Source organism: Pan paniscus, chromosome 6 (assembly GCF_029289425.2).
Source record: "Pan paniscus chromosome 6, NHGRI_mPanPan1-v2.0_pri, whole genome shotgun sequence".
NCBI classification, from domain to species: domain Eukaryota; kingdom Metazoa; phylum Chordata; class Mammalia; order Primates; family Hominidae; genus Pan; species Pan paniscus.
Genome location: NC_073255.2, coordinates 180994918 through 181571633, shown reverse-complemented (window position 1 = coordinate 181571633; position 576716 = coordinate 180994918). Strand labels below are relative to the sequence as shown.

The window sequence follows — 576716 nt, the reverse complement described above, 5'->3', positions numbered from 1 at the left end:
ATAACTAAAAAGAAAATTTAAAAATTAGCAACATCGTGTTACTTACAAGGGTATAGAGCAACTGGAAATCTCATACACTGCTGGTGGAAATGCAAAATGTTACAGCATCCTTGGAAAATAGTTTGGCAGTTTTTAGTAAAGTTAGACATGTGCCTACGATACATCCCAACAATTTTACTTCCAGATAATCACTCGAGAAATAAAAACTATATTTATGCAAATACCTTCATATATTTATAGAGGTTTTTATTTTTAAAGTCTAAAAATAAGACAATTCATATGTTCTTCAAATGGCAAACTGATAAACTTTAGCAAACCCATTCAATGAGATGTTGCTCAGGAATAAAAAGGAATGGACTTGATTCACATGACATAGATGAATCTCAAATGCATTAAGCCAAGTAAAAGAAACCATATCCAAAAAGCTACATATCATATGGTTCCATTTTGTATGGCTTATTATAGGATAGGAAACACATCATAGGTTGTATTAGTTCATTTTCACACTGCTGCTATTAAGAAATACCCAAGACTGGGTAATTTATAAAGAAAAGAGGTAGAATTGACTCACAGTTCCACATGACTGGGCAGGCCTCAGGAAACTTACAATCATGGCAGAAGGAATCTCTTCACAGAGCAGCAGGAGAGAGAATGAGTGCCAAAAGAATGGGGAAGTCCCTTATAAAACCATCAGATTTCATGAGAACTCACTCACTATCACAAGAACAGCATGGGGGAAACCTGCCCCCATGATTCAATTGTCTCCACCTGGTCCTATCCTTGACACACGGGGATTATTACAATTCAAGGTGAGATTTGGGTGGGAACACAGCGCCAAACCATATCATAGGGTGTTAGGGATTGGAAGAGAAGGAAAGAGTTGAGTACAAATGGGCAGCACTGAGAGACTTTGTGATGAGGAAACCTGTATTCATCTGTTCTCACACTGCTAATAAATACATACCTGAAACTGGGTAATTTCTAAAAGAAAGAGGTTTAACTGAATCACAGTTCCACATGGCTAGGGAGGCCTCACAATCATGGTGGAAGAGCAACGGACATCTTACATGGCAACAGGCAAGAGAGAACTTGTCCAGGGGATCTCCCCTTTATAAAACATCAGATCTCATGAGAGTTATTCACTATCATGAGAACTGCATAGCAAAGACCTGCCCCCATGATTCAATTACCTCCCACTGGGTCTTTCCCACAACACATGGAAATTGTGGGAGCTGTAATTCAAGATGAGATCTGGGTGGGAACACAGCCAAACCATACCAAAACTATTCTATTTTATAACTGTGGTGGTCAAAACATGATGACTTCATGCATTTGCCAAAATCTGTATAACTACACCCCATAAACAGCATATTTTACCATATCAGATTGTCAAAAAACCTTTCCAATAGCCTCTATAACCCTTAAAATTGAAGCTTATTTCCATATCCTGTACAGTTTTGCATAATATTTCTTCTGCCTCTCATTGCTCACTCATTCCATTGCTTACTATGCTACAGCAATACAGTTCTTAGTAAACAAAGTAACTTCAACCCTCAGGTTATTGCACTTGCCATCAAATTCCTAGAATATCCTTTTCCCCAGGTCTTTATTTTGTTAACTCCATCTTATCCTTCACATCTCAACTTCAATGTCAACTATCAGATATGCTTCCTTAACAGCCAAACTTACATTACCTTCCCTCTATCATATTTGCCTTGCTTAGTTACTTCACAATTTCCAGAATCTAAAATTATTTTTATTTATTTATGTTTTTACTTATTTGTTACATGTTCCCACCTCTAGAATACAAGCTCCACGGAGTGAGGTGTTATTTTTCTCTTTTTCAAAAAGAATAAAATCCCCGGGCATATAACAGCCACGTGATAAGTATTTGCTAAATGAATGACTGAATTTTAAAACCATTATATTAAGTGTTCTGAGATAATCCCTCCAAATTTCTCCCAGGCAATGCTAGACTTTTACAAAAAGGAAGAAAATAAATGGCTTGTACGCAGCTATAGTATTTTTACAACAAAGTGGATTATTAATTAATTGGCCAAATAATTTGTAAAAGAGGCTATTGAGCAAGATCAAAAATCTCCATGGTGCCCTTAAGGTCCAGAATTCTGTTACAATTTTGTTTGAACACGGATTCATTCATTATTAGACTTTGGTAGTGGTTGCTTAAGAAAAAATGTACTCAGAGACAGATTACTTTTTATCTCAAAAAAATAATAATACTGACGGTCTTCAAGATGGCTGACTAGAGGTGCCCAGCACTCTTCTCTCCTGAAGAAAAAGACCAAAATAGCAAGTAGATAACCACATGTCCAATAGCCTAAGCAAAACCACTGAGATTCAGCAGAGAAGTAACAGTGACCCTCTGAGGCATGGAAACTTGAGATTGCACCATAAACAGAGAAGCAAACCAGATGGTCAGGATCAGTTAAGAGCCAGGGAAGACTCCCCATTTCAGGAAAAATGTACATGAGAGATCCCCACTGGTCCACCTTCCCACCACAGATGCTTGTAATCCTAACTACAGGTGAGCCCCTCAACCCTCCCAGACCCTGAGCCTACAGGCAGCACAATTATGTTGTCCCTGCAAGGGAATTCATACTTTGTCTTATGCACCACCAGCACCCAATTTGCTGCAGCCCAGCATCACTTTCAGAGTGGAGCCAACACCAGACTATATCCCGCCCTGGAGCACAATAACTCCTACATCTCCATTTCCTTGGGGCCCCATCAACATTCTCCCACATCCCCCAGAGGGCTGCAGCATCACCCCAGCTGGACCTAGAGGTGGGCCATGTCTCTGATACCCAAGCCCATGCAACACCCTACAACACAGGGAATAGACAGTCCAGCACATCAAGGAGGCTGCCCCTAAGACATAGGGAGCCAAAGCACATGCTCCTTATAGCCTGAGAGCCACCTGCCCAAGCCTCCACAACAAACAGTGATCCTGCCCCTACCTCAGCAGCCACTGTATACCCAAGCACACTGCCTGGGTACCTAAAACCTAGCCCACCTTGCCTCCCACAATAGCTACCAACACCCACATACTTCACGAAGGGGCCCAAAGACCTCTACTACCACAGCCAGTACATGTGTGCACCTCCTGGGATGGCTCAGAGATAAGCCTTCTTGGGTCACCACTGTTACTATTGGCACCCACACACACTACCTTGGAACTCAAGGACCAGCCCACCAGGTGTCTCCATGCCACCACCACCGACACCTGCATGCCCTGCCCAGGGTCCGAAGGAGCAGCCCAAGGAACAGACAAGCCAGACTATGGCTGCCACTACCCGTGCCTATGCACCACACCCAGGGTGCTGAGGACCAGCCAGCACAGGTTCTGTTGTCACTACCATCAGTGCCCACACACCCAACTTAGGGGCCCAAGAACTGGCCCGCCCAGAGCCCATTCTCACCACAGCCAATACCCACACAAGCTATTTAGGGACCTGAGGACTGATTCATCTGGGGCTCATCCAAGCCACCCAGGGACCTGAGGACTGGCCTGACTGGCACCCCAGTTTCCAGAAAAGTCTTACCACAGCCTGCACAAATAACTACAACCACTAAGGAATTCACAGACACCACTGACGTTGATTACAGCCAAAGAAATCATATGGAGATTACACTCTGGCACCCACTCAGAACCTAAGCCAAAGTACCCTAACCAATAGGCACTATAGATACATCAACCAGAAATCATATTTCCCTATGGAAACTACTCCATAAAATTAGAAAATGCACTGTTACACCAGATGCATAGATATCAACATAAACATCAACAAGAAACATGAAAAAGCAAGTCAACACAACACCTCCAGAGGAATACAATAATTCTCCAATAACAGATCCCAAAAGAAATCTATAAAATACCTTAAAAGGAACTCAAAATAACAATATTTAAAAAATAGTAAAATACAAGTAAACATAGATGGACAATACAAAGAAATCAAGAAACTAACTTGTGATCTGAAAGAGAAATTTAACAAAAAAATAGATATAAGAAAAGAACTAAAGAGAAATCTTGGAATGAAATAATTCAATGAATGAAATAAAATGTATAATCAAGACCTTTAACAATAGACTATATTAAGAAGAAAAAACAATTTCTAAACTTGAAGATAGGTCTTTTGAAAATTACCCAATGTAAAAAATGAAAAATACAAGAATGAAAAAGAATGAAGAAGGCTGGGCATAGTGGCTTACACTTGTAATCATAACACTTTGGGAAGCCAAGGCTGGAGGATCACTTGAGCTCAGGAGTTTGAGACCAGCCTGGGAAAACATAGCAAGACTTCATGTCTACTAAAATTTTAAAAAATTAACTGGGCATGGTGGTGCATGTGATCCCAGCTACCTGGGGGTGGGGGACTGAGGTGGAAGGATTGCTTGAGCCTGGGAGGTCAAGACTGCAATCAGCCATGATTGTGACACTGTGTGACAGAGAGATTCTGTCTAAAAATGATTAATAAATAATAATAATAAGGTCTACATGACATACAGGACAACATGAAGCAAATAAACATTCAAATTTTGTAGGGAGAGAAGAAATAGGAGAAGGCATAGAAAACCTATTTAATGAAATAATAACTAAAAGCTTTCCAAGTCTTTTGAGAAATATAGACATCCAGATACAGGAAGTTCAAAATTCTCCAAATAAATTTAACTCCAAAATTTCAAAGTTATCAAAGTCAAAGACAAAATAAATAATTACAAAACCAGCAAGAGAAAATCATCAAGTCACATATAAGGGAATTTCCATCATATTAACAGTAGATTTCTCAGCAGAAACCATATAGGCCAGGAAAGAACGAGATGATATAGTCAAAGTGATGAAAGAAAAATAAAATGGCTGCCAAGAATACTATACTCAGCAAAGCTATTCTTCAGAAATGAAAGAGAATGAGTCTCTACCAGACAAATAAAAACTGAGAGATTTCATCACTACTAGACTATTCCTACAAGAAATGCTTAAGCAAGTCCTACAACTGAAAGCAAAAGGATGATATCTACCATCATGAAAACACATGGTAGTATAAATAAAATTCACTGGTAGAGCAAATACCAGTGAATATGGAAGCAAAAGGAATTAAACCTTATCACTACAGAAAACCACCAAATCCAAAAATAAACAATAGGAGAAGATGAAAGAAAATAAGGATATGCAAAACAATCAGAAGCTATCTAACAAAGTGATAGGAGCCAGTCCTCACCAGTCTATAACAACCTTGAATGTAAATAGTTTAAATTCCTCAATTAAAAGCTATAGGCTGAATGAACGAATCAAAAAAGACCCAACTATATGCTGCCTACAAGAAACTCACTTCACCTGTAAAGACATGTAGAGACTGAAAGTGAAGGAATGAAAAAGGATAGTCCATGCAATGGAAATCAAAAGCATGCAGGAGTAGCTACACTTTGCTAAAGCAGACTTTAATAAAAACAAAAAGAGACAGAATTATTATACAACAAAAAGGAATCAATTTAGCTGGAGGATGTAACAATTGTAAATATATATACTCGATATAGAGCACCAAGATATATAAAGCAAGGATTACTAAAGGTGAAGAGAGACATAGACCTTAATACAATAATCGTTGGGAACTTTAACACCTCACTTTTAGAAATGGACAAACCATCCAGTTGGCCAATTAACAAAGAAACATCAGATTTAAACTGCACGATAAGCAAAATGGACCTAAAAGACATTTACAGAACATTTTATCCAAAAGCTACAAAATACATATTCTTCTCATCAGCTTGTGAAATATTCTGCTGGATGAACCACATGCAAGACCACAGAACAAATATCAATAAATTAATTAAAAATTATATTAAGTATCTTCTTAGACCATAATGGAATATAACTAGAAATTAATAACAAGAGGAACTCTGGAAACTGCAAATACATGAAAATTTAAAAACATGCCCCTGAATGACCAAAGGGCCAATTAAAAAATTTAAAGGGAAATCAAAAAGTTTCTTGAAAAAAATGAAATTGGAAATGACATACCAAAATGTATGGGATACAACAAAAATAGTACTGAGGGAATTTTATAGCAATAAATCCATACATTAAAAAGTAGAAAAACTTCAAATAAAGAATTTAATGATGCATTTTAAGGAACTAGACAAGTGAAAACAATACAAACCCAAAATTAGTAGCAGAAATAAATAATAAATAATAAACCAGAACTAAGCAAAATAGAAACTAATAAAATACAAAAAGTCAACAAAACAAAATGTTTTCTAAAAGATAAACAAAATTGACAAACCATTAGCTATATGAAGAATAACAGAAGACACAAAATTAAATCAGAAATGAACAAGGAGACATTACAACTGATACCACAAAAATACAAAGAATCATTAGAGACTATTATGGATAAATATGCCAACAATTGAGAAATCCTAGAGGTAATTGATATATTCCTGGACACATACAACCTAGCAAGATTAAACCAGCAAGAAAGAGAAAACCTGAACAGACCAATAATGAGTAATGAGATTGAATTAGTCATAAAATGCCTCACAACACATTAAAGCCTAGGCCTGGATAGCTTTCCTGCTGAATTCTACCAAACTTTTAAAGAACACAAATTCTTCTCAAACTATTCCAAAAAAATTAAAGAGGGAGGATTTCTTCCTAACTAATTCTACAAGGCCAGCATAACCCTGATACCAAAACCAGACGAGGACAGAATTAAAAAAAAAAAAAGAAATAAGACAGAAAGAAAACCATAGGCTAAAAGCCCTGATAAACATACATGCAAAAGTCCTCAACAAAATACTAGCAAACCAAATAAGACATCAAAAACATAATATACCACAATCAAGTGGGATTTACCTTAGGAATGTGGGGATGGTTCAACATACGCAAATCAGTAAGTATGATATATTACATTAACCAAATGAAGGACAAAAACCATCTGATGATTTCAAAAGATGAAGAAAAAAGCATTTGATAAACTTCAACATTCCTTCATGACCAAAACTCTCAACAAAGTAGGTATAGAAGGAACACATCTCAGCACAATAGAGACCATATATGACAAACTCACAGCTAACATCATACTGAATGAGGAAAAGCTAAAAGCCTTTCCTCTAAGAACTAGAGCAAGACAAGGATGCCTACTTTCATCAGTCTTACTCAACATAAGAGCAATTAGGCAAGAGAAAGAAAGAAAGGGCATCCAACTGGAAAGAGGAAGTCAAATTATCCCTTGCAGATGATATGATCTTATATAGAGAAAACCTAGACTCTAACAAAACACTTTTAGGACTGACACATGAATTCAGGAAAGTTGCAACACACAAAATCAACATACAAAAACTGGTAGCATGTCTATACACCACTGACAAATTGGCTGAAAAAAAGAACAAGAAAGCAATCTCATTCACAATAGCTACAAATAATAATAATAATAAAATACCTATGAATAAATTTAACCAGGGAGGTGAAAGACCTCTACAAGGAAAACTACAAAACACTGATGAAAGAAATTGAAGGGGACACAAATAGAAAGACATTCCATGCTCATGGATTAGAAGAATAAGTGTTGTTATAAAGATCATATCACCCAAAGCATCTACATATTCAATGCAATTCCTATCAAAATACGAATGACTTATTCACAAGAATAGAAAAACAATCATAAAATTTATATGAAAATACAAAAGACCCTAAACAGCCAAAGCAATACTGAGCAAAAAGCTGGAAGCAAAACAATGCCAAAATTATACCAAAATATACTACAAATATACAAAGTTATACAAAAATATATTACAAAGCTATAGTAACCAAAACAGCATGGTACTGACATAAAATCAAACACATAGAATGGAACAGAATAGATAACCCAGAAATAAATCCACGTACTTACAGCCAACTGATTTATTTTTTTGAGACGGGAGCTCACTCTGTCACCCAGACTGGAGTGCAATGGTGTGAAAACCATTCACTGCAGCCTCAATCTCCTGGGCTCAAGAAATTCTCCTGCCTCAGCTGCCGATGTAGTATAATTCATTGGTCAATTTTTTGTTTTTGTTGGGACCACAGGCATGCACCACCACACCCAGCTGATTTTACTATTTTTTGTAGAAATTGAGTTTCACTTTGTTCTCCAGCCTGGTCTTAAACTCCTGGGCTCAAGAAATCCACGTGTCTCATCCTCCCAAAGTGCTAGGATTACAGGTGTGAGCCATGGTGCCTCACTAGCCAACTCTTTTTTGACAAAAGCACCAAGAACATATACTGGGGAAAGAACAACCTCTTCAATAAATGGTGCTGGGAAAACAGGATCTCCATATACAGAAGAATGAAACAAGACCTTTATCTCTCACCCTATTTTTAAAAATCTAGTCAAAATGGGTTACAGACAAACATAAGATCCTAAACTATATAACTACCAGAAGAAAACATAGGAGAAATGCTTCAGAACACTGATATAGGCAAAGATTTTATGAGTAAGATTTCAGAAGCATAGGCAACAAAAACAAAAAATTGACCAGTGAAATTATATCTAACTAAAAGCTTTTGCACAGCAAAGGAAAAAGTCAACAGAGTGAAGAAACAAACTGTAGAATGAGAAAAAATATCTGCAAACTATTCAACCAACAAGGGACTAATATCCAAAATATTCAAAAACTCAACAGCAACAACATAACAAATGATTTGATTAAAAATGGACAAAGGATCTGAATAGGAATTTCTCCAAAAAAGACATACAAATGAACATGCAACATATGAAAAAATGCTCAACATTACTAATAATCAGGCAAATGCGAATCAAAACCACAATGGAATACCATCTTGCCCCAGTTAGAATGACAACTGTCAAAAAGACAAAAAATAACAAGTGGTAGCAAGGATGCAAAGAAAAGGGAACTCATACACTGTTGGTGGGAATGTAAATTAATATAGCCATTATGGAAAACAGCGTGGCATTTTCTCAAAAGACTAAAACTAGAACTACCATATGATGCAGCAACCCCACTACTGGGTATTTAACCAAAGGAAAAGAAATCAGTACATCGAAGAGATGTTTTCACTCTCATGTTTATTGCAGCTCTATTCATGATAGCTAAGGTTTGGAATCAACCAAAATATCTATCAACAGATGAATAAATAAAATGTGGCATATATATACAATGGAATATTACTCAGCCATAAAAAATGGAATATTACTCAGCCATAAAAAATGAAATCTCATTTGCAGCAACAATGATAAGCCTGGAGCACATTATGTTAAGTGAAATAAGACAGGCACAGAAAGGTAAATACCACGTTTTCACTCATATGTGGAGGTTAAAAAAAAAAAATGAGCTCATAGAAGTAGAGAGTAGAATTGTAGTCATTAGAGAACAGGAATGCTAGCTAGGGAGAGGAGTAGAGGAGGGAGAGGTTTGTTAACAAAGACAAGTTATAGTTAGTTGAAAGTAATAAGTTCTAGTGTTCTGTAGCACTGTGGGGTGTACATGGTTAACAACAGTTTAGTGTATATTTCAAAAGGCTAGAAGAGAGAATTCTGAATGTTCATGACATACAAAGTGATAAATGTTCAAGGTAATGGATGTGTGAATTATCCTAATTTGATCACTGATACACACATCCTATGTATTAAAATATCACTGTGTCCCATAAATACATATAATTGTTATGTGCCAACTTAAAATAAAGGGAAAACATAATAACACTATAAACATTTACTGTGAATGACATGGGAGCAGAAACTTGTTTTTCTCATCTTGGTATTTCAGATATTTAGCGTGGCTCCACGCACGTAGCAGTAGCACAATAAATGTTTGATATAGGCATTAAACAATTAACACAATCTCTCTAGAGATGAAAACAAATTATAAATGTGCAGCATGATATAAAGAAATCACATTAGAAAATATGGGTTCCACTGATAACTCTGCAACTAATTAGCTATGTGACCATAACCTTTCCGATTCTGTTTCTGCAGAATGTAGGAACAGAGTTAACTTCTCATGTCCTGTCCTAACCTCTCAGATGTTTTTTTTAACTATGTGGTGTTCTGAAGTTCATTAAAAGACAGTCTTTAGAACTAGAAAGGCTTTTTCCTACAAAGTCAATGTTTTCAGATGAAGCAAAATCTCTCAATTCTTCTAAGAAAACCTGGTTTACCTTTTATTTAAAATATTAAAACAATTAAGAAGTGTGTGTGCGTTGAAACCTGTCTCTACTAAAATTTCAAAAAAATTAGCTGGGTATGGTGGCGGGCGCCTGTATTCCCAGCTACTCGGGAGGCCGAGGCAGGAGAATCTCTTGCACCTGGGAGGCGGAGGTTGCAGTGAGCTGAGATCATGCCACTGCACTCCAGCGTGGGCAAGAGAGCAAGACTCTGTCTCAGAAAAAAAAAAAAAAAGTGTGTATATATGAAAAAGGAAGCAATACAAGTCTGAAGTGGAATAAAAGTAAAAAATTATAGAATATAGCTTATCTAATTGAACATAGTTTATCTTGAAAGTGACTCCTTGAGGCAAAGCAATTTTAATTAGTGGAGAATGAGCTGGTAGATGGAGACCATTTTAGGAATTCTGCAAATGTTCTGAGTATTTTCAAGGCCCTTTATATCCCAATGACACTGTTTTGCTTATCAGTATTATAGCTAGTATTTCAGAACGTATGACTTTTCTTTTTCTTATTATAATGCACATCTCTGTCATAATTCTTATGCTTAACAATTGTGTTGTTATTCTTTGACCTCAATTGAAGAGAGAAAGAGGAAGGTGATTATAGATTTTCAAGAGGCATGAGGCAGGAGTGTAAAGGGGTAAAAAAATGAGATTAAAGACTACAGGGTGAGCATGAGAAAGTGACTGTGATACAAGCAATTAACTAGGCTTTTAGCTATAAAAGGAAAAGCTATGGAATCAGAGAGGTTACAGCAGACAAAGAAAAGAGAAGGTAGGAAGAAGACGATGAGTCAAATAATTCACCTCCCCAGTTCTCATTAATCTAAGACACTACAGATGGTTTGTGAGAGAACCAGAGAAGTTGTTTCAGGGCAGGTAATTGAAAACAATTTTCACTTTCTTCTTCTTTTAAGTACTTCCACCTGCCTCCTACAAAACTGGGCTTTCTATCTTCTTGTGCTGTTATTTTACTCTGCTTATCACCTCATGGTTAATAGCTCTATCTACTATTTACATTGATGTCATATGTTGTCAGCTTCTGGTATCACGTAGCATTTTTGTTAACACTTGAAAATATTAAGTTTTTGAGTTTTCTCCCTGCAATAGACAGTGTTCACACAATAATGACTATACATCTGCAAGGCCACTGTAAAATCTGAAAAGACAAGCCCTAAATAGTCCACATGGCAATGACTTCTTTGTAGATGAAATAGCTTCTGGTGATACGGAAATAATAACTTTAACCCAAAATATTATGTACTTTGGTAGGAAATTTATTATTATTATTATACTTTAAGTTTTAGGGTACATGTGCACAATGTGCAGGTTAGTTTCATATGTATACATGTGTCATGCTGGTGTGCTGCACCCATTAACTCGTCATTTAGCATTAGGTATATCTCCTAATGCTATCCCTCCCCCCTCCCCCAACCCCACAACAGTCCCCAGAGTGTGATGATCCCCTTCCTGTGTCCATGTGTTCTCATTGTTCAATTCCCACCTATGAGTGAGAACATGTGGTGTTTGGTTTTTTTGTCCTTGCCATAGTTTACTGAGAATGATGATTTCCAATTTCATCCATGTCCCTACAAAGGACATGAACTCATCATTTTTTATGGCTGCATAGTATTCCATGGTGTATATGTGCCACATTTTCTTAATCCAGTCTATCGTTGTTGCACATTTGGGTTGGTTCCAAGTCTTTGCTATTGTGAATAGTGCCGCAATAAACATACATGTGCATGTGTCTTTATAGCAGCATGATTTATAGTCCTTTGGGTATATACCCAGTAATGGGATGGCTGGGTCAAATGGTATTTCTAGTTCTAGATCCCTGAGGAATCGCCACACTGACTTCCACAATGGTTGAACTAGTTTACAGTCCCACCAACAGTGTAAAAGTATTGCTATTTCTCCACATCGTCTCCAGCACCTGTTGTTTCCTGACTTTTTAATGATTGTCATTCTAACTGGTGTGAGGTGGTATCTCATTGTGGTTTTGATTTGCATTTCTCTGATGGCCAGTGATGGTGAGCATTTTTTCATGTGTTTTTTGGCTGCATAAATGTCTTCTTTTGAGAAGTGTCTGTTCATGTCCTTCGCCCGCTTTTTGATGGGGTTGTTTGTTTTTTTTCTTGTATTGCTTCAAAGAGAATAAAATACCTAGGAATCCAACTTACAAGGGACATGAAGGACCTCTTCAAGGAGAACTACAAACCACTGCTCAGTGAAATAAAAGAGGATACAAAGAAATGGAAGAACATTCCATGCTCATGGGTAGAAATAATCAATATCATGAAAATGGCCATATTGCCCAAGGTAATTTATAGATTCAATGCCATCCCCATCAAGCTACCAATGACTTTCTTCACAGAATTGGAAAAAACTACTTCAAAGTTCATATGGAACCAAAAAAGAGCCCGCATTGCCAAGTCAATCCTAAGCCAAAAGAACAAAGCTGGAAGCATCACGCTACCTGACTTCAAACTATACTACAAGGCTACAGTAACCAAACCAGCATGGTACTGGTACCAAAACAGATATATAGATCAATGGAACAGAACAGAGCCCTCAGAAATAACGCTGCATATCTACAACTATCTGATCTTTGACAAACCTGAGAAAAACAAGCGATGGGGAAAGGATTCCCTATTTAATAAATGGTGCTGGGAAAACTGGCTAGCCATAGGTAGAAAGCTGAAACTGGATCCCTTCCTTACACCTTATACAAAAATTAATTCAAGATGGATTAAAGACTTAAACATTAGACCTAAAACCATAAAAACCCTAGAAGAAAACCTAGGCATTACCATTCAGGACATAGGCATGGGCAAGGACTTCATGTCTAAAACACCAAAAGCAATGGTAACAAAAGCCAAAATTGACAAATGGGATCTAATTAAACTAAAGAGCTTCTGCACAGCAAAAGAAACTACCATCAGAGTGAACAGGCAACCTACAAAATGGGAGAAAATTTTTGCAACCTACTCATCTGACAAAGGGCTAATATCCAGAATCTACAATGAACGCAAACAAACTTACAGGAAATTTATCTCAAATGAAAAATATACAAAAATAAAAGCAGTTCTACATGTTCTGGTAAAAAAAAAAAATAACACACACAAGAAATCTAATTTTGTCAGCTTAATTCCTCTTCGTTGAGTGGGTCTGATGGATATTCTTCCAAGTGTAGTCCATGGATCACCTGGACTGTAATCGCCTGAGTGCCTGTGAAAGTGCAGATTATGGAAATCTAGCCTCTGCTGCTGAATCAGAATCTTTGGGGATACAACCTGATCTAAATGTCAGCAAGCTTTCTGCATTACATTTATGTCCACTAAGATTTCAGAGTCTCTAGTTTAATGCAGGATCCTGTTGTGTGAGAGCAGGCACCTCGCCAGCACTTGGCATACAAGAGTTTACCAACCACAAAGGAAACTGTCCTTCCTCTCTCCCCTCTACCTCCTGCAGTGCTTCCAGGCTTTTCTTGCCAATGACATAGATTAGATGCTTCCAAGTACTCAAAAGCCCAAAGGTTAATGAGGCATCTCATTCATATTTCATGATTGCTGTTTGCCCTTCTCTGCCTTTGGGACACACAATGGAAAAGCGCAATCAATAGAATAACATCAGAAGCACTAGACAATTAGAAGATACCAGAAATAATCCATAGACACCTACTGTATTTATAGCAAATGGCCTGAATTAATAAATTATCAACAGAGATCATTATTTCACTAGAATCCATCAATGTGTTAAAAAAAAAAGCAAACAAATATACCAAACTCTAGAAATAAAGAGCACCTACCAATTTCTTTTTTTAATTATCCCATTCTCAACATGCCTGTTTTTATAGTGTCCGCCCCATTTCTTGTCATCAAGGTCATAATTCTATTGTTTTTTGTGTTTAAAGATTTTAGAGCTCTTTATTCTCAGGCTAATACGCTCACACATAGGACAATGATGGAAAAGACAGGAGAAATTCAATACATCTGTGTTGAAAACTAATACCTCTGATGCTTACTTTCTAAACTTCACAAATCTTTGCTACATTTTAAAGCTCATTTATTGGGTAAAATTTCTCCTAAAACTTTGTGGGAGGGTGTTCTTTATTAATTATATTGTTCGTATTCCCTCTTCTCCAATGCCCATTAGCTCTCCTATATAGCCCTTTGTTTTATATTTTTAAAATTGATTTATAATAGTAATAGAAACCATTACTACCTAAAATATTCCAGAAATTTTATATAGGTTATGTTTATTTTATATTTATTTATTTATTTATTTATTTATTTATTTATTTGAGACAGAGTCTCACTCTGTCGCCCAGGCTGGAGTGCAGTGGCGCAATCTCGGCTCACTGCAAGCTCCGCCTCCTGGGTTTGCGCCATTCTCCTGCCTCAGCCTCCCGAGTAGCTGGGACTACAGGCGCCCACCACCACGCCCGGCTAATTTTTTTGTATTTTTAGTAGAGACGGGGTTTCACCGTGTTAGCCAGGATGGTCTCGATCTCCTGACCTTGTGATCCGCCTGCCTCGGCCTCCCAAAGTGCTGGGATTACAGGCGAGAACCACCGCGCCCGGCCGGTTATGTTTAAATATTACAAGTATTTCCCAAAAATATGTTCTTTGCAGCTCAAGTCCTCTAAAGTGTTTAAAAAACACTAGGCTTTGGGGATCATTTAGAGACTGGTTCAAACTATTTCTTGATTTTCAGGTTCCTGAAACATATTCATATATTAAATCATCTGAGATCTATAGTGTGAAAAAAAAAAGCAATACAAGTTTTTATCTCAAGGTTTCTTATGTTAACTTGATCGTGAAACTAGTTTTTTTTAGGTTCGAGTGAAATTACTTTGCAAAATGCTGCCTTAGACAAAGTTTTAATATATTTAGTATTATTAGTTTTATTCTTATTACTACTACTCTTAATTTAAAGTACTATGACAGTAAAAAAAAAAATAATTATTTGTCCAAAGCCACAGAACTAAGGGATGATAGAGCTGATATTCAAATTTGTCTCTAAAATCCACTTTCATTCCATTATTTTTATTATATTCTTCCTCTTTAATTTCTAAATCATTTCTTCTAAATCATTTTTTAAATTCTATAAAAGAAACTAACATCTACTAGTAGATATTACACACTCAAGGGTCGATCCTTATTTACCTAGAATGCCCATAAAACAGATTAAAATAATATTCATTATTGGGGCATTTATGTAATATAGGCCATTAGCACACAATGTTGTTTTTTGCTATAATCATTTTTTAATGTTAAATTTTAAGGCAAAAGTTTTAAGTAACAATCCTTGGAATTTTTAAAGAGTTAAAAACACTGAGGCAGAATTTTGCAAGAAAGCAGACTTTAGCAAGTCATTAGTGAAACAAGCTTCATAAAAGAAGGGAAGGAAAGAGGGAGGGAAAATAAATAATTAACTTGGCATGACTGTGAGATGGGGAGAATAGGCTTTGGAGTTCATGAGCTCAAACGACATAGCATGTGACTTTCAGGAAACTCTCCTACAGGAGAAATTTGCACAAGGGATAATTTATATATGCGAATATATTTATTGCAGCATTTTATAAAAAAAATAGAAACAATTTGTATCCAAAAATAAGGAAATAAAAAATTAAATAAATTACGGTGTGGTTCACTGAAGTAGGTTTATATGAACAGATAGGAAATAATCACAAGAAATACTTTCCCATTAAAAAAGAAGTCAAAGAATAATGTGTGTGGCATGATCTGAAATTGTAAAGGAAGAAATGAGAATGCTGAGGGGAAGTAGGCTGTGAAGGGATATTTTGCTTTCATTCCTTTATTTTTTATTGTTTATATTGAATGGCAACAGGCATATAATGCAAGATTACTTTTTTATTTAAAAATAATTCTAAGAAATCAATTAGAAAGTGCATGTAATGCAGGCAATATAGTATAGTGAACTAAGCATCATCTCTATATGCAGACAACCTGAATTAAACTATAATTCTGCATCTATTTATTATCTGGTTAACTTTGATATTTTCCTTAATTTATCTGAATCTTTATTTTATCAACATAAAGTAGGGATAATTATCACATCTTTCATTACTCCAAGGCTTAGAGGTGATATATACAGGTGTCCAATATACAATAGGTAATAATAGCAAATCACTTTGAAGAAAAACAGCATTTCATATTTTACTGTGTGTTGTTCTGGTTTTGTTTGTTCCATTTATCTATTCCTAGATGTGAGTCCTTTAAAAGAAAAGAGAGATTTTTCTGACTTGTATTCTTAAATCTGTCTCCTCTGCCATGTTTACTTAACTTCACCTAGTAATACCTTAGAATATTGCAGATTGGGGAAATAAAATAGAATTATGCATATGTTCGAGCTAGAAAAGATCTTAAAGATTAACTAGTCCAATTTCCAATTTTACTACAAATAGAAAAATAGTACAGCATAGTAATTAGTTCATTAAATTGATTAAATTTATAGAGTAGCTCAAGGTATATTATCTCATATACAGTATATATGACCCTTATATGGTACTAACTGAGGTCTGTTTGCTTAACTTATACCACTGAGCTTTATTTCCTGGTAAGGGGATGATAATTTTAGAGCATGGAATATTTAAAAGTGTGTAAGTCTGAGAACTATCACTTCCTTAACAAACTCTGAGAAGACAGAACATAGGGTGAAAGAGGGCAGAATATAAGAACATCAAAGCAAGGCACAAACTTCATCTATTTAGCTGTTCTGTAAGTTCACATGCATCATGGTAATAACACAATACTACTCTTACACAATAATGCTTTGCGTCTGCCTCAGTATTATGTATGTCAGGCTGCTATGCAATCCCCAGTAATAAAAGTAGAGAAGGATAAAGTGGTGAAAAGACATACTTCTTCATACTCTCCCTGCATTCTTATTACCCAAACTGACGGAGGGTCATTGGAATGTTATGAAACATTTTCCAGTAGTGGTATTTCAGAGTTACATTAGTATATTTTCGAGTTTTGTATATTTTGCTGCAAATAAAACTGACAACCTAGGTAAAGATCCCCCAAAATTTGGATTTTTCATATTTAAGGGCTAGAGGATTAACTGTCTATGATACAAGTAGTTTTTCTCTGGGCAATGAGCACTATAGAAGTAATAGCCTAAAAATGATTTTTTTCTTATTAGGAAACATTTTCAGTCATACAAAAATATACAGAAAATAATAACAACGAACTAGGTGTACCTACCATCTAGCTAAAAGCAAATAAACAAACAAGACATAGCAGATAGAAAATAGTGCACCTCTGTTCTTCCCAGTGGTAGTCACTGAATCTGGCATTATTTATTCCACCCACGTTGTTACACCTCAACTATAAAATGTGTATTATTAAACTATATAGTATTGTTTTGCAAGTATCCAAACTATGCATACATTCTATCATTCTTTATATAGGCTTACACACTTTTATTTTTTTCTTAAAGTTTTGTGTTTGCAATTTGTGCATGTTGCTAAAGGTCTGGTTTACTCTCTTTAATTGCCATTAATGTTCACTTGAAAGAATATATGACAGTTTACTCACTTTTCCTATTAATGGCCACCTCTATTGGTTTCAGTTTAATTGCAAAGAATAGTAATAAATTGTCATATTTTTAGATAAGAAAAAATAGATATTTAATAGATAGATGATAGACAGACAGATAGGTAGGTAGATAGATACCTTCTTCAGATCATGGGAATGAAGTATAAAATTGCTGGTCACAGGGTATATGCATCTTTAGACCTGCTAGATAGCGCCAAATTATTCTTCAAACTCATCGTATCAATTTATACTCTTACCTTCCATATATGAGATTTTCTATTGTTCTAACTTCCTCTCCTATACATAATAAGATCTACCCTTATAACTTAAAAAAAAAATCTTTTTTTTTTCTTTCAGCAGTTATCATGCTGGCAAGATGTGGTTTATTTTTGGAATATTTAGCAAATGACATCAGGTAAATGCGACATGAAAAATGACATTGGAGATAATTGGTATAAAATTAAAAATAGTCACAACATCTAAAATAAAAAATCTAAACAAAAATCTAAAAATATCTAAATAAGAAAAATATGAGAAAACGTTAAACATCTACTTTGAGGTCCTTCACATAAGTAGAATTATAAACTCCATCTGCAAATTCAACCAAAGAAATCAAAGTAAAATCACTTAATGCAGGGGTCCCTAACCTCCAGGCCACAGACCACCACCACGTTCCTGGCCAGTTAGGAACCAAGCCACATAGCAGGAAGTGAGCAGTGGGCGAGTGAGCAAAGCTTCATTGGTTCCCCATCACTGGCATTACCACCAGAGTTCCACCTCCTGTTGGATCAGCAGTGGCATTAGATTCTCACAGGAGTGCAAACCCTGCTGTGAATTGCTCATGCAAGCAATCTAGGTTGTGGGCCCCTTATAAGAATCTAATGTCAGATGATCTGTCATTGTATCTCATTACCCACAGATGGGACCATCTAGCTGCAGGTAAATGAACTCAGGTCTCCCGCTGATTCTCCATTATGGTGAGTTGTATAATTATTTCATTATATATTACAGTGCAATAATAGTAGAAAGAAAGTGCACAATAAATGTAATGCACTTCAATCATCCAGAAACCATCCCCCATCCACCCACATCCCAACCCCATGAAAAAACTGCCTTCCATGAAACCAGTCCCTGGTGCTAAGAAGACTGGGAACGGCTGCCTGAATGCATGTGTGTGCTTTGTACATTGCACATACTTCCATCATAGTGACATCTCTTATGATATTACATAATATAGACTAAATATGGTAAAAGTAATGTATTCTTGTGCTTACTATTTAGAAGTCAGGCATTAGAACCTAGCATTTTGACGCGTTTGGAGTTTTATTCTGGACACTTTTGGTTTACTAACTTTCAATAGCTTTTTTAAGGGGAATAATACATTTCTCATTTAATTCCTGCTCTTTTGTTCACTGTTCCAAAACTTCTCTCATGGCCTATTATCTACAGAAGGTCAAGAATCCTTATTTCCTTTCACTGGACAGTCAGATATCCATACCTGCGAAGTTTCTATTGAATGTCATATGTCGTTCAAGATATTTTCACTTGGGTTTTTCACAGGCCAATATTGATTTTCTTCTCCAGCACGATGCATCTTTTCATGTAGTAATGCCTTAACCAGAGCAAAAATTCAAGAAGAATTTGAATTTTTATTTGTTGAATGCTAAATCTGTAAATACTATCAAAACTTTTATACATATTTTCTCCTCTAATATCAACTGAACAGAACTAAATGATTTTCCCTCTGAATTATATTTCATATTGCAGGTTTAGAAATTCAAATAGGGAAAGGAGTGTGTTAACCATCACAATAATTTAGAAGGAAAGGAGTGTGTTAACCTTCACAATAATTTAGAGGGAAAGGAGTTGAATAAGCGAAAGCAAGTCCCCTCCAAACTCCCAAGTGTCTTCATAGAGTGGCAAGCCTTTAATTAACTTGCCACAGTTCGACATTTGCAGGTTGATGATGATGGTATGTCAGTCAGTACAAATAGGGGAAATCACATTAACCAAGCTCACAAAACTAACACACAAAATAAGAATATGAATTTATTGATTTCCATTTTAAAAAATGACTGCAGAGAGGAACTATCACTCAAATCCTTTCGTCAATGTATTTTCCTTGCAGGCATGCCACAGGGGAAGTCAACTTCTAAGGCTGTTTGGTGTACCTGGAAATTTATCATTAAATCAATTATAGTAAGTATAGAATGTCCAAAAAGATAAAGGCACATGCTTGACCATCACAAAAATGTCATGTCAGGTTTAAGAAGAGATCACCCACAAAAGAACCCCTAATTTTCTTCTAGTAGGCCTTACAAGATGCTCCATATATCAAAGAAATTAAATTTTTAAAGTCCTTTCCATAAATAAAACTCCAAGCTTAGAAGTTTCACCAAATTGTGCCAGATATTTGAGAAAGAAATAATACCAATTCTACACACACACTCTTCCAGAAAATTGAAGAGGAAGGACCACTTCCCAAATCATTGTATGGAGCCAGCATTATCTTGACACCCAAACTATACAAAAACATTACAAGAAAACAAAATTTTATCCTTTATAACTAGTATCCCTCATGATATATATGCAAAAGTTCTAAACAAATTTTAACAAATTGAATCCCACAATTAATAAATAGTATAGTATATCCTGACCAAAGTGAGTTTATCCCAGAAATACAAGTTTGGTTTATGTTCAAAGGTTAACCAATGTGTCAGGTGATAAGTGCTAAATAAACTGTGGTATATTATACAATGGAATATTATTTAGCAATAAAGAAAAATGAAGTACTGATACATACTACATGAATTAAAATTGAAAGTATTATGTTAAGTAAAAGAACTCAGTCACAGAGGACCACATATTGTAAGATTCCATTTACATGAAATGTCTAGAATGGGCAAAGCCATACAGACAGAAAGTAGATTAGTAGTTGCCTAGAGACTCAAGGAAGAGGGAAGTGGGGAGAAGTAGGGAGTGACTGCCAATGGGTATAGGGTTTTGGAGTGATAAAAATGATCCATAATTGATTATAGTAATGGTTGAAGTGTACCAAGAACTATTGAATTGTATACTTTAAAACATTTCAACTGTACATTTTCAATGGATGAACTGTATAATTTTTTTTTTTTTTGAGACAGTCTCACTCTTTCTCCAGGCTGGAGTGCAGTGGCGCGATCTCAGCTCACTGCAACCTATGCCTCCCAGGTTCAAGCGATTCTCCTGCCTTAACCTCCCAAGAATCTGGGACTACAGGCATGCACCACCACACCCAGCTAATTTTTGTATTTTCAGTAGAGACAGGGTTTCACCATGTTGGCCAGGATGGTCTCAATCTCTTGACCTCGTGGTCTGCCTGCCTTGGCCTCCCAAAGTGCTGAGATTACAGGCGTGAGCCACCATGCCCAGCCCAAATTGTATAATTTAAAAATTCTCAGTTACACTGTTAATCATTGTAATTAACCCCAGTAAGAAACTAAAAGGAAAATCATATGATCATATGATCAGGTACACCAAATGATCACATGATCATTTCAATCAATAAAAAAAGAATTTGCCAAAATCCATTCCCAATGAAAACTTCACCAAACTAGGAAGAGAGGGAAATTTTATCACTTAATAAAGGACATCTAGGAAAAACCTAGAGTAAGCATAACACTTTATGTTTTCCCCCATGATCACATCTGCCTCAATCATATACATCAGTAAAAAGAAAGCTATGATTCAAGAGCTACAGGTTTTCTCCTTAGGATCTTGACCCAATTGGATGCAATTTTGTAATTAATTTTTAAAAGAGGCGTTGAATTTCTACTTTAAAAATCTATGCTGATATTAACATTTTAGTATTGAATATTTACAACCTGCAAAAGTTTGACAGTTTGGAATACAAAGTATTGGTGAGAAAGCAGGAGGCACAGAAACTCAAACACTGTTGGTAAGAGTATAAACTGGTACAAACGCTTTAGAAAACAATTAGGAATTATCTTACAAACTGGGTCATTCACATATCCCATGATTCAGCAAGTCTATTTGTAAGAATGTACCCTAGAGCTGTAGTGTCTAATATAGAAGCCACTAGCCACATAAACCTATGTAAATTTTAATTAATTAAAATTGAGTAAAATATATGCAGTAGTAATGAGCAGACTTAGTGCCTGGATGTTGGTCTCTAATACCAATTTCCAATAAAAGGAACCAGGTCCTTTGGGGAAATGGCTGATTCTAGGGGCTAGAATAGGAAATACACAAGATAAGCCTGGAGCATCTTGTAGTGCCAGAAAGAAAGGGCTCAAAACACACACATACACACACACGCATCTGTACACACACGTACACATGCATACTGATGGGAGTATGTCAAAGAGACACAGGAACCACCTGAAAGAGCTCCCAATGACCAAAGCTAGAACAATTTGGGCAATGAGGTAAGATTATAACCTAAAATATACATGTTCATGAATCCATACAATATAAGTTAATTACTGAATAAGAAAGTAAATGAGAGAGAAAAGACAAAGCTTTTGCAGAAGAATCCCAAATAATTTCCACTCCTTAAACATAGGCTGCACATAGTGACTTTGTTCTGAAGAGGACAATATGGAAAGATGGGGCAGGGAGAAATGGTAAAGAGTAGCTTCAGAGTGGAAAAACCTGACAAAGACAAACCTACCTCAGCCAGGTCAATGTCAACAGTGATAAGCCATGTTGACAGTATCATACTCTTGATATGATGTGATAAAATGGTACTCTACTCTTCTCTTCCTACCCAAAACCCTTATCTTCAATCTAATCATAAGAAAAACATCAGACAAATCCCAATAGTGTGACATTATGCAAAATATATGACAAGTACTCAAAATTTTCAAAGTCATCAAAAACAAGGAGAGTCTGAGAAACTGTCACAGCCAGGAAGTGCCTAAGGAAACATGATGATTAATGTAACGTGGGATCCTGAATGGGATCTTGGAGCAGAAAAACAACATTAGGAAAAAATAAAGAAATATTAATATATTACAAATACAATAGTAATAAAAATATATAATGAAGCTCTAAATGACATGTATTGTCCCTCTTCCCCTCAATCTTTGCATCAAGAGAAATTAATTTCAACACCCCATGGATTGATTTTTTTTGATATTAAGTGCATAAAATCCATGCTTTTTAAAGAAAGTTAAATAGAAATTCAGTTCCTAAGTTGTACTAGCCATATTGCAAGTACTCAAAAGCCCCTGTGAGTATTAGCTGCAATACTGGATAGCATAGACATAGAACACGTCCATCACTGCAGAAAGTTTGGTTACACAGTGCTGTTCTGCAGAACACATACATATGTGCCCAGTAACATACAGAAGAATGTTCATAGGAGCATTGTTCCTGGTTTTTAAAATTATAAAAAAAAATGCCCATCAACAGGGGAATGGATAAACTGTGACATATTCATAAGGTAGAATCCTATACAACAGTAAAAGTGAATGGACTACAGGTTTATACATCAACAAGAATGAATCTTTAAAATGTTGAGTGACAGAAGCAAATTTCAAAATTCATATATATACAATGAAATCAGTTCTTAAAATTCAGAAGCTGTGAAACTGAATAATGCATGGCTTAGTGATGCATTTGTACTTGGTAAAATTATAATGAGAAGAAAGAGAATGATGATCACAAAATTCAGCTCAGATCTCCTGTAAAAAACATATGGGCAGCATCTACTGAAAGAAATACTTGGTAAAAGTCTCTTGCTAAGATTGGGTGGTTGTCATTAGCTGAGTGTGGTGGCTCATGCCTGTAATCCCAGCTACTCGGGAGGCTGAAGCAAGAGAACCGCTTGAACCCAGGAGGCGTAGGTTGCAATGAGCCAAGATCACGCCACTGCACTCCAGCCTGGGCAACAGAGCAAGACCTTGTCTCAAAAAAAAAAAAAAAAAAAAAGATTGGATGGTTGCTCCGGATAAGTTTATTTTATTATTATTATGTCTCACAATTTACATTTCTATTACATAAGATATTTCAAATACATTATCTCTTTGTCCAAGCTTTATCCAACTTACCATTTTTTCCCCCTATTAGGGATTTCTCATTCCCATTACCAAGCATTCTTCCACTTCAGCAGTTGAAGCTGAAACTTATTGGCCATCATGAATTTTGCTATTTGTTTTCTGACCCCTTGTCTTGGTTCATTTGTGTTGCTATAAAGAAATACCTGAGGCTGGGTAATTTATAAAGAAAAGATATTTATTTGGCTCACAGTTCTATAGGCTGTACAAGAAACATGGTGTCAGCATCTGCTCAGCTTCTGGTGAGGCCTCAAGCTGCTTCCACTCACATTGAAAGGTGAAGGGGAGCTGCATGTACAGAAATCACATGATGAGAGAGGAGGCAAGAGAGAGAAGGCAAGGGTGCCAGGCTCTTTTAACAAGCAACTCTTGCGGGGAGCAATAGAGTGAAACTCACTCACTATGAGGAGAATGGCACCAAGCCGTTCATGAGAAATCCACCCCCATGGGCCAGACACCACCCACCAGGCTCCACCTCCACCCCGGGGATCAAATTTCAACATGAGACTGGAAGGGGCCAAACAAACCATATACAAACCACAGCACCCCTTAAACATTGGCTGTTGTGCTTTCAAATTTGCAGTACTATATTTTAGTCTGGATTCATAGCCTAATTTGGCACTTCAGCACTCAAAATGAATATTAATATATGCTTCTCAATTCAGAGGATATTATCCTGCAAGTCAAATGAATGAGGCCAATTCAGACAATCTATTGTTTAATCTTGTGTCATACAAATATTGACTCTTCTTATAATAGAGCATCATTACCTAGAAGAATCAACAGCATTTAAAATGCACAAAATACTTCAGTACTCTCTTGGTAGGCTTTATTAATATTCTTCTACAAAATAGTGTTGATATTATTCCATTCATATTTTAAAAATCCTTTTCTTGGTTTACTTAACTAAATCTCTACTCAGTTTTCTAATTTTTTATCAAATACTGATTTCCTTTTATAGCCTGCTAGCGTTTCAAAAATAGTAGCCAGGTGGGAAAGCCTATTTAAAGTTTTTAGTTATTTCCCATGCTGATTTTAAGAATTACTGTATTTTTCATACCCATATTTTAAAACAAATTATGTATTTAGCCACAACAGATGGATATTCTGGTTATTTTTAATAATGCATCGCTTTTTAAATTATTTAACCTATTTTATTTTTAATTATGTTTAAAAGTGCTCTGCTATTCAGAAAATATAAAGAAAAATCAATAGAAAAATTAGTCCTTCTCAGTTAGCAAAGCATTTCTAATACATGTAAATTAAAGGAGAGAAAACTCTATAGTCTAAAGGTGTAACTGTAGTTTTTCATTATGATCATTGTTTTGTCTTTTTATGTATGCACTGAAGTATATGCTGATTCCTTAGTTAAAAAAAAAATGGTAAAAATCTATTTCAAAACAGAATGAAATCATTTGGTCAATAAATTATAGTATAATCAATATTCAGTTTTAAACAGATTAGGGTTAGGGACCCTAACAGTGGCCTCACTTCTGCTTTCAAAAATATAATACCAAATTAAGAAAATAAAAAGGATGAAAACTCACAATATTGTAAACAAGAAGTGAAAGCTTACTAAATCTGTAATAAATCTTCATCGATGACAAGGACAACAGGGCTGTGAGCCACCTGTGCTATGACACCACCCACCTGGAAATAAGTAGAAATACTCCTTTTCATCCTTCCTCTTCGTCTATGCCTTAAAAAATAAACCAGAAAATTGCTCCAAATCCTGCATAGACAATACTTTCTGAGGTAGCCTCACACATTCCCTTATCCATCCAATACCAGTTCCCTATATCCGGTTAGAAACTCCAAATTTCAATAAACAGCACATGAGGGAATTGGCAATGGCAGGTGGAAAATTGGAAACTGAAATTTCTACCAGATGGGTCAGGAGTAGACAATGATGGAAACAAGAAGAGCCTTATCAGCAGTGTTTACTGTGGATGGAACTTTCCATTCTCCCATTTGTTTCTATCGTTAAGGAGCTAGGTTTAAGGAGCTAGGGTAGAGGAGTTCACACTGGATAACGGTGAATAAACACCTAGTAAGTAGACTGCCAATCCAGCTCCCTCCTGCCTACCCCTCAGCCCCTGCCTTGCCCCAACACCATACAGCACACACTTCTCGGAGAACCATTTTTCTCCCCTCCATGTGGGTAATGATTATTTTGATACTATGTGACTGCACTGCATGGGAAACAGCTGACTGCACCATGGGAGAAAAATAACTAAGCCAATAAACTCCTTTCCTAGGTAATTTAGATTTGAAAAGAAGATTTCAGATCAGTCAGGTTAGCTGCACCACAGAAGACACATTATTTGAGAGCTAATGATGGTCATGGTTCAGACCACACCAGCTGGAATAGCAGGAGAGTTGAGTGAATTAGAGAAGACTGGCCAGAAACAAGAAGAGGAGGGTGGGAGACAGGAAGAGAATGGCAGGAAGCAAACACAAGGCAAAGAAGAGACAAAGAAAGTGACCAATGGTTTCTATTGCTCATCAGTTTCCAAGATATACTTTTGCATCTTCAACTTAAACTCTGTTTTTGCTTTTACCGAAGCTTCCTAGGAGAATTTCTGCTACTTAAAGCCAATATAGTTCTAGAAAATATGTGGAGCTCATTATACAGAGAGAATTTCAGTCTGAGCTGAACACATCAACTTGCCAAGCTGCTAAAAATATGCAAAGGAGCTTTAACCTACTGCCAAATGGACAGAGATTAAAGCCAAGGACAATATATATACCCTGGTGGTTGACAACTGCCAGATGTGAATAGAGCTCTTACCATTTAACTATAAGTAAACAAGGCCAGGCACAGTGGCTCACACCTGTAATCCCAGCACTTTGGGAGGCCGAGGCAGGCGGATCATGAGGTCAAGAGACTGAGACCATCCTGGCTAACACAGTGAAACCCCATCTCTACTAAAAGTACAAAAAAATTAGCCAGGTATGGTGGCACGCGCCTGTAGTCCCAGCTACTTGGGAGGCTGAGGCAGGAGAATCCGGGAACCCAGGAGGCAGAGGTTGCAGTGAGCCAAGATCACACCACTGCACTCCAGCCTGGGGACAGAGCGAGACTCCATCCCCCCCCAGAAAATAAATATATAAATATAAATATATATGTAAACAGGAATTCAGAATACTGCAGGACAAGGAAAAGAAAACATCTTGTAGAAGGCTTAGAAAAAGAGAAGACTTCTAAGTTGTAAAGTAGAAGAATCCTCAGAAAGATATTTTTAAAAAATTGCTGTGAAACTTTGGCAGGAAGTCATACCAACTTCCACAGTTTTAAATTTTTGAAAAAGAGACAATAAGAATTTTAAAGCAGAGAGGTGCATAAGAACTGTAAAGCATTTAAAATATATTTGCAAAATTAAATTAGCATCACAGTTAATAAACAACAAAAATGCAAATGAGATCAGTAACATGAAAAACAAATTTGAGATTCTCTATATTTCCCTCCCCGCAGTTACCACGTTCACAGGTCCTGGTGGCCTACCTGGTGGTGTGACCCAAAATATCATTTCTGAAGGATCTGATCTCCTGGTTTTCACATGGTTCTTTCTTCAGAGTTGCTGCATAGGTCCATTTAGACTTATGTTGAGATAAGAGAGTACCAAGATGTGCTCAGAGATTACCTGCTTTCTATACATTCCTCCTAACCATCAATGTCTGAAAGTTTCGCTACCTCCTTCTGCTGATCAGTGTCAATTATTCTACCAAATGATGAGTCTCTTCTTACCTGTGAGACCCTGAACACAAGATGTCCAAAGTGTTCTAGTTGAATGAAACTCTTGCTATGTCTCCTTGTAAGAGTCCTCTCACTTTAGGCAAGGAACTCTAGCAATGCAATGCCCAGAATTATAGGGATGAGAAGTACAATGTCCTCCAGTATGTCAGAGATGATGGCAAGAGGAACCCTTCTGCTGCCCACCTTGGTACCTGGGCCCATATATTCTTCCTATTACTGGCAGAGCATCACATTTAGGTCTCTGTTTAAATGTATAGTGTGCATTCTGAGTATGGTGCTTCTTCATCCTTTCGGATTATTGCCTTCAAGCTGGAGCTTCACCTATGTCTTGAGAAGGCCATTGCTAGAAGGCCTGTTAGAGCAACAGGCCAGTTACTTCTTGATACTGTAAGTATATGATACAACCAGTAAATCCAGCGGTTGTAGGCCCATTCTCACGCCTCCTTTGCTGTAAGTGGATCGCACCTGGGATGATTTGTTGAGTAGGATTCCACACTTGTGGATCAAACATTCTAAAAGCTCCAGGACGACAGTGCTAGCTGAAGCACTAAGGGCCAGAAAGGCAAATTCTTACCAAGAATACACAAGCGTCTCTTTGGACAAATCTCTATCCCTTCCAAGATGGAGTCTCCTTGCCACCAAATCAGATTCCTCAAAGAATAGTGCCATTTAGAGGGCTCAAAGTTGGTCTTTGTTGGTATCAGGTTAGACATTCAGAGGCACCAGTGTCCAGATAGCCTTTGGCAAATGGGGACTCTGTCGTCAAGCCCATGCACAGTGTTCATCTCTGACACAATGGCCACTCCAGTAATGTGTTTATTCAGCCAGATCCAGGAAGGCTGGTGACAAAGGCTGGATAACACTGACTGGCCATGCCATTTTGTCTCCTTGGTGTTCCATGACCCATTCACAGTGAATGCCTCCTGGTAGCATCAATGTGTGATAGATTTTCCCTCTCCACTATCTTCAAAGCCATCTTTGAATGTGGCTATAATGTAGCCGCTATCCATTTTCAGCTTCCACACACATACCAAGCAGACTCATTCATAAACAAAACTTAGACTGCCCCCTCTTTGTTTAGCTGGTCATACCAGACCCACCACATGACCACTGTAGTAAGTGAAAGGTCTGGTGCTGTACTGTGGTGGGTATCTGAGTTACCTGCTTATGCATCTTACTCATGTCCTCTGGCCCTTCCTGGATTTGGTTCTAGGTGCACCATTTCCATCTTGTGATCCAGTGCTGCTGACTCATCTGACTTCTTGACTCTGCAGTTCCTACTTCACTTAGCCCATGATAGGTAGTTCAAGATGCATCGTCACTTGGTGACTCACGCTGAAGCGTTCAGTCTCTACCAGGATCCCTACATATGAGGAACTGTTTCTAAAATGACTTATAATTCTCTGCTGCAATTGCCATGGTCTGGCTTCAAATTCCAGGGATCTGTGTTGTGCTTTTCTCATTGGGAATTGCCGTGAAATCTACACAGAATCTTTTATCACCACTAGTACCAATATTATAGGGTCAATTGGATTATATGACCCAAATCCAAAGACAGACTGAATCTTCTGCAGAGCCACTCAATACTGACAGCCTTCCATATCACTGAGTATATGGGAAGGAGCAATATTCCTACTATTGTTGTGTCCTTTGGCAAGAGTACACCTCCTCGCCTGAGGTCCTTGATGAGGTATTAAATCCATGTCCCAGAAAAAGAACTACCAAGCAGATGAATTTTGCTAATCTAGTCTTATGTTCTGCCCCCCTTTAATCAAGCATTTGGAGCTGAGAGACAAAACCTTGATAACTGGTGTAGAGATCTAGTGATATGCTTTCAAGGAAGTCTATTGAAGTCATTTATCCCCCAAGCATCTCTGTATCCTCAAGAGCATCTCTCATAGAGTGTGCTTTCTACTTGTGATCCTATAATGTAAAGATCCTTAAATATAGGTAATTCTGAAATTTCTAGACCCAGCCTTGCCCAAGTCAAACCCATAGCACATGCCCCGCTTCACCTCCTCTCCCATTCTAGTACCTTCCTCCCACCCCATCCTGCTTCTTATGGGAAGGCAGTCAGACAGAAGGCAGTATAGCATATTGCAGACAGCAGCTGAATTCAAAAAAGTCTTCACCAATGGGGTTACATTTGAGGTTGCCCTAGATGAATGAAATGAATTTCTGTACCCAGAGAATGGAGGAGTGTAGGAGCAGGCAGAGGGGGAAAAAAGAAAAAAAAAACCAGCAAAGGCACAGAAGGGTAATGAGATACAGCAGTCTGAGGAAGAGCAAGTGGTCCAGTGTGATGCAACAGGCCTGATAACTCTCCAGTTATGTGGACGATTTTCGTTGTTGTTTTGCCTTGTGTCTTAAATCTCACAGCCATTTCAAGAAGCAGAAAGTGAGGGCCATAGGATAACTGAATTGTTTTATATATAGACTCAGCAATCTGCTTTAAAAAAAAAAAGGTGGGGAGGGGATATTTATTCCCCCACTCTTACATATATCAGTGAAGACTTTCTTATATGACATTCATCCAATTTTGCAGTAGGATCTCATTGTGAGCTCACATCAAATTTATTAATAACCATCACCTTAGCACCTTTTTTTCCACTCACATTAATGACTTCTAACCTACATTTTCTGGCTTATATTATTTTTTTCCCCTTCAGATTTGGTCTTTCCCTAGTGGATTTCTTTCCATTTATCTTGATTAAACCTCACTCTATTGATTTCTCTTCTTTCTCTAACTTCTCAGAAACCTGCTCTATATTAATTCAGCTGTGAAATGAGCGATCCCTCCTGGTGCTGAATAACATTTAGGGAAGTTTTAAAATCCAACATCATTAAATAACCTCCTTTTCAAACTTTGGGTACTATATTTAATTCCGATAGAATGAGAAAATATGTTCACGCATATTTCACCTTAGGATGACAAATTCTTTGTTTTCAAATAATTTGTTTTTATTTTATTGGAGAATATTATAACATTTAAGAGTCCTTGAATAAAAAGTCAAGCTTTAATGTATACTTTCCTTTATAATAGGGCAGAACAAAGAGGAAAGTTCATGAAATGTTCATACCCTACAATCAAGGTATACTTACTATTTGAGATGTATAACAAGCAGAATAAAAATCATGTATAATTACTTTTTATTTTGCCATCTACCAAATAATATTGAATCCTAACTGTATCTCTCGGAATTAACATTAAGTACTTTATTCAATGTGATACAGCAAGATGGGATTTGAACACGGATATTTTTTACACTTTTCCTGTTAGTATAGTATGATGCACTTTTAGTTCTTTCATTAAACTCAATAACTATTTAGGGGGAGTCTTGCTTTCCAGCCACACTTCAGGATGTTAGGGACCAAGTGATGAACAAAGAAGCCTCCTGCACTTAGTGTCTGTGAAGTGTGATTCACTTTTAGTTCCTTCATCAAACTCAATAACTATTTAGGGGTATTCTTGCTCTCCAGTCACACTTCAGGATGTTAAGGATCCAGTGATGAACAAAGAAGCCACCTGCTTCTTAGCATTGGTGAAGTGTGATTCACTTTTAGTTCTTTCATTAAACTCAATAACTGTTTAGGGGGAGTCTTTCTTTCCATCCAAACTTCAGGATGTTAGGGATCCAGTGACAAAGAAGCCTCCTGCTCTTCCCATCTGTGACGAAGATACATTGCTATCCTAGGTTCATTCATGTTCTTTTTCTTACTGCACAGAAACATGAACTCCTTCCACTGAGCTTCCCTCCACCTAAAAATGTATCTGTATGCTTCCCCAATGCTCACTTCTCTCCATTTCACCTGAGAGGACAAAGTGTCCATCCACTTCTCTCAGAAGAGGCAGCTGCTGAAGCTGTGGCTTGGCAGTTGCAACTCCAACATGTCTGGAAATGTTTTCCATCCATAATGGCAAGTCTCTCTCTCTCTCTCTCATCTTCGGTCTCTTTCTGCTAAGTTGTTCCCTTTGGCCAAAAAGAAAACTTCAATCTCCCCAGTTTTTGAAATTGGTTTTGTGTCTTTCTCAAACTGCTGCCTTCACTCTTTCTCCTCAACAATAGATTAAACCGATTTTAGACTCATTTTTATTATTTTCGGGCTTCCCATTCACTCGTCAAATCAGCATAACTTTCCCCTCTCCGTCACTCCACTTGAAGGTGAAGTTCCCTCACTCCCCAAGAGGGAGAATTCTGAGGATCATATTCTGCACATCTTCCCAGGTTCCCCTGAGTTTTGCTGTGGTCATTAGGAAGCAAGGCACCGCTAGCCCCATTACCCCTACCTCGCCCCTCTCCCACTTCCCTTCCAGCATTTTCTGTGCTTCATCCACTCACATCCTTATCTCAGAGTTAGCATCTGAGAGAATCCAAACTAAGAATAGAGATGTTCTCATATCAAGTCCTGTCAATTCTAATTCTTTACTTTCCAAATCATCTTTTCTCTCATTTTCTATGTAATTGTTTTATTTTAAGCATTCATCTTCTGGCTCCTGTACTAACTTGTCTTTCTGCCCCACCACCTCCTCCCTCTAATTCATCCCCCACGGACTTGCAGTATATATTTTTTTTCTATAAACCTTGTCATGTCACTCCTCTCCTTAAAAACCTTTGATATGTCCCTTACTGCCCACAGAACCAAGTTTAACATCATTGATGTAATATTGGGCCCTTTCCAAACCTGTGCAAGCCCTGTATCCTGCCATTCTCCTCATTTTCCAGCTCTATCAAGTTAACAATACTGTCTCCAAACACACACCCTTTACTTTCCTAACTCCGCCTTTGCACACTGTTTCTTCTTCATGAAGTGCCCTTCCCTCTCCGCATCCCCTTCGCCAGAAGACTGTATTCATTCTTCAAGATTCCACTTGCATTCATTGTCTCTAGAAAACATTTCTTAGTGTCCCTAAACATGGCTATATGTTGCACGTAATGATCCACTGGGACCTTCTAACATACCACTTAGGTTTTTTTGAAATTTTTGTATATCCATCTCCTTCCCTGGACTATAGGTTTTCCCAAGTCAAAGCCACATCTTACTGTTTGTGATGGTTACTTTTAGGTGTCAACTTAACTGGGTTAAGAAATACCTACAAAGCTGGTAAAAGATTATTTGGGGGGTGTCTCTGTGAGGGTGTTTCCAGAGGAGATTGACGTGTGAGTCTGAGTGGACTGAGTGGAGAAGATACACCCGCATGTGGGTGGGCACCACACAATTGGCTAGAAGCTTGAATAGTACAATAATAGAGGAAAGGTGAATGGATCTCTCTCGTCCCCCTGGAACTGGCACGCTCTCCTCCTCCTGCCCTTGGACATCAGAACTCCCCGTTCTCCAGCCTTTGGACTCCAAGACTTATACCAGTGGTTCCCACCTCAACCCCTGGTTCTCAAGCCTTTAGACTTAGACTAGACGTTACACTACCAGCTTTCCGGATTCTGAGGCTTTTCGAATTGAACTGAACCACCCTACTGGCAGTCCAGGATATCCAATTTGCAGGTGGCCTGTCATGGGACTTCTCAGCTTCTGTAATCATGGAGACAGTGCTTCTAATAAATCCCCTCTTGTACATATTTTACATGTATATAGACAAACATATATATGTATTCTATTTATATGTATACACACATATATAAACAGAACACATATAGAATACAATAGAGTATGTTCATATATACATATATATACACACATATAAATAGAATACATATATGTGTTTCTGTATATGTAAAATAATACAAATATATAGAATACATATGTGGGCATGTATATATATAAATGCATATAAGTAGAATACATATAGAATACACTTATACATATACATACACATATATGTATTCTATTTCTAGAATATAAATGTATATATATGTATATATACACACAGAGATATGTACTCACAGATACACACACACACACACACACACAGGTACACCCTATTGGTTCTATCTCTCTGGAGAACCCTGACTAATACACTGATCTTCTTGTTTCTAATTACTGGCAACAATGTCTATCAATAAGTATTTGGACAAATGCATGAATTAATTAACATGAAAGGAAACAAGCAAGTGGGATTATCCTGGGCTTTTTGTCGTCTTCTCTCCTCCATCCTCCTCCTCCATCACCACCACCATGACATAACTAAAATTACTAAAGCACGTTTAATTTTAAAGCAAGCCTCAAATGCAGTAGGATTTTTGAAACAAGAAGGCCATTCCAGCTCTACAAACATCTCTCAGACTGGTTCTCCGACTAATCTTTTACTAGAACTCAAATCTTATATTTCAATATTAAAAATAAAATGCTAAACTTCAAATGACTTTGGAATTAACCATGTATATAAATTAGTTTTATTGCTAAAGTAAATTACATCAAATTCTGCCTGTTTTGATGTGGAGAGAGGATTAAAAATCAAGAAGGTAAAGAGTCTCTGAAGAGGTAGGGTTATAAATGCCCCAAATCCATTCCTTGATCTTGAGACAAATAAAATGTATGCACAAAAGAAGTTTATATTCCATATTTCCAAGCATGTTCTACTAAGTTTCAGATATATTCATATTTCTTTTACTACCAAAATGCTTATCAATATTCTATTTTCTTAGGACCCTGCTCTGCACTTCATAGGGTAATACTGAATAAACTTGGGTAGTCAGATCAGCTAAGCTGGTAGTTCTCAAATTTGTCCAATTATGTGAGGTATTTTTGTTTGTTTTTTTTAACAGTATTTATCAACTGCTCTTCACATCTATTAGGTTTGAAACTCCAAGGATGGAGCCTAAAAATCTGAATTTTAAAATCTTCCCAGGTGACTTTGATGCTCATCCAGCTTTGAAAATCCTTAGGTTGACAAATATATTACCTCCGCTGTAATATTTCATTTAACTTAATAAGCATTAACCGAGTGTTGATTATATGCATGACATAGAGAATATGTTTAACATTTCACAGTCTATATGGGGGTTTCCCCCCATTGTTTTCTCTAATCCCAATTGAACATTCATTTTCTCTAGGGAGAGTTGTTATGGGTTAACCGATTGAGGGAGCCAAAATAAGTCTCCGTATAACATGAAAATGATTTCAAAGGATGTGCTATTTAATACCTTTACCATCCTCCTTTCCTCAACTATAAGGTTTCTGTCATAAGGGTGAGGAAGGGAAAGTGACAACACCCTAAATATTTAAATATTCAAGAGAAAAGAGCTTAGAAAAGCACAAGAGCCCAAAGTCCTCTCCCTGTTCTCAACAACCCCCATCCCAACAAACAGGCAAACTTCTGTAGTGTTAAGGATCAGTAGAAAAGATATGGCACCATGGCCAGAGAGAGCCTGCAGAATTTCCTTTGACCTAGAGAATAGTAAAAAAAAGTATTCAAATTTCCCCAAGTCTTACAGAGGATCAAGGAAGTATCAGACATGGAGTCACACCTGAGAATATCCTAAACTCTGAATGACACGGCTATAACCCACGTGGTCTGGTGACACAGGCCAGCCTGAACAGATAATAAACAAGCACCACACTCATCAACCCTCCAGGATTAATGGGTAACCTCACGAATGGGGATTACCCAAAATTAGGTACAACTTGAATTGACTCAGGTCAAACTTCTACCAAACACAAAGAAGAAAAAATGAAGTAACTTCAATTCATAGGAAATGGAAACAAGTGATATCTCTTGGAAAACTAACTCTGTGGTCTAATATTTATGCCAGTACTTTAACATTTACTTAAAGTTGTAGGTGACTCCAAACACAGAGCAAATTGTTTTCTTTGTTTGTTGTTGTTGCTCTGAGTCTCGCTTTGTCACCAGGCTGGAGTGCAGTGGTATGATTTCGGCTCACTGCAACCACGGCCTTCCAGGTTCAAGAGATTCTCCCGCCTCAGCCTCCTGAGTAGCTGGGATTACAGGCGTGTGCCACCACACCCAGCTAATTTTTGTATTTTTAGTACAGACAGGGTTTCATCATGTTGGCCAGGATGGTCTCGATCTCCTGACCTCGTGATCCGCCCACCTCGACATCCCAAGTGCTAGGATTACAGGTGTGAGCCACCACACCTGGCTGCAAATTGTTTTAAATGTCAATTCTTCCTTTAAAGGAGCCACTGGAAGGATGCAGTAGAAGGAAAACAAGCTTTAGAGTCAGACAAATTCAAGGTAAATTCTGAGTATCTCACCGAGAGCTAGGTGTTTATATTCCCAAAGGCTCACTTTTTTCTCCTGTGAAAGTGTGTTTTAGAATTCAGTGAAGGACAGAAGTTAAGAGCTGTATATATATTATAAGCTCAATAAATGCTAGTTTTGGCTATTAAAGAGTCAAAAGATAGCAGATGCTGGCGAGGTTGCGGAGGAAAAGGAACACTTATACACTGTTGGTGGAAGTGTAAATTAGTTCAACCACTATGGAAAGCAGTGTGTGGCGATTCCTCAAAGAGCTAAACGCAGCTCTACCATTCAGCCCAGCAATCACATTACTAGGCACATATCCAGAGGAATATAAATCATTCTATCATAAAGACACATGCAAGCAAATGTTCACTGCAGCACTACTCACAATAGCAAAGACATGGAATCAATGACAGGCTGGATAAAGAAAATGTGGTACATATACACTATATGTATACTCTTCAGCCACAAAAGACAATGAGATTATGTCTTTTGTGGGAACATGGTCAGAGCTGGAGGCTACTATCTTTAACAAACTAACGCAGGAACAGAAAACCAAGTACTGCATGTTCTCACTTATAAGTGGGAGCTAAATTATGACAACTCATGACCACAAAGAAGGAAACAACAAACACTGGGGTCTACTTAAGGGTTGAGGGTGGGAGAAGAGAGAGTAGCAGGCAAGATAACTATTGGTTACTGGGCTTAATACCTGGGTGATGAAATAATCCGTACAACAAACCTGCATGACATGAGTTTACCTAGGTAACAAACCTTCACGTGTACCCCTGAATCTAAAAGTTTAAAAATACATAAATAAAACAAAGTAAATGCTAGCTGTTTTATTTCTTCAGAGTTTTAAAATCTTAAATTAGAGGCCATATTTATACAAAAGAAAGTATAATCATGCCAAGGTATGATAACTCAATATTATAATTTCTTGTAAAGCATGACTGTGGATTTCCCGTCACTGCTTAAAACCTAATGCATGTGGGGCTTAAAACCTAGATGATGGGTTGATAGGTGCAGCAAACCACCACGGCACATGCATACCTGTGTAACAAACCTGCACGTTCTGCACATATATCTGGAACTTAAAGTAAAATAAAATTTTTTTTAAAAAGCTGTGGGAAGAAGGTGACGTTCTTCTGAACATGTGGGTAACAATTCCTTCCCTCCCACCAAATATACCAATAAAGCAGATGCTGGTTTTACCTGCTCCTAAATTTCTTAGATGTTTGAATCAGAGTTTAACCTAAATCACTCTGGTTGCAATACGTACATAGAGCTGTAAGCTCAGGGTATTGTTTTGATTACAATAGCAGAGGGAAGATTTTTATTTTTGCTCAGAGTGGTAAGCCTTTGTGTAACTAAATTTGAATTGTAAAATCCATTTCAAATGCACCCTCTTTAAGCACTGGTCTCTGCAGATGGAGGAAGTAAAATGAGTTTCGTAATTTACGTCAGTGTTATGATGCACAAGGTAACCATAGCTTTCAGGTAAGGAAAGTGGGGACTTGACACAGCAATTTAGAATTTTTATAGTTAGTATCATTTTCTTGTTAATGCGCCCATTGACAATCATAATATTGGGCCATAAAAGTTGGTGTTAACTTTACTTTGCCATTCTCAAATTTTCACCTTACATTTTTTCTCATTCAAACAATCATTGCCTGTTATAGCTGAAGAGGATTTTAAAGATCACCAAATCCAGGAATAGAAAAGTGGCAGTCTCTTGGCAGAATTCTATCTATGGAGATGGTTTTATTTTCCCCAACAAAGTGTTTCTTTTTCTTTATTTTCTTAATTCTTCTCTTTCTTCCTTTTTTACTTGTTTCTTTCTATATATCAAGATACGACTTAGCTACAGTGAAGTGTCCACATCTTAAGTGAACTTTTATATATGTATATTCTAATATAACTACACCCCAATCAAGATACAGAAAATTCTCACAAAGCTTCTTATACCACTCTGTGTGTGGGGAGGTGGGGTGTGCGTGTGTGTGTGTGTGTGTGTGTTTGATGGGGTGTTTTAATTTTCTTTAAATATGTTATCTTCAGAAATAACAAATTTATGATCAAAAATAGAAATAAGATTTACATGGTGTTGCAATGTTGAATAAAAATTATTGTATAAAATGTTCTAAAAAATTGTAATGGATAAAAAAATAAAGTTCTTTTTCTAACTTTTATTTTAGATTTAGGGGGTATATGTGTAGGTTTGTTACCTGAGTAAATTGCATATTGTAGGGGTTTGACATACAGATTATTTCATCACCCAGGTAATGAGCATAATACCTGATAGGTATTTTCTGATTCTCACCCTCCTCCCACCCTTCACCCTCAAGTAGCCCTCAGTGTCTATTGTTCTTGTCTTTGTGTTCATGTGTACCTAATGTTTAGCTCCCACTTACAAGAGAGAACACACAACATTTGGTCTTCTGTTCCTGCATTAATTGACTAAGAGTAATGGCTTCCAGCTCCATCCATGTTGCTGCAAAGGACATAATCTCATTCTTTTCCACGGCTGCATATATGCCACGTTTCCATGGTGCATACATACCACATTTTCTTTATCCAGTCCACCACTGATGGATATCTGGGTTGATTCCATGTCTTTGCTGTTGTGAGTAGTGCTGTGATGAACATATACGTGCATGTGAATATATGGTCCCTTATACCACTCTTACATAACCAAAATAACCCAAAATTACTTCTATTCTGACAACTATCACCCCAGAATCATTTTGATTATTTTTAAATTTTGCACAGATGGAATAATATATAGCCTTTTTTGTGCCTGAATAAAGCTGCTCTGAGAAGTTTTTTATATGTTTTTTGGTGGACATAAACATTGATTTCTGATGTGTTTCTACACAGGAGTTAAATTGTGAGCTCTTAAGTAATAGTTTAAAATTATACTTTTAACTGCCAACCAGTTTTCCAAAACAACTGAACTAATGTATATACTCCCCAGCAATATATGAATTCTACTTACTCTACATCTTCACCAATACCTAGTACAATGTTTTCAATCAATTTTCATTTGAATGTGTTTAGGGTATGTGCACACCCTTCACAGTCTCTATAGCTCCTCATTGTTTTATACTTAGCCATTTCAAGTTCTTGTTTTAACCCCATGGCCCTCGAAGGCGTTTGAGTTTACCAACTACTCATCTAATCCACTTTCTCATTCATCATTTTCAGAAAACTAGTCCCAGGAAGTTTAACTGGCTAGCCCAACATCACCTAACTCATGACAAGTAGAGAAGCAGTGCTCAGACTGAATTTCTCGACCAGCCTTCTTTCCACGGCATGGCACTTCCACTCACTAAGACTCTGCCTCCATTCCAGCTCTTATCTCTATTTGCTAAAGTTCCCTTTAAATAACTTTATGAAATGCACCCATCAGTGATGTGCCTTATTTGACACCACAGTAGTGGTCTTATATCACACTTCTGCCAAGTCTTTACTTGAACAATAAATGGAAAGCATAAACTCAAATATGTGTTGCAAAGGAGGTAGCATCCAGGTGGAAAGACTGGAATAAGCATCAGCTGACCCCCTCCAGTGTTCACACTCTTATTCAAGAAGGAAGGAGCCAGGTAATAGTGGAACAGGTTGTCCTCATCCTGCTTCAAAGGATTGTGTTACCAGATTCACAAAATCTTCATAGAAAAGTGTACCGATTATCTGGTAGGTTATTTCTCCCTCAACCTCCATTTTCTTTATATGGGATAAACACCTGCTTAAAAGCAGAGGAGCATACAGGAAGTGACGTCAGGGAATATGGTATTATTTGAATTAGGCAAAGGCTATTAAGGAGAGTAGAAAAGTAGCTAAAGACACTAAGTCTCTTGACTTTTCCCTCAGTTTCCCCGTATATAAAAATGGGAAGTTAGCTAAATTATTTTTAAGATCACCTCTAGCTTGGTAGTTCTGTGAATGGATTAGCCATAAATATAATTTATATGATAGAGGGAAAACATAAAACAAGCCCAGAATTTACTTATAAATATCTGGTTTGAGAAACAAACTTAATTATATAAAATGGACACACATGTTATGTGATAAACTGGCATTTCTGCTAATTGGTCGACATGAAATTGATCTTATTATTATTTCATAATAAACTGTCCACATTCTCCGTTCTCACCTGTCTTCCAAAGGAATTTGATTAAACAAACTTATGTTTAGTATTTCATAAAGAAATACTGGGTTTTTTTCCTATAGAGTTACACTGTATCAAAGTGATATATTCCTTACCGGCTTATCTGAGAAATATGGGATCAATTATTATGCTATACCAGAGCAAAAATCTGAAAGTAATACATCCATCTCAAATAAATAATATAAAATTGTATTTATAGAGTCTAAAATAAAATTAACATTTGTCATCTTTTCACCAAATGTTCTGAAGCATATTTCTTTTTCCAAAATGATCTCGAACAATGGAATAAAAATGTAAGAAGAACTTTTGGGATTTCTTATACCTAAAAGCAAACAAGGCCTGTAAAAAAAAAATTGTGGGGGTCTAGATTAAAATTACCAGTGAGTGTTTTGATTTGTTTTGATAGATTGGGAATTAAAGAGACAAGACATTCAGTACTTTACTTAGGAATCACCTTTTCCCCTTGTCATATGAGGATTCATGTTTTCTTTAATTAGAAATTGATCAGAAGCCTAATAAAGCTTGATGAGTGATAGCACTAAAAGTCCCTTTCCCAAAAGCTGAGTTCCATCTACTCACAAATTTTCTGCCCTTGGACTCGCTCCACGCCTCCAACCCACGTCTGAACAGAGATGGGGGGAAACTCAAATTAATTGTCTTTATATGGTTTCTCACTAAATGTTTCATTGCCATGAGCAGTTCTGATGAGTAACTCAAAGTAACTGAAGAAGTATAAATAATCTTCGTGCAGAGTAAAATTAATAAATTTAAAGATATACATGGGGAAGTTTCTAGAGATTTATAGAGGTGGAAGAACCTAGGCTTAGCAGATAGAAATAATTTAGTTTATGCCAACAGGACCTGTGGTTTATAATTCACTCAGACCAAAATCCTCAACTCTCCCTTTAGGGACAAACGTATGCCTAAAGAGCCAAAAAATGTGGATAGTGAGAGTTAATGAAACAGTATGAAAATCAGTATGGTGAGGAAAGGCCGCTGAAGAGAGTTCACAGCTTAATAACTGTAGATGACAGTGTAGGTGATGGCACAGTGTCACATCCTCCTCATGATCAGGCTCTGGATTTATTGTGTATGTATTTTGATGGAGATATAAATATATATGAATATATATTAATCTCTGGAGCTATAGGTAAATCTCCCTTGGTGATGGGTAAACAGGAGATCCTACTACCTTCTACCATGGAAACAAAAATCCCATGGAAAAACAGATCAAATAAAAAAATATCAAGTAGGCAGAGGACAGTTAAAGTGAAAACAAGATACAGAAAAGTACCTGCCTGGACCGTTTTGCTTGGGTAAAGTAAAGGGTGCACTCAGCATCAGAGTCACCACCAGGGTTTAGGGTAGGGCTGCTACATGAGCAAAAGTAGAACAGAGACAGCAAACTAGGGTCATGACTGGGCATGAAAGCAAGCAGTCAGAGACACACGGGATAGAGTGTGGTCCCAGTGGTGTCTGGCTGAGCTGGTGAAGATGTGCTTAGCTGGATCTGAGGGATCATGGTCAAAGAAGTAACAACAGTGAAAGCTAAAACAATGTTTCAAAGCTAGAAGAAAAAATAATCTGAGATGACATCAGAATTCTGTCTTTTGCAAGGATTTCCGTTGTTCCCACAATTCAATGTGGTAGTTTATCTGGGGAAATGACAGACATCCCCTTGGCAACTCTGTCCTAGATCGATCTTTCTTACTAGAAGAATTCTGGGCCCAAGGAGTTTTATTCTCATCTAACCAAACTTTCTCTAGGCCTATGCCATATAACAGTCATCACTAGCCAGCCTGCAGCCATACCCACCTAATCAGTGGAGAAAGAAGCCTTGAGTCTCCTAAAACTTTCACTGTTAGCTTCCTCCCCAAAATAAGAGTTTTAGTAGCTGAACTTTTACCTGAGGTTCTGACATACATCAGAAAAACATGGAGAGTCACAGAAGCTTGGTAACAGCAAATTATGTGGCCCTGGGGAAAGCAAAAATAGCCAGTTGACTCTTGTTTCCTTGAGTGTCCAGTGGGAAACTGAAGCTGGATGAAGGATTGGATTTTAATGAAAAGAGAAAGAATAAACAGATTTCTTAGAGGTCCTAAGAAAGAAAAGTAGAGGCCAGGTACAGGTCAGATTTGGGAGACAAATTGGGGGTGTTTGCTATAAATTTCAATAATTGCATACCTGAAGAAATATATGTTTTTAAAAATCTTCATGACTGCTCATGCCTGTAATCCCAGTACTTTGAGAGGTTGAAGCAAGAAGATCACCTAAGGTCAGGAGTTCAAGATCAGCCTGGCCAATGTAGTGAAAACTTGTCTCTACTAAAAATACAAAAATTAGCCGGGCATGGTGGCACACACCTGTAGTCCCAGCAGGCTGAGGCAGGAGAATTGCTTGAACCGGGGAGGCAGAGGTTGCAGTGAGCTAAGATTGTGCCACTGCACCCCGGCCTCCAAAAAATCTTCATGACTAGAGTACTGCAGTCTCTGTTTCATAATATCCTTTTTAACCATAGTAAAGGGATTAGGGAAAAAGACAACTAACCTTAGTACATTTTTAAAGCCGTATTTTAACTGGACATTTTGAGGCTAAAGACAGAAGGAACCATACCTGAATACTGTACTCAGGTTAGTAAACTTGTTTCTTGAAGGGTCACAGGTTAGAAAATTTAAATATACTTTAATTGTATTCTAATGTTAAGCAAATAAGTAATTTACAGATAATGAAAGGCAGGTTTTTTCACTAATGAAGAAAGAAGTACAAACAGTAAAAAGGAAAATGAAGATTAGAATAAATCCTGTGTTGCTGGATTGGAATTGGAGGTATTAGTATGAACTTGCAGTCTTTTACCAGATAGATAGATTTTGATGCAAATATAAATATATGTGAATATACATTAACCTCTGGAGCTGTAGGTAAAACTCGCTCAGTAATAGGCAAGCAGGAGATCCTACTACTTTCTACCATGGGAAATAAAAAATCCCATGGAAAAAACAGATCAAATGAAAAAATATGACCTAAGAGTGAAGTAGGCAGAGAACAGTTAAAGCAAAAGCAAGACACAAAGAAGTGCCTATGTAGAACGTATTGTTTGGGAGGGAGAGAGACATAGATAGGCAGGCAGACAGATGATAGCTAGATAGATAATAGATGACAATCTGCATATATGCATGAGTTAGTGTGTATATATATATATATATATACTCCGTCACCCAAACTAGAGTGCAATGGCATGACCTTGGCTCACTGCAACCACCGCCTCCCAGGTTCAAGTGATTCTCCTGCCTCAGCCTCCCCAGTAGTTGGAATTACAAGTGCCTGCCACCACACCTGGCTAATTTTTGTATTTTTAGTAGAGATGAGGTTTCACCACGTTGGTCAGGCTGGTCTTGAACTCCTGACCTCAGGTGATCTGCCCGCCTCAGCCTCCCAAAGTGCTGGGATTCCAGGCGTGAGCCACCGCGCCTGGCCTACATTTTGGTTTCTAAAGACTTTCTCCAATAAAAGGAAACATTTGGAGAAGTGGTTGTTCTTAACAGCTCAGACAGGGGAAACAAGATGATCCTGAAGAGCCATAAGGTAAGGAATTATTCCAAAAAGGATGAGACGGCAAAGGGAAAGAACACAGGAACCAACTAAAGTGTTCCCAATGGCCAAAGCTGAAAAAATTAGAGCAAATACAAATGAATATACAAATAAATAGTATTCTAACCCATAGAATAAAATAAATATCAAAAATGTGGGGGTAATATATCTCTTCTTTATAGCAGAATTTCCATAGTAAGTGCAGAAGGAATGAGGGAACCAAAAAGTGGCCATTAGACCACCACAGTAATCAGTCTGCAGATAAGACCCCACTGGTGGATACTAAAACTAGTAGGTGAAAATTTGAGAAACTGGAATGTCTCAAACTATCTCCCCCAAGACATTTATTAATCAAAAAGGAAAAATAGTAACTTCACAATGGAGAAATCCAGCAGACCCTACCTTAAATTAAGCAAGTAATCGAGCTTAACATCAACTGTCATAAGGCACATAGCCATCACACGTCCCTGACAAGGTACACTGAGAAAGACACGTCACTTCTGTGACATTCTTACCAAAAACTGCACAATCTCAACCCATTCGTGAGAGAATATTGGACAGATGCAGACTGACGGATGTTTTATAAAACAACTATAATCTTCAAAAGTATACATGTCATGAAAGATGAGCAAAGACAGTAACTGTCACAGATCTGAGGAGAGTACAGAGACATGACAAAGATCCTGGATTGAATCCTAGAACAGAAAAAAAGACATGAATGGAAAAACTGGTGAAATCCAAATAAAGTCTGTAGTTTAGTGAATAGTATTGTCCAATGTCAATTTCTTGGTATTGATAATGGTATGATGGTCCTGTATGTTAACATTAGACGATGCTGGGTGAAGAATAGAAAGAAGCTCTCCATGCTGTTTTGCAACTTTTCTGCAAGCCTAAAATTATTTCAAAAGAAAAAGTCAAAAAAAAAAAAAGAAAAAAAAAGCCTAGATAAAACTCTGTCTTCTGACTAAATATTGAATTTAATTGAATTCAAATTTATTAAACTCTAGGAATCAAAGAGAGAAGAGGAAATGCTATGAAAAAGAAATAAGGACAGAAGTAAAGCCACAGGAAAGGGTCCCCAGGTGATGCTACAGGGTTTAGAGTTGGGGGCCCCAGGTTCAGGCTAAACTGTATCCCACCAAAGAGCTTTAGACTTCTCTGGGCATATGTGGTAGACAGCGGAGCTGTGTCCTCCAGAAAAATATTTACATTAGAGACTGAGGAAATTCTAGACCTCATCTGAGGGCAGTGTTTCTTAAACTTTAGTTACTTTGCGTACCATTTTTACAATTTTTGTTAGCTCTCACACCACCTGAATTATTTGCTCAATATTTTCCATCACGCTGACTTTGTTGGAATGATGCAATTTTTTTTAACTTGCTCTTATCTCTGTGCTACTTAAAATCACATCACATGTCACCAGTGGTCCACATACCACAACAGAGGAGCATATGAGTCCTAGAGATTGCAAAGGAACATTGCAAGTAAGGAAAAAACTAAAAGGACTATTTTCCATAAAACAAACATACCACCCAAACACACACACACACACACACGCACACGCGCACACACACACATGCATGCACACACCACTGTCTCCGACTAAGCAGAGGGAAACACAGAAGGGGAGCCAGGCATTCTTGCTGCTTTTCCATGGAAAATTCCATGGCTTTGGAGCATTGAGGTACCCAGAGAACGTAATGTAGGCCTAGAACATTAAGGACATAGACCACCAGGGATCCAGATGTGGCAGAGATAGTAGAGGATGGTAGAATGGTGATAGTACCCAGGCAGCAGAGAAAGGCAGAACTAGAGTGTGAGCCAATGCCACCATCTCTGGAAGCAATAAGAGTTGCCAAATGCAGAGGCAAAAAGAGCCTTGTCCCTGGCAACATGAGCAGCAGCTGTAAGACCCTCTAAAGGCAGTTGTGGTGCCGTGGGGGCTGGAAACTTCACTGAATGGGGCTGGAGTAGGAATGAAGAAAGTGACTTTACCTCAAAGTATCAGAATGAACTTGTACTGTGAGTATATGTACAATATCCTTGAAGATTCCAAGCAAGAACTGGAGGCTAAGAGGGGTGATTTTATGCAGATGCAGATCCTGTACATGGGACTAGAAGCCAAAGACAACTCGCCACATCCATGGAGCTGCAACGCGCACTTGTGGGAGTGTAATCTGGTAAAGCCATTCTAAAAACATCTGGAAGTATTTAGTGAAGTAAAGTGGGGGTACATTTTATGATCCCATCATATGAGAAAAAATCCTACACAGCCCTATAAGAGGACATGTTCATTGCAGCTGTGTTTGTAATAGCACAAATTTGGCCAGGTGCGGTGGCTCACGCCTGTAATCTCAGCACTTTGGGAGGCCAAGGCGGGTGGATCACGAGGTCAGGAGTTCAAGATCAGCCTGGCCAATATGGTGAAACACCGTCTCTACTAAAAATACAAAAATTAGCTGAGCATGTTGCATGCCTGTAATCCCAGCTACTTGGGAGGCTAAGGTAGGAAAATCGCTTGAACACAGGAGGCGGAGGTGGCGGTGAGCCGAGATTGCACCACTGCACTCCAGCCTGGGTGACAGAGCAAGACTCTGTCTCAAAAAAAAAAAAAAAAGCATAAATTTGAAAGCAACCTAGGCAGTCATTATTAGAACTATTGAAAAAGTCAAGTCAAGTAGGTGCATACCATGGAACACGGGGCAGCATTCAGAATAAGGAATTACATGTCTGTAACAGCAACATGGTTTGGTCTTAAAAACAGAGAGTTGAGAGAAAATACAAATAAAACAATGTAATAGCTGACACCCATGTAGCAATTATTATGTGTCAGGCATTATTCTCAGCACTGGACATTATTAATTCATTTGCTCCTTGCAAAAACCCTATGAGATAGATGTTGTCATTGTTCCCAGGTTATTTATGAGTAAACTGAAGAACAGCAAATTTAAGAGACTTGCTCAAGGTCAGATGGCTAATAAGTGGTAAAGAAAATACTGAGAACCAGGACACCTAACTCTAACCACTACGTGATATTGATATCCTCTAGCAATAGAAAACAGGAAGAAACTTTGAGCTAAATGCATTATTGCAATTTCAAAATCATACCACCCAAAATTAGAGTAAAAATGTTACTTATATTTCCAAAAATATGCAACACAAAAACTATAGAATGATATGTATATTTGAGGTGGAGTAGATAAAGATGAGAGAGAAGAATAGGATTGAAAGAGGAAAATAAAAAGAAATGAAGCAACATAAAATAGAATAAGGCTTAGAACTGACAGGGCAGACAGGGAGAGTTTTAAGAGAAAGCAGGAAGGTCAATGCCGCAAGTGTGGGCTCAGCAGGGGCCAGGCTGAGAGAGAAACAAGTGAAGCCCGAGACAAATTGTCCCCCGCATAAATCAAGATGCATTCAGTAACTGAAGGAAGAATTGCTCCAGGATACAGAATTCTTTCCTTGGTTAGTAATCACTGTATAATATTCATTAGATTTCTTGCCCATTTATTGACCAACACAGAATATTCTGATCCCAAAATTTACTCCCCAGTGTCCCAGATTCTACACCTTTGAATTACTAATTCTCTTCGTTATGTGTGTCAAGAATTAAATAATGGCTATTAATCATACACCCAATTTCTAATACATTTTTCTGGTAGTAAAAGTCACTATAAACTCAAACTGGTGACTACAGTTATGAGTTTAAAATTTACCAATGACTACAAATGGTTGGAAATATCAAGCAATTTCTTGAAAAAGAGAGATCTGCAAAATCTGACTCAAGAAAATTGAGTGTTGTTTGTACACAGGAAATAGATACAAAAGAAAACTGACAGTAGTAAAAATGTTAATCTCCAGTATTAGACTAATAGATGAACTTAATCTGTGTTGTAAAATTTATGGAGAAAACTGATTTCAATGTAAATGGTTTCATTAAAATAAAAATAGAATGAAAATTTTTTTTGAAATGGCTTAACCCTGCTCTATAAAGAAGTGATTAAGTAATTTAATTATAGTTAGCTCCAGGAAATTATTTATCAATGAAAAATCTATCCATGATGGTAAAAAACTGATTTAACAGGAAATCAACCTTTCTTAGGGTCAAAACCAGAGAAAATATCAGTTTCTCTTATCCTCTTCACAAGCATCTTCCCCAGCACCAGATGCCACAGCTGTTTGGATGTGGGGTAAAGCAGACAAGCCCATACAGATGTACTTTGTAAAGGTGATAGGAATTCTATTAAAGTTTTACATTTATAGAGCAATCACTGCTGGCTGGAGAGAGGAAACTCTTTGTGCGGGGTGGGGGAATGGTTTTTGATCTGGGCCTTAAGGGTGGATAAGATTTTAATGGGTAAGGATCACAGGTCAGGAAAGTGGACATTCTAGCTAGAAGGGACAGGCTGAACATATTAATGGAATAGAAAAAATACAAGGCAGGATCAAAATAAAAAATGTTACCTTCATGACTTGATCTTGGGTTTTATGTAGGGAAATAGTAGAATAGGTAGCTGGAAAGGATGATTTGAACTAGACTCTAAGGGATCTTAAAAAGCAGGCTGTGTAGTTAGTATGTTATTAAACAACGGCAATACCCAAGATTTTTGTTTGTTTAATCAAAAAATAATAATTAAAAAAAGAATCTTCAAAACTCAGGATGCTTTAGGAAAAGGTATTAGAAATTATGCACTAAAAGATAGAATCCAACGATTTAATTTTGTACTTAAGTCTTTGTATATCACACTAGAAAAAAAAAATTTCTTGTAACGCACTTGTTCAGAGAGTAGTAGTTACCCTCTCCTAGTAAGCAGAGTAAATTTACTCCTTAGAGTCCATCCCTATTCTTCTACTCAGATCCATCACGGCAGCTCCTCTACCTTTAGTGCAATCATCCAAGGACTTGGAACTTTGTTTGTGGCTATGGCATCAAGCCCAGGGCTCTTCCTCTCTTCTACTGAAGCAATACAACTGTGATTGTGGTAGAATGAAGCCTGGATAGAGCTCAGAGCACATGGTTTAGGTCTCAGCTCAGCCCTCCAGAGGTTTGTGACCTGAGCAACTCTCTTAGCCTCACTGGTCTTCATTATCTTTCCCTGCAATATGAAGAACTTGACTTAAGATGACCTCTAGGTTTCCTTTAAGCTTTGACATTTTGTCTTAAAGACATTCCTTTAATAAGCTATTCCAACATTTTCAGAACTATTTTATTCAGTATGACACAAAAAGTACTTAACAGGTGATGAGAGATCAGTATACAGGTGAAAAAACATAAGCACATAAAGCAAAAGTAGCTCTTCATATATTCAGCTTAAAATATACACCTTACTAATGTGCCTTGTTACCAAATACCTTTAAGCATACACAGCTGAGTTAACTGAGCACAGCCTGTTTTTGGCCAACATCATTCTACTGCATAGATGGAGGGGACGGGGGTGGTGGTATTAGTCCATTCTCAGGCTGCTAACAAAGACATACCCAAGGCTGGGAAAGAGGTTTAATGCACTCACAATTCCACAGTGCTGGGGAGGCCCCACAATCATGGTGGAAAGTGAAGGAGGAGCAAAGGCACTACTTACATGGCAGCAGGCAAGAGAGCATGTGCAGGGGGAACTCCCATTTATAAAACCATCAGTTTTCATAAGACTTATTCACTACCACCAGACCAGTATCGGGGAAACCACCCCCATGATTCAACAATCTCCACCTGGCCCTGCCCTTGACACAGGGCAGGGGATGGGGGGTGGTTATTACAATTCAAGGTGAGATTTGGGTGGGGACACAGCCAAACTATATCAAGGGGAGTCACAGAATTCTCTTATTTTCAGTCTGCTTTTAAAACTATGAGAGAATTAAAAGTAATGATTGATAATATAGAGACTGGATTCAGGCTGACCTATGTTTGACTTATCACTACTGGTTACTAAGTTATCTTGACCAAGTTGTTTACTTTCACTAAGCCCCAGTCTCTATATGTATATAGTGTATTTTCATGAGAATTAAACAAGATAATGTAAATTAAGACATGACACATAATAAGAGCTGATAAGCAGTAGAAGACAACAACCATGCTAAGTATACAGAAAATGTTGACCAAAAATAAGGGAATCTTTTATATGGAACCTCCCTAAAAAAATAACTGACATGCAAAACTAATCTGCAGAGATTTCCCTTCATCAAATTAAGTAATTCTCAATATTGACTTCACAACAGAATCATTTAGCAGGTTTCAAATACTACAAACTCCCAGGCCCCATCCATACCTAATAAACTGGAGTATCTGGCTAACCTAGATGAGATGTGCTGAGAAGCTGAGGTATTCAGACCATTAGAGAGCTGCTTTTCAAGATCCAGATGTAAGTTAAACTTTAGAGTTATCAATACAATTGGGTTACCTCCCCCCATGAATACCTGAAATTCACAGACCTCAATTAGTTTACAGATGAACTCATACTACATCTCATACGGTGAAAAGCTCCTCCCAGGAAGCAGTAGTTTTCCCCAAAACCTGGTATTCTTATACGTTCTGGATATTGAGACACTTTCCATTTCAAATATGCCAATAAATGTCTAAATTTGGAGTTTAGAATCTATTGGCATTAACTCAGATATAAAGACAGAAATCAGGCCTAAGTGATATGTGATGGCAAGATTAACATCAATGAACCATCTCAGGTAGTTTTATTATATATACTTGTACACTAGTACCTGACCTGATCACAGGACATGAATTAAAACAGAAAGAAACAGCTTTAAAGTTTTATATTCTTAGTATTAATTTCAGAATCCTTTTCCCAGTTTGATATGATATTTTGCATTTTAGGGGTGATATAGTTTGGATATTTGTCCCCACCAAATATCCTGTTGAATTGTAATCCCAATGCCAGAGATGGGGCCTGATGGGAGGTGTCCAGATCATGGGGGCAGATCCCTCATGAACGGCTTGGGCCATCCCATTGGTGATAAGTGAGCTCTCACTTTGAATTCATGTGAGACATGGTCATGTAAAAGTGTGGGGCACTTCCCCTATCCCACTTTGTCACTCCTGCTTTCACTATGTGAAGTGCCTGCTCCTGCTTTGCTTTCCACCATGACTGAAAGCTTCCCAAGCCCTCCCCAGAAGAAGATGCTGGAGCTATGCCTCCTGTACAGCCTGCAGAACCATAAGCCAATTAAACCTCTTTTCTTTACAAATTACCCAGTCTCAGGTATTTCTTTATAGCAATGCAAGAATGGCCTAATATAGAAAATTGATACAAAGAGTGGGGTAATAGGCAAAAGTTGGAAGAGTTTGGAGAATTCAGAAGACAGAAAGATGAGGGAAAATTTGGAACTTCTTAGAGACCAGTTAAATGGTTGCAACCAAAATGCTGGTAGTGATATAGACAGTGAAATCCAGGCTGATGAGGTCTCAGATGGAAATGAGGAACTTACCGTGTATTGGAGCAAAGGTCACCCATGTTATGCCTCAACAAAGAACTTGGCTATGTTGTGTCCATGCCCTAGGAATTATGGAAGTTTGAACTTGAGAGTGATGATCTGGGGTACCTGGTAGAAGAAATTTTCAAGCAGCCAAGTGTTCAAGATGTGCCCTGGCTGCTTCTAACAACCTACACTGAGATGTGGGAGCAAAGAAATGACTTAAGGTTGTAGTTTGTATTTAAATAGAAAGAAGATGATAAAGGTTTGTAAAATTGGCAGCCAGGCCATATGGTAAAGAAAGAAAAAGCTTTTAAAAGAGAGAAATTCGGCTGGGCGCGGTGGCTCACGCCTGTAATCCCAGCACTTTGGGAGGCCGAGGCAGATGAATCACGAGGTCAGGAGATTGAGACCATCCTGGCTAACACAGTGAAACCCTGTCTCTACTAAAAATACAAAAATTAGCCGGGCGTGGTGGCGGGCGCCTGTAGTCCCAGCTGCTAGGGAGGCTGAGGCAGGAGAATTGCTTGAACCCGGGAGGCGGAGCTTGCAGTGAGCCAAGATCGTGCCACTGCACTCCAGCCTGGGCGACAGAGCGAGACTCGTCTCAAAAAAAAAAAAAAAAAAAAAAGAGAGAGAAATTCAAGTAGGCTGTGGAGCAACCAATTGCCAGAGAAATTTTCATAACTAAAAGGGAACCAAGTGCTAATATACAAGACAATGAGGAAAAGGCCTCTAAAGCATTTCTGAAATCTTCATGGTAACCCCTCCCAACAGAGGCCCAGAGGTCTAGGAAAGAAGAATGGTTTCATGGGCAAAAGCCACGGGCCCTGCTGCCCTGTGCAGCTTCAGGACCCCAGGACACTGCTTCTTGCATCTTTGCTGCTCTGGCTCCAGCCTTGGCCCACAGGGTTCCAGATAGAGCCCAAGCTTCTGTGTCAGAGGGTGCAAGCCATAAGCTTTGGCAGCTTCCACATGGTGTTAAGCCAGCAGGCACACAGAATGCAAAAGTGAAGGCTGCTTGGGAGCTACCACCTAGATTTCAGAGGATGTATGGAAAAGCCTGGGTGTCCAGGAAGAAGCCTGCTGCAGGGGTGGAGCCCTTTCAGAGAAGCTCTTCTAGGGTAGCATGGAGGAGAAATGTTGGGCTGGAAGACCCATACAGAGACCTCCCTGAGGCACTGCCTGGGGGAGCTGCAGAAAGGGGGCTACCATCCTTCAGACCCTAGAATGATAGTTCCATTAGCCGCTTGCATCCTGCTCCCGAAAAACCCACAGGCATTCAACTCCGGCCCATGAGAGCAGCCTGGGAGGCCAATCCTACAAAGCCACAGAGATGGAGCTGCCCAAAACCCTGGGAGCCCACGCATTGCACCAGTGTGCTCTGAATGTGAGACATGAAGTCAAAGGCGATTATTTTGGAGCTTTAAGATTTAAGGACTGCCCTGCTGGGTTTCAAATTTGAATGGGGCTGATATCCCCTTTCTTTTAGCTGATTATTCCCTTTTGGAATGGAAACGTTTACCCAATGCCTATACCTCCACTGTATGTTGGAAGTAAATAACTTGTTTTTCATTTTACAGGCTCATAGGTGGAAGGGACATGCCTCATCTCAGTTGAGACTTTGGACTTTTGAGATAACACTGAAATGAAGATTTTGTGAGACTGTTGAGAAGGCATGATTGTAGTTTGCAATGTGAGAAGAACATGAGATTTGGGAGAGGCCAGAGGCAGACTGATATAGTTATTTATCTCTGCCCAAATCTCATGTTGAAATGCAATCCCAATGTTGGAGGTAGGGCCTGGTGGGAAGTATTGGGATCATGGGGGCAGATCCCTCATGAATGGTTTGGCTGTCTTCTTGGTGATAAGGATATCCCAAATATCCTTTATTTAGGAAAAGGTTAAGTTTCTTTAACAAAAAGACCCAACATACAATGGCCTAGAAAACACTTATTTATCTTTATTATAGCAACCCAGCTAGTCTAGGATGGTGGCACTGCTCTTTTCCATGAGTAATTCTGACATTCAGTTCTTTTCCTCTTGTTACTCCTCCATGCCCCTAGGGGATTGGCCTCATCACAATTTGGAAGTTGAAAATTCCCTTAGTAAAATAGTTGCCATTTTAAAACCTCCATTTCCACATGAAGAAAAATTCATAGAAAGTAAAAGACATGTCTAGTGTAATACAACTATTTGAGGTTAGCATTAATCCAGGACTCTATGAACTTGTATCTTCCATCACTTCAAACTCAAACCATCTACTACTTAAGTAGAGAGCCATAGAGAGATCGATTTTAGAGTCAAGCAGACATTTGTTTGAATTCCAGATTTCTCACTTGAACAAGTAATATAATATTGCTTAGATATAAAATGGAGATTATTATTTTATGGGATAGAAGTTCATATGAAATAATATAAAGGGGGAAATGAATAGGCAATGCCTATTTTTAGAGCAGTGAAAATACTCTATGATATTATAATGATAGATACATATCATTATACATATGTCTAAATCCATAAACTATAGGCTTTGGGTGATTAGGGTGTGCCAGTGTAGATTCATCAATTGTAACGAATGTATGACTCTGGTGGAGGATATTGATCATGAAGAAGACTATGCCTGTGTAGGATATATGGGAAATCTCTGAATCTAAAACTGCGCTAAAAAACTAGCCTTCAAAATATATATGTAATGGAAATAAACTTGCTCATTATAGAACTACACATATAGTAGGTGCTTCATAATGCATCTCTCCCTTCCTAACACCAATATGAAATACCTTTCTGTGCTCAACTACTGCACTGTGATGCCAAGATGTTCCACCCAAAACAGCTCCTCCAAGACCAGCCTTCTGAGTGATACAATGATGCTCTCCAGTTACGCAGTCCTCTCTGATTTCCAAACCACGTTTGCATATACTATCTCATTTCCTACAATACCATGAGGCAGATTGTGCCTGTAGAATCACCCTCACTTCACAACCACATGCAACCACTGTATCGTACCTTGTATTTCCAAAGCACTCTTTTGCATGGTATTTCATTTGAGGATCCCAACACTGTGAAGTGGGAAGAGCAGATGATCGCCATCTTCATTTTATAGGGATGATGAAACTGAGTTTGAGAGTTTTTAAGAGTATAAATGGAAAGCTAAAAGTACAATTAATTGTAGAAAAATAATGATTGTCCCCATAAAGAAGTGAAGAATAAAAACATTTTAATAGCTAATTGTGGAACTGTAGTTCTACCTCAAAATTTATCAGTAAAAATGTCATTATGCTTAAGGTAATATCACCAATGAAAAAATAAGTATGCCTCATGAGAGCCTGTCAGTTACATTGCACACTTCTAACTGGCTACCATTTAATTGTACCCTTCAAAGAAAGTGAGTTTGATTCTTATCACAGTAGGGAGTTAAACTAATATATACTTAGTTCTCAAAAAAACTATTTTTTTAGTGAAAAAAAGTAAAGAAATCCACATCTTGATTTCAAATACAGTTTTATTCTGAAGTGTCAGACAAAACTATATACACGGTTAGGACAAGATCCCAATTTTTTTCTATATCTAGACCAGTATACTCCCTGCTATGCTGTACTAGCAAGTACCCAAGGAATCAGAGCCACAGAAATCAGGGATTGCCAATTGCCTAATCACTTCCCTCAGCACTGTTCTCTGAAAAGACAGACAGCCACTTCTGTGACCGTGGAGCCTGCCTATTCTGTGAGTCTCTTTTCCTCTACTGCTACCTCACCAGGATGTCTATCAGCAGGATCAAGGTAGAAGTGTAGTTATTCCTAACAGCCCAGTAACTTAAATCTAGTATGTCTTCAAGCGGTATTTGCCATTTTAATCCATTTTGTTTTACAGATTGTTTTATCACGTATTTTATCAAATGACAAAGCAATATGTATTCATTCAAAATTTAAGATGTAGAAAAGACAGAACAGGAAAAAAAATTAAAATCTCTTCTATTTTCCAGAGGAAATACAAGGTGGAAGTGTTGGTCCACCATGCCATGGTGAGGTAGTTTCACTGGGTCAGATAGTGTTCTTTCCCCTGGGACATAAAACCCTCTTATTTCATTGACCCTGAAAACCCATCACTGGAAATTTATGCTAATAGTCAGGAATGCTTTGGGCTGCAGAGGTTTTTTTTAATTTTTTTTTAAATCAAGGAGGGATTTAAAATATATGTGTGTGTATATATATGTATACATATATATGTGTACATATATATGGAAAATCTCTCTATATATACACATATATACACATATATACACATACATATATACATATATGTGTATATACATACATACGCATATATACGTATGTATATGTGTATATACATACATACATACACATATATACGTATGTATATATATACATATACATATATATATATAAAAAGACTGCTGACCTTGGTTCAGTGGCTCTGTGAGAGCAGGTGCAATGTGTCCCTTATTTTCTTGGCCTTTCTTGGCCATATGATCACTGCTACACTGTAGCTGCAGCCCTCACATCCCTTTCAAGCAAAAGACAACACTGAACATGGGAAAGGTGGTGCCTGTAAACATCTTCTTGACCACATTCCTCACTGGCCAGAACTCTATGACATGGTTACCTGTAAGCAAGGCTAATCACCTAAGCTAGAGGTAATACCTGCTTTTGTTAACCTCAGGAGAATACAGTCTGCATATTTGGGTCATGGAGAATTTTCTTGTGATTTCTTCCTACTGCTTTTCAAAGGCAAAACAGAAAAATTGAGAAAAGATCATGACTTTCTCTTCCTTCCCTGAACAATGTCCAATGACACTCTCAAAATCATTTACAAATTTCCTTGGCAAATAAATACGTACTAACATAGAAAAAGTTCTAAAACCTTTTGTATATACACATGTGATGCCTAGAAGATGATCTGGAAAGATGTAAACCAAACTCTTGCCAGCCATATACTGTGAAAAGGAAGATGAACTCCATTTACTTTTAGTTTGTAATGAGAACATGTGCATGTATTACTCAAATTCATTCTTTTTAAGAAGATATAGACAAAAGACTTTGAAAACCAAGTCTTGATGCTTTAGTTATCATTCATCTTCTTCATGAATAATTTGTCTCTATGGAAAAGATGTTTTCCTTATAGGAGATCTAAACACTCAGCCTCTAAGTAATTGTAATAAAATTAATTTCTTAAAGAATTTTTGTCCTCTATAGTACTGAATTTTTTTTTTTTTTTGAGATGGAGTTTCACTTGTGTTGCCCAGGCTGGAGTGCAGTGGCACGATCTCAGCTCACTGCAACCTCAGCCTCTCAGGTTCAAGGGATTCTCCTGCCTCAGCCTCCCAGGTAGCTGGGATTACAGGCACCCACCACCACACCTGTCTAATTTTTTGTATTTTTAGTAGACATGGGATTTCACCATGTTGGCCAGGCTAGTCTCCAACTCTTGACCTCAGGTGATCCACCCACCTCGGCCTCCCACAGTGCTGGGATTACAGGTGTGAGCCACTGCCCCTGGCCTACCCTTGGATATTTAAAATCATAATTTAAATGGAACAAAACAAGCTTAGTTATACCATGGGCTCACATTAATTTCTTCTCCCTAGACATGACATATAATGCATTAATAAGATTTACTCTATGATGTTTAGTCAAACTAATACAATGACATACTTAAGTGCCACATGTACTGCAGGAGGGAGAGTTAGTTATGTGTAATGAATCTATAAATCATACCAAAACACTGGACTGAGATTGGACTTGTTGGCAATAAAGAGATGGCATAATAAGCCCAACAATGAAGTGATGTTCCATGTGGGATCATTAAACAGCAGTTTTTAAAAGAGTATAAGTGGAAAACTAAAAGTACAATTAGTTGCAGAAAAATATTGATTGTACCCAGGAGTTTTATAAATAAATGACAAAATAAAAACATGTAGTTCTATGACTATTAAAATAGAATACAAGCAAAATTTCTAAGTCAAAATGTCATTATGTATAAGAGAATATCTCCAAGAAAAAATATAAGTATGCCTCATTACAACCTATAAATTACATCCCACATTTCCAACTGGATATCATTTAGTTTGTTCCTTTTGAAAAAATAAATAGCCTCATTATGTTAAAAATAAAAAGATATATATGCATTTAAAAAGTATGTGGGCACTTAGAGAAATTCATTTTATAGAATTATGTTGACAAATAGCAGGCACACAATAACTACTGCTGAGTAGATTACTAAATTGAAATACATACCCAAAAATGTTATCTCTGGAAAATAGGATTAGAAGTTATTTTTATTTTCTTTCTTGTTTGTTTGCTCTTTTCTATATGTTAAATTTTTAATGAATACACATTACTTTGTCAGTAGATAAAATAAAACAATCTTTAAAGCAAAACAGATTTAAAATGACAACTACTGCTTGAAGACCTACTAGATTCAAGTTACTGAGCTAGGCAGTTAGGGATAATGAATAGTTGGTGTTATTTGAGGGAATGTTATAGCAAATTAGGTAATACAACAGAAAGGAGAGGCCTGTATTGTTTATAGACTTTACCAACTTGGTTGAGATCCAGGAAGATGTTGCCCTTCTTAAATATAAACCTTTGCTTACCTGGGTCATGGCTGTAAGTAAGCCAACAGACTTAGGTCTTGAGACATAATTTTTAAAATATATATGGGAAAAAAAATTGAGGCTAGGCAGAGTGGCTCATGTCTGTAATCCCAGCACTTGGGAGGCCAAGGCAGGAGGACCACTTGAGCCCAGGAGTTTGAGATCAGCCTGGGCAATATAATGAGGCCCTATCTCTACAAAATACTTTAAAAAATAAAAATTAGCTGGGTGTGGTGGCGCATGCCTGTAGTCCCAACTACTCAGGAGGCTGAGATGAGAGGATCACTTGAGCCCAGGAGGTGAAGGTTGAAATGAGCTATGACCACACCACTGCACTCCATCCTGGGCAACACAGCAAGACCCTGACTCAAAAAAAAAATTGAAATACTAAGTTTTTGCTACACATGTCTATATGATCTGAATCCAATCACTCTACATAGAGTACATAAGCCCAAAACTAATGTAAAAATTAGTTTGAGGGAGAGACACCACATGAGAGCCAATCCCTTGGTGAAGCTTTATGATGGTCCTCTCTTGTGAACATTTGAAGATTATTCTCTCAGATAATCAGTGTGGACAAGGATTACAAAATATTTGAGGAAGTTCAAAGCCATATGAAGCAGTGCAAAAAGTCAACAAATAGGAAAGTTCACAGAGCAGAAACCAGAGAATAAAGCAAACTGGAAAAAAAAAAACCCACAACTTTATAATAGCATTGTTTAAAGTGTTCAAAGAATTACCAAGTGATATGGTATGGCTCTGTGTCCCCACCCAAATCCCATCTTGTAGCTCTGATAATTTCCACGTGTTGTGGGAGGGACCTGGTGGGAGATGATTGAATCATGGGGGTGGGTCTTTACATGCTGTTCTCATGATAGTGAATGGGTCTCATGAAATCTGATGGTTTTAAAAATGAGAGTTTCTCTGCACAAGCTCTCTCTTTGCCTGTTGCCATCCATGTAAGATGTGACTTGTTCCTCCTTTCCTTCTGCCATGATTGTGAGGCTTCCCAACCATGTGGAACTGTGAGTTCTCCATTGAACTTTTTTTCTTTGAAAATTGCCCAGTCTCAGGTGTGTCTTTATTAGCAGTGTAAAAATGAACTAACACACCAAAGGAAATAGAATATTTTAACAGGAACAAAAAAAATATCAAATAAGAAAAAGAGGAAATGTCAAAATAGAAATTGTAGGTATGAAAAAGAAAGTCAATGAAATCAGAGTAAAATACTCAGTAAAGAGTATAATAGACACAAGCAAAAAGAGAATTAGAGTGTTGGAGGAAAAAGAAAAAAAGACATCTCCCTAAATATAGGACAGAGAAATTAAGAAACTTTGAAAGATAAGTCAACACTTGAAGAACAATGAAAATTAGAAATTCCAACATTTATCTAAGGAGAGTTCCAGAAGAGAGGAGAAAATATATGACTGAAAATATATGAGAAAATATGTAAAGTGATAATGGCTAACAATCTCCCAAAAATTAGCTAAAAGATAAGCCCTTGACTGGGCACAGTGGCTCACACCTGTAATCCCAGCACTTTGGGAGGCTGAGGTGGGTGGATCACGAGGTCAGGAGTTCAAGACCAGCCTGACCAACATGGTGAAACCTGTCTCTACTAAAAATACAAAAATTAGTGGGGAATGGTGGCTCGCACCTGTAATCCCAGCTACTCCAGAGGCTGAGGCAGGAGAATTGCTTGAACCCGGGAGGCAGAGGTTGCAGTAAGCCAAGATCGCGCCACTGCACTCCAGTCTGGGTGACAGAGTGAGACTCCATCTCAAAAAAATAAAATAAGCCTTTGATCCAAGATCTGTACCTAGATGCATAATATAGTTAAATTATAGATTATCAAGGATGAAACAAAACATATTGAAAGCCACTAAAGACAAAAGGGAGATTTCCTATCAAAGAACTAAAAACATACTGTTGCAGACACCACATCAGTAAAAATCAAAATCAGAAGACAGTGAAGGAATATTTTCAAAGTACTGACGTTGAATAATTTTTAATCTAAAATTTTTAAACAGCCAAATTGTCATTCTAAGGAAAGGATAAAAAGATATTTCAGAAATACAAGGATATAGAAAGTTCACAGACCACAGAACCACTGAACTTATTTCTGCTTAGTTCAGATGGTTTCATAGGTAAGTTTTACCACATTTCTATTATTTGAACACTTCAGAAAAGAAAAAAGTTATCCATTTCACTTTATGAAACTTTTATTAACATGATACCAAAACCTAACCAAACCATTACAGAATGAGAAAATTATAAACCAATTTTGTTTATAATTACAGAAAAAAATTCTAATAAAGTTTTAATCAGTAACTTAAATCCAAAGGTATATATAAAAATGTAATATATCATGATTAAGTAGAATTTACCCCAAAGGAATGCAAAAATGATTCAACATTAAAAATTATAATGTTTTCCAACACATTAACGATTCGTGGAAAAAAACATATAATCACCTAAACAGAAAAAAAAATTTTGAAAGAATCAGTATCCGCTTATGATTTTTAAAATGCTAACTAAACTGCATATATAAGGGGAGTTACTTTACATGATAAAGTAAATCTCACAAAACCCTAAAATGAACATCACACTTACTGGTGAAACTTTAGAAAACATTATCATTAATATTAAAAGCAAGACAGGAAAATCTGCTATTAGTACTTCTAGTCAGCATTCTACAGGAAATATAAGTTAATACAAAAAGAAGAAAGGAAATAGATATATGAATATTTAGGGACCCTGAAATTGTAGTAAGTATTGGTCTTGCCCTATCACTGATAAGCAACTATCACACTGGACAGGCAACACAACTATTCCCAATAATTGGACCACAAGTGTGCAGGGAATGGTCCTTAAGAGAAAGAGAAAAATAAAGTGAGCTCTACTTTCCAAACTGTAACATAGAGAAGTGGAACCCAAATGGAATGCAGTGGTTTTGTTGGGCTGAGTAAAGTATTTGGCAGTTAGGCTGCTGAGGGAGCTGGAATCTGTGGGTAGGGAACAGGAGAGGAGGAGCCCTAGACACCTGAGTAGGGATTCCAGTTTGTTCTTAGCCAGGTCCTATGCTCTGCATATACAGGACATCTCACTGAAGCCTGTTAATGAACAGCTCCTGGCCTATGCTGAAATCCTACCTGCAATGTGATGGTATTAGGAGGTGGGGCTTTTGGGGGGTGATTAGGTCATGAGGGTGGGGGTTTCTTGAATGAGATTAGCGTCCTTATAAAAGGGACCCCAGAGAGTTTGTGAGCCCTCACCAGACACCAAATCTTCCAGCACTTTGATTTTGGATTTCTTAACCCTCCAGAACTGTGAGTTTTTGTTTAAGCAGCCTAGTCTGAGATATTCTGTTACAGCAGCCTGGACTGAGCCAGGATATAAATTATTTATGAATACATGAAAGCATATACGATGTTTATGAAGGAGAAGGCAACGATGAATACATTCTTTTCAAATTAACCTACAATTCCAATTTAATTAACAAACATTTCTCTTAAAATTCACATGAAAAAATAAAGGGGTATGAAAACCTAAGACAATTTTTAGAAATGAAAACAAAGAGGGGATTTTACACCTCAAAGTAGAAAAAATGTTAAACCACCCAAATCAAAAGACGGATAGCAAAGATATGGGTTTCATGTATCAAAACTCAAAACTTCCATATGGTTAAAGAAACTATAACCAATATTAAAGATCAAGAAAAGGTCGGGCATGGTGGCTCACGCCTGTAATCCCAGCACTTTGGGAGGCTGAGGTGGGCGGATCACGAGGTCAGGAAATGGAGAGCATCCTGGTTAACACGGTGAAACCCCGTCTCTACAAAAAATACAAAAAAATTAGCCAGGCGTGGTGGCGGGCGCCTGTAGTCCCAGCTACTCGGGAGGCTGAGGCAGGAGAATGGCGTGAACCCGGGAGGCGGAGCTTGCAGTGAGCCGAGATCGTGCCACTGCACTCCAGCCTGGGCGACAGAGCGAGACTCCGTCTCAAAATAAATAAATAAATAAAAAATAAAGATCAAGAAAAGACAAGTAAAAATTATCCAGAACATAATTTGAATTCTTGGAAATCAATAATTAAAATAGATTAATCTAATGGTGAAAATAGGATAAAATAGGAAAAGACAATTGGCAGAAGAGGAAACACTAATTGAAAGTAAATATTCAAAAAGTTGCTTAATGTCAACAATAGTCAAGGAATTGCTGACTGAAAACATGAGATACCGTTTTCTACCCACCAAGTCAAATACTTAAGTCTGACAGTGTAAAATGTTAGTGACGATATGAGGAAAAGGAATTCTCACAAACTGCACGTGAGAACAGAAACAGGTACAGCCTCTTCAGAGGGCAATTAAGCAGAATCAAATACTGTTGTGAATACTCATAATCTGGAACCCCTGCTATTTAATTTCCAGGTATATAACCTCTTTTTCCCAAGCCCCACCCCAGAAAAGCTCGAACATGTGCACAAGGAGACCTATTCAATATTCAATATGTTTATTGCAGCATTTTTAATAGCAAAAGAACAAAAACAAAAAAACAAGGGGGAAATTTTTGTAAGCATAAAAATGAAAAAACTGCAGCATTTTTATGATGAAATATTACATAGGAATGAAAACGAATGAGCTAATTTGTATATATACAAACATGGATTGATCTTAATGACGGATTATAAAAAGCTAATACAAAATGTGTATGATATATACATACACACCCACATACATAAAGCACAATATAGATTATACACGAGTATGTATTTTGGAATAGTAACATCATAGAGCTTACTCCAAGATCAGAATTATGGGTGGTTTAGCTAAATCTATCATGTTTTATTTAAGAAAAAAATACTTAAAGCAAATTACGACAAAATATTAACATTTGCCAATTCTAGATGGAGAAAAAGTAGATGATCGTATATTATTCTTTATCCTTTTTTAATGTTTTAAAGCTTTATAAAAATTAGTGTTTGCATAACAGGCAGCAGAATTATTGGTAGTTAAAAGTAACTGAAGAAATCTTGGTTGCTAGCTAATACTTTCACAAGTCCTAAGTCATTTGGTTGGAGAATCTGGCTTTGCTTGATAAATATAGCTTTGAGATATCCAGATTTTATTTTTTATGGAAAAGGTATATCAGAATCACTTAAGCCTAAAAAAAGAAACTTTTTGTTTGTTTATCTTAAATAACTCCCATTTGATGTATTTGTTGGTAACACGTACTTGAAAGCATTATTTTGGTCCCTATTACCAGTCAGTGAAGTTTTCCCCAAGAACATTTTGAAGCAAAAACCAGATACAAGGCCATACTCTAATGGCATCATTAAATTGTTCAGTGCTTGGTTTGGTACTTACAGTAATACTTAAAGCATTCCCCCAAGGCCCATCAAAATAGAGCTGAGATATTATGTTCATTCGAACAAATGTCTTGCAATTTATACCTAATGAAATCTTTCTCTAACATTGTTTCCTTCACTCCTCCCTCATTAATCAATTAAAAGGGAGTAGAGTTAAGATACCAAGTGTAACATAATGTGAAAAAGTTTCCCAGCATTTCATAACTGGGGAGTAAGCAAATAACACATGGTTTTTAAAAATGTGTGCAATATATCAAAAGTGGAGAGAGGAAATTAATGTGAACCTGGGGGAAATAATACTGCTAATATTGTTCAGTAGCAGATCTTGGATATGTTTTTTCTCTTTGATTTTGAGATTATTGGATACTTTTATGGACATTGCCAGTAAAATAATTCTCATTTTATTACTATCCATATCCTGTGGTTTTATTTCCTAATAAAAAGATGTGTAGTGTTAGCGTTGTCCTGAAATGTAATTGATTTCTGAGAGGTATAATTTGCTACCTGGGAAATAGCCTTTTGAATTTCTATAAAATAGTGCATGGATGAATGAGATGCTGAGAAAGACTGCAGAGCCAACAAGTAATAATGGAGATAAAAATTATTTTTCATTATTTTAGTATTGGATAGTTTTGAGTTTAATTTACTGAGTTTTTATAAGCTTTTACTGAAATTACCTATTTCAATAAAAACCTTCAAAAATCAGTTTGATGTCATGAAATATTTTCATTCCTCAAATCATTATGCTATCAGTAGTTTTTAATTGAGCTTTTTTCCTAGGAAATGTAGCCAAATATATGTGGAATGAAATCAGAGATTACAGAAAATGTAATTGAGCAGTTCTTCCACACATGAGAGTTCCTGACCTGTGTAGGGGCTTGCCACCAGAATCACCTGCTGTAACCACCCCCAGGGAACTTAAATATTTACTAAAGGACAAATCCTAAGCATTTTGGGAAACACATAAAGAGCTTAACTGGGCAGAAAAGGTGTTATCTCCTATTGCAGCCCTCCTGACCACCTCCAGGGAAGAGCGAGATGCTCCCAGGCTCCTCTCCCAAACCCCGCCCACAAATCACAGCTCTCTCAGCAGCCCCAGCCTTCAAATTGTTTCATCCACCAGGCAAGAAACTACTCTCTCTTTGGATTTCACTTCTGTGCATCACAGTTTGGAAGGTATCCCCAGGGACAGGGAGCACTTTGTGTTTTCACTTTCTCCAGGACCCTCCCTGCACATCTGTTGAATTCTTCCAAACAGTTGTGTTGCATATTTTCTCCAGTGACACAGTTCTCACTACTTTATGGTCAGAAATGAAGTGTCTTCTCCTCCCATCATACCCATATAGCTCTTATTTTCTCTTTCTTTTTTGTTATCTCTGCTTCTCCCATACTAGGGGGCCTGAGCTACCTGAGGACTGGATTTATGTATTTGCTTTTGTGACAGACCTAGGACCTGGGGAATGAAAATAAAGGGACCACAAATTTGAATATAATTGATAGTCCAGCATCCTTCCAACCCTATGTTTTTAGTATTTCTTCTGAACAAAGATGACTCCATTTGAGGTCTCTCTTCAGAATAAGAATACAAGTATCAAAGATTACAGTTACCATATTACAGGATCCATTATCCCTTATCCAAAATTTGGAAAACCACTAAACCCCCAAAAGTTTTTGTAAATTTGTGTCAGAACTGATCTGGTAGCAAAGCTAGATGTGAACTGGTGTGAATGGTCTTTTGTTTCTCAATGTCCTTCCCAGCTACATGCACCAGTATTTATTACTGGCTTTTTATCTTAGAAATTTGGGTTTAATTATATTACAACAAAAAGAGTTAAATATTGGGCAACATTGAAAACAAATAAAAACATTTGTCATTATCCATATTGTAGAAAATGGAATTAATGGGTGACTGAAAAGCACTTTTTTTTTTTAAACAGAGGCTCACTCTGTCGCCCAGACTGGAGCGCAGTGGCACAATCTGGGCTCACTGCAACCTCTGCCTCCTGGGTTCAAGCAATGCTTGTACCTCAGCTTCCCAAGTACTGGGATTACAGGTGCATACCACTACACCTAACTTTTTGTATTTTTTGGTAGAGGCGGGGTTTCACTATGTTGGCCAGGCTGGTCTTGTACTCCTGGCCTCAAGTGATCTCCCCTCCTCAGCCTCCCAAAGTGCTGGGATTATAGGCATGGGACGCTGTGCCTGGCCTGAAAATCATCTTAAACTAAAAAAATATATAGTATGGGAGCTACAATTATATATGATTCAAAGAAAAAAAAAGACAAGAAGAGAGCTATGGATTTTTTTTAGTGTGTAACACTAGGAAGCTAAATTGTAATGCTATCATAATGTTCTGGCTACTTTCTTTGAGGAGGAGTGTAGAGAAGAATGGCAAAAGAGTTTGATATATTTGCCCACATGAAAACTGATTCTTTTATCCCCTACCATTTTTTTTGTGCCATTAACTGTGTCTAATAATATCAAAGTAACATCACAGTGAGTAGAGCATTCTAGAACATTTTTCTGCATCCTATTCAAGGTAAGGAGGCTATTTGATTTTTCACTTATTTTTATATAATTTTGTTTGTATGAATGCAGCCACCAAAGGGACTTTTGTTTTTGCCTTCTTGAATACAAAACCAACTTAATGAACCCTGTCTTGATCTAAATTGCCATTTGGAAATCTAGAAACTATTGATTTATTTCTTGATTTCCATAATATAAACACAACTCTGGAAAATGTGCCTAATGTCACAGATTGTTTTCTAAGTATCTGAAGTCATTCCTTTTACATTTAGTGATTTAATAAAAATATGTAAATCACATTCCTTTTTCCCTAATAAAATGCTAAAGAACCATAAAAATTAAATTCTCAAACATCAGATTTTTGTCAATGGTTTAGATATAATTCCAAATAATTTTTTTCAAAAACTTCAGTGCTTTCTCCATTCAGTAAAAAAAAAGATTATTAAAGCTGTTGAGAAAACATGAAATGATCTTATCCTTAATAATCATAAAAGCTATACAGATCTCAACAGTGAGGTATCACTTTATCTTACTAAATTAGCAAAAGAAATTGTCATTTTAACTTTAACCTTGTTAAAGGTGTGGTAAAATATATTCTTTAACATTGCGGGTTTTCTTGGAAAGCAACAGAACAACAGACATTTAGTCATAAAAATATTCATATATCAACTATTTAATGATGAAAAGTATAGCGTCATATAAGGTTAGTTTATAATATGAAATAAAGACAACAATAATAAATATTATGTCCACTATAATTGCAAATGTAAGTAAAAGGAGAAGACCTTTCTCTCACACAGAGATTTGAGAGAAAGAGCTGTGCCTTTAGAGAGCAACCAAAATATTGCCTGTGAATTTGCTCTGCATTTTTTTTTTTTTTTTGAGATGTTGTCTCGCTCTCTCCCCTAGACTGGAGTGCAGTGGCACAATCTCGGCTTACTGCAAGCTCCACCTCCCAGGTTCATGCCATTCTCCTGCCTCAGCCTCCCATGTAGCTGGGACTACAGGCACCCACCACCACGCCCGGCTAATTTTTTGTATTTTTAGTAGAGACGGGGTTTCATCCGTCTTAGCCAGGATGGTCTTGATCTCCTGACCTTGTGATCCGCCCGCCTCGGCCTCCCAAAGTGCTGGGATTACAGGCGTGAGCCACCACGCCCGGCCTACTCTGCATTTTTTAATGGTAAAAATAAATTACCTTTATGTGCTAGACCTACAATATCCAATACAGTAGCCACTAGCCATGGAGGGCTATTGAACACTTGAAACATGGCTAGTCCAAATTGAGATTACTTTCAAATACTTTGTATAAAAAATGTAAAATATTATATTAACAATTTTATATTTATTATATTTTCAAACGATAATATTTGGCTACATTGGGTTAAATAAGCTACATTATTAATTTAATTTAGCCTGTTTCTATGTATACTTTTAAATGTGTCTACTAGGGTATTAAACATGACCTTATGACTGAAGAATGCCCTTAGTCAAACAGTTACAGATTCTCAAGCGAGGGATCCACCAAAACTGCAGGTGACCTTATACACTGTACCAAAAGAAACAGGCAGCACTAACACCTTCTATGGGAGAATGTTTTATTGGATCCTCCAATATTGGTGAGACTGCTTTTGACGGCAAGCAGCATAAAATTCAATTCCAACTATATTAAATAATAAACAGAATATATTGGTTCATGGAACTCAAAAGTACATAGATAGTTCAAGTACCAGTTGATGCCTTGGCCCAACAATGTCACAAAAATCCAATTTCCTTCTGTACCTCCACCCTCCTGTATGCAATGTTGGCTTCATCTTAACAAGAGTCCCCTTGTGGTTCTCCTAATGGTAACAAGTTAGTTGCCAGTACTTAATGGGGGCTTTAGGCTTCCTACTTTAAGACCAGAAGTGTCTTTTCTATTGTTGTTTAGTTGCTCTCAAGGAATGAAGAGGAAGTTTCTTTCCCAAAAGATGCTAACAAATGTCTCCTGGTATCTCATTAGCCTTAATAGTGTCCCGGTCTCATCTTTAAGCCAGTCACTGTTGTCAAGTATTAAGATGAGCTGATTGACTGCAGGCAATCAGGGATCACCACATGCATTTGAGAGCTTGAGGCTAGGGGTCAGTCCTACCCAAACTGTACAGCAGGAAAATTCAGAGTCATTAAGAACAAACAAAACAGAAAATGGATAAGTGGATACTAGGGATGTAACCATTAAATATCCACACTATAACCTCAGGCATAAACACAGAGGCAAGAATGCTAATGGGAATTTTAATTAACATCTTAGCATGAGAAAAAATGCCCACAAGGGCAAATGAATGTATCAACTTGGTGAGATATATTTTAAACTTTGTACTATCCCAAAGTCTTCTCTCTTTCTCCCTCTCTCTCAAGGGTATAAGTGCTTCTTTTTCTCAATATCAAGGAAAGGAATACTGAGTGGATATTCAGTTAAATTGCTAGAGTCATCAGCCCAACCAAGTATGGAGAGTTTGGAAGGAGGAATACCAGTCCATCCATCCATACTCCTGCTTATCTGTCCATGTCTTAACTAGTTCTCACCAAGAAAAGAAGAATTAAAATTCTGATTTTGGTCAATGGCTGTGACATTGCCTGCACTACAATTAACTACTGGAGGTTGACTTCTGTACATTAAATGCATCCCTGAGTGGAGCTCCATATATGCTTCCTTTATTCATATTAAAAAGTAAATTGTTACGACATATCTATCCATAATTCTATCTCTGTTACTTCAATTATGACCCATCAACAGGGTAAGTAAGAGTGAAGGCTGCACCATAGTTCCAGTTATATTAGATATAAGGGGAGAAAGTAGAAAGCCTCAGTGAGAGTGTAAGTCTGAGTTGGGTTGTCCAACCCAACGGACACTACAGGTTCTCCAGTCCAACCACCGTACTGAAGGGTAATGTGTGTTTGTTTAGATATTTATAAAGGTAATTTTTGTCTAATTTGCTATCATTCTTTATAAGCATAATCACTTAAACCCAAAAAGAATGAGTAAAAGAATAGACAACATTCACCAAAGAGGGGGGAAATTAACTTAAGTGATTGGCATGAGTAGTTGCAAATAAAGAAGAAAGAAAATCAAGATTGAACCCTGGAGATGAAAGGGTTTAAGGATACCGACAGATCAAAGATGGTACGAGAAAGTCAACAGTAGAAAAGCACACATGAAGAAAAGAAAATATGAGAATTTTTTTTAATTTTAGGTTGGCAATTTTGCCATGAGTGTATTGAATTCAATAATTTGCTTGTAAGTAAAATTTTAAGAGAATTTGACCTAGCTGAAGCATAATAAAAGGGTAAGCAAGGAAGTCCACTTCAGGTACTGACAGACTAGCTTATTTTGAACCAAACATTGCAATAGGAATAACTAAATTACATTGACAAGATATATATCGATATTTTTTTTGAGACAGAGTCTTCCTCTGTCACCCAGGCTGGAGTGCAGTGGGGCAATCTCAGCTCACTGCAAGCTCCGCCTCCCGGGTTAACGCCATTCTCCTGCCTCAGCCTCCCCAGCAGCTGGGACTACAGGCGCACGCCACCACGCCTGGCTAATTTTTTTGTATTTTTAGTAGAGACGGTGTTTAGTAGCCAGGATGATCTCGATCTCCTGACCTCGGGATCCACCCGCCTTGGCCTCCCAAAGTGCTGGGACTACAGGCGTGAGCCCCCGTGCCTGGCTGACAAGATATTTTTTAAAACTGCTTGAATGCTTCAGAAAACTAGTATAGTGGATATCCTGGTTCACTTACTCCCTATCTGCCCCAATGAAGTACCCATTGTCCCAGCTCCTGAGAGTGTTGGCAGCCTTCCACTTTCAACTGTCATTCTCAAAGACTTGTCATCAGCTTAAGAAAGTCAGCTAATCCCATGTTATGCCTCCTTACTGGGGAAGTCCTCATCCAGTGACCGAATGATGATGGAGCAAAAAGAACCAGCATCCTCACCCCAGCATGGTTCAACTCTAAAGGGCTATCCTAGCAGCAAAGCATCATGGAAGGATTGGCTGGGGGCCTTTGTTGCAGCTGCACTGTAGTTCAAATCCTCCTTCCACTCAGTGATATCTCCTTCACTCCCCCGTAGAGACTGAACCCTAGATCACTCACCCATAAATTCTCTGCCTGCACATCTCAATGTTTGCTTCACAGTAATGGTTAGATCCAGGCACCAGGTGGCTATGTAATTGTTAAAATTTTCACTGATGATGAACTGAGACAGAATACCAGTAGGGGAAAAATCCCTGGTAGTTACAATGTATCAAACACTGAGACATACAGGGAAAATGATATTAATAATTATAAAGATTGTAGGTTGGCAGTGACTAGGGGCTAGTTTGGAGAAAGACAATGAAAGGATGAGGGCAATTGATTGCCAATTTAAGAAGTGTAAAAGGCCGGGCACAGTGGCTCACACCTGTAATCCCAGCACTTTGGGAGGCTGAGGCGGGTGGACTGCCTGAGGTCAGGAGTTCAAGACCAGTCTGCCCAACATGGTGAAACTTCATCTCTACTAAAAGGACAAAAAATTAGCCAGGCATGGTGGCATGTGCCTATAATCTCAGCTACTTGGGAGGCTGAAGCAGGGGAATCTCTTGAACCAGGGAGGTGGAGGTTGCAGTGAGCCTAGAGCCCACCACTGCACTCCAGCCTGGGAAACAGAGTGAGACTCCAGAACGAAAGGAAAGGAAGGAAGGGGAAGGGGAAAGGGAAAGGGAAAGGGAAGGGGAAGCAGAAAGGGGAAGGGGAAAGGGGAAAGGGAAGGGGAAGGAGAAGGGGAAAGAGAAAGGGAAGGAGAAAGGGAAGGAGAAAGGGAAGGAGAAAGGGAAGGGTAAGGAGAAGGGGAAGGGGAAGGGAAGAGGACGGAAAGGGAAAAAGAAGGAAGTGTAAAAGCCAGAGGCCCTTCTTGTCAGAATTTAAAAACTCTTCTGCAGCCAGTAGAGCAGAAAAAGTTAAAGAACAGATCCAAGACTTAATTATAAGAATAGCAGAGCTCCAGAGAGAATGAATTATAAAACTGTACAAATCAGCTATGCCTATTGGGTCCCTATGATTGGGAATAAATGGGACCATGAGCCTCTTCTTCAAGACAAGAGGGATCAGGAGATTTAAGTTTTCAAGCATATCATCCCAGATATCCTAATTCCATGTCTCAATGTAGATCCCTAGGACTCTCAAGCAAGGTCATGCCATGTGCAGGAGATTCCTAGGTAGATCAATGTAGATCTATGGGTCCCGAAAAAGGTCATGCTTTTTTGGGAAAAAAAATATTCTAATAGAGACAGAACAGATGATTATGCATGCATGGACATCAAGGGCCATGCAGCCAAAACTGCCCGTCATAAGTTGAGTTATCTCAGACCCACCAAAGGCAGGAGGGCCCAGCAGCAATCTATGGTAAAACTTAAGTAGTTAATTTGGGATTGGGCTTGACCAGGGCCAGAGGGCACAAGTAAGAACATGATGGCATCCACAGTTAGTGCACTAACTCCTCTCCCTCAGCTCACACCTAGAATATATGTGTAGTCCCTTTCTACCAACTGATCGAGGAAGAGAAATGCTAAACTTGTATTATAGATGGGTTGTCTTGGCATGGAAAAGCAAACAAGATGGCCCTGAAAGAAATCAGTGAAGGTGAAACTTCCCAGTGGGCAAAACCTTGGACAGTTTGCCTAGTCACTCAATCTGTGTGGAAAGAGAAGTCACTGAAGATTAGAATACATACAAATGTATGAATAATGGCAATTTGGCTGGTTGCCAAGGGACCTAGAAGGGGAAAAATTGTAAAAATTGGAGACAAAAGGATATGAGGAAGAGGAATGTGGGTGGATCTATGGGAGTTTTATGAGGTGTGACAGTCATTGTAGCATATGTTGTGATGGCCTTGAGATGTGTCAACGTAGGTAGGCTAAACTACATTACCCAAAAAATTCCCTTTCTAGTTTCCAGTTAGATTTTGTCAAGAGAGTGGGAAGACGGAAGGGAGGGAGGGGTCATTTCATAGTTGTTGTTCTTCCATTTATTCAGTTGAACACTATTCCAAGTGCTGCAATAATGAAAGCATCCAGATGTAATCAAAGTCCCAACGTAGCTAATTTTGTGTTAATCAAAAGAGAATATCCTGTATAGACTGGATTTAATGATGTGGAAGCCACTTAAAGAGACTGAGCCCTCCCTGAGGTTCAGAGACCCTAAGCAGCAGAGGAGAGAAAAAAAAAAAAACATAAGGTATCTCTACATTCTGAGATTTCTACATTCACCGCATTTTTGCTAATACGCCAATTCATTTCATTGGCCTAAAGCAACACTTGGGCCTACTTGGCTCTCTTCAGTTTGGAACTTTCCTCAGTTTTCTTGACTCATATGCCAGATGTGTGTATGTATTAGTCCCTTCTCACACTGCTATAAAGAACAGCTCAACACTGGGTAATTTAGAAAGGAATGGGGTTTAACTGACTCACAGTTCAGCATGGCTGGGGAAGCCTCAGGAAACTTACAATCATGGCAGAAGGCAAAGGGGAAGCAAGGCACCCTCTTCACAGGGTGGCAGGAGGGAGAATGAACGCAGGAGGAACTACCAAACACAGAAAACCATCAGATCCCATGAGAACTCACCCCCTATCACGAGAACAGCATGGAGGTAACCAGCCCATGATTCAATTATCTCCCCAGGTCTCTCCCTTGACATATGGGGATTATAGGAATTATAATTCAAGATGAGACTTTGGGTGAGGACACAGCCAAGCCATATCAGTGTGTAAAGTTATATGATAAAAAACTTTGGCTTCAGTAGTATACCCTCATCACTAAGGTCAGAGGTAACAAGAACGGACAGGGATGTCAGACTGTCCTTGTGAAGTTCTAACTGATGCTCCTGGGTTTCCAGCCGGCTCACAGTCTTCCATTGCTGGCTGGCTGGCTGTGGTTTTGGGGCTTCAGCATCAAATGTGGAGATAACTACATGTGTGGATGTGTGGAGACTGCATAGCCAGCCTTCACGTTGTGGAAGCCAATTCCCTGTCATAAATCATGGGGGCACATGGGACTAAGATTCTAGAGATAAAGGAAGACCAGAGAGATAAATCTGTATTCAGCTTTGCTTTCTCCCTTGAGAATTTGTTGATTTCAATCAGTGGCAGAGAGACTCAAAACATAAGAACAAAGCACAAACAGAGAGGCTAAAAGGCTGAGCAGAGTTTTTGGCAGTTTCATAGAACTTAGGGCTTTCTTAGAGCTGACCTTAGAGCTGGTCTTTGGAGAGAGGCCCTGGTAAATACCACCAGCTGTCTGTTGTTAGCACAAAGAACTACACCTCAGGAAGAGGAGTGTACTGGTGATAAACCAACTTCAAAGACTAAACACCAGGTTTGACATAGTTCAATTTCTGAATAGATTTATGTGATCTGCCCTAAGCCTAACTACCTGCAGAAGCAGAAGGAAATTTTTCCTAAACGAAGACGAGGCAATGAGCCATACATTATCTCCAAAATTTAAAAAAACAAACAAACAAACAAAAATGAGACATTTAAATTTTAAAACTACAACTGAGAAAACCAAAAGAAAAAACAGAAAATAAAAACAGGTGGTGTAGAAGTGGCATTACCAGGTGGAGCTATTACAATGCTGATGATACGTACAATATATTTAATGACAAGATAGAAAACAATGGCCAAGAATAAAACATATATTCTAAAACTGAAAAAATAACTGCAAATAGAATCCAGTGGATAGACAATCTTCCCAATACATTAGCAACAGCTGTAGAAGATTATTGAACTAGAAGATACATCAGAGGAAAATATTCACAGTGAAGTACAGAGAGGCAAAAAGATAAGAAAAAAAAAAAACAGGCTTGGCATGGTGGCTTACGTCTATAATCCAAGCACTTTAAAAGGCCAAGGTGTGAGAAATGCTTGAGCCCAGGAATTTGAGACCAGCCTGGGCAACATGGCAGGACCCCCATCTTTATTTAATTTTTAAAAATTAAAAAAAATTGTTTTAAAGATTAAAAATGCAGAAAACAGGCATAAGGTACATGTAAGACAGGATGAAAAGTGTAATTATAGTTCCAGAAGGAGAAAAGAGAGAGAATAGGACAGAATAGTATTTGGGATCAGAGTCTAGAGCTTTTTCAAAAATTTCCAAAGCAAGATATCAATCCACATGCCAACGAGACATCTGTACCCCCATATTCACTGCAGCATTATTCACAATAGCCAACATATAGAAACAACCTAATGTCTATCAACAGATGAATGGATAAAGAAAACATAGTATACATATATATGTGTGTGTGTATATATATATAGTATATGTGTGTGTGTATATTATATACATATATAATGAAATATTATTCAGCCTTATTTATAAGAAGAAAGAAAAAAATCCTGCCACATGCAATATCTGGAGGTGATTATGCAAAGTGAAATTAACCAATCACAGAAACACAAATAGTTTGTGATTCCCTTTGTATGAAGTATCTAAAATAGTCAAATTCATAGAGGCAGAGAGTAGAATGGTGGCTGCCAGGGGATAGAAAAATGGGAGGTTGTTCAATGGGTATAAAGTGTCAGTTACGAAAGATGAATAAGCTCTAGATCAAGTGCACAACGTTGTGCCTATAGTTAATATTCTAGGACGGGCGTGGTGGCTCATGCCTGTAATCCCAGCATTTTGGGAGGCCAAGGTGTGTGGATCATGAGGTCAGGAGTTCGAGACCAGCCTGGCCAACATTGTGAAACCCCGTCTCTTATTAAAAATACAAAAATTAGCTGGGTGTGGTGGCACAGGCGTGTAATCCCAGCTACATGGGAGGCTGAGGCAGGAGAATCGCTTGAAACTGAAAGGCAGAGGTTGCAGTGAGCCGAGATCGTACCATTGCACTCCAGCCTGGGCAAGAGTGAAACTCCGTCTCCAAAAAAAAAAAATCTATTGTGCACTTAGAATTTTGTTAGGAGGGTAGATCTCATGTTAAGTGTTCTTACCACAACTGTGTGTGCGTGTATTTATTTATTTATATTCCACAAGTTCAAGATATACAATGAACCTCAAGCAGGAATAACACCAAAAAAACTAATCGATCTAAGTTCATTACATTAAAACTAAGACAAAATCTTAAAAGCAAGCAGAGAGAAAAAGATGCCTTATCTTCAGTGGAGAAGTAATAGGACTTCAGATGATTTCTCAATACAAACCATGAAAGCCAAAAGGCAATGAAAATTATCTTTAAAATACTGAAGGAAAATAACTGCCAAATTAAAATGGAATAGTCAAAGCATCCTTCAGAAATAAATGCAAAATGAAATTATTTCGAATAAACAAAACTGAAAGAATTTCTCTGTAGCAGAACACCATGAAAGGAAATATAAAAAGGATTCTTCAGGAAGAAGGAAAATGATCACAGTTGGAAGCTCAGAGATACGGGAAGGAAGGAACAGCAATATATGGGTAAATATGTGGATAAATATAAATGAATATTAACTTATTCAACAATGAGAATGTCTGGGTTTGAAATATAGACAGAAGATAGAACTTGAAAGCACTAACAAAAAGGGAGCCGTCATAGCTACAGTCTCAGATGAAGGAGGCTTCAAAGCAAGAAGTATTAGAAATTAAGGGTTACACTTTCTAAGGATAAAAGGGTCAATTTACCACAATTAAATATTTAGATTTGTATCTTCCTAATAACATGGCCTCAAAACATATGAAGCAAAACTTGGCAGAACTAAAAGGAGAAATAGACAAATCCACATTCATATTGGGAGACTATCACACTTGTCTCAGTAATTTATAGAATAACACACCAACAAAAATAAAGATATAAGCTACTTGACCTAATTGGCATACCTACAACATCTGAGCTGCAAACTGTGCACTTTCCAGAAATACAAGGAAAATTTACCAAAAGTAGATCACATATTGTCAATCTATTTCATAAAGATGGAAATATCTTTTTAAAAAATTGCGAATCAAATCCAACAATATATAAAAAGGAAAGTATATCAAAATGATGATGGTTTTATTCCAGCAATTTAAGCAATGCAAAGTCAGTTTAATAATTAAAAATTCATCAATAATTTGCCACATTAACACAATAAAGTAAAAGACATAATCAGCTCAATAAGTGCAAAAATACTGATAGAATCTCATACTAATTTATAGTTTTTAAAAATTTATAACCCTCTAGAAAGAGTTATCAGATAAAGAATATACGATTCCTATAACAGAAATCATATTAAGAGTAAAATATTGAAAGATGTCCCCTTGAAATTGGGAGCAATATAAGGATTCTTGGAAATAAATTTAAACTATTATTTCTCCCTTGACTGAAGCAGTGAGATAAACTAAAAAGAATAAAAATAAATCAACTGTTACTGTCAGACCACATTATACAATAGAAAAACTAAGTATCTCTATATAAACCATAATAATTGTTACTCTAACTGTGTTATAAATGTAACAAAGCCATTGGATTGAAAGGCCAAGTAAAAAATCAATTGTAATTATTTGAAAAAATAGGAAATTAAGTTTTTAAAATATCTTAAAGGTGAAAATGAAGATTATGTGCCATGTTCTGGAGTTGAAACATTCAATTTGCAGTGATACCAATTCTCCCAAGATTGGCCCATATTTCAATGCATTCTAGCAAAATATCTCACCATGTATTTTATGTATTTATTAATATCCACTTATTACAAAAGATACAGTACTTATAGAAGAATGACAAGTAGACCAATAGAACAAAATAGAGAGTCCAAAAGAGACCTGCAGATATATAAAATTTATGATAAAGATGGCGTTACAAAGCAAACAGTGAAGAATGGATATTTCTTTTGAATATCCTTTAATTGCCAGGTCAATTAGACATCTACATGAGTAAAAAAAAAAGACAAATGAATCTTGACCTCTAACACAAAAATTATTTCCAGGTGATCTGTAGATCACCATATTAAAGGAAATATTAAAGCTTCTAAATAACATGTGGGACTACCTTCATGACCTTAAGACAGGGCAATATTTTTTTAAAAGCACTAATCATAAAGGAAGATTAAAAAATGATAGTACATTAAAACTGGGAGCTTCAGCTAGCCATAAACTGAAAGGAAAATAAGCCAGTGTGGAAAAAGGTATTTGTGATACTTACAACTTCAAAAGAGCTCGTAGTCAAGGCTCATGCGTGTATAAAGAATATACAAAGAATGCCTATAATTTCAAGGCACAAGTGGGTAAGAAGAAGAAATTCAATAGAAAAGTCAGCAAAAATCCTAAATTGCACTATGAAAAATGGGAAAATCCAAGTACCAAGAAACATATTTAAAAAGTCATCAACTTATCGGTCATCTGAAAAAACACAAATCAAAACCACAAAGAGAGAAGTTAACAGAACCACCAGAATAGTTACAATTAAAAATGACTGGCAACAGTGAGCGTTGTTGAGCACATCTGATCTCTCAAAAACTGCTGCTGAGGGTGGAAATTGATACGACTACTTCGAAAACTGGTTTGGCACAGGAACAGAAAAACCAAATGCCTCATGTTCTCACTTATAAGTAGGAGCTAAACATTGGGTACTCATGGATATACAGATGGCAACAATATAGACACTGGAGATACTAGAGAAGGAAGCAAGGGAGGGAGATAAGGGCTGAAAAACTATTGACTACTCTGCTTACTACCTGGGTGATGGGATCAGTTGTACCCCAAACCTCATCATCCTGCAATACACCCATGTACAAACCTACACGTGTACCCCCTGAACCTAAAATATAAGTTGAAATTTTTTTATCTTTTTTTTTTTTGAGATGAAGTCTCACTCTGTCACCCAGGCTAGAGCTCAATGGCATGGTCTTGGCTCACTGCAACCCCCACCTCCCAGATTCAAGCAATTCTCCCGCCTCAGCCTCCGGAGTAGCTGGGACTACAGGCACGTGCCACCACAGCTGGCTAATTTTTGTATTTTTAGTAGAGATAGGGTTTCACTACATTGGCCAGGCTGGTCTCTAACTCCTAACCTCGTGATCCGCCTGCCTCAACCTCCTAAAGTGCTGGGATTACAGGCATGAGCCACCGCACCCGGCCAAAATTATTTTTTAAAAGAAAGTTTGGAACTATTTGCTAAGGTTAAGTATATACATACCTTAAGATGCAGCAATTTAAGTCCTAGTTAGTGGGTTTTAATATTCATTTTTATTAATTTTATCCTGAATGCATACATGAAGGGTTCTGGGTCAGAAATAGATTTCTTAATTGTTATCTCACCATAAATAATGCGTGTGGTCTACTCTGCCTGCCTTACCCCTGGCCTTTCACCTGGGATCCTGCAATGAAGCCATAGAAATTCTTCATACACAGTGGCAAGGTTCTCCATAAACTAGGGATAAGGGAGAAATAATTTTTCTCTCTCCTTCTGAAAGTGTCTCCTCTGGATTTCAGCTCTTTAGTATGTAAATAAAACCTCTCCAGGAGCCCAGTGGCCAGAGAGTCTTGGCTTTTAGGAGGCTTGAGGAGGGTCTCATTCCTCCCTGAAATGCAAATGTCTAAATGGATAAGGCTACAGATTTTTCAGGTACGAAGCTAACCTAGATGCCTATCCCTTTATCTTTAGGGGAGATAAGAGATGTTTTATCATCTTTGGGATCAGAGCAATTAACTCCTTCGTTAGGGAAATTTATGGCTACAGATCTAATCTTCATAGTATGTGAAGGTGTTTCTAAGAAATGTGGAAGCAAAATTCTCTAACTTTATAGTGTACAGTCATACATCATTTAACCATGAGTACACATTCTAAGAAATGCATCATTAGACTATTTTGTCCTTATGCGAACATCATACGTGTACTCACACAAACCTAGATGGTACAGACCACTACACACCTAGGCTAGATGGTATAGCCTATTGCTCCTAAGCTGCAAACCTACTGTAGACTTCAAAACTACTGTACATTTACACTACTATAAATTTATTTTTTAAATTTTCTTTCTTCAATAATAAATTAACCTTAACTTACTGAAACATTTTTACTGCATAAACTTTTAACTTTTTTTAAAAAAAGTTTGACCTATTTGTGGTAACACTTAGAACACACATTACATAGCTGTACAAAATTATTTTCTTCCTTTATATCCTCATTCTATAAACTTTTTTCTATTTTAAAATTTTTTTATTTTTTACTCTTAAAACTTTTTTGTTAAAAACCAAGGCGCACACATACACGCATTACCCAAAGCTTACAGAGGGTCAAGATTATCCATGTCACTGTGTCCCCCACCTCCACATCGTGTCCCATGAAGGTCTTCAGGAGCAGTAACATGCATGGAGTTGCCATCTCCTAGGATAACAATGCCTTCTTCTGGAATCCCTCCCGAAGGACCCACCTGACACTGTTGTACAGTTAACTTTTTGTTTTTATAAGTAGAAGGAGTACACTCTAAAATACAATAAAAAGTAAAGTACAGGCCAGGCGCGTTGGGTCACACCTGTAATCTCAGCACTTTGGGAAGCTGAGGCAAGCCAATGGCTTGAGTCTAGGAGTTTGAGATCAGCCTAGGCAACATGGCAAAACTTCATCACTACAAAAAATCACAGCTACTCAGGAGGCTGAGGTGGGAGGACCACGTGAGCCCTGGAAGCAGAGGTTGTAGTGAGTCAATAGCATATAACAGCACTCCAGCCGGGGCAACAGAGCAAGACTGTCTCAAAAAAATAATAACAACAAAATTAAAAATAAAAGAAGTAAATACATAAACCAGTAATAGTCATTTATTATTATCAAGTATTGTATATAACACATAACTGCATGTGCCATATGTTTATATGACCGGCAGCACAGATTTGTTTCCACCAGCATCACAACAAACACGAGTAATGAATGCATTGTGCTATGACCTTACAATGGCTAAGATGTCACTGGGCTATAGGAACTTTTCAGCTCCATTATAATCTCATGGGACCATCATCATATATGCGGCTTGTCATTGAGCAAAACATTGATTAAGCGGCACGTGACTATATTTGTTTCTGTGGCTAGGCCTTTTTTTTTTTTTTTTTTTTTTTTTTGAGACAGAGTCTCACTCTGTCACCCAGGCTGGAGTGCAGTGGAGTGATTTCGGCTCCCTGCAACCTCCGCCTCCCGGGTTCAAGCAATTCTCCTACCTTAGCCTCCTGAGTAGCTGGGACTACAGGTCGATGCCACCATGCCCAGCTAATTTTTGATTTTTAGTAGAGACAGTGTTTCACCATGTTGGCCAGGATGGTCTCGATCTCTTGACCTCGTGATCCACCTGCCTCAGCTTCCCAAAGTGTTGGGATTACAGGTGTGGGCCACTGCACCCATCCAGAACTTTACAAGACAATGAAAGTTTCAGAAATGTTTTATTTTGCCAAGTTATATATCCAACAGAAATGTGAATACACATATACTAAAGACATGTTCAAGAATGTTCACCACAGCATTATTCTTAAGGGCCCAAAACTGGAAACAAACTAAATGTCTATCAACAGTAGAATGGACAATTATCTATTACAGTATATTGATACAATGGAATTCAATATAGAAATAAAAATGAAGGCAGCTCCACTACTTGCAACAATGTGGATGATTCTCACAAGCATAGCTTTAAGCAAAGGTAGCCAGGCATAAAAAAGACACACTCTACGATTCCACTGAAATGAAATTCAAAAATAGGCAAAACTAATCTATGATGTTAGAAGTCAGGATAATGCTTACCTTTGACAAGGAAAATGGGGACAATTGGCAGGAAGAGGCATAGCCAGGGCTTCTGAATAACACTCTTTGTCTTGATCTGGATAGTGGTTACATGGGTGGGTTTATTTTGTAAATTTGATTGACATGTGTACTTTTCTGTACGTAACTTCATATTCAAAATTTTGATTATAAAAAAAGGAGGGAGGAAGTTATCATAAGGGCTCAACAGTTCTCACAGAATTCAAGGTCAGCAAAGTACCCTGGCTTTGGAAATGCTAAAACCGAAAATAGAAAATAGCTTAACTGATATGGTTTGGCTCAGTGTCCCCACCCAAATCTCACCTAGAATTGTAATAATCCCCACATGCCATGGGAGGGACCCGTGGGAGGTAATTGAATCATGGGGGTGGGTTTTTCCCATGCTGTCCTTGGGATAGTGAATAAATCTCCCAAGATCTGATGGTTTTATAAAAGAGCAGCTCCCCCTGTACACACCCTCTTGCCTGCTGCCGTGTAAGACGTATCTTGCTTCCCCTTCAACTTCCCCCACAATTATGAGGCCTCCCAGCCACGTGGAACTGTGAGTCCATTAAACCTCTTTCCTTTCGAAATTACCCAGTCTTGGGTATGTGTTTATTAGCAGCACGAGAACAAACTAATACAATAACTCAAGTATTTGTTTTTCTCTGCTTCCCTCTTCCACTTCATTATTTTCTCTCAAGTCTGCTTGACAGAGTAAGACAGATGAAGTAGTAAGACTAGTTAAGAGTGAAGTTAATACTGTCTATTCCTAAAGGGATTTTCTTTCTTTCTTTCTTTCTTTTTTTTTTTTGAGACAGAGCCTGGCTCTCCCCCAGGCTGGAGTGCAGTGGTACGACCTCGGCTCACTGCAAGCTCCGCCTCCCAGGTTCACGCCATTCTCCTGCCTCAGCCTCCCGAGTAGCTGGGACTACAGGCGCCCGCCACCACGCCCGGCTAATTTTTTGTATGTTTTAGTAGAGACGGGGTTTCACTGTGTTAGCCAGGATGGTCTCGATCTCCTGACCTCGTGATCCGCCCACCTCAGCCTCCCAAAGTGCTGAGATTATAGGCGTGAGCCACCGCGCCCAGCCTGAAGGATTTTCTTAATGGAGAGTACCTAGGATTTGAGATTTCTGTATTATTCCCAATAGGAATTAGTAAAGAGTGGATTTTTTAGCCCATATGCCAGTAGGGATGGGCATTTATTCCAATTGGTGTTTCCCCCTCCACACTTCTTATTAAATTTTTGAATATGACCTCTGGCTTAGATTTTTTAAATATGTAAAGGGAAAAAAATATTTCATCTCAAAGCAAATAGACTCCAATTATAAATGTAAACTTTTTACTTTTCTGTAATGAAAACAATCTGACCACTGAAAGATCTGACAGTTTTCTATGCCAATGGGACTACAGGTGATAGCTAGTAAATTGAGAGGTATCTTTAATCTTCCAAAGCAATTTTCTAAAGCCCGAATCATCCCTTCACACACCTGCAAAAGATTCAGAAGCCCATGGGGAAGTAAACATTTATTTCAAAAATAAACTTTAAGGTTTGGAAATAAAAACTGACAAGCTGTTTTCTCATGTAAGATGTGGCTCTATGCCACCAGAGGCACTGTAATCAGAATTTCAAAGAGTAGAAATAACAGGTGACAACTTACTTGGAGACATTCAAACCAAGGGAACTGCAGAACAAGTGTCATTTACATCCATTAAACACCATATCAGCAGAGAGGACTGGAAATAAAGAGACAAGGATCTCAACTCCAGTTGTGCTACTGACTTGATGAATTTTCTCCTCTGTAAAATGGGAATAAGAACCCCTGTTCTAGAAAACCAAACTCTGCATGTTCTCACTCACAAGTGAGAGCTGAACAATAAGAACACATGGACACAGGGAGGGGAACATCACACACTGGGGCCTGTCGGGGGATAGAGGGAAAGGGGAGGAAGAGCATTAGGACAAATACCTAATACAGGCGGGGCTTAAAACCTAGATGACAGCTTGACAGGCGCAGCAAACCACCATCACACATGTATAATCTATGTAACAAATCTGCACGTTCAGCACATTATCCCAGAACTTAAAGTAAAACAAATATATAAATTGACAATTTAAAATAAAATAAAATTTTTAATTGTTAAAAAAAAAAACAAAACTCCTGTTCTAGCATGGAAAACAAATGATCAAGGTGAAAATTCTTCCAAAGGAAGTAACTTAGAAATTATGCTTGTAATTATTATTACAATTTTCTTTTCTGTGTGTGTGATGAGTTTTAAGATTTTTTTTTTCCCATAAGCTATTAGGGTACACAGTGTGGAGATTCCTTAAAGAACTAAAAGTAGAGCCACCATTTGATCCAGCAATCCCATTACTGGGTATCTACCCAGAGGAAAAGAAGTCATTATTTGAAAAGGATACTTGCACACGCATGTTTATTACAATTTTCTGAAGCCCTCTGTTTTGTCTCTTTCTCCTTTTCTTTGTGTATCCTCTTTTCCTTCCCCTTGACATTTTTCCTCCCTCCTTTTCCGCACTTTCTTCGTATCTTTAACTTTTTCCTTTCCTTTCTCCCTTCTCTATCACTTTTGTAACTTTCCACAGTATGTCATTTTAACTGACCAGATAGTACATATATTTGTATTGTATCTTAAATATCAAATAAGTTACTTTTGCTTGTTTGTGATGCAGAATTGATTTAGTTTCAGTGAGTTACTGATTCATAAAAGAAAAATCAACACTTTTCTTTCTCTAGTCTAAAAGAATCATCCTTGGGCTTATTGAAATGAAAGAATCAGTTTTAAGTGAACAATATTTCAGGGTCACAAGGAACCAACCTACCAGTGATTTTCCTTTCAGGGACGTTGAACCAAACACCATCTCATTTCTTTCACTGCCCTGTGTTCTACGCTTGGGTGAATATGTATCTAGCATGCTTCCCCATTCTGTCTACTTTCTGAATATTAAATGAGATCCTAGGATCTCTGATCAATGTTAATCAATCAATAAACAGTTTCTTAGCATTCATAGTATACATAGTTTATATTAGATCTTTGGAAAACTGTAGTTAGAAAAAATGTAGTTTTTAACTTCAAATATCTTTGCACACCTTTATACTGGAAAAGAGTATATATCTTATAAACAGGGATAGATACATTAGACTTAATTCACTTTATTTTAAAAAATTATCATATAATTATGGGGTACACAGTAATGTTATCATATACAATCATGCATTGCTCAATGATGGGGATACATTCTGAGAAATGCACTGTTATGCAATTTCATTGTGTGAACATCACAGAGCATGCTTCCACAAACCTAGATGGTATAGCCTACTACGCACCCAGGCTGTATGGTATGTACGGCACCTATGGTGCCTACGCTACAAACCTGTACAGCATGATACTGCACTGAATACTACAGGCAATTGTAACACGATGGTATTTGTGTATTTAAACTTTGAAAAGGTCCAGTAAAAATATAGTATTATAATCTTATGGGACCACCGTTGTTCATGCGATCTATCGTTGTGGTGCATGACTACGTAGCTCCTTGCCAAACATCTACATTTAAATGGTCCAGAGCCACTTCAAACTCATCAAGTCCAAGCTCTATTTACTTTTCTGGCTATTTTTTACCTATAATAATGCATGAGTCCCTTACCTGGTCTGCTCTGATCCATTCTCAGTGCTCAGGACTGGATGATTATTTCTAAATTAAAAATTTACTCTTGACATTTTCTTACTTAAACCATACAAAGTTTTTCCATTGTTCTTAGCAAAAGCCCAACTGTATTTTTTTGTTTGTTTGTTTGTTTTTTTACAAGATGTGGATTATCTGGTTATTGCTTACCCTCCAGCTGTCTATTTTGCTCTCCTGATCTCTTGTTTTACATCCCAGTGATACTGAGTTTTCTCTAATTCTTCAAATCAAATACACACTGTCTTAATTCTGGAAATTAATCTTTGTGTCCCCACTACCTTGAACCCATGCTTCTCCTGCACTTTTTCCTGGATAAGACTTTGCCATTCTCCAAACCTTAAAGGTTTCCATTTCTGAAATGTCAATTCTGACCCCAAAATGCAGGCTCGACATCTATGCTCTGTGCTCCCCTTTGTAGATCTTATTGCACCGAGTTGTCGTTGCCCATTAAACATTTGGTTATCCCCTCTAGATGGTAAGGGCCATAAGGGAATGATCATGTCCATCTTGAACAATGTCCTACCCCAGGTTTTTGGCACATGTAGAATGCAATGTATCAGAGGAAAGACAGATCAGAACTGATGAAAATAAGGTGAAAATGAAAGAGGAAAAAAAGAAGAAATCAGTTTAAAGAGAGATCGCTGGGTGTGTGTGAACCACAGAAGGAATGCCCATCAAGAGAGAGGGTACCTGATTAAATTTCAGACAGAGCAAATGCATAAAAACTGGCTAGCTGATTCAGAGGTAATGTTTACAAGGGTATATCTAAGTTAGGGGCTGACTTAAGCACTGACAATTTTATGGCTAAGTCTAATTATCTTCTTTCGTTAAGATATTTTTTTGGAGAGCAAAATTACAGTCACCTAAGAGATCATCTAAAGATTTCCGACCAATTTTCCCCTTCTGGATAGTTTATTCAGTTCCTTGGCTCATACTCAGCCCTTGGAGGGCTAGAAGCACTCACTATGCAGAATTAACACTGTATATTGAGATCACACATACACTAACATGAAAAAATAATCACTATAGAATCCTAATATGTGACCAGTGAATTTAAACAATACAGACTGGTACAGTGTTCTTTCCAGTTAAGACAGTTGCTCAAATAATTTAATAATCCTATCATAACTGGCTGAAACAAATTTACCTACCTAGGCAAATGGAGTAAAATAGAAGTAGAAGTAGGAAAAGAACTTTTTTAAGATTATCAACTTATTAAATAATTATTTGCTATATCTCACTGGATTTGCCTGTGTAACTTTAATCATAAATTCTTAGAGGAGTGGTTGAATCTTCCATTCAGTTTTACTGCTATTTGTATTCAGTTGACATTGTAAGTACAGAGCTGAGCCCTATTAGCTTTGATGAGGCTTACCTACAACATAATTACTTTTTCTATAAACACCACTACATGACTACGTGCTATCCTGAAGAGTAGCATGAAACAGTCATAGAATTTTCTCTAAAATGTAATTGTTAAATTACTGAAATTTGATAATGTTAAATACCCTCACTATATTTCTTTTTTTGATTTGTGTGTATGTATGTGTTTAATTCTGAAGTGCTCAAGATCAATTTCATATGTTTATATGGATAGACTTTTGGTTAAGTCAATAACTGAGAACTAACCAATGTTCAATAATCAAGTGCAAATACATTTTTCAGCATTTAGCCAAAGAAAGCAAACTGCGTGGGGCCCATTGATCACAAAGGATCCAACAAGAGGAGAAGACATGTTATCGTTCTCTTTCATGGAGGAGAGGGTCCTTCTGAGGATGGGTGAAATGTGGTTCAACGCAAGACACTCTGGGAAGAATCCACTCCTAGGATTTTGAGAACAGCAGGACCTACCGCAGAGTTTACTCCATGGGGTCTGCCATTCCTGGGCACACTGAGGGACATGGAGAGGTGTGAGTGAGGACATTTGCCAGACACTGAGGCAGTGGCCTCGAAAGATCCTTCTCTTTTTAGAGAATCTATGGTAAAATAGGATGCTTTTGACTGAAAATTTAAAAACAAAACAAAACAAAACAAAACCCAGCTTACACGGTCAAACTACAAAGAGAACTGATTGCCTCAGCAAATTGAAAGTCCCAAGATAATTAGGCTTTAGGCAAGTCTTTTTCAGTGGCTTAAAAAAAAAAAAGGATGTAAACTGGACCCAACTGAAAACTCTCTCAATTTCTTTGTCCTGCCTTCTCAATATGGGTTCCATTTTTGTTAGGTTCCCCTCTGGAGACCCTAAAATCACTTTTGCATTTTCCTGAGCTACACAGTCCCAGGTTTAAAGTTCAAAAAAGTCTGCTGCATGAAGAATTCAAACAAAAAAAAAATCTAGATTTTAAATTTTATGGGACCCTTTGGCTTGACTTGACACAAATGCCTCAACCAACCCCTGCAGTCAAGGGAATGGGACATGTTTTCTTAAGGCAGTTACGTTCTAACTTAGGAGCTGACAGTGGTGTCTGTCTAACCTAAATCACACAGCTAAAACCGTGGGCTATTGAGAAGGAGGAAAAGGCTAGATTCTGAGGAACTATCTAAGAAATCTCTTATTTCATATCACGTTAGTTATAGCAAAAAATGTGCTGAGTACTTAGAATATGCCACGCACTGCACTAGGTGCTGAGGTTGGAGAAGATCTGGAATGAGAAGTAGGAAATGCACAAGATATAAAGATGGATATGACACAGTTGCTGCTCTCAAGGAGCTTAATGCTCTGTTTGTGGAGCAGACATGTGATTTTTTTTTTTTTTTTGAGATGGAGTTTCATTCTTGTTACCCAGGCTGGAGTACAATGCCACAATCCCAGCTGACTGCCACCTCCGCCTCCCAGGTTCAAGTGATTCTCCTGCCTCAGCCTCCCGAGTAGCTGGGATTACAGGCCTGTGACACCACACTGAGCTAATTTTTGTATTTTTAGTAGAGATGGGATTTCATCATGTTGGCCAGGCTGGTCTTCAACTCCTGACCTCAGGTGATCCGCCCACCTCCCAAAGTGCTGGGATTACAGGCGTGAGCCACCACGCCCAGCCAGCATGTCTCTTTTACAGTCACACTGGATATGACTGCAGGACAGTAGTGAACGTGATCCCCTTCCTGCTTCATGTCCAAGGTTTCCACATCCTCTGTGTTAAGGTACTTCTACAAAGCACATTTTGACAAAGCAGGAAGCTTCCAAAATGTGAAATTGTTGTAAGGAAATGGGGAAAGAAGCAGACATTCTCATTTTAAATTATTAAGGGTTTTATGAAACCAGTGATTGCCAGGGATAACAATACTCATTAATTTTTTTTATTATTATACTTTAAGTTCTAGGGCACATGTGCACAATGTGCAGGTTTGTTACATATGTATACATGTGCCATGTTGGTGTGCTGCACCCATTAACTGGTCATTTACATTAGGTATATCTCCTAATGCTATCCCTCCCCCCTCCCCCTCCCCTCACCCCACAACAGGCCCCAGTGTGTGATGTTCCCCACCCTGTGTCCAAGTGTTCTCATTGTTCGATTCCCACCTATCAGTGAGAACATGCAGTGTTTGGTTTTCTGTCCTTGTGATAGTTTGCTCAGAATGATGGTTTCCAGCTTCATCCATGTCCCTACAAAAGACATGAACTCATCCTTTTTTATGGCTGCATAGTATTCCATGGTGTATATGTGCCACATTTTCTTAATCCAGTCTATCATTGATGGACATTTGGGTTGGTTCCAAGCCTTTGCTATTGTGAATAATGCCTCAATAAAATTACGTGTGCATGTGTCTTGACAGCAGCATGATTTATAATCCTTTGGGTATATACCCAGTAATGGGATGGCTGGGTCAAATGGTATTTCTAGTTCTAGATCCTTGAGGAATCGCCACACTGCCTTCCACAATGGTTGAACTAGTTTACAGTCCCACCAACAGTGTAAAAGTGTTCCTATTTCTCTACATCCTCTCCAGCACCTGTTGTTTCCTGACTTTTTAATGATCACCATTCTAACTGGTGTGAGATGGTATCTCATTGTGGTTTTGATTTGCATTTCTCTGATGGCCAGTGATGATGAGCATTTTTTCATGTATCTGCTGGCTGCATAAATGTCTTCTTTTGAGAAGTGTCTGTTCATATCCTTTGCCCACTTGTTGATGGAGTTGTTTTTTTCTTGTAAATTTGTTTGAGTTCTTTGCAGATTCTGGATATTAGCCCTTTGTCAGATGGGTAGATTGCAAAAATTTTCTCCCATTGTGTAGGTTGCCTGTTCACTCTGATGGTAGTTTCTTTTGCTGTGCAGAAGCTCTTTAGTTTAATTAGATCCCATTTGTCAATTTTGGCTTTTGTTGCCATTGCTTTTGGTGTTTTAGACATGAAGTCCTTGCCCATGCCTAGGTCCTGAATGGTATTGCCTAGGTTTTCTTCTAGGGTTTTTATGGCTTTAGGTCTGACATTTAAGTCTTTAATCCATCTTGAATTAATTTTTGTATAAGGTGTAAGGAAGGGATCCAGTTTCAGCTTTCTACATATGGCTAGCCAGTTTTCCCAGCACCATTTATTAAATAGGAAATCCTTTTCCCATTGCTTGTTTTTGTCAGGTTTGCCAAAGATCAGATGGTTGTAGATGTGTGGTATTATTTCTGAGGGCTCTGTTCTGTTCCATTGATCTATATCTCTGTTTTGGTATCAGTACCATGCTGTTTTGGTTACTGTAGCCTTATAGTATAGTTTGAAGTCAGGTAGCGTGATGCCTCCAGCTTTGTTCTTTTGGCTTAGGATTGTCTTGGCAATGCAGGCTCTTTTTTGGTTCCATATGAACTTCAAAGTAGTTTTTTCCAATTCTGTGAAGAAAGTCATTGGTAGTTTGATGGGGATGGCACTGAATCTATAAATTACCTTGGGTGGTATGGCCATTTTCATGATATTGATTCTTTGTATCCACGAGCATGGAATGTTATTCCATTTGTTTGTGTCCTCTTCTTTTGTTGAGCAGTGGTTTTAACTCTCCTTAAAGAGTTCCTTCACATCCTTTGTAAGTTGTATTCCTAGGTATTCTATTCTCTTTGAAGCAATAGTGAATGGGAGTTCACTCATGATTTGGCTCTCTGTTATTGGTGCAACATTCATTAATTTAAATCATCTTCTATGTTGTCTTTCATAGTTTTCCTTTTTATTTTTTTTTCCGAGATGGAGTTTTGCTCTGCTTCCAGGCTGGAGTGCGGTGGTGCGATCTTGGCTGTCTGCAACCTCCAACTCCCTGGTTCAAGCAATTCTCCTGCCTCAGCCTCCTGAATAGCTGGAATTACAGGCACGTGCCACCACACCCAGCTAATTTTTGTATTTTTAGCAGAGACAGGGTTTCACCATGTTGGCCAGGATGGTCTCAATCTCCTGACTTCGTGGATCCACCCACGTCAGCCTCCCAAAGTGCTGGGATTATAGGCATGAGCCACTGTGCCCTGGCCTCTCTCTTTCTCTCTCTTTCTTTGAGATGGAGTCTCACTCTGTCCCCCAGGCTGGAGTGCAGTGGCACAATCTCGGCTCACTGCATCCACCTCCCAGGTTCAAACAATTCTCCTGCCTCAGCCTCTGGAGTAGCTGGGTCTACAGGCACCTGCCACCACGCCTGGCTAATTTTTGTATTTTTAATAGAGACGGGGGTTTTGCCATGTTTGGCCAGGCTGGTCTCAATCCCTGCCCATAGTTTTCTTTAAACCTAATTTAAACAGCTCTCATTCTTTCTCCAGCATTATGACTTACCTGTCACCCTCCTGCTGATGGTGTTTTTAAGCCATGACAAAATGACATTAAAAATGCAATAAAATGTCTATTTTTATCATTATTTGACTAGAATGATGAATTAACTGTGAAATACAGCATTTTACCTCAGCATGAGGAAAGATATTAGAACCTATCATCAAGATTCACAGGGTTTCTCTTATAATACCAAATCCTGCTTATGTTTTATAAAGTCCCATTTTCTCTGGTTGGGGCATAACCTAAGTATCTGGTTATCTCAGGAATTGCCAAAATATGCTTATTTTATAGTACTCTGTTAAGATTTTTAAAAATATTTTATATGACACTAGAAGCACAAGCAACAAAAGCAAAATTAGACAAGCGGGATCAAACTAAAATTCTGCACAGCAAAAGACACAATCAACAAGTGAGAAGGCAACCTAGAGAATGGGAAAAAATTTTGCAAACCATATATCTGATAAGGGACTAATATGCAAAATATACAAAGAATTCCTAAAACTCAACAGCAAAAGAAAAAAAAAAGAAACTTCACACAATTAAAAATGGACTGGAATAGACATTTCGGAAAAGAAGGCACACAAATGACCATCAGGTATATGAAAAGATGCTCAACATCACTAGTGTCAGAGAACCACAAATTCACAATAGACGCAACATGGAAACAATCTAAATTTCCACTGACAAATGGATAAAGAAAACATAGTATATCCATATAAGGAAATATTATTCAGCTGTAGAAAAGGAAGGAAATCCTGTTATATGCAACAAACAGAAACCTGGAGGACATTAGGCAAAGTGAAATAAGCCAGTCACAGAAGGACACTGTGTGACATCACCTATATTAGGTATCTAAAACAGTCAAGCTCACAGAAATAGAGTAGAATGATGTTGCCAGGAGATGGCTGGAGGAGGAAAATGGGAGTTGCTATTCGACAGGCATAAAGTTTCAGTTATGCCAGATGAATGAGTTCTAGAGACCTTTATCTGCTATACAACAATGTGCCTATAGTTAGCAATAGTTTTGTACACTTAAAAATTTAAAAGAGCAGATCTCATTTTAAATATTTCTACCAGTTTTAAATAGGAACAGAACAAAATAAAATGGTCAATGAACAACAACAACAAAAAAGCAACAAGATTAGTTCTACTATCTGTCTTCATACAATAAAATACACCTATTTAAAAGATAAACAAGGCCAGGCGTGGTAGCTCATGCCTATAATCCCAGCACTTTGGGAGGCCAAGGTACACAGGTTGCCTGAGGTCAGGAGTTTGCGACCAGCCTGGCCAACATGTCTCTACTAAAAATACAAAAATTAGCCAGGCATGGTGGCACACACCTGTAGTCCCAGCTACTCGGGAGGCTGAGGTGCGAGAATTGCTTGAGCCTGGGAGGTGGAGGTTGCAGTGAGCCGAGATCACACCATTGCACTCCAGGCTGGGCAACAGAGCGAGATCTATCTCAAAAAATAAAAATAAAAAAGATAAACATTTTCCAGAAATATCAATTTAGCAAATATTTTATTTTTTCTAATCTCCAGTTCAGAGATGAAGAGCTAATATTTTAAAGCAATATATATTTTCAATAAGAATAAATAATTTTCTGTTAAAAAAATAAGAACATATCATAGAGTATCTGTTATAGGAAACCTGGTAGATGGCTCTCCAACATCAGAAGAGACACGAGCTTCCTTACTATTCCCTGATGGCACTGTTCAGGATCGAATCAGACCTTAGGTACTGGTAAAGCCATTTCAAACAGGAAAATAGAGGTGAAATGAAGCCCTGAGAATTAGTAAGTTAAGTGTAGGCATCCTAAAAAATCCTGATAAGGAAGGGCAAGCTAACAGTGGCATACAGACCCCAAAAGCTAAGTGCTAACAGTTTATCAGCCTCCAGGTTGAGAACAAGCAGAAAAGGAGATAACATTGCTGAGAACATGAGGGTGCACAGGAAGGGTGGGGAGGACCTAGGTGATGAGGGAACCTCCATGCTGCATGGGAGCACCATCAGAAGAGAAAAGAATAAGGACTCACCTTCTGGTTTTGCAGTCAAGCATGCATACAATTTTGGCTGCGTGATGCCTGGAGCCAGTAAATTCCTACAAGCTCAGTTCTAAGGCTTTGGAATTCATATAAAATGGTCCTGTCCATAGGAAGACTACTGATCATGGAAGATAAGCAGTAGAAACATGTAAATTAAAACGTACAGTCCTCTTTCATCCTTTTAATGAACTCTGAGACAGATTACCGATGACCCTCTCTCATTTCCCAGTTGTTTGTCTGAGTTCAGAGTTAGTAGTGATATAACCACTACAATTTTCTTCTCATCCACAACAGAAAGTACTTAGCATCTCTTTTAAGAAGCAGTTTTAGTCTCTCCTCTTACTTGAGAATGTAATTGTACTTAATGTGTGTGCTTATTTGATGTGTGTTCATTGGCCTGGTTGCCTTTTAAATTCATGTGTGCCTCAGTGATGGCTTCAATTCCTGAAACTGCAGGTTACCAGGGAAAGAGAATCTGCCTAATTCTACCTAACACAGTATCACATTTAGGCAAGTATATTTAATAAATTTTTATTACAGGAAACCTTATATGCAATATTATGTCTTGAAATTGTTTCTCTGTGATGTCTTTAGGGGGAGTTCTACTGCTCATCTTCCTTTGCAATTAACTTTTAAAAAAAACTTTAATAGTATCCCAGTACACAAGGACAAGCAGCAGCAATCCTTGAAGAGTAGGAAAAAAAAAATAGTAGACAGGGTCCCCTCATCTCTGGATGTGGCCCTCATCCCAGAACTCTGGGTTTCATTTTCTCCATGTGCAACGCAGATCCCATAGTTTTGTAAGACACAAGCTTCCCCTGAGAATTTAAGATGGCTGCTTTTTACTCAAGCCCCAACTTCCACATCTTTGCATGTCAAAAAGGTATTTTTTTAATCCCTTATTTTACAAATGAGGGAATTGAGATCCTTAGAGGTTAAATGGCTTGCTCATGGGGATGCAGCTAATTAGCAGGCTTGCGGACATCATTCATCAGCCTTAAAAATGTCCTTTCAGGATGTTGTCAAGTATAACCTATTACCCTTAAGATAGCTCCTTTGCTAAGAGCTGGGAGTTTCGTCAATACTGTCCACCTTCCTTTATCATTAACTTTTCTTTTATCTCTCTTAATAGAGTCCATAAAATAGAGGACAAGGAGCCGTAGGTATTTTTAACCTATTACAGTTTCTGTATGTTATTAAACCAACTTTAAAACAATGTAAATTATTTAAAATAAAAGGCAGCTGGAGTCCCACCAACATAATAAAACCACAACTAAATTTTATGTCCTTTCCCAAACTTTGTTTTTAATCTATCAATGTATACTTTTCAGAAGGCTGTGGTACGGTATTGGTTGGATGTGTATTTATGTGTATTGTTATTCTATTTTTGTCATATTATCTTGTTCATTTTCTTTCTACAAAATTCTACAAAAAAATATAAAGTGACTGCATCATCATGAAGTAATAGAATAATTAACCTTTCCCCTATTTTTGGACACTTGGATGTTCCTAGTTTTTCACTATTTTATGCACAATGCAGAAGAGAGCACATCTGTGCTTTAGTAGAAACAATGCCATCTTTACACACAGCAAACCAAGACTGTGTCAAGTATCCTCACACCCAGTGAAAAATTTGGTTCAAATTTACCTTCTGTGAAATAAAACATGCAGGCCAGGCATGGTGGCTCACACCTGTAATCCCAGCAATTTGGGAGGCCAGGGTGGGCAGATCAGTTAAGGTCAGGAGTTGGAGACCAGCCTGGCCAACATGGAGAAACCCTGCCTCTACCAAAAATACAAAAAAAAATTAGCCAGGCATAGTGGCACATGCCTGTAGTCCCAGCAACTTGGGAGGCTGAGGCAGGATAATCACTTGAACCGGGGAGGTGAAGATTGCAGTGAGCCAGTATTGCATCACTGCACTCCAGCCTGGGCAACAGGGTGAGTGAGACTGTCTCAAAAAAATAAAATGAAATGAAACAATCAAATATCAAACGTTCTTTTGACCCAGCATACTCTTGTTTTGCTATGACAGGCTGGGGATAAAGCAAACTTCTCTTAAAATATTTAAATATTTTTCTTGAAAATTTGACCTTTCTATTGAACTATAAACTCTGTATGAGGAAATTTTTTTTTCTTCAATTTGGAAAAAACCATTATAAAATATAATATTGTATACTATAAGCCAAGTACTTAATATTGATTATCTAAAACCCTCCCAGAGACCCTGTAAGGCAGGTGCTGTTCCCCTATTTTATGAATTTACAGGGGGGGAACCTGAGGTTTGGAATGTTCAGCAGTTCCCAGAGCCAACTGCCAGTTAATGGACCAAGTCTATGTTCTCAGCATTGGACTGTGTGACCGTAGCATGTTCCACGTGAAAGCTGATTAGTAGGGAAGGGATGTAACACTTAGTTGTTTTTAACCAGCTTTATCAAGATATAATCCACATACTGTATAATTCACCCAAAGTGTACAACTCAACGGTATTTAATATATTCACAGATATGCGCTACCTCACAGTTTTAGAATATTTTCATCATCTCAAAATGAAATCCTATTAGCTATCACCCCTTTCAATCCCCTCTCCCCTCAACCCTAAGCAACAGCTAATCTGCTTTCTGTATCTATAGATTTTCCTGTCTGGATTCTCATGTGGATGAAATGATATGATATGTGGACTTCTGTGCCTGGCTTCCTTCACTTAGTGTAATGTTTTCAAAGTTTATCCAAGTTGTATACATACTGGTACCTCATTCCAACAGATTAGCATTGAATCAAAGATCACCTTCACCTATGCAAGTGGACTTTTTTTTTTTTTTTTTTTTGAGATGGAGTCTCACCCTCTCTTCCAAGCTGGAGTGCAATGGCATGATCTCAGCTCACTGCAACCTCTGCCTCCCAGGTTCAAGCGATTCTCCAGCCTCAGTCTACCTAGTAGATGGGATTACAGGTGCGTGCCACCACACCTGGCTAATTTTTTGTATCTTTAGTAGAGATGGGGTTTCACCATGTTGGCTAGGCTGGTCTCGAACTCCTGACCTCATGATCCACCCGCCTCAGCCTCCCAAAGTGCTGGGATTACAGGCGTGAGCCACCAGGACCAGCACAGGTGGTCATCATTAATCAGATGATCACATGAATAGAACCAGGTGGAAGAAGGATGAACTTGATCTCTGCTTGAGTGGGGCCATCCATTTTCTTCTGCTCCTAGACATTGGTGCTTCTGGTTCTTAGGCCTTCAGACTAGGACTAATGACACCAGTGGCTTTCTTAGTTCTCCAGCTTGCAGATAGCAGATTATAGGACCTCTTGGCCTCCACAATTGTATAAGAAATAAAATCTGAATCCCCCCCAACTGACTGAAGGGATCCTCTCTTGGCCAAGGGAACCCTAGAGAAACCTTGGAAACAGAATTCACAGCCAAGACAAAGGGAATATCCCTTCCCTCGCTCACAGTCATTAGATTTTCTTCCCTAAGGGCTAAACAGAAACCAGACTTTTCAAAAGACTACTAGTTTATCTTCCAAGGTACAGAACAAAGACAAAATGAGATGAATCATTCCTTCACCCTACTCTGAGATGTCTGCTATCTCTCTTCCTTTTCTTACATGTTCACCTTATGTAAAATGGATATCTACTGGGTACTAACTAAAGTCTCACAAGTATATAATCATTTGTCTCACTGCTGCCTTCCCCTTGTTAAAGAAAATGTCTAAATACTAAACCTCCTGGGCTGGGCACAGTGGCTCACACCCGTAATCTCAGCACTTTGGGAGGCCAGAGGCAGGTGGATCACCTGAGGTAGGGAGTTCAAGACCACGCTGACCAACATGAAGAAACCCCGTCTCTACTCAAAATAGAAAATTAGCCAGGTGTGGTGGCTCATGCCTGTAATCCCAGCTACTCAGGAGGCTGAGGCAGGAGAATCGCTTGAACCTGGGAGGCGGAGGCCATGCATTCCAGTCTGAGCAACAAGAACGAAACTCTGTCAAAAAACAAAACAAACAAAAAAAAAACAAACAACAACTAAACCTCCTAAGAACTTCTTTGGAAAAAACATCCACAGAAGTTTCTGTGACTCGTGTTTTTCCCAGGCATGCCTCAAACAGGCTCAATAAACCTTGATTTGAGACTTATGCCTCAATCAGTTATTTTGGTTGTCAAAGTAATTTCCTATAATAAATCTCTTGTTAAGTAGGTCTATATATTCTATTGGTTTTGTTTCTCTGGATAACTGTGACTGATACCACATTTTGTTTATCGATTAAGCCACTGATGGACATTTGGGTTGTTTTTACCTTTTAGCTATCATAAATAATGTTGCGATGAATATTTATATGCAAGCTTTTGTGTGGATATATGTTTTTCTCTTGGCTATATACCTGGGAGTAGGATTGATGAGTCATGTAACTGTTTAATCATTTGAGGAACTGTCAGTTTTCCAAAATGGCTGTGCTATTTTACATTTCTACCAGCAGCATCTGAGGGTTTTGATTATTCTACACCCTCATCAACACTTGTTATTCTTTGACTAATTGTTTCTGGCCATCCTCGTGGGTGTTTTTAACTAAGCTAAAAACTTAGTTTTAAAACAAGACCTAGTTTTTAACTTAATGTTTTAATTACCAAGAAGTTTCAGAACTGTATTCACATGGACCTGAGGACGACCTGTGACTGTCTCTCAATATCTTTCTTTGGGGGAAAAGTAGATCTGTCCTGTCAGAAAAATCTCAAAGCAAAAAAAAAAAAAAAAAAAAAGTTAAGGGCAAGGCAGCTGAAAAAAAATGCATTTTATTTCTATCAGACACATAGGCTTAAGTTTAAGGACTGTATATCTAACTTGCATATCCATGCATCATTGCACTTCAGTATGAACCTGCTGGGATTCCTCTTGTTAGCTGGTGTCAGTTGCAAAATGGTATTTGTCAAATGACCCTTTACCTCCAGCTCCTACCTTCATTTCCCAGTCTTTCATCCAAAGTCACTTGTAAATGTGTGAAATTCTCGAAAGTCTCATGTTGCCTGCTTTCCAGGACCGTTAGGCTATTTATTCAATACAAACATGTTTGCTGCTTATCTCCCCTGTGCTAGACACTGACTATGAAAGTCATAGTTACAGCTACAGCTGTAAACAAAACCAAATAAAATCCTTGCCATCGTGGAGCTCACACATAGTGAGAAGGACATTATCGATCAAATAATCACACGAATAAACGTAAATCTACACATGTGCTAAGTGCCATAGAGGACAGGTACTTAATTCACGGATTTACAAAAATGGTGGATACAGAGGGGAGTGAGGGAGTGAGGGAGGGAGTGGGCTGGTAGAAAAACTATTTGCAGGAAACATCTGTGGCAGTGAGATGTTGAACTGATGACTGCGTATTAACAGTTTCATTCTATTTCTACTTTTTGTCAAGACCACACTAATAAATGGCTCCCAGGTAAACCGTCTGGAACCCCAGGAAATAGCAGAATGTCTTTTTGCCTTATAGTAAACAAAAGCAGTTTTACTAATACTTAAAGCTCGTAATCTGATGTGCATGTATATGAGTCTCTCTACTAAGCTACTTCAGACATTGATATATATTTCCGTGGACCCAATTTCACAAAATCTATTTTCTTCTGTTGTCTTTTTATTTCAAATTCTGCTTATTTTTAAGGTGTTTGTTATTGTGCCATTTGTTTTATTATTTTAAATGTTTATGTCACCAAATCTATAGCCTTTTTCTTTTGGAGCATTTGGGTTTTCTCTTATTTTATCTCTAAAGAAATCTAAAGTTTGTTTTTAATACAAAATAATTTCTCAGAGATTTCTAATTGGCTTAAGATTTGATCTTTTATAAGTTTATATGAAAACGTAGCTGTCTCCAATGTATATGCCTATGATTACTTATTGTTTTACCATTGTTCTTTGGAAGATTTGGCTTCCAAACAAGTGGAGTGATTTTATCTAGCTTAACTATATCTTAATATGTGATGTGGTGCAACTGGTATAAGGTCTGAGGTCAGATCTGAGCTTCAATCCAGACTATTATTTATTATTGGTGTGATCTCTAATGAGTTATTTAACCTCTCAAGATCTCAGCCCTTTCATTAAAAGAAAAAATGAAATTAGTGGGACATATCTTTGCAGAATTTTTAGCATTAAATAATCGTTATATCAAACATTTTGTATACTGCCTAGCAAAAAAATGCTATAGAAGGCTAACCTATTAAATAAGTACTTTGCTTTGTATTTCCACTGTTCTATATTTATCTGGAATAAAGGAAAGGTTATTTTCTCCCTCCCAGAAGAGTTACAAGGCATTTTATTCCGAAATACTAAGCTCTCTTGTCCAGCGAGGTAAGTCAAGCAGGCAGGTTCTTTTGCGGTTCTGGGGTTTGAAGCCTGGCTCCCGAAGAAACGAAGCACCTGCTGATTAGCCAGCAAGTTCCATGGAGGGAGAAATGTGTATGAAGTGGGATTTGTTCTATTTAATTGGAAGAAGGAAGGGCAAAAAGAAAGCAGCTGGCCTTTGGATGGCTCTCTGGAGCCTGAAGGAGAAAGGCTGCAGGGAATTTGAGGGTGGCACATGGATGCGACACATGGATGCATCCTAGGAGACAGGAAGGCTTCAGAACCCGGGGTGGTATGTGGTAAGTGCTGTGGGGAGCCTGTGGCTGGCTCCAGGCCTGAGTGAGCTTAGCAGACAAGAGCTGCTGACCTGCTCTGCAGAGGATGCTCTCCCAGACTACAGAACCTGGGAGTGCCAGGGAGCAGCAGGTGGGGAAGGTAGATGACCAGACCCCCGACCCACCATGGTAGGACAGAAAGGAAAAGCAATCTCCAGAGGAGTGGCAGCCACAGCTCAAAGATCAGGGCTCCTGCCTGTGACCCAGTTAGAAAAATAAAGGAGCTTTGTAAGAGTCCAGGAATTAAAAGCTTTGAAGACTCTGAAACAACAACTGATACTGGTTTCCTTTCCTCTTTTTTTTTTTCATTTTTCTTTTCTTTTTTTTTTTTCTGGTGGAGGATACAAGGGAAGCATCTTGAGCTTTTTCTAATTAAAGCAAAGAAGAAACCAAATATGACATTGCATTCTTAAGTGATGTGGAACTGTTCATAACTATTGCATATATCCAAAAAAAGGAGCAAGTGTTAACCATTTGATAATTGGAAAAGCCTGTACATTATTTTAGCAACAACATTGAGATAACAAATGCTTCTATGGTATTGTTATTATTTCACCTTTGTGAGTCCTTATTTCAAATAAACTCCCATGCTTTAGAGAAGGGATGTAAACCTTAGGAGGCCTGATTCTGCTCCCTAGTTTCCCCACGCCTCCCTTTGCCTTTTGCCCTGTTTCTTTCCTTCTCTGCTGGTTTTCTCTGTCTCTCCTTTGCATTTTCAGTTCCTCTTTCTCTTTCCTTTCCCTTCTCAGCTTTCTCAATCTCTCTCCTTTCCTGGTTACCTCTCATTTCAAAGTCCACAGCTCACCACCTCCCTTTTCCCTGTTTCGCCTCCTTTTCTCCTCTCCACTTTCTTTCTGCTTTTCTTTCCTTTCCCTCTCTGCTTCACTTTGCCTGCCCTTGCCATTAACCCCACTCCACTTCCCCATCTTGCATTGACTTTTTCAAAATAGAATTTTCTCTAAATAGAATCAACAATCTTGATCTATATTTCCTCCAATTCATCCACAAGGGAAATCTCACCCCTCAGATGATAAGTGGGAAGCTTCAAAGGCAAGCCCTTGAGTGCTCTAATATTCTGGACAGTGACTCTGAAATCTGCATATGTCTGTGAAAAAAACTTTATATATAACTAAAAAGTACTTAAAATATCTATGAGAACTTTTTTAAAACTATAGTAATAGCTTATCTTTCAGGCAAAAAGAAAAAGGAAGAAAACAGACATGGCCCCTGAGAGCAGAAAGGGTTCTTTGGGGCTGAATTTAAGAAGCTGAAAAGAGAGATATATTCGGATAAAGTATCATCTGAGGCAAAATCATAACATCTCAGTGTAACAAGATTCTGCACTAAAACAGCTGAAGTAGAAAAAAAAGTATATGTGATATTCTGCCTACCTAAGTAATTATGACTTACAATTTCTTTTACTGCTGTACCTTCAAAGCCTGTCCTTGTTTACCCTTGGAACTTCCGTTCTAGAGGCAGAAAGAGCCTTGTGTGGGCTGAGGAGAGACAGCAGGACTCCTGACTTCTCACAATGGTTTTGATTTGAATAGATGGACCACGTGTTTCCTTTTGCTCTTTTAAGGATTGGCATTATTTTTCTGAGAGGCTAATCAACCAAAACAGTAGAGTCGGTTAGTGTACATCCAGTGTACTTTTTACCTGGGGACCATTCAAACAAATGCCCAACAGGACCTCAAGAAACACTTTCTGATAAATAAAGTGAGTTCCTGTGAACAGAAATAAAGTTCCAAATGAAGATGGATTATGCACGTGGAGGAAGGAGCCACGGGAGAGGAAGGCTCAAGCATTTCTATGAACGCCTGTTTTTTAGACGAGGAATATGATCATGACAACCTCATGACGAGGTAAAAGGATGCAGTCTTCCATATTATAGAACTTGAAGAGAAGGACTTTCTGACAATCAAAATTGTGTTCATCCTTGTTTTGCCTGGTGTTTCACAGTTGGAGACTAATATGTTAGAATGAGCACATCCAATTCTATCTGAGTCTAGATAGTAAAGAACACGTGAGGCTGGGTGCAGTGGCTCACGCTGGTAATCCCAGCACTTTGGGAGGCTGAGGCAGGAGGATCACCTGAGGTCAGGAGTTTGAGACCAGCCTGGCCAACACGGTGAAACCCTGTCTCTACTAAAAATGCAAAAATTAGCGGGGCGTGGTGGTATGCGCCTGTAATCCCAGCTACTCAGGAGCCTGAGGCAGGAGAATCGTTTGAACCTGGGAGGCAGAGGTTGTAGTGAGCCAAGATTATGCCACTATACTCCAGCGTGCTCAGTGCAACCTCTGCCTCCTGGGTTCAAGCGATTCTCCTGCCTCAGCCTCCGCAGCAGCTGGAATTGCTGGTGACACCATGCCCAGCTAATTTTTGTATTTTTAGTAGAGATGGGGTTTTACCATGTTGGCTAGGCTGGCCTCAAATTCCTAACCCTCAAGTGACCCACTCACCTCAGCCTCCCAAAGTACTGGGATTACAAGCATGAGGCACCCCGCCCAGCCAGATCTGACTTTGTATATTAACGCTGTCCAATAGAAATGTAATGTAAGCCACATATACATTTTTAACTTTTCTACAAATCATTTTAAAAGTTAAAAGAAATGGGTAAAATTAATAGTATATTTTATCTAAGTCAACATAGCCAAAATATTATTTCAACATGTAATAAATATTTCTTAAAATTATTAATGAGCTGTTTTTACATTCTTTTTTCCATACTATGTCTTTTAAATTAAGTGGATATTTTACATTTACAGCTCGTCTCATTTCAGATTAGCCACATGTCAAGCGTGGCCACTGTATTGAACAGTACAGCTCAGAATCATGTGTCCTTTCCTTTTTCTTTTCAAGTATAATATTTTCATTTCCTTACCTCACTTTCTACACAGATAATCATTCATTATATTAAGATTATTCAAAATTTACCACTACCCAAATGTCCACCAAAGAATGAATGGATAAACAAAAAGTGTATATATACTTGCAATGGAATATTAACCTTAAAACGGAATGCAATTTTGACACGTCACAGCAAGAATTAACCTTGAATACATTATGCTAAGTGTAATAAGACAGACCAAAAATCCTCACAAATATTGTATGATTCCACTTAGATGAGATACCTAGAGGAGGCAAATTTATATAGACAGAAGGTAGAATGGTGGATAACAGGGTCTTGGGAGAGGGAAATGGGGAGTTATTTTTTTAATAGGTACCGAGTTTCGTTTTATTTTATTTTTTTGAGACAGACCCTTGCTCTGTTGCCCAGGCTGGAGTGCAGTGGTGTGATCTCGGCTCACTGCAACCTCCACCCCCTGGGTTCAAGCGATTCTCCTGCCTCAGCCTCCCGAGTATCTAGGATTAGAGGCATGCGTCACCACACCCAGCTAATTTTTGTATTTTTAGTAGAGACAGGGTTTCACCATGTTGCCCAGGCAGGTCTCGAACTCCTGACCTCAGGCAATCTTCCCACTTTGGCCTCCAAGAGTGCTGGGATTACAGATGTGAGTCACCATGCCCTTTCAGAGTTTCATTTCAGAGTGATGAGAAAGTTCTGGAGATGAGTAGTAGTGATGTTTGCACAACAATGTAAATGTACTTTGTAAACTAAGAATAAGAACAAAAATAAAATTCTGAGCCCCCAACTTTTTGAATAAACACCTCCTTTCAGCCAAGGGCATTCCAAAGTTAACCTGAAAAACTAGTTCAGGCCATGATGGGAAGGGGGGTCGGACGTGACTCACTATAGCTTCCTCCCTTTGGAATTCATGCACAGCCGAACAGCATTAACATTAAAAGAGATCTTAAGACTTTTTGTAGCAATAAGATATCAAATTCCAGCCTGACTCTAGTGCAGCATCACATGACAGATAGCAGGCCCTGAAATAAATCAAAGTATTTTACCCTCAAATATATTTCTTTGACATATTTTGGAATGACCCTACAAAGCTATCTCTTGTGGGGAAAATCTACATTCTATATAAAATCTCTTTCCATTTCCAGGTCTTTTCCTTGATTCAGGAGAGAATTAACCAAGAGTCTGGCACCTTTTTAAGTCTGATAAGAAGCCTTTAAAATCTATTCTCTCTGAAGCCTGGTACCTGGAGGCTTCATCTGTATAAGAACCTTGGTCTCCACAATGCCTTATCTTAACCCAGACATTCCCTTCCATGGATTCCAGGTCTTTAGATACTCTTTTAAACCAACTGCAAATCAGAAAACCTTTGAATTAATCTGTGACCTGGAAACCTCCCTCCCTGCTTCAAGTTGTTCCACCATTCCAGACCAAACCAATGTATATCTTACAAGTATTGATTGATGTTTTAGGTCTCCCTAAACTATATACCGAACTGTAGCCCAACCACCTTAGGCACATGTCATCAGGACGTCCTGAGGCTATGTGTCATGGGCATGTCCCTAACCTGGCAAAAGAAACTTCTAAATTGATTGAGACTTGTCTCAGATGCTTTTTGGTTTACAACTGAATGCCACTGACTATATACTTTAAAACGAGTAAAAAGGCAAATTTTATATCATGTATAGTTTAATAAAACAGACAAAAAAATTCACTGCTATAAACCCTACATGAATAACCAGCCTTTCAGCTTTGAATTTATTTCCTTTCTGTGGGAAGAATAGCTTCTCCATATTGCTTCATAATCATAGTTTGGGAAGTGTTATTATATTATTAATTATAAAATTACACCTTATTTTCCGTATGATTGAACACTAGGTGATTTATGCAACAATTAGCAGGGTAACTTTCACTTGCAATTAGAAATGCGGGACCAAGTAATAGATGCAAAAACAGCAGCTACAAACCTTATTCCTGTTACAGAAGAGCGTGTGCTTGAAAAGGAGATCAACAATTCAGTTCAGTGGAGGGACTGTTGTTCTAACAATACAATACATGAAATTCTGGCTTTGGATGAGACATTAAAAAGGCTTTGTTAGCAGTAAATGAGCACAAGGAACTGCCAGTCTTTTCCATAAAGACTCCCACCAGTGTTGTACTCAGCATATCAAGATGTGTGGGCTTTAAAGGCAGAAAGAAGGGAGCATTTTTGTAACTTAAAAGTCCCATTAATTAGCACATATTTATTGAGCTTAAGGATAACATAATCTTGCAATTCAAAGCAAAAGAAACCTTATATTTCGTGGTTGAGAGAATAAGTTCCCGACTTTCCTGTCACCTCAGGTATCCTGCCCATAGAACCAATGTAATAATGGAAAGCCCACGAGTTTAGCTATTGGAAAGGCCGATGTTCAAATCCCAGCATTGACATTATTAACTATAAAAAACATTAGGAAGATGTTAGGCTCTCTGAGCCTCTGTTGACTCACCAGTAAAATGGGGGAAATATTTACTTTTCAGAGTTGCCATGAGGATTCTCAACAATTTATACGAAGTGTGTGACACTGATAACTGATCACTATTACTAATCTCCTTATGGAAATCAGACTAGGACTTATTCAATTTCTAGACCTAGTATAACTTTGAGTACAGTAAAAGCTGTATTTCACCTTGTACTTTACAGAATAATCACCACAACAATTAAATAATTGGTTATTTAATTACCTGTTTAACGTCTCTTTCCCTTGTAACACTGTAACTCCATGAAGTCAAGGACCTTATCTGTTTCCTTCACTAATGTATTCCCAGATCCTTTGTAAATCATGCAAATAAAACAAGGAGACCTGAGGAGAAGAGAAAGCATGATGACATCCAACAATGGCCACCATAATTCTGAGAGCAAGAGTTTTATGCTCTATCAGACTGAGTTAACCAAGGCAAGGAACTGCCCAGGTTCAGCCAGCCTAGCGAGTGGAGCATGAATGAATTAAACAAAGGAATGTGGGTTTCAGTCTCACCTTGTCATGTTCTTCACATAATTTGCACTCAATGCACATGAATCACCAGGGTGTGTATGCATGCTTCCCCATCACAGTTCCAGCACATAATGGTGTTCAATAGCTATTCTGAATAAATCAATTACAAATCAACCTTCTTCACGTACCAGTGTCAGTGGTGTCCCTGACCTTCAACAATGTAACGGTACTGCTTGTATATGATCTATTACATTTAACCTAAGTAGTCATAGAAATAACCATATGCTGTTTTTGACCTAAGTGCTGTTGTAGAAACAACACTGGATCTAGTTTTGGAAAATGCAGGTTTTAAATGTTACTTCGGCTTCTCTGTCTCCAAAACTAGGTATTTTGTTTTTTGTTTGTTTGTTGAGAGGCAGTCTCGTTTTGTTGCCCAGGCTGGAGTGCCATGGTGTGATCTCGGCTCGCTGCAACTCCACCTCCCGAGTTCAAGAAATTCTCCTGCCTCAGTCTCCCATGTAGCTGGGATTACAGGTCTGCACTACCATGCCCAGCTAATTTTTTTTTGTATTTTTAGTAGAGACGGGGTTTCACCATGTTGGCCAGGCTGGTCTCGAACTCCTGACCTTCAGCGATCTGCCTGCCTCAGCCTCCCGAAGTGCTGGGATTACAGGTGTGAGCCACCGTGCCCAGCCTAAAACTAGGAATTTTGAATGAATGAACTCAAGTTTCCTTCCAGATATACTATTATATGATTTTTTTTAGATATGTATACCTCATCCAGATGAGGAGAAGGTAGTAAAAGACATAATTAAAACTGAGTAATTTTTCATGATTCAAAGCAATGTAATAGCTTCTGGTCACTACAGGGTTCTGGACAACTTATTTATATATAAAATCTTAATTACTTAAATTGATATATGTTTAAGATACTGGTCCTAATCATTCTCTAATATCAATTGAAAACTCATGGGCAACTTCTCTATAATGCGTCCCATCGATAAAGGCTACCTGGATCTGTACAAATATTTCTTGACTATGTTACAAATTTGGACACTAGAAAATGGACCCTTGGAAGACAAAACTGTAAATGCATTCACCTCACCATTCAACCCATTATTGACTCATTAGAACAAACTGTCCACCCAAGATATTTGGATGCCTATGTCTCTATTCAGCAATATCTAATATAATTCAGAAGCATGCCTCACTCCACCTTCTAATTTAAGAGGTAAGCAGAAAGTTCTATCTCTTGCATCTGTCCTCTCTAGAGCGCTTGTTTGGCTATATAGGCTTTATTTCAGCTCTCACTTTTCTTATGACCAGCCCTCTGAAGTAGAGGTGATTATGACCTAGAAGTAGCCATCTATTTGATTGGAGGGAATCTATCATCAGTGGACCTTAAAAAGAGATGGGTGTGAAACAAGCTCTCATTACTCACCTTTCTGTACCTTCAGAATCCCCAAGATTAGTACATTGGTTTGTGCAGATAAAAAGATGGAGTGATATTCAAAAGATTTAACAACTGGCTCTGCAGAAGCATGAACCTATAAGAAAAGATAAGGGTCTCTAGGACCTCTAGCAGTCAACCAGCTCTATGCCAGCAGTTAATCATTTACTTTCTGGATTCTGAGGAGACGGGGGTCCTAGGAATGAGTCTAGAGTGGCTGAGATAGTACAAAAAGTAACATTTTGAGACTCTCAGGATAGCATAAGAAAGAATTTAAATAATTTAACAATGAGTATGGCCATAACATTGTATACTGAATATTAGCCTTGAGTGTATATGAATTGCTCTACTAAAATTTTAAGACAATTTCAAGAGAATTGCGGTATGAAGGAAAAGGTTAAAGTTCTAGCTAAATTATACTTTCCTTTGTTAACTATAAGGTAAAGGCAGACAAAAATGTAAATCCTAATCCTCTGGTCAAAAATGCCCACTCCCCTCTGCACTCTTTCAGGATTGTGTCTCATTTTCCAAGTACCACCTTAAATCTTTCTATTGCAAATTCAAACCCTTCGTCCTCAACAAAATACTAGCAAACTAAATTCAACAGCACTTTAAAAGGATCATACACCATGATCAAGCGGAATTTATCTCTAGAATGCAAGAATGGTTCAATATATGGAAATCAACACATGTGATACACCCTATTAACAGAATGAGGGATAAAAAACATGATCATCTAAATAGATGCAAAAAAAATTTTGATAAATTTAACATACTAAGGCCATAGATGACAAGCCCACAGCTAACATCATACTTAGCAGTAAGAAGTTGAGAGTTTTTTCCCTAAGATCAGGAACAAGACAAGAATGCCCACTATTGCCATGTCTATTTAGCATAGTATTAGAAATCCTTATCAGAGAAACTAGGTCAGAAAAAGAAATAAAAGGCATCCATATCAGAAAGGAACAAGTGAAATTGTCTCTGTCTGCAGGTAACATGATCTTATATACTGACATTGTAAAACTACTGGGAGAAAACATAGAAAAAAATCTTCTTGAGATTGATCTGGGCAATGATTTTTTAATATGACTCCAAAAACACAGGCAACAAAAGCAAAAGTAGACAAATGGGATTGCATCAAACTAAAAAGCTTCTTAACAGAAAAGGAAACAATCAACAGAGTGAAGAGATAACTTATTGAAAGAGAGAAAGTATTTGCAAACCATACATCTGATAAGGGGTTAATATCCAAAACATATAAAGAACACAAACAACCCAATACCAAGAAAACACACAGCCTACTTAAGAAATGGGCAAATAACCTGAATAGACATTTCTTAAAAGAAGACGTGGAAATGGCCAAGAAGTATAAAATGTTCAACATCTCTAATTATCAAAAAACTAAAAATTCAAACCACAATGAGATATCACTCACACTTATTAGAATAGCTATGATCAAAAAGACAAAAGATAACAAGCATTGGCAAGGATGGAGAGAAAAGGGAACACTTGTACACCCCCAGCCTTCCGAATATATATATGTACGTACAGACATTATAGAAAACAGTATGGAGTTTTCTCAAAAAATAAAAACAAACAAAACTATCATATGATCCAGGAGTCCCACTTCTGGATATATATCCAAAACAATAAAATCAGTATGTCAAAGAGACAGCTGCACTCTCATGTCCATTGCAGCATTATTCACAACAACCAAGATATGGAAACAACCTAAGTGTTCATCATAGCTGGATAAAGAAAACATGATACGTATATATATACATGCACAATGGATACTATACAGCCTTAAAGAACATTCTGTCATTTACGACAACATGAATAGACCTGAAGGACGTCATGCTAGAAAAAAATAATAATAAGCCAAGCACAGAAAGATAAATACTGCATTATCTTATTTATATAATGTAAAGAAATTGAATTTGGAAACAGCAGAGTGGTGGTTTTCAGGGGATTAAGGTTGCAGGAAATAGGGAGATGTTGGTCAAAGTCTGCAAAGTTCAGTTACGCAGGATGAATAGGTTCTGGAGATCTAGCATACAACACAGTAACTGTAGTTAATAATACTGTATTGCAACTTACCCATGGTAACAGAAAAAAAAATACTGTATTTGTATTAGTCTGTTCTCATGCTGCTAATAAAGACATACCCAAGACTCGGTAATTTATAAAGGAAAGAGGTTTAATGGACTCACAGTTCCACATGACTGGGGAGGTCTTACAATCATGGTGGAAGGCAAAGGAAGAGCAAAGGCACGTCTAACATGGCAGCAGGCAAGAGGGCATGTGCAGAGGAACTCCCCATAAAACCATCAGATCTCGTGAGACTATCATGAGAACAGCATAGGAAAAACCCATCCCCATGATTCAATTACTTCCCACTAGTTCCCTCCCACCACATGTGAGAATTATTACAATTCAAGGTGAGATTTGGGGGTCAATATAGCCAAGCCATATCAGTATTACATACTTTAAGCTGTTAAGAGAGTAGATCTTAAATGTACTCAACACACACATATACACACATGTACTATATTAACTACAAATTTCCAAATTTTTTTCCTTGGGGAAATGGCTACCTCCTCCTATTGAAAGAAATCTCTTCCTATGGATCCTTCTTCCCTTCACCCAATACCATGCCCAAGTGTGAATCAAGCAGGCTTAAGAGGCTCCTGGGAATGCTTCAGCCAGTAGACGATAACACCCATCATCACATTGATCTTTATTTTCTAGAGACAGGGTGTTTCTCTGTGTCCTGGGGTGGAATGTAGTGATGTGATCATAGCTCACTGCAACCTTGAACTCCTGGGCTCAAAAACGATCCTCTGCCTCTTGGGTAGCTGGGACTGCAGGTGCACACCACCACACCTGGCTAATATTTTTATTATTTTTTGTAGAGGCAGGGCCTTGCTATGTTGCCCAAGTCTATCTTGAATTTCTGGCCTCAAATGATTCTCCTTGCCTCCACCTTTCAAAGTGCTAGGATTACAGGCATGAGCCCCCAAGTACAGCCTTCATCATGTTGATCTTTAAACAGAAGAAAGTGGGCTCCAGTGCTATTGTAAAGTGGGATCATGATTCTCCAGTCTGAGCTTCCTTTCAATATTATTTGCCAGTGAGACCTTCAGGCCTCACAGCTCCGAATGACATCAAATAGTTCTTAAGCACAGCTACTTAAAACTCTCATTAACCATTTTCAGACTACATAGTCCTATCTGATATTGAGAAAGAAAGAATTTTCTCAATGAGCATCAGATTGCCCTATCCTCTGAGCCAAATGGTTTCTTTTATCCTGGAAAAGCATCATTTTGTTTTCTTTTGCTTGATGTTTGTATTTTAATTGCTCTGACCTAATAGCCTATTTTAATTATTAAGAAGAGAACACAAATATTTGTCTTAATAGTTGTTTTCTAAGCTTTTGAAAAAAGCTCTACAAAGGAACTTTGTGATGAGGGGGATAAAAGGTCGAGGCTTTGCTGCTCATTCCATATGCCACACTAATAATATCATCTTTCAAATCTACATAGCTCCTTATGAAGAGCTTTCCCTTGAGTTTTCCAAATCTGAGACACAGATTTTTATTTCATCTCAAAGATGATAAAACTGAGGAGTGGACCAATTAAGAAATTTGCCAAAAGGCTGGGCACGGTGCCTCATGCCTGTAATCCCAGCACTTTGGGAGGCCGAGGCAGGTGGATTAAATGAGGTCAGGAGTTTGAGACCTGCCTAGCCAACATGGTGAAACCCTACCTCTACTAAAAATACAAAAAATTAGCCGGGCGTTGTGGCAGGCACCTGTAATCCCAGCTACTCTGGAAGCTGAGGCAGGAGAATCACTTGAACCCAGGAAGCGAAGGTTGCAATGAGCTGAAATCGTGCCACTACACTCCAGCCTGGGCAACAAGAGTGAAACTGTCTTAAAAAAAAAAAAAAAAAAAACCAAGAGAAAAGAAATTTGCCAAAAAAAAAAAAAAAAAACAAAATAGAAATATTACAATGCAAATACCAAATTAAGTCTTCTTTCTATGGGGGTCTAAAATGTTTTCCACAGTAGTCCTTTATCTCAGTTTTATTCACTTTTTTTGTACTAATCTAGTCCCTTTTAGAGGGTATGTTCCAAAAGAACAGAACTGTGTCTAACCAGTTTTACACAGCATCTAACGCACATAGCTACTTAAATTAACATAATTCAAGAGATATTTATGAAGCTTCTACTATGTAAAAAGCACTGTATTAGGCATTCTCTCCAGGCCTTTGGGAACTTACAGTTACCATTTGATGATAGCCTTAAATAGAATTACATTGTTTAAAAATATATGTTTTTTTACAGAGACGTCTTAATTGATCCTGGAATAAATAAGGTTTCAGAAATGTCAGTGGGCCTCTATGATGTTGTCTTCCCCGCATACTCTTCGTGTATTGTTGATCCCATCCAACTATTTTGGTAACAAATGAGCTGACTTGTTCCTATCTTATATGACCCACACTTGTTGACAGTTGATTGGCCCAGCAGTATACCTGACTTAAAGTAGGCCAATGAGTTCATTCCCTAGAGTTTTGGAATCTGATATCCCGAAGTCTTCATTTGGAGGCTGAAGATTTGAAAATTAAGTGTGGGGAGTTGTCACTTACCATGTGTCTTACCAAGTGGAGAAAGGTAGTCTGCAAAGAATAAGAACGAAGCCAACAGCCAGGAAAAAGTGAAGATGATGGCAGTCTGCTGTCCTTTAAGTCTCTGTTCTGGTTATCTTAGTTCCTCCTGCCCTTTCTGAAATTCGGTTGCTACTCTTCAGTGAATTTCGTAAGCCCATATTTTTGGTATTTTGTGAGTACTCTTTTTTTTTTCTTTTTTGTCTTAAGCTAAGTTGGGTTTGTGGCTTTCAATCAAAAGCCTCAGCTAATACAAAGAGGCTAATAGGTTGTTATTGATCCACAGATCATTTTACTAGCACAAGTGGAGAAAGGAATTTTATTCACCATAGTCCCACAAGGAAAAATAAAATGAAAAATATTCTAGTAGTTTTTAATGAAAGATATTCTATCATTTGACTTCAAAACATTATGTCACATAGAAAAGCTAAATTTCAATTGCAGTTTTTTTCATGGCAAAATTACATTAACTATAGTCACCATGCAATATGTTAGACCTTTAGAACTTCATCTTATGACTGAAAGATTGCAGCCTTTGACCAATATCACTCTATTTCCCCCACTCCACATCCAGCCCCAAGCAACTACTATTCTATCATTACCATAAGTTCAACTTTTTTAGATTCTGCATATAAATGAGCTCACGCAGTATTTCTATTTCTGTGCCTGGCTCTTTGTATTTGGCATTACATCCTTCAGTTTCATCCATGCTGTCACGAGTGGCAGAATTTTATTCCAGGCTGAATAATATTCCATTGTATATAATACATATGGAATCTTGACCCTCTGAGTTTTTTCCCTAGCAATGTTGTTGCAAATTCTGCAAGATATATTTAAATATCTTTTGCATCTTTAATAGTTCCAGGTACAATGCATTAAAATTGAGCTTGCATGTTTGATAGCCATTGGTCTGTGGGTAATTATAAAAGTGCTGAAAATCAGTTTTTCAAGGGAACATAATATCAAGAACAAATATTTTTGGAAATACCAGTCAGGAGGCTAGAACAGACTAAGAAAGAGTCATTGAAAAATGTAGATAAATGAAGTTGAGTCATCAAGCTTTCTGATCCTTCTGCTATAAATCTCTTCCTTGCTCTGTCTCCTTCCCCTACTTTTCCTGGCTAACTCTTCCTTCAATTCTCAGTTAACATCTCACTTTCTTAGAGAAGACTTTTCCACTCACCCAGAATAGATTTCTAATCCCCTGTAATAAACTTTTTTTACACTCCGTAGTTCCACTTCTGTGGCACTTATCACACTATTATTTTTTAATACAGTTGCCTGACAATGTTTCAAACAGACCAAATATACAGCCTAGTGGTCCTACCAGATTATAATGGAGCTGAAAAATTCCTATCATTTAGTGATGTCATAGCCGTTGTAATGTTGCAGCACAAAGATTACCTTTTCTGAGTTTAGATATGTTGAGAGACACAAATACTTACCACTGTGTTACAACTGCCTACAGTATTCAGTACAGTAGCATGCTATACAAGTTTCTTTCCTAGGAGCAATAGGCTATACCTTATAGCTAGATGCATAGTAGGCTATACTATCTGGATTTGTGTAAGCCCGATCTGAAATTCGCACAAAGATGAAATCACCTAATTATGCATTTCTCAGAATGTATGACCACTGGTAAGAGGCACATTAGCATGATGCTGTCTTCCCAGCATACTCTTCTTCACCTATTTTTCCTGGCTAACTCTTCCTTATCCTTCAACTCTGAGTTAAAATCTCACTTTTAGAGAAGACTTTTCCGGTCTTTTAGAATAGATTTCTAATCCCCTGTAATAAACTTTTTTTGCACTCCATAGTTCCACTTCTGTGGCACTTATCATGCTATTATTTTTTCATATAGTTGCCTAGCAATGTTTCCAACAACAGACCAAATATACAGCCTGGTGGTCCTACTGGTCCTAAGTGGGGCACATTAACTGTATTTGCATCCACCTCACAAAGGAAGCTCCAGGGAACACATCTTTCTTATTCTCTGGTATATCTGTGATCCTAACCCATCCTTCGCACATAGACAACACCTATAAATACTGTATTTATTGATTGAAAATACATTGTGAAAGAAACCAAGAAAAAGGAAAACGTAGAAAAACAGGAAATTCATAAAAGTTTTTGCATTATTTATCGTACAGTCAATAAATTTTTATAGCCTATCATATTCCTGATACCATGCTATATGGAAATGGGAAGGAAAAAAGCTACTGACCCCTGGGAATGGTGCTCTTCTAATGGAGAGACAGTCATTTCAACAAATCATTTCTAGATGAACATATAGTTATATGAAACAGTGTTACCAAATATTACAGTGAAGTCAAAAGGAATCAGGCATACATGCTAAGCAATGAATTAGTAAATTAAAGGTTTATAGTGTCTTTTTAATTATTTGATATGTTAATTTAAGACTTGTCTTTTTTAGAAAAGTATATACTTAATTCTTGTGCTAAGTCACACAGATAAGAAAGATTATAAACCAAAATATATTTTATTTAAAATATATATTCAAATGATTCAAAATACTTTAATTCTTAATGTATCAATTATGCAATGATATTCTGTTTCTTCTAGATTGTACTAAATACTGAAAATAACTCTAAGTGTAGGATAAAAAGAAAATGCTATGTAAAAATATTTTACCAGAAAAAAGATAATATTGCATTGTTCTTTGCTATTTATATGTGTATTCCACCTACTCTAGTGAATAAAGAAGAGGCTGTTAACAGTTCAGTAAAAGATACAATACTAGTGGATCCTGAACCCCAATTTAATTAGGGTTGGCCAGGATTTATTATGAGCGTAGAGAGACCGTCAAGAAGTTTTAAGAAGTGATGCTCAGTAGAGATTATCTATGCAGTGTGCATATATATTTATAACTCCACTGGGATCTTTTAATTCAACAAATAACCTTATTTCTCTGTTGCCCAAATAACTTTCTTTTGTAAAAAAAAATAAACTTCCTTGAACTATAGGAACACTTCCTTTTAAGTATAGGAACTGGCTTTCAGGTGGATCAAAAGAGGCTACAAATCAAGTGATTCTTACAATATATTTGAAACCTATGACTAGCAATATGGTGGATTGAAAAGCTCACCCTGCTGAAATGGTTATGCCATTTTTGCACTTAATCTTGAAGGCACGTGTTCTGGACTGTTGAGGCTCCACTAACTTGTGAAATTGTGATTTTTTTTCCTTTTGGGGACAATGCCACTGGGCCTTAACTCATAGCAAAATAGAGTGACTAAATTATATTCTAGGAGTACAGCTGCTCACTCAGTTAAGAAACATGCTTTTCTTAGTTATGCACAGCCAGGTCCCTGGAACAAAGTGTCGAGCACTGTGGAATAGCATAACTTACACTTACAAATGGCCATGCAAAACAACAGAACAGGTTTACTGACATTATATTATAGATGCCAGTTTATTCCATTTAGTGAGACTGTTGGACTTTAAATGCCATCTGTTTTGTTGGTACCATTTTGCACCCTTTCTCTAGAGAAAATTAACATGATTCAACAGGCTACAAGAGTTTACTGTGAGTATGGGAGAGTTCCAGGAAGTTTAGATGCAATTAATTAAATAGATACTCAGCTTTATAATTCTAATAGAATCTATTGTCATGTCAAAAGTGTCTTTCAATATTTTGTTGAAAATCTGGAACATTACGTCCTTGAATGTTCACTACAGTCCCTGAAAAGAGCTAAGGGAATTCATTTCTATTTTGTTTTTTTAATCTTTGTTTGAACTTTTAACTAACCTATTTTTTTTTCCCACCCTACTCTTTTGCTGTTGCTGCTGTGGTGAGTATTTATACAGCTGTTCTCATCCCTGAGCTGCTGAATAAGGTCCTGATTATTTCAAACAACTTTTGTAATTAGCTTTCAAGAAGCAAATTGCCATGTTACATACAGTATCTGTGATTACAATAAACTGTTCTTTTTAATAACATTTCAATGTGGGCTTTAATTGGCAAGCCCCAGCAGCTTGGTGAGCATTCTACAAACTCACTCAATATGTTGAAATTAAAAAAAAAAAAACAAACAAAAAAAGAATGTTTGACAATCAATAGAACAAGTACAGTCCTTTTAGCTCAGTTTGGTTTTAAAAGGATCTATTAAATCAAAAAAACCCTAAAATACAGTGTTGTAGTTCTCCCTGGGGGTACTCCTGTGGCTCAGAAGTAGTGATAACTTAGCAAGATCAGTAGTTCAGGCAGATCAATCTTACAACTTCTACCATGCTTTGATATTTCTTGATTTAGGCACTTGCTCAACAAGAATTTAAGCAAACACATAGTATCTCTTAGAAATATTGCCAAGCATCTGACAGAGAAATGTTCCCCAAACCATCTCTCAAATTTGGCCATACAAGATGCTGCTGGGAAATGTGAGGCTAATCAAGAATACACCCCCCTGCCGGGAAGGGATGGACTGTGCTGGGGACAGAGACTACAACTGTTGTTTTCCCTTTTCAAAAGGGAAATATTTTTTGCAGTCATCCTGTCTTCCGTATACCTTACTTCCTGGGTGTCTTTGGGTGGTTAAATGTGTAAGTTAGGCATAAGTTGCTACATGAGTAAGATATATATCTCCACATAACAAGATTATACCATTCAGAAATCCAGAGCCTAGAAATGGATGAGACTTTGATATTTGTTTATGAGAAGGTGAGTGCATATCTGAGGTTACATACAATAGCTGCTTTATGCTAATGGAACGTGTTGAGATTGTAAGTGTATGTGTACACATATGTGGGCATCCAAGAGGTGAAACCTAGTAGACATCCATTGTTTCTTCCTGTTCTGCATTCCTCCTCTATTCTGGTGTAAAACCCCCCTTTTCTTTTGTCTCTCCCTTGTCTGACGGTATTGACAATTACAAATTCCATATACGACACAGGAGTAGATGTGACTGGTCAAAAGGATTCTCCAGACCCTTGTCCAGAAATGGGCACTGGACTCAAGCAGGCCCATTCTTTGCAAGGAATGATCTGCATACTAGAAGACCATAGATGGGATAGTGCTGGAGTGTTGGGAGCCCAAGCAGAGTCTCCCACAGATGAGCTTGACATGAAAAAAGTAAGTCTGCTGACAGCCTCTTACAGTAATGATGAGTTATCACATTACCTAAGCAGGAAGCAGAGCAAGAAAGGCTCATTTCATATGGAGCCCTATACAGTGAAGGAGCAACACCAAAGAATGGCAGCTGGAAAGTCAGCAGAATCGTGAACATGACTAAGAAACCCTACAAGTGTGAGGACATCTACAAGTTTCTGCAGCTCCTATACAACTCTGAAATGAGATTAAGTATCCCCAAAATAGACACTGTTGAACTTGTATCTTTGAATATACCCAAAGTCAGTATTGTGATACAAATAGCTTATTTTGGAAGTGATTCCAGGAAGCAACATGAGGAAGTTTGTAGTCAGAAAGAAAAGCCAGCAGAAGCACTGGAGAGTAAAGAACAAGTTATTGTTGTGGGCAAATGGGGTCCAGTCTTACTGGGGACCCTCTGAGAGACCATGTAGAACTCAGTGGAGGGCGAAGAATCTGCAGTTTATCAATCAACCCTTCTCTCTCTGTAATTGAGAGTCACTGCTGAGCATAACTTCTACCATGCAGTCAACTTGCCCCCAAGGTTATCCGCACTGCAGAGAATGCGCTCAGAGAAACACAGGAAGCTGAAATTGTCTGTGAGAAACTTCCAGGGTGGACACAGAGGATTTGTACAGGACACCAAAAGAGGCTACCGCAATTTATCAGCAATCTTGGTGAGTGGAGTCCTAATTGTTATATTTGATTTTTAAAAATAAGATTCTAAACAAAATGACAAAAATAAGCTAATTCATGGAAACTTCTTTCTATTCCAAACACAAATAAATGAAAAATTAAAGTATTTAGTCTAAAAATAGTTTATTAACGCCCACATCAAAAGCAAGAAAAGAAATCTCCAGGTGACATAAATAACAAGAACAACTGCAACAGTGATTTGAAGCTCCATGATCCATGGGAATAACCAAATATATCACCCTGGGTTAAGTTTGTAATACTTGAGGGAGGGCTGCTGTTTAGAAAATAAATCAAACAGATCCTAGAAGTGAAAAATGAAATATGCAATAAAAAATATCAGGTAGTCTGAAGCAATGCATAACTGATACGAATACACAAAGAAAACATTTTAATACAATTGTAGGACTGGAACCATACCTTTAAAATTCTGAGGGGAAAATTATAAAACAAAAATTGATTGCATATTTGGCTAAATTGTCCATCAATATGATGGCAGAACACAGATAAGTTTAGATATACAATAACCTTAATATTTACTTCTCAGACATCTATTCCTAGAAAGATGCTCAAAAGTGCATTCCAGCAAAACAAAGGAGAAAACAAAGAGGAGACAAAGTGTCCCAAGTACAGCAGCTCCAACCCAAGAGTTTAGTTAAAGAAAGGCCTGGCATAATAGCTCTGCTGCAGACTTAGGGAACAACCAGTTTGTGCCGGACCAAGAGACAGAGGACTCCAATATCAATAGAAAAGGGGAAATAACATTCCATAGACAGTATTGGAAGGAGAGGGCATTCCAGACAGAATGTATAAAGAATCAGAGGCATGAAACCACATTGCATGTTCAGGGAACTTTCAATATTTCAGAAGCCAGACATACCATGAGATGAGTCTGGAGAAATGAGTAGAGCAAGATCACTAGGGTGGTGTGTGGCAGGCACACTAGATTTGCTGTTATCCCAGCTCTCATTCCTACTGCTCACTCAAGAATGTAAGAACCAGGCCCCACCGGTATCCTTCACCCCCTTTCAATCTCTTTGATTTGACACCATCCCATATTCAAACAGCCAAAACCAACTGTGGCAAAGTTTGAAATACGCAAGTGTCCCCTTAAATGACATTTTTTATAACCTTTGCTTCCATGGCTGGATCTACTCTCTAGAGCTTTGGATTTCTGTTTCAATCTCTCTATCGAAAAGCTTTGAAAATTAATCATTTATTACTTGAGTATCATAAATGAGCATGCTATTACCATTTTAAGCCTTTTTTATAAAAAATTGTAACATGAAAAGCTTTGCTCACTATTTGGAAGTTTTCTATTGTCAGCAATCAGCTGACAGTGATTCACCAAGGAAATTTTTCTGAACTCATGTAATATTATCATCATTTAAAAATAGATAAACCAGGTGGAAAGTCCTTTGGGTTTAGAAAAAAAAAAGATACAGTAATATTATACTTTTAAATTTAGTTAACTTTTGAAAAACTATGTAATTATATAATTAAGGGAAATGGTAATTAGACTTTTTGGTTTACTTTTCCCAGCAGTTTTCATCCTTGTAATCTTTGGACTAAGGTTACATTATGATGAAACACTGTAATATCACTAACTGCTCACCTAAGGAATCTTAGTCTGCTCAGGCTGCCATCAAACTACCACAAACTATATGTCTTAAACAACTGAAATTTATTTCAGCACAGTTCTGGAGGCTGGAAGTCTGAGATCTAGGTGTCAGCATGGTTCATTTTCTGGTGAGGGCTCTCTTCCTGGATTGCATGCAGCTGGCTTCTCAGTGTATCCTCATATGGTCAGACAGAACGAGCTCTGGTTTCTCTACCACTTATTAGGGCACCAGTTGTATCAGATCAGGGCCCCATGCTTATGACCTCATTTAGATTTTACCACCTCCCCACAGGCCATATCTCCAAATACAATCACATGGGGGTGGGGTAGGGCTTCAACAGATGAATTAAGGGGAGAAGGACAAACATTCAGTCAGTAACATAAGGTAAGCCAGTATTATTCTTTGTACTTTTCTTAAACTTAGCATTCACTACCCCATATACAGACAGAAATTTTTCTTCAGTTATAGAAACAGTGTCTATTGTAACATTCTGATAGGAATCAAGTTAATAGATACTATAATGCTTATTTAGTAACATGGGATACACTATTATCTATCAGAACATACAAGACAACCTAATATGTTAGGACAGTTCTAAAACTTTACTCTGCATTTAGCCCAAACCAGTTAATAGCTAAAAACAATCACCATATTAGCAGGTTTAGCCACATTAACCCTTTTACTATGTATAAATCATGACAAATGTTAACTTTACAAGCTTTATCCCCTTTAGAAGCCAAGGAAACATCGATTGCTGCAAAACAAATACTTCATTTCTGACACAATAAATATTAAAAATCACAGCACTTAAATGAAAAGCTTGTAGTACTGTAAATGTGATATGTACATGAACATGTTCTGTATACTGGAAAGTGCTATACAAATGTAGTATAAATGCCATAAAGTGGCAACAGGAAAATCCGGGCAAAATCTCGATGGCTAAGAAACACAGTAACCTCATCACTTAGCACAAGCGGGTACAATTCAGTAAAATGAGATAATGTCAAGGGATTCTAAATCTCGTAACTTTGGGGACCTAGCTTGAATTTATGACCTAATCACTTGTGAGTCCCTTTCATGCTAATATATATTACGGTCTATAATATAACAAATATCTGTAGATACTGCCTTTGAAGAGATAGTTCTCTCGACATGATTTTTTTCCACAGGATTTTTGGGTTCCCCATTACAGTCTTAAGTTCATTATTGGAGACTATACAGGGTGACAATATATTTTATCACCCAAACCAGGACACTTGTAAGAACTGAAAGGAGGTGCTATCAGGCACAGAGACCATCCTGAGCAGCCCCAGACGTATGGTTACTTTAGCTATGGAGACAAACATTATTACTTCTACTTTATGAACTTTTGCAACTGTCCTTTGTATATTGAGGTTTGATTCTTTAGAAGTATGAACTAAAGTATGTTAATTATCTTCTATTTAGCTTTTTCAGATATCTCATAACCTTTTTAAATTGCATATTTTAGCAATCAGATATTTATTTCGATCCAGGTACACTATATTTTCCAATTATTTTCGGGATCAGGTGAAACAAGCAAAACATAAAGGATTGTATATGATACCAAAAGAGTCATTATTACAAATATTTAAGTTTATTCTATAATTTATCCATAAACATTTTAAGTGTTTATTGTACACATCACTACTAATTTATAGTGTATTATGGAAGACCAGAAAGGAAATATAAAACACAACTTGATAAGTACTATTCCAGAAGCATACAGAAATAATTGGTAAAGGGCAGGTGTAAGAAGAGTTCCTAAACAAGGCAAGGTTTAAGCTGAGTCTCAAAGGATAAGTTCATTAATATGATCACATTTTAATTCTACATGGAAAATAATGAAAAAATTCAGAAGCATGGTATGTTCATGTTGGGAGATGTAAGGCTGCATCAGTATGACTGAGTGCAGTTTTTTTTTTTTTTTTGAAACAGAGTTTTGCTCTGTAGCCCAGGCTGCAGTGCAATGGCGTGATCTCGGCTCACTGCAATCTCCGCCTCCCGGGTTCAAGCGATTCTCCTGCCTCCGCCTCCCAAGTAGCTGGGACTGCAGGCTAAAAATTAGCCATTGCACCTGGCTAATATTTGTATTTTTAGTAGAGATGAGGTTTCACCGTGTTGTCTAGGCTGATCTCAAACTCCTGACCTCAAGCAATTCACCCGCCTCAGCCTCCCAAAGTGCTGGGATTACAGGCGTGAGCCACTGAGCCCGGCCCCTGAGTGCAGCTTTTGATGGAACTGAAAGGTAAGCTGAAACCCATTCATGAGAGACACTAGGCAAGGCTAATGATAGCGCACACCATGAAGGTTATGTTTTAAGGCAGTACACAAGGTAAGAATTGCACTTAGTTAAAATTGGCCTTGAAAGTCATTTATATTGCCTATGAAGTACAGTACTCTTTTTTTTTTTATTATACTTTAAGTTTTAGGGTACATGTGCACATTGTGCAGGTTAGTTACATATGTATACATGTGCCATGCTGGTGCATTGCACCCACTAACTCGTCATCTAACCAACCCAAATGTCCAACAATGATAGACTGGATTAAGAAAATGTGGCACATATACACCATGGAATACTATGCAGCCATAAAAAATGATGAGTTCATGTCCTTTGTAGGGACATGGATGAAATTGGAAAACATCATTCTCAGTAAACTATCGCAAGAACAAAAAACCAAACACCGCATATTCTCACTCGTAGGTGGGAATTGAACAATGAGATCTCATTTTTTTTTTTAATATTCTTTAGGATGTTCTTATGCACACTAAGGCTTGAGAATCACCAAGTTTCCTCTAAGAAGGAATCGACATCAGATAATCTGGTCATCCAACCCTTTCTACTTTTAAGATGACTACAAAAGCACTAATATGAATGAGATGGGTGGCATGGATAAATTCTCAGCTTGCCTCCAAGTGTCACCAAATTGTATTTTAAGATTAAATCTCTGCTGAGCACTGTGGCTCATGCCTGTAATCCCAGCACTTTGGGAGACTGAGGCTGGCCCATCACTTGAGGTCAGGAGTTCCAGACCAGCCTGGCCGACATGGCAAAACCTCATCTCTACTAAAAATACGAAAATTAGCTGGCTGTGGTGGTGGGTGTCTATAACCCCAGCTACTCAGGAGGCTGAGGGAGGAGAATTGCTTGAATCAAGAAGCGCAGGGTGCAGTGAGCTGAGATTGCGCCGCCACGCTCCAGCCTGGGCAATAGAGCAAGACTCCATCTCAAAGAAATTGAATTAAAAAAAGATAAATCTCTATAACCATAATTCAAACAATTAGATTTACGTGGTATGACTTCACTGTCTTCATTAAAGTCATACAGGCATATTTTATAGATATAGAATGTATTTTAGTAAACCAGCTGCAAATTCAGAATCTGTGAGCATTTATCATGAATTAAATATATCAAGGAGAAACCACTTATATGGCACATTTATGGTTTAACCAAAAAGAATTGCCTACTAACAATAAACTTAAATTTCGAATACATTTTATTATCATGCAAATATAAAATTCTAATTAAAAATGGACATTAAAGCCTCTACTAGAAGATACTGTTAGTTGGTTGCTGATATACTTAAGATGCATTTATTTAAAAAATTTCTATAATGCAGTTCTTCACTAATTCAAACTGACGCTTTCTCTCAAACTGCCCCTCCCAAACCTGTGATGCTAATTCAGATAGATGATATTTTATTGGTAAAGCATTCTCCATTTCCAATTAAGAATTATATTAGACAAATCAAATTCAAAATAAAGCAGAGGCTGCAAAACCAAGTTGAGATTGCTGATAACATATGAACGCAAATAAATAGATTATCATGCCCTGGATTTTAAAAGGATTCATTTTGAATGATAAATCACTCATATTACAAGTATTACAAAGGTGGGTTGCAATCTACCAAAAGTTGTTTTGTTTTTTCAAATAACAAAATATGTAAGCTGCTAAACACAGAATATAAAATAGACGTAGACACTTTCAAATGAGGAACATAGAGATAAGATGTTTGAATAAATTATTCTATGTTATTTATCTTTATCTTGGTGCTTCTAAATTAATTGTACTGAGCTAATGGAAATATGAAATTGGTATTACAAAAAGAACTTGGGATCCAGAGTGAGTAAATACTTGCTGAGTTCTTACCATTTAATGTGCGGAGGAAGTATCTTAATAAGTGCATACAAAACAATAATTTGAGACATTTTTTAAAAGAAGCATTCTAGTATATTGTAATAGAAGTCTCAATTTTTTTTATTTGGTATTTCTATATACCCCACCTTCCTCTAGAAAATGGCTTAACACTATCAATTTCTGAGAGTCCTTTAAAGTACGTACAAAAAAATACTATCAATCGGTATATGCCATATGCATTTCATAAGCATGGGACAAACCAAAACACAATTGGATTCTGAGGAGAACAAACCACTTCTGTCTTTGGTGATAAGAGAAGTCTTTGAGGATTCAGTGCTATTTGAATCTGGCTTTGAAGGATAAATAGGATTTCAGTAAGGAGAGAAGCAGAGATAGCATATTTCGGATTCCAGAAATAGCTTGCTTAAAGGAATCAAGGCAGGCAAGCCCAAGATGCATTTGAGCAGAGTGAATATGCCTACCTTTGGTTGATGGTGGTCGATTAATTTGTTGGTTGGTTGGGGGAGAAGGGAGAGATGATTCATTCATTTTTTTTTCCCCCAAGTATGGAGTTCCTGCGGGGAAAGAGATGAGACCAGAAGTAGTGCAGCGAAGGTGGGTTTAAAAACCAGATAGAACTGGAATCGATACCAGAATGAATTATTTACCCCTTCAGAACCTCTCCTTTTCCTTCTAAAAGGAGGTTAATAATTGGCTGCTACAAACTTAAACGAGACAGCATATGTAGACCATCTAGGCCACAGTACTGATTTGATTTTTACTATTAGAAAGAAACAGGATAATGAAAGGCTTTTAATGTTAATTTTTAAAAATAATCATTTTATTGAATCTTTTACCATGTGCCAAGCCCTGTCTTAACCATTTAACAAGTGTTAACTTACAAGAGATTAAGAGAGTAAATTCCCCCAGGTCACAAAACTAGAGCTAGGATTTGGACACCAGAGCTAGCTCTAGTGCAGTTGCTAACACAAAGGTTCAGGAGTTAGGACACTGGGTGTGACTGAGTGCTGGCTTAGCCACTGTCTGGCTGTGTGACATTGTGAAGTAATAACCATTTCTTTGCCTCAAGTTTTTCTTCATGTGTAAAATAGACTTAAGCCCTCTTAGGGACATCTGTGATCCAAAAGAACTTTATTTATAAAAACAGGCAGTGGGCCAGACTTGCCTCCACCCACCCCATCAGAGTTTGCTGACCCCTGTTCTAGGCAATTACTAGCTGGTTGATATTTGGAAAATTATTTAACTTTTCTACCCTCACTTTCCCCTTCTGTTATAACAGGCCAACAGCAAAGCATTATTGTGGGGATAAAATTAAATGATGTGTACAGAAATGCTTTGTAAATTCAAACTACTGTAAACTTTCGATTTCATAGTATAAAGTCTACAAAATATAAATTGCTCTGATGAAGGATAATGTCCATTTCTATGGAAGAGCTGTTCATCCCAGGGACCCTAGTATCTCAGAATCTCAAATTTCAATCATGTTTGAAATATATCCTTTCTGAACTTCACAGGGATCCAAGACTAGTCTCAACAGCTTCCAAGAGTTTTTGTTTATTTTTGACCTCTCACATCAAGCCTGTTCTTCTCCATTTGTGTCCTTGTGGATATTGTATTCTGGAACTAATAAAGGCTGAGGCTGTTCACACAGAGTTAGTGATAGGTGCTGAAAAGACATCAAGAACAGGAAACATTTGCCCATTACATTAGGTGATATACTGACTTGGTTCATTCTTTCAACAAATGTTCATTGAGCATCCATTAAAACTCAAGCACAGCAATGTACTGGAGATATAAAGATGAATAAGACACAGTCCCTGGTCCATGTAAACAGATCACTTATAATAAACTGAACTGTTTTAGAAGACGAAACTCTTCTACCTTGAATGGTTCAGTAAAAAAAGCAACCTTTGAGCTGGACACTTAAAGATTTTGCCAAGTGGAAAACTAACATGTGTGCAAAGGCAGAGTCATTGAAAGGACATCACAGTAGGGCCATGTTTCAGAAGCTGCACTCTTGTGGGGCATCTTCAGAACTTTATCATACCCACATACCATCTTCTATTATTTCTTTCACAATTTTAAGTCAACTCACATTTTTAAACTTAAGTTAATCTGTTTACAAAAAATTGTTTTACTAATTACAAATTTCTGATGCAAAAATTAAAATTCATAATTATATAAATAAAATAATAATGAATTAAAATGTTAATTCTTATACCATTAAACATTGTTTCTTTGATGACCAGTGATGTGCATTTCACACTTCGGTTAACAGTATTTGGAGGAGTGGTGACTTCAAGTAGAAATTTTAAACTACGTACTAGAATTACAGAATGTTTAGTCTAGAAGGAATCGTAGAAGCCATGTAATCTAATTGCCATCATTTTACTGAGGTCCAGGAAGAAAGTATTTTGCCCAAGATGGCACAGTTTAATCTGGAATTGATTCTAATGTTCTTTGGATTTAGCTTTCAACAGTTAATGACTCTGATAAATTTATAGATCACAAATTTCAGCCTGAGTCATTTAGAAACGTGCTTCAAAAAAATTGATTCAATATGCCCTGTTCTTTGGTAATGATATTAAAACTTTAAAAACCACTTATGAAATTTCTATTTCACTTGATACCACCATTAGCCCACTACCCAAAATTGAAAGAGTTAGCTGGGTGTGATGGCTCACACCTGTAATCTCGGCAGCTCAGGAGGCTGAGGCAAGAGGATCACTTGAGACCAGAAGTTCAAGACCTGCCTGGGCAATGCAGTAAGACTGTCTCTAAACACTTAAAATTTAAAGAGAGTGAATAATCGTACTTCTAAATAAATATGATAGATACGATATGTGTTTATTTCTGCCATGTCATGAAAATGCCACTAAAAGACAGTAAGGATTAAAGAAACAAAAAGTATAAAGTATATATAAGCTCTACCCCTACACCCCCCAAAAAAAATTATGGGAGACAACAGTAGATGGAAAGTAGCAATGAAAATTTAGAAAAAAGAAAATAAGAGAATAAGCAGATACTTATTAGTTGAGTAAAGAAAGTAGCTAAAATGAAAGTGCTAGCAAGCCAGGCTGTAGGAAACCCAAAAGCAGAAATAGGAGGCTCCCAGCACAACTGAATTGAGGGGTAGAATTCAAAGTGGAGGTAAAATTAGAAGAATCAGCTGAGAGTCTGGACAAGGAGCAATTAGGCCTTGCTAACCCCTACCCAACCTACACAGCCAGATGACTGGCCCTACTTGAATGATTAAATCGGCAAGTCCCTGGACTTGAGACCCCAGGCATAGCTAAGGGCTATGTTCAAACAAGCAAGTTAAATGAAAGTGAGTTTAGCAGCCCAGTGACCTTCCCCTTAACTTCACTCTGCTCCCATTACAGAGTATCAGGCCGTAATGTAATTTCTTTCTGATGAAAGTAACCAGGCCAAAAAAAGGATCTACAATTACTGACACTTGAATATCCCTTAACCAAATGGCCAATTCCTCAAATCAGTTGCCCTACTAAAAGGCTGACCGACCTACTAGCCAAAATGCCTTCTACTTATAGACTGTTTTTCATAACTCCACTTTAAATGTACATGGACAATGGATCACTAGATATTTTAAGGACAGCATTAGCATAAAGGATGGTGACAAAAATAAACAGAAAAAGTAATTTGGAGTTTAGAGGTACAGGGACTAGAAAAACTTAAGTAAAACTAATGTTTAAAAGAAGATAATTGCATTCGTTAAACAATAATAGATTGCTAGAAAAAAATGAATAACATTTAAACATCAGGAATAAGTTCCAGGAAATTATAAAATAGAGTAGGGAAAATATTCTTAGACATTTAATGGAATTGAAAAGAGAAAATAAAATAGAAAGACAAAGTAATAGGAAATAGGAGGAGAGAAAAGATTTTTTAAAGTGGATCTCCTGGTAGGACTTGAATAGAGTCGATCTATTTTAATCATAATAAGAAAACAGGCCAGGCACGATGGCTCACGCCTGTAATCCCAGCACTCTGGGAGGCCAAGGCGGGCGGATCACCTGAGATTGGGAGTTCGAGACCAGACTGACCAACATGGAGAAACCTGTCTACTAAAAATACAAAAATTAGCTGGGGGTGGTGGCATATGCCTGTAATCCCAGCTGCTTGGGAGGCTGAGGCAGAATTGCTTGAAGCCAGGAGGTGGAGGTTGATGGTGAGCCGAGATCGCACCATTGCACTCTAGCCTGGGCGACAAGAGCAAAACTCCGTCTAAAAAACAAACAAACAAACGAACAAACCGGCCAGGAAATTTTCCCAAGTACCTCCTTGGGTATCTTCTATTCACATTCTATATGCCCCCCTAGACTTGCTCCAAATTGAGTTATCAAATATTTTTATCAGGAAGATAATATTTTAAATGTTTAAAATCATTCATGTACAACTTAACCTTAGAACACACAGTCTCAGTCTCCCTCTCCAATATATATATATAATCACCATTATCACATTCCTATTATAAACCTCAGCCAATTTGTTTCATTACCTTTGGGAGAAACCTCCTATGCTGCTCATTTGGAACTCTCACTTCTAGATCTCACTTCCAGATACCTGCTTCAGTGACCTGGGGCGATGGGGTGACAGAGGGGAGAGGCAGAATGGGGTTGAAGAATAGAGATGGGGTGGGGGGTAAAAGTATACATAAGATTTTCCTAAGCCGGGCGTGGTGGCTCATGCCTGTAATCCTAGCACTTTGGGAGGCCAAGGCAGGTGGATCACAAGGTCAGGAGTTTGAGACCAGCCTGACCAATATGGTGAAACCCCATCTCCACGAAAAATACAAAAATTAGCTGGGCGTGGTGGCACCTGCCTGTAATCCCACCTACTCAGGAGGCTGAGGCAGGAGAATCACTTGAACCTGGGAGGTGGAGGTTGCAGTGAGCCGAGATTGCACCACTGCACTCCAGCCTGGGTGACAAAGCAAGACTCCATCTCAAAAAAAAAAAAAAAAAAAAAAAAAGATTTTCCTGAGCAACATAAGCAAAGTCCCGTAAGGTGATGTGTAGTGTAGTAGTTTCTGCAGTGATTCCTAATGCCATGGCTACCCACATATGAGAAGGGATTTGACCACTGTCAAACAAAATCAGAGCCAGGACAGTAGCTAGATCAGTAAAAACTGATTTGACCCAGTATCTGCTGCAATAGGAAAAAAGAGACCTCAGTATAGAATTGGGCTAAATTCCAAATACAGCATGGACAAGTGTTATTACAGCTAAAGAACAGGTTGGGATTGGAGGGGGTGCATGTCAGCAGATGGAAAATTACTAAGAGTAAACATCAGGGGTACCGGGATTCTTGCCAAAGGCAGCCCAGGATCATCAGATAACACCTGGAGGATAGTGGGTGATAAGGATATTTGATCAGATATCAAGTGATCAGACAATGAGGGTGAGAAATTCTGGTGAATCCTGAGCAGGATTCTTGCTAACATTGGCTTCTATAGGGACAGAGATGGAACCCCGAGGTCAGGCCTTATCAAGCAGAGAGCTCAGAGGATCTTCACTAAAGGAGAGAACCTTCATCATCACTTTAGAACAAAATTGGCATTTACCACACTTATTGTAGTTCTTCCTACCACACTTTGTCAACTGATACAAGTAAGTGGCCCTCTAGCCAGTGAAAACCAACGCTCAGAAGCAAACTTCCCAGGCTAACTGTCCACAACCCCCCTATACTCACTGTGGCAGTTGAAAGAAATACTCAGAAGCAAGCCTCCCAGGCTAACACTCCACAACCCCTGTATTCACTGTGGCAGGCTTTTGTAAGTTTTCCACCTCAACCCAGAAGCTGAGATGTACATGTGTATTCAGAAGTAATATCATATAGAACTTAAGAGCTCAGACTTCAGGAGCCAGAGGGTATGGGATCAGATTTTGACTGTGGCACCTGCTAACCATGTAATCTTGATAAAGTTACATAATCTCTGTTTAACTCAGTTTTGTCATTTGTAAAATAGGGATAATAACTGTACCCAACCCTCATTGAGTTGTGGAGAGCAACACAACTCCACAACTGTGAAAAGCTTGGAACAGTGGTTGCTATATAGTAAAGCCTATATTGTTTTCAGCCATCACTATTCACCATTTCTTGATGTTAATTATTCTTCCAGGGAATATAGAATTTGTTCATCCATCACCCCCATTCTCTGTCCTAAGATTTCCCCATTTATCTTCCCCTTTGAACCTAAACCAATTGCTACTTGCTTTTTCTCAACATAATCCTTTCCTGTTTCCCTAGATCAAGCCAAGACAGTATTGTCAAATAACAACAAAAATCCCACATAATCTTAAAAAGAGGGTGGGCAAAACGATCTCTCACTGAGGCAAGCCAGTTTTTCTAGATCCTTGGAAAACCGGAAATTTTATTTTTAATGGGTACTATATTTTAATTATTATTTTTAAAAATACAAAGAGGTGATTTAAAAAACAAATCCTACTCAAGGGTTTTTGTTTTGTTTTTGAGACAGGGTCTTACTCTGTCACCCAGGCTAGAGTGCAGTGGCACGACCATCGCTCACTGCAGCCTCAACTCCCCGTGCTCAAGCAATACCCCCACCTCAACCTCCCAAGTAATTGAGACTACAGGTGCATGCCACCATGCAGGACTAATTTATTTTTTGTAGAAACAGAGTCTCACACCATGTTGCCCAGGCTCGTCTTGAACTCCTGGATGCAAACAATCTTTCCACCTTGGCCTCCCAAAATGCCAGGATTACAGGTGCGAGCCATCTCACCAAGTCAAAGGTTTTTTGTTTTTCTTGTTTGTTTTGAGACAGAGTCTTGCTCTATTGCCCAGGCTGGAGTGCGGTGGTGCAGTCTCAGCTCTCTGCAACCTCTGCCTCCCGGGTTTAAGCGATTCACCTGCCTCAACCTCCTGAATAGCTGGGATTACAGGCACCCACCACCACGCCCAGCTAATTTGTGTATTTTTAATAGAGACAGGGTTTCACCATGTTGGCCAGGCTGGTCTGGTCTTGAACTCCTGACCTCATGATCCACCCACCTCAGCCTCCCAAAGTGCCTGGCCCAAGTCAAAGGATTTTAGCCAGGCACAGTGGCTCATGCCTGTAATCCCAGCACTTTGGGAGGCTGAGGTGGGCAGATCACCTGAATTCAGGAGCTGGAGACCAGCCTGACCAACATGTAGAAACTCCACCTCTACTAAAAATACACAATTAGCCGGGCATGGTGGCACATGCCTATAATCCCAGCTACTTGGGAGGCTGAGGCAGTAAAGTTGCTTAAACCCAGGAGGCAAAGATTGAGGTGAGCTGAGATCGCACCATTGCACTCCAGCCTGGGTAATGAGGGCAAAACTCCGTCGGGGAGAGGTGTGTGTGTGTGGGGGGGAGTTTTTAAATGAAAAACAGGTTCCTTGTCCCTGTGATATGATAGAATGAGAAATACATATATTTGCTTTTCTCTTCCTGGCATAGGGCTCCCAAAACCCTTGGAATTTCCCAAGTAACAGAGATGAGAGCAGTATCTTTTTTAAAATTCATAATGAGCCCCTTTCCACTGCATCTGTTTATGCTAATGAGGTAACTTTGATGATGGGCTCTGGATGCCAGAGAACCAACCATGTCATCAGAGGGTTGGGACTTTCAGCCCCTCGACCTCTGGGAAGTAAAGAGGGGTTAGAGATTAAGTTCAATCACCAATGGTCAATAATTTAATCAGTCATGCCTACATAACAGAACTTCCATAAAAACCCCAAATGGGGTTCAGAGAGCTTCTGGGTTGAACACATGTAGATGCTGGGAGGGTGGTGCACCCCAGAGAGAGCATGGAACCTCCACGCCCCTTCCCTACATTTTGCCCTGTGCATCTCTTCCATTTGGCTGTTCCTGACTTGTAACTTTTACAATAAACCATAAGCATACGTAATGTGCCTTCCTGAGTTCTGCAAGCTGTTCTGGCAAATTATCAAACCCAAGAAGGAGGTGTGGAAATCCCTGAATTACAGTCGGTTGGTCAGAAGTACAGGTCACAATCTGGGACTCTCGATTGGCATCTGAAGTGGAGAGGGGAGGGCAGTCCTGTGGGACTGAGCCTTTAGTTTGTCGGGTCTGTGCTAACTCAGGGCAGAGTTAGTGTCAGAATTGTAGGACACCCAGTCAGTGTCTGATAAGAATTGAAGAATTGGTTGATGTGGGAAAAGCCTCCATACATTTGATGTCAGAAATATTGTGAATGTATTTTTAAAGGGTTTTCCATGTTAGCCCCCACCTGCAAATCCTCTCTTTTTCTTGAAAAGCAATTTTTAACCCTTTGATGTTTTTCTTTCTTTTTGCAGTTATCTCCCTACTCTACGTAGGTTTATATTAATATTTTTTATCTTTTTCCATTTTATACATTATTTGATTTTCTGCTATGATAGATGAGGCTGTAATTCCTGTACACTATTTCTCCCGATCCACCTAACACAGTAATATGATTCTTTAGGTTAAATCAATAAAGCATAGTTATATTACTATAAATATGTACTATTGTTTACTACAGAGTAGGGTACTGTGATTAGTTTTCCATTTTTTTGTATAACCATTTGTCCCCCCTAGAATTTAAAGTTGATTGTTTATCTTTGCTCCTACTATTTGTCCTTTGCTCCTACTATTTGTCTTTCTCATATTCTAAAAATCAAGTTCTTGGTCATAGCACATATTCTACCAAGTATCACTGATTCGCTCAGTAGTTTCTATTTTAGTTCCAACATTCTGTCATGTCTTCATCTCCTTCAATTTCTGGATTGTTCTAGGTCATGTTGGGGCTCAGAAACGAATATGCCAAATATGGCACTTTGACATGCTGAATTCAAAAAGGAGCCACAAGGTCTCTCTGACATTCTCCCCACCCCACCCGGGTCTCTCGGTTCTCTGTGTCTCCCAAAACACAGAATGAAGTTGTACTCTGAGGTTTCTTATCTGCCTAAAGTCCAGACCTGCCAAAGAAGAAAACAATGACCTCTGGTCCCTTCCCTAACTTTTCATTAACTGTAGTCATTATCACAGGAAGAAAGATGGAAGTCTATCTACTCGCTTGGACAGACTTTTTTCACAGACCGTTGTCTGCTCTGCAGGCCCAACAGACTTGTTGCAGGCCATTGAATATTCTTCAAGCCCATTGAATTCCCCTAAAAATCATTACGTTCCCCCTAAAATCATCCATACTTCCCCAATCCCCTAAGACATAGGGTATATAAGCATCTGTAACCGCCCCCCGCCTCCTTGTTTTTTTTGAGACCAAGTCTTTCTCTGTCATCCAGGCTGGAGTGCAGTGGCACAATTTCAGCTCACTACAACCTCTGCCTCCCAGGCTCAAGGGATCCTCCCACATCAGCCCTCACCAAGTAGCTAGGACTACAGGCATACACCACCATCCCAGCTAATTTGTGTATTTTTTGTAGAGATGGGGTTTCCCCATGTTGCCTAGGCTGGTCCTGAACTCCTAGGCTCAAGTGATCTGCCTGCATCGACCTCCCAAAGTGCTGGGATTACAGGTGTGAGCCACCATGCCGGGTTTCCCATTGTGATACTGGGCAGTCACTCCCCTGGACCTGCTAATCAATTTGTATGCCCTTTCTCCAACTAATCTTCCTTTTGAGAGTTGATTTTTCTGGGAACCTTCAGAGGATGAAAGGGAAGTTTTCCTTGGCCCCTACAGTAGGGCAAGTTGCTCTTATTTTTGTGATCCATCCTTTTTGGTTCTATCCACATGCCATCTTTGTCTTCTTCAGGGCACTCAGACCACCACGCTTTGACCATCTCTGATTTAGGATCATTTATTTCTTGTGGCTAAGGTTCACCATTGAGTAGTAGGAAGACGACTGGCTCAATGTCAGTCAGACTCAGATTTAAAACCTAAATCGCCCACTTACCAAATATGTGACTTTATGCCATGTAATCACCCTGGTATCTCATGTGTGCCACTGTGCATTAGGAATATGTTAGGGACTTATTCAGAAAATATGCATTTCCAGCCATAAAAAGAACAAGATCATGTCCTTTGCAGGGACATAGATGAACTGGAGGTCATTATCCTTGGCAAACTAATGCAGGAACAGAAAAACAAATATGGCGTGTTCTCTCTTACAAGTGGGAAGCTAAATGATAAGAACACATGGACGCAGAAGACAGCAACATACACTGGGGCTTATCTGACAGTGGAAGGTGGGAGAAGGAAGAGGATCAGAAAAAATTAGTAATGAATACTAGGCTTAATACCTGAGTGATAAAATAATCTGTATAACAAGCCCCCATGACACACATTTACCTGTGTAACAAACCTACACATCCTGCCCATGTGCCCCTGAACTTAAAAGTTAAACAAAAAGAAAATATGCATTTCCTTATTGAACATATATTATGTCCCTGGACACTATTCTAAGCTCTTGATAGGCATTTTCCAATTTAATCCACAACCGACCTAATGAAGTAGACCGTATTATAATCCCCACAACACTTGCGGAATCTGAGGCAGAAGGACATTAAATAATACACCTGAGGTCGGCAGCCTAGGGGTAGAGCCAGGAGTCACACTCAGACTCTCAAATATGCAGTGAGCCTCTGCTTGTGTGAATATACATCTCAACAAACTGTTCACCATGATAACAAACCATACGGCTTCTATGCATTCCATGTCCCAGGATTTATCTGTAAAGGATGATCAGTCTAATGGAACATTTTGTTAAGAAACTGATCAACTGTAACTATTCTCCATGCAAGAGCCAGAAGCCAGAAAGCAGAGTAGCATAGAGTGAATGAGTATGTTCCACCAAGCAGATGTGGGCCCACATGCTGAGCTTTAATGAGCCTTCCCCACCATATTATTTCTTTCACCACCAGATGCATTATGCAAAAAGTTCATTTTACAGCTCTAGAAGCCCTGAATTGCAGCTTCCTACAGCAGTCCCTAGTTCATTATCAAGAAGCAAGCCCATTCTCCTTAACCTATTTCATTGGCTTGTTGAAAGGATTACATGAGAATGTGGTTCCCCAAATTACTGGTCATCTGAATCACCTGAGAAACATCCCAAGTGACTGAGTTGACAATTTTACACACACACACACACACACACACACGGGGGGGAGGGAGAGGGAAAGAGGGAGAGGGGGAGGGGGAGAGGGGGAGAGGGGGAGAGGGGGAGAGGGGGAGAGGGGGAGAGGGAGAGAGGGAGAGAGGGAGAGAGGGAGAGAGGGAGAGAGGGAGAGAGGGAGAGAGAGAGAGAGAGAGAGAGAGAGGGAGAGAGAGGGAGAGAGAGGGAGAGAGAGGGAGAGAGAGGGAGAGAGAGGGAGAGAGAGGGAGAGAGAGGGAGAGAGAGGGAGAGAGAGAGGGAGAGAGAGAGGGAGAGAGAGAGGGAGAGAGAGAGGGAGACAGAGAGAGGGAGACAGAGAGAGGGAGAGAGAGAGGGAGAGAGAGAGGGAGACAGAGGGAGGGAGAGAGAGAGAGGGAGGGAGGGAGAGAGGGAGAGAGAGAGAGAGAGAGAGAGAGAGAGAGAGAGAGAGAGGGAGAGAGGGAGGGAGGGAGAGGTGGGGGGCAGTAGGGGCAGTGCATCTAGAAATTCAGATTAAACAGGTCCAGGGAAGGGCAATATTGTGTATTTTTTAAAGCTCCTCAGGTGATTCTGATAATCAGCCATGTGCAGGAAATACTGTTCAAAGCACCTAGCTCAGTTACCACCTGGGAAATGTTCACTCTTCACCCGCTTTGCTTCCTCCCATGTGGGAAACTGCAGTCAGCTGGCATTACTATTCAATTTCTTTCATCTTAAGGACATCTGCCCAAATGTTAACCCATATATTCTCTATTTGGATTATCACTGAAATAAAACCACAGATTTATTTCTCTGCAGATATTTCATTAACCTACACTGTTTGCGTTTTAAATGGATTTTTCAGAACTTTTCCTTGCCAATTTTTCATATTAATTTCCATGGAAATATACTGAATTCTTATTTTCTCCCATTCACTTCGCCAAACCCTTGCCTCTGCCCCCTACACAACCCCTGCTTTCCAATTCCCTTTTGGGTTCCGGTTGCTTCTCTCTGCAGCCTTGCAGAAGGGATCATCCACAGATGTGGCCATAGAGACATGTGTACTTCAGGGACGAGGAAAGGGCTAAAAAAAAAAATAGTTTAAAGGTCACTTCGTTGTCTAATTCCCTGTTGCTTTCTTCTCCACACCAGTTGCTCCTGCTTTCTCAGCAGGGAATGAGCAAATTGAGGGAAATGGTGGGAAGGTTTTATGAGAACAGGAGAGAGGAAGGGACAAGGGCACAGGTAGAAAAGATACCATTATCTGAAGATTGATTCCTTGTACTTTTAGAGAAAGGACTGAGAAAAATAGATGGAGAGAGATATATATATTGACCTGGGTTAAGAGTAGCTAAGGGGCTGATACTAAACTGTCAGGAAGTATGAAATCTGTAACTTCAAAAATAGGATAGTTTGCTGCTCCAAAAATGATGTAAGATTAGGTGTTTGAAACAAAATTCCTCATTTGGAAAATAAGTTTGTGTATTGGTTCATTTTCACACTGCTATAAAGATACTACTAGAGACCGGGTAATTTATAAACTGAAGAGGTTTAATTGACTCACCGTTCCACATACGGCTCGGGTGGCCTCAGGAAACTTAAAATCACGGCAGAATAGAAAGCAGCCACTCTCCTCACAAGGTGGCAGGCCAGCGTGAGCAAGCGCAGGGAAACTGCCCTTTATAAAACCATCAGATCTCGTGAGACTTATTCAGTATCACGAGAACAGCATCGGGAAAACCACCCCACGATCCAATCACCTCCCAACAGGTCTCTCCCGCAACACGTGGGGATTACAATTCACGACGAGATTTGGATGGGGATACAAAGCCTAACCATATCAGCTGGGTTCTGGTAAACCTCACACTGACGGGATGTCAGTAAGACAATAAACTAGAGAGAGGCTTTTGGTGCTGGGTGGGTAAATATTTCTCCCCTCAAGGAGTGGAAGTGGGAGATGGCGTTCTGATTGACTTAAAAGTATATTGTTGCCAGGTGCAGTGGCTCATGCCTGTAATCCCAAAACTTTGGGAGGCCGAGGCGGACGGATCACTTGAGGCCAGGAGTTCGACACCAGCCTGTCTAACATGGCAAAACCCCATCTCTTCTAAAACATATAAAAATTATCCGGGTGTGATGGTGGGCGCCTGTAATCCCAGCTACTCGGGAGGCTGAGACACAGGAATTGCTTGAACCCGGGAGGCAGAGGTTGCAGTAAGCCAAGACCGCACCACTGCACTCCAGCTTGGATGACAGAGCGAGACTCCATATCAAAAAAAAAAAAAATCACATTGTTGATTCAATTGTATGATTATAATACTTTATGATGTTTATTAGTTCATATATATTTTAAGTCAAGTAAAAGTAATCAAGTGGATTGTTCTCCCTGAATATCCAATTTATAGAATCCTGAGTTTGTCAAGTTTAGTTACCAGATGCCTAGCACCTTATTTTCACCTGGAGGACATATCCACAGGACAGGAAACACTGGTGGTGGGTGGGGGGAGTGAGGATGTAGCAGGATGGAGCCAAGATGCACTACTTCTTTTTTTAAAATGCTACAGAACAAAAACCACAGCTAAACATAAATACCATAAGATTAAAAACATGTAGTGGAATGTTTTAATGTGGAATACCCAGCATGGAATACCTTCTGCCTTGCCTGGCAAACTTTTACTTTCTGTTTATGGCTAGAAGCTTCCTCCATAAGCAACTATTTCATGGCCCCTCCAGGCATCCTATCTATTTGTCTCTTTGCCACCACAACAATTTGAACTTACTGTTGAAAGTACCAAGTTCATCATGGTGTGATTTAAATAACTGAATACAGCAATCTCCCAATTATATTTTGAGCTTCTCCCAGGAAGAGTGTTCTATTAATCCTCTTAGTCTTTCTGGGTAGTGCAGTAACAGGGAAGGGAAGCTTACAGATGAGCGTGGTAAATATAATGAAAATGAACAGAAAATATTTTAGTAAGGTATAGGCAGGAGACCCTATCCAGTGCACCCCTCACTCAGGGAAAGACTAAAAATCTAACTCGAGGATTAACTAGGCTCAAAATCCAGTTGCAAGATAAAGATAGAGGAGACTTGTCAGGGCTCTCAGATTTTTGTCAATGTGTGAAATTTCCCCCGTACAGAGGTTAAGAGCACTGGCTTTAAAGTCAGGCAGCCTGGAATGTACTAGTTATAAGGCTTAAGGCAAGTCACTACCTCCTGAAGCTTAGCTCCTCATCTGTGAGATAGGGACAGTAATAGTTTCCACTTCAACAGGTTGTTGTGAAAATTAAATAAGCAAATGAAATAAGTACCATCCTCAGCACTCAATAAATTACTTACTACCACTATTATTATTATTGTTATTATCTTCAAACCAGATTTGTAGAATGGGGTAAAACCGTGCCCTGAAATAATCAATCACTAAAAATATAAATAAACAATAACAATCACTAGCCATGCATTATGAATATCAGAAAATCTTGTAGAAAACTCAGAATCAGAGGCGAAGCACTAAGGCAAGCTTGTCTGTGTGATTGTGAGATAGGCAGGGATGTCTGTGTGTGTGAATGTGTGTGCGTGTGTGCACATGTGTGTATACATGCGTGAGTGAGAATGTGATGGGGGAAAGCCACAAATAAATAATAGTTGCCACATTGCATTTCATTATGCACCTTATAAAATACAATCAATGGCTTTCCCGAATGTTATGGACTGAATTGTTTCACCCCAAAATTTATATGTGAAGCCCTAACCTTCAATGTTACTGAGTTTGGATACGGGGTCTTTAAGGAAGAGGTTAAGGTAAAATGAGGTCATAAGGCTGGGCCCCTAATTCAGTAGGACTGGAGTCTTTATAAAAAGAGAAAGAAGGCTGGGTGCAGTGGCTCATGCCTGTAATCCCAGAAATTTGGGAGGCCACAGCTGGCGGATCACCTGAGGTAGGGAGTTTGAGACCAGCCTGACCAACATGGAGAAACCCTATCTCTACTAAAAATATAAAATTAGCTGGGCATAGTGGCACACGCCTGTAATCCCAGCTACTCAGGAGGCTGAGGCAGGAGAATTGCTTGAACCTGGGAGACAGAGGCTGCAGTGAGCCGAGATCATGCCATTGCACTCCAGCCTGGGCAACAAGAGCAAAACTCTGTCTCAAAAAAAAAAAAAAAAAGAAAAAGAAAAAGAAAGAAAAGAAAACAAAAAAAAGAAAAGAAAAGAAAGAAGGCTGGGTGTGGTGGCCTGCAATCTCAGTGCTTTGGGAGGCTGAGGTGGGAGGATTGCTTGAGCCCAGAAGTTGGAGGCTGCATTGAGCTCTGATCATGCGACTGCACTCCAGCCTGGGTAACAGAGTCAGACCCTGATTCAAAAAAAAAAAAAAAAAGAAGAAGAAAGAAAGAAGGAGAAGAGAAAGAAACACTGAGAGCATGGGAGGACACAGCCAAGAAGACAGCCATCTTCAATCCAAAGATAGAGGCTTCACCAGGATTCAACCCTGCCAGCCTCATACTCTTGAATGTCTAGCCTCTAAGAGCCATGAGAAAATAAATATCTGGCTGGGCATGGTGGCTCATGCCTGTAATCCTAGCACTTTGGGAGGCTGAGACGGGTGGATCACCTGAGGTCAGGAGTTCGAGACCAGCCTGACCAACATGGTGAAACACCATCTCTACTAAATATAAATAATTAGCCCAGCATGGTGGCACATGCCTGTAATCCCAGCTACTTGGGAGGCTGAGGCAGGAGAATCGCTTGAACCTGGGAGGCAGAGGTTGCTAAGCCACTCAGTCTGTGATGGTCCTAGCAGGCTACTGCAGTACACTGGATAATGATCATCTTAGCCAAGCATGCCTGAAGTTCCAGCTACTTGGAAGGCTGAGGTGGGAGGATCTCTTGAGCCCAGGAGTTGGTGTCCAACCTGGGCAACACAGCAAGATCCCATCTCTTAAAAAAAATGTAGTAGTCTTTTGTTTCTCATAAAAATGTCTACCTCTCTGAAAGCAGGTGTTTGAGAACCACAGTCTGATCCTTTTTTCTTGGTGGACCTCACCTCTTCCTGTACATACCCAAGCCTTCTTCCTACTCAGGGGCAAGGGGGAAGGCCCCACTTAATGTTCTTGTCAGTCTTTGTCTAGAGAACAAATATTAATGGCAAATACTCTTTATCTGTTATATGTTTTTTCTAAAGTCACATGAATAGCAAATAGGAAGGCCTGATTCAAATACAAAGATGTCCAAATCTGATGACTATACCCCCCGCCCCCGCTTTTTTTTTTTTTTTTTTTTTGAGATGGAGTTTCACTCTTGTTGCCCAGGCTGGAGTGCAATGGCTCGATCTTAGCTCACTGCAACCTCCGCCTCCTGGGTTCAAGTGATCTTCCTACCTCAGCCTCCTGAGTAGCTGGGATTACAGGCACCTGCCAACACGCCCAGCTAATTTTTTGTATTTTTAGTAGAGACGGGGTTTCACCGTGTTAGCCAGGCTGGTCTCGAACTCCTGACCTCAGGTGATCCACCCACCTCAGCCTCCCAAAGTTCTGGGATTACAGGTGTGAGCCACCGCGCCCGGCCCTATATCCTTTCTGTTAAAACACAGCTTTCTCCCACAGTTTCACCAACCTGGCACATGGGAGACAGTCATAAAGCTTGGCTGAATGCATGACTAAAGATTAAGCAACACAGCAACTTGTATTATGCATATTAGGTAATTTAAAAATATATACATATATTAGTTTATGGTGCTTTACTTTGGACAGGAGGAAAGATAAAACTAAAAAATTATTAGAGGATAAATTTGCATAAAGTAGCTGAAAAAATTAAATTATCAGGAGCCTGCACAGAAGTGCTTAAATTTGCTAATGAATTCTTCAGCATTACCCTTTTAATGCCGGATTTAAATAATTCACAGATGTACTTTTTGTTATCTCTTTTTTAGCAGGATCAGTTTTTACTTTCTTCCTTAGCTTTACAAAAAGCATCTGTCTGGGATTTCTCACGTTCCCAAGGCTATAGCTAGAGCATGGAATTAGCTGACGCATAAAAGGGCTTGCCACGTGCTTGCACCTCCTGCCCCCACCTCCCAGCTATTATGGCTACTGCTGACTGCGCGGATGGTGCAGCTAGGAAAAGGGAGGAGTCTCAGATTCCGCTTTCTCAAGGAATGAGAAAAATACAAAAAAAAAGGAATAGGATCTAGCAAACTTACCTATTTCCTCCTCTTAAATACACAGAAAACTCACTTTTTTCCAAAGCTTTGAGTTTCTAGCAGCCCAGGGGAATGAAAGTCATTAATGTTTTCACACTTTGAAAATACCGTGTGTTTCTGGAGAGTCACATTGATTTATTAGTTGCTTTCTTTCTCTGTTTATTTAGTGATTAAATAAAACTGAATAACGTTTCACTCATTGCTTCATCCTTAATCATGCAGAAATCGAGATGGGCTTTTAAAAATTATCATGGCCGGGCGCGGTGGCTCACGCCTGTAATCCCAGCACTTTGGGAGGCCGAGGCGGGTAGATCACTTGAGCTCAGGAGTTCGAGACCAGCCTGGCTAACATGGTGAAACCCTGTCTCTACTGAAAATACAAAAATTAGTGGGGTGTGGCGGCGCACGCCTGTAATCCCAACTACTCAGGACGCAGAAGTGGGAGAATCACTTGAACCCGGAGGTCGAGGCTGCAGTGAGCTGAAATTATGCCACTGCACTCCAGCCTCGGTGACAGAATGAGGCCCTATTTCAAAAAAAAAAACAAATAAAAAATAAAAATTATGAATGTCCAATAAAAAAGCAAACAAAAACTAATCTGTGTAGCAGGTGTCTACCACTCTCCAGTTTTCATTTCCTGAAATATTTGAGGAGGGAAGGGAGAAGAAATGATGACACTTAATTTACACCTACAATGGACGTTTTCACAGATTAATTTTATCCATCCTTTTTTTTTTTTGCAAAATTTATATTTTGAACATTTGTTTTCTATAGTTGGGATGACTGAGCCCAAACTTAGAACTTCTTCCCTTTTCTCCCAGGATTTCCTAGGTATTAAAAAAAAAAAAAGAAAAAGAAAACAGAGATGGTAATATGGGACACTGAATAGTAACAATTATTTTGAACATATTATCAATTTAGTAAAACTTTTAAGGATCCAGAGAAATATGATCTCTTCACATTCAGGCTTAGCTATCCAGAAAAAATAATTAAAATGCTGCAAATGAAAAATTTGCAAAATACTGTGAATTCAATGATATTTCTACTTATAAATTTGATGAAGAAATTTTTAAAGGATTAGAGTTGATTTCTAAGATTTAATTAGGGAGGGGGAAGGACTGAAAAACACTTTTTCAAAGTAATTACAATCAAATACAAAAATAAGATATTGAAGCAAAAAAACATTTTTGACAATCGTATTGCAATAAGAGGATCAAATGAAAAAAATCAGAATTTGAAACTAAAAATAGATATCTGGAAAAGAGTCACAGTTGCTAATATATCCCAGTGGCAGATATTTACACTATGAAGAAGGCTAGCAGAAGAGAAATGATGCTGACAAGCTAATCCACAAATGACCTCAGAAATGACTGAATTTTTTATTCTCAATCTTTTTACTAAGAAATAATGACCAACCCAATATTATGAACTGATAATAAGTAGTAAGCTGACTAAATTATCCTGCATTTTTAACAAAAACAAAAACTGACAATTAGGACCTGATTAAAGAGCTTCTGCACAGCAAAAGAAGCTATCAATGGAGTAAAAAGACAACACACAGAATGGTAGAAAAGATTTGCAAACTACGCATCTGACAAAGGACTAATATCCAGAATCTATAAGGAACTTAAATCAATAAGAAAAAAACAAATAACCCCATTAAAAGTGGGCAAAACACATGAACAGACACTTTTCAAAAGAAGATATAAAAGCAGCCAACACACATATGACAAAATGTTCCATGTCACTAATCATCAGAGAGATGCAAATGAAAATGACAATGAGCTACCATGTCACACCAGTTAGAATAGCTATTATTAAAAAGTCAAAAAACAACAGATGCTGGCGAGGCTGCAGAGAAGAGGGAATGCTTATACACTGTTGGTGAGAAGGTATAGTTCAGCCACTATGGAAAGCAGTTGGGAGATTTCTCAAAGAACTTGAAACAGAACTACCATTTGAACCAGCAATCCCATTACTGGGTATATACCCAAAAGAAAATAAATTGTTCTACCAAAAAGACACATGTACTCATGTACACAATACCAAACACATGGAATCAATCTAGATGTCCATCAATGGTGGATTGAATGAAGAAAATGTTTACATATGCATTATGGACTACTATGTAGCAATAAAAAAGAAAGAAATCATGTTCTTTGAAGCAACATAGATACAGCTGGAGGCCATTATCCTTAGTGAAAAAATGCAAAAACAGAAAACCAAATATCATATGTTTTCACTTATAAGCTGAACCTTAGGTACACATGGACATAAAAATGGAAAAATAGGCTCTAGGGACTCCAGAAGGATGGAGGGAGCGGGGCAAGGGCTGAAAACCTTCTTAGTGAGGATTATGTTCACTATCTGGGTAACAGGATCAATAAAAGCCCAAACCTCAGCATCATGCACTATGCTCCTGTAACAAACCCGCACATATATTTCCTGAATCTAAAACTCAAATTCAAATTTAAAAAGAAAATAATAATAAATTATCTTGCATTTTTCTTTTCAGAAAGCAAGAATTGCTTTAGGATTTTCTTCATTCATATGAGATAGAGAAGGAAAGGATACATAGATGTTTGAAATGGAGGGTTTATATTCAGAACTTTTCTTTCTCTGTTCTTTAAAATTGGGATTTAGAAATCAAATGTCCTTAATCCGGATGGAGAAGGAACAGGTGGCTGCTATGAGCTCAGTTAATACATAAGCATTTGGGTAGGTTGGTTACATATTGGGGAACTGAGAAACTGGACTCCAGCTCTAGACAGGTAGGAGGAAGACATAAACCAACAGAAGGACAGATTTGGACATAATTGTGGGGGTCGTGGCCCTCTCCCCTTTCCATGCAAGCTTCTATAAGCAGATAGACATTTCTTTTTATTTTTCTGCTTTTATGGCAAGAGTACACCATAAACTATTAGCACTAACAAATGAGTTCAACAAGATTGCATAGTACATAATCAATATTAAAAAAACAGTGTTACTATGTATTTGCAATAAACAATTTTAAAATGAAATTAAGAAAACAATTCTATTTATAATTATATCAAAAAGAATAAAATACTTAGCAATAAATTTAACAAAAAAGTGCCAAGCTTATGCTCTGAAAACTCCAAACATTGCTGAAAGAAGCTAAAGACATGAATGAATGAAGAACATTTCATGTTCATGGGTTGATAAGATGGCCATACTCCCCAAATTGATCTACAGATCCAATGCAGTCTCCATCAGAATCCCAGCTGCCTTCTTTATAAACTTTTAAAAATTCACTCTAAAATTCATATGCGGTTGTAAGGGACTTAGAACCACCAAAGCAATCTCAAAAGGAATGAAAAAATAGAAAAATTCACACTTCCCGATTTTAAAACTTACTAACAAAGGAATAGTAATCAAGACAGCATGGTACTGGCACAAGTATAGACATATAGACCAAAGTAATAGAATTGAGAGTTCAAAAATAAAATCACATAATTATGGTCAGCTGATTTCAACAAGGGTGCCCAGACCATTTAAATGAGGAAAGAATAGTTTTTTCAACAAATGATGCTGGGAGAAGCAGATAGTCACACAAAAGAATGAAATCGGATCTTTATCTTACACCATACAAAAAAAAGTAATGCAAAATTGATCAAAGACCCAAATGTAAGTGCTAAATGTATAAAACTTTAAGAAGAAAATGTAGGATTAAATCTTTATGACCTCAAATTTGGAATAAGCTTTTAAGATAAGACTCCAAAATAATGAGCAACAAAAGAGAAAAATAGATAATTTGGACTTTTTCAAAATTGAAAATGTTTGTACTTCAAAGAACACCATGAAGAAAGCAATCCCTTCAATGAAATTTGTATCAAACAATGACATTCATCACAGAAATAGAAAATAAATTATAAAATTTAGTATGAACACAAAAGACACTAAATAGCCAAAGCAATCTTGAGCAAAAAGAACAAAGCATAGATGCATCATACTATTTGACTTCAAAATATACAGCCAAGTTCTAGTAAGACATGGTACTGGTATAAAAAATAGACACCTAGAATGATGGAACAGAATAGAGAACCCATAAATAAACATATGCATTGACAATCAGCCCATAAGGCATGAGACTGGCATAAAAAGTAGATACATAGAATAATGGAGCAGAATAGAGAATGCAGAAATGAATATATGTATTGACAAGCAGCCCATTTTCAACAAAGGTGCCAATAATATACATTGGAAAAAGGACAGTCTTTTCAATAAATGGTACGGAGAAAACAGTAATCACATACAGAAGAATGAAACTAGACCCCTATCAATCAAATCAAAATGGAGTGAAGATTTCAATGTAAGACTTGAAACTGTGAAACTACTGGAAAAATACATTGGGCAAATGCTCCAGGCCATTGATCTGGAACAAAGATTTTTTGAGTAAGATCAAGCACAGGGTACAGAAGCAAAAATTGACAAGTGAGATTACATCAAGCTAAAAAGCTTGGGCACGGCAAAGAAAGCGATCAACAAAGTGAAGAGACAATCTAAAGAGTGGGAGAAAATATTCACAAACTATCCAAATCACAAGGAATCAATAACTAGAATATATAAGAAAGTCAAACAACTCAATAGAAAAAAAATCTGATTAAAAAACGGCAAAATATCTGAACAGACATTTCTCAAAAGGAGGCATACAAATGACCAACAGGTATAGAAAAAAATGTTCAACATCCACTTATCATTAGGAAAATGCAAATCAAAACCACAATGAGATATCAAGTAGCCCCAGTTAAAATCGCTATTATCAAAAAGACAGGCGAGGCATGGTGGCTCATGCCTATAATCCCAGCACTTTGGGAGGCCAAGGTGGGCACATAATCTGAGGTCAGGAGTTCCAAACCAGCCTGACCAACATGGCAAAATCCCGTCTCTACAAAAAAATACAAAAATTAGCCAGAAGCTGTGGGGCATGCCTGTTGTCCCAGCTATGGGATGGGGGGATGTTGAGGGAGGAGAATTGTTTGAACCCGTGAGACAGAGGTTGCAGAGAGCTGATAACGGACCACTGCACTCCAGCCTGGGTGACAGAGCAAGAGAGAAATGGAGGATATTATGTTAAGTGAGACAAGCCCGACACAGAAAGACAGATATTACATTTTCTCGCTAATATGTAGAAGCTAAAAAAAATTAATCTCATGGATGTAGCGAGCAGAATGGTGGTTACCAGAGGCTGGGAAGAGTGTGGGGGTGGGGATAGAGAGATATTGGTCAATGGGTACAACATACAGTTAGAGAGAAGGAATAAGTACTAATGTTCAGTTGCACAGTAGGGTGACTATAGTTAAGTAATAATTTATTATATATTTCAAAATAGCTAGGAGAGAAGATTTGGAATGTTCTCAACACAAAGAAATGATAAATGTTTGAAGTCATGGATATCCCAAATTATTCTGATTTGATCACTACACTGTATGCATTTATCAACATACCACATGTATCCCACATATATGTGCAACTGTAATGTATCAATTAAAAATATTTATTGCAAAAAAGTTATCTCCCACAGAATAGGAGAAAATATTTGCAAATCATGTATCTGATAAGGAAGTCATATCCATAATATGTAATGAAGCTACAAGTCGGTAACAAAAACAAGCCAATTAAAAAATGACCAATGAAGCTGACTCGACATTTCTCCAGGGAAGATATACAAATGGCCAACAAGCTCATGAAAAGATGCTCAACAGTATTGATCATCAGGGAACTGCGAATCAAAACTGCAGTGAGAACCACTTCACACAAGGATGGCCGGAATCATAAAGGGCAGACAATAATAAGCATGCCAAGGATGTGGAGAAATCAAAAGCCACATACACTGCTGGTGGGATGTAAAGTCAGGTAGCTGCTTTGGAAAACAGTCTGACAGTTTCTCAAACAATTAAATGTAGAGTAACCAAATGACTCAGCATTTCAACTCCTAAACACATAACCAAGAGAAAACATATGTCTATACAAAAACTTATACAAGAATTATTATAGCAGCATTATTCATAAGAGCCAAAAAGTGTGGGAATAACCCAAATGTTCATCAGCTAAGAAATGGATAAGCAAAATGTGGAGTATCATACAAGAAAACATTGCTTGGCAGTAAAAAGGATAAAATACTGATATATGTTGCAACACTGATGAACCTGGAAAACTTTATGTTAAGTGAAATAAACTAGTCACAAAAGTTGACAAACTATATGATTCAATTCATATAAAATTCTAGAATAGGGAAGTCTACAGAGACAGAAAGTAGCTGCTTGGGTCTCAGCGGCTGCTTGGGATTGGGGGTATGAGGAGAAAGGGAGATGATAGATAAAGGGTATGAGGTTTCTTTTTGACATGATGCAATGTTCTGAAATTGACCTCAGTGATGCTTGCACATATTGCATACTGTAAATGGGCAAATTACATGGTATGTGAATTACTTCTTAATAAAGCTATTTAAATTTTTTAAGAATGTGCCATTATCAGTAATCTGAAAAGTAAAGAAAATTATACTAAAAAAATCTGGTACATTATACATTTTCATCTAGTCCTTCATTGCTCTAGTATTTCCAGAATTGCAGCAAGATAATTTTCTTTTCTTTTCTTTTTTTTTTTTGTTTGTTTGTTTGTTTGTTTCTTTGAGATGGAGTCTTGCTCTGTCACCCAGACTAGAGTGCAGTGGCACTATCTTGGCTCACTGCAACCTCCGCCTCCCAAGTTCAAGCAATTCTCCTGCCTCAGCCTCCTGAGTAGCTGGGATTACAGGTGCCCGACACCACACCCAGTTAATTTTTGTATTTTTAGTAGAGACGGGGTTTCACCATCTTGGCCAGACTGGTCTCAAATTCCTGACCTCATGATCCACCCACCTCAGCCTCCCAAAGTGCTGGGATTACAGGCATGAGCCACCACATCCGACTGATAATTTTCTATAACACCAAATACATCAAATACCAACTTTGTAGTTTGTGGAGAAAAACTATAAATAAGTCTAAACCTTAGTTTTACACTGCCTTAAGAAAACATCTTCAATTAAAAAAATTATAAGAGCTTAAGTAAATAAAACCATACAAAAGGGTATATAGTCAAAAGCACATGTCTCTTCTACTTCAAATTTCTAGTTTCCATCCCTAGAGACAAGCAGTTGTCATTTATTGTGACATCCCAGAGATGCCTACTATGACATTGTTCTGTATCCCAAACTGTCATGATCTCTCCGTACATATCAACTTGTTCAGCACCTAAAATTGACTGCTTTTATTCTTAATTATCTTTTCATGTGCATAAAAGCTATGTTTCCCACAGAAAATACAACTATGTGCTATACTTTTAAAATTTCAGCCATAGCACCAAAACCCTAGGTCCTTCCACATTGTAGATATCCCAGTAAATATTTGTTGATTGGCAAGATTAGAGAAAACTGCTCAGGAAAATTCTCAGCTCTCTGCTGACAATAGGGACTAATAGCTTAGCAAGAGAAAAGGAGGTGAGCAGGGATAGAAGCATATGGAGAAAATGTTTTCTTGAATGTCTTCACACATGATTGGGGTAAAAACAGTATATTAACTTTCATTGAGAATAACAAATTTGGTATCGCTCTTCAGATAATTTTACATATTGTCTGAGAGTAAACCATACTCCCCATGTGGATCCATGGCCAAATAATTGTGTTCATGAAGTGTTACAATTTTATACCCTCTAAAGCAATTATTTATTTTTTGGCTTGAGGTCAAAGACATATTCTAGTAGATTACAAATTCATTTCCAGTAACTTAAAAGATTTCCTTTTCTCAGCTCAAAACCTAACAATGAAGATAACAATGAAACAATTGCTCTATTGCTATCTCTATAAATATTTGATACTTGGTATTAAGAATAATAATGTTGCTCTTCAATTAACTTTTGTAACATATTCCTTTCTCTTCCCAATTTTTCCTAGATATGTTTTTTGACCTTTCTTAGTCAATCACCATTAGATTTACTTCCTTTCTTCTCTATTCACTTCATAGCATTTAATGACAATCTTAGGTTTTGCACTCTATTTTCACTTTCCTTCACTAATTAGGAACTAAGCAAATATTCCCCTGAAAAACACAAACACACAAGTGTGATGAATTCATCTTGCATTATTAAGTAATAATAATGTTTTGAAACTGAACCTGATTTTCCAATATCTACGAATCTTCATCTTTGCAGGATACTGTTCATGATACCAGAGCAGTAATTTGCCTGGACAAAATGCTTGCAGGAAACGAATAAACCTCACTAATTAGTGAGTTGGGTGAATGAGTAGTCAGAATATATTAATGTTTGAATTGTAAAATGTTAAAAACTAACAACTGGCCACTGTAAAATATAGAGAATAACAATTGAAATACTAAGTGATTTATTTAAATGTTTCCAATTGTAGAAACTTTGTCCTGGATCTATTTTTTTTTAATTTGTCTTAACTGTTGTTAAAATAGTAATATGATTAAGTATTCCATTTCTTCCATCTAGAGGGTAGTGATTAATTTTACATTTCAAGATTTCTTTTTTCAGCCATGTGCCTTAACTTGACTCAAACTGATAGCATGAATACCCCCAATTAAAACTTGCAAATCTGTTCGTATTTGAAAAGAAAAGAAATACCCCCCACACTTTTGGTTACATTAAATTAATTCAAAATTTTTATATACTTTTTAGGTAAGTTTGGTTATTCACATTTAGCTTAAACATATCTAACATAACTTCCACTACTTACATAATATGTTTAATAAAACATATTTTATATGTTAAATTTAAAGGCCTTTAAAATGTTGCTTAACAAATGACAATGATGTCTTATATTTGTATCCGTACTCATTACAAACAATAGAATAATCCATTGGTGGGCTTTCACTGTAGATCCAGAGATGACAAGACATTTAGTGAGCAATTTACTGGGTATCTCATTACCTCTTCATCAACTAGGGACATGTGAGTTCATTCCATTACCCTTAATAAGATTGCTTTTGAAGCTCTTTGTTTCTAAGATTTAAATAGGAACTCTGTCATCTGTCAGCCTACTACTGAACTTAAATAACCAGACCAATAAAGTAGATGCAACATGCTGCTAAACATTTCATTTGCCACAAATGAGTTAGGAGGTTCCCTTTCACACAAGTGATGCTATTTATAGCCTGTTGGAGAATGACAACTTAAGCAGGAAAGTTTGCATAGCTTCTAAGCTATGCATTAGAACATTCCTTCTTCCCTTTAGGTGGATGATGCGCATCTTCTCTCTCTAGGGCTGACCTCTATAATCCTCAGCCCAGAAACTTGTTCTAAACAGAATAATTTAAAAATCCAGAAAGTATATATATACACACACGTATGTATATATACACACATGTATGTGTATATATAACATGTATGTGTGTATATATAACATGTATGTGTATATATACATGTATGTGTATATATACACCTGTGTGTTATATATACACACATGCATGTATATATACACATGTATGTATATATACACGTATATACACATGTATGTATATATACACATGTATGTATATATACACATGTATGCACGTGTGTGTGTATATATACGTATGTGTACATATATATAAATTTAAAGCCAGGCGCAATGGCTCACGCCTATAATCCTAGCACTTTGGGAGGCTGAGGCAGGTGGATCACTTGAGGTCAGGAGTTTGAGACCAGCATGGCCAACATGGTGAAACCCCGTCTCTAATAAAAATATGAAAATTAGTTGGGTGTGGTGGCGCACGCCTGTAATCCCAGCTACTCTGGAGGCTGAGTCCCAGGTACTCTGGAGGCTGAGGCAGGAAAATCGTTTGAACCTGGGAGGTGGAAGTTGCAGTGAGTTGAGATCTCCTGCTGCACCCCAGCCTGGGAAACAGAGCAATACTCTGTTTCAAAATAAGTAAATAGATACATAAAAGTAAATAAATCAAATCTAAGGTTCAAAGAACTCTTATCATTTTTTTTTTGAGACGGAGTCTAGCTCTGCTGCCAGGCTGGAGTGCAGTGGTGCGATCTCGGCTCCCTACAACCTCCACCTCCCGAGTTCAAGTGATTCTCAAAGAACTCTTATGTTTTGAACTGAGCCAAGACAATATAAGACAAGTGAAGCTATTCAAAGTTTTGGTCCTTTATAAAGATGGATTAATGATGTTTCAAATGCATTTTACTACTGAATGACATGAAATAGTGTTCATAAAATTCATCTTTTTTTGTTTTATAAAGTATTGGGAAAACACCAGAGTTTTAATGATTAAACCATTTTAATATCTAACCCTTCTACCCAATCTCTAACAAGTAGCTGCTTAGCCATTGCTGGAAAATGTTGAGTTACATACAACTGAATACTTCATTAATGGAGAATCCCAGATTTTAAAAATTCTTCCCTATTCTTAATCAAAAGATAACTTCTACTCATTTTACCACTCGTAGACATGTAAATCAGTCTAAATTCAAGGCGTAAATGCAATTATCATTGACCAAAAAACAAATGCATTTCAAACTTTGTTTTCTTGAGTTGTTGTTAAATGGCCTAGTTTATGTGTAGAAACTTTCCCACCCCTGTTTACTAGAAATTTCAATGAGTAAGAGAAACACTAATATGGAGAGATAGATATTGTTGACATCAGAGAGATAAAGAATATATCTGTGAATATTTGTCCACCTACTTCTGTAGCCTTTCCTCTACTTTAATTATTCTTCCCTTTAAATTAAAACTCCTTTTCCCTGGGAATGATTTCAGCTGGATTCCTCTCTGATTAAAGCAAATGGCATTGTTATTCCAAAGAGAACTTTGTTAGAACAAGTGAATGTCTAATTTGTGAGATGTAAAGAGTAGACTATTTTGGTGCTTTTTACCTCCAAGAAACCCTTTCTATTTATCCCAAGTAAATCACCAGGGAGTGAAATACACAGAGCCATCTGCATTGCTTAGTAATGCACAGCACACGATATTTGCAAATAGCTCTGCACTTCGTAGGAAATAATGCCTTCAACACCAGAACCTAGCATGAGATAGCCTTTACCTCTCTGGCAGAAAGTTATCCTCAAGGTCACTAGTAAAATGCCTTTCTCTTTCAAATGCCAGCATTCAAATTGAATTCCATCTCTGCACTCTGCAGAATCAAACAAAATCTCAGCTTACATAATGATGCAGGCCCACAGCACCTGAAAGTGCCTTCTTTGTAGGGATGTGATAAATGAGGACTGCAGCTAGAACTTTCTTGCCAGAGGTAAAAGCTAAGTGTGAATTTGAACTGGATCCAAAGCCTGATGCTTATTTGGACATTAAAACTGTCAGGTGATCCTACAAAATATGCCCAGTTATTGTTTACTGGGCCAGTTCCAAGTTCTGTCTCATACCCTCACTCTACTTGGAGAGCAAAGAAACATGAAATTGGTGATAACAAGAGGATATAAAATTTGTAATAAAATATTCTTTTTTTTATATCAGTGCATTTAAAAAATATATAGGGCACTCAAGAATGTTCAGACAATCAAGTTTTGGATAGGGTTAATCCTTAAACTTTGTTATGGGTTTTAAGCAGCTTCATGGTATAAACTTCCCATAACACATAATTTATTTTAATTATGTATGAATTTAATGATTAATCAAATAAACTTTTTAATTGTTAGTGTTTGAAGAATCCATTTTCTGTGACAACAGAACATCATAGTCCTGATTGCTTTTTTTGTTCTCAATAGGCATTCTGGGTGTTTTTTTAAAAATGCATTTATGAAGGTGTAACTTTATTTTTATATTAATAGGTATAAGTATGTGAACAGTTGTAAAGGAAAACTCGATTGGGAAAGAAGGTAAGAATGAAGGTGTGAAATAGTCACTTTTAACCTGTCTATTTAGACTATGTAGCAACTCATTATACATGGAACTATATTTCATTGTGCTTTTTTAAAAACTTTCTTAGTCTTTCTGAGCATCAGATTCCTTAATAATTAAATGTGTATAAAAATATCGTATTTTATCAAACCTGAGACACCACTGGTTGTAATACACACCATTATTTTATGTACCAATAGGGAAAACAAAATACTGCCTAAATTATAACAATGCTTTCTTATCCCTTAGAATTGTTATTTTATACTTACTGAAAGATCTTTTTTTTAACCTTACTTAGACATACTTAATTGTATGTCACACATCTGTTTCTATGGTTTTCTGTGGGCACAGTATCTTTCAATATGGCATAAACAGCTATAAATGACCTGTGCATTCACAGGCAATGGAAACTAAGTCCCTCCTGGCTGACAATGACTGTAGCCCACCATCAACTATAGGTGCTCCCAAGGTCAAAAGTGTCATGACAATATGTGAAGATGAAAAAAAAAATGTATCTTGGACTTTGTGAAGTGTGGAATTATGTTATTATCAATACAAATAGCTATTGTTATTATTATAATTGTGGCTATTATTATCAAAATCATTTGTATTCTACAGATGAATATATTTCTAACTGAACAAAAATGAACATCCTGAAGATAATCTGCTTCCACACTATAGAAACTATTGTATTACAGTAATTTTTTAGTGTAGTAGAGAAAATAATGTTTCCCTTTTGCAGCATAAATTTTTGTGGGGGCTTTCTCTGGCCAAATGTCATCGATAATTTGATATCCAGTTATTGGATATCCAGAACTATCCAAGTCTTCCAGGTACTAGGGATGGCACCACTCTTGAACAGGTTTTCCCGTAAATAAGGGGGCATATTTCCCTTTTAACAGTGACTCTCGGCCGGGTGCAGTGGCTCACACCTGTAATCCCAGCACTTTGGGAAGTCGAAGAGGGCAGATCACGAGGTCAGGAGTTCGAGACCACTCTGGCCAACATGGTGAAACCCCATCTCTACTAAAAATACAAAAATTAGCCGGGTATGGTGGTGGGCACCTGTAATCCCAGCTACTTGGGAGGCTGAGGCAGGAGGGCAGGAGAATTGCTTGAACCTGGGAGACAGAGGTTGCAGGGAGCCGAGATCGTGCCACTGTACTCCAGCCTGGGTGACAGAGCCAGATTCCGTCTCAAAATAAATAAATAAATAAAGTGACTCTGTATGATTGGCCTAAAAGTACAACCAAGTATATAAACCAGAACATCGCACTTGCTTTCCTTTCAACTTCTAATTCCTCCTGTGACAGGGAAGCTAAAAAATAAATGATAGCTCCATCTGTCAAGCTTTACCGACTTTAGGGCTTTATATAAATTCCATGAAACCTACATATTCTCATTTGATAGCCTCGTCGTAGCTGAACACTGCATTGCACTGCTTCTCAGTCAACAGAAGTATCTCTGGAGTCATTTGGCGTGTGCTTTGCCTCTGTGATTTGCCGTGTCTCATAGTCCAAGGTATACAATGCCACAGAATATATTTCTTTCTCTAAGTTCAGTAACCTTCCTAGTTCACTCAAGCAAACAAGAAAAATATTAGATGACAAAACATAGAAATTAATTCCTAAGTATGATCTTTAGAAGGATCAAAAATGTTTACAGCTTATACTTAAACTCCCTTCATCTGTGTAATAAACACAAACCCATTTAAAACTCATCACTTTTGGGTTTTCAATAAAAGCAAGGGTGAACCATTAAAGACAGAAAGTAAGAAAAGCCAGGGTCTGCTACCGTTAATAATATTATGCACATCATGCATATTTCTGTCCAGAAGAATAAGATATAAAATATATATGTTCAAAAATCAAGACATATAAAATTCTTTGAGTTTTCCAAATTTTGAGATATTTAGCCACCTCATAGTCACTATCGCTTCTCAACTTCTATCTTCTCAAATTGCTTGTCTTCCTCTTAATGACCTAGCCACACATCATTCCAAGGGGAGCCTTAACAAGGGGACTTGGGATGTATCCCAGGATTTTTGTCTTGAGATATGCTCCTCTGCTGCCCTCTACTGTAAGGATCAATAATTTTGTATAAGACGCCTGAATATACACAATGTTTTTATTAATTGAAAAGCAGAATGCTAATTAAAAACTCTACTTTAGGGGAAAAAGGGAAAAAAGGCACAATGGCAAACTAAAAATGAGAGGTTATAATTCTTTCTTTTCTCTTATAAAACTTAGACCTATATAATTCTTTATTATTATAAACTACCCCCAAAATTTGCTACTTTATTAAAACAATGTTCCAAAAACATAATAAGTCATACTAAGCGGAATTGGCTGTATTGGTAGTGGTAGGAAGAAATTGTCTCAGGATCTCAAGTTGCAACTTTAAAATTCATTCCATGATAAGTGAATTAGTGAAAATAAGAAGGTAGTAAAATGCTTATACTTCCACTTCTATTCCTTAAGTCCTCTTTCTAAATGTCTTTTTTCTTTACTGAGGAGAGAAAACAAGTTCATTTATTTTCCTTTCTTATCAAAATAGAATGGAATGGATTGTCAATTATTTACCTTAGTTTATAGTTGTATCAATTTCACGTTAACAAAAGCTCGTTCAAATTAAATCCCTTGCTATTTCATGTCCTTCTTTTCAACTTTCCTTCTTTAAACAAATATTTATTGAGTATATTTTGTGTCCCAAGTACCTGCTTAAGAACTGGAACAAGACTGGTTCCTGCCTTCCTGGAACTTACAGTTTATGGAGACATTTAATTAAAATATTATAGGATTAAGAATTTAATTGTAATTTTCTTTTCTTTTCTTTTCTTGTTTTTTTGAGATGGAGTCTCGCTCTGTCGCCCAGGCTGGAGTGCAGTGGTGCGATCTTGGCTAATTGCAACCTTCACCTCCCGAATTCAAGTGATTCTCCTGCCTCAGCCTCCCAAGTAGCTGGGATTACAGGCATGTGCCACCACGCCCGGCTAATTTTTTTTTTTTTTTTTTGTATTTTTAATAGAGACGGGGTTTCGCCATATTTGCCAGGCTGGTCTGGAACTCCTGACCTTGTGATCCGCCTGCCTCAGCCTCCCAAAGTGCTGGGATTACAGGCGTGAGCCACCGTGCCCGGCCTATTTAATTGTAATTTTCTGAAATATTATAAGCAGAGTGAGTAGTGTGTGGAAGGGAACTTGGTGCACCCGAGGAACTGAAAGGTTAGTGTGCTGAAGAAATGTCGTACATGAGGCTATAGAATGAGTCAAGAACAGAACATGCTGGTCTTTGGGACATGTTACGGATTTTCACCTTTATCCAAAGAGTAGTTGGAAACCATTCAATCATTTCAGGCGAGAAATGACATGATCAGACTTATGTTTAAGAGAGATCCCTATGCTGTCCACGTAGGACAAGAGGGAACACGACAGAATGTAGGGATTTTTGTTTTGTTTTTAGGAAATATTGCCTAAATCCATTGAAGTATATTAAAGCTCTGAAATAAGGAGAAAGTAGCATACAACTTGGAGAAATTTTTAGGTGGTACATTTAAAATAACTCAGTGTGTGGCTGGATACATGTGTACAAGGAAGAGGTAATCAAGTTTCACAAGGGAAGAGTAGTTCTGATGCAGAGAAGGAATGTGAATTCACTAATAAGTGTACTACATTTTCTCTGTAATTTAAAACAAAACTGTTCTTTTTTTACTCCTCCTCTCCCTTGCTTACATACAAGCACACCCAAATATACATAATCATCCCAACATTTCAAAGAAATTCCAGGCATGTTTCAGCCATATTTCAGACTAAACTGATATGGAAGATGCATCTATAGATAAATTGAAATGCTGATTAAATTTAAATATATAAGTGTATAAATATATATAAATAGATGTATGAATATGCTTTATGTATGTATGTATATGCATGTATATATAGGTGTATATGTATATATATGCATATACATATGTATATAAAATCCAAAGGCTGCAGTCATAAGCAAATAAAAAACTGCTGCTTACACATAATCACAAATTTTAAAACATATAAGGAAACAAATAACAATATTTGTTATTTGTAATACAACCAACAGGAGTATTAACACCTACAAAGTACAGATAATATAACAATCTGAAAAAGACTACAAAATAAACCTAAAGTGATTAAAGAAGTAAAAGAAAGATAGGCAGTGTAATAACATAAAACAGTATGAATAAAAGATCAAGCAGATTTTAAATTAAAACTAATTCTGAAAATATCAAAAGTAAGAGAAAAATATCTTCAGAATACTATTAAACAACAGAAAAAAAAGAGAGAATTGCTGGACCACCCTAATGAAAATCAAAGGTTTATCTTCTGAAGACACTTAACCAAAAAAGACCTGAACTCAGGAATAGCTGAGTTTCAAAATAAGATGCCCAATAGAAAGGTTCTACAGATAATGACTTTTATTGGGAAGGGTAATGAAATCAATTACCCATTCTATTGTGTATCCAACAGTCAGAAACTCCTGACCATGAACGCGGAGTTTCTAACGAACTTTTCAGAAATTAAGTTTTAATCTTAAACTTACTAGAAATAACTTCTACTTCCTCCCATGTAAAAGTATATGGTGGCCAGGCGCAGTGGCTCATGCCTGTAATCCCAGCACTTTGGGAGGCCAAGGTGGGCAGATCACGAGGTCAGGAGTTTGAGGCCATCCTGGCTAACATGGTGAAAACCCGTCTCTACTAAATATACAAAAATTAGCCGGGCTTGGCGGCGAGTGCCTGTAATCCCAGCTACTCGGGAGCCTAAGATAGAAGAATCACTTGAACCCGGGAGATGGAGGTTGCAGTGAGCCGAGATTGTGCCATTGCACTTCAGCCTGGCAACAAAGCAAGACTCTGTCTCAAAAAAAAAAAAAAAGTATATAGTAAAGGACCTGCCTTCCCGCATACACAGCTAGAAAACTAGGCAAATATATGAAACAACACACAGAGCAGAACTGTGATCCTTGAGGAGTGCGGGGAAAAAATAAAACCAAAATAGCCCTATGATCATCTCAGCATCCCATCTGGAGCTAATTTTCAGACTGCAGCATAGGGAGGGAAAAGTAAAGCCAACACCTTCACTGAGATGAAAAGATAAGAGATAAGAATTTTAGGAATTCAAAGTGACAGGTATTTTAAGGGCAGAGTACCAGGGAACCATGCAGAAAAAGAGTTCCAGGCTGGGCATGGTGGCTCATGCCTGTAATCCCAGCACTTTGGGAGGCCGAGATGGGAGAATCACCTGAGGTCAGGAGTTCAAGACCAGCCTGGCCAACACGGTGAAACCCCGTGTCTACTAAAAATACAAAAATTAGCCGTGTGTGGTGGTGCATGCCTGTAATCCCAGCTACTCTGGAGGCTGACACAGGAGAATCGCTTGAACCTGGGAGGCGGAGGTTGCAGTGAGCCGAGATCATGCCACTGCACTCCAGCCTGGGTGGCAGAGCAAGACTCTGTCTCAAAAAAAAAAAAAAAAAAAAAAAAAACCTCCAGAACTCTGCAGAAAGATCCATTCAATATTTTTCAATTTTAGACATGTGTTAAGTAAAACTCTATAAAACCAGTCAAAATATAATACCCAGAAAATTATAAGCTGAACAATTTCCAGGTTTCATACCAGGTTTGGAAATACTAGAGTTCCTACCACCCAAAAAGGAAAAGATGCTGTTAACTTCACAGGACATTCAATAGAGATCTCACAAGAGGCATGCCTTAGTACTAGCACTAAATAGTCCTAAAGTAAAGGGTAGCATAGACCCATACTAACAAAGCCTGAAGATAAACCTCCAAAGAGTACAGCTGATCCACATTTAACTGAACTGTTTACCAAAACAAACTTTAAGCTCATTAAAGGGAGAAAACAAGATTCAGACACTCAACCACATAAAAATTATAATGTCCATCATCTAAACAAAAATTGCTAGATATTCAAAGAAGAAGAAATACTTGATCTATACCAGGAAGAAAAGCAAAAGGGCAATAAAGAGATCCTGAAATGGCAGGGGCAATGGAATTAGCAGATAGAGACTCTAAAACAGTTATTATAATTATGCGCAAGCATTTAAAGAAAAATGGAGGGCTGGGCGTGGTAGCCCATGCCTGTAATCCCAGCACTTTGGGAGGCCGAGGCAGGTGGATCATGAGGTCAAGAGATCAAGACCATCCTGGCCAACATGGTGAAACCCTGTCTCTACTAAAAATACAAAAATTAGCTTGGCGTGGTGGCACATGCCTGTAGTCCCAGCTACTCAGGAGGCTGAGGTGGGAGAATTGCTTGAACGCGGGAGGCAGAGGTTGCAGTGAGCTGAGATCGCACCACTGCACTCCAGCCTGGCAACAGAGTGAGACTCCATCTCAAAGAAAAAAAAAAAAAAAAATGGAAGATATTTTTATGACAATAAATGGAACTTCTTGCATTGAAAAATACAATAACTGAAATAAAAAATTCAAAGGACTTATATATCCAAAGATAAGAAATTGCAACAGAAAAATTCATTGAACTTCAACATATAGCAATAGAAACTATCCAAACCGAAGCACAAAGAGAAAAAAGACTGACAGGAAATGAATGGACTTTTATGAATTTTGAGACAATATCAGACAGTATAACATATGTGTACTTGGAGTGGCAGAAAGAGGTAACAGAGAAAGAAAAATCTATTCAAGAAATAATGGTTAGAAATATTCTTAACTTGATTACAACTCTGAACCCACAGATTTGAGAAGCTCAATAAAGTACAAGTAGGCTACAAACAAATAAACTGTCACAATCAAATTGCTGAAAACCTATGATAAAAGAAACATTTTTTAAAAAATAAAACACACACACACATTATATATAGAATTACATACCTTGAAAACCCTAAAGACTGTCAAAAACTCCTGAAGCTGATAAACAACTTCAGTAAAGTTTCAGGATACACAATCAATATACAAAAATCAGTAGCATTTCTATACACCAATAATGTTCAAACTCAGAGGTGAGGGCGATCTGGTTGTGACATCTGTCACCCCATTAATCACCAGGGTTGATTCAGCTGATCTGGCTGGCTAGGCAGGTGTCCCCTTTCTCCCTCACAGCTCCATGTGTGTTCCTCCCAAAGCTGTGCGGTTGGTCAAAGAGGATGACCATCCCTGATAGAGGAGGACTTGTTTTCACTCAAGGGTGTACCAATGGCTGCACTCCCTGCTAGAACCTCCAAACAAGCTCTCAAAATCCATTTGTAGGAGAACATAGGGTAGTAAAGCTTCCAAGACTCCAGACACATCTGAATGAGGCACTGCATGTGGCAGTCAGCCTTTCTCTTTAAAAAATAATAATAATAATAATAATGTTCAAATTGAGAGCCAAGTCACGAATGCAATCCCATTTACAATAGCAACAAAAACTAAAAATAAAATACCTAGGAATCTATCTAACCAAGGAGGTGAAATATCTTTACAAGGGGAACTATAAAACATTGCTTAAAGAAATCATAGATGACACAAACAAGGATTATGAATTGGACTAATCAATATGATTAAAATGATCATTAAAATGGCCATACTGTCCAAAGCAATCTACAGATTCAGTGCTATTCCTATCAAACTACCAATGTCTTTTCTCACAGAACTAGGAAAAAACTCTTTTAAAATTCATATGGAACCAAAAAAAGAGGCCGAATGGCCAAAGCAACCCTAAGCAAAAAGAACAAATCCAGAGGCATCACATTACCCAACTTCAAACTATACAATAAGGCTACAGTAACCAAAACGGCAGAGTACTGGTAAAAAAGCAGACACGTGGACCAATGGAACAGAATAGAGAACCCAGAAATAAAGCCAATAGCAGTAATCTGATCTTCAACAAAGTTGACAAAAATAAGCAATGGGGAAAGTACTCACTATTCAATACATGGTGCTGGGATAGCTGGCTAGCCATCTGCAAAAGAATGAAACTAGACCCCCACCTCTCACCATTTACAAATTTTTTTTTTTTTTTTTTTTTTTTAGACAGAGTCTTGCTCTGTCATCCAGACTGGAGTGCAGTGGCATGATCTCGGCTCACTGCAAGCTCCGCCTCCCAGGTTCACGCCATGCTCCTGCCTCAGCCTCCCGAGTAGCTGGGACTACAGGTGGCCCGCCACCATGCCCGGTCAATTTTTTGTATTTTTAGTAGAGATGGGGTTTCACCATGTTAGCCAGGATGGTCTCGATCTCCTGACCTCGTGATCTGCCTGCCTTGGCCTCCCAAAGTGCTGGGATTACAGGCGTGAGCCACCACGCCCGGCCACCATTTACAAAATTTAACTCAAGAGGATTAAGATTTAAGTGGAAGACCTCGAACTACAGGAATCCAAAAGAAAACCTAGGAAACACCATTCTGGAGATTGACCTTGGGAATTACTTTATGACTAAATCCTCAAAAGCAATTGCAACAAAAACAAAAATAGACAAATGGGACCTAATTAAACTAAAGAGATTCTGCACAGCAAAAGAAACTTTTAGCAGAGTAATCAGACAGCCTACACAATGGGAGAAGATATTCACAAAATATGCATCTGACAAAGGTCTAATATCCAGAATCCATAAGAAACTTAAACAATTGAAGAAGCAAAAAACAAACTCATTGAAAAAATGGGCAAAAAGTAAGAACAGACACTTCTGAAAAGAAGACATACAAGCAGTCAACAAACATGAAAAAATGCTCCACATCACTAATCATCAGAGAAGTGCAAATCAATCCATACTGGGATGCTATCTCATATTGGGCAGAATAGCTATTATTAAAACGTCAAGAAACAACAGATACTGGTGAGGCTGTGGAGAAAAGAGAACACTTACATACTGTTGGTGAAAATGCAAATTTCTTTAGCCATTGTGGAAAGCAATTTGGAGATTTCTCAAAGAACTTAAAACAGGACAACCATTTGACACAGCAACTCCATCACCAGGTACATATCTAAAAGAAAATAAATTGTTCCACCAAAAGAATTCATGCAATGTTCCTTGCAATACAGTACACGATAGCAAAGACATGGAATCAACCTAGGTGCCCATCAATGGTGGGTTGGATAAAGAAAACATATACATATATGCCATGGAATATGGCACAGCTGTAAAAAAGAATGAAATCATGTTCTTTGTAGCAACATGGATACAGCTGGAGCCCATTATCCTAAGCAGGATATTGGAATTAACACAGGGAAAGAAAAATAAATACTGCACATTCTCACTTATAATTGGGAACTAAACATTGGGTACTCACGGACATAAAGATCGTGAAAATAGACACTTGAGACTACTAAAAGGGGAAGAAGGGAGGTGGGGCAAGGGTTGAAAAACTAACTATTGGATACTACACTCAGTACCTGGGGGATGGGATCAACTGTACCCCAAACCTCAGCATCATGTGATATACCTAGGTAACAAACCTGTACATGTACCCCCTTGAATCTAAAATAAAAGCTGAAATTAAAAAATAACACAAAGGCAAAGATAGGTTAAAAATAAATGGATAGAAAATTATATTCCATGGAAATGCAATATAATCATAAGAAAGGTAGAGTGCTTATATTAGTATTTGACAAAGTAGACTTCTGGAAAAGGAATATTAACAGAGATCTTAAAAAGACATTTTATAATGAAAAAATGGTCAATACATCAGCAAGATTTAGCAATCATAAGTGTGACTATACCTAATCATTATGCATTGCTTAATGATGGAGATAAGTTCTCAGAAATGCATCATTTGGCAATTTTGTAGTTGTGCAAACATCACAGAATGTGCTTACACAAACATAGATGATACAGCCTACTACACACCTAGGTTATGTGGTATAGCCCATTGCTCCTAGGCTGCAAAATGTATAACGTGTTACTGCACTGAATACGCAGGCAACTGTAACACAATGGCAAGTATCTGTGCAACTAAACATATGTGAACATTAAAAGGTATAGTAAAAACATGGTATTATAAACTTACGGGACCACCATCATATATGCTGTCTGTTGCTAACCAAAACATTGTTATGCTGTGCTTGACTGTAGTTTCAAAATAAATGAAGTAACAGCTGATAAAACTAAAAGGAGAAATAGACAAATACACAAGTTTAGTTGGAAAGTTAAACACTACTTTCTTAGTAATTGATATAACAATTAGGGAAAAACTCAGTAGCAATATACGTGACATGAACAATCCTATCATTTAACTTGATATAATAAACATGTACAGAACACTACAGAAAACAACACAATTTTTTTTACAAGTGGAAAATTCACTAAGATAGATTATATGACAGGACATAAAACAAGTCTGTGGAAATATGCAGTGTATGTTCTCAGACAATGGTAGAATAAAACCGAAACTCAACAACAAAAAGATAGCTAGAAAATGCAAAATTATTTGGACATTAAGTATCACCTTCTAAATTGTGCATAAACCAAAGAAAACAAATCATAAATGAAATTAGAAAATATTTGGAACTGAATGATAATCAATGCACAACATATTAAACTTTTGAAATGCTTTAAAATTTCTAGATTTAAATGCTTATATTTGGTGAAAAGAATCTAAAACCAAAAACCTAACCTTCCAACTTAAAAAGCTAAAAAGGAAGAGCAAATCAAATCCAAAACAAGTAGAAGGAAAATATTCAAATTTATAAAGTAGAAAAAAAATTGAAAGGATTAATGAAATTTAAAAAGCATCTCTTCAGAAGATTAATGAAATTTATAAAATTCCAGCTGAATGATAATGATGGATTCTGACAAATGGAATGGCTGTATCAGAGATGCACATTTAAATTAATGATAGATATTATCAAAGTCACTTATCTGAAAAGGATTTTTACCCATTTAGAATACACCGAGGTGTATGAAAACACCACTTTTGCAAGTCCTGTTAGACGTTAGATATTATTAATCTTTTTTATTCTTTAATTAAAATTTTTTATTGTTTTAGTTTTTATTTCCAGTGATGATTAGAGAGTTGAGAATCTTTGATGTATTTATTGGCATTTCGTATTTTTTTTCTTCCATGATCTGATCTTTGTCTTTTTCTTATTGCTTTGCAGAAGCTCTTTTGATGTTCTGGATAGTAGGATTTTGCCTGTTATATATTTATGTGGCATGTATTTCCTTCTTATGTGTTGCATCTCTCTTAATTTTGTTTTATACTCTATAGAAGTTTAAATTTTTTAGTCAAATCTGAGTTGACTTACGAGTTTTGTGATTACTGTGGAAGCTCTTCACTATACAAATTTTCTTAAAAATCTTTTTTCAATAATTGGATTTGACTTTTATATTTAGCTTTTAGAAATGTATCTTGTATGGCATGAAGTAGAAATTGACTTTTGCTCACTTCCATGTATAGATAATTACATCAAGAATATTTATTAAATACACCACTATACTTTTCCCTCTATGGTAAAACGTCACCTTTATCAAAAATTAAATTCCCACATATATTACTTTGTTTCTGACCTCTATTTTGTTCTATCAAGCTATATAACTATTTCTATGCCAATGCTACATAGTTTTAATTATCATGATAATATATGGTTTTCTATACATAGCAGGAAAAAGTTTCCATGAAACATATTTTTGAGACTTTGAAAAGTATTGTATTACATTTATTAGATTTACTTGGGGATTTTTTTTCTTTTTTTTTTTTCGAGATGGAGTCTCGCCCTGTCACCCAGGCTGGCATACAATGGCATGATCTTGGCTCACTGCAACCTCTGCCTCCTGGGTTCAAGCGATTCTCCTGCCTCAGTCTCACGAGTAGCTGGGATTACAGGCGCGTGCCATCATGCCCAGCTAATTTTTTGTATCTTTAGTAGAGACGGGGTTTCACCATGTTGGCCAAGCTGGTCTCGAACTCCTGATCTCGTGATCTGCCTGCCTTGGGCTCCCAAAGTGCTGGGACTACAGGCGTGAGCCACCATGCCTGGTCAGGGATTTTTATTTTATTGTTTCTTTAACATCACAAGTCTTCTCATTTAAGAAAATGGGAAGAGTTTTTATTTATAAAAGCCTTTTTAAAAAGGGACCAATTTATATTATACTTTCTTTTTCTTTTTTTTTAAATTTATTTATTTCTTTTTTTTGAGACAGAGTCTTGCTCTGTTGCCCAGGCTGGGGTGCAGTGGTGTGATCTAGGCTCACTGCAACCTACTCCTCCCGTGTTCAAGCGATTCTTCACCTCAGCCTCCCGAGTAGCTGGGAATACAGGCGCGTAACACCATGCCTGGCTAATTTTTTGTATTTCTAGGATAGACGGGGTTTCACCATGTTAGCCAGGATGGTCTCAATCTCCTGACCTCATGATCCTCCTGCCTCAGTCTCCCAAAGTGCTGGGATTACAGGCATGAGCCACTGCGCCCGGCCTTATACTTTATTTTTCTAATGGTGGGATTCGAAATGTTTTTTAAACTTTTATGTATTTTAGGTTTGGGGTACCTGTGCAGGTTTGTTATACCAGTAAGTTGTGTGTCATGGGGGGTTGGTGTACCGATTATTTCATCACTTGGATAGTAAGCATAGTACCCAATAGGTCGTTTTTCAATCCTCACCCACCTCCACTATCCATCCTCAAGTAGGCACATGTGTCTTTTGTTCTCTTCTTTGGGTCCATATGTACTCAATGCTTAGTTCCCACTTATAAGTGAGAACATGTGATATTTGGTTTTCTGTTCCTGCGTTAATTTGCTGAGGATGATGGCCTCCAGCTGCATCTATGTTGCTGCAAAGTATATGACCTTGTTCTTTTTTTATGGCTTCATAGTATTCCGTGACATATATGTACCACACTTTCTTTATCCAGTCTACCACTGATGGGCATTTAGGTTGATTCATGTCTTTGCTATTGTTAATAGTGCTGTGATGACCATATATGAGCATGTGTCTTTATGGTAGAATGATTTCTTTTCCTTTGGGTATATACTTTTGTAAGCTTTGCAAACTTCTAAAATCTATTGATTGAAATATACGTAATCATCAAGATTGCCGTAAATTAGGTGAGGTTTTTAAGTGAATTTATTATAGCATTCATTTTGTTTTTGTTTTTTGTTTTTGAGATGGAGTCTCATTCTGTGGCCCAGGCTGGAGTGCAGTGGCACAACCTCGGCTCACTGCTACCTCTGCCTCCTGGGTTCAAGCAATTCTCTCGCCTCAGCCTCCCAAGTAGCTGGGATTACAGGCACCCACCGCCCCACCCGGCTAATTTTTGTATTTTTAGTAGAGATGGGGTTTCACCATGTTGTTCAGGCTGGTCTCGAACTTCTGACCTCAGGTGATCTGCCAGCCTTGGCCTCCCAAAGTGCTAGGATTACAGGCGTGAGCCACCACACCTGACCATATAGTATTCATTTTAAATTTATTTTCCTCCCCTTTAACTAGTTTTGTCTTCCCCCATCTTAGTAAATGAAACTACTACATGCTTTGTTGCAAAAGCTAAAAATTTAGGAGTCAAATCTCTCATACCGTATATTTAATGCATAACCAAAATGTCAATTCTGGTCCCAAAATATTTTCCAAATCTTTTCACTCTGTTCACTCTAGATCAATTTGCCATCATTTGTTAATAGATGTATCAATTAGGACAAAGGGTGAGTATCATATAACCAACTCTTGCCCCCTCGCCCCTCAGAAAAACCCAACTAAATAAGAGTGGTTTAAACAAGATAGAACTTTCACAAACAGAAGAGTGGTTTAACAAACAAGAAAGGAGTTTGTTCTCTTCATTACTGAGGGCCAGGTTGCTGACTCCTAAAACAAGGATGCTTTCTATTATGCCAGTGACTTCCAGCCTGTAGGATGTTGATGCCTGGGAGTTCACAGAGTGATTACCAGGTGTCCCCAAAGTTTTATGTACTAAATATTATCCATAGATTAAATAAATGGTAGTATTGATTTAGTTTATATTTATTCTATGATATAGTAGACATTGCTGTGTGATACGTAGACCTTATGGTGGCTAATGAATCCTTCACAAATTTATATATATATATATATTCAAGTCACAATTTGTTTTAAGCAAAAGTATAGTGTGAAACTTTCAGGAAGCTTCTAACATTGCCTGAGCCCTGTACTGAAAAACAGTGATGACTGAGAAATTCCTTCACCCTTTTGTTTCCTGAAACCCATCCCTAGCCCCGCCTTTTGTGTTCCAGGAATGAATTACCTCAGAGAACTACCCTTTCTCACATGAGGTAGATAAGACTCTGTGTCTCTTTCTCCTGGCTTCTGTAATACTCTCAGATGACTCCTTTGTTTTTGCCTGACCTGTTGAGAAGGTCAGTCAGGAACGCTCCAAGACCCCGTTGTTGGTCTCATAAATGATTTAGCAGAGATTAGAACAGTTTGTCTGTTTGAAACTAGCCAAACACAGACATAAACATTTCCTGTTCCGCCAACTGACCGGGACTTCCCCTGATTGCAAAATAACCCCAAATGGCAATCGCCCCACGTCTACTCCTTCCTATAAAAGTCTAAGAAGGGCTGGGCACAGTGGCTCATGCCTGTAACCTCAGTGCTTTGGCAGGTGGAGATGAGAGGATTGCTTGAGGGCATGAGATCAAGAGGAGCCTGGCCAACATAGCAAGGCCCTGTCTCTACAAAAAAAAAAAAAAGAGCCAGGTGTGGTGGCATGCACCTATAATTCGAGCTACTCAGGAGGCTGAGGCAGGAAGATGGCTTGAGCCCAGGAATTTGAGGCTGCAGTGAACTCGGATCATGCCACCGCAGACCAGCCTGGGAGGCAGAGTGAGATGCTGTTTCTATGCTAAAAACAAACAAACAAACAAACAAAAAGATCTAAAGGAAAATCACACTGCCAAGACACTCCGACATTAGGGCCTAGGGTGTTCTGCTTATTGCAATAGCCTGAATAAAGCCATCTCCTTAATTGTCAAGATCACGCCACTGCACTCCAGCCTGGAGACCCTGTCATTAAAAAAAAAAAAAAATTAAAAAAAAATATAATATTGTTCCAAACAATGCTATAATAAAAGTGCTTTGCAGTGAAATAAGTTTTGAAAATACTGCACACTATCACCAATGTCATTTGGGGTTTATAGCACATTATTCACTTTTAAACATCTTCTGAGGAACGCAAGTAAAGAAGCTGCTTAGGCTAGGTGCAGTGGCCCATGCCTATAATCCCAGCACTTTGGGATTACAGTACCCAGGTGGGTGGAGTGCTTGAGCTCACGATCTGAGGCCAGCTGGGCAACATGGTGAAACCCTGTCTCTACAAAAAATACAAAAATGATCTGGGTGTGGTAGTGCACACCTGTAGTCCCAGCTACTCAGGAGGCTGAGGTGGGAGGATCACTTGAGCCTGGACAGCAGTGGTTGCAGCGAGCCAAGATCGTGCCACTGCACTCTAGCCTGGGCAACTACAGGATAGTGTTAAGGTACTGTGATTCTCCTGCCTCAGCCTACCGAGTAGCTGGGATTACAGGTGCACACCACCACACCCATCTAATTTTTTGTATTTTTAGTAGAGACAGGGTTTCACTATGTTGGCCAGACTGGTCTTGAACTCCTGACCTCATGATCCGCCCTCCTCGGCCTCCCACAGTGCTGGGATTACAGACGTGAGCCACCGCGCCCAGCCCTAAAATAATTTTTTTATTTTTTGAGACGGAATCTCGCTCTGTCGCCCAGGCTGGAGTGCAGTGGTGCAATCTCAGCTCACTGCAAGCTCCGCCTCCTGGGTTCACGCCATTCTCCTGCCTCAGCCTCCTGAGTAGCTGGGACTACAGGGGCCTGCCACCACGCCTGGCTAATTTTTTTGTATTTTTAGTAGAGACGGAGTTTCACTGTGTTAGCCAGGATGGTCTCGATCTCCTGACCTTGTGATCCACCTGCCTCAGCCTCCCAAAATGCTGGGATTTCAGGTGTGAGCCACCGTGCCCGGCCACCCTAAGGTAATTTTTATATGCACTAGGAAACCCCAAAATTTGTGCAGCTTACTTAATTGTGATATCTGGAATCAAACCCACAGTATTTCCAAGGCATGGCTGTATTAAAAAGAATGAGCTAGATAAATATGGCATCATGTGGAAAAATGTCCACAACAGAGTAAATTTTGTAAATGTAAATGGTAGAATAGTCTCACTTCTGTTTTTGATTATTCATAAAAAATGGATTTGGAAAGTCATAGAAACTGAATTGTTAAAATGACCTCTGATAAAAAGGGGTGTAGTAGGTAGGAGCCAGTAGGGTGAGAGTGATATCAATTTTTATTTTATGTACTTTTTTTATTACATTAATACATATTTTTTCAATAAGTATATTAAAGAAGTTTAAGATGTTTATAAAGATGTATATTAAAAGAAATTTAATGAGCAATTATTGTTAACCTTTAGTATATTTGGGGCTTCCAAGGAAAGCAGAATAAATATAAGCATGCGTGCATACATACATACATGGAACAATTTTCAGGGGAGAGGTTCCAGATCTTCAAACAAATTTTCAGTTGATTCTATGATCCCAAAACGGTTAATACTGATGGTAAACAGGTCCACAGTATGACTCCACAAAGTAGGAAGGAACTCCAAGTAGTAAGTTACATAGTTTTCTCCAGGATACAAAGAAGGCTCTTCTGTCTTCCTCACCAAATATTCTGTGGCTCTACCCTCATTTTCTTGTACTGGTGGTGTTCAAAATATATGGCATATTGTCCAGGTGTGGCGGCTCACACCTGTAATCTCACCACTTTGGGAGGCATGGGTGGATTTCTTGAGGCCAGGAGTTTGAGACCAGCCTGGCCAACATGGTGAAACCCCATCTCTACTAAAATTACAAAAGTTAGCCAGGCATGTTGGCACACATCTGTAGTCCCAGCTACTCAGGAGGCTGAGGCATGAGAATCACTGGAACCCAAGAGGCAGAGGTTGCCGTGAGCAAAGATCATGAGATTGCAGCAATTCAGTTCCATCTTCAGGCGCCACTTCTAATTCTAGTTCTCTTGCTATTTCTACCACATCTGCAGTTATTTCCTCCACTGAAGTCTTGAGCCTCTCAAAGTCAGCCATGAGGATTGGAATCAACTTCTTCCAAACTTCTATTAATTTTGATATTTTGACCTCCTCCCATGAATCATGAATGTTCTTAATGGTATCTAGAATGGCAAATTCTTTCTAGAAGGTTTCCAATGTACTGTACCCAGATCCATCAGAGGAATCACTATCTATGGCACCACAGCATTACAAAATGTGTTTTTTAAATGATAAGACTTGAAAGTAGAAATCACTCCTTGATCCATGGTCTGCAGAATGGATGTGTTAGCAGGCATGAAATCATTAATCTCCATCAGAGTTTTTGGGTGACCAGGTGCACTATTAATGAACAGTAATATTTGTAAAGGATTTTTTTTTTTTCTGAGCAGTAAAATAGTGGGTTTAAAATATTCAGTAAACCATGCTGTAAACAGATGTGTTGCCATTCAGGCTTCGTTGTTCCATTTCTAGATACAGGCAGAGTAGATTTAGAATAATTCTTTTTTTTTTTTTTTTTTTTTGAGACGGAGTCTCTCTCTGTCACCTAGGCTGGAGTGCAGGCCCAATTTCAGCTCACTAGAACCTCCACCTCCCAGGTTGAAGCGATTCTCCTGCCTCAGCCTCCTGAGTAGCTGAGATTACAGGCACCTGCCACTATGCCCAGCTAAATTTTGTATTTTTAGTAGAGACAGGGGTTCATCATGTTGGTCAGGCTGGTCTCGAACTCCTGACCTCGTGATCTGCATGAGCCACCGTGCCTGGCCAGATTTAGCATAATTCTTAAGGGCCCTAGGATTTTCAAAATGGTAAACAAGCACTGGCTCCAACTGACAACCACCAGCTACATCAGGCCTTAACAAGTGAGTCAGCCTGGCCTTTGAAGCTTTGAAGCCAAGTATTGACTTTTCCTCTCTAGCTATCAAAGTCTTAGATGTCATCTTCTTCCAATAGAAGGTTGTTTCATCTCCATGAAAAATGGCCACCTTCATCAATGATCTTAGCTAGATTTTCTGGTCAACTTGCTACAGCTTCTTCATCAGTACTTGCAACTTCACCTTGCTCTTTTATGTTATGGAGATGGCTTCTTTCCTTAAACCACATGAACCTCTGCTATCTTCAAACTTTTCTTCTGCAGTTTACTCATTTCTCCCAGACTTTAAGAGAATTCAGAATCAGGGCCTTGCTCTGGATCTGGCTTTGGTTCAAGGAAATGTTGTGGCTGACTGGATCTTCTACACGGACCACTCAAACTTTCTTCCTAGCAATAAGGCTGTTTATCTTTCTTATCATTCATGTGTTTGTTGTGGAGTAGCACTTTCAATTTTCTTAAAGAACTTTTGCTTTGCATTCACAACTTGGCTAACTGATACAAAAAGCCTAGCTTTCTTTTGACAAAACTTTCTCACTAATCTTGATCATTTCTAGCTTTTGATTTAAAGTGAGACACATGCAGTTCTTCCTTTCACTTAAACACTTAGAGGCCATTGTAGGAATATAAAATGGCCTAATTTCAATACTGTCGTGTCTTAGGGAATAGGTAGGCCCACAGGGAGAGAGAAACAGGAGAATGTACTGGTCCTGGGGCAGTAAGAAACACACAACATTGTTCTATTAAGTTTGCCATCTTATAAGGGCATGGCTGGTGGCACCCCAAAACAATGACAAGAGTAACATTAAGAATCACTGATCACAGATTGTAATAAATATATTAACGGAAATATTTGAAGTATTGTGAAAATTACCAAAATATGACGCAGAGACACGAAGCAGGTACATGCTTTTGGAAAAATGTTGCAGATAGACCTGCTTGATGCAGGCTTGCCACAAACTTTCAATTTGTAAAAGCGGTATCTGTAAAGCACAATAAAGCTAAACACAATAAAAGGAGGTATACCTGTAATTCCTGGTATGAAGTACCATAATTCTCCATTTTTTTCCCATTATTTGTTAATTTATTTCACATTTACTGAACTTATCTTGGTGAGACACACTGTGTGGCTGGAGAAATAGCAGGGAAGGAAATAGACAAGGCTCCTGCCCTTAGAGAGCTAGCTCTCTAGTAGGGGGAGACAAATCATTAACAAGTAAACTGTGCTAGAGTGAGGATTCAAAGGCCAACAACTAAATTTTGGTCCTTGTTTTCCTGGAGCCTACATTTTAGGGTAATTAAATAAAATATAAAAGACCTCAACACTGACTGGAACATAATAATTGATCAGTAAGTGTAAATTTTTATTACTGCTTAAAAAATTGGTTACAATCTGCCATTGAATTCATTGTTCAAGATTTCGTTCTGAATACTGGTGATGTGTTTTTGCCATTTGACTACCTTCTATAATTTGCCTTGCCTGTTTATATCCTTGGTCATGATTTTTCTGGTTTGCCTTTTACTAATGGACATGTAGTTCTGAGGCAGGAGAATAGGGTCTGGAGGCAGGGAATGTAAGGCCGATTCATGCTGACTTCCTGGAACTAAATCAAATTGCAATACTTCAGCAACGACAGGAAACATCCTCTCCATTTACACAGGGCTTATATCCAGTAAATGACTTTGAAATTTACTTCATCCTCTTCATTTACATAGGGCATATGCCAAGTAACCAATGGAAACCTCTAGCCGGCATTTAAACCCCAGAACATTCTCTAACGGCACTCTTGAGCCCCTATCCTCGGGCGCTCCCAACCTATGGGGTGTACTTTCATCTTCAATAAATCTCTGTTTTTGCTTCATTCTTTCCTTGCTTTGTGCGTTTTGTCCAATTCTTTGTTCAAGACGCCAAGAACCTGGACACATCAACTGGTAACAGCTCTTCATAGGATAAACACATGGCAACCACTTGTCTATTACATGTGCAGATAGTTTCCTTGTACCCCAATTGTCTTTTAGGTTCATTAAGGTCATATTTAAACATGGACTTTTGAAATTTGTTGTAGCTAAACCCGTATATAAGCATTTAGGCTTCCTCCTTCTTTGGGTCTTTTCTTGTGGACTCCCATGCACATAGCTGTAAGCTTTTCCCCTGTTAAACTGTCTTATGTCAATTTAACCTCTTAGGCCCAGGTGGAAACCTTAAGAGGGTAGAGGGAGATTAGGTTCGCTCAGTATTGGAAAAGCCTGTATTGCAACAGTGACGCTCTGCAGCTGCAGATAGGTGGCTTAAAGTTTCTTCCAACAAAAAAATTCTGTTTCCACAAAGCAAAGGAAGGAAAGCTCTTAACGGAGTGTTCCCTAAAGAAAGCTTTTTTTTTCTTTGAGATGGAGTCTCGCTTTGTCGCCCAGACTGGAGTGCACTGGTGTGATCTTGGCTCACTGCAACCTCCGGCCTCCCGGGTTCAAGCGATTCTCCTGCCTCGGCCTCCCGAGTAGCTGGGACTACAGGCGCGCGCCACCATGCCCGGCTAATTTTTTGTATTTTTAGTAGAGACGAGGTTTCACCATGCTGGCCAGGCTGGTCTCGAACTCCTGACCTCATGATCCGTCCGCCTCGGCCTCCCAAACTGCTGGGATTACAGGCGTGAGTCACCGCACCCGGCCAGGAAGGAAAGCTTTTAACCCGACGGCTCAGGGAGGACACCGGTAGCAGGACTAGAAGCAGCACAGTGGAAAGTAAGTTTGGCTCGGAAGCTAGGTCAAGCATGGGTGATAGGGAATTCGCCACTTAGTTTGAAGCAAATGGCCTCCTTGCTAAAGCTGAGTGCAGAGGGCCCGGCAGCAGTACTACAGCTAGCAGAACCAGCCCAGAAAACGAAGCCTTGGAGACTTGAGGTGGGTAGTGCCGGACGCAGAGCACAGGGCGCGGCTCCCACTTGCCTCCGGCTCCCGGAAGCGGGCGGGGCCACCTCGCGTCCCGGGGGCTAAAACCTGCGAGCGAGGACCGCGCGCCAAGGCTCCTCAGCCGAGCGCCGAGCGGTCGATCGCCGTAGCTCCCGCAGCCTGCGCTCTCCAGTCTGTGGTTCCTACCAGCCATTGTGTAAGTGCGACTGCTGCCGGGCGCGCGGGCCGCGGAAGGGGGCGGCCGCCTCTCGCTCCCCAGGTTCCCGGATGGTGATGGGTTCGCGGAGAGAGGCGGCAGGGGCAACCCCTCGGACCTCATAGCGGCCCGCGCGGCCGGTCTCCGGGGGCCCCCGCCCGCGGCGGCGCTGTAGGCGAGCCGTGGCGGGTCCCCAGCGCCGGGTGCTGCGCCGCAGCTCAGCTGGCTCCTGGGTCCCGGAGCGCGCCGCTGCCGAGTGCCAGGTTCAGGCGGCTCCCGTGCTGTTGGTTCTGCGCGATGTTTAATTAAAACTGAGAGTCTAACTTCACTTTTTTTTTTTTTAATGCAGAGGCCAATAATCCGTTATGGAGCATGCCTTTACCCCGTTGGAGCCCCTGCTTTCCACTGGTACTGTATTTCTTTCCACGGTTTAGTGTCACTGACGTGCCCCTCCCCAGCGACGGGAACAGGTCGAAAGGACGGGGCTCTAGAGCCAGCGTGACTTCCAGCCTGGGTTCTGTCCCTGATTTCCTAGCTCTGTACCGCTAAGCATATCAGCCTCTCGCCGGTCTCATTTTCCTCATCTGAAAAATGAGCTTACGTATCAGTCCTTGCTGTGAGGACGAAATGACAAGATATAGTGTGTGTAGTCCGTCTGGAGCCCAGTAAGCGCTTCCCGGCTGTTGCGCCTCCACCAACAGCGCGAACAAATCTGGAACATAGCGGAACATTAGACATTGCAGGCATTAAGGACGGTCATCGTTGCCTGACCGTGATGCATTGTTAATCCATTGAAAGTGCCCCGAGCTTATCTAATAAAAGATTGGCAAATGATTATATCAAGTGTTTTAAATCTATATAACACTCAGGATATTTTATTCTTCTAAGATTTGAAATTACTGTGTAACCGAGTGCAGGCTGGGCTGCTCGCTGCTTGCAGAGCCAATCAACAAGGACGAAGGGCCCGGAAAGGAAAGTGACTACTTTCCAAAGCTAGCAATGGGGAAGTAGTCCAAGCTTCTGCCTTAACGAAACCATTTCAAATTTGGACAAAATGTAAGAGCTTATAAAGGGGCGCTTGGTATTGGGGCTCGGGGGCCCCAGTCTACGTGACTTGCTCATATATTTATCTTGGGTTTTTGCCTCATCTGGTGAATAGGCTGGCGCCTGAGTATAACTGGGTTGCAAATTAACTGCAGCCTTGAAGTAATCTCCAGGTGGAGGAGAATTCAGTGGTCGCCTGAATTGTTTCAAGATTAGTCTCTGGAACTTCAGACGAACACATAATTAGATAAGGGAAACGTTGTGTAAGGGTGTTCGTTGGGGGAAAGAAGGAGAGCAAAGACTATTATCTCATTGTTAAAGGTAAGACAAGGCATCGCACAGGAAAGAGAAAAACTTTTGAAAATAAGACATTCAGGTACTTCACATGGAAATAGATGGAATGAATGAGTTTATGAGGCAGGTTGTTAGCATTCATTCTTGTGTAATAATTGACTACTGTGTGATAATTTGGTAATGTTAAAGTATTTTCAATTAACTATTAGTTTTTATTTTCTCATATATAACTTTCATAAATTTAAACAGAAAGTATAATTGTTTAAATGTTTACATTTGTTTTCTGTCAACATGAATTCATGGGTCTTGTTTAGGGCATTGAGTTTAACTTGTACGTTTTTCCACATGCTGGGAATAGTAGGTGACATTGACTCCTTACTCCCAAGTCATGTTTTTGTTTGTGACAGGGTCTTGCTTTGTCGCCCTGGCTGGAGTGCAGTGGTGCCATCATGGCTCACTGCAGCCTCGACCTCCCATGCTCAAGCGATCCTCCCACCTTAACCTCTGGAGTAGCTAGGACTACAGGTGTGCACTACCCCACCTGGCTAATTTTTAAATTTTTTGTGGAGAAGGGGTCTCCCTGTGTTGCCCAGGCTGGTCTTAAACTCCTGGGCTCAAGTGATCCCATTCTCCTGCCTCAGTCTCCCAAAGTGCTGGGATTATGGGTATGAACTACCACGCCCAGTTATGCTAAAAGCTTTATATACATGTTTATGTCTTATTCTACAGGTGAAGAAAAACAGTTACATAACTAGAGTCTTAACCCCTTTATTATTTTAGTAGATTAAAAGGTTGAGTGTTTATTACTTTAAACAGCTTTTCAAAAGTTAAAAAAAAAAAAAAAAAGGCCAGGCACGGTGGCTCAGGCCTGTAATCCCAGCATTTTGGGAGGCTGAGGCAGGAGGATCACCTGAGGTCAGGAATTCTGAGACCAGCCTGGCCAACATGGTGAAACCCTGTCTCTACTAAAAATAGTCTCTACTAAAATTAGTTGGTTGTGGCGGCACACGCCTGTAATCCCAGCTACTTGGGAGGCTGAGGTAAGAGAATTGTAGGAGAATTGCTTGAACCTGGGAGGTGGAGGTTGTAAAGAGCTGAGATAGCACCATTGCACTCCAGCCTGGGAGACAGAGAGAGACTCCATCCTCCATCTCAAAACAAAAACAAAAACAAAAACAATCCAAAAAAAAAAAAAACCCCAAAAGGCATTGGGAAGCACATTTTGCATATTTCCTAGTTCTCGTTTATCCAGTATTACCAGGACAAACAGCATTTTCTAGAGTAAACATTTGATTTGGGTGAAATGTTGACTTTCAGATTTGTTACTGAAACCTAAGAGCATTACTGTCTGAAGATTTCTAATGGTTTCTAGGTTAAAAGACATATATCAGGGATACTGACTGCTGCATAATAAAGATTGTATTGAGGAACTATAATATCTGGGTTTAAATCCTAGCTTTGCCACTTAATAGTTATTTGACCTTGTACTTCCATTTCTTCATCTGTAAAATAGGAATACATCATAGGGTTATGTGTATAAATGAATTAGTACAAATCAAGCACTTAGCTTCAGTAGCTATAAGCTGTTCAGCAGTAAGTTTGAGGGGAAAGCGAAAAGGCAGTTGAATCTCAGGGTGGATGCTGAGATGGAAAAGGAGGGAGCTGATAGCTCTGCCCCTTTGTTTTTAATAGAGGCTTAGTGGAGAAGGCCTTGACTGCTTAAGTCAGGACATGTGTAAGTTCCACACTGGAGCAAGGCCCGTAGGGAAATGGTGATATATGAAGTACAGATCCAGGGAACAGAATCCAGTGCCTGCCCCCTTGGGTGGTTCTCACAGTTACCTCCTGTTGTTCCTATGGGTAAAACTGTGTAGGATTCTTGTCTTATCTCTAGTTTTGACCTTGAAACAAGGATTTGGGCAAGTTTGTGATTACTCTGGATATGTATAAGGTGTTTAACAACAGAACTATTACTATAAGGGCCAGTGTAATGCCGGATCTTTTACAGTAATTCAGTAAATTTTTGAGGTTAATTTTTTATTGGAGGGATTCCCTTTATCAAACAGATTCAGTGTTTAATACTCACCTGGCAGAGAAGTTTTTTATGATACCAGCTTCTGTGAATTTGATTTGTTGGTATGATTTATCTGTAATGCTTATTAAGATTTAGTATAGTGGACAATCCAACAATAAAGGTAGTTCTCTACAGATTAAGAAGTTGCTAAGAAAAGTTTTGTGGACCAAAATACTTACCCTCTGGGATGATCACTAGCCCAGGGAAAGATGGAATTCTTTTTAAAATTCTTTTTTTTTTGTAACTAAGTGCTCATTATTTAAGAAAAAACAACTATCTGCCCTAGAATGTGAAAGTTTCCTGTACTCCCTTTTCCAGAAATAATTATTATTTCTCATACTTTAAACAAAATGTGTTCATATTATAAATTGTTTTGTAAATTACTGTTTGGGGGCAGTGAGTTAAAATACATAAATATTTGTTACTACAAACATCACATGTGCTCTTTGTTCATTTTTTTTCCAAACTAAAAAATGTGTCCTAGTTACCGGACATTATCAATCTAAAAATTTATGTGTTCTTTTAAATTTTGTGTGTATGAATAAAACAAAAATAGGCCTATTGAATACCCTTTTCTGCAACTGTTTTCACCTACTACTTTCTTATGTCTATGTGCATAGATATCCCAACTGTTTGTTTTTTTAATGGACAGTAATGGACTGAAATTCACTGGTCATTCTTTTTTTTTCTTTTTTTTAGAGACAGGGTCTTGCTCTGTTGCCCGGGCTCGAATGCAGTGGTGTGATCATTGCTCACTGTAACCTCTGACTCCTGGGCTCAAGCAGTCCTCCTGCCTTGGCCTCCCAAAGTGTTGGGATTACAGCCATGAGCCGCTGTGCCTGGCCGCACTAGTCTTTTTTTTTTTTTTTTTTTCCCTGAGACAGAGTCTCGCTCTGTCCCCTAGGCTGGAGTGCAGTGGTGCAATCTCAGCTTACTGCATCCTCTGCCTCCTGGCTTCTCCTGCCTCAGGCTCCCAAGTTGCTGGGATTACAGGCGCCTGCCACTGCGCCTGGCTAATTTTTCTAGTTTTAGTAGATACGGGGTTTCACCATGTTGGCCAGGCTGGTCTCGAACTCCTGACCTCAGGTGATCCACCAGCCTCGGTCTCCCAAAGTGCTGGGATTATAGGCGTGAACCACTGCGCCCAGCCTGGCCTCACTAGTCTTAATAGACATTTATGTTACTTCCAATTTGTACTGTTACAGTCTACAATGCATATTTTTGATCATACTATTTTTCATATTTATGTGAATATTTTAGTAGTGTAAATTTGTAGAAATGCAGTTGCCAGGCCAGAGGGTATGTCTGTATTTCTGGTTATCAAGGGGATCTATCAGCTAACTGGTGTATACTCTTTAGTACTAGGTGCTGAGGGGGTTACAAAATTGAAAGAAGTGGTCCCTTCTATCTAGGAGTTTATGGTCTAATTGAGTGTCAAGAACAAAACATAAGATTCCAGTGAGATGCTGAATTATGTATTGTAGAACCCACATAGGAACTGTAGACACGGGGAAGAGAGGCAGGCTGGAGTCAGCAGATAAATCATGGGGTGAGTCAGACATCAGCTGGGGCTGCAAAAGAGCACTGGATTTAAATGGAGAGAAGCACAGGGAGGTTTCTAGAAGAGCATTGCAAGTGATGGGCCATCCTAGAGAGAGAGCTCAGTGTTGCATCTGGACGTGAAAATGGACACGGTGGTGAGAGAGAGATAGTGTGACTAGGTTGGAGAGTGCTCATGAGGGTTTGGAAGAATGTGGTTGAACAGTGAGGGTAGAATCAGGTTGTGGAGGGAGAGACATTTATTGCAGAGAAAGATAGTTTTTGAAAGTTTCTGTGTCTTCTGCCTTTGGAACATTCTATACAAAGCAGCTTTTTATAAACAGTAATCCCCCCATATCCTAGAGTGATATATTCTAAGAACTCCACTGCAGCGAGTCAGCCAACTTTTTTTGGCGCCAGGAACTGGTTTTGTATTAGACAGTTTTTCTATGGACCAGTGGAGGGGTGGGTGGTGGTGGTTTCAGGATGACTCAAGCCATTACATTTATTGTCCACTTTATTTCTATTATTGCATTGTAATATATAATGTATATAGGTATTTATTATTACATGTAATATATACAGTGACAGATCATCAGGCATTAGATTCTCATAAGGAGTGTGCAACCTAGATCCTTTGCATGTGCAGTCCACAATAGGCTTTGGGGTCATGTGAGAATCTAATGCCCTGCTGATCTGACAGGAGGTGGAGCTCAGCTTCACTCCTTCCTGCCCTACCGTGTGGGTGGGTTCGTAACTGGCCACAGACAGTCTAATCTACAGATGATTTAAAGTATACAGGAGGGTGTGTGTAGGTTATATACAGATAAGGGGAACTACTGTACTTTAAAACTCATTTAGTTGTGTCATTGATGTCATGGTTCTGATTTGCCAACCAACTATAGGTTAAAGTCCTTATCTTGAAGGCAGTTTTCAAGCATACAATATATTGTTTATTAACTATAGTCACTGTGATGGTACAATCACCTCTTTGCACCTAAGGTAAACTCACATACCCACTATTGCCTTATAGGAACATTTGTTCTTGCTTCAGTATTTTCCCTTAGCTCATGCTAAATTTGCCACATAGAATGATCTTTGCCAGTCCTTAGAATTATTATTCTTAAATTTTAGCCATTCTGGTGGGTGTATAGAGATGTCTCTATGATTTTTGTCATTTTCCTTATGACAGATTTCTCATAATGTGTTTATTGACTTTTGCTCGTCTTAAGTGTTTATGGCTCTTACTCATTGTTTCAATTAGGTTATCTTTCCTTTTTTATAAAAACGTATTTTAGGAGTTTTTTTTTTTAATATATTCTGGTTGCAGTTCTTTACATTGTGATTTTCTCATTATTAAAATAGGGAGAATGCCACTTTCCAAGGAGAGTTGTGAAAATTAAACAATATGTGTAAAGCATGTAATGGTGACATGTAAGAATTCAAGCATTTTAAGTATTTTTTGTCTTTTTAAACTTTTCATCTGAAGGGTTTTTATTTTTAAATTAATACAGAATATTTAACCGGTAAGGGTGTACTTTTGCTGTTTGAGGCCTTGTAAACTAGGTGCCTTTTCAGCATAGTCTTAGACATCTAAACTTTTTGCTTTGTTCTTCAGTGCCTGTGATCATTTCAGTTTTTATCATGAAGATTTATGTTCAGAAATTAATATGCTTTAAACTTTTTTAAAAAAAGTAAAGTTGATTTACTTGAAACACTTTATAGCCAAAATAAAGGTAGTCAAATCTCAGAACAGTTATTTGCCATGTACTTATTTCACAAACTTTTAAGACACAGCAGTTACAGAGGTTTTAATTTCCAGTTTACTAAGAATACTGATCTTTTTATTTTTATTTTTTCAACTTTTTTGAGGCATGATTGACAAATAAAAGTGCTATAGTTAGCCAGGTGTGGCGGCTCTCACCTATATTCCCAGCACCCATCTGGGAGAGGCCCACCTCTCTGACTTCACTGTACTGTATTTATCTCTTTAAAGATCCTGTCTGCAAATACAGCCATATTCTGAGGTTCTGGGGGTTAGGACTTCAATTTATGAATTTGGTGGGAGTGGGGGGGTGGGTGGGCACAATTTAGCTCATAACAAATAGGGTATGTCAATTAGCTTTTCAGCTGTAAACTAAAAAAAAAATTGACTGGGTCCATATTTCAGTATTACCATGATTTCCAAAAACGAGGTTTTAACATGTAATTCTAATAGCATAGAGCTAGTATATGAATCAGAGAGTCAATTTTGGTCTTATTTAGTTTCTGTTTTCTACTTATATACAAAGGTTTCTCTGTTCATTCCTGTTTATCCATTATGGGCCACACATCTAATAGATGTTGTAGGAAAATAAAAAGGGTTGACAAATCTTACTGTGAAAGATTTCAGTACATAACAGGCTGTTTAGTACAACACAATGGAAATGTAATTTCGTATGTTATATAATTCAAAATTTTCTAATAGTCTCATTAAAAAGGTTATAAATTTTAATTTTAAGTTTGTCTTATTTAATCTAAAATTATATTATTTTGACGTGGTCAATAGAAATCACTACTAATGCTATAGTTTACGTTTTTTGCACAGAATCTTCAAACTCAAGTGTGTAGTTTACGTATCTGGCACATCTCAATTCAGATGATAATTTTTCATTAGACATACTTGATGTATGTTTAATTTGTGGTAATTTGTCAAATGTTTTGTTTTTATTTGTATTAGCAAGGAGTACGTCGTAGCCTTGTAAGTTTGGAAAGAACTTCATAGGCAAGGAAAAGAATATTTCTTTTCCAAAGAAAGCCTTGGAAATAGATACTAGAGATAGAACTGGACTAAAACCTAGGTTTTCTGGTTATCTATTTCCCCTAAAATTATAATGACTTTTGTTCTTGTTGTTTAAAGCAGTATTCTTGCTTTAAAACCTAGAAAACTTTCAGGGTTATTGTTGTTGATTGGTTTTTTAAGACACTTTCATCTGGTATGGTAAAGAAATCTCTGACTAAAGCTGCTGTGTAAGGATTAGCCTTATCTGCTGCTTAAGGATTGTGATATTTTTGTTATCAAGGGCTAAGATAGTGGAAGATACGAATTTGTGAATTCCAGAGTTTCAAGGATCTTATGGTACTCTCCTACCCAATCAGAAATCCTCCTACGTAGCTCTCAAATCTCTGGAATGTTTCCAGGACACTCACTGTGTTGACTGTTCATGCTTTTCTTGGCGTATAACTTATAATTGTTGGAATTCTTCTTTTTTATTTCTTTCAACCTATTTCTAATTTACTGAGACTTGCTGTTAACTACCCTTTACTTATTTTTTATTACTTACTGCATTTGGTATAGTTTAACTTTTCTTCGTATTTTGTTTTATTTTCATATTTGCCTTAATATTTGCTGTCCTTTTTTTTTTTTTTTTTTTGAGATGGTGTCTTGCTCTGTCGCCCAGGCTGGAGTGCAGTGGCGTGATCTCAGCTCACTGCAACCTCCACCTCCCGGGTTCATGCCACTCTCCTGCCTCAGCCTCGCGAGTAGCTGGGACCGCAGGCGCCCGCCACCACGCCTGGCTAAGTTTTTGTATTTTTAGTAGAGACATGGGGTTTCACCGTGTCAGCCAGGATCGTCTTGATTTCCTGACCTCATGATCCGCCCGCCTCGGCCTCCCAAAGTGTTGGGATTACAGGCCCGAGCCCAGCCTTTGCTGTACTTTTAATTAGATTAGTTATACTTGATGACAACATTTTGATTCATCCTTGTTGTCAGTGAGCAAATTGTTTTTCTTGCCTTAAATAAGATCTCATTAACTTTATAAGCTATCTTTTCCACATCATCTAGACAATCAATTTCCTTTGATTCAGTGGTATTTAGTCTTATGGCACCTGCCCCCCCATCTTTCCATATTAGCATTTTAATAGTTCCATGCTTTTAGAAACTAAAACTTCTAAAGTGAGTTTAAAAATAATTTTAAATCTTTAAAAAATTATCTAAATTTTTATTTTGTAGCATTATTAGAAAAAATGGTTTTTTTAGATGAAAAAATTGAAAATATCAAGTTAGCCTGTGGGGTAGTTTTAATATTCACAATGATAAAATATTACGGCATAATTACACCAAAAAAATCTGTGGGTATTGACACATTAACACGAGATGTCTTTGAGGTTTTCTAGGAAAACGAGGTGAATTTGTGCATTAACTTCCCATCAAATACATTTTATTTTTTTTTGTTGCTGTTGGTAAAATGCATCTGAAAGTTATTCTTTGTAGGTGGCAAACAAATGCTGCAACAAATGGATGTTATTCTGAGTATTTCTGTGTCTTTGTCACACCATTGTCTTTGAAGGTATTCATTTTTCACAGTGGAATAGTTTCTTTTGTTTTTATGAGTTCCAGTAAATTTAAGCTTTTGATTTACTCATAGGTCATGTGTAAGGTTTTGGCTTGCCAGCCCAATTGCTGCCAAAAAACCTTTTTTTCTTTTTTCAAAATAGGAAAACTGTTCTAGAAAAAGTTTCTTCCTAATCCAAATACACATGCTCTGAGTGAATCCTTTGGATGGGTAGGAGACCTTTGAAACCTTTACTGTTCCTGGTGTGTGTCTTCCTTAGTAATCCTCTGAGATAGCCATCTGGTTTTTATGCTGGAACATGTTCAGATAGCTCAGTCTTTTTGAGAAAACATGTAGCATTATTGGACAGACAACTGATGACTAAAATACGTATTTTTAAAAAGCTGAAGTTTACCCTTAGCTCTCTATTTTCCACCTTAAATAGCATAGAAGATCTTTACTTGTTTTCTACCTAATTACCCTTCAAATACTGAAAAATCTTAATCAGATCATAGCCATTTGTTGAACAATTATTTGAGTGCCTGCCTGCTGTGTACTGGGAACCATTCTAGGCATGGGAAGACATATCAACAATTTTCTTTTCATGTAATGCTTTCCAGCCTATCCCAATATAGGTATCAGTTACCTACTTTTGGAAAATCAGATGTCCTTGTCAAGAATGCTTACTGGGACCTGTTTTCATTATTTTATTTTATTTTATTTTGGAGATGGAGTCTTGCTCTGTTGCTCAGGCTGGAGTGCAGTGACAATCTTGGCTCACAGCAACCTCTGTCTCCCAGGTTCTATCCATCCTCCTGCCTCATCCTCCTGAGTAGCTGGGGCTACAGGCGCGTGCCACCACGCCTGGCTAATTTTTGTATTTTTAGTAGAGACGGGGTTTCACCATGTTGGCCAGGGTTCTCTTGAACTCTTGACCTCAGGTGATCTGCCCGCCTTGGCCTCCCAAAGTGCTGGGATTACAGGTGTACCACCATGCTTGGCCTGTTTTGTTATCTTAAATTGCAGCTTCTGTAGGATATTGAGAATCCTGAACAGGAAGGTCTTGATAAATCATCAGGGGAAACAATCAGTGCTTTGAGATTAAAGAAGAAATGAAAAGAGGAAGCGGGAGCAGGAAAATGGAAGGTCGCACAGTTGAATACCTTGTTTAAGTTTATAAATTTCTTTGTATGGTGCTCTAAAACCTTGTTACTTAAATTGAAATTCTCAGGCCAATAGCATTGGCATGCCTCAGTGCCTGTAAGAAAAGCAGAATCTCAGGCCCCACTTCCGACTGACTGAATAAATATCTGCATTTTAACGAGACCCTCGGTCAGCCTTAATGCTCCTTAAAATGTGAAAGTCACTACCCAAGAGGAATAGCAACTTTCTTTTAAAATAATTAAAAACACCCTCCATCACATTTCATGATAACATTTATCATTATCTAGAACTTCTTTTCAATGACTAATATCCAGTGGTTTTCTTTTGAGCTTTATTGTTGTCTGTGAAAATGTAGAGTGTGATGAGGCATTCAGGACACATACCCAGTGGCAGAGGATGGCTCACCTGAGTGCGATGAGGTGATACCTTTTTCCACACCAGCAACATCTGAGGTGCATATCCACTTTTTTGGCCCTTGGTCTGCCTTTCAAAATGTCTACATGTAATGCTGATATTTTATCAATGTAGTTGGTTAAGATATAACTTCAGGCTTTTCTCATATATAATTTTGTTTTGGTGTTTTATTGAGTTTGGGGGAAGTAAATCTAAAATTTTCATTTGGAATTATTGGCCAAAAATTACTATATTATGAGATATATACACTCTATAAAGTTTGGGTGTTAAAATCACACAAACAATTTTCTTTTGGAAAATCGTTAACCAGAGAGATGTTTGTAAGTTATGCTTCTTCAGGCATTTCAATTCCTGAGTATCCCTTTACAAATGAGACATCTGTGACTGAATACATTCTTATAGTTATGGCTTAAAGCCAAAGAAAGTAGTCACACGATCACATTCTTTTCTCTGGATGATATCATCCTATTAAATAAGCCCATGCTTTTGATTTTAGGGAATGATAGTTGAAGAGTTCTGAAGTTTGAAGTCAGTAAAGCTGTTTCTGACCTCACTTTTTTTTTTTTTTGGTGAATCTCGCATCTGAATTGGTTACTGTAAGTCAATATATCAAAGCTTTTTGAAAATGGAATTAAAATGGCCTCTTTGTGAAAAATACTTGTTAATACTTGTAATTATGGTTTCATTTCTATAGAGGAAACATATGTTTTCAGGCTGTTTAACATTTTATTTATTGAGCCACCTTTGTCTGTTATGCATGTAGCATCATACTAAATCCATGCAATTGAAATACATGGTCCAAGTTTCCATAGAGATTATAGCCTAGTAGGGCAAATGGATAAGCAAGTGAGACATTAGAGTACAATGTGGTAAGAGACATGTAAGGGCAACCTTGGATCACACAGGAAGGATTTGGGTGTTTATTGAAGGCGTCTGGAAAGAAGAAATATTTAAGGTGGTAAATTAACTTGTTTTAAATTTTTTATTTTTGTGATTAACACTGAGATATTTATGTACCTTAGTCCACTTCTGATTGTATGTTGAGTGTGTATTTCTGGGAGTAGAATTAAATAATCAAAGTTATGAGCCTCTAGGGTTTCCAGTACATGTTGCTAGGTGGCTTTCCAGAAAGGCTGTAGTAGGTTATGTGGCAGTATCAGCATATTAGTGTGTCCCTTTCAATATGTCCTTGCTGGCAGTGGATGCTTTGCAATTCTGGATGGAAATATTCATGGATTATAGCTGATCCTGCTTTTTCACTCCCACATCGTGATTTTTGTGGTACTCTTGGTAGTACTGCCCATAATCTAAGGTGGGAAAGGTTGTCCAAGACTTGAAAATGATCAGAAAAGATTACTAGGAGTCTTTTCAGTGGAACGCTGGGCTTGTTTAGTGGATTCTGAAGTGACTAGATACAGGGTGTATACCTTTCACTTTTTTTTTGATTAGGCAATTTTGCAATGCTGTAGGGATAGAAGTTAACTAATAGTCATGCAAACGATTCTACATGGAGTCTTACTCTGTCATCCAGACTGGAGTGCAGTGGCACAATCTTGGCTCACTGCAACCTCTGCCACCTGGATTTAAGCAATTCTCCTGCCTCAGCCTCCCGAGTAGCTGGGATTACAGGCGCCTGCCACTGCTCCGAGCTAATTTTTGTATTTTTGGTAGAGACGGGATTTCACCATCTTGGCCAGGCTGGTTTTAAACTCCTGACCTCATGATCCACCCGCCTCGGCTTCCCAAAGTGCTGGGATTACAGGCGTGAGCCACCGCGCCCGACCATGATTCTTATCTATAATAATGCAAATGAATTTTGTCCAGTGGGATACAATTGATTTCCACCCTGAAGAAATATCCCCAGATATTATGTTTCATTGCTCTATGGTAGACATTACTAAACTTTCAGTTTTAGTCTTCAGTGTCTCAGTAATTTTTTCATGGGGCCACCAGCACCAAATACCTAATAGTAACTTCTACCAAGTAATTGGGTCCAAAAAACCTGTTAGTAGTTCATACAGTGTCCCTGTTAGTTCAGTGAGGCACCCTGAATGCTTTGCCACTCAGCTTGGAAACCCTTCTTATAATAGATTCACCATTGATTTCAGTAATACTCCACCTACACACACACACACACACACACACACACACTCAAGTTTGTACTAATAATCTCATTAATTGATGAGCTGAATAATATCTTTGGCATGTGTTCCTTTTATATTTGCATGAAGGTCATGATTCTAAACCTTTTGGAAATTACACTTTAAGCACTAAATTCTCCTTAGTTTGTTGTTAATTTAAAAGGTGAGTAAATAGGTCATCTTAACTTTCTTGGAAGTCAGTTTCCTTATCTGTAAATGACCTGTCATAGACTATGAGAATTAAAAGTGAAAATGCACCTGTAAAAGCATAGCATGCAGCCTTTGAGGACAATGTGCAAAGTGGGCAGGTCACACATACCTTGGAGCTTGTGGGATTCCTCAGGTGCTCATCCCACGGAAAGGACTTAGGCTAGGCTGGCCTGTGCTGCAGGGTGCCCTGTAATCACTCCAGGAGAGGAATCTCAACTGCTGCCCTCCCACCCCCACAAAAGTTCCACATATTTGCTGGAACCTCCAGGTGACTGTAATACTGTGTGTCTGCGAACTTCCAGGTTACTAGAGTGGGGAGCTTGTGTTGCTAAACAGCTAATTTCAGCCTATTCTTGCGTTGTTAACTCTGACCTGCTGAACTAGCTCCTTGAAAAATCCAGAAATTGGGGAAGAGGAGGAGGTGAAATGAACTCCAGGACCATCTGCATTTGTATTTATGGTCCCTCACTTTTGTTTTTTAAAAAAGCGAAATGTATCCAGTAGTCATAACTTTACATTTAGACAGCAATTATATAGTTTTGTCATTTTAATTTCCATATGCTTGATCTCCATGTGCTAAGTATTACCTTCTAACTACAGAAATGACTTTATTTCCCCAAACCAGTGAGTGTTGGAGTCAACTCTAAAAATATTGTCCTCTCCTTCAAATTTTAAACTTCTAAAATTATAACTAAAATTTGGAAATAGAATAGAATATATTTAGGCTTGATGAGATATCCAAGGAATGGAAAGTAAAAGAAGCTGGCCTAAACTGAAGTACAAGGCTAGGAATGTTTACATAGGAACATCAGGCATATATTAGGACTGAGAAAAATAAGATGGTAATGGGAATTTACAACTAGGTGTCCAATACCCAAAGCTCTAAAGTAGCTTACAAAACCAGAGTAGTTAGGGTGTGGGAAGCCTGGTGGAATGTTTATACTGTTTTGTTCAAAACTGTAAAATAGTTTCCTTGTTTATTTTTTGCTGTCTGTCTTGATCCAGGTTACTATTATCATAGGAACAATTGGTTTCTGAACGTTCTCTCTTGCCTATTATCAGTTCAACTGATTTAATGTTATCTGTTTCAGTGGATCTGTTAGAATCTGCCTGTGACAATTCTTGTTGATTAAAAAAAAAAATGCAAGTGAAGGGAACCCATGTGCAGACCAGTTCGTACTAATGACATTCATAGAAACTAGTGATTCCGTTGAAGTGTGCATTGGACTGTGACACTAGATAACTATGAAAGGATTAGGCATATGGTGGTATTGTATACTTGAAGCCTATCATAAATTTAACCTTTCTATTACTGTTAGGAGATGAGTTATTGTTTCCACTTGCCAGGTAAGAACAATACTTGAGATGAGATCCGACATTACGCTTTTGCCCTTGCACTGCTTTTTGAAGTGTAAATGGCTTATGTTTAGTCAATCTTCTTGTTGTGAAATTGCATCATTTTTATGCCATCCAAGAGTTAGAGCTGCTGATGCAGCTATTAGCAGACACAGAAGCATGACTCAGTTGAGACAATTTGTTAGAGGTGGGTGAGTTCTGTGAGGAATTTTCTGCTCACTTGTACCACACAATTTGAGTCATGTTTGCGCTGCGTAAACTGTATCATTCATTTTTATATATTTATATATGTTTGCATAATACAGATGATTACCAGTATTTACTGAGAGCTTACTGTATGCAAGGAACTATTCCAAGTTTTCTATGTATTACCTTGTTTATTCTCACAAACATTCTTAAGGGGAATATACTGTTAGCCCCATTTTAGAAATGAGAACGCTGAGATAGGTACAGAGAGGTTGACTATCTTGCCCAAGGTCACAGGTCCAGGAAGCAGCAGAGTTGAGGTTTAGGCCCAAGTAGTCTGGCTGCAGAGCCTGTTGGGTAACCACTACCACAATACTGATTTTGTATGTGTATATGTGGTATGGCTGATGGAGTTTTATTTCTCTTTGAAGACTTTTTTCCCCAATCTCTACATCTCTTGTCTCTGAGTTTATTCTCAGAGACAAGTTTAATAAACTTTCAGTTTATTCTCAACCTGGTGAGTGAGTCTATCACTATCCTTAGTGGGAAACAGTACATCAGTTAAGGAATACATTTGGGTGTAAGTAATAGGGAAACTCATCTCACAGTAGCTTCAACAATTAGGAATTGATTTTTCTTAAACGATGAATCTGGAGGTAGGTGGTGGAGGGCTGGTGTAGCTGCTGTACACTGTTGATAGGGATGCAGGCCTGTTCTTTGCTCTTCTGTCTTTCTGTGTTGGCCGTTAGCCTCATGCTTGTGATCTCATTAGAGGCAAGGTAGTTATTAGAACTTCAGGCATCAAGGATGCATTGTAAGCAGAAAAAAAGTATGGAGGGATTTTAAAAAGGGTCATGCCAACCTGGTTCATCCCCCTATATCAGAAAACTAAAAGCCTTCTCCGAAGATCCACAATCCACATAATTCACTTTTGTTTTATTTCATATTGGCCAGAACTAGGTTATGTGGCCATTCCTAAAAAGCAATCACGTGGAATTCTGTTCTTATGACTGATTTTGGCCAGAAACAGTTCATCTTCTGGGACTGGGATATGGGCATACTAGCAACTAAATAAACTGAAGTGGTACTGACAGAGAAGTTGGATGGATAGATATGGTGGAGACAGTGGACAGAATTGGCCACAGGATGACTTCCAAGAACTCTAGCCAAATACTCAAGGTTTGGAATCATTGTAATCTTGCTTGTAGTTGGGATCTGAGTGTTCGAGGTGAAAGTTTCCAGGATACATCTGCCGTCTTTGATCTCAGATTCAGTGGTTCAGTTCCTGCTTTTTCTTGGAAGCCTTTTTGTAATACTCTCAGGAATGTGGTTTCTCTGGATTTGGGAGTTTACCTTGATCTTTGTTTTCTGCCTATTCCAGAGCTCCTCAAATATGACATTCTTACTCCTGAATTCCAGCTAGTGATGAGGCCTTGTTACTTGTTGACAGGTTTCTCTGATACTGTCCTTTGTCCCACAGTATAATCTGCTTTGATTTTTTTTGATTCTCTTACCCGAGATGCTCATTTTGTATTGAACCATTCCTAATGTCGCAGTTTTGTTCACTGTGTTCATATCATTGGTCAGGCACTATTTTAAGATAACTAGGTGGTCTGATTATATGCTAAAGCATATAAAAATGACAGTAGCATGCCACCAAATTATTTGCTTTTATCTGAAATTGAAATTTTAATGGGCAGTCAGGCATTTACATTAAACATTACTTGGTAATCTTCCATGGGTTAACTTACCAAAGCTGTGATATATGTCATAAATACCTAAGATGTAGTTGTAGTGGTTTGGGACATAATTTTTTTTATTCTCATATTGTTTTTTCTTTTGATATTCCTATGTGTGCTCTTTATGTCTAACAGAAAGGATTGCCTATTTTTAAGCTTTTGGAGAGGAAGAGAGTTCAGAGAAAAGTAAATTGAGGATCACAAGGCAGTATCACTTATTGAGTGGTACTCTAGTTGATCTGTTTGCTTATGTATGCTCTTGGAGGGGAGTGACATGAATTCTTATTCTTCTTAATGCCTCCTATGCTAAGCATCCTACCACATATATTTAGACAATGAGTTGCCTTTAAGTTGAGTTGCCAGGCTGCTCAGCTCCAAATCAAATTTTAATGGGCAGTCAGGCATTTACATTAAACATTACTTGGTAATCTATGGGTTAACTTACCAAAGCTGTGATATATGTCATAAATACCTCAGACATACCTACCTTGCATGTCCCATGATTTTTTCCCCTATCCTTGCATTGGTGTCAAAACCCTAACCAATAAGGCCCACAGCCTTTGGCTAGACTGCCTTCACTCCCCCTCTTGCTACTGAGCCTCAGCAGCATCTGCTCATGAGTATGTTATTCTGGCTTCAAATTTCCTCTTGGCAAGCCCTGCCCCCAACTACACACAAACTTGGGGATTTCCCTCTCTTGTGAGGGCAGCTATGTTTTTAGAGAGCAGTATTTATTTATTCTATTCCATCCAGCATTTAGAGGGGTTCATGCTAAAAGAGTTATGTATATGGGCCGGGCATGGTGGCTCATGCCTATAGTTCCAGCACTTTGGCAGGCTAAGGGGGGTGGATCATCTGAAGTCAGGAGTTTGAGACCAGCCTGGTCAACATGGTGAAACCCCGTCTCTACTGAAAATACAAAAATTAGCTGGGTGTGGTGGTGGGCGCCTGTAATCCCAGCTACTCGGGAGGCTAAGGCAGGAGAATCACTTGAACTTGGGGGACGGAGGTTGCAGTGAGCCGAGATCGCACCACTGCACTCCAGCCTGGGCAACAGAGCGAGACTCCATCTCAAAAAAAAGAAAAAAAAAGTTCTGTATCAGCTTAGTCTGCTGTGTTTCCAAAACTGTCTTTCTTATAAAGCAAATAATCTTATATACACTGAAACCTTTAATAGACAGCTGACTGTTGTATGGACTGTGTATATCACCCAATATGATTTATTTTTTCCTCATGATTCTGCAATCTGGGCTGGATCAGGTGGGTCTTTCTTCTGCTCCAGTTGCCACCTTCTGAGGTTGGAACATTTAAGATGGCTTCTTTTACTCACATGTTAGGTGTCTTTTCTGGTAGGCCTGGAAAAGGCCTGGCTGGGCCTGTCTTTCCACATGATTTCTCCAGTGTGGTTCCTGGACCTCTTTACTAAGGGCTCCAAGAAGGTGCATACCAGGAAAGTAATCCCTGATGTAGAAAGAAGCTTGCCTTATGCATGCTAATGTTACACTGCCAAAGCCATCACATGACCCAGCTGGGAGCTAGAGGTACAAGCACTTGGATATTAGGGGTGTGATTTGGGTACCATCAATATAACAGAGTGGTTTACCACCTTATACTCATTGTGTGTGATTTCTTGCAGTCAATTTTGTGGGAGTGCATTTTATTCCATTTTGTTTTGTCTACAGTGAATTTTGTTGTTATAACTATCTTCCTCCTTTTAAAGTTGGCAACCATAATATTATACTTCATATTTTGAGATAATGTTAGATTTACCAAAAAGTTGCAAAAATAGTAGAATTCCCTTATGCCTTTCACCTGGCTTCTACTAATGTTAACATACTGCATAACCACAAATTAAAAATTAACATTGGTATAATGCTGTTTACTAAACTACAGGCTTTATTCAGTGTCCACCAGTTTTTTCACTAATACCCATTTTCTGGTGTAGGATGGAATCCAGGATCCCATATTGCATTTACTTGCCACGTCTCCTTAATCTTTCCAGGTCTTTCATGGCTTGGATACTTTTGAAGAGTAGTGGCCAGTTATGTTGTAGAATGTCCCTAAATATGGGGTTGTCTGATGTTTCCTCATGATTAGATTTAAGTAATGCATTTTTGGCAAGAGGCCCACAGAAACGATGTACCCTTTTCAGTGCATGATGTCAAGGGTATGTTATGTTGATGTGTCTTACTGGTGCAGGTAACCTTGTTCATGCTTGAATAAGATGTTCTTACCCAGCTTTTTCTACTGTAAAGCTACTTTCTTTTTGCAGTTAAGTATCTTCAGGTAGATACTTTGGAATTATGCACATATCCTGTTTCTTCTCCAACTTTTGCTCACTATTTTTATATCCCATTGTTCAATGGGTTTTTTTCTGCAACAATTATTACTGTGCTGTTCTAATGGTGATTTTCTATTTCCCTCTTTCCTTTTACATTTATTTTTATTTTATTTTATTTTCTAGACGGAGTCTTGCTCTGTTGTCCAGGCTGGAGCGCAGTAGCCTGGTCTTGGCTCACTGCAACCTCCGCCTCCCAGGTTCAAGAAATTCTCCTGTCTCAGCCTCCTGAGTAGCTGGGATCACAGGCATGCCCCACCATGCCAAGCTAACTTTTGTATTTTTAGTAGAGATGGGGTTTCACCATGTTGGCCAGGCTGGTCTCGAACTCCTGACCTTGTGATCCACCTGCCTTGGCCTCCCAACATGCTGGGATTACAGGTGTTAGCCACCGTGCCTGGCTCCCTTTTACATGTATTAGGATTTTTTTGTAAGGAAAAGATGCTCCATTTATTTTAAATTGATTATAATTTATATCAATATGAATACATAGGTATTTTATGTATTATAATTCAATGCTATTTATTTTGTTGCTCAGTGTTCTAGCTTTGGCACTTGGAAGTTCAGTTTGGTTCCTGGGCCCTTTTTATGTATTCCCATTCTTTCTGAGCATTCTTAATACCTGACACCACAGGATGCTCTAGGCTCATCTTGTTTGTTCCCTGCCCCAGCCCAGAATCAACCACTTCAGGGTGCCTTGGCCCCTTATTGGAGAATGGTATCTAGAAGCCAAGGTCTCGGGGCTACCTGTGCTTATTGCTACGGTGGTGTCAATTGCTTCAAGGTCCTTTCAGTGACTAGAGTCAGGATAATATGTATACTAACTCATGCATACATACACATCTATATTTTGGTATGTATATTTATGTATTAGTGTTCATATATAATAAAAAACATTAGTTCATACTGATATGTTGGATTACAGTCCAACAGCACAGAGTTCATTCTAGCCTTATCAATTTCCTTATTTGTAATTTCTCTGACAGTGAAAAACTTGGTTCTCATTACCTGTAATACACTTATTTGCTCATACATACTATACATATAAAGTGGCTTTGCTTAATATGTATACATATAAAGTGAAGTGGATAGTATACATGTAAAGGATTGCTAGCCCATATCCCTGTGAGAAACAGACTTATTAACTAGAGTAAGAATTTTGTGTACAGTCTTTTTGTCTTTAGCCTTACAGTATCTAGTCAAAATACTGTTTTCCAAAGTTACTTTCAATTGTTTTACAAACCAAATAGTTGTTAGAATTATCAACCATAGGAATAACTGAAGGAAGATAGGAAAAGAGGAAAAATAGGTAGCAAATGAAGGCATTAAGCCTATTTTCTGAGGAAAATGTATGTGTGTTTTTCTTTATTCCTGGACCTTTTGACTTCTATGTTTGTTGCACAGAATTATCTTAGATGCTTTTGGTTAGAGTCTCAGTTTGCTGGAGAGGTGAGGTGGTACAGTGAGACAGTGTTTACATGTCTTTAATTGTGTATGTTGCCCATGCATTTTTATTTTTATTTTTATTTATTTAATTATTTATTTTTGAGATGGAGTCTCTCTCTGTCACCCAGGCTGGAGTACAGTGGTGCAATCTTGGCTCACTGCAAGCTCCGCCTCCTGGGTTCACACCATTCTCCTGCCTCAACCTCCCAAGTAGCTGGGACTACAGGCGCTCGCCACCACGTCCGGCTAATTTTTTGTATTTTTAGTAGAGACGGAGTTTCACTATGTTAGCCAGGATGGTCTCGATCTCCTGACCTTGTGACTCGTGATCCACCCACCTTGGCCTCCCAAAGTGCTGGGATTACAGGCGTCAGCCACCGTGCCCGGCCATCCCATGCAGTTTTAAACACCTAAAATATGTAAAAATTAAAAACAGTTCCTTTTGATATACATGTAAAAAGTTAAGTAGTAATATATATGAGAATGATACATGTATTTTCAGCCATATCCCTTTCACCAGTTGTTTTAAAATAATTAGGTAACCTGCCTGTTTTTACTTTAAAGGTTTTTTAGTAGAATGGTCTAGTATTCTTATAGAATGTTAACAGTCTAATACATTAAATCTTTCTTATAATGGCTGAATTACTGTTCTTTTGTTTTCTAGATGAGGCTGAGTTTGTAAAAGGTTGGGGAAGATTTTCTACTGATGATGTGTGGATAACCTTATTAAAAAACAGAAATGAAGGCTAGCATGTAGAAAACCTTGGAGCCCAAGAGATTTTGTCTTTTGTAGAGCTTCTAATTTAGATGGTACATGGTAGTGACTGAATGCCAAATGAATGAAGGTTATGATAGAATGGGAGGAAATTGGAACTTGGAGAAGGTAACACTATGACAGGATTTTAGACTTAAAAAAAAAAGATATTTGACCTGGAAAGCCATTGTAGGAAGAGAGGTAGTGATTGCATATTTAAAGGAGTTTAAAAACAATAGCAGTTATATTTGCTGGAATATTTTTTATGTGAGCCATAACTCATAGAAGAATGGCTGTCTACACAGTGTTATTCTAGTCAACTTAACTGCATTAGATAGCATCTGGGTGAATGTTATATAAATAGCCCGCTTACTGAAAAATTTCAGTGCATATTACAGTTTATAATATGTTAAATAAATAATCTATTAAGGAAAAAATGCTGTCAAGGTATAATGAAAATGTAAATATATTCATTACTTTGTGTTAGTGCTATGGCTACTAAAAACATCAGGTTTTAATGTATGTCTCAGGAGGATTTAACAAGTAACAAAAGTCAGTGGGTCTAGGAAGTATTAATTGCTGGTTTGAGTTCATCAAAGTTAGGTCTAATTAAGGGTTCACTTTAAAAGGACAAAATGGGATCTCAGAAAAGTTATAAAAAAGTTTTTTCATTAGTTTAGCGATATAGCTTGAAATTGGACCTGGAATGGCTACCTGCACCTTATAAGTTACAGTAAGCAGTATTAATACAAAAAAAAAAGATTGATTACAGATTATTCCTGGCCTTCTATCCTTTCCCTTTTCCCTCTTCTCAGCCTTTTAGATTTTTTTTTTACTTTTCCTGTCTTTGAAGCTTCCTTTCAATGTGCCCTGGATCTTAAGGATTTGTGTATTGAGATATAAATAAAGGGAACTAAAGAAGTCCTCAAAACAGGTTATTAAAATGGAATGAAGATATAGATAAGATATATATAAAAAGTTCTCAAAGTCACTTGTAATATAAATTGTCCCTTTGTCCAAACCACCACCTGCCCTATTTTAGCCCTACCTCATCACAGAATCTTTGACGAATAGTTGGTTTTAAAATACAGGATTCTGTCAATAAATTACTTATAGGAATATGTTCACTCTGTTTTTGGCAAAACTAGAAAGTGTTTGAAAACACGGAAACGAATCCAAAACCAATTACCGTAATGTCATCAATATAGGATTCGTGGTAATATGTGCTAAATGCTTTATTCTGCCATGTAATAGCATACGGGAAAGGGCTGTGGGTCATGTGCATTTTTTAAGTTGTTGTATGCAGGTCCTGTGAATTTTAAGTCAGTTTTTGGCCTTTGTGCATAGTTGAAGATAAGATACTTGCTTGGTTTAATTTGTTTTTTAAAGTTAATGGTGAATGGTTGAGCCTGGAAAGTGTCAGGTTTACCTTAGTAAAAGAAATTTATTAGCTATGCTGATTAGCTCTAATTAAGTTTAAATGTGTGCAGACAGTCTTATCCAAAGTCTGTGTTTTGTTTGTAGTTTTAAACTCAGAATATATTTTCTCATGGAAATGAAATTACAATGTTGGTTAAGGTCTTAGACTACCTTATAAAATTCACTCAATGCATAATGTAGCAGGATTTTAGAACTTTTGGCAATCAGATATGCTTCCTGGCTTCTGAATTTTTGGCAGGAAGTGTGAGCTTGAGACTCCGGAAGTGGCAGTGGTAGCAGGTTGTAAGGCAGTGGAGGAAGTGTCCCCCAGGTTCCAAGCACGACAGAAGCTGCGGCCCTTTAAATATGTGGGTTCTAAACCTGGTTGGTTGCCTGTATTATATATTCCAGCCCATTTTTCTTTGAGCCTCACTTCATGTATTAAAGCTCTACTTTCCCAGTAAATCACAGGCTGCATTATAATATTTTAGTTTTTCGTTTTTCCTTCACGTTGTCATTGTGCATGAGCAATTCTAAGTTTCAATTGTGAAAGCTAATTATAATGTGAAACTGAAATCTCTGTGTTCTTGAAGAAGCTTGGAATATATTGACAGTTTTTTCTTTGAGAATTACTTTAATTTCTTTTATCTTTGTTCAGTATCTTAAGCTTTTAAAATAAGGACTAATTTTCAGAAGAGCTGTTCTTCTTTCCCGTAATGTCAGAATCTCACATAGTGATAACAGGCTAAATTTTCACTGAGGGTTGAAAAGCAATTCTTCTCCTTTTTTAATGGCAACACTGTCAAACTCGTGGTAGAATGATACAAATAATTCTTGTGGGCTGTAACCATTACTATCCTACACATGTAATTTCAGGTGTATTTAGTCTTTATGCGAGCTTGAATTCTAGGCAGCTGATCTGATAGTTTGCACATGCCAAGATTTTAAAGTTTATTATATTTTTATTGAAAGTTCTCATGTATCCAGTTGGTTTAAAAAATGTTTTAAAATGTGAATTCCTGCAGAGCTGAATTCTATGCTGTTGAATGCCCATACTCTACATAGAAATGGTAAAGTTTCCAAGGGATGACAAAATAGGCTGAATTACTCTAAATTAAAGGTTTCCTGGTTTTTTATCTCTGGCATGTTTCTTCCATCCAACAAAATGGTGGTAGAGAGTTTCTTCTGAAGCTGTAAACTTTAAATTTCCTTTACCTTTTTTTTCCCCCAAACTTGCCTCTATGTAAGGCTATTTCGATAATGCTGTGGTCAGCTCTTGAGAGTACAAGATTTCTTTGCTGTAAAGAGAAATAATATTGGGATGTGGATGCTGTTTAAAGGAAGCTTTGGCTTAGTTCAACAGTGCTACAGTTCACATAGCTACAGTTTTTGTGTGGCTTATTCCGACTATAATTTTTGGCTGTGCTCTGGATATCTTAACATTAATTTCAGGTTGAAATGGCTGTCGAAATTCAGATTTGGCATTTCTTTTCTCTAGATTTTGCCCAGCACATCTTTGTCCTTGTAGGAAGGGTACTCCTCTATTGTTATTCTGCCTTTTAATAATCTTCCTATTTTTGAGGTGTTGGAACATTAGTCTTCAAGGCCTTCTTGGGAGAGATTGAACTGGATGGGTGGTTGGATTAACTTATATTGATTTTCAGGCAAGAAGCCTGTGACGCTAGCTTGCCTTACAGAGTGGGACAAAGGGGAGGACCAGCAGTGTGCCCAGTCTAGTGAAGCATACTTTTTTTTTTTTCTGGTCACAGGAAGTAGTTAGGGATTTTGGACATCTTGGCTGTAGGTGATGAAATCCGATTTGTTTCCTCTGATAAAAGGGCAGTGAAGGCAAGAAGTATGATAAAGTGTATCATGGAGAGTGGTTGTTAACTAAAGAATTCAGGCATGGTGGTCTGAGTTGATCATAGGTCACTCAGGACTCCTGCTTTGACTCAGTAGAAAGTAGCCAACGTGTTGAAGAAATAATTTTCTTAGTGAAAAAGTAGTGGGTATTTTATTTAATATAATTACAGATATAGCAGAATATCTTGGCATTTGTCACTGAATCTTTTTAATAAGCCTCTTGCAGAACAGTTAAGAGAATGTGAAAAGCAACAAACTGTTGAAATATAATACTAATAAAAGCCATCACAATCACTGCAATTGTATGTAGAGATGTATTATTAAAGTAAAAGACTTAAAAGAAGTTTCATGTAAGGCTGGAGATTTTTCAGTGATTTCAGGATTTGAAATGAAGTCTTATTTTTAAAATGTGAAATTTCATGATAATATACAGGGGAAGAAAAGTAGCTTTCCTCTGCTACTACATGCTTCATATAGAGGAATAAATGAAATTTGCTATAAAAATATTTTTATTTGGAACCTCCAGTGAGTATTTATACGTATTTGTGTAGAATCCATTTTACATTTGTTACACATTTAACTAAGGAACACAGAAATGAAACTTAAATTTCAGGAGGATAAATTATTTTAATAGAATGTCATAACCACAAGGGTAAATACTAGCTTACCATTTTTTATAGTCAGAATTTTCATTACTACACAGTATCACTTAAAGAAAGAGCCTTGCATAAATTTAATTTGTTGTTTATTAACAAATCCAGAAGCATGAACTCATTCAACTTATTGAGGAAAGAGAATCTGAGTAGTTACCTGTTTCTCAAATTTGATGATGTTTATTTAGGAATATCATGCTGATATTCAGTATATACAAATGTGTATGTTTTTGGAATTACTTTAGAACTATTTCCTTTATATTAAGTTAAAATGGAATAATCTCATGCTTGAAAAATGAACTTTGAAATTAAAGTCTTTTTTCTTTAAATTTTTATTAGAATTGAAATTTTGTATTGCAATTTGCATAATGCTGATTAGGAGGGGTTGGAGATGAAAATGTAAATTGGATTTTGCAATCAAATACTGGTACGACTTGATTTTTTTTTTCCCTGAGCTTACAAGTTTGATCTATGAAAACGTGGGAAATAAAGAATATATTAGTTTAAGAAAACTTGCAGAGGAGAAAATAGCGTTTTTTAAAGCTCCATATTGTAATATGATTTTTGTATAGTATAATTTTGAAATAAATGTGAAGCTAATGTAGTAGCTATTTGTATTTTTGAAGAGGGAGCATATTTTTGGATATGTCCAAAACTAACTGTAAGCAAGCAATTTGATATCTTTCTTGAAAGATAAAGGTGATGATGTTAACTGTGTATAGCTTCAGGTAGCTTTATTACTGGTAGCAGGAAATTAGCTGTTTGTGAAAATAGTGTGAAATCGAATTCAGAACAGCTGTCTAATTTATCAGCCAGAACAAATTGCTCATGTTTTAAAGTATATCAGTTACTCTAGGTACCCATTATTGACCTGTTCAATCTACTAATAATGTTTGCTCAAATCTAGAGAAAGTTTGCAAATCTTTTAAAAAAACCAAATAAACCTCTTACTTCTTTTGAGTGTTCTTTCATTTATTTTGGATTTGTATCCACTTACTATTTTAAAATAAAATTCTCAAAAGACTTTTTGAGGCATTTTGCTATAACAGGGCAGAGAAATGATGGGATAGCCTGAGGAGGAATTGTGTGTGTGTGTGTGTGTGTGTGTGTGTGTGTGTGTGTGTGTGTGTGTGTTTTAAAGCACGGAGAATTAACAGCATTATATGTGCTCCAGCAGAAAGGGAATTAATTTATAATGTAGGAGAAAAGAGGGAAGAACTACGGAAATTATTGTCAGTTCCTAGTGCAAGTGGATGGGGTCCAAGGCACAAAAGGATGAGTTGGGCGTTAGGAGCATACATTATTTATTTGTGTAGGAAGGGGCACAGGGTGTATGAGCAGAGAGATGATGGTACTTGGATATGTGTGTTTGTATGAATTTATGGAAGTTTTCTGATTGGTTCCGTTTTATCACTGAGGAGGAGTATAAGGTTATAAGGAGGGTGAGAATGGGGAAAAGAGGTTTGAGGTGAGAGAAGATGTGTAATAAATAGTCTAGAAGAGAGTGGCAGACTGTAGACCCTGTGTGCACCCATGATGCAGCTGATTCACATTTGGCCATCTCTCTCTCCCTGAGTTGCACATCAGCAACTTTTTGACATTGTTTTCATTTTGTTTGAGGTTGGTTATTTTTATCCATCTCCATGAAATTTAATCTCTGTGTGTAATTCTTTTTTAAAAATTTCCAACTTTTAAGTTCATCTGCATATAATTCTGATGTATTTATAATGTCTCTTTGTTCTGTAACTTTGCTGTTGTCAAAATTGGAAAAAAGATGTTTCAGTCAGTATCCTCCCAAGTATTTGGTCCAAGTAATCTGGGTAAGTTAGGCCCAGATCTGACTTGCTGTGATATTAACTGGCACTTTTCTTGTGATTCTGGGTGGACTCGTACTCTCCAGTAAAGGCCTCTTTCTAGTTGTGCAGAAGCGGTTTAAGTGACACAGAGACTTCTTGGGGGCTTCTTCATAGATCTGTGATCAAACTGGCTAGCCATCAACTGGGTGAATAAAGCAGAATGGAAAGAAATACAAGTCTCGGTATCATAATTAAAACACTGCATGAGCATTCTCTTGCTTTTAGGAGGAAGCAATAAAAGGCTTACAATTTCTATATATTTACCTTAAATTGAATGCCCCTTCTAAACTGAGGATTTATTAGCTTTTTTTAAAAATTGGAAGTATTTATATTCTGAGGAAACGTGACATTTTGTGGTCATTTACTGTAAAAATTTATTTGCTATGCCAACGCCCTAGAAAAATTCTGAAGTACTAGAGAATTAAAACTGCAGTATGCAAAAAGTGCTGTTTTACTGATGAAGAGATCTTCTGTTTTAAATGAGACATTTTTGTAAAATAGTTCATTGTAATTGAGTTTCAGTGAACCATGGCGCTAATAGAAATCTTTTATGATATGTTGCTTATTGTATATAAAAAAATGAAATCTTTTATGAAAGTGGTGGCTTCATGGAATATTGCGGCTTGGATCTTACTTGTTTTAGTTAAGAAGCATTTGTTGATCACCTGCTGAGTGCAAAGCCCTATAGACAATGCTGTAGGGGAGATAGAAAGGAAATAGAAGACCAGATTTCTGCCACTGAGGTTTGAGGTAGAGATGATATCAAAATTTGATCTTTACCAGAACCAAATGTAGTCTGTTACCCCTATTTTTTAAATCCATGGAGTTAGAGTACTCAAATTTAGCTTCTTACTCTACGGTGATTATAAAATTATGCTATGTTAGTGGTTAGGTAGGGTTGGAGAAGAGATGTCACATCTGCATGTAACAGGTTATAAAATCACTATGCCCAACCAGTTTTAATTAATGGATTACACAGTAATTACCACATGAATACATTTTAAATTTACAGAATACCTAATCAGTTTAGGAGTTTTATTTTCTTGGGGGGAGATGTGGTCAACTAAGAAAACTTTATTCTCAAACTAGTATTTTTATATGTGCTTTGTGGGTTTTGTAGTTTCTTAGACTTGTTCTTAAAATAATTAGTTATTCTTTTTATTGATGCCTTTTAAAGACTATAATTCCATTCTTGACAAAAATATAAAATTCAAATGTTGAATTTTGTGTTTTTTACTTATTTGCAAGTGAATTTTATTATTGCCGTAAGAAAATTGTTGAGTACTTGAATCAAGATAATGTATACTTACAGAGTGAATATAATCTGTAAAATTTGTTTTAAAATGGTATTTTGAATATTGTATCATTTAGGATGACAAAGTGTTAAAATAAGGATGGTTTTAGTAGCATTTTAATATTTCATGAAAATGAGTAACAAAATGAGTAAAATAGGACATTAATTAACTATTATCTGATTTAATAATTACTAGGAAAATTGAGTGAAGGTTAATTGGATTAGGATAGCAATTGATATAGTTTGGCTGTGACTCCACCCAAATCTCATCTAGAATTATAGCTCCTATAATTCCCGCATGTCATGGGAGGGACACAGTGAGAGGTAATTGAGTCATGGTGGCAGTTCCCCAATACTGTTCTTGTGGTAGTGAATAAATCTCACAAGATCTGATGGTTTTATAAAGGGGAGTTCCCCTGCACAAGCCCTCTTGCCTGCCACCATGTGAGACGTGACTTTGTTCCTCCTTGCCGTCCACCATGATAGTGAGGCCTCCCCAGCCATGTGGAACTGTGAGTTCATTAAACCATTTTTCTTTATAAATTACCCAGTCTTGTATATGTCTTTATCAGCAGCATGAAAACGGACTCATACAGCATTGTTTTAATATTTAACTGCTTATTGGATACACCTGTGCTAACCACAAAACAGCCCTTAGAAAGACACTATCAAATTTTAGAGAAAGATTTATTTCAATGTGAGGTTTTAAATATTTTGTGTGTGACAAATATGTCTTCTTTTAAATTAACTTGTTTGTTTAAATGAGAATCAAATACTCTCTCTGTTTATATGCTTTTGAGGATAAGGGATATACTGCTATCTCTTTTACCTTATACACTTTGAGCCCTGGTGTGGAGGCCTGTGATAAATGTTTTAGCAAACAGACCCCTACAGCCATTGCCTGGAGGTTTACATTATTTGAAAATTCTGGCAATACTTTCCATTCAGTCAATCAGTCAACAGTATTTGAATATTTACTGTTGGTCCCAAACCCTCTTAGGCATTGTAAGTGTTACAGAAATGTCACCACTATTTGGCACGTATTTCTATAATACCCTGTTTTTGAAGGATGGTGCCAAGTTGGCAATGTATATCCTGAAATAAGTAACTATAACAAGCTAGTTGTGATGAGGTTTGTTATTTTGTGTAACTGTAGTAGCTATCTCTTGGTTAGTGTTTTCCTATTACATATTTGTTTCTAATTTTATGCTTTTAGACTTATTGGGTCCTTATATTTTAGCTATCTGTCTTGTAAACAACATATAGCTGGATTTTAATTTTACATTCAGTCTGATAATCTGTCTTTAAACTGGAGATTTTGCTTTGTTTTTTGACCGTGATTCTGGTAAATTTATATTCATTTCTCTGATTTTATTTAACATAAAAGTTTGTATCTGTTAGTCTCTTCTGGCTGCTGTAACCAAACTCCATAAACTGGGTAGCTTGTAAATGACAAAACTTTCTTTCTCACAGTTCTGGAGTCTGGGAAGTCCAAGATCAAGGTGTTGGCAAATTTGATGTCTGATGAAGACCTACTTTCTGCTTCACAGATGGTGCTTTCCAGCTGTGTTTTCAAAGGATGGAAAGTGCGAACAAACTCCCTTGGGCCTATTTTATAAGTGAACTAATTCCATTTTTGAGGGCTCTGCCCTTATGACTTAATCACCTCTGCAAAGGCCCCACCTGCTAATACTATCATGCTGATGATTAGGTTTCAACATAGTAATTTTAGGGAAGATTCATTCAGACCATAGCAGTGTTGATGTGTTTTTTATCTTTTTATTTTAAAATAAGTATAGATTTACAGGAAGTTGCAGAGAAAATATACAGAGAGGTCTCTTGTATGCCCCACCCAGTTTACCATGATGGCAACATCTTGTGTAAATACAGTACAATTGCAAAAGTAGGAAATTGACATTGGTACTATTCACACAGCTTATTCAGATTTCCTGTTTTACATGCATACATTTGGTGTGCGTGCGCGTTTGTGTGTGTGTTTAATTCTATGCAGTTTTATCTTGTGTATATTTGTGTAAGTACCTCATCAAGATACATCCACCAGACTCCCTTATGTTACCCCTTTATAGCTTCACATACTCTTCTCTTTTCCCCCTCCATCCCTAATCCCTGACATCCTCTTATCCGTTCTCTATCTTTATAATTTTATTTTAAGAATTTTATATAAATGGAACCAACTGTTTGTAACCTTTTGAGATTATCTTTATTCATTCAGCATAATTCTCTTGGTATCCATTCAAGTTGTTCAGCCTATCAATAGTTCATTCCTTTTATTCTTGAGCAGTGTTCCATGGTAGAAATGCACTACTATTTATTTAACCATTGACCCTTTAATGGATGGATTTGGGTCATTTCCAGTTTTTGGGTGTCGTGAGTAAAGCTGCTGTCAACATTCACATACCGGTTTCTCTGAGATAAATGCCCAGGAGTGCAATTGCTGGGTTATATGGTAGATGCATGTTTAGTTTTTTTAAGAAACTGCCATACTGATTTCCAGAGTGGCTATTCTCACCCTCACTCACTGATGTATGAGTGATCTAGTTTTTCTTTACCCTCTGAATCACTTGATATCATCACTGGTTTTTTTGTTTGTTTGTTTGTTTTTTTGAGACAGTTTTGCTTTTGTTGCCCAGGCTGGAGTGCAGTGGTGCGATCTCGGCTCACCACAACCTCTGCCTCCCGGGTTCAAGCAATTTTCCTGCCTTAGGCTCCTGAGTAGCTGGGATTATAGGCATGCACCACCACGCCCGGCTAATTTTGTATTTTTAGTAGAGACAGGGTTTCTCCATGTTGGTCAGGCTGGTCTTGAACTTCTGATCTCAGGTGATCCACCCGACTCGGACTCCCAAAGTGCTGGGATTACAGGTGTGAGCCGCTGCACCTGGCCATCATTACTATTTTTATTCAAACCTTTTTGATAGGTCTATAATGATAACATATTGTGGTTTAATTTGCATTACCCTAGTAGCTAATGAAGAACATCTTTTCATGTTTATTTGCCATCCATGTATTCTCTACTGAAATGTTTTTTATGGTTTTTGTGCATTTCTAATTGGATTATTCATTTTTTTACTGTTGAATTTTGAGAGTTTTTTCTATATTCTAGGTGCAAGTCTTTTGTCAGGTATGTGGTTTTCAAATATTTTCTCCCAGTCCATGCCTGTGTTTTTATCCTCCTTAACAGGATCTTTTGCAGAACGAAAGTTTTTATTTTGACAAAGTCCAGTTTACAATTTTTACTGTAATGTAATGTCCTTTGGTGTGAAGTGTGATTTTTTTTTTTTTTAAAACCTCCTCTCTCAACTTTCCTTTCTAGGCACTTTGTTGTTATATTTTATTTGTTATTTTCTTGTTTCATTTTCTTTTTCTTTACTTTTTCAAACTTTACTGTTTGAAAAGTTACATATTGCATGTGTACATTCTTTTCATCCTTATAAAATTTCTTGCTTGGATGTTTGATTTGAAGTATAAAGTTAATCACTGTATTAGTGTGTTCTCACACAGCTATGAAGAAATACCTGAGACTGGGTAATTTATAAAGGAAAGAGGTTTAATTGACTCACACTTCTGCATTGTTGGGGAGGCCTCAGGAAACTTACAATGATGGTGGAAGGTAAAGAAGCAGGTACCTTCTTCACAGCGTGGCAGGATGGAGTGAGTGCAAATGGGAAATGCCAGATGCTTATACAACATCAGATCTCATGAGAACTCACTCACTATAACAAGTACAGCATGGGGGAATCTGCCCACATGATCCAATTCTCCCTTTACCTGGTCCTGCCCTCGACACGTGGAGATTATGGGGATTACAATTTGAGGTGAGATCTGAATGGGGACATAGAGCCAAACCATATCAATCACTACATTTACCTTTCTTCTAAACAAAGTATGGGATCTCAGAATGCTTTGACTCTTATATCTTCTTTTCAGACTTAGGCTACTCTTAGTTACCACTTTGGTTACTATAGCTATCACTGTAATTATTTTATAAGTGTTTTATTTAGATTTGTCTTATTTGATTTATTCATGTTTACTTTTTTCCTCTCTATACTTTGTTTTTCAGACCTTTCTTCTAGAATTTTTTTTCTTATCCATGAAGTATACACATTTTAGAATATTCTTTGTAAGAGGTTTATTCATTCAAAAAATGCTTTCATTGTCTGTAAATATATTTGTTTTGTTCATTTTAGGTATCAAAGTATGGACACTTTATAGTATTCCACTGTCATCTGGATTCCCATGTTGCTGCAGAGTAAATTGTCAGTCTGATTGTCATTTCTTACTACAATGTCTTTTCTCTGTGGCTTTAAAAAACACACACACAAAGAAATTCCTCCCAGAATGACTGATAGATAAGGAAAAAGAAGCCAAGTGTTTATCTTGCCATTCTTGTATAAACTAAACATCAGGGTAAACAAATGATTATTATGAGGCAGTTTTTCCTTACCCACATACTCCAGGTAATAAATGTGGTAGTCACTCATGATAGAATTGGAATCTCACTAGCCCCTTGTGAGTAATGTTAGAATTAATGAGTAAAAGTAGCATTCGAATTTCTTTTCAAGTTCTGGGATACATGTGCAGGATGTGCAGGTTTGTTACATAAGTAAACATGTGCCATGGTGATTTGCTGCACCTATCAACCCATCACCTAGGTATTAAGCCCAGCCTGCATTAGCAATTTTTCCCGATGCTCTACCTCCCCTTGCCACCACCCCTGACAGGCCCCTGCTTGTGTCCATGTGTTCTCATTGTTCAACTCCTACTTATAAGTGAGAACATGCAGTGTTTGGTTTTCTGTTCCTGCATTACTTTGCTGAGGATAGTGGTTTCCAGCTCCATCCATGTCTCTGCAAACGACATGATCTCATTCCTTTTTGTGACTGCATAGTATTCCATGGTGTATATGTGCTACATTTTCTTTATCCACTCTATTCTTGACAGGCATTTGGGTTGATTCTATGTCTGCTATTGTGAATAGTGCTGCAGTGAACATGTGTGTGCATTTATCTTCATAACAGAATGATTTATATTCCTTTGGGTTTATACCCAGTAATGGGATTGCTGAGCCAAATAGTATTTCTGGTTTTAGGTCTTCGAGGAATTGCCACACTGTCTTCCACAATAGTTGAACTAATTTACATTCCCACCAGTAGTGTAAAAGTATTCCTATTTCTCCACAGCCTCGCCAAAATTTGTTGTTTCTTGACTTTTTAATAATGCATTTTGACTGGTGCGAGATGGATCTCGCTGTGGTTTTGATTTGCATTTCTCTAATGATCAGTGATGCTGAGCTTTTTTTTATACGTTTTTTGGCCGCATAAATGCCTTTTTCTGAGTAGTCTGTTCATCTTCTTTGCCCACTTTTTAATGGGGTTGTTTGTTTTATTCTTGTAAATTTAAGTTCCTTGTAGATTCTGGATATTAGACCTTTGTGAGATGGATAGAGTGTAAGAATTTTCTCCCATTCTGTAGGTTGTCTGTTCACTCTGATGATAGTTTCTTTTGCTGTGCAGCTCTTTAGTTTAATTAGATCCCATTTGTCAAATTTTGCTCTTGTTGCAATTTCTTTTGACATTTTCATCATGAAATCTTTGCCCATGCATGTGTCGTGAATGGTATTGCCTAGATTTTCTTCTAGGGTTTTTATAGTTTTGGTTTTTACATTTAAGTCTTTAATCTATCTTGAGTTAATTTTTGTACAAAGTATAAGAACAGGGTCCAGTTTCAATTTTCTGCGTATGGCTAGCCAGTTATGCCAGCATCATTTATTAAATGGGGGATTCTTTCCCCATTGCTTGTTTTTGTCAGGTTTGTCAAAGATCAGATGGTTGTAGATGTACAGTCTTATTTCTGAGATCTCTATTCTGTTCCATTGGTCTATGTTTCTGTTTTTGTACCAGTATCATGCTGTTTTCGTTACTGTAGCCTTGTATTATTGTTTGAAGCTGGGTAGCATGATGCCTCCAGCTTTGTTCTTTTTGTTTAGGATTATCTTGGTTGTATGAGCTCTTTTTTGGTTCCACGTGAATTCTAAAGTAGTTTTTTTCTAATTCTGTGAAGAATGTCAATGCTAGTTTAATGGGCATAGCATTGAATCTATAGATACTTTGGGCAGTATGGCCATTTTCACAGTATTGATTCTTTTTATCCATGAGCATGGAATGTTTTTCCATTTGTTTGTGTCCTCTCTTATTTCCTCAAGCAGTGGTTTGTAGTTCTCCTTGAAGAGGTCCTTCACTTCCCTTGCTAGCTGTATTCCTGGGTATTTTATTCTCTTTGTAGAAATTGTGAATGGGAGTTCATTCATGATTTGGCTACTATTAGCGTATAGGAATGCTTGTGATTTTTGCACATTGATTTTGTATCCTGAGACTTTGCTGAAGTTGCTTATCAGCTCAAGAAGCTTTCAGGATGGGTCGATGGGGTTTTCTAGATACAGGAACATGTCATCTGCAGAGACAGTTTGACGTCATCTCTTTGTCTTGAATACTCTTTATTTCTTTCTCTTGCCTGATTGCCCTGGCTAGAAGTTCCAATACTCTGTTGAATAGGAGTGGTGAGAGAGGGCATCCTTGTCTTATGACAGTTTTCAAGGGGAATGCTTCCAGCTGTTGCCCATTTAGTATGATATTAGCTGTGGGTTTGTCATAAATGGCTCTTACTATTTTGAGCTATGTTCCATCAATACCTAGTTTATTGAGAGTTTTTTAACATGAAGGATGTTTAATTTTATCTTAGGCCTTTTCTGCATCTATTGAGATAATTGTGTGGCTTTTGTCTTTAGTTCTGTTTATGTAATGAATTGCATTTACTGATTTGCATATGTTTAACCAGCCTTGTATCCTGGGGATGAAGCTGACTTGATTGTGGTTGATAAGCTTTTTGATGTGCTGCTAGATTTGGTTTGCCAGTATTTTGTTGAGGATTTTTGCATCGATATTCATCAGGGATATTGGCATGAAGCTTTCTTTTGTCGGTTGTATCTTTGCCAGGTTTTGGTAGCAGGATGTTGCTGGCCTCATAAAATGAATTAGGGAGGAGTCCCACCTTTTCAATTGTTTGGAATAATTTCAGAAGAAATTGTACCAGCCCCTCTTTGTACCTCTGGCAGAATTTAGCTGTAAATATGTCTGTTTCTGGGCATTTTTGGTTGGTATGCTATTTATTACAGCCTCAATTTCAGAACCTGTTATTGGAGTATTCAGGGATTCAACTTCTTCCTGGTTCAATCTTGGGAGGGTGTATATGTTTAGGAATTTATCCATTTCTCCTAGATTTTCTAGTTTGTTTGCATAGAGGTGTTTATAGTATTCTCTGATGGTTGTTTGTATTTCTGTGGGGTCAGTGGCGATAGTGGCTTTATCCTGTATCATGTTTTATTGTCTCTACTTGATTCCTCTCTCTTATTAGTCTAGCTAGACTATTAATAAAATAGTCCTATTTTATATTAATTTTTTCAAAAAACCAGCTTCTGGATTTGTGTTTTTTTTTTTTTTTTTTTTGAGACAATGTCTCGCTCTGTCACCCAGGCTGGAGTGCAGTGGCACGATCTCAGCTCACTGCAACCTCTGCCTCTTGGGTTCAAGCGATTCTTCTGCCTCAGCCTCCCGAGCAGCCGGGATTACAGGCATGTACCATCATGCCTGGCTAATTTTTATATTTTTGTAGAGATGGGGTTTCACCATGTTGGCCAGGCTGGTCTCAAACTCGTGACCTCAAGTAATCTGCCCGCCTCAGACTCCCAAAGTGCTGGGATTACAGGCATGAGCCACAGCACCCGGCTGATTTGTTGATTTTTTTGAAGGATTTTCATGTCTCTGACTCATTCAGTTCTGCTCTGATGTTGGTTATTTCTTGTCTTCTGGTAGCTGTGGGGTTTGTTTGCTCTTGGTTCTCTAGTTCTTTTTGTTATGACGATAGGATGTTGACTTGAGATCTTTCTAGCTTTTTGATGTCAGCATTTAGTGCTATAAATTTCTCTCTTAACACCGTTTTGGCTGCATCCCAGAGAATCTGGCACATTTGTCTCTTTGTTCTCATTGGTGTCTAAGAACTTCTTGATTTCTGCCATAATTTCATTATTTACCCAGGAGCCAATCAGGAGCAAGTTGTTCGCTTTCCACGTAGTTGTGTGGTTTTGAGTGAGTTTCTTAATCTTGAGTTCTAATTTGATTGCATTGTGATCTGAGAGACTGTTATTGTTTCAGTTCTTTTGCATTTGCCGAGGAGTGTTTTACTACCGATTATGTGATCAATTTTAGAGTAAATGCCATGTGGCAATGAGGAGAATGTATATTCTGTTTTTTTGGGTTGAGAGTTCTGTAGATGTCTATCAGGTTCACTTGATCCAGAGCTGAGTACAGGTCCTGAATATTTTTGTTAACTTTCTGTTTGGATGATCTGTCTAATATTGTCAGTGGGGTGTTAAAGTCTCCCACTATTATTGTGTCGAAGTCTCTTTGTGGGTCTCTAAGAGTTTACTTTATGAATCCTGGTCCTCCTGTATTGGGTGCATATATATTTAGGATAGTTAGCTCTTGTTGAATTGAACCCTGTACCATTATGTAGTGCCCTTCATTGTCTTTTTAAGTCTTTTTTGGTTTAAAGTGCCTTTTGTCAGAAAGTACTATTGCGACTTCTGCTTTTTTCTTGTTTCCATTTGCTTGGTAAATGTCTCTCTTGAAGACAGCATACCAATGGGTCTTGATTCATTATCCAACTTGCCATTCTCTGTCTTTTAATTGGGGGATTTAGCCCACTTACGTTTAAGGTTAACAGTGTTATATTTGAATTTGATCCCATCATCATGATGCTAGCTGGTTATTTTGCAGACTTGTTGAGGTAGTTGTTTCACAGTGTCATTGGTCTTTGTACTTCAGTGTGTTTTTGTAGTGGCTGGTAATGGTTTCTCCTTTGCATATTTAATATCTTCCTTCAGGAGCTCTTGCAAGACAGGCCTGGTGGAGATGGATTTCCTCAGCATTTGCTTGTCTGAAAAGGGTTTTATTTCTCATTCACTTATGAAGCTTAGTTTGGCCAGATGTGAAATTCTGGATTGGAAATTCTTTTCTTTAAGAATGTTGAATATTGGCCCCCAATCTCTTCTGGCTTGTAGGGTTTCTGCTGAGAGGTCCACTATTAGTCTGATGGGCTTCCCTTTGTAGGTGGCCTAGCCATTCTCTCTGGCTGCCCTTAGCACTTTTTCCTTCATTTTGGCCTTGGAGAATCTGATGATTTTGTGTTAGGGGTTGATCTTCTCATGGAGTATCTTATTGGGGTTCTCTGGATATCCTGAATTTGGATGTTGGTCTGTCTTGCTAGGTTGGGGAAGTTCTCCTCGATGATATCCTGAAGTATGCTTTCCAATTTGGTCCCATTCCCCCTGTCTTTTTCAGGTACCCCAAGCAGTTGTAGGATTGGTCTTTTTTTTTTTTTTTTTTTTTTTTTTTTTGAGACGGAGTCTTGGTCTGTCACCAGGCTGGAGTGCAGTGGTGCAATCTTGGCTCACTGCAACCTCCACCTCCTGGATTCAAGTGATTCTCCTGCTTCAGCCTCCTGAGTAGTAGCTGGGACTACAGGCGCCCACCACCACGCCCGGCTAATTTTTTGTATTTTTAGTAGAGATGGGGTTTCACCATGTTGGCCAGGATGGTCTTGATCTCTTGACCTTTTGATCGACCTGCCTTGGCCTCCCAAAGTGCTGCGATTACAGGCGTGAACCACTGAGGATTGGTCTTTTTACATAATCCCGTAGTTCTCGGAGCTTTTATTCATTCCTATTTATTATTTTTTCTCTAATTTAGTCTGCCTTATTTCAGCAAGATAGTCTTTAAGCTCTGAAATTTTCTCCTCTACTTTGTCTATTTTGCTATTGATACTTGTGGTTGCATTGTGGAGTTCTCATGTTGTGTTTCTCGGCTCCATCAGGTCATTTATGTTCCTCCCTGAATGGCTTATTCTGGTTAATAGTGTTTTATCATGATTCTTAGCTTCTTTGCATTGGGTTTGAACATGCTCCTTTAGTTCAGTGAAGTTTGTTATTACCCACCTTCTGAAGCCTACTTCTGTCAGTTCATCCATCTCAGCCTCAGCCCAGTTCTGTGCCCTTGCTGGAGAGGTGTTGCAGTCATTTGGGGGAGAAGAGGCACTCTGGCTTTTTGAGTTTTCAGCATTGTTTTCCTTGATTCTTTCTCATCTTTGTGACTTTATCTACCTTTGGTCTTTGAGGCTACTGACCTTTGGATGGAGTTTTTGTGGGGACTTTTTTGTGATGATGTTCTTGTTTTTGCTTTCTCTTTGTTTTTCTTTTAACATGCCCCTCTTTTGTAGGGCTGCTGAGGTTTGCTGGAGTTCCACTCCAGACCCTATTTGCCTGGGTCCTATCTGCACCTGGAGGTGTCACTATTGAAGGCTGCAGAACAGCAAAGATAGCTGCCTTCTCCTTCCTCTGGGATCTCTGTCCCAGAGGGGCACCGACCTGATGCCAGTGGGAATGCTCCTGTACAAAGTGTCTGGCAACCGCTGTTGGAGGTTCTCACCCAGTCGGGAGGCATGGGATCAAGGACCTGTGTAACAAAGCACTCTGGCTGCCCTTTGGCGGAGAGGGTGCGCTGCTCTGGGGGAATCCCACTTGTCCGGACTGCCCAGATTCCTCAGCGCCAGCAGGGAAAGACTAAGTCTGCTGATCCATGGAGATCATGGCTGACCCTTCCCTGACAGGCTCTGTACTAAGGATATCAGAGTTCTGTTCACATATCCGTGGCTGGAGTTGCTGAGATTGTTGCAGAGAGGCCCTGCCTGGTGAGGAGTGATGGGTCCAAATTTGGCCTGAAGAGGCAGTCTGGCCATGATCTGCCACACCCGCTGTGCTGCACTGTGGGGAATTCCTTGTGGGTCCAAACTGTCCAGTCTCCCTGGCACCGGCAGGGGAAAACGGCAGACTGGAGCTGCAGTGATGGTTGTTGCCTCCCCTCCGCCCAGGAGCTCAGTTGTCTTAGGCAGCAGGCATCTGCAGTGATGGTGGCCTCCCCTTTCCCCTCAGGACCTCGGTAGTCTTAGGCAGTCTCAGGCAGCCACTGAGAATCTGCACAGATCCGTCTGCACAGATCCGTGGAAAATGCATGGTTTCCCAAGTGGGGCAGCACAATCACTTGCCGCCTCCCTTAGCTAAGGGTGGGAGCTCCCCGTGTCCTGTGCAGTTCCTGGGTGGGCTGTCGCTGCACCCAGCTCTGTAGTTCATTCCAACTGTCTAGTCAGTTCCAATGGGAGAACCTGGATACCTCAGTTGCCGGTGCAGGATTCACTCATCGTTTTCATTCTTGATAGGAGCCTTCCACCGCAGCTGTTTCTACTCAGCCATCTTGGCCCCTCCCTCTAGAATTAGAATTTTAACCACTAACAGAATGATAGATGTCTAGATTATAATCATAACAAAAATAGACAACCAGACTTTTGCCTCCTGACAGAAGTACTCAGCCTGACTTAGGAAATAAGCCTGAGTCTGATTAAGCCTTTAGATTTAACTGAATATGTGTCATGGTCTAAATAAGGGACAGAAACCATACAGTTATTTGAAAATGGAAAGTTTCATCTAAAGAATGGTCACTAGGGGAGTGGAGTAGGTGGATTAACTAATAAGAGGCAAAGATGTATAGGAATAGCAGATACATGGAGAGCAGTCACCACCACCAGCGTGGAAGAAAGTGTCCAAGGAAGAGACCACCCACTCTCAGGGCTGAGAGCCTAGCCTGGGTGGAGGCTGTGCAGCTGTGGCTTACTGCTGGGGGTAGTTGGCCGAGGTTCTGTGCTGCCTGGAAACCCATTCTCAGGAGTACTGTGGAAGGTATTCACAGGAAGATGCAATGACTTGGAATTTACTGAGTCAGCCTATTCTCTGGGATGGGTAGGTGACAGAGGATTTGTTCAAATGGAGGTGCTTACCTGGTGGCACCCTTCTTCAAAGACACCTGATGGTGGGTGTCGGTGGAAAACCACCTATCAATCCCTACTCACTGCCACTCTGCTGCACAGCCATTGGGGGCTCCAGGGAGGTCGTCTAAAGGCAGGTGGCAGCTCCTGTGCTCTATTGCAAAACCTCCTGGGGATGGGGTTGAGTTGGGGGAGGCTGGTGATGGTGAAGTGCCCTGCTATTGGCACTGGTTGTGGAAGCTTCCAAGAGGGATACACTGGCCGTGTGTGTGTGTGTGTGTGTGTGTGTGTGTGTGTGTGTGTGTATGTGACGTCCGTGGGAAGGTGCTGGTTGATGCTGGCTTTTCAGCTCAGCTGTAAGGAACTGTATGCCATGCTGAAGCCCAGAGAGACAAATACACTAGAACCAGAAAGAGAAGCTCTTCCTTCTGCGTGTCTTTCCACTGCCTTCTAGTGACAAAGCCTTCTACTGGGATAGCTCATCAGAGGAGAAATATTTCCAAGTTCAACCCCACTCTTGCAGAGCTGGCTAGGAAGAATAGATTTATATCTGGAGGCAAAAAATTGACAACAGACACAAACTACTAGCTTATAAGAAATTCAGGGAGTAGAGGAAGATATCAAATGATATCATTAGATAAAATCAGCAAAATATAGTATGTGGGATAAACAACCTAGTTCCTTCAACAGATAAACATCAAGGAAAACAACACAAAGAAATGGAAGAGGAATCTGGATTAAAAGAGATTTAAGAGACATGTGTGGGCCTTCTTTGGATTCTCATTTCAATGAATGAAGTATAAAAATTTTTTTGTATGTGACAGGAAATTTGAACATTCTGGATATTTGATATTAAGCAATTATTGTTCATTTTTGATGTAATAGTGTGTCTATTTTTTTTCTAAGAACTCCTTTGGTAATACATGCTGAAATATTTACAGATGAAATGATACAATATCTTGGATTTTAGTAATACGTTTATTGCCTTTGTGCTGAAAAAACTCTCAAAAAATGTGAAAATCATTTTTTCTTACAGGGTTTAAAAGTTACTACTATACAATAGCCTCTACCTCAGTTTTGTACAGAAATCAATCATGAATGATGACCTGTCTTTAAAATAACATAATTTTGAATCTTGTTCCTGGGTTTTGTTTATAATGAACTGTTAGAAATTTATGACAATGATAACTGGCATTTACTAAGACATATTATTCCATGGCTGTATTCACGCACATATTCTGACTTGGTAGTTTATGATGTGAACAAAAGTGTCTGTGCTTTATGGGATAGTTGATATTGTCTTATGGAAGGAAAGAAAATCAACTATCATTTTCAGCAGTCTTGTTGACATAGACATATGTTTTCTACCCGCAAGCCTGAATATGTATTCTTCCGACATGTTTACTATTTCTATAAACCATGGTATTCTTAAACATTTCAGAAATGCAACTGCTATTATATTTATCCTCTGCTGATATAGTGTTTATAGCATATACTAGAATTTTAGATTTTGAGAAAAGTTCATATTAAAACAACTACAAATTCCCAAGAGACAATATTTTAGGTATCGGTGCATTTTTTAGTCCATGAAAATTTTTGAAATAAGTCTTTTGTAATTTACTAATGTTCTTCAGCTCTTAATGATAATTTCACTCTTGTTTGTTTCATAGCTGAAAATAAAGTATTAGAAATTTATAAAGTTCAAATAGCATGATATAAATAATAAAATTAGGCATTTACAAATATTGGTGATATTTGTGGGTAGGGGGAAGGGCTGAGTAGAGGAGAAGAGGATGCATTATTAAGTTTAAGATTTTTCGCCAGGCGTGGTGGCTCACGCCTGTAATCACAGCACTTTGGGAGGCCGAGGCAGGAAGATCATGAGGTCAGGAGTTTGAGACCAGCCTGACCAACATGGTGAAACCCCATCTCTACTAAAAATAGAAAAATTAGCTGGGCACGGTGGTGCGTGCCTGTAATCCCAGCTACTCAGGAGGCTGAGGCAGGAGAATCACTTGAACCTGGGAGGCAGAGGTTGCAGTGAGCTGAGATCGTGCCACTGCACTCCAGCCTGGGTGACAGAGTGCGACTCCATCTAAAAAAAAAAGATTTTTCTTAACTTTTTCAGGGGTTTCATAAATGGTTACTTGCAGCTCATTCTTATGCCTAAAAATATGATAAAATACTCTCATGTGTGTATATGTGATGCTATAAATTTCAAGAACAGGGAATCGCTTCAGATTTTACCCCTCTTGCAAACTAACAAGTCAGCCACAATTTCATGGATACTGGTGGAAGACATGAGACTCCTGAGTCAGAGATGAAGGACAATTTCTTACAGCAGTGGCAGCAGCATTTTGGGCCAGTTTTCTGGACCTTGCTTCCCATAGGATGATGGGAAGACAGTCAGACGACACCTAGGGCTGCCCGAGACAATCCCAGAGCTTATGACTCTTGAATTTTTCATAATGTTAAGTAAATGCCCTGGAAGGAGACATTATCTTTAGTAAGCATGGCTGCCTTTTGCTCCGGAGCTGACACTGTCTCTGTCCTCTAAGCTATCCTTGAAAAGATGATCTGGAACAAAAATGGGCAGTACCTCACAAGACATACAGAAACATGAGAGATCCATAGAGAACTACTTCTCAACACCATCTACACTTACTCCTGTGCTGTCCTGGCTTCTGATGAATTTTAACCTGAATACCCCACTCTGTCAGCCACTCTGATTAATTGGATTGACAGAGGCTCAGACCAGACTGTTCAACTTGTCTCATATGAAATTTAACCAAGGGCATTATCAGTAATAGTCCAAGCAGCAGAATGAGGCCAATCTGAGATAGAACACTAGGAATAATTTTAGTCAGTAGAAATATAATGTACATCAGGGCAAATATTGGCCAAAGCTGTGAGAGTGGCTTTGAGCTTTGCCTCCCTGTGCAGAAACACCACGGCTATTTTCATTTCTGCACAGTTGAGCACTGAGATTGTACAGCTTTAGCAGTCCAGTGGACATTGAGTTTCAGCTTAGCTGAACCATCAGTGAACCAAGCCCAGGCAACCCATGGCCGCATGAGCCAATGACTTTGCTTCAGGTGCCAGAGTTGGGGCCGGCAGGGAAGGGGGGATAGTTTTCCCCAGAGGGTTAGCTGCCACTTTTTTAAGGTAAAGTTGAGATGCCATTGGGAGTAGGCTAGCTGGTCCTTGAAGATATCATTTCTATTTGATAAGCTAGGCTTATTGGGTCCTACCCACCTTGATATTTATAGAGTCCTTCAATGGGACTATCAGGCAAGCGAGTCACAAGGCCTCAGTGGGTTAGGTGGAGAGTTTAAACAAGAGCCAAGCAGCAAGCTCATAGCTGCTTTTTAAAAGGGATGTACCTGGCAGCCACATCAGGGAGGTGATGAGCCCAGAACCCCAAAGGTTGCTGCTGGTTGGAGATCATCTCCCTTCACTCCATACTTAGATTCCCAACTCATCGTAGAGACTCGTAGTGAGTCTGTGGAGTGCCAGAGGTTGAGAGTGTGCCACAGCTTGCTGGTTGGTTTCCAATGGGGACTCTGGGCTATGCTCCAAGGGTGCTGGTTTGCAAACTAACCAAAGTAAAGCACCAAGTAGAATGCCAAGGTGAGGTACATACTGTTTCCTGTACCCAAAGAGACTAATAAGACAGCAGAATTCCTTAACTGCCAGAGGAATTGAGCAGAAAACTGTCTTCATAGTCCCAAGAACTTTTACATGGGAAGATTCTTGTACACTGTGAGAGTTTCTCAGCCTCCTTTTCAGGCAGAGGTATGGTAACACCACAGTCACGACTGTTGAAAGTGAGGCTTCTGACTTGTTTACCAATGGGCTCTCCTCTGTAGTGAAAACTTTAGATGTCACAAGGCACAAAATCCTGACTCTACTCCCTCTTGGCATATAGCCCCAAAGAGTGTAGCTTCCCGTTTGGAAGTACCTGGAGGCCTTGCATGTAAATGAAAATGGATTTTGGTTCTCAGGTACCTGTGGGATGAAAAACAAGGTGTTGGTAATGCCCAGGACCTCAAGACTTAGTGCCAGCAGCCTGTGCAGTGGTTTCAGTTACAGTTGCAGTGGCTAGAATAGCTGGGACTCTAGCAGCAACAACTGAATTCAGGTGATCAGCATTCACTGTAAGTCTCCAACTCCTGTTAGTCTTTTTCACTGGCCAGATGTGGCCGTTGGTTGTATTGAGATGTTGCTTCTCTTTACTACCCCTGCTGCCCTTAAGTCCTTATTCAAGATTGTGATTACCCTTCTCCTGGGATTCTATTTTGCTTCCGTTGTACCACAGGTAGGGAGAAGGGTTGAGAAACAATCTATATTTTCAACTAGCACTTTATATATCACTCTTCCTCATCTGGGTGATCCCCTCCGGCTCTTATGGGACAGGGAAGTACAGGCATTTAATGCTTCTTACTACATACTCGGAGGTAGAAGACACCACAACAGTGTATAGAAGAGTTCCCTGTGAAGTCAGCTCCTCTTTGCTCTAGGGGGAGTCCCTGCTGTTTTCCTTTTTTACTCACTGTGCCTTTTTGGTCTTCTCTAACTCCTTTTACCTTATCATAATTCCAATTATTGAGTGGAGAGTTAACACTGAAACTTACCAGTTTGTCAAATATGATTGAACGTTGATAAGGTAGTAGTTACCTAGGCACGGAGACTACAGTGTTGAACAAAACGGGTAAAAAGTTCCTACCCCATGGGTTTACATGCTCTATGCTAGACATTGCGCTAAACTGTCCATATGACTTAATCCCCATGATGGCTTAATGAGAGTGACATTTTCTTCCCGCTCCCACTGGAGCTCTGACATCCCGTGGTCAGCCAGCCCCACCCCCTTCACCCTTGATTGGCTCTGACATCTCACTGTGGGCCTGGGTGGCTCCCTCCTCACCCTTCAACACACGTACACACACACACACACACACACACACACACACACACACGCACACCTGCACTTGCATTGCTCTGGCACACCTGAATTGTTTGAGAGGGGAAAATGGGCACTAAGTATATTGATACGGTTTGGATCTGTGTCCCTGGCGAAATCCCAAGTGGAATTGTAATCCCCAGTGTTGAAGGTGAAGCCTGGTGGGAGGTGACTGGATCATGGGGGCAGATTTCCCCCTTGGTGCTGTTCTCCTGATAGTAAGTTCTGAGATCTGGTCATTTAAAAGTGTGTGGCACCTTCCCTGCCACTTCTTCCTGCTCTGGCCGTGTAAAGTGCTGGCTTTCCCTTCTCCTTCTGCCGCGATTTTTAAGTTTCCTGAGGCCTCCCTAGAAGCCAAGCAGATGCCACCATACTTCCTGTACAGCCGTAGAATTTGAGCCAATGAAACCTCTTTTCTTTATAAATTACCCAGTCTCAGGTATTTCTTTATAGCAATGCAGGCGCTAATACATATATATTTCTTAAAGAAAAAGTTACTTCCTACATTTGTATGTACATTTTGTGTACATGAACATTTTTTTTTTCCAGGAGATTACTCATAATGTTCCTAAGAAATCAGTGACTTGCTGGGCGCGGTGGCTCACGCCTGTAATCCCAGCACTTTGGGAGACCGAGGCGGGTGGATCACCTGAGGTCAGAAGTTTGAGACCAGCCTGGCCAGCATGGTGAAACCCTGTCTCTACTAAAAATATAAAAATTAGCCGGGCGTGGTGGCAGGCACCTGTAATCCCAGCTACTCAGGAGGCTGAGGCAGGAGAATCGCTTGAACCTGGGAGGCAGAAGTTGCAGTGAGCCGAGATCGCGCCATTGCACTCCAGCCTGGGGGACAAGAGCAAGACTCAAAAAAAAAAAAAAAAAAAAAACCAGTGACTCAAAAACATTCTCTGGAGAACACAACCAAGTTGAAGCCATGTAGGTGGTTCCTCTTAGTGCAAAAGAGCCTTCTTTCTCCTCTACTAATTAAGGAGCTAATTCATAAAGGAGCTAACTCTATATCCATACAGATTCTTCCATTAAGAAAATCTCAAATACGGGCCTCATGATTAGAAATTAATACATTTTATAAGACCCATGAATTTTTATTGCTAACAGTGGGGTATTTGAGAAATTATCTAAAAAAGATTCTGGCTGTGATTCAGGTATATGGCATTTTCCCCTTGTCTGTAATCCTTTTAAATAACTTAAAGACAGAGTGAATCAATTTTATAATTAATTTTATGCAGATATTCTAATTTATTAAAAATGGTTGGTGGTAGTTATACATTGAGAACTGGGTAGGAGTTATTTATCTCATTAGATTAATACCAATTTTGATGAACAGTTTTGGGATAGATTGGCTAAATGACTTCGGCGCTGAAGCTATGCCAGTTTGAGGTTTATTCTTACACCTTTATTTCTCTTCCACAACCTTGTGTTAATGGTCTGTCTCCCACGAAACTCTGGGCTGTTGGAGGGCAGGTACAATATTTCTATTTTCGGTGCCCTTATGCCGAGCTCATAAAAATGCCAAGCATGCTAAAACATGTTGAATAAACAGATGGATGAGAAAATTGAAGTCTATGAGAAAATTGAGGACTCACTTTTAAAAAGCTACAGTTGTATACTGAACGTTTCTTATTTGTTGAGTCCTGCAGACAGATCTGTCATATAGCTCTTACAGAGCAGAGGTTCAACTACTTGGCAGAACTGGAACTCAGGTCCAGTTTTACATCTGTGTCTACTCTTTGCTCTTTAATGAAGAAGAAATGAGAAAATTCTAGAGAGTTGTAATGGCTGAATCCGTGATATTATTTCGTGGTTAGACTCAGTCCATTTGGACTTGTGAGATTTTCCCATTTGGTAGCCAAAGATAAGGACTAGGTCTGTGATTTCTTTTCTTTTCTTTTCTTTTCTTTTTAAGATAGAATTTTGCTCTTTTTGCCCAGGCTGGAGTGCAGTGGTGCAATCTCAGCTCACTGCACCCTCCACCCTCCGGGTTTAAGCGATTCTCCTGCCTCAGCCTCCCAAGTAGCTGGGATTACAGGCGTGCACCACCATGCCCGGCTAATTTTGTATGTTTAGTAGAGATGGGGTTTTTCCATGTTGGTCAGGCTGGTCTCAAACTCCCGACTTCAGGTAATCCGCCTGCCTTGGCCTCCCAAAGTTCTGGGATTACAGGCATGAGCCAGTGCACCCGGCTGTGATTTCTTTTATATTGCTTTTTGGCCCCTAAAACAGGTGTTTATCAAGTTCTGTTTCTCTGCTTTCTCTCCCTGCCCTGCCCTGCCCCATGGTACTAAGAAAGAGTATATTTAATCCAGAGATGGGCCTGTGGATAGTTTTTCTTCCTGTTCCATAATTGACATGTCACTTGCCATTCAGCCTAATCACAAGGTGTCTAATCCTACTCCTCCTTATATGGTATATTCCCCAAAATTTATTCAGATCCATTTGAGCTTGTGTTATATATAGTTTTATCAAAATCTTTTGTAGATAATTCTCCAGTTTTTTTAAGTCAGTGCCCTTGCTGAAATTTCTGACCGCAAACTTTTTTGTTTTCTCATATGCTTGATTCTTATTCTACTATTCTCTTTGCTTCTCCCTCTGTCAAAAGTTGTACAGAAAAAGGAGAAAGTCCTTGCATGTATAACCTTAGCACTATATCAGCCTTTTAAAGTATTTACTTTCTTACTAGAGACCATTTTTACTTTGTTTTGACAACTTAAAGTTCTTATAGCTCTACCTTATTTTTGTTTGATGCAAATACAAACACACACGTTTGAAGAAAATCAAGTTGGACATCAAGCTTTATATTGATGTGTTTTGTTTATTGTTGATTTATATTGATAAAGTGTGCATGAAGATTAATTTGTCATGCACATGGTATAGAATAGTATATAAATTAACTATAATATGAAATTAACTAAATAGTATATAAATTATAATAGTATATAAATTAACTACAGTAATTACAATTACCAACAGTGAGGGCCTGCTCCATAGCCTATGCAAGTAAAATTATTTTTTTGTTTTCCATTGAAACCTTTCAGCATTTGTAGGGGTTCCTAAGCACTAAGTCATATGTTTGTGTGAAGTAATCTTTATCTGCTGTGCATTCTTTCCATTTTATTTATTTATTTTTTAATTTAAATATACAGTCTCTCATAAAATGTCAACACATCTAAGAGTTTAGAAATGACTCGTTTTTTCCAGTTTATATGGAAAAATATTAAAAAGATATACTTTTCTGTTGAACATTTTTTACCTTAGATATTATAGATTAAATATTTTTTTAAAAGGGAACTCATCTACATATGCAGAATTTCAAAGCAAACCAATAATTGTTTTCAATTGATATTTATTGAGCTTCTACTTAGTACTCCATTTTTTGTAAGGCTCTTAAAAAGAAGCACGATGCTTCTGTTCTTGAGATACTCTCTTGCTCTTTCTCTTTTTCCATGGATTCTTAGAGACACATTTTTCTGTCATATTTTAAGCTTCCTACAATTGGATGGCACCTTGCAATCACTGTCAGCCAGGTGGCAGTCATGGCCTAGTTGTGTGGAAAATTATTTCTTGAAACATTCTCTCGTAACCTCTGGTTTAGATTTAATGAAATGAAATATTACTTTGAAAAATCCAAATAATGTAGTTATTGGATATAATTTGGGAAATGCTTTTAAAAGATTAATAGAAGGAAAATAATAGGGTAAAAATAGAAACAAATTAGTAATCAGAAAAATTTAAGATACTCCAATAACCGCATTTTCCACCAAAATTGTCCTTTATCTCTGAGGTTCTTAGGGGAGGAAAATAATTTTACCTCTACGCTTCTGAGTTCTTAGCTGGGACCTGTGTAACAAAAGACAGACTAACAAGAGAGAAAAAGATTCATTAACTTGTATATATCTTATAAGGGAGAAAACTCAAGGAAAGAGTAACTCTCAAAAGAGGTGGCTTAGAACTATGGCTTATATAGCATCTTCCCCCCAAAATGATGAATGTTTACAGGGGGACATGACAATGGAAAAGAACCTTGAGTGTTTAGGGGTACACATTCTGGGGAGGTATAAATATAGGGGAGACTAATGGTAAATAAATATAGGGCAAAGTAATGGCAGTTAGTGTACTTTGGACAGAGGTTTCTCTGGCGCCCTCTCTAGACTGATAAGGGTCAGAAGTCATCTCTGGTGATTTACTTGTCCTTTCTGATAGAGAAGGGAAGAGGGGCACCTTTATAAATTTATGTCTGGCTTTTAGGCAAATAGGGAGAAAGCAGAGAGCTTTTTGTGTATCTGTTTCTTCTCAATTGCCTTTAGCTCAAAACAGTCATTGAACATTGTGACATACTTTGGAGTGGTATATTCTGCTGCCCTTAAGATTCCTCTAATTTTCTATTTTCTACTTTAAAGATTCATAAGTAGTGTGTTAATCTGCTGGAAACTCAGTTTGCTAATGGGTTACTGAGAATCTTTCACTTAGCCTTTCCTGAGTTTTCTCTAAACCTAATGCTACAGACCTCTTGAGATTTGCATTAAGTGTAGTCATCAAGGAAATCCACGTAGATAGGAAAGGGGCGGCCTAGAGGTTAAGCAGGAGACTGGCTTAAAGTATTCTGGCTTTGTTATGCCACTGGTGACCTCTGGTCAATTATTTTCCTTCTCAAACCTTAGTTCTTCCTTTGGCAAATAGGAAAAGTAATAGGATTTTCCCCATAATTTGTAGGGCTTAAATGAAAGAGTGCATATATGATACTTTGATTTCTATTTTTTTTTCTTTTTACTTGTATTTACTGGATATTTACTGAGCTTCTCTGTGTTAGGTACTAGGGATACCCAGTGAATAGGCGATAAAAATTCAGCTCACAGTTGAGCTTCTTTCTTAGTGGAGTGAGATCAGTACTTGATACATAGTAATCTTGTGTAAGAAGTTATACAGTTTATGTAACAGTAGAACTTACTGTGTAATAAAATAATAGCACCTTGTTATTCTCTTGGGGCTGACAATACCTGGGGGAAATGAGAATTCTAATTATCTCCTTACACATCCATACCTTATGGCTCCTGCTTCATCAGGGCTCAAAGGAAGGAACTGCCAAGAGTTTCAGATGACAGCTTGCTGTGTTGGCACTTATTATTCAGATGCTAATGGATAAATTCTTTGGCTTTTATACTTGGGAGCAGATTTAACGTGTCTTCTTAGATTTCATTCATAATCTTATTCACAAGTTCTTTTTAGCTTCTTTGAGAAGTCTGTAATTTTAGAAGCCTTAGCTCCTGAATCATAATGTGGGAGAACATGAGTTGAGTAGCAAAAATAATGTTAAGAGTGATTTCATTTTAATTGTAGTGGGTCAAATCTAAGGAAGACATTGACAATGTTAGGGCTATATGTAGCACCTTGACATTGCTCTAAGCAATAAGGCCAGTAATAGCCATATCAAAATGGAGATTTTAAAAAAATCATTTATTTGAGTCTTCCAGCTGAAATTGATGGGGAGAGGGAGCTGGTGATCATTACTTAAAATGGCCTAAAATATATTTTACTGTGTGGCCACGACCTCTCTCCTAGGTTTTCTGCTGTCATTACCTCTTTTTCCCCATTCACAGTATTGGCCACTTTTCATGCATTTTGACTCTTTGCATATGGTGTTTTCTCCGGGACTATCCTACCTCCTCCACATAGGGCACTGTAACTCAGCCTCCAGTACTGCTAGAATGACTCTTCTATGACTCCTTCCCCATTCCCCTGGGACAGCTTCCCCTTCCCTGTGATCTCATTGCATTTGGCACATTGGGTGTTTTCTTCAGTCTGTTGTTCTTCACACTATTTTTGGGCCTGTGTTCTTCATTGGATCCAAAGCATTAATAACAATATCATTTGCTTTTTCATGACATTATAAGGAAATCATGGTTTTTAAATATTATAAACATTAGCTTTTGTTAGAAAAGCAGAGAACATGTTGATTATTCTTTGTTAATATTTGATACCATTTATCCTAGTATCTTAATTCCACAAATTTTGATTTATTTATAAACCTCATTACAACTCACAAATATTCATGATATTGGTGTAAAATAATAAAAATAATAAGTATAGCTTAAATACTGGTTTAAATTGCATCCTTGATCCATTAATTAGAAGATACGTCATTGTTTTATGTACCACTAAGAAAGTAACAACAATTGCCAATTACACCCACACTGTGCTAAGATCTCATTGACTCTAAAATGCATTCTAAATGTATTCTAGAATGCGCATCAGAGATGTTAAAATGTGTAAATATTTTCACTTTTAAATTGATGATACATCTAAAAAAGATGTAAGAGCTCACTTGAACAAAATGAAAGATTTGTTTCTGTTTGTTTTCCTTTCCTTCATTGCCTTTGGTAGATGTACTAATGAGCAGCAAAGTCCTCATAAATGCTAGACAACTGAAAGATGGAGGACCTGACAAGGGATTTGGGAACCCAGCAGATTACATAATCCATTCCTGTAATATTAAAAATAATCTACATATAAAGTAAGGGAATTGTAAGTAGAGAGTTGATTAGCCACATTGTTTATTCATAAAATTATGGATACGTGTCTCATAATGTGTGAAAACTTTGTATGTTCCCTTTTGTTGGCTGAGATCATTTCCAGGTGTGGGTGTGAGTGGAAGAATGGTAGAGGAGTGCAGTTTAGATGGAAACCTTCCAGGGATTTGCAGTTATAAGTGTTTTTTATTATTAACTGGCCCTGCAAGTGTGGGAGTGTTTCATTTTCTTCAGATTCATTGTCTAATTTATAATGAATATCATGAGAAGAAATAAAATTCAGTTTCTAGCTGTTTTAGCATTGGATCATATACTTCATTACGTGAGGGATGCTGATATTAAGTGTGTTATACCTTGTTCTTTCTGTCTCTATGTATCTGTCCGTTCATCTGCCCATCTGTTTTAAGATTGTGTTTCTGTTCATACAGAGTATAGTATCGTTAGAAGCAATATTGTGCTTCTATTGTGCAATATTGACGTAGAAAGTTTTAAAGATTAAGTGGAAAGAAATTTAGAACACTCCGAAATTGTGATGGTTTAGTTTATGTGCATGTGCACACATTTAGTTTTATGGGTAACTATTTTCATGACACAGGAAACAGCACAATGAATGGCTTTTTTAGGTTATGTTAGAAACAGTTCATTGTATAACTTCTTTGTGCCAGGTCTTACGTTGAATTTTCAAGCTAATAGGATGAATAAATTATGTTTTCAGCATATCTGAAATTTATAAACTGTTAAATGAGATGTATATAGCTATTATTAGAAGGAATTGTGAATACCATGGTTGGCAGGTGAAAATGATTAATGGGTAAAAAGAAAAGATGTAGGGAAAGGGTAGGGGGGTAAAGTATTTTCTGTTGGTTTTGAAAGATAAGTAGGTCTTTGGCAGGGACAGGAATCTACATTTGTTGAATATTTACTTACATTGCTAGGCACTATACAGCTCTCTATAAGTATAATCTCACTGAGTCTCCTGTTACTATAGTCCACACTTTGTAGGCTCAGAGATGTTAAATTAATTTCCCAAATATTCCAGTCAGGCAGCTAATAAATGAGAAAACTTGGATTTGAGCTAGGTCTGATTCCAATCACTGTATTGATCACTGTGCCTAATCACTGTACTATTCTTATTCATATGTACTTAATCACTCTACTATTCTGAAAGGTATTCAAGACAGAGGAAAAACCATAACAAAGATCTGGGAACTGTGGCAGTTCCTGACAGGTTCACAGAATCAGGATCAGCCTGCTAGACTAGAGCCAAGGTGGAGCTGGACACTTGGTCTCTGACACAGTCTCTGTCAAACCAGGGTGTGCTGTTCAGTCATTGATGAGTTTTTTGATGAGTGTTACTGAGTATCTGTTGTGTGCCAGACAGTTTGCTTGGTGCTAGGGGTTCAGGAATGAGCACATGCTCTTGCCTTTAAAAGCTGAGTCTAGTAACAAAACTGAGACTTTCAGTGATGATTTTTTGCTTTGCTTGTTTGCCTAGGAAGTACTTCCTCACTCAATATAAATGTCTAGATTGTTGAATTATCTTACAGTTTCAAAACTATATTAGGTACATATGTTCTGTTCGGAATGTGTCCCCCAAAATCCGTGTGTTGGAAAATTCATCTTCCAACATGGCAGTGTTGAGAGATGGGGTGCTTGGGTCATGAGGGCCCTGCCTAGAAGGCGCTCGCTAGACATTGATGCTGGCGCTTTGATCTTGGACTTCTCAGCCTTCAGAACTCTAATAAATTTCTCTTCTTTATAAATTGCCCAGTCTATGATATTCTGTTATAGCAGCACAAACAGAGTGAGAATCTTCTTTCTCTCTCTCCACACACACACACTATATATATATATAGACATATATGTTGTACCTATATACACACTATGTATATATAGAGATGTAGTTTTATAACTTTATTCTGAAATTAATTGAGGCAAGTAATTTTGGTATCTTTTATCTTCAATTTTTTTTCCAAGAAAGAGGCCCCTTTATTTTCCTTGTTGAACTACTACTATTTTGATATACTTGGTTCTCATAATTTCAGTGCTGAAGCTATTGACTTAAAAAGTACATTGCTCCTGCTGTTAAAATTCTTAAAAGTTTCATAAACGAGTGTCAAATCAATCTGTGACTGAACGAACGCAAATGCAACATTGCTTTCCTTTAACTAATAGTGGCTGGTGTGCTGCTGCTTCTTCCCCTGACAGAACAGAAATATTTTGAAGTGTACCTCAGCCTTTTAATAATTTTCCAATCTGTTTCAATCTTCTGTAATTACTCATAAAGTTCCTATCCTCACTTCTTTTTAACAAAGCTTTTGAATGTAGTACAGACTTAGTATAAACATTTATCTGATCCAAAGGCAAATATAGAAAAAGTTAATTTTCCCTTTCTGCTTTTCATTTCTACTCTCCTAAGGTATGGTTTTGACATGTTAACACCTTTTCTATATTCATTTCTAGTAACTATTGATGAAGAGAACTGTTGTATGTCAAGAAGTAATTTAAAAAGATGAATAGAATTAGGAATTAGGATGGATATGGATATGAGTAAGTTCTTAAATATAACACTGTTTAATAAAATCTTCCCCTAAGCTTTGAAGAACAAATGTTTTCTGAGTTCCCTATAACTTATTTCAGCAGAGGGAAAGACCCCTACATGGTGTTTAGAGTGAGTTGCATCTCCTTTTGCTGTTTAGGGAATTAGTGGTTCTAACTCCCTTTCTCTAGTCTCTTAAAAGTTTCCAATCTACGCAGACAAATCAGCATGAATTATTTAATAATTTTTGGGAAGAAAGGATGCTAGATAGTCTTGCACAAATTATTTGCTTTACTTGTAGTCTGAAACCCAAACAATCTATCATTTTAGTGATCCTTTATTATATTCTAGCCTAACATTTAAGGATTGTTGGCCAGCAACTTCTTAGGAGTGGGATATATTGCTTGGGAGGTCGCTTTCCTTTTCATCAGTAGGAACTCTTCTATTTTACTTGTTTCACATATATATATACATATATATATGTATATATATAACTTACATATATAATAAATATATATTACATATATTGATATATATAATATATAATATATTACATATATTGATATATATAATATATAATATATTACATATATTGATATATATAATATATAATATATTACATATATTGATATATATAATATATAATATATTACATATATTGATATATATAATATATAATATATTACATATATTGATATATATAATATATAATATATTACATATATTGATATATATAATATATAATATATTACATATATTGATAGATATAATATATATTACATATATTGATAGATATAATATATATTACATATATTGATAGATATAATATATATTACATATATTCACATATAATATATAATATTACATATATTCACATATAATATATAATATATTACATATATTCATATATAATATATAATATATTACATATATTTATATATAATATATAATATATTACATATATTTATATATAATATATAATATATTACATATATTTATATATAATATATAATATATTACATATATTTATATATAATATATAATATATTACATATATTTTATATAATATATAATATATTACATATATTTTATATAATATATAATATATTACATATATTTTATATAATATATAATATATTACATATATAATATATTACATGTATTATATAATATATGTAATATATAATATATTATATATTATGTATTACATGTAATATATAGTGCATATACTATATAATATATAATATATTACATATACTATATAATATATAATATATTACATATACTATATAATATATAATATATTACATATACTATATAATATATTACATATACTATATAATATATAATATATATTACATATATACTATATTATATAACTATATACTATATAATATATATATTACATATATACTATATTATATATTATAATTATATATAATATATTATATTATCTTATGCAAGCTCAGGTGGTAATGCTTGCATGCCTACTGCTCACCTCCTGCTGCGCAGCCAGTTCCTAACAGGCCAGGAACTAGTACTGGGATGCGGCTGGGGAGCTGGGGACTCCTGACATAGAGACCTCATCTCTACAGAAACAACAACAACAACAAGAAAACTAACTTGATGTGGTAGTATGTTCCTGTAGTCCCAGGTACTTGTCAGACAGGCAGGCAGGAGGATCACTTGAGTCCAGGAGTTTGAGGCTACTGTGAGCCATGATTGCAGCACTACCCTCTTGCCTGGGCAACAGACTGAGACCTTGTCTCTAAAAAAAAAAAAAAAAAAAAAAGTCCAGGTGCAGTGGCTCATGCCTGTAATCCCCGCACTTTGGGAGGCCGAGGCAGGCACATCACCGGAGGTCAGGAGTTTGAGACCAGCCTGACCAACATGGAGAAGCCCCATCTCTACTAAAAATACAAAAAAAAAAAAAAAAAAATAGCCGGGCGTGATGGCGTATGCCTGTAATCCCAGCACTTTGGGAGGCCGAGGCGGGCCAATCATGAGTTCAGGAGATTGAGACCATCCTAGCTAGCATGGTGAAACCCCATCTTTATTAAAAATACAAAAAATTAGCTGGGCTTGGTGACTCGTGCCTATAATCCCATCTACTCAGGAGGCTGAAGCAGGATAGATCGCTTGAACCTGGAGGTTGCAGTGAGCCAAGATTGCACCACTGCACTCCAGTCTGGGCAACAGAGTGAGACTCCGTCTCAAAAATAAATAAATAAAAATTTTTAAAAAGTACAAAATTAATAAGATACAAGAGTAAGATATGCAAAGTAATGCTTCTTTTCATTATTGTGCTCTTAACATTTTCCCTTTTGATGGATAGTCTAAGGATGAAAAGATATATGTGTAAAAATATACGTATATATTGAAAATTTTTTTTACACAAATGGTAATGTATCATCTGTTATTTGAACCCTCCTTTCCTACTTATTTTTGTCTTGGAGAATGTTCCATGTTTATTCCCATATTCTTGTAGTTTAGGTAATATATAGCTATTTCACTATGTGGGACATAGCACAGCTGTATCAATGGGCTTTTGTGTTCTTTCCATTCTTTATTAAAAACAAAACCTTTGAATACTCTTTCTTAGCAAACTTTTTTTTGTGCGTATGTATATATATACACACACACACAATTATATAGGCTGGATGTGGTGGCTCGCACCTGATAGCACCACTTTGTGAGGTTGAGGTGGGTGGATCACTTGAGATCAGGAGTTCGAGATCATCCTGACCAACATGGTGAAACCCCGTCTCTACTAAAAATACAAAAATTAGCTGGATGTGTTGGGACATACCTGTAATCCCAGTTACTCCAGAGGCTGAGGTATGAGAATTGCTTGAACCTTGGAGGTGGAGGCTGTAGTGAGCCGAGATCGTGCCACTGCACTCCAGCTTTGGTGACATATAATCTCTGTGAAAAAGAAATCCAATTGTAGAGATACCAGACTTGTTCTGTTTACTTCACCTGGACCTGGATCTGATTAAGGGACACTGAGACTGAGGTGGTATCATTTGCCAGAGTACTTATCTGTGGCCTAGGGCAAGTCATCAGTTGGTGTCAAAGCTTTTCCTGTTGATAGCAGAAGTTGCTCTTAATTTCTCTTAAAGCCCACAGTGCCCATGAGATGAAAATGTTTGCCTATTTTGGGTTTAGTAAGCTTTCCTTCAGTATGGGTTTGACTCTTGATATGGTGGGTTGTGTCTGTGTAATCAGAAGTCATTCGTGAATCACAGGTCTTTTGCATTTAAATTTTTACATTTTATTTTTAAAAAACTGAGTGAATAAAATGACTTCTATTCAGAAGTACTTCGATGACATAGTGTGTTATGTAATCTATATCATTTAAAGAAGGTCCTTTAAAGAAAGTTCTTAAAAGTGCTTTTTAAACTAATTCCAAGTAATTGTCAGATGCTTTTTCCTCTTAAACTGTAGGTCTCGGGGAACATCAGACTGTTGTTTAAGTATGTCTAATTTAGCTTAATTTGTACTTATTTTGATTATATTTTTAGTATATGTGCTGTCAAAGTGAGCATGTGTATTTATTTTAATTATATGTATTGGTATAACTCGAGTCAAAGTCCTCTTTAAGGAATATTAAAAAAAGAAAAGATCTACATAGTATAATTGTTTATTCTTAGTATTGTTGATATGATTTGGCTTTGTGTCCCCACCCAAATCTCATCTTGAATTGTAATCCCATAATTCCCACATGCCATGGGAGGGACCTGCTGGGAGGTGACTGAATCATGGGGGTGTTTTCCGCCATGCTGTTCTTGTGATAGTGAGTTCTCAGAAGATTTGATGGTTTTATAACGTCTGGCATTTCTCCTGCTGGCACTCATTCTCTCCCCTGCTGGCACTCATTCTCTCCCCTGCTGGCACTCATTCTCTCTCCTGCTGCCTTGTAAAGAGTTGCCTTCCTTCATGATTGTAAGTTTTCTGAGGCCTCCCCAGCCATGTGGAACTGCGAGTCAATGAAACCTCTTTCCTTTGTAAATTACCCAATCTCAGGTATTTCTTCATAGCAGTGTGCGAATGGACGAATACAGTTATTACATGTGAAGCCCATAAAGCTTTAAAGCCCACCTCTTCCCAAAATAATTCTCATCAAACCTAACCAAACCTAAGTAGAAAGGGTTTTCAAAGGGAGTATTTACTGCCATGTTGAACCTCCTTGGCCTTTCTTCTACTGCTTGCCATGAAGAGATTCTGTGCTTTTTGATATGGGTGGACATGGGTTGAGGTTACAGGAGTAGCCTAAGTATAAAAGTCAGGCTTTCTGTTTGATTTAGAAGCTCATTCCAAACTTAGAGTCTGCCTTCAGAAAGTGTTTTGAACCGGCTTTTCAAGTGTAAAGACTATTGTGGGCCCTGCTGTCAACATGTCAAAACTAATGTGATGGACTATAATTTTTAGTACTTTATGATGAAACCTTAGGGTTATGGCATTACATCTACAGTTTGCTAGGCAGTGATTGATTTTCTTGATTGACAGGAGACACAGTTTATTGTGCCTCATGTCTGCAGGGCAAGGGACAGTTGATGGAGCAGCTTTGAACTCTGCCAGCAATCCAGAGATGTCAGTGTGCCAAGATAAAGAACTCAACTTCATTCATTTGGTTATAGTGAGAATGTGTTTATTGGCAACAAGAATATGGCTAACCTTTGTAAGCGTAAAGAAAGAAAACATTTCTTGCTATAGCCTTCTACTTTTATGTCAAGAAAGACTCAGAACTTTGTCAGGTTTCACTTGCACTTCCCCCCACTTCCTACAGAGCAGAAGCTTACTAGTTGTAAAATATAAAGTGTTCTTTTTCTCATGCATTTCTAACATATATAGATTCTTGTGAGAATTTATTGGGGCATTTTGTTTATAGTGGCATAGATTTTATAATATTAGGTTTAGTGAACTTGGACAGACCCATTACAGTTGCATTATGGGAGGTAATGCTCTTAGATGGAAACTGATTTAAATCATTCAGAATCTCTTTACACTTTCAACTTGAAAGGTTGGATGACAATAACTAGATATATGCTCAGGTTTGCAGGGCCCAAGGCATATTACATGGATTTCTTTCACTATATAGGTAGTAAGCCTAAACATCTATTTACCTCAAAAATACTTAATCTATTCTCAAAGAAAATATTTACAAACTTTGAAATTGTATAGTTGCACATTTTGAACCATCTCCAGTTTCATTAGATTGTTCTTGAGCTATCATGATCAAAACACGATTTAGCGATTTGAAGGGAAGCCATTTGGCATCTGTAGCTGTTGCTGTTGTCCTTTCTAGTACCGTTCCTGGAACATTTTGTATCATATTGATTTAAGTGTAGTACTCAGGGCTTCAGGACCTGGAAAGGGCCACTGAGTTTTTGGAGGGAGTAATTTCATTCTGCAAAGAATCCTTTTGGGCGAGCAACCAAGGGAAGGGTACCTATTCAAATTAGGGATGAGTCACTTGATTTTTAGAGAAAGCATATGGAATTGATTTATTGTAAATGAACATAAAGTCATTGCTGAAAGTGCCGCTCAGCAGATACTTATTGAGTGCTTACTGTGTATGTGGCACAGTTTTAGGTAATGGATACAGGAATTTATGTGCTAGTGTGGGGAGACAGACATTAGAAAAAAGATTGAATGAACAAACTGGTGATAAATTTATTATAAAAAACAAATCAGGTTAAGAGTGAGTGCTAGTGTGGAGTCGAAGGTGTTTCTATCTTACATAGATTGCTCAGGGAAGTTCTGTGATAACTAACATTTGAGCAGACAGCCAAGGAATTAGTGTGAAACGGAAAGTAAGGAATTAACTGAATATGTGGCTATCTACAGTAAGTCTAAAAGGTGGCATTGTGCTCTGTATGTTTTAAGAGCAGCAAGGAGGGCAGTGTGTCTGTCGCAGGGATGGGGCCTGTGGGGGAGGAGGGAGGGAGATAGGAGATAAAGTAGGGAGAGAGAGAAGCCAGGTTATGTAGAGCTTTGTAGGTGATTTGTGAGGAATTTGACTTTTACTGTGAAAGGAAGCCAGTGGAGGTTTTTGAACCAGGAAATGACTTCCTCTGACTATATTTTAACTAGATCCATCTGGCTGGTGTGTGGAGAATAGAGTATAAGAGAGGCAAGTGTAGAAGCAGAGAGGCCAATTAGAGGGCTGTTTTATACAGTCTAGAGATGAAAACTGTTCACGGTGAATAGAGCGTCGGTGGTAGATATGGTACTGGGATGGGGAGCACTGTGGATGGAGGAGGTTTGCATGGAGAGAAGATTCAGGAATCTGATTTGGACTTGTTGAGTTTGAGATGTCTGTTAGCTCTCCAAGTGGAATTGTTGAATAGGCTGTTAGACATAGAGTTCTGGAGTTCAGGGGGAAAGCCCCGGGTTGGTGTCATGCATATGGAAGTCACCATTATAGACGGCATTTGAAGCTATGAGACTAAAGGGGATTACTTAGGGAGTGGGTATAGATTGAGAAAAGGTCCAAAGATCTGCACCTGGGGCACTGGGCACTCTTACATATGGAAGCTAGAGATATTCACTATTTACTCAACAAGTTTTATTCAGTACTTTCTGTGCAGATAAGGAATAAGCAGCAAACAAGGCTGAGAAGGAGTGGGTCAGTCACACAGAAGGAGAACCAATAGAGAGTGTTTTCCTCAAGTCAAGGGATGGGGGGATTGCTTGCCCAAAGTGATTCTCTGCAGAATGAAATTACTCCCTCCTAAAACTCGATGGCCCTATGTCCTGAAGCCCTGAGTACTACGCTTAAATCAATATGATACAAAATGTTCCAGGAAGGGTACTAGAAAGGACAACAGCAATAGCAGCAAAAGCCAGTTGTCTTGCCTTCAAATCGTTAAATCGTGTTTTGATCATGATAGCTCAAGAACAATCTAATAAAACTGGAGATGGTTCACAAAGTGCAACCACACAACTCTCTCCCTACTTTATTTCCTGTTCCCCTCCTTTCTCCCCCACCGCCCCCATCCCTGATCATTCAAGAAGAAAGATTCAAGGGGTGATCTACCCTGCTATGCTGCCGAGATGTGTTAGGCAAGAAGAGAACTGAGAATTAGTCATTGAGTTTTACAGAAGAGGTCACAGGTGACCCTGATGAGCATTATTTATGGGATATGGTAGGATGCACATCTCATTGAAGTAAGTTTTGCTGGAGACTGAAATAGAAGGATGAGACGAAAGCCGAAGATGATGAAGGATACAGTGATTATATAATTTATTATCCAAGCCAGGGCAGTCTGCGAATGAATGGAAGGGGACAGTTTGTTATTATGCTGGTGCAACTGGCATATACCATTTGGTCACTCTTGGGAGAGGGCAAGAAAGATTTCTCAAGGAAGTACCTGTTTATTTCTACTCTTTGTTTACTTTCTCTGAAGCAATTTCTTATATGTGACTTACCAATTTTTTTAGTCCATTGGTAATTCAATTATTTTAATAGACTCTGGTATGGAATATTTGTTCAGAGCCCTTTAATAGTTCTGCTTTGTCCACATGCAATTTATTTCCTCAAAGAACGAATTGACTTGACACTTTTGATTTCCCTATGCACACTTGAAAAAAATCCTGTGCTTAAATATAGAAGTTTGTGCAATATGAATACGAAACTCAGTACTCTAGAGTTTTCATGGTTTAATTGAAATACTTTTTAGGGATGAGATATTCGTAATAATAGTCTTTGGTCCTTTGGCAAAATAACTGTTATAATGACTGGCATGTGCTTTGGCTAATATTCATTTTATATCAGTTTCAGTAATTTTTTAAACAGAACACAAAAACCCTTGATAACTTGCCATTAATATTTTTTCTATTGTAAATTGTGTTTTATTGTAATGTAATTTCATTTACAATACTGGGCTTCAGTTTTTTTCCTAAACAAATCTCATACCATATCAATTTTCAAAGGGGAATTCATTTATGTTTATGAAAATCCACAAATAATTTATTGTTTGCTATTTATACATAAAATTTTCAGAGAACAGCAATGAAAAAGAGTGAGATACAGATGAAATTAATATATTTTAAAGTAACATTGCTGGTTATGAGGGCTTTACACTGTCATTAGCTAACAGCATAAGACACCATACCAGTGGTTCTCAACTTTGGTGGCCTGTTAGACTCTTATGGTGCTTGTAAAAAATCATGATGCATGGGCCCTACTACAGGCATGTTGAATAAGGATCTCTTGGGGAAGGAGTTGGCTTGCTTGCTTGCTTATTTATTTATTTAGAGAGAGGGTGCCACTCTGTAGCTCAGGCTGGGATGCAGTGGCATGATCATAGCTCAGTGTAACCTTGAACTCCTGGGCTCAAGCAATTCTCCCACCTCAGCCTCCAGAGTAGCTAGGACTACAGACATGTGCCAAGCCAGTTGTTTAAACTTTTTTTTATAGAGACAGGTTCTTGTTGTGTTGCCCAGGCTGGTCCTCAACTCCTGTCCTCAAGCAATCCTTCTACCTTGACCACCCACAGTGCTGGGATTATAGACACTGTGCTAGCTGGCATTAAAAAAAATCTGTGATTACAGAGAGGCTGAGACCTACTACTCTATATACTGAAGGATAAATTTATCATTTATGATAATTGATGTAAATCTGAAGTTCAAATGTGTTTATAATTTCCCTTCCTCCCTCCATCCCTTTCTTCAGAGCTTAGTTCTTTTCAGAGCTAGTTAGAGTCTACTTCAAGCTTGTTAAGACTTGCTAGTTCTAGGAGGAAGAAGTGAGCAGTTCAGCATTTACTTGTATGCTTTTGCATGCTTGTGCAGAATTTGTATTATCTTCAATATGTGTTAAAGAATATCTTTAAGCCACTTACCCATTTTGTGAAGATTATGCAAAACTGAATAATCTGCAGTTTTACTTTCCTGGGCACAGGTAAACTGTAGGTCATCCTGATATACTGGAGAAGAGGGTGAGGTGCTGCTGACACCTCTGTGTGGTGCAGCTCTCGCATTTCCTTAGCATATCTCACTCGCAGTAGATAACCTGTGACCATCTACTATAAGGACAAGTGAGGTCCTTGTGCTTGTCTGCATACTAAATATCGTCTTAATTTCTTTTTAATTAAAAAGTACATCAATCTTTCACTCCTGAGTTGCATGACTGCGTTTTCGAGATCATTGATTTAGAGAGTGACTGTGGTTTCTCTCATAGAATTCAAAGTTTTCCTTCTCACAGTCGGATATAAAAAGAAATTGGTTTTCTTGAGATTTTCTCTTCTATTCTTGTTTTACTTCTTAATTAAAAGAAAATCTGGATGCCATTTAGTTTTCCAAAGGTGGATTAGAATTATCTTTGCCTTCTGGCATAGTGGGTTTTTTTCTTGCCTTTTTTCCTGAAGTCCAAACATGCTTTTGGGCTTCCGTCATAAGGGTTGACAGTTTTGTCCCATGGAGTAATCACTGAATGAATACCTGATGGAATAGTTGTTCAGTTCTGTTTTTGCTTGCCTCAGAGCTTTTTAAAAAAATTAATAGACTGAAAAAAATAACTTTAGATTTACAGAAAAAGTTGAGAAGATAGTACAGAGAGTTGTTATATAAGCCCCATGAGCAGCTTCCCCTATATTAACATTGGACGTTAGTATGGTGCATTTGTTATAATTAATGAACCAATATTGATACATTATTATCAGTTTATTATTCCATAGTTTATTCAGATTTCCTTAGTTTTTGCCCAGCATCCTTTTACTATCCAGGCATCCCCTCCAGGATACCACATTATGTTTAGTTGTCAGGTCCCCTTGGCTCCTCTGACAGTGGCAGTTTTTCAGACTTTCTTTGTTTTTGCTGACCTTGGCAGTTTTGAGTAATATTGGTAAGGTGTATTGTAGGATGCGCCTCTATTGGAATTTATCTTATATTTTTCTCCTGATTAGACTAGGGTTATAGACTTGGGGGAGAAAGACCCTGGAGACACAGTGCCATTTTAATCACATCATGTTAAAGATACATACTATAAACATGATTTATGACTATTGATGTTGACCTTGATCACTATCCTGAAGTGTAGTGCTTATTATATTTCTCTACTGTAAAGGTTTCTCCCTCTTTTCATAATCCTCTTTGGAAGGAAGTTACTATGTGCAGCCCACTCTCTGCTGTGTATAGCCTATAGCTATGTTCTTTCTCCTTTAGGATGGAGGATTGTATAATTTATTTGGAATTATTCTACCTGGGAGATTTGTCTCTTGTCACCTGTGTATTAATTAATCCATATGGACTCATGGATATTTATTTCATACTCTGGGTTGTAATCCAATGCTACTTTACTTTTTGCTCAAATTGTTAACAGTTTTGGCCATTTGGGACCTCTTTCAGTTGGCTGTTGTGCCCCTCTGACCTACTCTCATCTCTGTGAGTATTTTTGTTTGTTTGCTTGGGGGATCATGTTCTTTCTTTCTTACTGGAACTACCTGGTGCTCCAAGCTCATCTTGAATAGTTCTTTAATAATAGAATCAGCCATTTCTCTAAAGAGGCAGGATTTTGTTGTTGTGGTTACAGAAGAGGGAGAACTACATACAGTAAAGACAGATGGGATGCCCCTCCCCCTTTCTTAAAATCTGAACTTGTTATGTTTAGTTTTTTACCTTCAAAGGGCCTCTTCCCTTTTTAGCTCAAGGCTGATGATTTGACCTTATTTTTATTTTCATGTTATAAACTTGGCCTTTTGTACTTAACTCAGGATTTTCATGCAATTCGGAGCATTTTGGTTTCAGTACATCCGTGATTAGGGATTTTTCATCTTCTGTCATTGAAGCACGTTCGAGAAAGCAATTCAGGGACTTTTGACTTAAGATTTGAAGGAATAAGACTAGTCTGTCTGTCTTTGTTCTTTTAAATGGAGTGCATCATACATTTTTATAAATAATGAAAAGGTTCTTTCACCATTGCATTTGAAATCCTGCTGTCTGTGCCTACATTTGTCTTTGAGATTGCCTTAGGACACCTGATTAAAAAGATTTATAATTTTTATAACATAATGAAGAAGTTCTTTCTAGTTTTTTTCTTAAATCTTTTTGCATATCCCAGGAACAGAATCAATGTGACAGCTGGAGAACTACTTGAAATAAGACTATTGATTTTTCTTACTTCCTTGGTTCCCAGAGTTTTCTGAATTTTGGGGCATTTAGAACCAGAGGCATTGTCCCATAATTCAGTATCTGAGAGTGATATGGAGCTATATTGTGGGGGAATGTTTGGCTGAGAAACACCCATACACTATTTAGGAACCATGGTGGTTCTGTATGCTACTTTTTCTGCAACCCGCTATGGATTAGTAATCAGGAAGGCTGTGAGCGTAAAATAAATGCCATACTGACTTCCAGGGGAGACAAGATTAGAAAAGGAAAGACTGTCAGATCTTATTAGAAAACTAAACTAGATTAGAAGAGAATATCAGATCCCATTACCTAAATAACTTTATATACAGAAACAGCCTACCATAAATGTTATGTATAGAAATAGCTGAAGTGGTTAATTCTTTTTTATTAATAACATCATTAGTAAAGCCTAACTGTACTATACATTTTATACTGCTTCATTCTTTTCAAAAATGAAATGCCTTCACGGATATTACCTTAATGAAAGTATTGGTCTAGAGGAGCAGTAATGTGGATAATAGTGCTTTCCTCTCTTACCAGATGGCTCTGTGAAGCACAAAAATACCAAGTTCATATATCAAATAATCAGTAACAGCAGTTTCAATCATTCATGTAAACTTACATTCAATATTGTTGAATGCCTCTTTTGGCAGTGTAGACTTTGCTACAGAGAAAAGGACCATCGGGTTATCCAAATTATTAGCTCCTTGCTGTTGAAATCTTATTGAGCATTTACCATGAGCCAGACTCTGAATCTCTTAAACGGATGCTCCGTCCAGGTGGGATGAATGAATGAGCTAATGCATTCATTTTGAATAGTGCATTTTGATGCTTGTCTTCTCTTCTTTAGAGTCATCTCAGATTCTTGTTTAGGTCATCTTTACCTTAACACAATCTGGACTGTCATCACTGCATTCATTACAATTAGGGTTTTTTTTTTCCTCTAGAATAGAAACCCAAAATAACAGCGACTTGTACAGCATAGAAGTATGTTTTTGTTTTTTGTTTTTTGTTTTCGTTTTTGTCACCCCAAAACCTAGGTCAGGGCTTGACACATGTTACTTGAAATAATAAATGCATTGCCTTGCCCGATTAAGCTTCACTGCCCCCACTGAGGTGATAGATTTTAGCCTATGAAACAAGCACCATCTGGGTTTGGGGAACTGGTATGGTGATAACAAAGCAGGATTTCTTAAAGCTTAGTCCATGGACCACCTGTGGTAGAATAACTTGCTTGTAAAATGTAGATTGCCATGCCTTATGCCAAGGGATATAATTTGAAAGGTGTAGGATAGGGTCCAGAAATTTTCATGTCTTATAAATTCCTCTGGGTGATCTGAGAACCACTGGGAAGGAAAGGAAAGGAGAGGAAGAAACTGATTTGCAGTCTCACAACCTTTTAATAAATTCTCATAAAGTAGTGGCAGGGGCTCTATTTCCAGTCCTGGCTCCTGAACTCATGGTAGGACCTATTGCTTCTAGGAGTGCTCTCCAGAATTAAGGCCAAGATTAGGAAATGACTTAGAAGTTTATTTTTCACTCATGTAAAATAAGCTTTGAGGCAGGTAGTGAAGTGCTGGAACGGAGGAAGATTCATGAAGTCATCAGCAACCTAGGCTTCTTTACTCTGATGCCCTTGTTCTTATGATCCAAGGTGGCTGCTAGAATTTCATTCAAAGAATCTATCAATTCTTACTTCCAGATGGCAGGAAGGAGGAAGGAAATGAGTAGAAGATAAATCCCCCTTTATTTTAAGGAGACTTTCCAGATATAACAAAGAAAGCTATATACATCTCTTTGGCCAGAACTTAGCCTTATGACCACATTTTGCCACAAGGTTATTTTTTTCTTACCTGGCCCAGTGAAATGAACAAAAATCCCCTCAGGATCCTCTTAATAAAGAAGAGGCTATTACTGGTCTTCACCATAATCATTCATTCTAAAGCTGCCCAAATAAACATCCTGGATTCTGTTGACCTCTTGGCAAGTGATTTTGCCAATTCTCAAAACCAGCTATCGTCACCATCCTGTTTACGCCTACTCTTATGTCTCCTCCTCATAATCGGTGGGGAAAGTGCTAAAATTATAGATAAATATGATTTCATATTACCTTTTAGTTAATTCCAATTATATTTCTATTTTTAAAATGTGGATTGTCATGTCCTGTAGTCTGTTTTTTACACAGTTGTTTTAAAAATGTTCCATATTCCACTCTAATTCTCCCCTCTTACTTTATTTTACCTTGTTTTAAATAGGTGCAGGTGCAGGCCGGGCACCTGTAATCCCAGGTGGCTCATGCCTGTAATCCCAGCACTATGGGAGTCCGAGGTGGGTGGATCACCTGAGGTCAGGAGTTCGAGACCAGCCTGGCCAACATGATGAAACCCTGCCTCTACTAAAAATACAAAAATTAGCCAGGCGTGGTGGTGGGCGCCTGTCATCCCAGCTACTTGGGAGGCTGAGGCAGGAGAATCACTTGAACCTGGGAGGTGGAGGTTGCACTGAGCCAAGATAGTGCCGCTGTACTCCAGCCTGGGCAACAGAGCAAGACTCCATCTCTAAAAATTAATAAATAAATAGGGACAGTTCCAGTGGCTCAGGCCTGCAGTCTCAGCACTTTGGGTGGTAGAGGGTCGCTTGATGCCAGGCATTGGAAACTGCTTCTTACAAAAAATAAAAATATTAGCTGGGCATGGTGGTGTGCACCTGTAGTCTCAGCTACTCGGGAGGCTGAGGTGGGAGGATCACCTGTGCCGAGGAGTTTGAGACTGCAGTGAGCTACGATTGTACCACTGTGCTCCGGCCTGGGTGGCAGAGTGAGACCCTATCTCTTTAAAAAAAAAAAAAAAAAAAAAGACAACCTCAGTTTTGAGGCACATGACGCGCCTTCATGTGCCTCAGTCTCAGTCCCTCTTTTCTCAGCAGGAGATACGCCTTACAGGTGGTGGTGGTGGTGGGGGACACGCCATTTCTCTTGACTGCTGTTCAGAGCAGTGCCTGAACAAGGTGTGCTCTGAAAATACCTGTTGAAAGAACAAATGGACAATTTCCCTTCTTCCTCTTACTTCCCTCTCCTATTTAGGATATAAGATTGTTTCTATATTGAAAATATTTTATCTTGACTTTGTTGCATTATTTTTTCCATTTCTCACAGTTAACTTTTTATATTTTAAGGAAAGGTGACTATTCTTCCTTCTTAATCAACTCCTGACTGTTCACTAATTCCTTGCTCACTTCACTATCTTGAGTCTCCCTCTATGAATTTTCAGATTTTCTTTGAGATCTCCCTCCCCTCGGCCTCTTGTTCAATCTCCTTGACATTTCTGTAGCATGCTGTGTTATCGGCTGCATGTTCTTGAAAATACCTTCTTATCCTTCTGCCTTTATGGGTTTTCCTTCTGTATTTTCTCTGTTGACCTCCTTCGGCTCTGTTACGGTGAGGAAAACACAATGTCTTTGCTTTCATCTTTATTCTTTTCTCTCTTTGCCCTCCCCTGCTTTATGCAGTATCTCAGTGGCTTGCCTACTCTTTTTACCTTCAGCTCTGATCTCTATATGGATTCCGAATTATATAAATTGTGTTTACTACTCATTACTGCATCACTCTTTTTGTAGAGGAATTTAAGTTGGTGCCTCAACTTAAATTCCTACGTTATCTTAAACATTATGTTTAAAATTACTGATGTTAGTATCACATCATTAGGGCATTGCTTCTGAAACTGTTCATTGGAGTAACCCTAATGGATAAGGAGAGCAGCTTCTCGTGGGCTGTTTTTCTTGTCTAGAAAGCCCCTTCCTTTATTCTTTGCACCTTCTTTCTCTTTGAAAGATCAAGTTCAAAAATCTACATTTCACAAAAATCTCTGGGATGACACCAGACTTTATTGGCTTCCTAGCCTTTGAACTCCCGCTATACTCATTTATCTATTTATCTGGCACTCCTCCTGTGCTTCTGTTATATTGTATTTTGAATAAATCATCTTTATTGTAAGTGTCTCATCTCACAGCTTGTAATCTTATCCCTCTTTGTACTCCCAGTGCCTGGTATACAATTGGCGCTTAATAATATTTGCTATGGATGATGGCATACCCTTTTTATTTACTTATTGTGTTCCATTTCTAACAGTGAGATTGCTTAAAAACAATTTTTCTTAAACATTTAATTTTTCACAAATGAAATGGAGGGTGCTTGGACTGAACTGAATGACAGATTTTCAATACCTGATTGTACTTTGCTTTGCACTATTTTAAGTACATTATAAAAGGTGTGGAATGATTGTCTTAAAAGTAAACTTTTCTTCATGTTTGTCTTTGGAGTGTCATTAAAAACCTGGAATAAGAGAATCATGAGAAGACCTAGTAGGATTTCTGAAAGCACACAGGGTTTTGCTTTGGAAAGTTCAGGATAGGGTAAGCGTGGAAGGAAAGAGAGAAAAAGAATATGAATGAATGTGAAAATACACACCCACTAGACCCATACCATTTGATAAATAAGGTCAGGATGATATAAAACTAGCCAGGTAGAAGGATAGTTGTGTCAAAGTAGTGGATATATTGGAAGGATGAGAATTTATATCAAGAACATTTGTGGTCCTCACCCCCTACAAAAAGTTTACCCAGTTGTTTCTATGATACATTGCTCAACAATATGGTAATGTGACAGATACACTAAGTAAAATAGGACCCATTAATGTATGATGCCTTTTAAAATTAAGGTATGGGAAATTCACTGTGATTGAACTTTAGTTCTGTGTATACTGAAAATCTGGACTAGTAGTGTATGATTTTAGACTCATATAAGAGGAACAAAAGACTCAGTTCACTTATGTATTTTATTTTGCTTTCTTTTTTTCTCTAGGGAATTTGAAGTACTGCCTTGTAATTCTTAATCAACCTTTGGACAACTATTTTCGTCATCTTTGGAACAAAGGTAACCTTAATTAGCATTTCTATTTCTTTGCTTTCTTACTTTGTGACTGACCAACATGACTATTAAGTACCCTGAAACCTGACTAAAAAGTGGAATTCATAATAAGGTGATTCAGTTATTAATGATTAGAATAATTTATTATCGCTTCTCTGTTAAACTGTTTAAATGTGATTTCCAAAGCATGGACTCCGAAGGACGGAATACCATACTGTATTTCAGAACTACAGTGTGTATATTAAGCCTGAATCCTCAACAAGTATTTGTTCAAGTGTAAATTATTTTTGGCACCAGTGATAGCAGAAAAGCATCCACATGCCTCATCTGTTGCAGCATCCAATAAGGTATCTGCAGGGTGATCAGATTTGCAAAATCAAAAAAGAAGATGATGCTAGTATGTAAGAACCTCTTGGGGTGCTGAAAAATATAGTTAAAAATGGGATAGTGTCACAGAATTGATACTATTGGAAGGTTTTGTGTAAGAAACAGGCTTCATTAACTGTTTGTTTATATTATTCTTTAACTTTTATAGGATTATCTCTAGGTTGGAAAATAATGTTCAATATCATTTGCTGTTTTGAATCTCTGTTCTTCTCCCATGAAACAATGAGTTTTTTGTTGTTGTTGTTGTTTTTCCAAAGGAGCATTTTTGTTGAGTTGTCAGTGGAAGTTTTAGGCCAAGGTAGATAGGCAGAAGAACTTGATTCTTGATGCATTGATGCATATTTTTGCCATTCCTGATTCCCTCTTATCATCTTAGAACTCTTTAGTATTCTCAACATTGTGTTTATGTTTCTTAGAATGCAAACCTTGTATGTGAATAAGCTCACATCTGTAGTTGAGATAGTTGTGATACTAGAGGGAATAAATCATCACAAGTGATTTTTGTGTAAAGAACTTTTTTTGTCTAATATAATTACAGTGAAAACTCTTGGTATTCTAAATTGAACTATGTTTAAGTTAGTGAACTTAAAATTTCACGTTATAATTGTACTAACATTTCTCTCGAAGCATAAAAATTACTTAACCATTAACTTTTCTTTCTTAGCACCCCACTAATTAGGTAGTTATTTGAATGGCTGTGATGTCTTTTGTCACTGTGTCTCTAGTGCCTAGTGCAGTATCTGTCACATAATTGATATTAATGACAATAAATGAAAGAATGAATTTAGTATGGCTTATATTGCTAGAAAATACTAAAATGGTTAGGTATATCCTTTCTAATTGAATTTATTGTATCACATTTTATATTGTTTGGGGGAGAGTGTGAGTGACTGTTTTATTGCAAACATTAGAAATAGAATAACCATTGATCCAAACCGTTGGAGACCTTGAATATTCAAAGCTACGTCTAAAGAAGTCTGTTACGTTTGGGGGAGTTGAGGGTCTTAATTTTGCAAATAGTGTGAATGATGTAGATTTTTGAGCCAACCGAAGTTCCTCATTTCATTAGTTTTTCTATAAGGATCAGTCTGTACAAGAAAAAAAATTAAAGGTATCTGAAGTATCAGGTATACTGAAATGGCTAGTTAATTCTCATTTCCAAAATAATTTGTCTTTTTTAGGTTATTGAGATGTTAAGTTCTTTCACATATATACTAGGATAATTCTTGGTGTTCTGGAGCCTTTAACCGTTGTAAGAAGCAGGCCTATTGATAAATACTAAAGAGTAGGTTTTTTGTGATTCTCTTAACAGAAGCTAAGCTTTTTATGCTTGTAGTGTCCCCTTTTGTGTTTCTTTTCTTCCGAGTAAAGGAAACAAAATAGAGAAGTATTGAGCTTGAGTTGTTAATTTTAACATAGGAAAGGCTTAGGAAAATGGATAGGGCAGCATTGAGAGTTTGGGAGAGGAGACAGTATTATGGGTTGGGGTATTAGCAAGTATGAAGTGGCTTGGGGGTGCTGTCCCCATTACCTTTTAACCCATACGCTCAACATTTTCTGTAACTTCTGTTCTATGATACAAAGATTTGTGAAGAGCTGAAATCAAGGGATGAAGACTGGGCTGTTAAAATGGTTGCAAGCTTCAAAATGCAGAGAAATCTGAAGAGTGTTGCATAGTATATAAGACTCCTGCATAAAACTGGCAATTTCACTTTATGCCAAGGACTTCTGTTAAGTACATGTTTCCTGAGATTCATTTCAGGGGAAAGACTATGTTGAAAGTTTATCTTAAAGTTTCTTCCTGCAATGGTTAAGTGATATTTTTACCAGCAGTGAATCCATACGGGTCTGCAGCAACCCCATCCTTGCCTGCTCAGGGATATAATTCAGCTGAGGGCAGAAGTAGATTTAAGGTAAAGGGAGAGACTGAGGCAAGTTTTAGAGCCGGAGTGAGAGTTTATTAAAAAGTGTTAGAGCAGGAGCGAAAGGAAGCAAAGTACACCTGGAAGAGGGCCAAGCGGGTGACTTGAGAGATTCGAGTGCCCTGTTTGGACCTTGATTTGGGGTTTTATACATGGCCATAGTTCGGGGTTTGTGTTTCTTCTCCTCTGATTTTTCCTTTAGGGTGGGCTGTCTGCATGTACAGTAGCCCAGTGGCCCAGTGGCCAGCCAGCACTTGGGAGGGGCCACATGCTCAGTGTGTTTACTAAAGTTGTGTGCATGCTCATTTGAGCCATTTTTCCCTTACCAGTCAAGTATTCCTAGAGGAAGATCATATACCAGTTAAACTCCACCATTTTGCCTCTTGCATTGTGCATGCTGAGCCTACTCGCCCAACTCCAGAGACCTTATATATATATATATATATTATATAGTGAGGTTTTAACTTTTAAAAATGCACACATGGTTCTATAATTAAAGATGAAAAATCTAAGGAAAAACTAAAGAATTTACATTTATGAAAATAAGGTTAATGGCTGGGCACAGTGGCTCATTCCTATCATCCCAGCACTCTGGGAAGCCGAGGCAGGAGGATCACTTGAGGCCACAAGTTCAAGACCAGCCTGGACAACATAGGGAGACCCCACCTCTACAAAAAATAAAAAATTAGCTGGGTATGTGGTGCACGCCTGTAGTCCTAGCTACTCAGGAGGCTGAGGTGGGAGGACTGCTTGAGCTCATGAGGTCATGACTGCAGTGAGCTGTGATCACGCCACTGTACTCCAGCCTAGGTCACAGAGTGAGACCGTGTCTCAAAAATAAATAAATAAATAAGTTAATCTACAGTTCTCATAAACAAGTTATTTAACAAAAAGGACCCAATATATGACTAATCTCTTTAGACAATAATGTCAGAAGACAATGGTATTGCTAACTTATATATCCTTCTATAATTAAAAGATGCACCCTTCCATAATATCTTAATAGACAAAGAAGATATATTCGAATGATGCATTTACTGGCATCTTAACTGTCAAAGGCATGAAACCAAAAAGGCAAAAAAAAAAAAAAAAGAAATACATTTTTGCACATGCACTATAACGAAAGGAGAGAGTAATGAAAATATCAGTTCTGATTGGGTGTACCAGGAAATATCAAATAAGTACAGAGGAGTCATAAAGCAGAGAAAAGAAATGTGAGTGACAAAGCTCAAGTTTAGCAGAATTAGAAAAGGGACCCAACTGAGACTGAAGACCAAAGAGGAATCTGGGGAAAAAGAGAGAAAGAGAGTGCATGAGGAGGCTCAAGCATGTGCCTGCAGCCTGCTAACTGGTCCACATCAGCGCAAGAGGATTTCCAGGACCTGTCTTTGGCTGCATCAAAGACAGGCAGTGACCTTCCCCAATTGTCAGGATGACCCACAACGGCTACCAGGCCAGTCTCACAAGAACTAAGAAAACACCATCAGCTAAGCACTTTGCATCCATTTTCAAGAAGTTCATCCTCAAGGAAAGATAAGGTGACATTTGAGAAAATCTATCTTTACCTGGGGATGCTAAGGAAGTTTTCAGAAGAGGTGGCATTTGAGTTGGACCATAAAGGATGGGTGAAAGTCTGCAATATAAATAAGTAAAAGTCTATTTTCCGCAGGAAAAAAGTAAATGGCAGTTCTATTTAGATTAATCATTAAATACACAGGAAGAGGTAGCCATGGAGATGAGGCCAAAGGAAAAAATTATGTTGGATATACATTCTTGGGGGGACTGGCCCTTCCAGGGTCGGCTTAAAGAAATCACCTTAAGGTGATTTCAAAATTTCAAAGTTATCATCAAAAAACATGTTTCCCTTAAAATTCCTCTAACAGGAATAGTGCATACAATAGATGAAACAGGATTAAAATAGCAACTGATACCAAGCACATTAAAGCATAACTATCTATTCAACCAATCTACACGTAAAAGTGACAGGTATCTGATTTCTCTATTTTAATGAGAAAAAAACACATAAGACACCAAAATTGAGATAAATAGGTCCCACTAAATAGAGAAATAAGAATGAAAAAGGAAAGATAAAGGAAAACTTTAATATAAAGCTTATAGGATACAAAACTTTAATATAAATTTATAGGATAGAAAACTTTATATAATATAAAGTTGGTTGTGTTTAACTTAAAATAATCAAGTGAAAACCCCAAGGCTTACACAAAAGCCTGGGGTACATAATTTAAGAAGGGAAGAGTTTGTCACAAAAAGCTACAATTGAAGTAAGGTGCTTTATAGCAGATTTCTACCTCATTTAAAACAAACCTAATGCCAGTACTAATCACTAGTACAAGATGAGCATAATTACTATGGCAAGTCTATTTAGTCTATTACAAACTATTTAGGTAGAGTGTTTTCATTTTAAAGAAAAGCAAATAGAAATGAACGAAGTAGAGTCATTTAACCAACTATTACAAAAATATCAATTCTTAAGAAGCAGGGGCATGGCTAGTTCATTCTAAGCACTTGCGGCTTGGACAGACAGAGCTTCGGACATGCAGTCACAGGAACAGGCTGCACTTAACAGACTCCACCTCTCAATTCTAGCCACTATCATGTCCCTGGCAACCAGCCCAATGCCTGACACAGAAGGGCCTCAACTACTGTCAGTCAATAACAAATGGAACATAACTAATGCTATAAAACCAAAGACCTTGCTTATACTTTAATTCACGAATGCTACTTGTGCCTCTTTTTAATCTGTAAGACCTGCCTGATATGTCAAATATTTTGTGACTTCAGTGTCAATGAAAATAAGTACACTGCCCCTACCCTGGGGTGATCTTAAGGATGACAGTAAAAGAATCTGATCATCTAGCCATAATCTAATTAACATGATCACCACTGTCCTGTAAATCATGCGGAAAAAGTGGAGAAAGGCTGTGATTACATGCTAACAATGAGGATATGTGTTAAGCTGAACTCCTAGAAACCTCATACACAGTCACTCAATATAACCTTATTCCAGTATGTCTGTTTTTCATGATGTTTTGTAGCAGAGTTCTCCACTACTAACTTTGAGAACACTGTTAGCACTGTGACCCCAGTCGAGAATAACTAACCTAAAAGAAATAGGCAGAGCCCTTCTAACATACATATCCCTACTTTTGCACTTATCACATATTTCAGGAAGAGAAAGACACTTCCTGAAATAAAGCCTAACTCAAAATATTTTTTAAAAACATGTTAGTAGCTGGGCACGGTGGCTCAAGCCTGTAATCCCAGCACTTTGGGAGGCCGAGGCAGGCAGATCACGAGATCAGGAGTTCAAGACCAGCCTGACCAACATGGTGAAACCCCATCTCTACTAAAAAATACAAAAATTAGCCGGGCGTGGTGGCGCATGCCTGTAATCTCAGCTACTCAGTAGACTGAGGCAGGAGAATCGCTTGAACCCGGGAGGCAGAGGTTGCAGTGAGCTAAGATCGTGCCACTGTACTCCAGCCTGGGCGACAGAGCGAGACTCCATCTCAAAAAAAAAAATAAAGTTAGTAAATCTAAGACCAATAGCAAGTCACAAATAGCAATAACCTCTGATATTACAGAAAAGTTAGACATTAACTCTACTTCTAGCTACCTATCTTTCTATTTACCCATCTACCTACCTAAGTGCTTACTTTTTCATCAAACCAAACATAGAAAATGCTGGAACAGGTAGAGAGATATGCTCCAAGACTTCTAACCAAGAAAATCACTAAACTTCATGATGTATAAAAGAGAAAATACATTAAAACCTCCATAATTTTAATCTCTCTTGAACTCCCTCCTTGGGCATTTAAGCTAAATCTCGTAACTGGCATTGTTAGAGTAGGTAGTTAGGCAGACATGAGCACAGCAGGAGAACTCCCCTCCCCAGGAATGTCAGGGGACCATAGGTGATGGTCAGGCAGTTGTTAAACTGTTTCTCTAAAATAATTTGTGGCAGCCAGCACCAGGGAAAGGCAACCTCCCAATAGATAGAAACTCCTGACCTCAAGTGATCTGCCCACCTTGGCCTCGCAAAGTGCTGGGATTACAAGTGTGAGCCACCGTGCCCAGACCCATGAACTATTATTTCTGTCATTATCTTTGTTTTATGCTTTTAATTTTACTTTTCATTATTTCTCATGAAATGATTTTTAAATGTAATTTCTAACAGGGTAATAAGTGAAATCCTACTACTAAATAGAAAGATGCCCCTGAATTGGTGATTGTAAGACCATGTGACTCTGTGTGCTTCATGGCAGTTAGTATAGACATTTCAACTGCCTGTTTTACTTCATTCTTTATGCCATTTAGATCTCTGTCCAACTGGTATGTCAATTTTTAATGTATCCAGAAAATGACTGCCAAGTTTATATGGCTACTCATGTTTTCTTTTTTAACATTCAACGTTTTATTTATGTTTTTTGAGTGTTTGCTCCATGTTTAATTCACTTGCATGTGCATACACACACAGATACACAAACACAAACAGACACACAGTTTTATCTTTTGTTTGCTTCAGTGAAGTGGGCCTGGTGTGTGGATAATTTGAGGAGTTTAAGCACATTGCTAATAATTATCCTTGCTAGAGAGGCTAAGTACTATCTTTGTGATGCTGTACCTTTAGTGAAAGAAATTAAAATTTAAAAAAACACAAAGAATTCTATTTTTATACTAACCAGGTGGTGGGCTATTACATAAAACTAGAAAATGTAAGTAGAACTTCAAAACAGACAATTTACTAGAGGTGAAGTCAACATTTTGCATTTATTTTCTTATAGTTGTTGGTGCCCAGTTCTTTAGAAGGTGTGGTATCATTCTCCCAATCAAAATGCTTGGGTCTCAAATGCCCTTTACTGAAACACAGACATCTTCATTTTTAACAAATATTTACTTTCCTGGTAATATATTTGTTATGCAGTAATTAAGGTCTTTTCTCCTTGGTGGTGTTTCTTTTTTTTTTTTTTCTTTCTATTTCACTTGTAATATACATTTAATCAGTTAGTTTTAAAGACATCTGAAAATGTAGGCTTGGGAAAGCAGCCAGAGAAACATGGTGGGGTTCACCTTCATTTTTTCCCACATTGCATAGTGTATAGTAATATACAGAAACAGATATTTTTGCCCTGCCCTACTATAAGCTCTATATAATGTTATATGTTAGATAGATATTATTGTTCCTCCTATGTATATTTAAATTGTCATTCTATGTTGCTTCTCTTTTGTAATAATTTGTACCAAGATTGATTCCATCTAGAATCTTATTTTTAAGATCGTGCCATTTAATTGAATATAGGTGAATTAAAGAACGTTTACACTGAGCATTTGTGTGTGATTATACATTAAAAAATAACTTGAACTTTTTTAAAAGTCCTAGTTCTTGGGGGCAACCGAGACTTTTGAGCTTTCAGTTTTACAGTGATAGCTGCTTTGGGGTCTATGGAAAGAAACGTCCATGGCGCAGAAAAGATCATGAGGGGATATAACATGCTCTCCTCCCATCACGCTACCTAACTTCAAACTATACTACAAGGCTACAGTAACCAAAACAGCATGGTACTGGTACCAAAACAGAGATGTAGACCAACGGAACAGAACAGAGCCCTCAGAAATAATACCACACATCTACAACCATCTGATCTTTGACAAACATGACAAAAACAAGAAATAGGGAAAGGATTCCCTGTTTAATAAATGGTGCTGGGAAAACTGGCTAGCCATATGTAGAAAGCTGAAACTGGATCCCTTCCTTACACCTTATACAAAAATTAATTCAAGATGGATTAAAGACTTAAATGTTAGGCCAGGCGCGGTGGCTCATGCCTGTAATCCTAGCACTTTGGGAGGCCGAGGCGGGCGGATCACGAGGTCAGGAGATCGAGACCATCCTGGCTAACACGGTGAAACCCCATCTCTACTAAAAATACAAAAAATTAGCCGGGCATGGTGGTGGGCACCTATAGGCCCAACTACTCAGGAGGCTGAGACAGGAGAATGGCGTGAACCCGGGAGGCAGAGCCTGTAGTGAGCTGAGATCATTCCAGCCTGGGTGACAGAGTGAGACTCCATATCAAAAAAAAAAAAAAAAAAAAACCTTAAATGTTAGACATAAAACCGTAAAAACCCTAGAAGAAAACCTAGGCAACACCACTCAGGACATATGCACGTGCAAGGACTTCATGACTAAAACACCAAAAGCAATGGCAACAAAAGCCAAAATTGACAAATGGGATCTGATTAAACTAAAGAGGTTCTGCACAGCAAAGAAAACTGCCAAAAGAGTGAACGGGCAACCTACAGAATGGGAGAAAATTTCTGCAATCTACCCATCTGACAAAGGGCTAATATCCAGAATCTACAAAGAACTTAAACAAATTTACAAGAAAAAAACAACCCCATCAAAAAGTGGGCAAAGGATATGAACAGACACTTCTCAAAAGAAGACATTTATGCAGCCAAGAGACACATGCAAAAATGCTCATCATCACTGGCCATCAGAGAAATGCAAATCAAAACCACAATGAGATACCATCTCACACCAGTTAGAACGGTGATCATTAGAAAGTCAGGAAATAGGTGCTGGAGAGGATGTGGAGAAATAAGAACACTTTTACTCTGTTGGTGGGACTGTAAACTAGTTTAACCATTGTGGAAGTCGGTGTGGCGATTCCTCAAGGATCTAGAACTAGAAATACCATTTGACCTAGCAATCCCATTACTGGGTATAAAGGATTGTAAATCATGCTGCTATCAAGACACATGCACACATATGTTTATTGCGGCACTACTCACAATAGCAAAGACTTGGAACCAACCCGAATGTCCATCAATGATAGACTGGATTAAAGAAAATGTGGCACATATACACCATGGAATACTATGCAACCATAAAAAAGGATGAGTTCATGTCCTTTGTAGGGACATGGATGAAGCTGGAAACCATCATTCTCAGCAAACTATCACAAGGACAGGAAACCAAACACCGCATGTTCTCACTCATAGGTGGGAATTGAACAATGGGAACACTTGGACACAGGGTGGGGAACATCACACATGGGGGCCTGTCGTGGGGTGGGGGTAGTGGGGAGGGATAGCATTAGGAGAAATACCTAATGTAAATGGCGAGTTAATGGGTACAGCACACCAACATGGCACATGTATACATATGTAACAAACCTGCATGTTTGTGTACATGTACCATAGAACTTAAAGTATAATTAGAAAAAAAAAAAACCATGCTCTCCTCCAATTCACTGGGAGACACATTTGAAAGTCTGGTCTACGTTCTTTCTATGTTCAGAGTTTACAGGTGATGTTTGGAACAAATTGAATGGGGTGACATGGGAGAAACCATGGGCTGAAACACTTGTTTATGCTGGTAGAAGAGGAACTGTCGGGGGAAGACATATTCTATTTTTGAACATGTTTAAAAGAACTGAATAGTGTGCACTCTGGCATATCTAGTGGCAGAATCTCTATGGAAGTAAAATAGTGATAACTTTAGGTAAGACTTCTTTGTTATCTAAGTAGTTGTCACGAATGTAGCTGTTAGGGATTTGCTTGTTACGAGTACATGAACAGGCAGACTACCATGTACGTTTTTATCATTTAAATGCACCCAGGCAGAGATGCAGGAGGTCACTTCACCTGGAAAACGCTGGGCTTTAAAAGGGTATCTGCATTTCAGTTAGGATGATCTCAGAGGCATCTGTTCTGGTATTGAGTAGCTTTAGTCATTAGAATTGGAATTCTGTAATAGTTCAGCTATTATAGTTGTATTAAAGTACCAAATTGACATTATTTGTGTCTGTTTCTGTGTTTAGTGTTTCATAGAACTTATGCTTTGAGCACATTTAAGTGAACATTGAGCCAAAGATCTGATGAGCAATTTGCATACTTGGTTCAGGTCCATTGAACAAAACAGTTATGTACAAGCTGTAGTTTCTGTAAATAAGGTTGTCAGAAACAATGTATCTCAGTCACACAAAAATATATGGGGGACTGCAGAAAGATTATTTAAATATATAAGACATTTTAATATATTGGTGGTACAGATGAAAATACATATTTCTTTATATGAGGCCAGAGGTAAATTCTATTCCCATCCCCCAAATGATGGCCCATTTCTATTGAAATCAATATTTAATCATTTTAGGTATTGTCATACAAATATTGTGAGATTTTTAAGAAGCCCTGTGCTACCTTCTTTCCCAGGATTCACTCAGACGAGATGGAATGACTTAATCTTTGTGTTTAGTGCCATTTCTGGTCATATTCCTCTATCACAATTAAATTATATATCTTCTTTTTTGAATTTACTTCATCTACAAGCTTCTTACCATTAACTACCACCATAGTTTTCAGTAAATTACTGCCTTAGAATTTATCTCTCAAATATATTAATTCATTAGTTAATTCATCCAGCATTCGACTAATGACTGTTATGAACCTACTATATTTAACAGTAGCCAGCACACAGATAGTACTTATCATGTGCCAAGTAGTGCTCTAAGAGCTTTGCATGATTAACTAACTTAATCCTTTGTCACCCTTGTGAGATCAATACCATTATCATCCTCATTCTACAGATGAGTAGACTGAGGCACTGTAAGATTGAATGGCCAGTTTTCATTCACAGTTCTAGTAAATGGAAAAGCTGGGAATTAAACTCAAGCAGATAATTCAAACAGTGTAAATATTTGTGTAGTGCGTGCCAGGCATATGTATGTTTGGTGACTTGAATGTTAGTGTTAAGGCTTATATGATTATGCCCTCAGCTCATAGACAAGGAGGGAGGCAAAGTTTTTCTGTGAAGAGCCAGATAGTAGATATTTTAGGCCCTGCAGGCCATGTGGTCTCTGTCACAACTCTTCAACTCTGCTGTTATAGTGCAAAATCGGCTGTACAAAATCCCACCAGGCCTGCCTTACAAGAGCTCCTGAAGGAAGCACTAAATATGTAAAGGAAAAGCCAGTACCAGCCACTGCAAAAACATACCAAAATATAAAGACCATTGACACTATGAAGAAACTGCATCAAGTAATGGGCAAAATAACCAGCTAGCATCATAATGACAGGATCAAATTCACACATAACAATATTAACCTTAAATGTAAATGGGCTAAATGCCCCAATTAAAAGATACAGACTGGCAAATTGGATAAAGAGTCAAGACCCATCAGTGTGCTGTATTCAGGAGACCCATCTCACTTGCAGAGACACGCATAGGCTCAAAATAAATGTACGGAGGAATATTTACCAAGCAAATGGAAGAAGGAAAAAAAGCAGGAATTGCAATCCTAGTCTGTGATCAAACAGACTTTGAACCAACAAAGATTAAAATAAACAAAAGAGGGCATTAGATAATGGTAAAGGGATCAACATAACAAGAAGAGCTAACTATCCTAAATATATATACACCCAATACAGGAGCACCCAGATTTATAAAGCCTGTTCTTGGAGACCTACAAAGAGACTTACACTCCCACACAATAATAGTGGGAGACTTTAATACCCCACTGTCAACATTAGACAGATCAATGAGACAGAAAATTAACAAGCATATTCAGGACTTGAACTCAACTCTGGACCAAGCAGACCTAATAGACATCTACAGAACCCTCCATCTCTAATCAACAGAATATACATTCTTCTCAGCACCACATCATACTTACTCTAAAATTGACCATATAATTGGAAGTAAAATGCTCCTCAGCAAATGCAAAAGAACAGAAATAATAAACAGTCTCTCAGACCACAGTTCTATCAAATTAGAACTCAGGATCAAGAAACTCACTCAAAGCTGCACAACTACATGGAAACTGAATAACCTACTCCTGAATGACTACTGGGTAAATAATGAAATTAAGGCAGAAATAAAAAAGTTATTTGAAACCAATGAGAACAAAGACACAACGTACCAGAATCTCTGGGACACAGCTAAAGCAGTGTTTAGAGGGAAATTTATAGCACTAAATGCCCACAGAAGAAAGCAGGAAACATCTAAAATCGACACTAACATCACAATTAGAAGAACTAGAGAAGCAAGAGCAAACAAATTCAAAAGCTAGTGCAGAAGAAAAGAAATAACTAAGATCAGAGCAGAACTGAAGGAGATAGCGACACAAAAAAACCCCTTCAAAAAATCAGTGAATCCAGGAGCTGGTTTTTTGAAAAGATTAATAAAATAGATCGCTAGCCAGAGTAATAAAGACGAAAAGAGAGAAGAATCAAATAGACCCAATAAAACATGATAAAGGGGATATCACCACTGATCCCACAGAAATAGAAACTACCATCAGAGAATACTGTAAACACCTCTATGCAAGTAAACTAGAAAATCGAGAAGAAAAGGATAAATTCCTGGACACATACACCCTCCCAAGACTAAACCAGGAAGAAGTTGAATCCCTGAATAGACCAATAACAAGTTCTGAAATTGAGGCAGTAATTAATAGCCTACCAACCAAAGTAAGTCCAGGACCAGACGGATTCACAGCCGAATTCTACCAGAGGTACAAAGAGGAGCTGGTACCATTCCTTTTGAAACTATTCCACACAATAGAAAAAGAGGGATTGCTCCCTAAATCATTTTATGAGGGCAGCATCATTCTGATACCAAAACCTGGCAGAGACACAACAAAAAAAGAAAACTTCAGGCCAGTATTCCTGAGAACATCAGTGCAAAAATCCTCAATAAAATACTGGCAAACCGAATCCAGCAGCACATCAAAAAGCTTATCCACCACGATCAAGTCGGCTTCATCCCTGGGATGTAAGGCTGGTTCAGCAGATAAAAATCAATAAACGCAATCCATCACATAAACAGAACCAATGACAAAAGCCATATGATTATCTCAATAGATGCAGAAAAGGCCTTTGACAAAATTCAACAGCCCTTCATGCTAAAAACTCTCAACAAACTAGGTATTGATGGAACGTATCTCAAAATAATAGCTATTTATGACAGACCCACAGCCAATATCATACTGAATGGGCAAAAGCTGGAAGCATTCCCTTTGAAAACTGGCAAAAGACAAGGACGCCCACTCTCACCACTCCTGTTCAACATAGCATTGGAAGTTCTGGCCAGGGCAATCAGGCAAGAGAAAGAAATAAAGGCTATTCAAATAGGAAGAGAGGAAGTCAAATTGTCTCTGTTTGCAGATGAAATGATTGTATATTTAGAAAACCTCGTCGTCTTAGCCCAAAAATCTCCTTAAGTTGATAAGTAACTTCAGCAAAGTCTCAGGATACAAAATCAGTGTGCAAAAATCACAAGCATCCCTATGCACCGATAATAGCCAAACCATGAGTGAACTCCCATTCACAATTGCTACAAAGAGAATGAAATACCTAGGAGTACAACTTAGAAGGAATTTGAAGGACCTCTTCAAGGAGAACTACAAACCACTGCTCAAGGAAATCAAAGAGAAACAAATGGAAAAACATTCCATGCTCATGGATAGGAAGAATCAATATCGTGAAAATGGCCATACTGCCCAAAGTAATTTATAGATTCAGTGTTATCTCCATCAAGCTGCCATTGACTTTCTTCACAGAATTAGAAAAAAACTACTTTAAATTTTATATGGAACTAAAAAAGCTTGTATAGCCAAGACAATCCTAAGCAAAAGGAACAAAGCTGGAGGCATCACACTACCTGATTTCAAACTATACTACAAGGCTACGGTAACCAAAACAGGATGGTAATGGTACCAAAACAGAGATATAGACCAAGATAACAGAACAGAGGCTTCAGAAATAATGCCACACATGTACAACCATCTGATCTTTGACAAACCTGACAAAAACAAGCAATGGGGAAAGGATTCCCTGTTTAATAAATGGTGTTGGGAAAACTGGCTAACCATATGGCAGAAAACTGAAACTGGACCTCTTCCTTACACATTATACAAAAATTAACTCAAGATGGATTAAAGACTTAAATGTTAGACCTAAAATCATAGAAACCCTAGAAGAAAACCTAGGCAATACCATTCAGGACATAGGCCTGGGCAAAGACTTCATGACTAAAACAGCAAAAGCAATGGCAACAAAAGCCAAAATTGACAAATGGGATCTAATTAAACCAAAGAGCTTTTGCACAACAAAGGAAACTGTCAGAGTGAACAGGCAACCTACAGAATGGGAGAAAATTTTTGCAATCTATCCATCTGACAAAGGGCTAATATCCAGAATCTACAAGGAACTTAAAAAGAAAAAAACAACCCGATCAAAATGTGGGTGACAGATATGAACAGACACTTCTCAAAAGAAGACATTTATGCAGCCAACAAATATATGAAAAAATGCTCATCATCACTGGTCGTTAGAGAAATGAAATCAAAACCACAATGAGAAACCATCTCACACCAGTTAAAATGGCAATCATTAAAAAGTCAGGAAACAAAAGATGCTGTGTTCTAAAAGCATTTTATTTGCAAAAATAGGTAGAGGAGTGGATTTTGGCACATAGTCCATAGTTTCCTGATCCCCTAGTCCATTTTAGCTACCAGCCAGTACCTCCTATGTGGAATTTGGATATCTTCCTGGAAAACTGTTCCACCTTCAGTGTTTCAGGATCATACATTTCTCTCTTTGGCTGGTAGATCATCATCTCCTGTTCTTCCATACTTACTGATTCTGCTCCTAATTTTTATTACTGCATTCAGATATTTAGTCTATACCAATTTTCATAGTATATTGGTTGCTATCTGCTTTTATTCTGACCTTGATTTTAGTGATAATATTTATCCTATGGTAATTCCCTACCCTCTCACTTCTCTATCTTTTCTAGCATCTGAATAGTCAGCCTGAATTATCCCTTTACTTTCCTTACCATCTCTCATTCGTGAACAGGCTTACCAAGTCAGCTAGTGGAAATCATGCTATGCTGCCAACCGAGGGTATATAGATTTGATATTTAATGACAACTAAATTCTCTTCTATATCATCATATGCACCTGAATTGTATATATTGTATATTTTCTATAACAGCTATAAATAGGGTGAACTTTGAGGAATCTATTAGAGAGAATGAAGTGTTTCGTTATTGGTCTTAGTTTCCAAATAAGTGTCTTGCTTTAAAGCTTGTAAACTGCCTGACAAAAGACTTTGTCACTGCCTTACTAAAAAGAACATTATCTAATGAGAGTCTTTCTCCTTACCTAAAAATGTCTGTTACCATATTCTTCATTTTCCAATTTTCTCTCATTTGTAACCATCTTTTTCTTAGTGTGGTTTCTCTCTTTTCTTCTCCTTTCTTCTTTCCTTCCTTCTCTCCTCCTTCTCATTCATTTTTTTATGCTTACATATTTTGTCTACTCTGTCGCTTTTTCCTCTGTCACTAACTGTTCGTATATGCTCTCTCATATACATGCAGATGCTTTATCATTTGTTCTGACCTCTTCTTCCAAAATTGATAGTAAATAATTATTTTTCTGACTAATTGTTATAAAAATGGTTATAATTATTTAAGGCTTTTCACATTTTTATTTCTTTTCTGTAAATATTAATAATGCATAGCTATTACAATAATTATTAGTAACAATTTTTCATTGCATGGCACTTAGTGGCCATGCCTGATTTCTTCATGAAACTGAAATAAAGAGTAATAACAAATGTGTAAAGAATTGAAAGATCACAATTCAGAAATATATCTAAGATGGTATCAATTAGTTGTAATTATTAATACAAATATTACCTATCCCTTCTTCAGAAGTAAGAATGTGATTTCCTGACTCTATTTTGGACCTATGAATTGTTACCTACTAATGAGTTATGAAAACAGTTTAATGAGGCAAGCCCAGTATTTACAAAAAATGGAAATTGAAGACTAAAAGACAGTGTATCAGGAGTTAGGATAATTATTGTTTCTTGAAACATACATGCACATGTACCTATATTTCCACATAGACATTTCTGTGGGTGATGGAAAATGTGTATCTATAGGTTATGATTAATCAATGACATGTTTATTAATAATAACCATAGTAGTAACTATGTGTTGAGTGCTTGTCACTCTGCTAAAGCACTCTATATGCAAGTTTGAATGTAATCACCTCAACAATCTTATGGAATAATTATTACAATTATTCTTATTTGTTAAATGAGAAGCATTGAGTACAGAGATACCAGAGCTAGAGAGTGACTGAAGCCAGACCTCTCTGCTTTAGAGCTTCAGCTCTTAGTGGCTGTGTCTTGCATTTATACTTTCCTCCTTTTTTTCAAGGGGATAAGAGGCTTTTCTAGAAACTGGGAAGCCTAAGTGTGTTTCATGGAAATACTACTAACTTATAGGACACTGAGTCCTCATTTGCATGTTCTGTTAGGAGTCTCAATGAACATTCCTCCTAGCAACAGCTTTAAATTTCAGACTGAGTGTTTTTCTGTTTAACAGATCATTAGTTTCAAAACTTACCATTTGTAAAGGAATATTCCAAGCATTCTAAATCTCTTATATTAAATGTTATGTCATAACAAATATAAAACAAACATTTGAAAGTAGTAAAAAGAAGTCTGAATGGAAATATTCACAACCTTTTCTTTTAGAGGAAGTAAAGTGAATGAATCTCAAATAGCTAGCATTGAACCATCATTTTTCATAATCACATTATATGTGTGTGGAATCCTTCTTATGAAATTTTATAACCTTACAATTTTTGTTTTGTTTTAGTGAGCACAGTATCACAGGAATTCCAGGAATTTATGCTAAAGTCTCAAGAGCTTAATATTTTAAGTGAGTTTATAAATCTGCTATACTTCCTAATTCCGTGATACTGTGTATGAAGGGTTTCACTTGATGTTTATAAGAGAAGTAATTTTTTAAGTGCAAGCTTTACAGTATAACATTTTAAAAATACGTTTCCTGAGAGACAAAAATGTTTCCATTATATTATTGTTTTTAGTCAATATTTTTTGAGCACCTTCTGTGTCAAGCAGTGTAAAAAGTCTGGAGATAGCACAGTGAGAAAGACATAGGTCCTTTTCTTAAAGGGCTTACAATCAGCTGCGTCATAATGTTCTTTAAAGATTCACGTGTATTAGAAGGCTTCTTGCCAAGTTGAGAAATGTTCAACTCTCTTTTCTCTATATAAGCATGATCTCAAAGGTCCTTTTCATTTATAAGCCTGGAGCCAGGTTTTCTTGTAGGCAGTCTCAATCTTATCTTAGTACTTTGTAGCTCCAATTACTGTTAGACATTGAACTTTCCCTTAGAATTATGTTATAACTAGGGTCTGATATTGGCCCCTCTTTGTAGAAGAAATTTTGCTGACTTCAGAAAACAGTGGAAATACCTCTTGTATTACATGTTTTTTGATACAATGAGAACTTAGGGAATATATTTTGGACACCTGAAACAGATATAGAACAAAGTATAGATGAAATAGATTGATTGAAGTGGAATTTTTTGTTTTTGTTTTTGTTTTTTTTTGAGATGGAGTCTCGGTCTGTCACCCAGGCTGGAGTGCAATGGTGCAATCTCGGCTCACTGCAAGCTCCGCCTCCCGGGTTCACGCCATTCTCCTGCCTCAGCCTCCCGAGGTAGCTGGGACTACAGGCACCTGCCACCATGCCCGGCTAATTTTTTTGTATTTTTAGTAGAGACGGGGTTTCACTGTGTGAGCCAGGATGGTCTCGATCTTCTGACCTCGTGATCCACCTGCCTCAGCCTCCCAAAATGCTGGGATTACAGGCGTGAGCCACCGCGCCTGGCCTAAAGTGGAAATTTAAATAACTCACCTATCTATGGTTATTTGGGCATCAATCTATTACCCTTTATGTAGATGAGAATTTGCTTTTCTTGTAAAACATCAATTAGGATTCATTGAATTACTTTGGGACTATCATAAACTTTAATGAAGGTATTCTGTAGGTCATTGCATAGTGAGGCCAACCTGCTCCTTTATAGGATGTAGTCGGCTTGTAGTATGATAGCCAGCCCCATTACCCTAGATTTGTTCACAGAATGGTAAATAAGAGATTACAGTTGCCACCATTGGCAACTGTAATTTAAAGAGTTAGTAAAACTCTTTCAGTACTAGGTATGATCACTGGGTATGATCACTGAGGGAAAGGAGGTTTTAGATGTGGGGCACAGTAGCTTTTAGACAAAGATTTGTATATTTTTATAAAAGAAGGGTTGCTGCCATGCATACTGTTATTTTTTTGTTTTTATATTTTGAGTTTTTAACGTGGCAACATATATATAGACCTTTAATAAAAATATTTAAAATATGTGACTTCCTTTTGAATATCTTCATTAGAAAAACAACCTACATTTTCCCCCAACTCCTGCCATGTTAATGCAAATATAAATATAAAAATTTGAGTTTTATGAAGTGAATAGACTCATTGGCTTGTCCTTTGTGGAAAAAAAATTCCTCAGACTGTCTAAGGATGGTATATAAATTAGGTCAGTGAAATCAGCCAAGATATACTCATCAAATGTCGTATCTTTTCAAAGTTACCAGTCTTCATCTGTCTCTCTTTTTCTTTCCCTACAACTTAGATAGTAAAAGGGGAAAAGTATCCGTGATGGTGGCTATCTCCTCTCCAAGAAAACATAAATAATGTAAGAAAGAATTTAATATTATGAAGTATTTTATTTTGAAATTTTTACCTTTACATTTAAATTCATCTAGATATAAATGGTGAGTGTTTAAAACACATTCCAAAGTTATAGTAGAAGTTAGTGGAGAATCATCCAGAATATCTCAGTTTTTGAAATTACGATTCTGTCACTAAAGGAAAATTGTTGTGTGATTTTTACCTTGAAGTGTCCAAAATATGCCCTCCCTCTTGTTCTCCGTTGAGGTATTGTGGAGAAGTACTGTGATTTACTCAGTGATAAGAGTTGTTCTTGAGAGTTCAGAAGAGGAGACCTTAGGCGACAGATAAGATACAGCTGATTTTTTTTCCATTGCCAGCAATGTTTGGTTATTTTAAAAAAGGAATGATAATACTATATTTAAAATGTATGTATCATTACCAGCCTGGATCACTCATTGGACAAATATTTATTGAACTTATTAATTATAGCTAGTTACAAATCCAAGCCGGACTTTTTGCTTTATGGTTACTTTATACATCTCGTTTATAATGATGCCTTCAGTAATTTCAGTCTTTTTCCTGGGTTTTCAGTTGCAGTAAATCGTGCTTCATTGCATTGTGCCTTGTTTACATTCAATAGCATGTAAAACACTGCAGGAATAAAAACAGGGGCATCATCTTGGAACTGCTTGCAAATAGGCTGGGTCTGTCATCTTAGAAGAAAAAAAGAAATATAAACTGAAACTTAGAGGAGCACGGATGTGAGTGTTCACTGAAAGCAAATTTAGGATCTTGAGAAATATAAATATGCCAACTTAACCATATTTATTTAACCCAATTGATTTGATTGGTTTCAGTTATCCATATGGCTTATCCATGTCCATATGCTTAAATTTGCCAGTCTCTCCTTTGCTTTGATTATTTAGGTAGGTCTATTGGTTTTGTTTTTCCTTGCTTTTTATTGTATTAATCTCAATTGTTATTGAATCAAAGACCTTCATGAGACGGTATGCATTCAACTATAACATTCAGTAGGCCTCTAAATACCGTGTTCTAAAACTCTTGCTGGTTAAATAAAATACCATTTTTATAGTTGGAAGTGAAATAGGAATATTTTATAATATTACAATCAGAATGCTCTTTCTAGTTTTTATGGGGAGTTTTTAGCAGAGGCCTCGAGAACTTTCATTTCATTTGTGCCCTTTTTATCTTGTCTTACAGAACAAAGCAAAAGTGCATTTTTTGGCTATAGATTAGTCTAAAACTAGTATTTTATCCAATGATGGCAGAATTGTTCAGTCTAAAACTAGGATTTTCTATCCAATGATAGCAAAATTGTTTTGTCTAAAACTAGGATTTTTTTAATCCAATGATAGCAGAATTGTTTTGTCTAAAACTAGGATTTTCTATCCAATGATTGCAGAATTGTTCGCATGCTTTAATAATTTCTTAACTTCTTTTGAAGAGGTGAGCTATTGATCTTCTCAATGTATATTAAAAAACCTAGGTATATCTGCTTTCTAGTTTTAAAGAAGCAACACTTCCTTCTTCTATGAGGGGAAAATAAACAGGAAGCATGTGCAAACTTTTTTAAAAGAAGAGAGAAGCAATATTTTTGTACTTAACAGTATTAAAGGCTATGGCTGCGTTACTTTATGTTTCATTAAATGGGGTTGTGAGGGTCTACTTGTAGCAAATGATTTTTATATCATTTTCTAGATGATAGAAATGGTTGTGAGGTTCTACTCTTAGAAAGTGAAATATAACATCCTTTATATTTCCATGAGAATGCAACTGTGAACTACCATAGCAAAGTAGAATCCTGAGGCTTTCACAGTAATTGGAGGCATTCTTTCTTTTCTCATTCATCCAGTTTAATAAAAATTTGTGGCTAAGATATTTTTGTATTTTGCATTTTGTATTTTATTCTTTATTAGGCACATGTGGTGTTTAAGTTTCTGACTTCCAGTGAAGGGAAGATTAGGTGATAAAATACCTGTATCCTAGCAGTCTTGATAAACTGTGTATCTTAGCAAAGTAGAAATTTTTCTGCTAGCTCTACTTTTAGAAGTCATAAATCATAAATGTCAAACTCCCAAATCAGTATTTAAAAATTTGGTAAAGATTCAGTTCATTCTCTTTTATTTATTCTATCTCTGCACTAATGAGTCTTCAAATCCTGAGTATTAACCTTGGTACTTCAGGATCTTTTGCCATTGGAGTGGGTTTCAATTATGTTTTTATATAGTGCTTATTATGTAAGGAACTTTCGATACTTTTTGTGAGGATTTTGATACTTGTTAAACACATGTTTAAACAAACTGGAAGTGATTACATATTACTTAACAGATATATCTATTTCATTGTAATACCTGGAACAACTTTGTTAGCATTCCAATTTATTATTAATGTAAGACTTACTTTATCCTACTGATGAGCATTTTGTGTCCCTTTTAACCAATTTTATGTTATCATACACTGTTGATGTATTCATCTCTAGGGCAAGGGCAAAATGCCACCAGTTTCTTTGCATAGCAAGAGCGATGTTTACCCCAGCACAAATTCTGAGCTCTCCAAACTATTCCGACCTCTGTTCCAAAGTTGCTTCCACATTTTCGGGTATCTTTACAGCAACACCACATTCCTGGTACCAACTTACTGTATTAGTTCATTCTCACGCTGCTAATAAAGACATACCTGAGACTGGGTAATTTATAAATGAAAGAGGTTTAATTGACACGTGGTACCACATGGTTCACAATCTTGGCAGAAGGCAAAGGAGGAACAAAGTCACGTCTTAAATGGTGGCAGGCAAAGAGAGTGTGTGCAGGGGAGCTTCCCTTTATAAAACCATCAGCTCTCATGAGAGTTACTATCATGATAACAGCATGGAAAAGACCTACCCCATGATAAAAGTACCTCCCACAATAGGTGGGAATTATGGGAGTGACAATTCAAGATAAGATTTGGGTGGGGACACAGCCAAACCATATCAGCTGATGATGTCTTTCTTTTTTTTCTTTTTTTGAGAAGGAGTCTTGCTCTATTGCCAGGCTGGAGTGCAGTGGTGTGATCTCGGCTCACTGCAACCTCCGCCTCTTGGGTTCAAGTGATTCCCCTGCCTCAGCCTCCTGAGTAGATGGGGCTACAGGCATGCACCACCACGGCCAGCTAACTTTTTGTATTTTAGTAGAGATGGGGTTTCACCATGTTAGCCAGGATGGTGTCGATCTCTTGACCTTGTGGTCCGCCTGCCTCAGCCTCCCAAAGTGGTGGAATTACAGGCGTGAGCCACCACACCTGGCCAATGTCTACCTTTTTTATCTTGAACACTGAACTAATTATAATTTCACTGGTCTTATTTTCAGTTTTGAATCAAAATGAAAAGATAATTATAAGTTATAGTACATGGATAGTATTTACCTTAGTAAATTTAAAGAGTATTTCAAATAAAAGCCAAAGTCATAAATAATTAAACTTCTGTCCTTTTATTTAATGAATGATACCTGCATAATTCTGCAACTCAAGCAAACTTATAATAAATATGTCAGCAAAATGAATGAGAAAAGATTATAGAGATAACAGGTTAACTGTGGAATGAAGAAATTATAAAACTAAATTAACTTAAAATGTATACAGAAGAATATTTATCACTGAACTTTCTGTCATTGCCCTGTGCTTTTTTTCTGTCTTGAATAATAATTTTTGAAGTGCTGTCACCTGTAGTCTTCAAGCATATATGTTTAGAAAAATGTCATATTAATGGAAATGAATGTTACCTTATATTGAGATTTTCCAATACTGGACATCAGAACTTCCTGAAGATGCTGGGAAGCGTTTTGATGTAAACCTGGAGGCTGTATTTTTCCTCCAGAGGCTTATTTTATACTGACTACTATATTTCTTTCCCTTGCTCTTTCTTTTCCTCTATTTTTTAACTTTTTTTATTTTTTGAAGTCATTCTTTTCTGTTACTATACTGCATCATCCTTGTTAATAAATTATTGAGACTATCTTTCTTTCCGTTCTCTTTTCCACCCAGTCTCATGTGTGCCTGTGAGTTAAATGCTAGGTACTAATAAAGGAGATGTGAAAGACTTGTACTAGTAGGGCTGACGGTACTATAACCTGTGATTTGTGCCTCTTCTGAGCCTGTGAGACCTGCCTTGTGAGACCCACTTCGCCATGTTAGTGTCAGGATATTTCCCAGAGAATAACCCATCATTCTGATTAGGCTTTCCTCATCTGCTTAGAGATGTGACTGCCCTGATCAAATATTACCTTACAGTTTCCTACAAACTTCTAATTTCTAATCAGGTCACACTTTTACTCTCTGAAAGAGTGCCGGTTGAGATACTTTGTGCCTAGTAGTATTTGGTTCTCCAGAAATGACAGATGATCAATGGAGGTAAAAGAAGCCACTTGGATCCTGCAAAATGTTTACACACTCAGGTTGCTCATTTCTGTTTTTTCCCTTCACCAAGCTTCACCCATTTCTTCCTCCAGCCAAAAGTAATCCTGTCTTAATGTCATCTCGTGTGTATTTATGTGTGTGTGTGTGTGTATATGATCTCCTCCAGTGTGACTGTGTTAAGACAGTCTTTGGATGGTATCTGACTACTGTGTTGTTACATAAAATTAGGTGGTTGTTATACTTGATTACTTAATTGGGTGCCGCCATTCTCTTTATTTGAACTCACCAAATAGCCCATTTTCTTTTCAGTTTTGGTGCCGTAACAAAAAGTGAGAGAAAACATTTCTCCAAAATAATCAACATACTTATCACTATTTTGTCTTCTTAAAGCATTGGTAAACAGATGTGTTTTTATTTTTTTAACTTATGGAATGGGTTGTTTTTGATTAATTTCTTCAAAGTTTGTATGATTTTTTTGCACATTTTATCTACTATCAGTGTTATTTGGAATGATTAAAATGTTAGCACCTTAGATAATGTAATAGATGAAGATGGTATTTTTAATGTTTAAGCTAGCTATTTGAAACTTTCTTTTAAAAATATACTAATAACTATTATGTTAAAAATATAACAACTGAAGGAAATTAAAGAATTGGAAAGAATAGTATTCTTTATGAGTATTTAATTTAAAGTATTTATTTAAGTCGGTTATCTAACTATGTGGAATATTGTAAAATACAGGTATCTTTCAATATGCCAAAACAACGCAACAACAATTCCAAATCCAGATGAGTTAAGGACCATTTTCTAATTTTGGAAAAAACTAAATTTCTCCTAACTTTATTTTCTTAGGAAATGGAGTCTTTCCTATATAAATTTTATAAAGTTAAAGGCAATAATGTTCTTTTGAGCTTTTGGAGATAAGCATTATATAGTAGCAAATAAAGTGAAGATTTATGCTAGAACCTAGGAGGTAGAGGTCACAGTGAGCTGAGATTGTGCCATTGCACTCCAGCTTGGGTGAAGGGACAAGACTGTCTCAAAAAAAAAAAAAAAAAAGTGAAGATTTATATTTCATGAGATTTAAATTTATTAATACAGCACAGACATAGATTATAAGCAATAATTAAGCTTTTAAATGGCCACATTAATGTCAGAAATTGAGGCTACATTTATTTTTCCCTTCAGCTTTTGTCTGCTTCCAATTCCTTTTGCTACCTATATTCCATATATAAACTGGTACTTTTTAACTCTGTATCCCCTCTCTCCCTCCCACCCTACAAGCCCATCTAAGTTTTGCTTTATAACTGTGCTTGGAGAATAGCAATAGGTAATTTTAATTAAAACAGTATGGAAGTTTTCCATAGAGGACTACATTTAATAGAATTGTTTTGGCTGTTTACTTTGAATATTGGATTAAGATTTATTTGTTTTCAAATTGCTAAACTGATATTAACTCTATTATTCTTAGCCTGAAATATGCTCTCTACCGCATATTTCTTTTTTGTTTTTTTGAGATGGAGCTTCACACTGTTACCCAGGCTGGAGGGCAGTGGCGCGATCTTGGCTCACTGCAGCCTCTGCCTCCCAGGTTCACATGATTCTCTTGCCTCAGCCTCCTGAGTAGCTGGGACTACAGGTGTGCACCACCACGCCCGGCTAATTTTTGTATTTTTAGTAGAGACAGGGTTTCACCATGTTGGCCAGGCTGGTCTTGAACTCCTGACCTCAAGTGATCCTCCTGCTCAGCCTCCCAAAGTGCTGGGAATACAGGCATGAGCCACCATGCCTGGCCTCTACTGGATATTTCTATGTAAGTCTCTTACCTGACACATTTGAAACCACCTCATCTTTGTCTTAAAATCAGAACTTCGGTGGACTTAGCTCCTTTTTTATTCACTAAGGCTCACTCTGTGGAGCTATTTTTAACCCACGACTTCCTTTTTTTTTTTTTTCATCCTTATGGGTATGATCAACTATTGTCAAGTTTTTCTTTACAGTGTTTTCATATTGTTCTCATCCATTTTTACTTCCTACCTAAACTAATCTCTTCTTGATGCTAATTCTGTCCTATTTCAGCTGTTCTCTGAGTTGTCTGCTTCTGATTATTTTCCAGTTACATTTATGCTGCATGTTACCTTTTAGATTCATTTGTCTATGTTCTTGTTCTCTCAGTTCAGAAGCTTTGCAGGTGTAAACATTTCCTAGAGCGTGACATCCAGCTTCCTTAGGCTTTAAGAAGTGTTTACAATTTATATTTGAAATTTCTTTCCCATCCTTACTCGTATATGTGTGTCTTCACAGGTAGACTGAGCATAAAGTCTTTGGCTTCTCTCTCTTTATGTTGGTGCTTCGTATAGCACCTTGCATGTTGTGCGCCGTTGGAGATTGTGTTGAAGAAGAGAATCTCTTTTTAAAGAAAATATTTAAATTGATGCATATTAGTTGTACATGTTTATGTGGTACATGTGATATTTGATATATGCATACAGTGTGTCATGATCCAATCAGAGTATTTAGCATATCCATTGTCTCAAACATGTATCATTTCTCTGTGTTGGGAACACTTCAGATCTTCTGTTTTGAAATATATATTATTGTTAACTGTAGTTACACTACTGTGCTATTGAATACTAAAACTTATTCTTTCTATCTAACTTTATGTTTGTACCCATTAACCATCCCTCTTCATCTGCCTGTGCCCTAGCCTTCCCAGCCTCTGGTTACTATCCTTCTACTCACTACCTCCATGAGATCAGCATTCCTAGCTCTTGTAATCTCTGTTACTTGTACATTTCTGTTTTTCTGCCTGCCCGTACTTCTTTCTGTGTGTCTGGCAGCCTGCCTGTCTGCCTGCTTATGCCCATTTATTTACTGTGACTTCATGTTCTACATTTTCCATTTGAGGAAAATTGGTCTGATGTCTACTGGCTACTTCAATTTGATCCCCCCCTCTTTTTTTTTCGGTGAGCACATAAACAAGTTTTTTTTTTTCTTCAATGTTTACTTTTCTTCTAAAATTTAAAGACTTCTACAACCAGTTTTTTTTTTTTTTTTTTTTGCAGAATATCATTGCATTGCTTCCTTGAGTCCCTTATAGCATGGGAGCTCTCTGCATGTTGTATCTCAAGGGAAATTATCCTTGTAGTGTATACAGTATTTTTAAAGTGTTTCTGTGGAAAGCAGATGGACTCTTTATTTTGTATATCTCTGTATTTCTGATTATCCTTGCAGTGGAAGTGATTAATTAATATAGATAATGGCAAGATTGTCACAGAACCATTGACTTTTACATTCAGGTAACTTATTCGTAATACTCTTTTGGCAGTTAACTGCCACCAAGTGGTGGTTGTATGCCATAGCTCTGTAACATGAACAGTGTTTCCAATAAACTGTCCACCGCAAAACCCGTAAGTTTCTATATGTTAATATCCAGCATCTTAATGAAAAATTACACTTAGCATTGTATAGTGAATTGAAAGCCAGTATTTTTCAGGAAACATTTAAAAAGTAAACTTTTTTCTGTATTTTTTGTTTGTTGTTTTTTGTTTTTGTTTTTTTGGGTTTGTTTTTGTTGTATCTTTTTCTTTGCTTTTTTTTAATTTGGCTTTTTTTCATATTTTTTAAAAAGTAAACATTTTGTGTTTCAAAGATTGCTATCAAGAAAGTGAAAGAAAACCCAGAGAATGGGAAGAAATATTTGCCAATCATATTTGCCAATCTTATGTCTGATAAAAGACTTATATCTAGAACATATAAAGAATTCTTACAGCTGAATAATAAGAAAAATGATCCAATTTAGAAACGAACAAGGGATCTGAATAGACTTATTCAAAGGAAGATATACAAATGGCCAACATGCACATGAAAAGATGCCTGACATCATTAGTCATCAGGGAAATGCAAATCAAAACCCAAATGAGATACTACCTCACACCCTCTAAGATGGCTAGAGTAAAAAATTCAGATACTAGCAAGTGTTGGGGTGGATATGGAGAAAGCAGAACCCTCATATACCGCTGGTGGGAGTGCAACATTGTGCAATGAATTTGGAAAACAGTCTGGCAATTCCTCAAATTGTTAAAAATAGAGTTACCATTTGACCCAGCTATTTCCACTCCTAGGTATGTACCCAAGAGAAATGAAGATATATGTCCAAACAAAACTTGTACTCAAATGTTCATAGCTGTGTTACTTATAATAGCCCAAAGGTAGAAACAACCCAAACGTCCAGTAATGGGTGGATGAATGGAAAAAACAATGGCTAAAGAATATGTTCCATTCATATAATAGAAAATTACTTGGTCAGAAAAAGGAATGATGTATTGATACATGCTGTGACATTGCTGAACCTTGAAAATATTAAGCTAAATGAAGGAATGCAGACACAGAAGAACATATTATGGTTCCATTCATATGAAATGTCCAGAACAGGCACATCTATAGAGATACAGAATATATTAGTAGATGCTGGAGACTAGGGCAATAGGGGAGACTTACCAAAGTGTAGGGTTTCTTTTTAGGATGATGAAAATATTCTAAAATTGGTCATGATGGTTGCACAACTCTGTGATATACTAAAACCATTAATTGTACAATTTAAATGTATTAATTTTATGGCATGTGAGTTATATTTCAATAAGGTGTTACCCCCAAAAATAGACATTAAGGTGTAATTTATTATATTTTAATCTTTATTATCCCATCAATGTAATATTTGTCTTGATTAGGATGTTCACTTTTTTATGAGCTTTAACTTATAGCAAAATTTATTTTATACTCTGTCCTCACTTCTGGATATGTTCATTTTGTTCATGTGCTATAGGCCAGTGGTTCTCAAATTTAGCATGCATCAGAATTACCTGGGGGGCCCTAGCCCAGCGTTTTGGATTCAGTGGGTCTGGGATAGGATTTAAGAATTAACATTCCTAACAGGTCTGTCTTACTTCCTTCTTCTCTTCCTTCCTCCCTCCCTTCTCCCCCTCCCTTATTCACTTCCCTCCTCTCTACTCTACTGCCCTGCCCTCCCCTCCTCTCCCCTCCCTCCCTCCCTCCTTTCCTTCCTTCTTCCCCCATGTTTTTTCTTTTCTTTCTCTTTCTCTCTTTCCCTTTCCCTTTTCCTTTCCTTTCCTTTTCTTTTTTCTTTTCTTTCTCTTTCTCTTCTCTTTTCTCTCTTCTCTTCTCTTTTTTCTTTTCTTTCTCTCCTCCCTCCTTTCCCTCCCTCTGGTCTGGTTTGATAACTAGTGGCTTAGGTCTTAGGGGACCATTTTTGTTTTAGCACAACTTTTATTAGATTCTGAGATAATGGCCTTCATAGATTTAGACTTCAGCCCTACTAAAATCTCATATAGCATCAATTCTTGTCTTTTACCAGTGAGAACATAGCTTTTTAATATTATATTTCCTTTTGTGAATACTTCCCTTCTCCTCTCTGCATGATAAGTTTGATGTTTAAGTGAAAGCTTTTGTTTACTGGGTTTTAATTTTGATTTTCTTTAACATTTACGGCAACTGCTTCTTTGAAAATATCCCCTTAGAAAGCTTAGAAATTCTGTAATACTACAGAAAATAAAATATTTTGAACAGAAAAAAGTTAATTCTTTAAAAAGTGATACATTTATGAAGCTAGGCAAAAATGTCAGTTGTTACCATATTTTGGTGTACTTCACTGTAGTACTTATTATTTTAATTCCCAGATCAAAGAGGGATCTTTGTTTATTTTAATTAGAACTCTCTTGTTTACAATATTTTTACTAGGGTGAGCTTTATGTGGAAGAGTGTGACAAGCATTCATTATTAGCATTAAATTCTTAATTAAAGACACTGCTTTCTGAAGAAATTTGTCTTCTTGATTTAAAACAAACAAGCAAAGTGTTTAGTCAAAAGGACATATCCTTAGGATTATGTCACTATAAAGTTCTTAAGCCTCTTGTCCAATGTTGCAAATTAATAATGTTCAAAATGCTTATTAAGTTAAAAAATGAGTGAGCTCCATGAGCTGAGGAGCTAGCAGATTGCCGGGATCACAAAGACAACGAGACAGGACCCTTTCCTTAGCAGGATTTACAATCTGTAAGTGTGTGTTATAAATCAATCAGTGAGGATTTATGTATCATCTGGGATTTTACCAATGTACTGTGCAGGATGCTTGAAAGGAAATTTGAGAGGCAGATAAGGAAGGCTGTGCCCTTGAGAGTTTTTAACCTGTACTGAAGATGAAACCCAGCACAAGAAATAACCACCTGTATGCGTGTAGTATTTTGTGTGGTGGGGAGTGTGCATGCTGCTGCAATTCTAAAAGGGACTTTAGGGATTGAGCAGAGATCTGCGTGTATGCACACACGTCAGGAGTTGGCTGAAAAACTGCTGGAGGCAAAAATGCCATCGCTGATAATAAATTATAAGGAGATCAAAAGTGATGTTTCAAAAAGGAAAAAAAAAAACACCAGGGCATAGAATTCTTTATTTATTATGCTGGTGTGGAAGGGAACAGCTGTTATCTTTCAAACTGAAGAATCCTGACTGATGCTGACCAGTTTAGTGCCTCTCTCTTCTACTGTATTATAGAGGATGTTTTTTCTTGGGCTTTGGCTGGCATGACAGTGTTCGAGGATCCTTCTGGAAAAGTAGAAGAACCTGGAAGCCAAAAAACCAGCCAGGTTATACTTAAAATATTTCACAATGTTGAAGTAAAGTATGCCACTAGGATTAAGAATTCTACTTTATGAGCAGAGGCAGAAATGTAATGAAAAAGATTGTAATATAGAGAATATTAGAAGCAACCTACTACCTTGGACTTATCTGCCACATTTGAGTGTTAGAACAGTCTCGAGTCCTAATAACCGTGGAAAATTTGATTACAAACATCCATTTTTAGCCAAAGAATTGGATTGTCTGTCCTTCATGTAACAGTAACAGTTACATTGGAAGACTTGTATGGAGAATGTCATGTAGCACAGTTAGGCACTATCTGCTGAAAACAGTTTGAATTTAACCTAAAACTTTTTTACTCATTATAGTTGTTTTATGTATGTGTATTGAATTGCAGTCAGATATTGTAATTATTATATCAATATAGTCTTTCCTAGGCCTTATGACTTTTAATTAATGAGAACATGCTTCCTTGACTTAGCAAGATTTTTAAATTGAGGAGAGATGCTTGCTAGGGTGAATTAGCCAACAGTTTATAAATACGATGGATAGATAATACCTATTCACGTTTTTTTACCTTATTGCAAAAAATTTAATAAGGAAACTTGAATCAGTCAATTTAAACTGTTTTGTAACACTGCTGATTTAAATGTCTTCAAAATATTTTCCTCATCTGTAGAGACTATGTGATTGCATCAGACCCTTATATCACATGTGGAAATATTTCCAAATATATAAAAATACATAAATGTAAAAAAGAAAAACAAAAATTTTTGAAGGCAATCAGGATATATATGAATGTAGGATTAGGGAAGGTCTTTCTCATCTAGGATTGGAAACCTAGAAGTTTAAAAGCTAGGAGTATTTGACTGTTTAAAAGTTAGCAGCTGGGTGTGGTGGAACACAACTGTAGTCCCAGCTACTTGAGAGGTTGAGGTGGGAGGATCACTTGAGCCCAGGAGGTTGAGGCTGCAGGGAGCCATGATTACAGCACTACACTCTAGCCTGGGTGACAGCGAGATCCTATCTCAAAAAAAAAAAAAAAAGGTACATTTTCGTTGGCATAAAATACCATAGTGTTAGTAGAAAAACAATAGATATGGAATTATAAGTATAAACAAAGTAAATGCCCAATCATCATTGAATAGTTATAGATTGTGGCATATATGTGTCAAAGAATATGGTGCCATTTTGGAAAAAAAGAATTAGAGCTGCACTCATTGCCTTGGAATTTCAGTGAGGTATTGAGTGAGGAGAAAAGTAGGATGCAGAAAAGTTCCCATTATTCGATCTGATTTTAATAAAATAAGTGAAGTAAACAAATCCACATATACATATTTAGTGTGTATGGGTGAAAATTTATTTCTCTGTTTATCAACATTGAGAAACAGGGATCCTATAATGTGTCTCTTAGACGGGTTGGGGAAGGGAATAAGGTGTGAGCATAGAGAAGAGAGAGGGAGAGAGCAAGCGAAAAAGAAAAACTGCACAAATAGCATAAATAAAAGCCTTTATGATATGAACACATTTATACATATAAGATTTGAGATAATTATATAAGCTGTGTATGTGTAGTTAAAATTGAAGACAATTAAAAACAATGTGAAAGAGTGGGAGCTGATATGTATACAAACAGAATTGACTGTAGATATCTCCTTTGTTTGGTTATAGGCAGAACTATAATAAGGTTTTGAGAAATACATATTTGATAACTATAAAAAAGCTTTTCTCACTACTGTTTTTTGTCTAATGGTTGGTAAACCTTTTTATATTGCAATCTTCTGTGTTGCTCTGAATCTCCAATTTATTTGAGAAAAACGACATTCAGAAATGCTTAATATAGTATTCAATTATCATTTCAATAAACATATGGATAACACTTATTTATGACATAGATAAGTCCTGCATACAGTGGCACACAGAGGCGAGGTATATAATTTGCCTGAGGGAGATCAGGGAAGGCTTCCAGGAGGATTTAGAGAATGCATGCTAGGTGGGGGGCAGCAAGAAAGAAAATGCAGAATGGAGAAAGAGTATATATTTCTGTTTTAAACTCAATGGAAAAAAACAACAAAGCAATAGACTGTAAATGGAAATTAATTGCTGCATTTTATTGAGTCTAAGAGACTCTATCAGTTTTATGATGCATGAGTATTTTATGTACCACAGGAAAGAAAAACTTGCTTATTAAACTTATATATGTATGTAAATATATATGTATATACATATAAACTATTTTATATATGTAAATATATATGTATATACATATAGTTTAATAAGCAAGTTTTTCTTATATATGTATATTCATATATATGTGTGTGTGTACATATAATTTTTTTTTTTTTTTTTTTTTTTTTTTTTTTTTTTTTTGTGAGACAGAGCTTTGCTCTTATTGCCCAGGCTGGAGTGCAATGGAACAACCTTGGCTCACTGCAACCTCCACCTCCCGGGTTCAAATGATTCTCCTGCCTCACCCTCCCGAGTAGCTGGGATTACAGGCATGCACCACCACTCTGGGCAAATTTTGTATTTTTAGTGGAGACAGAGTTTCTCCATGTTGGTCAGGCTGGTCTCGAACTCCTGACCTCAGGTGATCCACCCACCTCAGCCTCCCAAAGTGCTGGGATTAGAGCCATGAGCCACTGTGCCCAGCCTATGTATTATATTAACAGTTATTATCTCACAGATTCTCTGGGGCAGGAATTCAAGAGCTAGTTATCATAGGTGGTTCAGGCTTAGTATCCCATATGAAATTGTAGTCAAGATGTTGGTTGGTGCTGTGGTCATCTGAAGGATTTCCTGGGGCTGGAGAATGTAGTATCAAGATGGCATACTCACATTGTTGATGCTGATGGGAGAATCCCTTGTCCCCCATGGAGATGGTTGACTACTTTTACAGCATGGTGATTGTCTTTCCCCAGAGTAAATGATCCAAGAGAACAAGTGAGAAAGATTCTGAAATGTCTTTTATGACCTAGTTTCCAAAATCACATTTCATTACTTCTATCATATTTGTTAGAAGTGAGTTGCTAAGTCAAGCCAACTTTCAAGGGTAAGAAAATTAGACTCTACCCTTCTACATGTCAAATGAGGAAAAACAAGGAATTTATGGACATATTTGAAACCACAGCACTCTTAAAGATATAAGTGAAAAAAATGGTCAAGGATATTTTTTAAAACTTTGCGTTTATTGTGTAACTCTTCTGAATCACTTTGCGAGAGAGTGGTTGATGTTCATGTTTTTCAACATAATATTGTCTTCTGTGCCACTAATAACACTGGCGATGAAGCATTTTTAAACGAATGATAGAGTGTTGACTTCCAGACCTTTCTTCAAGCTGCTGTCATCAAAGATGCATGTTTCAATGCTATTGTTTTCATAATCTTACCATATGAGTCAATGGAAAGGATTCAGTGAAATATGAATATTCATTTACCTTCCTAAGATGGTTCTCAAATGGCTTATTGGTTGAAATGTTGAAAAGTTTCCTGGCCCAGATACGTCACCCAGTTTTTGCATATATGGATAATGACACTATGTCATGATTGTCATCAGGCCAACAAATGTTTTTGAGACATATCCTATTTTCAGATTGTTAAAATATAAAAAGAACATGCTTGTTATTACTCAGTGATGTAGATAGCTATTCTTTTTGTTGGCTCAGTACTCCCCCTTTGTTGGCAAAAATACCTCTCCTTTCTCATTCTAACCATGTAGTTCTAGTGGAAGCTGCCAGTCATCATAGCCCAGACATTGGCTGCAGTGGTGGATTCCCTGAGCTGTGTCCAGGTTGATGGTCCCCCTGGCCACTGAGATTGGCTCAGGGATGGACACATGACTCAGTCCTATCTGTGTTCTTTGGATTTTATTTTTAAACTGGAACTAGCCAGGTAAAGTGCTTTTCTGGCATTGTTTAGGAAATATGAAAGAAATTTCAGTTTCCCTTGCAGACATGTGTTCTGGCTTGGAGTGACAGGGGCAGAACCTGCAGAAAGCCATGATGCTAACAAGGACTTTTATAAATAAATTCACCTTCTTTGCTTAAGGTAGTTCAAGTTGGGATCCTGTTCTGATCCATTAAAATTTGTAAACTATAATTTCATTATCTATGTGTTTTGCCTTTGTATACAATAAAACATAAAAATCACATCAGCCTTGAGGGCTGATGTGATTTTTATTTTATGACTTTGTCGCCAACCCTATTTTGTCCATTAGCTTTTGTTTTCTTTAACTGAAGATACTTTTGCTACTGTGGTTTTCAAAAACATCACTCTTGTAGTTGGGAAATATGTAACCTTTTATTAATAATATAACTTTTAGTCTAGGCATGGTGGTTCACAGCTATAATCTCAGCATTTTGGGAGGCCTAGGCAGAAGGATCAGTTGAGCCCAGGAGTTCAAGACCAGCCTAGGTAACATGGCAAGATCCCATCTCTGCAAAAAATATTTTAAAAATGAACTGAGCATGGTGTTCTGTTCCTGTAGTGTCAGCTACTCGGGAGGCTGAGGTGGGAGGATCACTTGAACCCAGGAGGTTGAGGCTGCAGTGAGCCATTACTGTACCACTGCACTCCAGCTTGGGTGATAGAGACTCTGTCTCAAAAAATATATGTATATATACATAAAACTGTTAGATTCACCAATAAGTGACTTTTTGATGCATAATTAATACAAAGGGAAGATAACTAGGAACTTGTTAGATATCCAAAATGTTTCTTCAGGAAAATAACAGACTTTAGAAATTGCCTAATGTTGTTCCTATGGTTTACCTTTGGCTTAGCCAAAATTTATTGGACTAAGAAGTAGTATCAATTTGTAATGAAGAAAATTGAAGTCTTAGCAATACCGGAAGTGTGAAGTACTGAACAATTCAGTTTATACGTGGGACATTTGTTACACCAGGCTTCATGCCACTGAATATGGCTGCTCAAGAGAATAGTCATGTTAGATGTAAATTTTAATAGTAATATTTATATACTGTTTTTACAAAGTTTACTTGAACATTAAAAACTAGGCATTGCTGAAAAATTACTGTTTTTTAGGTCTTTTTTGATTTCTTTCATCAGCATTTTGGTAGCTTTTACCATATATTTTTAAAAGTACCAAGTTTTTAATGTGTAATTTTCAATGTTTAGATAAACTCTGTGTAAACAGTATATAAATATTACTATTAAAATTTGTATCTAACATGACTCAGCATTTTGGTGATTTTTACCATATATTTTTTAAAAATGGTGTTTAAAATAGTATTTTAAAAAATATATGGTAAAAATTACCAAAATGCTGATGAGCGATGGTATTTTAAATACCATAAAATGATATTTAAAAAATATAGTACATATATTTTAATGTTTTTGCCTAAGTATTCTTTTTCTTTAAAGTGATCATAAATGACATTGTTTTTTAAATTTTGTTTTCCACATGTTCATTATTGGTAGATAGAAATGTGATTGATTTTTGTATGGGGGTGAAGAGATCCTAATTTGAAAATTAACACTATTTGTTCCCACAGAAATAATGAACCACACAAAAGGCAATGTTCTTATTTAGGCAAAATCTTCAATGTTTTTGGTAACTTTTTTTAGGTTTTATATAATGTTCAGCTATAGCATACAAATCATTTAAAATATAACTTTATTTTAGGAGAAAATTTTTGAAAGAAATATTCATCAAGAGAAAATAATTTTATAAGGAATTGAATGATCCATGATACATAATTTTTGGAATATACTGATAATTCAATATGCAGAAAGAATCATTTAAGTTTAATTTTTTTTTTTTTTTTTTTTTTTTTTTTTTTTTTGAGACAGAGTCTCGCTCTGTCACCCAGGCTGGAGTGCAGTGGCGCGATCTCGGCTCACTGCAAACTCCGCCTCCCGGGTTCACGCCATTCTCCTGCCTCAGCCTCCCGAGTAGCTGGGACTACAGGCGCCCGCTACCACGCCCGGCTAATTTTTTGTATTTTTAGTAGAGACGGGGTTTCACCGTGTTAGCCAGGATGGTCTCGATCTCCTGACCTCGTGATCCGCCCGCCTCGGCCTCCCAAAGTGCTGGGATTACAGGCGTGAGCCACCGCGCCCGGCCAAGTTTAATTTTATTTAAGACTAAATTAGTTTTGATTATCTGCTTAGTTTTCAAAAGTCAGCTTGATAGCCTTGCCTCTAAAAATCACTCAGTGTATCTCCTTCTAAATAGACATATATTAAACGTAATGATTTGGACATCTAATTAATGACATTTAAAATGAATTATACATATTATCTTTGCTCATTCAATCATCTATTTAAAAATATATAATAGGTAAATTTAGTAGTCAGCACACACATTCATATTTGAAGTCTTACAGTAGATTTATGTGTTATTTTTCTCAGTAACCTAAGGTTTGCTAGTAACTTTGTTATCCTTCTGATAAAACCTGCCTTTATTAGTTAACGTTGACTTTGCTGCCTTCGCACAGTATTCACTACCACTCCTTATGGGTTGCAGAGTTACGACCACCATAAATAAAGACAGCATGAAGAGAAGGAAGAGATAGAATAGACAATTTATTTTCATGCATTTTTGGCTGCCATCTAAATCACGCTTGTCAGAGGAAAGTGGAGTTTAATGGTCATCCTTAACAAGTTTAGGAAAAAAATGTGCATTTTTACTCCTTCCATGTTGTGTTTTATGGTTATATCACATGTGGTTCAGAATAATGATGATTCAATAATGACATTTTATTATTCAAGCTTGATGAATAGGATTGGGAAGGGTTGTTTATTTTATCCTTCGAATTCCCTGTAACTAACAGTTTGACAAGAGTGAGAGACACTGACTGATGCTGTACAGAGACTGTTTAATGTTTTTTAATGAAGTGCTGGAGTTAAAATGGAAATATCTCTAGCCTAATTCAGACCCTGGCAGGTAAGGCTTGTTCCTTCTAGTGTGTTTATTGGAGCTCTCTCCAGCTTCATTTCACATGTGTGTTTTGGGGATTAGATATGCAAATACATATGTGTATATTAATATAATACATATATAAACATATGTTTGTATATATTCAAAAACCTTTTACAGTGCTTTAATTTTGTTTTACCAGCAAAATTCTTTTCCTTAAGTGAAATCATAGATAAGAAATCCTCTGGGAGTTTCCAGGGCGGAAAACATACAAATGGAGCTCCTCTGGCTGCCAGGCCTCCTTACTGCTCTGCTGTACCCTCCGCTGATCTGTTCCAGTGCATGTAAATAGCGAGGATTCTTGCTAATCCCTCCTTTGCTATTCCTTAGATTTATTTCTTCCCTATGTAGTAGGCAAGTCAGTAACTACCCTTTGATTACAAGGAAGTTTTAAAATGGCCCAATGACATATTTTAACCAGTTTGGATGGAATGAGCCCATAGCTCCTTTATTTTGTTTAGTTCATGAACTGATATCACTGTAAGCCAGACGACTATTTGGAGGGAAACATCATTTTTAAAGAAGTGAGAATTTTAATATATACATTGGAAATGGAATCAATCCAAAGTAAATATACAGAATTCCATTATGCCTTTAATGTTGCTATTTGTTAGCCAGTTTCCTTATGTTGCCTGTATAGAGTGATAAAAGTGAGAGGTGGCCAAATTGAATTGTTCTGTTATTTAACATTAGGGAATTACACATTACTCTGCTAGTAACTTTTATAGGATATTTATGTATATATGTATTTATTTATTTCAGAGACCAGGTCATGCTCTTGCTCAGGCTGGAGTGCAGTGGTGTGATCATGGTTCAGCGTGGCTTTGAACTCCTAGGCTCAAGTGATCCTCACGCTGTAGCCTCCCAAGTAGCTAGGACCTACAACTGGTGCGCACCAATATGTGTGGCTCATTTTTAAATTTTAATTTTTGTAGCGATGGAGTCTTGCTTTGTGGCCCAGGTTGGTCTCCACCTCCTGTCTTCAAGTGATCCTCCTGCTTCAGCCTCCCAGTGCTGGCGTTACAGGTGTGAGCCACTGTGGCAGGCCTGAAATCAGGAATAAAAAATGCAGCACAACTAGAATTTTTTTTCAATTATATGAGGTTTGAACAATTATTCTTGGCTTAAAACTTTTAAATGATTTTTTATATAGATAAAATTATGATCATTTCCCCTTTGACAATTGGAGTAAAATATTCTGCAATTGGAATGTCATGCTAATGAGGCATGTCTTTTGGCCAAAATAGGATATAATGAAACATGCTTTATGTAGGGACTAGCCCCACAGGGTCGGTGGGTCTCTCCCTGTGTGCGGCGACGAGAGGGTGTAGAAATAGAGACACAAGTCAGAGATAAAAGAAAAGGCAGCTGGGCCCAGGAGACCACTACCACCAATGCACGGAGACCGGTAGTGGCCCCGAATGTCTGGCTGCGCTGTTATTTATTGGATACAAGGCAAAAGGGGCAGGGTAAAGAGTGTGAGTCATCTCCAGTGATAGGTAAGGTCACGTGGGTCAGGTGTCCACTGGACAGGGGGCCCTTCCCTGCCTGGCAGCCGAGGCAGAGAGGGAGAGGAGACAGAGAGAAAGACAGCTTATGCCATTATTTCTGCATATCAGGGACTATTAGTACTTTCACTAATTTACTACTGCTATCTGGAAGGCAGAGCCAGGTGTACAGGATGGAACGTGAAGGCAGACTAGGAGTGTGACCACTGAAGCACAGCATCACAGGGAGACGGTTAGGCCTCCAGATAACTGCGGGCAAACCTGACTGACGTCAGGCCCTCCACAAGAGGTGGAGGAGCAGAGTCTTCTCTAAACTCCTCCGGGGAAAGGGAGACTCCGTTTCCCGGTCTGCTAAGTAGCGGGTGTTGTTCCTTGACACTTGTCGCTACTGCTAGACCACAGTCCGCCTGGCAACGGGCGTCTTCCCAGATGCTGGCGTCACCGCTAGACCAAGGAGCCCTCTGGTGGCCCTGTCCGGGCATAACAGAAGGCTCGCACTCTCGTCTTCTGGTCACACCTTACTATGTCCCCTCAGCTCCTATCTCTGTATGGCCTGGTTTTTCCTTGGCTATGATTATAGAGCAAGGATTATTATAATATTGGAATAAAAAGTAATTGCTACAAACTAATGATTAATGATATTCATATATAATCATATCTAAGATCTATATCTGGTATAACTATTCTTGTTTAATATTTTATTATACTGGAACAGCTCGTGTCCTCTGTCTCTTGCCTCGGCGCCTGGGTGGCTTGCCACCCACACTTTATGCTTCAACAGACTGTGGACAGTTGTCTCTCCATCATCCTTCTGAAGGGGCCACTCTTGGCATCCTGGAAGCGTGTTAATGCCGAATGTCCTTGATATGTCATTTGTTTGTTTGTTTGTTTGTTTTTGTTTTGTTTTGTTTTGTTTTTGAGACGGAGTTTTGCTCTTGTTGCCCAGGCTGGAGTGCAATGGTGCAACCTCCGCCTCCCAGATTCAAGCGATTCTCCTGCCTCAGCCTCCCGAGTAGCTGAGATTACAGGCATGTGCCACCACCCCCGGCTAATTTTGTATTTTTAGTAGAGATGGGGTTTCTCCATATTGGTCAGGCTGGTCGTGAACTCCCGACCTCAGGTGATCTGCCTGCCACAGCCTCCCAAAGTGCTGGGATTACAGGCGTGAGCCACTGCGCCTGGCCTGATATGTGATTTTTAATCATTTGAACAAGACTGTTATTCTGGGATCAAAAGATTTTATTATGTTTTTAAGTGTTATTATAAAGAAGATGTAGTTATCACTGCTGCAATCCTAGTGGGATTTGTACACATTGGTGTATAGCTTGGTATAGAATTTGAGTTTATAATGGAAATAAATATTTAAAAAGTTAAAACTTAAAAAAGAAGTTAAGTGGTAAGAGTTTTTATAATGAAATCTTTTAGACATTTAGAGAATAGCACCACATCCCCACTGAAAATTTAAGTGAAAGAGAGAGTGAGTGCGTGTGTGTGTGTGTGTGTGCACATGCCTACCAGATTTTTACAATGGAGTCTCTGTTTTCTTAAGTTATAAATAGAAACAATAAAAATATCTTATTAGATTACTGTGAGGATAAAATAATATCTAAACTGGAAGGTTGTAATTACTTGATAAATGGTAGCCATTATTAGAATTGTTATTATTAAGAACAATGTACAGTTTCTATCTTTTCAGCATCTTAAGGAATTTCATAAATGTCATATACCTATGGTCCCATGAACTTATCCTCCTTCTTATGTTTAAGGACTATAATTAGATTATTTCCTTAACTTGATTCAGTATTACGTTTGTTCTTTCTTAAGAGCAAAGCCGAAAGAAAAACACAAATTTAAAAACAATTTTATCGAAATTGCAAATGCAAATTAAGAACTTCAACAAAACAATAGAAAAGAAGCACCCAGGGGAAATAATAATAATGTCTATAATTATACTATCCAGAAATATCCCCTGCTAACACCTTGGACCATTTCTTTCTAGTTTTGTGTGCATAGGCATGTGATCTTATTTACTAAAATGGATTCATATTGTAGATATAGTAGCATTTCAGATGTTTAATGATGATGATGGTGTTGATGGTGGCAGTGACAATGATAGCTAACAATTTATCATGTTTAATATGTGTCAGTCACTGTGCTGAGACCTTTTCATAGATTGACTCATTTAACTCTTACTCTGAGAAGCAGGTGCTCTTATTATCTTCATGTAACAGGTGAGGAAGTTGAGATTAATGATTTGCTCAAGATCACATAGCAAGTCACATGTGCTCAAGGTAACACAGCCAGTGGCAGAGTGGGCCTAACTCCTAATTTATACGTATCTGCTCAATTAAACTTTCTATTAAGTCATTAGTGATTCATCTCCTTTTATCATATGAAAAGTTAATGATTACAACATATAGTAATTTGTTTTGGAAAATTCCCTCTTTCAAACACTGTTAGTGTTTCACAAAACTTAAAAAAAAAAACAAAAAACTTACTAGGGGCCGGGCACAGTGGCTCACACCTGTAATCCCAACACTTTGGGAGGCTGAGGTGGGTGGATCACCTGAGGTTGGGAGTTTGAGACCAGCCTGGCCAGCGTGGTGAAACCCTGTCTCTACCTAAAAAAAAAAAAAATTAGCCAGGTGTGGTGGCACGCGACTATAATCCCAGCTACTCAGTTGCAGTGAGCTGAGATCGTGCCATTGCGCTCCAGCCTGGGCAAAAAGAGTGAAACTCCATCTCAAAAACAAACAAAACAAACAAAACACACACACACACATCTTACTAGGGAAAACAGTGAGACTGTAAACTTTTATCTAGTTATATTGTTGTTTGTAATGTGACAAAACATTTTTTCAGGCTTTGATTTGGATCTTAGTGCTTAAATTTGCAGCAGTGGTTTGCGCTTGGGATTCAACACATTCAACATCCCTAAGAGCTTAAACGTATGCTCTGTATCCCAAAACAGTTCCAGGAAAACAAATGTCTTAAGGGTCTCTTATGTTTTAGATTATCTCAGGGTCTCAGTTAACCATTTACACTTTATTAAAGATAATTTACTGAGTCTTAACTAAAGTTTAAGATGAACTACAGTTTAAGATTAATAATATTTGATGTTCATGCAGTCAATTATATGTCACATTTTTATTAGGATGCAATGACCAACGGTAAAATATTTAGTTAATATCTAAAACATCGGTTAATATTTATTCAGTTAATTAATATCCACTAATAAATGTTAAAATATCAGTTAATATTTAGAGAATATTTACAGCTTGCCCAAGGTGTAAACTTTCATAAATATATTTTACCCAAAGTACTGTGCATTTTATGTACTGCTTGACTACAACATCGTTTGCTTTGATATGTCTTGATATTATTCTGTGAATACCTTTTAAAAAACATAGCATTTGAATCATTTTTTTTATGTTTATTATTGACATCATCTAAAGCACACAGGCTTATGGAAGGGCAGGGTAGAATGAGGTAGGGTTTTTCAGTTTGTTTTTAAATATGTTTTTTGTAGTTATGTTTAATGATGGTACAGTGTGTTAGACTTGCCTTTTTTTTAGTAAAAATTAGTTACAGATTTCATTGTCAGAGTTCACAATCTTTTTCCTTAGAAGGGAGTGCTCAGTGAATGGTTAGATCTGTGGGAATACATAAAAGCAGTGAGCATGTTTTTGTTTTTAAATGGAGAGAATAGTTTAATGAGCCTCCATCTTCAACATTTGCTAACTCATGGCCAATTTTGCTTGGTATTACCCTTTTCTACTGGAGTATTTGCAAGCAAATGTGCGATACATCATTTTAATCCATAAATAAGGAAATAATTGAAAAAATATTCCTAGTGTTTGTTTTATGTGGTTGCACTTAATATTACCATAATATACTTAAGCTTATTGTATTGAAAAATGCTGGAGGGCCTCATTTGGTATGCGTGAATCAAGCCAGCTGCCCAAGAAAGATGTGAAAACAGATGGCATTTTTATGTGTTTTAGATGTTGTGATCACATGTGCCACCAATCCTTCATTCTGCTTTTCAGGATGGAAACATTAAGTCATCCTTGATGCTTCCTTTTTTTCCTTCTTGCCTTTTAAATATATCTTCAAACTTTATAGATTTTTATTCCTTAAATGTCTCTTTAATTGACTTTTAACTGTGTATCTCCATTGCTGCCACTTACTTACTGACTATGATAAGTGTCTTCAAGCCAGTCTTGGTGGCTCATGCCTGTTATCCCAGCACTTTGGGAGGCTGAGGCAGGTGGATCACCTGGGGTCAGGAGTTCAAGACCAGCCTGACCAATATGGTGAAACCCTGTCTCTACTAAAATTACAAAAATTAGTCGGGTGTGGTGGTGTGGTGGTGCATGCCTGTAATCCCAGCTACTCAGGAGGCTGAGGCATGAGAATTGCTTGAATCCGGGAGGCGGAGGTTGCAGTGAGCCAAGATTGCGCCATTGCACTCCAGCCTGGGTGACAGAGCAAGACTCTATCTCAAAAAAAAAAAAAAAAAAAAAAAAAAGGAAAAGAAATTATAAGTGTCTTCAGTGATTTTTTTCTGATTACATTTTCCCTCCTGTTGTGGTTAGGAAGGGCAATTTCTCGGAATCTCAGATCTCAGATCTCTCAGATTCTGAGAGATTGACCTTCCTAACTCTCACCATATCTTTGTAGTAAAGACAGTGTTTAATTCATCCCATTTACATTTCTGTTCTTATATTCAGTTTATTCCTCAAGATGACCCTTTCATAACCACATCTTTTTCTGTTTACCAACATTAACCTTTAGGCTGCTGTCCTGAATGCCCTTTCTGTGTTTTGGGTCATACTCATTCTTGCTTCTGCTCTGCCTGCCCTCTCCTCAGTTTATAAATCTGTCCTCTTTTTGATCTATAATCTACCTTTCCATCAAAGTCCAGCATATTTTCTTCCTTTCCTGTCAAATCCATCTTGATGACTCCAAGCTACGCGTATCTTTCCCTTTTCAGAATTTCCACAAGTGTGAATAGTTGATGCTGTGAAATGGGATCTTTGGTTTTGCTTTTGTCTTGTATTATCTTCCAGTTGTTGATGGATTTTTGTGTCTAATTTGGATAAATACCTTCTTGGGTGCAGGGACTTTTCAAAACAAAGTTGGCCATCTTTTCTTTGTTGCATTTTCTTTTGATCATTAACGCCAGTTGATATACCTTTCATTTCTTATACAGGTGAACAAAGAAGGAGAGGAGTTAATATCCTTACATAGTTCTCATCCTCATCCTCATCACCATACCTCTCCTGTCAATGAAGGGGCTGGTGTTAGGAGTGTTGTGAGTGGTGAGTGCTCCTCCTCAACCTTCACACCCAAGTCTTCTTATTCAAGCAGAAGGAAAAAAGGAGGCTCTGAGATTGATTAAACCCCTTTGAAAAGACTTTTTGTAATAATAGGCTCATTAAATGAGCAAATAAGCTTTAGATTTTCTGGCACAGGATAAAAAGGGGAAGGAGGGGAAATGAAAAGTAAGGCTAGTGCTAGGCGTGGTGGCTCACACCTGTAATCCCAGCACGTTGAGAGGCCGAGGTGGGCGGATCATGAGGTCAGGAGATCAAGACCATCCTGGCGAATAGGGTGAAACCCTGTCTCTACTAAAACTACAAAAAATTAACCGGGCATGGTGGCAGGCGCCTGTAATCCCAGCTACTTGGGAGACTGAGGGAGGGGAATTGCTTGAACCCGGGAGGTGGAGGTTGCAGTGAGCCGAGATCACACCACTGTGCCACTGCACTCCAGCCTGGGCGACAGAAAGAGACTCTGTCTCAAAAAAAAAAAAAAAGTAAGGATAGCAGTATATAAAGCTAGGTAAGAGATGGATAAATGTAAAATGTGTATAGGAAAAGACAAAAAAAAAAAAAGAAAAAAGGTACAGGTGAGTGGTAAGAGCAGTTTTAAGTAGGGAGGGAGGAAGCCTGAGAGAAGAGTTATGGATTTTAAAAAAAGGACAGGAAAAGATATGCTGCAAATTTAATAATTAAAAAAAAAGGAGAGCCCAGAAGTTGGAGTGGAAAAGAAATGTACCCTTTGTTTTTGCTGTTAGGAATGGGACTAATATTTTAGATATTTAGATATTCTAATTCTCCTATTGTTTAAAAGAGCGAAACATTATAAAGAATAAAGCTAATAAAAAGTTCTAAGAGGTCATTACCAGAAGTAACTCTTGGAAATTAAGAAGAGACTATATTTTTTAAAAATCTTAAGCTGTTGGTAGTTGTGGTGATTTTGATAATTTTGCATTGCCTGCTGGTCATGCTATCCCATTGGTAATTCAGCTCACCTGGATCTCAAAACCCTCTCAACCCAGATCGTGAACAAAAATAAACTTTTAGATGTGTGTGTAACCATTTTATTTTCTGGACCTGTGTCCACAAGCCACATGTGGCCATTTAAATTAATTAAAATTAAATAAATGTTGAAATGCAGTCAGTCATCTTAAGTCCTCTTAAGTGCTCAGTGGCCACATGTGGTTAGAGGTGCCTGTATTAGCATGGATGTTGAACGTCTCCATTACCATGGGGCATTCTATTGGACAAGTCAACACTGTAACACTTAGAAGAATTTATAGATTTTAAATATGTTAAATGAACAAACGTTTTGCTTTCATGATTAGAATAAAATGTTTGTATTTTAAGTACACAAGTTGCTTTTAAAATAGGAAAAGAGCAGAATTGTTTTTAAAGTGGTGCCTAGTTGCAAGTTTATCTACAGAATCTGTGAAATTGCTCGACTTTTTTTTTTTCCCCCTAGGTTTCTTTTGTAGATTCCTCAGAATCATCAAATAGAGTCTGAATATGCATATCTGTCCCCAGGCTTCCTCTGTTTTGATTTGTAACAGAATTTCAGGCACAGGAAAGATAAAAATCTGCTTTTTTTTTGTAATGAATTTGAAAGGTCTTTGTGCAACTCTCATGATTGGTGAAATGTTTTCTGTAATTATGTATTCCGAGAGTTCACATATTCTGGAATAGTGTTCCCCTGTTTTGCCTAATAAGATTCACACATGGCATGTGATTCCAAGGCTCTGACTCAGAACAACGCATCATCTCCAGTGGGGGAGGGTCCTGAGAGTTGTCGTTTTAAAACTAGTGCCCCAGGCGATTCTCGCCAGGCAAGTTTGCAGAACAACACTCTGACCGTTGACATACTAAAGATGAACTTTGGCAGGCTCACGATTGCTGAAAGAGATTACATTTGTGTTACCTGAGTAGGACTCTGCACTTATGTGACAGTAGAATGTGTTTACATATTTTGAGTAGTCAGAATTCTGACATTATTTTATAGTAGATGCAGGACCGTATCATTGAACTAGTAATGAAACAGTATTTTCTTACCTGTACATTTTCAAGCATTAAGTCATAGAAAATGTTCTTGATGAAATTATTCAATTTATATGTATGTGTGTGTGTACACATATGTGCATAACTGCAGAACAAGTATATGTAAGCTCTTTCAAGTAAGGAGAGCCATAATTTAGGATCCTCCAAGACTGAAGCTGGAGGGCAGTTACCTACAGGGTAGTACTTAGGTATTATAAAAATTCAACTCATATGCATTGTGTCATAGCTTCCTTGGTAGAGCTTTTCTTTTTTGGTGTTATATATATAACAATGATGTGTCTTTCAGATTATGTGTCTTAGGTCTAATTGAACTATATTATATATTTGAGCTTAGTAACTTGGGTTGACCATATAAAGGATCTATAATATATAAGGGAATGAAGCACACTGGATATGACATGAGACGTCATGGCCTTGACTCCCAGTTCTGCCATGTCTGAACATGTGCTACCTACCGCAGTGTCAGTCATTTGTTTGAATGTTGAACTTTAGCTGCCAAACATGGTGCTAAGTCTAATGTAGTGATTCTTAACTAGACATGGGCATTATCCTTACCTAGGGAAGTCTCTGAACTAAAAATATGCACACTATACTCCTGGAAATTCTGACATCTATATAGTCTTTGTTACTTTTTGTTTTGTTTCTGAAATTGAGATAAAATTTCCGTACCATGAGTTGGCATAGTAAGTATGTAATTTGATGAGTATTTATAAATTGTATACATGCATCAACTACCACTTCAGTTAAGATAGAGGATATTCGCATCAATCCAGAAAGTCCCTTCAAGTCTCATTTCTATCAATTCCCACCCCGTTCATAGGCATCCACAGTTTTGGTTTCCATCGTAATCGAGGAATTTTGCAGTTCTTGGACTTCATATACATGGAGTCATAAAGAATGCACATTTTGCATCTCGCTCCTTTTGCATAATAAGATTTTGGGGTTCATCCATGTTATTGCATGTATCAGTAGTTTACTTGCTTTCTTCTACTTCTTCTATCCTTATTGACGTATTAGGCTGTTCTTGCTTGGCTATAAGGAAATACCTGAGACTGACTAAAAGAAAAGAGGTTTAATTGGCTCATGGTTCTGCAGACTGTACAGGAAGCATAGTGCTGGCATCTAATTCTGGGGAGGCCTCAGGAAGCTTATAATCATGGCAGAAATCGAAGAGGGAGCAAGTGTCTCACACAGCAAGAGCAGGAGCAAGAGAGAGATTTGGGGGGAGGTGCCACATTTCACAACAACCAGATCTTGAGCGAACTGACTCACTCTCTCAAGGACAGCACCAAGCCATGAGGGATGCACCCCCCTAACCCAAACACTTCCCACCAGGTCCCACCTCCAGCACTGGGGATTACATTTCAACATGAGATTTGGGTGGGGACAAATATCCAAACTATATCATTCTACCCCTGGGCTCCCAAATTTTATGTCTTCCTTGCATTGGAAAATACAATTCATGTCTTTCTAATAGTCTTCCAAAGTCTTACTTATTCCTGCAGTAATTCAAAAGTCCAAAATCTCATGTGAGACAAAGCAAGTTCCTTCCACCTATGAGCCTGTAACATCAAAAACAAGTTATTTACTCCTAAGATACAATGGGGGTATAGGAATTGGGTTAATATTCCTGTTCTGAAAGGGAGAGATCAGCCAAAAGAAAGGGACTACAGACCCCATGGAAGCTCAGAAACCAGCAGGGCAGTCATTAAATCTTAAAACGCCAAAATAGTCCTTGACTTCAGGTTCTGCATCTGGGGAACACTAGTGTAAGAAGTGGGAGCCCAAGGCCCTGGGCAGCTCCACCCCTGTGGCTTTGCAGGGTGGAACCCCTATAGCTGCTTATAGGCTGTTGAGTGCCTGCAGCTTTTCCAGGTGCAGGATGCAACCTCTGGTGGATCTACCATTCTGGGGTCTGGAGGATGGTGGCCCCCTTCCCATAGCTCCACTAGGCAGTGCTCTAGTGGGGACTCTGTGTGGAGGCCCCAACCCCACATTTCGCCTCCACCCTGCCCTAGTAGAGGTTCTCTGTGAGGGCTCCAGCCCTGCAGCAGGCTTCTGCCTGGGCAGCCAGGCTTTGAAATGTAGGTAGAGGCTGCCAAGCATTCTTCAGTCTTACACTCTGCATGCCTGTAGGCTTAACACCATGTGGAAGCTGTGAAGGCTTATGGCTTACACCCTTTGAAGCAGCAGTCTGAGCTATATTTGGGGCCCTTTGAGCCAAGGCTGGAGCTAGAGTATCCAGGATGCAGGGAGCAGTGTCCTGAGGCTGTGCAGGACATCTGGGCCTGGGCCTGGCCCAAGAAACCGTTCTTCCCTCCTAGGCCTCTGGGCTGTGACGAGAGGGGCTGCTGTGAAGTCTCTAAAATTCCTTGCAGGCGTTTTCCCTGTTGTTTTGGATATTTTAATAGCACTTGGCTCCCTTTTAGTTGTGCAAATCTCTCTACCAAGTGTTTGCTCCACAGCCTGCTTGAATTTCTCTCCCAAGAGAGGCTTTTTCATTCTCTACCACATGACTGGGCTGTACATTTTTCAAACTTTTATGTTCTGCTTTCGTTTAGATATAAATCAACTTTAAGACATTTGTTTGCTCCACATATGAGCATAGGTTGTTTGAAGCAGTCAGGGCACATCTTTGTTGCTTTGCTGCTTAGAAATTTTATGCACCAGATACTCTAAATTATCACTCTGAAGTTCAAACTTCCACAGATTCCTATGGCAGGGCACACTGCAGCCAAGTTCTCTGCTAAGGCATAATGTGGGTGACCTTTGCTCCAGTTCCCAATAAGTTCCTGATTTCTATCCGAGACCTCACCAGCCTAGACTTCACTATCCATATTCCTAACAGCATTTTGGTCAGACGATTTAACCAGTCTTCAAGAAGTTGCAAACCTTCTCTCATCTTCCTGTCTTCTAGCCCTCCAAAACTCTTCCAATGTCTGCCTGTTATTCAATTGCAAAGCCACCTCCTCATTTTCAGGTATCTTTATAGCAGCGCGCCACTCCTTGGTACCAATTTTCTGTATTAGGCCATTCTTGCATTGCTATAACGAAATACCTGGCCGGGAGGTCAAGGCGGGAGGATCATCTGAGGTCAGGAGTTTGAGACCAGCCTGGCCAACATGGCAAAACCCTGTCTCTACTAAAAAAAATATATATATGTATAAATGAATTAGCTGGGTGTGGTGGCACACACCTGTAATCCCAGCTACTTGGGAGGCTCAGGCAGGAGAATCACTTGAACCCAGGAGGCGGAGGTTGCAGGGAGCCGAAATCACTCCACTGCACTCCAGCCTGGGTGACAGAGTGAGAGTCTGTCTCAAAAAAAAAAAACAAAAAAAAAAACCTGAGACTGGGTAATTTATAAGAGTTTTAATTGGCTCACACTTCTGTAGGCTGTACAGGAAGCATAATCCTAGCATCTACTTCTCCTGAGACCTCAGGAAGCTTAAAATTATGGTGGAAGGCAAAAGGGGATCAGGCATCTCACGTGATAGGAGTATGAGCAAGAAAGAGAGTGGGAGGGAAGCTGCTACTCTTTACAACAACCAGATCTTGAGACAACTCACTCACTGTCTCCAGGACAGCAGCAAGCCATGAGGGATCTGTCCCGATGGCCCAAACACCTCCCACCAGGCCTCACCTTCAACATTGGGGATTACAATTTGACATGAGATTTGGGTGGGGACAAATTGTTACACTGTCCCTTTCCATATAGTAGCCATTAACTGAATAAACTACACTTTTTATCTATTTTTCTGTTAATGGGGTGTATTTGGTGTTTTCAGTTTTTGCCTTTATCAGTAAAGCTGCTGTAAAATCCTTGTACAAATCTTATTGGGAGAAAAAAAGGTAACTGTGAGATGATACGTTAATTAGCTTGATTGTGGTAATCATGTCACAATGTATATGTATATCAAAACATCATGCTGTACACCCGTGATGGTTAATACTGAGTGTCAACTTGATTGGATTGAAAGAGGCAAAGTATTGATCCTGGATGTGTCTGTGAGACTGTTACCAAAGGAGATTAACATTTGAGTCAGTGGGCTGGGAAAGGTAGACCCACCCTTAATCTGGGTGGGCACCATCTAATCAGCTGCTGTTGTGGCTAGAACATAAAGTAGGCAGAAAAATGTGAAAAGACTAGACTGGCCTAGCCTTACAGCCTACATGTTTCTCCCATGCTGCATGCCCTTAAACACTGGACTCCAAGTTCTTCAGTTTTGGCACTCAGACTGGCTTCCTTGCTCCTCAGCTTGCTGACTGCCTATTGTGGGACCTTTTGATCATGTGAGTTAATAAAATCCCATATATATATATGTAATTTATATACATAGATATAATCCATATAATATATATTATATAATATGCATATAATATATAATATATATAATATATGCATATAATATATAATATATAATATATGCATATAATATATAATATATATAATATATGCATATAATATATAATATATAATATATGCATATAATATATGATATATAATATATATTTATCCTATTTCTGTCCCTCTAGAGAACCCTGATTAATACAACACCTTAAACATATATAATTTTTGTATGTTGATCACATTTCAATAAAGCTGGAAAAATCTTTGTCGATGTATGTTTTTCTTTATTTGGGGTAAATACTATAGAGTAATTGTATATTTAACATTATGACCTGCCAGCAGGTGTTCCAAGTGGTTGAACTGTTTTACAATTCTACCAGCAATGAGTGAAGTTTCAGCAGCTTCACACCCTCTCAATATCTGATTTTCGTTGTCTTAATTTTTAGACATTCTAGTGGATGTGAAATAGCATCATTGTGGTTTTGATTCAATTTTCATTTCCTTTTCATGTGCTTGTTTAGCTATTTGTGTATTTTCTTTTGTGAAATGTCATCAGTTCAAACCTTTTGCTTAATTTTTATTATGTTGGTGGTGGTTTTATTGATGATTTGTAGCCATTGCTTATATATTTAAGTTACAAGCATTTTGCTACATATGTATTACAAATGTGGTCTCCCAATCTGTGACGGTTTTCATTTAAATGTGGAGGAGAGTAGCGGAGGAAGCTGGTGGATCCTCTGAGTCCCAGGAGTACCAGTACATTCAGTAGCTGTCTTAATTCCCGCTGGACATAATTGTTTCCTTCAGACAATAGCCCTAAAATGTTAAGAGTGGGCAAATTCTTGGCTTCTCTTGTTAGACCTAGGCCAAGAACTGGGGTGCTACAGTCAGATTATTTTTTTCTTCAGTTGTTTAAGTTTTATTTGTTCTGTTCAGCACTGTGCCTTTTAAATGATTCCTTTTCATGTTCCTGATTAGGTTAACGTAGCATTGTCTTTTTCCTTCCCCAAATAATCAGTTAATTTAACTCTTCAACCCCATCTTTTGCTTTTGACTTAAGGAAATTTCTAGCTCTTAGGGTTTTTTTTGTTATTTCTAGTTTATAATTAATTCATAGTTTTATTGCATTATGACCACAGAATATTCTCTGGCTTATTTTTTGCTATTTGGACCTTTTGTCTAGTTTTCTTTGTGGCCTGGGTATATTTCAATAGACAATGAAAAAGATCTATTTTTGTAAATTTTCAATAGACAGTGGAAAAGATCTATTTTTATATCACATCATTTGATATACTTCACTTAATTATAGCTCACTAGTTATTTTTTATTTGTCGTTTATCTTCCTGAATTGAGAAAGGAAAATAAGCTTCTTCCACTAGTGATGTATGACCCCTGGTTTCTTTTAGTTTTTAATTAAAAGGCAAGCCTTTGCCCATTTTCAATATTTTAGAGTTCTGTTAGTTTAGGGATAATATTTATAGCATATAGTTGGTCAGTTTATTAGAAATGCAGAAGGGACACAAGCCCAGAAAAGTGGAATCAGAAAAGATTTGAAGGAAAAGCTGTTGCTTGAGCAAAGTCTTGTTGAAAGGAAGAAGGACCATGGTAATCTATGAGGGTGAGGGAGGGAGGGGGCACCGTGGGAAAAGTAGGAGGACCTTGAGGCAGAGGTGGCTGCTACAAGGCTTTGGAGTGACAGCCAGCCAGTCATAGCATTTCCAAGTAATTTTTTATATATGAAGTTTTTCTTCTGTAGTTTTTTTTTTTTTAGCTATATTAATGAAATTTTGTGGGCTTTAAAATGTTTAAAAATAAGGATTTTTTTCCTTTAAACTTTTCGGGGGTTTGTTTTGTTTAAAATTAAACAGCAGTTTGGTTACACTTTCATTTCTTGAGTACTTTACAGGGATCTTTTAATTGTTTAAGTATATTGAATGTTTCTATGGAGAAGTCTGAGGTTGGCTTGATTTTTTTTCCACTAAAAATACTTTTGGGCTTTTGGCTTTAAGTACCAGCAAGTTTAGTTATACCCAATTCAGTGTTATCATTATGTATTGGTGTGTCCTGACATGTGTGTGCCCTCTCAGTCTATAAGTTTAAGTCTTCTGCTAGTTCTGGAAAATTTGTCTTTAATTTGTTCCGTGTTCTTCTTGGGAAAGCAGTTAGACACATGTAATTTTTATTAATCTTCTTTCTAATTCGTTGTTAATTTCCATTTCCTTTTGCTCATTTCTTCATTGTGTCTTTCATGGCCCTTAATGGATTTTTCAGTGATGCTTTTTTCACTTTGAGCGGCTTCTTGCGTAGATTTAATTTTTTTAAATGAGCTCTGCAAGCTCCTAAGTCATCTCATTCTGTGGTTTTGCCATATCTTTCAAGAGCTCTTTTATATCTTCTTTTTCAAGAGTGATTTTACTTTTTCATTAAGTTCTTCAAGTTTTAGTGATATTTTAGTCATGATTATTATTTACTTGGTGGAAACATTTTTTTCTGGTGACATTTTCTTAGCTGTTTTTCTTGTTTTTCCTATCACTTAACCCTCCATCCCATCCCCCTCTTTCTTCCCTACCTCTATTTTTTTCCCCTCCTTCCCTCTCTCTCCTTTAATATCTTTGTCTGTTCTAGGTCCTATGCCAGTTCCTCTCTCTGAATCTTTGAATGAATTGAATTCCCCCTGGACCTCTGATCTGAAACAGGTTTATGTTGGGGCTGGAAGAGAAGAGAGAGCAGCATTTCTTCCTTTATGGCACAGGAGTGTATATTAGAGAGTATTTAACCTTGACTGCTTACTGACAGTGCCCTGGAAGCCACAGTCTGTTCACAGATCACTGTTTTCCACCCACCTCAATAACAGTGTTTCCCACATGGAGTTTGAGTGAGTCTGTGGCAGAGCCCTCCTCTGCCATCTTCCCTCACCCTTGCTTGGGTTTCACTGTTCTTTCATATACATTGTGAGTGGTATGATAGATTTTTGCCTAGCTTTATTTAAGATGGGAATTCCATTTCTTTTTAGAAATTCTTCTGTTGTTTTGGGATGTAGTAAGGGCAGGTTTCTTCTCAACACTGTCTTAAAACAAGGTTTTTCTTTCCTTTACATCTTTCAGTAAATGTGTTCCAGCTAACAAAGCCTTCTTCAGAGTAACATTTAAGATTTGGTTTCTTGACTTCTTCCTTCCTTCCTTTCATTGTCTGGTGATATTTCTTCCCATTGTTGTTTTCCTCGAGGACTAGATTTCACTGTCTATGGTTTGAATTCCCAGATGAGATAACTATGAACAAGTAGGGCATGAGTGTGCTGTGAGGATTATTTGCTTGGAGGGCATAACTTGGTATTGCATTTATTAAAAATATTGTGGAGATCAATATTTCCATCTCAGTTTATTTCTCTGGGCTATGTTGTACTTCTTTGTGCATTTATGAGGTTGTATATTTTATGAATTATTAAGGCAAGCTTGGATGCATCTTTTAAAAATAATAGGCCTAGGTTTTACTTGCCTGCCATTTTTCTGGAATCACTGGTTTCCTTTTATTATTGAATTCTACTTAGTGTTACCAACTTAGCATTGCTTTTTACATTTCAAAGATCAAAGATATAATTTTTAAAAGTGCATAGTTCTATACTTCAATGGGGGAGGAGATAACTATTTTAGTTTCTATCATCAAATACCAAAAGTTATTTTCAAAGGCACTACAGGCAAAAAAAGAGTTGGGATGGGAAAGAAAAAACAAAACAAAAGTAACTACCTGCAATTCAGTAAAAATGACCAACAGCATGTGCTGCCATGCAGTGCTTACAGTTGTTTCAAATTTACAAACAGAACAATAAAACCCGTTTAGCATAATGAAATATTTATTTTTATCCAATATATTTGCAAGATGTTCTCCATTCATCATATTTGCAAGCAGCAGCAGCAGCAACATTTCTTTAACATGAGCCAAATGTAATTTCCAGCTGTTGAAATTGTTTTTTAAGTCTTGTTAAAAACAGTTATCTAACAACAAACCTCAGTACATCCCCTTTTCCACTTTTTTCTTGATTTTATTTATGAGTAAGTGTTTTTCAGTGATGCTTGATGTTTGAGATAGGAATAGAGTATATAAATAAAAGGCATTCTTATCTTTATATAACTTACTCTTTCATTCACCAGGTGAGTTAATCAAAATTTTAATTTTGCATTCTTTTTGTTTCACAATTTAAAAAGCATAGAGTAAAAAGACAAAAAGCCTATGGCCTCTAAAACAGAGAAAAGCTAGCTATAACATAATGCATTTTTGAACTGCTAAAATGTGAAGATTCTATTATTCTCTGTAGATTTGAGTCAAGACCTGTGCAAAAGCCCTGGAGGTTAAAATAATTCCTCAGCTTCATCTTTTGTGGTGTAAGTTTACATGCACAATGGGTGTTATTCTAAAGCTGCTTATCCTTTAGATTCGGTGATTCTTATCATATACGACAGTATTATGTAGATAAATGGTCAAAAATTACTTTCTGCTTATTTGATGTTTTTTGTTCAGTTGTCTAAAGTTGCTTTTTTAAGGGAAGAAATAATACAGAAACAATGATTATTGTTATTATTCACCCAAAGTTACAAGAGCAAACTAATCAAGCCTAGTTTTGACTAATCTAGCTAGTTTTTGCTCTCTTTTGCCTCTGGGCCTCTGCCCGGAATAATTTCATTCCCTTCATCTTTTCTCACTTAGTTAACTCAAGCTTTTTAAGTAATAATAAAACTTCTTACCATTTTGATTACTTACGGTCTCAGTTTCTGTGGTTTGCTTTCTTTCGTGCTTATAGCTGAATTGGCTTTGTCCTTTCTGCATGCCCCTATAGAGCTTTGTACTTACCCACCTTAGGAATCATCTCACTGTATGATTCTACTTGTCTCTCCTATTTTCTTGACCAGAAATATATTTTACATTTATAAAATATAAGGTGAACCACATACGTAAAATTAAATCTTGCTGTAGCCATGTTAAAAAAGTAAAATGACAAATTCATACTGTCTTATCTTCTAACCTACCATATTCAGAATATTATCATTTTAGCAAATAACTAATATAAAATTATTAATGATATATTTTATATTCTTTTTGTACTAAGTCTTCAAAATCTATTGTTTTACACTTATCGCACATCTAAGTTGGTATGATCTGCATTTCAGATGCTCAATACTACACATGGCTGGTGGCTACCATATTGTTATACAATAGTTCTAGTCTGTGGTCTGCTTGAGGGTTGAAACCATGTCTGGTTTTTACTGTACTTATGGCTACAGTCAGTGCCCATTAAATATGTGCCTATGAATGAATGAATGAGTAAGTAAAATATGCTGGGAGGGATATTTATTGAGTGATGCCAATAGCTAATAACATTAGTACCATTGGTCAAGAGACCTAAAGGTACACTGGCTAAAAATAGGACTGTGATCTCAGAGAATTCTGCACATTTCAGTCATAAGTTAGGACAGTGGGGACAGGTTTTGAATGGATTAATTGCCAAGGATTGATTACTGGGGACAGATAGGAGAAGAAATTAAGAGTATGGCCAGTCTCTATCCAGAGTCTATTTTCCAGCTGATATCCTTTGATCCAGAGCATTTGACAGTCAGCCATCACTTTTACTGGTAGACTAATCGCCTTCTACCACAGTAGTCCTATTCAAATTCAAAATCAAGTCCTGTGCATACCCTTTTAATACAAATAGAGGCCAAAGTGTCTAATTTGGTTTGCTACTCAAAATATAAAACTTAACTTGGTATAACCTGGTACAGTCATTATGGATAGCAATTCAGTATTAGGTAGAAATATGAATAGTGTGCATATCCTATGACCCAGTGATTATTTTGGTACAGCCATGCATTGCTTAACAATGTGTATATGTTATGAGAAATAGATCATTAGGTGATTTTGTCTTTGTGCAGATGTCATAGAGTGTACTTACACAAATCTAGATGGTATATCCTACTACATAACATATTATGATATATCCGTCCTGTTGCTTCTAGGCTACAAACTTATACGGCATGTTACTGTACTGAATACTGTAGGTGATTGTAACACAATGGTAAGTATTTGTTTATCTAAACATGTCTAAATAGAGAAAAAGTACACTAAAAATACAAAAGAAAAGATAAAAATGGTACACCTGTCTAGGGCACTGACTGTGAATGGAGCTTACAGTACTTTCCTGGAAGTTGCTCTGGGTAAGTCAGTGAATGACTGCTGAATGAATGTGAAGGCCTAGGACATGACTGTACATGACGTTAGACTTTCTAAACGCTGTACACTTAGGCTGTACTAAATTTATTAAAACAGTTTCCTTTCTTCAGGAATAAATTAACCTTAGCTTACTGTAACATTTTTACTCTATAAACTTTAAATTTTTTAAAACTCCTTCGTAATAACACAGCTTAAAACAAACACATTGTAAGCTGCACAAAATATTTTTTTCTTTACATCTTTATGCTATAAGCTTTTGTCTATTTTTAATTTTTTTATGTTTTAAACTTTGTTGTTAATAACTAAGACACAAACGCACCCATTAGCTCATGTCTATATAGGGTCAGGGTTCCCAATATTACTTTCTTCCACCTCACATCTATCCCACTAGAAGGTCTTCAGGGACAGTAGCACTCATGGAGCTGTCATCTGCTATGATAACAATGCCTTCTGGAATACCTGCTAAAAGGACCTGCCTGAGGCTGTTTTACATTTAACTTTTTAAAAAACTAGAAAGTACACTCTAATGATAAATATATAGTATAGTAAATACATAAACCAATAACATGGTCATTTATTGTCATTATCAAGTATTATGTGCTGTACATAATTGCATGTGTTATACTTTTATATGACTGGTAGCACAGTAGATTTGTTTATACCAGTATCACCACAAACACATAAGTAGCACATGATATTATGTGCCATGACATTGCAATGGCTGTGACATCACTGGGTGATAGGAATTTTTCAGCTCCATTATAATCTTTTGGGTCTACTTTCATATATGCAATCTGTTGCTGACTAAAATGTCATTACATGATCATGACTATATGTATTATTGAAAAAATGTTTTATATTTCCATAAGGAGGCCTATAAATGATAATTGCAGCTTTTTAAAAAATCATGAAAACATGTAAGTAACCTTACATCTATTATTGGGAGATGAGATAATTTTGACACATTCATTAGCTCTGTACAGAAATCAAATGAATCTAGTGAACTAGATTTGTATTTCTAAATGGAAAGCCCTTGAAAACATAGTGTTGAATGATATAATAAGCATGTTTTGGAACACCTTTCTAAAAAATTAAAAATAACACATCACACAATATTACATATTGCTCATTGATGCAAATACATGCCATATAAAAGTAAACAAAACAACCACAGCTAAGCCATAAGGGTAAAGCTACAATAGTATATACTACTGGTAAGGGGTGTGGGAGTGGGTTGGGGGCATTAGAGAGGACTCTACGGCCTAAAAACTTCTCTAGTTTTACTGCATGACAAAGCACTGAATGATAGCAACTGGCAATTTTAGGTGGAGGTCACAGAGGTGTTATATTATTCTTTGATGTATTTTGGATTTAATTTATAAGATACATTTTATGCATTCTCAGAGACCCAGAGGATTTCCCTTGGGTCTGTACAATGTATTTTGAAAGTAAAAATTTAGGATTAAAAGTAGTAGGGATATTTTTTCATTTTAGTCCTTTTACAAATTATTTCAGTTCTTTGCTGAAAAAGGGTGCACAGAGGGAGCAGTAGCCCTTTTGATGTACACAAGTACAAAAGTGCATTTTATAAACAAATTTACTTTATCCTGTCTCTCAGGCTGGAATTGTAATATATTAGGAAATACCTAAAAACTCAGTGTCCCACAGGGCTTTCTGTATTCTCGTGTGTTAAGGTAAAAAGTATTTTTTAAAGTATGAAATGGTCTGAGCCTTTGAAACACTTTAGGCTGTGATGTATTTTAATTCAATTGCACAGGCACTTATGGAATGCCTGTTGTATGTACAGATACTGCATCAAGCGTGAGGATGACTAGGAGAGAGTGAGTAGAAAATGAGAGGAGGTAGGGAAATAAATGACTGCTCTAGACTTCTAGGATGTTGACACAGTTTGGAAATGATCAATGGAATAAATAAACCTTGACTGTTGGAGTGGGAAGCAGTATATTTTGTTAATGGAGTTATCGGTATATTGCCTTTCAGCTCTGCATCCTGCCTTTATTATCTGCTCTGATAATGGAGCTGGACCTTTAAAGCATTTCTCCTTTGCCATGAGTTTGATGTTGAACTGTGTCAGTAGAGGGCTTAGAGGGAGGCTGCTGGATGAAAGGGCTACTCTTCACTTTCCAATGTCCTTGTCTTGTCAGGTGCCTGAAGCACAGTGTTTTTTCTGAAGTACCCTGTGGTCTCTTCCCTTGGTCAGTTTCCTGGCATCCTCTTAGATGGTTACGCAGAAGATTACTATCAGGTGGGGACACCTCCCTCCACCTGCTTTCGCTAGTACCCTTCAGGGGGCTTAGCAGTGAGTTTCAAGGCTGGCACCTCCCTGTGGATGTGTCCCCAACACTCAGGAGTGAGCAGGTCCAGCTAGTCTTCCATTGGGCCCTTTTTAGTGATGTCATTTCTTAGTTCCGGCAGGTGGCTTCCTAGTCTCTGGATCTGCTCTCAAGTTCAAATTACTTTCACAAATTACTTTCTCTCTTCAAGTTAGCCCATGGGACCTTCTGATTGGATTGTGTTGCATAGAGAAAGCAAACTGTGTTTGTTCCAGCATGCTAAAGTCAACAAAATGGACTTTAATATTTAAAAGATCTCTTTAATCTTTTCTCCATTTTTCTTTCTGTAGGGCTTTAACCTAGCTCTATGAATGGGTTACTGGATTAGTAGATGTGAACATCTCTATGGCTCCTACCATGTATTGCATTGGAAAAGCCATCTGCATTATTGTCATTATTAAAGTTGATGTTTGCGGTTTTTACATTTCATATTTCATCCTTTATGCTTCACTTTTGCCATCCTAAATGCACAGCAGTGGCTTTGTGGTATGACAAAAATAATGTGGAATTTATTGCCATCTGGATCTAGTTTCTGATTCAGGTGCCACAGTTATGTTATAATTGTATATCACAAAAATACTAACTCTTATATATCTAAGTTCTTACTTTGAAGACCACAGGAAAATAATTATGTAACTTATATAATTACTTGGCATCTTTGAGCTCATTTTCCATGAGACATTCTGGTTGCTGTAGGTTAATCATGTTATAATAAAACATTTGGCATAGTATGTGGGGAAGAGTACTATCATCATGGATAGCTGCCATGTATTAGACATCTTTTGTGTGCCTTTTTTTTTTTTTTTGAGATGGAATCTCACTCTGTTGCCCAGGCTGGAGTGCAATGGCATGATCTCAGCTCACTGCAACCTCTGTCTCCCAGGTTCAAGCGATTCTCCTGCCTCAGCCTCCCAAGTAGCTGGGATTACAGGTGTGTGCCACCATGCCCAGCTAATTTTTATTTTTAGTAGAGACAAGGTTTCACCATGTTGGCCAGGCTGGTCTCAAACTCCTGACTTCAGGTGATCTGCCCACCTCGGTCTCCCAAAGTGCTGGGATCACAGGCGTGAGCCACCATGCCCAGCCTGTTGTATGCTCTCTAATATGGCCTCAGTAAGTGGCAGGTATATTGTGTTCTGTTGTTTAGCTTATTTTAAACAATTTTGTCCTTGTTTGTTTAAAACACATACTACGAATAAAATTATTATATTTCCTAGAACAACTTTAGTATCATTAGCAGGATCTCCATGAAAGAATGCTGCACTAAATAATATCAGTTAGGATCTTTCACGTAAGTTAGTGTGATTGCTGCTGTTCTACTATTTTCAGTTAAACATCTTGTTTTGAAATACAGAATCGTATGCCGTTTTAAGTAATACAGAGAGATCTCATGTGCCCTTCAGCAAGTTTTCACCGCTGATAATACCTTGCAAAATTATAGTACAATATCACTATGGGAAAATTGACACATTGATACAATTCACTCATCTTCTGCAGATTTCACCACTTCTGCATTATGTGTATTGTATATGTAGGCATTCAGTTCAGTTAAACTTTATCACATGTGTAAGTTGATGCAGCCATCACCACCACAATCAAGACACAGAGCACTTCCATCTGCACAAGCATGCCTGTTGCTACCTTTATAACCATGCTCTCTGCTCTTCATTCTTAACTTCAGGAAACCACTAATTTATTCTCTATAATTTTGCCATTTCAAGAATGTTGTATGAACTGAAACATGAAAACATTATGGGGTTTGGTTTTTTCACCCAGCATCTTTCTGTAGAGATGTATCTAGATTGTCGCATGTACGAAGAGCTCGTTCCTTTTTGTTGTTGAGAAGTGTTCCACAGTATGACATACCACGGTTTGTTTTACCTCTCACATGTTGAAGAGCAGCTGGGTTGTTTCCAGTTTAGGGCTATTATAGATAAAACTTTTATGAACATTCTTGCATAGGTTTTTCTGTGAGCATAAGTTCTCACTTCTCTGGGTTACATGCCCAAGAGTGCAATTGTTGTGTTGTAGGGTAGTTCCATGTTTAGTTTTATATGATACTGCCAAACTGTTTTTTCAGAGCGGCTGTACCATTTTACATTCCCACCAGCAATATGTGAGTAGTCCATTTTCTTTGCTCCCTCACCAGCATTTGATGTAAAATAAAAGGTATGTTGTGATGTCTTACTGTGATTTTTATTTGATTTTCCCTAATGACTAATGATGTTGAACATCTTTTCATGTGCTTGTCTGCCATCTCTATAGCCTCTGTTCTGTTTGTAAAAATTTTTTGAAAACAACATTTCTTGTAGTTTTCTTACAATTCTTTTTTGAAAATAGGCAGGAAAAAAACTGATCTGTTTAGGTTTCTCTTTTGGCTATTTGCTATAGCAGTTGTTCCTGGGTTTCCAAATCATGGCTTCTTTTCTAGAAGTTATCTCACATATCTAGATTTATCTCAGGTTCTTCCTAACTATCTTAGTCTGTTCTCACGTTGCTATAAAGATACTACCTGAGACTGGGTAATTTATAAAGGAAAGAGATTTAATTGACTCACAGTTCTGCATGGCTCGAGAGGCCTCAGGAAACTTACAATCATGGTGGAAGGGGAATAGGAAGCAAGCACCTTCTTCACGTGGTGGAAGGAGAGAGGAGAGTGAACAAGAGCAGGGAAAACTGCTTTATAAAACCAACAGATCTCATGAGAACTCACTCGCTGTTATGAGAACAGCATAGGGGAAACCGCCCCCTTGATCCAATCACCTCCCACCTTTGACACATGGGGATTACAATTCAAGATGAGATTTGGGTGGGACACAAAACCTAACCATATCATTAACATTCTGTTTTCATGTTTTCTTTAATTTGGGAATGACCAAAATAAACAAGGAAACCCAAACTCAAGCCCAAACGACAAAACTGCTCTGAACCACAACATTCACTAACAACGCATCTATTCTACAAATTTTATTTAATGTTTTAAATTCTTAAACATTTTTTAAAATAATGCCTTTTAATTTTTAATCACCATTAGTATAAAATATTTCCATTAAGCAGACACACCTTGGGGTAAATGCAATGTAGAGAAAGTGGAAAAGTAGGAGATAAGCTAACTAAAATACTGTATTATTCATTGTAAGGAGATCATAGGAAGGCCCATATAATTAGAATATAAACAGAACTGTAAAATTGTGAAAGGTGATAGAGAGCCAGGAATAGCAAGAAACATCTTGTGAAATGTGGCCAAGCATTGGAACAAACTAACAAATAAACAATACAGAAGATACTAAATAGTTGTAAATAGTACCAGAATCTGTCAGTTGCTCAAGACAGGAACATGAAGGTTATCTTTGATTCCTTTTGCACTGTCTTCCATATCCAGTCTCAGCCAATCCAGCCGTTTCTATCTCCTGAATACATCTTGACATACTTCCATTTTTCCTTGCCCTAATCCAAGTCACCATCTTTCCTGGGCTGTTAGAATGACCTCCTAACCAGTTTCATTAGTTTCACTCTTGTACCCGTCTAACTTCTTCCCACTGTAAAAGGAAGAATAATCTTTAGAAACATATTAAATGTTATTAGTTGATAAATAATAATTGTATATATTTATGGGGCTACAGTGTGATGTGCTGATATATGTTTACGATGTGGAATAACTAAATCAGGCTAATTAGCAAATCCATCACCTCAAATACTTATTTTTTGTGGTGAAAATATTTAAAATCTACATTTTATTTGATTTTAAAATATACAATGCATTATTATTTATTATAGCCATCCTTCTGTGCAGTAGATCACGCAAATTCCACTTGTCGAACTGAAACTTTATACCCTGTGAACATCTTCCTTTACCTCATCTACCCCAACTCCCAGCCTCTGGAAACCCCTATTCTACTCTCTTCTTCTATGAGTTCAACTTTTTTAGATTCCACATGTAAGTGAGATCATGCTGTATTTATCTTCCTTTGTCTGGCTTATTTCACTTAGCATAATGTCTTACAGGTTCATTCCTGTTGTTAAAATGACAGAATTTCCTCCCTTTTAAAAGGCTAAATAGTACTCTGTTGTGTATATGTACCACATTTTCTTTATCCATTCATCCGATGATAGACACCTAGGTTGCTTCCACATCTTAGCTATTGTGAATAATTCTGCAGTGAGTATGGGAATACAGATATCTTTGACATACAGTTTTCAATTCCTTTTGGAAATACACCTAGAGGTAGGATTGCTGGCTCACATGGTAATTCTATTTTAAATTTTCTGAGGAACCTCCATACTGTTTTTCAAAATTGCTGTGTTAAAGCAGGTTTCTCATAAGCAGCAATGCAAGCAAAAGACAATGGAGTAAGACCTTTAAAATATTTTAAAAAGTAAATATCAACTCAGAATTTTATCTTTCCAAAGCAAATATCTTTCCAAATTGGAGGCAAACTAAACTTTTTCAGAAACACAAAGTAATTGATCTCTAAAAGGCCCAAGAAATGTTAAAGGAGTCCTTCAGGAAGAAGGAAAATGATTCCAGGGAGAAATATGAATCAACACAAAGAAACAAACAAACAAAAATGCTGGGAATGGTGTCTACAAGGCAAAATATAGGAGAATGTTTTTCTTGTGACTTAAGTATTTTTGGAAGATAATTGACCATTTAAACAAAAATGATAAAAACATAATGTGGGGTTAATAACATATGAAAAGACTGGGCTTGGTGGCTTGCGCCTGTAATCCCAACACTTTGGGAGGCCGAGGCGGGCGGATCACCTGATGTGGGGAGTTTGAGACCAGCCTGGCCAACATGGTGAAACCCCATCTCTACTAAAAATACAAAAAATAGCCAGGTGTGTTAGCAGACGCTTGTAATCCCAGCTACTCAGGAGGCTGAGGCAGAAGAATGGCTTGGACCTGGGAGGCGGAGGTTGCGATGAACTGAGATCGCACCACTGCACTCCAGCCTGGGCAACAGAGTGAGACTCCCTTAAAAAAAAAACAAGAAATCAAAAAACAAAAAACAAAAAACACAGAAACCATATGAAAAACAGAATGCATAATAACATACAAAGGCCAAAAGGGGAGAAAGGAAGTATACTGTTATATTTTTATTGTGCTATGTGAGAAGTTATATCACTTCTAAGTAGACTAGGAAAATTTCAAAATAAATATTATAAATTTTAGAGCATGTAACAAAACTAATAGTTATCACTAATATGCCAATAAAGAAGAAAAAATTCAAAAAAATAAAAAAGAAAAACTGTGTTAATTTGCATTTCCTCAACAGTGCGCAAGGGTTTCTTTCTCTCTGCATCCTTCCTTGCCAACATTTGTTATCTTTTGCCTTCTTTTTTGTTTTGAGACAGGGTTTCGCTCTGTTGCCCAGGCTGGAGTACATCTTGGCTCACTGTGATCTCCACCTCTGGGCTCAAGTGATTCTCCCACTTCAGCCTCCTGAGTAACTTAAATTACAGGCACGCACTACCACGTGTGGTTTTTTTTTTTTTTTTTTTTTTTTTTTTTTTTTTTAAGTAGAGATGGGGTTTCGCCATGTTGGCCAGGCTGCTCTTGAACTCCTGACCTCAAGTGGTCCACTGGCCTTGGCCTCCCAAAGTGCTGGGATTACAGGCTTGAGCCATTGTGCCTGACTTAGCTTTTGTCTTTTAGATAATAGCTATAGTAACAGGTGCTAAGTGATATTTCATTGTGATTTTAATTTGTATTTCTCTGATGATTAGTGATGATGAATATTTGTTTATCTGTTATTCATTTGTATGTCTTCTATTAAGTGTCTGTTTAGGTCTTTTCCTTGTTTTTGATGTATTTTGTTGCTATTGAGTTATTTGAATTCTTCCTGTATTTTGAATATTGTCCTCTTATCAGATATATAGTTTGCAAATATTATATCTCAGTCCATGGATTGTCTTTTCCCTCTATTAGTTGCTTTCTTTGCTGTGCAGAAGACTTTTAGTTTGATGCAATCCCATTTTTCTATTTTTGCTTTTGTTGCCTGTACTTTTGGCAAAAGAAATCTTTGCCTAGCCCAAAGTCATGAAGCATTTCCCTATGTTTTTTTCTTGTAGTTTTACAGTTTCAAGTCACATGTTTAATTCTTTAATCCATTTGAGTTGATTTTTTCATATGGGGTTAGAAAAGGGTCCAGTTTTATTCTTTTGCTTGTGGATATTCAGTTTCCCAATTTATTGAAGAGATTATTCTTTCTCTATTGTGTGCTCATGATACCTTTGTCAAAAATCAATTGACCATATATATGTGAGTTTATTTCTGGCCTCTCTATTCTGTTCTTTCAGTCACTGTGTCCGTTTTTATGCCAGTACCATATTGTTTTGATTACTATAGCTTTGTACTAGATTTGAAGTCAGATAATGATGCCTCCAGCCTTGTTCTTATTGCTCGAGATTACTTTGACTATTGAATTAAAGATCTTTTGTGGTTCCCTATGAGTTTTAGGATTGTATTTCTATTTCTGTGAAAAGACATTGGAATTTTGCTAGGGATTGCATAGACTCTATAGATCACTTTGGGTGGTATGGGCATTTTAACATTATTAATTTTTCCAATCCATGGACACAAGATATCTTTTTCTTTGTGTCATTTACAACTTATTTCATTGTTTCATAGTTTTCTGCATATAGATCTTCTGCCTCCTTGATCACATTTCTTAAGTATTTTATTTGTTTGATGCTATTTTAAATGGGATTGATTTCCTGATTTGTTTTTCAGATAGGTCATTGCTAGTGTAAGGAAATGCTATGGATTTTTGCATGTTGATTTTGTACCTTGCAACTTTACTGTATTTGTTTATCAGTTCTAATAGTTTGATAGTATAGTTCTTAGGGTTTTCTATATATAAGCTCATGTCATCAGCAGACAATTTTACTTCTTTATTTCCTATTTGGATGTCTTTTATTTCTTTTTCTTGCCTAATTGCTCTGGCTAGTACTTGCAGTACTGTGTTGAAAAGAAGCTGTGAGAGTGGGCACCTTTGTCTTGTTCCTGACCTTAAAGGAAAAGCTTTCCACTTTTCACCATTGGATATGGTGTTAGCTGTGGGGTTTTCATATATGGCCAGTATTGTGTTGAGATAAATTCCTTCTATGCCTAACTTGTGAGTTTTTATCATAAAAGGATGTAGAATTTTTTCAAATGTTTTTTCTGTATCTATTGAGATGATCATATGGTTTTTGTCCATTCTATTAATGTGATGCATCACATTTATTAATTGTGTATGTTGAATTATCCGGGCATCCCAGGGATAAATCCTACCTGATTATGATGAATGATCCTTTCAAGTGCTATTGAGTTTGTTTGCTAGTATTCTGTTGAGGACTTTTGTATTTATGTTCATCAGGGTTATTGGCCTGTGATTTTCTTTTCTTATAGTATCATGGAAGAATGGTCTTAACACGTAAGCTAGAATATAACACTCTTCAACTTAAAATCTTTAATGACTTCCCTTTATATTTAAACTGTCTTTGTCATTGTGGTCTAAATAATCGGTTTTTGACTACCTCTCAACTTTATCTTGTATAATTATTCTGTTATCTAAGTAAACTCAAAAACAACTGGCCTACTTTTAGTTATTTTAAGTTACAAGCTTTTCCGTGCCTTGATCAATCATATTTTAAGGATGAAGATTAATGTATTCCTAAGATGCCCTGAGATAGCCTAAATACCGAAAACCATTCTGTGTTCCACAAACCAAGAAATGTGGTAATTAGTAAAGCATTCATTTTAAACACTTTGACCTCCTTTAAGCACTTTGCTCTTAAGTTGCCCCTCACCCCACAAGATTGTAACTCTTCATCTACAGGAGGCCCACTGTGAATTTTGGGTAATTATCTCTTGCTTTTAACCTGAATCCAGTTATTCTTTTTCTTTCCGTTTTTCTTTTCTAGAAACACTATCCACAATTCCTCTCCCTTCTTTCTATTCTTAGTCTTCACAGTCTCCCCTGTTTCCTAAGGAAGAATTAACTTTTGATTGTGCTCATTTAGAAAAAGAGCATAGTCAAGTTCTAAGGCCATAATATGTGAAATTCTTGCGTTAGTTGGTAGTAAAAATATACAGTCATTTCTGTTTCTAATTATTTGGCATTAAGGTCTGATTCCCCAAGTTAACCTATTATCACCGCTTAGATTTAATGATCACTGTTTAGGAGAATAGATGTGTTTGCTAGAAACTCCTACTCAGTAAATTGTGTTGATATTTTTATAAATATATCAAAGGTACCAGGATAGGTGGAGATATAAGCTGATTAGGTACTTTTTTCCTTCTACCTCTACAGAGTAAGATAAAGGTTAAGTATCACATTTTTGTGTAACAAAGTATCTGATTTTGATGTGCTTTCACTTTTGATATATGCAACAATGAATCTCTCATTTGAAATATGCCTTGTATATGAGTTCTGGGATCTGTGACCACTGATCCAGAAAAGATGAAGAGAAAAGGAATTCTGGTGACAAAGAAACAGGCAAGGAGGCGAAACAGTTCCAAGCTTTTCCACCTTCTTCTACATTCATTATGTGATATGGTTGCAGCAACAGTTATTTTAATTTAAAAGCTTTACTTAAATACTTTTACTTTTGCTGACTGGACCAACCACTATTATTACCCATTTCTTTTATTCCAACGCTTCTTGGTAGTTATATATATTTTATTATTTTGCTCATTCATAGATATCTGCCACATTTCATTATTTTGACACTGCCACTTTACTGATGTTTTTACATTATGAAGTTAACTGATCCAATAGAAATTGTCACTTTTGGTGCTCATTCTCTATGGTGGTGATACATGTGGGATGTTTTCTTTCTTTTTTTCTTTTTTCTTTTTTCTTTTTTTTTTTTTTGAAACAGTCTCTCTCTGTCGCCCAGGCTGGAGTGCAGTGGTGCAATCTCAGCTCACTGCAACCTCTGCTTCCTGGATTCAAGCAATTCTCCTGCCTCAGCCTCCCGAGTGGCTGGGATTATAGGCATGCGCCACCACGCCCGACTAATTTTTGTATTTTTTATTTTTTTGGGAGAGATGGGGTTTCACCATGTTGGCCAGGCTGGTCTCGAACTCGTGGCCTCAAGTGATCCGCCTGCCTCAGCCTCCCAAAGTGCTGGGATTACAGACGTGAGCCACTGTGCCCAGCCGGATGTTTTCTTTTTCTCACCATCGTGGGAGATGATGTGAACTATCCAGCAGATCCAGGAGAATAGTCAGAAGGACCTGACTTTGACTGTTGTCACTAGTATAGCAATAATTTAGGAATAGGTTCTCAAATAAATAAGAGGCATAAATGGAGGTGATGTGGGATTATGCTATAAGACTGCTATAAGACTACCCAGAGTATCACAGTTATCCATACATATCCAGATTGTATGAGAAGTCTTACTGAAGATTCAGTAAGCCTGAAATGGTAAGTTGTTACCTGTGCATCTGGGATAGATGTGAAGGCAACTTAGCACATAAATTGCTGTGTTAATTTACCTGACTTTGGTTGCCAGGTGGAGTGTAGTTTCTGGGTGATAGGTTTGTTTTCAAAATTGGAAAAGTTAGAGAATAACAGCGAGCAGTCTGCTACACAGCTAAGTATTATGGGACTCTGGGCAGCCTGCTGAAGTTTGAGTTGTGCTCTCTTTGTTGCACTCGTTTTCACCTGGTAGTGATTTTGCCCACCAAGGGACATTTGACATTTGCAGATATTTTGGTTGTCACAACCGAGGATTACTATTGGCATCTAACTGGTAGAGGCCAAGAATGCTGCTAACTATGCTACAATGCACCAGACATCTACCCATATAAAAAGACCCAAAATGTGATAGTGCCAAGGTACTAGAGAAACACCAACAAAGTTCTTTTGTAAGTTTTCTTATTCGTTAAAGGTTGAGCTTGCATGTTTGCTACCTTGTTCCTAAAGCATGGCCAATCTTTAGTAAAAATACAGTGATTGAGGGTACACGTAAACCTTAATGGTTCCTATCAACTAATATTTGGACAAACGTGCATGTACTAGCTTTACACATACAAGTTTTTTTTCTGTGCTGTTCACCTATTTGCAGTTTTTATACAATACGAGTTTTGCCAACCTTTTTTTTTTTTTTTTTTGAGACGGAGTCTTGCTCTGTCACCCAGGCTGGAGTGCAGTGGCGTGATCCCAGCTCACTGCAAGCTCCGCCTCCCAGGTTCATGCCATCCTCCTGCCTCAGCCTCCCAAGTAGCTGGGACTACAGGCGCCCACCACCACACCCGGCTGATTTTTTGTATTTTTTAGTAGAGACGGGGTTTCACTGTGTTAGCCGGGATGGTCTTGATCTCCACCTCGTGATCTGCCTGACTCGGCCTCCCAAAGTGCTGGGATTACAGGCGTGAGCCACCACGCCTGGCCGAGTTTTGCCCATCTTTTAGAAAAATTTTTCTGTGCCACTTTAGGATGAAGAGAGATAGTTTGAGGTTTGGTTGTTTCCCTCAGATTTCTTAGTAATGAGGTATTTAGTGTCACTCAGTATTAAAGAATTATCTGATGGTAGACTTTATAAATAGGATCAAGGATGACTAAATGTCATACTTTTTCTCCATAGTGAATATAACTAGGAGAGGAGGAAGCAGGAAGTGTTAGAGAAAAAGGGTAATAGAATTTACACAACAATATTTACCAAAATGTAATAAAACTCTTCATTACCTAGTAAGAACCATATCATGAGGACTAGCACAGCACTGTACTTGTAGATGCTTAATATAAATGCCACCTGATTTTTATTCTATGTAATGTAATTCTGTGCTACTGACTTGACTAAAATTCAGAATATTAGACTCATTGTTTGTAGGATATTACAAATAATGTGAGCTTTCTTGATAATTGCACATAAATATACTATAATAAAACCTTCAATCCACAGTGCTGAAAGAGTTCTCTAAACAACAATTAATTATGCATGTCAGCACTCTTATGAGCCAAGTAAATTGTTACTGTCTCTCAAGGAGAGCATACATTTCTGTGAAATGCTTGTAATACAAGTTTTCCACATGAAATAATGTCTTGACAGGGAAATCTACTAATCTGTTTCTGTTAACTATGTCCATAAACTCATTAAGACCTTTGCTCATGATAGCGTATACCAACAATAGGCAAAGTACCTGCAAAAATATACACCTCCTCTTACGTGCTTGTTCCAACATATATTTGAGGCATAATAAAGTAGAATTTTCCAACTGAAAGGAGGATTTTGTGTCTTTGGAGCAGAAATTAATATTTGTATTAGTACAGATATTAATTCTGTTTTAAGTGACAGAGAACCCAGCTTAAATTTGCCTGAACCTAGAAAGAGCATTTATTAGCTCACATAGTTGGAAAGGCTAGTGACTGGCTTTGCCTGTAGTTATAGACACTCAAACAATGTCTTCTCTTGTCTCCTAGCCTTACCTTCACTGTTTTGGCTTCATTCTCAGGGTAGAGTAATACATGATCATAGAATCAAATGCCTAGTCCCACAAGTTACAGGACAGTTGAAGAGGAAACCTGCAAAGTCTCCTTAGCTCTCATTTTCTTTGCCTGGGTCATATTTCTGTTTCTGAACCAGTCACTCTAGCCAGGAGATTGTGATGGCATAGATTGAGCCACATGCTGAGCTTGGATTTGGTTGGGATTCAATACCACTTATAGCTGAGAGTGCGAGAGTAAGTTTCCCTGAAGAAAATTTAAATTATGTACAATATAAATATTTGTCCTAACTCTTCTCTCTTTCCAGAAGTACCACTGTAACAAGTTTATTGCACTTACAATTCTATAGATGTAAAAATCGATACCTTTTAATGTTGTATATGTATAGTACCGTATGTGTTTCTTTCTCTTGCTTTTGTCATTGATCAATATATTTTATACCCCCTACTTATGAAGATCTTCAAGGAAATACCATAACTTCTCTTTTAAATAATAGAAATATCCTAAATAGACATTTTATTGTTTATAAAGTATTTAAGAAATATCAAAACCGACCACCCAAACATTCTTAGGAATTCATTAAGTGAAAATTTCCATGAGTCTTTTTATAAAGTGTATTTCTTATTAGGCTTCAATCTATATTTGGGGTTTTAACACAGGCAGAAAAATACCTGTAGGTAAATTAAATACTTTTCAGCAAGTAATATTTCTGAAGGAATGTATCAGTTTAGAGCATCTTGGCTGATTAAAGTATAAAGTATTATATCAGTATTGTCCCTAGTGATGAAAATTGGATAAGACTGGGTGTATGGTGGCTCATGCCTCTATAATCCTGGCACTTTGGAAGGCCACATTGAGGGGATCAATTGAGGCCAGGATTTTGAGACCAGCCTGGGCAACATAGTTAGACCTTGTCTCTACAAAATTTAAAAACATTAGTCAGGTATGGTGAGATGCACCTGTAGCTTCAACTACTTGAAGGTTGAGGTAAGAGGATTGCTCGAGCCCAGGAGTTTGAGGTGACCATGAGCTGTGATCGCACCACTGCATTCCAGCCTGAGCATCAGCATAAGACCCTGTCTCAAAAAAAAAAAAAAAAAGAAAAGAAAAGAAAGAAAGAAAAGAGCTGGTTAAAAACTCAGATTTTCAACTGAAAATAAAGACTTAACTGTAAAACCTGAAACTATGAAAGACCTAAAACAAGACATAGCGGGGAAACTTCATGACATTGATCATGGCAATGATTTCATGGATATGACATCAAAAGCAAAGGAAACCAAAGCAGAAATAGACAAGTGGGACTACATCAAATTTAAAAGCTTCTGCAGAGCAAAGGAAGCAACAGAGTGAAAAGGCAACCTATGGAAAAGGAGAAAATATTTGCAAACCATGTATCTGATAAGGGGTTAATTTCTAAAATACATAAGGAACTCCTAGAACTCAATAGTGAGAAAACTAATAACCCTATTTTAAAGTGAGAAGTTTTGTTGTTGGTGTATAAGAATGCTTGTGATTTTTGTACATTGATTTTGTATCCTGAGACTTTGCTGAAGTTGCTTATCAGCTTAAGGAGATTTTGGGCTGAGACAGTGGGGTTTTCTAGATATACAATCATGTCGTCTGCAAACAGGGACAATTTGACTTCCTCTTTTCCTAATTGAATACCCTTTATTTCCTTCTCCTGCCTAATTGCCCTGGCCAGAACTTCCAACACTATGTTGAATAGGAGTGGTGAGACAGGGCATCCCTGTCTTGTGCCAGTTTTCAACGGGAATGCTTCCAGTTTTCGCCCATTCAGTATGATATTGCCTGTGGGTTTGTCATAGATAGCTCTTATTATTTTGAAATACGTCCCATCAATACCTAATTTATTGAGAGTTTTTAGCATGAAGCGTTGTTGAATTTTGTCAAAAGCTTTTTCTGCATCTATTGAGATAATTATGTGGTTTTTGTCTTTGGTTCTGTTTATATGCTGGATAACATTTATTGATTTGCGTATATTGAACCAGCCTTGCATCGCAGGGATGAAGCCCACTTGATCATGAGCCAAATCATGAGTGAACTCCCATTCACAATTGCTTCAAAGAGAATAAAATACCTAGGAATCCAACTTACAAGGGATGTGAAGGACCTCTTCAAGGAGAACTACAAACCACTGCTCAAGGAAATAAAAGAGGATACAAACAAATGGAAGAACATTCCATGCTCATGGGTAGGAAGAATCAATATCGTGAAAATGGCCATACTGCCCAAGGTAATTTACAGATTCAATGCCATCCCCATCAAGCTACCAATGCCTTTCTTCACAGAATTGGAAAAAACTACTTTAAAGTTCATATGGAACCAAAAAAGAGCCCGCATTGCCAAGTCAATCCTAAGGCAAAAGAACAAAGCTGGAGGCATCACACTACCTGACTTCAAACTATACTACAAGGCTACAGTAACCAAAACAGCATGGTACTGGTACCAAAACAGAGATATAGATCAATGGAACAGAACAGAGCCCTCAGAAATAACGCCGCATATCTACAACTATCTGATCTTTGACAAACCTGAGAAAAACAAGCAATGGGGAAAGGATTCCCTATTTAATAAATGGTGCTGGGAAAACTGGCTAGCCATATGTAGAAAGCTGAAACTGGATCCCTTCCTTACACCTTATACAAAAATCAATTCAAGATGGATTAAAGACTTAAACATTAGACCTAAAACCATAAAAACCCTAGAAGAAAACCTAGGCATTACCATTCAGGACATAGGCATGGGCAAGGACTTCATGACTAAAACACCAAAAGCAATGGCAACAAAAGCCAAAATTGACAAATGGGATCTAATTAAACTAAAGAGCTTCTGCACAGCAAAAGAAACTACCATCAGAGTGAACAGGCAACCTACAAAATGGGAGAAAATTTTCGCAACCTACTCATCTGACAAAGGGCTAATATCCAGAATCTACAATGAACTCCAACAAATTTACAAGAAAAAAACAACCCCATCAAAAAGTGGGCGAAGGACATGAACAGACACTTCTCAAAAGAAGATATTTATGCAGCCAAAAAACACATGAAAAAATGCTCATCATCACTGACCATCAGAGAAATGCAAATCAAAACCACAATGAGATACCATCTCATGCCAGTTAGAATGGCAATCATTAAAAAGTCAGGAAACAACAGGTGCTGGAGAGGATGTGGAGAAATAGGAACACTTTTACACTGTTGGTGGGACTGTAAACTAGTTCAACCATTGTGGAAGTCAGTGTGGTGATTCCTCAGGGATCTAGAACTGGAAATACCATTTGCCCCAGCCATCCCATTACTGGGTATATACCCAAAGGACTATAAATCATGCTGCTATAAAGACACATGCACATGTATGTTTATAGCGGCATTATTCACAATAGCAAAGACTTGGAACCAACCCAAATGTCCAACAATGATAGACTGGATTAAGAAAATGTGGCACATATACACCATGGAATACTATGCAGCCATAAAAAATGATGAGTTCATGTCCTTTGTAGGGACATGGATGAAATTGGAAAACATCATTCTCAGTAAACTATCGCAAGAACAAAAAACCAAACACCGCATATTCTCACTCATAGGTGGGAATTGAACAATGAGATCACATGGACACAGGAAGGGGAATATCACACTCTGGGGACTGTTGTGGGGTGGGGGGAGGGGGGAGGGATAGCACTGGGGAGATATACCTAATGCTAGATGACGAGTTAATGGGTGCAGCGCACCAGCATGGCACATGTATACATATGTAACAAACCTGCACGTTGTGCACATGTACCCTAAAACTTAAAGTATAATAAAAAAAATAAATGAAGTGAGAAGTTTTCAATATAAATTTAAGGTATACAATATGATTTTTTGTGAACTTTTAGGTTCAGGGGTATATATGTGGGTTTTTTATATTGGTAAATTTTGTGTCATGGGGTTTAGTGTACAGGCTGTTTTATCACTCAGGTACTAATCATAGTATTCGATAGGTAGTTTTTTGATCCTCTCCTTTTTCTCACCTTCTGCCCTCAAGTAGGTCCTGGTATGTGTTGTTCCCTTCTTTGTGTGTGTGTGTTCTCAGTGGTTAGCACCCTTTTATAAGTGAGAGCATGCAGTATTTGGTTTTCTGTTCCTGTGTTAGTTTGCTTATGATAATGGCCTCCAGCTTCATCCATGTTGCTGCAAAAGACATAATCTGGTTTTTTTTATGGCTCTGTAGTATTCCATGACATATCTGTACCACATTTTCTTTATCCACTCTACTGTTGATGGGCATTTAGGTTGATTCCATGTTTTTGCTATTGTGAATAGTGTTGCAGTGAACATACGTGTGTGTGTCTTTATGGCAGAACGATCTGTATTCCTTTGGGTGTATACTCAATAATGGGATTGCTGGGTTGAATGGTAATTCTATTTTAAGTTCTTTGAGAAATCACCAAACTGCTTTCCATAGTGGCAGAACTAATTTACATTCCCACCAGCAGTGTGTAAGAATTCCCTTTTCTCCACAGTCTTGCCGGCATCTTGTTAGTTTTTGACTTTTTAACAATAGCCATTCTGATTGATGTGAGATGGTATCTCACTGTGGTTTTAATTTGCATTTCTCTAATAATTAGTGATGCTGAGCATTTTTAGATGTTGGCCATGTGTATGTCTTCTTTTGAAAGGTACAACATGATGTTTTGATATACATAATGATTAGAGGTAAGCAGTTTAACATACTCATCATCTTATATATATATATATTTTTTTGGTAAGCACATGTAAAATCTACTCTCTTCAAAATGGTTAAAGGACTTGAATAGACATTCCTCTAAAGAAGACACACAAATGGCCAACAGGTACATGAAAAGTTGTTCAATTCACTAATCATCAGGGAAATACAAATCAAAACCACAGTGAGGTATCGACTCGCACCTGTTAGGATGACTATTATCAAAAAACAAAAGACAGCATGTATTGTTGAGGATATGGAGAAATTGGAACACTTGGACACTTGGTAGGAGTGAAAAACATGTGCACTCGGTTGGTTTACACTGTTGAAAACTGTATGGTGAAAATTAACAATAAAATTACCATAAAGTCCTGAAATCCCACTTCTGGGTGTTCAATCCAAAAGAATGGAAATCAGGATCCCAAACAGGTATTAGCACTCCCATGTTCATTGTGGCACCACTCACAATAGCTATGATGTGGAAACAACCTAAATGTCAATGGATAAATCAATAAAGAAATGTAGACTATACGTATAATGAAATGTTTTTCAGCCTTAAAAAAGAATGAACATAATATGTGACAACATAGATGAACCCAGATAACATTATGCTAACCAAAGAGAGCCAGTCACAGAAAGACAAATACAGCGTGATTCTACTTAATATGAAGTATCAAAAATAGTCAGACATATATAATCAGAGGGTAGAATGCCGGTTACCAGGAGCTTGGGGGAAGGGCAAATGGGGAGTTGCTCTTCAATGAGTGTAAAGTTTTAGTCAATGCCAGATGAACAAATTCTAGAGATCTTTTGTACGATATTGTATCTATAGTTAACAATACTGTTTTTTATATACTTATTTAAGAGATTAGATCTGATCTTGTGTTCTTAATGCAATACAAATTAAAACAAAAACAAAAACTCACTTATCTTATTCATGCCTGATAGTAAACTTTCAACTGATACCTGTGTAGTTATGTATGTACTCACATGTTTAACAAATAATTATCACTTCCTTATTGATGTGCAGTTGCTAGTGGGCTGTTTCTGAGGTGCATTCAGATGGGATATATTTTCTTTCTAACTCTTATGGGTGCTAGAGGTGGCTTACCAGAAGTTGGAGATTAAGTGGTTTACTGTTGTTTCTCAGGTTTGGGACAGAATCCCTAGCTCAAACTATGAATATTGACAGATTAGATTGATTTCGGGAACATAAGACTTAATTGAATCTTTGGAGTACTAGGGGCAAGAACTTGGTTAGGAATAAACAGGATTTAAGTAATTAGAATTATTTAGCTCTCCTGGGACTCAGTGAAACATCTTCTAAATAAGATTCTGGAACTTCTCTGTCCTCTAATTTAACTGTAGACACCTGTGACTCAATCCTGACCAACCTGGCAAAATATCTAATTCTTTCTCCTGAGATTGTATCTGGAATCATTCTTGCTATATCTTAAGTCTATAACTCTTGTTTTTCCTTTTTAATTATTACTGTTGGTTTTAAAATTGTAATTACAATATAATTCATATTACTGAGAAAAATATCTTTAACAGCACAGTGATTATTGTAAGTAATTTTTTAAAAAGTCTTTTTCGTTATGCCAACCCCATTTCTCATAAATAATCCCTGTTAATGAGTTTGGTGTATGGAATATAGAAGTGGTCTTGTGTTTGGATTAACAAACTAATAAGACATGATAGGCTTTACTCAATGCCAAGTTTAAGGGCACAAGGCAGGTAATAAAGCTTGATAACAAAATTAGTGAGGTCTGTCATTTCACAGTAATTGCTTTCAAATGTACCAGTAAGTCCACATTTTGGATATGCTTTGCCAGGGAAGCCATTGATTTTGGGGTCTCTTTAGTTTTTATCCCTTTGTTTCCTTCGGGGTGCCAGACTAGGGCCCATTTTCCAGTGCAGGTGCATCTTATTAATGCTGATGGCCGATTACTTGATCTACAACCTTGACATAAAGACCTTTCCCTGATGCTTTCTTGGATTTGGTATGTTCCTATACCTTCCATGAATTGCTATTGCAAGGAAGATTTGACCAAGGTTATTCAAACTTTAAAAGTAACAATATATCTCATAACAGATAATATACTAATACGTATAAGATCTAACGTTTTTGATGGTAGTAAAATAGGACCATGGTATATTTTATCAGTATTCACCTGTGGGCCGTATAAGTTTGCTATTAGTTTTTCATGATTACACATACTGTCACAGCAAATATCCTTGTACATATTTCCTTGTAATTTTGGGCAAGTATTTATGCAGGCTACATAGAATTTCTGGATAAAAAGGTAAACACCTTTAAATTTTTTATAAATCTGCCAAACTGTCCCTCAACGTTATAGTCTCATCAACAGCGTGTGAGATAATGTTTCCTCCTGCACCTTCCTTCTACTTTTATTTATGTTGTCTCTCTCTAGTCCCTGAATTTTTGTGTGTGTGATTTTGGTAGGATATACAAAATGATCTTGATTTTGCACTAAAATCAGAATGCTTAGGATTAGCTCAACATCGTAGGACTAAGTGGCTGATCTAGACTAGCACTGTCTGTCTCTTGTATTCTTTGAGTTAACTGAAACTGCAGAATCTATTTTGTTTTATTCTCCTACTTTAATATTTGGAACTAATTTATAATCTACTTTGCAGAAAGTGAAGTTATTTCAACTCAACTTTATTCCAAAGAAATAGGGAACTATTTGAAATAGGGAACTAACCTCTGCTTGTGCCTGAAGCTCTTCATTATTTGTCAGTAATGTTAACTTATGCCAAGTAAAAAAAAAAAAAAGTTAAAGATGTATTTCACCTACTTACGGGTTCTACTAAAATATAAAGTTGCTGTAGAGGTTTTTAATATATTTTAGTCTTCATCTGTTTATCAGCCTGTTGCATGGTAAGTAATTGCTCAACCATTGAAGTTATGGTATGTGACAAATCTGCAGAAATTTTGCTGTATAAGCCAATAGAATTTTTACATTAAAAGATAACTCATGCAGTAACTTCTGTTCATTAAAGCTTGGGACAACTTAAATGATGATAAAGTGAACTTTTTTTAGGTAGATTCATTACGATTTATCAAAAATTAAAGAATGTCCTCTACTTCTGTTTCCTTTAGTTGGTCACTTTCTCTAACAGTGATATTGGTTTACACATTTTTCAAATGTCGCTGTGTGTGAACTTATGCCAATGTTGTTTACAATGTGTTGAAAACATTTCATTTTTCAAATGCAGTTTTATTTATGTTTATAGAAAATATTTGAAACTGGTGAAAACCTCTTTGTTAATAAAATGAAGGAGAGGTAGAATACATTTTTTTGGTCATGCTTTATTGAAAACAAAATGGTTTTAGGGACAGACTGGAACTTGTTTTTCCTTCCAGATGGATTGAATCCCTACTCTCAACCTACAAGCACTGAGAAAATAGTCTAAACATTTCATCATGCTTATTTTAGCTCCCTTTGCCATTTAAAGCAGGAATAGATGTGGACAAATTTACTTCCTATGATATAGGTGTTTCTCTTTTTATACACTGCTCAAGAAATATCAATTTAAAGGTGGATGTTGGAAATAACAGGCATTAGCGTTTTTTCTATTGTAAAAGTAACAATGATCTTAGCTGAACTGGATTTATTATTAGCAGTTTTACACATTTGCCCCCTGAAATTCATTTCTTCTTTCCTTGTCTTCCTCTTGCATTTTGGTGACTTCTTTACAGCCCTCACCACAGTCTACAGTGCATTGCATGTATTTGCTTCTGTTTTCGTGTTTTTCACTATAATATGAACCCAGAGAACTAGATCTTGTTTATTGTTCATCTTTTTATTTTATGTAAGCCTAGCACATAATAGGAATACGCGTTGAATTCAACCGATCTTTGCAAAATGGTGTAATGTGAAAAATTGGCAAGTCATTCTATTTGATAATCCTTGACCATTAAAAACTACTATTTCTGAGATTTTCATATTACTTTAGTGAATCGGTTATTACATAAAAATATTCCATACACTTGTTAGTTTTGTTTACAGAGAATTGTTTTATATTCTCTAAAGATAATTACTGATAGTTTACCATCTGTTTCTATTAATGAGTCCTTTCTATCTCCCTAATCACTTGTTTTGTGCTATATTTTATATGTGAAATGATCTTTGTTTTTTAGCTTTTGATGGTTTTGATACTTAGGAAATGTGCAATATCTTCTGTGATCTTCTGCAAGTTATATTTGTGACATAATTTGAATTTGAGTGTCACTCCTTACTAGGAGATGTGTGTTGGTAATTTGTAAAATGAGACATCCCTTTTAGATGTCTTTATAAAAACTCTTATTTTTGTTTTTTATTTTCTAAGTAGATAAGGCTTTTCTTTTCCAGAAACACAATCTTTTCAGATTTTTTTTTCATTCTGACAAAAATTGAGAAAGAGGACTCAATGTTTATTGAATGCTTATTGTATTCTTGTATCGTAATGAGCACTATATATAATCATTAAATAATTACTTAATAACCTTATTCCATAAGTAATATGCTTATTTACTGGTGAGTAAGCTACAGAGAAAATGAATATTTTTTTTTCCACTTGGCCTCTGCTTTATTTCTCATGTACCATAGAACACAGAAAATAGTCTTACATATCATGGATAAGTGGAAAATACATTGGAACTTTTATTTCTGACAATATAGTCAGGTAGATATTCTTTAAATATCCCATCCATAGGAAAAGGATTTTTTAAAAAAAAAAGATAAAAGAAGGTATAGAAAATATTAGCAACAGATTATCAGAAAAGACCTTGAATTGAAAAAAGAATCAAATAGAACTTCTTTAAAAAGAATCAGTAAGACTATAAACTTTAATGTTTTAAACAGGTGACTAGACATAATTGCAAGAGAGGTTTGAAGAAATTACATGCATACACAGAAAGAAAAGGTAATAGAAGCGACACAGTTTAAGAAATGTGAAGGGCAGAATGAGACTGTCTAAAAATACGTTTAAATGGAGAGTCAGAAAATTGATGCGTAGAGAGAATGGAAGGTAGGAAATAATGGAATTAAAAGTGGCTAAGAATTATCCAGAACTGAAGAAAGTCATGGGTCCTCAGATTTAGGAAGCACATTTTGTTGTTGTTGTTTTTCAGACAGGGTCTGGCTCTGTCGCCTAGGCTGGAGTGCAGTGGTGCCATCTTGGCTTACTGCAGCCTGGACCTCCCCAGGCTCAAGCGATCCTCCAGCTCAGCCTCCTAAGTAGCTGGGACTACAGGTGAGTGCCACCATGCTCAGCTAATTTTTAAAAATTTCTTTTAGAGACAGGGCCGTGCCATGTTGCCCAGGCCAGTCTTGAATTTCTCAGCTCAAGCAGTCCTCCCGCCTTTGCCTCTCAAAGTGCTGGGATTACATTCCTAAGGCCTCCATGCCCAACCTTGGAAGCACAGTTAATTCCAAATAAGCTACACGATGGTGAAATTTGGAAAACTAAAGACAAAGGGAAAGTCTTAAAATTTGCCAAAAAGAGAAAACAGGTTAGATACACAAGAATATTGGACTGACAGCGGCTTTCTGAAAGTATCAGTGTACCAATGGCAATCAGAAGCCAATGTACTAATACCGTCAAATTTACTACCAATTTACAGTATTATTTATACTCAGCTAATCTATTATTCCAGAATGAAGCTGAAGTCGTTACATTTGCAGCCACACAGAAGAGGAGTGTCTTTACCACCAAGAGAGGCTCATTAAATGTGCATTAAAGCTGGGTGGGGTATACAGGTGTGAAATGTCAGGAGGTGGTTAGGTCCCCTGCTGAGATTTGGGACCATTCCATCCTATTTCAAATACTTTCATAAGACATCTTGCCCTCGCGGGTGGATTAAATTCAGGGGAAATTCCCACAATGGAAATTGTGGATTTTTATTTGTTTAAGTGGTCATTTTCTAGCATCTATTATTTTACAGTTTCTAAAACAAATCATGTATCACTGATCTTTTTCTAGAGGCTGTACTCATCTGAACTATTTTGTATTTCAAATACCTGAGGAATACATAAGGGAAAGTGGCTGTTTGTTTTCTTTCCCTCAATTCTGCTTACCTGTGCCATTAATTTAATTTCAAAGAAAAGTAGTTTCTCACTTTGTTTGTCAATTCTGAGAGTGGACTTTAATTAATTGGCTTCTGGCTTATTTGCACTGGTTAGAAGATGCTTAAAGTGGAGACCCTGTCACATTATCTTAGGCCTCTAGCAAAGAACCTGCTAGTTTGATGCCTAACAATGTTCATTCTGAGCTGATGCTAAGATACTAAATATTTCTATGAAAAACAGAAATCAGAAAGGTAGCACCAGCAATAAAAATAGCTCTCCATGGACTGCAAAAACTTCAGGGAGCAGTTGATTAGCAGCATCAAATCCGAGAGCAGTAGCAGGGAGAAATCATGCGAAAGGAGGAGGCCAAGGCCCAAGTTGGAGAGACAGCAGGATTTATTTGATTACCTTAGCATTTCCAAGTTTCAGTTAATTTTGTACCACCTTCACAATTTTTACATTATGCTCATATTATCTAGATTATTATTTACTTATATTTTAAAATATACTTATTTATTTTTAAGAGGAAATGTTTTAATCAAAATAAAAATTGAAACCCATGCTACATATTGTAAATCAAAAGGATATGTAAAAATTATTAAAAGGAGGGAACACAATGAAAACCATATCCTGCCGGGTGCAGAGGCTCACGCCTGTAATCCCAACACTTTGGGAGTCCAAGGTGGGTGGATCACTTGAGCCCAGGAGTTTGAAACCAGCCTGAGCAAACCCTATCTCTACAAAAAATATAAAAATTAGCAGGATGCGGTGGTGTGTGTCTGTAGCCCCAGCTACCTGGGAGACTGACGTGGGAGGATCACCTGAGTCCAGGAGGTTGAGGGTGCAGTGAGCTGTGATCGAGCCATTGGACTCACGCCTGGGTGACAGCGCAAGACCCTGTCTCAAACTGCAAAAACAACAAACCATTTTCTGTTGCCTGTCATAGAGCCTGAGGCCTATCTTCTGTTATAAAAAGGAAAAAAATTTCAAGAAACATTGAAGACATGCTAGCACCGTCTACAGTCTTCTCCTTTATTTAATCAAAAAAGATGCAAAGGCTGGGCGCGGTGGCTCATGCCTGTTATCCCAGCACTTTGGGAGGCTGAGGTGGGTGGATCACCTGAGGTCAGGAGTTTGAGACCAGCCTGGCCAATATGGTGAAACCACGTCTCCACTAAAAATACAAAAATATGCTAGGCATGGTGGTGCATGCCTGTAATCCCAGCTACTCGGGAGGCTGAGACTGGAGAATCTCTAGAACCCGGGAAGTGGAGGTTGCAGTGAGCCGAGATCACACCACTGCACTCCAGCCTGGGCAACAGAGCCAGACTCCATTTCAGGAAAAAAAAAAAAAAAAAAAAAGATGCAGAAAGGAAATAAACTTGTCATTTGTCATGTGCAATATAGAATTGGTTTTAGTACCAGCAGTGTCAACAGATGAATGTGAAATGATTCACAGAGGTTAGCGTGACTCTGTGCGTCTGAGTGCCTGCTTTTTAGTGATCATCATTTGAAAGATATTGCTCTGTGCCTCCTGTATTGAAATGATTTTGTTCTTTCTATTTGAAGCTCTTTTAAGAGCCTGTGCTGATGGAGGTGCCAACCGCTTATATGATATCACCGAAGGAGAGAGAGAAAGGTATGCTTTCTTTTAGTCAGTGTGCATAGTACCACGAATTTCTGCTCTTCTGTTGTTTTATTTTCTTCTTGTAAGTGGACATTGTTAATTCTCCTTCAGACTCTTTTATAGAAAATCTCCTCAGTGAGGGAAGAGTAACCTGAGCTGCTTAACCATGTTGTATTATTTCTTGCTTTGAATGGTATCTCTTAGTAGAATGGGGCCCATCTATTCTTATTTTAAAAACCTTCATTCTGCTACTTCAAAGCCACATTAAGTAGCATTATCAGATCTTGATACTGGTGAGAACTGTGAAAGTCAGCTTAAATAAAACTTCAAATTGCAATTTGAGATGTTATTCAAACAGTGTAAATGAATGAAAACTGATTTTATATAAAGTAGATGTATATTCCCTCATAGAAAATATGAGATTTTATATTAGTGTTGAGTAAAGCCCAGTATAACTTAACTTAATTATTTCTCAGTTATGCATACACTTATATGTTAGGAGATAAAGAGTTTCCTTAAGATTTACTATCCCTGCTGTCTGATTTGTCTTATCTGTATGCGGTAAGGTATTTTTAGATAAGACGATATGTTTGATGGAAGTAGATTTTAAACCTAGCTCATTGTGAACATGTTTGTAGTCCAAACACCTTGGCAAACACAAGAATTTATAGTGAACATATAAGTAGACTATGAAACATACTTTCATCTCTATCATATGTGTTATTATATTGAAATGTTTATAGTTTAAGAAATTACCTTCTTGGTGCAAAAAATAAAAACATTGTGATGTAACACACTCTAAGTACAAATTAAATATACGTATTTTGAAATAATATATTTTTCATTATGGGATCAAAAATTCTAACACTGGAGCTGCTTTTTGAAAGCAGCCGGTTTCTTATAGGAGGAAGGCATGTTTCCTTCGAGACAGGACGTGCTGATGCTAATGTCTGGGGACTAGATGCATTATCAAAAAATATAGCAAGAGTGACAGCCAAGAAGACAGTTTAAATTCTTAACATTTTTTGCTCCTTCATTTTGTAACTTTACAGATTCCTATGACAGTATCCTCCAAGACCTGACATGGACAATGTGTGAAAAAGCGCTCAAGTATGTGTTGTTAAAAAAGGGTCTAGGCCAGTTACTTCAGATAAGAACGTAATGCCCATGAGGCCAAGCTTATGTATTGGGCCTGTAGCCTGCTTGCTGGCAAATAATCTGGTGCCAAGTATTCTCTCATGGCAGGTGTAGCTTGTGAACGTGATTGTAACCACAACTGTGAAAGGATCTCAACACTGTGCCTTCCAAGTGATCTTTGATCATAAGATCTGTCGATAATGCTTGTGAAGAAATATAGACTCTCATATTGATTATTTTTACTGAATTGGAGTGGACACTAATAAGAAAGATAACAGAGCACTTTAAAAAATGATTTCAACTTTTATTTTAGATTCAGGGCATATATATATATATATATATATATATGTAGTTTTGTTACATGTGTATATTGTGTGATGCTGAAGTTTGGGATATGAATGATCCCGTTACCCAGGTAGTGAGCGTAATATCCAGTAGTTACTTTTTCAACCCCTAACCCCCTCCCTCCCCATTCTCATAGTTACCGGTGTCTATTGTTGCCATCATTATGTCCATGAGTACTCAGTGTTTAGCTCCCACTTATAAGTGAGAACATGCAGTATTTGGATTCCTGTTACTGCATTAATTCACTTAGGATAATGGCTTCCAGCTGCATCCATGTTGCTACAAAGCAGATGATTTCAAACAGAACACTTTTATTCATATTTGAAAGCAAAACAGATTACCAGATTTAGGGGGTGAGTACCATTATTTTTTGCCCAAATTTCAAAATAACCACGTGTGATGTTTCTCAACACATTTATAAGTAATCTTATAGAAGTCTTCCAAGAAAATTTATATAATTTAACAACTGTTTGTTCATGTATGAAGATGTTCAGTAAAACATTGTACTTTTCATTGATTTTGTAATTGTAATTATGTGTTTGCAATGATTCCTACTCTGATGCCCAGGGACATCGCTGGCCTGGGTGAGGGTAGAATCTCTAATAGGAAGATGAGTGAAACTAACTGTCTCGTGGGAATTAAGTCCTTGAATCAACCTCTAAATACAAACCCTAACCAGTCAAACTAGTTGGATTCAGGTGACTAAGCATAATTCCTCTTAACTGTATTTCGAATAGAAAGGCATCACAATAAAAAAGGAAAAAATATGCATGAGTTTTAAAAAGCCAGTATGTACTTTGTGGACCACTACTTGCCTTGTTCTTATTTATTTACTTAACATCCATATGTACAATGTAATGCCTCATAATTATGTGATAAAACATGAATTTTTAAAGAATCATCTTCAGTTGAAGACAAAATATTTGTACATTTGGAATGGAAGGAAGGAAGACATATAGACAGTAGCAGAGGAACAAAGTTTACAGAGGAGTAGAGCTGAAGGAAAAATCAGTGATGGGACCTTCTCTCCTCTGCTCAGGCTGAGGAGGGGCGGGGCGTGAGGCCCCAGGCCTTGTGTCACTCTGCTTCTGGATACCACGGGACATTCAGGTCCACATCTGTCCCTCATGGAGCCAGGGCCCTCGGAGAGCCTGAAGAGGACCCAGGTGTGCTCCAGGCCCCTGCCTGGGCCTGGTGGCTCCTTTACTCTTTCATGGACCCAGACGGAAAGGGAAGGTTGAAGTGTGGCAGGTTGGGACCCGTGGGGAGATGTGTGTAGTAAAAAGAAGACTCAGAAACGGGTATTGGATTTGGCCATAATCAGCAAGTAGAAACATAGTGCCCATTTATCCTGCAGCCCAGAAAGTCCAAGATTAGACAGTGGAAACATAGTTTATGAAGTAGAGGTGATTAGTGTTCTTCTGTTACCTGCTTTCAGAATACTGAATTAGTGCTCCCAAACTCTTGGCTTATACATATTAGATAGGTTTCATTTTATTACTGGGTGTACTACAGGTGAATTCCCGTGTCTCTTTTCTAGTGTAATATGGTGTTCAACTGAGTTGAGGTGGTTCTGAGAGAATATCTGCCCATGTCCTTGTTTCTATTGGTTGTGTTTGTTTCTGGAGTGGGATTTGCCTCCCGTCAAGACTGAGACCATGCTAGTTTCTGCACGCCTAAGTGGGACCAGCCAACTATAAATACAAACAAAAAAAAAAACCAAAAAGAATCCTCATGCGTATACATCAACAGCATCTTTTCTCTGCTGCCTGTGCTGTCTTCTTGACCTAGGATAGTCTAATGGTCTTTATTAATCTCCTCCTTACTTCTGCCTCCCCACACACGTCCCTAACTTACTGGGGTATAAAATGCCCCTGGTTGGAAACTGTTTTTATTCCTCACTATGTCATGACAGTGAAAGGGAATGAAATGGTCATCTGTCATGCAAATAAGTGACAAAAATGCCTCTTGTGTATTCTGAGAAATTTAATAACGTTCTTTTCAAATTTAAAAAAAGTATATAGGAAGTATAATTCCTGTTTAGTTTTATAAAATTTTTTTTAATCAAAAGATTCTTGTTTTCTGAATTCATGTTACATTTGTTTCCAAGTAAACTTTAAAATTTTACTCTTATGATTCATAAATTTCCAGGGAGAGGGTTGTAAATTTTTTTTAGATATCTTTTGCATTTAAAAATATTTCCCCCCTCTTAATGAAATATTACCAAGACAAGCTTATATTTTACAACATAGAGCTTTCTTTAGTTGGTTTGGGTCTTTGTGACAACAAAGTGAGAGAATAACATTATTTTTCTAATTTGTAATATCTAAAAAGGTTTTATTACTTAAAGGTAAGGCTTTAATTTAAATATACAATAATAATACGTTTTTACAAAATTTCCCATTATGAAAATTTCCCAGATTTAGTTCTTTTGTTAAAAAATATTTAAGGCGAGAAATAATTAAGAAAAAAATTGCTTTGTGGCTTCCAGCACAGTAGTTAAAAGGGCAGCTGAAGCTTAGGAGCTTAGGATGCAGTTTTCTTTGTAGAACTAGCAGCATTTTTTTTCCACTTCATGCAAAATTCACTTATTTATCACTAGCGGCCTCTAGTGTATATTCAATTTTTTTCCCTGCTCGACTGTACATTAGTTGGTTATTAGTAACTGGAGAGCTGAGCTGTTCCATGTGTTAGGAACAAGAAAAACAACTCCAGTTTGTGTCATCTTCGCATTTTATCAGTCAGTAAAAAGAACATTTTTGCATAATAGTGTGGTCTTATGATTCCTATTAGCAGTAATAGGGCTTTCCCAGCGACTTTTCTCCATGTGGCAGTTGCTTGCCAAAGCTTAATTCTGATGTGGGAGGAGAGAGTTAGTGATCATGCATTACACTGATGCCCTCTAATGCTTTTAATAGGATGCAACCAAGTGAGGATACAGGAGGCAAGGATTATCAAGGTGAGATTTTAGCCAAATTGTGTGACAGAAATCTGAACTGAACTTATTTAATTGAGCTTATTTGTTCAATTTTAAATAAAACCATATTCAGGTAATTTTTGATGCAGTCATAATTACAAAATATATAAAGATAAATTAAACACCTCGAATTTGTATCATTTAGTATTTACCTTTCTTTTAAACTTTATATATTTTAAAAGGCAAATTCTCTGCTATCACCTCTAAATTTTCCCCCACCTATGGACATAGGATTATTATAATGAATTTGGGGAATAGAGGAAGACATAAAGAAAAAAGTTAAAATAACCTAAAATCCCACTTCTATAGATAACTTCTGTTAGTATTTTTACATATATAATTTTTTCAATTTTACATTTTTGTATGTTTATTGCTCTGTGTATGTATGTGTGTACATGTAATGAAATACAGATTTTTATCTATACATTGCTTTATATCATGCCTGTTTTTAACATTATATTATGAACATGCTACCAAGTCATTATGTATAAATTTTGTTACATTTTTATCTCTCAACCAGTCTACATATATCAGAAAGTTATGTAGCTCATAAGTTGTGTGTTGTTTTTCTTTTTGAGACAGAGTCTCACTTTGTCGCCCAGGCTGGAGTACAGTGGCGCAATCTTGGCTCACTACAACCTCTGCCTCCCAGGTTCAAATGATTCTCCTGCCTCAGCCTTCTAAGTAGCTGGGACTATAGACGTGCGCCACCACGCCCGGCTAATTTTTGTATTTTTAGTAGAGACCGGGTTTCGCCAGGCTGGTCTCAAACTCCTGACCTTAGGTGATCCACCCACTTTGGCCTCCCAAAGTGCTGGGATTACAGGCGTAAGCCACTGCGCCCAGACAGCTTATAAGTTTTTTATAAGTAAATCTTTGGTAAATAAAACTTTGTTAAGTATTATAAAAACATTAAGTAGTATTATAAGTGTATGAGTTTCTGACACTTACAGTAGTTTCACAGACGTTAAGACATGCTCCAGAAGTCATAAATTTTAAAAAATGTATTTAAGTCTAAGTTGACAACTTGCTTTCCAGAATATTGGTGCTTAAGTTAACCTTCATCAACAGTATAAGACAATTTACATTTCTCTCTGCTCTTGCCAGATTTATTAACTTAAGTTTTTTTGATATATTATGTAGGAAATCATATTCCGTTATTATTTTAGCATATTTTAATTATGGAGTCATTCTATATAACAGGCATTATTGTAGTCACCTGTGATGCAGCGGAGAGCAAAATACTTGACTTCATTGACCTTCCATAGAGGAAATAAGCAGGACAAATAATTAAAATATAAAGTATATTACTAGTGAGAAGGAGAATAATAACGCAGGAGAAGAGGTAGCATGCTTTGCAGTAGGTTGTTAGCAGTTAAAGTGAGGGAGAGCCTCACTGAGCAGGTGACTTCTGAGTTAAGACCTGCAGGGGGTGGAGAAGCAAGCCATTTGCTCAGCCAAAGGAAGAACCTTCCAGGAAGTGGGGATGCTTGTGCAGAGGCCCTGAGACATGAGAATGATATCAGTTGGCTTTTGCTGTATCATAAGCTACCCCCAAAATTAATGGCTTTAAACACTGATTTATTTATTTACTCACAAGTCTAAGGTCAGCGAGGCAGATCTTGTGGGCTCATTCATGTGCTAGTTACGTGGGTTGGTAAAGGAAAACTGTGTCTGTACTCACAACACTTCTGCCACTAAACATCTGGGTTTTATACATCAAACAATTTGCCAGTTGTCTGTGGCCACCAACTGGGTGTCCGACAATTTAATTCAATCCGACATTATTCAGAGTAAGCACAGACCACCACCCTCCAACACACACACAGGTAAAGGACTTAGTCCTACTAGATTGCCATGCACTTTAAATGCCAGTTGCAACTAGTGGATCCCCAGAACTCCCTCCTCGTGTTTGGTAATTTGCTATAATGGCTCACAGAACTCAGGGAAACACATATGTTTACAATTTATTATAAAAGGATGTTATAAAGGATGAATGTGAACAGCCAGCTGATGTGGTACAGAGGGTGGGATCTGGAGAAGTCCTAGGGCAGGAGCTTCTGTCCCCCTTGGATTTGGGATACACTACCCTCCCGGCGTGTGGATATGTTCCCCAACCTGAAAGCTCTCTGAACCACGTTGTTTAGGGTTTTTAAATGGGGGTTCTGTTACATGGGCATGATTGATTACATCACTGGCCATCAGTGATTAGCATAATCTGTAGCTCCACTGGGAGTGGTGGGTATGAACGTTCCACACTCTGATCATGCCTTTGTCTTTCTTGGGAATCAGCCTCCAACTTGAAACTCTCCTAGAGGCCCCCAGCCACCAGTCATCTCATCAGGACACCGAAACACACCCATTACTGTGGAGCTTCCAAGAGTCTTGGCAACTCTTTTATCGGAAACCAGAGGTGAAGACCAAATGTATATTTCCTCTTATATCATGATAACACAGTTGGGTAGGCAGTTTTGTTGATGATGTCAGCATGTAGAAAGGACCCACATGTTTAGAGGTTGGATGTCTGTAAGCTGTACCTGACTCCAGTCTCATCCTCCATCCATCAGGCATGCTCAGAATTACTCTCATGGTAACAGGGGAGGGTTCCAAGAGAGCAAAGGGAAGGCTGCAGCTCCACTTGAAGCCTCTATTCCTAACTGCCATGCTGTCACTTCTACTGCATTTTTTAAGTGAAAGCAGGTTTCAAGGCTAATACAAATTATTGAGGTGGGGAAAGGGATGCATATTAATAGCTTGTGATGAAACAGTCTGGAAAGTCACATTATAAAGGGGTATAGATTGGGAGGAGGAAATAATTATGGATAATTGTGCAAACAATCTGCAAGAGGAGATAATGAGGAGAACTTACTAGGAAGGAGAGTGATCAGAAAGATAACAGGGTAGATCTTAAAGTTCCTTTGTAGATAATATTGATGACTTACTGTGAATGAGATGGGAAGTCACTGGAAGGTTTTGAGCAGAGGAATGCCATCAGCTGTTTTTTCAGGATTGTACCGTGGAGGATGCAAAGAGAGAGCCAGATTGAGAATGTATTTTCCCCTATAGAACTGGCTGAGAAATCATTTACTAGGTGCAAGAAAGAAAAGTGAAGGATGACTCCAAGAAAAGTCAAGGATTTTGAACTAAACAACTAGAAAAGAATGATTTTTCCTTAGATTGGGGAGATTGTAAGAGTAGTGGTTACAGTGGGGGAAAGAGCAGAGATTCAGTGATTTAAGTTTGAGTTATTTATCCATCTCACATTGAGTAGGTTGTTGGATACAGAGTCATCAGTATATAGAAAGCCATATAAGGCCATGAGACAGTGAAAATAACCTAATGACTGCAGACAGTGCAGATACTGAGCTGTGGAATACTCCAGTGTTAAAAATTCCGAGGGACAAAGCAGGAGTAACCCATGAGTTAGGGGACAACCAGGAAACTATGATCATGGTCCTTAAATGATGAAAGAAAATCAAGGAATACAGAGTGATCATTTTTGTTATATATATCTGATGGGTACAGTAACATAGGATAATTGACCATTAGATTTAGCAATATGGAAGTCTTTGGCATTGGAAAATATATGTGTGTGTGTGTGTGTGTGTGTGTGTGTGTGTGTATGTATGATTAGAGATTATATATATGGTATTTAAATTCCTTCCCTTTTGTGTCATGTCTTTTTTCTATTTCATTTTTCCTATGTGATTTTATTTTCATTTTATAAGCTATTGGGATCAACTCTGTTTGAACAAGGATACTCACCCTTTGTCTTTTAAATGTTTTTCTTTTAAATGTTTTTCCTAATATTCTTTTTAATTTTAATAATAGTCATCTCATGATTTTATGATTTCTGGGTGGCCTGTACCCAAGCCATTATCATCTGGCTGCATTCTTTTGGATTCTTATAATGCAGAGATCAGTATTAAATACCGTAGAGAACCACCCATGCTTTAGTCTCTGTCTTTTAGGACAGTGACTCATACATCTATATAATGGATGGCAGCAGCAAGATAAAAACAGAAACTATCCAAGGTAGAAAATACAGTACTTACTTCACCAAGAAAGTGTATGCCTTAAGAGATTCTTTTTTTGTGTGTTTGTGTCATTTTCTTAAGTAAGGTTTTAGTTCCTGCTGTGAGGGAAGCTGTATTGGAAAGGCAGAATCAAGATGAAAAACACTCTACTAGCAGAAACTTTAGCTAGGCAGCTTATTACTCTTTGCTTTGGAAAACTTGGGAGGAGCAGACAAACTATTAGTGACCCTAATGGCATTAATCACTAGCTGTATTTATTGAATTCTGTGGATTATGTCTCAGCTGAATCACAGAGAGAAGCATAAAGCAAACAAATTACACAAAGTAATTCACTATCAGTGAGCTAGCTTTTTATATTTGTTAAGGTGAAGAATTGGCATTAACCTATAAATATACTTTGGGACTCTTTCATGTTTGTAAATCAGAAAAGATGAAACCTTCCACTCTGGACTACGTAGGGGTTAGCATGATTCTTCTAAATATATATATCGCATTTTCTGGCACTACCTTACCCTACTGCCGCTACCACGTCCTTCTAGGAAAATAACTCCGTAGGTTACCTTACATTGTTCTCACCCCTTCTGGCCTCTTTTGGAAGACAAATAATTACAACAAATGACTGAAGGGGAAGTGACCTGATGTTCAGACCCAGAGGAAATGTTTACTTGTACAACTTTTATTGAATACATTAATATTATACAAAGCCCTATTTTGGGGCTAAGAGATCCTGCAAAGTCACTCACTCTTTAACAATTGTAGCATGGCTAGCCACAGGTAAATACAAGTGATTGAATGAGAAGTCAGCTATGTCTTAGTCTGATTGGGCTGTTATTTTTTTTTTCTTCAACTTTTATTTTAAGTTCAGGGATTCATGTGCAGGATGTGCAGGTTTGTTATATAGGTAAACGTGTGCCATGGTGGTTTGCTGCACAGATCATCCCATCACCTAGGTATTAAGCCCAGCATCCATTAGCTATTCTTCCTGATGCTCTCCCTCCCCTCCCCCCAACAACAGGCTCCAGTGTGTGGTGTTCCCCACCATGTGTCCATATGTTCTCATCACTCAGCTCCCACTTAAAAGTGAGAGCGTGCAGTGTTTGATTTTCTGTTCCTGTGTTAGTTTGTTGAGGATAATGGTTTCCAACCCCATCCATGTCCCTGCAAAGGACATGAGGACATGGTCTCATTCCTTTTTATGGCTGCATAGTATTCCATGGTGTATATGTACCACATTTTCTTTATCCAGTCTATCATTGATGGGCATTTAGGTTGATTCCATGTCTTTGCTATTGTAAATAGTGCTGCAGTGAACATATGTGTGCATGTATCTTTATAATAGAACCATTTATATGTCTTTGGATAGATACCTTATAATGGGATTGCTAGGTCAAATGGTATTTCTTCCTCTAGGTCTTTGAAATATGGCCACACTGTCTTCCACAATGGTTGAACTAATTTACACACCCACCAACAGTGCATTCCTTTTTCTCCTTGACCTCATGAGCATCTGTTGTTTTTTCACTTTTTAGTAATAGCCATTCTGACTGGCACGAGATGGTAAGATGGTATCTCTGTGGTTTTGATTTGCATTTCTCTAATGACCAGTGATGTTGAGCTCTTTTTCATGTGTTGGCCATATGTATGTCTTGTTTTGAGAAGTGTCTGTTGATGTACTTTGCCCACTTTTTAATGGGGTTGTTGTTGTTTTTCTTGTAAATTTGTTTAAGTTCTTTGTAGACTCTGGATATTAGACCTTTGTCAGATGAATCAATTGCAAAAATTCTCTCCTATTCTGTAGGTTGTCTGTTCACTCTTATGAGCAGTTGTGAATGGCAGCTTATTGATGATTTGCTTGTCTGCTTGCTGTTATTGGTTTATAGGAATGCTAGCAATTTTTGCCTGAGACTTTACTAAAGTTGCTTATCAGCTTAAGAAGCTTTTGGGCTGAGACAGTGGGGTTTTCCAGCTATTACAACCACTGTTTTTTTTTTTTTCTGTTTTTCACTTGCTTGGTGAATTTTCCTTCATCCCTTTATTTTGAGTCTATGTGTGTCTTTGCCCATGAGATGGGTCTCTTAAAGATAGCATACCACTGTTTCTTGGCTCTTTGTCCAGCTTGCCATTCTGTGTCTTTTAATTGGGGCATTCAGCCCACTTACATTGCTGAAAACTCAGAAAGCCAGAGTGCCTCGTTTCTTCCAAATGACTGCAACACCCCTCTAACAAGGGCACAGAACTGAGCTGAGGCTGAGATGGCTGAGTTGACAGAACTAGGCTTCAGAAGGTGGGTAAAAATGAACTTCACCGAGCTAAGGGAGCATGTTGTAACCCAATGTAAAGAAGCTAAGAATTATGATAAAAACAATACAGTAGCTGATAGCCAGTTTAGAGAGAAACATAACCAAACTGATGGGGCTGAAAAACACAACATGAGAAATTCACAACGTAATCACAAGTATCAATAGTGGAATACACCAAGCAGAGGAAAGAATTTCAGAACTTGAAGACTATCTTACTTAAATAAGATAGGCAGACAAGAATAGAGAAAAAAGAATGAAAGGAATGAACGAAACCTCTGAGAAATATGGGATTATGTAAAGAGACTGAACCTATGACTGAGGTACCCAAAAGAGACAGGGAGAATGGAACCAAGTTGGAAAACACACTTCAGGATATCATCCAGGAGAACTTCCCAAACTAGCAAGATAGACCAACATTCAAATTCTTGAAATGCAGAGAATCCCAATAAGGTGCTCCATGGGAAGATCTACCGCAAGATGCATAATCGTCAGATTCTCCACCATCAGAATGAAAGAAAAAATGTTTAGGGCAGCCAGAGAGAAAGACCATACCGCCTACAAAGGGAAGCCCGTCAGGCTAACAGCAGACCTTTCAGCAGAAACTCTGCAAGCCAGAAGAGATTTGGGGCCAATATTCAACATTCTTAAAGAAAAGAATTTCCAACCCAGAATTTCATATCTGGCCAAACTAAGCTTCATAAGCGACGGAGAAATAAAATCCTTTTCAAATAGGCAAATGCTGAGGGAATTCGTCACCACCAGGCCTTGCAAGAGCTCTTGAAGCAAGCACTAAATATGGTCCTTTTCAGGACCCTGAAATATTTGTAGTGGCATTACCAGCCACTACAAAAACACACTGAAGTACAGACCAGTGATACTATGAAGCAACCACGTAAATATGTCTGCAGAATAACCAGCTAGCATCATAATGACAGGATCAAATTCACACATAACAATACTGACCTTAAGTGATTGGGCTGTTGTAACAAAATATTATAAACAGTATGGTTTATAAACAACAGAAGCTTATTTCTCACAGTTCTGGAGGCTGCAGTGTCCAAGATCATCGCACTAGCAGCTTCTGTGTCTGGTGGGGGACTGTTTTCTGGTTCATAAATGGTATCTTCTCACTTTGTCCCCACATAGTGGAAGGGGCAGACAGCCTCAGGCCTCTTTTATAAAGACACTAATCTCACCTAATCCTCCCCCAAAGGCCTTATCTCTTGATACCATCACATCGAGAATTAGGTTTCAACATATGAATTTTGGCGGGGGGAGGCATAGATATTCAGAACATAGCAAGCTGTGAGCTAAGAAATGAAGTGGCCTTCATGGTCTTCCTTGCTCCTCCCTCATTTCATACCATTTCTTTTACAAACACTTTTGTCTTCCTACTTTTCTTTCTATTCCCTGAATCTGGGTATTATTTTTCTCTCTCACCCTCTTGCCATGGCTTCATTTATTTATTTGGACTTTTCTTGTCCTATCAATTACTAGGAAGCCTTTCCTTCCTTTTCTCTTACTAGCTTGCTCCCCCAAGCCTGGCACTTCTTGTGTGCCACTGTAGCACTCTGTCAATTACTTATAGTGTCAGTTCCATGATGGCCTGGCTTGTCTATCCCTACTCTTAGACTTCAAACCTGTTGGGACTGTGACAACTATTGTATCAGTAGTCTAGTATATGTAAAATATATATTTAATAAATATTTGATGAATTTGATTAAGTATCCTATAGATGGAGGATTCACCAGTGTGTAGTTTTGGCTCTGGCCTCTCCTGAGCTCTCCTTCTGCGTTTGCAACTTTTAGCTGAACTTGGACCCTGAAATATTCTACAATCTCAAACTCTGTCTAAAATATTGTTCTTATTCTTGTTATTTACAAGACTCACATATTGGTTTTTTTATTTTAAAATTAAGATTGTATACTGTTTACACAAGAGAATGTTGAGAAATATGATTAGAAAGGTTGATTGAATCAGCTTATAGAATGCCATAGTGACTTGCCTATCTTATAGGAATAGATGGTGGTGGCTTGTTAGAAGAGTTTTATATTAATCATTCTGCTTGCCGTGTGTTTAGATGGGCAGCAATAAGCCTTAATTAAGTAAATGGCAACCCACTTTTCTTTTTCTCAGCATCTTTCAGGAACGATGAAAGAGAATACAATGACTATAGTCTATGTGCTTCAGTGTAATTATAAATTTTGCTTACATCATATAACACATGTGATTTAGTACAGAAACTATCTTCACAGAAACTCCTATTTAGTTCTTGCCGTATTAATCACCTCAGAGAAAATTTGCTAGGTTATATGTAGTACATAAAAATTAATGTATTGTTTATTGTATCTCATATGTAGTACCTAATTCAATTGTATACAATTATGTGCGCACAGTTTTTGCTCTTCATGTATGTATTGTTAATATTCTATAAGTTTTATTTCCTTTGTCCTCTTTTCTTAGCGATTTCATCTTTCTTTTTCTAGAGCAAAGGAGACAGTACATTTTGGGCAAAAAGTTGATAGTAAATTTTAAACTGCTTTTCATCAAAAACCTTTTTTACTTTAGGTTTGCTATTGACTTTACCTTTTTCTTCCTTATATCTCATCCTTCCTTTTCTCCAACTAGACAGGTCGTTAAAAATGTAAACTGGTTCTCTAGACTGGACATAATCTCATTTCCAGAAGCTGCTGGACACTTATATACAGTTTTCTGAACCTTGAAATCCTAGCAAAGCCATAAAAGCAGACAAGATATTTTCTTTCCTATAGGGAAAATCTGTCATCATGAGTCGTGAAAGTTACTGACAACACATTCTACCACCTAAATGTATAATACTAAACTGCTAGCATTGGAGATACAGTGAAATCATTTCTGATAAATCATACTAAGCCTAATATAATAGTATCTTAGCAAATGTTACACTGAATATTAAATTTTTTAATTAAATTTGTGATTATGAAATTACTGTTTTATATTAAGAATAATCTTTATGTAACATTTTAGGTACTGATTAAAATTTGAAATTATAATGTAAGGCAATAATAAAGTGACTTTTAAAAATGTATCTTTTTCAAAATTTGTGTGTGCCTGAACTATAAAATATTTCAAAATTAGCTGTATATTCATTAAATATAATTATGAATAAATACTAAATATAAGATCTAACTAAATATATAATCTAGTGCGACAACTTAAACTAGTGTAAATAAGTAGGATACAATATGAGTAGGAAAATTAAAATTTTTAACTTGCTTTAATATAATTGGTTTCAATTAATATCAGTATTATTGTGTACAGTAAATCCTTAACATTGTTGATAGTTTTTTAGAAACTGATTTTAACCAAAATGACATAAAAGAAAACCCATTTTACCCTAGGCTAATTGGTATCAGCAAGAGTTAAGTTCCTACAGCATGTTTCTTGTCACAAAAACATCACCAAACTTCTGAATAAAGACCAAACACTTCTAATATTTAACACTGAAATAAATATGAGCTATATGTACATTTAAGAAAAATCAATAAAAATCACTTCTCAGCCTTTTAGCTAAGATCAAGTGAAGAAAGATCAATGAAAACAACAAGCAAGATAATTATTTACCAGCTTATTTCAGTTCAGGGTGATGGGCAGTTGGAGCTTTTCTGGGCAGCTCAGGGGACAAAGAGGGAACTGATCCAGGACAGGACACATTCTACTCTGAGGCACACTTACACACACACACACACACACACACACACACTCTCTCTCTCTCACAGTGGGACTGTGTAGACAGCCAGTTCACCGGAAGTGCACATCTTTGGGATGTAGGTAGAAACCAGAGTACCTAGAGAAAGCCCACATAGACGTGGTGAGATCATGCAGACCCTCCCTATACATTTAATGGCCCTAGCCAGGTTTTTTCCTCATCAACCTTATAAGGAAATGACCTTGAATGAAAGGACGTTATTCAAGGATCTTGATACTGTTTGGCTCTGTGTCATTACGCAAATCTCACCTCGAGTTGTAATCCCCATAATCCCCACGTGTCAAGGGTGGGACCAGGAGGAGGTAATTGGACCGTGGGGGCGGTTCCCCCGTGCTGTTCCTGTGACAGTGAGTGAGTCTCACGGGATCTGATGGTTTAATAAGCATCTGTCATTTCCCTTGCTTGTTCTAACTCCATCCTGCCAGCCTGTGAAGAAGGTGCCTGTTTCTCCTTTGCCTTCTGCCATGATTGTAAGTTTCCTGAGGACTCTCCAGCAATATGGAACTGTGAGTCAATTAAACCTCTTTCCTTTATAAATTACCCAGTCTCGGATATTTCTTCATAGCAGTGTGAGAATGGACTAATACAGGCCTGCTTTATATAAATGGAGGTTTTACAGCCTCAACTAATTCTGATAGCAGTCATAGTCCATTCCAGAGAGTACTAATTACAGTTGATTACTTTGAAGAAGGGAGAAAAGAGAGAAAGGTATGTGTTAGAGAATATACTTGTTATGATTTCAACCCTCTAAAATCGATTGAATCTTGTTTTATGGCCTAAAACAGGGGTTGGCAAACTACTCTAAACAGAGTTTTCCTGGAGCACAGCCATGCCCATTGTCTTCTTATTTTCCACGGCTCCTATCATGCTGCCATGGCAGAGTTAAGTAGTTGTGACAGAGACCTTATAGCCCGTAGAGCCTAAAATATTGACTGTCTTGCTCTTTAAGAAAAAAATTATAAGGCCTGGTGCGGTGGCTTATGCCTGTAATCCCAGCACTTTGGGAGGCTGAGGCGGGCCTGAGGTCAGGAGTTGGAAACCAGCCTGACCAACATGGACCCTGTCTCTACTAAAAATACAAAATTAGCTGGGTGTGGTGGCACATGCCTGTGATCCCAGCTACTGGGAAGGCTGAGGCAGGAGAATCGCTTGAACCTGGGAGGCAGAGGTTGCTGCGAGCCGAGATCGCACCATTGCACTCCAGCCTGGGCAGCAAGAGTGAAATTCCATTTCAAAAAATTTTTTTTAAATGTTGCTCCCTGGCCTAGAATAGTGTCTAATTTGAAGAATGTTTCATGTGCAAGTTAAAGAGAATGTATATATCTGTTGGTGGTGGCTGGAATATTCTAGAAATACCAGTTAGATGAAGCTGTCTGATAACGTTTTTCTTACTACTTTTTAACAGCTTTATTCAGATATAGCCATATTCTAAATAATTTACTCATTTAAAGTCTACAGTCCAGAGGTTTTAGTGTTCATAGATAGCTGCAACCATCTCCATTTTCGGTAGTGGCAAGCATGCGGAGCAACAGGAACTCTCTTTCATTGCTGCCAATTCTGAACGTTTTTACCACCTCAAAAAGAAACCTGTACCCTTCGACTATCATCCTCTTTCTTTCCCCCAGCCCTGACAACCACTAATCTACTTTTTGTCCCTTTAGGTTTTCCTCTTTGGTATTTGCAAATGGAAGGAATCATATGTTATGTGGACTTCTGTGCCTGGCTTCTTTCACTTGGCATAATGTTTTCAAGGTTCATCCAAGTTGTGTATAAGATTTTGTATGCACATGTTTTCATCTCTCTATATCTAGTATACACCTAGGAATAAAATTGCCATATGTTTTTATTGTATCTCTATGTTTAATCATTTATTGCCAGATTGTTTTCTCCTCTATTCAGATCCATTGCCCATTCTGTTAAGACTATTTTTTAAGAGCAGTTTTTAGGGTCACAGGAAAATTGAGGGAAGGATACAAAGACAGCCAAGATACCACATATCCCCACACATTGCTAGTTTCCCCATTATCAACATCCCTCACCAGAGTGATAGAATTTTTTTTTACGATTGAGGAACCAACATTGACACATTATTGTCACCCAAAGTCTGTAGTTTATGTTAGGGTTCACAATTGGTGTTTTACATTGCATAGATTTGGACAAATGTGTGACATGTATCCACCATTATAGAATCATATAGTAATCACTGCCCAGAGCTGTCATTTTTCCACTATCTGAATTTCTACTTCTTTTGTGTGGCTTTTCTAAGTGGCTGCAGTGAGAGGTTAATTCCCATTGCAGGGGTGGAAGTAGTAGTCTGTATGTTTTAATTTCCTACTAACCCATAAAATTTACATTGCTTATGCTGATTGCTCAGTTATGGAATTGAATATTAAATTTGTTTGTTTACTAACTAGAATGAAACATGCTGTCTAGAAGCCTCATGTGATTTTGTGATGGTGCCTCCCTTCCCCACTTCTCCATTCATAAAAACAAACCACGAACCTAGCTTCACGAGAGAGTGTGCTTGGGGACCTGTCACTTGTGCTGTGGAGCAACTTTGCATTGCCCTCTTGCTGCGGCTTGACGACTGTGCACCTCTGTTGGGCATGCAAGCAAAGCAGATTACAGACAAGGGCCAGGATTTTCGAAAAAGTGAAACTGCATCCTGTGAAGGAGGTGGAGCAGGATTATTTCTCTATGCTGGTCAAGGGCATATGTTGTTCAATGAAGAAAGCAGGAGGAGGAGGAGAGAAGACCTTTTGAATCTGTGTGACACCAATGCAGGTGGCTTCATATCACTCAGTCCTGGCTTTCTACCATAAAATTCAGATGATAAACATCAGCCTCATGGGAATGTTATGGAAATTAGCTAAAATTATATTGATTAATAAACATAAAATGTATGAATAAAATACAGAGACTGACATAGAACAAATATTCAAAAAAATGTGTCCTGGAAGGTTTTCTCTAGGGTAAGAGCCCTCAAGTCTTCTTCTTTTTGGCAGCTTTTTCTGTGTTTCCCTCTTTGTCTCAATGAAGAGGCCTTCTGCAAAATTATATATTTTTTCTTGTCATTGATCTATCCTCATTCTGTTCCCCAATCATTATTTTAACTAGGTGATATGGAGATTCTATCTATATTTCATTTGTTAATGTTTTTGTTACTGTTTTTTCCCTCTGGATGTCGTTAGCATATAAAGACATCTTTAAATAATTATTTTGGGAAACAATGTTATTTTCTGCCTTGTGATGAATCCTGGGCTAGACAGTTTGAGACGATGCGATCAATTATTCTAAGAGATAAAACACTGTCTTCTTTGGGTAACTTAACTAAAGTCATTTATAACAACCTCAGTGGCTGCTAAGTACTATTTAATGTTCTTGTAATCAGAGTCTAAGCGTTTTCAGTTAATTTTTCATTTTCCTTCACATTTTTATTTCCTTTCGCAAGTGGCATTATTAATTTTCTTTTAACTTATTAAATTAAGGTATGCTTTATAAAATTTTTCAAAGAAAAATTAATCCCATCCCCTGAGATAATCAGTGTGAATAGCTTGAATCATTCACTTCCATAACTTCCTTTGTGTCTATACAAAAATGCACAAACATATTTAGGCTTTTTTTTACTTAGTAACATGTGATGGGCATTCCCTCTAGAACAGTAGACAGTGGTTAGCTCATCTAAAAGCTGCCTACTTTCCCTAACAGGTTACATTATGTTTTATTCCACCTTCCCTATATTGTTGATCATTCCATTTTTTTCTCTCCTTGTTATTTCCCTTGCTTTATTGTGCAGATATCCTAGGTACTGTTAAAACAAAACAAAAACAAACAAAAAAGCCAGGATGGATTCCCAAAGTGGGATTGCCTGTTTGCAGGCAGTATCCTAGTCACGACTTCACTAGTCTTGTGTTTGCGCCTATTTTCACTCAGCCTTGTCAATACCCACTTCACTTTTCTTAATTTTTAAGTTTTTGTGTAAAAGAAAGTACTCAATTTTTGCTTCAAAATTTATTCCCTTGATAATTATTTTAGATTTACCATGTTTTCATATACTTACTGCTTGTGTGAATAGGCTTTGGCACTTTTTCTATCTGTATCTTTTTCCTTTACCACTTTGGGGTGCTCTTCGTGTGTTGGGGACAGCAATTCTTATGGGTTATATATTTTGCATATGTAAAAGTTATAATTTGACCTTTTTATTAACATATTGTTACATTTTTACATAATCTGTCAACTTATTTATTGTTGTGTTTTCTGTCTCTTACCCAAATTTACACAAATATTTAAATATCTTTTGGCACTATTATTATATTTAGAGACTTATTTATTGCAAGCAGTTGAACTGATTGTGTTTATAAACATAGTCAAAATGTGGTAACATTTTTGTGTGTTATATTTTGTGTCACTCTTGTTCCCCCCCACCAAATTTATATGATTTTACAGAGAATGTTAGCACAAATCTTTAAACGATTCATTCCTTCTTTTATCAGACTGAAAACTACTTTCTTTCTATGTCTGTATTCATGCTCTTCTTCAACAATATTCCCAAATTTTCTTCTCCTAACGTAGTCTGTCCTCAAGATCCTGTCCTTCCTTCTGGTACAACTAGCACAAATCCTTTTTCTCTCGTGCCTCAGGGAAACCTTTATAAACTATATAGGTTGACCAAATTAGTAGTGATTAATAAAATCAGCAGGAAAGAGTACATTTATGCAGAGAACGTTCTCTACCAGAAACATCATTGTTCTGTTTCGTAAATGCATATGTGTGGGAGGCTGTATACTTAGCCATTAAAGAACAAAGAGTGAACTGCCTGGGTTCGAGTTCTGGCTCTACCTCTTATTAGCCTTATAATCTAGGGCAAACTACTTAACTTCACTTGTAATAATTCTTATTTGAACTGAATAGCTTAAACTGTGCTTATTGTGTGCCAGGCATTTTCCAAGCGCTTTATATATATTAACTCCTAATCCTCACAAGCACTCTAAATTATCCTCATTTTATACATGGAGACATGAGGTTCAGAAAAAGCTTAAATAATCTGCACAAGCTAGAAAGTGGGGGGGAGGGGCAGTTGTAATCATAAGTGCCTAATAAATGTTTCTTTCCTCGTTCTTCTTTTCTACTCCCCTCTTGCCCTTTCTTTCCTCTCCTGGCTTTTCTCTTTGTACCATTTTCCACCTTCTCCTATCTCCTCTTCCCCCACTTCACTCTTTTCCCCCTCTTCACCCTTCTTTCCTTTTTCTCCTTGTTCCTCCTACTTCCTCTTCTCTCCCTTTCGCCCCCCACCCCCCATTTTCTCCCTCTTCCCTTCGTTCTCCTTCTCTACCTCGTCATCTTATTATATCATTTTCAGCGTCAGTGCCCTTCATCCTTTGGGGCGTACCAAGATCAATCAGAGACACATCCTGCTTCAGAGGCCTTACCATCTCTTAGTAGCTAAAAGACAAACAACTTGCTTAAAATGAAATGGAAAGTAAGAGATTTTAGTGCTATTCAAGTTTTAAGGGAATAAGTGTGTCTTTCCTGGGGGCAAAACAAAAACAAAACAAAAAAACCCAGCTTTATGGAGGGACAGTTTCCTTTAGTGGCATCAGGAAAGGCCCTGTAAAGGCAGTAGTTATATTCTATCTACTCCATTGTATTTAGAATATTTCCTAAATTTATCAGCCTCCCTCTTGATTATTACGTGTGATGGATCTTAAGTTCACTAATTGATCTCAGTACTTTTTGGACTCTTATTTTATCATCAATGAGTGACCAGTATGGAAAGAGTTAAAATGAAAATGTGTAAGGAGTCTGGGCCATTTGTGGAGAGTTTGGGACACCTTTCAGTACTAACAAGTCAGTGCCCATAGATTGAGGATAGCAAAGAAAAGATAGATCGGTGTGTCTAAGTCAACAGTAGGTAGAAACATGGTCAGTGGCTACACAAATCCCATACCCACAGTCAGTTGCTACGTGTAATCAGTCCCCAAAGAGTTCTGAAAATAATCTGCTTGTGTAAACTGTCATTTATATCATAACATAGCTCTTCTACATCTGTGAAGTGTCATCCTCAGTAAGTACCTCTTCAGAATGCCCAGGCACCATGGCAACAGGCACCTCAGGAAAAGTGAGATGGGCTTTTAATTGCAGCGTCAAAAAGTACATTTCAGCAAGTTTCAAAAACGAGTGCATTATATGACCAAAAGTTATAATTATTTTAGTCATCTCAGCATGAATGCCAGGTGTATTTTTGCCATGGGTCTTCTTAGAAGTAAGCATCCTGATTCAATTTGAAAGCATACATGTTACATTGGAGAAAATTATATTAAAAGTTAACAGAAGTTAGGTATCTACTACCTATATAAGTTTGTTTTCCTGTTAATATTTTCCACTAAAATATAAGTGAATTTGCATGAATGCTTTCTTTCATTATTCACAGTGTAAGATATAGGGAGATCTAATTGTCTTTAGGATGAATTGTCCCTAAGGGGATAGATGCTCAGTTGCCTGTGTGTATCAGCTTTTATTTTTCATTTTTATTTATTGACAAAATCAATATGCTATTTGGAAACTGCCAAATTGGTTCTAGAGATCTGACAGACTAAAATTTGGAGAGCAACATAAAGTCGGTCTTCCCAGGATGTTGCTTGAACCAGCAGAGACCCAGAGTCCTAATTTTAAATGGTTGCTTTATTTGGTGAAATAGATTGGATATTGGCTTTACAGACAAAATGCCCTTGATGTCTTGGATCTCAGTTCTTCAGAAAGGATAATGAGGATATTAGAAGGGTAATTTCTTTTATTCCTTCCAGCCCTAATATTCTGTGATTCATCTGAGTATTAATTTGCACGCAGTTATATGGAGATGGGTGGAAACATTGTAAAGAAACTTTGAAAATGAATGAATTTATACAACAAGAAAAAATAAAGAGAAAAAAACTTAATAGTCTATTTTTGGTCCTAACAGGGGTAAGGTATAAATTATTTACCTAAACAGGTATAAAATGAAATTGAAAGTAATAGATACGGTGTGCAGGGAAGTTTCCAGGAAGAAAGCTTATGGGAAGATGTTGAAACCAGATGTGATTTGAACACCTAAGTACTTACATTTACTTTCCAGTTCTACTTTTTTTCTGAAATTAGCTGTAGTCTTTTGCATATAGTTGGTGTTCAGTGAATATTTGTGGAATGAATTGACTAATAAAAAAATTGTTGGGCCTAGCTCATCTGAGCTAAGGAATTTATATGGTACAGATCTTTGTGGTAACTCAAAGAAGAGGTGGCCCAACACAGATCAGTTAGATTAGGTTTGACCTCAGAAATAATATTTCCAATTGAGTCAAGAACCTTACAAAAAGAAATGTGCTAAAGGACAGGGTTAGTATTTTTTTCTCCAAATTTTGTCTCTATTAATTTTATTCTGAACTCACACATCAGATTTTCTGAGAGAGATGTGTCATAACATTAGTCCCCTTTGCCCTAGTTTGTTACCCCTTTGCCCAAGCAGTGAGAGCCAGGTCCATTGTCTTCTGCTGGTAGTTGCACACCCATAGGTGAAGGATAAGGCAACATGTTTTTGTTTTTTATTTTTCTTATTATTAAGTAGAAAATACAGCTGTGTTTCTCCCCTCGTGAAAGGGTCTCCATAGAAATTTTCTGGACGTGAATCCTAACCCCTTGGGTATATTAATAAAATGTCTCCAGGAGCCAGATAACCCCCCGTGTTTTATATATTATTGTGTCTGGAATTGGTGGGTTCTTGGTCTCCCTGACTTCAATAATGAAGCTGCGGACCCTTGCAGTGAGTGTTACAGTTCTCAAAGGTGGCACATCTGGAGTTTGTTCCTTCTGATGTTTGGATGTGTTCGGAGTTTCTTCCTTCTGATGGGTTCATGGTCTCGCTGGCTTCAGGGGTGAGACTGCAGACCTTCGTGGTGAGTGTTACAACTCTTAAGGCGGTGCGTCTGGAGTTGTTTGTTCCTCCTGTCGGGAGTTGCTCATTCCTCCCAGTGGGTTTGTGGTCTCGCTGGCTTCAGAAGTGAAGCTGCAGACCTTTGCGGTGAGTGTTACAGCTCATAAAGGCAGTGCGGACACAAAGAGTGAACAGCAGCAAGATTTATTGCAAAGAGTGAAAGAACAAAGCTTCCACAGTGTGGAAGGGGACCCTAGCGGGTTGCCACTGCTAACTCAGGCAGCCTGCTTTTATTCCCTTATCTGGCCCCACCCACATCCTGCTGATTGGCCCATTTTACAGAGAGCTGATTGGTCTGTTTTACAGAGAGCTGATTGGTCTGTTTTGACAGGGTGCTGATTGGTGCATTTACAAACCTTGAGCTAGACACAGAGTGCTGATTGGTGTATTTACAATCCCTTAGCTAGACATAAAGGTTCTCCACGTGCCCACTAGATTAGCTAGATACAGAGCACTGACTGGTGCATTTACAAACCTTGAGCTAGACACAGGGTGCTGACTGGTGTATTTACAAACCTTGAGCTAGACACAGAGTGCTGATTGGCGTGTTTACAAACCTTCAGCTAGACACAGAGTGCTGATTGGTGTGTTTACAAACCTTGAGCTAGACACAGAGTGCTGATTGGTGTATTTACAATCCCTTAGCTAGACATAAAGGTTCTCCAAGTCCCCACCAGATTAGCTAGATACAGAGTGCTGATTGGTGTATTTACAATCCCTTAGCTAGACATAAAGGTTCTCCAAGTCCCCACCAGATTAGCTAGATACAGAGTGCTGATTAGTGCATTTACAAACCTTGAGCTAGACACAGAGTGCTGATTGGTGTATTTACAATCCCTTAGCTAGACATAAAGATTCTCCAGGTCCCCACCAGATTAGCTAGATACAGAGTGCTGATTGGTGCATTTACAAACCTTGAGCTAGACACAGAGTGCTGACTGGTGTATTCACAATCCCCCAGCCAGACATAAAGGTGCTCCAAGTCCCCACTAGACTCAGGAGCCCAGCTGGCTTCACCTAGTGGATCCCGCACCGGGGCTGCAGGTGGAGCTGCCTGCCAGTCCTGTGCCATGTGCCCACACTCCTCAGCCCTTGGGCAGTCGATGGGACTGAGCACTGCGGAACAGGGGGCGGCGCTCGTTGGGGAGGCTCGGGCCACGCAGGTGCCCATGGCGGGTGGCGGTGGGGGGGCTCAGGCATGCTGGGCTGCAGGTCCTGAGCCCTGCCCTGTGGGGAGGCAGTTGAGACCTGGCGATAATTCAAGAGCAGCGTTGGCGGGCCGGCACTGCTGGGGGACCTGGCGCACCCTCCACAGCTGCTGGCCTGGTTGCTAAGCCCCTCACTACCTGAGGCCAGCGGCACCAGCCGGCCACTCCAAATGCGGGGCCTGCTGAGCCCACGCCCACCCGGAACTCGCGCTGGCCCGCAAGCACGACGTGCAGCCCCAGTTCTCGCCCGTGCCTCTCCCTCCACACCTCCCCGCAAGCTGAGGGAGCCATCTCTGGCCTCGGCCAGCCCAGAGAGGGGCTCCCACAGTGCAGCGGCAGGCTGAAGGGCTCCTCAAGTGCAGCCAGAGTGGGTGCCAAGGCCGAGGAGGTGCCGAGAGCGAGCGAGGGCTGCCAGCACGCTGTCACCTCTTGTTATGACATAGAGTTTTCTCCAAGTTCTGGGGCTTCACCTTTTTTGACATGTAATACCCAGAAATATAACACCCCAGTCTTCTTTAGCTAGGGACCTAGTTCATCAGATAACAATTTGGCCCTCTTGAGAAGACCTAAGAAGTTTTAGTATTTTGAATCAAAGCAGTTAACTAGATAAATGTTTGCAGTTATAATTCTCATGGCATGTGAAGGGTGGAATATTTTTATTACAGGAAGTGAAAGCAACCATTCCCTTCTTTGTACCATATACATTTCTGAGGCTCAGCAGGCTAAGGATTTCTGCATAGTACTGAGAAATCCAGGGATGTTATATTTCTCTACAATTAGGTGTTTTAAGTGGGAAGAAACTCTACCAGGTCATATAAATGTTTTATGTAAAAATAGCAAATGATGGTTTATGTATAATAGATGGAGTAAGGTATGCTCTCTAAACTGACTTAAAAATATAGCAGGGAAAAAAGTAAAGGCAGTAGTAATATTATTAGAAGCAACCACATTTGGGAATCTCTCTCTATATTTAATAACCTTGACTCTTGTAGTATTTCAGACTTATCTAAAAGATTCCTGTGTCTAGACATATGTCAATAGAATATTTGGAAAATGTCTTTGAACTGACTCTTGCTTGGGACAGATTTCAAAGAATCCTCATGATCATTTGTTTTATTCATATCTGTTGAAATTTATGAATTTGTGTGAGGATACAATAATGTAAAACCTTATATATATGTACAAGGTAATATGCAAAGATGATGAGTATTTCTATTAGGATTTTTTAAACCAATAATCTTTAATTTTTATCGATTTGTTTAAAAAGAAGTATTCTCTGACATTGTGACTGAGTTGATGAATTGGTTGGATACCTGTTGTTTGCCTCAGTCATTGAAACCAAGAGCATGTGGTATAACATCCTATTCTCTCTAAAAATAGTTTCTGTGTTTTTGGTTTTGTTCTGAGTACATTACTTTTCTCTTTGGTCCTTATAATCACAGTTTTATTTTTTAAATTAGAGATGGAGTCTTGCTCTGTCACCCAGGCTAGAGTTATGCTGTCATGGATTACTATATCCTCGAACTCCTGGGCTCAAGTGATCCTCCCAGTGTAGGCTCCCAAGTAGCTGAGACTACAGGTGTGCACTATCATGCCCGGCTAATTTTTAAATTGTTTTGTAGAGATAGGGTCTTGCCATGTTGCCCAGGCTGGTCTTGAACTCCTGGCCTCAAGCAGTCCTCCTGCTTCAACCTCTCAGTGTTGGGATTACAGTTGTAAGCCACTGCACGTGGCCACAGTTTTAAAGTTTCAAAAATAAATAGAAATAACTAGTTGACTTACTTTACTTACTGTTTCTTTCAGCTTTTTGCCTGAATTCATCAATGGAGACTTTGATTCTATTAGGCCTGAAGTCAGAGAATACTACGCTACTAAGGTAAATTATAAACATTTTTTTGTTCAAGATCTTTCTCATATGGTTGCTTTTTCTATGTTTCCAATTGTCATGGTGTATAGGAAGAGATTGATAAACTCATTGGTTGGTTACTTTTTATAGTTTTTTTATTTTAGCAATTGTAACATGCATTCAAAATGGAAACTTACACTTTTTCACAAAGGGTTTGCCACCAGAACACAGGTGTCATGAAAACTACCCCTAAAAGCCAAAATGGGAAAGGAAAAGACTCACGTCAACATTATCGTCATTGGACACGTAGATTCGGGCAAGTCCACCACTACTGGCCATCTGATCTACAAGTGCGTTGGCATTGACAAAAGAACCATTGAAAAATTTGAGAAGGAGGCTGCTGAGATGGGAAAGGACTCGTTCAAGTTGTGCCTGGGTCTTGGATAAACTGAAAGCTGAGCATGAATATCGTATCACTGTTGATATCTCCTTGTGGAAATTTGAGACCAGCAAGTACTACATGACTATCATTGATGTCGCAGGACACAGAGACTTCATCAAAAACATGATTACAGGGACATCACAGGCTGACTGTACTGTCCTGATTATTGCTGCTGGTGTTGGTGAATTTGAAGCTGTTATCTCCCAGAATGGGCAGACCCGAGAGCATGCCCTTCTGGCTTACACACTGGGTGTGAAACAACTAATTGTTGGTATTAACAAAATGGATTCCACTGAGCCACCCTACAGCCAGAAGAGATATGAGGAAATCATTAAGGAAGTCAGCACTTACATTAAGAAAATTGGCTACAACCCTGACACAGTAGAATTTGTGCCAATTTCTAGTTGGAATGGTGACAACATGCTGGAGCCAAGTGCTAACATGCCTTGGTTCAAGGGATGGAAAGTCACCAGTAAGGATGGCAATGCCAGTGGAACCACGCTGTTTGAGGTTCTGGATTGCATCCTACCACCAACTCGTCCAACTGACAAGCCCCTTCACCTGCCCCTCCAGGGAGTCTACAAAATTGGTGGTATTGGTACTGTTTCTGTTGGCCGAGTGGAGACTGGCATTCTCATACCTGGTACGGTGGTCACCTTTGCTCCAGTCACCGTTAGAACTGAAGTAAAGTCTGTCGAAATGCACCATGAAGCTTTGAGTGAAGTTTTTCCTGGGGACAGTGTGGGCTTCAGTGTCAAGAATGTGTCTCTCAAGGATGTTCATCAAGGCAACATTGCTGGTGACAGCAAAAATGACTCACCAATGGAAGCAGCTGGCTTCATTGCTCAGGTGATTATCTAGAACCATCCAGGCCAAATCAGTGCTGCCTATGCCCCTGTACTGGATTGCCACACGGCTCACATGCAGGCAAGTTTGCTGAGCTGAAGGAAAAGATTGATCTCTGTTCTGGTAAAAAGCTAGGAGATGGCCCTAAATTCTTGAAGTCGAGTAATGCTAACATCGTTGATATGGTTCCTGGCAAGCCCATGTGTGTTGAGAGCTTCTCAGACTATCCACCTCTGGGTCGCTTTGCTGTTCGTGCTATGAGACAGACAGTTGCCATGAGTGTCATCAAAGCAGTGGACAAGAAGGCTGCTGGAGTTGGCATGGTCACCAAGTCTCCCCAGAAAGCTCAGAAAGCTAAATGAATATTATCCCTAATACCTGCCACCCCACTCTTCATCAGTGATGGAAGAACGGTCTCAGAACTGTTTGTTTCAATTGGCCATTTATGTTTAGTAGTAAAAGACTGGTTAATAATAACAATGCATTGTAAAATTTTCAGAAGGAAAGGAGAATGTTTTGTGGACCACCTTGATTTTCTTTTTTGCCTGTGGCAGTTTTAAGTTACTAGTTTGTAAAATCAGTACTTTTTAATGGAAACAACTTGACCAAACATTTGTCACAGAATTTTGAGACCCATTAAAAAAGTTTAATGAGGAAAAAAAAATGGAAACTTACAGAATGACAAGTTGGAACACAATCTTGGGGAAATTTTATCACCATTATGTAAAAATTAATCCTTTAAACATATATATTTAAAAAGAGCTTATAATTTATATATGCTCGTTTAATAATACATAATTGTTGCCTATATCCTCATTAATTATTATATATTTCTCGTGGATCATTTTAACTTCATTTAATGAATGTACCTTATTTCACTTAACCAATTCCCAATTAATGTACATTTCGGGTGTGCATTTTTTTGCTTTGTAAACTCTGCTAAAATCATCTTTGTAAATGAATTTTTGTAAAAATGCATAATTGTGTATTCATAAGAATTTAGGACTAATGTTAGAAAATTTTCTTTAACATTTAGTTTTCTTGAAATTATTATTACTACCTGAGGTCAGGAGTTAAAGACCAGCCCGGCCAACATGGTGAAACCCTGTCTCTACTAAAAATACAAAAAATTAGCCGGGTGTTGTGGTAGGTGCCTGTAATCCCAGCTACTCGGGAGGCTGAGGCAAGAGAATTGCTTGAACCCGGGAGGCGGAGGTTGCAGTGAGCCAAGATTGCGCCACTGCACTCCAGCCTGGGCAACAAGAGTGAAACTCCGTCTCAAAAAAAAAAAAAAGAAATTATTATTACTGTTTTGAATAAAACTATTCCCTACAACTTGAGATTGATAATAACCTACATCTTTTGAAAAGGTGTTAATTTTCTCAATATTGGGCACATCTTTCAAAGATCCTTGCCACTTAAGAACATATAAATAATCTAATTGGGAATGATATAAGTCATGTGAGAGTGTATTAAAGTAACCAATAATTCAAGGTCTCAGTGGTTTTGGAAGACAATGAAAACTTTTTCAAATAAAAATTATAGCATTGGTAATTCTTCTAACCACAACACCATCATCTGTGTTTAATTCTAAACTGGCGTTATCAAAGTACACATTGTTTTAAAAAGAAACATAAGGTATTGAAATCACAAAACTTTAAATTCTTCATGAGGCTTGGGGGGAGATGACATAAATTCATAAGAAGAGAAGGAACCTTTCTCAGGAAGGAGGGAAGAGAAAAAGGTAGGAAAATGAAAAGAAAGAAGAAAAAGAAACATGATTCTAGGTGGAAACACAAAGGTGTTGTGCTTATAAGGTATAGCCTGTATGATATGGAAATTCTGGGGCTGGCAGTGAACGCAGGTCTCTGCACATCCCATCTGCCCACCAGCTGATCAGACTTTCCCTCAGCAAATGAAGACTGTTCCCAAGTCAGTGTTTGATATTCATGCTCAATTACTTTAACATTGGCATGTTCCTGTTCATTCCCCACAGTCTCACTTCTCATTAACTCCATACCTCAACCTCGTTGGGATGGAAAAGCCACAGCCTTGCTTACAATGCAGAGTTTTACAAATGCATAGATATTAATCATATTTTCAGGAGCAGAAGAAACAGCGAGAGAGGCAGGGACAAGCAGACTCAAAAACAAGCTGAAGATCTGGTCAGGTGTGACTCCTCTCCCCCTTCTTTAATGCTGCTGGCTTGCCAAAATCAGAAGTGCCAGCCTGATCACATCTATCCAAGATAAGAAAATAGGGGAAGCCAGCCTTTTTATATCTATAGGCAGTAAAATGAGGGTCAAGGATAGAGGAAAAATTTGAGTTAATGCCTCTTGATGAATTTCTCTTATATTTCCTTCTTCACTTTATTTTAACCTTAAAAACTAAATTATATTTGTTGAGGTTTAGTTTTTAAAGTAAGATTTAGCTGAATCTTCTAATTCTTGAACTACATAGTTCTAGGTTGATACAGTATAATCCACTTTCTTCATGTATCAACGAGTATCAAACTCACTGCTTTGAACTTTTAGGCTAAGTTCCTAGAGGGCACAGATGATGTCTTTTATATAGTTAATGTGCCCTGTAGAGCACATGGTGAGTGTTTGGCTATAGTTTTAATAACCATGACAATTACAACAAGTTAATGCAACATTACACACAATTCATATAAGCCATTATCTCCAACTTAAACAGCCTTTACGCTGCTCTTCCACAATTGAAAGGCGGTTATCTTCATTTTCAAATACACCCCCTCTCCACCTGGTCTGAGTTTGCAATGAAGGTGAAACTTGGGATCTAGTAAAGTGAAGAAATTTAAAATACCAAAACTTTGTTAAAATCAAAAAGTGGATTGTTTAGCCAACATTTCTTGATACAAAGTGTTGAGCCTGGCAACTGGTGTACAGTCCTTAGTTTATAAAGTCCTCGTTTTCAGGTAGCTGTAACATCTTGGTGCTTTCCCTTTTGCCTATTTATCTTAGTTCGTCTCTGCCTGGTTCACTCCTATTAACTCAGAATGAGGAATATCTCTTACTGATTTTCCTCTTGATATTTTGTTTTTCATTTTTCTGGGTCAGTCAGTGCTTCTTTGATTCAAAGCTAAAAATCACCTACTTCAGTCTATCTATTATGCCTACCACCATGTTAATTTTCTAAGAACTTTAGAAGAAACTGTGCTATCTTATCAAACTCCTGATATTCTTTCACTATTGTATTCTGTTGGGTCTTCAATGGATTTAGGAAAGGGAGTTTTAAAATTGTTTCCTTAATATTTAGGGGGTTAAGGAACTAATTGCAGGATTTAGCTAATGCCTTAAAAATTACAGAATATCAAGGGATTGCTATAAATGTAGGTTTATAGGATATGAGTTAAAATATATAAATATAATAAAAAATATGAAATACAGTCAACCCTTGGTATCCAAGGATTCATCCAACAGTGTATGGGGAACCTTGGGACATGCAGGGCCTACTAAGGGACTTAAGCATCCTCAGACTTTGATGTTCTCTAGGGTCCTGGAGCCAATCCCCTGTGGATATGAAGGGCCTACTGTAATTTAAAATAGAAGAAATGAAACAATATTCTTTATCCCAATTTTTTGATGAGGGAACTGAGGCCCAGAAAGCTAAGCGACTTCAACAAAATGGCAGAACTAGTGAGAGACAGCTTTAGGATCAATGTCCATGTTTTCTATAAAAAGAATGTTGTTAGAACTGGGACTGGGTCACTGCTACTGCTTCTCAACAGGTAAAGCCTTTGGCCTATGGAGTAAGACAGTTGTTCCTTGTGCTGGATATGTAGCATCCCTGGGAATGAATGCTACTATCACTGTCAGTGTGACATAATGTCAACGACATAATCAAATACTTTACATTGTGTTTCTGGTATGTCCCTCTAAACCTTTGATTTTGAGGCAGCAAGGGTAAAGGTGCAATAGTTGGACCAGACCAGGAAAGAGCAAAACCTTATAAACTGATAAATTGTTAAATTACCTATTAACAACAGCTACTTATAAGATATTGGATTGAGCCAAGATAGAACACTGAAGAATCAGAGTGATTTGGTAATATGAAATTAGCAAGGGTATAGGCAAATTTTTAGTATGTCTTTCCTTGTGTTACCAATGAGTATTTTGCCATTCCAGAAAGTGTTGCTATCAACACAAGGCCATGTTCTAGATGGTATGATGAAAACAACCCTAGCATAAGTCAGGAATAGGACTGTAGGTCCAAGTTCTGATTTTATCTTCTCTGTTAATCCTTCCAAGTCTTAGAAGAACATAGCATCAAGAATATTGCAACAAGGTGCCCAAAGACTCATTGTAACTGTGTTTATGAAGACAAGCTTGGTTAAGGGAAACATTGAATCCCTGTATATATGGTGAATGAGGCTAGCAGAAAGGGTGAGTCAATGCTGAACCACAGATTTTCTGTTACAGAGATAATAAGATAATTCCAGGTCCCCTGATAATTCTAGCACTATAAACTGGAGGAATGGAGAAAGAAACATAGGCAGATTTTTGTCTCCTGTCTTTCATCGTATCTTTTTCCCTCTTGGGAAAGATAAGGGTTTTTTAAAGCAAATTGCATGAATTATTGAAGAATATATCTTATAAAACCAATATTTTTTATAGTATTTTCCCATTGTCATTGAATACTTGCATGGCCATACCCAAATTTTTGAAGAGTGCTCTCGATGGGCAGGGGTAGTGTATCTAATCTTTAAAAACCAATGCTCCCTTTTATAAATATAAAATGCTATAAATGTTAGTTGCAGTAGCAGAAAATGTCTCATCATTTTACATTTCATCATAATGGCTATTACCTGTATAAATGTGTTTCAGTTACATTTTAAGGAATTGGGGATTTGGGTTTAAATATAACTTTCTCAGTTAAAATAATTGGAAATTGTCACCTGTTTGGCATTTGAATAGAATGTCTGGTTTTTCATAAATGGACTACTGATGATAAGCAGAAAATGCCTATATTTTAATTCCAATTTAAAGATGGGGACACTGATTCTCAAATAGTGGGGAGGGCGGGTTATTGGGTGAAGGGTACATTCAAGTGTGGATATCAAATAACTAATACTTAATCTTGGCTGTTAGCAGTGTGCATTTTAGATTTCAGGCTTTTATAAGTAGTAAAGTGATTATTTTCTTGAATTAAGTGCAAATTACATTTGTGTTATTAATTTACATATACAAAAGTCTTACCACCACACGTGAAACTAAATCATGGTGTTATTTTCCTGACTTTCTCATGTGCTTATAGTAATGATCTAATAATGGCATACATGTAGAGTTCTCTGGAAATACTAAAGCACTATTTAATATAAGCTGGTAGTGTTTTATTTTACTTCCTAAAATTGTTTGCTTCAGACCTTTTTAATATTTTATTTTCTCAGTAACATTGCTTTTTAAAAATATTTTCAAACACTTCCTCTTTGTAAGTGCATAATTTATGAATGTAGATGTAATTCATAATCAGAATTGCTTAGGATATCCTTTTGAATTTGATAAAGCCTCAGGTTTGATTCTATTTACATTTCACAGAATCTCCAGTTAAAAACATCTGCATTGATCCACCTAATCTCATGAATCTTATTATTTTCTACTCTTACCTACGTCTCTTTTTCAGTTCTTCTCAGCCACATGCCAACAACTTTTAGATGAAAAATTAATTAGAGAAAATGACAAACTGGACTGTTAGAAATTGTGAACAGTTAGTAAGTTTGACTATTATACCAAACAGAGGAAACTATACAAAATATATAAAGCTCAACTCCATTTTTTGATATATTTCTTTAAAAAATGTAAACAAAATGGAACAAAGCCTGGAGTGTAATAAATTTTTAGGCTTAAGCATGAAGTCTAATTAACATATGCTAAGATATGAAGGCTTTGCTAAGGGAATTACAGACAGGCAGTTTCCCTTGACAACTGAGTGACAGGTTCTTCACTTTATATTCCTTAGACTGGCTGTCTAACCCTTATTAGCATCTCACCAAGGGAATGATGAGACTGCCAGGGGAACATTAGGTGAAACTATCTCTTGAATATACCTTAATTCTTATGCTTGCCTCAATCATAGTCCTTTCAAATTGACTTTATTGCCATCGATGTTTTTTGAATCTTGTTTTGTTTGAATTTGTTTAACATACTGAAGGCTTTTAGAAAGGGCGAGACTTTGCCCTTTACATTGAAGAGCTCCCAGTGAGACACACAGGACCTCCAGGGGCACCTGCCTGCCTCTCCTCATTCATCTGATGTTACACTCTGTGTTCTCCAGGGCCTCTGTGACTCTCTCTTTCCTCCTTCGTCTGACTCATGGGATTCTTCTTTCGCCTAAACCAACCAACTATGACAATCTAAAAAGTAATAACAACCAAATATTTTTAGTGCTTAAAATATGCCAGATATTTTTATATGCACTTTCATTTATGAATTAATCCCTTCACAGTCCCCCAGCTGGAGGTGGTGGTTAGTCCCTTGTTTATACTTTCTTGCTGAGTTTGAGATAAACAATTCTATCATCATTTTATTCCTTTTCCCTGTTAACATGTGAACTTCTGGAAGCTGAAGTCTGCGGTCATTCATCCTGGTATCCCCAGTCATTAGTAGGTTCAGATTGAAGTTTATATGAAGCAGGTATCTGATCCCTCTTTTAGAACTGAAACAGAAAAGCACTGGTCCTGCTTTGCTTCATATAAAAAAGATTTCTGTGATCAAATGATTTTGTGAAATTTGCCACATTCTGTATGCCCCTTTTGGAAACCCACTGTGCATGTATCGTTTTAAGTAAGTCTGCCAAAAATCTAATTTTACCTTAATATATCTCAAATGTATTTCACCCCGGAACATTTACTCTTTACCCTACTAAAAATACAAAAAATTGGCCAGGTGTGGTGTCACACACCTGTGATCCCAGCTAATCAGGAGGCTGAGGCATGAGAATCGCTTGGACCCTGGAGACAGAGGTTGCAGTGAGCCGAGATTGTGTCACTGTACTCCAGGCTGGGAGACAGAGTAAGACTCTTTCTCAAAGAAAGAAAGTTTTCTATTAGTGTAGAAACTATTTACCATTCAAGTTTCCTGATGTCAGCCAAAAGCCAATCTTGGAAGCAGGCCATTTTAAAGACAGCAGTCTCAAGCCTGCTATGCTAAGTTTTCCCTGTGCCCTCTTTTACCCAGAAGTCTGGCTCTGGTTTTAGGAAGAAAGCCATCATTTAAAACCCTGTGCTGTTCTAAAAAGATGTTCGACTTCCATTAACAGAAGGGATGACTTTCTTGTTTGAAACACTATAGCTTTCGTTCGATGCCTTGTTGAAAGAAAAGGTTATTTTACAACACATAGGACAATGAAGATTATGCTAGATTAGAATGTCTCTTTAAGTTTGGGAAAGAATGGAGAATTGCTACAAGGTTAAATTGCATTTCTTCTTTTCCTTTATACACCATCTAGATACCAGAAAGAGAGTACTAGATTATATTAGGCAATATACTTAGAGTTTTTATACTGTTACTTAGGTTTTTAAGAGTTGAATCCTGTGCCATTCTTGCTGAAGAAATCATTCCTTGAAGGCTGTTATTTGATGATTTAAAAAACAACCTTTTTAGCTTGAAAAGTAGAAATGTTTCTAGAAGCCTGGTAAATAAAAGGAACAGTCTGCCACAGTACACTTTATACAATGAAGAAGAAAGTAGGAATTGGTTATTTTGTGATTATATCTCTGCAGGGAAAAAGACGATATTCATACCTGTATCCACAGAGATCTTTTAGATTTCAGTTTACTTTATGGAACTATTCCCCTTCTTAGCAAATCTGAGAACAAGTTTGAGCTAATTTTAGATCTGTATCTTTGGTTATTTGGAGTATCTGTCATTTTGCTCTATGCCTGCTGTGCCCTTAATCTGGCAGGCAGTTTTTAATTACAGAGTTCCAGTCAATTCCATTTAATGAATGATTATGGACTCTTATTATTAAAGCTTGAATATATTCAATTCTTCCAAGACTCTTGAAAATATCCCCCCAAAATATTTTTAAGTGTATATCTTGCATACTGATGAGAAGAAAGGCAATGTCAGCAATGAATAGGGGAAAATAAAGAAGCTAACATGTTAAAACCCAGTAAAATTTTATCATTGCTATTTGCTAAAGAAAATCCATATCAATATGCCAATATGAAGGTATAGGAAATTATACTTCATGTTTTCAGAGCCAACTTTGAAGATGGTCTTTGATTTCTTCTTACCTCGTTTACTTTACTTTATTGATAGACAACTATTTTGCCCTCTGAGCATGTCCATTTCTTTTCATACTGTCCATTAGCCACTCAGTCCTCAACTGAAAGAACCACTTCCTATCCCTGTTGCACACTCCAAAATTATCTAAACTTTCTCTTTCCTTCTCCTCCAATGGAAATCATCTTTCCCATAATGAAACAGATTTCTGTTTGCTATTAAGGAGCAAGTAAATCAATTCAATTAATTCACAGCAAGAAATCCATGATGAATTGTCTCTCCTAAAATTACTTATATTTTAAAAGGATGAACTGTTCATCCTTATATACTACTAATAGGAATACATATTTTTACAAATTTCCTAGAAAGCACTCTGGCATCAAATATCAAGGAACCTGAAAATTCTCTCATAATTTTCCCAGTAATTTTATTTCCAGAATTCATTTCTAAGAAAATAACCGGAACCAAACATTTATACACAGAGATGTTGATTGTAATGGTATGTTTAAAAGAAAAAGAAAAAGTCAACTTATGTCATAAATATAATAAAGATAATGATAATGTAATGAGTTGAAGAAGGAGGAAAAAGGGAGAGAGAGATAGATAAGCATTCATTGCCCATTTTCAGGAGGCTGCGAAAACCATGAAAATTTCTAAGTCTTCGGATGTAGCATGGTCATGTGGGGTCATCATGCCTGCCTAACAGCTAGTGAATGTTCAGGTATTTTAAAACTAGAGAATAATAACTAAATAAATGTTCCTATAAATTGTAAAGGCATTTTTCTGCTTAGTTGTGCCCAAATAACAAAAGTTTAATTAAGCAGGGTACTAAGCAAAGTACAAAGCAAGACAGGTTCAGATCCCACACAGTGTTCCTATCAATTGTGTGACCTTGGGCAAGTTATTTAATCTCTGGGAACTGCAGTCTGCATATTTTAAAATGTGATAATTACACTTGCCTTATAAGGTTATTATGGGGATTCAGAAATGTAATTCATGTAAAGTGATTCATATCTCATATACTAAATGTACTCAAATGTTCTTATTAATGTTACTCATTTAGTGAGGGAGACAGTTGTCAATAGATCACATCCTTTAAGGTTGGATACTTTAAAGTTTATCTTATTTATCAGAGTATTAGGCTATATTTTGTTGGAGAATTTTAGTTTATTGAAAATAATCTCAGAGTTTATTAGCCATATATACATTGTATTTAATTACACTGTGTAAGGGTCTATATGCAAGTCACTGGAAATAAATTTTCAAAATTGATGTGCATGATACCTAGGAGGAAGTAGCACTTATAAGTTCCTAACCTTATAAACTCAGTCCATAAAGTTACAGTAGATGTCTCAGAGCCCCATACCATCTTGCCAGGATAATTTGCACAAGTGCTTTCTGTCCTGGATAAATGGATGGGTACTAAATGATGACTTGACCTAAAATGAATAAGCTAATAGGAAACTTGGGCATGTTTTCACCAGACTTACCTCCTTGCCTCTTGTTTTATGAAGCCAAGTCTCTCTGGATATAGTCCATGAAATAACAATTATTATGTTATTACAATTTTTTTCAAAGGATCTGTTTTCTTTCCCATTAAAGAATTTTAGAGGAGTCAGCATAGTATAACCTGATAGGTTTTATGTATGTAAAATGTATAAACTCATTAACCTGTATTAGTTAAATTATTGGCAGACAGTAAATTAAGTAATTGAGAATGACAGTCTAATGGCTTTTGCATTGGTCTTTTGAAATTAGGTTGATTATTGACACTCATTGCCTTGTAATAATTTCTTTCAGCTGTCAGTAAATTAAAAATAGTTTTGCAAATATTGACACAAAGTTCTTTGGAGAATATTAATATTTTGCTCACTGTAGTAAACTTTGATGTGAGGTGGTCTACCTGTAACATCTGCTGTTTCTAAAGATTCTTCCCAGGTTCTGAGGTGAGCATCTCATATGTATTCATCACTATGCATCATCTCATTTAATCTTAACAGCAATTCTGGTTTTTATGTTAGTTCTATTACAGATGGAGCTATGAAGTTCAGAGGGATTTTTTTTTCAATCTAAGCCTTTTTCCTCATATTAAATTTCTTAAAATATACAGCATTTAGTTGTATATGGACAATGTCTAATTGTTGGCCTAGAATAAGGGTTGGTTGGTAAACTAGTAATACAACTCGCAGGCCAAATATGGCTTGATAGCTGTTTTTGTAGTTTTGGCAAGCTAAAAATGGTTTTTACATTCTTAAAAGTTGAAAAAAATCAAATGAAAATTTTATAACATGAAAATTGTAAGCAACTTAAATTTCAGTTTTATTAGAACACAGCCATTTCCATTCATTTATTTATTAGCTTTAGAGTCTTTCATGCTACACAGGTAGAGTTGACTAGTTTGGGCACAGGCCCTATGGCCTGCAGAGTTGAAAAAATTACTATCTGGCCCTTTATAGGAAAAGTTTGCTGATCCCTTGCCTAGAGGGATAACTTATCTCATCTGCTATGCCTTTATAAATGACTTTATTCGTTATTGAGTGCTTACCACTTGCTACATACCGTGTTGGGCTCTTGTCCTGGGAATATGGTCGTAAACAAAGGAATACAGTGGGTAGCTTCAAGGAGCTTACAGCTTAAAGCTTATGTTTCAATTAATATTTTAATAGTCATAGGGTAGATTGATAATTTTATCATATTCTATATGATAAAATTATTTGGTTATTCTAATAAAATATGTAATACTCATAAGGTAGACTTTCATACTCATATAGACCTAAGTAATTAATATACTAATAAAATGTTAGGTTAATCCAATAGTAAAATTATTTGGTTAAAATAAATATTCACCATAAACCTTACTGTTTGATCCTCTTTCTTTTTAAAAAATGCATACATATACCACACTGAACATAAACCTATCCCTCAGATGATTTGTGATTTTATTGTGATTAGGACCATATATTACAAGCATATATTTTATGTTTGCTATAGCTCTAGATGTTGGCAGTATGGGAAATTGAGCTGAACCCTGATCATTCCACGGCATGTTCCGAAAACTGTTTGTTAATTTTTTGCCAAGTTCCTAATACCAGTTTTTTTCCTTGTCATTTTTTTTAAAAAACAAGTTAAAACTTATTCAAACATATTCTGAATTTTTTCTGTAGTACTTTATACTACTGCATTTGTTAACCTCGATGTGCATGTATATTTCAATTTTCCTTACTGGATGTTTGTTAACATTAATGTATTTTAAACTTTACTTAATTGCATATGAAATGCTAATTTTTGTTATTTTAAGAATCTGCATTAATTGTGTCCAAATAGAAAAGAGTTATTTAATTTCCTCAAGGCAGCATTAGTATATAGTGAGTAAAAAACAAGTGTTTCTTCTCTGTGTGAGACTCATTTTCTGGTTTATATGTGTTTATATTTATGAGAAAAATACCATTATTTTCATGGAGAGAAATGGTTTTAATTCAACCATGATTTGTCTAGCCACTGAACGTCTATTGACTTATTGATATGTGCCCATAGTAACCTAGTGACTGAGAGTGCAGACGTCAGTTTCCCTGTATGCATGGAGTGTTGCGTTTACACTTTCTGCCTGAAGATCCTGTTTTCCCCAAATAATAGACAAGATTTGCCAGACGAGAATTTTTGCGTGTGTATGTGTGAGATTGAGTTGTACCACTTTAATTTGTTCCATGAGCCAAATACTACTTCTGTTTTAGTAAGTTTTTTGCCTCTTTCTGTTCTTCAGTCTCCTCAAACCTGATGAATGATCATGTTGACGATTAGGATTAAATTACCTTATTTGTAACTTTCTGCACCTTTAATATTTGCTTTCAAATTTTGTTTTTGGAGACCTTAGGGCATTCATCATTTTAATGTGAACTTGTGATATTTCCTTTATCATTGTGAATTATTTCAGATTGTTATTATTGAACTTGGTATTCAGCTTGTTATTATATCTTTTCAATTCAATTTTTATTATTTTTGTTATTACAGCCAAGTATAATGGAACATATCTTTATAATGTATTATTTATTAAAACTTTTTGGCAGGTCTCTAGTTTCATACTTAAGTCAAACGAAAGTTTAAGGAAAATTTACATGTGGAAGAAAATTTCTTTTTTGTATTACCAGGTTGTTCCTAAATTCTGTCTTTTCCATGGTGTATATATGTGTGTGCACATACACGTGTGTATTTATATATAAAATGTGCAATTTTGGTCCCTATTTTACTTAATTTACAGTTGTTTCTGGCTAATTTTCAAGTATGTCCTAGGACCTTTTAGATAATACCAAGGATAAAACACTTGCTAAGGTATTAATTCTCTGTGTTTTATGGTAAAATTATGTATGTCATTATAAACTCTTACCTTGTTCTGAAATGGCTGAAGAAGGTAGAACACTATTATAATGACAATACTTGATTAGCACAAATTCATTACCCAACCTGATAATGAGTTTGCTAATACCACGCCAACATATCATGTCTTTACGGACCATGGCTTTCCCAATCTGTAGATCTATACACTTTTCAATGTTTATCTTCCCTTGGCCTCCCAATGTACATAGTCTTTAAGTTTTTGGATGTTAAATTCCTAGATACTGACCTGGGCATGGCAGGCAAGAACCTAAATATTTAATCCACCTAGTAGTAATTTTCATGTCTAAATGCAGATAAAACATTGAAATGGGCCAAGTGTGGTGGCTCATGCCTGTAATCCCAGCACTTTGGGAGGCTGAGGCGGGCGGATCACGAGGTCAAGAGATCAAAACCATCCTGGCCAAAATGGTGAAACCCCGTCTCTACTAAAAATACAAAAATTAGCTGGGCATGGTGGCGTGTGCCTGTAGTTCCAGCTACTCGGGAGGCGAGGCAGGAGAACTGCTTGAACCGGGGAGGTGGAGGTTGCAGTGAGCCAAGATCGTGCCATTGCACTCCAGCCTGGGTGACAGAGCCAGACTCCATCTCAAAAAAATTAAATACATAAACAAAACATTGAAATGAAAAAAGAAGTCATTTGTTAGGTGTCTTCTGTTTCAGCCCTACCATATAAATGAATATTTTCTTCATCTGTGGGAAGGCTGGTGGTAAGAACTGCTTATACTGCAAGCAATGAAAACAAATAGCTTTAACCACACAAAATAAAACAATTATTTATTCACATAACTGAAAAGGATGGAGGAGAATTCAGCTTCAATGAGGCTTGATGGGCTACCAAAACAGCCCCCAGGTACTGGTTTCTTGTTTCTTAACTCTTTGACCCGCGCTGCCAGCTTCATTCTCAGGTGCCACATTGTGGATCTCTGGCTCTAGGCTGTCCTCTTGTGTTGTAGACTGGCTGCCATCTCAACATGTCTTTCTACTGAAGAGCAGAAGTCTCTTGCAGGGTTGATGCACACACCCCAGCAATTCTTGTGCTCTCTTTGGCCCAAATTGTGGCATGTACTCATCTCCAAACAATTTGCAGTGGATAAGGGGATAACTGAGTATCTCCAGAACTGAGTATCTAATTGTATACTTGAGAGAGGGTACATAAATATTCAAAGAAAAGTCAGGTGCTAGTATCTCATAAAGAGGAGGAATGCATGCTGGGGATGTAGTATCTTTTTTTACTATATAGGAGTCCCCTTTTTCCACAGGGGATATGTTCCAAGATCCCTAGTGGGTGCCTGGTACCACAGATAGTACTGAACTCTATATACACTGTTTTCCTATGCATACATACTTTTGATAAAATTTAATTTGTAAATTAGTAAGAGATTAGCAGTAATAACTAGTAATAAAATAGAACATTGATAAGAATAGACTGAAATAAAAGTTATGTAAATGTGATTCTCTCTCAAAATATCTGATTGGATTATACTCACCTGTTTTTGGGCAGCTGTTGATTGTGGGTAACTGAAACCCTGGAGCTCAAAACCATGGAAAAGGGGGGACCACTGTACCTGTTCTGGTGAAGTGTTCATCCTAAGAACTTGAAGAAAATGGAAGAAATAAAAAGGACGCTATCTTCATATTACCATGACAAATTAATCTATTGCAAGTTTCCATTTTAGCTGGGACTGTATGTTTTGTCTGTATGTTTTTAGCATTGATGTCAGAAAGCCTTGCAGTTGGGTGTATTTGTGAGGTGAGGTAGGGTACAGATCAATTCTGGTAGTCTCACTTTAACATACAGAGGAATGAAAAATGCCAATCAAAGAATATGACAAGTATTCACCTGTCACCTATTTGAGTTTAGCCTCAAAATATTTTATTAGCATTCATCTATTACAAGAATGTTAAACTAAACTGCTTGTTTAATTATTTTTAATTGGGAAAAGTCTTCTATTGATTAATTTAGGCTACCAGGAGATTGAGGTGCCAGTCCAGCTGAAAAGCATAGACTATATCTGATACGGTTTGGCTGTGTTCCCACCCAAAATCTCATCTTGAATTGAATCCCCATAATCCTTATAATCTGCACGTGTCAATGGAGAAACCAGCTGGACGTAATTGAATCATGGCAGTGGTTTCCTTCATGATGTTCTCCTAATAGTGAGTTCTCATGAGATCTGATGATTTAATAAGCGTGTGGCAGTTCCTCCTCCATTTGTTTTCCTTCCTGCCACCCTGTGTAGAAGGTGCCTTGTTTCCCCTTTGCCTTCTGCCATGATTGTAAGTTTCCTGAACTTACAGTGCTGAAGTGTGAGTCAGTTATTTCTCTTTCTTTTATAAATTATCCAGGCTCAGGCAGTTCTTTGTAGCACTGTGAAAGTGGACTAATATATTTGCAGCTTTATAATTTTAGGAAATAACAAAATGTTCCTTTTGTCATTGTCAATAGTATTTTGTCACCAAGGTACAATATGTAAAACGTGTACTGCTATTCAAACATGTGGCATGAGACATCTGCATTATAGCAAATATTCATTCATTTATTGAGTAAATATTTACTGAGTGCTTACTATGTGCTGTTTGAGGTACTCAGGATAAAACAGAAAACAAAACTGAGGATTAGCCCTGCCTCCTGGTATAAAGAGACAATAAATAATATGTAATGTGTTAGAAAGTGTTATTTCCTTTGGAGAAAACAGAAAATTCTGAGTAGGGTAAGGGCAGTCAGGACAGTCAAGATCAAGCTTGCTAGGGTTGGGCAGAGGGAAGTGCGTGAAGTCACAGTTTTAAGTAGGGTAATCAGGGTGTGCCTCATTAAGAGGTGAAATTTTAACAAAGATTAGATGAAGGAAAGAAGTTATGAAGACCTTTTATATCTATGTCTTATTTAAGTTCAACAGCTACTTTTTGATATGAATTGTATCCTCTCCATATTTCACTTAAGAATCATAAGAGGCTGGGGCAGTATAAAATTAGGGAGAGCTGGAAATTTTCTGGTTCGTGCAGATTTGGTAAACAATAGAATTGTAGAAAATGACAGCTCTTTGTGTGTGGTTGATACATATAAGTGAAATATTCAGTTCAGTTTATGTTGAGGATATATGGCATATTTGAGTGTGCTCCTGGCAGTTTGAGGGTTCTGAATTTCTAGGAGAGGGGAGTAGAGTTCGAGGTGGAAGCTGTTTTGACTGTATTTGCACAGCAAGCACATACAGTATGTACATAGCAACATACACGTAGTGTACTTTTTCTTGTGCGGTAGTGGTGGTGGTCAGAGAGATTAGGAGTGGAGAAGCCCCAGCCACCTCTTTTTTTTTTTTTTTTTTGAGATGGAGTTTTGCTCTTGTTGCCCAGGCTGGAGTGCAATGGCACGTCCTCTGCTCACCGCAACCTCCGCCTCCTGGGTTCAAGCAATTCTCCTGCCTCAGCCTCCCGAGTAGCTGGGATTACAGGCATGCGCCACTATGCCCGGCTAATTTTGTATTTTTAGTAGAGACAGGGTTTCTCCATGTTGGTCAGGCTGGTCTTGAACTCCCAACCTCAGGTGATCCGCCCACCTCGGCCTCCAAAAGTGCTGGGATTACAGGCGTGAGCCACCACACCCGGCCACCCCAGCCACCTCTTGCCGTTGTTCTTTCTTTGAGAGATGATTCTATTTAGTCAGCAATTAATGTGTTCTTCCTACACCTTTCATTCCTAATTATTTTTGCCTTTAATTTTTATATTTTTTCATTTATTAGCTCATTGATTTAACAGATGTTAGATAACTAATATTTGTCATTAGTAATTATCATCATTGAAGTCATAATATTTTACATTTATTTAATACCTTTATATCTCATAGCATATAGATTTGCATATATGTGTATATATAAAATTTTATGTGAATGATCTAGTGTAGAACCTTCAGGAAATATTTATAATTATTATTGCCATTTTTCTAAGTAAGTTATTATTTCTCATGAGTTCCAATCCATCTCATACTATAGGTTTCACAGCATGATTTATCTGTTTTCTGAATCTTCATTACTTACAGGATACCATGTAAGAAAATAGTGTTTCTTTCCCTGCCTCTGTATATGATTATTTCTCATATACATGTAGCAGCTTTGAGAATAACAGCTTTGTTGATGAAACTAGAACCAATGGTATTTGAATTGTTTAAAAACTGCAGGAAAATCATTGTAAGTTCTTTGTCATTTTGACATAAATCATCTTGAGGAATTATTTTCTTGTAAAAATCACACTAATATTTGAAAACATTTATAATACTTAATGCTTTATGGCATTTTCTTAATATCTTGCTTTTGCTGACTGTTATTTTTTGATATATGTTCATTTAGTTTGGTTTTGGTCGAGAATATGCCTTGTCTTGTACTGATATTCAGATGCCCACTGCTAATGTTTTGGTTAAGGACTCTCTGTTCCCACCTGTCCTAGTCAGTGTTGGGCTGAGATGTGGATGCACCTGGGCAACACATGCTTATCGCCTCTGTGAGTGTCTACTGAAGCTGAGAGGGATAGTTTATATGTTACTGGGTATAAATCTGGATCCTAAATATCTCAGGATCAATGGAATGGAGATAAGAAAATGAAACAGAGTTTTCTAATTTAAATGAAATGTATGACCTTTTCTATACAATCTTAAGAAGGTACTACTAAGACCAGTTACAAGACAGTACAGGGAGATATATTTGATACAATAATTTTATGGAATTTTAATAGAATTATTGAGATATGCAATGGGCTAGTTAGAAATTTCCTGTCACTATAAATTTGTACCAGCTTAGTGTGAGGGATAAAGAAAGGACTCAATTTGATCATATACCAAATGTTTAATGTATGCTTACTGTGTATTATTCATTGTTCTAGGTACTGGGGATATCAAAGTAAATCAACACTGACCCCACTCCTTAGTAATAAGCACGAAATGACTTTAAAAATAGTATGAAATTATATTAGTCCATTCTCATGCTGATATGAAGGAATACCTGAGACTGGGTATAAAGGAAAGAAGTTTAATTGACTCACAGTTCCACATTGCTGGGGAGGACTCAGGAAACTTACAATCATGGCAGAAGGCCAAGAAGCAGCAAGCACCTTCTAAACAGGGTGGTATGATGGAGTGAGAGCAAACAGGGGAAATGCAAGACGCTTATAAAACCATCATATCTTATCAGACTTATTCACTATCACAAGAACAGCATGGGGAAGACTGCCACCATGATTCAATTACTTCCCACCAGGACCTTCCCACGACTTGTGGGGATTATGGGGTTTACAATTCAAGATGTGGTTTAGGTGGTGACAAAACCAAACCATATCATGCTGGCCCTGGCTCCTCCCATATCTCATGTCCTCACATTTCAAAACACAATCATTCCTTCCCAAGAGTCCCCCCAAAGTCTTAACTCATTCCCGCATGAACTCAAAAGTCCAAGTCCAAATCTGAGATAAGGCAAGTCCCTTCTGCTTATGAACATGTAAAATCAAAAGCAAGTTAGTTACTTCCTAGTGAGTAAATATACACATTCCAAATGGGAGAAATTGGCCAAAAAACAATGGGGCTACAGGCCCTATGCAAGTCTAAAATCCAATAAGGCAGTCATTAAACCTTAAAGTTCCAAAATGATCTACTTTGACGCCATGTCTCATGTCCAGGTCATGCTGATGCAAGAGATCAGTTCTCACAGCCTTGGGCAGCTCCACCCCTGTGGCTTTGCAGGGTACAGACTAGCCTCACTCTTGGCTGCTTTCACAGGCTGGCATTGAGTGCTTGCAGCTTTTCCAGGTGGAAGTGCAAGCTGTTGCTGGGTCTACCATTCTGGGGTATAGAGAATGGTGGCCCTCCTCTCATGGCTCTACTAGGCAGTGCCCCAGTCAGGACTCTGTGTGGGGGCTCTGACTCCACATTTCCCCTCTGCACTGCCCTAGCAGAGGTTCTCCATGAGGGCTCTGCCCCTGTAGCAAACTTCTGCCTGGACATTCAGGCATTTCTGTACATCTTCTGAAATCTTGGTTAGAGGTTCCCAAACCTCACTTCTTGACTTCTGTGCACTTTCAGGCCCAACACCATGAGTAAGCTGCCAAGGCTTGGGGCTTGGACCCTCTGAGGCAATGGCCCGAGCTTTATCGTGTCCCCTTTTAGCCACAGCTGGGACTGAAGCAGCTAGGATACAGGCACGATATCCCGAGACTGCACAGAGCATGGGAACCCTGGGCGCAGCGCATGAAACAATTTTTTTCCTCCTAGGCCACTGGGCCTGTGTTGGGAGGGGCTGCTGTGAAGGTCTCTGACATTCCCTGGAGATATTTTCCCCATTGTCTTTGGATTAACATTCCATTCTTTGTTACTTATGCAAATTTCTGCAGCGACTTGAATTTCCCCTCCAGGAAATGTGTTTGACTTGAATTTCCCCTCCAGGAAATGTGTTTCTCTTTTCTATCGCATCATCAGGCTGTGAATTTTCCAAATTTTTATGCTCTGCTTACTCTTCAATGCTTTGATGCTTAGAAGTTTCTTCTGCCAGATATCCTAAGTCATCTCTCTCAAGTTCAAAGTTCCACGTATTTCTATGGCAGGGGCAAAATGCCACCAATCTCTTTGCTAAAGCATAGCAAGAGTCACCTTTGCTCCAGTTCCCAAGAAGTTCCTCATCTCCATCTGAGACCACCTCAGCCTGGACTGCATCGTCCATATCACTATCAGCATTTTGGTCAAAGCCATTCAACAAGTCTTTAGGAAGTTCTAAACTTCCCCACATCTTCCTGTCTTCTTAACCCTCCAAGTCTCTAGGAAGTTCTAAACTTTCACACACTTCCCTGTCTTCTGAGTCCTCCAAATGGTTCCAACTTCTGTCTGTTACCCAGTTCCAAAGTTGCTTCTTCATTTTCAGGCATATTTACAGCAGCACCCTTCTCCTGGTACTTACTGTATTATTGTTCTCACGCTGCTATGAAGAAATACCAAAGTCTGGGTAATTTATAAAGGAAAGAGCTTTAATTGACTCAGTTTTGTGTTGCTGGGGAGGCCTCAGGAAACTTAGAATCTTAGCAGATGGCAAAGGATAAACAGGAACTTTCTTCATAGGGAGGCGAGATGGAGTAAGTGCAAGCAGGGGAAATGTCAGATGCTTATAAAACCATCAGGTCTCATGAGACTCACTCAGTATCATGAGAACAGAATGGAAGAAACTGCTCCCAAGATTCAATAACTTCCCACCTGGTCCCTCCCACAATACTTGGGGATTATGGGAACTACAATTCAAGATGAGGACACAGCCAAGCCATATCAGAAATGTTTAAGATATGTACAAGTATAAAAAATAATAAACCAAATACTTTTGTAACCACAACCCAACTTAATAAATGCTACCTATACAGTTCAAGACTTCTGTGGCCCTTTCTTATGGTTAAATCTAAAAATTTTTATTCTCTTACATTTCTTAATACTTTAACAAAAGCAACACTAAATCCTATGTAATGGTAATAAGCATGTTTTTACATTGTGTATATATATGCAGTTATACTACCTGTGTGATTCTGTAACTCATGAATGTATCATACATTTATTCTTCTATTATTTTTGTTGTTGTTCATTCATTTTTGTCATAGAATAACCCAGTGTTTAAATACGCCACAAGTTTTTTTGTTAACGTAAGGTACAACAAATGTATATCAGTGATTTTTATTTGGGCTTATCTGATTACTAGTGAAAATCAACATCCTTTCATGTGTATTGGCTTTTTCTGTTTTGCTAGTCTTTAACTTGCCTATTAAAATATTTTGTGTATTTGCTTTCATGGCTCACTGCAGCCTCGACCTCCTGGGCCCAAGCAGTTCTCCCACCTCAGCCTCCCAAAGTGTGCACCACCATGTTTGGCTAATTTTTTTTGTAGTGATGGGCTTTTGCTGTGTTACCGAGGCTTGTCTCCATTTTCTGCACTCAAGCAATCCTACAGGTCTGTTGGCTTTTTCATGTGTATTGGTTATATGGTTTGACTGTGTCCCCACCAAAATCTCATTTGGAATTCTCACAGGTTGTGGGAGGGACCTGGTGGGAGGTAATTAAATCATGGGGGGCAGGTCTTTCTTGTGCTGTTCTCGTGATAGTGAATAAGTCTCATGAAATCTGATGGTTTTAAAAAGGGGAGTTTTCCTGAACAAGCTCTCTTTGCCTGCTGCCATCCACGTAGGATGTGGCTTGGTCCTCCTTTCCTTCTGCCATGATTATGAAGCCTCCCCAGCCACGTGGAACTGTAACTCCCATTAAACCTATTTCTTTTGTAAATTGCCCAGTCTTGGGTATGTCTTTATCAGCAGCATGAAAATAGATTAATACAATTGGCTTTTTCAGGTTTGCTGTTCTTTAATTTGCCTATTAAAATATTTTGCCTGTTTTTCCATCCAGTTATTCATTCTTTATAGATTTTTACAAATTCTTTATGTATTCTGGATAGTAACCTTTTGTTTTTAGTTATGTTCGTGGAAAATACCTTCTTTCATTTTGAAGCTTTCTTTTTTTACTTTATGCATATTGTTTATTGATGAAAGAAAGGTCTTAGTTAAAAGTAGCTGAATTTATCAGTTCTTTCTCTTCAGATTTATATTTATTTTCGCACCTTGTTTAAAATACTACCTACTGCAATCATTTTCTTTTCTGTTGTTTTTTGTAAATGTTTGGAGACTTTGCTAGTACGTTTTCAAATATGCATCTGTATATATTTCTGTCTTCCCAATTCTGTTCAGGTATCTATTTACCAACCATATGGCACAAAGAACACTTTCTTTGTGCCAGTCACTGTTCTAGTTCCTAGAAGACAGCTGTGAATCACACAAGCAAATACCTATGCTTCCGTGGTGCTGATATTCTACTGTTTCATTTTGCCAGTACCCTGTTGTGTTAATTACTTTGTATATCTGAATATCCTGAAAGGCAAGTTCAACTACCGTGTCCTTTTGCAAAATTGTGTTTGCTTTTTTTTGGTCCCTTATTCTTTCATGTAAATCATAATCGTTTGTTTGAGTTCCACGAAAAATATCATTGACTCAATAGATAACTTTTCTTATCTTTCTGTCCCTGTGAGTCTTTGATACTCTTTCCATGTATATGTGAAAAATTATATTTTAAGACTAATTAGCCAGGTGTGGTGGCTCACATCTATAATCCCAGCACTGTGGGGGGCCAAGGCTGTAGGATTGCTTGAGCCCAGGGATTTGAGACCAGCCTGGGTAACATGGCAAAACCCCATCACAAATTAGCTGAGCATGGTGGTGCACGCCTGTAGTCCCAGCTACTTGGGAGGCTGAGATGGGAGGATTGCTTGAGTCCAGAAGGTGAAGGCTGCAGCGAGCTGTGATTGTGCCATTGCACTCCATCCTGTAGGACAGAGGGAGACCCTGTCTCAAAAAGAAAAAACCAAAAAAGCAAAAGTATAATCTGAAAAATGGAGCCACTTGTTGGTTCATAACATCATACATTGTATCCTAAAAACAATATATTTTATGTAACTGAGAAAAAAAATCAAAGATAGAAGTAGTTGAAACAAAAATTCCCACTCACTGGCATCATAAGTCTATGTTTTGTACCTTTCTATTAGGAAACTAACATTACAAACAACTTATTAGAAAGTCATATACTTTCTTACTTTGCTAAATTACATGGCTTTAATATCTTCTCAGTCCTTAGTGAATATGAGGGTTGTCTTTTTTTTTTAAGAAAATATCATATCAGTGGAATTTTTCACAGCACCTCAGTGCTTCTGATGCTAGGAAATTGGGCTTTATTCTATATAAAAATAATCATAAATATTAATATATAGTAGGTGAGTATTGCTTGATACCTTATAGTATTTCTACATTATTCCTTGTTTGCAGGATCTTGGTAGTTTCTCATCTTTACCTTTCTGTTTCTCCTCTCTTAGATCTTAATATGTTACCCTAAGACCCAGAAAACAGTGAACACATCCTTAGTTGGCCACAGGCCTGTTATTGCACTTTGGTTAAGATTTTGTTTTTCAGGTCTCCTTTCTAACTGTCGGACGCTGCCCTGTTATTAAAGCTATTTCCACTTCTAGTGAGTTCATTCTCAGTCTGTAATGAGATTAGAACCATTTCAACTTGTGAATGGCTGCTGTTTGGCAGTTAAACACCTTCAACGAGTTTAATAGACATTCTTGGTTTAGATTCAGTCTGATTTTCTCAGTGCTAATAATCTCTCTCCATGTCCTGAGCCAAGCATTTCTATGTGTTTATTGTAAATGATGAGGTAAGGTAAGATATTCCCGCCTTGCTCATATGTTTCAAGTAGCTTTTCTTTTTATAGTATCCTTTTTGTGAAACTAACTCTAGAGATGTTATATGACATTTTTCAATCAGCTATCTCAGAACTTTTGTTTTACTTTGTGAGAGTAAAGAAATAGGATTTCTACTCATGGCTTTGCTGCTAATTACTACCTAGCTGTCCAGTTGTCAGCCAGTCAATTTTTATCTCTCGTTTTTATTTTCTTAATCTACAAAATGTTGCGGTAGTACTAGATAGATTATTTCCTGGGTTTTGTTTAACTGTCTTTTTCCCAATGGCTTTCTATATGGATTCTGTGAAGGTAGATAGTGATCTATTAATCATCCATTATGTTGTAGTTTCTATTTGCCATTTAAATTTTATTTCCTTTTTGGTGAATATGTCTATTGTTAGCATTTAAAAGAGGAAGACAACTTTCGTTGTCATTTATGGTATATTTAGCAATAAGATACTGCACGATTGTACCCCCTAGCCAGTGTACATTTTTATAAGTGTATTTGTAAAAATCCATTTTCTTCCTCAAGAATATTATTTAAACATTTATTGAACATTTACTATGCCACAAACTGGTGCCTGGCACTGGAAACAATAATGAATGAACCTGCCCTTGAGGAACTTTCAGTGTAATGATTTTTGGTTTGGTGGCAGTCTGTTCTGTTCAACCACGCTAATATTCCTGTATGCCCTGCCATATGCTTCTATCTTCCTTTTTAGGAGTGTTAACCTGAGAAGGGTCACTTCTTTATGTCGTTGCTTGGTGATTATAGTAAATGTCAATGTTCTTTTAGGGTCAAGAAAGTATATGTCGATGATCTTGTAAAGATGACATGTACATCTTTTAGAGCATAATATATTTCTGAATGATGAGAAATTAATTTTTTCATTGGTCACTATATTGTAGGACAGTCATAAATGAATGAAGCACAGGTTGAGCTTGACACAATTAAAGAGACCTTGAAGTAAAAGAAGAACCTTTAAATCTACTGAGAATGGTTCTTAGAATAATTTAAGAGGCAGTATGGGTGTTTTGTATCCTTGAAAACTCTTTGAATGGCAACTTTATATACTAGATTATATTTAACTTTCCCTTACTCAGCTGTTTGTCAGAGTCCAAGAATTGTTTTATTCCTGAATTAAGAAGTCTGAAGTCCCATCGTGCTCACTTTTATGTACCTTTGCCTCTGTATGACATCGGAGGAAAAGGTGTCATTTCAAAAATATGGTCTCTTTAGCCATCCAAGTTCACTAGTGCCAACAAACTGGCACTTTTGTGGCTTCATACTTATAAATATATTTCAGTGTTTTTCACTGGGTAAGTTATCTTGTAGAGAAGGCAAAGAACTTATAAATTCATTTCATGATGTCCAAAAGATAATCCAGGAGACATATTTACACAGGCATAGCTCCTTGTTCTGTGTCTCACAAGGGAGAAAGAGGCTTTTATCAAATAATATTATAGGACAGCTGTCTTGGTTTTACTTAAAATGTAAACTTTTATTATTACTTCAATATTCAGATTAGTTTTTTCATTCATGTAAACTTGTCATTTCTGCTTAAAGAACTTCAAAGTTTCATCAAAATAGTTTAATTTCAATTTCAGGTAGTTGAGAATATAATTTATTATACATGTATCAAAGTCCTTATGTTAATCGTGAATGTCATCACATAAGTATTTTTTAAAGACCCATTAATGTAGTATAATCTATACTTTCTTAAATAAAACGATTGTCATAATCAGTCCATTATTGTAATACTCTAATACCATTCCTGAAATGTCCCATGATGTGAAATAAAAAAGATAATGATAATGATTCTAATGATACAGGAATAGTAAAGGCATAATAGGATATGTCTATTGATACCTTATCTTTACTTTTGTAACTCTTGATCTTGTTCATAAAGGTGAATTTACTACTTATTCTTACCTTTTCTTTTACTTTAATACATAGGGATGTGAGCTCATTTCAACTCCTGATCAAGACCACACTGACTTTACTAAGTGCCTTAAAATGCTCCAAAAGAAGATAGAAGAAAAAGACTTAAAGGTAATATATACATGTATTTGGTGGTTATTCCAAGGATGTGAAAAAAATTTGTGTTTATTTTTTCACTCAGCTGAAATGGATATTTAGTTTTGTGCTTTTTTTTTTTTTTAATTGCTGTCAGGTTTTTTTTCCCCTGTAGAGCAGGTAAGTCTGCACTTAGCTGCCAAAACATTAACATGTGCACTTAAACCAGGGGACACAAATGTAAACATCTTACAGTGGCACGGTAATAAAATGGGTGAACTGGACCGTGTGTCAAGTAATCAAAACTGGGAACTCATTCTTGCCTGAAAGCGACTAGCTACTATTCGTCTCTAGTTGATTGTTGCCATGAAGAGCTATATGTATTTTTGGACTGTGTCTATTTACATATTATATAGGCAAAACAAATATGGCCTTGATTTGGCCCCTGGGCTATCATTGCAAATTTTTATTTAAACGAATATCAGCTTTTTTTAAGCCAGAGAAGAGTCTACTGCTTTGCATTCTGTGCTCTTTAAGGTATTCAATACTGATTTTCAGCTAGCATCCAAATGTTTAATTGCATTAATTAGTACACCAGTTTATACTTTATTGTTTGATACCTGTTGAAATGGTATGCACAGTTTTTTAAGACTGTTTAATGAACAGCTACAAAATTAAACCTGAAGCAATGAATGACAATTGACCTTTTTTTCCCCCACTAGCAGGGGCAGTAAGTTTTAAGCTGAGATGAATGATCAGTTGTGTAATTTTAAACCAAGAAAAGTAGGAAAACACCCTTGTATATTAGAACGATTTTGATAGTACAAGTAACAGAAAACACATGTCAACCTGCTCTCAATATCCAAGTGATATAGGGCAGTCTTGAGACAGAGTTTAATCAGAACTCATGCCCTTTTTCTTTTATTTATCTTGGCTTCACTTTGTAGGTTTTGTCTTCACACTAGCTTCCTTGATTGTCTCCAACTGCCACCTGCAGTAACATTTTACCCTTCACATGTAGGGGGATTAAGACATAGAGCTGGCGAGATACATCACTTCCCACCATCATTGGACTTAACCCTTAAGATCTCTCCATTAAACCACTCTTGCTTTTGGCAAAGGAGAACGAGAGAATCCTGATTGTCTTGGGCTGGAGCCAGGTGTGGGATCAATCCACGTGGCTTATATATTCAAACTACGTGGCTAATACATATTTGGCAGGATGGGATAGATATCAGAGTGGCAGCTCTAACAAAAATTTACTCTCTAGCAAAAGTTTGTTAAAGATACACTGTAGCATATATTTACTAAGTTGCAGTAAGTAGTAAATTCTTTTCTCCCTTTGAAATAAAACCTTGCTAACTATCACAATTGGCAAGTAGCTCAATCTGCGAACTCAAACAAAAATAATTGAGTGAACATTTCTCATCTCTGATGTAGCTTTGCTGATCTATATCAAATGTATTGTGCTATTTCCAGCAGTAAATTGATATAATTAAATATTTGTTTAATGAAAGCAGAAAATAGCAAATTGAGAGTTATTTATTTCATCCAGATATCACTGATTTGGTGTTTCTTTGGAAAAACAGTGTAAATACTCACAGCTGTCTTTTGTTTTTCCCATCACCTCCACTGACATGATTAAAAGCTAAGATGCAATTCTGTGAGTCTAATGAGTTGTGTCTAATCGATAGTATCAGTAATACAGTATTCTGTCGTTGAGCCTTGAAACAAATCATCATATCTTAAACTCAACAAGGCCCAAATCTAGAGAGAGCCCCAAACTGAGAGAGGAGGGTATGATCTGCAAACAAATCTGACAGTCTTGGCCAATCTGGTGGGGACTCTTGAAGCAAGAGTAGCTGTTAGAGGACCCCTGCATTGGGCAGAAATAGCAACAACCTTGTACTCCAACTGTGCCTAGTCACAGACTAGAGGGTGCCCATGAGGAGGGTGGACTTGGCTTAGAGGTTGCCAAGGAAGAGTACAGACTTGGTGGCTGTGATGTGCTGCCTCCTGAAGGGGTTGCAGCGGGGGCTGATGACGGATGACTGGCCTCCACACAGCCTAACAGTGAGTTCTTTTTTGAAGAGCAATGCAGTGGTACACCGCCTGTGCTGCCTCAGGCCCCAACATGCTTTGGACCCAATGCATTCTCCAGCCCCATCCTACACCAGTGTTTCTCCTTGTTCTTAAACTATGCCGCATTTTCTCCTCTCTCCTACTTTAACATGTTTTTATGTATGTTGCCCCCTCTGCTTGGAATCTTATTTTTCCTTTTCTTTGTCTAGACCATGCATGCTAGAGGGCTTCTTTTTCTTTTTTTTCTTTCAGGTCTGATACATTTATTTATTTTTATATATTTTTATTTCAATGGGTTTTGGAGTACATGTGGTTTTTGGTTACATGGATGAATTGTACATTATTGAAGTCCGAGAGTTGAGTGCACCTGTTACCCCAGTGTAGTGTACATTGTACCCAATAGGTAGTTTTTCATCCCTCAACCCCCTCCCACCCTCTCCTCTTCTGAGTCTTCAGTGTCCATTGTATCACTATGCCTTTGCACACCCTTAGGTTAGCTCCCACTTATAAGTGAGAAAATGCAGTATTTGGTTTTCCATTTCTGAGTTACTTCACTTAGAATAGTGGGCATGGCAGAGTTTGACTGGCTGTCCTTAACTATCACTCTAGGTTAGGTTTAGCTACTCTACATTTCCATACCCTCCTTTCTTTTTTCTTTAGGGTATTCTGAACAATTTTGATCATTTTACTAATTATTTCTAATTGTTTGCCTAAAGTCATTCTTGCCAGCTTGACTGTACAGCCCATGAAGCTGAGCTCAGGTTTGCTTGTTCATAACTTGACAGCAGTACTTTGCATATAAGAAGTATTCCTTGAAAGTTTGGTACATTTTATGCACTACAAGAACACACAGGAGAGTGGAACATAACACAGTTAGGAGAAGGCTTTTTAGAGAAGGCTGAGACATAGTAAGCAAATAGGAAGTAGACAGTGCATTAGTCCATTTCGCATTGCTATAAAGGAATACCTGAGGCTGGGTAATTTATAAAGGTAAGAGTTGTATTTGGTGTATGCTTATGCTGGCTGTACGAGCATGGCATCAGAATCTATTTGGCTTCTCATGACCCCTCAGGAAGCTTTTACTCATGGCAAAAGGTGAAGGGGCAGCAGGCCTGTCACATGGCAAGAAGGGAGCGAGAAAGATGACAGGCTCTTTGTAAGAACCAGTTCTCTTGGCCCGGCATGGTGGCTCACACCTATAATCCCAGCACTTTGGGAGGTTGTGGTGGGCAGATCACGAGGTCAGGAGATCAAGACCATCCTGGCTAACATGGTAAAACCCCGTCTCTACTAAAAATAAAAAAATTAGCTGGGGCGATGGCAAACACCTGTAGTCCCAGCTACTTGGGAGGCTGAGGAGGGAGAATCACTTGAACCCAGGAGGCAGAGTGCCAGGTCCAACCCACAGACCCTGACCCAGCAACAGATGAAAGACATACACTGACACAGATATTTTGCCTGTCAGTGGGGCTAAGGGGCTCTGCTGCCTGAGTCTGCAGCTTCCGCCTCCATAAGATGGCAAAGTTCGCATTTATTTAGTACAAATTAAATGACAAAGTTCTCAAGTAAACACCACTAGAGGGTAATTAACATTGTTGATCTCCTGAGTAGAGAGCAGTCATGAGCCCGCAGATGATCAAAGGTTGGTCTTAGGACCACATGAGTAAAAAAGCTATTTAGATAAACTCCTTTACATTCCTATGTATCTTTGCCCTAAGCTTTTAAGAGAATTCAGTTGCCTTCAGCCAAATCCTTCACTGAAGCTATGCAAACCCGCTGGCCTTCCAAGAAGGTTTGTGTCTGTTTCCTATAACTTTATAATTTCTCCCACCACCCTGACCGATCCCCTATAGTGGAGGTTGCAGTGAGCTGAGATCGCACCACTGCCCTCCAGCCTGGGCAACAGAGCAAGACTCCGCCTCAAACAAAACAAAACCAAAAAAAAAAAGAACTAGTTCTCTTGTGAACTAATAGAGTGAGAACTTACTCATTAGCACAAAGGTGGCACTAAGCTATTCATGAGGGATCCACCCCCATGACCCAAACACCTCCCACCAGGCTCCACTGCAGAAATTGGGGATCACATTTCAACATGAGATTTGGAGGGGACAAACATCCAGACTATATCAGACAGCAAAGGGGAGAAGAGTATTTCAGGAAGTACTGTAGTGCACACAGAGTGTGTATAGCACTTTGTAGGAGTGGGCACAACTCCTATCTCCATCCTCGTAGGGTCCTGACTGGGCCTTGAGAATTAAATTGACCTGAGATAGATTAACAAGAACAAAGCATAAAATTTTATTTCATACAAATTTTACATGGCATGGGAGCCCACATAAAGAAGTGAAGACCCAGAGAAGTACTTAAAGCCTGTTGCTTTATATACTAGATTGGACAAAGAATAGTACCTTGTGAATAAGCATCTAACTTACGTGCAGAGGCTTGAAAGATAAGAGTTATTTTATTGTATTTTTTATTTTTGTTTTCTTTTTTATACTTTAAGTTCTAGGGTATGTGTGCACAATGTGCAGGTTTGTTACATATGTATACTTGTGCCATGTTGGTGCACTGCACCCATTAACTCGTCATTTACATTAGGTATATCTCCTAATGCTATCCCTCCCCACTACCCCCACCCCACGACAGGCCCCGGTGTGTGGTGTTCCCCACCCTGTGTCCAAGTGTTCTCATTGTTCAATTCCCACCTATGAGTAAGAACATGTGGTGTTTGGTTTTCTGTCCTTGGGATAGTTTGCTCAGAATGATGGTTTCCAGCTTTATCCATGTCCCTACAAAGGACATGAACTCATCCTTTTCTATGGCTGCATAGTATTCCATGGTGTATATGTGCCACATTTTCTTAATCTAGTCTATCACTGATGGACATTTGGGTTGGTTCCAAGTCTTTGCTATTGTGAATAGTGCCGCAATAAACATACGTGTGCATGTGTCTTGATAGCAGCATGATTTATAATCCTTTATACTCAGTAATGGGATGACTGGGTCAAATGGTATTTCTAGTTCTAGATCCCTGAGGAATTGCCACACTGACTTCCACAATGGTTGAACTAGTTTACAGTCCCACCAGCAGTGTAAAAGTGTTCCTATTTCTCCACATCCTCTCCAGTACTTGTTGTTTCCTAACTTTTTAATGATTGCCATTCTAACTGGTGTGAGATGGTCTCTCATTGTGGTCTTGATTTGCATTTCTCTGATGGCCAGTGATGATGAGCATTTTTTCATGTGTCTGTTAGCTGCATAAATGTCTTCTTTTGAGAAGCGTCTGTTCATATCCTTTGCCCACTTGTTGATGGGTTGTTTGATTTTTTTCTTGTAAATTTGTTTAAGTTCTTTGTAGATTCTGGATATTAGCCCTTTGTCAGATGGGTAGATTGCAAAAATTTTCTGCCATTCTGTAGGTTGCCTGTTCGCTCTGATGGTAGTTTCTTTTGCTGTGCAGAAGCTCTTTAGTTTAATTAGATCCCATTTGTCAATTTTGGCTTTTGTTGCCATTGCTTTTGGTGTTTTAGACATGAAGTCCTTGCCCATGCCTATGTCCTGAATGGTAATGCCTAGGTTTTCTTCTAGGGTTTTTATGGTTTTAGGTCTGACATTTAAGTCTTTAATCCATCTTGAATTAATTTTTGTATAAGGTGTAAGGAAGGGATCCAGTTTCAGCTTTCTACATATGGCTAGCCAGTTTTCCTAGCAGCATTTATTAAATAGGGAATCCTTTCCCTATGGCTTGTTTTTGTCAGGTTTATCAAAGATCAGATGGTTGTAGATGTGTGGTATTATTTCTGAGGGCTCTGTTCTGTTCCATTGGTCTATATCTCCGTTTTGGTACAAGTACCATGCTGTTTTGATTATTGTAGCCTTGTAGTGTAGTTTGAAGTCAGGTAGCATGATGCCTCCAGCTTTGTTCTTTTGGCTTAGGATTGTCTTGGCAATGCAGGCTCTTTTTTGGTTCCATGTGAACTTTTAAGTAGTTTTTTCCAATTCTGTGAAGAAAGTCATTGGTAGCTTGATGGGGATGGCATTGAATCTACAAGTTACCTTGGACAGTATGGCCATTTTCACGATATTGATTCTTCCTATCCATGAGCATGGAATGTTGTTCCATTTGATTGTGTCCTCTTTTATTTCATTGAGCAGTGGTTTGTAGTTCTCCTTGAAGAGGTCCTTCACATCCCTTGTAAGTTGGATTCCTAGGTATTTTATTTTCTTTGAAGTAATTATGAATGGGAGTTCACACATGATTTGGCTCTCTCTTTGTCTGTTATTGGTGTATAGGAATGCTTGTGATTTTTGCACATTGATTTTGTATCCTGAGACTTTGCTGAAGTTGCTTATCAGCTTAAGGAGATTTTGGGCTGAGATGATGGGGTTTTCTAAATATACAATCATGTCATCTGCAAACAGGGACAATTTGACTTCCTCTTTTCCTAATTGAATACCTTTTATTTCTTTCTCCTGCCTAATTGCCCTGGCCAGAACTTCCAACACTATGTTGAATAGGAGTGGTGAGAGAAGGCATCCATGTCTTGTGCCAGTTTTCAAAGGGAATGTTTCCAGTGTTTGCCCATTCAGTATGATATTGGCTGTGGGTTTGTCATAAATAGCTCTTATTATTTTGAGATATGTCCCATCAATACCTAATTTATTGAGAGTTTTTAGCATGAAGGGCTGTTGAATTTTGTCAAAGGCCTTTTCTGCATCTATTGAGATAATCATGTGGTTTTTGTCTTTGGTTCTGTTTATATGATGGCTTATGTTTATTGATTTGCATATGTTGAACCAGCCTTGCATCCCAGGGATGATACCAACTTGATCATGGTGGATAAGCTTTTTGATGTGCTGCTGGATTCAGTTTGCCAATATTTTATTGAGGATTTTTGCATCGATGTTCATCAGGGAGATTGGTCTAAAATTATCTTTTTTTTGTTGTGTCTCTGCCAGGCTTTGGTATCAGGATGATGCTGGCCTCATAAAATGAGTTAGGGAGGATTCCCTCTTTTTCTACTGATTGGAATAGTTTCAGAAGGAATGGTACTAACTCCTCTTTGTACCTCTGGTAGACATTGGCTGTGAATACATCTGGTCCTGGACTTTTTTTGGTTGGTAGGCTCTTAATTATTGCCTCAATTTCAGAGCCTGTTATTGGTCTATTCAGGGATTCAACTTCTTCCTAGTTTAGTCTTGGGAGTGTCTATGTGTCCAGGAATTTATCCATTTCTTCTAGATTTTCTAGTTTATTTGCGTAGAGGTGTTTATAGTATTCTCTGATGGCAGTTTGTATTTCTGTGGGATCGGTGGTGATATCCCCTTTATCATTTTTTCTTGCATCTATTTGATTATTCTCTCTTTTCTTCTTTATTAGTCTTGCTAGTGGTCTATCAATTTTGTCAATATTTTCAAAAAACCAGCTCCTGCATTCATTGATTTTTTGAAGGGTTTTTTGTGTCTCTATTTCCTTCAGTTCTGCTCTGATCTTAGTTATTTCTTGCCTTCTGCTAGTTTTTTAATGTGTTTACTCTTGCTTGTCTAGATCTTTTAATTGTGATGTTAGGGTGTCAATTTTAGATCTTTCTTGCTTTCTCTGAAGCTTGTGCATGCGTCATGTAGTTCTCGTGCCATGGTTTTCAGCTCCATCAGGTCATTTAAGGTCTTCTCTACACTGTTTATTCTAGTTAGCCATTCGTCCAATCTTTTTTCAAGGTTTTTAGCTTCTTTGCGATGGGTTCGAACATCCTCCTTTAGCTCAGAGAAGTTTATTATTACCGATCTTCTAAAGCCTTCTTCTCTTAACTCGTCAAAGTCATTCTCCATCCAGCTTTGTTCTGTTGCTGGCGAGGAGCTGCATTCCTTTGGAGGAGAAGAGGCGCTCTGATTTTTAGAATTTTCAGCTTTTCTGTTCTGGTTTCTCTCCATCTTTGTGGTTTTATCTACCTTTGGTCTTTGATGATGGTGACGTACAGATGGGGTTTTGGTGTGGCTGTCCTTTCTGTTTGTTAGTTTTCCTTCTAACAGTCAGTACCCTCAGCTGCAGGTCTGTTGGAGTTTGCTGGAGGCCCACTCCAGACCCTGTTTGCCTAGGTACCACCAGCAAAGGCTGCAGAGCCACAAATATTACAGAACGGCAAATGTTGCTGCCTGATCATTCTTCTGGAAGCTTCATCTCAGAGGGGCACTGGGCCATATGAGGTGTCAGTCGGCCCCTACTGGGAGGTGCCTCCTAGTTAGGCAACTGGGGAGTCAGGAACCCACTTGAGGAGGCAGTCTGTCCGTTCTCAGATCTCAAACTCCATCCTGGGAGAACCACTACTCTCTTCAAAGCTGTCAGACAGGGATGTTTAAGTCTGGAGAAGTTTCTGCTGCCTTTTGTTCAGCTATGCCCTGCCCCCAGAGGTGGAGTTTACAGAGGCAGGCAGGCCTCCTTGAGCTGTGGTGGGCTCCACCCAGTTGGAGCTTCCAGGCCGCTTTGTTTACCTACTCAAGCCTCAGCAATGGCTGGTGCCCTCCCCTGACCCCCACCCAGCCTCGCTGCCACCTTCCAGTTCAATCTCAGACTGCTGTGGGCATAGGACCCTGTGAGCCAGGCATGGTGTATAATCTCCTGGTGTGCCATTTGCTAAGACCATTGGAAAAGCGCAGTATTAGGGTGGGAGTGACTGATTTTCCAGGTGCCGTCTATCACGGCTTCCCTTGGCTAGGAAACGTAATTCCCCGACCTCTTGCACTTCCTGGGTGAGGTGATGCCTCACCCTGCTTTGGCTCACGGTCCGTGGGCTGCACCCGTTGTCCTGCACCCACTGTCCAACAAGCCCCAGTGAGATGAACCCAGTACCTCCGTTGGAAATGCAGAAATCACCCGTCTTCTGCATCGCTCAGGCTGGGAGCTGTAGACTGGAGCTGTTCCTATTCGGCCATCTTGGTACCTCCCCGAAAGATAAGAGTTATTTTATAACAAGACAAGGGTGCCCTCTCTCAGCGCTCCTATTCAACGTAGTATTGGAAGTTGTAGGCAGGCCTGTCAGGCAAGAGAAAGAAATAAAGCCTATTCAACTAGGAAGAGAGGAAGTCCAACTATCTTTGTTTGCAGATGACATGATCCTATATCTAGAAAACCCCATTGTCTCAGCCTAAAAGCTTCTTAAGCTGATAAGCAGCTTCAGCAAAGTCTCAGGATACAAAATCAATGTGCAAAAATCAGTAGCATTCCTATACACCAACAACAGGCAAGCTGAGAGCAAACCATGAATGAACTCCCCACTCATAATTGCCACAAAAAGAATAAAATACCTAGGAATACAGCTAACGAGGAAAGTGAAGGACTTCTTCAAGGAGAACTACAAACCACGGCTCTAAGAAATCAGAGATGACCCAAACAAATGGAAAAACATTCCATGCTCATGGACAGGAAGAATCAATATCATGAAAATGGCTATACTGCCCAAAGTAATTAATAGATTCAATGCTGTTCCCATTGAATAATTGAATAATAAAACTACCAACACATTCTTCACAGAAGTAGAAAAAAACTAATTTAAAATTCATATGGAACCAAAAAAAGAGCCCAAATAACCAAGGCAATCCTAGGCAAAATTAACAGAGCTTGGAGGTATCGCGCTACCTGACTTCAAACTATACCACAGGGCTGCAGTACAAGAAAAGACAGATAGACCAATGGAGCAGAACAGAGAACCCAGAAATAAGACCACACACCTATAACCATCTGATTTTTGACAAACCTGACAAAAACAAGCAATGGGGGAAAGATTCCCTGTTTAGTAAATGGTGCTGGGAGAACTGGCTAGTCATATACAGAAAACGGAAACTGGACCACTTCCTTACACCATATACAAAAGTCAACTCGAGATAGATGAAAGACTTAAATGTAACACCCAAAACTCTCAAAACTCTAGAAGAAAACCTAGGCAATGCCATTCAGGAAATAGGCACGGGCAAAGATTTCATGACGAAGACACCAGAAGCAATTGGAACAAAAGCAAAAATTGACAAATGGTATGTAATTAAACTAAAGAGCTTCTGCACAGCAATAGAAACTATAAACAGTAAACAGACAACCTACAGAATGGGAGAAAATTTTTGCAATCTGTGCATCTGATAAAGGTCTAATATTCAGCATCTATAAGGAATTTAAGCAGATTTACATGAGAAAAACAACCCCATTAAAAAGTGGGCAGAGTGATTATATTAAATCTGAGGAAGTGGAGTATCTGTGAGCTTCCACCTGACTTTACATTTAACTTGGAAGGTCAACACTGTATTTTACTTGATGTTATAGCAAGAGAAAAGCAACATTAGAAGGGAAAATAATACAAGATTTCCCTCCACCCATACTCCTATCTCCATATGAGATCATGAAGGCTTTTTAAAATTTCTCCTGATAATACACATAAACTGTATCAAATCTTTATATGCCTCTTCTCCATCTAATAAATCATATCAAATTATTATATATTTTGTATTTCTACTTATTAAATTATACATATGAATTTATAATCAAAGTATATTTTATAATAGGCCTCTTACTATAAAATGTTAATTGTAATGTAAATAAAATGCAAAATAGTATTTAATATATTAAAGAACTATATGTTAGAAATTGGAATTTGAATTAGGTCTGTCCTGATCCTAAAGGAGTTTACTATCTAGAACATGAGATTACTTTTTTTAAATTCCCCTAAATTACCTTTTTAGTTCATGTATCCATCTAATTGAAACCTAATCACCCTTAACATTTACTCTTCCACAAAAGGATTCTCTCATACCTGGGACTTTTAAGGCTTTGCTTTCATGTTGCCACATTGTTTATCTGTAACTGAGTCATGAATAATACATTATCAGGATGCCATCTGATATGTCTGAGTCTTCAAAGGACACATATATTTTCGGATGCTGTGATACACACTTGAGATCTAAACCCTGGGATTTGGTGGAAAACATTAAAAGCTGTCTCTCTAAACATCTAAACATATAAGATGCACGTTCTTTACAATAAAGCAGAAGTAAATTAAGATTATGAGGCCCTAAGAATAACAGGATAGGTCTCTTTAGGATATTTACTAGTATTATATGGCAACAGAATCAGTTACTTCAATTTTAAACATAGACTATATATTAGACAAAATCTGAGCAGAAAAGTTTCCATTAATTTCAGTCTGAATGCTTTAGAGATTTAAACCAATACTAGTTTTATTTGCTAAAACCTCAATACATTTTAGCCCGCTTATATTATGCCATGTAATTTCTTAAGCAGTTTTTAAATCAAATAATGAAGGATGGTGAGTAGGTTATATGAATGAGGGCAAATGCTTATATTATATATATATGTATATATACGTATATATACACATATGTATATATGTATATATACATATATACATATGTATATATATACATATGTATATATGTATATATACATATGTATATATGTGTGTATATATATACACACATGTACACACACACATATTAATGACTGAATTAAATAATACTGAAGGCCATAGCTTTATTACATATTATTCTTTTTTATTTTCTTAATAGGCTGGGCAAGTACTGAATTGTGATTTACATATTTTAAGACATTTCTGTATAATTTGATTATGTCCAAATTGAAGTTATTAACTCTTGACCATTAGGACTCTGTTCAAAGAATAGTCTTTCTATTTAATTTCTACATGGCATTTCTCAGATAGATACATTATCTTTATACAGCAGCAAATTCTATGAGCTTAGAATATTTTGTTTTGTCTTCTAATTATCAGTATTGGATTTAGGTGTACATTACTTTTTTGTAATGGACTGGTGGATTTGTTTTATTTTCATACTAAATATGAACATTCTCCTCAATTGAAAATACAATTTCAGGCTAACTATCTGATTGGACTAATTACTCAGCAGCATAAAAAGATGTGACTCATTGGGTTGCAGGAAAAACCATGATAGTACCCCAAGAGATATCTTTCCAGGTACTCTGGTGTCTCAGTACAGCCTGCTTTCATGAACTGATATCTTTGGCATGATCTAAAGGAAAATATATGTGTGTGTATGTGTAAAAATGTATTCTGAAAAGGAAAAAATCTTTATAGTGGAGAAGCCTGGCAGATACCACATTAATCAAGTGAAAAACATTAATAACATTGTTATATCATACTAGTAATGCCCTCCTACATGGATATAAGTTGAGAAGGGCACTTGTGGAGTTCTTCTCTAAAATCCACAATTCCACTTTAACCTTTAAAATAGTCAAAGAACTCCAAGTTGAAGAATATTCCATCAAATGCCTGACCAACATTTTTAAGGCCAACAGAGAAAGACTGAGAAATTGTTATGGCCAGAGGAGATGAAGAAGACATGACAACTAACTGCAGTATGGTAACCTGATTTCTGTTGTGTAGTGGAAAAATAGGACATTAGGGAAAGCTGTTGAAATGTGAATAAGCTTGAAAGTTTAGTTAATAGTAGTGACCAATGTCAGTCTTAGTTGTATCCTATGTACCGTGTTTAGACAAGATGTTAACACTGCTGAAAACTGGATGAAGAGTATACTCCTTGTACTATTTTTGGAACTTTTTAGTAAATCTAAAATTATTCCAAAAAACACAACACTTCATTGAGAAAATATATTCATTGTTTCAAATATGCTATTACCCTAGAACAGGTGTAATCTTTTAGTGAATGGCTCACAGTAATATAGAATAAAGGCAAGTCCTTCTTAGTACTTAGGCAAAAAAACAAAAAACAAAAAAACAAAAAAAAACAATGCCTTTTGTGGACTCTCCCACCTTTAAAATATTTCCTCAGGAAATTTTAAATTGTGAGTTTCTGATGCATATTTAGACAACTGTTTTACATGAAAATTATGCCTGGTAGAAAATCTTACGTAGACATTTGATGGTCTTTAAACTATGGAGACAGCCCAGATGCTCTCAACTTTCCCACTTTCCCAAGGGATAAATTTCAAAATATGGTAAGACTGTATCAAAGGTAGAACTGCCACTAGATATGTTTTTATCAGGATTAACTCTAGAAGTACTAACCTATGTATTCCTGCCTCTTCTTCTTGCCTGTCAGTCTCTGTCCTGGTCTCCTTCAGCCTCTCATTTTCTCTTGGGCATTGCCTGTGCTGACATTCTGACATACCTGCTTTTCTCCTCTTTATCTTGTTTCTGTGACCTTCACTTACCACTTCTGTGCCATTCATTAATTGGTACCTTTAATCCTAAACTCCAAATTTGTACCTAATTCGTACCTTTAATCCTAAACTCCAAAGCTGTTTTTCTCCTTGCTAACTGGACGACCAGAGGAACTTCATTTTATTGTCTAAAACAAAATTCATTATTAGTCTCACAAGAATCTCGTTTTCTCTTTTTATATTTCCTTTCTCATTCAATGGCACTACCATCCAACTGCCTGGTGGAAACCTAAGAGTAACTTTATGCCTTACTCTACCATCCCTCGACAGTGGTCACAGTTCCCTGAAATTCTTCAGATCTCTGTCCTATGCCCACTTTTATCTTTGCAGTCTTGCTGCCACTATATGAGTTCAAACATTTATCATTTCTCACTTGGGTTACTATATTAGCCTCTGCTCGCCCCCTTCAGTACATTATCTTACCAAAATTCATATCATATATCTTAAATCAATATCTGCTTTAAATTTTTTATTGTCTCTCATTGTTATGTATTCAAGAAATATTTATTTAATGAATAAATGCATTTCTAATAACATCAATTTTCTCTATTCCAAAGGACATTATGCTAAAACTTAGCTGGCGTATAGAACTCTCTTCAGGACTCTTCTTGCTAGCATTCTTGATGCCATGTTAATTCTCCTGTGACATGTGTCCAGGTGCTTTAGAATCTTGCTTGTTTCTACCAATTGTGATAATGAATATGCTTATTATTGAAAGTAATAATACCACCTTAAACTTTAATAAAATGTTAATCTTCGAAGCATTGTAATTAGAAGTCAGGTATTCAGGTGCTCAGGATAGGCCTGGCACTCTTTTTAGCTGCATGACAGTAGAAAGATATTTAAGGTTTTTTTTGTTGTTGCCATTTTTTTTCTTTCTTTTTTTTTTTTTTTTTTTTTGAGACAGAGTCTCACTCTGTCACCCAGACTAGAGTGCAGTGCTGTGATCTCAGCTCACTGCAACCTCCACCTCCTGGGTTCAAGCGATCCTCCTGCCTCAGCCTCCCGAGTAGCTGGGATTACAGGCACACACCACCATGCCCGGCTAGTTTTTGTAGTTTTAGTAGAGATGAGGTTTCACCTTGTTGGCCAGCCTGGTCTTGAACTCCTGACCTCAGGTGATCCACCCACCTTGGCCTCCCAAAGTGCTGGGATTACAGGTGTGAGCCACCGCGCCCGGCCAGTATTTAAGTTCTTTAAGCCTGGATTTTCTCATCTGTAAAGTAAAAATACTAACCCACCTATAACAGCATTACATGGTAAAGCACGTATTTCAGTGCCCGTCCCATAGGAAGCCCTTATTTTAAAAATTAGCAATAGTGGTGGTAATAATTGTAATACACTCTTGTGCAACTAAATGGAATAGATTTTGTGGAATAATTAGAGTATGTCTTAGAAATCTCTTAAATTAGTTACAGTTTTTTACCCAGGTTCATGGGACTCTCAATATAGTATTGTGGGGTGTTTTTTTTTTTTTTTTTTGGACATACTCTAATTTTACAGGAACTCTCAATATCAGAAACTTGAATTAAACTGAGAACTTATTACATGTTAATGTATTTCCCAGGTGAGTTCTGGAACTTCCCCTATTCCCAGAGAACCTATATATATTAAATGTAGCTCTATATTTAATAGTGGAATCCAACAGAGAGTGAGATGTACAACCCAGGTAACTGTTTTTGTACCTTGCCTTTGTGTGGAGAAAAAAGGAAGGATCTGCTCTACCCTTGCTAATCCTAGTATGGACATGATAGGCCTTATGCTCATGAAAGGATATATTACCCTAAAATTAGGCAAAAGTTCATGTTAGAGTTCCACAGGCAAACTTCCCCCTCTTAGATATACTATGGAGGCTATTAGGTATCTTCTTCCAGTCACCTTAACAAACTTTTACTTAATATCTGTTCTGTTTAAGTCAGTATGCTGTGATTTTGTGACTAAGTCCATAATCTCAAACAGCCTTCGGTCTAATAGAGGAGACAGATTTACAGGTGACCATAGAATGATTTAGACTACTGTAATAAATACTGTAACTTGCCTCTTCAGAATAGATTCAACTTCTTTTGGATAGATTACTCTGTAGTTATTTATATATAATTCCTTTTTGAGAAAATGGAATAATATAGTTTTTTTCTAATGAAATTGCAGCTCATGTTGAAGCCTTCTGTGACACCATATTTAAGGCAGCACCCCTCAGCTCTACCTCTTGAATCCCTTGGTTGAGCCATCCTTATATCTTCCCCTGCTCAATTTTCTTGTCACCATCTGACATACTACATATTTAGGATGTTTGTTTCTATTACATATTCATTCAATATATTATAAACTTCACATGGACAGGGAATTCTGCATGTTTGTACTCTGCTGTGTCCTCAGCATTTAAAACAATACCTGGCACATAGCGGGCACTCCATAAATATTTATTAAATGAATCAGTAGTTAAACAAATACAGAAGAATCTTGTTGTAACAAACTCTTATCAAATGTTAGCAAACATTAAGTATCTGCTTTAACTTAACAGGGCTTATTCTATTGCCACAGAACTTACCCATTGAGAAATTTTTTATTTTGGCAGTACATGGAAATATCCATTATTTTATCTACTATTACATGATTATATATATAATTATGTTGTAAATGGTTATATATCCAGTGTTATATGATTGGGTATGATTATTTGATTATAAATACCTTCAGTATTTTTACCTACAACAGAGGATCTTCAGTAGGATGTATGTTGTGTGTAAGTAAAAATTGTACAGTCCATATATCTTCCTCTCATTTCCTTAATTGGTATTTTATAACTTTTTGGACCTGCTTCCTCCAAGTTCTAAGTTATTTGTAAAAGTCAAGAGCTAAAACATGAGAATACATAAAGCTTGTCTCATATGCCATTGCCATTGTGAACTTGATAATAATAAATCTTGCTGTCTTTCTTGAAGAAGAAACAATGAAAGGAATACTGTTCAATTCCAACATCAGCTGTGTAACTGAGGCATCGTAATACTTTTATGACAAGTTTCACTACCTTTTTGCCTGTGCCAGTGTACCTCAAAGGGATATGGTAAGCTTAAATTGATAATTTTCATAAGATTCTAGAAAGTAACATGACACATATATTTATTTATCTATATATTCAATCATTCAGTTACACATAAATATGTCTACATACACCAATCCTTGCTTTTTAGTATATAACAACATTGTTCTGTTTGTTGAGTGCCCAAGTAGCTACTTAATATGTTCAGATTTTGGAACAAACGCAGTGCAAGCTAAGTATCAGACAAAGAGGCAAAGAGAAGGAACAGATTTCTGGGCATCAGCCTGTGTTAGCAGGCTATTTCCTAGATCATTTTGGAGAAGCCTTCAAAAGAGGAATTCACATCTCTATTTCTCCTTCTTAGAGATCAGCAATCTTTTTTATAGTGCTGTGCAACGAGAGAAAATAGATAAACCCAGTGCTTTGAAGTGACTTGGGAGATGTTGCTACGGATATAAAAAGCTTACTACTTTAGAGGCTGTGGCAACCTAATCCATCCCTGCCAGAGGAGAAGCATGCTTTTTATAGGCCCCAAGACAAGGGTTAAGTTTATCTGCTTACCAGGAATCTCAGCTTGATGACTCACTTGCCAGATAAAATTTCTTATTAATGCAGAGAATTCCAGATTTGGTTGGTGTGGGGCTCCTCTGCAAAAGACACGCTGACCTTACATGAAAAGGAGTATTTTATTTTGAATTACAGCATTGTGGGAATGCAGAAATTACAGATGGAGAAACTATGTATTGAGGACTTTTGTAAGAAAAATTCACATGTAATAGAACATCCTGAAATTACTTAGTAGATTATAAAATTTGTCCTCATTCTGTATATTCCTTAGCCAGAAATATTACATGTGGTAGTCCCTATGTCTATAATTATGATTGTCCACAATGATAATACTGTCTATATTTTTAAGAAATGTTTTGGGGCTGGGCACAGGGGCTAATGCCAATAACTTCAGCACTTTGGGAGGCTGAGGCAGAGGATTGCTTGAGCCCAGAAGTTTGAGACCATCCTGAGCAACATAGTGAGACCTCATCTATAAAAACAAACAAACAAAAATTAGCAGGGTGTAGTCGTGCATGCCTTTAGTCTCAGTTACTTGGGAGGCCAAGGGGAGAGGATAGCTTGAGACTTGGAGGTCAAGGCTGCAGTTTAGCCGTTCTTGCAGCACTGCACTCCAGCCTGGGCAACAGAGTGAGACCCTGTCTCAAAAACAAACAAACAAAAATAAAAGTTTGGCTTATAGTTTAAGTCATGACTGAAAAACTGGAATGACGTTACTGGTCGTTACAGGTCTACATATGTCAGATCAATATATTTTTAGTGGTGATTAAATAGGTAATGAAGAAAAGAGATGCATGTAATTTTTTGCTTTGTGTTAGGTGATGAGCCTAGGTATCTCAGAAAGTTCCTTGTAAGTTAAAGAAGAAGATGGAATCCTATAGTATTCACTCTCTATCCATCTCCTCTGTTAGTAGCTGGAAGTAGAAGATGTTTCTGTTGTGTCCATGACCCTCTGCTTTCCCATTTGTTCTTAGCACTCCATGGTTAACGTGCCGTTTCAAAACAGAAAATGGCATACGAAAATCCAGATGCATGGAGTAGAAATAAGATGATACTAGCTTCTTTCCTGAATCTGCTGTGTACCTTCCCCTGTGAACATATATGTCGATGTATATAATTCTCAATATGAACAGCCAGATCAGGGTATCTTGAAACATATAGGAAATAGGAATATCTAAATCAAGTTATATTGATTGCAGTTTAATTCTGTTTCCTCATCTATTTCTACTAGAGAATTTAGATGCGTATCAGATTGACCCTAAAGATTCTGATTTTTTTGTAAAGCATTCATATAAATAAAGGGAATTATTTTAGAGAGGAAATTATTATTTGAACAAATATTTTATCCCAGATTACAGATTTACTTTGATGCTCATGGATATGGAATATGTTTAAGTAAAATAGCAAATAGCATTGCTTATCATTTTAAGGTCAACCTTGGGGTTGCTTCAACTTGTGAAGCAAACTTAACTGCATTGCAAGAAATACACTTTAATTAATGTCACTACAGTAACATGTTTAACATTCTCATTTGGCATTATGAAATGGTCCAGTGCATATCTAGAAACCAGAGTGTTAATGACAAAGTGCAAAATTTGCAATCAAAATGCTCTGTATTCTCCCAGAAGGTGGAAAGGGGATAATTAACGTAAACTGTGTACATTACACCAGATTGCTAGATCTAAGGATTGCACTACAGCAAGTCTGATGGCCACCTGTTATAACTGGGCAATAAAAAGTGGAGAGGGTTTTAAACCACTAAACTTTGGGGGAAATAATACACCAAAAATAGTACAAATAGCCAAATCTAATTTATGCAGACATGGAAGCCAGGTGTTTCATGTATCACTTTCAATAAGACTGTGCGACTAAGACTTATTTCATGGCTGAATTCAAGCAAGAAATATTCTTAGATTAAAACGAATCATGATAATGAAAGAGAGGATAGTTGGTATTAAGAAATGATCACAAGTACAGATATACTAATCTCCTGGGACCAGAGCATGTCTTTGTCACAGTCAATCAGTTCCAAAGTGGCTTGGAAAATTGTCTTTTGTCAACTTGATCATTGGTGGGTGTGACTGAAGAAAGAGGATACAGATTCTGAGCTATCATAACCCATTTTCCATGGAAAGGGAAGGAGTGACTAGTTAGTGTTCTTTCAGGTATTCAACTTTAGCGGGGCATTATGTATGTTAGAGAATTTTTAGCCAGAGTAAACAATACTTGGTACTTTTTGAGTAAGACTTCAACAATAAATTTTGGAATGTTTTCAATTGTGTACCAAGCAACATTTATAAAATAAAATTGTAACATCCTTTCAAAAGTCTATCTTCAAATAGCTAATTGTTTCTGAATATGATATAAGTCACACTTTTATTTTTCATTTTACACTAAACACCTAGTGTGTTAAAGATGCTACACTAGGTATTATGACCATTCTAAACCACAAACAATGGATCTTTCCATTCTTCATAACCCCCATAATTCAAAAGGAATGCCTTTGAATTCACTAAAATATCTTCATATCCTGAGAATATGAGAGGTTTGGACACCATAATTACCTCTAGTAGCTTTTATAATATCTATGCTGTTTATACAGACACTAATTTTATGTATTGTTATTTACTCATAATTCCTGCTCTTCTCCTCAAAGAATTTAATTTTCAGCAAAGATAAGTTGAATAAAATTATGTTAAAAAAGAAACTTCCCACAACGGTTTTTTTTATTCCATTCAACTCTCGTTTATCACTCACTTCTGATATAGGGAAATGTAAATACCTGCATATTTGCCCTTTCTGTCCCGTGGTGTATTTATATGGGGAAGAAAAATAACACATTTCTACATTTTCTAGATATAACGCTGTTGTTTTTGTTTATATGCAAAAAATGTCCCATCTATAGGGATCTCACTGATCTGGCTTGAAAACCTATAGTCCAGTTAATCAAGGAAATATCAATATTCAAGACAGCTTTGTGAGGAAAGCACTATTATTACAACCACGATTATTACAAAATCATAAGACAACCAGGCTTGAAATGTTTAATTAAAAGATTCAAAATCCTTGCCTAGGGTGAATCAGAAAAGGTTTTCATTGTTCAGGGAGTGAACTCTCTGTCATTGTCCTATACATTGTCATGACCAGAGTACCTGAAATTAAAGTGCTTTCAGAGATTCTTTGAAGCAATCTGAGGGTAAACAGAACACACCTATGATAAAAGCACTGCATCCATTGTAGCTAGGGAGTGCTCTAAAGCAGGAGAAATGTCACAGCAGTCACAGATTTAGGTTGTTTGGGGTCAACATATGAAGAATCTTTAATTTCTAGATAAGAAATTTGAACCTTGATCTATATAGATAATGGTAAGCTATTTAAAATTTTTGAACAGAAAATCATAAGGCAATTTAGAAAAATAATGTAATGGTTGTATGCAAGCTGCATTGAAGGATGGAAAATCTAATGACAGTAATAAAAGAACCAATTACAGTGTTCTTTGAAGAACAATACTTTAGTCATTTTCTTCATCAAGAATTTGAGAAAGGAATAGAGACCTCAGAAATTAACCTTAAAGTATATACTTGGTGCCGATTGATCTTTTCTGACAAAATTGAAAGCTCAAAACTATAACTATTCAGCTAAACAAACATCTATTTTGCATGTGCCAGGCACTCTGCTAAGTATTATAGATTGAGAAATGCAAACTGAATGAGACCCAGTTTCTGACTCTAAGACTGTCCTGTCTTTGGGGGTGGATGCACTTGTAATCAGATTATCTGGATACACTGTCAGTAGTGCTACAGAAGAAGTCTGATAGGGTGGGTGAGAAGCACATTGAAGCAAATGTTTTCCAGCCTAGAGTGTTCAAAGACTCCTTCCTAGTGGAGGTGGTCAGTCTGCTGAGTCTTGAAGGTATAGTAAGGGCTAACCAGAATAAGGGGAGTGTTTATTTTGAGTATTCAGAGTTAAAGGTAAACCCCTTAATTCTGGGATGTCAAAGAATAGGCAGTCCTGAGAGAATGTAATAATCACACATACACCCTGGGTTCAGGCAATATTTACATTTGCTTCCTTTAACAAGCTAGCAGAGAACTTCACTGGGATTGGTCAATCTCTCCTGGACTCTTCTCCTGCTGGTTCCTATCTTAGTGTGTCAGGGACCTCTGCCAGCAAGACTTTCTTCTTCCGCTTATGCAAGGAAGTTGGAGTCCCTTGGCTGAGCTCTCCAGAGAGGTACAGGGGCATCAGTGCTAGAGAGTTAATGAGAGTATAGACTGCCTGGGATTTTATGCTAAAACTTTTACCGGGGGAATTATGGTTTATAGCAGACGCATATCTTAGCACAGATCCTCATCACAGCTCCCGTAGTTTTTCAAATGCAAAGAAGCTTGTATACATTGCTGACTCTTCATGTATGGTTCCTCCTCCTTTTTTAAAAACACCTTTTTTAAAAAAATAACATGTTGAAGAAAACATTTTTTATAATCGTGTGTTATAGACTGAGTGTTCGTGTCTCCCAAAATTCATATGTTGAAATCCTACCCCCAGTGTGATTGTATTTAGGAGGCTGGGCCTTTGGAAGGTAATTCGTTCAGGAGGGTGGAGACTTCATGAATGGGATTAGCCCTTATTAAAAAAAGAGCTTGTTTCTCTCTCTCTACTCTCTGCCGTGACCATGTGAGGATGCAATGAATAGATGGCCATCTGCAAACCGGGAAGAGGGTCCTTACCGGAACTACATCTGCTGACACCTTGCTCTTGGGCTTCCCAGCCATCAGAACTGTGAAAAATAAATGTTGTTTAGCTACTCAGTCTAATTTGTTAAAGCTGCCAGAGCTAAGACAACACATTTATGACATTTCTTAATAACACTATGTTAAGAGTTTAGAAAAGTAGGATGAAAACACTCTATCCAATCAAGTTCACTTTTTTAGGTGGTGGAGGTAGGCATCTTTTGGAAATACTTACAGTAATTACATGCTTTACAAGGAAAGGAGTGGACAGGTGATAGTTTAAGCACTAAAGTTGGAAATCTTGTGATGTTTTCTGAGATTTTTTTTTTTTTTGAAACGGAGTTTTGCTCACTGCCCAGGCTGGAGTGCAATGGCACGATCTTGGATCACTGCAACCTCCTCCTCCCGGGTTCAAGCGATTCTCCTGCCTCAGCCTCCCAAGTAGCTGGGACTACAGATGTGCGCCACCATGCGCTAACAGGCTCATGCCACCATCTCCGGCTAATTTTTGTGTTTTTAGTAGAGACGAGGTTTCATCATATTGGTCAGGCTGGTCTCAAACTCCTGACTTCAGGTGATCTACCTGCTGGGTAGCTGGGACTACAGGCGCCCGCCACCACGCCCAGCTAAGTTTTTGTACTTTTAGTAGAGATGGGGTTTCACCATGTTAGCCAGGGGATGGTCTTGATCTCCTGACCTCATGATCTGCCCACCTCAGCCTCCTAATGTGCTGGGATTACAGGCGTGAGCCACCATGCCCAGCACCAATACCTAATTTTAAGCAGAACATTGGCAAGCCAGATTTAATATTTGGAAAACTTACTGTCATAACCAATTGAAAGACTACTTGGTTATAGAGGCAACATTGTAGATAAGAATGCCAGTGGAATTATCCCATGTGAGAATTATGATTTCTGAATTAAGGCTGTGGCAGCAATGATGAAATAAGAATTATTTGAGATAAATCTAGAATTTCCTTGGTTTTCTTATCTATGAATGGAAGCCTCAAAATTTTGCCATTGCAAGAGGCATTATTTCTATCTCACCCAAACATGCTTACATGAAACTGGACCTTACATTATAATGTAGCCTGCTTGAAATGTAAACAGGATCCCTGTAGTAGTGCTTCCATAGCCTGACAAGATGCAACAAGATATATCCTGTGTTTGTTCATATAACATACCTTGGTACTATAAAATACGAGTTCTTTACTTTCTCTGGTTTCTCGTTGAGCTTCATATTAATCAGTATTATTTTATAGGCTTACTAAAACATGTTTTAGTATTGCCTTTTTTTTTTTGGTCAGATTATTTGTTCTTGCTCTATCTTGATCCCACTCATTCCTCCAAACGCTGTATTGGCTCTTCCAACTTCAAATTATAGGATCAAACAAACCAAGAATTTCATTATTCTGTTGAAGCCTCACTAGAGTGCAGTACACATCTTTGAGAGTTAAAGGAAGCTTATTAAGCATAATCTAAATTTTTTATACCCTAGTGTTTAATTTTGTTAAGTTGCTATGCTAATGTTAGTTGTAACTCTCAGACAGTAGGGTAAACATGTGCCTTGGTTTACATGGGATAGTCCCAGTTTATGCCTGTATTCTTGGTGTAATTTATTTATAATGCTCCATTTTTACTTTCAAAAGTGTCTCAGTTTGTACATTAAATTGTATGATCACCCTATCAGGGAGAGCCACAAAGAAATCCATTTATGCATTTCTAGAATTCAATTTATGGGAAGTAAATGTAATTAAAACATGCTGACAGCCACTGTGCCTGCTGTAGACTTCATGCATACTGTCTCTAAGTCTTTTTGAGGACAAATGGAGTAAAACTTGTCATTCGTTTACTAAAAGATTTTTACTGCTATAATAGAAAAATGAAATTACTTCTCTTTTGGTGCTATATGTCCCTCAACCAGTCTTGTCATGATTCTATTAAGGTAAATAATGCAAAGCTGAGTTTTGCATTTATTTTCTAAACAAAATACACACTATGACTATTTAACTTATGGTGGAAAACAGAGAACCTTATATGGACTTAAACGTGAAAAGAATCTTGAAAAATATGATAATGAATTTAGTGCATCCCCTTCCTTTACAGATGAGTGACCCAGATCACAAAGAGGTCATGTAACATATATGTGGTTCCATGGCTACTTAAGTAGCATACAGTGCTATAGCTAGACCTCCCATGTTTTAATCCAGGGTTTCAAGGTCCTTTTCGCTAGATGGGATTGCATATGAAACCACAGGCCACCTTTATTCCCATCACACTCATCTTGTAAACAACAAGGTCCATGTAAAATATCCTGACTTTAGGAAATATATGGAAAGCAGTCAGAAATTGATATTTTACATTTTATATATTTAAAATATGGCATAATAGGTATGTGCTGAGTAGCTTTATGTATGTATGCACGAATATTTTTTAAACTTTTAATTAACTGTATATGTTTATGGGGTACACAGTGATGTTTTGATACATGTATATACATTGCGGAATGATCAAATCAGGATAATTTGAGTATCCATCACTTTAAGTATTTATCATTTCTTTGTGGTGAGAACATTGAAAATCCTCACTTTTAGCTCTTTTGAAATATATAATACATTATTAACTGTCATCACTGTGCTGTGAAATAGAACACCAGACCTTATTTCTTCTAACTGTAACTTTGTACTCATTGACCAATGTGTTTTTTCCCCCCTACACCAGCCTCTGATAATTATCATTTTACTCTCTACTTCTATGAGTTTGACTTTTATAGATTCCACATATGAGATCAGACAGTATTTGTTTCTTTGTTTCTGGCTTATATAGGTTCATTCATGTCACAAATGATAGAATTTCCTAGTTTATTTTTAAAGGCTGAATTGTATTCCATTATTTATATATACCACAGTTTTTAACCCATTTGGTGGATACTTGGGTTATTTCCGTATCTTGACTATTGTGAATAATGCTGCAATGAATGCAGGAATGCAGGTATCTCATCAGCATACCGATTTCCATTCCACTGGGTATGTCCCAGTAGTGGGATTGCTGGATCATATCATGATTCTATTTTCAGTTTTTAGAGGAAATTCCATACATTTTTTTGAAAAATAGCTGTACTAATTTGTAAAACCACCAACAGTGTATGTATAAGGTTTCCCTTTTCCCCACATCTTCACCAACACTTATCTTTCAACTCTTTGATAATAGCCAATCTAAAAGTTGTGAGGTGATAATTCATTGTGGTTTTAATTTGCATTCATCTGATGTTTAAAGCATGTTGAGCATTTCTTCACATATCTGTTGGCCATTTCTGTGTTTTCTTTTGAGAAATGTCTTCAAATCCTTTGCCTATATTTTAAAAGGGTTATTTGTTATCTTGTTACAGAGTAGTCTGAATTTCTTGTATATTTTGAATAGTAGCCCCTTATCTGATGTATGATTTGCAAGTATTTTCTCCCAGCTCATGGGTGCCTCCTTTATTAATTGTTTCTATTGCTGTGCAGATGCCTTTCAGTTTGAACCAATCCCATTTGTCTATTTTAGCCCTTGTAACTTGTGATTTTGGGGTCAGTATCTAAGAAGTTTCTACCCAAAACAATGTCGGTCATAGAGCTTTTTCTGCATGTTTTCTTCTTATGTTTTATGGTTTCTGCTCGTATGTGTAAATCCTTAATATATTTTGAGTTGATTCTTTCATAAGGGGTGAGGTAAGGACCCAAGCAACTCCTAGACTCAAGCGATCCTTCTGCCTTAGCTTTCCAAGTAGCTAGGACTACAGATGCGTGCCACCATGCAAAGCTAATTTTTTTTTACTTTTTATCTTTTATTTATTTATTTATCTATTTATTTATTTATTTATTTGGTAGAGATGGGATCTTGCTATGTTACCTAGGCTGGTCTTGAACTCCTGGCCTCAAGCAGTCCTCTTGCTTTGGCCTCCGTAAGTTCTGGGATTACAAGCATGAACTACCATGCCTGGCCTCCAATTTCTTTCTTTCTTATGTAGATATCTAGTTTTCCCAACATCATTTATTGAAGAGACTACACTTTCTCCAATGTGTGTTCTTCACAATTTTGTTGCAAATCAATTGACCATAGATACGTGGGTTTATTTTGGAGCTCCCTATCCTATTGCATTGGTTGATGTATCTGTTTTTATGTCAGTATCATGCTGTTTTGATTACTATAGCATTGTAATATATTTTGAAATCTGGTAGTGTGATACCTCCAGCTTTATTCTTTTTATTGATTATTGCTTTGTCTATTTGGTGTCTTTTATGACTCCATATGAATTTTAGGAATGTTTTTTTTCTATTTCTGTGAAGAACTACATTGGAATTTTTATAGGGATTACATTGAATCTGTAGCATTGTGAGTAATATGGATATTTTAACAGTATTAATTCTTCCAATTCAAGAACATGGGATATCTTTTATTTGTGTCATCTTTAATTTTTTATTAATGTTTTATAGTTTTTAGTATTCAGATCTTTCACTTATAATTTGATTAAATTTACTCCTAAACATTTTTTGATCCTATTATTAATGGGATTGTTTTCTTCACTTCTTTTTCAGATGGTTCGTTGTTACTATATAGAAACTACTGATTTTTTATTTTGCACCCTAGAACTTTACTGAATTTATCAGTTTAAACCATTTTTTGGTAGCTTCTTTAGGATTTTCTGTGTATATTAATAGATCATGACATCAACAAACAGATACAATTTCACTTCATCCTTTCCTGTTTGGATGCTTTTTATTTCTTTCTCTTGCCTAATTGCTGTGGCTGAGACTTTCAGGACTATGTTGAAGTACTTAATATGATTTTTATCTTCTTAAATTTGTTAGACTTGTTCCATGACCTAACATATGATCTATTCTGGAGAATGTTCCATGTGCACTTAAGAAGAGTGTGTCTTCTGTTGCTGTTGGATAGAATGTTCTGTATATGTCTTTTGGGTTCATTTGTGGTACTTTAAAGTACAGTTCAAGTCCAGTGTTTTCTTATTGATTTTCTGTCTGGATGACCTGTCTAATGTTTCTAATGTTTAAAGTGGGGTATTGAAATCTCCTACTAGTATTGTGTTGAAGTCTTTGTCTCCTTTCAGATCTCTTAATGTTTACTTTATATATTTAGGTGCTCTAATGTTGGGTGGACATATATTTACAATTGTTATATCCTCTTGATGAATTGATCCCTTTGTCAGTATATAAGAATCTTCTTTGTCTATTTTTACTGTTTTCTGCCTAAAGTCTATTTTGTTTGTATTATGTACAGCTGCCCCTGCATTCTTTTTGTTTCCATTTTCATGGAATGTCTTTTTTATTCCTTCACCTTCAGCCTATGAGTGTCCTTTAAAGTAAAGCAAGTCTTTAAAGGACACTCATAGACTGAAAATGAAGGAATAAAAAAGGCATTCCATGTTGAGTCTTTAAAACAATATATTCAACCACTCTATGCTTTTTGATTGGAAAAGTTAATCCATTTACATTTAAATAATTATTGATAAGTGCAGACTTACTAGTGCCATTTTGTTCATTGTTTTCTGTAGAGCAATTGTTTTTTAGATATTCTGTTCTTTTTTTCCTCTCGTGTTCTTCCTTTGTGGTTTGATGGCTCCCTGGAGTAGTATGCTTTAGATTTTTTCTTCTTATCTTTTGTGTATCTCTTATAGGATTTTGCTTTGTGGTTACCCTGAGGCTTACGTAAAACATCTTATACTTAAAACTGGCTATTTTAAATTGATAACAGCTTAATTTTGATCACATAACGCATACTACACATTTACTCTTCTACTTCCCACATTTTATGTTTTTAATGTCTTGTTTTATGTTTTTTATAATATATAATCACTTGAAAAATTATTAAAGCTGTAGTTTTGTTTTTGGTAATTTTGCCTTTTATCCTTTATACTAGAGGTATAATTGTTTACCCAGCACTGTTTCGTTATTAGAGTGTATTGGATTTGACAATATACTTGCTTTTATACTTAAAGTTTTATACTTCCATATATTTTAATGTTACTAATTAGTATCCTCTTCTGCTTGAAGAACTCCCTTTGGCATTTCTTATAAGACAAGTCTAGTGATGATAAGCTCTCTCAGTTTTTGCTTGTCTGAGTAAGTGTTTATTACCTCTTCATTTTCAAAAGACAAGATTGCTGGGAGTAGTATTCTTGGTTGACAGAACAACCCCCATCCCCCTTCAGGATTTTGAATGTATCATTTAACTCCCTTCTGGCCTGCAATATTTCTGCTGAGAAATACACTGATACTTTTGTGGAGATTCCTTTACATGTGACAATTCACTTTTTCCTTGCTGCTTTCAACACCCTAACTTTTGACATTTTGACAGTGATGTGTCTTGGTGTGGGTCTTTTTTGGATTTATCTTATTTGATATATCGTAGGCTTCTTGTATTTGCTTTCTATTTCCTTCCCCAGGCTGGGGATGTTTTCTGCCATTATTTCTTCAAATATATTTTCTGTTCTTTTCTCTTTCTCTTGTTCTTCTAGTACACCAATAATGTTTAAGTTGTTATACTTGATGGTGTCCCATAAGTCTCTTAAGCTATCCTTACTTTTTTTCACTTGTCAGATATTGCTGAAGGATTAAGTAATAAAAGGACTGGGAATTGACCACTGAGTTTTGCTGTGTAGATGCCATGAATAATCATGTTTGATGGAGTAATAAGGAGTAGCAAACTTATCTCTTATCTGTATTACTATAATGATCTCTTTATATCTCCTGACTTTCCTTCTTGCCTTTCCACAGTTTATTCTCAACACACTCAGCATGCTGACTTTTTAAAATATATAGATCATATCTATATATTTTAAATATCTATATATTTTAAATATCTATATTTTTCACCTTTTTCACATTCTAACTTATATATTCATTTAAAAAAACCTTTTTATCAAGTGTATATTATCCTTCATTTGAATATTAACTCCATGAAGGCAGGGGCTTATGTATTTTTGCCGATATATCCTAAGTGTTTAGGATATTTCCTAGCACATGGTAAATGATCAACAAACACTGGTTGAATTTTTCTTGTCATTAGCTTGTAACTAAAGCTTTTAAAAGCATCAGATGTATATCTGAGCTAATAAGTATGATGTGTTTGCTTTTTTTCAAAAGCTACTACCTGTTGGAATCATTTCCAAGTAATAAAGTACTATTTTGTAGGAGTTAGGTGATGTTAACTCAGCCGAATAATTAGCTTCTTGCCTCTCTGGTTATTTATTCAGTTTTTCCTGAGTATTTATATGCTCAAGGGAAGCTCAGTAAATACCTGTTGTCTACTCTGTTGCAAACACTGTGCTAGCGGCTGTGATTCATAGGCCTCCTCTAGAAGGAGAGATTCACAAGTATGTCAATGTTTATAACCAAGTATGACTGGGTGATGTTAGAAATAAATGCACCGGGGTTTGGGTTCATGTAGAAAAGACACACTTGCAGTCTGTAAATGGTCTATTTTAGATTGAACACTCTGTCCTCTTTCCGATATCTCTGTGAATATCAAATGTCCTACTTACAGCCAGAACTAAAGAACTGCAAAAATGATCCAAAGCCAATTCCTTTTCTGTCCCACCTGCAGCTTGCATTGATCTTCTAGTGTTTTTAATCAATCTTGCTAAATACTTCCTGTAGGGAAAATGAGTAGTGATGAGAAGTAATCTTGCTGCTACTTTCTTCTGAAAAATTTAATGATTGATTTACAGATATTGCCTATTCATCATGATATCCCATTGTAGAAGATGGGGATTAAATTTCAGTCTTAAAGGTTATGGGATCCCTCAAGGCTTAGCGTATAGTAATGAAAAATTGAGAACCTAGAAAGGGGATTTCGGATTCTGTATAGTGAATAAACTTTTATCAGGCCTTGCTTCTGATATGAATTTAGGATTATGTGGATAGGAATATGCCAGGAGCTTTTTACTGCAGCCTTAGAACTTTCTCTATATTTCATATACAATTTCTTATTTATGTATTTCTCTTCAGTTTAAAGCAAATGCTGTAGTTTTTCTGAAGTCATAAATAATCTCTGGGCCTTTCCCAACTGGTCTGTAGAGGCCCTTTTAATAAGGCCTCCTAAACATAAATAGAAATCAGTTACCTAACTTGATATCACAAACAGAAGCCATCCCTTTGATAAGTCTTTGTCTAATGGCTTACAAGTTAACTCTTTCCTCTGAATATTAACAGATGTCCTGGAAATTGCCTGTGTATTTGGAGTAATACATACTCCCTAGAGTACATGGTCTTTCTGAGCCACAAAACCTAATTCTTCGAATTCTAAAAAGATCTCCAAGGAGAATAATAGATCCTTTAGATGTATGGTTTGCCTGGTTTCTGTTTCTTTTTTTCTTTTTTGTGAGACGGAGTCTCACTCTGTCGCCCAGGCTGGAGTGCAGTGGCGCAATCTCGGCTAACCGCAACCTCTGCCTCCTGGGTTCAAGTGATTCTCCTGCCTCAGCCTCCCCAGTAGCTGGGACTACAGGTGTGCACCACCACGTGGGCCCAGCTAATTTTTGTATTTTTAGTAGAGACAGGGTTTCATCGTGTTGGCCAGGATGATCTCGATGTCTTGACCTCGTGATCCGCCCGCCTCGGCCTCCCAAAGTGCTGGGATTACAGGCGTGAGCCACCATGCCCCGGCCTGCCTGGTTTCTTTGATTTTTAATTTTTGATGTTCCTGGGTACATACTAGATGTATATATTTCTGGGGAACATACAGATATTTTAGTACAGGCATGCAGTGTGTAATAATCACATCATGGAAACTGGGGTATCCATCCCCTGAAGCATTTATCCTTTGTGTTACAAACAATCCAGTTATAATCTTTTAGCTATTGGTTTGCCTGTCTTAAAATATTTTAAGCTTAACGTGAAGCATGTTACCCTTAGTAAAAATTCCCATTCTTCTTACATTCTGATAAGGTCACAGATAGGAAACTCATTTCAGAACTTGGTTCTTCTCTATAATTTACTTTTAGTGCTGTTATGGAACCCCATTTTGAAGTATACCTTCCCACAGTATGGCAATTAATCTATTTCTTTTTTAGGCTAATGAGTCTTTTCTTGCAATGTCTTCATTTATTCATTCGTCAAACTCTTGAACATCTTGTATGTAAAGCACTTTGCAAAATCAGTGGTATAACCATTGAACCAGAGAAACACAACATTTGGCTTCATGACCTGATACCACCTATTTCTCTAGGAATTGAATAGGTTCTGTTGGTGCTTGGTTAACAGGTTATTATTCTAAAGTCATGCCATCTTTATGGATCACACATTAAGCCTTTTTAATGTATTATTTTAAAACTTAAACACCAATATTCTGTATTTTTACTTATTTTTTGTATGTGACTCTATGTGACTCCCAGTTTTACCTTCCTTGCTTAGGTTGATGTGATCGTGACACTGGGAGGCCTTGCTGGGCGTTTTGACCAGATTATGGCATCTGTGAATACCTTGTTCCAAGCGACTCACATCACTCCTTTTCCAATTATAATAATCCAAGAGGAATCGCTGATCTACCTGCTCCAACCAGTAAGTCAAAAGTGAATATAATGTGAGCCCTTTCCTTCACAAAGCTTCTACCACTTGAGTAGACTAGAAGAAAACATTGGCCCTGCTTGGGTCTTCGAACTGTGAGTGGAATTGAACATGTGCGCTTTCTTGTGGCCACTTTAGTTTTGCCCCAGGTCACTGACCAGCAAAAATGTGGAGGAGAATCCTGAAAGTTTTCATTTTATTGTGTCTAAAAAACAAGAGAAAGTGTTGTAACTCTAAATTGACTAAGAATTAAATTGAGCACTTTTGCGTTTTGAACAGCTGAATGTGAATGACATTTGAGAAAAACCTCAATAGGGGAAACACAAGGCTTGGCAAATGTTGCTAATGTAATTCTTACGTATTTTGAGTGTTGTCATTATCATTGGATATAACTGGAAACTGGGTTTGATTTCGTTAGACACTTAGAAGACAGTCTTTAGCTTTTACTCTTCATAAGTTGCCTGGTGATTAGTTTCTCTGTCTCAGAATAATTTCTAATGATGTCTTTCATTTCCAGTGATAAACATTAATGACATTTTCTCTCAATGTAGTGCATAGAACAGAATTCTTACTAAACAAACAAATTTTATGAGGTTTATTGGTGGATTTCAGTTTTAAAATATCATTTGGTAACCTTTTTTTTAAAAGATAGTGGACAGTACTTTCCATTTTTGCCTCTCATTGTGGTCTACTACTTATATTTTGCTGCTACCCTGTTGCTACCCACCATCTGTAGCCTGGCATTACTAGAAATTGTAGTTTGGTTAATAGGGTGGGTTTAGTGCATGCTCACTATTCTTTAGCCAGTTTTGCATTTTTTTCCTGGATCTTTGCGTGTCCTAGCCATGTTGCTTTCTGGATAAATATGGAAGGGGAGAAGAAGAATTCAGATTTCAAACTATACTATCCATTTATTTCGTCAACCGTTACAGACTGCCTTCTACGTATTTGTTGCACTGCCTAGCAATTAAGGATAAAAATAAATAGTTGCATGTGATCTTTGCTCTCCAGATTAAGTGCAATGAAAGATCCATTTATACAAATGTAATCACAATGCAACGTTGAAAGATTAGTACCAAAAAATGAAATAGTAGAAAACTGGGGCATGTGTGTAGTAAGAAAAGTCTTCACAGAGGCACTCACATTGTATTCACTCAATTAATTCAACAAACGTTAACTGAGTACCTGCTATTTGCCAGGCTCCTTTCTAGGGATAGAGCAGTTAACAATACAAACAGAAATCCTTTCATGCAACATACCTTCTACTAAGCTTACAATTCAACAGAATCTTCAAGGATGAGTAGATTCTTGCTGTGGAAGATGATGGGAAAGTTATTTAATTCAAGAAGAGCCAGGGAAGAAACATGGAGATGCAGGATATGTTATAGGATTTGCAGGTAATTCTGCACAGCTAAAATATGGGCTGTGCAGCTACAATATGGGCTGTGGTATGGAACAATGCCAGAAGATAAGATAGAAAACTAATTGGGATACTGATTGTGAAGAGCTTTAAATTCCACACAATGGAATGTGAACTTCTTTTTGCCATAGGTTTTGGAAAGTCATTAAAAGATTTTGGTTAGCAGTACAGATATGCTTTTTAGATTTCTTATCACTTTATATGTTTGTTAAATACCCATAGACTCCCAACAGCTTCTGAAGTTTGAAACTTACTACTATTGTGAAGCAATGAGCTTTGTTGTATTGCACTGAATTGATGGTATGACTGCTAAAGTACTCAGTCATAACTTGTCTCTGTATAGATGCTCTGGTCAATATATTACTAGTTAAAGATGCAGTACAATACTTTTTAAAATTATAATTGGCAGATTCACTGATAGAAAAAGCCACATCTAAAATATGAATTCTACATTAAGGTATTTTTACTGTTTTGGGTTTCTGTATTTTCTCTATAATTGGTATAATTATGAGCTTTCTGAAATGCATTTGGCTTGGGATTCATTGGATTTTCTTCCATCTATAGATTGTTGTCTGTCATCATTTCTGGAAAACTCTCAATCATTATGTTTTCAAATATTGCCCTATTCTTTTTCTCTTTTCTTCTGTACCTCCAATTAAATGTATTTAAGATCCTCTACTTGTATCATATATATCTCAGCACTTTCATATTTTCTATGTCTTAATCTCTCTGGGCTTCATTTTGAAGTTCTTCACCACCTCTGTGTTCTGTTCACTGTCCCGCTTCAGCTCTACCTATCTGCCGCTAGACCCACCCTCTGCGTTTTTAATTCCTGCCATGATTATTCTTTCTTACACGCTTGCCCTTTACTCACATTTTCAAGGGGCTCTTTCTTAAAACATAATTATCAAACTGGTTTTATAGTCTAGAATAATTCTAATGTAAGCCAGCTGCCTTTTGTGTTCACTTTTGCTTTCACATTTCGTGACCTCAATTCCTTCTCTGTTTTATGATTTTTGGCGGGACCTCACATTTCTGAGAACTTTAAGTGTGGGAATTATTTGAGGTGTAGGTTAAAAGTAAATCCAAGGAGAATTTACATTTGCTTTTGCCTGGCTGCTGAGTGGACTTGTAGCCCAGTTCTGTGGGAGCACTAACTACTTAGGACATTTTGTCTGAGACTATTTTGGACCATGTTGTCAGTGTAGACTCTGAATGTAACACTGCTGAGAATGTGATGTCTGGTTACAAATGCTCAGGGGAGACTTTTCTCATCTTCTCAGTTATGGAGTGCCAAAGTTTGGTTGGCCACTTTTCCTAGCAGACCAGTGGGAGTGTTATTCATATTCATCTTGATATTTCGGATCTCTGCTTTACGTGGTACAGCATCCTTTTAGACGTCAACCTTGGGCAGGCCTTGGGCTTTGTCTTCTGACAACCTTCCCTAGCTGGGGGCTTTAGAAACTGAAGCTCAGGTTCATCTGATTTGCTAAACACTCTCCAGGTGAAAGTTAGCCTTGGCCTTCTTTTTATATCAAAATATAGTTTTTGGCTTCTGGGCAAAATTCTTTTTTCTTTCCTTTTCTTTCTTTCTTTCTTTTTTTTTTTTTTTGGAGACAGAGTCTCCCTCTGTTGCCCAGGCTGGAGTGCAGTGGCGTGATCTAGGCTTACTGCAGCCTCTGCCTCCTAGAATTATTTTTTTTAAAAGATACATTTGATGCATTTTAGAAGATTCTCTTAATTTTTTTTTTTAGTATTTGTATTGTTTTCAGTTGGCCAGGGCACTAATCTATCATATTGCCTCTGTACCTCAGTTACTTCCCACCCCCTCGTCTATGTTGCAGTAATGATCAACTCCAGATCTGAGAGGCTTTCCAAGATTAGGTTTATTAAGTTTTTTTTCTTATTAATAGAATATCTGATGTGGCTTGAGAGGCATCCCACATTTTATATCTAAGCTAACTGGAACACATTGCTGAAGCAGGGAAACTGATTGCTAGAATGTGGCACCATGTTTTTTACAGGCCAGGCCTGCCTATAACCTGTGTCACCTTCTGCAGGAATGAAGTTCTGCCGCCCCAGCCCAACTGCAAAGGCAGTCTAGGAAATGAAGCTTGTGGGCCCAGGAAGAGGAAACACTGACTTACAAAGCAATTCTTTCTCAAACTGCCAGACATGGATATCTTGAAAGAAATTCTGGAATCATGACCCTACATAACTTATAGGAATGTAACATACAATGTGTTAGGCTTTAGTTAGTTATTAAGGTGGAATCCCCAGTTCTCTAAAGTGGAAAACATGTTAAGGGTACCTGCATAGCCAAATCCCCAAATATAATGCAATGTAGATTCTCTCTGTGATAATTTTGATTTTGTGTCATTGGAATAACTACAAAATTACCTTATCCTAATGAAGTAATTATTACATAGTGTGGTGCAAAAAGCTCATGCAAGATTACACTCTCTGTTCTTTAAGGGAGTGACAATGGCAGGCACAGGCTTCCACCTGTGGGGTTAGCAGTGCAGCCTTTGCTCATCTTGGCCACTCTGTTCTAGGGAGTTCTTTATCGAGACACAGCCTGGCTCTCTGCTTTTCTATCACTTTTAGTAAGGGAATAGCAAGAAAATTAGTAACACAAATGCATATGTTGAAGTGAATATGGATGGATCTCATGTGATCCACCATATTGGTAACAAGTTTTAATTGTATACCCGTGAATGGGATTAATACTAAAAATCAGTTAAAAACTACTAGAGACTGGGTGTGGTGGCTCATGCCTATAATCCCAGCACTTTGGGAGGCCGACACGGGCCTGTCACCTGAGGTCAGGAGTTTGAGACCAGCCTGACCAACATGGTGAAACCCTATCTCTACTAAAAATACAAAATTAGCCAGGCGTGGTGGTGCATGCCTGTAATCCCAGCTACTTGGAAGGCTGAAGCAGGAGAATTGCTTGAACATGGGAGGTGGAGGTTGCAGTGAGCTGAGATTGCGCCACTGTGCTCTAACCTGGGCAACAAGAGCAAAACTTCATCTCAAAAAACAAAAAAACAAACTACTATAAAATTACTGCACAGAAGCATTTACATCCTAGAAATGAGACTTGCACCACTGGGGCTGAACTGGCTCTGTCAGGTGTTACTTCATATAACTGCATTATTAATATATGTGATACATACACTAAATGTGCCTATACATTACATGGTGTGCATACTTTGGGGAAGGTATTCAGAATGGACATCTACAGCAGACTGTTCATTATTTTTAGAACGTACAGTCACAGTCCGGATGGGCAGGAGAAATGTTATAAATTTAAACTGAAATCATTTAAAAATATTGCAAAAGTAGGCTTAAGAAAATGTCTCGTGTGCTTTAGCACCAAATAAAGAATGACTTTAAAACTTTAAATTTTTAATTTTTTTTAAATTAAAGTTAACATATAGTTGTTAAGGAGGAAGATAATACTGATACTTTTACAAGAAGCATCTCATCTGAGCCTTATAACAATACTGGGAGAAAAGCAGGATAATATGGTCACACAGTGAAGTGTTTTGTCTCAACACTTTTTCCATAACATTACATTTCCTCCTTCATGGGGTTAATGGACTAAGATGCAAATAATAAACTCTTGAAACAAGTCACAGCCCATAGGCTGGTAATTGTCCATAAGCAGTGTGTAACTGATGGCCAGTTGGTGTATGCATGTGTATATATAAATATATGTGTGTGTGTGTGTATATGTGTACATGTATGTTTTTTCCCCTATGATATTATTTTCAAGTAAAATAAATCTTGGATGCACTTTAAGGATCTACCTCATCTTGTTGCTCTATCCTTAAGGAAAAATGACTTTCTGAAGTTTTATAATGAAATTTACATCTAACAATAATCTTTCATCATTTAAGCAGACTAAGTGATTTACCATTAAGCTTTGCTAAAGTATGTTAAAAGTGGTAAAAATTCAATATAAATGTTAATTATTATGAGTGTTAGATTTGAGCCTAGAGTGTTCCAGAATTTTTTTTCAATTAGATGATCTGAAATTAAAGATAATAGTAGGAGGAATAAGTCATCTTACAGCAACTGTTTATCTGATAATTTTTTTAGTCTAGTAACTTGGTAAGAGAGCTTGTGTTATATCTGCTACACTAATTTTAATTGGCTAGAATAGTCCTAGTCCCTGGAACCAGAATGCACTTTTCTTGATCTTTTTAAAAAAGCCTATCCTCATATCATCTTAGTCTTTCTGTGATGTTCTGTGTTTCTTTTGGAGTGTTTACATATAAGACTCTCATGAGACTAGGTTGTGTAAATAAGTAATTATCTTCCATTCATTAAGATTATTTTAGTCATTTCGGACTGACCTATATGTCATAGTAGCAATTCACTTAAAGTGTATAGTTGTTTCAGTCTAAAGTCTGTGTTCTCTTTTCAGTCCCCTCTCTGTGGTGTATTTTTATTAGTTATAAATTGAATTTTAAAACAAGGATACAATGAGGTAGTTCCAGTTAAAATGAATATGGGAAGGTGTTTGGAATTTTTTTAGCTGGTTGTTTTTTTTAGCATGTAAGGTTTTTCATATTGTATTTTTGGCATATTTCACTTACTATGGGTCAAAATGTCATTATGAGTGAAAACCTTGGTAGGTAGCATTTACTTTGTAGGAATGTTCAATTTGCCATTCGAAAAATAGAAAATTCAAAATAGGATGCATAATAGTCCCTTCCTTTAAATAAACATCCTTCTTTTACTTCCAAAAATGTGTTCTTGATAAGACATCATCACCTTTTATGAGGAGGGGATGCTATGAAATAGATGACAGACATTTCAGATATGAAACATCGCTGATGTCAGTAACTAGTTAGGCCATCTTCCTGCTGAAGAGTCAGGTGCTCAGAGCCATGTTTATCATGCTGCCTGTGTGGAGTGCGGGTGGCTCTAGGTTTCACATACATACTTTCTCATTTTCTGGTCCTGTGCTTCTCAGGAGTACAGAAACATTAGCTTCTGTACACTGAGCATAAATTATCTTTTATCTCCAAGTTTTATGGCAGTTTGTAATACAAGTTAATAGGATTTATAACCAAGAAATGAGATGTCCAAGAGTTAATAAGGCATGGCTTTTACATTATCCTAAACCTTGCTCGGTGATTCCCGCTCAGGATTCCAGTATCTGATATAGAAGAAGGTGGCACAGAGAAGACTTCTGTCAGTTTTTATCTCACTTGAGCAAACTTGCAAATATGTTGTAAATATTTCTTCCTCATCATTTTAGTCATGCTTTACTGCTGCTTGTTTTTTTTTTCTCTTTCACCAGATCAATTATTTACTATATAATGTCCTAACATTATTTACATTATACATTTGTAATGCTGGTAATGAATATGATAAAATATGCTGAGAGTTTGATAGAAGCTGAATATTCATGATATAAATTTGCTATGCCTGGTGGTTTCTGCTGAGAATTGGGCGTTTGGGTCGGTCTACCCTTGTGTGCACATGTCCAGCACAACCTCATCAGTGATAACATCAAAGAAGTGATTCTCAGCGTGATTTTGAGTAGGCGACAGAGAGTTCTCAATTCTAGACAACACTGAAATCTTCCCACACTATTTATTACCCGTTTTAATTCCCTTCTTTGGAATAATCATTATTATTTTATTCTTCCTCTGTATCTTTCATGTAATTTTTATTGTTGCTTGGCCTTTTAGAATTCCTAGTATAAACTACATAGTATCACAGAACTATTAAATATGTATTATTAAATATAATAAACTATTAAATAGTGTGAATAGTGTAAAGCTTTAGAGATCGTTTTATAGATGAGCAATTTCAGAGACATTTATGTGATCTGCCCAAGGTTATATGCAGTGTTTCTTTGGTAGGTGATTGATACTGAAATTGAAAAAGATCTGATGCAGTAATAGTCTGAAAAAGGACCACTAGGCATTTCATACCAGAAATGCCCTGTTACACTGACCTTCCCAACCTCCCTCCGCCTTCCAAAAGGCGCATTGTGAATACCTGTTCCTACCTGGCCTACACCCACCTCAGCTTGTTGCCCTGGGAAAGTTTTGCCTCTCAGGGTTCAACGCCTGGCCGAAATACTCTTTACCTTCAAATTGTGTCCTTGCCTAGCTCTGTCCTTTCTTTGGCTTGTTTGCTCTGCCATGCCATGCAGCAGGTTCTTCTTCACATGGAATACACACAGGCACATCTTCGCTAAGCCTCCTCTTCTTTTCCCTCTCTTCAATTGTTGCCCGGCTTTCTAGGGAACAATTTTCAATACTCATTCTCTCCTTCTTCTCTTTCCCCTTTCTTTTGTGTTGTTTCCTCCTCCTCTACATGACATTTAAAAAAATAACACAAAAACCTATCCTGTTGTAGTATGTGTTAATCTCATACATATAAGCAGGAAAACCTTGTATTTTAGTATGAAATAAGACAATAAAATTCCAGAGCTATACAGTTCTCATTTTTTAAGTGCCCTAGTGTTCCCTTTAAATCTCCATAGAAAATTTTCCTCTATGGTTTTATCCATGTTTAATTAAACTAATTTTCATTTAAGAAGTTAAACTACACACTTGTCTTTACCTTGTAGCTATTGTTGTCTGTTTTGTTGATTCACAGAGTAGGATACTTCAAAAACAAACATTCAGTAAATACCTATGATGTGTTAGACACTGTGGTAGGCATTCAGAGTACAGAAATAAAAGGCACTGCCTTTGTTCTGCTGCTCACAGTTTAGTACAAGAGACAGAATAAATATTAAAATTCAGAAATATGTATGAGAAAACACTGGGAGCTAGGGGGATGGCAGGAATAAAGCATCTTACCCAGACGGGACACAGGGCCAGTGGTCCCCAACCCTAATACCTGCCACTCACCCACGCAGCGTGCAGGCTCTTTGACCTTAAAGAAGCCTTTCACTGAGAAAGATTTATAGGAAGATACCCATCAGCAAAAACTTAAGGTGATCCCTCAGTGATTCCAAAGCAGTATAGGAGGAAATACCGAATTCAATCTTCATGGAAACTGTTTGAAAACTTACATGAACATTGGCCTTTCCTTTCAACCATGAGTGATGGAGAATCAGTTTTGGAGACTTGAATAGTTTCTAAGAGATGATATCAAGACTCCATATGTGATATGGAGATGATATCTGAACTCAAGACTGCTAAGAAGTCAGGCAAAGAAAGGAATAGTGACATTTAATGTGGAAGGAATATAAAGCAAGAGAACTTGGCACATTTGGGGAACAGCAAATTGTTGGATCACGGGGAGCCATTGGAGGTGCAGCTGGAGGGAAGCAGGGTCTAGAGCATGAGGGCTTGCTTGAATCCCCAGGAAGATGGTCTCTATATTGAGAATAAAGGTCAGGTTTTAAGGGTTTTTTTAATCAAAGGAGTGACATTTGATTGACATTTTAGAAAGTTTAATTTGGTGGGAGTATAGATTGTTTATGGAAGAAATAGAGGCCAACCAATTCTCTTGGAAATCCAAGGAACAAATGGTGAGTAAACTTAAGTAAACATGAGAGTGAAGGAAAGATGATGGAGTTTGTTGGGATGTGTGCTCAGAAGTCTTCGTAGAAATGCAGAGGGAGGAGTCGGTATAATAACTGCATCCTGCATTAGGGAACTGGGTGCTGTTCTTCTTTGAGATAGAGCAAATGGGAAGAGCAGATCAAAATGGGAAGATCAGCAGTTGACTCTGGGATATAAAGAGAAAGATCTATCTTTGGAACCAAATGGAATTGCCTAAAAGGATATATGTTCTGGCCTGGATGTATACCTTGAAAATTGTCAATATGTAAAAAGACAAAAGAGTGATGAGCTTGGATATCAAGAATAAATAGGATACAATGGATTTGGCAGCCAGGAAGAAATTTGATAAGGTAGAAAGCCAGGAAGAAATTTTGTTACATTTTTATGGCACAATATGGGTAGAAACTATATTACTATGAGTTGAGTATTAAATGGGAAGGGCAGTTGAAATACATTTGTTTTCTTTTGTATTATTTTTTACCCTTTTTTGTTGTTCCCTTATAGAAGTTGATTTTTTTGTGCTAAACTGGGAACTAATAATGGCTTATAAAACTGTTTTGGTGAGACCATTTTTCCAAGTTAAAAACAAAACCATGGCACACATATTTGGGATTTTGCCTTTGTATCTTGCGCAGCATGACTGAGAGCTGCCCTGCTGCATGTTTGTAAAGTGCTGCAGATATTCATGGACACTAATTATACCAGCATACACTGGAGAAGTACTTTTCACCCTACTTTTAACCAATATTTTCTTCCAGAAAAAAAGAAAAAGAAAAAGAATCTGCTGGCCCAAACCCCAGCTCCACATCTCTTATAAACCCTTCGACACCTCTTCTACTTGAACATCTGTGGTGTGGGGCTAAGGCATGGTGGAACTCTGTGTCAAACCTTTTAGACTCCTTTTCTGGTCTAGGGAAAAGTGGTCCGAACATACCACAAGTACTCTTTTGTCTGCTTTTTTGAACTCACTGTACAGTTTCAAAAATATTTTTAAGTCATTCTTGTCTTTTAAAACCCTACTCAAAATTTTTGTCTTCTATGCACATTTCCAAATAAACCCTCTAAACTTCCTTCATCTGGATCATTTTTATCATCTTTTGTCTTCATTCTGACTGCTATAACAAAATACCATAAACTTGGTTTTATAAACAACAAATTCATCTCTCATAGTTATGGAGATTGGGAAGTCCAAGATCAAGACGCCAGTAGATTCAGTGTCTGGTGAGGGCCCCTTGGCTGGTTGGCTCTTTCTTACTGTGTTCTTCCATGGTGGAAGGGGCAACTAAGCTCTCTAGGGCCTCTTTTTTAAAGGTACTAATCCCATTCATGAGGGCTCTGCCCTCATTACTAAATTGCCTCCCTAAGGCTCTACCTCTTAATACTATCACATTGGTGATTAGGTTTCAACAGATGAATTGGGAGGCAAGTGCGTGAGGAACATTAGCAACAACCAAGCACTTTTTTTAAATTTTTTTTCTCCTTTGGGCCTCAAATACTCTAAACCTAAAACAAAATTTATTGAGTTATAACTTTTCTTGTTTCTGAACTTTAAAAAACATATAATTGCATATTTTGATAAAAGATGAAATAACAATTTTCACAGTTTAATGCTAGCCAAGTCTAAATAAATAGGAAGTTTTAGATAATCTAAATGCATTATTCCATTACCAAAAGCATCCAGTATTGCCTCCTCTTATAAAATGTGGGCTGCCTGGACATCCCTGGTTAAGAGTCAGAGGCTATAACTTGCTCCACTTATTTCACATTTGACATTTGCCTTTTCCTTGTATTTTGGGTGCTTACTTGGGGCAGTAATTGTTTCTTTTGGTGGTTGGTAGCATGTTACTGCTGGACAAATACATGCAGATAATGGTGGTGGTCGTGGTGGTGGTGGTGGTGGTGGGCTTTAAAGCAACCTAGATATGATGATGTTTCAAGGGGAAAGGAGTGAAACACTACCCTGATACCTGCCTCTCACCCACACAGCATAGAGGTTCCTTGACCTTAGAGAAGTCTTTCACCAAGGAAGATTTATAGAAAGGTGTTCATCAGCAAAAACCTATTGTGACCCTCAGTGATTTCAAAGCAGTAAGGGAGGAAATATCAAATTCAGTCTTCATGGAAATTGTTTAAAAACTTATGTGTACATTGGCCTTTCATTTTCAACCATAAGTGACAGAGAATCAGTTTGGAGACTTGATGCAATCCATAAGAGTGTTGTGTGCAGGTGCAACAATAGAAAAGATGGCATCAGCATTTGTCTGAGCTCTGTCACCATAATTTATCATAATCCAATTCTAGGTAAAGTAATGGAATATTGGATGCAGGATGTCATCTTTTCCTTTATCCCCCCTCCCACAGTCCTCTGTGGCAAGGACACTGGTACACTGTGTCATGTATACTTAGTTCAATTGAGCATTGCTGCAGCATCTTCCTTTGATTGAAAACAAAAGGTTGCCAATGCAGTTATCAATGAACTGTGAAGTGATTTGAGTGTTACCAGCAGGGAAATGAAATGAGCCTCTGGGAAGAAGATTGGCATAAGTGAAAGTTTCTATATAAAGAGCTCCATACAGCTCCAGCTGGGTTGTTCTAGTTCTCGGCCAATTAAGGTTTTTTCCTCCAAATGTGGGAGAATTTTCATCTTACTTGTTCTGAAAGTAATCAAAACTAAAAGTGAAGAAAAGTGGAAAATTTTACAAAGAAAGTTAAGCTGGGACAGGTGGGGCTGGAGGGTATTTATTCAGACCATACATTTACCCTAGATATTTTGAAGCTCTTTCAAGGAATTGTGTAAGATATCTCCCTCCCCCACAATACATACATATACATAGAACACATGTAATATATAAGTACACACACACACCACACAGTTTTACTAAGAAAAAGGAAAGTAAGGATTCTAGATCTCAGGTATATTGAGAAGGATTTGTGTTTTTTTTTTTTGTTTTTTTTTTTTTTTGAAAACTAGTATGTGTGTCTATTAAAAGCTCTAATTAATTCTTCATAACTTTGTCATTATCTGAATTATGATACTTGACTTAGATATATACAGAATAGTATACCAGTGGAATATTTTTTTAAAAAGTTTCAGAGTCTGAAAGCAGATTAGCAGGATATAACCTAAGGTGATAGACACACACAGAAAGAGAAACTTACTTTGCATAAACATAGGAGAGGTATTCCCAATTTCATATTGTTTTCTGAATCAGACTGAGAAACTGTTTATAAAATATTAAGTAGATTCGATAGTCTAAACATTGAAGATATACTGAATATTAATATACTAAATCTCTTGACCGCCGTGCATGATTTATGAAATATCCTCTGTATCCAAAATGATGGAAAATTAAAAAACAATAACATTTTTACTTAGATACTGAACACTTTTGTCCACTTAACACTTTTACAATTTATGAACTACCTTCATCATCATCTCATTTGCTTCTCCCAGCAGCCCTTTTAAGTAAGCAGGCTAGGTACATTTTTCCTACTTCTGAGATGAAGAAATTATGCATAGGACAACATAGTGAATCCATGGCAAATCCATCAACAATCTAGGAATTTTCTGAATGCTACTTCTATACCTTTTCTTTATAAGAATCCACAGTTACTCTCTAAATGTTATTGGATACATATGGAAGGCTCCAAAAGGATTAAGAAAAAAATAACCAGTTTTACATATCTTCTGCGCACTATGAGGTTCACCTAGGAGTAAGCATTTGTATTAGTCTGTTCTCACACTGCTAATAAAGACGTACCCAAGACTGGGTAATTTATAAAGAAACAGAGGTTTAATGGACTCACAGTTCCACATGGCTGGGGAGGCCTCACAGTCATGGCAGAAGGTGAAAGAGGAGCAAAAGCACATCTGACATGGTGGCAGGGAAGAGAGAGTGTGCAGAGGAACTGCCCTTTATAAAACCATCAGATCTCGTGAGATTTAATCAGTATCACAAGAACAGCATGGGAAAAACCTGCCCCCATCATTCGTTTACCTCCCACTGGGTCCCTCTCACAATACATGGGAATTATGGAAGCTAAAATTCAAGATGAGATTTGAGTGGGGACATATCCGTATCAGCATTGAAAAAATCTATATGGCTTTTTTTTCCCCAATCAATTTTTTAATTATGAAAATTATCATACATACAGACTTTTTTTTTTGAGATGGAGTCTCACTCTGTTGCCAGGCTGGAGTGCAGTGGCGCGATCTTGGCTCACTGCAACTTCCGCCTCCCGGGTTCAAGCGATCCTCCTGCCTCAGTCTCCCAATTAGCTGGGACCATAGGCATGTACCATCACACCCGGCTAATTAAAAAAAAATTTTGTTTACAAGTAGGGCCTTGCTAGATTGTCCAGGCTGGTCTTGAACTCCTGGCCTCAAGCAATCCTCCCACCTTGATTTCTCAAAGCACTGGGATTACAAGTGTGAGCCACTGCACCCAGTTACCTGCCACCTGCTATTGCATGTAGATAAATTTCTAAATAGAAAGAAAGGAATAGATGTAATCAGTTTTCTTATCAAGAAGGAAGAATATTCTGTTTTAGCTGAGATAGTGTTGATGAGGAACTGGATTGCTTCCTCTGTGGAAAAAGGCATGATGACAGAGGACCCCCAAAATTGATTCATTGTGGAGACATTGGCCTTTCCAATTGTCTTATGACAGTAAGCCAATTTTATCCCTAGTAGGAGTCCTCAAGGTAAAAGGCACAGAGTATAGAACATTGGTCTCATTTTATCAGGCAAGTTTAACATACAAAAATGTTGCTCAAGGGACAGTGGAGGAGGATTGATTTTCTCCTGAGTGATGCTAGCCTATTAAGAAGTGGGCACTCTTTGAAATTTTGGTAATAGTAATTGAAAGCTATGAAAGGATCTTAACATTTTTTTCTGAGCTTATTTCATACTATATAGTATTTCCAGGAGCAGAGAAAGCCATATGAAAATAAAAGGCATTGAACAATTTTTAAAATGTATTCATTCGATCAAAATATTATTAAGGACTTATTTGTATCAGGCACTTTGCTGGATTGAAGGTGGATAATTTATTCTCAAAGAGCTAACCGTCTCTTCACTAAATATAACAACGCTATAGAATGAGATTTTTAAAAAAAACAGCATTGCAAGTATGTAGAGAATATTATGGGAGCCCAGAGAAGCAGCACATGCCATGCCACAGACTGGCGTAGGAAGGATTCCTGGAGGAGGGCATTCCTGAGCCTGCCTCAAAATAGGCAGAAGAATCAGTGTTACCAAGAGGGAAGGGATCAGGAGACCACCAGAGGGGACAAGATGAGCAAAATGTGTGCAGTTAAGACACTGCACCGTTTATTTGGGAGAACTGGTGAAAACCTGTTGTGTCTCGGAGAGAAAAGGAGATGGTGGTAGATAAGGCTAAAAAGGTGGGCAGAGAAGCAATTAGATATCAGCTCCTGTGCCAGGGAAAGAGTTTGGATTTTATCTTTTAGAGTTTAAGGAGATTCTTAACTTTTCTGGGTCATAAACCCATTTGAGAATGTGATAAAAACTGTCAACCTTCTCTCCATAAAAATATACCTTTATAAACGCACTTAAAATTTTAAATATTATCTGAGGAGTTTATAGAAGCCCTGAGCCTGTCTATCCATGGACTTCCACTTGGGAACCAGCTATTTCAGACAAATTCTTACATACCTCATTGCCCTATAAGTTAGCATGGAGAGGGTTTAGTGATATTCATAGATAGGAGCTTCACATTTAGTTATCAATAACAATTATCAAACGTGGGGAGCAGCCAGGCTCTTCATTCATAATGAAAATAGTGATCATGGCTAATGCTGACTGAGTCTCACCATGTGTCCAGCACCATGCTGAGTGATTATGTATATTAACTTGTTTGTTTTTGTTTTTTGTTAACTTGTATAACAAGCTCACAACAATTCTGTAAAGTAGCTATTCTTATTTTTCCAATATCTCAGGTGAAAAAACATAAGCACAAGGTATTATTTACAGCTAGCAAGGTGCAGAGATGGCATGTACCCGGCATTCTGGTCACACAGGCACTGTTTCATGCCCTTAATTGCTACATTATCCTCTCCCTGAGAAAAACAAATTGAAGCAGTTTCTAACGACAAGAGCCTAGACCAATTGGCCATAGATACAACTCAGTATGCAGATCTTACGTTGTGTTCATTGAACTTACATCTTAGATGTACAGATTGCTGCCCTTGAAAGCACTAGTTCATTGTGGCTACATTCATGACAGAACTTTGAATAGGTTAAATGTGGCTTTAAGATTATTAGCAGCAACACTTAATGCTCCATGTCATCCAGGTTGTCTTAAAGAATTTTATTTCTAAAGCTAAATAGTGTATAATTTTTAAAAAATTATCCTTAACATACACTTCATTTAAAACAATTTATGAAACCAACTCTAACTAGAACTTAGCATAAAATGTTGATGTGCAACATTAATAAATCTATGCTCAAAATTTCATTCTCTGTTCCTTTTATCTACAATGCTTTTTACCTGAAAATGTGCATTTAACCCCAAAAAAGAAGCTACATGAACATCTCAATAGATGTAGAAAAAGCATTTAACAAAATTCAGCATCTGTTCATGTTAAAAACTCTTAAAAAATAAGTATGGAAGTGAAAAAACAAGTTTATTGCAACAGGGCTCTTCTAGAAAGGAACTAGACACAAAGAAAGGGAAGCATTCATAACTGAAATGGAACTAGGAGACTGTATATCATATTTAATTACAGCATAGATATTTCATAAGTGAGTGTATGAAGAAGCAACATGGCGTCACAATCCAGTGGTTTGTTAGGGCTGGAAATTTTAAATTACTTCATACAAGTTTAGGTGTTCTGGGGCTTCTGACTCTGAGTGGGAAGTTTGAGGCTTGACTGTGGTGGTATACTGACTGCCAATCCTGAGGAACTCTGTCAGTCTCAGTGTCTTCATTTGTAAGGCTGAAATGATTCACATTAATTTCATGAAAATTAAAATGTTTAGGGCCATGCATATAAAATTACTATTGTGTTTTGCTTTTGTTTGGTTTCTTTACTTTGGGCTTCTAGTGGAAATAGTTGCATTAATCATGCTCCTTATTTCATGGCACGTTATCATCACTGATCACTTTGTTTCATTGTTTGGTTTGGATTTGCTGATTATTTTTTCTGTCGTTCTCTAGATTTCCTTTACATTACATAGGAAACCATCATAATATATCATTTTATCTTTTTGTTTGTATGTGATTTGCAAAATATATTTTGTTTTTATGACTTTTTAAAGATATTTTTATACATACCAAACCATTCTACTATAAAGACACATGCACATGTATGTTTATTGCGGCACTGTTCACAATAGCAAAGACTTGGAAACAACCCAAATGCTCATCAATGACAGACTGGATCAAGAAAATGTGGCACATATACACCATGGAATACTATGCAGCCATAAAAAAGGATGAGTTCATGTCCTTTGCAAGGACGTGGATGACGCTGGAAACCATCATTCTCAGCAAACTAACACAAGAACAGAAAACAAAACACCGCATGTTCTCACTCATAAGTGGGAGTTGAACAATGAGAACACATGGACACAGAGAGGGGAACATCACACACTGGGGCTTGTCAGGGGGTGGGGCGCTAGGAGTGGGAGAGCATTAGGAGAAATACCTAATGTAGATGACGGGTTGATGGGTGCCCCAAACCACCATGGCACATGTATACCTATGTAGCAAACCTGCACATGTATCCTATAACTTAAAGTATAATTTAAAAACCGTAACTACAGTGCCATTATTACACCTAAATAAAGTTAAAAATCATTACTTAATATGGTAAAATATAGTGTTTATGTTTTCTCCATTGTTTGTTATGTTTTCTCCATAGTTTGAAAACATAGTTTATTATGTTTTCTCCATAGTTTGTTATTTGAATAGGGATCCAAACAACATCCACACGTTGCAATTGGCTATTTCTTTAAAATCCGTTTTAATCTATAAGTCTCTCTGTCTCCATTTTTTCTTCTTCTTCTCCTTCTTTGTCTTATTCTTCTTTTTCTCCTTTAACTTTTTTTTTGAAAAAACATTGTCATTTGTTCTATGGAATTTCCAAAATCTGAACTGATTTTATGGCACTATGTCACTTAATAATTTCTGTTTCCTCTGTATCTTTGTAATTAATTCTAAAGCTGTAATCAGAACAGTTAAAAAATGTTTGTGGGGGAAGTTCTGATATAGGTGGTGATATGGTTTGGCTCTGTGTCCCCACCATTCAATCTCACTTTGAATTGAAATAATCCCATGTCTCGAGGGTGGGACCAGGTGGATATAATTGAATCATGGGGGCAGTTAATGCTGTTCTCCTAATAGTGAGTGAGTTTTTACAAGATCTGATAGTTTTATAAGTGGCTTTTTCTCCTTTGTGTGGCACTTCTCCTTCTTGCCACCATGTGAAGGATGTTTGCTTCCACTTCCACCATGATTGTAAGTTTTCTGAGGCCTAACTGGCCATGTGGAACTGTGAGTCAACTAAACCTGTTTCCTTTATAAATTACCCAGTCTCGGACGGTTCTTTATAGCAGCATGAGAATGGACTAACATGATAAATTGGTCCCAGGAGTGGGGCGCTGCTGTAAAGATACCTGAAAATGTGGAATCAACTTTAGAACTGGGTAATAGGCAGAGGTTGGAACAGTTTGGAGGGCTCAGGAGAAGACAGGAAAATGTGGGAAAGTTTGGAGCTCCCTAGAGACTTATTGAATGGTGTTGACCAAAATGCTGATAATGATATGGACCATGAAATCCAGGCTGCGGTGGTCTCAGATGGAGATGAAGAACTTGTAGGCAGATATAAGAAATGTTATCGTGTACCCCTGTAGGAAACAACTTTATTAGCTCGAGTGCAGTAGTTATGTGCAGGTCCTTTTGCCTTTAGTTTTACAGATTCTATTCATTTCCAAAGTTAGGTCAGTACCTTTCTTACCCCATACAATGAGGTTGTTCCACATATTTGTAATACAATTAGATTTTCTTGTCACAGTCTACATTCTTTGCGGAGATCCTCCAACTTTCTAAATGATTTTTTAAAATTTGAATACAATAACGTTCACTCTGTGTTGTGTAAAGCCCTATAGGTTTTGATAAATCCTATAATAGCATGTAGCCACCAAATACCATGAAGTATAGTTTCAAGACCCTAAAAATCCCTCGAGCTTTGCATATTCATTGCTCCCCACTTTTCCCATACACCAGGGAGACTGATCGTTTTACTCTTCTTATAGTTTTTCTTTATCCAGAATGTTATATAATTGAAATAATACAGTATGTAGTCTTTTTAGAATAGCTTGTTTTGTTTAGTGATGTAAATTTAAGCTTTATTCATGTCTTCATCTCTTTTCTGACGATCTTTTTTTACTTAGCGTTATATTTTTAAGATCTGTCTATGTTGTTATGTCTGCATTGATTCTTTTCCTTTCAATAGCACTATGTGATGGACAACTAGTACATTTGCCCATCCACTCTCTGATGGATAGCACATTGCTTCAAAATCTTAGTGTCCCAACCCCACTCAGCTCTACTACCACAAATAATGTAATAAACAGACTCACATATATGCCCTTAAGGACCTGTGTATTTCTTTGGGATATATACCTAGGAAAGAAATTGTTAGAACATAAGACATGTCCTTGTTTTATTTGACTAGTGTCAGATTGCTATCTGGAATGGTCTTAGCAGGCCAGCAACATGGTCTTTGTTTTTTTTTTTTTTTTTTAATTTGTGTTTTAGAATTAGCCCCATTTCCCCACCAACACTTCATATTATCAAAATTTCTGGATATAAGTATATAGGAATCATGTGGTAACTCACTGTATTTATTTAAATTTCTATAATTACTAATGAGTCTGAACACCTCTTCCTGTGGTTACTAGATTTTACCCATATTTATATGTAGATGATGTATTTTTTAAACTGATTTGTAGTTGTTCCTTGTATATTTTAAATATGAATATCATGTCAGTTTTTAACATTACGAAATACCTTTTCTAACACCATCATCGGTCTGTTAGCTTTGTTCATGATGCCCTTTGTTGAACAGATTTATCAGTTTAATCTTTGGCTTGTTGGATGACGGTACGATTTACAAATATTCTGAAAAATGAGAGAGAAATAGGGTAGGCTAGAGTGGGGAACAGGAGTTTCTGTTTGGCTGTATTAGGTTAGAGATGCATTGAACCTTCAGGTAGAATTCTTAAGCAAGTAGTCAGACATGTGAATCTGGCATAAAGATGAGGTTTTGTTAGTATCAACCTTTAAAATTGTTTTTTTGTTTCTCGAAGGTTTTCTTCTTTTTTTAAAACTGGACTTTGTTGTTTAAAGCTATTGACAAAATTTCTACTTAATAAATTGGAGCTGGGAGCAGTGGCTCATGCCTGTAATACCAGCACTTTGGGAGGCCGAGGGGGGCAGATCAGCTGAGGTCAGGAGTTTGAGACCAGCCTGGCCAACATGGTGAAACCCCATCTCTACAAAAAATACAAAAATTAGCTGGGCATGGTGGCATGCACCTGTATTCCTAGCTACTCAGGAGGCTGAGGCAGGAGAATTGCTTGAACCCAGGAGGCAGAGGTTGCAGTGAGCCGAAAACGCGCCACTGCACTCTAGTCTGGGCAACAGAGTGAGACTCCATCTCAAAAAAAAAAAAAAAAAGGAAAAGAAAAAGAAAAGAAATTGCAGAAGGCACTTTGAATTGCATCATAGTGGATTTTTTTATTTTGCTACATATATAATTTTTATCATATTTTTTATCCCAAATATTTAATCAATATATAGTCACGGTTCCCAAAGAAATGTGCAATTCCAACCCTATGTGTCCTCTTCCCCTCTGGCCCCCTTAGCTTGTTTCAAGGGTTCTCTGGATATATTTCATAGAACATTTTACTGTTCCCTTTGTAAATGGTGATATTTCTCCATTTTACATTTAGATTCTAAGAAACAGTTCAAGGTGACTCTCATATTTAAATTGAATATGGAAATAGATATTTTTGATGCAAATTTATAATATGTTCATGGGATTAAGTTATCAAGCATTGAATATTATATTTTCAAGACCATCTTCCTTGAGAAGAAAATGTTTATAGACCTGTAGGTGCGTATCCTTTTTTACATGGTAAAAAATACTTCAGAATTATTGTTAATAAAAATAATACTTTAATTGATGAGGTTTTTTTCAATAGAAATAGGACACTTTCATACAATTCTTGTCAGGTCTTTGATGTTAGAAGTTGATCTTTGACAACTGGGCTTGAAAACAACAGAAAAAATATTTGAATCAAACATTAATAGTAATATACTTTTTTTTAAGGTTCACAAAGATAATTAATTTTAGATTCCTCTCACACTGTATTTCTTTTTTACAGGATTTACTTTCTGTTTTCATATACAAAATTATTCGTATTATACACAATTGTATATCTGCAATTTGACTTTTTATAAATTGTAACCAATTCATTATCACATGTATGTACTTTTGGTTGTTGTAAATAATCCTAAAATCCTAATTAGGATATAAAATTATTAATACATATTTACAATTTATATCCTAAACTATATTTATAGTTTGATTTTTATTATGTAGGAAGAAAGTATATTGTCTTAGCTGTTTAAGTTTATAGAGGTAACATTGTCTCCAAAAGGGGATGTGACCATCCTAGAAAAGCTAAAATAAAGAAAATCTTCCTTTTAGGTACAGAGAAAAAAAAACAACAACAAAACAAAAATGACTTGTATTGCTTTGCTGAGGACTCATAAAAATGGCTGGTGGTGCTTTCAGGCATCATTCGTCAGGTTTACATTTTAGAGAAAGAAAAAATCTCATTATCCACTCCGTACTCATTTAACTTTTAAGTGCTTAGAAGACTTGTCATAATCTAGACTCAAGCTCTGAAATGGCAAATCTTGACACATCTCAATTTTAGCAACTCGTCTTGGCAGTGCTGGAACTCTGAGTACTCATAGCTACAGGAGCTTTATATTCTATTTTGCCTTAATTCTTTCACATTTTTTATACATCACTCCTAACTTTATAATGTTGTTAGCTTTTACACCTTCCTTTATTTTAAAACTGGATTAGTCTAAAAGTTTCCTATTCAGTAAGAAGTACCAAATGAACTATTGAGCATGATGCATAAACATTAACACATTTAATCATGGAGGGCAAGTGAAGAGTACAATTCAAATGGGTCAGGAGAACTAGATTTCTATGAGGTCATTAAGCATTCTATTTACCTTAATTTTGTGCTCTTATGACACTGCCCTTTGCCATACCATGCAGACTTCTTATGCAGCAGAAACTGTAGAAGTTTAGGCTAGGGGAGAAGGGATTGAGAACCTATATGTTTTTGTTCATTAGTATCTGAAAAATGATGAGTTAAAATGTGTGGCTACTTATCTTAAAAGTGTGTGTGTGTATATATATATATATATATATATATATATCATACGTATCATTCTTTTACTTGCAAAAGTACATTATTTATGATAACATTTAGATACTAACTTTCCTCATTTGCAGAAGTAGTAGTAAAATGTGTGGCTACTTATCTTAAAAGTGTATATATATTATATATATATGTCATACATATCATTCTTTTACTTGCAAAAGTACATTATTTATGATAACATTTAGATACTCACTTTCCTCATTTGAGGAAGTAGCACTCTTTCCCTTCAGAATACTTTTTTTTATAACTTGCTTAAATTGAATGAGGTCATTTATTAATACTCAAAGCTAATAAGGCATCATCCTGTAACTTTCAGAAGATGAATATAAGTAGAAACTATTTAATAGGGGAAAAACTGCCTGGTTTTTAAAACTTTCCTTTTACACTTTCTAATGTCAGATTTTTTTTCTTAACAAAAAGAAAGTTGGATAAGACAACTCCTTCAAAATGAATCCTAATTTATCTCTATTGGATGCATGTGCAAACCTAGCTCCTGTTCCACCAGTGTCCAAAGTTTATAAAAAATTGAACAGCTAATTTTTAAGTAGTATTTAAAATTCATTGAGAATGTAAAATGACCACAAAATTATATTTTTCCGATAACTTCTTATATCCACTGTGATGTCCAACTTAGAGTCAGAATGTAAGGGTTCACATTTTAATTTCTACTTGGACAGTATGCCCAAACTCTGAACTGTGAATGTATGTCATTTATGGAGATGCTAGGATGTAAAAGCATTCAAATTACGGTGCTTTTAAGACAAACAGCAATTTGGTATTATTGGTTATTCTTTCTCCTACACTAGGCACTATACCCATTTATTTGGTCTATGTTTTCACAACAGCCTTGAGATTTTCGGAAAGTGACCTAACACTCCTGTATAGACTGGTCTTAGGATGGGGACCAAGGCTGAACCTGGGTAATATGGACAGAGGTGAATTTGTAGTAATGTGTTTCATGTAAAAGCAATGCATACAAGTTTTGACCCATCTTCTGCTTTTTGTTTTTTTTCTATTGGCTTGTCTGGCAAAATTAGAGAATAATTAAAGGTGAAAAACAAAGCCTCCTCCCTCATACAGCATACCTGTTTAAAAATGGAAAACTATAAAACTAATTTCACTCATCATAACAAGAAATATATCTATGATAGTAATTGAAATAGTGTGCAGCTTGATCTCTCATTAATACTTTGGTAATTTATAAGAAAATAACAGTATCAAGAAAATGTGAGGTCCATATTATCTTATGTTTTTTCACTGCTCCCCTCCCAAAAACATACCATATTAGAAGTCAAATTATAATCAGAGGGCTGATGGTCAAGAAGGAATTAGCGTGATAGGAGTGAGAGGAAACCAATGTATGATAGTATCGGATTTTAGGAAAATTGATATGCTCATTCTCATGCTGGGGATATTCCTCCCAGTGGGATGGGAATGCTTGAAGATGGGAGTCTTCTGTCTACTCCCCTTTTTATCCTCCTCCACATGAGGGCTGATTTTGCTGATGTGGCTAAAATACTTGAAGTCAGAGGCACCACGAAGTCTAGTTCTCTACCCAAGGTTACATTAATAGTTAGAGACAAGATGTGGCTGGATGGCAAATGCCTTTCAAGGTATGTTTATAACCAGGGAATCCTAGAATTATTCTGCCCATTTCAGGTCACATTTTCCTTTCAGGCATGTACAATATGAAAATCTTAATTCAGCAATGAGGCCATTGGCCTTGTTTTAACCTGCACATTGTAAGAATATGGGTTATATAAAGCGGCAGAGGAATGATTGTACCTGGACTGCTAAAATCTCCGTATTCAGAGTGTAACTTCACAAAATTTGGCAAAAATAATTGAAGAGCAGTGGATGACATATTTAATTATCTCTTTCAATGAATTTGTTGATGAGTTTCAGTCTATTTCACTGTGGGGGTAGAACTACCAAATAAGACATTTTGATTAAAATATAAAAAATAAAATTCAACAAGTCTATAAATGACTATTTCGGTGTCTCTAGCAATGTGTAAAGGAGCAGGACTGTATTTCTCAGTAAAGGTAACTTTTTAGTATCAAAGTTAGAATTTGACTGTTTTGAGATTCTGCATTGAGATGTGAAGTTATCTGTTAATTATTTTACTTGAAAGTGTATTTTAAAAGGAAGATGAGCTGTGTCCCCACCCAAACCTCAACTTGAATTGTATCTCCCAGAATTCCCACATGAGGGGTAATTGAATCATGGGGACCGGTCTTTCTTGTGCTATTCTCGTGATAATGAATAAATCTCATGAGATCTGATGAGTTTCTCACGGGTTTCCACTTTTGCTTCTTCCTCATTTTCTCTTGCCACTGCCATGTAAGAAGTGCCTTTTGCCTCCTACCATGATTCTGAGGCCTCCCCAGCCATGTGGAACTGTAAGTCCAATTTTTTCCCCCAGTTTTGGGTATGTCTTCATCAGCAGCATGAAAATGGACTAATACAGAGGAAATATACCCTTACCTGTGTTTCTTACTTGGAGGAAAGTGTCAGTCATTTTCAAAATTTTGAATTATTTAAAATTAGGTCAGTGATGTCACAGTAAGTTAACTTATATTGAGTAAAGTTGATTTTCAATGAGAAACAGTTATGGTGTTAGGTGACAAAAAAGATTTCTACACCAAAACAAACCCAACCATATTCTGGCCTAAAACTTACAAATAAATACTTCTTGGAAATTTAAGCCAACCAGTTTATGTTATGGAAAAATCTTTTGACCTTCTCAGTAAGATTTAACAAAAGTTTTTTTTTGTTTGTTTTTAATGACAGAGTACAGGATTAGTATAAGTTAATTAATTTGTTAATTTATTGTTTGTTTTATTTATTTATTTTTTGAGATGTAGTTTCACTTTTGTTTTTCAGGCTGGAGTGCAGTGGTGCCATCTCGGCTCACTGCAACCTCCTCCTCCCCAGTTCAAGCAATTCTCCTGCCTCAGCCTCCCGAGTAACTGGGATTACAGATGCTCCCCACCATGCCTAGCTAATTTTTGTACTTTTAGTAGAGACGGGGCTCACCATGTTGGCCAGGCTGGTCTTGAACTTCTGACCTCAAGTGATCCGCCTGCCTTGGCCTCCCAAAATTCTGGGATTACAGGCGTGAGCCACTGCGCCTGACCAGTATAGATTAATTTATAATTTATGGTAACAGGTTTGTAAGTTTGTTTATCAAGAAGTAATGGCTAGCTCTGAGCTTGTTGTCGCAACACTCTTGTACTAACGGAGGCCCATTATTTCAGGGTTCTTCTTGTTTCTAACACTGACACATAGTCTCTGTCTTTACTTACTTATTTCTTAATTTCTCAGTTATATTTTGAGCTACTCTAAGGTTTGAGACTAATCATGTTCTGTTTTCTGTATTCCTAATCCTTGAATATCTTTCTAAATCCTTATTTACTTGTATTCAAACTTTTACAGTCCCATACCAAACATTCCCTTTTACAGAATATGACATTAACTTTGGGGAAAAAAGGCAAGACGCAGAGGCTCATGCCTGTAATCCTAACACTTTTGGAGGCCAAGGCGGGCGGATCACCTAAGGTCAGGAGTTCGAGACCAGCCTGGCCAGGAGTTCAAGACCAGCCTGGCCAGGAGTTCAAGACCAGCCTGGCCAACATGGTGAAACCGCCATCTCTATGAAAAATACAAAAATTAGCCAAGTGTGGTGGGCGCCTGTAATCCCAGCTACTCTAGAGGCTGAGGCAGGAGAATCACTTGAACCCGGGACACGGAGGTTGCAGGGAGCTGAGATCGTGCCACTGTACTCCACCCTGGGGGACAGAGCCAGACTCCATCTCAAAAAAAAAAAAAAAAAAAAAAAAGGAAAAATATACTCCTCTTTTTAGAATAAACTAATAATATTGGAGAGAACAAAGCTACTAAATATATTAATACTTCATGGCAACATGAAACCATTACCTGCATGGTTACAAGTCAAATGCATGGAATGAAAGCAAAGTTTTTCATCAGGCAGTGATTGTGACTCTTACACTAGCTTTCAACTCTTTCCTGTTAACCCTTTGTTGTAATCCCCTATTCTCTGTTTGCATATTTTTAATGCCTCCCTTTTTGCTTGTTCAAATTCCAAAGAAGAATATTTTGTGTTTACATGACAACTCTATGCTGTTGAACAGCTCAGTGGGATACTTTTGTCCGCATAGCCATTTAGGCACCTAAAGTGTTTTAGGCTCTATTATTATCAACATAGTTTCCAGAGTTAGCCAGGTTCATGTCTATTTCACACAGTTAAAAAAAAAAAAAAAAGGAGAAATGAAGGCATGCACATGGAAGGCTGAGAAGCAGTGTGCATCGCACCTCGCATTGGCTACTACGGGCCACTGCTGGGGAGTCTAGGATGTACCCTAGCCTCCTGTGCCACGAAGCTGTATTAATATTCTCTAGCAGATACCACATTTGGCAGAGTAACTACAACTGGGGCTACTAATTGGTTGAGTTTGTAGTACTTCGTCATTCTCTCACATCTTTCTGATTTTTGTAGCAGACCAGAGTAAAGCATTAAATGAGGATGTGAGGGAGTCACTCTTTAAGAGTGACTCTGATCTCTTTCTCTCCTGGATTCAATGTTATCTTTAAATTATCTTCTTAATGAGGAGGAGAGAGAGGAGTGACAGTTTCAGATGCTTCTACTTGGCTTTCCTCACTATAGTAGCCTTTATCCCACAGGCCAAGGAACCAGTGTGGAAATTCTGCCAACTATTGAGTATGTTCATTCTAACCATATAGTCAAGCACCAGATAGTTCATGGAGTGAGTGGGCTCACTGTGAGCCAGACTAGGTCACGGACTCCGTTTATTACTCTCCCTACCCCATCTACCCCCACTTTGACAATGGGCCACAATGATGCTTCAGGTCCCTGGGTCTTAATATCAACTCAGGTTCTTATTCAGCAGTGATGGTTCATCTCCATGCAATGTGTGGATGTCCTCCTTTGCCCAGTGGTTACCCCAGAGGTTCCCATGGTCACCTCAGTAAACACTTGTGGATCTCTTTAGGGAAGGACTAGGGAATCATCAGTTATATAAATGAGTGGACAGAGTCCTTCCTCCTGAGAACTCATCCTCTCTTTCAGTTTATACTGAAATATATACCATTGTTTATACTTCTGAGAACTGGCTTATGGCCAGAAATGGGGCAAAAGGTCATGAATTTATTAACTGATTTATTTTAATCATATAAACGAAGCAATATTTCTGTTGCAATCCATTTATCTTGTCTCCTGGAACTTTGTGTCCTAGTAACCATCTCCAAAGTTTTTTGCGGTTAAGGTGCCCCTGGCTGTAACTAGTCTTGTCACTCGTTCTGATAATTGAGCCTACCCTGCTTTTGACAGTTAGTGGCCATCATCTGGTCTGTTATGGTAGGATCCTGTCATCTCAGTTGCGCTCCTGGAGCCCAGTTCTGTGTAGCGTCTTCTGCCATTTGCATCTTTTCCTACCAGCCTTAGTCTATAGAGGACAGCTTCCACAGGACTTCTTTTGGATGCTGGTATCCCTTTCACTAGCTCATTCCTTCTCACTTTTGTCCTCCAGCTTCTCATAGAACAGAGTTAACTGACGGACTTTGGCTTCGGGTGGCATATCTACTCTAGCGTGCTCACTTCTCTGAGCCTTTGGATCCCTTCCATCCTTCGCCATTTGCCATTGAAATTCTAGAAATTTAAATTTCATTTACAATAAACCATCACTTCTTCCCAACTTTCCAGAGCCAACTGGAGTTTTATTACCACTGTCTACTAGAGTCCTCTGTAGGGTGGTACATTCTCTGTCATGCCAAAGTGCTTCATTATCCATAAACTAGCCCTTATCTTACCTTAGGTTTCACCCTGTTTGATCCAGCATCTTTGGGGACCAGTCCTTTTATTACACCAAGTTGACTAGGTCCCGCAGCTCTATTGGAATGTAGTCACTTCTTCCCTCAGCAGTGCCAGCCCTTTCATGACTGGGTTATGTTGGACCTTCACCTTTGTTATTGAACTGGTGGCCAGGAGGGGATAAGAGGGGTAAATCTGGAAGGGTGACATGTTCCCTTATAAGGCAGATGTTCTAAATAATCTCAAGGAGAAGGGGAGTGCTAGCTGTTAACTGGAAAGAAAGAGCCACTTCTGAAATCCGTAGATTTCAGATGAATCAAGCAATGCAAAGCTTTTTTTTATGTATTTATTTATTTTTATTATACTTTAAGTTTTAGGGTACATGTGCACAATGTGCAGGTTTGTTACATATGTATACGTGTGCCATGTTGGTGTGCTGTACCCATTAACTCATCATTTAGCATTAGGTATATCTCCTAATGCTATCCCTCCCCCCTCCCCCCCACCCCACAACAGTCCCCGGTGTGTGACATTCCCCTTCCTGTGTCCATGTGTTCTCATTGTGTATATACCCAAAGGATTATAAATCATGCTTCTATAAAGACACATGCACACGTATGTTTATTGTGGCACTGTTCACAATAGCAAAGACTTGGAACCAACCAAAATGTTCAACAATGATAGACTGGATTAAGAAAATGTGGCACATTTACACCGTGGAATACTATGCAGCCATAAAAAAGGATGAGTTCATGTCCTTTGTAGGGACATGGATGAAGCTGGAAACCATCATTCTCTGCAAAGTTTTTTGAGTTCTTGAACTCAGATTTTCCTATTCTGTTTTTCTGGGTCCTACTCCTTCCCAGTTAGTTCCCTGACCTCGATGTAGCAGACTTGGGAAAAAGAATATGCTGAGAATTCAACCTTCAAGGGAGCTCTGCTACCTATAATGAAGTCCTAGACCTAATCCTCAGCTTTTGATACCCTGCAGGAGATGGGTTCCTTTACAGACTTCCAAGGATGTTCACTGGATTTAGTGCCATTCATACCTACTCATTGGAGTTCTCTATCATATGTGCCTTACAACAGCACAGGTATAGTGCTATACAATGAACTTTCATTCATATCGCATGTTGTGACAACTGCTGCCTTTTGAATTGATGCAAGTGCTTGTTCTCATATTAAAACCATCTCAGTTATTAGCCATGACAAATATTACCTCAATTTTGAAAATTAAGGAATTGAGACACAGAGAGATTAATTTAACTGTCCAAAGTCACACAGCCAATAAGTAGCAGAATAGAACTTGTTCCCAGGTAGCCAAATGCCAGAGTCTGTGCTGATTCTCACTACAATGATGCTGATTCTCTTGGTACTGTTTGATGCCAACCAAGTATGAATTGAAACTTAAATATAGCAACTGAAATCAAATGCCAGTATTTTATGATAAAACAGACATCTGGATGAACCTTAATATGATTATATTAATTTTATTAAGATAAACAGCTAAATGAAAAAGCAGCATTTCATTATTTTTATAAAGGGTGTATTGATAACTCGTGAGTTGAAAACATGGCAGCAGATTAAAGATTCCTGTTTTTCACATTGTATGGCTTTCAGACTGTTCACCAGGTGTGTCAGCACATTTCAGAAGAAATGTCCAGCTATCGTGACTGAGCTGTTAAATGCCAAATATTTTTAAATAATGTTACTAATTATTAGAATAAAGAGTTCCCATGACCTACTTCTTAATCAGCCCTGCAACAATTACTGATATCTCATAGAGAAAAAAACACAAGATTTTTTCCTGTCTTACTCTATTTGTCCTTAATTTTACTTTTTTTTCTAAATTGTTAGTTGCCTATGCATCTGTGTGACTATTTTCACTTGCCGTTGTGTCATCAGCTGGTATTATAGTGAGCCAAAATTATCCACATCTTCTTAAGTATGGAACAGCTACATCATCATAGAACTTATAGTGATGGACAGTCACTAAGTTTGCGATTGCGTTAAATTTGAATTTGGAGAATGAAAGAAGAGAGGTTATTAAAATGCCAGGGACACACAAGAGCCGGACCTTTTTTAAAAAAAAAAATCTCAAAGGCAGTTTCTTATAGATGACTTTAGAAATTAAGCCCTAAAAACATCCCTGGTGCACTGGTCTTTCTAAGTACTGGCATTCAGCAATGAAAATGCAGTGCTTTTCTTGTCCATGTCTAGAGGAAAAAAGCACTATCAGTTATTTAGAATCTGATTTATACCTTAAGAGAGTAGCTGCCACTCTCTGTGATTTCAGGGAAGTCGGGTATCAAGGAGCAATTTTCAAAGAATTGAAAGCCGATGCAGGGTTATGAATAAACTCTGAGAGGTTTGACCTTCCCTGTCAAACGATAAGGCCATAAATATGTTGGTAATTCTGCTTTGTTGTGAGCACCTGTTCTTTTTCATCATTGTGGAGTTTCTAGGATACCAAAAATTGATAACTGTAAAACTAAAATATTTTATTGTATTAACAATACTAGAAAAGTAGACAATACAGGGTAGAGAACAGTTTTTTGCATGTTCCTTTTGAAATGTGTCTGGAATTGGACCATCCAATTTTGAAAACTTTACAAGGTCCAATCAAATTCAGTATAACAATATGGTCATATTTTACCATTTATTTGAATGAAGACAGCATAAGTGGTTTTTGGACAGGAACGGAGATAGTTAATGTATAATATTTTTAATGCTTTTTTCCCCAGTATGCCAAATTCATTATGACATGTGGTTCATTCTTGTTCAGATGGAGGCTTTGTCAGCAATCACATACAGTACAGTGTGTTTGAGCGTTTTCAGTGCTGTTAAGCATAAAGTGTTCTGTTTTAATGATTATGTTTCCATCTTCATTAAATAACTGTTGAGGAACCTTTATTCTCTGACTTCACCATTACCTTTCTCAGACTGATAGCCCAGGAGAAAACAAAGATAAGCAGGGGGAAAAAAACAGTCCAGATAACTCCCAGAGAAGAGGAGGGAAAAGTGGTCATTTTCTTTTATTTTAGAAACAAAAATAAATAAATAAAACTTCTTATTTTTTACAATTTTAAAAGAGACCCTTAAACTCTTTTGAACAAACACATAAAAAACACCAAAAATGATTTTTCTGTTTTATGGTGGCCTAAAAAAGCAGAAAGAGCACAAGGAATGACAAGGAAAAAAGGCAGTGGGCATACAAAGATAAAATAGTGCAGACAAAGCCATCTGGAGAGGGACAGCAAGAGATTGAGAGTGTGTTAGTTATCCATTGGTGTGTAACAAATTGCCCCAAAACTTGGTGGCTTAACACAACAGTAAACATTTATTATCTTTCAAAGCTTCTCTGTGGGTCAGGAATTTGGTCTTAGCTGGACGTTTCAAGCTTAGGGTCTTGTATAGCTTGGTTGTTCTGGTGTCAGGCATCAGATTCCATGTGGCTGACAAGTTGGTACCAGCTGGTGGCAGCGATGGGTGTGAGGTTGGATTCCTCTCAATACGGACCTCTCTAAAGGGCTGCTTGAGTATCCTCATGACATAAGGATTGGCTTCCCCCAGAGAAAGTAATCTTCAATAGCAAGCAAGAGGGCAGCTGTATTTTTTTTTTTAATGATCTAGCTTCAGAAGTTACAATACACCTGCACTTCTGCAGTGTCCTGTTGGTCATACAGGTTAGCTTATTCAGTGCAGGGAATGCAAGGGCACAAATACCAGGAGGCAAGGTTCACTGGGCGCTGTTTTCGAGCTTGATTGCCACAGAGAAATAGGGAAGAGAGTGGTAGACAAACACAGACACACAGACCTATATGAACAGGAGAGGGGAGAAGACTGGGTAGTTGAGTCAAGTCCAGGGTGAGGGTGATCATGTTCTCCTGAAGTGCGCTTGGTTTGTGACAAGTGTAAAGGCCGCTTAATATCAGTTGTTAATTCTAACCCAACCTGTCACATCTAGTATGCTTAATTGTACTCTCATTACAATAATCTTTCTAGCATCAAAATGGAAAGCTTAGTTGTATTAAGGCATATTTTTCTCAGAAATATTACCACAATTTTACCTTAAAGGATAAAAATCTATATATTTCCCTTCCAACACACACACACACACACACACACACACACCAGTATCAGTGCTTTTACATTTCTCATGTCAAAGTATCTTATCTGATATAGAAGAGGAATCAAAATAAGACCACTATAACAATGAAGATTGTAATCTACATAACTTGAAAGGAGTGTTTATTCTGACATTTTTGCCCAAACACAGTAGATTGTAGGTTATGAACTACTTCTCAAGTTGCTTTAAGAAGACAACTGTATCCCAACATTCAAGATCCCCAAAATGAGAGGCGGGTACATTGACTTTCTAAAAGTAAAAGTAATTAATTGTGTTACCTGTGATTTAATCCGTTTGCTTTCTAAACATAATGATAGCAGATGTTTTTGGAGCATGTACTCTTTGGCAGGCACTATTCTAAGGGCTTTGCGTTTCAAGCCATTAAATTCCCACAGCAACGTTTTTATTCTGGTTTTGTAGTTAAGGAAAATCAAACTTAGACATGATAGAAAGGGATTGAAATCCATGAAGTCTTTCTCCAGCACCTACAATACTCTGTCTGTCTGTCTGTCTGTCTGTCTGTCTGTCTATCCATCTATCCATCTGAGACAGAGTCTTGCTCTGTCACCCAGGCTGGAGTGCAGTGGCACGATCTCGACTCACTGCAACCTCCGTCTTCTGGGTTCAAGTGATTCTCCTGCCTCAGCCTCCCAAGTAGCTGGAATTACAGGCACCCGCCACCATGCCTGGCTAATTTTTGTATTTTTAGTAGAGACAATGTTTCGCCATGTTGACCAGGCTGGTCCCGAACTCCTGACCTCAGGTGATCCGCCCGCCTTGGCCTCCCAAAGTGCTGGGATTACAGGCATGAGCCACCGTGCCTGGCTTACAGTACTCTTAATGGTCATGCTGCATGCAGGGTAGATTAACCCAGGCAAGTTCAAAAGAAGGATTCACTAACAATGACAGTGATTTCCTCAGACTCCATGGACAGAATCTATAGTATCCCCAGACTTCTCAAGAGTTAGAAAAAGAAAATGGAATGCTTTCTGAAACCTGGGAGTGTTTCTCTTGAGGGAAGGGGTCAGCCTGGAGGTAGGTGGGTCTGATTTACTTTTTAAAGGGATCATTTTCAACTGCTGGTTTGGGAACAGACTCTAGTGAGGCAAGAGGAGACATTATGGCAAAGTGCACGGGGTGGTCATGAATGAGACTGTGAGATGTGATAGGAAGTGATAGGAATTCTGAAACTATTTAGAATAGGGTCAGTAAGATTTCTTTATGGGTTAGATGTGGGGTATGGGAAAAGAAGAAATCCTTTGGCCTAAGCAGTTGGAAAGATGGAGTAGCTCTCAACTGAGATCAAAAGCTGTGAATGGGGTGGGTTTGAGGTAAAAGGTCAAGATATGTAAAATAGGCAATTGGACATGCAAAAGCAGAGTTTGGGAGAGAAGTCTGAGCTAGAGATCCAAATTTGGGATTCCACAACATCTAGATGATTGAGATCACAAAGAGTGTGAATATGGGCAGATGAGGGAGGAGGATCTTGCTGAGAGTAAGGAGTTGAGACCCTCCATCATTGAGAGTTTGAAAAGAAGGGGAGGAGCCAGTGAAAGACACATGGGTTAAGAGGAAAATCAAAAGAGTGTGGTATTCTGGAAGCAAAGTAAAGATAATTTATCAAAAAGAGAGAATGATAACCCATTGCAAACACTGCTGATAGGTCAACTCAAATGAAAACTAATAGTTGACCATTGAATTTAGCAACTTGGAGGTCATTGGATTTCTCAGTGAAAGCCAGTTTGGAAGAGTGATGGGGGCAAAAGCTTATTTGATATGACTCTTAGACAGTATTAGGTCGTTCTTGCATCGCTATAAAGAAATCCCTGAGACTGAGTAATTTATAAAAGAAGAGGTTTAATTGGCTCTAGGTTCTGCAGGCTATACAGGAAGCATAGCAGCATTTGTTTCTGGGGAGGCCTCAGGAAGCTTCCAATCATGGCAGAAAGTGAAGGGGGAGCAGGTGCATTACACAGCAAAAGCAGAAGCAAGAGAGTGGGGGGCGGTGCCACACACTTTTAAATGACTAGATCTCACAAGAACTCACTCTCACAAGAATAGCATCAAAGGGATGGTGCTAAACCATTCATGAGAAATCCACCCTCATGATCCAGTCACCTCCCACCAGGCCCCACATCCAACGTTGGAGATTACAATTCAACATGAGATTTGGGCAGGGACAAATACGAAAACTATATCAAAGACAGAATAGAGAAGAATTGGAGACAGTGAATTTAGACAGCGCTTTCTAGGAATCTTAATGTAAATGGGAACAAATAAATGGGGTAGTAAGGTGGTAGATGGCAGATGAAGAAGGTCAAGAGTTGTTATATGGAAACTACTAAGCTTAGTGTTTTCCTTTTCATAATATTTATTGTACTCCTACTGTGTAAGTAATACTATACAGATATATATATATATATATATCTGTGTGCAGTGGCACATGCCAGTAGTCCCAGCTCCTCAGGAGGCTGAGGCAGGAGGATCACTTGAGCCCAGGGGTTTGAGGCCAGCCTGATCAACGTAGCCAGAACCCATCTCAAAATTAAAAAAAAAAAAATCAATAAGATCTGCTTCTCTCCTTGAGGCATTTATCTTCTGGTAAGGGAATTAGACTTGAAATAGTGTGTGTGGAGAGCAGAAGGTATGCAAGTAGCCCAGATTACAAGTTCAACAAAGGATTCTGAGAAGGATAGTGGATTCGGTGGCATCTGAACTGAGTGTTGGGACTTGTACCATCTGAATATTAAGCCTACCTGCTTTTCGTTAATATTTTCTAAGATTGGGGGAGAGGAGAAGCAAAATTGTCCTATTTGTTCTTGCTTTATGATACTGGATTTTTTTTAAAAAAATGACTATTGTATCTCAGTTTTCTTGTTCATAGCCCAGTTATTGATTTTGCTTTAACCATTCTTTGTGAACTTCTGGAAAACCCAATAGGCATGTTTTGAAAACATGAATAAGTGTTTCACACAGACTTATCTGCATCCTCCGCATATTCAGTCACCAACACAGAACAGCGAAATGAATGGAGACATGATAACATAGTAAATAAAGAGAATGGGACATTCTATTGAAGATACATGGATGAAGAAGATAGGCATTCACTGACTTATTCATTCATGTACTGTGCGAGTCTGTATTATTTAGGATAAACTTTAGGCAAGGTCATGCAGAAGCTTAACTTGGAAAGTGAATATAGGGAACAAAAAGGAAGAATGGGGAAAAAGCAAGCAATGAGATAAATGGGCCAGACTGGCTTTTAAAGTTAGAGCCTAGAAATACATGATGACATAGTAAAAACAAGTGGGCTTTAAAATCACAGCATACTTGGGTTGAGATATCACACCTACTGTTACTAGTTGAGTTATCCTGAACGAGTTCATGACTGCCCTGAATCTACAATCTTTATTTTAGCAGTAATTCTACCACACAAGGTTGTTACGAGAATTATAGTGCCCAGCAGAATATTTGCACCTAGCAAATACTCAAAAATTGTTTCCTCACTGCTATGGTCTGAATGTTTGTGTCTCCCCTCCCCCGTGCAAAACTCCTATATTGAAATCCTAAACCCCAAGTTTGGAAATGGGGTCTTTAGGAGATGATTAGGTCATGAGAATGGAACCCTTGAATGGGATGGGTACTCTTCCAAAGGAAGCCTGAGAGAGACGCCTTGCCACTTTCCCCACGTGAGGACAGACTGAGAAGGTGCCATCTATAAACCAGCAAGCAGGTGCTAACCAGACACTGAATCTGCCAGCATATGGATCTTGGGCTTCCCAGGGTCCAGAAATTTGAGAAGTAAATTTATGTTGTTTATAAGCTACCATTTTGTGGTGTTTTATTGTAGTTGCCCAAATAAAGTAAGATACTCATTTTTCTTTTCTTTTCTTTTGTTTGTGTGTGTGTGTGTGTGTTTTTTTTTTTTTTTTTGAGACGAAGTCTCGCCCTTGTTCCCCAGGCTGGAGGGCAATGGTGCGATCTCGGCTCACTGCAACCTCTGCCTCCCGGGTTCAAGCAATTCTCTTGCCTCAGCCTCCCGAGTAGCTGGGATTACAGGCACCTGCCACTAAGCCTGGCTAATTTTTTTTTTTTTTTTGTATTTTAATAGAGACAGGGTTTCACCATGTTGGCCAGGCTGGTCGCGAACTCCTGATGTGAGGTGATCTGCCCGCCTCAGCCTCCCACAGTGCTGGGATTACAGGCATGAGCCACCACGCCTGGCCAAGATACTCATTTTTCTCCCCGTTTTTTCTTTAACTAGATCTTTCTCATTATTTCTTCCAGGTTACAGAGTTTGATAGTCATGCTGGTTTTCAAAATAAATAAATGCAAATTTGTTGTCTTTCCCTGCACACTTTCTTCAGGAACACTAACAATATCCCATGAGCATTATTAACATGAGTGAAAAAAAACACCAGACACCCAACATTCAGTTAAGCATGCTGAACATCAGCCATACCACATTCTCAGCTAGCAGAAACCCTGCCTGGAGTTTGATAATGAATAGGATCATTCCAGTAGTTCTCCCTACGGTTGAACCATCTCCCCACTTATCCTCCATTCTCCTGCCAGTCTTAATGACTTGTAGCTTCTGAGATAACATCAAAGCGAAGTGCATGGGGATTGATGAATAGCTCATTTGACAAAAGGTGGGGGGTTCAGGTAGAAGGGAATGTTTGTGCTTACAGTAATTGTGGGAAGCTGATTGTCTATTGAAGGGGACTCTCTTTGGTAGCTCTTTTATAGTAAGAAAGTTGGAGCAGTTAATAATACAGGAAGAAAGTTGAAATATGTATTGCAGTACCAGCATTCCAATCAACTCTTTTACAATTATAGAAAATGTGGGAAATACATTAATATATTTAGAATCTGAATGAAATATTACTTAAATTATTACTATCACAAAAAAAAAAGATAACATTGAGTTATCGCAGTATTTGGCTAAATTCATGTTGAGAATTCCAAAAAATAACTTGAAGAATTTCACATTGGGTTTAGTGACCAGATATTAGGCTTCAGAAGGAGTTCTTAGAACTTTTTTTAAAATGATGAACAAAGTAAAAGAGGTATGCTCTTATTTAAAAATTCATTTACTGAAAACTAGAGCTTCTGTATGACAAATTGGAGAAATGACTCTCCTTAAGATATCTTAATGTCGGCTCGGCACCGTCGTTCATGCCTGTAATCCCAGCACTTTCAGAGGCTGAGGTGGGCAGATCACGAGGTCAGGAGTTTGAGACCAGCCTGACCAACATGGTGAAACGCCGTCTCTACTAAAAATAAAAAAATTATCCAGGCGCGGTGCTGGGCGCCTGTAACCCCAGCTACTCAGGAGGCTGGGGCAAGAGAATCGCTTGAACCCGTGATGGGGGTGGAGGTTACAGTGAGCCAAGATCGCACCACTGCCCTCCAGCGTGGGCGACAGATCGAGACGTTGACTCAAAAAAAAAAAGGAAGGTATCTTAAGGTTTCATGGAGGTATAGCATTAAAATGTTTTTCTTTTCCCTTCTTTCTGCTAATATTTTACGTTAGTCTTATGAGGGCTAATCACACTTATTTTTCTTTAAAAATTACTGGAGCAAAGTGGACAGGTTTTTAAAAAAATAAAAAGCAGAAAGGAAAGAAAGTGTGGGTTCAAATTAAACCTGGAGGAGCTGATAAATGGAGAAAAGTAAATCAACATATGTAATATGAGTGCTTGAAATGCTATTCTTGGCACGTTCAACGTGTTATTTCATCCTGAAAATAACTCAGGGAGGTAATATTGTAGTCCGCATTTTACAGAAACACATAAAATTACATTTTAAGTGTACTTCGAGCACTAGTGACAGGGTCTTCATGATTATTGGTGTACAGTTTACTTGTATCCAATTAAGCAAACATTATCTAGATCGGGGTGTCCAATTTTTTGGCTTCCCTGGGCCACATTGCAAGAAGAATAATTGTCTTGGGCCACACATAAAATACACTGACACTAACATAGCTGATGAGCTTTAAAAAAATAGCAAAAATATCTCACAATGTTTTAAGAAACTTTACGAATTTGTGTTGGGTGACATTCAAAGCTGTCCTGGGCTGCATTTAGCCTGTGAGCCGCGGGTTGGGCAAGCTTGTTCTTATCAAAGAATAATGGGTCTGTCTCTTGAGTCCTTTCAGTTCACCTGGACCTTCCCTCATCTACTCAGATACTGCGAGAAGATTTTTCAAAGCATATTGACACCTTTTCATCAATACATTTTCTTTAAACAATGAAACAATCAGGTATTTATTTGATACATACGTTCCTTCCACTGTGCTGTAAGTCCAATAGAAAAAAAATTAGATTCTTGTTCTTCAAAGAAAGTTTATTCTTTTTAGGGATACAACATGAAACTATTTGAGGGATGCAATACAGTACCAAAGTGCTACATTTTGTAGCATAAATAATTAAAATTGTAGCATTCAGGAGGAAGTCATCTTTGCTATTTAGAACACATAGGGAGATTTCATTAAAAAAGTAAAGCTTGCATTTTGCTTTGATGTTTCTCTGGATTGAGGATGGAGAAACAGTATAGAAGCAGACAGGAGAGCATGGGCATCCTGATCAGATGCTATGTTAAGAAAAGCATTTATCTAAAGTAATTTGAAAACTCTGAGATCACACTAACTCAAAATATATCTTTCAATGCAACCTGTCCTGTTTCTGCTGTCAGTAACGCTTACTTCTGGGATAAATATTGTCTCTAGAAGTCATCATTTAAGATGTCTATATCTTTTGAAGAAGCCAAGGTTGGGTTTTTCTCTGACTGGAATAAAAGGAAGGCATGAAGATAAGATATGATCCATTGTAAAAAAGGCATAAATGCAGAGGTGATAACAAAGCAGAGACATCAGTGTCATGTTTTATTTTGTAATATCCAATGTGAGGCGATTGATAAGGAAATTAGCCTGTCATTAGAGTTATTTACTATCTCTAACAACAGTAGGCATTTCATACATGTTTTTGACTTTTGAATAAACAAACTAACTTAACTACATTAAGAAGGTTTTCTTTTGGATAACTGTTGAGTATTGTCATTAACCCTTTAATAGTACAGCTAGCTCATGTCAGAACACATATGTGATTTCAGCCAGAGGTTATTGACTAACTTCTAAAACAAAAATCAAATGGAAGTTATTAAGTTCAAAACATATCCTTGAAATGTTCTGACTATGGAAATATTAAACCAAAATATGCTAGTTTTGGGTGTTATGTGAAAAATATTATTCCCAATCAACATTTTCCTAAGTCGATTTCATGAAATGAAGCTTCCATGGGAAATTACGAGATGATATTTGAGCAGCAGAGGAAGGTTCTGTGGTGAAGTAAATTTTGGAAACACTTATTCAGGTAAACAGGGTTTGTGTTTACTTGTTTTTGCTGCAAGATTGCCTAGAACATCTAACATGCTGGCAAAAATCGTGGTTTCCAAGAGGTGAATTGACAAAGCGATTTTTCCAATCTGTATTTGACCCTGGGAGTAATGTTCTATGGAAAGCACTTTAGAAAATGTTCTAACATGATTTGAAATTCTAAAAGCTATCTGTAGATAACATATTAATGCTTTTTCAAAGGGAACACCCCTCAATTTAATATATATACATGCAACATTAATTTGATACAGGCTATTTCAAATGAACCCAATACACTTTTATTTTGAATTCTACATTTGTGGAACAGAATCAAAGAAAATATATAAGACTTCCAACTCTGAGGTTTTACAACTACAAATTCACTGGGGAGACCCTTTATCTTGTGACTACTTTCAGCTATGTGAGCAGTCACAGTATGAAAATATACCAGCACAAAAGTCTGTTGTGTAGGAGAAGTAACCTTTTTTCCTGCTAAATATAATGTAGATACTTCTGCCTACTTCTTTTACTCTTCTTTCCTGCAGGCTATTTAATTTCCTGCAGTGTTTGTTGATAAATTTTTAAAGTACCTGGACCAGCTAACAAAAGATGAGCTACCAGAGACTGGCCTTGTGTTTAATCCGTCTACAGCAATGTTTCATTCATACAGGGTCTAACCATGTGCTACTAATTGTGGCTGCCATTAGCCTCAGAGTGTAGGTTCAGCATTAACAACAACTTGATGAATGCATGGCCACTTTATAAACTAGCATTGGCAGCTTCTCCTTGAATTGTTTACACTAAATCTAATGTGTTTATGTTCTTTTTGTGTTCAATGCTTTCTGAATGATCTTGTTAATTGGCTGTATATTTTGCGATATCCACACTGAAATATCTTAGCACCAAACTTGGCATAGTTATTGGATTTAAGGATGTTGGTATGTAAACAGAATTCAGATATCTCTCTGGTATTTTTCTTTCTTTTATTCTTTTTTTTTTTTTTTTTTTTTTTTGTAGAGACATGGTTTCACTATGTTGTCTGGGCTTGTCTCCAACTCCTAGGTTCAAGTGATCCTTCCACCTCAGCCTCCTAAATTGCTGGGATTACAGACATGAGCCACCATGCCCCGTCAATGTTTGGTATTTTTCAAAGGCAAAATCTAGAGTCAGCTTTAATCTTTTCTCTCGGTTATGTCATTGTCCTTTGGAAAGTGGAGGTATAATACAAAACAAAGGGACAGCGATTTCTCACCCCTTCATATTTGTGTGTATTTTGTTCTACCCTGACATGACAGTCTAGGGAAAGTAATACTGTTACGCTGTTTGTCTTTCACATGATTGTAAGTATGCTTTCCAGCACACATACCAAGCAACATCTGTGTTACCTTTCCCTAAATTACAATTTCATATTATTAAGGTTGTTAGATGTGTTGAAATAACCACAATTGGAAAAACAACCTGACTGTGATTGATTTTTGTTCTTTCTTTACTATATAGGGCTGCCTTTGACTTCAAAGAGTTATCTTAGTTCAGAAAAGAGGCCAGAGCAGGAACCTGTGAAATGATTCATGGGACAAGATGGAAGTAAATGATGAGTTCATGCGCCTCTAGTCTCCAGTAATGGCATAAATCCATAGGGAAGTTCTTTAATGTCAGCGTGTATGCCTGCCTGTGTCAAGTCACATATAGGCTAGCACATATTATGAATTAAGAAATCTGGGGAATGAACAAAAATTCCTTTATACAGTTGTTCATTTTCAAAAGATGTCATATAGACTTGAAGATACAGGAGGAAAATATTGCTCTCATTTAACCATAAAAACTGTATTTGCATTTTTATAAACACAAAGACCATTCACATATGGCTAAGCACCTTTTTGGAACAAGAGAAAACATGGTTAATTGATTGTGGGCTAAGGCCTATCTGTGACTTCTCAAGTCCACAAACGAGTTTATTCCCAGACTGAAAATTTTAAGGCCTGTTGATTCTTTAAAATAATGAGGAAGGCAATGGATATATAGCATGCTTACTACTGTGTCATTTAAATCATTGGATTTTATAACAGCCCTCCTCTCCCTGGGAGAATAAAACTTAGCATGTATATGTGCTGTTTCCTTTGCGTTATATAAGTTGAAGAATACTCTCTTGGGGAGTTAATATCACAAATTGAAAAACACTTCCTTCTTTCCTTCGCCATTCTTAACAGAAGTCACCTAGGAGCACCAAACATGCTAACGTATTCAGCTAGGCACTGCCAAACCATTAAGCAGGCCACAGACAGAGGAAAGAAAATCATCAATTAAGAGACAAGAACTAACTGTAACACACTGAAAATAAGATAGCTCAAGAACACAGGAATTCCTCTTTGATAAGTGATGGAGAAGTCGCACTCTAACAACAGGTCTCGTTGTCAGAAACACCGTTATCAGATGCAGAAGTACAGAGATCTGGACAAGGTGTACCTTCCTTTCCTTGTTCCACTGGTGCTCTCTTGAGCCCTCCACTCTCTGCCCCCAAAATGTCCAGAATGCTACAGGTTACCTATAACCCCTCTGAAATTGCTGTGTTTTCTGATAGGAACCCTAAGAGTACTGCCCTTCAACAGGAAACTGGGTGGCGATCCACCTACATGATAAGTCATCACCAATTCCTGTTCCTTATCTGCTGAAGCCAATGTAAGGCTAAGGAAATCCGAATTTCTAAAACATCTGTCTCATCAACTCCTTTTTTATTTTGAGATGGAGCATCGCTCTGTCGCCCAGGCTGGAGTGCAATGGCACAATCTCGGCTCACTGCAACCTCTGCCTCCCGGGTTCAAGCAATTCTTCTGCCACAACCTCCCGAGTAGCTTGGGTTACAGGCACCCACCACCATACCCAGCTAATTTTTTTTTTTTTTTTAGAGACAGGGTTTCACCATGTTGGCCAGGCTGGTCTTGAACTCCTGACCTCAGGTGATCTGCCTGCCTCAGCCTTCCAAAATGCTGGGATTACAGGCATGAACCACTGCACCTGGCCTCATCAACTCCTTCTATTAGAAAGAAGGTTTTGTTACCTCTTTGAGCACTTGTTTTAAAAGTGTGCTATGTTTGGCATCTAGGGATGGTCATTTGTATTCTGTTTAGTATATCTGTCTTCAGAGAGAATTATTTATATAATGGAGAATGGTAGGAAGAAACAAATCTCAAATTTGTGTGGCAAGCTATTCAATATAAATCAACTTGGGGTTGGGGGGAGGAATTCTATACAAAAGGAATAAAGGCAGCTCTTACCTAAAAGAAAATAAAAACTTTTTTAGAAAAACAAACAAACAAACAAACGCAAGGCCAGGTGTCGTGGCTCATGCCTGCAATCCCAGCACTTTGGGAGGCTGAGGTGGGTGGATCACTTGAGGTCAGGAGTTCGAGACCAGCCTGGCCAATGTGGTGAAACCCCATCTCTACTAAAAATATAAAATTAGCTGGGTGTGGTGGTGCCCGCCTGTAGTGCTAGCTACTCAGGAGGCAGGAGAATTGCTTGAACCCTGGCGGCAGAGGTTGCAGTGAGCCGAGATTGCAACATTGCACTCCAGCCTCGGCAACAGAGTGAGACTCCATCTTAAAAAAGAAAAAAAAAAAAAAAGCAGAATACATTGTAATGGCTGCTGAGAAGCAGCTGTCTTTGTGCGTTTCTCTTTGTGTGGTACCTTTCATTTAGGATAGGTTTCAAACCCACAGTCCTATTGCTGTGAGTTTGGTCTCTGGAATTGGCAGGTGTAGGTAGGAATCCTTATCTGTGTGGTCCTATGTTAATCTCTGCAAGCTTCAATTTTCTCATAGTTGAAACATAATTAACAATAAGGTATCAGATACTTTGTAAAATTATTGTAAGGATTAAGTTGGGTGAAAGTTCCTAGGATTATTCAGCACATATTGCAAACATTTTTTTGTGAGGATTAAGTATGATAAGCCGTGTGAGGGTTGTAGACACATCCTGCCCAGGTCTTCAGTGCACATTAGCATTCCTTCTCTCTTCCCCTTCTTAATGATCATTTCTTGTCTCCTTCAGGGAAAGCACAGATTGCATGTAGACACCGGAATGGAGGGTGATTGGTGTGGCCTTATCCCTGTTGGACAGCCTTGTATGCAGGTTACAACCACAGGCCTCAAGTGGAACCTCAGTAAGTAGAACCTTTTCATAAAGGAATGATTTTTTTTTCTTTTTTTCTCTCTTTCTTTCTTTCTTTCTTTCTTTCTTTCTTTCTTTCTTTCTTTCTTTCTTTCTTTCTTTCTTTCCTTCTTTCTTTCTTTTTAATGTCTCTGTGGTCTATACCTAGGAGGAATTGCTGGGTCATATGATAACTCTATGTTTAACCTATTGAGGAACTGCCAGATTACCTTCCAGTGTGCCTGAACCATTTTACATTTCTATGTGCAGTGTAAGAGTGTTCCAGTTTCCCCACATTCTCGACACTTGTTATTATCTGTTTGCTGGCTTATAGTTATCCTAGAGCATGTGAAGGTGGCATCTTATTGGGGTTTGATTTGCATTTCTCTGATGACTAATTATGTCGAGCATCTTTTCTTGTGCTTATGGAACATTCATATATCTTCATTGGTGAAATGTCTATTCAGCTCTTTTACCCATATTTTAATTGGCTATTTTTACATTGAGTTGTAAGAGTCCTTTATGTATTTTAGATACAAGTCCTTTACCCAGGTGTGTGACTTGCAAAAATTTTTTAGCCCTTAGCATATATTTTCATTTTCTGAAATTTAATTAACTAAATTAACAAATGTTAATTAAGTCTATGTTTTTTCTTTTATGGATCATATTTTTGATGTCATACCAAAGAACTCTTTGCCCCACCTTCTTCCCAATTTTGTATATTTGAAAAACCTACTTTACTTTGCTAGAGAAGCAGCAAGTTATTTTCGTAGTCAAATCTTGAACATAAGATTTGCTGCTCTTATTAAATTTTAAAATGTTTTCCAGTAATTGTGAACTGTATTAGGTCCTAGTAGTACTAAAACTATCTGAGTTAAAAATATTAAAAAGTAAGGGGGTCCTGTTCATGAGATAAATGCTGATTCCAAAAGGAACCATCAGTCGTTGTGAAATGAATCAACTCTAGCCTTTCTAAGGATAGTAATAATTTAATCAAAGAGTTGTGATTGAATGTCAAAGGGATCATCTCCTAATTGACCAATAAGGCAAAGCTGTACAAGTAAAATATGGAACTGTGTCGTTCTTTTCTAACAAGTAAAGCACTTAGATTCCCACAAGAAAATAAATTTTTTTCCAAGAAATAAATATTTTGAAACAAAAAGACCTGTAAAAAGACCTTTCTATGAGCCACTGCAGAAACAATTAGGAAAAACTAGAGATATTTTGAAACAAATGTTTAGAGAGCTCATCAGAATTTGAAAGGACTGTGAGAACACATCTCCTCCAGTGCACAGAAATATGTGACAGGCTTTGAAGCTGTTTAGCTGAAATTGACCTGAGCTCCCATTGGAAGCTTTTTTGAAAACATTCTGGCCCCAAACAACTGTTTTATTTTTTATAGTTCTCATTATTTCCAAGGGCACCCAATTTAGACAGTGGTGAAATTCCTGCTGGATCTAGGAGCGATCACACTTTTCAGGGCTGGCAGCAAGACAAGGGAGCACTGAGCAAAGAGGACCGTTGGCACTAGGAGCAGGTGCCCCAGCTTCCTTTATCTTATAGTAATAAAAAAGAGTCATATGTTAGACATGATTCTTCTGTTATCTTTAGAATGTCCTTTGATCCTATACTTCCCACAGTAATATGCACATTGTATTAGTCCATGCTCACATTGCTGTAAAGAACTACCTGAGACTGGGTAATTTATGAAGAAAAGAGGTTTAACTGACTCACAGTTATGCAGGCTTACCAGGAAGCATGACCAGGAGGCCTCAGGAAACTTACAGTCATGGTGGGAGGTGAAAGGGAAGCAGGCACCTTCTTCACATGGCAGCAAGAGAGAATGAGAGCGATGGGGGACGTGCCACAGACTTTTAAACCATCAAATCTCATGAGAAGTCATTCACTACCACGAGAACAGCAAGGGGGAAGCCTCCCATGATTCCGTCACCTCCCACCAGGTTCCTCCACCAACAATTGGGAATTACAATTCAACATGCAATTTGGGTGGAGACCTGGAGTCAAATCGTATCACACATCCTAATTCTGTGTAAGGCTTTCTCTGGTAAGGGGGCCTTCAGCATGATGAGGGCAGGGCTCTTAACCTTCCTGAGATAACTTTTGATCCGGCCTGCATGTAATATGCCATTACGTATTTATATAGTTACACATCACTTTGACTTTTGAAGTAATTATTTTTTCTAAAAATATTTTATTATTTTAGAAATAATAAATTATTTTATTCATAAAAATAAAAAAAAAACTTCATGGCATATGCAAAGCAATAAAGTTGAAATACAAAGTGTTTCATCAATTACCTGTTGTAAAAGCGCTAATTCATGGGGTCTTCTGATAGATAATATTGCCTCATTAAAAGTTAATAAAAATAAGTGTGACATCATGTTGACTTGAAGAAAAGTGAGTAGATTTCATTCACAGAGAGGGTCCCTGCCTTCCTCAGTGCTGTTGTCTGTGAAAGAGCCCTGAGGTCAGGGTTATTTTGTCAGTCATGGCTACAAAGGGACAGGATGAAGGTGGGCTTGCAGAAAGAGAAAGAATATGCAGACACTTAGTCAGGGGCAGCTCACTTCTTGGGTTAATGGGAGTAAGCAAGTTTTTGTGAAGAAACTTGTCAAGGTCCTCATGTGCAGCCCGTGGCTTGATCTCTACCTATCTCCACCCACTCTAAGTACATGATGCCACAAGTTCTAAAAGTAGTTGGATTTATCTGTTACCAGTTCGCAATATTTCACATGCCATTCTAACGTTAAAAAAAAAAAAAACTGTGTGACTGATACCTAGGTACCGATCACCCAGGAGTGAAACTTTCCAAATATTACTGAAGCTACCTATATTTACAGTCTTTTATTTCATAGCAATATGCTATGAATATTCTTTGACTTGTGTCTTGTACAAGAGTTTCTCTAGGATATATACAGTTGGCAGTAAAATAGCTGTGTCATAGATAATCACATCTTCACCTTTGTGAGATACACCATATTGCTCTACACAGTGATTGTACCAATGTGTATTCAGCCCAGGAATACATATTAAGTTCCCCTGCTCCATATCGTCAACAATTCTTGCTATTACCAAACTTAATCATTTTTGTCAGCCTGATGAGTGTAAATGATATGTTTTTGTGGTCTCTGCTGATAAGGATAAGCATCTTTTTGTAGTTATTATTCATGCTGGTTTCTTCTTCTGTGAATTGCTACTTTCTTTTGCCTATTTTTCCATTGGGATGTTAATTCTTAGAAGTTCTGAAGCCTCTTTTTCCTGGCCGTACTTTAGCTTTTCAATTTGTTTATGGTGTTTTTATATGAACAGAGTTTATTGAGTTAAATGCAGTCAAAATTTATCAATTTAGTCATTTTCGTGTAAGTTATCTTTCTATTCCCCATGGTCATAGAGATACTCTGATTTAAGTTTCGTGTTTAGGTCTTTTCTTTCACCTGAAGTTGATTTTTGTATGTGATGTAAGGATCTAGTTTTTTAAAGATAATGAATTGACCTAACATCATTTGTTAATCCTTTCTCCAGTGATTTGCAGTGTAGCACAGGTGTTCATATGTATGGGTATGTTTCTTGGATCTGTTTTGTTCCATTGGCTTACATACCTCTTCCTGTGCTGGAGCCACACTGCCTTCATTACCATAGCTTTATAATAAATATTGAAATGTGCTAAGTTGAGTCCTCAGACCTTGTTCTTCAAAATTGTCACTCTATTCCTGGCATTTTGCTCATTTGTTTGTTCGAGACGGAGCGTCTCACTGTCGCCTGGGCTGGAGTGCAATGGTGCAATTTCGGCTCACTGCAACCTCCGCCTCCTGGGTTCAAGTGATTCTCCTGCCTCGGCCTCCTGAGTAACTGGGATTACAGACGACTGCCACCACACCCAGCTAATTTTTGTTTTGTTTTATTTTGTTTGCATTCTTAGTAGAGACAGGGTTTCACCAGGTTGGCCAGGCTTGTCTCCAACTCCTGACTTTGTGATTCACCCACCTCGGCCTCCCAAAGTGCTGGGATTACAGGCATGAGTCACCACACCCGGCCTGCTCTTCTTTATAAATTTTAGAAGTAACTTGACAAGTGCCTCTCTCACACAATTCTATTATAATTTTTGCTGCAATTACATTTAATGTCTAGATTAATTTGGGAAGACTCAAAAAATTGGGGAAGGAAATTTCTACATGAAATTGAGTCTTCCCATCCACAAATTTAGTTTAGCTCTCTGTTTACTTAGAACTTTTAAATTCCTTTCAATAATTTTATAACTTTCTCTATAAACATCCTATGCATTTTTATAAGGTTTATTTCTATAAACCCTATATTTTGTGTCCTAGTATAAATTATACTTTAAAAAATTACATTTTCTGTTGGTGATATATAGACATATAATTCATTTTTGTCTATTTTAATGTTAACATATTGATGAACATCAATTATATCTGAAAACGTGACTGTAGACTCACTTGGTTTTCTATACACAATCGTATTTCTGTTAATAATCAAGTTTTCTTCTGAAGTCTGTAACAAATAGAATTAAGTTACTATAATGGACTGAAATGGTGGCTTTAAAAAAAAAAGCCTTTTTGTTGGTTTCCTCATGTAACAAAGTGCAGAGGAAGTACCTATAGGGCAAGGTTTCTATTATTTCCTCAGCCTTTGCCTGAAAATCTAAGTCTTTTGCAACTCCAGCTGTATTGTGCCCAGTAGGCATCAGAAGAGAGGAAAGGGAAGGGAGCAGGAAGGATCTGTAACGGGAATCAGAGACATCAGGGATTCCCGGCATTCTCAGAAACCCTTCCTGTGTCTCATCTTTTGCCTCAGTGGCCAGAATTGTATCACATAGCCACCCTAGCTTCAAGGAAGGCTACGTGTGCAATTTTGAATCCAACTACATTGTCACTCCAAATAAAACTGAGGTTCCATCAGTAGGGAAGAAGAGAATGACTAGGAGTCTGCTCTTCTGTCAAAAAATGTCTTTGCTTCATTCATCATCTTGAACATTTTATCTATGTATATCTTAAAAAATTTAGTTTTCTTTCAGCCATATTCATATGGATTGCTGTTGTTTCTGTTGAAAAAATCTACAATCAATGAAATTAGTTCTGATTTGTTTATAATCTGTCACGTTTTCTAGACCTTATGTTTTGCTTTGATATTCTAAAGTTTTACAACAATATGTTTACATGTAACGTTTCTTTTGTTCTAGTTGCTTTTTATTCATTCTGATAATTGGTATAGTTCATCAATTCTGAAAATTCTTAGCCGTTTATCTTCTTCGATTGCTTCCCCTCCATTTTTTTCTGTTCTTTTCTCCTTGAACTGTTAGTAAACATATTAGGCCTCATCATCCCTTTTCCTTGTTTATTCTTTGTGCATTCTATGTTTGTTTGTTTGTTTTCATCTTTCTTTTCACTGTTTCTGTCTTTGGCTGTTTCTAATCTGCCATTTAATGATTGTGTTTTGAATTTCATAGATTTTATTTTTCACTCTTTTTTATCTCAAAAAATTTAAGGTCACGTCTTGTTTGTTGCCAGTATTTTAATTATATATTTACTTTTTTAAATATGTAAGCAGATTTTTTAAATATCAGAAATTGAGATGAATTGTTTAATCTATTAGATTGTTAAAAATCATAATTTAATTGATAGGAGTTTTTTTAGATATTTAAAAATTGGGGCCTATTATAATACATGGTATCTTATATTTGGTGGAATACAATATGGTATTTGAGCATTTTAGTTTCTTCATCTCTTTTTTGACCTAGTTCTGCTATTTTCCCTTTTTTTATTTTTTGAGAGAGAGTCTCAAATTTTCTGTTTCCAATTATTTTTAATGTTTATTTTAGGTTCAGAGGTACATGTGCAGGTTTGCTATATAGGTATATTGCATGTCACAGGGGTTTTATATACAGATTATTTTAGCACCCAGGTAATAAGCATAGTATCCAATAGGTAATTTTTCAGTCCTTACCCTGCACCCTCAACTAGACATTGGCATCTGTTGTTCCCTTCTTTGTGTCTATGTGAACTCAACATTTCGCTTCCACTTATAAGTGAGAACATGTAGTATTTGGTTTTCTGTTTTTGTGTTAGTTCACTTAGGATAATGGCCACCAGCTCCATCTATGTTGCTGCAAACGCATGATCTTGTTCTTTTTATGGCTGTGTGATATTCCATGGTGTATATGTACCACATTTTATTTATCCAGTCTACTGTTGATGAGGATTTCAGTTGATTCGGTGTCTTTGCTATTGTGGCTAGTGCTGTGATGGACATACATGTACATGTTCTTTATGGTAGAATGATTTCTATTTCTTTGGATATATACCCAATAATGGGATTGCTGGGTCAAACGGTAATTCTGCTTTGAGTTCTTTGAAAAATTGCTAAACTGCTTTCCACCATGGCTGAACTAATTTCCATTCCCACCAGCAGTATATGTGTTCCTTTTCTCTTCAGCCTCACCAGCATCTATTAATTTTTTGACTTTTTGATAATACTGCTATTTTTAAATATTTCTTTTATTCTCACTCATGATAGACACTTTATCCTGTGTTTTATATATGTGGTTGTCTTTTTTTTTCCTGTGGAAATATGTTGAAGGTTAGGTTGAGCATGTTCTTTGACATGAGATTTTAAGGTTCTTCTGCCAGTGCCCTGAGGTATAACCAATCCTGGAATACTTAGCTATCTTGGTATAAGATTTTCCTGAAGACGCTTTCAGTGTTAATTAAAACCACAAGGAATTGAGGTGTCTTTTTTAGTTTTTGCCTCAGTGAAAGCCCAGGCTGATAGAGAGATGTTTCCTTGTTCCGAACCTTTTCTGGCAGACCAGTTATTTCCTAGTTGCTATGGTCTGAAGGTTTATGCCTCCACTCCCAATTCGTATGTTGAAACTTAATCATCAATGTGATGTTATCAGGAGGAGGAGACATTGGGAGGTGAGTAGATCATGAACCCTCATGAATGGGATTAATGCCCTTATAAAAGAGGCCTGAGAGAGACACTTGCCTCTTCCACCACTCAGTAAGAAGGTACCATCTATAAACCAGGCAATGGATCTGGAGTTCCAGATGCCAAATCCGTGGTACCTTGATCTTGCAATTCTCCACCTCCAGAACTGTGAGCAATAAATTTGTGATGTTTGTAAGCTATCTAGTTTATGGTATTTTATTAGAGTAACCCAAACAGACTAAGACACAAGTCTACCCTTCTGTTAAAGATGTAGCAGTGAATTTTTATAGAACCTCAGTCCTAACTCTACTTTATCGAGGCCCAACATGTTGACTCTCGATTGACATGTATCTGAAAAGAAAGGCATCTTAGTTAAGGAAAGAAGCGAACATTCTCTGTGCAGGTGCCCTGTTTTCCAGCTCCTTCAATTTTATACCACTGAAGAGTTTATTTTCTTGTGAGCTTAGCATGTTAGTTACAGAACATTTATAATAAGTTATGTATTATGTCTAAGAGTCTGGTATCAGGAGAATTTCAGGATATATGGGCTACCATATGGCCAGAATGGAAATCTTCCACATCTCCTAGTTGAGGTTGCTTGAGTAGGACAAGAGTAGCATCAGGGAACCCTCTGAAGGGGAAAAGTTAACAGCAAAGGCTCTGGCAAGGTTTTTCAGAGGCCACAATTATATTTTGAAGTGACTCTATTCAAACTTTAACTCATGGAAACATATAAATACAAATCATTATTGTAAACATTCCAACACTCATATTTTCACCTTTGGGAAATCTGAATTCCAGTCTTACTCTGATTTTTGAAGTTCTAAATGGAGCCACTGCTCATCCTAATCATTAACCCTAGAATTCTGCCCCTTCTTGTATATTTTTCAGAACCCAGCACACTGGCTTCTGCCTCATGATAGCTTCATCCTCCCCATTCCCCTTGTCTCCCTACTCAGCCATGTTCCATACTCTACATATTCCCAGAACAAAGATTCTCTTCAATAATTTACTAAAACTACTCCAGTCTTTCAGTCTCCTGCCAGGAGATAGCTACTTAATCTGATTTATAAATTTGTGTTAATGGGTATTAATAGCTCAAAGTTGGGTTTCCTTCCTAGATAATCCTGGTGAATTTAGGAGGGTGTATTTAGGTTGATATTCCATGTAATACCTATACAGTCAAGTGGCAGTATACTCTATGTATGGGTTTGAGGTATTTCCAGAAGTTTTTGACTTTTCACAAAGGATGGGAACAATAATCAGAATTGTAATATTAATGTTCATATGATATTTCACATTTTTAAAGAGTCTTTTAAATATTACAATAGGTCTGTGTGACAGGTTGGATTGTCTGTATTTTTCAGATATGGAAATAGTAATTAAAATCTCTAATTGTCCTAAATTTACATAATTATGGATTAATGCACTCAAAATTTGAAATCAAGTCTTCAATACTATTTATCTTTCTTTCCAATTAGTAAGTGAAGGACTTATATAAAATAAGTTGATGTTTTAAAGATTTAAATTTGGAATAAAGAGAATGTAAATTTGGGATAAAGAGAAGATAGGAGGAAGGTAACTAGATGGGAAAGCAAAGGTGATATGAAAGAGAAGATAATGGCACAGAATGGAAAGTAATGGCAAGAAAAGTGAAATTCTGACGGACAGAACTTTTAACTTTTCTACACTTTTGCCTAAGGAAAATATTAAATGGAGTTGCCTTCCATTTGCCCAGGCCCCTTTATATAGCACTCATATTGAGATTGAAATTATGTATTCATTGTTCTTTCTTTTATGTTTCTTTCAAAGAAATATAGAAGTAAATTACAAGGAAATAACTTCTCAGCATTGACTAAAAGAGACTCAACTCTTTTAACCTAGGGGAAAGAGTTTTGAAAGAGAGAAATTATGAGAAAACAGTTTGAAAAGATTTTTCATCTCTATGAAAATAAAAAAGCTGTAATAAGCATATACAGGTACCATGGTTTTCTGCAGGAGTTTTCTATTAAAATTTTTAAGTGTCAGCCTAACAAGGGAACAGTTCATGCATCTGTAAAATTACACTTGCTAATAATGCATTTTCAGTGAGAAATGCTCTTAATTCTCACTCCACTGCAACTCACAAAGTGATTGTAGGCAGTTGTCATAGTATAGCTATAGCTATTCCCACTTAGGTTATAACCTCTTGTGAGCTAGTGCCACTAATGTGTGAGATGTTTTGTGTTTTTAGATGTCTTTGTTATTATATTAATTATTGATTTTGCAGACCAGTGCTTAAAAAAGACACTCTGAAACTGTGACATCAGTATTTCTTGTCTGAGTCAAGGACGATATCTTTCATACTGTAAGTCTTCTATAATCAATAACTTACTCTGAATTGAATTCAATATGTTAACATTTTTCCAGAAAAAAAAAGATGCATTACAGATCAAAGGTGACAATAAAATTGGCATTGGCAATCTTTTCCCCTCTGGTCCTTCCTAAAATAGATGCTAGCTGAGGTCTTCCACCCCCAAACCCTTTTCTCAAGTTAACGAGTTGGTGAAATGATTGCATTTTATCACATTTACGATGCCATTGATTGTAAGATGTGTATTATTTTATGTATATTAAGAAAAAATATACTGATTATAATTGCAGATATAGGAAAATATCCATGTTAGAACTGATGAAATTTGATAGATCAAATCGAATAGAAAATTAAGTTCCTTATAGCCTCTGTATATTAGACCTTTGTCAGATGCATAGTTTGCAAATATTTTCTCCCTTTCTGTAGGTTATTTACTCTCTTGACAGTTTCTTTTGCTCTGCAGAAGCTCTTTAGTTTAATTAGGTCCCATTTGTCAATTTTTGGTTTTTTTGCAATTGCTTTTAGTGTCTTCGTCATGAAATCTTTGCTGGATTCTATGTCCAGAATGGTATTTCTTAGATTATCCCCAGGATTTTTATAGTTTTAGGTTTTACATTTAAGTCTATACTCCATCTTGAGTTGATGTTTGCATGTAGTGTAAGGAAGGGGTCCAGTTTCAATCTTCTACATATGGCTAGCCAGCTACCCCAGCACCATTTACTAAATAGGGAGTCTTTTCCCCATTGCTTGTTTTTGTCAGCTTTGCTGAAGATCAGATGATTATTGGTGTGTGGTATTACTTCTGGGCTCTCTGTTCTGTTCCTTTGGTCTATGTGTCTCTTTTTGTACCAGTACCATGCTGTTTTGGTTACTGTACCCGTACCATGCTGTTTTGGTTACTGTACCCTTGTAGCATAGCTTGAAGTCAGGCGATGTCTCCAGCTTTGTTCATTTTGCTTAAGAATGCCTTCGCTATTCAGGCTATTTGTTTGGTTCCATAAGAACTTTAAAATAGTGTTTTCTAATTCTGTGAAGAATATCATTGGTAGTCCAATAGGAATAGCATTGAATCTCTAAATTGCTTAGGACAGTATGGCCATTTTAACAATATTGATTCTTCCTATTTATGAGCATGCAATCTTTTTCCATTTGTTTCTGTCATCTCTGATTTCTTTGAGCAATGTTTTGTAATTCTCATTGGAGAGATCTTTTTATTTTTTATTTTATTATTATTGTACTTTAAGTTTTAGGGTACATGTGCACAATGTGCAGGTTAGTTACATATGTATACATGTGCCATGCTGGTGTGCTGCACCCATTAACTCGTCATTTAGCATTAGGTATATCTCCTAAAGCTATCCCTCCCCCCTCCCCCCACCCCACAACAGTTCCCAGAGTGTGATGTTCCCCTTCCTGTGTCCATGTGTTCTCATTGCTCAATTGCCACCTATGAGTGAGAATATACGGTGTTTGGTTTTTTTGTTCTTGCGATGGTTTACTGAGAATGATGATTTCCAGTTTCATCCATGTCCCTACAAAGGACATGAACTCATCATTTTTTATGGCTGCATCGTATTCCATGGTGTATATGTGCCACATTTTCTTAATCCAGTCTATCGTTGGACATTTGGGTTGGTTCCAAGTCTTTGCTATTGTGAATAGTGCCGCAATAAACATACGTGTGCATGTGTCTTTATAGCAGCATGATTTATAGTCCTTTGGGTATATACTCAGTAATGGGATGGCTGGGTCAAATGGTATTTCTAGTTCTAGATCCCTGAGGAATCGCCACACTGACTTCCACAATGGTTGAACTAGTTTACAGTCCCACCAACAGTGCAAAAGTGTTCCTATTTCTCCACATCGTCTCCAGCACCTGTTGTTTCCTGACTTTTTAATGATCACCATTCTAACTGGTGTGAGATGGTATCTCATTGTGGTTTTGATTTGCATTTCTCTGATAGCCAGTGATGGTGAGCATTTTTTCATGTGTTTTTTGGCTGCATAAATGTCTTCTTTTGAGAAGTGTCTGTTCATGTCCTTTGCCCACTTTTTGATGAGGTTGTTTGTTTTTTTTCTTGTAAATTTGTTGGAGTTCATTGTAGATTCTGGATATTAGCCCTTTGTCAGATGAGTAGGTTGCGAAAATTTTCTCCCATTGTGTAGGTTGCCTGTTCACTCTGATGGTAGTTTCTTTTGCTGTGCAGAAGCTCTTTAGTTTAATTAGATCCCATTTGTCAATTTTGGCTTTTGTTGCCATTGCTTTTAGTGTTTTAGACATGAAGTCCTTGCCCATGCCTATGTCCTGAGTGGTAATGCCTAGGTTTTCTTCTAGGGTTTTTATGGTTTTAGGTCTAACATTTAAGTCTTGAATCCATCTCGAATTAATTTTTGTAGAAGGTGTAAGGAAGGGATCCAGTTTCAGCTTTCTACATATGGCTAGCCAGTTTTCCCAGCACCATTTATTAAATAGGGAATCCTTTCCCCATTGCTTGTTTTTCTCAGGTTTGTCAAAGATCAGACAGTTGTAGATATGCAGCGTTATTTCTGAGGGCTCTGTTCTGTTCCATTGATCTATATCTCTGTTTTGGTACCAGTACCATGCTGTTTTGGTTACTGTAGACTTGTAGTATAGTTTGAAGTCAGGTAGTATGATGCCTCCAGCTTTGTTCTTTTGCCTTAGGATTGACTTGGTGATGCGGGCTCTCTTTTGGTTCCATATGAACTTTAAAGTAGTTTTTCCCAATTCTGTGAAGAAAGTCATTGGTAGCTTGATGGGGATGGCATTGGGTCTATAAATTACCTTGGGCAGTATGGCCATTTTCACGATATTGATTCTTCCTACCCATGAGCATGGAATGTTCTTCCATTTCTTTGTATCCTCTTTTATTTCATTGAGCAGTGGTTTGTAGTTCTCCCTGAAGAGGTCCTTCACATCCCTTGTAAGTTGGATTCCTAGGTATTTTATTCTCTTTGAAGCAATTGTGAATGGTTAGCTGTATTCCAAGCAAAAAACAAACAACCTTGTTAAAAAGTAGACAAAGGACATGAACTGACACTTTTCAAGAGAAGATATACATGTGGCCAACAAGCATATTAAAAAAATGCTGAACACCACTAATCATTAGAGAAATGCAAATCAAAACCACAGTGAGATACCATCTCACACCAGTTGGAATGACTATTATTAAAAGGTCAAAAAATAAAAGATGCTGGCAAGGTCACAGAAAAAAGGGAATGCTTTATACTCTGCTGAGGAAGGGTAAATTAGTTCAGCCATTGTGGAAAGCAGTGTGGAAATTCTTCAGAGAATTTAAAACAGAATTACTATTTGACCCAGTAATCTTATTTTTGAATAAATACCCAAAATAATATAAATATTTCTGTCATAAAGACACATGCATATGTTCATTGCAGCACTATTCACAATAGCAAAGACATGGAATCAACCTAAATGCCCATCAACAGTAGATTGGATAAAGAAAATGTGATAAATATACACCATGGAATACTACGCAGCCATAAAAAAGAACAAGATCATGTCTTTTGTGGGAACATGATGGATGGAGCTGGAGACCATTATCCTTAGCAAACTAACACAGGAACTGAAAACCAAATACCGCATATTCTTACTTATAAGTGGGAGCTAAATGATGAGAACTTATGAACACAAAGAAGGAAACAATAGACACTGATGTCTACTTGAAGCGGGAGGTGGGAAGTGGGAGAGGAGCAGAAAAGATAACTATTGTGTACTTGGCTTAGTACTTGAGTAATGAAATAATATGTAAAAGAAACCCCTATGACGTGTTTATTTATATAACCTTCATTATGTACCCCTAAACCTAAAAGAAAAGTTTTTTTTTAAAAAAAAAAGAAAATGTGGTACATATAAACCATGGAGCACTATGCAGCCATTAAGAAGAATGAGATCATGTCCTTTGCATTAACATGGATGGAGCTGGAGGTCATTATCCAAAGCAAACTAATGTAGGAACAGAAAACCAAATAACGCACGAAGTATTCTCACTTATAAGTGGGAGCTAAACAATGAGAATACATGAACACAAAGAGTGGAACAGTAGACACTGGGGCCCACTTGAGGGTGGGATTAGGGAGAGGATCAGAAAAAATACCTATCAGAGGCCATGCTTATTACCCAGGTGATAAAATAATCTGTATACCAAACCTTCATAAAATGAAGTTTACCTGTACAACAAACCTGACCATGTACCCCTGAACCTAAAATAAAAGTGAACAGTGAAAAATATGAAACAGAAAGATTCCTGAATGTCTTTTGATGGATTGTTAGGCCTGGTCTCTAAAAGATCCTTTCAGGGTTATCTGATTCTATAGGAAACTTAAGCCCTTCATTGTTTTTGATTATTTTGCAACTCTGTTTAGTTAGAAGCTAACTTGTAAGGGGCTGATTGTAATGTAAATTATTACTGTTTGTATAAGTCAAATGAGTTTTTGTTCTGTTAAAATGCAGTGGATTCTCACCCTATAGAATTGGCCAGTTTCCTATTCATTAGCAAACTCATGTCAGCATTCCCAATTATCTGTAGATGTGTCTGTCCTTTGTAGAGTCTCCTTGAAGCAGTTTTTTTTTTTATTTACACGTTTTCTCATTAATTAATGACTTAAATATCTGTCATGTTCATTTTATATTTGTTTGAGCCATTATTTTACCTTTTAAAAACTATTTGTTAACAAACCAAATTGCAGTCACTCATGATATTTTAAGGATCACAAGCTGTTGCGGTCTTTTTAAAAAAGTGTATTTTGTTATTGCAAAATACCATTTAACTTCCAAGTAGAGGTCAGGGGTAGCCCTGGAAACAAAGGGCTGATTATGTCACTTCCGTATTTGTGTACTGGGAAGAGGTCTCACAAAGAGCTATGCTATGCTATCTTTGTCTAAAAAGGATCATGGCCATGACTTTGAGCCAAGGTAAGCAAGAGGAATCAGACCAGTATGATCTTCTAGGAGGCAAGCATTGATTCTAGTTCTAGTAGACTAAGCTAGAAAGAAATGATATCTGTTTTTTTAAACATTTTTTGAGATATAATTCACATATCATACAATTCACTCATTGAACATGTATAGTCAATAGTATTTAGTAGGCCGGGCGTGGTGGCTCACGCCTGTAATCCCAGCACTTTGGGAGGCCGAGGCGGGCGGATCACGAGGTCAGGAGATCGAGACCACCCTGGCTAACCCGGTGAAACCCCGTCTCTACTAAAAATACAAAAAATTAGCTGGGCATGGTGGCGGGCGCCTGTAGTCCCAGCTACTCGGGAGGCTGGGGCAGGAGAATGGCCTGAACCCGGGAGGCGGAGCTTGCAGTGAGCCGAGATCACACCACTGAACTCCAGCCTGGGCGACAGAGCAAGACTCTGTCTCAAAAAAAAAAAAAAATTGGATTTAGTGTATTAAAATATGTGTACAGTCATCACCAGACAAATTTAGAAAGTTCATCTTTTCAAAAAGAAACCATGTATCCTTTAGCTGTCACCCTCACATCCCCCACATGCCTTTTTGCTCTAGCCCTAAGCAACTACTTCTCTATTTCCTATCTCTAGATATTCTAGTCTTTCATATGAATTGAATCATGTAATATAGGGATTTTTGTGACTGACTTCTTTCACTTAGCATAACATTTTAAGGTTCATCAATGTAGAAATTTGTCAGTATTTCATTCACTTATATGGCTGCATAATATTCCACCATATGGTTATGCCACATTTTATCTATTTGTCAATTAATGGGCATTTGAATTGTTTCCACCTTTTGCCTATTGCAAGTAATACTGCTATAGATACACATGTACAAATTTCTGTGTAGACATGTCTTCATTTTTGAGGGGTATATACCTAGGAGCAGAGTTTCTGGGCATTATTGTATCTTTATGTTTAATTGCTGAAGAACTTTCAGACTGTTTTTCAAAGGGACTACACCATTTTCTATTCCTACCAACAGCGTATGAGAGTTCCAATTTTGCCATGTCCTTGCCAACACTTATTTTTATCTCACTTTTTGATTCTAGCCAATCTGGCATGTGTGAAGTGATATCTCATTGTAGTTTTGATTTGCATTTCCCTGATGAATAATGATGTGGAATATATTTTCAAGTACTTCTTGGCCATTTGTATACCTTTCATGCAGATTCTTTAGCCATTTTTTAATTGAGCTATTTGTCTTTTAATCATTGAGTTGTTAGAGTTCTTTATGTATTCCAGATACAAGTCCCTTATCAGATATATGATCTGCAAATATTTTCTTCCATTTTGTGGGCTCTTTTTGCTTTCTTAATGGTGTTCTTTAAAGCAAAAAGAAAAACTTCTAATGTTGACAAAGTCTTATTTTTTTCACTTGTTACTTATGCTTTTTGCATCATATCTAAGAATTGGTTGTCAAATCCAATGTCATGAAAACTTATTCTTATATTTTCTTTTAAGAATTTACAGTTTTTATGCTTACATTTAAGTTCTGGATCTGTGTTGAATTAATTTTTATATTTAAGTAATTTTGTGTAAGTTATAGCTAGGATTCTAATAGAGATTGTGTTGATTCTGTAGAGTATTTTGGAGAGTATAACCATCTTAACAATGTTGTCTTCTAATCCATGAACATGGAATGCTTTTCATTTATTTAGATCTCATTTAATTTCTTTTCATGTTCTTTTTAAATAGTACAAGTTGTGTACTTCTTTTGTTACATTATTTAGTATTGTTGTTATGCTGTAGTGAATGGAATTCATTTTATTTTGGGTTTAATTCCAAGTGTATAGAAATACAATTGATTTCTGCAATTTATCTTCTATCCTGCAACCTTGCTGAACTTATTCCTTAAGACTAATGGATTTTTAGCAGATTTCTTAGGAGTTTCTATATACAAGATAACGATTTCTGCAAATAGAAGTACCTTTACTTCTTTTCAAATCTGGATGCATTTTCTTCCTTTTTCTTGCCAAATTGTCCTGGCTAGAACCTCAGGTACAATACTGAATAAAAGTGTTGAGAGTGTACATCTTTGTTATGTTCCTGATCTTAGGAAGAAAGCATCTAGTTTTCTGTTCTTAAGAATGATGTTAACTATGGGCTTTTCATAGATGTCCTTTATTAGATTAAGGGGGTTCTTTGCTATTTCCAGTTGTTGAGTGGTTATATCAGGAAAGTGTGTTGGATTTTGTATCTTTCTGCATCTGTTGAAATGAACATTTGATTTTAAAACTTCTATTGATATGTTTTACATTAATTGAATTTCAGATATTAAATCAAACTTGCATCCCTGGAATAAATCCCACTTGGTCATAATGTATCATTACTGTTATATGTTGCTGGCTTGGTTTCTGACTATGTTGTTGAGGATGTTTGCATCCATATTCCTAACAGGTATTGTTCTGTAGCTTTCTCTTCTTGTGATGTCTTTGTCTGGTTTTAGTATCAGGATAATACTGAGATTTGCTCTTCAAGTTGAGGTATTCAAGAGAGAAACTGGGGAAGTCAGCGAGGCAGCAGGAACAACCCAATTAAAGTAGAGTTGGCAGGCAAGATACAGAATGTGGGGTACGTGACATAGAGGGAATTTTACAGTGTAGAAAATTTTTTATGTTTGACAGTATATTTGAAGATAGATAAATAGAGAGATGACAGACAGACTTAGAATGGGTGTTGTTTGATAGGTAGATGAAAAAAATTGACAATATTTGTTAAAATTTTCATGATATAAGTTTTCAGATTTATCAGTTCCCTATTGCTGCTGTAACAAATTACCACAAACTTAGTGGCCTAAAACAACACAAAGTCATGATTTTACAGTTTGGAGGACAGTCAAAAATGAGTCTCATGAGACTAAAATACAAGCATTGGCAGAGCTTCATTGCTCCTGCAGGCTGCAAGAGGGAAGTTTTTTCTAACCCTTTCCAGCTTCTAAAGGCCACCCACACTTCTTGGCTCCTAACCCTTTCCTCCATCCTCCAGACTGGCAGCATAGCAGCTTCAAATCTCTCTCCCTCTTTTTCTGACCTCTCTTTCCGGTGTCACTTTTTTTTTTTTTTTTTCTGACTCTGAGTCTTCTGCCTTCTTCTTTTAAGGAACTTGTGACTACACTAGGACCACCTGGATAGCCAAGGATAATCCCGTCCCAAGACTAATCAGATTAATCAGACTTAATCACATCTGTAAAGTTCCTCTTGCCATGTAAGTAGCATATTGGCAGGTTCTGGGGATTACAATTGAGGACTTTTTAGTGGTCCATTATTCAGCCTACTATATTAGATAGTAATCCAGTGATTTTCTAAAATAATACTTCTTGAATACAATTATATGCCATTGAATCTGTACAATTGCTCTGAAAATCGATGTATAAAAACGGTATGTAATTGTATTCTATTTGAAAAACTTAGTGTTGTCATTCATCTTGCCTCAGGTAACTTGCAGTTAAGAATCAAGACATAAACAAAACAAATTTTGCAAGTAGGATTTATTTGATGCCCTCAACAGGGAATGAGGTCTACCTTTTCCATTCAATGTAGTTACTGTTCTCCAAAATTGTAGTAAGTAAGTTTTGCCACGTGTGTATTTTGATGCTTCAGAACCAGGAAGGAAGTCAGCAGGTTTACTTAGGCTAGAGCTCACTCTTCACTCTGTGGCAGGTTTTATCCAGTCTCTTCTTAGACATATGTTTCCCAGCCTTTTTGCATGTCTTTTCTTTTTTTAGCCTTTTTAAGTTGTACTTATACGAGAGACTGATACTTTATACCAATAACAGGCAGCAATCTGATGTGGAAATAAAATTCCCGAGACTCTAAAAACATGTGGCTGTAAAGGCAACAAGAAAGAGTCAAAACTTTCTCCCTCCTGTTTTTGTTGCCTTTCTGGCCGCATGTTATTAGAGTCTCAGGACTCTAAAGGTCCTTATTATCAATGACTTCTCTGAGCACACATACACCATTAAACTGCTGGTGGACTACTTACATGGCTATCACTCTTACTCCTCCCCCTTCCACACCCGCATATACCTACACTCTGATATAATACAAGTTTAGGTTTTTTATTACGTACGAGATTTGGTCAGTTGGGGATTACAGACCACAAAACTGCCACCTTTGATGAGTTCCGAGTATTAGCATTGAGGAATGATTGCACCAGTTGGCAATCGTGGGAAACTCTCGGACCTGGGTTTTATGAAGAAGGCAAAGTGTGGGGAGGGGGTTGATTAGCAGGAGATATTATTTGTCTATAGAGAAAAATACAGGGAAAAACAAGATTACTTTTTAGATTATGTCATTCTGAAGACTGTATAGTATTCTACTTGTAAGCAAATACTACATTTTCAGGCATATAAGACTAATGACACACAGCCAACTACAAACTGGGATTTAATAATATATTTCATTAACTCAGCTCCAGTTCCATTTTCTATGTTGTAGGATTTGAACCAGACACAAATGATTTCTCTTAAGTCCTTGCCCTTTTGTGATTCTGCTGAGAGCACAAGGAACCCACAATAATTTACCATATGCCATAGTTCATCCTGTTTTGTTTTTTTAAAAACTCGCAACAACCTGACACATTTGTTATGGTTGATTCTGGGCATTTAAATATGAAAACAATCAATGTGCATTTGTAGAGCATATGACAAGTGGGAATTTGTGTGCAGGCCAATTTTTCACTGACCTGCATTCAAGAACATTATTATAACCCAAGCTTGCCTCCCAAGTTGTTTAAATGAGTTGATTTCCCAGTATTTGTGTGGGCAGGTTGAGTGATGAGAATGACTTCAGTGTAAGCCCGACTCCCTTTCTATTTCCCCTCCTCTGGGTTTCAGTTTTGTGCTGATTCAGATGTGAGCTCTGTGCATTCAACCATCCAGTTAATACACTGAGACAAGAAAGCAATAACTTTTGGTGATTACATGAGTTGTAGAGAAAGAATCAAGGGGTGCAGGTGAATAAACTTTTGCTCTGGGAATGGCACACTGGATATAATTTTCTGCTGGTTCCAAATAACAATACTTTACATCTTGAATAAGTCTTTCATGTATCTCCTACCTGTTGTATCTCTATACTCATTCTCATTCTGGTATAATATCAACCTTTTTTAAATGTGAAGTATTATCATCCCCATTTTATAGATGAGAAAACAAGATGAGACACAAGATGCCAGATGAATTGTCTAAGTTCATATTTTCTAACCTAGTCCTCTATATACATAAAATGGATTCATCACTAGTTATTTACATAACCATTTTCAAAATCGTTGGATGTGGTAGTAGTGAAATAGCCTATTTCCAAGTCATTTTTCTAAATGACAATGAAATTTTTCTGAAATTGGGCCGGCTCAAAGACAAACAAGATAGCAAACATCTTAGCAGTTAAAATCAGGTTTCAGGCACCATCCAAGAGATTCCTTTCCACTCCATGAACCACAAGTGCACAAGCTAGTAGATTTGTAGTGTGTAATGTAAGTGTAACTTAGGCTTACTGTGATATCTGATTTCTAGGGTAATTATAAATTGTTAGCATTCATCGTGGTTCTCAAAGAATTTGTGGTAAGGATTCGAGGGAAGAAAAAAGATATATTTAGCATCCACAAAGGGGAATAAATGGTTAAAACAGTGTTTTTGAGTGTCTAAAGATTAAAGGGTGAAAAAGAACAGTGTTAATAGAGCTAGGAAGACAAGGCTGCAGGAGGTTTACACTGTATGCAGGCCTTTTTCAGCAGTGAGTCACCACTTTGTCCCCTAGATTGTTTGGAGATCAAACTGTAAAAAAACTAAAAATATTTGGAGAACACTAGGTTTAAATTAAAAGGAGGGGAGATCAAACTGGAGAAATGCCCATTATGGAGACCAAAATAGAAGTATCTGCATCAGAGACCTTTTACATATACCCATGTATCCCAAATAGTCAGTAGTGAAGTATTTGCATAGCTATATGCATATATAGCTATACTTCAAGGAAAATCAAGGCATAGGTTACATGGAGAGCAGGTAAATTCCCAAGCTAAAGGGGTGCGTCAGGGAATTATACAGTATTTTCTTTCCATTCCAGAGAAAAGAGTAGAATTGAACTAGCAAGAGAGGGTAAAGATCCTCTGGCTTTGAGAATATTATAAGAGTCAAAAACAAGAACAAATCCATGCCTTTTTAATTTTTTTTTTTTTGACTTCTAGCTTTAGGGTTCATGTGCAGGTTTGCTCTCTAGATAAATTACATGCTGGGGGGGTTGCTGTACATATTATTTTGTCATCCAGGTAGTAAGTATGGTACCCGATAGGCAGTTTTTCAATCCTCACCCTCCTCCCACCCGCCTCCCACCCTCTGCCCTCAAGTAGGCCGCGATGTCTCTGGTTCCCTTCTTTGTGTCCGTGTGTACTCAGTGTTAGCTCCCACTCAAATCAGTGCTTTAAACATCGTGACAAAAAAAAATCTCTGGAGATTATTGCATAATATATAACTTACCTTCTCTGTATGTAATTTATACCTTGAGTGTTCCTTAAAATGTAGCAGAAACAAAGTATGTATCTGTTTACTTCAATTCATAATGAGGAGGGAAGATGACAATAGGGTTCAAAGTCTGACTCTATAACTAATGAATTAAATGGTACTACAAGTAACATGGATTCTTCATATATACAAAGAGGACGGATTGATTGTATATATGATGATAGATGGTATCCAAGGTTTCTTTTGGTTTGAAAACCATGGCCGCTGAAGCCACAGAGAAGCGCGTGAGTCCAGATCCTGAATGTCAGGAGCTTGATATTCTAAGGAGGCATCCCTCTCCTCCTTACATTCCTGTGTGGCAGCAATGAACAGTCCCCATGAGAAGCTGTACTAGGATGAGACTCAGGGGACTTTTGCTTGGAAGCTGTGTCGGGATGACATCGCGTTGTGCATACCCGTCTCTTGTCAGTTTTATGAGATGTAGTTCACTGTATGACAGTGGCTTTGAACATTGTGGACGAAGACGTCCTATGGCATCACTACAGTTTATCATCTCCCGCTGAAGGTTCTCACTCTTCAGAAGTTCACAGCCAAGCGAGGACTGGGAAATTATTATTATTCCTCATTTACACTGAGACAGAGTTGAAGCTCCGGCCGCAGTCAATAAATCACTTTGATGATGATTCATTAGCCGTGTTGAGATCCCCCAGCCGCTGCAGCGCCAGCGTCACACTTGAGCTGTCTTCTCATCTTAATTGCAAGGTTTCGCTTCTGGAGAAGCACATCAGCCTTTGCCACTCACCTGTTTTCTGGACACATTTAATTTCAAATTAACAAGTTTTCCCTCGCAACTATCTATCTCTAAATCCGGTTTTTCGTGTGTGTGTGTGTGTGTGTGTGTGTGTGTGTGTGTGTGTGTGTGTGTGTCTTAATGTGCTTAGGAAAAAGGGAAAAACGTGTTTAGGAAAAAAGTGCGTGTGTGTCTTCATGTGCTTAGGAAAAAAGCAAGAATGCTTTCAGACTCTCTTTTCTTAAACAACTACAGATGATAACTAATTTTTATCTTAACCTTTAAGAAATTAGTTATGTGCAGTGTACAAGTGGAAAGTCTGCCAGGAGAGAGAAACAAATTGTGGACAATTGAAATCTGACATACAATTAAGAAAAATGTAAATTGAAACTTGTGGTGTTTTCACTAACTTGTATCCCACCAAATGCTGATTTTCTAGAGATAACAGTGAAGAGATGCCATTTCCTGCTGCATGGTACATGCCAACTACCATATAAATTTAATAAATAAGGCTCATTCCCTATAGGTGGGTGCAGTACCAAAGGGAGGAGAAGTCTGGCTTGTGCTTGTAGGACAAAGTGAATGAGGACAGAGATAGCTCTGGCTCCTCATCCCTTGCTGCTGCAATGATGATATAAGTATGAGCTCTATTCTCCCCTATCCTTACTATGTAGCTCTCTTTCTTTAAAATGAGTAACTTTGAACTAAACTATCTCAAAATCTTTTTCATCTCTAGCATTAGTCTTTCTTCTTTATTCTCAGTAATAGAATTGTACTATTTTATCCTCTCCTCCTGAGAGCCTATTAAAAGCATTTGAGGTCCAACACATATTCCATTTTCCCCATAATACCTGACCTCACCCCCTGGTATTCTCAGAATGTGTTCTCCCTTTAACGTCTCCCCCTGCACAAATGTTACTCATCTACAAGGGCCATTTCAGATCACATCCTTCATGAAGCTTTTATAACTAAATGCAATTTCTCTTTCCTTTGAATTCCTAAAGTATACCATGTAACTCTTCCATATAAATAGCATCATTATTTGTGCATATTTCTTATTCCCTTGACTAGAATGGATTTGCCTCAAGAATTTGGTGCTTGTCTTCTGTGTCCCCTCCTAGTCATCCAGAATAGTACCTTTGCATATTTTATGTAATTAACCACCTTTTTAAAATCAGCAAGTGCATTTTACCCACACGAATTCTGTAATGGGACACGGAACTAATTGTGCTATGGTAAAAAATGTTCAAGCAAGAGTTCTTTATTATAACTTTTAAAGCAATTAGAAGAATGAAGGATAAGTTCCATTTTAAGGGTAAAAATATTTGCAAACCCTGCCAGAAGTTGATATGGTTTAAAGTAATACGATCCAAAATGTGCCTATTACAAAAGAGGGTTTTTGAGTCTGAGTGAGTGTATGTGTGTGTGTCTCTGTGTGTGTCCAGACAGGGGCTTACCTAGGGAGTGGCAGTGGAGGAATTTTTGGAAATTATTGCCTTTCGGGGGATTTGGAGTTTTAAATGCATCCTCTGCTCCCCAGGATGTTTTTTTCTGACTCATTTCTTTACTGCTCTGAGCGTGAGTCAAGATCTAAAGCATTTCATTTAGATTCATTCTCCTTTTAGATGCTGAAAATTGTACAGAACTCTTATTTGAGAGCAGACATCATTGTAAAAACAAAGGCAAATGAAATTGGTTCTTGCATTATTGTGTCCTCATTCACGAAACTTGTAATATTTGCTTTGCAAAAAGAAAGAAAACAGAAAAATCTTAGTTCACCTTACTCAACTTTCCAACAGGCATTCGTAATGGTGTTACACGTATGTAAAAGGTGGGTTTATGTTTGTTCCAGTTATTTTGTATGTTTTATCTACATAACTAGGTTGTATACTCTTTTAGTTTGTAGGCCCTTCATGTTTTGCTCATTGTAGTTAGTAAATCCTTAATATTAGATGCTTAATTGGCATTGATTAATAATAGGATTTCTTATCAGGGTTGCTGCTTTTAACTATTCAGATCTTACACATTTCTCTGTCATTGTTAACTAGAAGAAGTAACTAAAGGGGTTACTTAGTCCTGGGAAACTGTCATATTTACAGATCAGTAAAAACAAAACAAAACAAAAAAAAAACAGCAGATCTTATATAAAAAACAAAAGGCAAAGTGAACGGTGAGCAGGCCAGGAAGAAGTTAGCCAAGAATTAAGCTATCATTGAAAGAGGGATTAATAAGTTGGATCTTATGTAAAAGAGATTAAAATTGTTGGATTTTTACTAAAGAAATGCATTGGTCACTCTTAAAAATGCAGAGGAGTAATAGCGTAGTAGGAACAGAAGCCAGATTTCTATTCATTAAGGAGGTGTTAAAAACATACTGAAAGCACAATGGCAGGAAATTAAACGTTTAAAAAGAAGTTTGTCAGTGATACGAGAAGATATATACATGTGAAGGCTTCATTATCAAGAAGGCCTTTATGTCCAAGATGAAAGGAGTCTATTTATGTTGAAAGATCAAAAGGACCAGGAAACTCCAGAGATCCAGGGAGAGATGGAAGAAACGGGGAAAGGATGGGTGAAGTGTGGAAGTGGTATTCCTCAAGATGGAAGATGGAATTCAGACTGGGGATGGGAGCCCTTTGAGAAAAGTGTGTTTAGCTCCACCTTTGAAAGTAGAGACAACGAAATGAGAGATGATGAGTTAGGTATGAAGGTGAAGACACTCAGAGATGACAGCACTGATAGGTGGCAAGAGTCTTTACCAAGACAGAGACCACAGCATCGGGGATAAGGCACTGGGTTAAGGGTAGGATTTAGAAAGTTTAAAATACTTATCAAGGAGAGTGGGTTACATTTTGAACCACAACATGGACTAAACTATGTTGAACATAAAGTATTTTTCAGTTCTGAATTTCCCTCCAGCAGAATTGTAGTAGGAAATAGTGGGCAGAGTGGACTGGAGGCCCTGACTGTGGGCAAGCCTGCCCTTGGGCAGCCGTTCTCAAGTGCCACAATATGTCTCAATCACTTGTCAATTAGGCCCCAAGTACTCTGTAACTAAGTGTAAGTACTCATGATTTTGACTGAGTTTTTAAAAACTCATTAAAGCAGATTAAAATTCACTCCTAAAATCATGCCTCTCACTGTCAATTTAGTATACTTCCTTGAACTGAAAAGAAACCTGTGGAGTTAGAATCAGCGTTATGGAAATTGTATGTGCTTTCCCCCTCATCTGAAGGTGACTCATGGATTCAGCTGCTGTTACAGATTTACCATTAATTGTTATGGCAGTCACAAATTATTTAGAGCTTCGTGGTTCAAGTTTTATAGTTAGCTGGGTTTTCTGTGTAATTTTTCTGATGAATTAATTTTTTTCTCTGAGACAAGGTCTCGCTCTCTCACCCAGGCTGGAGTGTGGTAGCACGATTATGGCTCACTGCAACATCTGCCTCCTAGGCTCAAGCAATCCTCCCACCTCAGCTCCCCAAGTAACTGGAACTAGAGGCATGTGCCACTATGCCCAGATAATTTTTTGTAGATATGTGATCTTGCTATGTGGCCCAAGCTGGTCTCAAAGTCCTAGCTTCAAACAATCCACCTGCCTTGGTCTCCCAAAAGTATTGGGATTACAGGCATGAGTCAGTGCCCTGGCCAAAAGAATGAATTTTTAATAAAGAAGGTATTGGGCAAAAATACAAAAAATTAGGCATGGTGGTGTGCACCTGTAGTTCCAGCTACTCGGGAGGCTGAAGTGGGAGGGTTGCCTGAGTCCAGGAGTTGGAGGCTGCAGTGAGCCATGATCATGCCCCTGCACACCAGCCTGGACGACAGAGTGAGACTCTATCTCTTTAAAAAGAAAACAAGAACGTATTGGCCGGGCGTGGTGGCTCATACCTGTAATCCCAGCACTTTCGGAGGCCGAGGTGGGTGGATCATGAGGTCGGGAGATCGAGACCATCCTGGCTAACACGGTGAAACCCCGTCTCTACTAAAAATACCAAAAATTAGCCAGGCATGGTGGCGGGCCCCTGTAGTCCCAGCTACTCGGGAGGCTGAGGCAGGAGAATGGTGTGAATCTGGGAGACGGAGCTTGCAGTGAGCCTAGATCGAGCCACTGCACTCCAGCCTGGGCGACAGAGTGAGACTCTGTCTCGAAAAAAAAAATAGAAAAAGAAAATAAAAAAAAAAAAAAGAAAAAAGGTATTGAATGGAAGAAGAAAATGAGAGTAGCGCATCAACAAATTTCTTGTACTTGTATCTAAGCAATCTAAAAATACAATAGGGGATAGAGGGGAGGTCACTTTGCCATGTCAGTCAGTATTTTCAAAAAAAATAGACAAGTTTTTAAACTAGAAGTCATCAAATATGTTTTGCATACACGATTTGTCAATAAAAAATGTCCCTTTGCTTGGTCTGGTCCTGGGTCCTTTTCTTCTTTTTATCTGTAAATTCTCCCTAAATGATCTTACCATGACCCATGACTTTAAATACATCTAAATGCCATTGTTTCTCAAATACATAGTTCCCTTCCTGCCCTCTCTGACTATTCCATTTGTACCAAGATTCCTGGGATGTAAGCTCACTAGAGCATAGAAACTTCATCTGCTTTGTTAACAACTTATCTCTAGTGCCCTCAAGAGCACTGAGTTGTTCAGTAAATCTTTGTTGAATGAATGCCTAAAAACCTTGTCTAACCCAGTGACCATAGACGACAACCTGATTTTTGCCTCACCTGTTCTGTTTTCCCCATGTCAGTAAACCACCATCTACCCAACAGCTCAAACCAAAATCCTTAAACTCATTCTTCCCTTTTCTCCATCTCCTAGTCCCATCCTAGTCTAGGTGATCTCTACCATGGAATCCTGCAGTGGTCTCCTTCCTTATTGATCACTTTGTCTAATCATTCTTTGCAAAACAACCAGAGCAACCTTTTTGAAGCCAAAATAAAACTTACGTCACTCCCCAGTTTGGCACCCTCTAATGGCTTTCCTTCACATTTAGCATAAAAGCCACACTCTTGCCTGCATCTCATGACCTGGTTTGTTCTCTCTTCCCCAGCCTGGGTGCCAGTTTCCCTTCACTCACTTAACTCTAGTCTCAGTGACCTTTCAGTTTCTGCCTTAGGCCTTTGTACCTGCTTTTCCTTCTGCCTGGAATACCATTTTTCCTGTCTTTCAGTGGATGTCCCACATTGTATTTTTTGAGTCTTAGCTTAGATGTTACTTCTTTAAGGAGGTTGTTTCTAATAACCAGATCTGCATTAGCATGACCAACCCACCAACAAAGCTTCTCCAGCACATCACCGTGTTTTGTTTTCTTTATTGCAATCATCAATGTCTGAAATTATTGAATGAGATTATTGAGTGTCTTTAAAAGCAGAAGTTGGGTCTCAGTCGGTCATTTCTATACCTGCCAAAACACAATCACATGCCTTAGACACAAATGGATCATCATAAAGTTTGGAAGGAAGACGGAGCGGGCTTTAAATATTGGTTCTGCTACTTGCTAGGTATGTGACCTTGTGTTTCACCTCTCTAAGTTATATTTTCTCATCTGTAAAACAAATAATGATAGAGAAAATAATAACTCTTCATAGGAATGTTGAAAGGACTAAATGAGATAGAGCATGTCCAGTGCTTGGCACACAGTGTAAGTAGTGGATGTTGTTACGGTGATGATTTTTATGGATACCCAAAATGTCAATCCCAATAGAATCCAAGAGTAGCCCATCTTAAGTGACTATCTGAGAGTCTAATATTGGTGACATTCTATAATATTGACTGTCATAGAGCCAATAAATAAATATTGTACCAAAAACTTAGCTGTGAATTTAGGCCTATATTCTTAATTAAGAAAAAGGTAACAGTGGAAAATCACTTCTGAGTCTTATAAATAGGAAATTGGATTTCCTAATGGGTAATTTAAAATACTTTGGGAGCATAAATACACCTGGAGCACTCAAGCTATAAGTTGGTGACTCAAAAACAAGGGCACAGAATCTTGAAATAAGCAACAGCAAATGAGCACTTAAGCACTTAAAGAGCAAATTGCACAAAATAAATTAATTCATTTAAATATGCATGAATCTTCTGAGTGGGGAATATGCTGAAATGGTGCTGAATGATTTCTTTTGTTACGTGTGTTCAGAAGTATTAATAATGCCTCACTTTGTGCTTTATACCTTTGAGGAGAACAAATCCCACAATCTTTTGCCTTTATAAATTGTTTTTAAAGTAATGGATTCTAAAACAGGAAATTCTAATCAAAGTATACACTGGTCACATTGATTTGGAAAAGTGGATAGGAAGTTTATCAGAGGATAGATGGATCCCTGAGAGAATGAAAAGTAGTTCTGATTACATCGTTAAAAAAAAAAAAAGTGAGGGTTGCCTTTGGGGAGGCTGATATTATTTTGCAGAAACTTCTTAAAAGTTAGAAACTTGCTGACCTTTTGCCTAAAATACATGCTAACATTTAACCAACCTCGCGGATACTGTGTGGCACAGCAATGTAAGTTCTAAGAATCAATATACTCAATTGTAGACCATAGTGTACGTTCAGGATATTTATCAGAATTACTAACTCAGTTATTTCAGCTCTCATCAGATCTCTTAATTTTCATTCTGGGCAGCACAAACACTAAAAATCTTGGTATTTTATGTCCTTGCATACTTAAAAACCAACTTTATGCTTACATAATTGAAGAAATAAAGAAAAAGGACCAGGGGAGGAGGCAGACATAATAGAAGCAGAAACAAACTCTCAATAAAAGGACTATAAGATGCAAAGCTATGCTCTCTTTGATCTTTTTAAGGAGAAGGATTTAAGGAAATTCCGATTTGCCCTGCACATGGTGATGGCTAGGGAGCTTCCTTCCTTGGCCACATTTCGTCTTTGATGCCAAGGCAGTGAAGGGGAGCTTGGCAGCAGAGCAAGAGCTGGAACCGAAGAGACCTCAACTGTGGAGTGGATGGAGCTGAGAAAAGGATTTGGCAGCCCTGCCTGAGAACAGAAATAATCAAAAGAATTGCCAAGAACCATAAAACAAGAAGGGTAGGGATATGAGCTACACTGATTTGGTTTTCTGAACATGGAAAAATATTAAATCTATTCGCAGTCTGTTATTATGCTCATGTATTTCTATGAGTTTGTTATTACAGTAATTTCTATTTTGCCTTAGGGCTATGAATAGGATCAAGACAGATAAGTTTTGTTGTTGTTTGTTAAGTCTGGAAAAACACATGCTTGCTCACACAGGATTTAAATATGTGTAACTTATGTATAAATGCATATATCCCCATAGTTGAATATTTCCATTGATGCCAAAAGTTCATTATTTTTTTCTTTCGGGATGCAGTGATATGTCACAATTACAAATAATCTTAGAAATCTTTTGGAGCACTGTGGAAAGAAACAGGAGCACGTTCTGGGAACGTGGTGCAGCATTTGCAGAGTATGTCCTGATGGGTAAGGGGTATGTACATCACTGGCATAGCAAGTAGAGGTGGTGGAAAGGTGACAGGCATGCTAGAAGTATTGGCGGGATCAGCTCATGTAGGACCCTGCGTACCGTAACACTATGTTTGGATTTACTCTATAGGTAACGGGGAAAGGTTGTAAGCCGGGATGTGGGGAAATGCTCACCTCTGCGTTTAACAAAGATGCCTCTGGAATCAGGTACAAGTTGTATTACAGAAAGATACAGTAAATAGATTTTTTGTTCCTTTTTAAAATCAGACCATATAGTAAACTAGAACCTTATCTCAGTTACCTGAATAAACACTCAAAAAAAGTATTTCTTAACTCATTCTAAAAAGAAAAATCTATTGAGCACAATTTTTAAAACTTTTGGCTACATTAAATGTATTATCATCTTTTTCAATATGTATCATTTACCTTTAAAATTCCAAATTCACCTTCTGTGTCTGCTTACATGGAAGGGAGTATAAGGATGTTCTGTCTTCAAGGTTATGATTTGTGGAATTACTTGGTTGTTCCCAACAAACAAAATTGCAAATGTCTCTTCTCCTTGTGGGATGTGGTAAGACTTCATTTCTGTAATATATTCTGTGCTATTGTTCTGACCAAACCTGATGACCCAACGATCTTTTGTTTAAGGTGAAGTGATGTATTTTAAAGTCCAGATGTACCACAAATGAAGTTCTTTAGACATTAGAAAAATGTCACAATTACATACTCACCAACTACTCACCCACCTGACTGCATTTTACACTGCCTGTTACTGTTGCTAGAAGGATTATGCTTACAGGTAGAATTCACAGAGCACCTACATGAAATGAGTTAGTATGTACTTATGTAGGTACTAACTGTTCAATGATGCTTCTTTAAGAAGATATATCCTGTAATAAACTGAAAAGCAGGATCTTCAAGAACTTTCAGTATGAAATATTTTCCATCCACTGTTATGCTTCTAGTGATTAACTTGCCTTTTTAATAGCTCTGTGAGATGTTTTTCTAATCAGTGCACATGAGCTGTCATCAAAACTAGAATTCCTAATTCTGAGCCAAAACAGTTGGAGACCAACCAAATCAGGACCTTTAATAAGGCTTATAAGGAAAAACCATCAATCATTCATTCCCTCTCCCTGGCTTTGCATACATTATTGAAAAATTTTATCAAATTTTTTTATACTAAAAAGCCTTTTATGACATTTGAATGTTATACATACTAGCATGTAGTATTATCTAATCAAAATTTGATTTGCAAGGGTGAATCAGCTAATATATTCATAATTTTAATCCTGTTAACAACTCTGAAATTGGCTGATAATTACCTTAGGATTAGAGACTCTAATTTGTACATGGGCAATGTGTTTCCAGTCACCAGCTAATGTAATAACAATAATAAATTATACTTCTATCTTCATTGGGAGTGTGATGGACAGCTGAATTAGGATATTTCCACTGGAACTGAATATCAAACTTTTCCCCTAAATATTAAAGCCTTGTAAAGTTTCTGAACATTCAAGGCCACGTTTAGCGCTGTGCTAGTCAAGGCTTATCATGTTCCCAGTGGTTTTAATTCAGTTAAAATCTGTGCCTCAGTCTTATCAGCATCACTATCACTGTCAGCAGAGTTTCCTCAGTGCAGCGCCAAACAAAACTGCCTCATAAACCACATGAAAGCCAAAAACTTGGCCATGTAGCTTTACCTGCATTTATAGCAGGCATCCATCTAATTCACATTGTCAGAGAGGCCTCATATAGAAAATTCCGTTGCCCCAAAATATTTCTAATGATGTGTTTTAAATCTATGCAATAAGAGTAAATTAATGATGTTAAGCCAAAGGATTTTAAACTCCTTCTTAAACTGCAGAAGGCTTTGCTTACCAAACTTTACTTAGAATCTTAAAGCATAAAGATAGATAAGCAACTGTTTCGTCTGAAGTATAATACAAATGCTATCACATAGGGTGTTTTATCACGTAAGATCTTTAAAATCACTGAAATAAGTTCATAACATTGTACATGAATTTCACACTTTATGGACTATTTTTTCCTGCAAAAAATAAGAGCTCATAAAAATGAAGTGAATACTGAGTGCTTCCTTTTGTGTCAGCAACTCTTCCAACTGCTTTCTGTGAATTTGTCTCCTGTAATCTAACAGTGTCAAGTACTATTTTACAGGTGGGGAAACAGAAGCTTAGAAATATTAGCTTTGTTGCCCAGGATCACAAAGCCTATAAGCAATGGAGTTGGGATTTATTTTTTCCTCTGGCCATCTGCTGCCAAAGCCCATGTGCTTACCACTCATACACTCCTACTTACTGTAGAGATAGGATCTTTGACCAGCATCTCAGAATTCACAAGTCTGCTATGGAGAGATTCTTCTTTTCAGACATGCTTGAAGAGAATTTTGCAGAGCATTAGTTGCCTGATGACTTTCTAATAAGCCCAAGGGCCAGGGGTTTTTTTTTTTTGTTTGTTTGTTTGTTTTTTCTTATTACCTTCTTTGATACCTCCTCACGAATTGCTGAAGCAAATGCAGTTAGAGCTGGATTCTCAACCCTGGCTGTGCACCGGGATCACCTGGGAGTCTATAGAAAGTACTGCTGCCTTGGTGCCACATGTTGAGGGTCAAGGTAATTGGTCTCAGGTGTAGCCTAGATGCTGGGTTTTTGTTTTGTTTTGTTTGTTGAAAAGCCCCCTAGGTGTTTCCTGTGCAGCCAAGGTTGAGAGGGCTGCTCTGAAAGCTGAGCTGCTGTGCTCATGCATTGGCCTACGTAAGGTGTGCAGCTACATTGGTGCAACTGGCAGAGTAAGGTGGGCCACAAAAATGAAATCATTCTGTTTTCGTGTAACAGGATCTCTTAGTAATCCTGAGCGTTTAATATCTTCATATCACTCCACAGAACCCAGTAATTCCCTAAGAATTCACAAATGGATTCCTGAACAACAGTCTAGGCGGTCCCGTTCATTGTATATATGTTTTATGACCCCTGGCCTTATAACATGTTTGTGATTTGAGAGGCAATACAGTCTCAAAGTCTGGAAAAGCACTGGAGCATAGAACATGGGACTGAAAATCGACAAGTTCTGTTGAAAGGAAACATTTGTTTATGTCAATTAACTGCAGTGGTAAAAGAAACCTGTTCTTCACATGGAGCTCTTAATATTTCTTTAGTAACCCACACTACAGCTTTTAGCCAGAGGACATGTCATATGTAACCCCTTCCTTATGACTGTGACAGAGCAAAATGGCTAGTGTCCAGGAAGGGAGCCACAGCCCTAGCAAAATATAAATAAATAAAGACCATAATAACTTACATGCCCATCACTAAATTATTATTAGCCAAGGAGTGGCAAGTAGATGAGCTGTTTTCTGTGATTGCATGTGCATGCAATTATGTTTCTGTCTAGAGTAATTAACTATTCACTTGTTTTCTTGGAAACAAAATAGATTATATACCATCACATGATTTTCACTGCAGAAAACAAATAGCTGTTTAGTGGTACAACATCCCCCACCCCACCCTCAAAAAATCCGTAAGTTCCTCCTCCCCCAATCTAATTTTGGCGTCTTGTGACTTTTAAAAATCATGATTATTTAGTTCTAAGTTCACTATGCTGTCATATTAAGGGTATTCCTTTTTTAAATTACAAATTAGAATTTATGTTGTGGCTTCCTGCTTCCTTTTTTCTCTTTCTACATCCAGATTACATTTGTAATTATTTTCTGCATAACTTCCTATGTCCTGTAGATAAGTTTTCTTTTTTCTGAGAATTGTGTTACAACGTGGATTAACAGAATCCTTGGAAGCATGAAGACAAATAATTGCCTACAAAAGACACGAATTGAGACAAATAATAATTGATATGCTTGAGGTCTAAGTTAATTTGTACAAGTAGCCTATAGGATTGTTTTTAGCTGGAGGGCAGAGAGCAGAATCCTCTTGGACAGCTCCCCCCCTTGGTAACTGCCGACTGTGAATGCACAGAACAATGAGTGCTGAATCAGGGCCTCACTAAAAAGTTGTCGTTTTGATTTTTTTTCAATTAAAATACATCATGTGTGATATTAGAGTTAATGAAATTATTATGCCAAATGATGCATTGACCTTGTAGTAAATTTTGTGACTTCTTTAAGGCAAACCACTCAGCCGTGCACTGAAACCTGAGCTATAGAAAAAGAAGAGTAATGGCATTGCATTGACTGTCTGTTTGTTGGTTTTCTGATCCAGGCTGTTGCCTCCCAGGACTCTAAGAGCCCTGGGTCCTTGTCAGATTCCTTTCAGTACCTCAATTCCTCGATAATTGAAAAATAAAATAATTGTGGTGAGCTGAGGAACTGTGGGTCAGGACTGATGTATTACATCCTTTCTTTCTCTGTGTGCCCAGATTGCCACCTGGCTTTCTCATCATTCTAGCACCCTCAGACTGCGTCTGGATCTGAAGCATCTGTCTCTGTATTATTCCACACTCTTGGTAAAAGTCACTAAGGTTCAGTTGGCCATATGAGTGGAAAATATGAGTGACTGCTTGAAGCAACACACGCTAAGGAAGGGAGAGAAAGAGAACACCTCATCTTCTCCTGTCAGTCTCTTAAAGTAACTGACTCAGACAAAAGGCAAGAGAGAGTAGCCATGGCAGTAGCTATTGCCGTGGCCTGGGCGACCCAGTGTTCATCAGCTGCAAGAGCTCAGTACAGCCTGCATGGCACAGTTTCACACAGAGCAGAAACAGCCAAGAGGGTGAGGACTGTAGGAGGACTGGGTTTTCTCAGCTATCTAAGATTTTTTTTTTTTTTTCTGAGATGGAGTCTCAGTCTGTCACCCAGCTTGGAGTGACGTGGAGCCATCTCAACTCACTGCAACCTCTGCCTCCCAGGCTTAAGCGATCCTCTCACCTCAGCCTCCTGAGTAGCTGGGACCACAAGCATGAGCCACTATGCCTAGCTAATTGTTTTGTATTTTTGGTAGAGATGGGATTTCACCATGTTGCCCAGGCAGGTCTTGAACTCCTGATCTCAAGTGGTCCATCCACCTTGGCCTCCCAAAATGCTGGGATTACAGGCATGAGCCACCGTGCCTGGCTGGAATTTTTTTTTTTTAATTGAGAAACTTCAACTTGACACTCGAATTGCCATGATAATTAACTGCTTAGAATTGCCGTCCCAACTATATATGTTTCAGGATGTACCTGTAAAGAAAAGCCAGTCTGATGAATATGCGATTGAATGTCTGATCAACCGTGACTTGTTTTCTGGGCTAGAACTTGTTTTTTGCCAGAAAAAAAAAAAATAAGTGTAATTCAAGTGTATGGGAAAAGATACTAGTCCGATTCCTAAGGCATAGTTTGAATTGTTTTGTTCCTCCTTCTATAGTTCCATTACGTTCGCCATTAGTGACCCCTGCAGAAAGGTTAATCAATCCATCAGTCAATACAAGATAAAATAAAAGTCTGTGTTTCAGGACCCAAAGCCTGACTTTTCTCTTTCTTAGATACTTCAGCTGACTTCCAGCAGCTCTTGCTCTGGCTCAAGATGACAGGCTCACCCTCCTTGGCATTAGAGTCCGACTGTGGTGCAGTACCTCTGACTTTATCCCTTCATCCTTTACCTTCAGCGGACATTAATCTGCCTCCCTGCAGAATATTACTTAACTTCCTGGGGTAGGAAGTGAAACTCAAATGCCATAAAAAGCATGCCTTTGGTTTAGTCAGACCTAGAGCCCACAGGAATGATTTATAATGTATAGGTTTATCAATGAAACATTTTTCCACTTCAGGGAACAGACATTATTCTATTCCTGGCAATAAACTAAAATAGATGCTACAAGATAAACAGAATGATTTCACCAGTTCAGCCTTTGTGGGACCTAATACATTATAAGAAAAATTTCAAATAAATTACAAATTGGAGTTGTGTCCTGCAATTGTATAAGACGGTTGCCATTGCAAAGTGATTTCTGCTTTTAGAATGAATGTGGTTTTCCTACAGTTCAATGTGACACTTATCTGAGCCCGACAGTGATAGCAAGACTTATGAGCCAAGCCCACTGTTGGACCTGCAGTGCCATCTACAGAATAGATTGGATAATGTGGATTCTGTTTCTCTTCTGCACTTCAGATAATGTAGCCACAAGGGAAATAAGATGTGTATGTGTTTAGAATTAGCTGTGTACATACAGTAAGGCTTTGTTGCTACATAGAAAAATGGTTGCATATTTGCAAAATGCTGTTGCTGTACTTAAGGCTCTATTACCTAGACTCCTAAGGCAATGGAGTGTTGTGTTTCCTATTAAATTGATGAACTGGATAGCCCATTTGTTTCAAAAATTTGTTTGATAATCTGTGTAAGATGACCTTCTGGTTACCTTGAATAGATCGTATTGGAATGAATATTAGTTTCATTATTTATGTATTTATTATCTCTACTGCTTATATCTGTCTCCAACTGCCAGAACATAATCACCATGAGGGAAAGATTTTTATCTATTTTGTTCACTGATTTATTCCAAGTATTTAGAACAATGCCTGGCACAAAAGCAGGTCTTCAAATATTTGTTATTTGACTGAATAAATATAACTGTACTTTGCTAGTAAGTAGAACAAATGTGGAAAGATAGTCAGTTGAATTTTGGTTTGTATTTTTAAAATGGGCACACCTATACCTCTTCTTCCTATATTACTGTTGTACTGAAAATTATGTGAAATAATGGATGGAAAAGTGCTATAAACTATAGGTACTATAAAATTTAGGTATTTTCCCAAGAATCTTTTTTTTTCTTTTGGTAGAGCTCCAGAAATTTAGAAAATGTAAAACATCACCCCCATTTCCCCCCATAATTTCCTGAAGTACTTTCAAAATGTATATATCTGAGCCCCACATCACATAGGTTGGGGCCTGCCAGTGTTCATGTTTATTAAGAATCTCAGATGATCCTGAAGCATGCTATTATAATATTTGAGAACTTATATCATTAAAAGGGGGTTGAAATTGAATTGAATTCAAAATGGAAGTTACACCTTTAATATTATCCTCACCCATTATTCCTGATAGGAAGTTATTTCTGACTGGATATATTTCTTTGTCTTAAGGGAAATACATAATATTTTAATTGCTGTATATTATTTAGCTTATGGTATAGAGTATTACCTGACTTAAAAAAATAGAATAAAAGGATCTAGATGTATGTAGTAAATTAAGATCATTTTAGTATATCAAATTTATTTTAGAGAATTTTGCATATATTTCCCAAGGTAGGGTACAAATACTATATGAAGCAATATAAAAAGGAAGCAAAAGAAAACCAGCCTAAGTTTGTATAAGACAGACTTTAATTTTATTTAAGAAATTCCACTTGTTAATTTTGGTGCTAAAATGCTGTAGAGGATATTAATGTGCTTTGACATATTATAAAAATGGTTTTTTTGCATGGAGGTTATTTCTCTATTGTCTTTCTTAAGGCTTTTCTGAGAAATAAATGGGGAAACACCGTATCTTTCCCCAGATTTGCTAATTAACCATGTAAGAATTAAAACATTCTTTGTGTTATAATAGTTCTATAGATAGATACATGCTTTCATAGCACAAAAGTATCTCTTAGGCAAGTTAAATGCATTTTTACTTATTTTATATTTGGTTTTGTCTTGAGAACAGTGTCTGTAGGCTGAGTCATCATCTATAGCATTTGCTTCACAATATGAATGAATGGAATATATATTTACTCTAAAACAAAGAGGAATATTTTGGATAGTGGATAAAGGTGAAATTTAGAGTCAGATAAGCCTTAGATGCAAATTCTGACCCTACCACTGGACGCCTTCCCCTAACTCACCTTCTAAGTATATTCATTATATTCATATATTCACACACACACACACACACACACACACACACACAGACATTTATTTAAGTGGTGTCCATGTACCAGGTACCACTGTGCTAACGTGCCTGTGATAAATCAAATTCAAGAATTCAAGGGCTCCTATGACATTCTGGGAGGGAAGTGATAATATACCAAGTATAACAAAAGTGTAACTATCAAGATAGACAGTATGATAAGTGCTATAGAGTAAATTAGCAAATTCAAAACACATGGAATAACGGAGGAAGGTCCCATTGATAATGTTTCTGTGAAAGATCCCTTTGGGGAGATAAGATCTACAGAATGAGAAAGAACCCACCACAAGAAGAGCTGAGGAAAGGGAATCTGGGCAGAGGGGGAACAAATGTAAAATGCAAAGGCCTTGGCGCTTCTGAAGACCAGTAAAGAGACCTAGGACAGGGAATAGTGGCTGAATTTGGTGTGGATATGAGAGAAAAAGGTAGGCAGGAGGGAAAACTGGTAGGCCGTCGCAGGAGGTGTGTGTTTTATTCGAAGAGCATTAGGGAATCATCTAAGGGTTTTAACCAGGGAGTGATGCCAGAGTAAACTATCCAAAACATCTTGTTACTCTCCTCCCTAAATAGCTGATGGATGCCCATTGCCTACCCAGAAGACGAAGCTCAAGCCCATTTACTAGGTCATCAAGTCCTTTAGGACATGGTCTGTTGTTAAATACTCACTCCTCACTATTTTGTGCCTTGCCCTTTTCAGTCCAGCAACAGCAAACTGCCTTCAGACTCCAGCACCTCCCAAATTGTTCCCACCTTCCTGCTGATATTTCTGCTCCTCTACCTGCCAATATGCTCTCGCTCAGGCCAGCTCCTCGCTTTTTCAAAGAGCCTTTCTCCCTTGTACTCCTACCCCGACCATTACAATCCAGAACTCACAGTACCACATGTATATTTAATGTCCTCATCTGTTTATGAGTTTCCCTGGGGACATGCGGAGAAAACTGCCAAGGAGTGAAGATGCTTTCAGTAAATGTTGCATGAAGATTTTGGGTAAACGTAGCTGTGCGGATTAATAAGTTTCATCAAGTGCCACGGTAGCATAGTGGCACAGTCTTGAGTAGACAGTAGGTGCTAACTAGATCATCATTCACATTCATTCTCATTCCTTTCCCCTTGTCTGTCTGGCAAGCTTTTATTCCTCTTATCATGTGCAAGTACTTTACAATGGACACTCTGCCACTAGGCCTTGCAAAAAGGGGTCAAATCCTGGATCTGTCTCTAGAGGGCTTAGAGTCTAGCAGAGGAGCGGGAGCAGATTCATAAAAGAACAAGCAGATATACAAACGCCCAGGACGAAGTGATGAATGAGATTATGAACAGGAAGAGCTAAAGTCTTGGCCTTAAATGAAAGTCTCATCTCATTTGTTTCTTAGAAAAGAAGGCTGGAGAAAAATTTCGCATTATTAAGCCTTCATTACTTTTCCAAAATATCCTGCGGCATGCTTACTAATGTATTATGAAATTCTTATGAATAAATAACTCTAATGTCGCATCTCAAAATATGTGAACAAGGAGTATTTTTTCAAGTTCTTTTCTGCATATTTCATTTTGCATGTTACCTCTAAGAAATGCTGTATAAACAGTTGGATATATTTATAGAATTGATGTACCATAAATCCCATTACTCCTTTAGATAATCATGCATAACTGCTGATGAGTGTATTAACCCATTTTTACTATATAAAACATCTTTAAATGGCTTCTAGTTTTATAACATACCCATGGTCAAAGCATTTTAAAGTCTGTAAAGATAATGTTCATAAAAACTAATTTGAGGCTGGGTGCGGTGGCTCATGCCTGTAATCCCAGCACTTTGGAAAGCCAAGACGGGCGGATCATGAGGTCAGGAGATCAAGACCATCTTGGCTAACACGGTGAAACCCCATCTCTACTAAAAATACAAAAAAATTAGCCGGGCATGGTGGCGGGTGCCTGTAGTCCCAGCTACTCAGGAGACTGAGGCAGGAGAATGGCGTGAACCTGGGAGGTGGAGCTTGCAGTGAGCTGAGATCGCACCACCTCACTCCAGTCTGGGCGACAGAGCGAAGACTGTCTCAAAAAAAAAAAAAAAAAAACTAAACTAAAATACACAACAGTAAATTGATTCAAGTTAGATCTTATACATAGGCATTTGAGCTCCATTTTAATTGGCTTTAACATTACTTGTTCATTATTTAGTTTTGCAACAGTCTAAAAACATCCAATTGCTGAACATTGAAGGCATAAGAGATCATCTTTCCCTGTCAAATAAAATTGCAAGTTCTAAGAAACATCAATATAAATATTACTCATCCCTGTAAGCCTAGCAAGCACAGTGCTCATGCATCCTGTTTGATCTGAAGAGCATCATAGTCACTTGGAAGACATAAGATCTACATAGATGAAGAAGACAGTATGTAGCAAAATACAGTTATGTATGTATTTCAGAAAATAGGTAGCAAGAAGTATAAGTATAGGAGAAATCACGGTCATGCTCTGGGAAGGCCTTTGAGTTGAGCCTTAGCAATTGGCTAAGATAAATAGGCGAAAAAGTGAAAGAGGCAAGTGAGAGAGATGGAAAACGAACATTCCAGGCAGGAGGGAGAATATAGATCTACATGCGGAAGCAGGAATGAGCATCCTGGCAACTGAGCAACCCACCTTCTCCTTCCACTTAAAATATCCTGGAACCTAATTATCATATTATTACAGGCTAAAGATAGGCCTGTCATACACCCCAGTGAAGGCAATTTTTATGCTGCTTCATATATAACAGGACTGAGGAGTACAGAGGTTTCAGCACCTGTTGTAGGGAAAGAACAGATCTGAGTGTGGGCTGAGAAAGGGGAGGAGATAGTGACCCGAAAATAGTACTTTGTCTCGACCAAAGTTTTCAAGTTCCTTGAGGGTATTTTCAACTGAGATGCAAACAGCAACTGATTCTTTTACCATAAAAACAAAAGAAATTATGTTAAATCCATCTGAGGTAACTCCACAGTTAATTTTTTTTTTGCTCCCCTTTTCTCCCTCCCATGCCATCCTTCAATTTAATGTGTTTAGTTAAGATTTTAAAATGGCAAGCATGAAGTGTAACAAAACATGAAGTTTCTTACAAAGTTTTTTAGCTATATTTATACATCCAATAGCAAGGCCAGCCTATGTGACATAGGCATCATTTAACTGGAGAAATTCTTATTTCCCTAGGTCTTTGTACCTTATTACAGTGAATTAATACAATTTAAGTCTTGCTAGAATTGTATCCTTTAACAACAAAATAATGTTGCTATCACCTAGGTGTTATATTATTTAAATATATCTTTTCAAAATAAATTGTGTTATACATAAATATTCAGGTAAAGGTTTACCATTTTAGCTGGATGTGGTGGCTCATGCCTATAATCCCAGCACTTTGTGAGGCCAGGAGTTCAAGACCAACCTGGGCAACATAGCAAGACCCCATCTGTTTTAAAAAATGTAGCTGAGTGTGGTGATGTGTGCCTATAGTCCTAGCTACTCGAGAGATTGAGGTGCCGGTGTAGCTTGAGCCCACGAGTTTGAGGATACAATGAGCTATGATTGCACCACTGCACGTCAGAATGAGACCCTGTCTCTAGAAAATAAAAAATAATAAAAGAAAGCTTTGACTTATTTGAGCACATGAGAAAGGGGAAGAGGAAGAAACCTTTATTAAATGCAGATTTAAATGCCTTGTGCAGTCTTAGGCACTATTTACTCATCATAAAAACCCTATAAAATAGCTATTAGCATTTTCAAATTAGAGATTGGAAAACAAACGTTTAGACAGTTCAAGGCCTTTAAACTAGGCCATATAGAATAGAAAGTATATAAGCATGTGAATGATGCAACAAGAAGTAAACAGAAACCAATTCAGTATATGTCTGGCCAGTGAGGTATGATTCTGAGTCCACACACACATACACACACACATGCACACATGTGTGCACGATTATGAAAAGAGGCAGGAGACATTTCGGAATACAGGAAAAAAGGAAGGTCATTTAGTTTCCTGTCAGTGACCATCTTTAGAGCTTTTAGTATTTATGATGACACCCAAAAGGTGTCATGGATAAAGTGAACATGTAGAAATGTCAAAGCTAAGTGTAATTTTGAAAAGAACCTGATGTAAAAACTGCCGAGATAAAGCCCGGTTGGGAAAAAAAAAAAAAAAAAGGAAAAAACAGCAATAGGAAGATGATGATTGGGGAGATACATGAGCAAGAGCAGAGCGGAAGATGAATGGAAATATAAGGCAGCTTTGCATAATTATGCACTTCATGTGGTTATATACATAAAAAGAGACCATGCTTAAAACCACAGTCCCAGGAATGAGCACCCCAAAGGATTTGTGCCTTTTCTAGTCTGAAGAAATGTGGCATATGATGACCCATATATTCTGGTTGCCATGCGCTATTCTACCCTCCTTTACCCCTCTATAGGCATGTGATATGTGGGAGAGAGAACATGTATTACTCATTAAATGAAACATGAACGGGCGAGACATATATCTTTGATAGTGTTAGAGAATTTGTAGGCAATTATATTATAATCACTCTCAATGTTTCTGTGTTTCTGATTTTGGACTGTTCATGGGTGGTAGCTACTGCAGGCTGTGATTAAATGGATGCAAATGGTAATTGTAACTGATGAATGATTGATGATGGCTTTATTCTGTACTCCTGGAAACAGCCTCTGGCCTACCAGAAAAGTAACCTCTAACCAGAGAGCAATTAATGTAAACTATAGGCTCTAGCTTGTTTTCTCGGGGTGGCTGGGTAGGGTTGGGGGATATGGCGTGTCTTTGGAACATTGAGGCTGTCTTTTCTGGCCTGTGCCTTTCCCCAAGTCTTTTTACTTTCTGTCTCAGAGAATTGCTAGTTAGAGTGAGAGGGCTAGGAAAAGAATCTAGGATTTCAGCATGGTAATTCAGTCAAATATGGCTGGTTTCTCAAATAAAAGTACCTGAACTGGAAAGCTAGGCAGCCTAGGGGTGGATAGGGAGCCTGCACCTCTGGGTTGAAGAATCATTTGACCTACATTACAAAAAAACAAATACTTCAGTAGTACTGCATTTCCTAAAGTTTTACAACTGCTTATATAGATTATCTAATGCTCTTTAGATAACATGATTTCTCAGCATCCTTCTAAAGTTGTGTGTGTGTCGGGGGAAGGGCAGACATATCTTGGTCACGTTTATTGACTACATTTGACTTCCTGAAGAACAGACATGAACAACACATATATGGGGGTGGTAATTTTCTTCTCTGCATCCAGAAAACTTAGTCCTATCTAGTTGGCCCATCTTTTTGAACTTTAGTCATACCTTGTAGATTCCAGTTGAAGTGAGGTTGTTAAGACAAACATAAACATGATGAAAAATTACTTAGAATTTAAGAATGCCAAGAAATTGATGTATTAAATGAGGTTACTGGAGATCTATTTATGAAATGGGAGCGTTCCCTGACCCCCTCACAGGACTTCTGACAGGGGCATGGCTCATTTGCTTAGCCCGCACCCCCTTATAGGACATGGGGCATGCAGATGGGCCAGTGCAGGAGCTGGGCCAAGTGCTTCTGGGCTCTGGCCCCACAGTAGCATCTAGAGGTGTGTTACAATTAATGCTCTTTTAGCAGTTGCTATCCATGGATGGCTAAGTGTTAAACCAGCTCAGTGGAAAGTTAGGGTGACATCCTTTTACACCCTGCCCTCTTGGTACCCGGGTCCTCGTCTGGCATCCAGGAAGAATCAGGTCATATGGACTTGAAGGATAGTGAACGTGGGGATTTTACTGAGTGATGGAGGTGGCTCTCAGCAGAATGGATGGGGAGCTGGAAAGGGGATGGAGTGGGAAGATGATCTTCCCCTGGAGCTTGGCCATCCCACAGCCAATCTCCTCTCTGACTGTCCCCAGCCAAACACCTCCTGATGTTCAAATGCTCCTTCTCTTTTCTCCTTCTCTGCTGTACCTTTCTGCTGCTCTTCTGTTCCTCTGCTTGTGGAGCTTAGGGTTTATATGAGCACAGGATAGGGGTGTGGCAGGCCAGAGTGGTCTTGGAAAAGGCAACATTTGAGCATGAAAACAGGAATGCCTGTTCCCACTTAGGGCCACCAGGTTTTCAGGCTTGAGGTGGGGGCCTTTGCCGGGGAAGCACCCTCTTCTACCCAGAATTTCCTTGCCTCCTGTCCATATCACTATTTGCTGTGTTATCTGCTAGTTCATAGTGATAACCGTAGACTAGAGAAGGAGAGAAATAGGAGTTTGGAGGGGCAGCCGTGAGAGAGCAGAAATCGGCCTGGAATCAGAGGCTCTCAGTTCTAGTCACATCTGCTTCATAGTTGAGTTATATGGCCTTGAAGAAACCTATATTTCCTGATTTACTAATATGAGAGTCTTTTCCCCTGCACTCCCATGGCCTCCTTTGTTCCACAAAGAGATTGGCAGAATTTGCATTAAGTCAATTGAAATAGAATACCAAAATGGAGAAAGAAGTCAAAACCATGGTGAAAAATCCGACCACAAATATGTAGGACAAAAATCAAATAATCTTATGATGCAGGGTTGTTGCTAAGTTCAAAAAAGATAATATATTGAAAGAAGTTTATACTTTAAAGGTATTGACTGGGTGGTATTTCAGATAGATACAGATTCAGCAACAAAATGTTGGAGCTGAATAAGACTCTTACTATTTACAAGGTTTGGTTCGGTTTATATTGTTTCATAAATAAAAGTATTAACTAATGCCTTCTTGTCAAAATAGGATTTTGATTTTAGTAAAAATTCAAATACTCATTAATAGTCAAGGAGGAAATGGACTATATGTGCCCAAAGTGTCATAGAAAGAAGACAGAATTAAAAATAAGATTTTAAACAATATATGTCTTAAATTCTTCATGTCTCATAAAAGCCTCATAATTTGCTTCATATTGGATCTGATTCTATCCCTCAAACTATGGAGTCTAAATCTGATCTTTCTAGCACACGCCACATGTTTGAAGTCAATTAACGTGCCTTGGTTGTGAACATGTATTTAAGGTAAATATCCCTAATTTCTTTAATGATTCTTCATATAATATTTTCTCCAGATACCTTCAACACACTCTCCTGTGGACATGTGGCAGTAGTCAAAGTCTCTCTTAAAATGTGTTGCCAAGAACTGATAATGGTGCTCTAAAACTGGATTGATGAGTACATAGATCAATAGCTTGTTACTATCCTTTTTTGAACCTTACGGTTATTCTTCCATATCACTTAAGAATAGCTCTTTTAATAGTCACATCACACCACTATCAACTCATACTGAGCTTACAGTCAACTAAAACTCTTGTGTTTCTTTCATATGAGATACTGTAAGTCAGGCCTCTGAGATACTGTAAGTCAGACACCCTAACCTTGTGTTACTATTTTAAATGTAATTGCAAGACCTTATTACTGTCCCTATTTCATTTTATCTTGATAGTTTCCTAGAGCCAGGGAAATTTTTTTTAAGTTTGTTTTGACATGAGTTTTATGTTAGCTGGCACATGCTCATTAAAGAAAATTTAGAATGTTAAAAAATTAAATATGATGTATCTTCAAAATTAAAATTTAATATCAGTAATTATATCATTCAAATATAACTAATAACAGCAGTTTTTATATATTCTCATTCTTCCTATGTGTATAGTTATGCTATATATACAGCTTTTAATGCTGTTTTAAAACAGACTTAGAAGCATATCATATGCTGCCATATAGTCCTCATGGTTATATATTTATTACCTACACAATATTCAATGCAATGTAAATTTGTGTTTGTTTCCTTTGAACAGTGAGCATGCTTTTACTATTATAAATAACGCTGTAATAGACATCATCATGCAAGAAGTTTTATCTGTGTTTAAGATTTGTCCTCTTAGGATAAATGCTCAGAAAAGAAATTACTGAGCCAAAGATAATGAATTCTAAAAATGTCATTTCTACCACTTAATTAGTAGTAAGTGTGGAGACAGACAATGCATAGACAATATGCTTAGCCTCTAAAACACTCTTTACTTCTATTTTCATTACACATGTAATTACTTCTTCAATATGCGCCTTCATTGAGAGCGTATCCATTAGGATTCAGTCCAGTTGAAAGAACAAAGGCCCAGGATCACAATGGTTTAAACACAGGAAGGGTTTCTTTCTCCTGTGAAAGCCCATTCAGGTCAGTCTAGGGATGATCTCGTGGTTCCACTTCACACAGCTGTCAGGGACATGCTTCTTCTGCCTTGCTGCTCCAGCGTTCCTGGAGCATTCCTGGGTGGGACCTTCATGCTCATGGTCAGAGATGGAAGCTAGAGCTCCATCCCATCAACATTCCAGGGGGCAGTGTAGATATAAAGAAGCAAAAGCTTCAGCTGTCTCTTTAAGGAAAATTCCTTTAATTGCTACACAAATTCTGCATATATCTTTTTAGCCGAAACTTTCTCGGACTTACCTAGCTTCAAAGGAGGCTGAGAAGTATTATCTCTATTCTCAGGAACTATATATCTGGCTAAAAATCAATGGTTCTCTTCTTCTGGATGAAGAGAAAAATGGATATTGGGGGGTTACAAGCCGTTTTTGCCATGGAGAATAGATGGTGTTTCTTTCTGTTTTTAACCTCAAAACCTCAGGACCTAAAGATCTAGGTCAAAAACACAAAATGTGTAAGATTTCTGAATATTTTTTGAATTGAATTTGCAGTTCTTTTAGGTGCATTTTCCCACCAGTCACAACTTTCATTATGCCACTTGAGCCATTTATTTCTAAATCCATCCTGTAACTTAAATTCTGATGGAATTCAGAGAAGATACAACTCAGCACCAGACAACTGTTTTTAGCCAGTATTGCTGCAGCCCAAATCTATAAACTGTGGGGTTTGTATTCTGTTCCATATGAGATCTACCACCACAGAGGAAGTTTGTTTAGAAAGCATTGTGAATTTAAAATGTATACAGAGTTATTGTGTATATGTGTATATAGCACAAAAGTAGAAAAGTGATGTTCTCCAAACCAGGGAAGCTAGGGAGAGCCCCACTGAATTGAATTAGAGTCATCATTTTCAGTAGGTTTTATACAAACAAACAAAAGATAAATAAGAAATTGGGAGGCCAGGCGTGGTGGCTCACTCTTGCAATCCCAGCACTTTGGGAGGCCAAGGTGGGAGGATTGCTTGAGTTCAGGAGTTCGAGACCAGCCTGGGCAACATAGCAAGATCCCATCTCTAAAAAAAATTACAAAATTAAAAAACTAACTGGGTGTTGTGGCACGTGCCTGTAGTCCCAGCTACTCAGGAGACTGAGGTAGGGGGATCCCTTGAGCCTGAGAGGTTGAGGCTGTAGTGAGCTGTGATCGCACCACTGCACTTACCCTGGGTGGCAGAGCAAGACCTTGTCTCAAGAAAGAAGAAGAAAAAGAAACAATTGGGCCGTTTGACTTAAAGAGCCTAAGAATCTAAGTGGGTATTTAAAATTACCCGTCCATTATTCAAAGGCATGAATGTTTGTCAGATGTGTGTTCACACTTTTTAAAAAGATTATTTGCTTTCTACCCCCTTTAAATTTAAATACGAAGAAAAGACCAGGGGCAGATTTCTCATCCCTGGAATAAAAATGTCAGTTTTGTTAGAATGTGAAAACTTTGACAAATGAGACTGTAGCTTGCTCAGCGGTTTCAACACATGTACAAGGGTGCTTGGTACCAGAGTGCTCCTCACCTGTTGAGTCATCCACAGTGAGTGACCTGACACAAAGTTTCTAAATTTAACTTGGGAAGAGTGATAAAGAATGCAGAAACCTGAAGTATATAAATGAATTGGAAACCAAATTCTATTTTTTGACACTTACAAAGAAAAGATACTCATTTGCCTGGATTTGAATTTATTTAGTTTCTGTCAAATATATATGTATATCATACTAGAGAACCATATTGCTCAATTTCTTTCCAATTTTTCTTTCAAAGCTGTAAGAGCAAAATTCACAACCCTAATAAGGTTTTAGAAATAAAGAACATTTTCTATCTTCTGCCTGTTATTGTTACAACCATTTAAAAAGTGGAGTGAATAATAAATCTAAACATTTCTATATTTTGCTATTTGCTACATTTCTATTTCCCCCAACTACCATCCTTTTCATTTATTTTTTGTTTTTAACTTCAGCTTATTATCATGATTACTTCATACCAGAGTATACAAAGCTTGACTGATATGACAATTTCAGAAAACAATGTCATTAGTTTGATATATTGTGAAAAAAAATACCTTATAGTATTGAAAACTATACTGACTAATACGCAAAGAACATGACCTTTCAAAATTAGTTTTCCTCTTTACCAAAAGAAGGAGAGAGGAGAAGAGGTATTCCTTTCCCTAAGCCATAGGTGCTCTTGAGATTTTTTGAATTTTTTCAAATACCAGACACCATGCATTCTCATACTTACAGTGCCTGTTCTGGTAATCTGATAAGCATTCATTCAGCGTAGCTTCCTATCAGTCGAGCGTTTGGTTTTTATCTAGCTGTGATTGTTTTTTTTTTCCATTTGTATCCAGAAATACAACACTTAGTAGATTATCTTCTAAGCATACATGCCTGTTTTAAAAAATGTAATCCTTTTTTCTACAAAACAAACCTATCCACATTTCTCCACCACATCCCACGTTTTTCAGGGTTCTCAAGGCAAAATTATTTTTACTGTGGGTAGAACAGATAGACCAACTGACCCTTGGAGTTGCTTTTTAAATGTTTTTTAAGATTCTACTTGAGCCTAGCATAGGAAGAAAAATGCAGTGACTGCAGCCTTATTCTTTCAAAAGTTGTTTTAAAGAATTCAGAAATATGTCTATCAAAGGATATTTGGGAAGACTAACTTTTAAAGTAAGTGAAGCATAACTTACAAGGATGTAGAGATAACAAGAGGCTTAAGTGAAATGAGAAAATAGAGAACATCTTACATTGGATGCGGTTCTTTCTCAGGCCCGTGAATTGTCTGTATTTCTTTGAATTTTAAACTTGTTTGAATTATTCCTTTTTTGCTGTTTTCAGCCATTACATTGATCTCGGAGAAGCAAGCAGGGCAGTTACACTCTCGTTCCAAAGTAGAACTGCCTGTGGATTGATTGGTAGTAAAGGCAAGGTGACTGAAAAGGGACTGTGCTTTCTTTCTTATTGACTAGAAGTGTGTCTGTCCGATTAGTCTGTGCCAAGTACAGAAACAGCAGGTGCACATTGTTGAGGATGTAGCAACTGAGGTTTTGTGTTTCCAGGGAGGCCAGGAAAATTCCTGCCCCAAATTTATCACCACTGGATTGTCGATTATTTTTCAGCTCTATTGCTGATGATTCACTCTTTTTGACATTTCGATTCAAGTCAGCTAACAAATATATTTTAAACCCAATCTTTATGCATGGCCCTGGGAATTTTAAAGGATTCAAAAATTAATAAATATGGAACTCTCCAGGAAGTTTGAATCTAGATGATGGACAGACACTTTCGTGTATAAGAATGTATGTTGTGTGATTTCTTCAAACCAAACATAAGAACTAACAGGTTCTTATTAGAATTAGAAGATTCTAATTTAGAAGAATTAGAATAAGAATTAGAAAGGTTCTAACTTAGATTTAGAAAGGATAAATATACTAGAAGTACTAACAAGAACAAAGCTGTTGTTGATTTTTATTGTACAAAGCTAGATTCAAGATAAACTATGTCAACAGATATAAATAAGAAATTTGTAATAAATATTAAAGGTCATAATGAGGGTATAAGTATGTATACCCAAATTCTATTGCACAAAAACCCATATAGCATAAATTAAAGGAAGGTTAAAAAAAGAAACTGACGAACACAGTGGTGATTATAGGCTTTAATTAACCTCTGTCAACCCCCCGCCCAAGACAGATTAAGAAAGTAAGTAACCTTGGCTGAGCACGGTAGCTCACACCTGTAATCCCAGCACTTTGGGAGGCCGAGGCAGGCAGATTACGAGGTCAGGAGATCGAGACCAACCTGGCTAACATGGTGAAACCCCGTCTCTACTAAAAATACAAAAAAATTAGCTGGGCGTGGTGGCGGACGCCTGTAGTCCCAGCTACTCGGGAAGCTGAGGCAGGAGAATGGCATTAATCCAGGAGGCAGAGGTTGCAGTGAGCCATGATAGTGCCACTGCACTCCCGCCTGGGTGACAGAGCAAGACTCCGTCTCAAAAAAAAAAAAAAAAAAGTAAGTAACCAAAAGATGTGAAAGGAAGAAAAGTAAGTAAACAAAAAGATATGAAAGATGTGAATTATTAGTAAGGATTACATAATATGGATAAATGTATATATACATATATGTTTATACATATATGTATATATACATACATATGTTTATACATATATGTATATATACATATATGTTTATATACATATATGTATATAAACATATATGTATATATACACATATATGTTTGTACATATATGTATATATACATATATATGTTTGTACATATATGTATATGTGAAATGTACATAAATACAACATATATATGCATATGATTAAAACCTGTATAACAGAAACCATTTTTAAACTTGCTTAGAAATTCACAAAATGGACTACTAAGTGACAAAAACATTGTTTTAGCCCTGAAATATAAATACATTCTACAGTCTGACCCAATGCAATAAAATACAAAATATAATAATTAAAAAATTCATAAGTAACATATCCTCAAAATTAAAAAATGTACCTTTAAGCAACTTTTAAATCAAAAGGCATATTTGCACATTTTAAGAATTGAAAAATAATCCCCGCACACCTCAGGATACAGTATATGTAGCTTTTAATACTTATATTTTTAAAAGAAAAAGGATCAGTTTTTAAGTCAAGAAGGCATAAATGGAATAATACAGTGAATATAAGGAAGTCAAATGAAAGACACAAAGATGATCAAAGGAGAAATTTTAAATCACAAAATTGTTAAGCAGTCAAAAAACATTTGTTAAAAAGAGACACTACTGGACAGTGAGCCATCAAGAAACAAAAAAAGGAGAAATCACAAGCAAGTAAAATTAGAAATGAAAAAGAGCAAACATTTACATTACAGATTAAGCAAATGATAATTTGCAAGTGTCTAACAAATGCACTTCAATCTCTAAGTATTTCAGCAGGAATACTGCACTACGGAGTAGACTCAGACTTATGGGTTTGATTCAGAGTAACTTAATGAGAGCAGAATTAGGAAAAGATCTACGACTTTGCTGAGATTCCAAAATATTACAAAAAGGAATATAAAATACTATATTAATAAGTAGCTGATTCAATTAAAATATTTTTCTACCCTTCCCTCTTGAAATGGCTGTGTCATTTTTAAGAAGAAAGTTGCTTATTGAGAAACACTTTTTCATTAGGAAAATGAATTCAAAAATCATATAAAATTGCATATGTTGTGATTAAACTGTGTAAAATAATCACTTATGTGCATAAAGGCAGAAAGTGGGAAAACATAATAAGATGAGAGGTGATTTTTAAATTTTCCAGCCTTTCCAGAATACTGTTTATGTAATAATAAAAATGCAGAACAGGCCAGGCACGATGGATCGTGCCTGTAATCCCTGCACTTTGGGAGGCTGAGGCGGGTGGATCACCTGAGGTCAGATCGAGACCAGCCTGACCAACGTGGTGAAATCCCGTCTCTACTACAAATACAAAAATTAGCTGGCCATGGTGGTGCATGCCTGTAATCCCAGCTACTCAGGAGGCTGAGGCAGGAGAATCACTTGAACCCGGGAGGTGGAGGTTGCAGTGAGCCGAGATGGCACCACTGCACTCCAGCCTGGGCAATGACAGAGTGACACTGCATCTCAACAACAACAAAAAAAATGCAGAAAAAAAATAAGGTGTCTTCTGCATATGAACCTAAGCTGTTCTATAGTTGTTCTCCTGGTAAAGGGACAAGTACAGTCTACCTATCATTATCAAATTGTAAATGTCAAATTGTATCCAATTATTTCTTCATTAAGCCACCTAAAAGGAACCATTCTCTCAGCTGAATGTATTCTCTTTGGTTGTTATTCTTTAAATACCAAGCATTACGACAGTTCTTAGAGAAATCTTCAGTACAAACTCAGTTTGTACATTCTATGGGAAGTCAAACACCTTTCTTAGTAAATTAACAGACCCTACCTAGTGAAGTACTTCCAGCAACATTTATTGAATTCACTTAAGTAGAAGGGACCAAGAGAGCACATTAGCTCCTCCACTAGAGATGACAAATCTTAGAAATGATTCTGACTTTGGACCTTCAAGGGGATTACTTGGGGTGGCTGTCAGACTGTTGAGTCACTCAGACGCAGAGAGACTTCCTACCATGTTCCTGAGACTGTCTCAGCCATTGCATAAATACAATGATTTATTTTGGAGCTAGTAACTGAATTGCTAATTTTAAAATGTCTTAGGAATTTGTTGAAGTTTGCAGCGGTACTATGTATCAAAAGATGCTATGGAAAATCTCCATTGCTGCCTGTACTGTGTTTTTGTGAGCTAAACTTATCTATTTTATGATAGAAAAGGAGGAAGCATTGTCAAGTTTTGCCTATGTTTAGTGTCACTAAAACTTTCGATCTTAATGCTTAGATGATTTTGGAGAGAGTACTTCCAGAATTTTTTGCAAGTCATTAAAAATTATATATCATGTCAAGAATTAGATGAATTGATGACAACTAGGGTGAAATATGACCTACTTTATATATATATAAATATTTCAAACACTGTATTCATGTGGAAAAGCATAGATTATTTTGTTTCTTTAAAATTATTTTTACTTAGGAGGGGAGTCAACAACTTAAGGTAATACTGCTTTAACTTTAGTAATTACCACAAAGTCTCTAGATTACAATAAAATATTATACAGCACATTGCCTAAAGAAACACATACTGTTCTATTACTTTCTCACTCCCTTTCAATAAAATCTTCAGAAATTCTACTGAGGATCCCAAGCCACTTATAGAACCATGTCTTTGATAAAGAGCTGCTTGAACAATAAATACATTTTAAAATAAAAATTTATCAATTTGTATAAAAATTATATTGTTGAGGTAATGAAACAGTACAGACAGATAAAACATACAAAATGGAGGTCCCAACACAATCTAACCACATAGGTTACCACTTCTAACATTTGATATTTTTCTTCCTAGAATTTTTTCTATGTCTATATATGTATATTTTTAACCAAAAAGTAATAATGAACATAATCTTCAGCACTTGCTTTTTCCACTTAAGAACATATTTTCTGTATTTTAAATATACAGTCTCATCTTACAAATGAGATCTGACTGATTCATTTAATATGTGCATAGAATTATGTTGTATAGAGCTACGGTGACTTATTTAACTAGTTCCAATATGATTTCTATATGGATTATCTAGGTTTTTTATTACAGTGTTGCGATCAAAATCCTTGCGCTTGTACTTGTATTTAATATAAATAGTCAAGAGGACCCAATGTCCAGATGTAGGACAGCTGGATCATGGGGTGGAGGTGAAGATATATATATATCCTCAAACTTAGTTTTTTTGGTCAATCTAGTGTAGAAAATTTCCTTGCAATTTAATTGTTAATATAATTACTTAATTGTTATAGGCTTTGTAAATTTGTGTTTTTCAATTGACCACTCTTTGTCTTTGCTCATTTTTCAGTAGGCTCATTCATCTTCCCATTTATTGAACAAATTCTTTTCTATCATTTATTGAACTGTATGTATTGTAAATGAATTTGTACTTTGTCTTCTGACATGGTAAACATGTGCTTATTTATTTTACCTTCTAGAAACTTTGAATTCTTTTGATAATTTCTTGAAATGCCAAGTTTAGAAAAATAATATAGTTCTCATCTATATTTCTATCATTTAGAGTTAGCAATTTCTTGTTTTTGTTTCTAGTCCTTTTATTTAACTTAAATAAATGAAACATGTAATACATTGATACCAAAGCCAGATAAGGACACTTCAAGAAAAGAAAACTACAGGCCAATATCACCAATGAACATAGATACAAAAATCCTCCATGAAAAAACATAGCAAACTGATTTCACCAGCACATTAAAAGGATTATTCACCATGATCAAGTGGGATCTATCTCTGGGATGCAAAGATAATTCAAGCTAAGTAAATCAGTAATTATGATATGCCACATTAACAGAATGAAGGACAAAAACCATGTAATCCTCTCAATAGATGCAGAAAAGGTATTTCACAAAATTTGACATCCTTTCATTATAAAAACTCTCAACAAATTAGGTATAGAAAGTATGTACCTCAACACAATAAAGGCCATATATGAAAAACCCACAACTAACATCATACTCAGTGGTGAAAAGCTAAAAGCTTCCTCTAAGATCAGGAACAATACAAGGTTGCCCACTCTTAACACTTCTGTTCAGCATAGTACTGGAAGTCCTAGCCAGTGTAGTTAGGCAAGAGAATGAAATAAATGACATCCAAATCAGAAGAGAAGAAATTAAATTGTCTCTGAAATTAAATTGATCTCATTGTAAGACCATGTCATCTGTATAGACAATTTAATGTTTTATGTTTTTTATAAATAGAAAACATAAAAACTCCTCCAAAAAACTGTTAAAATAAATGAATTCAGTAAAGTTGCAGGATACAAAATAAACATATGAAAATCAGTAGCATTTCTGCACCCTAATAACAAAGTGTTTGAAAAAGAAATCAAGGAAACAATCCCATTTACAATAGCTACAAAAAAATAATAAAATATTTAGGAACAAATTTAACCAAGGAGGAAAGATCTATACACTGAAAAATATAAGACACTGATTAAAGAAATTGGATACAACACAAATAAATGGAAAGATATTCATGTTAATGTATTGGAAGAATTAATATTGCTAAAAGGTCCATCCCACCCAAAGCAATCTACAGAAACAATGCAGTCCCTATCGAAATGCAATGACTTTTTTTTCCACAGAAATAGAAAAAACAATCCTAAAATTCATATGGAACCACAAAAGACCCTGAATAGCCAAAATAATGTTGAGCAAAAAGAACAAAGCTAGAGGCATCACAGTTACTGATTTGAAAACATTTACTACAAAGCTCTAGTAATTTAAACGGCACAGTACAGGCATAAAAACAGTATTGCATTTTCATCTTGCTAATATTTGCATATTAAATAACTTTATCAAACTGTTGTTTTCCATAGTTTCTAGTTGATTATCATAGGTTCTGTAGGTTTGTCATCTGTACCTCCTCTCTGATTAACATGTTATCCAAACCAGTAGTTCTCATCTGAGGCAATTTTGCTTCCCATGGGACCTTTGGCAAATATCTCAAGGCATTTTTTGATGTCACTACTTCAGATCCTACTGGCATCTCTGGGTGGATGTTGGGAGGCTGGTAAACAACCTGCAGTTCACAGGACAGCCTCCCCACAATGAAAAAATTATCCATCCCCAGTGTCTCTGATAGCATAGTTGAAAAATCATGGTTCAAATATTTTGCCCATTTTTATTGGATTGTTGATGAGTTGTAAGAGTTCTTTATATACTCTGGATACAAGTGCCTTTTAAAATATGTTTTGCAAATATTTTTCCCAGGTTACCTTTTCATTTTCTTAATAGTTTCCTTTAAAGAGCAAAAGGTTTCAATTTTGATCAAATTTAATTTGCTGACTTTCTTCTTTCATAATTCATGCTTTTTGTGTGTTATTTCATAAATCTTTGTCTAACACAAGGTCTCTAAAACATTATCTTGTATATTCCTTTTTTATGTATTTTTACTTTTTTTTTTTTTTTTTTTTTCTTAAGAGATGGGTTCTCACTGTGTTGCCCAAGCTGGTCTCAAACTTCTGGGCTCAAGCAATCCTCTTGCCTCAGCCTCTCAAAGTGCTGAGATTACAGGCTTGAGCCACTGTGGCCAGCCCTTTTTTTCTTATGTTTCTTCTGGAAATCTTATAGTTTTTGCTCTTACATGTAGATCCATGATACATCTTGAATTTATTTTTATAAATGATGAGTTAAGGTTTGAAGTCCATGTTTTTGCATGTGGATATATTATAGTTCCAACAGCATTTGTTGAAATTTTTTCCCTTGCCTACCGAATTGCCTTGAAATTTTTGTTAAAATTGTTCATATATGTGTAGGTGTATTTCTAGACTTTCTGTGCCATTGTTGTATGACTATTCATATCCTAATACCACAGCATCTTGGTTACTGTAGCTTTATAATAAGTCTTGACATCAGATAGTGTAAATCCTCTAGTTTTGATCTTTTTCACAATATTGAATCTTCTGGCCCATGAACACAATATTGTTCCATTACCCTGGAACTTAATTTCTTTCAGCGATGTTTTATAATTCTTAGTTTATAGCTCCTGCACATCTTTTGTCAAATTTATCATGAGTTACTTCGTATTTATTAAAGTTATCTTAAATAACCAGGTTTTACAGGCTTTGTTATTAATGCTGAATTAGCTCACATCAAAAAAAGTAATTGAAGAGCATTTTCTCTGTCTTTGTACTCTCTTTGTTGAAGATTTAGAGGAATTAACAAATGGAGCTTTTGTACTCAAAATGCTTTCCTCCTTACTTCTTAATCAAAGGCTACCCATTTATTTGAAAGGCAACTTTTATCTCTCTTTCTACATCCAACTTTTCTATACAGTGCCAGTGTAGTAAATTTTGTAGCAATTATTCTTTCTATAATTCATTTGGAAAGCATACTAACTCCTACCATTCTTTATATATTTATATTGAATTATTTATTGAATGCAATTAAACTTACTATGAAATTAAGCTTGTGTCACCTTCTATATAAATTTCATACCTCTTGAGGATTTTCTTTAGAGCCCCTAACAGGATGCCTTATGCGGAGGGTAAGGAACTGGGTCTAATGCTTGGATGTTCAAAGACTGGTTTCCATCAGAAACCTTAAAATACAATTATTCTTCTGAGGTAGGGAAATTGATTTTTAGGATAAATATTGCTTGTAATACTCCTGGCTAGTTTAAAGATTATCTGGCAATTTACTGATAATTATTGAATCACTATTTCTCTAAGACACATGTCTGGCAGTAATTTCTTTTGGAGACATGTTAGAAGGAAATAGTGAAATAATATCAGAATGAAAAATCAGGGCAAGACAGACTGTTAACATTCTTTTTCAACAGAATAAATACAAAGTACCCTGAAATGTATTATTATTATTATTTTCAAGACGTAGTCTCGTTCTGTCACCCAGGCTGGAGTGCAGTGGCGCAATCCCGGCTCACTGCAAGCTCCGCCTCCCGGGTTCACGCCATTCTCCAGCCTCAGCCTCCCAAGTAGCTGGGACTACAGGCGCCCATCACTGAGCCCCGCTAATTTTTTTTTTTTTTTTTTTAAGTAGAGCCTGGGTTTCACCGTGTTAGCCAGGATGGTCTCAATCTCCTGATCTCGTGATCCGCCCACCTCAGCCTCCCAAAGTGCTGGGATTACAGGCATGAGCCACCACGCCCGGCCTGGAAATGTATTATTATGCTTTAAACTTGTACCAGGTGCAATGAAACATAGAAAAAATGCACGTTATTCACTTCACATAGATAATGTATATAACCTAAAATTGACCAACGTATTTAAAGTTTTGGTGTGTGTGATACTGGAATGTATATTGCTCCTGACAGGGGAATAAACCGGGACCCTACTGAAAAACAGTAGAAGACTGATAAAAGACTTTGACTTCGAGAAAGTATCTTGACAAAGAAAGCCTATACCTTTTTTTTAACACTTGGATAATAAAGCAGTTTTTTTTTTTTTTTTTTTTTTTTTGAGACAGAGTTTCACTCTGCTACCCAGGCTGGAGTACGGTGGTGTGATCTTGGCTCACTGAAACCTCCGCCTCCTGAGTTCAAGCAATTCTGGTGCCTCTGTCTTCCAAGTAGCTGGGATTACAGGCAGGTGCCACCACGCCTAATTTTTTGTATTTTTAGTAGAGACAGGGTTTTGCCATGTTGGCCAGGCTGGTCTCGAACTCCTGGTTTCAAGTGATCCACCTGCCTGTCTCCTAAAGTTCTGGGATTACAGGTGTGACTTACCGTGCCCTGCCTAATAGAGCATTTTTAACTAAGGGCCAGAAAAATGAACATGATAGGTTAGCTGGCTAGACAGACACCCAGAAAAGCAGCTTCCTTGGGGAGCTGCTCAGGGTTGACACAGGCCCCCACCATCAGAGATGTGCCTCGTCAGGGGTTGGGATGCAGGTGGGCACAGGTCTGTATCCAGACACAGGTGCCCAGAGGGATCAGAAGCCACATAGGTAAGATGCATGCCTTCGTATTACACATCTCTAAACTGAGGAAATCCATTTAAAAGGAAGATTGAAGGCACATTTTAAGCAGAAAAATAAAGTAGAAAGGTAGGATGTGTTATCTCTGTAAGGGGCTTCCCGTCATTTTAGCACCTGCTAATGAAGGATCTTTTCCTACCAGTTGCACTGGACTCTCCTGCCAGCAACAAGCAAAGGCAGCACCTGACAGGGAGTTTGCTGGTGGCCTAAAATGTGGGACTCCAGGCCTGAGGATTAGTCTGGCCACTGATGTAAAAATGTTGGTCAATGTCACAACTGTACAAAAAGACTAGAGGGTTTCTATAGAAGTTAGCACACCGGAGAAACTAATTTGGCCAGAATATCAACTTAAGTTGTTGATATTCGTAATAAACAGAAAAAAAAAAGGATAGTACTTCATAGCTGAAAATAATTGATACATTTATCAGAACTCTAAAAATCCATGAGGTAGCCTTTAGATAAACAGAGTATATATTATTAGAGATGGTACAAAGTATAATATTAGAGGTGGTACTAAGTATATTATTAGAGATGGTACTAAAAGACTTGATTATAGCTTTTATTCTTATAAAAGTTTTCTCTACTTTTTGTACATGGTATTATATATTACATTTTTTAAATGCCTAAATAGTGATTTTTTTTCAAATAGAACTACTTAAAAATTTGCTGGTGACATTATAGTAATGATCTATATATTTACCTATCCTTGTTTTTCTTCTCAAGAAAGAACAAGCTCTTGTGGTCCTATCCTGATGAAGAATTACCCTCAGCCTGATGGCTGTTGTCTGAGGTTGAGTATGAGGAAAACTAAACAACCACTCTCAACTCCTTGGTCATAAGCACTTAATCAACCTAGCATGAGTTGCTAATATTGGAATCCTATCTTTTGTGTGTTACTAGTACCTTTCTAGAGGATTACCTACCTGTGCTGGCCTTTGGGGACACATTGGAGCATATTTTCAGATAGTAGTTTTAAAAATCACTTTTAGGTTTCATTCCTTCATCACAAAACAAAACTTTAGAGACCGTCTTCTTACAAGGAGTTTAGGTTATTTTTCCTCAAGGGCATTTATGCATCAACACTTTATTTTAGTTGATATTTTTCTGGCTATTTTCACATGCTTATAAACCTGTATTTTAATTTACTCTCATCCGTTTACCAATTTGTGTAGTATTATCTACGCAGTTGTGGCTGTTTTCCACATCTGTGGGCCTGTTTTTCAGATTATTTGTAAAATAAAGAAACATTAATCCCTGTAAACCAACTATTTACTCCTTTTATTCAGAGTTGATTGATTCTCTCTTTTTTTTGGAAGGCTCAAACCAATTTCCTGTTAAAAACCAAAATCTTTATCCCAACCATCCTTTACCCTGATCCCCAACTACCACTCTATTCCATGCTGAAGCAAAATTCTTCAGCCAACCAGAAAATAACAAAACAAAAAATACTTCTTTGTAGAACCTTAACAAAGGACTTTTAAAAATCAACACCTGCCCCATACACACATACACATACACAGCGTGCCCACCTACACATCCACGCACGTGGGTTTTACGAATTCTCTCATTACATATCCTTTTCCAACCCCTCAAATAACTCAAGAATTTTACTCAGGTATTTCCGTTTTGAGTCTGATTTATGAACTCTCCGTTGTCTGGCCACGTGCCAGCCACATTCCACAATTCATAATCTGTCACCAGAAGTAATGGCCCATTTCCAAAGGTGAAGCATGACAGTACTGTCTGCATGCACCAGATAAACAGATTGTGTGGCCGCTCCGTGTTCTGTCTGAAGTCCTAGGCTGAAAAGCACATTAACCTTTCAGCACACCCCCATTTTCACTGTGGTGGTTCTTTTCTTTTATGCTTTTCATTTTTCTTCATAAGAGCCAGGCCTGATGAATAACTCAACATCCAATCACTAGTGAGCAGATTGCTCAAAACCCGTAGAAGGTGAGTGGGTGGTGGTACCCAGTAAATTTCAAAACCTCTCAACCTTCCAACCTTGTTGTATGAAATGACTTCAGAAAGTCATTGGAATTAAGAAGAAGATTGTTTTTATTTTTTGGTTCCTCATTGGTATAAGCTTTTTCCTGTGACACTTGATTGTGGGGAATCTATTTGCAACCTCCTCCTTTTCTTCACGTCTAACACAAGACTACAGATGGGCCTCTGTCTTCTAGGATTTACCCAGCAGAAGCATTCAGGAAGAAAACCTAACTTAGATAGGCCTTAAGTACAAGGTCTCATTTTGTTTCACTTCCGTGAACCTGCATCTGTGTATACTGCTGGGATATTTATGCAGAGATACAAGATTTCCCTTTCAAGATTGGGACAGTCGTACCGCAGGGGCATTCAGTAAATTTGGCCTGGTGTAGGTCAGTCCAGCCACCTAAGCAGGATCACAGACAAGTAGATGATCCTGAATAGATTCATGATAGGAGTGGGCACACCAAAATCATCAGGAAGCAAATGTGGCTCAGATAATTAATGTTCCCATCAGTATAGGAACCATGGAAATTTTTAAAGTTGATCTAACCTCATCAGAGTTAATCATCTGCATCTGTGTGTGTGCATGTGGGTGCACCCATGTGTGTGCCTCTACGTGCACGTGTGTGTGCATGTGGGTGCACCCATGTGTGTGCCTCTACGTGCACGTGTGTGTGTGCATGTGGGTGCACCCATGTGTGTGCCTCTACGTGCACGTGTGTGTGTGCATGTGGGTGCACCCATGTGTGTGCCTCTATGTGCACGTGTGTGTGTGCATGTGGGTGCACCCATGTGTGTGCCTCTACGTGCACGTGTGTGAGTTCATGTGGCCTATGTGTTCAAACTGCTTCAGAGTGAAAGTTTCCAAGTTTTAAGAAGAAACTGACTGAATTAAAAATAAAGAGAGCAGGGGCATAAAATTCATTCCAGGAACGTGGTAACCACAGAAACAGAAGTGAGTTACTCTGAAAGCTGAAAGGGATATCAGTCATTGGAGATGGGGAGTAGGGAGGGATGTTTCTTGGTTTGTTTCTTAATAATGACCCCTGGATTGTTCAAGAAGGGAAAAGGAGATAGTGAGGGAAAAAGAGAGACTAATGGTGCTAGAAATGGAGGGGCTGATTTTTGAAAGAATGGCCGAGATCAGCAGGTCTCCCACTGGAATGTGTCTTGTTAAAATGCAGATTCTCGTTCTCTCTAGAGCTGTGGTGAGGACTGAGATCCTGCCTTTCTAACAAGCTCCCCAGGGATGCTGCTGCTGCTGGCTCACAGATTGCACTCTGAGGAGTAAGGGCATAGAATAAATGGGCAACGAGGAGCCATGGAACGTAGGAAAAGGGATTAACTCTAGATGAGAAACAACAAACGTTTTCCTCCAATATCTAAAAGAACGATTAAAAAACAGAAGTTTGGGCAAGATGGTGAAGGACAGAAAATCAATATGGTTTTATCTTCCAGTCCCAGTGTTCAATATGGAAGGAGAAAAAACTTAGAGTGGGAAATTACTATCTACAAAACACCACAGCCCAAAACAATCTCCTGAGGTGTCTTTTTTCTGTTCTTTTTTCCCCCTTTGGTATAGGTATCATTTACTTTGGAAATCTATAATGCTTCTGTTGTAATTTAACTTATCACATCTTTATATATTGTCTTTTTAACTCTTTTACAGTTATCTCAAAAAGAAAGTTTTAGTATAATATCTTATAAGTAGTAGAAGTCATTAATAATTTTTTGATTGATTTAGCCAGGAATCCTGAGTTCTGGCTTCTGGCTGCTGGCTCCCAATCAATAGTAAATCATGTAGACTTTATCTGCCTCTGTTTCCTTACCTGTCACATAATACTCTTTCCTCTCCACCTTCTACACTGCTAGGAGAGAGAAATTAGGTCTTAATTATAATGCTACTTTGAAAAATCTACTCAAATTTATAGTGGTCTTCATTGTAGTCATATTTTATCTCAACAACTGACTTTTACATTTTATCAAAGACTTTATATTTTCTGTAAAATACTACACAGTAAATCTTCCAGCCTCACTAGAAAAAATTATTTGCTTACAATCTACTTTCTGAATACCAAGGACTGCTGATCCGTAGAGGGGAGAATGGAGAGAGGGCCCTGCCAGCTGCTGATTTAGCTGTCTCCATAGGCTCGCTATTGCTCAAGTACTTTTTCCATCACAAAGAATTGGAATTCTATTTACCAGTACAACTTTTCTGAACATTTTCTAGGGGTAATATGCAAAAACTGCTGATGACACAGAGAGTAAAAATAAAACTCCCTGTGATCAAATGTGTCTCCATTAATCTGCGTCTGCTTCATCAAATACAGATTGTGTGTGCACACGCACACGTGCGCATGTGTATGTGTCTTGGTAAATGGGTAGGGAGTTAAGGAGTCCCAATATCATCTATACTCTTCTCATAACAAGAATGAAAAGAAGGGTCTCCACTACCTTGGCTAACTGGCACCTCCCATGTGCTCCGCACCAAGCTAAAGGTTGTGAAATACTCTAAAAACATGTAATACATAATATCTGCACTCAAGGTACTTAGAATCTATTTGGGACACCAAGTAAACATATCTAAAACTAGTCATGATTGGTTAAGCACCTACCATACGTAAGACAGTGTGATAAACACACTCAGGTGCCAAATAGCAAGATATAGCCACAAACGCAATTAAGGACTCTCAAACTTTAAGGCCTCCACGTATCCTGAGTGAATCAGAGATTACTCCTTATTAGGCAGGGCAAGTAGTGTTGGTCATTTAGTTCATGTAAATGATACACTCACAAATTTTTTAAAAAGACAATTCTCAAGGAATCAAGAAAACATATGTGAACAGCAGAGAAAATCAAATACGAAACGTGGAGTCATCATAGTTCCAATAAAAACTCCTCTGCTTTATATTTCTGACTTTTTTATATAAATAGGCTAAAATCCATGCTAATATATATGCAGAAAAGAAATGAGGCCTTGCTCATTACCTGCATATCCTTACATCCCTTTCAAAAACCTGAACATGTACTCTAGCATAGCATTCTGATCTTTATTTTTCTGGGGGAAAGAAGGCTTGTGACTTTGTGACACTTAACTGGTTCTGTATCCCTCTGTATTCTGCGTATATTTGACTTTTCTTTGGTTAAGAGGTAGAAGGTACTTCTTAGGTTTTAAAGGTAACTTTAGAATGACCCGATGAAGAAGTTAAATGTCTCTTTATGAAATAGAAACATGAATCCTCTTTTATAAAACAAACATAAAAAGATGATAAATATATTAATCAGATTTTATCTCCATAGATCCTTGGACCTATTAGCACAATATAATCACAAGTTGTATGCTTATCGCAGCTGGTATTGTTTGATCTTTTTTATTTTTTGACAGAGAAGCAGAAGGCCTTAATCTCTACATTACTTTTAGTAAAGATAAAATGATGTATTGTTATTTTGTAATTTCCTTATCAGTACATATTGGAGGATTAAAATATTACAATAGAATTATCTGTAAGCAAATATGTTTTCAAATAAGGCTGAGTGAACCCTTCATTGAATTAAAAGACTTTAATGGGGCCAGGCGCAGTGGCTCATGCCTGTAATCCCAGCACTTTGGGAAGCCGAGGCGGGTAGATCACGAGGTCAGGAGTTCGAGACCAGCCTGACCAACATGCTGAAATCCCGTCTCTACTAAAAATACAAAACTTAGCCAGGCGTGGTGGTACCTGCCTGTCATCCCAGCTACTCAGGAGGCTGAGGCAGGAGAATCACTTGAACCTGGGAGGCGGAGGTTGCAGTGAGCCAAGATCGCACCACTGCACTCCAGCCTGGCGACAGAGCGAGACTCTGTCAAAAAAATAAAAATAAAAAGACTTTAATGGTTATGTTCAAACTTGAATCCCTCATTTTAATTAACCATTAGGTGGTTGAATGTTTACCATTTTAAATAACCCTCCTCAACTTATTTCATTTGTACTGAAATAAGTCGTAGTACTGAAACAAATTATTTATAATAAAAATACAAAAAGTGCATAATATTCAATTTGCCAAAAATTAAAGAATTTAAAGCAACAGATATTTGTAATTTTCCCATTTTGGTCACTGAACATTCCTACATAAGGTAATACTTCACTCTCTGTATCTTAAATAAGCATTTGAGGGATTTAAGAATATTTCCTAACTACAAAGGCTTTCTTATTGTCAGGAGCCATTACTGAGGGCCATTACTCTTTGCTTTGATCTCTTCATCCCATTATAGAACAAATTTATTGTGTGCCTATTATGTTCAGCACTGAGAATGCAAAGATAAATAAGACTTAGCCCCTGCCTGCAGGTGCTCACACTCTATTCAGTAAAGCTCAAATTTGGAACAGAGGGAGGAATGAGGATATAATGGATGTATGAAGACATTCACATAACATTTTCTGCAGATATTTTTGACACATTTTCCTGTGATCGCCTGAGAGCTTTCTCAGCTATATAAATGATACCTACCATGAGTTCCTATTGTGAATAGATTTCATATCCCTCATTTATGTGTCAATGAAATAATTTTTCTGTCTCTATGGATTTGACTATTCTGAACATATCATACAAATGGAATAGGTGGCCTTTTGTGTCTGGCTGTTGCCACTTAGCATAAAATTTTCAAGGTTCCCCTATGCATTCCTTTTTCTGGCTGTATAATATTCCATTGTATAGACATACTACACTTTGTCTATTCATGTATCAATTTATGGACATTGGTGGTGTTTTCACTCTTTGGCTGTTATGAATAATTCTGCTAGGAACATTTGTGTACAGGTTTTTGCATGAGCATGTTTTCAGTGCTCTTAGGTGTATACCTAGGAGTAGAATTGCGGGGTCATATGGAAATTCTATATTTAACTTTTCAAGGAATTGCCAAATTGTTCTCCACAGGGGCTGTGTCATTTTACATTCCCACTAGTTATGTATTATAGTTCCCTTTTCTCTACATCCTCACCATTTTCCTTTTTTTTAAATAGCCATCATAATGAGTGTGAATTAGTATCTCATAGTGGTTTTGATTCGCACTTCCCTAATGATTAATGATGTTGAGCATCTTTTCACGTGCTTGTCGGTCAATTGTTTTGAGGTTTTTTGGAAAAATACCTACCCATATTCTTTGCCCTTTTTAAAAGTAGGTTATTTGCCTTTTGTATTGTTGGCTTACAAGAGTTCTTTGTATGTTCTAGATACTAGACCTTTATCAGACATATGATTTCAAAATTTTTTAATGTGGACTGTCTTTTCACATATTTTATATTGTCCTTTGATGCACAGAAGTTTTTACTTGTGATAAAGTCAAATTTATTTATTTTTTATTTAGTTACTTGTGATTTTCTATTCTTTTATAACACATTTTTATTGAAATAAGATGCTGTTTATATTTTAAATTCTTCTTTGCTATAATATTGTATTTAATTACAAAAATTATTTATCAATCTCAATTTACTTCTGATCCATTTGGAGTGCCAAATAACAGCCAAAGCAATTGTAGTTATAAATTAAAGGACATAATTCAGCAAGGAAAAATAAAACAAAAAGAAAACAAAAGCATATTATTCTTTTACTTTTGCCATTAAACAACAAAAACATTTCTGATAATTTGTCAAATATTTGTCAAATTGTCTCCCAGTTATCTGTAATGTAGATAGCCTTCCTGGTAACCTGTCTTACAAATAAATGATGTATTCGTTTCCTGTGGCTGCTACAACAAATTACCACAAACTTAGTGGCTTAAAACAACACAAATTTCTCCTCCTACAGTTCTGTAGTTCAGAAGTCTGAAATGGGTCTGGCTGGGCTAAAACAAGGTGTCAGCAGACCTTTGATCCTTTCTGGAGGCTCTAGGGGACAATCTGTTTCCCAGCGTTTTCCAGCCTCTAGGCCACCCACATTTCTGGGCTTTTGGTTCTTCTCCTCTATCTTGGAAGCCGGCAATGTTGGGCCAAGTATTAGTCATATTACATCACTCTCACTTCCTCTTCTGCCTCCCTCTTTGACTTTTAAGGACCCTTCTGATTACATTGGGCCCACCTGGATAGTCCAGGATACTCTCCCTATTTTAAGGTCAGCTGATTAGGAAACTTAATTTCATCTGCAACCTTAATTCCCCATGTGCCATGTAACATATATATTCATGGGTTCCAGGGATTAGAAGGTAGACATCTTTGGGCAGCTCTTATTCTGTGTACCACAGGTGACTTTACTGGTGTCCTGTTGTACTGAAGCTAGGGACTGCAGTACATCTGTTGACAAATGATGAATTTGAAAGTACTCAAAAAGAGAGAGAGACTATAGGTAACTTTGTTCTTGCCTTTACAACCCTTTTTGGATAGGAGCACAGACCATAAAGGCAGGGAAATTAGCAGATATGCACGTTATTGATTCCTGATTATAATGGCTAAACTAGACGTTTCTGTTTTTCCAATACTAGAATAAAGCAGCTTAGAAATTTGGCATTATGGATAGCAGTCTTAAAACTCCTTTTCTTAAAATGGAGCTTACGGACAGGGGCTTTCTGTAAAGGCAGCATGTACAGTAGAGTGAGCAGAGGCTTTGGAGTTAAGGGGACCAGGGAACAGGTTTCAGCTCATCCACTGTATTAGAAAAGTCCAATATTGAGATACAGAATTCAACCACATCCCCCCAAAATTAGATTTTCATGAATAGGTACAAAACTTTATGTAGTAGCATATCTCGAATATCTCTAACGCACAGATTGAAACTTTAAAATGAGAAAAATTAGTGCTTAAAATGTCTAAAGTAGTTTAAAGACATTTAGTTATGCTGTTTACTAAATGGTAATGGCTTTAGGAACACATGTTAAATGCATGAATTTAAAAATCAATTTGTTCATGTGGTGCTGGAAATAAAAGGATTCTCCCTATCCAGTGCTGTTAGAAGCCACCACTAAGACGATGACAGTGAATTCTGTTAGGCCTTTTCCTTGATTAAAAGGAAAGTGAGACAGCAGACAGGCTGACTTGTTTACTGCTAAGCTTCCTGTCCTGGCTCTCCTGCCCACATTTTCTTTTCTAAGTCATCTATTGCCACATGTAGACAGAAGGGGGAAAAGACTCTAATCTAAAAATGAATAGAGTAGCATGTCAGTGCTCCCGGTGATGTACATAAAAACCTGAATTTTTCTATTTCTATATGCATCAGGCTGTCTCTTGCCCTAGGTTGTCTGGATTGTAAAAACTAAGATTATTATTAAAGAGGGCAGCAAGCCATTTAGGAAGTGCCCTGTCTCCCTGTGACAAAAGCTTTGCAGCTAAGCACAGTAAAATATGTTGATAAATTGCAGCTGTCAGAGTGTCCACAGTGCTTCATGGGATATGTTTCTAACTTTGCATTTCTTGTTCATGCATTCCAATATATGGACTTCTCTTTAAAAAATAAAATACCAGAGCAAGTCTTTGGAAGTATTCCCTAAATTGTCACGACCTAGTTTGGATAAGATTAAACTAAGGTAAAAATGATAATAAGATAATAAGAATGATTATTATGAGTGTATTTTTTTTTCTTTTCAAAGTCTGTAAGGATCTTAAGGTGGAAAGAAATGTTAGAGAAACTGGCCATTATTTGAAAGACTTAAGTTTCCAAGGAAAGAAAACAAAATGTCAGTAAAGTGGAAAAATTGGTTCCAAAGCACAGGGAAATACATACATATTAACAAAACAGGCCAGGCACAGTGGCTCACGCCTGTAATCCCAGCACTTTGGGAGGCCAAGACAGTTGCATCACTTGAGCTCAGGAGTTCAAGACCAGCCTGGACAACATGGCAAAACTCCATCTCTACAAAAATTAGCTGGGTGTGGTGGTGCACACCTATAGTCCCAGCTACCCCGGAGGCTGAGGTGGGAGGATCACTTGAGCCCAGCAGTGAGCTGAGACTGTGCCACTGGACTCTAGCCTGGGCAACAGACCAAAACTCTGTCTCAAAAAAACAAAGAAGAAAAGCAAAACAAAAAAAAAAAATGGAAAGGCAAGGTAGTTAAAAAGTTACTGAAAAAGGCAATGGAAAGGGCACAGAAATAGAACAGATTAAGTTCTACATATGACGGTGTCATGCCTAGTGCAACAGGAAAAAAAAGTGATAGATAAAATCTACATTCAAATAAGAGCCTCCAAGCCTCAGTTCTAATCCCTGTTTTGCCACTGTATCCATTAGCTGTTGCTACAGAGATACTGTGTTTCATACTTCCTCAAAGCTCTGTGGTCCATAACAGTCATTTACTTGACTGCAGGGCAGTGCAGGTAAGATTTGGTTCATCTAAAGCTGAACTTCTGTACACAGCACCTGGTGCGTCATTGCTCTGCCTCTTAAAATAGATGTTTGGGTGTCTGACTGGCCATGCTCTTTAAGTCTCTGTTTGGACTTGGAGCTAACTTCTTCTCAAGGCAGTGGCAAACACTTAAGACAGCAAGCAGAAACATACAAAGTCCCCAAAGGCCTGGCTTCTGACCTGGCAATCTATCCTCTTCGGTCATATACCCAAATCAGTCATATGGCCGGCCCCACATCAAGAGGCAGAGGAGTACATGCTGCTCACAAAGAGAACTGCTGAGAAATTGGACCTAACGTTGTACCTAAGAAAGCCTCCACGAAAGAAAGATAATATAGTTAAATTGATATTCTTATTTAAGTGAAATTCTTGAAACTCTAGGTCTTCAATAAACTTCAATAATAATGCATCAGAAATCTCAACCGAAGGAATGGATATTCTAGCTTTTACCCTCTACACTCCATTCCCTAATGTTTATATTCAAAAAGTGATCAACTTGTGGAAACCACATGACTTTTATTCTTTTCTTAAATTTGTCAGCTTTCACATATAGCTGTACATATTTGAAAATATTTGTTGGAGACATGAGTGAATCAAGCTATCTTAGTCACAAGAACTGAGATCAGTGCTTTCCCAACCAAGAGCTCCCAAACTGAACCATTAACACCAGCTAGACATTTCCAAGGTATCAGTCTCACTTGAGCAGTTGACTTCATCAACCAACATAAATCGTTAAATGCTTTCAAAAAAAAAATTTGAAGTCTGGGTTTTCACTAGCAAAGGATTAGTAGTTATCATCTTAGTAGGGCAACAGCCTATTGAATGCTCGATGCAAAAAGTATTTTATTTCAATTCCTACTAGGATGCTGTATCATATTTGTTGAATATTCCCAAAATATTGTTTAATCCAACCACTCCTTATAAAAATGTTATGCAGTGACTCTCTACTGCTTAATAGTCTAGAATTCAAAGCCTTCTTTATCTGGTTCTTTCTATCCTCATCAATCTTGTCTCTTGAAAGACAGTGCCACTTTACAGGATCATCAGTATTCGTGGTGACATTTGAATGCATGTTGTGGAATACTACTTTAATGGGAAAAGTTTACAAAGCTATTGGTGGAGCATCTCTTCTCCCTGTATTTCAACATCCAAGAATACACATTTTTCACAGAAAGCAGTTAGTAGTACACAGTAAATAACAATTGCTTTAAAATGAGTAACTTTTAGTAGGTTTTAGGGAAAGACTAGAATAGCCAGAGGCAAGAAAAAAATTGGGAAGATTACATATGTGACAGTCAGATGTATAGAGAAACTTGAGTAAGTCACAGTTGCTTACGATAAACTTTGGTTCCAATCCTCAAATTCAAAAGTAGATTGAAAAAGAATGTATCACCCATAATTGCAAAAGGTAGTATTCTCATCTAGACTAAGTCATGGAGGCCGTACATGATAAAGGACTTGGTAACTGCTAATATTTATGCAAATATATTTGAAGGTGGTATGATTAATGATTCTTTATGTAAATGTCACTAACTTGTAATGTGTGTTTATTCATTAAATCTTATATTATCTAAAGAAAAAGGATTTGTATAGCAGGATAAACAATAGGTCATTTAAACTATTTGGATAGACAAATTATTTGAAAGAATTTTAGGGCACATTTACTTTCTTAAATTTATTGATAATTATTCAAATTAATTTGTTATATCTTTCTGTAGCTCCACATACCAAAAATTGGTATTCATTTATTTTTCTCTGTTTTTAAATCCCAAACCATGTTCTGACTAAACATTTTGTATTTTCAGTACTGAATAATTAAGAATTATTAGTAATGAGATTCCGGTCATTTGGGCTAAGATGCATTGTGGCTGTGCCTGTGCATGCAACCTGATTTGAATTCTCTATTTTGACTCCTTAGATTCCTTTTTCTGAGTTGATTTGGTTGGATGGACTAACTGGACTTGTCAAGATAATCTAAATCAATTTGTGCACATATCACAAACGATCAAATTTGTTTAGCTAAAATATTTCCGTTGGTGACACGAAGATGATAGAGATTTGGTTCATGTTGCATTGGATTCACCTCTCCTTCTCCCACTGAAGTTTTTCTGGCTGCGGTCTTAAATAATTGAAAAATTAGAGAGATGAAATGTGGCTTGGAAAGTGAATAGGGTTGATTGCTTGGTTGTGGATTTGTGTTATTTTGTGATTATTTTTAATGCCTTTCTAGACAAGCCTGCAAACTTCTACAGGGTATTCAAGGGTAGTTGCTAATTTCTGGGTTTCTTTCATGAGAAGTGGTAGAAATATAAGCTGTTACCAATACTAATTTCTGAGGCCCCAGGGAATTGCCCCATCCAGGCAGTCTGGCCTAGTGCTCCCCACAACTATGGGAGCTAAATGGCCAACTCCCTTGTACGTTTGTACAGACATAAAGATCTTAGGGTTTTTGTTTCACTACCTTGTGGCAAACACCCTGCCTAAATAGGTGGCCTTGATTTTTCTTCTCTGTTATTGCTCTAATGACTCCTAACATTGATTGAGAGGGCGATAAAATCCTCCTGCGAAGTAGAACTTGAAATGACAGTCCTCCATCACAAGTATTGGGATAATGTCAGATAAATTACTACCGGTCACATGCGCTGAAAAAAAAGGTAATATCTGAGTGGTTTTTTTTCTTCACCACCAAGAAATAAAAAGATCTTCAGAATTGTCATCTAGCCTAAGCTTTGAGTCATAGTGTTAACTTTTGTTTTAGTTTGAGTCAAGTGCCTTTTCTTAGAGAAATTATATCATATTAGGATGACATTAGAGCAGCCATGTGGATAAAATTCTAGTCTTTTTCCCGGTTCAGTTGTAATAACGTTTGCAAGAGAAGGTGGTTGAATTTGCTGCCATCCTTAGCATCAGACTATATACAAGGATAATAACATATCACTGCTGCAATCTGAGTATCTACAGTTCAAGTGGAAAGAAAAGACATACAAATATAAATAATTCAAAGTAACATATATAAAAATAGTTTTCAAGCAGCTCAATGTTTCAGCATACTCATTGTCATTCAAACAGACTTGGGGTAGGGATGAGGGGTAACAGAGGATATACTTTTCTCTATCCTACAAAATCGGAACACACAGGAAAATAGACAGAAATATGAAATTAAATGATCATAATTTGCCCAAAATCTTCTGACCCAAAGACAGCTACTGCTAGTATTTTGGTGTTTAGTCCCGTCTTTTTTCTCTATATATGTTAGATTTCTTAGAGAAGAAACTCCTATTTTTAATTTCATAACGTTTAAGTTTGTGTTCTTGGCTTTTCTTTGTTGTTTTGTTTTTAAGGAGCATCATTATTCAGCAGGTATTTACTATGCATTCCTTTGTGGCAGACATGATGTCAGGTACTGAGGGTCTAGGGGGAGGCTGCTGCTGAGGAAGCCAAGACTCCAGCAGACTGTCACCTGCTCCTGAGCCCACAATCTACTGCAGGCCTCAGCCTATCAACAGGGAAGCTTTCTCTGCTCAGTACATTGTTTAACTCAAATATATGAGGCTTTACATTTTCCAGTTAAACATTCTCCTGTTACTTTTTAAAAATATGTAACAGCTTTATTAAGACATAATTCAGAAACCATAAAATTATTTCTTTTAAAGTGTACAATACTTGAATCTTGATTCTTTGTTTAGTTTCTCTCTCCTAGTACTTTTTTTTTTTTTTTTAAGTTCCAGGGTACATGTACAGGATGTGCAGGCTTGTTACATAGGTAAATGTGGGCCATGGTGGTTTGCTGCACCTATCAGCTCATCACCTAGGTAGGAAGCCCAGCATGCGTTAGCTGTTTTTCTTGATGCTCTCCCTACCCCCGACCCTCCCCAATGTTTTTCTGTTGAAGATCAGATTAACTTTACTGGTGTTCTTCCGAGACAGTGATAGGAAGTTGAATGAGGTAGTCTAAGGACAGACTCTTGCCTCATTCAAGGCCATTCCAAAGAGCTACTAATGAGTACTCTTTAGGAAAGGTATTTGATATCTCAAAATTCATATGTCTGTATAATCATTTAGCCCATACTTCACCGTGTTATTCTTGGTAATATACAAAAATAAAATAGTCTCTGAAAGGCATATCATCACTCGAGAGTAATAGCTGGAAATTATTTTCAGTAATCTGAGTTGAGGAAACAGAACTTTATTTATTTTTGAGATGGAGTCTTGCTCTGTCACCCAGGCTGGAGTGCAGTGGCGCAATCTCGGCCCACTGCAACCTCCTCGGCTCACTGCAACCTCTGCCTCCCAGGTTCAAGGAATTCTCTGCCTCAGCCTCCCGAGTAGCTGGGATTACAGGCACCTGCCACCACGCCCAGCTAATTTTTTGTGTGTTTTTAGTAGAGATGGGGTTTCATAATCTTGGCCAGGATGGTCTTGAACTCCTGACCTCATGATCCACCCGCCTCAGCCTCCCAAAGTGCTGGGATTACAGATGTGAGCCACCGTGCCCGGCCGAGTAAACAGAACTTTAGTATCACATCACGTATCTTGAGTTCAACTTCCAGTGTACAACACGTGAGATCATTTTCTGTGATGGAGAATGTGAGTGCCAAGTAAGTGTCCTGGAGTTGATGTCACAGCATCTTCTTCAGGCAGAAATCAGCGCCTTTGCTTCCAGCATAGCTTTGAAGCCCCTTTTTGTTATTGAATTTGGCACATTTTGATACTTTGACCCTCCAGATCTTTAGCTCTCCTATTTTTCCCATCTTTTAACATATTCACTTGAATTAAGGAAACCCTTCCATTTCTATTTTCCAATGGTGAGCCCGTCCTCAGAGTTCTGACTATGTAATAGCAATATTTCATCTGTTATAAAATGTAGAACCCTGTTGTTTGGAATTGTAACATGCTCTTTGTTGGTAATAGAGGACCTCATTGGTTGGGAGTGCTCTGAGCTAGCCTTCATGAGAATGCCAGAATATCCTCATGACCTCAATGTCACAACCAGAAATATATCACATCCATCTATGTTACCTGCACTTTATAGTTTATCTGGGTGATTTTTTTCTTTAACTTCCAAATTTGAATTTTAAGCCTCTTTTATGTAGTTTACAGGTTTCTTGCCAAATATTTTACTTGTATTGCATTTCAAGCCAGAAACCCAACTGAGTCTGCACCTACTGAACTCTTTGTTTCCTATGTAGTCTCTTTTTGCATCTTGCATTCCAGCATAATTGTCTTTTCTTAAAGGCAACATCATTAAAGTAACACAGTGTCCATGCATCCTGTTGTATCTCTGTTCTTACACTAAGGAAAGATGTCTCCTAGTTGGTAAAAAAGCTTTTAATAGGATATGTTGGCAAAATGGCAGCTACCTTCTGGGGATTTTTTCCTATGCATTTACCAATATTTAGGCAGAATGAGAAATAGATACTAATGCTTTTATTTTAGTAGAGATTTTTGAGGAGCTCAGAAAATTACATGAGTACTGTTATAGTGCAGTATAAATACAGTATCTCACTTCAATTTTCTCCCTTGGTTCAGTTCCCAAAAATTAAAGGGAGTTCCTTTCCTTATAATTTGTGTTAACAACCTATTGTTCCTCCAGCTGTCTTTAGCTCCTCTTTCCAGCATAAATTGATTCCAGTGGGAGGGAAGGCAAGATAGTAAATCAGTGCATCTATGCTTTTACTTCCCCTTTTGTTCTGTTCAACTCTATAATTATACTTCATTTTTGTAAAGCAGCAGATTTTCAAATTTAAATCTCATGAATTTCAATATTTATACATGTACGTAATAGGAAAAAGGACTTAACTGCTCTCCCTCTCAATTCATACCTACAAACTAATATTTGCTATAATAAGATAAAGGCAAATCCTTTTCTGAAACAGGTGATAGGGATTACCAAGTAACATTGTCTATAATTTTACCTTTTCAGAAATGGATGAGTGAACATTTTTGAGAAAGAGGAAGTAAAAATATTTTTTTCTTATTCTTCCCTACAGTTAGTATGACCAGGTAAAGCCCTCTAGAGGCCTTCAGATCTAGGAAAAATGCCCCTACCTGCTTTAAAGCCCCAGCTAGGCCACAGTTCCCAGCAAAAATAATTATTTGGGCATCACTGTTATGACCTCTCTGGGCACATTTAATCAGTCAGTATTTATGGAGTATATTTCATGTGCCAGGCACTGGTTTAGGTGGTAGAAAAATGATAATACTCAACATATATTGAACTCTTTTTCGTATATCAGGAAATCTGCTAAGGATTTTTCAGGATATTTTCCTATCTAATACTGTTATTATTTCAGAGGGTAGAAGCAAGGATGAATCTTAGGTGGCAGAACAGATGTCTGTCCTGCAGGGGGAGATTTAACCTCTGTGAGCTCCAGTTTCCAAATATGAATCACATTAATAATACCTACACTTTATCAGGTTGTTGTAATAGATGACGTAATTCAGGTAAAGCTATAAGCCAATGCAGAACTATTTTTAAAATTAGGAAATCCAGAGAAGTGAGGCTCTACTCCATGTCAGTCACAGTTGTAGGCACTGAGAATACACATTGCATTGAGGGAAAATGATGTCACTGATGATCTTAGTAGTTTTAGTGTAGTAATAGAGGTGGAACCTACATTGCAGCAGGTTATGAAATGAATGGAAATTGAAGGGTAGATAAGTAGTTCCAGTGTTTGGGCTCTGAAGTGGGGAAGAGAGAGAGATTGATAACTGAAAGGGACTTGGAGTGGAAGAGAGAGTAAAATGGAACAGCCTTGAACACATCTAAGTGTTCATAGAAATAAATAAGATGATGAGAACTGTTTGAAGGAACAGGAGAGAGTGATGATAATCTGTAGATCAAAGCTGTGAGACAGTAAGGGAAGTGAGATCCAGAACCCTGGACAGAGGAGATGTCTACATTTCTATTACAACCACAAGAAGGGAGGAATTGACTGGATGAGGCTGTAGATACTGGTGTGAATGCTGAGAAGATGTGGAGCAAGTTCTTATTGGGCTTGTTTTCCCTGAGAAGATGGGGTAAAGTCATATGCTCAAAGTAGATAGGCATTAGGCATTTGGAAAGGTAGGAGGTTTTAGTGTGTAGGTTTTTAAATAGTAGCTAGCAAGAACTTAATAATTAACTAGGAAAGCAGAAAGATTGCCCCAACCGTGGATCTAGATGAAGCTGAGTGCACTCTCTGTATCCTTTTTTATACGCACAGTGGTAATAAATAAAGACAAACCAAAAGAGAATAAATCAAGGCCATTTATTCAGTTTCTTGCAGAGTAACTCATTTCAGCAGAGATTCAAAGGCAGGGAAAGAAATGGGAATGCTGTGTAGTGGAGAAAGGGATGGCTTCTGATGTACCCTAATTGGAGTCTGTTGGCCCAAAGAAGCTGCAGGCAGGCTGACTGGAAGCAAGCATCCTACGCGATAGGTTAGAGGAGCATATTTGGCTTTCTCTGGTTGGTGCTAAAGTCAGCAGTGGAGCCAAAAATTAGGGAAGTTGTCAGTTATCAGTTAAGTCATGGCCATTTGGGGCAAATTGTTGCAGAAAGTATTGTTTGGTTTTCTGTGTTCTGAATCCCTGCAAGTCTGACTTATGGTGGGCTGATTTCCCAGGCTAGTTGTTGTAGATAAGGGATTGGTTTCCTGGGCACGTTTCTACAGTTTTGGGGTCAGAATTCTATTTTTTATATGATCTTGCCATTGTCCATTTGGCAAGATCATATAAAATTGTCCAGATAAAGTTTCCTACCACTTTTATTATTATTATTGAAACTTGAAATGACCTTCTGTTTAGAAACCCTTGTTCCTTTAGTTAAAAGAATATAGAATCTGAGAGACAGATGAGACTCAGGAAATAATCAGTAATGGAATGGAAGTAAGGGAATTTGTGGGAATACCATTCAAGAAATTAACATGTAATTTTAACCTGCGCAGTAAAGGAAAAATTTAAGAAACTGCATCACCTTGTTTTGAGCCTTGGTCAAGGTAAACCCAAGCTATGTGATATGGTTTGGCTCTGTGTCCCCATCCAAATCTCCTGTAAATTTGTAACCCCACGTATCAGGGGAGGGGCCTGGTGGGAGGTGATTGAATCATGGGGGCGAACTTCCCCCTTAGTGTTCTCCACATAGAGTTCTCACAAGATCTGGTTGTTTGAAAGTGTGTAGCACTTCCCCCTTCGTTCTCTCTGTTACTGCCATGTGACAAAGGTGCTTGCTTCCCGTTTGCCCTTCTGCCATGATTGTACATTTCCTGAGGCCTCCCAGCCATGTTTCCTGTATATCCTGCAGAACTTTGAGTCAATTAAACCTCTTTTCTTTATAAACTACCCAGTCTCAGGTATTTCTTTATAGCAATGTGAGAACGGACCAATATACTTGAAAGCGGAACTTCAGGCCAGATCTCTCGGACCAATGGACTAGAAGATAGAGACTTAAGAAATAAGTGACTTGCTTGGGCTTGGACTTGAACCCAGTGCTCATTCATTTTCATTGACCTGAGAAGTAACCATTACATCCATCATGTTGCAAATTGCTTTATCAAATTTGGAATTGGAAAGTTTGAGTAATGCAAAACATCGACCTAAACGCTTCATTAATTACTCCACAGAGCTGTCTAAAACCATAGTAAACTTACCTGTTGTTCATTGTAGCTGTTTACAGGCTTAAGAAAGTTTAAGGAGAATGTAACCTTATAAATGTGTAACCATAAGGGATGATAAATGTTAGGATTAATGTTATGTCAGAGTGTGCATATTTTTAGGATTCTATGTTGAGATTGGAGAAATTCCCCTGTTACTATAAAATATTTGAGGGGCAGTTTACCTGATAAGAGAAACAAGGGTGTATTACCATTGATTGATTATATAGTAAACCCTTACCTTGTCTCTCTTCACATAATGAATTTCTTTTTTCCTTACAGCCTGATAAGAAAATTTAATGGGATGCATCCATCAGTAATAAAACCACTGAGCCATATAGAAAGTGGTTTTTGCATCTAGTGAGGGAAATACCTTGATATCAGCTGGAAAGAGTCATTACTTCCACATTAAAGTTGTGCTAAAGTGAAAGCTTAACAAACACTTAGTTTATCAGAAACACAGTAGCATTTTCCAAAGCTCCATCCATGGATGCATTGTATTCTAAGGGTGAGAGGTAATCTGAAGTTGCTCATGATCTCAAAGGGCAGGGAGACCTATGAAAAGGGAACAAGTGGGAAACAAGGATCTAGCCATTGAACCCAGTGTTCCTTTTTCCCCCAGTGCTTCTGAACACACCCATATAAGGTGCCCTAGAAGCAATATTAAATACATTCTGGAAAGCCTGGGAGTGGTGTGCTTCAATCAGCAATCACCAGTTAAGGAAATGCTGAGTTCTAGGAAAGGGGCCTCCTTTGAAGTCATTTAGAGACCCTTGACCAGGGAGCTTAGGGAGAATAAATACCAAAGGAGTTTGGGTTTGTTTATGTCTTGGCTGTCTGGGTGAATTATCTGAGATGTAGACCCAGGGCCTGGATGAAGGTTTGCAGAGCAGACATCTTTATTTGGATACACATTTATTCATTCAATAAATATTTACAGTAAGTCTGCTATGTAGTAATTGTAATCTATAATTAGGATATTTTCTTTGAATATGCTAAATATACAGGAATAATAGAGAACAGAGCAAACCTGGTCTCTCCTGGGCTCACATGATTCTGAGTAATGAACAAACTGTAGCAATAATACTCAATATTAATACTTTTGTTTAATGTAATAACTCGGGTGCTACCTTTATGGAATTCTCTGTTTTTAATGGAGTTTCTCAAATTGGCATACTGTTTTCTACTAATTGAGAACACCCCTTGCATAACTGTAACATAGCCTTCATTGTTTTTTGTTTTTTTAATCTCTAAACAAAATGTTTTATTTGGTAGAACAGAATTGCAGTTGCCCTCATTCTTTTTAATACAGTTCTTTGCTAATAACACCAAGGCCCTAATTTTGCACACACACACTGAACCCTTAATTCTGCCTAGGAGCCCTGCTGGTATTTGTTATAATGCCAAAGTCATGAACTATGGAACTTGGCAAATCTGTTACCATAATGAATTAGTACCAAAATGATTGGGGTAGCACATTTTAGCATTCTTATTGAATGCTTGCTTATTCCAATGTTTCTTACCTTTATTAAACCCATGAATCTTTTTTTTTCTTTTTTACTAAACGTAAGATCACACGTAATGTCAGAATGTTCACAATAAATTTCGTACTTAGAAAGTAACACAATTATAATTTTAGGATTTTTTTAAACTATATATACAACTCCCTACTCTTAAGAATTACTCTTGCACATAATAAAGCATTTGAATGTCTTTGTAGATTATAGAAACTTGGCCTTTTTCATCATATTTACAAAGTGTTAAAACATTTCCAGGGAGTAGAAAGGGACAGAGATTTCAAGCATCCTAAAATGGCAATTAAAGCACCAAGTAGAAATCTTCTGTAGTCTTTGAAAATGAGACAGGATTTTAAAATGTAATTTTTTTCTCTCTCATGGTAATTATTATCATCTCTTAAGCCTCAAATGTCATAAATTAGCTATACTGGAGGAACCTAGGCCTGAAGTTAGTCTGTTACTTTTCTATTTTCTTATTATCCTCTTAACTATTTTCCAGGCTGAGTAAACTCTTTGTACACTGGATTTGTGGCTAAATCAAAACAGAAAGTAGATCCTTCTATCTTTGCATTTTAGAAATGAGTAACACATATCACATACCAGAGTGTATCTTTTGCAATTATTCACAAGCAACATGTTTGAAGGTTGAACCACATACAGTCAATTGTACTGTTAAAAATTTAATGCTTTTGCCTGCAGAATGTGCCAGTATATTAATTCAGTGGTGCCTTAAAGTTTTGCATTTGAGAGTCATGAGCTTACATCACTAAGCCTGGTAGATATCTGTCTAATAAGGTTCAACATGTTTAATATATGAGCCTCTTTTTTTAAAAGAGTAAAGATAACTTTTTACTTTGATTTTATAGATTTTTTTCGTGAGATATAAAATCATTTATATAAGCAACATCATCTCATGCTAAAACACAGCACTATTCTTGCATTGCACATTAAAAGACCCATACAAGACTACTGTTTAAAAAAGCAGTCTGAATTTGTAGCACAGTTTTTTGTTTGTTTTGTTTTGTTTGAGATGGAGTCTCATTCTGTCACCCAGGCTAGAGTGTGTGGCACAGTTTTTCAAGAATCTATTCCTCTTTGATTCAGATATTATAAATACTAGGGCAACAGCGGAAGATAAAGACTTGCTTAAATGGCAAATCTAGTAAATAAAAGTTATTAGTATGTTGAAGTATATTTAAATCTTGACTCAAGAAGAGATCAGTCACTCTCCAGTGAAGTGCCTGGGAGGATACAAGGAAGAAAGTACACCAGGCCCTATACCAGAGGCAGCGCTGTGTCCAGGTGCCTGAAATCATGCCAAGAATCTGGAGGTTCCTCATCCCTGTTGCCATGTACACATATAAACATATCTCTTAGATGAGAAGGAAAGAAACAATCTGCTAAGATGATTTCTTCATCCCTCAGCAGGGAAATGGAATATGGGATAGGTTGTGTATGCCTTTGGATTTCTTTGGAAGGAAAAGACCTCTATGGAATAAGGGCCAAAATAGATAGTGTCAGTCCTGTTAATGCTTAGAACAAAAATACCTACAACACCTCAGCACCAATCCACAGGCCTGCAGCATGTCCTGTAGGAGATGCCTCTTTGACTCAGAGAAGAGGAGACACACATCACTGCCACTCCATCAATGAGTGGAAAATGAGATACCCCAGCACTAACAGAATGAAGCCTCAGGGGCTCACAGCCAGTACTCATAAGTGAAGCTGCCCCAAGCCTAAGATCAGAGGCAGCTGTTACTCCAGATACATCAGATGGCCTCAAGTGCCCAAGTAGAGGCCAGTCTGTAGTCACCTCCAAGCAAAGTATAGAACAGTGAGACATCACAACTGTGTCCATCATCTCTGGAGGAAGAGGTTCACCAACACTCAGCAGGCACAACACTAAAAAGGCATATTGGTAATTATTCATCACATTTCTCCGATGGCGTGGATGTTTTAGGAAGAATAAGGGGGAGGATATCTGCTTTCCTAGATTGCTTCTTGCAAAGAGTGTCATGGATTAAGAAGAAAGGTGAGAGGTCAAAATGGTAGCCATCAAGAGGGTTCCACCCAATATTGATTGGACCACAATGAGTAGGTAAGATCCTGGTCATCAACAAGGTGCCACAAGGGTCTGAATCAGAGGTTGCCCCGAAACCCCCAACAACTAGATACCACTGATGGCATCAAAGGAACAGGGAGGAGCCAGGGATCTTTCATGCCTTCCAGGCTAGAGACTTGCAAGGAATATATAGGATTGTTTATTTCTTAATTAAGAATACAGAAAAGCTATCTCAGGCCATTTCTACACATACATACTAGTTGTGATTTGACAGGCTTTTTAAAAAATTAGTTCAATTTTAGTAGACTTTCTACCAAATTGATTAGAGTTGTAAATTTGTCTATACATACCAAGTAAATATGACTTCCTAACCTGCAGCTTTGATATAATATAATCTTAGTTTGTACAAACTTCATAACTCAGCTTTTGAGGAATGATTTTTTTAGTACAAAAACAAAATTGCCATTCTCCATCCCTGTCTCCAAATACTTCAAAATGAATGTTTTTTCTACATAGAAGGTTTGTAATCATCTTATCTTTGGTGTAATTGATGTCTGATATATTGATATTCTTTCAGTTGCGAATACAGCCATTCATAACGAGTGAATTTTTTTCTTCTCTAACAATATAGGTCTATTTTCCTAAATCATAAATAAAGGCTCTGTAGTTAGCCTGTCTTCTAATAATCTTGCCATATCAGCAGTGAAAGTGGATTAACTGAAATTTCACCTTTAATTTTTATCTAATGTGTTTACTACAGATACAGCAAAATGTTTTTACTAAAAGCCAAATATTGAACCATGTCTTAGCAGCTAAGCCTGTGTGACCATTTCCTCATTCCTCCTTGTCTAGACTGTTAATACTACTTAATTAAATAATGGCTGACACAACAAAAGAAACACTCCTATAGATAGTGGTTTATAAATGGAATTGGTGCATTTTCTAAATAAGAAAATGCAGTACAGAGTGTTTCAGATAAGTACATTGTGTCCTGTGGTCTGTAGCTTACACAAAAATCAAGGATGAGAAACTTCTGAATCCATTTTGCCACCGGCTTGAAGCCTGTGACTTTAGTCAATCTACATGAATCACTAAGCTTTAGGAAAAAATAGGTAACATAGCCACATGTTCAAGCAATTCAGATATTCAGTATGTAGTTTTAATCATTTAACTTTGCTTAGCTAATCCAAAAATACTTCTGAGGAGCCAACCAATTTGTTAAAGCCCGTAATTTGACTTTGGGTTTTTAAAATTTATTATTTTTTTATATATATAGAGATGGGGTCTCACTATGTTGCCAGGCTGGTCTCAAACTCCTGGCCTCAAGTGATCCTCCCACCTCAGCCTCCAAAGTGCTAGGATTATAGACAGGAGGCACTGTGGCTGGCCCATAGTTTGATTTTGTTATAATAGAGAATACACTGAGCTACAAGTCAACAGACTTGAATTTCAGTGCTGGGCATCCTAGGTCAATAACGTATCTTTAATTCATTTTCCTGTCTTGAAATAAAGTGTTTGGCTATTATATCAGTGGCTCTTTAAATACATTCTCTGAAGCACTGAAGACCTAGCCAGTTCCCTAAGGCCAACTTGGTTTGGTTATGAGGTAAAGTCAAGTGAAGAGAACTTTGAGCCTAGGACTTTAAATTGGTTAAAGTAGGAGCAGCCTCACTTTTATCTGTATTAAACCACTGAACTAAATAATAGATAAGGTTTCTTGCAGATTAGACATTCTATAATAAAGGAAGTTAGACCAAGTCATATTTCTGCCCACAAGGAGCTTATAATCTAATTGGTAGAAAAAAATACTTGAACATTTAATGTGTAAGATAGTATTACACATGTCAGCACTCCACAATGATATAGTAAAATGCTAAGTAGAAGGTTATAAATTTGAGGCTGGGATAATATGCAACTTTGCATGCAGATAGTTAATGCAAAGAAGGTTCATCAAAAAAAGAGAAGTTCAGGCTGTCATCAGGAAAAAGTCCATGGTATGAGTATTGAAAAATTGATTATTATAACGAGAACGAGAAAGAGAATATATTAATTGTGAATTAAAGTAGCTTGTTTCTAAGAATGGCTAATATTTTCAGACTTGTTAGAATATTCATATAGGAAGATGACAGCTATTCCTAAATTGAAATATTATTATTGTATATCAGCAAGGGGAAATTAAAAATGAAAATAGGTCATGATGAAATATATTAGGAGCAAGCTTGTATAGTTATAGGTTTATGGACAGTCTAAGACATCGCTTCATTACCTTTGCTATAACAAATCATATCTGTTAATATTAGACCATTTGAACTTAAATCAAATGATGTTTTTCCCAAAAGGCAGCGGTCAGACTCTCACTAAATGAAATTCTATTCTAGAAACAGCCGTATGATTGAATGGATTCTGCTTGATGGTAAACACTCATCCCCTATTTCTGTGTTGTAAATATTTTTCCACAAGACAATGAAAAGCCACCATGACCACTGAGATTTCATTTTCGGGACTGTCACAGTTTCAGGCTGAGATATAAGAAAGACCATCTATTATTAAAGGAGCAGAGGTCAAGTCATGCCGGTGGCCCTCGTAGGGTAAAGCAGGGGTCGGGGAGGGGCTGGTGCAGGAGGGTGGCAGGAGATCTGGAGGAGCTAGAGTGGCAGGTACTAACTGTAACAGGGAATCTCGAGTGGGCAGTGGAGCCAAAGAGGAAAGCAGGGCACCGCGTAGGGACACAGGCAGCAGGGAAGATGCCTTTGTGAGAGGAGCGGGAATTTCACCAGCAAGAGGTGGCCTGAGTGGACCAGTTGGTCTGGCTGAATTGATCAAGATTGAGCCAGAATCTTAGAGGGATTTACATGGCAAATCTTTCAGAACTTCAAGGGCTTTCTGTAAATTCAAGGATTCAGTCATCTGGTTAATTTGACTAGATCTTCCCAAGCACAAATAAATGGAAAATTGACTTCTAATAGTACCTAACCTTCACTCCGATATTTCCGGCTTTTGAACTTTACCAAAGGTAACCTCCCAGGTGCTCAGCGAAAGGAAAATTTAAGATAGTACATGAAGGAGAAGAGACTAGACAAGGTCATGCAGAAATTAAATGAAAAGGCTTTTATTTCACAAGCAGGGAATCGAAACCAGACCACCAGTAAGAAAGGGCAAAGCCTTAGCAACTGAGCTACAGCATAGGGCAGTCTTCACTGTTCTTCCCAGAAAGCATCTAGAATAGTTAATTGTGAGCTTACAAAGGCTTTTAACTACTCAAGATAATTTTTAGAGCTAATTATGACATAAACCCTAAAATTCCTGTTCCCTGGAAGGAGGAGACCAAGAGAAAGTACTGCCACGTGGTAACAAGGTCAAGCTCCCAAGGACATAAAACAAGATGGAGATAAACAGTGATTTTTTTACCATTCAGTCAACCATTTGCACAGAAAGAGAGAAGCCAGAAGTCTGACTGGTAAGAAATTCTTACCCTTTTGCCGGCATGCCAGGCTTCTGGGTTCTCTTTGCCTGAGCGGCCTTCGTGACTGAGCTTGCCACACCATCGCACTGGGGCAAAGCCACATCAGAAAAGAAAATTATCTTTTTCTGTTCTTGCCAGAGTAAAATACATGTGACAAAAACATAGACGTTAGTTGCTCTGATTAGCACCCAGTATCAAACTGGCAAGGCTCAAATTTGCACCTGGTTGGGCTCCATCGTCGTTAATCCAACCTCCGACCAGGAGTTTCAACCTGTGGTCTCTGGGCAAGATGGTTGCCCTGAGTAATAGAAAAGATAAGAAAGAGAAAGGAGAAAGAGAAAAGCATTGCCTGAGGCAGGGTGGGGAAGGTGAAATGATCAGGGAGGCCAGAGAAAGACCCACCCATTGCAGCGACACTGAAAAAAAAGTTCAGGCGGCTGCTTCTAGGTAGCGAAGGGATCTTTTCCAGCAGGCCCATCATCTCTCAAGTTTCCCCTTTTAGGGAGGAAAAAGCTCCCCATGTCCCACGATCCTGTACATGCCTAATCCTGTCACCCACAGTTGTCAGCAAAGAGTGCAAGGCAGATTATTCCAAAGAGAATAGCAGTTGACATGCTGTAGTGCCAAACCCATTCTTAGACAAAAGGGACTTTACTGAGAGCCCTCATTTTAAAAATGTACTTCAAATGCATTGTTGTTCATTCGGAACATTCCACTGTAAGTTATCTTTAGTAAGATTTTGCTGTTTCTGTAAGATTTCGCTGCCTCCCAGGCCTGAAGTGTAAGCCAGAAAGAACTCAGTTTTCCAGAAACCAAGGATCGCATTTTTACCTAAAATATTGGCCTTACGCTCAGCTTCTCTTGATTAACTTAGCCAGTGATTTTTTTTTCCTGCCCAAGTGTAAGAAAAATGAAACAAAGGGGTATAACACAAAAATCTGATTTTTCAAAAGCCAAATTTTATAACTCCTGCAATATTACTGCTTACTACCAGTTCCTTTCTGACCCAGTCAGATGTAAGAGGCCTCTAACTGGATCCAAGCCAGTTAATTCCCAGATCAAATCCATTCCTGGACCCAGTCCAGTTTCTGTCACAACTCCAAACCCAGTTTGGATCAGAAATTTGCTCAAAGAAACTCAGAGAGCTCAAAACACAAATCTGTGGAGCTGGGAAATCTAAGAGGGAGCTTAACCATGATCCCCAGTGGCTGTGAGAGATCAGTGGAGCTCGGAAATCCAAGAGGGAGCTTACCCATGATCCCCAGTGGCTGTGAGAGATCAGTGGAGCTCCGAAATCCAAGAGGGAGCTTACCCATGATCCCCAGCAGCTCTGAGAGATGAGTGGACACAAGTGGGTCCTGCAGGTACCTTGCATATTCACTCAGTGCTGCTGGGGGATGCTAGAAGCTCCATTTTGGATCCCACTTCTGACACCATCTGATAAAAGAAAAACTTCAGCCGAATTAAATTTAAAAGAGTTCAATTGAGCAGTGAACGATTTGCAAATCCGGCAGCCCCCAGAATCACAGCAGATTCACAGAGACCCTCTTGACTGGTAAATTCTAAAAGGGCCTAGATTATGTCTCTTTAGCTTATTTGTATAAATACCACCTGCAGGTTTGAGATTGATGTTAAGTAATCATACCATGCTACCGCACATGTTCCTCTCTTTTTTCACTTTTCTATGACATTTCTGTTTGTTTGATGTACCTGTAATAATCTCTGTTGACATTTGAAGGATAGAAGCAAATGCCACTTTAAAGCTTCCTCAGTGCAGATGAAATGATGATAATAATACGACACATTTTCAACACTTTTCTGGAGAAGTCAAAGCTCTTCACAGACATTAACTCATTCGTCTTCACGATAGCAGTATTAGAGGTAACTGGGGACAAGTATTATTGGCATTTTACAAATGGATGCTGAGGTCACCTGAGGGACTTTTAACAAAAGTCATAAAATATTACAGTGACAAGATCAACTCTCTGTTTTCAGGGATGGCACTGAGGCCCAGCAGTACAAAATGACTTGCCTTGCTCTACAGCCAGGCAGCAAGAGATTAGGATGGCTGCGACTCAGTCATCTTTGGCATCTGCAGGTCATAATTCTCACCCCTGTGGGATGGTTTTGGGGCAGGCCAGTGTCCACAGGAGGCAACACCAAGACACAGGATTTGAAGGCAACAGAGCAAAATAAATAAGTTCAGAACAGCCTGTGGACAGCCTTTCTCTTCTTTGAACAAACGTTTAAATCTGATACTGATTTTCCACACTGAAAATTTTCACAGAGTTCTACACAGTTCATTCACTTTACCACTAATAATTAATGCAAAAAGGTCACATTTTGTGGATTTGGACTGTGGTTCTTATTTTATAAGCCCAGTAAGCTTTTCTTTTTTCTTAAAGCAGCTCTGATTGGCTCTTTAACTGGAACATGGGGCCTTTTATGAGTAGAACATGCTGATGACATAATACATTAGGGAATTCTCTTTAACAAATAAAAATAACGATTTTGTTTATTTTAGAAAGGGCTAAATGTTTGAAAGTGATGATCTTTGTAAACATTTTCTAACTGGCATAATTAGTTTTGATTCCTCCAAGCAGCAGCATTTTCCTGGCCTAATTGTTTTTCGATCAACAGGCCGAGTCATAACACAGACAATGTGGAGAAGGAAGAATAATTGAACATCAGAAGCCTTCTAATGCGTTCCAGTCCTCATCCAAGGGCAAGGGAAATGTGACTTCCAAGAGAGATGAAGATAAATGCAGCCAGTTTCAAATAGAATTATAATAGCCCTTCCTTGGACATTTGAGTTCAAGGAATGATTAGTTGTCAGGAGAGGGAGGTGATGAGTGTTCACCTTGGGAAGAGTCTTAGCACATCAGGGTTTTGAGAGATAAAGCCCAAAAAGAAAGCACAGCTGATGGCTTTTTATCAGAGACATGCATAACAGTAAGTCTCGCTCTTACCATTTTCACAAGCACTAAGAAGTTCTGGTAGACACTGCATGTTAATTTCCAGGGCCTCCTGCATCAATGAGTGGAAGTAAAGGCTGTCCTTGGTGAGCTTCAATGAGTTGACAAAGGAAGGGGCCTCACCACACACAGTCTGTGTGCTCAGCATCTCTCTCTATACTTTTCCAAGAAGCTGCAATGCAGATATATCATAGACTAGATAATTTCTTCCTAAATTTGGCACATTTTTTTTCAACTTGGATTTATTTTGATGCACTTTAAATCAATAAACATTTCTTAATGCTTTGCAATGGCATTACTTCAGCTTTCAGGGAAACCAAAGGTGAACCAAGAGGGAAACACTCCCCTTCCTAAGTTGCTAGCCTTTCTTCCCAAATTTTTTCTCCAGATTGTAATGTGGAATTTTAATGTTGAATAACTTCAAACCTACAAAAAACTGAAGGGACAGTACAGCAAAATCTGAATACCTTTCACTGAGATTCACCAAGTGCTAACATTTTTTTCTACATTTGCATTTATTTCTTTGTATGTGTACTAGGCCATTCTTGCATTGCTGAGGCTGGGTAATTTACAAAGAAAAGAGGTTGAATTGGGCTTATGGTTCTGCAGGCGGTACAGGAAGCATCGTGTCAGCATCTGCTTCTGGGAAGGCCTCGGGAAGCTTTTACCCATGGCAGAAGGCAAGGCAGAAGCAGGCACTCACCACAGGGAAATCAGGAGCAAGAGAGAGATTGTGGGGAAGGTGCCATGCACTTTTAAATGACCAGATCTTGAGAGAACTCACTATCTCAAAGACAGCACCAAGCCACGAGGGATCCACCCTCATAACCCAAACACCTCCCACCAGGCCCTTCCTCCAGCATCAGAGATTACAATTCAACATAAGATTTGGGCAGGGACAAATCTCCAAACAATATAATATGTGAGTATGAGTGTATGTGCATTACATTCTGAACTATTTGAAAATAAGTTGAAGGCATGATAATAATAAACACCTGAAATTCCTCAGCTTGTATCTCCTAGGAACGAGGTCATTCTCTTGCATAACTACAGTGCTAATATCTACTCCCAAAATGTAACATTGATGGAATAATAGTGTACAGTCCATATTCTTACTCCCCAAGTGTCCCAGTAGTGCTCTTTATAACTTTCTAAAATCTGGAGTCTACTAAAAAAACATGCATTGTATTTAGTTGTCATATCTGTTTAGTCTGTTTTAATCTAGAAAAGCCCCTTCACTTTTTTGGTCTTTCATGACACTGACAGCTTTTAAGAGTTCAGGCCCACTAACCTGTCTTCTGCCCCCATTCTGCATTTGTCTATGGTTTCCCCATGATTCAATTCAGGTCAGGGATTTTTGGACAAAAGTATTAATGGGTGATATTGTATTCATCCCTAGCATCATAGCAGGAGGCACATGATATCAGTATGGCCTTTTATTGGTGATGCTAAGGTTGATCATTTAGCTAAGATCGGACTCATGAGATCACTCTGCTACCTTTTTTTCCTTTGAAGTTAAAAGCAATACATGGAGTACTGCTTTGGAACTGGGTGCTATCCTTCTTCTCCACATTTTATGCAGTAGTTTCAGCATCCATCCATTGATGGTTCTTGCCTAAACTAGTTATTACACTGGTGGCTGCAAATGGTGCCTTTCTAATTCTCTAATTCTGCCATTCCTTCCTTTAGTAGTTGGCATTCTTCTGTAAAGAATAGGTTTTCTTCTCTCCACCTGCTTTTGGCAATTCATTATTCAATATATTATAATGGCTCTCTCTCTCAGGATTCTTTTCTAATGCCCCAAATTAGTTCCAGTCGTTGTGTCCTTTTCACAGGTCTACATCTGTTTTTGAGCACCCTCTTGCTTTCTGGAGCAAGATGTTTCAAGCTCACTCTGTACTTTGCCTGCTTGAGACGAGGCATCTAAACAGTCAGCTTTAAATACAAAGTGTGTTCCAGGGAAGCAATCAAGTCCTTTGTAAATAGAAAAGAGAATTTTTAATTTGGCCTGTAGCAGTTGGAGAATCAAAGAGCGGACAGGGTAGCAAGTGACATTGAGTTTAGACTTGAAGGATAAAATATGCAGAGAAAAGTCCATTTGTTCTCGGAGGGAACATGTCAAAAATTTTCGTAGAAGCAGGAAATTCCTGATCTATTCAAGGAACAGCAAGTAGCAGAGAGTGGCTGGCAAGCAGGTAGGAAGTAGCCAGATGACAAAGGGCCTTAAGTGCCATGCCAGGATGTTTGGGCCGGGAAGAGGGAATGTGCTTGTTTTGAACATTTCATTATAGGCAATTAGGGTCCGCCAGTTATTCTTTCACAAGTGTTAGAGGAGTGGGAAGAGAAGGTAATAATTGGGAGAAAGGAGTACAATTAGAAGATTATTTGCAATTATTAGAAGAAAAATTAGAAGATTATTTGCAAGTACAATTAGAAGATTGTAAGTATCTTTTTTGTATAATGACTTCTTTTCCTCTGAGTAGATACCCAGTAGTGGAATTGGAGATCATTATTCTAAGTGAAGTAACTCAGAAATGGAAAACCGAACATCATATGTTCTCACTTATAAGTGGGAGCCACACTATGAGGATACAAATGCATAAGAATGATACAGTGGACTTTGGGGACTTGAGGGTCTTGGGGGAAAGGGTGGGAGGTGAGTGAGGGATAAAAGACTTCAAATTGGGTACAGTGTACACTGCTTGGGTGTTGGGTACACCAAAATCTCACAGATCACTACTAAAGAACTTACTCATGTAACCAAACACCACCTGTTCCCCAAAAACCTATGGAAATAAATGAATAAATAAAATAAAATAAAAATAAATAACTCCTTCCCCCCTTCAAAAAAAAGGAAGATTATTTGCCACATGTCCAAGCAGGCATCTATTTATTCTATACCTTATAGAATGTAGTATATATTCTCTTGGTAATTTCACATTAGGTTTGCTTGGATTTTGGATTTTTGGTTGTCCTTTCTACAGTTCCTGCTAGATAGTTCTCAGCCTTCAAGTTGAAGGGCAGAGGACTGAGTCTGTCTTGCTGCTGAACACATGTTAAGTATTTAAGTGTTTGTTGATCCACTCACATCGTAAGTTCAAATCACTCAAAATGATTTTATATGCACACTTTGAATTTAATGTTCTCTTTATAACCTCGGACTCTGTGACCGCATAGCTACATATGAAATGAAAATTAGTATCTGTATAATCAAACCAAAAAATAATGTTCCTCTGAAAAAAGCAGATAATTGAATCATAAATATAGTTCCTGCTTCAACAACCTAGAATTGCACTGTTCAATCTATATAGTAACCACTAGCTACGTATGGCCATTGAATACTTAAAATGAGCCTTGTCCAAGTTGAGACATGCTGTAAATGGATTTCAGAGACTTAGTATGAAAAAGGAATGTAAAAGACCCCAAATTTTATATATTGATGATGTTAAAATGATTTTGGATATATTGGGCTAAATAAAAAAGATATTAACATTTTTCCTATTTTTACTTTTTTAAGGTGGCTATTAGAAAATTTAGATTTGTGATCACTTATTTTTATTTGGCAGTGCTGAGATAAATAAATATATTTATTTTATAGATGGTCTCAAATTTGTATTTCCTAAGATTCTAATAGAAATATAAGTACACAAAAGGCATGTACTCCACAGCTTTACATTAGGACTACTTTGAGTTTTTTACTTCAAGAAAGTGAAAACCCAACATATTGATTTTATTTTTGAAAATTTTCAAGAGCAACCATAAGTATAAATGCCATTTTATAAGAAACAAATTCACTAATAACCCTTCCCAGAATTCATATTTTACAGTATAAATTGGCAATTTTTAAAATATAATCTTTTGCCTCATGTGTGTACGTAAAAGACCTTTTTTTAAAAAATATATTTGTCAAAAATTAAAATTGTAAAGACCTATAATAGTGAACTGATGTTATAGACAGTATAGTTTTCTTTTCCTGGTAATGAAATCTGAGTCATATTTTCTTAATGTGTTGCCATTTCTCCACGTAGGCTAAGAATCCTCAGAGAGTAAATGGTGAGTGTAGACAGTGGTCCCATTATGTCTTAAATAGTTAGTGATGTCTAATATGTCTAACTTAACTCTCCGAACTTAACCTAATGTTCCAGAATGGTAGGGAGCCTTAAGATTCATCATAATGGGTTCATTAAGCATTTGTCTATATGAGATGTAAAGTATTCATTAAGTCTTAGAGTGATCTCACTAACGCATCTCCTTAAGTCTCCATCAGGCTGCCAAAAGACAGCTCTGTACTTCAGGAGAACAGACCAGCAACAGTTCTCTTCTTTAGAGCTCTTCAAAGCATCGCCTTAACCTCCCTTACTAACTTGTTAGTGTCTGACAACTTTTATTATCATCATAGCCTGTGATTTTAGCCTCTCTGAGCTTCATTTTCCTCATCTCTAAATGGAAGATAAAACCTGGCTATGCCTTGAGTGCCTGGTGTACTGTAAGGACTCAGATCACGTCTTGAATGAATGAGGATTATGCCCATCTCAAATAGCACCTCCATTTTGCTCTCAGGATTTATTGATTTTAGAAATGTTTCCATTGCCTTTTTAAATAATGTATTTATTTTTACAAAAGAACCAGCGTCGATCTACAGATTCTTGGGAAGCCAGGCCAGCTGGCAGGCCTCTAGGGATGCCAGTAGCCCCCCACTGTCAAAGGCTTCACCTCCCTCTTGAATACACAACCCATCTTGGCTGCCAGGAAGGCACCTCTACCCTCCTTGGCCCACCTCATGCTTCTCTCCTGTCTGCTGGGTTTGATTGTATATCTTTCCCTTTTACTAAAATGTGAGTCCTCATTTTAGTGAGGGCAGAGATACTCATCCTTAAACCCTAGTGCCTGGCACAGAATGAGGCTTTAATATCTATTAAATAAATGCATACATACATGCAGGCCAAGGAATCACCTGGAATGATGTTAAGTATTTCACAAAAGCTAGCCTGGAAAAGTTATGAGTGTACCTCATTCTACTTCTCAGCTGGCTATAAACTAATCACTTGAATTCAGGCCTTTGCTAATTGTTCAGCTCATGACATCTCTCTTTTTGTTAATTTTAAAAGAAAAACCTGATCTGTTTTATCAGCAGGATAACAGGAGAAAGCAAAGAAGATGGAAATTACTTGAATATGTATCATATGTAAGATTGGCCACATAATCCATACAACTTCCCTGTGAAGTAGATACTTTCTACATATTTACTGTTGATGACACAAGGCCAAAGAGTTTAAATAACTGAGTTTGTAAAGCTGTTGAATGGTAGAGCCAGGGTTTGAACCTAGATCTAACTGATTAACTTCATCATGATGGAGTCATGCTCTTTGATAGAGAGATGCCTTTTCTATAAAAGCACCTGATCAGAAAAGTCATGCAGGTACACAGAGAATGAATCCCTCCCACTGTTGCTTTTCAGTGCCAAAAGCATCCGAGGCCTTGCAGAGTACTCCTTCATGCTTCCAGCTCCAACCAAGGAGCCACAGTTCAGTAATGTAGCTTGTGGAGGAAAGATGGGCAAGAAACCAGGGACAAATGGCCCCACTAACTGAAAAGAGTTGAATAATTGGTTTCCACCGATTTGCCAGCTCTTGCTTTGTAGTCCCCTGTTTTTCCAGCTTTAGAGAAAAGCTGGGAGGACATCACTGAAAACAATAGAACACAGAGTGCTAATTCTCGTCCTTACCTTTGGGAAATAAAACAGCCTGAGATAATGGATGAAAATTGTAAAATCTATGTTAATGTGTTTATCACACAAAATATCATTGCTTATAAGCTTGCACATAGATCTGTAACTTTTATTTTTGCCTTTTGTTAAAAACGGGACTTGATCTGATGACTGGTTGTCTTTGAGCAACTACGGTTGGCTGTAGTCTACTCTGCAAACAATGGGAAAAATCCAAGTCAGATTTTCTATAGTTCAGCCAGCTAAAGTGTTGGACAAATCCTCTAGGGTAGAAACGAAGAGGTAATTTGTTTTTCTACTATCTGTACACAGCTGTCTCTTTACTAGTTTCATGTACTTATGTCATGATTGGCCTTCAGATATTTGGGGTAGAGGAAGTTCATCATAATTCCAAATATTTTCCTTAAAATTTTTTTATTTTTCTAAGGTTTTGTCCAAAAATATGATTCTGTGACTTGAAGAAAATATATTCCAAAATAATTGTAATGACATAGTAAATTAAAATTCATGACTTTGTCTCTCAACTTATTCATCTTAGTTTTCTATCATTTTTATTGTACTTTCCATAAAGTTAGAGATAATCAAAACCAATTGTTATTTTTAATTAATTGTAACTATATAACTGGTCTTGTTGGAACTTTAAATATTATAAAATAAAATAAAAACATAATTTACAAGTATAGCTAACAGTGGGCTTGCTTAACTCAAAGAAATATATCCTTCCAAAAAAAAATTTCATCTTCTTATGCCCAAATACAACCACTTGGATTATTTTCCCATTTAAAAATTAATTAGGCTACAACAGTGTCTTAGCAAACCCAGTATGTATAATCCAGGTAGCTACCGCTGAAATTCTGAAATCCATAGTCTGGCTTCAAAAATCAGAAAGGAATTTATATGCAGCTATAAACTTGAAGCACAAGTTTGTACTCCTGTTCTTTGGGCCTAAGTAAAAACTAGGATTTTAATCCATTTTCTCGAATCATATAATGTGTGTGTCAAATTTAAGTGGGTCGTGCATGCATGGGTCTTCACGAGGGAGTTTCCACTTTAAAGTTGGCAGGCCTGCTGAAGCACTCTAAATTGCCTTCGCAATGAAGTGGTGTGAAGTGTTCCCTGACTCCCTCCCTCTTGGCTATTGGGAAAACCTTGAAACCGTAGGCCTGGGATAGGTCTCAGTAAGCTACTTGGTAAGCACCCAGGTTCCAGGCAAGACCACTATTCAGGAGAGGTAGAGATTTCAATTGACTTTGCTGTGAATCCCTCAAAGATCACCACCCTGATCTACCAACTATGTAACAGTGTCTAGATCGATACATATTTCTGTGTATATCACCAGTGTTCAGAAACATCATCTCACGGAAGTCCCAAGTCCCAAATGACTCAAGAGTTAAGAGCTTCCTATACTGAAGTTCGTATCAGGGCAATATTCACATGAGATTCACTCTGTACTACCATGTAGTTTTACTTTTGTGTTTGCACTAGTAAAAACATTAAGAACTATGAAAAATAATTTGAGTTTTAATAAATAAGCTGTGTGAACTGGTAATACTGACGATAGATTATCTTGCAGTACTGTTCCTGAATTTTTAAATTGCCTTTTCAAGATTTCCTCAGAAAGATAGGAGGCTCCCTCTAGTGGGAAGTGAGCATTGTAATTGATTGATTTCCCCCAAAGCAGTGTGTATAACTTCATAGGTTTTGTTTGAAAGAAAAGGGGCCTCTTCTGACTCGGATAGTTTGGGCTCCATAACATTTGTTCATTTTTCTCTCTGAATTTTGGTAAAGAAAATAATATTGGTTACCAAGGGATGCTTATAGGACAGTTGTGAGTTTAGAGTCATGTTGATGAAGTGAATTGCAAAGAGAGGTGAAGTTACCAATCTGTGCCTAGGCATTAACTTGTTAGAAAATAAAAAATATATTTATAGCTATATATTTATGAAATGTATAAATATATAAATTCTAATCTTAATTCATAAGCCTTTTACTTTGATAAGTAGTTTAAAGGATTATCTTATCATCTCTTGCCCTCACTTTATGGCTGAGCTTAAGTGACTTGCTCAAGATTACACATTTGAAAGTCGGCTTTGACCTTTGAGTTTCTATTAATTTTACAGAATGTAAGCTGTATTCACTTTGGCTTTTCTTACTTTATGAGAAAACAGTGACCAAAATCACATGCATTTTTTTAGGTAATTTTCTATCTGTCTCATATCATTTCTACTTGAAGCTAAAACTACATTTTGTAGAGTGTAATAACATATTAAATTTTAATTCTGAATTATCAAGAGAAACTAAAATTGTACCCAGGGAAGGAAGTAAGTAGCACATTACAAATACAGGTTTTGGTTTTATAATTAGTAAAGAAAAAGAAAAGATTCTAATAAAATTTAATATTGAGAATGATATATAACCCAAAATGGTCAATAACCAATTCCAGGAAGAATGTTTACAGCAAGTTATAGAAATTACCCATTTTAAAGCCATACATCATATATTTCACCTATCCCACATTTATATATTTTTTATCAAAGTGTGTACTTGCTTTTTGGTAAGTGACAAAGTTAATCTACACTGGAGGAAGAAAAAAAAATAGTTACTAATTTTTTCCCCTTATTTTCTTACAGCAAATGATGTGCTTGCTTTTGGAACATTGGTCAGTACTTCCAATACCTACGACGGGTCTGGTGTTGTGACTGTGGAAACTGACCACCCACTCCTCTGGACCATGGCCATCAAAAGCTAACCTGTTGACTGGCATCCATAAGTGTGCCTCTGCCTTATCTCATTTCTCAACGGTTCATTGCTCAACAAGAACGATTCACCTGGGTTTGCAAGAATCTAAACCCCTCTAGGGGAAGCCCACTGGGTTTAAAGATGTTAGTGTTTAGATAATACAGGTAACATTATAAATGACAGATCTCAATTTTATAGTAGTGGGAAAGATACATGCTAAGAAAGCAAATAAGCTCCATTATATTCGGTTGGAACCTAATGGGAATCATTCCACTATACAATTCAGTACTGATTATTCTTCTTATGTTATTAATCATTCCATTTATCCTAGAAAATTGTTTTTAATTTGAGTCAGAGAAAACTGTTGAGGTTCCTCTTGGAGTCTAGAACATCCTTAAATGTCTAACAACAAGGGCTACCTCTGAGTACCTTTTAGTATTAGTTTTCTGTATATGATATATATTATCTTATACTGAAAAAAAATTCCTTTCAGATTGGGGTGTTAGAAGTGCACCAGGTCACTCTGACCTTATTACTGTTTTTGGTATTGTCTTAAATAAATCAAGAATCATTGACCTAATTGTTAAATTTAAAAATAGGTAGTTATATAAGCAATAGGTGAAAAGAGAAATGATGTGAAAGATAAATGATGATTCTTGGAGCCCTACTCACACATTAACCCTCAAATTCAAAAGTAAGAATGCAAAAGTCTAGAGGGGGTAACAGTCTGCATCATCATCACAACCTAAATGGAGAAAGCTGTGCAGAGGAAACTTAAGCATAAAAATTGAATTCGTTTCTGACATACCTTAGACTGAAAAACTGTTGGTTCATCCAGAAGTGTATTCATATTACCAGAAAATGAGTTTGTCTATGGGGATACATGAACTTCATATACTAAGGAGCCTAACTCCAAAGCCTGCGTTCTCATCCCAGTCTGATATTCACCTAAGTTTCCGGAACCTTTTCCTTAGCTGTAAAATGGAAGCGGTTGGACTGATGGTGTCTAAGGTTCTTTCCCACACTGAAATTCTAAATATTGACACTTAGCAGTCATAGGGCTGATAATACACACAGTTACTGACTTAGCCTAAACAACCTGGTGCATCGAAATGTATTCACTTTTCTTTTGTAAAGAGACCATCTTCTATCTTCTTTCCACCTTTCTCTGTTTTATGAAACCAACTATTGACATACAAACCATGATTGAAGGAGAACCTGTCCAACATGTTTTATGTACACAAATCCCTATGTTGCTATAAGAAAAGTGAAAGTAACTGTTTTCTTCTTGGTGCTATGACAGTGTGAGACTCAGGTTGTCTGTAGAGAATTAAAGGAGCAGTGGCCCGTGTGATTGTGGCATTTAAGGAGCAGTGGCCTACGTGACTGTGGCATTTAAGGAACAGTGGCCCACGTGATTGTGGCATTTAAGGAGCAGTGGCCCACATGACTGTGGCATTTTCAGCACTTTTCATTACTTTCTGCTTGACCGGAAGTTGAGGCTTAGCTATGTTTCCATCTTCAGTTTCTGAAGACTAGTTATATATTCCTTACTAGAAATATATTCATAATATATAAAAGAAATATATCTGTGATTTTAAAATTTTGCTACCAAAGAATGCATGTTCTATGTGCCCTGAAAATGTTACCAGTGTTAATAAATGGATACTTATCAAAAAAGAATATCGTTTCCTGAAGCTTAGTAAATATTGGGGGACAGGGGATAAAAAAAAAGCACTGAGGCTTATCTCACACCACCACCTGAGTATCAGGCTGTAGCCATTGGGGGCCCACAGAAGGGGTTCTCTTAAAACATAGGCCACCATTCCCAGTTCCTGCCAGGCTACTAAGGAATTAGGTGCTAGTTTTAACCATATGTGTGTTGTCAGGCCCGAGGGCCTCTTCCATTCTTGTCAAGGGGAGTGCTAACCTTCTCTCCTTTCATACAGCACTAGGTGCTGGTTTTATTACAGTCAGCCCTCTGTATCAGTGGGTTCCACATCCATACATTCAGTCAATCAATCATGGATTGAAAATATTTGTAAAGAAAAGAATGGTTGCATCTGTACTGAACACAGACAGACATTTTTCTTGTCATTATTTCCTAAACAATACAGTATAACAACTGTTTACTTAGCATTTATATTGTATTGGGGATTTTAAGTAATCTAAAGATGATGTAACATATACGGGAGGATGTACATAGGTTATATGCAAATACCACATCATTTTATATCAGGGACTTAAGTATCCCATCCACGGATTTTGGTATCTGCAGGTTGGGGGTTGGAGAGGTTGTCCTTGCAGATATTAGGGGATGACTATATTTCACCCCTTCCCATTCCTTAAAACTACCTAAGTGTGTTTTTCTCTTTATGTGCTACCCCACCGTGGCAGTTAAGTATTCACTTATTTTTATAACAATACAAGTCTGCAGATAGTGAGATCTCAGGTACACCCAGTGAACTATCTGAGCCCCCCCGGGAAGTCCCTCTTCTCTTACTCCTGTTCAGTTCAGATCCTGACCTCCAGCTTGTAGCCATAAAAGAGACTGCAGGTTGGGCCCTGCTGGGAAAGTGACAGGTGCTCCTTGACCTTCTGACTCCAGTCACTTTCTTATTTCTATGGGTCGGATTTGTAGCATTTATAAATCTAGTTATTGTCACCCCCAAATGTCATCTGTCTACCTAAGTCACTGATTAGTGAAAACATGCTATGATCTCACTTCTCTTTAGAAAGCAGGGAAAATCTGAAAATGGCTGCAGCTATTGCAACCTGGTTGGAGTCACACATGACCATGACATGTAATAAGTTATATGTGTGGTTCAAGGAATTGGGGCTAGGGGGGCATGGGTGAGCATCACTCAGAGCAAAGAAGCGGTGGACACAGACTGGGGCATTCATACAGGTAAATGCTCAAACTTTTGTGTCACACTTCTATGTGTGTGGAATGCATTTTGCGTTCTGCTTCTGTGTGTGGCACAGACCTTGCCTACTACTGCTGCTCAGACTTTTTCCACAGCTTTACTTGAACTGTGAAAATAAAGCAGCACATAGATCTGACATGATTGCCACTGATGGTATGTGCCAAGTCAGTACGCAGCAAGAAACTGTTCTTCTCTTCTCCAAGGCTCTGTGATTTTGAGAGGGGTATGGTCAGAATGGTGACTTTCAGACTATATTTACCATGGCCCACTAGAAATACATCTGATATACCTTGTGATCCAGTCCATAGACACACACAAACACAATAAAACATGCGTGTACTCCAGTAATTTTATTGTCAATTGAAAAACATCCAGAAATATATTCTAGATTGGAAAAAGAGCACCTAAGGGCAGAGCAAAATGCATAAAGGTACCTTTTTTAAAAAGTGTATTTATGCAGGTGTTCTGCATTGAACATTCATTTTTTTCATAAATTTAGGACAATAGGAGTGTAATTTTAAAAAATATTTCCCATCAAAGAATTAAGATATCCCATTATTAAAGTATTTTAAAAATCTGTTTCAGAATTTATATGATTTCAATAAATTATTGAAAACTGGCATATTTGAGCGAGAATGTATCTGGAGATATTTCAACTTATTTGCCTCATAATTTAAGCAAGGTCACACAGAACATTTTTCTACTCCTATTCTCGGTGTTTGTTTCACTGCCTTTATCACCAAACTAATAATAGTTTTTATTCTTACATGTGTGTTAAGAAGAATAATCTACCAATGACAGCAGGTTGAATTTGATCCTATTTGGGAATAAAACAGTCAACACAACTCTCTTAGGAAATGGGCAGGGGTATTAGATTATTTAAATTGTCTTTAGAGCAGTCTATTCAACATAAAATGAATTATCCTTATACCTGCGGAGATTAAAATCGAAGCTACAAGGTCAAGCCTTTCTTGGGAGTCACATACAGATTCAAAAATTCCTGGCATGTAAAGTACAAGTTTGCCCTTCCTTGCCCACAGCAGATTTCACTTATCAATCCTAATTTTCTTTTCTGATGATCCCCAGCCTAAGCCTCAGAATCTATCTCAAAACAATTCTCCAGGCAGCCTTGATCAATTAGCCTCCATTGGGATGGCATCCCTGGAGGCTCAGAGCGTGCACAAAACAGCTCTGGGTACAACCCAGGAAAGAGGTCCTGGCAACATCACTCCTCTTCACAGGTCATGGGAAGTAAATAGATCCATGGACTGTTCTCTAAGTATTTTATTCTACCACCGAAAGCAAGGACTTTGTACACAACAAATAAAAACTAATTCCATCCCTGCAGATAACTTGAAAAATGTAAGCAAGGCCCCGAGAGCGCCCACAGTTGAAAAGTAGGAAATTTCTCACAATGGACCCATAGCTGGTCCCCGAGAACCAAGAAATCTGAGATGTATACAGAGTCCAGAGGTAGAAAAGTGTTTTTAACTAATAGTCAAAGGAACTGATAAATGTAGGGTGGCAAATCATACCATAACCCTTATATTTTTAAAACCTAAAGTCTAGTGAATATTTAATAGCCCATTGTATTTTTGAACAATAAACATGGGAAATGATGAGAATAAAATTATGCAAGAATTGAGCAGAGTTTTATCTGAATGGCATAATTTTGTTAACCATTAAACAGTATGAACCTTCTACTAGAATATGAACCCCTTGAGGTCCTTGACTGTCATCTGCTGTATCTCCTATTCCTAGAGTAGGGCCTTGTCTGTAGCAAGTGAGTAGTAATATTTGTGCAGCACCACTAGTGCAGTAACTGAAGTCCCCACTTGTACCCGTGCTGAGGGAACATACTGCACCGCTTCTCTAGTCCCTGACAACTATTGTTCTTTTCTTTCCTTGTTCCCTAACTAACCAAGATTTAAAGTAGATACAGACAGTCCCTGACTCACAATGGTGTGACTTAGGATTTTCCAACTTTACAATAGTGTAAAAGCTAGAATTCAGTAGAAACCTTACTTCGAATTTTGACTTTTGATGTAAAATTCTTTATAATAACTTTATTATGATAGGTTTGGGGTTAGATGATTTTGCCCAACTGTAGGGTAATGTAAGTGTTCTGAGCACATTCAAGGTAGGCTAGGCTAAGCTATGATGTTTGGTAGGTTAGCTGTATTAAGCGCATTTTTGCCTTATGATATTTTCAACTTATGATGGGTTTATTGGGATGTAACCACATCATAAGTCAAGAAGCCTCTGTATGTTAATGTTGCCCTTGAGTGGGTTCCTCAATCTGAAAGATACATATCCTAAACCTAGTCTGGTTAGATCTGGTTGTATCCGTCCTTGTTCACATATCTGAAGAAGAAAGTGATGTTCCAAGGCCAAGGCCAGGGCAAAACATTCAGCTAGTAACAAAGGAAAATCAAAAGGCCAAGCAATTTTCAGTTGCTCAAAATGGCTAGCATGTTAATGGGAACATGAAAGCCATGAGACAAGTAATCATCATAGGCTTAGAATATTAGTGTAAGCTAAAAGAGTCAAAGTCAAAGTAAATATGAAGACATTTTTTTTTATTTTTTTAATATACGGGTTCTTCCTGTGTTGCCCCAATTGGATTCAAACTCCTGGACTCAAGGGATGCTCTTGCCTCAGTCTCCCAAGTAACTAGGATTACAGCCATGTGCCACCACACCCAGCAAGTGAAGAGCATGTTTAATTGACCTCATTTAACAGGAAAAATAGAAGAAGTAAAAGGTTAAGAGAAAATTTTCAGTTAGAAATCTTGTAGCTGGAGTGGTTTCTCGATTTGGAAGTTCAAGACATGACCATGGCTGTCAAGAGTTGAGGTGGATTCCAGACAAGAGTACATGTGATTTTCAAATACTATGAGACCTTGGCATTCAATTCTAATATTTTACTTGTGTTTAAATTTGCTTGTTCTACAAATTAAACCTTTAACATGCATATGAAATTAGCCTGAGGAGTCTAAAACCATAAAAAATAAACGCTATGCTGTCTGCAACTGAATTCCCTATGCTAAATCTCATTATTTGTGAGTTGGATTCAGTGCTTTTTTGTTTTGTTTTGTTTTGTTTTGTTTTGTTTTGAGACAGAGTCTCACTCTTGTTGCCCAGGCTGGAGTAAAGTGGCGGGATCTCGGCTCAATGCAACCTGTGCCTCCCAGATTCAAGCGATTCTCCTGCCTCAGCCTTCCGAGTAGCTGGGATTACAGGCACCTGGCACCATGCCCAGCTAATGTTTTTTTCTTTCTCTTTTTCTTTTCTTTTTTTTTTTTTTTTTTGAGACAAAGTCTCAGATGCTCTTGTCCCCCAGGCTGGAGTGCAGTGGTGCGATCTCAGCTCACTGCAGCCTCCACCTCCAGGGTTCAAGTGATTCTCCTGCCTCAGCCTCCCGAGTAGCTGGGATTACAGGCACCTGGCACCACACCCTGCTAATTTTTGTATCCTTAGTAGAGACAGGGTTTCACCATGTTGGCCAGGCTGATCTCGAACTGCTGACCTCAGGTGATCCGCCTGCCTCAGCCTCCCAAAGTGCTGGGATTATGGGCTCTTTTTTTATATATATATACAGTGGTCTCACTGTCACCCAGGCTGGAGTGCGGTGGCGCAATCTCAGCTCACTGCAACATCCATCTCCTGGGTTCGAGTGATTCTCATGCCTCAGTCTCCCAAGTAGCTGGGACTACAGGCATGAGCCTCCATGCCTGGCTAATTTTTTTTTTTTTTTTTTTTTTTTGTAGAGATGGGGTCTCTCCATGTTGCCCAGGCTGGTCCTGAACTCCTAAGTTCAAGCGATCTGCCTGCCTCAGCCTCCCAAAAAAGTTATCTTTTGTTTTGTTTTTGAGTTAGAATTCTTCTTTATTTCATAATAATTCTTTTTTGTTTGTTTTTGAGTTAGAATTCTTATTTTATATTCTTTTTTTTTTTAAGTTTTGGGATACATGTGCAGAACGTGCAGGTTTGTTACATAGGTATACATGTGCCATGGTGGTTTGCTGCACCCATCAACCTGTCATCTAGGCTTTAAGCCCTGCATGCATTAGGTAATTGCCCTAATGGTCTCCCTCCCATTGCCCACCAACCCCCAGCAGGCCCCGGTGTGTGATGTTCCCCTCCCTGTGTCCATGTGTTCTCACTGTTAACTCCCACTTATGAGAGAGAACATGCAGTGTTTGGTTTTCTATTCCTGTGTTAGTTTGCTGAGGATGATGGCTTCCAGCTCCATCCAGGTCCCTGAAAAGGACATGATCTCATTCCTTCCAAAAGTGTTACCTTTATATCACTTTTTTTATTAACACGTGGTTACTCAGCAACTATTTGTAGAATGCATAAGAAAGCTTTCTATGTAATATTATGACATTCTGCTCACCTCTCCCTTATAGAAATTCCCATGCTTTGTCCCACGACAACTTGCTGAATAACCCCAATAATTTTAGTATCATAGGTTAGGAAATTTTAAAAATAATCATTTTGAAGTAATGAGGCTCCCAATATTATAGCTATGGGACCAAATATATGAAGGACATAAAATAAGGGATTCTTAGAATAATATATGAGTTTTACTTTTTTGTGCTATAGAAAATACATAAGCATCCATCAATACTCTCTCCACCATATCAACGTAATTTATTTAAGAAATACCTTTCACTCTACCTTTAGTTCCATATTCATGAAAAGAATGTCCTAGGCCCCAGTGCTCCACACATTCTGCTCTTTTATTTGCATTCCTTAAAATTCAGGGAAGCCTACATGAATAATGAGATGAAGAGAAATGATGCAGAAAGTTGTTGGGATAGCTTTTAGTCAGTGAATTTATTAGGCATATTTTAAAGTTGACCTTTTAATCCTTTTATTCAATTCTATTGCAAGGAACTGAGCAGCATGGTCAGTTGGAATATTTGCATGCCAGTGGCATTGAGCAATAAGTTTCATGAGGAAGCCCTGGATTAAATCATGAAGAAGCCAATATATTATTTTCAAGGCTTGAGAGATATAGGATAGAGATTTTTTTTTCTTTTTTTGAGATGGAGTCTTGCTCTGTTGCCCAGGCTGGAGTGCAGTGGCATGATCTTGGCTCACTGCAACCTCCGCCCCCCGGGTTCAAGTGATTCTCCTGCCTCAGCCTCCCAAGTAGCTGGGACTACAGGCACGTGCCACCATGCCTAGCTAACTTTTTGTATTTTTAGTAGAGATGGGGTTTCACCGTGTTAGCCAGGATGGTCTTGATCTCCTGACCTTGTGATCCGCCCGCCTCGGCCTCCCTGCCCTAAATTTTAAGAAGTGGATATGCAAATCATTTTCATAATTCTCTAGATATTGCTAGTAATTATGTACCCATATAAATACATTAATAATGTTAGTCATATCGAGGCCATTGTTATTCATTCCTGTTTTGAGGAATGAAAACTTTCCACAAGTTGCTCTAAGGCTTAACCATTCCCTTGGTTAGATGTGTCATTTATAAGAGCCAAAGCTTCACAGAACTAAAATCAAGTAAATAATGTTAGCATTAAAGGGGATCGGATAAATGGATTGACTACAAAGAATTAGAGAAATAACAGAAGCCTCAAATTACTAAAGTTTCCAATTATTCATACTTTAGCATCCTTAAAAAATTCCACACACCAGAACCTTTTTGTTGACTCTGTGGGAGGCACTTTTCATCTTAACATAAAAAAGACTCTGCTAACAATTTTTCCATCCAACAACTACAGAACAGACCCATTCCCACTAGACATGGCAAGCTCCCGGCAACAGAAGTTGTTCAGTCTAAGGCTAGACAAATGCTTGTGGGGATCTGGCCTCTAAATTAATCTCCAAGTTTGTGTGTTGAGTAACTCCTCCAGGAAATCGAATATTTTATAGCTATATGAAATTTGAGGGAAAGGACAGATGTATCTGCTTCCTGCTAAAATTGTGCTGATTAGCTAAAATCATCACAAGCAACCTTAACTTTGTACTTTTTGTAAATGCATTCTTATGGCCTCATTGAAAATTTACCAATACTGCATCTACTGGTCAGGTTCCTAAGTAGAAGATTTATGACTGAAGAGTTTGCTCTCTGTAAGACTATGGATGCAAGAATGTAGATAAAAATGAGTTTCCCTGGGTAGATGGAGTTCCACAGTCCCCGGCAGGAAACTAACCCTGGCCATTTCATTAGAAGTTAACTTTCAATAAACCACAGTCCAGTTAAATGGGATATTCCAGGTTGACATATCATTGTCCTTACATGCAAATTTTAGTACCTACTGTAAGACAGACATTAGGGTATAAGGATGCCCTCACAGAACTTACATTATGGTAAATGAATAGGAGACAAATGAGAGAAAGGAGCCAGGAGTCAAAGAGACATGGGAAGAGGAAGAAAAAGAGGCAGAAGTACATGGGAACACAGATGGGGAAGACTGCAGAGAGTGCAAAAGTGGAGCATTCACTGTGGGCACAGGAGATAGGGAAAGAAGAAGAGAGTGGAAAGTTTGCTTCCCTTCTCTAAACCACTCGGAATGACAGAATTACCTTAAATTATTGTTTTGTTTTGTTTTGAGAGGAAGTTTTGCTGTTGTTGCCCAGGCTGGAGTTCAGTGGCGCAATCTCAGCTTACTGCAACCTCTACCTCCCAGGTTCAAGCAATTCTCCTGCCTCAGCCTCCTGAGGTACTTGCCACCATGCCTGGCTAACTTTTTGTATTTTTATTAGAGATGAGGTTTCACCATGTTGGCCAGGCTGGTCTTGAATTCCTGACCTCAGGTGATCTACCCACCTTGGCCTCCAAAAGTGCTGAGATTACAGGCGTGAGCCACCGTGCCTGGCCTACCTTAAATTATTAACACCGAAGTTACTATAGAAGTGGAAGATGGGATTTTATGTATCCAGTAAAAAGAATGTTTGTGAGAAATTTATAATAGACTAATATTAAGAGCATAAAGGATACAGTGCATATGTAATTTTGATTACATTTATGTAAATAATAGCCAATACTGGAAGAGAATATATTTAATTTTTAACATGGTTGACTTTGAATGATGATATTGTAGGTAAATTTTTTCATTATAAATCTATCTACATTTTTCTATATTTTGTAAAAATAGGTTACATGTATGCTTATAAATCAGAATTTTTAAAAACTGGTGTATATGATTTAAAATATTTAAAATATATGTAAGAAAAAATAAACCTTCTCAGTAAATTATTATTCAAACATTATGAAGACATTCACAGAAACAGAGAGGCTCAACAAGGCCCATAGAGGCAGACACAATCTAATTCTCCAAGGTCCTCATGAATAGAAACGTGTAGACAGGCCACGGAAGGAGGACAGAGGAATAGGCAGAGGCTGACAGGGCACACAGAACAGCAGCCAGCACGAAGACCCTCATTGTCTGACTCATTCTGCAATTTCTCAGACATTGAGATGGCACTTATTATTCCCATGCACATGTTTTTTCTTTTTTATAAAGTTTCAGCTTTTCCTTAAATCATTTATTCATTCAACAGACAATCATTAAGCATCGTGCAAACTCCATTTCAGTTAGAATCATGCTATTGCTTATCCCGTGGACTCAGGCTCACCAGGCGAAACCCAATCACAATCCCACCCTCTCCCTCTCCTGCACCTGAAAATTGCTGGGGGGAATAAGAAAAAAAAAACAAGGGCCGGGGCGCGGTGGCTCACACCTGTAATCCCAGCACTTTGGGAGGCCGAGGCGGGTGGATCATCTGAGGTCGGGAGTTGGAGACCAGCCTGACCGACATGGAGAAACCTCGTCTCAACTAAAAATACAAAATTAGCCGGGCGTGGTGGCACATCCCTGTAATCCAAGCTACTCGGGAGGCTGAGACAGGAGAATCACTTGAACCCAGGAGGCAGAGTTTGCAGTGAGCTGAGATCACGGCACTGCATTCCAGCCTGGGCAAAAAGAGCGAAACTCTGTCTCAAAAAGAAAAAAAAAATACAAAAACAAAACATGACAACTGTGACGACTGACCTCACTTAAAATTGCATGCACACATCCAGATACACCTTTTTCAAGTGGGTCTTCAATGATGCCTGGCAATTCTACTGCATGTCCCCAATCCATTCATTCTCCCATTTTCTTTGTTTCTCTTTCATGGCAGCTCCTCTTCCTCAGACTTTCAGTACGTCTTCCCCAACTCCTCACTTCCATTTGGTGACCTAGCTTCCAACTTCTCTGAGAAAATTGTAGCAATCAAAAAAGAACTCAGACTCCATCCCGTTCTCCACCCACCAGCATCTGCCCCTGCCGCCTTTCCTTCTGTTACCATAGTGAACCATCCACCGTTCCCATCAAAGCTGGCCATCCACTTGTGCACAGTTCTCCTTTCTGGTCCCTTCAGGGTCATCCTGCAATCTGCCCCTCTCTTTCCTACATCATGGGTTTTGTCCTCCTTTCCCCTGGATCATTCCAATTGGCATAAAAAGTACTATCTTAAATTGTTTTATTGGCCCTGCTTCCTTTATCAGCCACCAACTCATTTCTTTATTCTTCTTCGCAGTATACTTTTAAATGTTGTCTAAGTGCACTCTAGTTCCAATTCCCCTCCTGTTTCTCTCTTAAACCCACTCCAAGGGTGCTTTGTCCTCCCCATTCCACCAAAACAACCGGGCGCTGGTGACATCCATATTGCTAAAGTCAGTGGTCAAGCCTCAGTCCTCACTGGACTTGACATAGCTCATCAATATTTAATACAATTATCACATTCTACCCTTGACTCCCAGGACACTAAACTCTCCACTCTCCTGGTGTTACATCTATCTCACTGGTCAGTCTTCTGTACCCTTCACTGGTTCCTCATCTTTTCCTCCAGCTTTTTAATGTAGGACGGCTCCTAGGTAAGGCCTCGTTCTTTTATTTTTCATTGTGTCTCACTCTTAGTGGTCACACCTAGTACATACGGTCTCCAACAACATATGCATGGAAAGTCACATACTGAATCTTCTACTTGTCATCTCCACTCTGATATCTGATGGACTTTTCGCACTCAGCATGTCGAAGACTAAACCAGTACTCTTCTCCTAAAAGCCTGTGTCATCTCCTACCTCCCCATCTCAATTGCTGGTAATCCCATCCTTCTCGTTTTCAAGCCCAAAGCCATGGAGTCATTCTGATTTCCTCTTTCTCTTGCACTTGCTAGTTCTGCTTTCAAAATGGATTTTGACTCCTTCTTGCTGTCTCTGTCATGATCACTCTGGTTCAGGCCATGTGGTCTCTCTTGTGAATGACTGCAGTAGCCTCCCAATGGTTCCTGCTTCTACCCTGAGCTCCTTCCTGACTGTTAGCACAGTGGCCACAGCCGGTCATGCCATTTCTCTACTTAAAATCCTGCTTAGGATTAGGAAGAAAGGCAAAGTCTTTACAATGGACTGAAATGTCCTAGATAGCCTGACTGACTCCCCTCATTACTTCTCTAATCTTATTTTTTGCTCTCCCTCTGCTCACTCTGCTCAAGCTTCACAGGCCTCCTTACTCCTCAGACACAACCCTTGCAGCCTTGGCACTAGCTGTTCCCTCTGCCTAGAATGCACCTCCCCATATGTCTGTCTAGCCAGAGCCCTTGCCATTTTCATATCATTTTTCAAACCTCACTTTCTCAACAAGGCCTCCTTGGAGCTTCGTATTGAATAAAGAAATAGGCCCACTAACCCAACTCCACCCCACCGTATCCCTGGCACTTTCAATGCCCCTTACTTAGTGTTAATTTTATTTTTTCCAAAGAATTCGTCACCTAGCATCCCACATAATTTACTTATTATATTATCTCTCTTCCCCTTGCTAGAATGTAATCTCCATGAAGGCAGCGACTTTTGTTGTTTTCACAGATGTTTCCCAAGGCTCTAGAGCAACAGGGCAGGTGCATTCCTTCATTCAACAAACGCCTGCTGAGAATTTCCCATGTTCCAGGCACTGGGAGTTGAGCACAGAATAAGACCATCATGCTGTCTGTCCCTTTAAACTTCACAGTCTGATTCTTATTGAGATTTCCTGGACACCTAACTTTTAAAATATCTATAGGAAAGTGGAAAAGCACCAAGAAGAATTGCATCAGCCACCCTCACAGCACACTAAATGCTCTCATCAAACCCTGAGACTCTGCTGACTGAAATAAACACCATAACTGTCCATTTGTGTTTTAGGGTTCAGTGCTATCTCAGACAATTAAGCGTCTACAAACTAGGACTCCAAGGTTCCTCAATCCAGTACACAAAAATTTATTTGCCTTAATGACACTAGATATAATTAATGATGAACAAAATAAAGCAAATAAGATACTGTGTCTTTCTCACCCTGGGATTATAGTCTCTCACTACTAATTCTATTGTCTCAATAATTCTTCCCCTAAATTAAAAAATTAAAAGCTTTGAATGAAAATATCCCCATTTAAAAAATTCCCCTGACATGGTAATCAAGTCTTATGCTTTAGCCAATAATTAGCTGGACTGAAATTTTTCCATGCCCATTTTTCTGCAGTTCTGGCAGCAAATTGATAACCCCAGGCAATTTTTAATTAGCACCCTTTAAAAGTGGTTTGCTAAATTACTTGACTCTGAAATCACCCCACCCAAATGATTAAGTTCAAATTGCATTTCGAATCTATCACCTGTTTTGACTGTATGAACATACTATCACCCCAAGATGGTTAATTACAATGTTTATCTGTGTGCTCACACACTCATAGCACAGCGTGCAGCAAATGCCAGCTGGCACATCCTGACACTGCTGTTTCTAGTGTCCTACCGGCCTTTTGGTGTTGACATTTCTATCACCGGCAATCGTTCTGGCCCCTTAATCCTGTGGAGACAGTATTTACAGATAACGCTCCTTACATCCAAGTAAATCACTTGTTATCTTGAGAAAACCTAGGGCCTACTTTAGTGAGGCCTTGGTGGTGGCTGTGCTCAGCTGGCCTGACAGCTGTGCTAACTCAGGGGAGGCCACTCCGTCCTCACACCTTTCACACCCAAATCGTATTTATGAAGCACCTATTAGTAAGTGCATTCAAATTATTTAATTTTCAAGACTAGGAATGAGGTAGTTTTTGTTTTCTTTTGTTTTGCTTTTTTGAGATGGAGTTTCACTCTTTTGGCCCAGGATGGAGTACAATGGTATGATTTCAGTTCATTGCAACCTCCGCCTCCAGGGTTCAAGTGATTCTCCTGCCTCAGCCTCCCAAGTAGCTGGGATTACAGGTGCGTGCCACCACGCCTGGCTAATTTTTGTATTTTAGTAGAGACGGGGTTTCACCATGTCAGCCAGGCTGGTCTCAAACTCCTGAGCCCAGGTGATTTGCATGCCTCGGCCTCCCAAAGTGCTGGGATACAGATGTGAGCCACTGAACCCAGCTGAGGTAGTTTTAACTCTGACTCATAGATGAGAACATGGAACAGCAGAAGACTTAAATAATTCAACCAAAGTTAGTGACAGAGCCAGAACAGGACTTTTGGTCACCTGACTACAAGTCAATTGCCACCATGTAGTGCCCCCATCATCTCCAGTCTCCATTCCCCCAACCATCTCCTTATCTCCCTTTCTCAAGCTCTGTCTCCCTCTAATCATGTCCCCACCGTGCAGCCAGATCTTAAACCACAAACCTGCTTGCAATACTCTTTTGCTTACACAGCTTACCAATGACAAGGGCTAAGGTTCAAGGTCATCCTGCAAAGCCTTGTGTCATCTGTCTGCCTTCCTCTCCCATCTGCTCATCACACTCCAGCCACGCCGACAATGGGCAGTTCTCTGAACTCTCTTTGCTCTCCCAAGTCCTTTGCACAAGCAAATCCCTCTGCCTATGACCCAGCGCCTACCACTGCACTTTCACTAGGGTTGTCACTGGTTCTTCCAGGCAGCCAGTGAGGAAGCTGAGTCCAGGCACTTCAGTGACATCTCCCTTGGCCTCTCCCAGGGGAAGGTAGGCTCCAGCATGGCTCTCACTGAACCTGGCACAGTGGAAGCTGCAGTGGCATTGGTGCCCACACCTGACCTGACTAGGCCCATTAAACTGGGCCTTCACCATTGGAGGAAGACAAGGTGAACAGTGATGTTCCATGAGGGGACAGAAGTGATGGGACTCTTCATGGAGCCAGCAGCCAGTGGCCCAGGAAAAGGGAGCAAGGAAATCTGGGAAGGGTATTAATCTGATATAACATATTGTTATACTGGTCATTCTACAAGATAAAGATGTCTTCCTTATACCCTAGATTGTTCCACAACCCAAAGAAAGTAGATCATTTTCCTTGTTTTGTGTAGTTTTTTTTTTTTCAGACATTGGTTTAAAAAAAAAAAAAAGAATCAACTTAAGGAAAATCTATCAGGTGCTTAGCATTGTTAAAACTTAACTTGCCTGCTTTTCCATTCTACTTCTTTACATGCTCCTTGCTTACAGGGCTATTTTCTGATAAAGAGAGATGAGGATTCCTTCCTGTTGTAATTTGTTCCATGAGATCTAAGAGTGGGTGGTTTCTAGGAGATTTCACACCCGGCTTGGAATTGGTAGGATGTACGTTAGCTCCAGCTGGCAATAAGAATCTTAATAATTCTGGCCTCAAGTTTATTCTCAAAGTCTAGGTGAAGACTGACACAACCTCAGAGCTGGAAAGAACCCTCGAAGACAATGAATCTGGTGCCTGAGTTTTACTTGATTAATGAGCAATCATATTTGCAGATAGCAGGCACATGCCCTAACACAACCACAATTATAAGTCTTTAATTCCTTTAAGGCAACTGAACTATTTTGGAATATTTTAGGCATCCAAGCCTACAGTTAGGTGACTAATGACTTGAGTCTTATTTATGCGTTTGACATTGAAATGAACATAGTGCAGAATTTCCCCCACCAGGTGGCAGTCAAACCTTACTAAACTATGATTTGTATATTGCCCATACATACAAGTAGTGTGTCTATTTCCACTACTTGTTGGCCAAGTAGACATCTATATTTTCAGCTCAGTTCAGTGGGCCCACCATCTGCAAACCGTATGAACGGTATCCTAATGATGAAGTACTGAAAAAATGGGGGATTGATACAAGTGGCATTATTAGGGTACCAGGGCTTAACAGCGACTCGGGTAGCTATTGGCAGTCCAGCCTGAATTGGGTTCCTGTCTCTGATAATCTTCATTTAGCCATTGAAGTTGAGAAAATCAGATAGTGTATCCTTGACATAGTCCTAAATACAAGGCTTTCCATTAAATCCCAGGCACCTCAGTTCAATAAATCCTATATTGCATGTTGGCTTTTGTCAACCTCTCTTCTAGACACCACTGTAAGAAGGTCATAGCTACTGGGGCAAAAATAGACTCATACTTTACATCCTTACTTGCAGGATGGTCCCTTATTGTAAGAAGGTCATAGCTATTGGGGAAAAAATTGACTCATACACAATAAGGGAGTAAAATAAAAAGAAATTATTCCTATGAACCTTTCCTCTCCCCTTCCCCAAATAAACTCCTTGAGCAAACTACAGAAATGCTAACAGCGAGAGGTCAATGTACTTAATTCTTTCAAAAATCACGATGTGTGATGGCCAGACAAATCACCCAAGGGTTCAAAATAGGGAAAGAAAGGAAGATGTTAGTTCGTGGTAGCATAATATTAGCAGAGATGTTACTGTTGTTCTTAGTGGGGAAAAAAATGTAAATTTTATAGGGGAATGAGGACAGAAAAAGCGGTTCTTTCCTTCCCATTTACTCCTCCTTGTAATCAAGGCTTGCCTGCCCAGTTCCCATCTGCCTGAGTCTTCTCTGAGGATCCGACATATAAGTCTGCAAGAGAGAACAGCACAGGCAAGTTTGCTGATCAACTATAGTACACTCTGTGTGTGACTGTATGTGATTTGTGGGGATAGGGACGGGGGCGCACTCACTGTCACTGTCCCCACCCTTAACGAAGAGTAGAAACAGATGTCTCCTTGAGACAGCTGAACCAAACGGATGGGAAGCAGGATCACATGGGAAGCGAGGTTTTGAAAGGTTTGCTCAACACACACGGTCTCTCTGATGTGAGGAAAAGTTTAAAATGAGAAAAGGTAAATAATTAAACCATAGCACTGTACCTCATTCTCACACTCAGATTACCATCTACCACAACATTCTCTCTCAGTGTATATAAATATGATTGCAAGTCCTTCCCACACAATGCTTCAAGCAGCCCCTTCTGGTTGATAAATCTATCAGAGTTAGCAGAAAAGTTGAAAACTATTTCCCAAATACCAGCTATAAAGATCACCCATACAGAAGACTCTTTTGATTCCAGAATTATCCAATATGGAAGCCACTACCATATGTGTCTACCAAGCACATGAAATGTGGTTAGTGTGACTTGGGAATTAAAATTGTATTTAATTTTAATTAAAAGTTTAAATAGCCACATATAGTGGCTACTGGGCTGAACAGTGCAGATCTAAAACATTTCCATCATCACAGAAAGTTCTACTGGACACCAGTCTATTCCATAGCCACATCAGAAAGCTCTAAGTATTTACAGAATTCAAAATTAGAACTTGGCTTCTGGCCAGGCACGGTGGCTCACGCCTGCAATCCCAGCACTTTGGGAGGCCAAGGTGGGCAGATCACCTGAGGTCAGGAGTTCAAAACCAGCATGGCCAACGTGGCAAAACCCTGTCTCTATTAAAAACACAAAAATTAGCTGGGCATGGTGGCGCATGCCTGTAATCCCAGCTACTCAGGAGGCTGAGGCACGAGAATCACTTGAATCCAGGAGGCAGAGGTTGCAGTGAGCCGAGATTGCACCACTGCACTCCAGCCTGGGTGACAGAGCAAGACTCCATCTCAAAAAAAAAAAAAAAAAAGAACTTGGCTTCTTCATTTTAACACACCCTTGCAAGCAGTCTTGCAACTTCTTTATAGATTATTTTATTGGTAATAACACCTGAATCAAATTAAATGTGATCTTTAGCTCTCATGCACCAGCATGTGGAGAAACTCAAACTCAGTAATGTTTGGGGCATAAGAATCTTTAGTGCAGACTGCTGCTGAGATGCTTACTGTCTGAGCCCACATCATTCATTCACAGATAGGTGGTGTATTTCATTATTCTAAGCCTAGGCCTAGCAATCCTTCTTGATAAGCCTCAAGAGCATGGATCTCAGAGTTCATCTCCTATCCCCACCCCAAGCGTTCACACATCAGACAGAATTCTATTAACCAAATAGGAAGTAATGTGTAAATGGGGCATGGATCTTTACCATTCACAGATTACAAACACACATGCACATACATACACATATGAAATAGTCATGAGGGGAGATTTGCATATGCCACCCATGCTACCCAGAGCCCCTTGCCACTAGCCACGTTCAACCTCACAGTGTTCTTCAACATTGCCATAGCAAGCCCCTGGGCAGCATCTCCTTTGAGCTGTTTGCAGACAAAGTTCCAAAGACCGCAGAAAACAGTCTTGTTCTAAGAACTTGAGAAAAAGGATTTGGTTATAAGGGTTCTTGTTTTCACAGAATGATTCCAGGGTTTATGTGTCAGGGTGGTGAATTCACACACCATAATGGTACTGGTGGCAAGTCCATCTGCAGGGAGAAGTCTGATGATGAGAACCTCATCCTGAGGCCTATGGGTCCTGGCATCTTGTCCATGGCAAATGCTGGACCCAACACAAATGATTCCCAGTTCTTCATCTGCACTGCCAAAACTGAGTGGCTGGATGGCAGGGATGTGGTCTTTGACAGGGTGAAAGATGGCATGAATATTGTGGAAGCCATGGAGTGCTTCTGTTCTAGGAATGGCAAGACCAGCAAGAAGATCATCACTGCTGACTGTGGACAAATCTAATAAATTTGATTTGTGTTTTACCTTAGCTACCAGACCATTCCTTTTGTAGCTCAGGAGAGCACCCCTCCACCCTATTTGCTCTCAGCATCCTATAATCGTTGTGCTCTTGCTATAATTCTTTGGGTTCCATATTTTCCTTATTCTCTTCCACATCTAGCTGGATTGCAGAGTTAAGTTTATGATTATGAGATAAAAACTAACAACAAAAAAGGAGAGAAAGAAATGGTGTCATGAACTTACCCCTTTTCTCATTGCAGATAAACTATCCTCCAGGTTTGGCCCATCAGCCTCTTCAAAGCCCTTACCTTTTTCCTCCACACCATGATTCAAAGATTTGAGGGAGTGCACTCCTCTAAACCTGCTCTAGGGACAGCAAAGACCCCACTGTCACCATCCCTGGTCTTGGGTTCAAATTTCTGCTTGTTAGGTAAAGAAAATGTTGATGTGTGGGGTGAGAAGACTGAGTTGTCCACAAAGAAATAAGAGCTTCCATTCTTTCTGATTTGTTTATAGCAATGATGCTAAAATACAGATGAACACCTTAATATAAGTTATTCTTCCAAATTGATCAGGCGTTGCTATTTTATAAGTAGCAATAGTACATAACAACACATCCATCCAGCATGTAGCATTACACTGTTAATATTAACTGCCCTGATTAATGAAAATGATTTAATCAATGCAAATGGTATGTAATCTTCCAAACTCAGCTATGACATTTTACCACTGACCAGGCAAGGTTTCAAGGAAGAGAATTTTAAAATGGCTTCTCCATTTAGAATGTTCTACTGTTTACGCAAGGCAGCCTACTCTCTTCTCCCTTGTCCAGACAGATTTGATCTCTCCAGACAATTTGAACATCAACTCCATCACTGTGTTAGTATTTAAAGGTTATATGCTGCTCAAGACCAACTTTTCTTCTAAAAGCCCTGATGCTGCAATTTCCAAGCCAAACCGTGACTAGCTTTGCCTCCTTTCATTCATTGCCTTGTATTATGAGTATAAAGGTCCATTTCCTCACCAAGCTGTAAAGCCCTTTGAGGGCAGAGCCTAGATTATTCATTGTTATTTGCCTTTCTTCATTTCCGGTACCTGGCCTCTACATATTTCTTAAGTGTTTTCTCTCATTCATCTGGCTAACTCCACATCATGGTTTTTTGTTTGTTTGTTTTTTGTTTTTTTGGCGGTGGGGGGAGAGTGGGGACTTCTTTGATGCACCCAGCCCCTTTTGCTTAAATTTGCAAGAATTGATTTTTTTGACTGCACCCTGAACCCCACCTGATGTAGGCAAGGACAACCATATGCCTTCAATGCTTAACAGAGTGCCTAAGCTACCATCAGCACCAATTCACAAGAAGGAATGCGTATTGAGTGTTATACATAGTAGGAACTCAACAAATGCCTGGTTGTTAGGATATGAGACTTCTAGTTTCAGCCTTCTTTTTTTCTTTGCTACACTAGAAGGATAAGATGCAAATAGACCCCTCACTTTCTGAGCCTTTGTCCTTGTGTTCTCAAGGAAAGAGAAACTAAATTTTTGTCGTTAATGATTCAGTGTAAGAACAAGGTTTGAGGGAAATTGTAGAATGGAGTGGGAAAGCAGACAGCAGGAAGGAGCTTCATAAAAGAAAGATCTGTCCCTGGGCTGAGGAGGTGGGGAGTGTCAGTGAGGAGAAGCAAGACCTCAGAGAAGAGGACTGTGCTGCTTCTACAGAGATAGAACCACTGAACCAGTTTACAGATTACAGTTTACAGATATCTTTTTCTTTTTCTTTTTTTTTTGAGGGGGGGATGGAGTCTCGCTCTGTCACCCTGGCTGGAGTGTAGTGGCACAATCTCGGCTCACTGCAAGCTCCGCCTCCTGGGTTCAAGCAATTCTCCTGCCTCAGCCTCCCAAGCAACTGGGACTACAGGCACGGCCCACCATGCCCGGCTAATTTTTCTTTTGTATTTTTAGTAGAGACGGGGTTTCACCGTGTTAGCCAGGATGGTCTCGATCTCCTGACCTCATGATCCGCCTGCTTCAGCCTCCCAAAGTGCTGGGACTACAGGCGTTAGCCATCGTGCCCGGCCCAGAATATCTTGTTTTCCTAAGCACAGAGATCTCAGACCTAAAGAGAATGTGTAGACAAGGAGAGCAGATGTCTCTGATGATCTATAAGGACAAATAACAGACAAGCAGGCGGTCTCTTCTGTATAAGGCCCAGGACCCAAAGAAACCCTCAGTATGACATGCCCAATTTCTTGCCAGCCTGGAGAGATATAGCCTACAAAGTCAAAATTAGACTGACTTGGAGAACATAAAGAAAGATAGTAGCCTGTAACCTCAGCACTTTGGGAGGCCAAGGCAGATGGATCACCTGAGGTCGGGAGTTCGAGACCAGCCCGACCAATATGGAGAAACCCTGTCTCTACTAAAAGTACAAAATTAGCCGGGTGTGGTGGCGCATGCCTGTAATCCCAGCTACATAGGAGGCTGAGTCAGGAGGATCACCTGAACCCAGGAGGCAGAGGTTGCAGTGAGCTGAGATCGTACCATTGCACTCCACCCTGGGCAACAGGAGTGAAACTCCGTCTCGAAAAAAAAAAAAAAAAGGAAAGATAGTGTTTCTCACATAATATGAATATGTGAACCTAGATTAATATATATGTTATTAAATAGATTGGAAGCTCTCAGGATAAGTTCCCATATTATTCAGCTGTTGGTTGTACTGCTCTGACTGACCAGGAAGAGCAAAGCTTTAGTGTACAAACGCAAGGGAGCAGTGATACTGTGTGTTCCTACAGGCTGCCCAGGACAATGCTAATCCTTGCTCAAGGTCGAGAATAGAGATCATGTAGGCTTCTTTCTTTGGTATTTAACATTCTTGTACATCTAAGTACAAATTTACGACGTAGAATCCTCCCAGAACAAATGGTACTCTCTCACCTCTAAGCCTCCAATGATTTACTACCATCATCTTCCAACTCAGAGTTCAAAGAATCAAGGAAATTGAGGCCTACCTTTTCACCTTTTAAATTAAAATCTACAAAGAAAGTTTCAAGGTGAGAGAAGACATAAAATCATATCAATATATAAAATACAAGACAAAGAAAATGTTCTAATACTCTTAATAAAATACTGGCAGTGTAGAGGAAGGCAGTCTCCTTATTCAAGCATATCCTTCTAACCTCTTGCTTACTGTAAAGACAGAAAGTAAAGCTATACTTTTAAGCCAGGCTAGTGAACAATAGAAGAACCCTGAAAATAATTTTCTATGGATAGTTCCATGGTACAAAACAATCCTTTAAACCATCATGCCTGAAAAGAAAGATCCAAAGGAGATCATAAGGGCTGGATCATAATGTGCCCATACTGTGCCCAAACAAGAGAGTGAATATTCACCGCAGGTCACACAGAACATCCCTTGAGCAGGGCCAGGTCACATGGACAAATAATTTGACTTATGGCATGACTTGTGCAAATCTGCCTTAGTGAAAACCTGTTGGGTTGCAGAAACAGAAGTCTAGTCAAAGAGTTACTGTTTACTATGATGAGGATTCAGGCCACTTTTGCATCAGTCACCTATTGCTTCTATTCAGTATCCATTCTAAATGGTCAGTACCTGTGCCTTTCTAGTTATCTTTTTTTTTTTTTTCCTTGAGACAGGTTCTCACTCTGTCACCCAGGCTGGAGTGCAGTGGCATGAACATGGCTCACTGCAGCCTCAACCTCCCGGACTCAAGTGATCTTCCCACTTCAGTCTCCCCAGTAGCTTGGACCACAGGCATGCACCATCGCACCCGGGTAATTTTCTTATTTTTTGTAGAGATGGGGTCTCACCATGTTTCTCAGGCTGGTCTTGAACTCCTAGGCTCAAGTGATCCTCCTGCCTCAGCCTCCCAAAGTGCTGGGATTACAGGCATGAGCCACCAAGCCCGGCCTCCAGTTATCTCATACTGTATCAACCGAAACAGCCACACAAAACTCATTTTCTGGAAATACAGACAAATTCCAAGGGATGCAGAAAGTAGAAGGTAGTTTCCCTGGCTCTCCCTGATGCTATCGCCACAGAATAGGTAGAGAGGCCTATGAGAAGTTCTGTACTGGTGATGGTGGGACATATACAGTATAAAGCCAATAATAAAGATGGCTTGAAAGTAGTCTTTGCAATAGAGAAGACATACTGTTTTAGGGAAAAGAGTGGGAAGACTTGAGAGATACAGCAGAGAAAACATTGGCAAAAATTTGTAATAGGTGAAAACCCTGTTTCCCAAAGAGCATAGCCATTATTAGTCTGAAAATCTCCTGGGCTACCTGCTGAAAATGGCAGATTCCTCGGCTTTCCTCCAGAAGCTCAAAAATCAGCATTGCAGAGGAGGGAGAGGAAGTCTAGGAAATCTGCATTTTTAACTCATTTCTCAGGTGATTCTCAAAGAAACAGTCTGAGAAGGGGAAGAAGGATGATGTGCCTGGTCATTATCCTATGTGAGTTTAGATCCCATGGAGCACCCAAGAGGATGCCCCGAATGCATTTGAAAAAACAGGAGTAGATGGTCAGAGCTGTTGTTATAGATCCGGGATGAATCAGAATTTTCTGATAAAATGGAGGCAGGCAATGACACAGGGAGAAGTTGCTTGTCTATATATTCAATATCCAAACACTCTCCTATTTTGGAAGAATCTTTACTGTGTGGATCTTGGTGGGAGCAGGGCCCCACCCCTCACTATGGGAGCAAAGAAGTCAGTTATTCCCTCCCTCTACCCTCTAGTGACCAGGATGTAAACACACATCAAGGCGAGGTCAATTAGATGCTTCCACTCAGGACGTGGTGTGTTGAATTGGAGACTCAAAGCAGAAAGAGTTGAGAGATGTCCCAGCAACCACCACTCTAGTGTCAAGGTTCCCATAGTAATGCCCTACCCAGAATCTTACTGGAGTAGGAACTTCTCTTCTGCTAAGCCATTTCCCAAGTCTGGTTTTTCACTGCTGCTAGAATCTATGAGCTACTTATATATTTTTCCATAAATTCCCATACTGCCTCAGTTTATAAGATTTGAAGAAGCCTAGAGGACAAAAACAGACCCATGATAAATTCCTCTGGATATTAAAAAGAAGTACAAAGATATGAGACAGAGAAAGCACATTCAAAAAACAAAGGGTCAAATAATTTCTTGAGATAAGGATTCAGGAGAGCACAATACCACAGAAATTAATAAAGAGTTCACTGAAGAAACCAATGTTCTAGGGCTGGCCATTTCCTTTTCTCTCCTCCCAGATTACATTGATAATATTTCTATTTTAAGAATTATAATACAATATTATAATTATTTCTCCCAGTAGACTGTTGGTGCCAACAGGGTAAGAACTATCACGTATTCCCTGATAAATCCACAGGCCACTTCCAAGGGCTGTCTGCACACAGCATGTGCTCCAGAAATATGTAAGGGAGGCAGGGAAGAAGAAAGGAAAGACTGAGCCTTGAAAAAGGAAAAACAGGTGGAATGGCAGTTCCCCTGGGTGTCCTGAGATACAAACTAAGCCAACCCTGTGGGGTTCCTCTCCCTCCGCATAAAACTTTGCCAAAGCAGTACCTGGGTTCCCACCATGACCTCTTCCTCCTTGGGAAATGTCTTTGCCCCTTTCAAAGATACTCGCCTCTCTCCTCCCCACCAGACACTTTAACATCATTTACACTAATTACGCAGTGGGATAGATTATAATTAGAACTATAAGACCCCTTTCAGACAGCAGGAAAAAGCCAGAAAGTGGAAGAAGAGCTCCTTCTTTCTAGTGAGAAGAGGCCAATAAAGCAGAAGAGTGAAGGCTCATAACTTCCATTCTTGGCTTTCCAGAATGTGTTTATTGATGTTAATCTGTTCTTGTTCTTCCAGTGGGTACTAGTTATATGGGCAGCAGAAAACTTGTCTTCTTAGCTCTTAGATCTGCAGACCAAGAAGAGCCAGGTCCTAATCTGATATAGTGACTATTGTATAGCACTCAGTGATCCTGGAATGGGTGCCAGATGCATTGATCAAATTGAACTTTTAGGTTGTCTATGGAAATGGGGAATAAGGAAGTGACATGGTTTGGCTGTGTCCCCACCCAAATCTCATTTCAAATTCCCACAGGTTGTGGGAGAGACCCAGTGGAAGGTAACTGAATCTTGGGAGCAGGTCTTTTCCATGCTGATCACGTGATAGTGAATAAGTCTTACGAGATCTGATGGTTTTAAAAAGGGGAGTTTCTCTGCAGAAGCTCTCTCTCTCTTTGCCTGCTGCCATCCACATAAGATGTGACTTGCTTCTCCTTGCCTTCCACCATGATTGTGAGGCCTCCTCAGCTGCATGGAACTGTAAATCCAATTAAACCTCTATCTTTGTAAATTGCCCAGTCTTGGGTAAATCTTTATCAGCAGCATAAAAATGGACTAATATAGAAAATTGGTACCAGTAGAGTGGGGTGTTGCTGAAAATATACCCAAAAATATGGAAGCGAATTTGGAACTGGGTAACAAGTAGAGGTTGGAACAATTTGGAGGGCTCAGAAGAAGACAGGAAAATGTGGGAAAGTTTGGAACTTCCTAGAGACTTGTTGAATGGCTTTGCCCAAAATGTTGATAGCAATAGGACAACAAAGTCCAGGCTGAGGTGGTCTCAGAAGGAGATAAGGAACTTGTTGGGAACTGGAGCAAAGGTAACTCTTGTTATGTTTTAGCAAAGAGACTGGTGGCATTTTGCCCCAGCCCTAGAGATTTGTAGAACTTTGAACTTGAGAGAGATGATTTATCTGGTGGAAGAAATTTCTAAGCAGCAAAGCATTCAAGAAGTAACTTGCGTGCTGTTAAAAGCATTCAGTTTTATAAGGGAAGGAGAACATAAAAGTTTGGAAAATGTGCAGCCTGACAATACAATAGAAAAGAAAATCCAATTTTCTGAGGAGAAGTTAAAGCCAGCTGCAGAAATCTGCTTAAGTAACAAGGAGCCAAATGTTAATCCCCAAGACAATAGGGAAAACGTCTCCAGGGCATATCAGAGGTCTTCTGGGCAGCCTCTCCCATCACAAGCCTGGAGGCCTAGGAGGAAAAAATGGTTTCATGGGCTGGCCCAGGGTTCTTGTGCTGTGTGCAGCCTAGGGACTTGGTGCCCTGCATTGCAGCTGCTCGAGCCATGGCTGAAAGGGGCCAAGGTAGAACTTGCCTGTGGCTTCAGAGGGTGCAAGCCCAAAGCCTTGGCAGTTTCCACGTGATGTTGAGCCTGCAAATACACAGAAGTCAAGAAATGGGGTTTGGGAACCTCCACCTAGATTTCAGAAGATGTATGGAAATGCCTGGATGTCCAGGCAGAAGTTTGCTGCAGGTGTGGGGCTCTCATAGAGAACTTCTGCTAGGGCAGTACAGAAGGGAAATGTGGGGTCAGAGCACCCAAATAGAGTCCCCACTGGGGCACCACCTAGTGGAGCTGTGGGAAAAGGGCCACCATCCTCCAGACCCCAGAATGAATGGTAGATCCACTGACAGCTTGCACCATGGGCCCAGAAAAGCCACAGACACTCAACACCAGCCTGTGAAAGCAGCCAGGACAGAGGCTATACCCTGCAAAGCCACAGGGGCAGAGCTGCCAAATACCATGAAAAGCCACCTCTTGCATCAGTGTGACCTGGATGTGAGACATGGAGTCAAAGGAGATCATTTTGGGTTTTGGACTTGCATGAGGCCTGTAGCCACTTTGTTTTGGCCAATTTCTCCCATTTGGAATGGCTGTATTTACTCAATGCCTGTACCCCCATTGTTTCTAGGGAGTAACTAAATTGCTTTTGATTTTACAGGCTCATAAGCAAAAGGAACTTACCTTGTCTCAGATAAGACTTTGGACTGTGGACTTTTGAGTTAATGCTTAAATAAGTTAAGACCTTAAGGGACTGTTGGGAAGGCATGATTGGTTTTGAAATGTGAGGACATGAGATTTGGGAGGGGCCAGGGACTAAATGATATGGTTTGGCTGTGTCTCCACCCAAATCTCATTTAAAATTCCCACCTGTTATGGGAGGGACCCAGTGGGAAGTAATTGAATCATGGGGGCAGGCCTTTCCCATGCTGATCTCTTGATAGTGAATAAGTCTCATGAGATCTGATGGTTTTTAAAAGGGGAGTTTCCCTGCACAAGCTCTCTCTTTGCCTGCCACCATCCACGTAAGATGTAACTTGCTCCTCCTTGCCATCCACCATGATTGTGAAACCTCCCCAGCCATGTGGAACTGTTAAGTCCATTAAACCTCTTTATTTTGTAAAGACACTCTTGGGTATGTCTTTACTAGCAGTGCAAAAATGAACTAATATGGGAGGTAAATAGGCATTCAGTGATCAAAAGAGCAGGCTGAGGCAAAGACAATACTGTTGTCCCAAATATTCCATTTTTCTCACACATTTCCTGGTTCCCTTCCAATTAATCACGACCATAGACTACTTCAGGCTAACAAAATATGAGCAGAAGGGAGGGGGTCAATCTTCAATTTCCATTCTCCCAATGAGGAATATGAATAAAGATCATCTTTTGGACCCATGGATAGTAAGTTTTCAGGAAGAATGGAGAGATAGAAGAAGCTGAGGCAGTTGAAAGGCCTTCATTTCTCCTGCTGGCAGGGCTGAGGAGGAAGATGTGCTTTCCAGATGAATGAGCTGTAAGATGGTCAGCTTGGGCCTTTGTGTACATGCAGCAGAATGCCCTGCTGACCAGTGATGGACATGTACTATGAGTGACAAATGAGCGGTGTTGTTTCAAGACTCTGGAATTTGAGGATTCATTTTTTAAAATTGCAGCATAATGTATCCTGTCCCAGTCACACTGCAGTCTTCTTTTTCCTCTTTGATAAGGTTCACCCTGTACACATCTTTAATGGATGGCTCTTTTTGAACAAACAGTGTATTAGTTTGTTTTCACACTGCTGATAAAGACATACCCAAGTCTGGGTAATTTACAAAAGAAAGAGGTTTAATTGGACTTACAGTTCCATGTGGTTGGGGAAGCCTCACAATCATGGTGGAAGGCAAGGAAGAGCAAGTCACATCTTACATGGATGGCAGCAGGCAAAGAGAGAATGAGCAAGACATGAAAGTGGAAACCTCTGATAAAATCATCAGCTCTCATGAGACTTATTCACTACCACGAGAACAGTGTGGGAGAATCCGCCCCCATGATTCAATCATCTCCCACCTGGTCCCTCCCACAGCATGTGGGAATTATGGGAATACAATTCAAGGTGAGATTTGGGTGGGGACACAGAGTCAAACTATATCAAACAGTAATGAATGTTACAGTCCCAATCTTGCCTAAAAGGTTGCAAAACAACATTGCAGTCACTCTAAGCCACTTTGTACCATGTACTTTTGTCACTCCTTGAGAAAAATTCTTCAAATGCATTAGAGAAGGCTTTAAACTAGATTTGGTAAGAAAATGGTGAAGAAAGTTCCTCAGATTTCAGGGCCAGATATCCAGGATTCTTATACATTCTCAAAGGCATATGCTTTTTTTTTTTTTTTTTAATGAAACAGGGCACCCAGTTCTCCTTCCTGTTTTATGGGAAGTTGAGCATTTGTTAGTTTATAATTGCACAAATTCCTTGATCTCAAATATGACTGTTTTCTCCTGTGCACAGAAAGAAGGACAGATCTCCCAGTCTTGGTCAACAAGTACCAAATATTCCACAGTGTTCTCAGTGTATCAAAGAAGGTCTTTGCCATTTGAGTAAAATTAGAATTATGCCATAGGCCATGTAGGGCCCTGTATTGGGGATAGAGGATGAAGGGAGTAATACTCACTGGTTCTGAACATCTAAGATGCTAGTTCTCTGATGTTCCCAAATCTAAAACTGTTTTGCAGATGCATTTGATGATTTGCCTTCCTCAGGGCAGTCTTATTTCCAACACCAAGCATTCAGAATCTTATAATAAACAGGAACAGTGTACTGAAGTTATAATAGAATCTAATTTTAAAGAAGACTATGAATTAAGGTCATATTTTGGATCTGCAAATAGTGTGTTTTTAGGGAGAAACAAGAAATAAGTTATACATGAAAAGGGGGGTGCAAGTATAGAAGTGGAAGGGACATTGTCAGAAGGAGGCAAAGAGTGCAGGAGGGTATGCAGGGACAGTGGAGGCATGCACATATGTGGGGTACATGTAGGTGGGGGTTTGCACCACAGAAAAGCTATCAGCTATTCACTGTTTATCCCATGAGAAGCAGGTAGTGAGAGGTGACAGCGTGCTGGCAGCCCTTGCAGCCCTCATTCGCTCTTGGTGCCTCCTTGGCCTTGGTGCCCACTCTGGCCACACTTGAGGAGCACTTCAGCCCACTGCTGCACTGTGGGAGCCCCATTCTGGGCTGGCCAAGGCCGGAGCTGGCTCCCTCAGCTTGCAGGGAGGTGTGGAGGGAGAGGCGTGGGTGGTGAGACCATCATCTATTGCTGAGCAGCAAGACAATCGCCTATTGCCAAGCAGTGAGTACCATTGGACCCCTTTCACTTGCTATTCTGTTCTACTTTTCCTTAGAATTTGGAGGCTAAATACTGGGCACCTGTCGGCCAGTTAAAAGCGACTAGTGCAGCCGCCGGATTAAAGACATGGGTGTCAGGTTTTCTGGGAAAGGGCTCTCTAACAACCCCCGACTCTTCGGAGTTGGGAGCGTTGGTTTGCCTCGAACCAGCTTCCACTTTTCCTGTACTTCTGGGCTGAGCCTAGGGTTGACAGAGAGGAAAGCCATGCAGCTCCGGGGTCCTGACAACAAGTTGGTTGACCCTGCGGCCATGAGCGGAACTCTCAAAGGCATGTTGCCCAAGCAAGACTCGCCCATCTATCCTATCTATCCTGACCCTTGCCCCCGGGTCCTAATGCCTGCCAGACAAACTTCCTCTCGCCTCTCTTCTCCAACGTTAGTCCCGCTTCTAAAAATTGCTACCTGTCTCTGGTGCTTTTCTAGTTTCTTCTATAAGAATGATTTCTAGTATAAACTCCAGGACTTTTTTACCTTCTTTAGGCACCTGGGCTTACCAATCAGAAAGACATAATTTTTGCCCAAAGCCCCATTGTACTGGGGACTACTTGGAATTTAAGATCCCTCCTCGGACTAACAGGCCTAACAAAATCTATTCCTGAAGCTAGGATATGAGGAACCTCAGAAATTGTATCCTTCCTATTCATATAAGTGAGGACAAAAGGTGTCACTATTCCAACCCTGGAGATACCTTCCCTCCCTAAGGGTATGGCCCTCCACTTCATTTTTGGGGCATAATATCTTTGTAGGACAGGGGTAAAGTCCCAATACTAACAGGAGAATGCTTAGGACTCTAGCAGGTTTTCGAGAATGCGTCGGTAAGGGCCACTAAATCCTATTTTTCTCGGTCAGTCCTCCTTGTGGTCTAGGAGGACAGGCAAGGATGCAGGTTTTTGAGAATGTGTCGGTAAGGGCCACTAAATCCAACCTTCCTTGGTCCTCCATGTGGTCTGGGAGGAAAACTAGTGTTTCTGCTGCTGCGTCGGTGAGCGCAACTATTCCGATCAGCAGGGTCCAGGGACCATTGTGGGTTCTTGGGCAGGGGGAGAAACAAAACAAATCAAAACTATGGGCAGTTTTGTCTTTCAGATGGGAAACACTCAGGAATCAACAGGCTCACCCTTGAAATGCATCCTAAGCTATTGGGACCAATTTGACCCACAAACCCTGAAAAAGAGGTGGCTCATTTTTTTCTGCACTATGGCTTGGCCCCAATATTCTCTCTCTGATGGGGAAAAATGGCCACCTGGGGGAAGTATAAATTACAATACTATCCTGCAGCTTGACCTTCTCTGTAAGAGGGAAGGCAAATGGAGTGAAATACCTTATGTCCAAGCTTTCTTTTCATTGAGGGAGAATACACAACTGTGCAAAGCTTGCAATTTACATCCCACAGGAGGACCTCTCAGCTTACCCCCATATCCTAGCCTCCCTATAGTTCCCCTTCCTATTAATGATAATCCTCCTCTAATCTCCCCTGCCCAGAAGGAAATAAGCAAAGAAATCTCCAAAGGACCACAAAGACCCCCGGGTTATCAGTTATGTCCCCTTCAAGCTGCAGGAGGAGGGGAATTTGGCCCAACCCAGGTACATGTCCCCTTCTCCCTCTCTGATTTAAAGCAGATCAAGGCAGACCTGCGGAAGTTTTCAGATGATCCTGATAGGTACATAGATGTCCTACAGGGTCTAGGGCAAACCTTTGACCTCGCTTGGAGAGATGTCATGCTACTGTTAGTTCAAACCCTGGCCTTTAATGAAAAGAATGCAGCTTTAGCTGCAGCCTGAGAGTTTGGAGATACCTGGTATCTTAGTCAGTAAATGATAGAATGACAGCTGAAAAAAGGGACAAATTCCCTGCCGGTCAGCAAGCCATCCCCAGTATGGATCCCCACTGGGACCTTGACTCAGATCATGGGGACTGGAGTCGTAAATATCTGTTGACCTGTGTTCTAGAAGGACTAAGGAGAATTAGAAAAAAGCCCATGAATTATTCAATGATGTCCACCATAACTCAGGGAAAGGAAGAAAATCCTTCCTTCCTCAAGTGGCTATGAGAGGACTTAAGAAAATA

General features: G+C 37.8%; 1 protein-coding gene and 2 pseudogenes across 7 annotated transcripts; 2 read left to right on the top strand and 1 right to left on the bottom strand.

The window, feature by feature from the left end:
- Positions 1-167337: 167337 nt before the first annotated feature.
- Positions 167338-547020, top strand: TPK1 (thiamin pyrophosphokinase 1). Of its 7 annotated transcripts, none has more exons than XM_055115484.2 (9): positions 167338-171795; positions 172350-172408; positions 242082-242153; positions 324664-324733; positions 350240-350312; positions 376458-376553; positions 407570-407716; positions 450591-450702; positions 545232-547020. In XM_055115484.2, the coding sequence occupies exons 2-9, from the start codon at positions 172366-172368 to the stop codon at positions 545348-545350; spliced, it is 732 nt and encodes a 243-aa protein (XP_054971459.1). In that variant the 5' UTR covers positions 167338-171795; positions 172350-172365; the 3' UTR covers positions 545351-547020. The 7 variants fall into 7 exon arrangements, with proteins under 7 accessions (XP_054971459.1, XP_063462479.1, XP_003820563.3 ...); XM_063606409.1 differs by lacking the exons at positions 167338-171795; positions 545232-547020 and adding exons at positions 171830-172000; positions 468108-468217; XM_003820515.6 differs by lacking the exon at positions 167338-171795 and adding an exon at positions 171846-172000.
- LOC100974565 (elongation factor 1-alpha 1-like) lies at positions 350352-353895 on the top strand (annotated as a pseudogene).
- A 127-nt stretch (positions 547021-547147) lies between the features above and the next one.
- Positions 547148-547292, bottom strand: LOC112440591 (U6atac minor spliceosomal RNA; annotated as a pseudogene).
- Between the last annotated feature and the right edge of the window lie 29424 nt (positions 547293-576716).

Bases quoted from the DNA above. Each gene is read 5' to 3' on its own strand.
- TPK1 (XM_055115484.2), top strand. From the start codon at position 172,366: ATGGAGCATGCCTTTACCCCGTTGGAGCCCCTGCTTTCCACTG. The intron at 350,313-376,457 runs GTAAATTATAAA...TTTAATACATAG, and splicing joins GAGAATACTACGCTACTAAG to GGATGTGAGCTCATTTCAAC. The intron at 407,717-450,590 runs GTAAGTCAAAAG...TGTCTCCTTCAG, and splicing joins TGATCTACCTGCTCCAACCA to GGAAAGCACAGATTGCATGT.